Genomic DNA, 576716 nt, shown 5'->3' with positions numbered 1-576716 from the left:
AAAATTCACTGCAGATTCCTTGATGATCAGATATAGTGATCATATCCTCAAAATATTTTGAGAATTAAGAAAATACAATGCTATAAAATTACAATTGTCCTAGGGAAGAATGCTTAGGTGACCAGTAATCTGGAGGAACACAGATCATCCCATGGTTAAGTACATCATATATTTCATATCACCAAATGATAACCTCTGATTACACTCCCATAAAGATGCCATAATTGACAATTCACAGGTACATCAAATATTGTGACTCATGCTGTGTAGAAGTATGCTCTATACTCAGTAGCCCTGTGAGGTTTGTCTCATAGAATAGGAGCTTGTAAAATAATGCCTTACACTTGTTTACTTACTAGAGTCTATTCATTTCATAATTGAATCCAGACTATGAAAAATGTCAAAGGAAAGTGAAAGATTTTTATTTTTCTCAGTTTTAATAATCTCTGAAAACAAATGAAAATGCCAATCCCCCTAAAGATAATTCAGTTACATTCATTATGGTTTTCTGAAAAGTTCAATTATAACTCTTTATTATATTTTTGGAAAATTAGCTTTTTTTCCGTTCATACTTGAGAGGGAAAATAGAATAAACATATATGAAAAAAGAGAGCAGAATAAATATACACAAAAAAGAAGACGTAATTTTAAAAATTAAATAATGAAAGGGCCAAATGTAACCACATTCAGCTGCCAGACCAAAAAAAAAAAAAAAAAGCTCCAGAATGACTTGAAAGTCAGTAAATATGAGCTTTCTGTAACTTACAGAAGTATATCAACAGAACGTTACAAGCCACCACTACTATGAAAAATTTGGATGACTTAGGCATATTAGTGGGGGAGGGATATCAGAGAGCAAATGTAAGGGAAAAGATAACTGAGTTAGAGTACTGTTACAAGATACAACAGCACCTGTACAACACTTCCCAGAAGCCAGAGGACTGCTTTACTCTGCAAAGGAAGTGTGGCATCTAGTGGACATTTCATTTCTGCAATACCTCTCTGTATTTTACAGAGAAATAGATGCGATAGAGGGTAGATCTTTGTGGTTTAACTGTCTTGTTGTTTCTGCTGTTAGTTTTAAATAAGCCATTTTTCATCTTTCATGAAGTGTGATTTTTTGTGTGTGTGCTAACTTGGCAATAAAATCAAGCTGCCCATATGAAAAAACAAATTGTTTAGAATCTATAGTTCTATAAAGTGATTCTTATCTGAGTGTGTATACATTTTACTTTGAAAAAATATTGCAATATGAGATTATTGAATTATATTTACATGAAATAAAATAATTTTATTTTTCTTGGATATTCAGTTCAGTTCAGTTCAGTCGCTCAGTTGTGTCGCTTCCCAAATGTGAAATGCTTTAAGAAAGCTGGAACAAATATATTAGTATATGAACATACTGCTTCATATCATGAACATCTTTTACAAGTCAGAGATTTCAAGCATAACAGAAATATTGCATTGAAATTCATAGAATTCCAAAGTACATGTTGAGTTTATTTTGGAAACCAATATTTTCAAAATAAGGTATTTTAAGTGATAAGTTAGAAACAAATTTCAAGCTCTGTTGATTTTAGTTATTCCCTGATAAAAGGTAGACATGGTTCCAGTAAAAATTTACTTCTAAATATTCCTCATGACCCAAAATACATTAACATACTACATTATTTCAAAATTCACTTTTGCCTTCTTATTAAATCAAATGTTTTAAAAAAACTTACTTGCTAAAAGTTAAACAACTTCAAAATAGTTTAGTGTTGTTCTATAAATTGACTAAACTCTCAAGTTATCAAAAATCTTAGACACTATTTTACTCTACACTAAAATATTTTTTGTCTACTGTTGATACCATAGATTTGCTTATATGGAGTTGGCCTTTTAGTAACAGGAAACTTTGAAGAATAATTTGTGAATATCAGGTAGGGAGTCTGCAATGGCTTGGGATTTTCACCACTTGGGGGAATAGAGCATATACTTCTGTTCATGGTTTGGTTCCCCCCTAGTGGACATCAAGTAATACTGTAAATTCAAATTCTCACATAATATTCCAATGGTCAAAGTAATAGAAACTAGTGTAGGTGCAGCAGAAAGAACTAAAGTTTGAATCTTACAGTTCATATTTAACTCGGCATCTAACCATTCATTGTTCAAAATGTGGAAGAATGACCTTTAAAGAATCTGTAAATACATGAAGAACATTATATACTTGCAAAGTTAATATTCTGATGATTTGAAAAATATTGAAACATTTGGAAACTTTACTTATTTTCATGGTGAAAGTGAAAGTGTTAGTCGCTCAAACCTGTCCAACTCTTTGTGACCCCAAGGACTGTAGCCCACCAGGCTCCTGTGCCCACGGAATTCTCCAGGCAAGAATACTGGAGTGGGTTGCCATTCCCTTCTCCAGGGGATCTTTCCGATCCAGGGATCGAACCTAAGTCTCCCACATTGCAGGCAGATTCTTTACCGTCTGAGCCACCAGGGAAGCCCAAATAATAATCCATACTTTATTCCATAAGAATTTTGTAAATTTAGGAAAACCCCTTCTTCCATTTCTTATATCACTCTGCAATGACTTATAAAGTGTGCAACTTTATAACTTCTTAAAGGGAAAGCCCTTCTTTTCCACATATTGTACTCCTTAGCATATAATACTCCTTCCACACCATTCTAGAATACATAAAGGAAAGAGAAAATGAGTTGGAAAGAATCAATGAATTTTTAGTGTAATATTTGTGTTTAACAGAAATTTAATAAAACTGAAAAAAAAATAGAGACATAAGGAGAGGAGAAAGATGGAAAGGGGAGGAGAAAAGTGAGTGGAGTTGCTCTGCAACCTCAGTGAAAAAGGATTGCCCTGGTATTGGCATTTCAGCACTGTACTGTACAAATAGCCATGGCAAAATACAGTAACTTAACAAAACTGCATTCCACATAACTGCAAACAATATCAGTAGCAATTACAACAGCTTCCACAGATATTAAATATGGAAGTTTTTCACAATGTCTAAAGCACTACACAAATATAAGTACTGCTGTCTTTGGTAGCAGATATAACACCTAAGACTTATAGAATCTTACTTACAAACTGGTAAACATAGTATTAACTGGTATATGCACATCACTTCATTTGAGCCTTGCAACAACCCAAAAAGTAGATTTTATTTTATCCTTATTTTGCATAGGAGGAAAACAAGGCACAGAGAGGTTAATTCCCCAAAGCTACACAATTAGAAGACAGAAAAGGAAGGAGTCAGACAGCAATCCTAGATCCTAAATCTGTGTTTAACCTTTGAATCTCTGGAATATTACATTGGTAATGCTAACAACAGTAACATCAATAAGAATCTGGTAAGCAAATATATCAAATACACACATTAGAACTAAATTAGACCTCAATTTGGGGTAAATTCTACTTCAAAATTACAAGCAGAGATACCATACATTATAGGTATTGATACTGTCCTTCAGATTTATTTTCACATTTGAGAAAACAAGCAGCAAAAATGCCCTCTTGCAGCATCAGATTGTTGCTGAAGATTAATCTTTTAAATAAAAACAGAAAAATGACAAGCCGTTGTACCAACTTGTAACATGAAAAAATGTATTTAATCCAAGATATTCATAGAATTATTCTTTAAAAAACATTTTAAAGCAATGAACTACTTATAACCTTTCAAAGCCACTGGATTAAAAGGAGATTTACCTTTTTCTTTAAAAACTGCTTACATAAAGGTTTTGAAGTTCCCCACTTCCATGATAAAAGGTGCAGGTTTATACAAAAGTCTTATTCTTCGGGGGATATTTAGAAGTGGGTTAGTTTTATAAAATGTTAAATAAGTATTTCATGAAGCTATAAAAGGTCAAAATATCAAATCTGCCAAATAGTACCACTGATACATTTTAATACCAATCCTTGTAATATTTACCATCATTTCCCCACAACAAAAATAATATCTTATTTCATGATTAATTAAGCTCTCTAATAATGTTAGTTTCAGTGATATGATCTGATAAGAATTACAGAGCTCTAATTATATGAACCTCTTACCATGAAGGAAAGATAAAAATTGATCTTTTATAAATTTCCCCTTTTGCAATTGATATTTTCCTGATCGCTTTACAAGCGGGGTTTTTTATTTTTAATAGACCCCCCAAACATAAATATCAATATATTAGAGCCAAACCCAAAAAGTCCCAACAGAGTAGGTTACTCAAAGAGTAAATGACCTATGGGTAATAAAAGAAGTAAACAGAAGCCACAAAAATTAGGTACCCAGAACTGCTTTAGGTGTTTATTTTATTTGAAAGTGAAAGTTGTTTAGTCATGTCCAACTCTTTGTGACACCAAGGGCTATATAGTCCATGGAATTCTCTAGGCCAGAATCCTGGAGTGGGTAGCCTTTCCCGTCTCCAAGGGATCTTCCCAACCCAGGGATCAAACCCAGGTCTCCCACATTGCAGGCAAATTTTTTACCAGCTGAACCACAAGGGAAGCCCAAGAATATTGGAGTGGGTAGCCCATCCCTTCTCCAGTGGCTCTTCCCAACCTAGGAATCGAACCAGGGTCTCCTGCATTGCAGGCAGATTCATTACCAACTGAGCTATCAGGGAAGTCATTATTTTATTTGGGTGATTCTCAAACCTTGGCTACCAGCCCAGCAGCATAATCATCACCTGTATACCTGTTGCTAAGTCACTTCAGTCGTGTCCGACTCTGTGCGACCCCATAGACAGCAGCCCACCAGGCTCCCCTGTCCCTGGGATTCTCCAGGCAACAACACTGGAGTAGGTTGCCATTTCCTTCTCTAATGCATGAAAGTGAAAAGTGAAAGGGAAGTCGCTCAGTCATGTACAACTCTTCGCGACCCCACGGACTGCAGCCTACCAGGCTCCTCCGTCTGTGGGATTTTCCAGGCAAGAGTACTGGAGTGGGGTGCCATCACCTTCTCCATGTATACCTGTTAGAAATGCAAATTCTCAGGCCCACATCAGAACTACTCAGTCTGAAACACTGAAGGTGGGGGCCAGCAGTCAGTGTTTTTGTAAGCCTTCCAACCATCCAATTTAATCCTCACAATGACCCTATAAAATTAATAATTTCTATATTTTACAAACAAAGATTAAACAACTCTCCAGGCCAGAATACTGGAGTGGGTAGCCTTTCCCTTCTCCAGGGGATCTTCTCAACCCAGGGATCAAACCCAGGTCTCCCCCATTGCAGGCAGATTCTTTACCAGGTGAGCCACCAGGGAAGCCGAAGAATACTGGAGTGGGTAGCCTATCCCTTCTCCAGCAGATTTTCCCAACCCAGGAATTGAACTGGGGTCTCCTGCATGGCAGGCAGATTCTTTACCTAATAGCTGAGCTATTAGGGAAGCCCAAACAACATCCTAATGGTACCAAAAAAGAAAAGACAGAAAGATTCAATTGCATCTTGTCTAAAATGGAAACATTTTAGACCCAAAGACATAAACAAGTTTAAAGCAAAAAGATGAATATATATATATATATATATATATATATAACATGCAATTAATAACCATAAAAGAGCTGCAGAAGGTACACTAATATCAGACAGAATAGACTTTAAGACAAAAAGTATTTCCAGAGACAAAGAATATCATTTTAAGATAAAAGGGTCAACTCATTAAGATGATATAACAATTATAAACATCTACACATTCAACAATTTATAACTGATATAACAGTTATAAACATCAACACATTTTTCCAGTAGTCATGTATGGATGTGAGAGTTGGACTATAAAGAAAGCTGAGTGCTGAAGAATTGATGCTTTTGAACTGTGGTGTTGGAGAAGACTCTAGAGGGTCCCTCGGACTGCAAGGAGATCCAACCAGTCCATCCTAAAGGAAATCAGTTCTGACTGTTCATTGGAAGGACTGATGTTGAAGCTGAAACTCCAATACTTTGACCACCTGATGTGAAGAGCTGACTCATTGGAAAAGACTCTGATGCTGCGAAAGATTGAAGGTGAGAGGAGAAGGGGACAATAGAGGATGAGATGGTTGGATGTCATCACCCACTCAATGGGGATGGGTTTGAGTAAACTCCGGGAGTTGGTGATGGACAGGGAGGCCTGGCGTGCTGCAGTCCATGGGGTCACAAAGAGTCAGACATGACTGAGTGACTGAACTGAACTGAACTGACACATTCAACAACTGACCCTTGAAATATATGAGACAAAAATAACAGAATTGAAGGGAGAAATACATAATTCAAGAATAATAATGGTGATTTCAATACTCCACTCATAATAAAAGGTAGAGGAATTAGACAGAAATCACATGAATACAGAAGTTCTGGAGAGTACTATAAACCAACTTGACTGAACTGACATCTGTAACACACTCCAGACAACAACAGCAGAATAATTCTTTAGTGCATATGGATCATCATCCAGGATACACCATAAGTTAGACCATAAAGCAAGTCTCAACAAATTTAAAAAGATTAACATCATGCAAAGTATGTTCTCTGACTATAAGGGGATTACATTAGATATCAAAACAGAAGAAAATATAAGAAAGCTACAAATATTTAGAAAATTTAAACTGTACCTCTAAATAACCCATGCATCAAAGAAGAAAAGAAACAAGAAAATATTTGTGAAATGTTGCTAAATAAGTATTTAGAGAGAAATGTATAATTGTAAATATGTGTATTAGAAAGGAAACAGAAAAACTAAATAGATCTGGTAAGTAAAGAAATGTACCTAGTACTTAAAATCTTCATTAAAATAAAAATCCCATATCCAGATGGCTTCAGTGATAAGTTCTTCCAAACATATAAAGAATAATACCAACCCTTCACAAATTCTTCCAGAAAACAGAAAAGGAAGTAACATGTTGCTAAGTTGCTAAGTCGATTCAGTCGTGTCCGACTCTGTGTGACCCCATAGACGGCAGCCCACCAGGCTCCCCTGTCCCTGGGATTCTCCAGGCAAGAACACTGGAGTGGGTTGCCATTTCCTTCTCCAATGCATGAAAGTGAAAAGTGAAACTGAAGTCGCTCAGTCGTGTCCGACTCTTAGTGACCTCATGGACTACAACTTACCAGGCTCCTCCGTCCATGGGATTTTCCAGGCAAGAGTACTGGAGTGGGTTGCCATTGCCTTCTCCGAGGAAGTAATATAGCTCATGCTAAAAAGTGAGTATTATCTTTATATTAGAAAAAAGAAAAGCTGATCGAGAAAGGGAGAAAATACAAATTACCAAAATCAGAAATGAAAGAGGAGACATCACTAATCATTTTATAGAAATTTAAATTATCATAAGGGAAGACTGTGAACAACTCTATGTCAACAAATTGGACAATGAATATGAAATGGACAAATTAAAAAAACAAAAATGTTGTTACTGAAACTGACTTAAGAAAAAGAGAAAAACTTAATATAACCACAACAAATGAACCTGAAGTAGTAATCTGCAATCTTCCTATAAAAATGAAGCTCAAGCCTAAATGGCTTTACTGATCAATTCTATGAAACATTTAAAGAAGAAAGAACACTAATCTTTCCCAAACTCTTCCCAAAGACAGAGGAGAAGGACATACTTTCCAACTCATTCTATGAAACCAAGATTATCCTGATACCAAAGCCAGACAAAGATATCACTACAAACTAATATTCCTCATGAATATACACTCGAAAGCCCTCAACAAAATGTTAGCAAATCAAACCCAGGAAGATATCAGAGGGACAATGTACTATGACCAGTGCAGTTCAGATGCTCAGTTGTGTCCGACTCTTTGCGACCCCATGAATCGCAGCACACCAGGCCTCCCTATCCATCACCAACTCCTGGAGTTCACTCAAACTCACGTCCTTCGAGTCAGTGACGCCATCCAGCCATCTCATCCTCTGTCGTCCCCTCCTCCTCCTGCCCCCAATCCCTCCCAGCAGCAGAGTCTTTTCCAATGAGTCAAGTCTTCATATGAGGTGGCCAAAGTTCTGGAGTTTCAGCTTTAGCATCATTCCTTCCAAAGAACACCCAGGACCAATCTCCTTTAGAATGGACTGGTTGGATCTCCTTGCAGTCCAAGGGACTCTCAAGAGTCTTCTCCAACACCACAGTTCAAAAGCATCAATTCTTCAGCGCTCAGCTTTCTTCACAGTCCAACTCTCACATCCATACATGACCACTGGAAAAACCATAGCCTTGACTAGATGGACCTTTGTTGGCAAAGTAATGTCTCTGCTTTTCTTTCTTTTTTTTTTTTTTTACATTGAAAGTTTATTTGAGAAAGTCAGGTCCTCATAAATGTGCATAAATCAGTGAATCAATGAATAAGTGAACAAGTAAATGATTATATTTTCAAAATTATAAAAGGATGAAGGTAAAATTCTCTTTAAATTCAATTTTCTCTTTTTTCTTTTTTAAATTTTATTTTATTTTTAAACTTTACATAATTGTCTTAGTTTTGCCAAATATCAAAATGAATCCACCACAGGTATACATGTGTTCCCCATCCTGAACCCTCCTCCCTCTTCCCTCCCCATACCATCCCTCTGGGTCGTCCCAGTGCACTAGCCCCAAGCATCCAGTATCGTGCATCGAACCTGGACTGGCATCTCATTTCATACATGATATTTTACATGTTTCAACGCCATTCTCCCAAATCTCCCCACCCTCTCCCTCTCCCATAGAGTCCATAAGACTGTTCTATACATCAGTGTCTCTTTTGCTGTCTCGTACACCGGGTTATTGTTACCATCTTTCTAAATCCCGTATATATGCGTTAGTATACTGTATTGGTGTTTTTCCTTCTGGCTTACTTCATTCTGTATAATAGGCTCCAGTTTCATCCACCTCATTTTGGTCATAACTTTCCTTCCAAGGAGTAAGTGTCTTTTAATTTCATGGCTGCAATCACCATCTGCAGTGATTTTGGAGCCCCCAAAAATAAGGTCTGACACTGTTTCCACTGTTTCCCCATCTATTTCCCATGAAGTGATGGGACCAGATGCCATAATCTATGACCCAGCAGGATTTAAACACAGAATGCAAAGTTGGTTTAATATTCAAGTAGAAATTAATATCTTATTAAAAGAATAAAGAACAAAATACACATGACTCTCTTAAAAGATGTAAGGTACCTGAAAAAATTCACTCTTAATGGAAACAAAAAAACAAAGAAATTCTCCACAAGCTAGGAATAGAAGGGAACTTTCTTAATCTGATAACAGGAATTAATGAAAAACTTATAGCTAGCAGTATACTCAATAGCTAAAAGATTGAACGTTTTCCCCCTAAGTACAAGGCAAGGATATCTGCTCTCATCACTTCTTTTCAACATCGTATTTGAGATTCTAACCAGAGTAATCAGGTGCTATAGACTGTTTGTGTTGCCCCAAAATTCATATGTTAAAACCTAATCCCAAATATGATAGCAATTGGAGATGGGTTTTTCTGGGGAAGTGGTTTTTTGGGGGGATTACTGTCCTAATAAAAGAGATCCCAGAAAGTTGCCCTTCGACCCTGTGAAGTCACAGAGAGAAGAGGGCTATCTGTGAACCAGGAAGCTCATCCTCACCAGACAGTGCCTTAATCTTGGCTTCAACCTCTAGAACTATGAGAAATAAATTGCTGTGTAAGTCACCCAGTTTGTGGTATTTTTATTATAGCAAACAGATTAAAACATCAGGCAAGGAAAAAAAATAAAGGAAAGAGAGAGAGGAAAAAAAGGGGGGGGAGGGAGGGAGGAAGGAAGAAAAGAAGAGTATTTATGTAAGAAATGCAGGAATAAATTATTAACAGGCAACATGATCTAATATGTAGAAAATTCCAAAGAATCCACACCAAAACTACAAGAACTCAATGATAAGAAAAGAAATAAATCACTTTAAAAATAGGCAAAAGACTTGAACAGTCATTTCAACAAAGAAAATATATGAATGATCAATAAATATAAAAAGAGTCAACCAGTTACTAGGAAATGTGAATTAAAAATCACTTCATTCCCACAAGGATGGCTATTAAAAAGACAAAATAACAAGTGCTGGAGAGGATATAGAGAAACAAGAACCTTCAAACTAAGCCACTTCAAAAAACATTTTGGCACTTTCTTTAAAAATTAAACATAAATGTACCCTACGACTAGTATTTCTAGTTTCAAATATCTATCCCTGAGAAATGGAAACATACATCAACACAAAGACAATCATGAATGTTTATAGAACCATTATGCATAACTGCCAAAGGTGGAAAACTTTTAGATGATCACCTGGTGAATGGATAAACAAACTGGTGTGTGTGTATATACTGAGATTCCATTTTGCAGCAAAAAGAAACAAAACTACTGAAAAAGATGAAACTCAAATACTTTGCTAAGTGAAAGGTGGCCACAAAAGATCACATACCATAGGATTTTATTTATATTAAATGGCCTGAAAAGGCATACCTACAGAAATTTTAAAAATCAATTACTGCTTGCCTAGGGCTGTGGAATGGGAATTGACTGCAGAGGGACAGAAAGGAATTTTTGGAGGTAAAGGGAATATCATAAAACTGGGTTGTGGGTAATAGCTTCAAAACTCTAAATTTACTCAAAAAATCATTTAATCATACACTTAAAGTAGATTTCTATGGCATGCAAATTACACCAAAATCAAGCTGTTAAAAAAAATTATCCTATTTCCATAATAAGTGAAGGGACTGGGATTTAAACCCAGGACTAACTTTCCATCAAATATTTTATGTTTCTTTTTGTGATGAATAAATCCCATTTTTTAAAAAATAGACATTTCAGATTTGGAGCTAGCTGAAAAGTGAAATATTTTAGCAAGATATCTTCTGACAAGAATTGGCATGTAAGGTTTATTTGTTTGTTTGTTTCCCACATTTCCTTGCCAAAATACTTGCCTTTAAAATTGTGGCCAATTATTTTTTGCAGGTTATTATCCTTAATTTGCTAATAGTTTTACTAACAAAAAGGCATAGAAAAAATTGGGGGTGTTCAAAACATAATACACTTTAAAAGTGATTTGTTTTCCTTTATTCAATAAAGTAACAGATAATATCAGCAGCCTACACATCCTGATTTCTATTCTCTGCTTTCTTATTTCTCAGAGGCAGAACATCACAGGTTGGGAGTGAGTCACTATCATCTATGCACCTTAACACCTGCATATTAACAGGAGCACCCCAATACTAATTCCACTAAGATTTTTATCTAGCTCATTTTTCTGCACCTCTAATGATCCTGGCTTAATAACTAAATATGGCAATATATCAGAAAAACACATTTCTTTTACAAAAAAAAAAAAAAACAAGAAAAATTATTCTATTTTTCACAAGACAGAGTAAAGCAAATTTCCAATCCAATGTTCACGACATTTATTCCAGATGGCCTTCCCCTCCTTGAAAGTCTCTAAAAGCCCTTTAATGAAAACTCTCTCCCAAGCTCATTGTGGTTAGAACACAATAAGCAAAATGGAGAAAGGCATCCAGATGAAAGTGAAAACGTAGATCAGGCCTTATCAACCTCCTTGAGGATGTTAGTTTTTATCCTAAGGACAATGAGAAGCCTCCAACTGGTTTCAAACAGATAAATAAAATCTAATTTACCTCTCAGAAAGATCTACTTATTTCCCAGATGGCTCAGTGGAAAAGAAACTGACTGCAATTCATGAGACATTGGACACAGGGGTTTGATCCCTGGGTCAGGAAGGTTGCCTGGAGAAGGAAATGACAACCCACTCCAGTATTCTTGCCTGAAAAATCCCATGGACAGAGGAGTCTGGCGGGCTAGAGTCTATGGGGCTGCAAAGAGTCAGACACGACTAAGCAACTAAACAAATATTGTATGAAGACTAGATTATTGCTTTTGCTGTTCAGTTGCTAAGTCTTGTACGATTCTTTTCGACCCCATGGACTGCAGCACACCAGTTAACTTTCACCATCTCCCGAGTTTGCCCAAGTTCATGTCCACTGAGTCCATGATGCTATCTAACCATCTCATCTGTGCCCTCTTCTCTTGCCTTCTATCTTTCCTGACATCAGGGTCTTTTCCAATAAGCTGACTCTTCACAGCAGGTGGCCGAAGTATTGGAGCTTCAGCTTCAGCATCAGTCCTTCCAATGAATATTCAAGGTTGATTTTCTTTAGGATTGCCTGGTTTGATATCCTTACTGTCCAAGGGACTCTCAAGAGTCTTCTCCAACACCACAGTTCAAAAGCATCAATTCTCTGGTGCTCAATCTTCTTTATGGTTCAACCCTCACATCTGTACATGACTACTGGAAAGATCATAGCTTTGACTATATGGCCTAGATTGGATTAGGCTAATTAAATAAAGAATACTTAAACCCTCAAGGCTTCTCAGGTGGCTCAGTGGTAAAGAATCTGCCTGCCAATGCAGGAGACTCAGGTTTGATCCCTGGGTTGGGAAGATCCCCTGGAAAAGGAAATGGCAAACCACTCCAGTATTCTTGCCTTCATAATTCCATGGAGAGAGGAGCCTGGTAGGCTACAGTTCATGCAGTTGCAGAGTCAGATGTGACTGAGCAATTGAGCACTCACTCAACCCTCAGATTATTAAAATAGGCACTTGACTGGGATTTATGAATGAAGAAAGAATTATTCCTTATAAACTCTGCTGCTGAGTCCCTTCAGTCGTGTCTGACTCTGTGCGACCCCATAGACGGCAGCCCACCAGGATGCCCCGTCCCTGGGATTCTCCAGGCAAGAACACTGGAGTGGGTTGCCAATTCCTCCTCCAATGCATGGAAGTGAAAAGTGAAAGTGAAGTTGCTCAGTCGTGTCCGACCCTCAGCGACCCCATGGACTGCAGCCTTCCAGGCTCCTCCATCCATGGGATTTTCCTGGCAAGAGTACTGGAGTGGGGTGAACTCTGGGGTCCTCTAATCTCTCCTCCTTAGTATAAAGAGGAAGGTAATCTTTGTACTCTTTCTCTCAGATAGGTATGATCTGTGATGATTGCGATGCTAACAATGTTCTATTTTTTAAAATCACAGATCATGATTTGACTGCTACTGAACCCCTCCCTGGTTATATTCTTAAGAGCGCTGGAAAGCACTGATAAGTAAGCAGGCTGCACACCACAACAGTATCACCAGAACACTGTCCTCCAGCAGGGGCTCATCTGACATCTAATACCAAAACCAGGGGTTGGCTCTTCATTGATGTATCTCATCCTCAAGGGAAAGTTTATTTCTCATTCATTAAAGTATCTCTGTTTCCAAGAACAGCAACATCAAAGAGCCATTCAAAAACTGGCATATTTGGACTTCTTCCCTGGAAGTCCAGTGGTTAAGACTCCTCACTTTCACTTCAAGAGTTGAGAGTTTTAATCCCTAGTATAGGAACTAAGATCCCACATACTGAAACTTACATAATATTGTAAATCAACTATAACTCAAAATTGGTGGGGGTGGGGGGGAGAAACCAGCATGTTATTATCGTTTAGTCGCTAAGTTGTGTCCTTGTGTCTGACTCTTCTGCGACCCTGTGGACTGTAGCCAGCCAGGCTCCTCTGTCCATGGGATTCTCCAGGCAAGAATACTGGAGTGGATTGCCAATTATTTCTGCTTTCCATTTTGTTCCTGACCCAGGGATCAGATCTGTGTCTCCTGCATTGGCAAGCAGATTCTTTACCACTGAGCCACCAGGGAAGCCCCACATGTTATGAGGACCTATAATTAATAATCAATGAAAAAATAGCATGGAAGTCAAAAAAAATAAATCATGTTTAATCTTTCACTTGCATCCTGAAGTCTTACAGGTCCTTCTATTTTTTTATCTCACTTCAAGAGATCAGACTAAAGGAAGAGTAATTAGCATTATGCTTATACATTGTTATCATAAAGCAGAATTAGAGATAATTGAAGATTTTAAATATATTTTACATGAGAGAATGTCAGGCTTGGAATTGCTTCAGAATAGTTTAACAGGAGGAGACAAAGATGAAGTTGATAATTGCTGAAACTGGATATTGTTTTTCCTGGGACTCATTATACTATTTTCTATTGTGCATTTATTTGAAGTTTTTCATAAGAAAAAGCTTTAAAAAATCCATGTGGATTGAGAAAGTGGACATTCTCTCACACAAAATTAATAAGAGCATAAATTTTCACAACCTTTTAAAAATTAATGTATAAATAACTTTCAAAAATAAAAATTTTATGCAAAGCAAAGGAAGCCACTAACAAAATGAAAAAGGTACCTCCCAAATGGTTTAAAACATTTACAAAAAAATATAGAAAAAAATATAAAGAACTCAAAAACCAATAGCAAAATCAATCCAGTTTAAAAATGGGCAAGATATCTGGATAGACATTTTCCCAAAGATAAACAGATGACAAACAGACACATGAGAAGATGCTCAACGTCACTAATCATTGGGGAAATGCAAATCAAAACCATGATGAGGTATCACCTCACACCTGTTAGAATGGTTATTATCAAAAAAGATAAGAAATAACAAGTGTTGGAGAGGATGTGGAGAAATGGGAACCTTCATGTACTGTTGGAATGTAAATTTGTGTAGTCACTATGGAAAACAGAATGGTGGTTCCTCAAAAACTTTAAAACAGAACTACCATATAATCCACTTGTTCTTTGGAAGGAAAGTTATGATCAACCTAGATAGCATATTAATAAGATAGACAGCATACTAAAAAGCAGAGACATTACTTTGCCAAAAAAGGTCCATCTAGTCAAGGCTATGGTTTTTCCAGTAGTCATGTATGGATGTGAGGGTTGGATTATAAAGAAAGCCAAGTGCCAAAGAACTGATGGTTCTGAGCTGTGGTGTTGAAGATTCTTGAGAGTCCCTTGGACTGCAAGGAGATCCAACCAGTCCATCCTAAAGTAAGTCAGTCCTGAATATTCACTGGAAGGACTAATGCTGAAGCTGAAACTCCAATACTTTGGCCACCTGATGGGAAGAACTGACTCATTGGAAAAGACCCTGATGCTGGGAAAGATTGAAGGTGGGAGGAGAAGGGGATGACGGAGGATGAGACTCAATGGACAAGAGTTTGGGTAAACTCCGGGAGTTGGTGATGGACAGGGAGGCCTGGCGTGTTGCAGTCCTTGGGGTAGCAAAGAGTCAGACACATCTGAGCAACTGAATTGAACCATATAATCCAGAAATTCCACTTTGGGGTATTTATCTAAACAAAATAAAAACACTAATTTGAAAAGATGCCCCTGTGTTTGCTGCAGTATTATTTATGATAATCAAAATATGGAAACAATCTAAGTGTCTATTGATGGATTAATGGAATACTACTCAGCCACAGTAAAGGGAAATCTTGCCATCTGTAACAACATGGATGGATTGTGAAGGCATTATGCTAAGTTAAGTCAGACAGAGAAAGACAAATACCATATAATTTCATTTATATGTGGAATCTAAAAAATAAAACAAAAGTCATAGATAAAGACAACAGACCAGTGGTTGCCAGAAAGGAGGGGGTGAGGGGGAGTGGGTAAAATATGTAAAGTGAGTCAGTAGATACACACTTTGAGTTATAAGTTCTGGGAATGTAATATACAGCACGGTGACTGTGGTCAATAATATTGTAGGACATATTTGAAAACTAAAAGTTAAGTTTGTATGGTGACAGATAGTCACTAGATTTATTATAATGTCTGCAGTGTATACAAATATCAAATCATTATGTTGTACACCTAAAACCAATATAATGTTATATGTCATTATACTTCAATAAAATATTTTTAATAGATCAACAGCTAATAAGATGAAATCTTACATACGAGATAAACTCGTATGTACTAACCTAAAAATGGTCAGTGCTAGAGCATTAAATAATTTTTTAAATTGAAAACCAATATTATTGGTATCATGCATGTGTCTATTATATCTCATGTATATAACTTTGGGGAAAAAAGTTGAAATGAATATAAATGTAGAGGTGCACCTGATGTGAAGAACTGACTCACTGGAAAAGACCCTGATGCTGGGAAAGATTGAAGGCAGGAGGAGAAGGGCACAACAGAGAATGAGACAGTTGGACGGCATCACTGACTCTACGGACATGAGTTGGAGCAAAGCCGGGTGTGTTGTAGGCCATGGGGTCACAAAGAATTGGACAGGACTAAGCAACTGAACTGAAAAGAACTGTAGAGGTTAATGCAGCCAAGGTCTGCTTTCATTCTTTACTGTAAATACTTGGTATTTTCTTAAGTAGTGGGATTATAGGTGATTTTTATTTGTTCTACTTAAGATCACGCTTCATGGCAAAGTTGAGCAATATATCCCAGTAGTCTGGCCCCAGAGGTCTCACTTTAAACTGCTCACTAAACTGTCTTTATGTGGAGCAGTATATAAAATACAAACTAATAAGCTCAGAAATATTTTATTTAGTTCTTCCCTATCATATCCACAGTGACTCTACATTCTTGATTCCAAATATCTCCTACCATCCTTGAATCAAGAGTGGCTTTTGTTTCACATAGTCTTGACCCATAACATTTCAGGCCCTAGTTATCTCCTCAGAGGTCTGCTTTACAGAAAAGAAAGAACAAAGAACTACTTACGGTGTTTTAAAATAAATCATTGTTAATTGTGGTGCCCTCAAAATTACAACAACTTAGTTTGGGTGTGTAATTAAGCCAATTATCTTGAAAATGCTACTGAAGTGTTCAGTAGCAGCCACTCCTCTGGCCTCCTTTGCCCGGATTCCCTGCCATTGTTTGATGCTTCTGTTGGGGGCCAAGAGGGGGGAGGTGGGAAGAGGGCGAAAGAATAAGCATAATAGTCTCTTTGTTACAGAGTCACAGGTTAAAAAAAAAAAAAAAAACAACCCTCATGCTCAAAGGTGACAGGATCCCTTCATCATTAATCCCAGGATGACCCCACCCCACCCTCCAGAAGTGCTTAGACTAAAAGGTTCTCGTGTATATGCCTGTTATAAACAAGTCCTTTTGCCCAGCTCTTGTCTCTCTCATTCTACCTCCTCTGGAATTTCTTCTTCCTAAGGCACTTTATTTAAGTGAAGACACTCAGTTACATAAAGGAGACAAAGAACATTTTTTTGCCTGCCCAACTAAAAGAGTCCTCCTGAAATGAGTTGAGATAGGATTAGTGAAAAAGAGAATATCTTCTGCCAAAGAAAGCAAAAAATTGTTGTTAATAGAGTCCAGAATTAATTAGATGGGCAGTTACATTGCTAATTTTTTCCCTATTTCCAGAATCTTTGAAAAGACTATGATTCACCCAGCATGTTTTCTGGCCAAGATTTTTTTTTAATGGAAAATTTTGCTTTACCTAGATAAAGTACATGAAAGGAATTTAAAGTATATGTAAGATTAAAGAGGTCCCATTTTTTTTTCCAAAGCATATTTTTAAATTATCCTGACCATTTCCATTTCTTTTTAACAACCCATTAGTCCAGAAAGTAGTGCACCAAGTGTGTTTACCAACTTGAATTTGAAAATATTTTTGCTCTTGGAGCTCTGAATAAAACTCCACAACATATATAATGAATTACTTAAGATTTGTTAGTTAGTTAGAATAGGAAAACAGGGTCCAAGATGGTGGTCAGAGGAAGCAGTGACTAGAAGAACCACACAGAGGGCAAACAAAGAAAAGAGAAAACCTGTAAAATAGGGAAACCACAAGTTGGAGTGAAGACTTCCTATGGGAAAATGCACCCAACATGCACCCTTCCTGATTAGTCTCAGTGTAAGCCCTATTTTGCATGAAGCAGAACCAATCAGGCTCGAGGGATGGCTTAGGGGAGGGAACAAAGGACATAAAAAGGGAAACATGGATGACGGAGACCACTCCTGCAGGGGTTGGTCCAAGAGTGTATTGTTTGCTGCTTATTTAGTAAATCTTGCCTGCTTGAGCTGTCCTGATATGTCATTTCAATTATTTGCTATGACAAGAACCGAGGGAGAAGAAATGACCCAACAGATCGATACTGGCCTTACTTGTGATCTGAAGAATTAACTCAGCAGTAATATACAAATCCCACGTACACCTATATGCAGATGAAATGTAACTATCTTTAATAAAAAAAATCCCTCCAAAAGTATGCCCCAAGTTAGCACATACAGTGATACTCTGATGCCCAATAATGCTTACTGGATTATTTCATCCACTAAAACTTTTGGGGGGCTTTTCTCTCATAGGGAAATAAATAATTTCTGATCTTCATATTAAAAAATGAAACTGCCTGCCATGGCAGCTGTTCTCCATAACAGTAGTAGTAGTACAATATTCAAGCTAAAATAAATGACTATATGCTAATTTATAATAAGTTCCCATTAACAGATACTCTGAAAGGTAGATATTTGTTATCCTAGCTAAGAAATTTGAGATTCAAGAAATGAATCACTTTAGTCCATTTGGGCTGCTACAATAAAATACCACGGACTGGGTAGCTTATAAACAACAGAAACTTATTTCTCACAGTCTGGAGGCTGCAAGAATGAGATCAGGGTGCCAGAATGGGCAGGTGAGGGTTCTCTTCTGGATTCAAGGTTCTTGTTGTATCCTTATGGGGTAGAAGCAGCTAGCGAACTCCATGGGATCTCTTTTATAAAAGCACTAATCCCATTCATGAGGGCTCCACTCCATGACCTAATCATTTCCAACAGACACACCTACTAACAACCATCATATTTGGTGGTAAGGATTTCAACCTTTGAATTTGGGAGGAGGGACACAAACATTCAGACCATAGCACTAACTGAATTTACCCAAGATCACTTAGCTAGTTAAATAACAGAACCAGAATCTGCACCTAGCTTTGTCAGATTCCAAAGTTCATACTTTGCACTAAATGCCCTACATTATAGCCAAATTAAACTACGGCTAGTTTTTCAATATGCCATGCTGGTTCATACTTCCTTGCCTGTGCACATGCTTGTACTGCTCACATCTTACCAGGAAATTTTCCCTCATTTTCCCTCTCTCCAGAGATGATCATTCACTCTTTCCATCACTGCTTTAGCTGAAGCTTGCCTCTTTCGTTGCCCTTATTAATAATATTATTAGTATTCCATTAGTATTTCACTGGACTTTAAGGATTTATATCAGTAATTCACTAGAAAATAAGCTCTTTGAGGACACATAATTCCATTTCATTTCCTAGTAAAAAATTGTTATTATGACCTACCAATAATAGGAATTTGCAGAGAAGAGAAAACACTTTATTTTTTTATAGTCTATTGGTGCTCCATAGTGAAGGAAAAAAATGAAAATAGTAACTAGTAATTACCTGTCAGGATATTCTGAAAACAAAATCTATTCTAAAATCTGGCTGTATAATACAACTCCTTAGGGGAATCAGAAGATATATATAATCAGATTTGATGTCGCATATTCTGACTCATAATCTGTGAATGGGTAGCTCATGAACCTGTATGTATCCATATCCCCAGTGCAACTAGATTTTGAAACAACAGATTAAATGTTCTAAACTATATAAACTCTGATGATAATGCCTAGCCTATGGTAAATGCTCAATAAATGTTAGAATTTAAATGATAGTACTTTACAAATGCCATCAATTCAGTTCAGTCACTCAGTCATATCCAACTCTTTGTGACCCCATGGACTGCAGCCAGGCCTCCCTGTCCATCACCAACTCCTGGAGTTTACTTCAACTCATGTCCATCGAGTTGGTGATGCCATCAAACCATCTCATCCTCTGTTGTCCCCTTCTCCTCCCTCCTTCAATGATTCCCAGGATCAGGGTCTTTTCAAATGAGTCAGTTCTTTGCATCAGGTGACCAAAGTACTGGAGTTTCAGCTTCAGCACCAATCCTTCCAATGAATATTCAGGACTGATTTCCTTTGGGATTGACTGGTTGGATCTCCTTTTTGTCCAAGGGACTCTCAGGAGTCTTTTCCAACACCACAGTTCAAAACCATCAGTTCTTCAGTGCTCAGCTTTCTTTATAGTCCAACTCTCACATACATACAAGACTACTGGAAAAACCATAGCTTTGACTGGATGAACCTTTGTTGGCAAAATCATGTCTCTGCCTTTTAATATGCTGTCTAGGTTGGTCATTGGAGAAGGAAATGGCACCCCACTCCAGTACTCTTGCCTGGAAAATCCCATGGACGGAGGAGCCTGGTAGGCTTCAGCCCATGGGGTCGCTAAGAGTCAGACATGACTGAGCGACTTCACTTTCACTTTTCACTTTCACACCTTGGAGAAGGAAATGGCAACCCACTCCAGTATTCTTGCCTGGAGAATCCCAGGGACAGGGTAGCCTGGTGGGCTGCAGTCCATGGGGTCACAGAGAGTCAGACACGACTAAAACAACTTAGCAGCAGCAGCAGCAGGTTGGTCATAACTTTCCTTCCAAGGAGTAAGTGTCTTTTAATTTCATGGCTGCAGTCACCATCTGCAGTGATTTTGGAGCCCCCAAAAATAAAGTCTGTCATTGTTTCCAGTATTTGCCATGAAGTGATGGGACCTGATGCCATCTTAGTTTTCTGAATGTTGAGCTTTAAGCCAGACTTTTCACTCTCCTCTTTCACTTTCATCAAGAGGCTCTTTGGTTCTTGGCTTTCTGCCATAAGTGTGGTGTCATCTGCATATCTGAGGTTATTGACATTTCTCCCGACAATCTTGATTCCAGTTTGTGTTTCATCCAGCCCAGCATTTTGCATGATGTACTCTGCATATAAGTTAAATAGGCAGGGTGATAATATACAGTTTGATGTACTCCTTTCCCTATTTGGAAACAGTCTGTTGTTTCATGTCCAGTTCTAACTGTTGCTTCTTGACCTGCATACAAATTTCTCAGGAGGCAGGTCAGGTGGTGGGGTATTCCCATCTCTTGAAGAATTTTCCACAGTTTGTTGTGATCCACACAGTCAAAGGCTTTGGCCTAGCCAATAAACCAGAAGTAGATGCTTTTCTGGAACTCTCTTGCTTTGTCATACCACCTTAAAATTTACAAAGCACTCGCACAAGAATTATTCCATTTGATCTTGAGAACAATATAAGTATCAACATAATTCTCTATTGCCCCACATTATTCAGTGGATTGTAATCACTTAAATGCTGTCTTCTTCAAATGGAATGAATTAGAGAGGTGGAAACCTCTTAAAAATAAGGTCTTCCGTAGTCTGAAAAATATACATCTGTTCTTCCAATAACAAGTGGTCTACCATGACTCTTCACATTCAGTATTCAGACCTCTAGCCTCTTTCTATAGTTTTTAGGAATCTGGCATTAGGAACATCTTTTTTTTTTTTTTTTAAGAGTGCTCATTAGGCAAACGACAATTCTGTTACAAGGAATATTTTTATGGAAAATAAAAACCAACATTTAACAAGAATGCTAAACCTGTACCTTGCAAGAAGGAAGAGTCTCAAAATGTTGAGAAAAGATGCTGCTAGAAATCTAACACCAAATCATGCAATACTACTCATTTCCTGGTGCAACTCCAGAAAGCACTGAACAAATTCTTCCAGATCTTTCCTTCTAGGTGGTCCAGCAGGACAGTCTATAGAGGTGGTACTGAGAAATTAAAAAGCATCTGAAGTAGTGAGTGATCTCTGTCAGTAAATGACTACAGAAAGTAGTTAATAAGACATTAAAAAATAATATACATGGTATGTTTGGTGTCAAATCAGGTGGTAAAGAGTTTGCTGTAATAGGGATGCAGAATCTCAGCAACACAGACATGCCAATTAAAATATGAGATGGAGACTACTAATACAATGCACCAGTCGGCAAAAAAATGGCATGGATGTGCAAGTCACATTACAGTAAAAAAATGACCTTAACCCAGAGTTTGAGAGGAAATCATCCTTATTGTTCAGGTCTCCTGGAAATCTGTAACTATGTAAAGTTCCCAATCCTAACCGAGACATCGACAATGGTGGGCATGCAATATCACATCCCTGATAATCTAGCAAATTAAACATGTGATTTAATATGAAATGTTTAAGTGTTGTTAAATTTATGAATTTATTTTACATATGTAAATAAATTTGACTGATATTAGACTTGTGATTTTGGTTTGAAAATTATAAAATACTTTAGCTTATTTCTAAATATTATTTCAAATAAGAAGAAAATGAAATAACAAACCTCTAAGTTTAAACTTATCAGGTTTTAAAGGAGCATTTAAATGTTCACAAAGATTTGTTGGGTTTGAAAAGCCTTCCTTGATTAGTTGTTTGAAGTACTTGGGGAAATAAAAGTGTGAAATTCATGATTATACTTGAAATTTATGACTTCAGTAAATTGGATGTTCTTTTAAATATAACCATGTGTGACTATTAAAAAACTCAGACATTAAAAAGCTCAACTAACTAGAGAGTGGGAATATGTCAGTGGTAGGGGTAAGACAAAAATAGAGAAAATAACTAAGCATTAGTCGTAGAAGTGTGTCTACCAATTTGTTCTGGATTCTTTACCAATGAGCCACCTGGGAAATCCAACAAGTTAAAATAGAATAGACTAACAAGGTACAAAAGACAAATAGATATTTTTTCTAACTAATTTTAAATAACTCTAAAGTATGTTTATATGACCATTATATCTACTACTGCGGGCAGGAATCCCACAGAAGAAATGGAGTAGCCATCATGGTCAACAAGAGAGTCCGAAATGCAGTACTTCGATGCAATCTCAAAAATGACAGAATGATCTCTGTTCGTTTCCAAGGCAAACCATTCAATATCACAGTAATCCAAGTCTATGCCCCAACCAGTAACACTAAAGAAGCTGAAGTTGAAGGGTTCTATGAAGACCTACATGACCTTTTAGAACTAACAACTGAAAAAGATGTCCTTTCATTATAGAGAACTGGAATGCAAAAGTAGGAAGAAACACCTGGAGTAACAGGCAAATTTGGCCTTGGAATATGGAATGAAGCAGGGCAAAGACTAATAGAGTTTTGCCAAAAGAACGCACTGGTCATAGCAAACACCCTCTTCCAACAACACAAGAGAAGACGCTACACATGGACATCACCAGACGTTCAACACCGAAATCAGATTGACTATATTCTTTGCAGCCAAAGATGGAGAAACTCTATACAGTCAGCAAAAACAAGACCAGGAGTTGACTGTGGCTCAGACCATGAACTCCTTATTGCCAAATTCAGACTTAAGTTGAAGAAAGTAGGGGAAACCACTACACCATTCAGGTATGACCTAAATCAAATACCTTATGATTATACAGTGGAAGTGAGAAATCGATTTAAGGGCCTAGATCTGATAGATAGAGTGCCTGATGAACTATGGAATGAGGTTCGTGACATTGTACAGGAGACAGGGATCAAGACCATCCCCATGGAAAAGAAATGCAAAAAAGCAAAATGGCTGTCTGGGGAGGCCTTACAAATAGCTGTGAAAAGAAGAGAAGTGAAAAGCAAAGGAGAAAAGGAAAGATATAAGCATCTAAATGCAGAGTTCCAAAGAATAGCAAGAAGAGATAAGAAAGCCTTCTTCAGCAATCAATACAAACAAATAGAGGAAAACAACAGAATGGGAAAGATTAGAGATCTCTTCAAGAAAATTAGAGATACCAAGGGAACATTTCATGCAAAGATGGGCTCGATAAGAGACAGAAATGGTATGACCTAACAGAAGCACAAGATATTAAGAGGTGGCAAGAATACACCGAAGAACTATATAAAAAAGATCTCCACGACCCAGATAATCACGATGGTGTGATCACTCACCTAGAGCCAGACATCCTGGAATGTGAAGTCAAGTGGGCCTTAGAAAGCTTCACTAGGAACAAAGCTAGTGGATGTGATGGAATTCCAGTTGAGCTATTTCAAATCCTGAAAGATGATGCTGTGAAAGTGCTTCACTCAATATGCCAGCCAATTTGGAAAACTCAGCAGTGGCCACAGGACTGGAAAAGGTCAGTTTTCATTCCAATCCCAAAGAAAGGCAATGCCCAAGAATGCTCAAACTACCGCACAATTGCACTCATCTCACATGCTAGTAAAGTAATGCTCAAAATTCTCCAAGCCAGGCTTCAGCAATACGTGAACCATGAACTTCCAGATGTTCAAACTGGTTTTAGAAAAGGCAGAGGAACCAGAGATCAAATTGCCAACATCCGCTGGATCGTGGAAAAGGGAAGAGAGTTCCAGAAAAACATCTATTTCTGCTTTATTGACTATGCCAAAGCTTTTGACTGTGTGGATCACAATAAACTGTGGAAAATTCTGAAAGAGATGGGAATATTAGACCACCTGATCTGCCTCTTGAGAAATCTGTATGCAGGTCAGGAAACAACAGTTAGAACTGGACATGGAACAACAGACTGGTTCCAAGAAGAAAGGAGTACGTCAAGGCTGTATATTGTCACCTTGCTTATTTAACTTATATGCAGAATACCTCATGAGAAACGCTGGGCTGGAAGAAGCACAAGCTGGAATCAAGATTGCCGGGAGAAATATCAATCACCTCAGATATGCAGATGACACCACCCTTATTGCAGAAAGTGAAGAGGAACTAAAAAGCCTCTTGATGAAAGTGAAAGTGGAGAGTGAAAAAGTGGCTAAAAGCTCAACATTCAGAAAACGAAGATCATGGCATCTGGTCCCATTACTTCATGGGAAATAGATGGGGAAACAGTGGAAACAGTGTCAGACTTTATTTTTGGGGGCTCCAGAATCACTGCAGATGGTGGTTGCAGCCATGAAATTAAAAGACGCTTACTCCTTGGAAGGAAAGTTATGACCAACCTACATAGCATATTCAAAAGCAGAGACATTACTTTGCCAACAAAGGTCCATCTAGTCAAGGCTATGGTTTTTCCTGTGGTCATGTACGGATGTGACAATTGGACTGTGAAGAAGGCTGAGTGCTGAAGAGTCGATGCTTTTGAACTGTGGTGTTGAAGAAGACTCTTGAGAGTCCCTTGAACTGCAAGGAGATCCAACCAGTCCATTCTGAAGGAGATCAGCCCTGGGATTTCTTTGGAAGGAATGATGCTAAAGCTGAAACTCCAGTACTTTGGCCACCTCATGTGAAGAGTTGACTCATTGGAGAAGACTCTGATGCTGGGAGGGATTGGGGGCAGGAGGAGAAGGGGATGACAGAGGATGAGATGGCTGTATGGCATCACTGACTTGATGGACGTGAGTCTCATTGAACTCCGGGAGTTGGTGATGGACAGGGAGGCTTGGCGTGCTGTGATTCATGGGGTCTCAAAGAGTCGGACACGATTGAGTGACTGAACTGAGTTAAAAGTATGTTTTGGGGCTTCCCCAGCAGCTGAGTGGTAAAGAATCTGCCTGCAACACAGGAGATGCGGGTTTGATCCTAGGGTTGGGAAGATCCCCAGGAGAAAGAAATGGCAACCCACTCCAGTATTTTTGCCTGGGAAATTCCATGAACAGAGGAACCTGGAGGGGCTACAGTGAATGGAATCTCGAAAGAGTCAGGCACTGAGAGTCTAAACAGCAATGTTTCAATTATGTACTTTATCAAATTTAACTCTATCCTAATACATCTACTGAATTAAAACTTAAATGTGAAAAAAAACCTACAATGTTCCATTACAGTAAATGACTTTTAACTGGATTTAAAATAAATATTTACACGTTTCAATCTCACAGACTAGTGCAAACTAGTTACTATTATTGAACACAGGGATAAATATAACAGACTATGCTGTTTGGGGAAGTGGTTTTTAAACGGTCACAATTATTTTAGTTTAAGAACTGCTTTATAAAGTTCAGTTCAATTCAGTCGCTCAGTCGTGTCCGACTCTTTGCAACCCCATAAATCACAGCACGCCATGCCTCCCTGTCCCAGAAGCATCAAAACTCCCGGAGTTTACCCAAACTCACATCCGTCGAGTCGGTGATGCCATCCAGCCATCTCATCCTCTGTCATCCCCTTCTCCTCCTGCCCCCAATCCCTCCCAGCATCAGAGTCTTTTCCAATGAGTCAACTCTTCGCATGAGGTGGCCAAAGTACTGGAGTTTCAGCTTCAGCTTCAGTCCTTCCAATGAACATCCAGGACTGATCTCCTTTAGGATGGACTGGTTGGATCTCCTTGTAGTCCAAGGAACTCTCAAGAGTTCTCCAACACCACAGCTCAAAAGCATCAATTCTTCGGGGCTCACCTTTCTTCACAGTCCAACTCTCACATCCATACATGACCACAGGAAAAACCACAGTCTTGACTAGATGGACCTTTGTTGGCAAAGTAATGTCTCTGCTTTTGAATATGCTATGTAGGTTGGTCATAACTTTCCTTCCAAGGAGTAAGCGTCTTTTAATTTCATGGCTGCAACCACCATCTGCAGTGATTCTGGAGCCCCCCAAAATAAAGTCTGACACTGTTTCCACTGTTTCCCCATCTATTTCCCATGAAGTAATGGGACCAGATGCCATGATCTTCATTTTCTGAATGTTGCGCTTTAAGCCAACATTTTCACTTTCCACTTTCACTTTCATCAAGAGGCTTTTTAGTTCCTCTTCACTTTCTGCCATAAGGGTGGTGTCATCTGCATATCTGAGGTGATTGATATTTCTCCCTGCAATCTTGATTCCAGCTTGTGCTTCTTCCAGCCTGGCATTTCTCATGATGTACTCTGCATATAAGTTAAATAAACAGGGTGACAATATACAGCCTTGACGTACTCCTTTAACAATTTGGAACCAGTCTGTTGTTCTATGTCCAGTTCTAACTGTTGCTTCCTGACCTGCATATAGGTTTCTCAAGAGGTAGGTCAGGTGGTCTGGTATTCCCATCTCTTTCAGAATTTTCCACAGTTTATTGTGATCCACACAGTCGAAGGCTTTGGCATAGTCAATAAAGCAGAAATAGATGTTTTTCTGGAACTCTCTTCCTTTTTTCACGATCCAACGGATGTTGGCAATTTGACCTCTGGTTCCTCTGCCTTTTCTAAAACCAGTTTGAACATCTGGAAGTTCATGGTTCACGTATTGCTGAAGCCTGGCTTGGAGAATTTTGAGCATTACTTTACTAGCATGTGAGATGAGTGCAATTGTGTGGTAGTTTGAGCATTCTTGGGCATTGCCTTTCTTTGGGATTAGAATGAAAACTGACCTTTTCCAGTCCTGTGGCCACTGCTGAGTTTTCCAAATTGGCTGGCATATTGAGTGAAGCACTTTCACAGCATCATCTTTCAGGATTTGAAATAGCTCAACTGGAATTCCATCACATCCACTAGCTTTGTTCCTAGTGAAGCTTTCTAAGGCCCACTTGACTTCACAATCCAGATTGTCTGGCTCTAGGTGAGTGATCACACCATCGTGATTATCTGGGTCATGAAGATATTTTTTGTACAGTTCTTCTGTGTATTCTTGCTACCTCTTCTTAGGCAAATTCAAAAACAAAAATTCTACTAAATCATGGATATTAAGTCATAAATTATTATAATAGCCTATTAAATGCAATTTTGAGATGCCTTCTATAAAGATTATCACATATAACAGATACAGACAGAAATATCTAAAATCCAAATTACTTAAAATCTCCTATATAATATAAAAAACTTATCCTACAGTTTATAAGATTCTAAGGGAAACCATTAAATGCATACAAAAAAAATCTCAATGTGAATTCTCCTGACTATTGAGAACAGAGAATACATTTCAATTTTAAAATGATTTTTTATACTTGTTCTTTTCTAAGAACTTCACCCATTTTCACAAACTGAAGCGTATAATTGAGTGAAAAGTATAACTGAGTTTTAAGTCCTCCCTGCAAAAGTTGGTCAGAAGCATTCCAAATACACAAAATTTAAAGGGTGAACATAAAAGGCTAATTCTACTATCTTACGTGTAAAAGATATTACTAGACCAGACTGCAGTCCCTGAGAGTTTTAGACCCACTCTTATTTTTTCATTTCTGTCTCATTCCTTCTTCTGCTTCAATCCTTCAACAACACTGGACCTAGCTATTCTTTAAATACCACCTACCACACTGAACTTGCATTGATTCATTTACACCTTTTGACATCATGGTTTGTTTTTTTTCCTCATGCTGTACCATCCCTTTCCTTTCACCCTGTTAATGCTATAGAAGTGATTTTCCCATAAACTCTAACCCCAATCTTTGTTCAAGAACAGGTACACTAAAATTTTTAGCTTACCTTTAGATGTCTCTCAAATAATCCTGTTTTCACTCAAATTCACAGATTTAGTTTGTTTACTGTCAAGCGGAAATACTGGCTGCCTCCTCACTGGCTCTAAAACCTCCAGGGTGCCTCACACTTTTCAAATCATTCCTCAATCTCATTTGAGAAGACAATGGCAGCAGTGACTATCAGCAAACATATGTTGCCTTCCAGATCTCAGTATTTCACGTCCCACCCCTGGGACACATGCATGAGCAATACTAGGCTCACACTATTCTGGGTTTCCTACTGCTATCTTTGCTCTTCTTACTTTGTCCTTGGGGAAAGTCTAAAAGAGCTTAAATAGGATTGTCAATCTTGCAGGAAACAGTGCCAGTCTACAGAACCTCCCCCTTAACCCCTGTCTCTGGCTCTGATTCACATCTGTTGGCTCCTATCCAGTCCAAAAACACACAGGTTTTTTCTCTATTCAAGGTTACATGATCTGGAGTCCAAATAAAAGCAGACAGTATGAATTATTTTATTGATAACAAAGATGAAGCAAGAAGAGCCTATGTGGCAATTTTCAGGGATGATCAAGTATTTCAAGAGGTTCTAGTTATATGTGTTTTCCATCTATTGGTAGTTTTTCATAATGTTCCATTTCAGATAGGATTTTAAATGGCATTTAATTTAAATGTCTCAAAATCAATTAATCAGCTTCAATTACAATTTCTCACACAAAACCGTACAGCAGGCATTACCAAGATGGTACAGAGTTAGTTAGGACATACTGACACCCAGTTTATAAATATTCCTTAATCAGTTTTGTGCTTGACTTTTTTTCTTAAAATCTCAGGGCAGATATGGAACATTTTGGATATTCAAGGTCTACTCTATTTTAGGAATTATAATATATTTTTACTGCTAACCCTCTTTGTTTAACAGATCTCATAATCCAAAAAGTGTTTAATAATAGTAATTTAATAAAGGTGAATTTGCATTCTTTAAGCTAGTGGGCTGTCTTTCTGGTTAGGCAGTTAAAATTGTCCTGCTCTTTAAAGCCACATTTCAGCTTTATCACAATTTTTATCTCTAACTCATATAAATCAACTCTAGTGTGAAAGCTAAAATAGTGTGAAAGCTAAAATAAAATACTTGACAATCAAGGAGATGACTTTATTCAGGCTACTGTAATAAGGAGATCATTTGTTAATAAGGAACATCTCAAGGAAAAGTAAATGGGACTAGAGTTTTACAGAGATAAAACAGACTTTAAAAAAGAGAATTCACTGAGGGAGGAAGGGGGATGGGTCTTATCTCGGAGCATGTGACAGCAGGGAAGTCTTATTCTAGCCATTGCTTGGAACACAAAAAAGTGGAAAGGAAAGTTCCAGTAACTCAACACTCAGATGAAGTTCAACACTGTTAAGACAATGACAATTGTTCAAGACAGATGAATGTCATTCATCCTGAACAACTCAGAGCTGATTATAAACTTCTGGAGTGGCAGGAAGCAATGTATGAGAAACAATCTCTCAAGGATAGTTGCTGGCATTCATTATTCCTATAAAATTAGTTGAACCATTTGTTGAGAGGTGGTATCAAACGTCAATTGTTATAGGGTCCTAAAGGCCCTAAAGACTTAGACATTTTAAAAGAGGGATGTCTGAAAGGAAAAAGAGAAATACTAGCATAAAACTTTATATTAATAAAGAGTCAACAGTTGAAACTTGAGGGTGACAGGGCCCAGGACAGGCTACCCCAAAACGTGCCTCAATGACATTAATTTGAGTTACAGTTACTTAAGAACAACCTGATGCCAGAGGGACACTTTGACCCTCCTCTCTGGCTCCTTGAAAGCAGGAAATAAAACTCTGCTACGAAGGTGCACTCTCTGCACTTAGAGGTAGAAGGACACTCTTATCACCAGGGTTAGGGAATTCTGTAGAGATGACTGTGTAAACAAGCCTTGTTACTTCTTTTATTTACTATCCCTAAGCCCAAGCTCTGTTTAGATTCTTAATCAAGCACCCAAAGCCCAAGTTTCTGTGTCCTATCAGTTTCTCACAAATTTATTGTTTCTTTGTCTACAAAATACAAAAGCTGCCTACTTTGACCACTTCTTAGGTGCCATTCTCTGAGACCTACATACACAGGAATTAGAATTTGTTTCTCTTTCTCCTGTTAGTCTGTCTTGTGTCAATTTTATTATTAGTCCAGCCATAAGAACTCAGAGGGGTAGAGGGGGAAATTTCCCCCTCCCTAACAACAGTAACCAGTCCAGGGAATTCCAAGAGGCTATTAAGGAGTATTTTTTGGTTATTCAGCACTACTTGTTCAGTTTCATGCTCTCAAGCTAGGACACCAATGTTCTTGGTGATGTTGTTCACAGTCCTGGTTACACCTTACATAATAAGGTCATGCTTAGCCCAAGCATCTCTCTGGACTTTCTTAGTGATCCAGACAACAACTTGTTCAGGGAGAAATCTGACCTACACATGGGCTGTTAGCGTGAGTCCTTCAAGGTTTATATCAGGTCATCAGGATTCAGCTTGCAGGGCGTCTTCTAGTGCTCTGGAAAGGGTGGGTTGCAAGGAAGCCTAGCGTCCTGGGGATTTGAGCAGTCAATTTTCGGTTCTTCATGATGTAGAGTCAGGCAGAAGGGAGAGAAACTGGAAAAGGTTTGGATGACTACAGTCAGATATTAAAGGATACTTTTAGAATTTAAAATTTGGTAAGAACTGACAATTTCAGCAATGTAATAGAACTGAATCCAACTTACAGGTAGGTACCCAAATTCGTTTATTCCACAGGGAAGGGGTGGAAGTGATTGAAATCTCTGCCAGACAGGACATAATTTGCATATGTATAGCCTATCTGTAATTTACAAAGAGTATGCAAAGAACTCAAAGCCAGGAATGAGGCTTTCATCTGATAGCTGTGAAACATGTGCTATAACTGAGGCAATTTTCCACTGAAACAAAAAATTTCTTTCTACCCTTAACTACCTTTTGATCAAAACTAATCATAAAAGAATTATTCTTGCTCAAAAAATAAAACTGCTATAAACTATATTTAGCTTGATTATTTGCATAGGTATAGTGATATCAGCAATTTCCTATCTCAGTTCAGTCCAGTCACTGAGTCCTGTGCGACTCTTTGCAATCCCATGGACTGCAGAACTCAAGGCTTCCCTGTCCATCACCAACTCCCAGAGTTTGCTCAAACTCATGTCCATCGAGTCAATGATGCCATCCAACCATCTCATCCTCTGTTGTCCCCTTCTCCTCCTGCCTTAAATCTTTCCCAGCATCAGGGTCTTATCCAGTGAGTTAGCTCTTTGCATCAGGTGGACAAAGGATTGGAGCTCCAGCTTCAGCATCAGTCCTTCCAATGAATATTCAGGACTGATTTCCTTTAGGATGGACTGGTTGGATCTCCTTGCAGTCCAAGGGACTCTCAAGAGTCTTCTCCAACATCACAGTTCAAAAGCATCAATTCTTTGCTGTTCAGCCTTCTTTATGGTCCAACGCTCACATCCATACATGACTACTGGAAAAACCATAGCTTTGACTAGACACACCATTGTCAGCAAAGTAATGTCTCTACTTTTTAATATGCTGTCTAGGTTGGTCATAGCTTTTTTCCCAAGGAGCAAGCATTTTTTAATTTATTGGCTGCAGTCACCATCTTCAGTGATTTTGGAGCCCAAGAAAATAAAGTCTGTCACTGTTTCCCTTGTTTCTCCATCTCCATCTATTTGCCATGAAGTGGTGGGACCAGATGCCATGATCTTAGCTTTCTGAATTTTGAGTTTTAAGCCAGCTTTCTTTTTTTTTTTTTTTTTAAGCCAAATTTTTTATTCTCCTCTTTCAGTTTCATCAGGAGGCTCTTCAGTTCCTCTTAGCTTTTTGCCAGAAGGGTGATGTCATCTGCATATCTGAGGTGATTGATATTTCTCCCAGCAATCTTGATTCCAGCTTGTGTTTCATCAAGCCCGGCATTTCTCATGATGTATTCTGCATATGAGTTAAATAAGCAGGGTGACAATATACAGCCTTGACATACTCCTTTCCCAATTTGGAATCAGTCCACTGTTCCATGCCCAGTTCTAACTGTTGCTTCTTGACCTGCATACAGCTTTCTCAGGAGGCAGGTAAGGTGGCCTGGTATTCCCATATCTTTTAAGAATCTTTCAAAGTCTGTTGTGATCCACACAGTCAAGGCTTTGGCATAGTCAATAAAGAAGAAATAGATGTTTTTCTGGAACTCTCATTTTTTCTATGATACAACGGATGTTGGCAATTTGATCTCTGGTTCCTCTCCGTTTCTAAATCCAGCTTGAACATATAGAAGTTCTCAGTTCACATATTGTTGAAGCCTATTTCGAGAATTTTGAGCATTACCTTGCTAGCATGTGAGATGAGTGCAATTGTGGGGTAGTTTGAACATTTCTTGGCATTGCCTTTCTTTGGGATTGGAATGAAAACTGACCTTTTCCAGTCCTGTAGCCACTGCTGAGTTTTCCAAATTTGCTGGCATATTGAGTGCAGCACTTTCACAGCATCATCTTTCAGGATTTGGAATAGCTCAACTGGAATTCCATCACCTCCACTAGCTTTGTTCATAGTGAAGCTTCCTAAGGCCCACTTGACTTCACATTCCAGGTTGTCTGGCTCTAGGTGAGTGGTCACATCATCTTGGTTATCTAGGTCATGAAGATCTTTTTTGTATAGTTTTGTGTATTATTGCTACCTCATCTTAACATCTTCTGTTTTTTGTTAGGTCCATACCATTTTTGTCTTTTATTGTACCCATCTTTGCATGAAATGTTCCCTTGGTAGCTCTAATTTTCTTGAAGAGATCTCTAGTCTTTCCCATTCAATTGTTTTCCTCTATTTCTTTGCCCTGATCACTGAGGAAGACTTTCTTATCTCTCCTTGCTATTCTTTGGAACTCTGGATTCAAATGGATATATCTTTCCTTTCCCCCTTTGCCTTTAGCTTCTCTTCTTTTCTCAACAATTTGTAAGACCTCTTCAGACAACAATTTTGACTTTTTGCATTTCTTTTTCTTGGGGATGGTCTCAATCACTGCCTCCTATACAATGTCATGAACCTCCATCCATAGTTCTTCAGGCATTCTATCAGATCTAATCCCTTGAATCTGTTTGTCACTTCCACTGTATAATTGTAAGATATTTGATTTAGGTCATACCTGAATGGTCTAGTGGTTTCCTCTACTTTCTTCAATTCAAGTCGGAATTTGGCAATAAGGAGTTCATGATCTGAGCCACAGTCAACTCCCAGTCTTGTTTTTGCTGACTGTATAGAGCTTCCCCATCTTTGGCTGCAAAGAATATAATCAATCTGATTTTGGTGTTGACCATCTGGTGATGTCCATGTGTAGAGTCTTCTCTTGTGTTGCTGGAAAAGGGTATTTGCTATGACCAGTGCGTTCTTTTGGTAAAATTCTGTTAGCCTTTGCCCTGTGTCATTTTGTACCCCAAGGCCAAACTTGCCTGTTACTCCAGGTGTTTCTTGACTTCCTACTTTTGCATTCCGGTCCCCTATAATGAAAAGGACATCTTTCTTGGGTGTTAGTTCTAAAAAGTCTTGTAGGTCTTCATAGAACAGTTCAACTTCAGCTTCTTCAGCGTTACTGGTTGGGGCATAGACTTGGATTGCTGTGATATTGAATGGTTTGCCTTGGAAACAAACAGAGATCATTCTGTAATTGTTGAGATTGCACCCAAATACTGCATTTCAGATTCTGTTGTTGACTATGAGGGCTACTCCATTTCTTCTAAGGGATTCTTTCCCACAGTAGTAGATGTAATGGTCATCTGAATGAAATTTGCCCATTGAAGTCCATTTTAGTTCACTGATTTCTAAACTGTTGATGTTCATTCTTGCTATCTTTTGTTACCAGGAATGCTACTGGGATTTGGTGGAGTAGAAGGACGTGCACTCATCTTCTCAAGCAAGAACTCCAAAATTGCAACTCACTGCTGAACAACCATCAGCAGGAGAATGTTGGATCCCACCAAAAAAGATACCCCAAGTTCAAGGACAAAGAAGAAGCCCCAACAAGATGGTAGGAAGGGCATTTAGAATCAAATCCCAGACCTGCCAGAGACACTCAGAGGGCTCAAACGAAACCTTGTGCACACCAGGACCCAGAGGCTCCACAGAGACTGAGCCAGACCTGCCTTTGAGTGTTTGAATGGGTCAGCAGTGGCCTGCCACGGGGCAGGGGCTCTGGCTGCAGCAAACCTGGGTCACGCAGCATTACCCACCATAGAGATACCGAGCAGACAACCCACAAACTGCAGAATAATTATACCAAAGAAATTCTCACACTATTAAGAAAGTTCTAGAACCCACAACTGATTTCCCAACCTGGGGATCCAGCAAAGGGACTGAGAACTCCCAGTGAATTTGACTTTGGAGGCCAGTGGGATTTGATTATAGAACTTCCACAGGACTGAGGAAACAGGCCCATGGAGGGCACAGATAAAACCTTGTGCACACCAGGAGCCAGGAGAAAGGAGCAGTGTCCTCACAAGAGACTGAGTCAGACTTGTCTGTGAGTGTCCAGGAATCTCTAGTGGAGGCATGGGTTTGGCCTCAGGCCAATAAACAGGGAGGGAACACAGACCCATCCATCAACAGAAAATTGGATTAAAGGTTTACTAAGCATGACCCCACCCATCAGAACAAGACCCAGTTTCCCCCAGTCAGTCTCTGGCACCCTGAAGCTTCCATATAAGCCTCTTATCCTTATTCTCAGAGGGCAGACAAAATGAAAACCACACAGAAAACTAAACAAACTAATCACATGGACCACAGCCTTGTCTAACTCAATGAAATTATGAGCCATGCCATGGAGGGCCACCCAAGATGGACGGGTCATGGTGGAGAGTTCTGACAAAACGTGGTCCACTGGAGAAGGGAATGGAAAACCCCTTCAGTGTTCTTGCCTTGAGAACCCCATGAACAGTATGAAAAGGCAAAAAGATAGGACACTGAAAGATGAACTCTCCAGGTTGGTCATGCTCAATATGCAACTGGAGAAGAGTGGAGAAATAACTCCAGAGAGAATGCAGAGATGGAACCAAATCAGAAAGAATGCCCAGCTGTGGATGTGACTGGTGATGGAAGTAAAGTCCGATGCTGTAAACAGCAATATTGCATAGGAACCTGGAATGTTAGGTCCATGAATCAAGGTAAATTGGAAAAGGTCAAACAGGAGATGGCAAGAGTGAACATTGACATTTTAGGAATCAGTGAACTAAAATGGAATTTACCATCTAGGCCTTGTTAAATTTGCTTTGCTGGAAAATGTCATATGAAATCTCAGATTAAAGATTTAAAAGTCTCTTGAGGCTAGGAAGCCAAGCCAAGAACTTGCTATGAGGTTTCATCAGCAGAATCTATGAATCTGAGGTAAATCCTCTCTTCTCAATATCCCAGAAATAACCTAATATATATAGCACAGGGAACTCTACTCAATATTCTGTAATAACCTATATGGGAAAAGAATTTGAAAAAGAATGAATATATACAGAAATATAAATATATATTTATATACAAACTGATTCACTGTGCTGTACACCCGACACTAATATAACACTGTAAATTAATTATACTCCAATAAAAAAAATTTTTTAACTTAGCAATTTGTAAAAAAATCTTTGAAATATCTTAAGTCTCCTAAGCTTGCCAGGAAGTAACTTCCTTAGTCACTTGTTAGGCAGGCAGAGAACACTATAGCCAGGTAACAGGCTATTTTTCTCAAGAAGGCTTTGTAAGCATTGCTCTATAAAGTCAATCTTAGTTCCTTACAAGTACCTGGTCATACCGACTAAATGACAATCATTCTCAGGCAAGGTCTCAGTTGTATAACCAATGCTTTCAATTATGTTCTTGTAATAAGACAGATTATTTCTGAACCTATGAAAATAACTATATTGCTATTAAAATAAGAATACTCAATAATAGTTTTCAAGTTCTAGAGAGTCAAACAGGAAGAAAGAGATCATTTACAAATGCTTTGTTTCAAAAATCAGAGTCTACTAAATCGTTATGAGCTATAGATAACTTAGGAGAAAAGAGAAGGTATTCCTTATATATCATAAAATATGACATTAAAACATTAACAATACTCCAAATAAACATTACAGTCACCTCTCATTTTAGTTCATTTAATCCTATGTAATTAACACTTACACTACTTGATCTAGGGTTACCAGTCTCATATGCTCTCAGCTTCTTGACTGGAGTTCTGGAAATCCCGACTCAGTCTACTGGTATGGTGTCAAAGTTGTTTAAGCAATGTTACCAGAAGCCTGTACCCAATAATACCTGGCTCCATCTTTTTCCACAAAGCACTGAAGACAGTCCTTTGATGCAGTATTCAGGCCTGTAGCTGATATTAAGAGTTTTCAGGGAAGCATGAGAGAAAAACAAAAAAATATTTGTATATGACACATTTAAAATGGTTATACTTAAATTATTACTAATAACTTTCCAAAATAAAAGATCAGATGAGAGTTCTTAAGAATAGGGCAACTGACAAAGAAATTTGGTTGTTTCTGTGGTATGAAAAATAAGATATTAAAATCAATCCAGAAAAAATATTTTGGATAAAATATCTATAAACATAATGATTAACCTATCTTCTAAGAAGAGTGAATACTACATTTAATTTGTGAAAATGGCCAAACATAATCTTTGTAAGAAAAAAACTTAAGAATATATGACAGTTCTGAGACATAAGATACCATAAACACACCAAGCATATAGTTAGCAAATAAAAGGTCAGATGGTAAAGAATCTGCCTGCAATGTGGAAGACCTGGGTTCCATCCTTGAGTCAGGAAGATCCCATGGAGGAGGGCATGGCAACCCACTCCAGTATTCTTGCATGGAGAATCCGCATGGACAGAGGAGCCTAGCAGGCTATAGTCCATGGGGTTGCACAGAGTCAGACACGACTGAAGTGACTAAGCAGCAGCAGCATAGCAAGTAAAAGGATTTCAAAAGTCCAGAGTAGGTCCTAATCATCGTATGAATGATTACATCATCTTTTACCTCACAAAACTCATCAGTAAGTGATGTGAACTCCCAATTGAAAACCGCTTACCTAGAAGATGTCAGATTCAAATAAAAGTTGTGGCCAATATTTTTTAATAACTTAAATTAGGACTAATAATACTATATTGCTGTTGTATAACTAATATCAAGGAAAACCTGTAATATCAGAACTCTGCTAAACAGAAACATCACAGACAGGGAGGGCATTGCCAATTCTCTTTTAACTTCTCACACAGCATACAACTTCTAAAACATCTGTATTAATAACATTTTACCATACAAATCTAATTTAAGGAAAGCTAAGCATCTCTTCTGATTTGGTAAGTTTCATTCAGCAACTCTACGTCAAAAACAAATGAAGTCTCTGGGGATTCAAAATAAACAAGACACAATCTCTGTCTCCAGATATCCTGGCATTACAGTTTAGTGTGGAAAATACACAGAGTCATGAAAGCACAGAGTAGCTTTTCTGTGCCCAAGCTGGGGAAGAAAGAGGAGAGTGAGAAAAGGGAGGCAGATGAAGGGTTACATATGGCTCTTGGAGAAATAATCCCCAAACTCAGTGGTTTGAAGAATGAACAGAAGATGAAGAATCTGTGAGACTTTTAAAAGAGCTAGTAGAGTAAATAGACAGGAAGGTAATGAAGCTATTGACAAGAGAAGCAGCAAGATCCTTGAAGAGATAGAAATCAAGAGAACAGGTCAAGAACACTGAAACACAAGAGGGGATTTAAACTAGACAAAACAGAATTTTCTCAATAGTGAGACCTTTTGCTGAGTATGAATCATTGTGATTCATACAGGAATTAGAGTATTTGAAGATGCCTGTATTTGAAATAGTTGCCAAAGAAAACAGGAAAGAAAAAGAAAACTGTCCAAATAATATAAAAAGATCTTTCCATTGGCACTCATTCCCTGAGTAATATTGAAGATAAAATATTTCTGGAGGCACCAATCAGTACAATTATGAACCCTTTTCTAGCAGGGTCAAAGAGCCATGGTGCTGGGGTGGAGAAGGCAGACTGTGATTGAGTACAGAAAGACCTAAGATCTGGAGTGGACTCAAGGATCACCAAACTAAGGAGGAGTCAAAGGAGGGGAGGATTTGGCACAGTTAACAGTAGAGTGGTGGAATACCCTGAGATAACTAAAGGAGAGGACCACATCAGCTCTTAATCTGAACCTAAAATATTACAAATAAGTCACTGTGTTACACAACCTCATCCTCACATCAACACTGTGAGGTAAAGTGGCATACTTCAGAAACTGCAGAATCCTAGATTTTGTAGAGAAAAATATTCTTCCTAAAATTTTTTATTGCACAAACTCTTGAACCAACATAGATTAGAGGATATTTTGGTAATTGACTGATTTTATTGTAATTCCATAGTACAGATGGATCTGCTCTCACAGTAAACTTTTTTGTAGCTCATGATTAGGATAATTTACTCAAATATGCTTTTTAAAGTTGATTCAGTCCAACAACTGATGAATGGATAAATAAACAATGTGGTATAACCAAGCAATGCAGTGCTATTTGATAATTAAAAAGAATGAAGTACTGATATACTACAATAAAACCACTGCAGATGGTGATTGCAGCCAGGAAATTAAAAGACACTTACTCCTTGGAAGGAAAGTTATCACCAACCTAGACAGCATACTCAAAAGCAGAGACATTACTTTGCCAACAAAGGTCCATCTAGTCAAGGCTATGGTTTTTCCAGTGGTCATGTATGGATGTGAGAGTTGGACTGTGAAGAAAGCTGAGCACTGAAGAATTGATGCTATTGAACTGTGGTGTTGGAGAAGACTCTTGAGAATCCCTTGGACTGCAAGGAGATCCAACCAGTCCATCCTAAAGGAGATCAGTCCTGGGTGTTCACAGGAAGGACTGATATTGAAGCTGAAACTCCAATACTTTGGCTACCTGATGCAAAAAGCTGACTCACTGGAAAAGACCCTGATGCTGGGAAAGATTGAGGGCAGGAGGAGAAGGGGATGACAGAGGATGAGATGGTTGAAGGGCATCACTGACTCAATGAACATGGGTTTGGGTGGACTCGGGGAGTTGGTGATGGACAGGGAGGCCTGGCGTACTGTGATTCATGGGGTCGCAAAGAGTCGGACACGACTGAGTGACTGAACTGAACAATATGGATAAATTTTTTTTAAAATTGCCTGCTAAGTTAAGAAGCCAGACACAAAAAGCAACATATTGTACAATTCCATTTACACAAAGTGTCCTGAATAGGCAAATTTGTTGAGACCAGTAGATTAGCTGTCTTTAGGACTGGAGGAAAGAGGGAAGGGGATGGGAAGTGACAAGTGATGGATTCAGAGCTTTTTTTAGGGCAGAAGAAAAGGCTCTGAAAGTAGATTGTGGTGATGATTGCACAACCCAGTGAATATACTAAAAAAATACTGAATTGTATACTTTCAATGTTTTAATCATATGAAATGTGAATTATATATCAATAAAGCTGTTTTTAAAATTTTATTCAATCAACGTTCAAGAGAATGAAAATGTACTAACAACTAGGAAACATAGTTACTAACAATTTAATAACATGCAATGAAATATTACAGAACCTGTATCTTCTATTAAAAATAATTATCACTAATCATGCCACGAAAAGATGGTAAATCAATTATATACCTAAACTGATTTAGGATTATTTTTTATTGATTTATTTTTGCTGTGCTGAGTCTTTGTTGCTGTGCAGACTTTTCCCTCGTTGTGGTGAGCGGAAGTCACTCTTCGTTGAGGTACACAAGCTTCTTATTGCGGTGGCTTCTCTTGTTGAAGAGCATAGGCTGTAGGCACATGGGTTTCAGTAGTTCAGCACATGGGCTCAGGAGTTGCAGCACACAGGTTTAGTTGCTCTGAGTTGCTCCGTGGCATGTGGAATCTTCCCAGACCAAGGATTGAACCCATGTCCCCTGCATTGCCAGGCGTATTCCTATCCACTGTACCATCAGGGAAATCCAGGAAGATTATTTTTAAAATACTATGATATTTTTACATAATACAGTCTGGCCTCTTCTCTTGGAAACATGTTATCATGGAGATTGCCATCAATGTATTTCATGATGCTTGTACTTCTATAATTGAAGTGATTTAAAACTAATTGTATTGAATTTTGCTCTAATCCTAAATATAATATTTAGTGCTCTGAAATACTAATACTTTAATGTGACATTAATACTCTAGCCTCTGTTAGAAACAAACTCATAAAATTTTATAGTTATTGCTTATTTTAATTACAAAATACTGCTGAATCATTCATCAAAGACTTAGAATTTTATTCAGCATGGACTCTAACCATTAACTTCAAAATGTCATTTGGAGAGATTATCTCTTTATTTCCTCAGGGCTTTTTACCACTACATCCTAGGGCCAAAACAGGTTTCCAATCAACCTTATATTCTTTGTAACAGTCTCACTTTTTAATGCATTTATTCATTCATCAAATTTTTAGTGAGCAGCTCTTACATGACAGGTGGTGAAAATATGCAACAGACACTACCTCTAGAAGGTCCAGGGAAAATGTATAACTTAATGAATAATTAAAATAGTGAAGGCACTGTGGGAGCACATAGCAGGGAGACCTCAACATATAGAGGAGTCAGGCTAAGGCATTTTAAAAAAAGAGATCTCAAAGTTGAGGCTTGAATAATGAACAGAAATAGCGAAGCACTAAGTAGGGTAGTTCAAAGGAAAAAAGTATATGAAAATGTTCAGAAATGAGGGATACCATCAAGCTGCTCAAAACCGAAAACTTCCCAAATCCTTATAATCATGATTCCTGCAAGCTTTAGCTATTATTTCCAAATTCTTGACATTTTTCTCTCTTGAAAAATATCTATCTCAAAGCAATAATCAGATCTGTTATCTAGCAATCAGTATGCATGGGACTTCTCTTGGTCAAGAGCTTCTAGGTACAACTGGGTCAAGGTCAGAGGAGTAAGAGCAACACTTTTAAAAATTCATTTTGTGGGGAGTAGAGGCAAGCTGGTGGAGTATGGGAATGTACAGCTGGTGTCTCCTTGCAGGTACATCAGGAGTACACAGGTGCAATTCTCTTAGAGCGTCCGTTGGACACTGGGGGAGGACCTCCAACACTCCAACACCTAGGGTGTATAGGAGGGATCCCCACACAACTAGGCAGGATGTTGTGGAGAAAGGAAAGGGGGAAGGAGAATGAAAGCGGGATAAAGCCAGCACCCCTGAGGGACAGGTGGGGGAGGAGAAGTTCCCACACTTGGGGAGGGCAGGCCCACTCACAGTGAAGGTACCAACACGGGCAGAGAGGGGGACCCTCAGAGGACCAGGGGCTCAGAGGGGAGCACAGCAGCGGGTGTGTGAAGGGCAGAGTGCAGTGAGAGCTACATGCATGGTATGTGCCACAGCTTTGAGTGCTCCAGCCAGATTTGTGTGTTTCCTGGTGAGGAGGGAGGCTGGGTGCTGGAGAGTGGGGTTTGGACCCAGGGAGGGGACAACTGTTATTGGTGGGGAAAGAACCTGGGGCAGTGAGAAGGAGAGGCTCCAAGCTGAGAGGATTGGAGGGGGAGCCTGGGCCACCTTAGAGGCAAGGTCCATTGTCAAGTGGCAAGGAAAGGGCAGGGCCACCATTCCGCACTGGCCCAGCCTCCATGGGCAAAGGCAGGGGCACACTCCTAAGCAGGATCAGCCACCACTCAAACCAGGGTCTACCTTACCTGCTCAGGCCCTAGGGAGCCTACTAGCACCCTGGGCCTGGGCTCCACTCCTGCCAAAGCCCCTTCTGACCACATGAGTCTCGGGCCTGAGCCCTGCCCCTGCCAGGGACTCCCAGGGCCGCACAGATCATGGTGGCCCACCTGCTGCCCCTGAGAGAGCCATGCCTCAGCCAAGATCTCCTCTGCCCAGTGAAGAACTGACCCCTTCAAAGCCTCTTCCAATAGAGTCAGCTGCTGCAGACTTGCACTTGGGAGCCTCTGCCCCAACTGGCCTGAGCAGTGACATGTGCTCTGGGTCAGCTTCAGAAACAGATGCTGGTGAAAGAAACACACCACAGAAGCAGGGCTGACATAGGGTCCAGAACCAACCTCCAGGTCTTGGAAGGCCTCTTGAAGAGCTTGGGGTTGGGTGTAGCTCCCTGTGGGGTCAAGGACATGGATAGTAAAGGCACCAAGGAATTTTGTTTTTATCTTTTATTTTTTACTTATTCCTTTTTTTTTTTTTTTTACTGTTATGTTATTGCTGTTTCATTTTTATTTTTTCCATTATATTTTTAATTCTTTTTCATTATTCTGCTCTTTCTTGTTTGTTGTCTGTTATTTTTGTTGTTGGTGGTGGTGATGGTGATGGTGGTGACAGTTTATTCTTTTGATATTTTTGTGTTAGTTTTTTTTTTTTGCTTTTAATCTTCTTTTTATATTTTTTCAGTTTTGTTTTTATCATTTTTGTGTGCTTATATTTTGTTCTCAGAGCTTTTCATTTAGTTTGTTTTTTAGATTATGTTTTATTTTTTGTTTTCTGTTTTGGTTACATTTGTTTTTATTATTGGTTTTTGCTTGCGGGCTTTCTTCTTTGGGCAGTGTCTTCTTGGTTTGTTTGTTTGTTTGTTTGTTGCTTTCCTTGTTTGTTGCTTGTCTTTGCTTAGTGGTTTATTTTTAGTGACTTTGATTTGTTTTTGCTATCTGTCCAGTTATATTTGTCTGGTTACATTTGTCTGTTGGTTTTCTTTTATTATGTGTTTGTTTTTGTCTGTGTAGCTTTATTTTTATTTGCCTTGGGCTTTGTTTGTCTCTTTTTAATTTTGCTTTTATTTTGTTTAAGAATTTCGTGGAAAATTCTTAAAGAGATGGTAATACCAGATCACCTGACCTGCTTCCTGAGAAATCTGTATGCAGGTCAAGAAGCAACAGCTAGAACTGGCCATGGAGCAACAGACTGGTTCCAAATAGGAAAAGGAGTACATCAAGGTTGTATATTTTCACCCTGCTTATTTAACTTATACGCAGAGTACATCATGAGAAACGCTGGGCTGGAGGAAGCACAAGCTGGAATCAAGATTGCTGGGAGAAATATCAATAACCTCAGATACACAGATGATAGCGCCCTTATGGTAGAAAGTGAAGAGGAACTAAAGAGCCTCTTGATGAAAGTGAAACAGGAGAATGAAAAAGCTGCTTAAAACTCAACATTCAGAAAACGAAGATCATGGCATCTGGTCCCATCACTTTATGGCAAATAGAAGGGGAAACAATGGAAACAGTGGCAGACTTTATTTTTGGGGGCTCCAAAATCACTGCAGATGGTGACTGCAGCCATGAAAAAGATACTTCCTCCTTGGAAGAAAAGCTATGACTAACCTAGACAGCATATTAAAAAGCAGAGATGTTAGTTTGCCAACAAAGGTCTAGTCAAAGCTATGATTTTTCCAGTGGTCATGTATGGATGTGAGAGTTGGACTACAAAGAAAGCTGAGTGCTGAAGGATTGATGCTTTTGAACTGTGGTGTTGGAGAAGACTCTTGAGAGTCCCTTGGACTGCAAAGCAATCAAACCTGTCGATCCTAAAGGAAATCAGTCCTGAATATTCATTGGAAGGACTGATGTTGAACCTAAAACTGCAATACTTTGGCCATCTGATGTGAAGAACTGACTCATTTGTAAAGACCCTGATGCTGGGGAAGACTGAAGGCAGGAGAAGGGGATGACAGAAGATGATACGGTTGGATGGCATCACCAACTCGATGGACATGAGTTTCAGCAAGCTTCAGGAGTTGGTGATGGACAGGGAAGCCTGGTGTGCTGCAGTCCATGGGGTCACAAAGAGTTGGACATGACTGAGTGACTGAACTGAACTGACTTTTGTTTTTGTCACGCCAGGCAGCTTGCCAGGTCTTGGTTCCCAGGCCAGTGGCCTGGTCTGAGCCTATGGTGGGAGTGCCAAGTCCAAGACCACCAGAGAACGTAAGGCCCCAAGGAATATCAATCAGTGTGAGTTCTGCCTGAGGTCCTCATCTTAGTACCAAAACCCAGCTCCACTCAACTGCCTGCAAGCTCCAATGCTGGACACCTCTGGCCAAACAACCAATAAGCCAGGAACAACAAAAATGAGATGACAGAAATACATTACAGGAGCAAGGTAAATATGTTAAAGGAGCAAGGTAAAAACCTATAAGATCAAATAAATGGAGAGGAAGTAGGCAATCTACCTAAAAAAGAATTCAGAGAAATTATAGTAAAGATGATCCAAAATCTTGAAACTGGAATGGATCGAGAAAATGCAAGAAATGTTTAAAAAGGATGTAGGAGAACCAAAGAACAAACAGTGATAACACCACAATAACTGAAATGAAAAATTTACAAGGAGGAGTCAATAGCAGAAAATCAAGGCAGAAGAATGAATAAGTGAGTTGGAAGATAGAATGGTGGAAATAACTGCCAAGGAGCAGAATAAAGAAAAAAGAATTAAAAGAAATGAGGACAGCCTCAGAGACAGCTGAAAGTGAAAGTGGAAACACTCAGTCGTGTCTGACTCTTTGTGACCCCATGGTCGCAATATAGTCCACGGAATTCTCTAGACCAGAATACTGGAGTTGGTAGCCTTTCCCTTCTCCAGGGGATCTTCCCAACCCAGGAATCAAACTCAGGTCTCTCGCATTGCAGGCAGTTTCTTCACCAGCTGAGCCATAAGGGAAGCCCCAAGGACAACATTAAATGCACCAACATTTGAATTATAGGGGTCCTAGAAGAATAGAAAGAGAAAGCGTCTTGAGAAAACATTTGAAGAGATTATAGTCACAAAATTCCCTAACATGGGAAACGAAATAGCCACCCAAGCCCAGGAAGTACAGAGATTCCCATTCAGGATAAATCTAAGGAAAAACACACTGAGATACATATTAATCAAACTAACAATAACTAAATTCAAGGAAAAAATGTTAAAAGCAGCAAGGGAAAAGCACTAAAAAGCTCGGGAATCCCCATAAGGTTATTAAGTGATTTTTCAGCAGAAAGTACAGAGGCCAGAAGGGAGTAGTAGGATATATTTAAAGTGTTGAAAGAGAAAAACCTAAAACAAAGATTAATCTATGCAGCAAGGGTATCATTCAGATTCAATAGACAAATCAAAAGATTTACACATAAACAAATGCTAAGACAATTCAACAGCACCAAACCAGCTTTTCAACAAACACTAAAGGGACTTTTTGGGACGAAAGAGAAGGAAAAAACCTACGAAAACAAATCTAAATCAATTAAGAAAATGGCAATAGGAACATATATGTCAATAATTACCTTGAATGTAAGTTAAATGCTCTAACCAAAAGACATAGACTAGTTAAACAGACACAAAAATAAGATCCATATGCATGCTGTTATTTAAGAGACCCACTTCAGACATAGGAACACATAAAGATTAAAAATGATGGGGTGGAAAAAGATATTCCATGTAAATAGAAATGAAAAGAAAGCTGGAGTAGCAATACTCATATCAGACAAAATAAACTTAAAAATACAGATTGTTACAAGAGACAAGGAAGTACACTACCTAATGATCAAGAAATCAATCCAAGAAGATATGACAATTATAAATACTATGCATCCAACATAGGAGCACCTCCTATACATAAGTATAGGAGTACATAAGACATAATGTGCATAAGACAAATGCTAACAGCCATAAAAGGGGAAATCAACAGTAACACAATAATAGTGGGAGACTTTAACATCCCACTTACACCAATGGTCAGATCATTCAGACAGAAAATTAATAAGGAAACAAGAATTAAATGACACATTTGACTGGATAGACTTAATTGATGTTTATAGGACATTCCATCCAAAAGCAGCATAATACATTTTCTTCTCAAGTGCACACAGAACATTCTCCAGGATAGATCACATCTTAGGTCATCAACCAAGCCTCAATAAATTTAAGAAGACTCAAGTCTTATCAAGCTTCTTTTCTAACCACAGCACTATGAGCTTAGAAATCAATCACATACCAAAAAAAAAAAAAATCTGTAAAAAACACAAACACATGGAAACTAAACAATATGTTACTAAATAACCAAAAGATGACTGAAGAAATCAAAGAATACATAGAAACAAATGACAGTGAAAACATGATGACCCAAAACCTATGTGATGCAGCAAAAGCATTTCTAAAGGGAAAGTTATAGCAACACAATCCTACCTCAAGAGACAAGAAAAATCTCAAAAAGCAACCTAAAGCAACCTTACACCTAAAGCAACTGGAGAAAGAAGAACAAACAAAACCTAAAGTTGGCAGAAGGAAATAAATCAGAAAAATCAGAGCAGAAATAAATCAAATAGAAATGAAGACACAATAGCTAAGGTCAATGAAACTAAAAGCTGATTCTTTCAGAAGACAAGCAAAGTTGGTAAAACCTTAGAGCAATATTCATGAAGAAAAAAGGGAGAAGATTCAAACTAATAAAATTATAAATGAAAAAAGAATTTACAACTGACACTTCAGAAATATAGAGAATCATAAGAGACTACCACAAGCAAGTACATGCCAATTAACTGGACAATCTGGAAGAAATGGACACATTCTTAGAAAGGTACAAACTTCCATGACTGAACCAAGAAGAAATAGAAAATATGAGCAGATCAGTGACAAGTAATAAAATTGAAATTGTGATTAAAAATTTTCCAACAAACAAATTCAGAACCAGATGACTTCACAGGTAAATTCTATCAAACATTTAGAGAAGAGCTAATACTAAATCTTCTCAAACTCTTCCAAAAATTTGCAGAGGAAGGAACATACCCAAGCCCATTCTACAAAGCCACCATCACCCTGACATCAAAACCAGATAAAGATATCACACACAAAAAAGAAAATTACAGACCAATATCACTGATGAACATACACACAAAAATTCTCAACAAGATACTAGCAAACAAAATCCAACAACACATTAAAGGATCATACACCAAGATCAAGTGAAATATATCCCAGGGATGCAAGGACTTTCAATATATACAAATCAATCAATGCAATACACCATATTAACAAATTGAAGGTGAAAAAAATGTGATCATGTCAACAGATGCAGAAAAAGCTTTTGATAAAATTCAACACCTGTTTATGATTTAAAAAATCTTTAGAAAGTAGACATTGAGGGAACCTACTTTTTTCACAGACTTATAACAAAAAATTTTACAATTTGTATGGAAACACAAAAGACCGCAAAGTGCCCCAACAATCTTGGGAATGAAAAATGGAGCTGGAAGGGTCAAGCTCTCTGACTTCAGACTACATTATAAAGCTACAGTAATCAAGACAATATGGTCCTGACACAAAAACAGAAATACAGATCAATGGAACAGGACAGAAAATCCAGAGATAAACCTATGCATCCCTGGACACCTAATCTATGACAAAGGAGGCAAGAATACATAGAGGAGAAAAGACAATCTCTTCAATAAGTAGTACTGGGAAAACTGGACTGCTGCGGCTGCTAAGTCACTTCAGTCCTGTCCGACTGTGCAACCCCACAGACGGCAGCCCACGAGGCTCCCCCATCCCTGGGATTCTCCAGGCAAGAACACTGGAGTGGGTTGCCATTTCCTTCTCTAATGCATGAAAGTGAAAAGTGAAAGTGAAGTCGCTCAGTCGTGTCTGACTCTTAGCAACCCCATGGTCTGCAGCCTACTGGGCTCCTCCATCCATGGGATTTTCCAGGCAAGAGTACTGGAGTGGGGTGTCATTGCCTTCTCTGGGAAAATTGGACAGCTACATGCAAAAGAATGAAATTAGAACTCTCCTTGACACCATACACAAAAATAAACTCAAAATGGATTAAACACCTAAATTAAGTCCAGAAACTATACAACTCTTAGAGAAAAACGTAGGCAGAACACTCTGTGACATAAATCACAGCAAGATCTTTTTTGACCCAGCTCCCAATGAAATTAAAAACAAAAATATATAAATGGACCTACTTAAACTTCAAAGCTTTTGCATAGCAAAAAGAACCATAAACAAGATGAAAAGACAAAAGAGAAAACAAGAATAGGAGAAAATATCTGCAAATAAAACAACTGACAATGGATTCAACTCCAAAATGTACAAACAGCTCATGCAACTCAACCCTTGTCCAATCTAACATCTCTTTCCTAAATTACTGCCATGTCAGTAATGCACTGTAAGCCTCCTAAATGGTCTTCATGATTCTACCCTTCTGTACATTCTCAATATGGTACAGTGACACACATAAACACATAAGTCAGATCATATAACTTTTCATAACCAATTTCTCCTATACTTGTCCCTACAATTTCTCCCTATCAGACTGTTCCAAAGCCAAAACTTTACAGTGGCCTACAAGGACATACATGACTTGATCTGGTTAGCTCTTTTAACTTTTCGAACTTTTCTTCTTGCCAACCATTCTGCTCCCATTACACTGGCCTCCTTACTCTTCCTTAAAAATATCAGTCATGTTTCTAATTTAAGGCTTTTCATTAGTTGTTCCCTCTACCTTTCCCTGATACTCTCATGATTTACCACTTTACCTTCATTTCTTTGATAAATCTCATTTTAACAATCAGACCTTTATCCTAGCACTCCTTGTCCCCCTTAACTCCTCTATCTTATTTTTCCATAAACTTATTGTCTTCTAATATGAAACAATTTCTTTTTGTGTTTATTTTTTTTTTATATATTCCCACTAGAAGTAAGCCCCATGAGGACAGAGAACACTGTTTTGTTTATTGAAGCATCTCAAGTGCCTGGAACAGTGCCTTCCACATGAGAGGCACTAAATAAATATGGGTTGAATAAAAACATAAATTACCTGCCAACCTATCCATCCATCCATATATATGTCCAGCTTAAAAATAGTTTAAAAAGCAAATAACTACTAACCACTCAGGTCAAGAAACAGAACCTTATTTGCACTCCTGAAAATCCTTATGTAGTCACCCAAACATGTCCTTCTCTGACATCATTCTTTTTTTCCACAATATAATTTTAATGCTTGCTGCTGCTGCTGCTGCTGCTGCTGCTAAGTCGCTTCAGCCATGTCCGACTTTGTGTGACCCCATAGACGGCAGCCCACCAGGCTCCCCCATCCCTGGGATTCTCCAGGCAAGAACACTGGAGTGGGTTGCCATTTCCTTCTCCAGTGCAAAGAGAGAAGTGAAAGTGAAATTGCTCAGTCATGTCTGACTCTTAGCGACCCCATGGTGTGCAGCCTACCAGACTCCTCCGTCCATGGGATTTTCCAGGCAAGACTACTAGAGTGGGGTGCCATTGTCTTCTCCGAATTTTAATGCTTAGGATCTCTTAACAAAATATTGATGTATCTATAATCTTTAAAGCTTAGATAAATCATAGCTGAGAATTCACTTGGTTCAGGTGCCTTTTTTAATGTTAGAGTTTAAATCACCTTTCCAATCACCTTTATTGTTAAGTGATTCCTGTATTTCAGCATGCTGTTAAAACACAGATTATGAGGCTTCCCTAGTGCTCCAGGGGTTAAGAATCTGCCTGCCAATGCAGGGGACACAGGTTCAATCCCTGGTCCAGAAAGATCCCACATGCTGTGGCAACTAAGCGCATGCACCACAAGTACTGAAGCCCATGGTCTTGAACCCTTGCTCTGGAATGAAGGCTAGCACCCACCCACTGTCTGCAACTAGAGAAAGCCTGCACACAGCAATGAAGACCCAGTGCAGCCAAAAATAAATAAATCCTAAACACACACACACACACACACACAGATTATAAAGTCCTATTCTCCATTCAGTTCAGTCGCTCAGTCGTGTCTGACTCTTTGCAACTGCATAGACTGCAGCACGCCAGGCCTCCCTGTCCATCACCAATTCCCAGAGTTTACTCAAACTCATGTCTGTTGAATAGGTGATGCCATCCAACCATCTCATCCTCTGTCGTCCCCTTCTCCTCCCGCCTTCAATCTTTCCCAGCATCAGGGTCTTTTCAAATGAGTCAGTTCTTTGCAAAAAGAAACTGTGGCCAAAGTATTGGAGTTTCAGCTTCAACATCAGTCCTTCCAATGAATATTCAGGGCTGGCTTCCTTTAGGATGGACTGGTTGGATCTCTTTGCAGTCCAAGGGACTCTCAAGAGTCTTCTCCAATACCATGGTTCAAAAGCATCAGTTCTTCAGTGCTCAGCTTTCTTTGTAGTCCAACTCTCACATCCATACATGCCTACTGGAAAAACCATAGCTTTGACTAGACGGACTTTTGTTGGCAAAGTAATGTCTCTGCTTTTTAATATGCTACTCCCCGGGTTTCTGATTTAGGGCGTCTATGAATTTTACTTCTAACAAGTTTCTTAGTGATACTAATGCTGCTTAATGAAGAGTTACATTTTAGAACCACTGATCTCCATAAATAGTCCATTTTTTTAAACTTCTCAAATTTATAGTGATAAAGTTTCATGTAATGGTCTAATTTTTCCTTTTCTACCTCCTGATCTATAGCAATATCTCCTTTTCATGTCTAATTGTATATCTTTGCTTTTTTCTTTTGCCATGGCCAAGATTTGTTTTCATGGCTCATCAAATAAAAGTTTATGGGGATTGTCTTATCAAATATGTTTTATTACTATTTAATATTAGCTTTTTATTTAATTTCTTTATAAAGTTTTTTTATAATAATTTAATGATGAGTGTGTCAAAGTTGTATTACAAACTTTCTGCAAGGGAAAAGCCAATCTAACCTGGTCCCTTGGTAAAAAATGGCTAGAAGTAATTGCCTAAATAGTCCACAAAAAAATTTTTGGTATAAAGTCACTAGACTCAAATGTGGCAGTCAGCTGAGTAGATTAAACTATTAACTAAATATATATATGTGTATATATAGGGAGAGAGAGAAAGAGAGAGCGCGCGTGCGCGTGCGCGCATGCGTGTGAGAGAGAGCTGACTCATTATGCCAAATGACTTGACTTTGACTGTGTAGACCACAACCACAATTTTAAGAAGAGAAAATTCTTAAAGAGAAGGGAATACCAGACCACCTTACCTGCCAAAGTGAAAGATGTCTGCAGGTCAAGATGTAACAATTCAAACCAGACATGGAACAATGGACTGGTTCAAAATCGGGGAAGAAGTACATCAAGGCTGTATATTGTCACCTTGCTTATTTAACTTATATGCAGAGTAAATCATGCAAAATGTCAGACTGGATAAAGCACAGCTGGAATCAAGATTTCCCAGAGAAACATCAATAACCTCAAACATGCACATGATACCACTCTAATGGCAGAAAGTGGTGAGGAACTAAAGAGCCTTTTGATGAATGTGAAAGAGGAGAGTGAAAAAGCTGGCTTAAAACTCAACATTCAATAAATGAAGATCATGGCATGCAGTGCCATCACTTCACAGCAAATAGATGGGGAAACAATGGAAACAGTGACAGACTTTATTTTTTCGGCTCCAAAATTACTGTGGATGGTGACTGCAGCCATGAAATTAAAACACTTGCTTCCTGGAAGAAAAGTTATAACAAACCTAGCAGCGTATTAAAAACCTGAGACATTAACATTACTTTGCCTGCAAAGGTCCGTCTAGTCAAAGCTATGGTTTTTCCAGTAGTCATGTACAGGTGTGAGAGCTGGGCAAAAAAATGGCTGAGCACTGAAGAATGTGGTACTGGAGAAGACTCTTGAGAGTCCCTTGAACTGCAAGGAGATCAAACAAGTCAATCCTAAAGGAAATCAGTCCTGAATATTCATTGGAAGGACTGATGCTGAAGCTGAAACTCCAATTCTTTGGCCATTTGATGCAAAGAGTCAACTCATTGGAGAAGACCTTGCTGCTGGGAAAGATTGAAGGCAGGAGAAGAAGGGGACGACAGAGGACAATATGGTTAGATGGCATCACTGACTCAATGGACATAAGTTCGAGCAACCTTCGGGAGAGGATGAAGGACAGGGAAGCCAAGCATGTTGTGGTACATGAGGCCACAAAGAGTTGGACACAACTGAGTGACTGAACAACAACAACAATCTATGTAGCTGATGATTCAAGAAGACCCCCAATGAAATTAACAGTAACACAGTAATAGTGGGAGACTTGAATACCCCACTCACTCCTATGGATAGATCAACTAAACAGAAAATTACCAAAGAAACACAAACTTTAAATGATACAATGGAACAGTTAGACATAATTGATATCTATAGGACATTTCACCCCAAATTAATGAATTTCACCTTTTTCTCAAATGCACATGGAACCTTCTCCAGGATAGATCACATCCTGGGCCATAAATCTAGCCTTGATTGAAATCATTTCAAGCATTTTTTCTGATCACAATGTAGTAAGATTAGACATCAACTACAAGAAAAAAAAAACTATTAAAAATACAAACATATGGAGGCTAAACCACACCCTTTTGAATAACCAACAAATCACAGAAGAACTAAAAATAAAAATAAAAATATGCATAGAAACAAATGACAAAGAAAATACGATAACCCAAAACCTATGGGATTCAGTAAAAGCAGTGCTAAGGGGAAGAGTCATAGCAATACAAGCTTACCTCAAGAAACAAGAGAAATATCAAATAAATAACCTAACTCTACACCTACGACAGCTAGAAAAAGAAGAAATGAAGAACCCCAGGGTTAGTAGAAGGAAATACATCACAAAAATTAGAGCAGAAATAAATGCAAAATAAACAAAGCTAAAAGCTGGTTCTTTGAGAAGATATATAAAATAGACAAACTACTAGCCAGACTTATCAAGAAAAAAAGGGAAAAGAATCAAATCAATAAAATTAGAAATGAAAATGGAGAAATCACAACAGACAGCACAGAAATACAAAGGATCATAAGAGACTACTATCAGCAACCATATGCCAATAAAATGGACAACTTGGAAGAAATGGACAAATTCTTAGAAAAGTATAACTTACCAAAAATGAACCAGGAAGAAATAGAAAATCTTAACAGACCCATCACAAGCACAGAAATTGAAACTGTAATCAGAAATCTTCCAACAAACAAAAGCCCAGCTAACACAGCTGAATTCTACCAAAAATTTAGAGAAGAGCTAACACCTATCTTTCACAAACTCTTCCAGAAAATTGCAGAGGAAGGTAAACTTCCAAACTCATTCTATGAGGCCACCATCACCCTAATACCAAAACCTGACAAAGATGCCACAAAAAAAGAAAACTACAGGCCAATATCACTGATGAACATAGATGCAAAAATCCTTAACAAAATTCTAGCAAACAGAATCCAACAACATATTAAAAAAGACCATACATCATGACCAAGTGGGCTTTATCCCAGGGATGCAAGGATTTTTCAATATTCACAAAGCAATCAATGTGATACACCACATTAACAAATTGAAAGATAAAAACCATATGATTATCTCAATAGATGCAGAGAAAGCCTTTGACAAAATTCAACATCCATTTTTTATAAAAACCCTCCAGAAAGCAGGCACAGAAGGAACATATCTCAACATAATAAAAGCCATATATGATAAACCCACAGCAAACATTCTCAATGGTGAAAAATTGAAAGCATTTTCCCTAAAGTCAGGAACAAGACAAAGGTGCCCACTCTCACCACTACTATTCAACATAGTTTTGGAAGTTTTGGCCACAGCAATCAGAGAAGAAAAAGAAGTAAAAGGAATTCAAATTGGAAAAGAAGAAGTAAAACTCTCACTGTTTGCAGATGACATTATCCTCTACATAGAAAACCCTAAAGACTCCACCAGAAAATTAAGAGAGGTAATCAATGAATATAGTAAAGTTGCAGGATATAAAATTAATACACAGAAATCCCTTGCATTCCTATACACTAACAATGAGAAAATAGAGAAATTAAGGAAACAGTTCCATTCACCATTGCAATGAAAAGAATAAGATACTTAGGAATAAATCTACCTAAAGAAATAAAAGACCTACATATAGAAAATTGTAAAACACTGATGAAAGAAATCAAAGATGACACAAATAGATGGCAAAATACACCATGTTCATGGATAGGAAGAATCAATATAGTGAAAATGAGTATACTACCCAAAGCAATCTATAGATTCAATGCAATCCCTATCAAGCTACCAATGGTATTTTTCAGAGAACTAGAACAAATAATTTCAAAATTTGTATGGAAATACAAAAAACCTCGAATAGTCAAGGCAATCTTGAGAAAGAAGAATGGAACTGGAAGAATCAGCCTGCGTGACTTCAGCCTATACTACAAAGCTACAGTCAGCAAGACAGTATGGTACTGGCACAAAGACAGAAATATAGATCAATGGAAGAAAACAGAAAGCCCAGAGATAAATCCACTCACCTATGGACAACAAAGGAGGCAAGAATATACAATGGAGAAAAGACAATCTCTTTAACAAGTGGTGCTGGGAAAACTAGTCAACCACTTGTAAAGAATGAAACTAGAACACTTTCTAGCCCCATACACAAAAAAGAAACTAAAAGTGGATTAAAGATCTAAATGTAAAACCAGAAACTATAAAACTCCTAGAGGAAAACATAGGCAAAACACTCTCTGACAAATCACAGCAGGATCCTCTATGACCTACCTCCCAGAGTAATGGAAATAAAAGCAAAAATAAACAAATGGGACCTAATTAAACTTAAAAGCTTTTGCACAACAAAGGAAACTATAAGCAAGGTGAAAAGACAGCCTTCAGAATGGGAGAAAATAATAGCAAACAAAGCAACTGTTAAAGAATTAGTCTCAAAAATATACAAGCAGCTCCTGAAGCTCAATTCCAGAAAAATAAACGACCCAATCAAAAAATGGGCCAAAGAACTAAACAAACATTTCTCCAAAGAAGCCATATAGATGGCTAACAAACACATGAAAAGATGCTCAACATCACTCATTATCAGAGAAATGCAAATCAAAACCACAATGAGGTACTTTCTCATGCCAGTCAGAATGGCTGCTATCAAGAAGTCTACAAATAATAAATGCTGGAGAGGGTGTGGAGAAAAGGGAACCCTCTTACACTGTTGGTGGGAATGCAAACTAGTATGGCCACTATGGAGAACAGTGTGGAGATTCCTTAAAAAACTGGAAATAAAACTGCCATACAAATCAGTGTGTATACTGGGCATACACACCGAGGAAAACAGAATTGAAAGAGACACCCTAATGTTCATCACAGCTCTGTTTACAAGAGCCAGGACATGGAAGTAACCTAGATGTCCATTGGCAGACGAATGGATAAGAAAGCTGTGATATATATACACAATGGAATATTACTCAGTTATTAAAAAGAATTCTTTTGAATCAGTTCTAATGAGGTGGATGAAACTGGAGCCTATTATACAGAGTGAAGTAAGTCAGAAATAAAAACACTTAATACAGTATATTAACACATATATATGGAATTTAGAAAGATGGTAACGAAGACCCTATATGCGAGACAGCAAAAGAGACACAGATGTAAAGAACAGACTTTTGGACTTGGTGGGAGAAGGCAAGGGTGGGATGATTTGAGAGAATGGCATTGAAACATGTATGTTATCATATGTGAAACAGATCACCAGCCCAGGTTCAATGCATTAGACAGGGCACTCAGGGCTGGTGTACTGGGATGACCCTGAGGGATGGGATGGGGAGGGAGGTGGGAAGGGGGTTCAGGATGGGGAACACATGTACACCCATGGCTGATTCATGTCAATGTATGGCAAAAATCACTACAATATTGTAAAGTAATAGCCTCTAATGAAAATAAATAAGTTAATTTTTTAAAAAAGAAGACACCCCCCCCCCCCCAATCACCCCTGCCTCCTGGTTTTCATACCCTCAGTGTACTAGGTTAGTCTGTGGGAGAAACAGAATACACTAGAAGTGATGGCATGTCAGGAATGATATAAGGTTATAAAAGACGCTTCCATCATCCTCTTTTTAGATTACTTGCTCTGGCGGATGTTAGCTCCCATGGTCAGGGTCATTAGTAAGTTCTTGAAGTCCCCAAATAACCACATCAGTGAGTTTGGAAGTGGATCCTCCAGTCTTACTTGAGTCTTGCAATGACCACAGCCCCAGATAGAAACCTCACTGCTATCTCAGGACAAACACTGAGCCAGAATCATCTGGCTAAAGTCACTTCCAGATTCCTGATCCTGAGAAACAACGTGAAAGGATAGATATTTGTTGTTTTAACCTACTATGTTTGGAGGATAATAGGTGCTATGTGGATAATAGTACAGATATTTAAATTATTGAAGTTTTCTACCAAGGCTTTTGGAATGCATAAAAGTATAAATTGTACCAGATAGAATAAATAGAAGAGGATGAAAAAGATGAACAGTGGAAGATTATTAGAACATTAGAATACTTAGAACTATTGTACATTTTCCTTTGCTGGAATCTAGATACTTGTGCAAGCAAAGGAACAGTAAGATTGCTATAGAAACAACATATATTATATCACCCTCTCTCAAGCCCTCTACTATAGATGGTTAAGCGGGTTTAAACATCTGAGGACTTCTTTTTTTTTCCTTCTTTCATTTTTTTTTTTTAAATTATTATTCGTGTAGAAACTCATCTGGGACTGACTTGGGTCTGGCTTACAATTTACAGCAATGCAGAACACTTACTTTTAATGATGTTCAACAATCTTTGGGGACAGGTCCTAACATATGTGCTACAAACGTTTCCAGGACAATAAAGATAGCTATGTCAATTTCAAACAGGAATGTGTTAGAAGGAGGCTCTGTGCCAGTATTTGTTGAAAACCTTAAAACAATCATGAATCAATGACCAAAAAGATAAGATTTAAGGGAAACTGGCCTGACAAAAACTAGTATTTCATACATATTTTTTTTTCTTAATAAAGGCACTAAATTTTTTATTTTGAGTTTGTTTAAACAAACCAGTGTATTTTAAAAATGAATTTGATAATTCCTACATTATTAAGGTCATATTGTTTTATAGAAATCACAAGGAAGACAAACACAAAAAACTCTTAAGCAACAGATAAATAATAACTTTACAAAACCTCAGAAGTTTGCAACAGAGTCCATTGGCCACAAAATCCTGAAATGGAACACAAATATTTTTCAAGCACTAGCAATCATTAGACCTAATGCTTTCATTTTCAGATAAGAACCAGAGTCATATTAATAGCTGATGGGATTTTACTGAAGGCTCATACATGCCACGGCTTCCCTTGTGGCTCAGCTGGTAAAGAATCCACCTGCAACGCGGGAGACCTGGGTTCAATCCCTGGGTTTGAAAGATCCCCCAGAGAAGGGAAAGGCTACCCACTCCAGTATTCTGGCCTTTCACTTTCACTTTCATATATGCCAAGCACATTGTTAGTGAAAGTGAAAGCGTTAGTTGCTCAGTCGTGTCCAACTCCTTGCAACCCCATGGACTGTAGCCTTGGAATTCAATAAAGTAGAAATAGATGTTTTTTCTGGAACCCTCTTGCTTTTTGGATGGTCCAGTGGATGTTGGCAATTTGATCTCCGGTTCCTCTGCCTTTTCTAAAACCAGCTTGAACATCTGGAAGTTCACGGTTCACGTATTGCTGAAGCCTGGCTTGGAGAATTTTGAGCCATTACTTTACTAGCATGTGAGATGAGTGCAATTGTGCAGTAGTTTGAGCATTCTTTGGCATTGCCTTTCTTTGGGATTGGAATGAAAACTGACCTTTTCCAGTCCTGTGGCCACTGCTGAGCTTTCCAAATTGGCTGGCATATTGAGTGCAGCACTTTCACAGAATCATCTTTTAGGATTTGAAATAGCTCAACTGGAATTCCAACACCTCCACTAGCTTTGTTCATAGTGATGCTTCCTAAGGCCCACTTGACTTCACATCCCAGGATGTCTGGCTCTAGGCGAGTGATCACACCATCGTAATTATCTGGGTCGTGAAGATCTTTTTTGTACAGCTCTTCTGTGTATTCTTGCCACCTCTTCTTAATATCTTGTGCTTCTGTTAGGTCCATACCATTTCTGTCCTTTATTGAGCCCATCTTTGCATGAAATGTGCCCTTGGTATCTCTAATTTTCTTGAAGAGATCTCTAGTCTTTCCCATTCTATTGTTTTCCTCTATTTCTTTGCATTGATCTCTGAGGAAGGCTTTCTTATCTCTCCTTGCTATTCTTTGGAACTCTGCATTCAGATGCTTATATCTTTTCCTTTTCTCCTTTGCTTTTTGATTCTCTTTTCACAGCTATTCGTAAGGCCTCCTCAGACAGCCTTTTTGCTTTTTTGCATTTCTTTTTCTTGGGGATGGTCTTGATTCCTGTCTCCTGTACAATGCATGAACCTCCGTCCATAGTTCATCAGGCACTCTATCAGATCTAGTCCCTTAAATCTATTTCTGACTTCCACTGTATAGTCATAAGGGATTTGATTTAGGTCATACCTGAATGGTCTAGTGGTTTTTCCCCACTTTCTTCATTGTTCCTTATTTTACAGGAAATATAAAATGTTTTAAGGAATATAATGCTTTAAAAATGATTCTAAATTTTTCTATATTACTTAGAGCTTCGTTAGCTATGAATACATATTGTGAATTAATTTGTTATTTTAACATATCTTTTATAAGCTGTGACTTTCCTAATTTACAGAAATGAATGAAATAAAATGTCCCTTGCAGAATCAGTTCTTTTATCTCAAAATGTTGTCACGTTCACAGTGAACTTCATGATTAGGAACTGGAATTCAGATACAGTAAAGACCTGTTTAATTTGTGACTCATGCTATATAGATCTGGGGTGGCTTGGTGCCTCTGGCAGTTCAGACCTGTCATGACAAATCATTGCTGGAATAATGATTTTTCCCTTCACTTTTGAAATCCTTCATCAAATAAATAAGTACACTTAAATAGTTTCACTTAGGTAGGTTGAATATGGCAAAAACAGATTTGGGATTATGCTGTTTAATACACCTTTCCCAGAATTTTTACTAAGAATTCACATTTAACCAATTACATTTTGATACCTATTTTCCCCCTACAATTTAATTGCCAAACTCAACCATTAAATAATAAAGACATTTGTATATCAAATTGTTAAGAGTACATTTACATATTTTTAAAATTATTTCTCATTTAACCCAGTTAAACTTGGTGAGTTTCAGCCTGAGCTCAAGTCCTTCATTCCTTTGTTCCCAAAATGTTTATAGAGTATCCATTTTGAAGAATGCTTCAATAGGCTCTGAGATGCAGCTTAGAATCTATGAACAGGGACAGAAAGTTATATAAGCAATTATACTACAGTGTGATAATGACACCTGATAGGGAAACACTGTATAATTTAAGATTACTGACAATGATTGCGGGAGGGCATCAAAGTCAGTTAGCTAAATAAAGTAGGTCTAGACATCACCAGAATGCAAGGAGCAGTTTTTTAGGGCAAGAGAACAATTTGTGTAAAGACTGGAGGGAGAATGGTACACAGGAGGAACTGAAAGTTCAGGTTGACTACAGTGAGGATAGGAGGGTCATGGCTAAAGATAACTAGAGAGGAACTCAAAGGTCAAGGGGCAGAACACAGAACCTTGGTGTCATTGTTAAAGATGCGTACCTTTTCCTGGAGCAATGGAGAGCCACATAAGTGTGTAAAACATTCCTATCTGCCCTTCCCCCTTTTCTTTGTCAATTTCTACTACAAAGCTAGGACATCCAAGTTCTCATTTTCCAGGCTTCCCTTTTATCTAAAGGTAGACATGTGACCCAGTTCTGTTCAATAAACTGATAGGGGAAGTCTTCTGACTGGCTTTCTAATAAGGAGATAAATGAAAAAAAAGAGCTTATTGCACTTCTCTTCTTGTGTTTAGAATTGTGCAGCCCTGGGAGCCTGGTAGGCTGCAGTCCATGGGGTCGCGAAGAGCCGGACACAACTGAGCGACTTCCGTTTCACTTTCATGCATTGGAGAAGGCAGTGGCAACCCACTCCAGTGTTCTTGCCTGGAGAATCCCAGGGACAGGGCATCCTGGTGGGCTGCCGTCTATGGGATCACACAGAGTCGGACACGACTGAAGCGACTTAGCAGCTTAGCAGCTGACAAACAACCATAAGATGATATGTGGATGAAATGCTAGGAATGTTGGAGAAAAAGGAAATCTGGGTCCTTGTTGGCAGGCTACAGTCCATGGGGTTTGAGTGACTAAACCAGCACCACCAAAGTAGTGGATTAACAGTTTTATCATTCCTTTATATTTATTAGCTGTCATTATTTTTACAGAACTAAGCCTTCATTTTTGCTGCACTCCAATTCAATGTTTATAAACACCAGAGTCAATTTTCCTACCTATAACTGTTTAAAACTTCTGATCTTTTCCTCGGCCCTGAGGATTAAGTACAACGACCTCTAAAGGACTTTAGCCTTTTCCCTCCTTGTCACCACTTTATCTCCTTCACTGGTATATATGTACTCACTTATTTGTAGCCATCCTTCAGGACTCTGCCATCACTTCTCCCCTAGTTATCTCCAACAAATCATAAGAGCCCCTCTAGTACCATATACTTTACTTTCACTATCATAGCATATTTAGTACTATTTTGCAATTTATGGTTAATTCTCTCACTGACAGAATTTAAGCTATCTGAAGAAATACAAGAATCACATCAGTCTTGTTCATTCTTATATTTCCCAGCACCTCTTATAGTTCTTTGGTACAGGGTAGTGGTTAATAATGATTAATTAAATAAAGTAATGGAAGTTATTTAACATACACAAATCTATATACATTATAATTTATGACTGACTTATAGAATTTATATGGAGAAGGAAATGGCAACCTACTCCAGTGCTCTTGCCTGGAAAATTCCATGGACTGAGGAGCCTGGTAGGCTACAGTCTGTGGGGTCACAAAGAGTTGGGTACGACTGAGCGACTTTTTACTTTTACTTACTAGTATATCAGTATGGAGAAGGAACTGGCAACCTACTCCAGTATGCTTGCCTAGAGAATCCTGTGGACGGCGGAGCCTGGTGGGCTGCTGTCCATAGGGTCGCACAGAGTTGGACACGATTGAAGCGACTTAGCGTGCATATAGAATTTTTAAGGATAATTTTAATTTAAAATGGTCCATCACATAATTTGACTACTGAAAGCCTAAGCCATTGGGTAAGATGAATTCCACTCTAAAAATAATATTTACTTGACATTAACTATTGGCCAAGTCTTACCCTAAGCATGAATTATTTCTAATTTAATCCATAGAAACTCTCTAGTATGAGTACTATTTTCTAGTATGGGTACTTATATAACATATATTTGAACCCAGGTGTCTTTAGTTTCATAATGACTTTGTTAATTTTTATTACTTTCTTATTAAGAGTTCATCTTTCTCAATATAGCTGATTATAAGTTTATTATAACTTTATATAATCAGTTTATAGCTGATTATAATCCATGACAATTTTTTGAAGTCATGTTTTTGGTTCAATAACACTTCTACTTTCAAGAATACAGACATATGTAACAAAAGGCATTTATACTATTATCAAATACCTAAGTAGGAACAGTCCACAGACAACATACAATGCATAAAAATGTGAAATATTAACATGTAATCTATCCCTAGAACTATGTTTTGACTAACATCTGGTGGTAAGAAGTCTCCTGAATTATGTTTAATGTTTATTTAATTTGAAATGGCTAAAGGAAAGAAATAATTTCTTTTGGATCCTCTTCATAAAGGCCAATTTAAGAAGAAAAAAAATATATGTACAGGATTGATTACAATGATCCAGGCTGACTTAAATCTATTCTGAAGCACAACATCTGCAGAGTGTCAGATAAAAAGGACAACTTCAAGGTAAGAATCACTACAACAAAATGAGATACTGCAAGTACAAATATAATAACATGTGGACTTGGATGTATGATTTGAATGATTCAAAGTATCAAGCACCATTCTGGCAGTGTAGACAACAACAAACAGTGCTAACAAGTGTTGTGAAGAAACTGAACTACACAGGGACAGTGGCAGAAATAGCAACTGTGGATATATCAGTCAGCAACGTGTACATATGAGTGAACTCAAGTTTCTGGCTGAAAGTATACTGACAATTATAAGACATGAATAAATGGGAAAAAAAAAAAAACAGGGGAAAAAATTAGGTTGAAAAAAAAAAATAAGGAAAAGATACAACCTAAGATTTGCTCTTTAACAATAGGTTACTAAAAATGTGCATTATTTAGAGTTTAAATCCTACCTTTTTCCAGAAAAGTAATTACAACAGTTAATAAAATGGCAAGTAATTAACAAAAAGGTGAAAAATATTCATTATTTTTAATCTCTTAAATTGTTAACAGTAGTTAGTAGAGGTTTCAAGTTCTAGAAGTCACATTCAAGGATAGTTTCCCCTGGATTTATCCAAAATTATTTGGATTGAGGATCTCTTTGTCAGAATTTCCTAATGTGATATCCACAGAATACTTGGAGTATGTACAATTATGTACAATCCATTATGTACAATCCATTATGTACATATACAGTTTTCTGGAAGGCATTCCACAGCTTTTTAAAAATCAGGTTCTCAAAAGAGGTTCATTACCATCCCCTGGACCTCCCTAAATTAAGAATGATTAATCTGGGAAAAGAAGTATTTGCTTACAAATAGATAATATTTGTCTGTTTCCTGTTACCAAGGAAGAAAAATCCATTTAGTTTTATGATTTGGCATCTTGTGTTTTCCATTTCATATGTGTGTGGGAGGTAAGATTACACAAGTTTAAATTTCCATTACTAACCAGGTGTGGTTTACATTTTTAAGATATCAAGTTAAGGGATCCAAGTTTGCAAATCCCATTTTAAATCTGTTGCTCTTTCTTATTTTGCTTGGTTTCATACTCAACTCAAATTTGGAAGGGTTTCTCCTTCCCCAAATTGCTTCATGGTTTTATTTTGGTGAATATAAGGCAAAAACAAAAATTAACTTCTCACAAAGCCTTTCCTCCTATTTGATGAAGAAATTTGAAGATTCCAGCAAACATTTTCACTGAGACCATTTCAAAACTAACAGGTAATTAACAGGATTTTGGCAGCTATGGGTTCTATGGTGAAATAGAAACAATAGGATGTATATGTATACAGGAAGAGATTCACTATGAGGAATTGAGTCACTCAATTTTTTAGGCTGAGTAGTCCCTCTGCAAGCTGAAGTCCAGGAGAGTCAGTGGTGTTTTTCCAGTCCAAGACTCAAATCTGAAGGCCTGAGAACAGATTTGAAGGAAAGAAACGATGGATGTACTAGTTCAAGCAGATTCAGCGAGTGGGTCTTTCTTGCACCATTTTGTTCTATGCAGACCCTCCATGGACTGGGTGATACCCACCCATATTGGTCCAGGCAATCTTCATTAGTCAGTCTACCAATTCAAATGGCAAGTTCTTCCAGAAAGACCTTCACAGACACACCCAGAAATAATGTTTTACCAGCTATCTTAGCATCCTTAGCCCAGTGAAACTGATGCATAAAATTAACCATCACAACAGCACCTCTACATAAATATTTATTTTAATGTAAAAAGTGACTTCTATCTCCATAGGTACCTTTGATAGTAATTTATTTCTGACATCTTAGTCACTACATTTGAGTAATCCTACTGACAAAATTTTATTTTATGGTCTACATTTTAGACACTTTATCTTAACTACCATGTTGAATCATAAATAACACTTTAATACAAATTAGAAATGATAATGCCTTTCTGTGACTAACTATATTTCTAAAGAAGAGGTGCCTTAAACCTCCTTTACATGACTTAGAAAGAATTATATACACTATTGTGGGAAATAATTCTGGCAAAGAAGGCAGAGAGAAAATGTGACAACACATTAAAAAAACCTATCAAATGTTGACTTTTGGACTCAGTTACTCCAAACTTCTGGTAAACAGGAAATGAGCCTAAGATTTCTAGAGTTTCTGAATCTCAGTATTTTGCATGTTAAGTTGCTTCAGTCGTGTCCAATTCTTTGCAACCCTATGGACTGTAGCCTGCCAGGCTCCTGTCCATGGGGTTCTCCAGGCAAGAATACTGGAGTGGGTTGCCATGCCCTCCTCCAGGGGCTCTTACCGACCCAGGGATGGAAACCATGTCTCTTAGGTCTCCTGCATTGGCAGGTGGGTTCTTTACCACTAATACCACCTGGGAAGCCCTCTCAGTATTTTAAGAAGGGAAAATAAGGAACATTTTAGTTGTAACTGAGAGAATCAGTACATTTGAGACAAAAATGTTGGGAAAAGTTGGATATGTTCCAATTATCTATTCCAACATAACAAACCCATCCCCAAATTAGTGGTTAGCCATTTTATTACAGATTACAATTTTGTAGGTCAGAAATTTGGGCCAGGTGTACTCAGTAATTCAAATTTTATAACTTCTTTGTCATTTACTAGTTGAAACACTTTTATAAGTAGCCACTTCCCTTCATCCATTATTTGATTACTCAGTACAGCCCTTTATAGACAAAGAGCAAGATAAAAGCGTGATTTTTCCCCATACCTTTCATAATTGTTTCCTTTCATTCTCTAAAGATAAACAGTTGTTTTAAATATCAGGAAAAAACTCATATATTTAAACATATTTAATGGCTTTCAAATAACTGCAATTTTTAACCATACTGAAGTTCAAATTGTACCATCTTTGACCCTTGGTAAGAGCCTCTTCAAGTTGACTCCTGAAACTTTTTGACATGATGTTAGTGGTCTTTCATAATTTCTTTGCTTTTCGCTTTATAAAATCATTCCAGGTTCATTCTGTACATTTCCTATCCTGACTGGAAAAAAGTCCTGGTTTTCTATAGTGGTAAATGATATTTCAAGACCAAAATCTTGGAGGTAGGGAATAATATAAGCTTTCTTATACCTTTCCAGTGGACACAGGTATTATACAGTATGTGTATCGAACCTCATATATTCTTGCAAATATTTTCAATTCAAATAAAGGTCCATCTGCACTCCAGAAATTGCACTCTAACCTCCTCCTAACATGTGTTCTCCTTTCTTTAAAGTCTAAATTTTACTAGAATATGTCTTGGTGTTGGCCATCTGGGTTGATATTCTCAAGTAAATGATATATTCTTTCAATACATAGTTTGAAATCCTTATGATTTTTAGGAAATGCTTTTTGAATTACAGCTATAGTTACTTCTTCCACACCTTTGCTTTGGTTTCCTTCTGTTCAGTTCAGCTCAGTTCAGTTGTGTCCGACTCTTTGTGACCCCATGAATCACAGCACACCAGGCCACCCTGTCCATCACAAACTCCCGGAGTTCACTCAAACTCACGTCCATCAAGTCGGTGATGCCATCTAGCCATCTCATCCTCTGTCGTCCCCTTCCTGCCCCCAATCCCTCCCAGCATCAGAGTCTTTTCCAATGAGTCAACTCTTCACATGAGGTGGCCAAAGTACTGGAGTTTCAGCTTTAGCATCATTCCTTCCAAAGAAATCCCAGGATTGATCTCCTTCAGAATGGACTGGTTGGATCTCCTTGCAGTCCAAGGGACTCTCAAGAGTCTTCTCCAACACCCCAGTTCAAAAGCATCAATTCTTCGGCACTCAGCCTTCTTCACAGTCCAACTCTCACATCCATACATGACCACTGGAAAAACCATAGCCTTGACTAGATGGACTTTTGTTGGCAAAGTAATGTCTCTGCTTTTGAATATGCTATCTAGGTTGGTCATAACTTTCCTTCCAAGGAGTAAGTGTCTTTTAATTTCATGGCTGCAGTCACCATCTGCAGTGATTTTCAAGCCCCCAAAAATAAAGTCTGACACTGTTTCCACTGTTTCCCCATCTATTTCCCATGAAGTAATGGGACCAGATGCCATGATCTTCATTTTCTGAATGTTGAGCTTTAAGTCAACTTTTTCACTCTCCTCTTTCACTTTCATCAAGAGGCTTTTTAGTTCCTCTTCACTTTCTGCCATAAGGCTGGTGTCATCTGCATATCTGAGGTGATTGATATTTCTCCTGGCAATCTTGATTCCAACTTGTGCTTCTTCCAGCCCAGGGTTTCTCATGATGTACTCTGCATTTAAGTTAAATAAGTGGGTGACAATATACAGCCTGACGTACTCCTTTTCCTATTTAGAACCAGTCTATTGTTCCATGTCCAGTGCTAACGGTTGCTTCCTGACCTGCATATAGGTTTCTCAAGAGGCAGGTCAGGTGGTCTGGTATTCCCATCTCTTTCAGAATTTTCCACAGTTTATTTTGATCCACACAGTCAAAGGCTTTGGCATAATCAATAAAGCAGAAATAGATGTTTTTCTGGAACTCTCTTGCTTTTTCGATGATCCAGCAGATGTTGGCAATTTGATCTCTGGTTCCTCTGCCTTTTCTAAAACCAGCTTAAACATCTGAAGTTCACGGTTCATGTATTGCTGAAGCCTGGCTTGGAGAATTTTGAGCATTACTTTACTAGTGTGTGAGATGAGTGCAATTAAGTGACTTCAATTATAATTATGTTGGACCTTCTTTGCTTATCTTTAATATTTATTATTTTGTCTTGAAATATATTTAGCTTTATATTTTTAGTTTTCAAATTTTAACATTCTTTTCCTCCTCTATTTCTCTTAAGGCATTATCTGTTATGTTTATCTATATTTTACATCTAGTTTAATCTAAGTTTTTTTTTTTTCTTTTACTTCTCTTTCTTGAGATGTGTCAACTCTTTTCTGAGATTTGTAAGCTCTGGTTTATGTTGTTCTTCCATAGCATGCATCATTTTGAAGATTCTCAGCTTATTCTAAAACTTATTTCTGTTTATCTATCTGCTCTGAAATTTTGTCTGGTTATTTTCACTTAACAAATATTTACGAATATGTACTTTGTGCAGACAGTCGTTGTAATCTGAAGTTGACCTACACTAGACAATCAAGCTTATTGTTTTATTCAACTAAAATTTTATATTGGTAAGGCAACAGAAAGTTGACTAGTATGCCTTATTTATAATTATTAAGATCTAACTGTGTTTAGTCTCAACAGAATACTTTTACACCATGAACTGGTCATTCTTGAAACCTTCATTTCTTTACCCTGTAAGCTGGATTTATGTCTTTGGGAACATTTTAAGGAAGACGTATTTCCAAGATATAAAATTAAATTTTTTTTCTTGCACAAATGAATAATATTGGGCTGGCCAAAATACTCATTTGGGTTTTTCTGTAATAAATTAATATCTTAACTTTTTGGCCAATCACATACACACACACACACACCCACATACGATCTAGAAAATTGCTGAGTCCTAATCCTTTCCTCCACATCTCTGTAGATACTGCAGAATTACCTTCAGGCATTTAGTTTAATGAACAAGTTTTTTTACTTTTTTTTTTTTGTCCCTTTATAGGCTCTATAAAGGGGGTTTTTTGGTGGGGGAAGAAAAAAGGCTTGCAAGACTTTTTTTTTGTAAATTCTTGAAATTAAAAAAAATTCTTTGGGATACTTTTAGTGGATAGCCTCGACATTATGAATCAACTATACTTCAATTATTTCTTTAAAAAAACTTAAAAGTAGAAAACAATAAAAAAAAATTAGTTGTTACCATAGTCAGTGAGAATGAGCCAAAAGTTTTAGCAAAATTTACAAATCTAATGAATGTTTTATTCCTTAAAATAACCAAGTAGGTTTGTTCAAATCATCAAGTGAGTTCTTGGAATAAGGTGGACTGCTTTTGAGTACTTGGTTCTCAAAATGCTCTGCTCACATGGCTCCAAAATGGCTAACAGTGACTTTTCCCCAGGTCTTTTCTGTTGAGGGCCAATTGTGTTTCTAGTATCTATATCCTTAGACCAATGTGTAGCCAAAAAGTCCCTAGGTCAAAGGGGTGATAAAGTGGTAGGGTGAAAGTAAGTTTGCCAAATACAATACAGGACACGTCGTTAAATTTAAATTTCAGACGAACAACATGTAACTGTTTAGTATGGACAAGTTCCAAATATTGCATAGGACATAATTATGCTAAAAAATACTCATTGTTTATCTAAAACTCAAACTTAACAGAGCATACTTTTTTAAAAACTATGCCAACTCCTAGGTAGTGTCAGACTTGGACATTTGAGGTGGGGGTCCATATGCATGAACACAAGCCCCTAATGGTAGCAAAGATGTCAATAGTATCATCAACCACAATTAAAGATGAGGAAACTGAGACTCAGAGATGTTATTTACAATATGACCAAAGTCATCAAGCTAATCGAATCCATTTTCAATGCTAGATCTTTCTGCATGTAAAGCAAAGATTCATTTTTTTCTATTACACATACAGCACAGTGACTACAGTTAATAATCCTGTATTGCATATTTGAAAGTTGCTAAGAGGAGATCTTAAAGCAAATATTTTTCATTAACAAAAAGAATTTACTATTTATAAGTTAATGCATAAATCTAGGGCATTTCATGGGATATCAAGGATAAGTACAATGGAAATCCCAATTGTTCAGTCACTGATCCTGAATCTTATGGACCCAGATAATTAATTACAAAATTAATTTTTGTAATTATGGGTTTACATTACACAATTCAAATTGTGGGTTTACATTACATAATTCAAAACACTGATTTAAAAACAGTGCTAATTTGTTTACAACGACCAATGTATTTGGCAGAAGAATGACTTATAGAAATTCTTCAAGGTAAATGCCAACCAGGGGATCAAATTACGATTCAAAAACTGTCTGTTTATTTTAATGTTGGAGCAAAGAGAGGAAATATTCTTAATACTTCTATCAAGATATGTGAATTGTCATATTCCACTCTAGGAATAATCCCACCAACAGTGCAGAGGCAGTTAATACGCTTTTAAATTCAACATACCTCGATTTTCCCTCTTCGCTACTTAACATCTGCAGGCCTCAGTTTCCTTGTTTTATAAAAACAGGCTTCTTGAAAGGGTTGCGATTATACGTAATGCCTTTAGAACAACGGTGTTATACTGTTTACAGATTATATAAATGTATAGATTATAATATGTCAGATATTATATTAAATATCCTTATTAGGCTATTTATTGTCATTGTGTTATTTATTATTGTTCTACTTAACAACTTTCTGGCTAACCTGGAGAGACAGGCCACAAGCGCGCTTCCAAGGGAAAGAGGCGGATACGGGTTACCATGACAACGGCGCGCGCCTAGACATTTTTCCCCTCGCACGTCGCTGGGGAAGAGAAAAGCCTAGGTTGCGTGTTGCGTCATCACTGCGCGCTCATTGGGCTTCTCCGTGCTGTTTTAGAAGGTCCCGGCCCGGCTACCGTCGCTGCACGCCAAGAATTATTTTTGCTTTTCATTCTTTGTTAAGCGCACCGAAGTTGCAAGACTGTAAGTACTAGGGGGAGAGTGATAGAGAGCAAGCGATCGTTGAAAGAGATGCCTCAGCAGTCTGCACTTCTGAATCTTCCCTGTGTTTTCTTGATCCTATCAGCTTCCTCTCAGCTGGGCTCGCGCCGCGTCAACTTCCGGGCGGGTGCCCGCCACCACGGCCTCCGCCGCTCCCCTGCTTTGGCCCCTTTGTGTCCCTGCAGTGTCGAGGCACGGGCCCTGGCACGTCCTTTCTCGAGGCAGGGAGCATCTTAGTACAGGGAGTCTCTCTCACTGTGGGCGGGCGCGCGGCCCGCAGGGGAGTTAGCGTGGGGAACGTGCCCGCGCGTGCTGGGGTAAGAGGAGGTTGCGCGAGGGTCAGCGTGTGGTTCTAGGAAGGAAGGGCGGGGGTGGGGGAGAGAGGGAGTGAAAAAAAGCAATGGAAAATTTTAAAAGGATACCCCTGTCCACCTGATTGTTATGGCCTAACAATGAAGCGCAGCCATAATAGTCATGCTGAGCCACTGGCATGTTTGCGGGCACTTAATTGCCTTGGGAATGAACTGCTGTGGCTTTGTATTTTATGTTGTTTTCATGGCCTCTTTTTCTCTTTTTATTTTCTCCCTGCAGATAGTTCACCTATAGCGCCAAACCCCACGAAGTGGTAGTTTATATCAATATGAATCTTTTCAACCTGGACCGTTTTCGCTTTGAGAAAAGAAATAAGATTGAGGAAGCGCCCGAAGCAACCCCTCAACCCTCCCAGCCTGGCCCTTCTTCACCAATTTCTCTTAGTGCTGAAGAGGAGAATGCTGAAGGGGAAGTTAGCAGGGCAGGCACCCCTGATTCAGATGTAACTGAAAAAACAGGTGAGTTACATTGTTAGAAATTGATACAGCATCAAGAGAGTTTCGTGTTTTTGTTTTTGTTTTTTAAGAAGAAAAGCAGAAGAGATTCTGATTTCTGTTCTTGATGTCATATATACTGATGCATTGTCCTTCACCATGCCCTTTTACATGCAGCTTTGGGGCTGCCATAGGCGCCATGTACCTCCAACTGATTATCCGTCCATAGTTGTTTCACTTCTGCATAAGTTCTTAAATATGGCCCAGTGATGGCAGCTAAAATCAGAATTTAGGTCAGAATGGCAGCTATGGGAAAAAGAACTAGGTGATTCAGTCCTATGATAGATTTTGAGGCTGTTACTGCCACACATTTAAATTCATTCCAGTATTTCTCCAAAAAAAATTGATAACCTGCTGTGAGCTAAGACTTTATTCAAGGTGCCTGAAGAAAACGTCTATGAACAAATGAAGAGCAGGTCACATTCAGATTTTGCCAACCACTGACTTCCAAAGTGCATATGAATAATTTTTTTTCCTTTGAGTTTTTTTTTTTTTTTAATATGGACTGTTTTTTTTTTTTATCTATATTGAATTTGTTACAATATTGCTTCTATGTTTCCATTTTTTTGACCTCAAGAGATCTGGGATCTTAGCTCCCTGACCAAGGATCTGAACCCACACCTCTGCATTGGCATTTGAAATCTAAACCATTGGACAACAGGGGAAGTCCCAATAATTGGTGTTCTTCATGGTGGTTCTTCATTTTTTTAACCTCTTCAGCAAATTGTTACGAACAGTAGGGTTTGAGAAAGCCAAAAATTAGCATCCCCATCTTAATCTGTGTTCTTCTGACAGTTAACTATTAGTATATATTTGAACTGCTGCTATGTTTTAGTCATAATGGTGAGTGGTTCATATTCTCTTATTAAAACAGGCCTACAAGATATTACCCACATTTTGAAGAAATGAGACCTGGTGGGTAAAGTTGGGAAGTTGGTGGAACCGGAGCTCAAATCCAAGCTATCTAATTCTTGAACTTAAACTTTTAATCATTTATGTCACTCAGTTTCTAATGAAGGATGAAAGGAATATTAGAAGTTATATTTTAATGTTTATTTCAGTAATACCCTTTTTAGTGTAAAGCTCAGTATTTCATAAGCACCTTTTAAATTACAGAATTAGTAATATTTGTCTTTACCCTTGATATCCCCATTTTGTTTGCTGTTCTACTTAAATATAACATTGAAAACAGTCCCTACAAGTTATCATTAGAATAACAATTTAAATACTTAGGTGTAATTGGAACTTGATGGAACAATTTGGTAGGTGTGACTAACTGGTAATTAGGAATCAAATTTTGAAAGGCTTTGTTTATTCGAAGAATTTTGAACTTAACCTAAATTCAGAGCACTGAAAGATTTAAGCACGAGTGACATCCCTGTGTGCATTCTTTCAGCAGATAATTTGGTTTGCATAACATGCTGTCATTAATGTCTAAACATCCAGGTACTTTAATATTTTAACAGTAAATATTTTAATCTGTTTATTCTGTGGTTAGGGAAGGAAAGGCCAGGGTGTAGGCATGGGATGTTGAGTCCTTGGGAGCCTCTGCTTCTTAATTTTAGTTAAATGGGACATCGGAGAAGTAACTCAGATTTTCTGAGATCCACAGTTTTTTCATCTCTAAAATAAAAACACTTTGTAAAGTGGAATTTAATGAAATGTTTCAGTTATTTATCAGTAATGTAAAATTTTTAGTTTCTTTTTCTAATCAGAAGGTGTTTTTTCTGCTTTCCTTTTTTTCTCTAAGGAGACTTCGCTTCTTTTCTCTTTATTTGGACTTTCCATATGTAAATTCTTTTTAAAACTGAGATTGCTTTAGAAATTGTGGGGTAAGTCTTAATGACACTTGGGAATTACAAAAATCAAGTTTGTTCCAGGAGTGGTAAGGATTCATCCTCCTTGGAAGAGAGAGCTTTGCTTACTGAAAAGATTATTTTAATTGATCCTGTAGATTTTTGAGAATCTTGAAAAGTAAGGCAAAGTTTAGACTTAATATTATAGGTACTCCAGAGGTACTTATTTAGTCGCTAAGTCATGTCTGAATATTTGCAGCCCCAGGGACTGTAGCCCACGAGGCTCCTCTGTCTGTGAGATTTCCCAGGCAAGAGTGCTGGAGTGGGTTGTCATTTCCTTCTCTAAGGGATCTTCCTGACCCAAGGATCGAACCCGAGTCTCCTGCATTGGTTTGCAGATTCTCTACCACTGAGCCACCAGGGAAGCCCTTGGGTAAAATAATGAAAGAAACTTGTTTTGTAAAAAAAAAAAAAATCAACCTGGCAGTCATGAAACCTATGTATTGCTAGAGTGTAGTGTTTAAAGGGAGAGAAATCATTTGGGAAGCTCTTTTAATCCAAACAGCAGTGGCAGTACAAACAGAAGAACAAGGCTTAAGAGTTTCAGAGTAAGAAAGTACAAGATTTTACATCTGGGTCCTTGTGTAGGAATGAGATAAAATGGATGTTAAGGATCTTAGTTTAAGTAATTGAGGGGAATAAAGGTAGTTCTATACATTAGAATAGGTATGAAGTACCCACTGTAAGACCTTGGGTATGCCTTTAAAAATTCAAATGAGAATCAAAGGTCCTGCCCTGAGTTTGAAAGTGAGAATCGCTCATGTCCAACTCTCTGACCCCTTGGACTATAGAGTCCCTAGAATTCTCCAGGCCAAAATACTGGAGTAGTTAGCCTTTCCCTTCTCCAGGGGATCTTCCCAACCCAGGGATTGAACCCAGGTCTCCCACGTTGCAGGCAGATTCTTTACCAGCTGAGCCACAAGGGGAGCCTGCCAGTTAAGCAGTAGACCAAAAGCAGGTTAACTTAGCATGGCGGGAGAGGGGTGCTGAAATAAACATCAGGCCTTGGGCCCCTGGCTTCCCAGGTGGTGGTAGTAGTAAAGAACCCTGCCTGCCAGTGCAGGAGACATAAGAGACCCTGGTTCGATCCCTGAGTTGGGAAGATCTCCTGGAGAAGGGAATGGCAACCCACTCCAGTATTCTTGCCTGGAGAATCCCATGGACAGAGGAGTCTGGTGGGCTACAGTCCATGGGGTTCTAAAGAACCAGACACAATCGAGCGTGCGTACACACGGTTCCGAGGAGAGGTCAACACACTAAAATTGGATTTAAGATCAGACTGAATATGGACATTGGGAAATCAGTGGACGTATCATCAGTGGGATATGAATATTGACCTTTCTTTATCATCAACCGGTAATTTACTCTTATTATGTAGAATTAGGCTACATTTGTTTATTTACATCAGTTTTAGGGTCTGAGTCCACTTACAGGATGGAAATTGTATGTGGTTAAAATTACCTGTTATCACTCTTTCTCAGATAATCCAATTATTTTACCTAAGAGTTAAGATTTTATTTTATACCACTCTCCTTCAGTTACAGTGCCACAGGGACACTGTTCCTTGAATATGCCAAACCCCATTCAATCTTTTCTTCTTCCTAAATGCTTTTCCATCTGCCTCCAAGACGCTTTCTCTTGTTATCTGCATGTGACTCTGCTGTTGTATTAGGACTTAGTGAAATGTTACCTTTTTTTAAGAAGGTCTTTTCTTGATTACTCTCTAAAGTAGCAACCCTCACCCCCTTTACTGTATTTTTCTGTATAGTATCCATCACTAACTTTGCATTATGTATTTATGTTCCACTTATTAGAATGTAAGATCTGTGAGAGCAAAGACCTGGTTTACCTATCTGTCCATCCCCATTGCTTAGAACAATGATTGGTGTATAGTAGGCATTCAAAGTATGTGTTGAAAAAAGGAGTATTGAATGATGAATAGGTGATAATAGTACTTCGTACATATTTTTAAATGTCCCTCTTCCTCTTTATGATCGTGAAACAGTGCCATAGCCATCAGTCATCTTTAGCCTGGGATACTTGAAACTACCTTTGATAGAGGGCAGGCTCCCTTAATCCAGCCTTTGGCTATGAGGGCATACACTTAACCTGTGGGTCGCCTCCCCCCACCTCGGTTTATTTTACTCTCATTAGTGCCTGGAGTTATCAGTCATTACTACTTACATTTTCTTTTTTATTTTACTTTTCTGGGAGCATAGCAGGTTTGGAGAGAATAAAGCAGTGACAAATGAGTGTGAGAGGAGAGAATCTACTGTTTTATGCATAAAGAATAAAACATTGAGCTAAGCATGATCCTCAAGGAGCACCAAGAGTAAAGAACACATAAATATATATGGTTAAAATAGCACAATGTGGTAACTTCTAATAAGGGAAGATATTAAGCAGTGTAGGACCGCAGTCTAATTCACAGTGATTAGATTATTCCTTCTTTCTGCAGAGAATCAGGAAAAATCATAGAGAAATGACTGAGTGAACACTAAACAATGACTCATTGCTTATTCAGTGAACAAGGGATAAAAGCATGTTGCCTTGGAATGTGGTATGTGAATGGAATAGGTGAAGTTATCTATGGAAGAGGAGGTATAGGGCAGTATGCATGAAGCAGAAAAGATTTAGAAACAGAGACTGGTGGGTTTTGAGAGGCCTATTTATATGCTCTCCCAGGGAGAATGGACTTTATTTGGTATACATTATATAGAACATTTCAGTATGGGAGAAATAGCAATGAAACTGTTGGAATAATTGAAGCCTAAATACAGGGAAATGACAGAGGAGGCAGTTTAGAGATGTTTTATATGATATGTTTATGATGATATTTGATGATCAGTTAAATGTGGAGGATTTAAAGGTAATGCAGATGTTCCTTGCTTGGACAGCTGAGTGAGTAGCACTATCAACTGAATTAGGCAGCAGGATTAAGAGATAGATACCAAAACATGTTGAATTTGCATTTATGTTTTAGTAGCAAGGTCTAGTAGAGGATTGAACATTGGAGTTTAGGGCTCAGAGAATGGTTGGAATATGAGAAATCAACTTTGAAGTCATCCTTGAGGTAGTTACCCACCCCACCCCCCCCAGCCAAAAAAATGTCCTAAACAAAATAGATAGTAAGAAGCATCAGTATTTAAAAATGGATAAAGGAAGGGAAACCAATGAAAGATATAAAGGATGACAGAATAGTAAGCAAATGGTAATACCCTGAAAGCAAAAGAAAGGAGAGTTTCCACATTGGTGTTGTATAGTGAACAGTATCAAATGTTGCAGAGAAATCAGTTTGAATGAGATCTGATCAGAGACCTCTTTTCTTTGAAATTAAAGTTCCTGTTGGCCCATAGCAGTTTCAATAGAAAACTAAGCAGATGAAGGCTCCTATTCCAACAAGGGAAAGAGAACAGCTTGATGAGGAAATAATGTCAAGAAAAGATGTCTGAGGAACATTGAAAATTGAGCATATTTTTTAGCTGAGGGAAAGAAGCTAGTGGAGGGGGAAAGGATGAAAGACGGGGGGTGGTATCTGATGAGAGGCGTCAGGGAGGTAGGAGTGCAACTGTAGCTGGACTGTTTAACTTTGAGAAAAACATGAAGACACATTTTACCCAGGGGAATGGGAGTAAAAGAGAAAAATAGATGATTCATAGGTGGTTCTGAGGTTGGAATGGAGGAAAGCTTTAGTGTATGCTTGATGAATTTCTTAATGAAATGGTCAGTCTTCTATAGTGGCTGCCATTTTGGTGTGGTCATCATGTTGAAAGTAACTGTTGTTAATAAGTAGGAGGAAAAAATTTTTTAATTGTGAAAAGATTTCCAAGGAACAGTGCTCTGCCACTTACGGATTCTACAATCTTATCACTTTTGGACTTCACTTCCTTTGTCTATTTGTTCTCTGAAATCAAAATGAATAAGATCATTTGAATGATGAAGCTGCACGTATCATTTTAACCTCACGATTCTTTAACTGTTGAGTGATACTTTAACTACTGAGTCCTCTTGTGTGGCCAAAATGTGAATCCTCATTTTATCTTTGGATAGAAATTCTGGTTTCCTAATGTCTGCTAGTATTAGTTGAAGAGTCGTATTTGTTAAAAAGATTAGTGCTCAATTGTTCTAATAGAAAGTACTGTGAGTCTAAATGTCTTAAATTCATTTTAAATGTACATTTTTTGTCTATGTTTTCCTTTTCTACCTTTTTAGTTTTTGTGCTGCTTTCTTCAAAATAAAGTGTTATATAAAAAATGATTATAACAATTGTGTAATGGAGAGACTCTAATGTAATCTTTTCATTTAGTGTTGGTATTTTCATTTTTTCATTTTTTTCCCTACCTATATGTATTCTAGGTTGTTGGTTTTTTGTGTTTTTTTTTTAGATAAAATAGTATTATGTATATTGTAATGCAGCTCACTATTGACTAAAAAGTAGATTTGGTGGGGGTTCCCCCAAATGCCATGCTGCATGTGCTTAGTTGCCCAGTTGGGTATTAAACACATGCCTACTGCGGTGGAAGTGCAGTCTCTTAACCACTGGACTGCCAGGGAAGTCCCCTAAAAGTAGATTTTTTTTATGTTTTCCATGTTCATATAAAATATGTTATACTTGAATTGTTTTTAGTGACTACAGTATGTCTTATACATTGATGTATTATAATTCATATAGTTCCGTGTTAATAGACATTGGTTGTTTTGGTTAATTTCCTCTTTTTGTTTTAAAGAATGCTGTAGTGACCATTCTTTTATATTGATGTTTTTGCCTGTGTACAATCTGTGGAAAAATTCTGGGAAATGAAATTGTCATGTTAGAAGGAATATGAATTAATATTTTAGTAATTGCCAAATAACCCATCATAATAGTTTTACCAGTTTGCACTAGACTACAGGCTGGTTTCAGATGTCTGCTTTTTCATACCAGGCCAGAATATTGCAAACCTTTCTAATCTTTAAAAGGCTAATGAACGATTAAATTGCCTTTTTTTTTTTTATTCCAGTCTTTTAATTCTGTTTGTTGTTTACAACAGAGAAGTTTTCCATTTTTAAATGGTCAGTTTGTTAATCTTTTTCTTTAAGGCTTATGGTTTTAGGTCCCGATCAGAACTGATAAAAGAAAGCCATTCCCTACCACCACATTATAAATATATCCATCCGTATTTTCTTCTTTCACATCTGTTGGATCTTAGTTCCCTATTCAGGGATTGAATCAGGCCCTCACCAGTGAAAACCCAGAGTTCTAACCACTGGACCACTGGGGAATTCCCTGAGCAGTCATATTTTGAAAGCAGTCGTTTTTTTGAGCAGTAGGTGTAGCAACAGTGGGTTTAAAATACTTAGTATTTTAAACAACTGTTTTAAACAACTTTTCTGTCATCCAGGCTTTGTTCCATTTATTTATAGAGCATAGGCAGAGTAGATTTAGCATAATTCTTAAGAGCCTTAAGATTTTCGGGCATGATAAATTAGCAGTGGTTTCAACTAAAGTCACCAGCTACATTAGCCCCTAACAGGAGACTCAGCCTATCCTTTTAAGCCAGACATTGACTTCTCCTCTCTAGCTCTGGAGGTCCTAGATGGAACCTTCTTCCATTAGAAGGTTGTTTGGTTGACACTGAAACTTTTCTTGTTTAATGTAGCCACTTTCCTTAATTATCTTAGCTAAATCTTCTGGATATCTTGCTGCAGTTTCGACATCAGCACTTCTTGCTTCATCATGCACTTGTATGTTATGGAGACAACTACTTTCCTTCAGCCTTATGAACTAACTTCTTCAAGCTTCAAACTTTTTTCCTTGCAACTTTCTCACCTCTCTCAGCCTTCATAGAAAGAAAGAGATAGGGTCTTGCTCTGAATTAGGCTTTGGCTTAAGGGAGTGCTGAGGCTGGTTTAACCTTTTATCCAGACCACTGAAAGTTTCTCCATATCAGCAGTAAAGCTGTTTGGCTTCTTGTTTGTAGATTGACTAGAGTAGAATTTCTAATTTTCTTCCAGAACTTTGCCTTTGCATTCATGTCTTGGCTAACTGCTGCAAGAGGCCTAACTTTCAGCCTGTCTTTGCTTTTGACCTGCCTTCTCACTAACTTTAAACATTTCCATCTTTTTATTTAGAGAGAGGAATGTGCAACTCTTCCTTTCTCTTGAATACTTGGAGGCCATTGGAGGGTTAGTATCTGACCTAATTTATTGTTGTGTCTTAAGGAATAGGGAAGCTGGAAGAGGGGGAAAGTGATGAAGGAAGTGGCAGGTGGGTGGAGCAGTCAAAACACATAAAACGTTTTATCAGTTAAGTTTGCCATTTTATATGTGTGCTTTTGGGGCACCTAAAACAATTAGAACAGTAATATCAAGGATCACTGATGACCGATCGCCGTAACAAACATCACCATAAAATATTTGAAATGTTACAAGAATTATTACCAAAATACGGCAGAGAGACATGAAGTGAGCAAATGCTGTTGGAAAAAACGTCAGTAACCTTGCTCAACATATGGTGCCATCAACCTTCAATTTGTAAAAAAAAAAAAAAAAAAAAAGCACTGTATCTGTGAAATGCAAGAAAAGAGGTATTCCTGTACTGTAGATTTTAATATGTTTTTGCTTTTTCTTCTTCTTGGACCTGAGAGTTTAAAGGAGTGGTTTCTTTTGTTTTTCTTGTTTATTTGTTGTTTTAATATCCAAGTAACTGAAATTTTGCTTCAACATTATTATTAACATTTACTTCCAATTTTACTTTTTGTGACCAGAGAATGTAGTCTGTAATATTTCATCTTTGATGAATTTACTGAGATATTCTTTTTGGCCTACTAAAGAATTTCTGTAAAAGCTCTGAGTACTTGAAAATGCATAATCTAATTACACATTTACTTATATGTCAAAAATAATGAGTTATTATTTATATCATTTTTTTCAAACTGGATTACAAACATGTCATAAAGTCAGTTTCTTGGATCCTGGCTGAATGCATATAACTTATTTTTCATAGATACAACAAATAGAAAATTATCAAAGTATAACAGTAAAGCCTATGAGACCTTTGTTATATAACTAGTGATCTGTGTGTTTAGGGTCATAATCTATAATGTGTCTCTTACAGTAGGTACCAATCAAAATAGTTTAAAAAATATCTTTTTATATCTTATTATTTTGGTCCTGCCTTTTCTATTAAGAGTTTAGACTAGACAGTTAAAGCCTCATTTTTGTCTCTGTTGACTTTTTGTTCTATGTATCCTGCCATGTTTATGCATTTCATTATTAAAATTCATTTGTACATGTCAGTTATGTTTTTAATGTAGATATAAATTCTTATTAAAAAGTACTTTTCAGGTTTAACACTTTGACCTTGTCCATTATAAATCACATGACTCTTTCCTTTACATTTTTTCTGTTTATCTTTACCTTTTCTTTTGGCTTAAGCCTGAAATGTTTCTTCTTTCTCATTTTAAGCTAGTGTATGAGAAACTAATCTTCAATCTTTTAGTGTATTCCTTGTCTTTTTTGAGAGCTTTCATCAGAGATAGTTTGATTTATCTAAGATGCTGAAGATCCCTGTCTACTATGTCGTTCAAATTAGGACTGTCCAGATTATATTTTCTTAATTTTTTTAATTTTTATTTTTGGCTGCACTGGCCGTGCAGGCTTTTTTGTGGTGAGCAGGGCCTTCTTTCTAGTTGTGGTGCACAGGCTTTTCATTGTGGTGGCTGCTCTTGTTGCAGAGCACAGGCTCTAGAGCATACAGGCTTGCAGGCTCCAGAGCACAGGCTCAGTAGTTGGGGCACACAGGCTTAGTTGCTCCTTGGCATGTGGGATCGAACCCAGGTCTCCTCCACTGGCAGGCAGATTCTATACCACTGAGCCACCAGGGAAGCCCAAGACTGTCCAGAATTTATGATCTGTTTTTTTGGTAATAAACCTTTTAAAGGGGCAATTGTATGATGTGCTTCACTAGGAATGGCCTTGAAAGGAACGGCCTTGAAAGTCAGTTGCCATATTAGAGAATTGAATCATGTAGAACAGCACACAATTAGAATGTCAAAATGGCAAAAAGGCACACTTACATAAGTCTACGGGACAGAATCAAAGGTTTAAGTATTTTCATTCTACTTTGGCATCACCTTTATTTGTGGATTAACAAATTGATGTAGACTTTTCTGTGTGAATTCATAATCTCCTAGCAGTGATTTTTTTCTTTTGAATAGTTTTTGATCTGGGATCCCTTGGAAAGGTAGAATCAGTGGCAGGTGTTTAAATCCTTCTTTTGTGTGATGGTAGACTTAGGTATGAAAATGAATAAATGTATACTAGAATAATTTAGGATATAAGTTTGTCTTCTGTTTGCACACCACTAATGGAGAATTGAATGGTTCGCCTTGGAAACGAACAGAGATCATTCTGTCATTTTTGAGATTGCATCCAAGTACTGCCTTTCGGACTCTTTTGTTGATCATGATGGGTACTCCATTTCTTCTAAGGGATTCCTGCACGCAGTAGTAGATATAATCGTCAACTGAGTTAAATTCACCCATTCCAGTCCATTTTAGTTTGCTGATTCCTAGAATGTTGACATTCACTCTTGCCATCTCTTGTTTGACCACTTCCAATTTGCCTTGATTCATGGACCTGACATTCCAGGTTCCTATGCAATATTGCTCTTTATAGCATCGGACCTTGCTTCTATCACCAGTCACATCCACAATTGGGTATTGTTTTTGCTTTGGCTCCATCCCTTCATTCTTTCTGGAGTTATTTCTCCACTGATCTCTAGTAGCACGTTGGGCACCTAGTGACCTGGGGAGTTCCTCTTTCAGTATCCTATCATTTTGCCTTTTCATACTGTTCATGGGGTTCTCAAGGCAAGAATACTGAAGTGGTATGCCATTCCCTTCTCCAGTGGACCACATTCTGTCAGACCTTTCCACCATGACCCACCTGTCTTGGGTGGCCTCACAAGCATGGCTTAGTTTCATTGAGTTAGACAAGGCTGTGGTCCTGGTGTGATTAGATTGACTAGCTTCTTTGAGTATGGTTTCAGTGTGTCTGCCCTCTGATGCCGTCTTGCAACACCTATCGTCTTACTTGGGTTTCTCTTACCTTGGACGTGGGGTATCTCTTCACAGCTGCTCCTGCAAAGCACAGCCGCTGTTCCTTACCTTGGACGAGGGTTATCTCCTCATTGCCACCCCTCCTGACCTTGAACGTGGAATAGCTCCTCTAGGCCCTCCTGCGCCCCTGCAGCCACCGCTCCTTGGACATGGGGTTGCTCCTCCCGGCTGCCACCCCTGGCCTCGGGCGTGGGGTTGCTGCATTCAGTATCACAGTAATCCAAGTCTGTGTCCCAACCAGTAACGCTGAAGAAGCTGAAGTTGAACGGTTCTATGAAGACCTACAAGACCTTTTAAAACTAACACCCGAAAAAGATGTCCTTTTCATTAAAGGAGACTGGAATGCAAAAGTAGGAAGTCAAGAAACACCTGAAGTGACAGGCAAATTTGGCCTTGGAATACGGAATGAAGCAGGGCAAAGACTAATAGAGTTTTTGCCAAGAAAATGCACTGGTCATAGCAAACACCCTCTTCCAACAACACAAGAGAAGACTCTACACATGGACATCACCAGATGGTCAACACCAAAATCAGACTGATTATATTCTTTGCAGCCAAAGATGGAGAAGCTCTATACAGTCAGCAAAAACAAGACCAGAAGCTGACTGTGGCTAAGATCATGAGCTCCTTATTGCCAAATTCAGACTTAAATTGAAGAAAGTAGGGAAAACCACTAGACCACTTAGGTATGACCTAAATCAAATCTCTTATGATTATACAGTGGAAGTGAGAAATAGATGTAAGGGCCTAGATCTGATAGATAGAGTGCCTGATGGACTATGGAATGAGGTTTGTGACATTGTACAGGAGACAGGGATCAAGACCATCGCCATGGAAAAGAAATGCAAAAAAGCAAAATGGCTGTCTGGGGAGGCCTTACAAATAGCTGTGAAAAGAAGAGAAGTGAAAAGCAAAGGAGAAAAGGAAAGATACACGCATTTGAATGCAGAGTTCCAAAGAATAGCAAGGAGAGATAAGGAAGCCGCCTTCAGCGATCAATGCAAAGAAATAGAGGAAAACAATAGAATGGGAAGGACTAGAGATCTCTTCAAGAAAATTAGAGATACCAAGGGAACATTTCATTCAAAGATGGGCTCGATAAAGGACAGAAATGGTATGGACCTGACAGAAGCAGAATATATTAAGAAGAGGTGGCAAGAATACATAGAAGAACTATACAAAAAAGATCTTCACGACCAAAATAATAATGATGGTGTGATCACTCACCTAGAGCCAGACATCCTGGAATGTGAAGTCAAGTGGGTTTAGAAAGCATTACTACGAACAAGCTAGTGGAGGTGATGGAATTCCAGTTGAGCTCTTTCAAATCCTGAAAGATGATGCTGTGAAAGTGCTGCACTCAATATGCCAGCAAATGTGGAAAACTCAGCAGTGGCCACAGGACTGGAAAAGGTCAGTTTTCATTCCAATCCCAAAGAAAGGCAATGCCAAAGAATGCTCAAACTACCACACAATTGCACTCATCTCACACGCTGGTAAAGTAATGGCTCAAAATTCTCCAAGCCAGGCTTCAGCAATATGTGAACCGTGAACTTCCTGATGTTCAAGCTGGTTTTAGAAAAGGCAGAGGAACCAGAGATCAAATTGCCAACATCCGCTGGATCATGGAAAAAGCAAGAGAGTTCCAGAAAAACATCTATTTCTGCTTTATTGACTATGCCAAAACCTTTGACTGTGTGGATCACAGTAAACTGTGGAAAATTCTGAAAGAGATGGGGATACTAGAGCACCTGACCTGCCTCTTGAGAAACCTACATGCAGGTCAGTAAGCAACAGTTAGAACTGGACATGGAACAACAGACTGGTTCCAAATAGGAAAAGGAGTACGTCAAGGCTGTATATTGTCACCCTGCTTATTTAACTTATATGCAAAGTACATCATGGGAGAAGGCAATGGCACCCCACTCCAGTACTTTTGCCTAGAAAATCCCGTGGATGGAGGAGCCAGGTGGGCTGCAGTCCATGGGGTCGCTAGAGTCGGACAAGACTGAGCAACTTCACTTTCATGCATTGGAGAAGGAAATGGCAACCCACTCATGTTCTTGCCTGGAGAGTCCCAGGGACAGGGAAGCCTTGTGGGCTGCCATCTCTGGGATTGCGCAGAGTCGGATACCACTGAAGCAACTTAGCAGCAGCAGCAGAGTACATCATGAGAAACACTGGGCTAGAAGAAGCAAAAGCTGGCATCAAGATTACCAGGAGAAATATCAATAACCTCAGATATGCAGATGACACCACCCTTATGGCAGAAAGTGAAGAGGAAGTCAAAAGCCTCTTGATGAAAGTGGAGAGTGAAAAAGTTGGCTTAAAGGTCAACATTCAGAAAACGAAGATCATGGAATCCGGTCCCATCACTTCATGGGAAATAGATGGGGAAACAGTGGAAACAGTGTCAGACTTTACGTTTTGGGGCTCCAAAATCACTGCAGATGGTGACTGCAGCCATGAAATTAAAAGATGCTTACTCCTTGGAAGGAAAGTTATGACCAACCTAGATAGCATATTCAAAAGCAGAGACATTACTTTACCAACTCTAGTCAAGGCTATGGTTTTTCCAGTGGTCATGTATGGATGTGAGAGTTGGACTGTGAAGAAGGCTGAGCGCCGAAGAATTGATGCTTTTGAACTGTGGTGTTGGAGAAGACTCTTGAGAGTCCCTTGGACTGCAAGGAGATCCAACCAGTCCATTCTGAAGGAGATCAGCCCTGGGATTTCTTTGGCAGGAATGATGCTGAAGCTGAAACTCCAGTACTTTGGCCACCTCATGCGAAGAGTTGACTCATTAGAAAAGACTCTGATGCTGGGAGGGATTGGGGGCAGGAGGAGAAGGGGACGACCGAGGATGAGATGGCTGGATGGCATCATCAACTCGATGGACGTGAGTCTGAGTGAACTCCGGGAGTTGGTGATGGACAGGGAAGCCTGGCGTGCTGCGATTCATGGGGTTATGAAGAGTCTGGCAGGACTGAGCGACTGAACTGAACTGAATGGAGAATTTCATTTGGGCTTATTCCCTTGAACCTTGGAATCTTCTTTCATATGCTAATGATGTAGGTTCCCATTGCCTTTGATAATGGGAAAATACCATCTTCTGTTCCTAAAACAGGATTTTTAAGTTATTTTTACATGAAAGGACAGGCTGTTTTCCCTTGCGTTCCTTTAGCATTTTGTTGATTCCTCTCAGGTGGCACAGATTATGATTCATAACATAGCTATTTATGTACATGGCTATTTAGCTCCTATAATTAGTTTCTTTAGGGCAAGTGGAACTGTAACTTGCCTTTTTTTTTTTCTTTAATATCCATAACCTCCTGGTACAGTGCCTTAAATACAGCAGGCCTGCAACAAAGTCAGAATAGAGTAGTAGCCAGTGTCTTTTATAATTGTTTCTAGTTGTCACGTTGTTTCCCGCATTTCTATCGTTTTCTTTTTTGCTTCCTTCCTGTCTCCTTTGTGCTGTTGCTTAAAAGTGCTTCTTTGCTTTGGTCAAAAAATGTCATTATATCAGGAATATCTCTTTGGCCATTGGCTATTAGCTATTTTTCCGGTTGTTCTGAAAATGGTCAAATCTAAGCACTTCAGCACTATTATAATTCCAGATTATTGATACTAGAAAGTTGATATTTTATGTAAAGCTCTTACTGTATCCCTTTATTCTTCAAAGTATGACCTGTGAATTTTTGAGTTCCCTTGGACCCAAAAGGGTTAAAACTATTTCATAATAATATTAAGACATTGCCTGCCTTTTTCACTATACTGGTATTTGCACCAATGATGCAAAAGCAGTGATAGGTAAAACTGCTGGTACCCTCGCGTGAATTGAGGCCAAGATTCCAGGCTGTTCTAAACTGTCATTGTATCCTTAAAATTTTTAAATGTCAGTTTCACTTAAGAATGTTCTTGATGAAGCAGTAAAAATAGTTTTTAATAAATCAACCTTTATTAGTAGGCACCATTTTAATATTTTTTGAAACAAAATGTGAACTCCCCTTCGCTGCATGCTGGAGTGCAGTGGTTGTCTGAGGAGAAAGCCTTTGAGCAGTTGCTTTGAGTTTGAGCTGAGCTTGTCATTATTTCACAGAGCATCATTTTTATTTAAAAGAATGACTGACAAACCACACTATGTAGACAGGTATTTAACAGACATTTTTTTCAAAAAAATGATCTGATATCAAGGAAAACAACTGACAGTATTTATGCAAATGATAAAATTCTAGTTTCAAAGAAAACTTTTGAATTTTGGAAAACCTATCTACAAATGTGATTTTGACAGTCTCCAGATATTTAGAAACCAGTGGTGAGATTAATGAATGTCATTTTTGTAAAAAAATATGACATGTCAACATTTGGAAGATATGCATTAATCAGTGAGTGAACCAATATTTTCCAAAAGATAGTGCACACAATGCTTTAAAAAGATAATGCGTGGGTTAAGGGGCTATTAAAGTGCAAGATTGACTGGAACGTTTTAATGTAACAGAATGAAAAGTTCGTTCACATCATTTCAGACTCCACATTGCAACAACCTTTAGAAAAACTACCATCTGTCAAATTTGGGTTCATTGTCAAAAAATACCCACAGTAAAGTAAAACTATTTTTTATTTTTAAAAAATATTCCTTCCTTAACTATGTAACTGTGGTGAGGCATGATTTCCTTTGTAAACCAAACAAAAACAATACACTTCAACAGATAATTGCACAAACAGATATGAGAATCTAGCTGTCTTTCTATTAAACCAGGAATCTTCACAGATTTAAAACAGTGCTACTTGTCTCACTGAATTTGAGGGATGGGGGAGGAAGGAGTATAGTTTTCTTATTAATTTTTTTCTTTTTAAGCATTCCTTCCTTCCTCTTGTTTGCTTTGTGGTTGTGCTGGGCCTTCGTTGCTGCGCTCAGGCTGTCTCTAGTTGCAGCGCGCCGCCGCTCGTTGCAGTGGCTTCTCTTGTTGTGGCACACAGGCTTAGTGGCCCTGCAGCGTGTGCAGTCCACCTGGACCAGGGATTGAACTGATGTCCCCAGCATTGTCAGGAGGATTTTTAAGCACTGGACCTCCAGGGAAGTCCTAAATAAATTCTTAAACATTTTCTTAGTTACTATTTTCTGATGAGGTAAATATTATAGGTATAACCAGCATAAGCAAAGACTCTTGTGGAGCCCTCATTTTTTTTAAAAGTGAGAAGTTTAAAAGAGGTCCTTAGTTTGAGAAGTGCTTTTGTTTTATAATCTTCCCTCATTCCTCCATATTATCAAACCATTTCCTCTGCTGTTAGTCACTTGCCAATCAGGCTTTGGGGGTGCCACTTGGTTCAGGGTAGTATACATGTTTAATGTGTATATGTATATATATATATATTTTTTTTTTTTCCACAACAGTAAAAGATGTTTATCACTTTTCACAACCAATAGTCAGACAAAAAATAAAAGAATTACAGTTGCTAGCCATAATGGAAACATGATTAACCTAACAGTATGAAATAATTATGTACAATTTGAGGGGTTAAGTAGAGTGATGCGATAGGTGGAAGTGCATACATGCACATCTTTTCATTCATTCAGCCAGTCTGTCTTTTGGTTGGTGCATTTAATGCATTTACGTTTAAGGTAATTATCCATATGTATGGCAAATTAAGTCCCTGGGTTAGGAAGATCCCTGGAGGAGGGCATGGCAACCCACTCCAGTATTCTTGCCTGGAGAATCCCATGGAGAGAGGAGCCTGGTAAGCTTCAGTCAAAAAGGTCAGAAAGAGTTGGACAAGACTGAAGCAACTGAGCGCATGCACACGCACACATACACACGCATACAATCCTATTACCATTTTCTTAATTGTTTTGGGTTTATTTTGTGTAGATTTTTTTCCTTCTCGTGCATACTGCTTAGAGAAATTCCTATAGCATTTGTTGTAAAGCTAGTTTGGTGGTGCTGAATTCTCTTAACTTTTGCTTGTTTGGAAAGCTTTTGATTTTTCCACTGAATCTGAACAAGTGTCCTGCTGGGTAAAGTATTCTTGGTTGTAGTTTCTTCCCTTTCATCGCTTTAAATATGTCGTGCCATTCCCTTCTGGCTTGTAGAGTTGCTGTTGAAATCAGCTAATATAGCCTGATGAGAGTTCCCTTGTATGTTGTCATTTTTCCTCTTGTTGCTTTTAATATTTTATCTTGCTCTTTAATTTTTGTCATTTTGATTACTGTGTGTCTCGGTCTGTTCCTCCTTGGGTTTATCCTGCTTGGGATTCTCTGTGCTTCCTAGACTTGGTTGACTATTTCCTTTACCATCTTAGGGAATTTTTCAGCTATTATCTTTTCAAATATTTCCTTAGGTCCTTTCTCCCTCTCTTCTCTTTCTGGAAACCCTGGAGAAGGCAATGGCACCCCACTCGAGTACTCTTGCCTGGAAAATCCTATGGATGGAGGAGCCTGAAAGGCTTGCAGTCCATGGGGTCGCTGAGGGTCAGACACAACTGAGCGGCTTCACCTTCACTTTTCACTTTCATGCATTGAAGAAGGAAATGGCAACCCACTCCAGCGTTCTTGCCTGGAGAATCCCAGGGACGGGGGAGCCTGGTGGGCTGCTGTCTATGGGGTCGTACAGAGTCGGATACGACTGAAGTGACTTAGAAGCAGCAGCAGCAGAGGTCTCTTAGGCTGTCTTCATTCTTTTTCATTCTTTTTTTCTATATTCTGTTCTGCAACAGTGACTTCCACCATTCTGTCTTCCAGGTCACTTACCCATTCTTCTGCCTCAGTTATTTTGCTATTGCTTCCTTCTAGTGTATTGTTCATCTTTATTCTTTAGTTCTTCTGGGTCTTTGGTAAATATTTCTTGCATCTTCTCCATTCTTTTTCTGAGATCCTGGATCATCTTCACTATCATTATTCTGAATTCTTTTTCTGGAAAGTTGGCCTGTCCCCATTTCATTTAGTTGTTTTTCAGGGGGTTTTATCTAGTCCTTTCATCTGGGATATAACCCTCTGCTTTTTCATTCTGGTTAACTTTCTATGATGTGGTTTTTGTTCTAGTGCTGCAGGATTGTGGTTCTTCTTGCTTCTGTTTGCCTTCTGGTGCATGAGGCTGAGGCTTGTGTAAGATTCCTGATGGGAGGGACTGGGCATGGGAAAAACTGGGACTTACTGTGGTGGGCAGTAAAACTTTAATCCCATTATCTGCTGATGTGTGGGGTTGTGCTTCCTCCCTGTTAGTTATTTAGCCTGAGACGACTCAGCCCTGGGGTCTGTGGGCTTTATGGTAGGGTTAATGGCAACCTTCAAGAGGGCTTATCCTAAGGGGCACCTTCCAGGACTGCTACTGCCAGTGCCTTTGTCCCTGCGGCCATCCGTTGCCAACCCATGCTTCCACAGGAGACCTTCCAACAGTAGCAGGTAGGTCTAGTTCAGTCTCCTGTGGAATCACTGCTCCTTGTGCCTGAATCTTGATACTCTCAAGATTTTGTTTGTGCCCTCCAAGAGCGAAGTCTGTTACCCCCAGTCCTGTGGAAGTCCTATAATCAAATCCTGCTGGCCTTCAAAGTCAGAATTCCTGGGGATTCCCAGTCCCTTTACCAGATCCCCAGGTTGGGAAGCCTGACATGGGACTCAGAACCTTCACAATAGTGGGAGAACTTCTTTGGTGGTATTGTCCTCCAGATTGTGGGTTACTCACCTGGTGAATATGGGATTTGATTTTATTGTGCTTGCGCCCCCTCCTTCTATCTCCTTGCAGCTTCTTTGTCTTTGGTCTGGGGTATCTTTTTTTGGTGGGCTCCAGCGTCCTCCTTTTAATAGTTGTTCAACAACCAGTTGCAATCTTGGTGCTCTTGCAGGAGGAGATGAACATGTGTCATTCTACTCTACTCTCTTGAACCAATCTAATGTATATTTTTTGATGGTGAACGTTGCATATCCAGTAAAAGCTCTTAGTAATTCAGTACCTATAAGAGAGTAAAGTGAAAGTCACTTAGTCATGTCTGACTCTTTGCAACCCCTGGAGTATATAGTTAATGGAATTCTCCAGGCCAGAATACTGGAGTGGGTAGCCTTTGCCTTCTCCAAGGGATCTTCCCAACCCAGGTATCAAACCCAGGTCTCCCACATCGCAGGTGGATTCTTTACCAGCTGAGCCACAAGGGAAACCCATAAGAAAGCCCAGCTTTTTTTCCTACCTTATTAATGAAGCATATTGAATGTGAATTTTAAAATTATGTCCTCACCATCTATTTTGTATTATAATCTGTATATAATAAGTAGGGTTTCCCTGGTAGCTCAGCTGGTAAAGAATCTGCATGCAATCCAGGAGGCCCTGGTTTGATTTCTGGGTTGGGAAGTTCCCCTGGAAAAGGGATAGGCTACCCACTCCAGTATTCTTGGGCTTCCCTGGTGGCTCAGATGGGAAAGAATCTGCCTGCAGTGTGAGAGGCCTGGATTCGATTCCTGGATTGGGAAGATCAGAGGAGAAGATTAAAGAAAAGATGAATATATAATCAGTTCAAGAAACTCTTGTGCTCCTACTACTCACTAATAGAATTTTTACCACCTGCCACCCCCGCTGCCCCCAAACAAACAGTAAGACTAGTTTGAAAAGCTTGTTCTTCACTTTGAATAAGGAAGCTTTTTAAAGAAAAGAGGACAATCCAAATCATTTTGTCATAGCCCTTTTCAAAAAGCTAGACAGTGTTGAACTGTTAAAATTATATGCATTCAGTTCAGTCGCTCATTGTATCCGACTTTTTGTGACCCCATGAGCCGCAGCACACCAGGCCTCCTTGTCCATCACCAAGAGTTTGCTCAAACTCATGTCCATTGAGTCGGTGATGCCATCTAACCACCTAATCCTCTTTCATCCCCTTCTCCTCCCACCGTCAATCTTTCCCAGCATCAGGATCTTTTCAAATGAGTCAGCTCTTCGTATCAGGTGGCCAAAATACTGAAGTTTCAGCTTCAACATCAGTCCTTCCAATGAACACTCAGGACTGATCTCCTTTAGTATGGACTGGTTGATCTCCTTGCAGCCCAAGGGACTCTCAAGAGTCTTCTCCAACACCACAGTTCAAAAGCATCAATTCTTCGGCCCTCAGCTTTCTTTATAGTACAACTCTCATATCTGTACATGACTACTGGAAAAACCATAGCCTTGACTAGATGGACCTTTGTTGACAAAGTAATGTCTCTGCTTCTTAATATGCTGTCTAGGTTGATCATAACTTTCCTTCCAGTGAGTAAGTCTTTTAATTTCATGGCTGCAATCACCATCTGCTGTGATTTTGGAGCCCTAAAAAATAAAAGCCACTGTTTTCTACTGATTCCCATCTATTTGCCATGAAGTGATGGGACCGGATGCCATTATCTTAGTTTTCTGAATGTTGAGCTTTAAGCATTAAGTTTAGGTTAAATTTATGATGCAATAAAGATCTACATTTTTAGTTTTATTTGTGGTTTGTGATATAGCAGGACCACTGTGTAAAAGCAGAGTCCATAGTACCTTTAATACTTAGTTGATAAGAATTAGACTATCATTTTATTATTTTACATAATTATCAGAATTTGTGTCTTCATACAAATGGCAGTAAACATAGCTGAAAAAAAATTTTTTTTTCAAAGTGATTTTTCACCCCATACATTCAACATTTATAAAATTGTTCTGTTTGAACAGTGCTTTTCAGTAATGTTGCTAGGGATTTGATTTAGGTCATACCTGAATGGTCTAGTGGTTTTCCCTACTTTCTTCAATTTAAGTCTGAATTTGGCAATAAGGAGTTCATGATCTGAGCCAGTCAGCTCTTGGTCTTGTTTTTGTTGACTGTATAGAGCTTCTCCATCTTTGGCTGCAAAGAATATAATCAGTCTGATTTTGGTGTTGACCATCTGGTGATGTCCATGTGTAGAGTCTTCTCTTGTGTTGTTGGAAGAGGGTGTTTGCTATGACCAGTGCATTTTCTTGGCAAAACTCTATTAGTCTTTGCCCTGCTTCATTCCGTATTCCAAGGCCAAATTTGCCTGTCACTTCAGGTGTTTCTTGACTTCCTACTTTTGCATTCCAGTCCCCTATAATGAAAAGGACATCTTTTGGGGGTGTTAGTATTAAAAGGTCTTGTAGGTCTTCATAGAACCGTTCAACTTCAGCTTTTTCAGCGTTACTGGTTGGGACATAGACTTGGATTACTGTGATATTGAATGGTTTGCTTTGGAAACGAACAGAGATCATTCTGTCGTTTTTGAGATTGCGTCCAAGTACTGCATTTTGGACTCTTTTGTCAACCATGATTGCTACTCCATTTCTTCTGAGGGATTCCTGCCCACGGAAGTAGATATAATGGTCATCTGAGTTAAATACACCCATTCTAGTCCATTTTAGTTTGCTAATTCCTAGAATGTTGATGATCATTCTTGCCATCTCTTGTTTGACCACTTCCAATTTGCCTTGATTCATGGACCTGACATTCCAGGTTCCTATGCAACATTGCTCTTTACAGCATTGGACCTTGCTTCTATCACCAGTCACATCCACAACTGGGTATTGTTTTTGCTTTGGCTCCATCCCTTCATTCTTTCTGGAGTTATTTCTCCACTGATCTCCAGTAGCATATTGGGCACCTAGTGACCTGGGGAGTTCCTCTTTCAGTATCCTATCATTTTGCCTTTTCATACTGTTCATGGGGTTCTCAAGGCAAGAATACTGAAGTGATTTGCCACTCCCTTTTCCAGTGGACCACATTGTGTCAGACCTCTCCACAGTCACATTAAACTGTGGAAAATTCTGAAAGAGATGGGAATACCAGACCACCTGACCTGACTCTTGAGAAACCTATATGCAGGTCAGGAAGCAACAGTTAGAACTGGACATGGAACAACAGACTGGTTCCAAATCATTAAAGGAGTACATCAAGGCTGTATATTATCACCCTGTTTATTTAACTTATATGCAGAGTACATCATGAGAAACGCTGGGTTGGAAGAAACACAAGCTGGAATCAAGATTGCCAGGAGAAATATCAATAACCTCAGATATGCAGATGACACCACCCTTATGGCCGAAAGTGAAGAGGAACTAAAAAGCCTCTTGATGAAAGTGAAAGAGGAGAGTGAAAAAGTTGGCTTAAAGCTCAACATTCAGAAAACGAAGATCATGGCATCTGGTCTCATCACTTCATGGGAACTAGATGGGGAAACAGTGGAAACCATGTCAGACTTTATTTTTTTGGGCTCGAAAATCACTGCACATGGTGACTACAGCCATGAAATTAAAAGACCCTTACTCCTTGGAAGAAAAGTTATGATCAACCTAGATAGCATATTGAAAAGCAGAGACATTACTTTGCCAACAAAGGTCCGTCTAGTAAAGGCTCTGGGTTTTCCACTGGTCATGTATAGATGTGAGTTGGACTGTGAAGAAAGCTGAGTGCCTTGAAGAATTGATGCTTTTGAACTGTGGTGTTGGAGAAGACTCTTCAGAGTCCCTTGGACTGCAGGGAGATCCAACCAGTCCATTCTGAAGGAGATCAGCCCTGGGATTTCTTTGGAAGAAATGATGCTAAAGCTGAAACTCCAGTACTTTGGCCACCTCATGTGAAGAGTTGACTCATTGGAAAAGACTCTGATGCTGGGAGGGGTTGGGGGCAGGAGGAGAAGGGGACGACAGAGGATGAGATGGCTGGATGGCATCACTGACTTGATGGACGTAAGTCTGAGTGAACTCCGGGAGTTGGTGATGGACAGGGAGGCCTGGTGTGCTGCAATTCATGGGGTCGCAAAGAGTCGGACACGACTGACCAACTGAACTGAATGTTGCTGGGACTTCATTGCAGGAAGAAAAATGTTTTTTGTGTCCTCTAAGAGATTGGTTATGTAAGCCTTGGTTAATGTTATTTACAAATATGACTCAGGAGCCTTATGATAGGATTGGTATCATTTTATGACAGTTAATTGCAGGAAGGTCAAGAATTTTAGCTTACCAGGATTTAGACTCTGGGTTTTGGATTTTAAGTCTGATACTTTCCCTTGTATGACTTTGGACAAGTTGCTTCCTCTGCATCTAGTTTATCTATAAAATGATGATATAATGTCCCCTTGGGGTTATTGTAAGTATTGAAAATGTGTTTCACTTCTGGAATTGATACTGAATAGTGGCTAATGGTAGCTATTGTTTTTTAAATTGGTACTTTTGAATTAAAATTCATGTGATCATTCCTTTTTAAAATGTATCACTAATTGGCCCTCATATCTATGGATTCTCATCTACAGATCAGGTACAATGGAAATATTCAGAAAGAAGAGTTCCAGGAAGTTCTAAATAGCAAAACAAATCTGCCACATACACACTGCAACTATTTTTGTAACTTTCACATGTGTATCTACAACTCTTTACATAGAATTTACACGAATCAGGTATTAAAAGTAATACAGCTGTGTGCATATGTTATATGAAATTACAGGACCATTTTATTTAAGGGACTTGAACGTTCCCCCGTTTTGGGAGTGGGCAGTAAAGTCCTGGAACCAGTCTCCCTAAACCTCCCAGATACTGCAGGACAACTGTATTCACTAAACCAAGACACTTTAATATGAATTCCTTAAATCAGGAATTCCTCCTCCTGTATATAAGGGAGAATAATTTTGAACCTCAGCCCTTGGAGAGAGGAGACCACAATAGAATATTTTACTCACCTGCTTTGGATAAACAAATGATGCTGACTTTATTAGTGCTGCTGCTGCTGCTGCTAAGTCGCTTCAGCAGGCCGCCAGACTCCCCCGTCCCTGGGATTCTGCAGGCACGAACATTGGAGCGGGTTGCCATTGCCTTCTCCAGCCTTTATTAGTGAGGGCTGCCATAACAAAATAACGCAGACTGAGTGCCATAAAGAGCAGACTGATTTTCTCCCATATCTAGAGGCTAGAAGTCTAAGATCCAGGTGTCGGTGGGGTTGGTGTCTTGTGAAGGCCTTTCTCTTCAGCCTCCTCCCTGTGTGCCCACGCTGCCTTTCCCCCATGCACATGTATCCTTGGTTCCTCTCTCTCATAGGTTACTAACCTAACTGACTCATTTGAAGTTGGTCACTTCTATGAAGGACCTGTCTCCAAATATGTTACATCTTGAGGTCATGGAGGTTGGAACTTTAGCATAGGAATTTTGGAGGGGACATAATTTGGCCTGTAACACCAATATTTGCATAAGAGCTAATGTATGTTGGATATTGACAGTGTGCCAATTTTCCAAATTAAATTTTATGTGCACATTAACCCTGTGATTATTAGCATCTCTTTTTTATAGAGGACACTGAGACTTAGATTAAGTAACTTGGCTGAGAGATGGGATTGAAATTCAAGTCTTTTGGGCTCTAGTGTCCATGTTGTCTTAGGTAAGAACTGAGTACTAGGAAACAAAAACACAGAGATAAGAGGGTTGAAATATATAAACCGCTGTTTTGCAGTGTCCACTAAGGTCTTGCTAGTAAGTAACCTCTGAAGTGGAAAATCATTTAATGCCAGCCCTGGTTGACTATTAATTTTTTCTTTAAAAATTAGGAGGAGTTTTGGTTTAAGATGGAAACGTGAATGAAGCTAAAGAATTTTGGCACATGATTGTGCTAAGACAGATTTGCACAAACAAAATTTGTCTTATTTTCAGGTTGCTCAAAATGCCTTTCTGCTTTTTGTCTTTTGCAGAAGATTCTAGTGTTCCAGAAACTCCAGAAAATGACAGAAAAGCAAGTATATCGTATTTCAAGAATCAAAGAGGGATTCAATACATTGATTTGTCTTCTGATAGTGAAGATGTTGTTTCCCCAAATTGCTCCAGTACAGTTCAAGAGAAAAAATTCAACAAAGACACGGTGATTATAGTGTAAGCAACTTAATAGGTTCATTATATTTGCATGTATTAAACCCCCCCCCTTTTTTTTTTTAGAAAAAGTTAACTTATGTTGAAAATTTTTGATGATTTCCACCCCACTTTTTTCCTTTTCCTGACTGCATCATGGTCATTTTTTCCTAACATAGAGCTGTAAACACATAAGTGTGTGTGTATGTACATGTTTATGTGTATGTGTGTGAGATTGATTGATTCTGGACTGATTTTCTCTATTATTATTTTTTTGACCTCACAAGTTGGCTTGCGGGTTCTTAGTTTCTGAACCAGGGATTGAGCCCAGGACACGGCAGTAAAAGCACTGAATCCTAACTAATGGACCACCAGGAAATCCCTCGGTTCTGATTTTCAGAAAAAAAGTTCAGTTAGAGTAAATATTTAATCTTTTCATTCTCCATAGATAGGGAATTTATTTTAACAAGTACCTTTGATCATTTGTAACTACTTCCTGATTTGTTCTTGAGTCCGATTGACATTTTTGGACATTTTGGGGACACATTCAGTGAGCTAGTACAGAGCTTGTATGATAGATAGAAATGTAGTAAGTACATAAAAAATGCAATATGCCAAATAATAAATCTGATGGGCAAAGGGAGGGGGGAGAGGGGATACAGGATTTGGGGCCAGGGTTAAGGGCCAAGGGTAAAGTACATGGTTGGAAAAGACTTTATTAAGAAGATGTTGCTTGAGCAGAGATGTGAATGTGCTGGGAGGGGCATTAGGAATATCCTGCTTAGTGACCTTTAGTGGTGTTATGCCTGTTTAGGGAAAAGGAGTGGGTCCCATCATCATGGTCCCATCATCAACAGTGACAGACTTTATTTTGGGTGGCTCCAAAATCACTGCATATGGTGACTGCAGCCATGAAATTAAAAGACACTTGCTTCTTGGAAGAAAAGCTATGACCAACCTAGACAGCATATTAAAAAACAGAGACATTGCTTCCCCAACAAAGGTCCATCTAGTCAAAGCTATGGTTTTTCCAGTAGTCATGTATGGATGTGAGAATTGGACTATAAAGAAGCTGAGGGCCAAAGAATTGATGCTTCTCAACTGTGGTGTTGGAGAAGACTCTTGAGAGTCCCTTGGGCTGCAAGGAGATCCAACCAGTCCATCCTAAAGGAGATCAGTCTTGGATGTTCATTGGAAGGACTGATGTGGAAGCTGAAACTCCAGTACTTTGGCTACCTGATGTGAAGAACTGACTCATTTGAAAAGACCCTGATGCTGGGAAAGATTGAGGGTGGGAGGAGAAGGGGATGACAGAAGATGGGATGGTTGGATGACTTCACTGACTCAATGATCATGAGTTTGAGTAGACTCCAGGAGTTGGTGTTGGACAGGGAGGCCGGCATGCTGCAGACCATAGGGTTGCAAAGAGTTGGACACAACTGAGCGACTGAACTAAACTGACTGACTAGGGCTAATGCTAGAAAGTGAAGGACCTAAGGTCACAAGGTGAGGAGTAGAATAGGGAAAGGACTTTATCTAGTTAATAAGCCCATAGGCTATTTGGCTTTTATTCTGAATGAGAATAAAAGGAGCTAAAGGAGCATACTGAGTAGAGGAGTAAAATGACCTGATTAATATGTTTAAAAGTCTTTAAGGGTATAGGGAAGTGGTAGTAGAATCATGAATACTTTTGTAATAACTAAGGCAAAAAAAAAGGATGGAAGCTTAGACCATTTTCGTACCTATGGATGTGAATGAGAAGTAGTTAGATTCTGGATATACTCTTAAGGTAGAGCAGAGAGGCTTTATTGATGGATTGCAAATGGAATGGCAGAGAAGGGAGTATGGATGACCCTAAGATAATTTGACCTGGGCAACTGGAAGGATGGAGTTAACAGTAACTGGGATAAGGAGTACTCTCTTGAGTGTGATAGAGAACAGCGTTAGAAGGAAAGATTGGCAATTAAGTCTTGGACATGCTGTGTTTGAGAAGACTCTTGGACATCTAAGTGGACGTGTCAGGTAGGCAATTTAGATTTGTAACATTAGGTTCTGGAGAAAGGTCTAGGTTCCACATGTATATTTAGGTGTTGTCAGGATGAAAACTGCAGTGTTAGTTGCTCAGTTATGTCTGACTCTTTGCAACCCAATGAACTATAGCCCGCCAGGCTCCTGTGTCCTTGAAATTCTCCAGGCAAGAATACCAGAGTGAGTTACCATTCCTTTCTCCAGGGGATCTTCCCGACCCAGGGATGGAACCTGGGTCTCCTGCATTGCAGGCCCTTGATATTAAAAGATACACGATTAGATAAAATCACTAAGAGACACTGTAGTATAGCTGGAATACAGACAATGCCTTGATTGAAGGACTTAGGCCAGGGGAACTCTTGATTTTAGGAACGGAGCGACATGAGAAGAAACTGGTAGAAGATTCTAAGAAGGAGCAGTCATTGAGGTAAAACTCAAAAAGTTGTGTGATGAGAGGCTAAGTGAGGAAAGTGATGCAAGAGATCAAGACTGTCCTCTGCTAAGATGAGGACTTTCTCTTAAAATGAATTTCCTCTTGTACATAAGCTTAGGTGAACATGCCTTTGTCTTGAATTTTACTCTGAAATAAAAAATAGTGATGATCCTATGTGGTAGATCCTGAGGAAAATTGATACATTAGCACTCCAAATTTTACTTTTTATTTTGAAAAGAATTTAAATTTACAGAAAAGTTACAAGAAAAACCAGTTTCCACAAGCTTTTTAAAAAGATTCATCCTTTGTTAACATTTTTCCACGTTGCTTGTCACCTTCATATAATAATAGAATTATTGTATTTTTATTTATTTTTTTATGCCTGCACTGGACTTTCTCTAGTTACAGTGAGTGGGGACTACTCCAGTTGTAGTGCTCAGGCTGCCCATTGCATTGATTTCTCTTGTTGCAAAACATGGGCTCTGGGTACTCAGGCTTCAGTGGTTGCAGCTCACAGGCTATAGAGCACAGGCTCAGTAGTTGTGGTGCATGAGCTTAGCTGTCCTACATTACATGGGATCTTCCTGGACCAAGGATCAAACTTGTTTCCCCTTAAAATATAAATTGATGTACTCATTCCTCCACTAAGAATGTCTTGTAATGAAAAAAAATAATTAGCTGAACGAAGCTTTGTGCTTAGTAATGTAGTTGTTTTTCCCTCTGATTTAAGTTCCTTATCTTTTGATGGACAGATTACAAACAGTTTGATTTCAAGGACAGGTGGTTAGTCCATGAATCATATTTTGAGTAGTACTCTATAATAAAATTTTCTCTAGCATCATGCATTGGGTTTAGTTCATCATGTGTCTTTGGTTTAATCTGAAATTATCTCAGCCTTTTTTTTTGGTTCCCATGATTTTCGTTACTTGTGAAGGTAATAAACCAGGTTTTTTAGGATGTCTCTCACTTTCTACATGGCTTCCCTGTGGCTCAGACAGGAAAGAATCTGCCTGCAATGCGAGAGACCCAGTTTCGATTCCTGGGTCAGGAAGATACCCTGAAGAAGGGAATGGCACCCCACTCCAATATTCTTGTCATGGACAGAGGAGCCTGGCAGACTACTGTCCATGGGGTTGCAAAGAGTCAAACATGACTGAGTGACTGACACTTTGATTTTTTCAATTTCTACACCCCTAATGCACCCAAGAATTGATGCTTTTGAAGTGGGGTGTTGGAGAAGACTCTTGAGAGTCCCTTGGACTGCAAGAAGATCAAACCAGTCAATCCTAAAGGAAATGAGTCCTGAATATGCATTGGAAAGACTTATGCTGAAGCTGAAACTCCAGTACTTAGGCCACCTGATGTGAAGAACTGATTCATTGGAAGAGACCTTGATGCTGGGAAAGATCGAAGGCAGGAGGAGAAAGGGATGACACAGGATGAGATGGTTGGATGGCATCACTGACTTGATGAACATCACTTTGAGTAAGCTCCAGGAGTTGTTGATGGACAGGGAAGCCTGGTGTGCTGCAGTCCATGGGGTTACAAAGAGTCAGAAATGACTGAGCAACTAAACTGACTGATACCATAGATTAGTTTATCAATTTTTCAACAATGCATAAGAGAGTTTACCCTTCTCTCCGTAGAGTTTTGTTTGTTCTCTTTTGTTCTCTCCTAATTGATGGGCTTAAGTTGAATTCTCAAGCCTGAAATTAGAATTTGCCATTTCTTCAAGTAGCACCTTTTTAAAGGAATGGCATTTGGCAATCTGGGAGTGAAGTGTGTTCTTTCTTTGCTGTTAGGTGAAACGGGATTGTCATTGCCCTTTCAGCAAGAATGGGCTAGGATATGAGAGAGAATGTTGTGGGGTTTTTGTTATTGTTGCTTTTAAAATCGTAAGTTTGTGATAATATATTTTATTCTGACCTAATACTGTAAGACTCTTCCTTGCCTTTCCTCTGTATTTCCTTCTCTGATAGTGAGAACTCTGCTTCCACCAGTATCGTTATATTTGCTAATTTGTTCAGTCACCCAGTATACGTATAATAGTTTCAGAATTGCTGTTGTCATACTGCTTGACTGTAAAGCCCACTAAGAGTTTAAGATTTGTTCATAAGTTTTATGTTGTCTTTAGGTGAAGGTGTATGGTTACAGTACTTAGATTATTTATTGAAAATTTTCTTTGTTATTCACTTCAAGTGTAGTTCAGTATGTTAATTTTTGTTTGTATTCCTTTTAGGGTTTTTTTTCCATTGTCTCTCTTAAAAAATTTTTTACCTTCAAATATTTAAAATATTGACATGGTTCCAAAAATCAAAACTCTACATAGAATGTGCTTAGAGAATAATTAAAGTAGGAAATGGCAACCCACTCCAATATCCTTGCCTGGAAAATCCCATGGACAGAGGAGCCTGGCAGGCTGCAGTCCGTGGGGTTGCAAAGAGTTGGACATGACTGAGCATCTAAGCACAGAGAAGTAGTAACTTCCTGTCCCTTCTCTACCAGCCTCTTCCTCCTCCCACCTCAGAACTAACCAGTTAGTTTTTTGTCATACTTTGTTTCTCTTTCATGTGTCTTTTTTCTTCTTTGCTACACAGAAGTTAGCACTCTATCTTGTGCTGTCTATGAATAAATAATGTGTATGTATAGATGTATGTGTACATTTATTCTTTGTTTTATTAACTTCAGTTCAGTCTCTCAGTCATGTCCGACTGTGATCCCATGGACTGCAGCACGCCGGGCTTCTCTGTCCACCAACTCCTGGACCTTGCTCAAACTCATGTCCATTGAGTCGGTGATGCCATCCAACCATCTCATCCTCTGTCATACATGATATATATCCTGGAAATCATGTCAGCTCATAAAAATCTTTATTGTTTTTCACAACACTGTTTTCCATAGTTACAATCAGTTACAATCAATGCATGGGCCTTTTTAATTATCAGGGTTTCTTAACCTTGACACTGCTGACACTTTGCGCCAGGTAGTTCTTTGTTCTGAGGGGCTGCTATGTATGTTGTAGAATGTTTAACAGAATCCCTGACCTCTACCAGTTAAATGCCAGTAGCACCTCGCTAGGCAAGACAATCAAAAATGTCTCCAGCCACTGTCACATGTCCTCTAAGGGAAATTGCCTCCCTTTTGAGAACCACAGATAGAGATAATTTTATTTCTTAGGTATGGTCTTGCTCCCTGTCTCCTGTACAGTGTTGCTAACCTCCGTCCATAGTTCATCAGTCATTCTGTCTATCTAGTCCCTTAAATCTATTTCTCACTTCCACTGTATAATCATAAGAGATGTGATTTAGGTTATACCTGAATGATCTAGTGGTTGTCCCTAGTTTATTCAATTTAAGTCTAATTTGGCAATAAGGAATTCATGATCTGAGCCACAGTCAGCTCCCAGTCTTGCTTTTGCTGACTGTATAAAACTTCTCCATCTTTGGCTGCAAAGGGTATAATCTACCTGATTTCAGTGTTGACCATCTGGTGATGTCCATGTGTAGAGTCTTCTCTTGTGTTGTTGGAAGAAGGTGTTTGCTATGACTAGTACATTCTCGGCAAAACTCTGTTAGCCTTTGACCTGCTTCATCCTGTACTCCAAGGCCAGATTTACCTGGTGTTACTCCAGATATTTCTTGACTTCCTACTTTTGCATAATGAAAAGGACATGTTTTTGGGGTGTTAGTTCTAAAAGGTCTCGAAGGTCTTCATAGAACCATTTAACTTTAGCTTCTTCACCATTACTGGTCAGGGCACAGACTTGGATTGCTATGATATTGAATGGTTTGCCTTGGAAATGAACAGAGATCATTCTGTTGTTTTTGAGATTGCATCCAAGTACTGCATTGCAGACTCGTTGACTATGATGGCTACTCCATTTCTTCTAAGGGATTCTTGCCCACAGTAGTAGATATAATGGTCATCTGAGTTATTCACCCAACAGTCCATTTTAGTTCGCTGATTCCTAAAATGTCAGTATTCACTTTTGTCATCTCCTGTTTGACCACTTCCAATTTGCTGTGATTCATGAAGCTAACATTCCAGGTTCCTATGCAGTATTGCTCTTTACAGCATCGGACCTTGCTTCCATCACCAGTTACATCCACAACTGGGTGTTCTTTTTGCTTTGGCTCCGTCTCTTCATTCTTTCTGGAGTTATTTCTCCACTGATATCTAGCAGCATGTTGGGCACCTACCAACCTGGGGAGTTCATCTTTTAGTGTCCTATCTTTTTGCCTTTTCGTACTGTTCATGGGGTTCTCAAGGCAAGAATACTGAAGTGGTTTGCCATTCCCTTCTCCTGTGGACCACATTTTATCAGAACTTTCTGCCATGACCCGTCCGTCTTGGGTGGCCCTGCGTGGTATGGCTCATGGTTTCATTGAGTTAGACAAGGCTGTGGTCCATGTGATTAGATTGGTTAGTTTTCTGTGATTATGGTTTTCAGTCTGTCTGCCTTCTTCTGGAGAAGGATAAGAGGCTTATGGAAGCTTCCTGAAAATGGGTCTTTTTCTGATGGGTGGGGCCATGTTCAGTAAATCTTTAATGCAATTTTCTGTTCATGGGTGGACCTATGGGATTTAAGGGACTAGATCTGATAGACATAGTGCCTGATGAACTACAGACGGAGGTTCCTGACTTTGTACAGGAGACTGGGTTCAAGACCATCCCCAAGAAAAACAAATGCAAAAAAGTAAAATGGCTGTCTGAGGAGGCCTGTAAAAGAAGAGAAGTGAAAAACAAAGAGGAAAGGAAAGATATACCCATTTGAATGCAGAATTCCAGAGAACAGTAAGGAGGGATAAGAAAGGCTTCCTTGGTGATCAGTGCAAAGAAATATAGGAACAATAGAATGGGAAAGACTAGAGATCTCTTCAAGAAAATTAGAGATACCAAGGGAACATTTCATGCAAAGATGTGCTCAATGAAGGACAGAAACGGTATGGACCTAACAGAACCAGAAGATATTAAGAAGAGGTGGCAACAATACACAAAAGACATGTACAAAAAAGATCTTCACAGCCCAGATAATGACGATGGTGTGATCACTCATCTAGAGCCAGACGTTCTGGAATGTAAAGTCAAGTGGGCCTTAGGAAGCATCACTATGAACAAAGCTAGTGGCGGTGGTGGAATTCCAGTTGAGCTATTTCATATCCTAAAAGGTGATGCTGTGAAAGTGCTGCACTCAATATGTCAGCAAATTTGGAAAACTCAGCAGTGGCTCACTGCTACAGGACTGGAAAAGGTCAGTTTTCATTCCAATCCCAAAGAAAGGCAATGCCAAAGAATGTGCAAACTACCACACAGTTGTACTCATCTCACACGCGAGTAAAGAAATGCTCAAAATTCTCCAAGCCAGGCTTCAGAAATACATGAACTATGAAATTCCAGACGTTCAGGCTGGTTTTAGAAAATACAGAGGAACCAGAGGTCAAATTGCCAACATCTGCTGGATCATCGAAAATGCAAGCGAGTTCCAAAAAAAATCTATTTCTGGTTTATTGACTATGTCAAATCTTTTGACTGTGTGAATCATAATAAACTAGAAAATTCTGAAAGAGATGGGAATACCAGACCACCTGACCTGCCTCTTGAGAAATCTGTATGCAGGTCAAGAAGCAACAGTTAAAACTGGATATGAAACAATGGACTGGTTCCAAATTGGGAAAGGAGTACATCAAGGCTGTATATTGTCACCCTGCTTATTTAAATTATATGCAGAGTACATAATGAGAAACGCTAGGCTGGATGAAGCACAAACTGGAATCAAGATTGCCAGGAGAAATATCAATAACCTCAGATATGCAGATAACACCACCCTTATGGCAGAAAGCAAAAAACTAAAGAGCCTCTTGATAAAAGTGAAAGAGGAGAGTGGAAAAGTTGGCTTAAAGCTCAACATTCAGAAAACTAAGATCATGGCATCCAGTCCCATCACTTAATGGCAAATAGATGCAGAAACAGTGGCAGACTTTATTTTGGGGGGCTCCAAAATCACTGCAGATGGTGACTGCAGCCATGAAATTAAAAGATGCTTACTCCTTGGGGAAAAAGTTATGACCAACCTAGACAGCATACTAAAAGGCAGACATTACTTTGCCAACAAAGGTCCATCTAGTCAAGGCTGTGGTTTTTCCAGGAGTCATATGTGGATGTAAGAGTTGGGGTATAAAGAATGATGAGTGCCAAAGAATTGATGCTTTTGAATTGTGATAATGAAGAAGACTCTTTGAGATTCTTTTGCAATTAAAGGAGATCCAACCAGTCTGTCCTAAAGGAAATCAGTCGTAAATATTCTTTGGAAGGACTGATGTTCAAGCTGAAACTTCAATACTTTGGCCACCTGATGCAAAGAGCTGACCTATTTGAAAAGAGCCTGATGCTGGGAAAGATTTAAGGTGGGAGGAGAAGGGGAAGACAAAGCATGAGGTGGCTGGATGGCATCACCGATCAATGGACATGTGTTTATGTAAACTCCGGGAGTTGGTGATGGACAGGGATGCCTGGTGTGCTGCGGTTCTTGGGGTCGCAAAAAGTTGGATACAATTGAGAGACTGAACTGAACTGATAGAGATAGTAGAAACTCTGACAATTGGTGGAAGTATCTCAGGAAACATAATAGATAACAAGGAGCTGAAGGTAGAATCCTAGGTAATCAGTCAGTTCAGTCGCTTAGTCGGATCTTTGCGACCCCATGAACTGCAGCATGCCAGGCCTCCCTGTCCATCAGCAACTGCTGGAGTCTACCCAAACCCAAGTCCATTGAGTCGGTGGTGCCATCCCACCATCTCATCCTCTGTCGTCCCCTTCTTCTCATGCCCTCAATCTTTCCCAGCATCAGAGTCTTTGCTAATGAGTCAGCTCTTCCCATCAGGTGGTCAAAGTGTTGGAGTTTCAGCTTCAACCATTAGTCCTTCCAATGAACACCCAGGACTGATCTCCTTTAGGATGGACTGGTTGGATCTCCTTGTAGTCCAAGGGACTTTCAAGAGTCTTCTCCAACACCACAGTTCAAAAGAAACTATTTTTCGGCCCTCAACTTTCTTTATAGTCCAATTCTCACATCTGTACATGACTACTGGAAAAACCATAGCTTTGACTGGACACACCTTTGTTAGCAAAGTGATGTCTCTGCTTTTTAATATGCTGTCTAGGTTGGTCATAACTTTTTTCCCCAAGGAGTAAGCGTCTTAATTTCATGGCTGCAGTCACCAACTGCAGTGATTTTAGAGCCTGAAAAAATAAAGTCAGATGCTATTTCTGCTGTTTCCCCATCTATTTGCCATGAAGTGATGGGACTGGATGTCATGATCTTAGTTTTCTGAATGTTGAGCTTTAGGCCAACTTTCTCATTCTCCTCATTCACTTCATCAAGAGGCTCTTTAGTTCTTCTTCACTTTCTGCCATAAGGGTGGTGTCATCTGCATATCTGAGGTTACTGACATTTCTTCCTAGGCTCTTGAGTCCACCTTGGAATCCTAGATAATACTGGAGTTCAAAAAGGTAAAAAAAAGGAAGAAAGCCTTCTATACAGATTAAAGACAGGTGACACCACCCTTATGGCAGAAAGTGAAGAGGAACTCAAAAGCCTCTTGATGAAAGTTAAAGTGGAGAGTGAAAAAGTTGGCTGAAAGCTCAACATTCAGAAAACGAAGATCATGGCATCCGGTCCCATCACTTCATGGGAAATAGATGAGGAAACAGTGTCAGACTTTATTTTTTTGGGCTCCAAAAAATAGCAGTCATCACTGCAGATGGTGACTGTAGCCATGAAATTAAAAGACGCGTACTCCTTAGAAGGAAAGTTATGACCAACCTAGATAGCATATTCAAAAGCAGAGACATTACTTTGCCAACAAAGGTCCGTCTAGTCAAAGCTATGGTTTTTCCTGTGGTCATGTATGGATGTGAGAGTTGGACTGTGAAGAAGGCTGAGCACCGAAGAATTGATGCTTTTGAACTGTGGTGTTGGAGAAGACTCTTGAAAGTCCCTTGGACTGCAAGGAGATCCAACCAGTCCATTCTAAAGGAGATCAACCCTCGGATTTCTTTGGAAGGAATGATGCTGAAGCTGAAACTCCAGTACTTTGGCCACCTCATGTGAAGAGTTGACTCATTAGAAAAGACTCTGATGCTGGGAGGGATTGGGAGCAGGAGGAGAAGGGGACGACAGGATGAGATGGCCAGATGGCATCATCACTGACTTGATGAACGTGAGTCTGAGTGAACTCCCAGAGTTGGTGATGGACAGGGAGGGCTGGCATGCTGCGATTCATGGGGTCACAAAGAGTCAGACACGACTGAGCGACTGAACTGAAGAGGTAAAGGAAAAATCAGAAGTAATGATACTGCAGAACCCATGGGTGAGGGTTGGGGGTGGGGCTGCATTTTCAAAGAACAGTGTTTGAGACCACAGAAGGACAGATAACTAATGAACGATTTGGGGGTTTTGTTGTTGTTTTAAATCACATTTGACTTTATAGAGGATATTATTGCCCTTAGAACAATTACCCTGAGGCGATGGGGCAGAAGATTATATAACAGTAGAAGATATATACGGAGAAGGCAATGGCACCCCACTCCAGTACTTTTGCCTGGAAAATCCCATTGACGGAGGAGCCTGGTAGGCTGCAGTCCATGGGGTCGCTAGAGTCGGACACGACTGAGTAACTTCACTTTGACTTTTCACTTTCATGCATTGGAGAAGGAAATGGCAACCCACTCCAGTGTTCTTGCCTAGAGAATCCCAGGGAAGAGGAAGCCTGGTGGGCTGCCATCTATGGGGTCACACAGAGTTGGACACGACTGAAGCAACTTAGCAGCAGCAGCAGAAGATATATAACAGTAAGTTGAGAACCATAAAAGATACGAAGAAATAAAAATGCAATCTTGAATACATAGGCTTGGAGGCAAGCAGTTAAAGAGATAGATTCAGGGGAGAACATAGTAGACAGTTAATTCCTGTAGGCATTAGGCCTGGAATCCCTTAGCCCTGAGTGTGTGTGTAAAGGGAAAGGAATAAATAACTTGATCTGAGACCAGATAAAAGAACACAGAGTGGTTATTCTTGTTCTTGTAGATTTTTTCTTTTATTTTTAAAGCTTTATTCGTATTGGAAAATGATAGATAATGAACATATATATGCCACCTACATTTAACAATTGTTACTATTTTCCTGTTGCATTATTTTGTTTATTATTATTAGCTGAAGTATTTTAAAATGAATAATAGATACCCGAACACTCATCCCCTTAGTACTTGCTCTATATCCCACTTACATAAATACTACTATCAGTTCTCTACATCGTGTAATTCCCAGTTTATATTTAGGTTTCATGTGTTTTGTAGCTAGTTTTTCAAACCAGAATCCAAATAAGAAACATTTGAGTGTCATGACTCTTAATTACCTATACTTGGATCTTAAAATAGTACACTCCTCTCCTCTCTTTTTAAAGTACTTCAACTTACTGAAGAAATAGAGTGTTCTAGACAAAATAGACTTTTTCTGGTTGCTTCTTCATGATTGACTTGAATTTATTGCTCTATCTTTTCTATCTCCTATAAATTGGACATTAAGTCAAAGGCTTGATAAGATTCACTGTCAGCCTGAAAACTTCCTACATCAAGAGACACATGAGTTTGTCCCACAGAATGGTGATGAATCTGATCACTAGTTTAAGGGTGTGATGGTCAGAAGAGTAAGGACATTTAAAGTGGTTATGCAGTGTGAAAATTGTAAAAGGATTCCAACGTGAAAGCTTCATTTTCTCAGTGAACTCAGAGGCAGAAACCAGTTAGGAAGTGTGAATGTAGTAAGTCAGGGTGAAAATTTAGAGTTGAATATGTAAGGAATGAGAAATCTGGGTGTAATGGAAAGGGAGATATGTGTAATTGTCTTCATTAAAGGAAGAGATTTATTTAACCTTGTTACTTTAGAGCAGTTTTTCAGAGCAAGATTCAAGAAGTCAACCCAGAAGTTTGTTAAAATGGATACTTCTGTTCCTTCACAGTCCAGTTTATATGTTTTCAGGAGATTCTTAGTCATAACTGGTACCCTAACAGGTGCAGCTGAACTAAGTAAAGAGAAGTTACTAAAATACAGGTCCTGGATATGTGTCTAAAAGAACTGTCCAAAAACAGAATTAGCTGCATAGCGAAGTCTGCATTCTCTGGCACTAGGAATATACTTGACTATATTTCTTTCTCTGATCTCTGTGACTTCTACCCATTTGTTATACTTCTGATTTCTGATCTTCAGAATGCTTACTGTGTTAGAAAATCAAAATTTCAAAATGAATTCTGTTGTTTGGGAGAAACATGAATGAAATTTGGCTCACAGTGTCTTTTATGTAAGATAAACATATGAACTGAAATGTAATGAGATTAAAGTTAGTTGCTGTTGGATGAAGCCTTGTGTAAAACAAATGCTCCCTGTCTGCTAAAGAAACATTTTGTTCTTGGTAGACAGTCTAATATTGAATGGACCATTTTGATTTTAACACTTCGATCACCTAGGTAGACTGTGAAAATCCTTTTATATTTTTATTAGTGTATGCATGATAATTTCTCAGGAACAACATGACAACACCCATCTTTTATTCAGGGTACAGGTGAAAAAAGTAGGAAAGAGAAGTTGGGTATGCAATGGATGAGTATATTAACAAAATGGTTCACGTTTTTGCTGTTCTTTTCTATCCTGGCCCAGAGAATTTGAAATATGTTCAAAGTATGCTGACTTTCTCAGTGTAGATGTACAACTGTACTGAAATGGAAAAAATAACAACTTGTTTTAATCTTTAACAGATACAGATTACATTTATTATTGAAAAGAACTGCAAATGTATTGTATTATATATGTACAGTTATATTCATCTATAATGAGATAACATTAGTAATACATTAAAATACTGTTTTTTTCCCCTCCGAAAATACTTTTAGTTCTGAGCCATCTGAAGATGAAGAGTCCCAAGGCCTTCCTACCATGGCCACTAGAAACAATAATGATATTTCAGAATTGGAGGACCTTTCGGAATTGGAAGACCTTAAAGATGCTAAACTTCAGACCTTGAAGGAGCTTTTTCCACAAAGAAGTGACAGTGATTTACTTAAGGTTATACCCCTTTCTAGTAATTGGTTATTACAGCTGTAATGATGCTTAAAATGTCTCCTGTATCCAGTGCTATATTCAGTAGATAGTCATTTTTCTAAAAATATCTTATGTTTGAAGATAATTAATTTGATAATAAAAGCAGATGCCAGAGATTTACTTGTTGAATCTTACAGTAGGTGAGGTTTATTCACCTATAAGTAATGAAATAACTTGAGCGTCTCTGTATCTCATGTAGGTTGTGAAGTTTTTTGAGTTTGGATGGTTCTGAAATGGGGATAACCCTCTTCTCACTAGAAACATAGAAATGTCCAGAGACTTTTCTTCTTATTTTCCCCGTAATGATTAGGAGTTGCTTTTCACATTTAGTGCCCTGTGACCAGGGATGCTAAACACGCTACAGTACCGAGAACACAGCCGTGTAACAGAAAAGGAGTCCTGCCAGTGGCACCCTTGCTGAGAAATATTGATTGAACTATAGAAACAAAACAAGTGGCTGTAGTTTTACTGTTACAGTTATCTAGCTCTCTTTTTATAAGAGGAAATAAAAATTTTCCGTTCAGTTAAGTTGTAGGTAGAGAATAAACCTCTGAAGATTAGTAAATAGTTTATCCCTAGCTCTGCCACTTAGTATTTGATTGAGCTCCGGGGAATCATTTAATTACAGGTTCATAGGTTTTTCACCTTTGTTTTGATCATCACCATCCCTAGCATCACTCCCCCAAGCTAAGGTGTGGAAGGCACCATATCTCTATGGTCTAGGCAGGTAACTTTGAAGGTGGATATTGGCACATACTCTTTTTAAGAGAGGTAGCTGCTGCTTCGCTTTGATAGGATATGACCATGTGAAATCAGTGACAGCCTGTTTTTATCAGATAATTCAGATTTTCAAATAAAAGACTGAATTTTTATTTGGTGTTGATCATCAACTTAAGAGCTTTATTGAGATATAGTTTAAGTCTGTAAAGATCACCTGATTTTTTGGATTTTAGCATATTTACAGAGTTGTACAACCATCACCATAATCTAATTTTAAAACATTTTAATCGTTGCAAAAAGAAACCTTGTACCTATTAGCAGTCACTCCCCATCTCCGTTCCCTGGCCAACCACTAATCTCTGTCTCTATAGACTTGCCTGTTCTGGACATTTCATATCAGTGGGAACATTACCATACATGTTTTTTCTCTTTTTTGATCGTATAGCATTTAGGACCTTTGTTTCCCCAAGGAGGGATTGGACCAGTGCCTCCTGCAGTGGAAGCACAGTCTTAACCCCTGGACCACCAGGAAAATCCCAGTGTGATCTTTTATAACTGACTTTCTGTGCTCAGTATACAGCTTTGAAGTTCATTCATGTTGTATCATATTTCATTCCTTTTTATAGTAACTAATTTAAAGAAAGACAAAACCAGAAATACCATTCAAGTCAAACAAAACATGCCTGAAATAGAAGTGATCTAGGCCTGCTAGTTTGAACTCTTTTAAGTTTATATTATTTCCTTTGTTCTCTGATATATTTAATATGAATCTTTCTTTTTTCCCAAATTATTCTGATAACCTTTCTACTGTTAGCTCAGTGAAACTTGAATGGTATCTTGAGTCTACTTTTCCCCTGCAAGTAGTGTTACTTGCTTCCTGATGGGTTTTTTTCCCATAGGAAAAGAAGGAAAGAACGTAGCCGCTAGTAGCAACACTGAAAGTATTGGAAAGAACTTTCAACAGAATAAACATGGTGGAGTATTAAAATAGTCAACATAAATCGCAGTTTAAAAATACTTTAGCTTGAGTGCCAGTTTTTCGTGTAGTTCAAGGGGATTTATTCCCTATAGAAGCATTTATCTCTAATTTTATAATTACAGTGGTAAAGTTGAATTGCTACATGAACTTTGTGTGTCTATTTCACTAGTATTTGAAATTTGGGGAATTTAGCATAACACTTGCTCCAAAGCAAAGCACTCCCTGGAAGTAATCTGGATTTCAAGTGATCCCATCATTTTAAAAGATTTAAAGATAACATTTATAAATTACTCTTCAGAGGCTTTTAGACCCATATAAAATAATTCAAGGAGCTCTGAAATATAAACTTAGTCCTACACTTGATAAGAATATGCTTTGTCTATTTTGAAAATGAGGAAAGGCTTACAAGATATTGGAGGATCCAAGAGGAAGAAAACTAGTATAGAAGAGAGCATTATTTTTTTGTTTTGAGGCTTTTAATTTAATGCAAAAATAGCTCATTTTAAAAATTAAGATCTTTTTAAAACAAATAACTCATTGGAAGTACAGGAAACTACGGCAAGAGAAAGTATGGGAGTTCTGAAATCTGAAAGTGTGAATTATGTAAGCCATCTATTAATATGTTCTTGAGTAAATTCAAGCAATTTAGTTTTTAGCAATTTAGAAATAGAGCATATTTCAAGAATCCTTTATCCCTCTTGAGAAGTACTAGATTTAAAAAATAATTCCAGAGTTTATTTTAAATGCCTATCAGTGCCTGTCCTTCCCTCCCTCCCTCCCTTCCTTCCCCTCTCCCTCTCTTCCTTTCCCTCCCTTTCTCTCTCTCTCACACACACACACACCCCCACCCACCCAGTACCTGAACTCACTCATAGGTAGGAAGTTTTTGAGACTTCAAGGCCCAGTCTTACAATTAAAATAACAAAAACCTTGAGTGTACTGTACATATTTGACTATGTTTTATTTTTTCTTTTATAACGGTGATAAGTAAATCCATTAAATACATTTTAAGATAGATAAATTTAGACTTTTTAGACAAACCAGATATTCTGAAAATTTATCATCTGACTTACTGAAATTAAGCTATTATGTAGCTATTTCTCTACTTGTATATTTAATATATTGGTTTATATATTTAATATATTTAAATATTTGGTAAGTTTGTAAAATAATTCTTAAAGTATTGTTTTTAAAACAATCTTTTCTCATTTTGTTAGTTGATTGACTCAACAAGCACTATGGATGGAGCAATTGCTGCTGCCTTGCTGATGTTCGGTGATGCAGGTATGCCTGACTTCGTTTCAAGCCATGTTGAAGATAATACATATCTTCTCATTTTTATTGCTCATCAGTTTACCAAGCTTCTCCATGAATTCTTACAGGAACCTTAGGAAGTATGAATAGCTTCAGGGGTTTTAGATGAAAACAGTGAAGATTAAGAAGGTTTAAAAAAATAAGAAGGTTAACTGACTAACTTACCTGAGGTCTTACTTACCTGGAAACTGAATTTTCTAGGTTCCATTTTCTTGACCCTCCCAAAAAAGGGGAGGGGACAGTTTCATTGGTAATTTTGCTTGTCCTCTGCAGATCAGATATCTTAACAGTGAAGTTTTGGGAGATATATGTTCTTTAATAAGTGTCCTTTCTAATTCATTGTAGTTTTACTTCTCTAAATGAGAGTCAGGAACTTAAGGAAATCCTAGCTTGTAATTAGCATTCCTTTGTGTACTAAACATTTATACTATAGTCCGCTTTTAGAATACCAAATAAATATTTTTATATAAGCACCTCCAATTTTTTTCAGTAAATGCTGCCTAGATTTTTTTGTGTGTGTACGTACCGAGCAAGTAAAACTAACCTATAATCCCACTACTAAATAAGAAATGAAAGCAAGCCTAAATACTATATATAATCATTAGAATACAAAATATAGTATTGGTTTGCATTTTTAAGAAAAGTCATTTGATCATTTATCTTGGATAACTTGTCGTTACAATCAAAATTTATCTAATTACAAAATACCTCCATAACATTCCTCTCTGACACCAGTAGGATTAATTTATTGTTTCTCTACACATAAACATCACCAGATGATCAATACCAAAGTCAGACTGATTATATTCTTTTCAGCCAAAGATGGAGAAACTCTACACAGTCAGCAAAAACAAGACCAGGAGCTGACTGTGGCTCAGATCATGAACTTCCTAATGCCAAATTCAGACTTAAATTGAATAAACTAGGGAAAACCACTAGCCCATTCAGGTATGATCTAAATCAAATCCCTTAGGATTATACAGTGGAAGTGACAAATAGGTTCAAGGGATTAGATGTGATAGAGTGCCTGAAGAACTATGGATGGAGGTTCGTGACATTGTACAGGAGGCAGTGATCAAAACCATCCCCAAGAAAAAGAAATGCAAAAGGCAAAATAGTTGTCTGAGGAGGACTTAACAAATAACTGAGAAAAGAACAGAAGCAAAGGAGAAAAGGAAAGCTAAACCCATCTGAATGTGGAGTTCCAAAGAATAGCAGGGAGAGATAAGAAAGCTTTCCTAACTGATCAGTGCAAAGAAATAGAGGAAAAGAATAGAATGGAAAAAACTAGAGATCTCTTCAAGAAAATAGAGAATACCAAGGGAACATGTTATGCAAAGATGGTCACAATAAAGGACAGAAACGATATGGACCTAACAGAAGCAGAAGATACTAAGAAAAGGTGGCAAGAATACACAGAAGAACTGTACAAAAAAGATCTTCACTACTCAGATAATCACGATGGTGTGATCACTCACCTAGAGCCAGACATCCTGGAGTCCAAAGTCAAGTGGGCTTTAGGTAGCATCACTATGAACAAAGCTAGTGAAGGTGATGGAATTCCAGCTGAGCTATTTCAAATCCTAAAAGATGATGCTGTGAAAGTGCCACACTCAATATGGCAGCAAAATTGGAGAACTTATCAGTGGCCACAGGACTGGAAAAGGTCAGTTTTCATTCCAGTACCAAAGAACGGCAATGCCAAAGATTGTTCAAACTGCTTCACAATTGCATTCACCTCACATGCTAGCAAGGTAATGCTCAAAACTCTCCAAGCGAGGCTTCAACGGTACGAGCCAAGAACTTGCAGATGTTCAAGCTGGATTTAGAAAAGGCAGAGAATTCAGAGACCAAATTGCCAACATCTGTTGGATCATAGAGAAAACAAAAGAATTCCAGTAAATATATACTTCTGTTTTATTGACTATGCTAAAGCCTTTGACTGTGTAGATCACAACAAACTGTGGAAAATTCTGAAAGAGATAGGAATCCCAGACTCCCTTAACTGCCTCCTGAGAAATCTGTATGCAGGTCAAGAAGCAACAGTTAAAACCGGATATGGAACAACAGACTGGTTCCAAATTGGAAAAGGAGTATGTCAAGGCTGTATATTGTCATCCTGCTTATTTAACTTATATGCGGAGTATGTCATGCAAAATGCCAGGTTGGATGAAGCACAAGCTGAAATCAAGATTGTGGGAAATATCAATAACCTCAGATATGCAGATGACACCACCCTTATGACAGAAGGCGAAGAGGAACTAAGGAGCCTCTTGATGAAAGTGAAGAGTAGAGCAAAAATGCTGGCTTAAAACTCAGCATTCAGAAAACTAAAATCATGGCATTCGGTCCCATCACTTCATGGCAAATAGATGGGGAAACAATGGAAACAGTAAGACTTTTATTTTCCTGGGCTCCAAAATCACTGCAGATGGTGATTGCAGCCATGAAATTAAAAGACGCTTGCTCCTTGGAAGAAAAGCTATGACCAACCTAGACAGCATATTAAAAAGCAGAGAGATTACTTTGTCAACAAAGATCTCTAGTCAAAGCTATGGTTTTTCCATTAGTCATGTAAAGATGTGAGAGTTGGATCATAAAGCTGAGCGCCAAAGAATTGATGCTTTTGAACTGTGGTCTTGAGAGTCCCTTGGACTGCAAGGAGATCCAACCAGTCCATCCTAAAGGAAATCTGTCCTGAATATTCATTGCTAAGGATGATGCTGAAGCTCCAATACTTTGGCTACCTGATGCAAAGAACTGACTCATTAGAAAAGACCCTGATGCTGGGAAAGATTGAAGGTGGAAGGAGAAGGGAACGACAGAGGATGAGATAGTTGAGTGGCGTCACCGACTTGATGAACATGAGTTTGAGCAAGCTCTGTGAGTTGGTGATGGACAGGGAAGCCTGGCGTGTTGCAATTCATGTGGTTGCAAAGAGTCGGACATGACTGAGTGACTGATCTGACTATTACTTAGCATTGATGTTTACATTATTTCATTACTACAATACAAAAGAAAGTAGCATTACAAGTAAACCTTTTTGGTTTTATTTCTGTAGCCTAAACGTCAAACCAGGATGCTGAGTCAAAGGGTATGCACATTTTGAAATATAATATGTACTTCAATGTTAATTGTAAAGGTTATGCCAATTTATGATTTCATTAGCAGTGTGAATATGTACCCATATTCCTAAGTGGATTTTTTTTTTTTAATTATATACAAAAATAGAAAATACCATAATGTGTTTTCATGGGTCTATTATCTTTCTTCTGCAATTATCTACCTCATCTTAACCCCCTGCTTGGATTCCATAGATGATATTACTTTATTGACATGAAATTTTTTTAATTTTTTTTTTTGAAGGATAATTGCTTTACAGAATTTTGTTTTCTGCCAAACCACAACATGAATCTGCCATAGGTATACGTATATCCCCTCCGTTTTGAAACTCCCTCCCATCTCCCTCTCCATCGCACCCCTCTAGGTTGGCACAGAGCCCCTGCTTGAGTTTCTTAGCCATACAGCAAATTCCCATTGGCTATCTATTTTACATACGGTAATGTAAGTTTCCATGTTACTGTTTCCATACATCTCACCCTCTCCTTCCCTTTCCCCACGTCCATAAGTCTGTTGTCTGTCTGTTTCTCCATTGCTGCCCTGTAAGTAAATTCTTCAGTACCATTTTTCTAGATTGCATATATATATATATATATGTTTTAGAATACGATACTTACCTTTCTCTTTCTGCCTTACTTCATTCTGTATAATCGGTTCTAGGTTCATCCACCTCATTAGAAGTAACTCAAAGGTGTTCCTTTTATGGCAGAGTAATATTCCGTTTTCCACATGAAATATTTTAAGTCTCTTTCTCACCAGTTTGAGCAACAGAATGGTATTGTATGGTGTGTGGCTGCTACCCACAGTGAATATTAAGATTCTTCCTTTTGTTTTGCTTACTAGCTGTGTAACCTTGGGCAGCATTGCCTAAGTTTTCTCTTTCTGTAGTAAAATAGTATATTAATAGTAGGATATTCTTAGGTTGTTATGAAACAATGATCCTTGTTACAAATTTCTTGTTATAGTGTGTGGCGAATAGTAAGTGCATAGTCCATATTAACATTTCTGTGCTTAAGGGCCGTCTGATACTAGAAATGGTACAAGAGAAAGCTGTGTCTTCATTACTGTATCCTACTGTAAAAACTCTGAAAAATTGTAGGCCCTGTTAATATTTGTTGAGTTGTTAAATGGGTTGGGGAGATTTTACATATTCTTTCTTGTCCTCATAATATCTCATATTTCAGAATCTTTCCAATGAAAACTTTGTTAAGTAACTATTCTACAGCAATGCGTGGTCTTTTTTTGTCTTGAGCAGTTTGTATTATTCAGCTTTATTTATTAAACAAATACTTAGTATGTATCTACTACTGGATGCCAGATTCTGTTTTAGGCATGGAGGGTACATGCTGGAACGAAATGGACACAACCTCTACCCACATGTAGTTTACAGTACTTATTAAAGTTGAACTTCAGCGGAGTTTTTTACTTGTCATTGTTGTACTAGACTTTGATTTTATTTCTTTGTTTGGAAGATATTGTCAAATGGCAAATTATAAGGAAAGAAGAAATTAAGGTTTTCTTGTTTAAGTAAACTTCCGTGCTGCTTCTTAGAATGGACAGGATAGTCATATCAATCATCTTCAGTATGGTACACTCCTGAGATAATGTATAGAATGACAGCTTTGTCTCACTAACAGAGGGTCTTTTTAAATGCCTTGGACAGTTCACAAAGAGTCTCCAAATTCTGATGTTGGACATTGGTTTTACCACAAATTATAGTCTTTTATATGCAGTATCATCCTGCATATTAAACAATAAAGGTATGTTTTTTACATTGCCTTCTGAATGTTTTCATTTATGAATACTAAGTTAATAAAGACAAAAATAGGTATCCAAAATTTTTACCCTACTTTAAGTGGTAAAAATATGAATTTACTGATGTCATCCGGAATCTAGCTGATTCTTCCACCTCTGTATGTTTGTGCTTAGTCACTCGTCGTGTCCAACTCTTTGCAACCCCGTGGACTGGGGCTCCCCGGGCTCCTCTGTCCATGGGATTTCTCCAAAAATACTGGAATAGGTTGCCATTCCCTTGTCCAGGGTATCTTCCCAACCCCAGATCAAACCTGGGTCCCCTGCATTGCAGGCAGATTCTTTACCATCTGAGCTACTAGGGAAGCCCTAGTTCTCTATATATGTGTCAGTGTAAGAGTAGGTAAAAACGTTTTTATGTGACTGTGATTCTGGTTTTTTTTTTTTTTTTTTGGTTGTTTTGTAACCATATTTATTTCTAAAAGTCTACTCATTTCTTTATAACAGTGTATTCCGACTTGTCTAATAGCTTATTGACAGGCACTTAAATGCTTAGGTAAAAATTTTTATGTATGCCTAAGTAATCATTCTCCCTCAGTTTTTTATAAGTAAATTCCTGGAAAAAGAATTATTGAACTGAAAGACACACACATCTAAAATTCTGAGGTGTGTTATTTAGATTGCCTTCCAGATAGGGTATAACAATTTATAGTGTTGTAACATGACTGCCCACAGTATGCTGTGACTTCCTTTTACTACTCCTTTTAATCTTAGGATGGAAAAAAAGGTACTGTGTTTTCCCTGTCTTTAGTTATTAATGATGTTGATCATCTTTTCTCTTTCTTTTTCCCCTATTGAATTGCCTGTTAGTGTTCTTTGTTCATATTTTCTTTTTTGCAGTTTCATGTTTTACTTTTTATGTTTTAAATATGCTTTTCTTTATTTTAAGAAAGGATTAAACATATCTAGGTGACATGGTGTAATCACCTAGTTTGAAACTTTTCAGACTTTGAATATTAGAATATTATTATTAATGGTAGTTATTAGTAATATGCCTAATTACTGGATATGACTGAGCAACTGAACTGAATTGAATGGTAGTCACTTAACCCCAGCAAATATGTGGGTAATGATAGAGTGGATGCCAGCAGTTAGTTGGTGTATGCAGAATGCACATTTACTTTATGAAATAAAGTGGGGGAAATTTAAGCATGCATACTTAAAGCATGTAATTATTATACATTGAAATGTTGATTGCATTCAATTTGGTTATAGCCGTATTATGACATTTTCATGCTTACAGCTTAAAAGCTGTTGTGTCTGTACTTATTTTGAATATTCCTACAACTTTTATTTCTAACTGCATAGTTAGGGTACTGATACAGTTAATACTGAACTCTTAAACCTTTGTAAGCTTTCAGCAAATACTTTCTTACAAGCACTGCAGTATGTCTCTGGAATTTGCTCTCTGAGAGTGAAGGTACTGAAGAAGTATATGAATGTATACAAAGTAAAACATAAGTAACATAGCTTTTCCAAATCATGTAGATGGAGTTTTTCTATCAGTCGTGACAGAATGTACACATTTCCTATTACTGTTGTACAGCACTCTCTTGTTCTGTACTCTCTTGTTTTTAGGTTAAAAGCATTCATCTCTTGATTTCTCTGTTTCTCAGTTCCTCCTAATTGGTAAAATGAGTATGTATTTACTTGGTAGATTTGTTGTGGAAAGTAAATGAAACAGCTGTTTATAAAAGCCCACTGCAAAGCCTGGTACATAGTAGATACTTAATTATTGACAATTATTTGATGCTATTCAGATAAGCTGATGGGCTCAATTTTTTTCACTACTGAACATTCAGTCATTGAGGAGAACCTCTTCTTTCTACTATAGAATTACTTGTCAGTTCAAAGATATATATCATTAGCAGTAAATAATGTGATAGTTTAGAAATATGTAGTCTTACAGTGATTTCTACTTTTGAAAGTCTGAAAAGGATCTCTTTATTTTTCCTTCAATGCAGTTAACATTTATTGCATGTATGTCATATGTAGAAGAAATAATACTGTCCTGATATCAAGAGAACTATTAAGTGTAGTTTGCCCTTTTTTTTACATTAATGATTCTTATATTATATCAGTGTGAACTTTGCATGTCCTTGTCTGTTTTAGAAGGTGGTGGACCCAGGAAAAGAAAATTATCTTCTTCTTCAGAGCCATTTGAGGAAGATGAATTTAATGATGATCAATCTATGAAAAAGAAGAGATTGGATCATGTGAGTTACATTTGAATTGCAGCATCAAAATTAGCTACTTAAGCACAGACTATGTTGAATCTGAATTTACAAAAATACATCTCAGTGAATCAGTCTTCTCTCACACAGAAGTATTAATTGCTTATCTCTGAATTATAAAACTGATTTTTAAAATATTCTAGTGGTGTAGTAAAGTAACTTTTGGGAAAAACATACTTTAAATTTTATCTTGTAAAATGTGTGTGTATATACATATAATTGTACAATGCTTACATAAAACAGTTGTTACTAGCACCAGCACTATTTCAAACTCCTCGGTGACAACTACTTATAATTCCTATAGATGACTCCTTTGATATTTAACTGCTTATCTGAAAATAATATTAGTTATGCTTTTACTGGGTTATTGTGGTTTTCTATTAACTTTTACTTTATGAAATAAATCTACTAAGAGGCCTCCCAGTGAATCTAGACATAGTCTTCCATGTCTGCATTCATGACAGCACAATTTCTTTTTGGCGATCAAAGTCAGTCACCCCAATTAGCACAGTAACCCCTTTCTTTGCCTGATTTAGTCTCCACCTTAATTTAATGGGATAGCTGTTGTATCCCTCCATAGAAGTATTCTTCCCATGGTAGGAAGTAAAAATTCTGAGTTTTAGGTTTGAATAACCACTAGTATAAGAGAGTAGGCCCACATTTTAGTTTATAAACCTGTGTATAACGGCCATGGAAGAAATAGCATTGTATTTATTGATGGCTGATTCAAAGCATTCACTTTGCTTTTACGTCTGTTGAATAGCATGTTAGCCTTGTGGGGTGTTATCAACAAATTCACATTCTAAATTTTCATTAAGTGATACCACTGCTCTGTAAGCCAGCTGCATCTAGGAATTGAGACACATGGTAAGATCAGTGAAACAAGATCTGTTGATGAACACATGCATCAAAGGACTCAAATCTGAAAGACAGAAAATGTACTCTAGAATTTAAAGCTTTTAAAAGTACCAGTGTTGTCATGTTCAGCATCAACTCCAGATAGAGATTTGAAGCTGAAGCCAGTGGTAGTTTGGTTATTGGTGTTTAGTTGCCAGTTGTGTCAACTCTTTTGCAACCCTTTGGACTGGAGCCCACCATGCTCCTCTGTCCATGGGATTTCCCAGGCAAGAATAGTGGACTGGGTTGCCATTTCCTTCTCCAGGGAATCGTCCCAACAGAGGGATCTAACCCACCTCTCTTGCACTGGCAGGCAGATTCTTTAACACTGAGCCACCAGGGAAGCCCAGTGGTAGTTTATCACTTAACAAATGGAACCTCTTAAGAGAATTGTTCAAGTCAGTCTTGGAGTTCACTATGCTGCTACTAAGTCATTTCAGTTATGTCCGACTCTGTGTGACCCCATAGACAGAAGCCCACCAGGCTCCCCTGTCCCTGGGATTCTCCAGGCAAGAACAATGGAGTAGGTTGCCATTTCCTTCTCCAATGCATGAAAGTGAAAACTGAAAGTGAAGTCGCTCAGTCATATCCAACTCTTAGAGACCCCATGCACTAGCTATAGCAAAAATGGATGGACCGGCCAAATCTGCATTGATATATTTACTTAATTCTTCTCTGTTATAGCGAATTATTGCAAAAACAGGACCCAAATGAAAACATTTAGCTTTATCAAGCCTATCCCTCTACAGAAGCTGAACTCAACCCCAGTTTTTTTTTCTTTTGCCTCCAAAAACCATTCTCTGATACAGTCTTTTAGTAAAAATGTGTTAGCAGCATTTATGACTTACTATTTAAAGTGAGCATTTAAAATACTAATTACTGTAATTGAAGGTGAGGATGCAAATATGGTTTTAGAATTTTGAGAAACTTAACTTTGGAGTAGTCATTGCCACCATTTTTAGAAGCCTAGACTGATGACAAAAGAGTGCATTATGTATTGTGGAAAATTTTTCTTCACAGTGACTTGTGATTTTGAAGAACTTGAACCCTCAGAGAAATGTTTTAAATTCACAAGTGTTGGTTTCGGAAAACAGATTGGATTTGAGGAGATAGAAAATGAGAATATTGAAGAGCTAGGGTCCCAACCTGTTTATCTCACCACAAAAGACTTCCTGCTGATACCATGTTAATGTAGATGATGTTAAGGACAGTGACAGTGAAATTCAAAAACCTATACCATGACAGATTAGCAATGTTAACTGGTGTTTTAAACGTTATTGAAAACAATTATACTGATGTGAAGATACAAATTTGGTTTTAATGCTGAACATAGTAGGCGAGTTGTGCATGGCATGCAGTTGAATCTTCAACCTTCCAGGCACTTTTAATATGAGAACAGGAGGCTAGCAAAGTAGCTGAAATTTATTGATTTTATTTATTTGCTTATTTTTAACTTAATGTTTACATTTTCAGCCATATAGTAGAGATGACACAAAGACAGTGAGGCATGTCTTTCCATTGCTGCTAATTTTCAAATAACTCTTCATCTACTATTTCATAGTAACTCATAAACTATAGCCCTTCCAGTGCTCACATTCCAAGCAGACTTGAGTTCATACTTATTGGAGTATTTATGCATTTCTTAATCATTTAATGTGTAAAATTGCACTATCCTTCTTTTAAGATTTTCTTCTATTTTTTTAATGGGTCACTAATGAAGTAGGAAGTCAAGAAGCACCTGGAGTAACAGACAGATTTGGCCTTGGAATACGGAATGAAGCAGGGCAAAGACTAATAGAGTTTTGCCAAGAAAATGCACTGGTCATAGCAAACACTCTCTTCCAACAACACAAGAGAAGACTCTACACATGGACATCACCAGATGGTCAACACCAAAATCAGATTGATTATATTCTTTGTAGCCAAAGATGGAGAAGCTCTATACAGTCAACAAAAACAAGACCAGGAGCTGACTGTGGCTCAGACCATGAACTCCTTATTGCCAAATTCAGACTTAAATTGAAGAAGGTAGGAAAAACCACTAGACCAGTCAGGTATGACCTAAATCAAATCCCTTATGATTATACAGTGAAAGTGAGAAATCGATTTAAGGGCCTAGATCTGATAGATAGAGTGCCTCATGAACTATGGAATGAGGTTCGTGACATTGTACAGGAGACAGGGATCAAGACCATCCCCATGGAAAAGAAATGCAAAAAAGCAAAATGGCTGTCTGGGGAGGCCTTACAAATAGCTGTGAAAAGAAGAGAGGCGAAAAGCAAAGGAGAAAAGGAAAGATACAAGCATCTGAATGCAGAATTCCAAAGAATAGCAAGAAGAGGTATGAGAGCCTTCCTCAGCAATCAATGCAGAGAAATAGAGGAAAACAACAGAATGGGAAAGACTAGAGATCTCTTCAAGAAAATTAGAGATACCAAGGGAACATTTCATGCAAAGATGGGCTCGATAAAGGACAGAAATGGTATGGACCTAACAGAAGCACAAGATATTAAGAAGAGGTGGCAAGAATACACAGAACTGTACAAAAAAGATCTCCACGACCCAGATAATCACGATGGTGTGATCACTGACCTAGAGCCAGACATCCTGGAATGTGAAGTCAAGGGGGCCTTAGAAAGCATCACTACGAACAAAGCTAGTGGAGGTGATGGAATTCCAGTTGAGCTATTTCAAATCCTAAAAAATGAAGCTGTGAAAGTGCTTCACTCAATATGCCAGCCAATTTGGAAAACTCATCAGTGGCCACAGGACTGGAAAAGGTCAGTTTTCATTCCAATCCCAAAGAAAGGCAATGCCAAAGAATGCTCAAACTACCACACAATTGCACTCATCTCACACGCTAGTAAAGTAATGCTCAAAAATCTCCAATCCAGGCTTCAGCAATATGTGAACCGTGAACTTCCTAATGTTCAAGCTGGTTTTAGAAAAGGCAGAAGAACCAGAGATCAAATTGCCAACGTCTGCTGGATCATGGAAAAAGCAAGAGAGTTCCAGAAATACATCTATTTCTGCTTTATTGACTATGCCAGAGCCTTTGACTGTGTGGATCACAATAAACTGTGGAAAATCCTGAAAGAGATGGGAATACCAGACCACCTGACCTGCCTCTTGAGAAATCTATATGCAGGTCAGGAAACAACAGTTAGAACTGGACATGGAACAACAGACTGGTTCCAAATAGGAAAAGGAGTACGTCAAGGTTGTATATTGTCACCCTGCTTATTTAACTTATATGCAGAGTACATCATGAGAAATGCCAGAAGAAACACAAGCTGGAATCAAGATTGCCGGGAGAAATATCAATAACCTCAGATATGCAGATGACACCACCCTTATGGCAGAAAGTGAAGAGGAACTAAAAAGCCTCTTGATGAAAGTGAAAGAGGAGAGTAAAAAAGTTGGCTTAAAACTCAACATTCAGAAAACTAAGATCATGGCATCCAGTCCCATCACTTCATGGGAAATAGATAGGGAAACAGTGGAAACAGTGTCAGACTTTATTTTTTGGGGCTCGAAAATCACTGCAGATGGTGACTACAGCCATGAAATTAAAAGACGCTTACTCCTTGGAAGGAAAGTTGTGACCAACCTAGATAGCATATTGAAAAGCAGAGACATTACTTCGCCAACAAAGGTCCATCTAGTCAAGGCTATGGTTTTTCCAGTGGTCATGTATGGATATGAGAGTTGGACTGTGAAAAAGGGTGAGCGCTGAAGAATTGATGCTTTTGAACTGGAGTGTTGGAGAAGACTCTTGCGAGTCCCTTGGACTGCAAGGAGATCCAACCAGTCCATTCTGAAGGAGATCAGCCCTGGGATTTCTTTGGAAGGAATGATGCTAAAGCTGAAACTCCAGTACTTTGGCCACCTCATGCGACGAGTTGACTCATTGGAAAAGACTCTGATGCTGGGAGGGATTCGGGGCAGGAGGAGAAGGGGACGACAGAGGCTGAGATGGCTGGATGGCATCACTGACTCGGTGGACGTGAGTCTCATTGAACTCCGAGAGTTGATGATGGACAGGGAGGCCTGGCGTGCTGCGATTCATGGAGTCTCAAAGAGTCGGACACGACTGAGCAACTGAACTGAACTGAATGAAGTTCTTGAATGTGATACCTCTAACACAATTTTCCTCAGCCCAGTGGCTTTTTATTTTCATGATTTTGCGTAGTGCAATAATTTCTGCAAATGGATGTGTCATGTTATAGCGGAACAGCCTGTAGTTGTCAGCAGAAGAGGACATGACCTTTCTTTGAAGCCATATGGGTCTCTGCTGTAATTTTCCTGTTGGGAATTGCCAGAGACTTTATGCAACATCCTCATGAGCCACAGATTCTTTGATAAGCATTGCATCTACTGGCTGGTTGCAAAACCCAAGTGGCAATTGCATCCTGGACCTACGCCAGAGCCTTCTCTTAATCTAGGCCCCATTCCTAACAGAGCAGCATACACTGAACTGAAGTGTACCTTGCCTCCAGCATCCCAAGAGGCCGACTAAAGTGTTGTACCTTTTTCTCAGAGGCAGCAAGTCCAGCCATTCATTTGTCTTTTGTTTTTTCTTTTCAGAGTGAAATTTGCAGCATGCTTCACGTTGAACCCCCATATAATTAATGAAAGTGGTGGACCTCAGAATTTGAGGGTGGTAGGCTTCCCAGGTGGCGCAATGGTAACAAATCCACCTACCAGTTCTGGGAGATGCAAGAGACATGGTTCAGTACCTGGGTTGGGAAGATCCCCTGGAGTAGGACTTGACAACCTGCTCAGTGTTCTTGCCTGAAAAATTCGGAGGAGCCTGGACAGGCTGTAGTCTGTGGAGTTGCAAAGAGTCAGACATAACTGAGAGACTGAGCATTCAGCGTATTTTCCACTCTAGCATGCATATATCTTACTGCTGCTGCTAAGTCACTTCAGTCGTGTCCGACTCTGTGCGACCCCATGGACGGCAGCCCACTAGGCTCCCCTGTCCCTGGGATTCTCCAGGCAAGAACACTGGAGTGGGTTGCCATTTCCTTCTCCAGTGCATGAAAGTGAAAAGTGAAAGTGAATTGCTCAGTCGTGTCCGACCCTTAGCAACCCCATGGACTGTAGCCTACCAGGCTCCTCTGTCCTTGTGATTTCCCAGGCAAGAGTACTGGAGTGGGGTGCCATTGCCTTCTCCATATATCTTACTAAGGCCATCTAAAAACAACCACTACTTCCTGCTTGTTAAGTCCAACTTACGTGATGTCTTCAGTGTAAAGGACCAAAGTGATACACTGTGGACTCTGCAAAACTATCAAAGTCCTTGGGTAGTATTTTTTGAAAAAGAGTTGAGAGTTATAGCCCTGAAAGCACGAAGGTGTATTCATCACTTACCCTGCACCTTCATCACTTACCCTGCCCAGGTGAAAATAGCTTCTTCTTGTCTTCCTTAATTACTACTAGACTAATGTGTAGTTACATTGATTTTCTCCAGTAAAAATACATCTTGTATAGCAGCTGCATGTGGGGTCATCACCTGTTGTTTGCGTATGATAGTCTAAAATAATTCTCTAAGACTCATTTCGCTTTCATATAGGCCAAGGAGGCACATTACATTGGGATCTGGGATGGTGGTGCCAATCTCTGCAATTCCTTCAGTAATATGGTTGTTGCTACTTTGTCAGAGGGACAGTTCTAGGGCCTTAGATTTAGTATTTTATACCGCTATGGACCTTACTCCATCGGTCAAGGAGCTGATGTGGAATTTCTGCCAGTGCCAAATATGTCAGTTCCGACTCTACATTCTGGAACTAGAAGTGTAACTGCAGGATTGATTCATAACTCTTGGGCCCACTGATATGATTTGAGCCCAGAGTTCATGTATCACCTGGCTTCTGTGAAGCTCCAGAATAACCACTGAACTACATAGGTATTTTCAGTCATCAGGGATTAGCAGAGCTGACAGAAGTGTGGGGTCCAAGATCAAAGAGCAAATGATAGGCACACAACCTCCTGAATGTTTAATATGTGCTTCAATATATTTAATTCGCAAAAGATAGTTTAGTTCAGTCACTCAGTCATGTCCAGCTCTTTGCCACCTCATGGACTGCTCTATGCCAGGCTTCCCTGTCCATCACCAAGTCCCGGAGCTTATTTGAAACTCGTGTCCATTGAGTTGGTGATGCCATCCAACCATCTCATCCTCTGTCGTCCCCTTCTCCTCCCGCCTTCCCCTTCTCCTCCCGCCTTCAATCATTCCAGTCTTTTCAGATGAGTCAGTTCTTTGCATCAGGTGGCCAAAGTATTGGGAGTTTCAGCTTCAGCATCAGTCCTTCCAATGAATATTTAGGACTGATTTCCTCTAGGATGGACTGGTTACTATTTTCCAAATAACTTTTTTCTTTAGATGAGATTCACATAGCATAAAATTAACCATTAAAAATTCAGTGGCATTTAGTACATTACCCATGTTTTGCAAATATAAGTTCTATCTAGTTCCAAAATATTTTATCACCCAGTAATATCATGCTGCATATCTTAAGCAGTTTCTCCCCATTCTCTTCTCCCCCTAGCCTCTGGCACCACCAGTTGGCTTTTTGTCGTAGGATTTCATATAAATGTAATCATATGTGACCTTTTGTGTCTAGCTTCTTTTACTTAGGTTAATATTTTTGAGGTTCATCCATGTTGTAGCAGGTATAAGTACTTCATTTCCCCCCTCCCTTTTTTTAGGACAGAGTTATATTCTGTTTTATATGCATATTACGATTTGTTTATCCTTCATCCTTTGATAACATTTGACTTATTTAAAATCATGAATGTGCTGTGGGAATAACTAAAGTTTAGGAAACACTTGCTGCTGCTGCTGCTGCTGCTAAGTCATTTCAGTCGTGTCCGACTCTGTGCGGCCCCATAGACGGCAGCCCACCAGGCTCCCCTGTCCCTGGGATTCTCCAGGCGATAACACTGGAGTGGGTTGCCATTTCCTTCTCTAATGCATGAAAGTGAAAGTCAAAGTAAAGTCGCTCAGTAGTGTCCAACTCTTTGCGATCTCATGGACTGCAGCCTACCAGGCTCCTCCGTCCATGAGATTTTCCAGGCAAGAGTACTTGGTAATGGAAGAACACTGATCTAAACACCTAAGTTTCTGTTTGTACCTCAGCTGGTCATTGTCCATCTGTGATCTTTAAAAGGATTGTTCTTGGAGGTTCAGTGTCTTCATCTGTAAAGCAAGGATGGCAGTATGAATTTTTGATAGCTTTTCAGTGCTTTCTCCAAATATTAGTGTTTCATTATTCCCCTTCTCAAAAATCTCATTGCTTTCTGAATGAAGACTGACCTCAGTTTGGCATTCTAGGCCTTAAGCAGTATTAGCTCTGGTTTAATTTTTCAACCTTATAGCCTTTTTCTTAGTCTCTGTGCTCCAGCCCAAACAGGCCAATTACTATTACAAAAAACATGTCCAGTTTTCTTCTTCCTACTCCTAACTTCTCTAGCATTTTATATCTCTATCTAGTGGAACTTCCTCTTATTCCTGTTTGTGAAGGGGGTATTGCTCACAATTTAGATATTTCTCTGTTAGATAAGGAAAGAAAAAAGCACTGTTGTTGGACAAGAAAGGAGGTAGAAGAGAAAGCATGAAACTAATTTTTTCTCTTTTGTGTGTAGAGCATGTGGTACAGTTCTTAGCAACGTAAATAGATGCTTTTAGATTGACTAAAATACAAGATTTCTCCTATATGTGAACCCAAGAGATCTTGTTTTTTTTTCTTTTAAATGTGGAACCAGTTTCTTCAAATGAAGTTAAGTGACAGAGGAAAGAGATAGTGTGTGAGTAGCCAGTTACTCCCAAATTAAGGTTTAATTTATATATTATTTAGTTTCATATAAGTTTCTTTGTTACTATGTTGCTTTTATGTTGTGACTCAGCAGTTAATATTTATACCTGAATTATTTCAAGTTAGTTTTAGTATCATTCTAGTTACTAGATATGTAGTCAGGGTCTTTGAGTGATCTTAAACCAGTAATATTTTTATTCTTAAGATGTAAATTTGTCAACTTTCACATGAACAAAAAAAAAAGCATTTTTGAATTCTTCTTGATGGAATGTGAGAGCTTTCAAATCAAGTCAAAATACAAACGTGGCTGTCTTAAGACTGTTTTTCCTGATGATCTCTTAAATTGGTTCTCTTTTCTTTTATCCCCTTTAGGGGGAAGAGTCAAATGAATCTGCAGAATCTAGCACTAACTGGGAAAAGCAGGAAAGTATTGTGTTGAAATTGCAAAAGGAATTTCCCAATTTTGATAAAGAGGTGAGTCCTCATATATAGGTATTTAATCAGTGTGTGCTGTTTGTACTGCAAAATAGTCTTTGAGGTCAACTGCATGAAAAGCTTAGAGTGATTTTGCATTTTTCTAATTATATTTAATTTAACTCTTGTTTATCAGTATTATAAAACATATTTGTATAACTTGTTTACCTTGGTTATTTGCCTTATTTGATACTGTAATATCAACATTATAATGATAACATCATGTAAGCATAACAAATATAACTGTAGTAATAGTTGTCAACTCATGTATAAAATGCAAAGTCATCTATAATCCCAAGTAACTTCTTTTAGTTTTCTTCGTATTCTCAACCTTTGATTTTTCGTAAAGAATTTTAAAGTGTAATAATCCACTTTAGTGCCTTGATATTCCATAATCTTTGGTTTATTTGCTAGGTAGTAAAAATACTTTCAGAGTCAGTAAAGACCCATGCCAAGCATGCCATTACTAAGAGAGCCTCTGTTTTATCATATTGTACTTGGAAACACATTATTTGTTTCACATTGGGAATACATTTATACCTGTATTGATTTATTCAGGTATACGCACATCTGCTAAATTCTGATGAACTAAAGACAAAGTTTTGTTGCTATACTGGTTCTTTACATATGTTCAAATTACATTTTGAAGTTATCAGTTTATGAAAAAGCTTAACTGCATGTTGAAGTTAAACTGAGCAAACATTTTTTGATATTCTGGTGTTCAGAGTACTCCATAGCAAGAGTAGAAATGCAAAAACTGTCAAGCTTCCTTCCCTTTGAAGAAAGACTGTTATATATTTACAGAAGTATAACTGTATATACAGAAAGCATTTGTAAAGAGCAACATAAAAGCAAGTGTGAAATCATCAGCTATGAATTCTTTTAAGTTTTTAAGTGATTTATTTTTTAAAGTATAAAACTTTTCTTTTCAAGAAGTCATTAATTCTAGATTTTTAATAAAAAGATCAATGACTTATTTCTAGGAATTAAGGGAAGTACTCAAGGAACATGAATGGATGTACACAGAGGCTTTAGAATCTTTAAAAGTATTTGCAGAAGACCAAGGTAATTATCTGTTCTATATTATTATAGAAAATTCATACTTCCCAATATATTATATTGTAGTATGTAAGAAAATAGTAAACCTATTAGTTAATAACCAGAGAATGGGCTTGCAAGAGATATTAGAAACCAGTTCCCTGTATTCCTTGTAAACATTGTAAGATAGATGTCCTCACCTACACTACATGAATATCTAAAGCATCAATATCAGAAACTTACAAGGTAAGTGTCGCTGGCATGGAAGAAAGTCACTGATCCCATAGTGGAATGTTTTTAACTTTAGGAACTTAAGGGTAGAGAAATAGTGGGGAGAAGTTGAACCACACATGTTTAGTAACATTCTTAAGTAGCAATCAAGTAGACTAGCTCTTCTTAATTACAAAGCCAGTTTTTTAAAATTCCAACACAATGGCTGTAGGTTTTATTAATGAATTATTTTAGGTAATGCTGTACAACAGGTGCTCTTGATGGCACAGAGAATGGTATTGTGTGGAGAAAAGAAAGCCACCAATATCATCAGTTCTGAGTCTGAAATAAGATTAAGAAGAGAAGGATTACGAATGTGAAGAAATTCAATTTATTTTTCATTTTTTAATACATGTACAAAAATGAATGTATGAAAATTTGCAAGTCTCAAAGCTGTTTTGAATAAGTAAAGCATTCTAGATAATAAAACAATGATTATAGATTAATTGTTCATATTTCTTACTAGTATGTAAAATAAATGTACCTTCAATCACAGACATCTTAGAAATCCATGGAATATAATACATTAATCAGTGATAAAGTAGTGGTGCTTTTTAATAATATATGTAAATGACTTTTAGTAAAGATGAACCTAGAATAATGGAGATGGGTGATGGGAAAATTAATTATAAAATGGATAGTTTTAATTTAGGATGAGCATTGTTTTTCTAATACCCATCAGTTTTGGCCTGGGGATGGGGCTGCTAAATACCATCATGGGTGTCTTATGTATATGCAGCTGCCATTTACATTCTCAGGATCTTTGATAGAAAATGAGGATTTATATTTAATTCATTTTAAGAAAGAAGTTATCACCTGTTTTTGAAACTAATATTTAAATTCATTGTATAATTTCATATTCTATTTCATTATTTCTCTTTAAGGCAAATCAAGATGTAACAATAAATTGTAATTGAATTCTGTATTGAAAAACACGAATACTGTTTTAAATATTTTTCTTATATGAAGTCTTAAAGTCCTATGTCTTTATATTTAATTTATATCTTTCTAATATAGTTATTTTTGTCTTTCTTTGTACTTAGATATGCAATATGCTTCACCGAGTGAGTTTCCAAATGGAAAAGAGGTTTCTTCAAGAAGTCAAAATTATCCTAAAAATGCAGCTAAAACAAAACTGAAACAGAAATGTTCCATGAAACCACAAAATGGTTTTAACAAGAAACGTAAAAAAAATGTATTTAATCCTAAAAGAGTTATTGAAGACTCTGAATATGATTCAGGTTCTGATGTCGGTAGTTCGCTAGACGAGGACTATAGTAGTGGTGAAGAAGTGATGGAGGATGGCTATAAAGGTAAAATCCTTCACTTCCTTCAAGATGCTTCAATCGGTGAACTTACTTTGATTCCTCAGTGTTCTCAGAAAAAGGCTCAGAAGATAACAGAACTCCGGCCCTTTAATAGTTGGGAAGCTCTGGTAAGGCTACATTTTTTTTCCCCCTGTGTGTGAGTGTGTGTGTTTTCACTGTACCGTTCATAGTCAAGGTGTCTTCAGCCTAGGGAAGCATAGATGGGTGGCCTTATCCTGTGTAGAGTCAAACATTACTTATCATTCTAAGCCAATAGTATTTCAAATAGTGTCATATGACCTAATTTTGAATGAATTAGGGGGTGATTTTCCTGGAAAACCCCAAGCTGATTGGCTGGGCATACTGTCACTCATTTTTTTGCATAGAAACTTGGTTCATTTCACTGCAGAAGAAGAAATTAGAGCTTACCATTAAGGAAGGAGTTGTTTGCTAGCCTGTTCTGATCTGTTACTGCTGAGACACCATGCAGAAAGCAAGAATGTGGCAGAAATTTTACAACAACTACTTGAAGAGCAATAGCAACATCCAGGGGAGCTCCATGATTCAAAATGCCAGCCTAAGTGTTTTATGCTTCACCACAAAAGAAGCAGTTGTTTATTTTCTTTTTCTTCTAAAAGTGACAGCTCAATCTCTAACATGCTTTTCTTGGTTAAACAACGCGGCCATTTTATGGAGTGTAGCAGGCTGCAGCGTTTTTAAGTGGAAAGATAGAAAAGTGTGTGGAAGCCTAGAATTCAAGCGTTAGGTGAAGGGAAGGCATAAGCATTGGTAAGTACACTTTGCATGATCATTCTCTGGAATTTCATTTACTGTAAACAAGTTATATCTAAAATACCTGTATTTTGAGTTTTATAAATGTCAACAGTCAGCAAATCTTATTCATACAGAAAAAAGAACTCTTGTCTTTTAAATTTTCCTTTATCTTTTATGAAAATATCAGCTTTTCGAGCATGAATTCTAAATAAGCCCTGCTGTGAAAGCAATATAGATGATTTTTTTATAGCTTTAGAATATGAAGTAACTCTTGGTGCTTTATAAAGTTTTCAGTTTTATTCTCTAACTTAGGGAGTAAAGTTGCTTTGTGATTAATTTTGTACTTGGTCAAATCTGTGTGAACCTAAGTTCCCTTGACGAGTATCTTGAAGTGGCAGTGAGGGAAGGTCCCTGAACAGTGGCTGTAAATAGTATTTTTTTAAAAATTAAAATATTTGAAAAATAAAGAAACAACATTACTAATATTCTGTGGCTTTGAAAATAAATAAATAAAGACATTCATTTTGCCTAAAGCTTTTGCTTTTACGGAGAACATCTGTCAAAGCAGGCCCTTTCAAAACTTGTTTGGCTTTGCCTAAGTGATTTATTTGGTAAAGTATTTGCTGAAGGGCTTTCTTGTTCTTCTTTTCTTCCTTTTCTTCTTTCTTTTAATCTTGAATGGTCTCCTGTGTTGTTGCAGAGTTGGGTTGCTCAGGCTTGTTGGGGTTCTGATTTATTTAATAAGGAATGCAGTTATCTGCGCCAGTGTGTTTAGTCACTGTAACCACTTGCCCACATATCTTACAGTAAAAGTAAATTATACCAAAGTGATATGTCCCAGATGCTTTGAAAAATATTCTGCAACTTAGCATGCAGAAAGCGTATTTCCCCTACTAATTAATTGGCATAGTTTAAATTAGTCTTGACATGAATTTAGAGATTATCTACTTAAACCTCCTAAAGCATCTTGCCCCCTTTCTTAAAGTTGAACACAGAGACTGTTTTCACTAGCCATTCATATTATGTTGATTATTTTATATAGCAGTCAAAAAGCAAAGTTGGCCACTTGAGTGTAGCATATACAGTGCTTTAGTAAAAAAAAAAAAAAAGTAAATGTAACTTTTGGAAAAGTTAGCAAATGTAAAAGTTAGTAAATGTAACTTTTGGGAAATGAACAGTTAAAATTAGCAAGTCATTGTGTATGAGCTTTATGTTTTAATTTGTTTAGGACTTTAAACTTCTCCTTTCAGTTACTTTAGAATTTTGAATGAGACTAGTTTAAAGAGCAATTTAATGTCTTAAAAGTAATTAAAGGAAAGTCAATATTATGTACATTTTGGTAAAAAGAAAATGCATATGTTGTAATTTACTCCTTCCCTGTTAATCAGAGAGGCTTGCTAACACACCTGTTAGCTACTTCAAAAAGAAACAAAAGAAATAGCATTTACCTTTGTTTTCATAACTACTATTTTTAGAAATTCCTGTGAGAATTAGTTGAAATTTTAATCATGTCCCTCAGTCATACTTAAGTGAAAATTACAAGGCATTATGTATATTAAGAGCAGTATACAAATGTCTAGTAAACTAGACATTATTGTTGAAGCTTATTTTAGTCTTAAGGATTGGAGAATTTGGCAGAACTTTAATAACTCATTAGATATTTCATTACAGTGCAAACAGCCAATAAATCAAGTATACACATACATTTTAATTATGATTTTTACCCAGCTGACAGTCTCCATAATGTTGATGGGTTAAATGTAATCAGTTTTTTTAACAAAATAAGTGCATTATGTGAGGGTGTTTATGTTTGCAGCTGTATATCCTTTTTAAAAATAAAAATCTAAAGATTGTCAAATTTTCATCATAATTTTTCCATTTCTCTTATTTTTCTGCTTAATAGCAGTAAAGTATGTGCTTATGGTGAGAAGCCACATTGTTAAATCATGTAGACTTTGAAAATATAGCCAGCCAAAATGTTATTAGTTTAAAAACATGTACTGTTAATGTGGTAAAATTGGGGTTTTTATTGCCAGATTTCACACATTTGATGGCCCCAGTTGATCCACCACTTACTGAATTTTTATTTAGCTTTGTGCAAAGTAAGGTGGAGATACTATTATGTCTATGATAATCTTATATGTTGCACCTTTATACTTTAATCAGAACAGTAGTGTATACTGATCAATTGAAGATTCATGAGTAGCTAACTCTATGTAAATAACTCAACCTAAAACACATTTACTTCCATAACATTTAGATCAGTATAAATGCAGTTTTCTTTGACTGTTAACCAAGCAAACAAGGTTTAGTCATGTGGAAACACTAAGCTCCTGTTGTACTGCTCCCATCCTCTAGTAACTTATACTACAAGTTTTCTTTTGCTTTGTTTTCCTGGTGGTTATTGTAAAATGTCTGTGAATTTGTCACTTGATGCATTGTAATGTGTACTACTTCCTGATAGGGTGGCTTCAATAAAATGAAGAAGATTGCTGTATTCAGGCTTTGTTTTCACTTTTGTAAGTTTGATAAATATTTATTTTGAAATTACATGTGCATTTGAGTACTTTCTAAGCTGCTGTCCCACTTTTTATTTAGGTGGGGAATTAAGTCTGCTTTTAAACAATTTTCCCCTTCCCATAGAAATTCAGTTACTTGTGCTGTAAGAGCGACACATGGTGGCAGGAGATAGGTACTTCAGTTTGTGACTATTTTAAAAACATTAAAGGCCTTAAAGTAATACTTTTTAATCAAAGAGATGGTAATCAGGGCCATGTTGATGTTCTTTTTTCATGAAATTATCCAGTTACTATCAATTACCTTTTCTTTCCCCCTGAAAGAAATAGCTTTATCATTTTTTAAAAAGAATTTGTTTTGTCTAAAGTTGAAACAGTACATGCAAGAAGAAAAAAGAAAGTCAAGTTTAGCCAAAATTCTACCAAAGATAGTCACCACTTAAGATTTATTGAGTATCCATCTGTTTATGTGTATGTTTGTATATTTCACATTATGTAATTAGGGTCATATTTTTATGCTTATCAATAACTTTAGATTTCTTAGTAGATCCTGCTTTTACAGAGTACTTTGTACTTCTTAAATCTTGTTTTAGTGAAGCTAAGTAACTTACAGGATTGTTAAATGCTTTTTGTCTTCAGAGCAGTGACATAGCAGTAGTTTTCTTACACCTTTTCTTAAGGGGAGATGCCCATTTCCCCTGCCTCCACACACACTTGATGAAAACATTTTGAAATTAAATGTTTGATTTTTTTAATGTTTATTATTTATGCATATATTTAGATAAACAGGTTAAATAATTCTATAGCCTTGTTTTCCCTGAAAATCCATATCCATCCGCTTCCTAGCCCATTTCTTGTACTGCAAATAATTGCTTCCACATCTTGTCTGATTCTTATTGCTTTTATATCTCTAGGTAATATAAACATAATGCTTTTCCAAATTTTTCAGTTGCAGGGCTTATTTGTTGACGTGATACAAGACATTATAGCACTGTGGTAGGATTAGCTCTCTTCTCACCGTCTGTCTCACATGCCCATTTCCCAGGCCCAGCAATATGTTAATAATGTGATAATTTTGAAAATCTTTTTTTTAGTATCTACTTTGTTAACTATGCAAATACCTTTCATAACTGAACCTTGTGATATATAACACCGATTGCTTTTTTCACCTTGCTCAGCGTTTTGTTTTCCCTAATTATTAGCTATCTTGATTCTTCTCTTTTCTTAGTTTTGTATATATACTTGTTACTTCAATTCTAGACTCTTCCCTAGTTGTCTAAATTTGCCCTCAGTTATTAAACACTTCAGATATTTTATCAGTTTCGTCTTCTTGAAAAAGTCTTCTGGAGTCTTAAGACCTGCTGTGGTTTGGACTGATTGTTTGTAGGTCAAATAATCAGTTTTGACATTGGAGTCTGATTTCCCTGACATCCTGAGGAAACTTGTTATTCTCTCTTTGTGTTTCATGCCTCTTTATTTAGTCCCTTGGTTTTATAAATACCTACTAGGAAGTGATTGAATAATAGAGTAGAGATAAATGACCTCATTTTAAATCCCAGTTCTGACATTTTCCAGCAACTTACATGACCTTAAGCAAGTTCTGTCTCTGTTCCTCTATTTCTTCATCTGTAAATGGGCTGTAATTATGGTACTGACCAGTGGAGCAGTCTAAGGACTGTAAAGTAAGTGCCTGTTCAGTTGTCTGAACGTTTGCTGCAGATAACCATAGTATATTATTAGTGAAATGTTAAGAAACCATTGTAGTTTTCTACTCCTCCGTCAGTGTCATTTCTAGACATAATGAGTCAAACTTTTTTGGATCAAATCATTTTTCTGTCTTTTTAACCCACTCTGTGCTTTAAAACAGGTTTATGACTGGTGACATTACCCACAGTATATTTAAGACTACTTTTTTTAGCCTCCCTTTGGTAATTTGACAAATTCCTGTCCAGTGAGATATAATAGAAGTATACTGTGATTTTTGAAAGAGTCTTTTAAGGATCTCTTCTCCCTGTTGGTGTGATGTTGGGAACCACATGCTGAGGATATTGAAGCGACAAAGTAGAAGTTTTGGTTTTTGGAACCACTCTACCAGATCTGAACTGCTCCCTAGAGTCATCATTTACATGAGAGAGATGTTTTGTGTTTACTATTATTACTTATTACTAAAGCTAATATTAGCAAATTTATCAAACAGTGAAACTTTTTTCTCTTTCTGATGAGAAATGAAACTGATGTCTTACATTCATTGACAATGTATCACTACTTAGATCTAAATTCTAAACTAACAGCAATAATTTAGATCATCTCTAATGTTGGTTGTCTTGTATGGAAAGAGGGGTAAAGAATGTGAGAAGCTCAGCGAGTTAAGTTTTGAAACTTTGACTTCAAAAATATCCAAAATGTCAAGTTCACTAAGTCTCAATCAGACTGTTACAGCATTGTGAAATGAGCTGCTTTGCATACCCCTCATTGCCCCTACAAGAATATCAGACATAAAAATTAGAATAGTGTAGCAAACCTTTGTGTACTCATCGCCAGCTTAATTACCCTCTTGAATCTTGTTTCATCTGTCCTCCCCGCTGCTCCTCCATTCCTCATCTCCCCCCACCTTCCTGTGCCTCTCTCTCTCCCTCCTGCCCCAACCCTTCCTGTAATCTTTGGTGAAGAAACTGGATCATTTGTTCTATAGCTTCCCAGTCTGGGCTTTTCTGGTTATATTTTCTGTGGAATTAGAAGTAACAAAATTAGAATTAGATGTTCCCACCAGTACTATTAAATGGTTGGTGATGTGTTCTTTCATCAGGAAGTGGTAATGTTTGGTTAGTTGTTTGTTTATGTTTATATCTTACTTCTCTAGGTTGTGACATTTTAAATTGATCTTTTTTGAGTCAAAACTGTTCTTTGCGATTTCTGGCCTTATTACTCTGAAAGGACTTCCTCAATTATATTATACTCGTGAGCTTTTGGTTTTTTTTTCCTTGTGAGAGTCAGACACGACTTAGCGACTGAACAACAACTTGGAATACCAGTTGTTAACACTTAAAATTGTATGTTGTGTGTCTTTCCCAATGACTGTAAACCACATGAGAACAGGGAATATGTCTGTATACCGGGTATGTTTACCAGCCAGGGTAGTGATAAATAAAATTGTTATTTTATTTAAAAATAAAACGCACAATAAATGGCAGTTATTTGCAGAAAAAAAGGGTTTTTGCTTTTTAACTTTCACAGTTTTATTTTATTTGGGGAGTTACTAGTTTTTAGTGAAAAGAGCATAGACTGGAGTCTTTTTATCCTGCTTTGTAACCTTGGGAATTGAGCCTTGATTTATTCATCCGGAACTGGTGGACTGATCTTGAATTTGTTGTGGGGACTTAATGAGTCTTACCTAGCAGTCTCTGCCACATACAAAGCACACACTGTATGTTCCTTTTTTTTTTTCCTGGCTATTCTTATTGGTTCTCTCTCACACATACATATCACAAACACATACCCCATAATAGACATGAGGTTGTTTTGGGGCGTTCCATTAAATAAAAATACTGTAATTAAAAGTTCTAGTAGAACCTCCTTAAAATCTTCAAGGCACTGATTCCTACACATCTGGTTCTTTATGTGTAAATCTTTTCCCTGAAAGTACCAAATGGAAGGTTACATTGTGATTATGAATGTATGTTGTCCTTGTGAAAATATAAAGTAGTGTGCAAATGACTTCGTATTTCACAGTGCTGTTTTTTGGCATGCTGCATCTTTGTTTTGTTATGTTTTTTATTCCTGCAGTACAGTAATAATATGGCTTTGGGACAGATTAAAAATTTCATTTCTTACCAACTAAGTTAGATATAAAAAATGTATTAATATAAACTATTATTTATGAAATTTTCTCAGCATATCCTCTACTAAATTTCTATTGCTTGAGCTTTTCTGTGAACTTAGAAATATTGTGATAACAGGGATTATTTAGAGTTGTTAATGAGATTCTTGTTACACTTGAAAAAATATTCCAAGTAAGATGTCATGAGTCAAAATCGTGTGGTTTTATCTTGATAAGATGGTTTTAGTTTAGTTAGCTTTATTCTGTTCTGAATTTTGTTTGTTTGTTTGTTTTTTTGTCCAACAAACAGTTTTCAAATAGCTACTGGGATTTTTTTCTAATCGTTTACACTAAAAATATTTTTTTACAGTTTTTCAGGGTATATTTTTCAGCTCTGTGGAAAAATTCTAATTCTGTTAAAACTTCTACATTGTGCAGTAGTCAGTATCTCCTTTAGAAAAATAAATACGAATATATTTTGAAAGAAATTCTGAGTTTTCACACAAAACCATTTATCCAAGTCTTGTGTTGAAATTGATATTATTTTTAAGTTTAATCAAACTATCGAATTGGTCACAGCTAACTTTTAATTCAGGCAGTATCTTCCAAGTATTAGTCTCAGTTTAGGGTAAAATATCAAGGGACAATATCAATAATTGGAGTTTTTGAAAGCTTGAGGGGTTGTACTTAGATAGGGAAAAGTATGTTTCAGAAAAATTAATCATATAGTCATATGACTGTATGTCATATTCATAGGAAGTGACAAAAATAAGAGATCTGGTCTGAGGTTATTACATTTGGTATTGTTACCTTTGGTAATAGAAATGAATTGAGTTTTAAAGGCAAAAAAATGACTGATAGGAGACATTAACAATTACGTTAGAGTTTCTCCCATAAGAGAACAGCTACTAGAATCAAAGTAACAAGCTTGGGATTCTGTATTTTGAAGAGAAAGGTGTATTTTATTTCAACATGATGAGTTTAAGATGGCAGTGAGATTTATCAAAGAGAAATATGATAATGAAAATGCCTATTGTCTTTGCACTTGATTAAGGAAGGTCATTAATAAGAGTTTAAGAAACTTTTTTCCATCACAGAGAAAAATTGAGATTGACTCTCCGTTTGACTCTAGATCTGAACTGTTAAATTATTTTTCTTTTCATGCCATAGTTCACAAAGATGTCCAAAACGAATGGCTTATCAGAAGATTTGATATGGCACTGTAAAACACTGATTCAAGAAAGGGATGTAGTTATAAAGCTTATGAACAAATGTGAAGACATTTCAAATAAACTGACAAAACAAGTTACCATGCTCACTGGAAATGGAGGTGGATGGAACACAGAGCAACCCTCCATTCTAAACCAAAGGTAACACTTGTATGCACCTATTTATTGTCTTATCTCAGTTGTGTAAGTTTTTTTTTTTTTTTTCTATATTGTGCCTAGGAAACTTAACTGTGGAAATGATAGGAAAACTAATGTCAAAAGGGAAAACCAGGGTTTCCTAAAATGGTACATGAGTGGTGTGTGAATTCTTTTCCATTGATCTCCTCTCCCCTTCTCAGTCAGGATATCTTCCTCCATTATCACATTGTAAGTTAGAGGGAAAAAATATGGTCTTACATAACCTATGTTTTCCTTGTGATAACAGATAATTTCTTATACAGTCACATAACCTGAAAAGGTGGTTTTAGCTACCTCTTTACTTAATTTAGGGCTTTGAAGAGTCAGCTACTGAATTCTATCAATGTAAGAATTTGTCTTAGTTCAATTTCTTTTTAATCCTGAATGAAATGATTAAAATATGCTATATATGTCATTAAATGTTTTAAATGCTTTCAGAAGCCCAAATTTTTAAATCTTTTTGAGGTAAAAACACATAAAAAATGAAAAGGATACTTCTATTAAATAGATTATGTAAGGAAAAGTGATTTTAAAAAAAATACAAGAAGTATATTCCCCCACCTGCTGCTGTCAGTAAAATACCTTGTCAGAATTCTTGCAAAAAATAAGCACTAAAGTATTTTCACTAAAAAAAATTGTCCAACAACCAGAACATAACTAACACAATATTTTGTAACTGTGAACATCCCTACTTTGCATGATGTTGGGATATGGTGGGCACACGGTTGTTTTGAACTTCCTTTAAAAGTTTATTTTTAAGTTGTCTGGAAACCTAGAACTGTTCAGAATGCTTCCATTTTAAAAAAAGTATACAGTCGTTTACTGTGATAATACATACAGAGGCAGAAACACAGAAACAGTTGAGGTTTCTAAGATCAGAGCCTAGTTAGAATTACTTTTGGTATATCCATACTCTGCAGTGTTATGTAATTTTTTAAATGAATTATTTCTGTTTGGAATATTTCTGGTAGATATATAATAAGATTAACACCAGGGCCTCATAAAAATTAATTACCTTCATTGGTGATTTTATATACTTCTGATATTTTACTAAGTTAATGATCAAAGCATATTTGCTGATCATTGGTTAATTAAAAATCAAGATAAGAAAAAAAAAATCAGGATATGGTTACTGGCCTTTAACAGTAAGCTACAATCTTTTCTGTGCCCTTCTAGGGTGCTATGGGATGGTGTAGGGAAACGTGATGCACTTCCCACAAAGAAGCTCTTTTCTCTGTTGCATAGAAAGAACTAAGACCATGTCAGCAAATTCATCTCCTAAAAGTGTAGTTGGAGCTGCTCCTTCTTGTTCTACAGCATTGGATATGGGGAGTTCTTCACTCTACAAGGCTTACCCAGTTGAGTCAACTTTATCGTAATTTGGATTTTAAAAAATCAAGTGCTTTATTGCATCACTTAAAAAATTTCTCTATTAAACCCACATCCACAAAGTCCTATCACTTGTAAATAGTATGATCAGGTAATAAAGCTATCCTTTCCATTAGACTGAAGACTTTTTTATGAAATATTGAACAGATGAGAAAAATAGTTTATTTTTTTTTTAGGTGCTTATTGGATCTAGTCCAAAGTACAGCTTCTGAAAACCTGTACAGATAGTCTAGAGTTTATTTAGATACACTTCTAGGGGGTGAAATTTATTTTCTTGGCTTTTGTTTTAGCCATTGTAAGTTACACAAGCAACTTGCAGACTTTTACTTGGTATACTGGCCAAGCATAATGGCTGCTTAGTATAGAAACATTTAAAGTACTTTCCTTGCTTTGGGAAAGGATTTATTAGCACCGAAGAAAATATTACGCAATCCTGATGAATAACCCGTTATGCTTTTGCTTAACAGAATGAATTCTTTGTAGTTAAGTTTATTTTGAAGCAAAATTTTGTTAACTATTTTCCTATTATGAATTTATAAGAATTATAACAGAAAAAGAACCTTTTAGAGATAAAAGAAAATATAGACATAGTGTAACTATGACATATTTTTAACTGTGTAACCTGTTAAAGTCCTGGCAAGAGAAAAAATTCTCATATGTATCTAAAAACCATTAACATTCATAATCATTATTTTGAAACATCAAAATTAAAATTGCCTTAAGTTAAAATATAATAATACAGTGAGGGAAAAGTTAAAAAAACAAACCTCAGCATTACTCCTATTTTATTCCTATCATAAATGTAGCCATCTCTCAAGCTTTAGCTGTAATCAGCATTTTATCAGCTTTATACTGTTCTAACTGAAAAGATATCTCACATGTTCAGTGTAAAATAATATTTAATTATGTGTCTTTTTCTGGGCTAAATCTACTAAGGTTCTTCTGATCTTGTTCATCCTCAACTTGACAGGATGATTCCATATCCTTGTTCCTAAACAGTTGCTGTGAAACCATTTGACAGTGACATCAAATGCAAATCTATACTGCAGACGTAATCCAACTAACTCAGAGTCCTATGATATAAATATTTTAGAAGCTTGGATACTGCTCTTAGTACAAACTATTATTGTGGTAGTATTTTCAGCATTCATGTTATACTTAAGGGATATAAAATTTCAACTAGCATCCCTAATCTGTTTCATATGAACTACTGCAAAAAGTTTAGCCCTCTACTTCTGCATTTTACACTTAAATTTAGCACACTGTATATACTCCAGTTTTCTATTTCAGGCCTTTCTCACCTTTCAAAATAATTTTGAAGTTAGTGTTCTCTGACAGGAAATTTAAACCCAATTTAATTTCCCTTTGAAAAGAAATCAGAGTAACTTATATCTGAAAGGATTTCCCCCCCTAACAAAACAAGTAACTTTAAACATGCTGCCTTATTTTCTTTCATGACCTCAGAAAATCTTAAAATCACTTTTTTCCTCATTGGGAGGAAGATACAATGTAGGATAGTTATGGTCCCTTACTGAGAAGAGTTCACTTACCCACTTCACAAGGTCCAGGCTATACTTCATACCATTCAGATAACCCTGAGCAATTTATATTCTTACCTGTAAACTTGTGGTTGGGGTTCATATGCAGTCGAAAGTTTTTAGAAAATGTTGAAATGTCAAAATTAATGGGAGGTGTAATTGTATAGCAACTAAATACTAGTGACTGACAAAGACTATAGCTGCCCTGTTTTAAAACTTGTCTTAACAAGTGAATTGAAAAATGTTTACCAAAACTGCATTTTCAGTGATCCTTCTGCTTTCTGAAAAGATTTGTGTTGTGGGCAGCAGTGCTGCAACAGACAGTTGCTTGTAATTTAGATAATTTAGTTACTTGTAATTTAGATAAATTGAGCAGAAGAGCAAATACACACATACATGTACTCAATAAAGGTATTTAATGTCCTGATCAGAACAACTACTATAGCTGCTTTATGAATGTGAATGAAACAATTGTATTTGAATGGGAAATTCAATGTAGTAGGTGATTCTCAATCTCATCACTTTTTAAAAATTTTATGTATAGTCAAGAATATTTTAATAGACTCATTTCTCAACATGTGTTAGTGATGCATAGATTCAGTCACTTTTGTTTGTTAAAAATATTTTTTGGCTATTTGTGATCAGTTTACATTGAGATAGCATATTGGCTCTTGGCATGTGTTTAGAAGTGATGTAATGTGCCTACCTTTGGAGAAGGCGATGGCACCCCACTCCAGTACTCTTGCCTGGAAAATCCCATGGACGGAGGAGCCTGGTGGGCTGCAGTCCATGGGGTCGCTGAGGGTCGGACACAACTAAGCGACTTCACTTTCATGCATTGGAGAAGGAAATGGCAACCCACTCCAGTGTTCTTGCCTGGAGAATCCCAGGGATGGGGGAGCCTGGTGGGCTGCCGTCTGTGGGGTCGCACAGAGTCGTACACAACTGAAGCCACTTAGCAGCAGCAGCAGCAGCAATGTGCCTACCTTATCGAGTTTTTCATCATTTTCATGGAATGTGAACCTTGATATGTAGGGGATGACTAAGACGTTAGGAATGACTCAGAAAAATAATAGAAAGTTCAATTTAAAAATAGAAAGTCCTGACTGTAGAGTAGGTGGGTCAGAAAGAGAAAACTTTCATATTTGCTGTTTAGTGATTGAAGGCAGAGCTCTGGATGAGACCTGGATTGAATACCAGCTCTACTCTACCAACTGTAGACACAGATTTGGATAACTGTGACATTAGGAAGTTACTTAACTTCTTTGAATCCCAGGGAGGATTTCTTATCTGTAAATGGAGATGATTATAGTAATAGTACCTACTTCATAATGTAGGTTAAATAAAGTAATAATGCATGTAAAGCCCATAGTAGAGTGTCTTGAGTCCAGTATTAGCATTTATTCTGACTACCAGTATAGTAGAATTTATTTGGATCTGAAAAATTGAAATACCTTCGATAGTATATTCTACTTATTATTACTTTTCTAATGGCATAGAAATAGTATTGGCCAAGAAGACCAAAGACATTTTACGAAATGAGCTGTAAAGGCTTCAGCAACACTGCTGACTTTTTTCTACCTCTACTTTTAATTTTTTCAGATGAGAAATGTTTTGTAGATTGCACACCCCACAGTTGAAGAATAGGTTCTGATTTAAGATGGATACCTTTCTGCCTTACCTCTTTGACCCCTGTTCTAGTTAAAGTGTCTGGATTTCAGAATCTGACCCATTAACCATTTATCATACCCATGGCTGTGTCTAGACACATTCCCTATGTGCAGATAGGATATGTGCAACAGAAATTAAAGGGACAGAATAAAAACTGTAGAATGAGGAGCATGGCCTTGTCTTAAGTTTTTATGTTAATGTGGGGTTTAAGCTGCCCTTGAGAGTATAAGAATATGCTTTTGAGTGAGAGAGACTTTCTGGGTTAAAATTTTATCCATGAGATTTTGCTTTGTAGTTATGCAGCCTCAGGCAAATTGCTGAGCCTCAGGTTTTTTCATCTGTTAAAATGATGATAGCCTACCTCTATGAATGAGGTGATACCTGAAAATGATATTTTTGTGTGTCTGTGTATATAATAGATGTTCAGTAAATACTAGTTTTTAACAACTTGAACTTTGAGAAAAAACTGTTGTTTTCGTCTGCTGTAACCCTTCCATGTTATCTTTCAAGAAAGTTAATCCCAGGGATTAATCTGTTATGTGTTCACAAATTAAATAACATTTTGACACTTGCCTGCTGTTTTCTATTCATTGGTATTTATTGACGCCTAGCAAGTTTACATTTATACATAGTTCAAACATAAATACACAATGCATACATGCTCTATAATTATATATATCAGCGACATTAAAGGTGATTGGCATTCATTCAGAAAGTGTTTATTAAATCAGCCTGGCAAAGTAGCAAATTATGCTTATGTTTTTGTTCTGATACTTTTAAGTTCCTTAGTGTGCTAATACTCATTCATATGAATGCATTTTTCTAATATAAATGTTAGCTTTGTAATATGTTACCATAGTTAATAGTCTGATTGTTTATGTAATTAATTTCGTAGCATTACGTTTTAACTGAATACGACAATACCTTTTGTAATTCTTATTGCCAGAAGAAGTAAGTCAACAAATACAGAATAAAATTTGAGAGACTTTTTAAAACATATTATGTTTTGGGTTCATTTTCTTAAGTGTAAATAACTTTTATTAATAACTGTAAGTTAAAAGGTAAGACCACACCTAGATACTTTCCTTTTTGTGTACATTGTAGACCTAAATTGCATCTCAGAAAACTAGTAGAGAAAGTTAATAGAATTATAAAGCTATAACATTCGGTAACTCTCTCTTTACCAGTTTGTCACTCAAGCCCTATCAGAAGGTTGGTTTGAATTGGCTGGCCCTGGTACATAAACATGGACTTAATGGCATTTTGGCAGACGAAATGGTAAGTAGTACTCTATTTCTAAGATATACTATTAGTAGGCATCCTTGCTGTCATTTAAAAAATGAAAATTTCCCTTGGACCCTGTTAGTTTACTGCTCTTAAAAGTATAAGGCCACTTGTCCTTCTCAGTTTTCGATTGCTTATGTGAGTTTTAGCCTCCTTACTTCCTCTCAGAAATGAAAATAGGTTTTTTGTCTTTCTCATCAAATTAATAAATATATATTTTAAAAATTAGATGTTACATAAAAATACATAGGAAAAAAACCAGTATCACACATAATCCTATCACCTTAAATATTTATTTTGCTGTATCTTTCCAGATTATTCTGCAGATGTGTTTGAATGCATCATACATATATATACATGTACATATATATATTATACTAAAAGAGATTTTAATGCATGTGCTTTTCTATAGCTGCCTTTAAAATTGATCATAGATACTTGTCCTTGTCAGTAAGTAAATCTACACATTTATCATCACCATCATCTCAGCCATTTTACTTTTATTAGAGATCTCTGAGTTTCTGTTCTTTTCCCAATCACATTTTACTTGAAGGTAAGCTTAGGAAGTTCATTACAGCCGATAGTCCAAGTATTGTCATGTAGAAACTTGACCTTTAATCTAACTTTTACCTTCCTTCTGCCAACTATACTTTTTAAAAAGTGTTTATTAAAAAATGAATCATGTTCAGTGGAGAAAATGTTTATTGAATATATATGTATTAAGTTGTGGTGGGGGTGGTGTTCACTCTCTTCAATCACGTCCGACTGTTTGTGACACCATGGACTGCAGCACGCAGGCTTCCCTGTCCTTCACTGTTTCTTGGAATTTGCTCAAACTCATGTCTGTTGAGTCAAGGATGCCATCCAACCATCTGATCCTCTGTCTTCAATCTTGCCTAGCATCAGGGTCTTTTCCAGTGAGTCAGCTCTTTTACACTGTGTAGAGTTTCAAAATAAAAACAAAGATAATCTTTGTCCTCTATTTCGCTTCTAGTAAAATAATCGTCAGTATTTTAAGACAATTCCTACATGTACCTCATACTTTTGTTAAAACATAGAAGTGATTTAGAATAGTGAATAATATATGCGGGATTTAAAAATAATTAGAAGTTATATATAGTATATAGAATAGTACAATTGTGGAAACTGGACTTGGAAATCAAGTCTGGGTTCTGGGTCTACATTTGTCTTTCATGGGCCGCCTAACCTTTACCAAATGACCTAATCTCTCAAGACTGAAGTTAATAAAGCATAAGTAATTCCTATATCATTTATATTTGGTATCGATGAGATATATTATGTGGAACTGTTTTTGTATCCTGTAAAGTACAATATTTATGATAAGGTAGTGTCTGCTAGGGCTTCCCTAACAAAATATTAAAGACAGGGAGACTTAAACAACATTTCTCTTAGTTCTGGAGACTGGAAGTCTAAAATCGAAGTATTGGCAGGTTTGGTTTCACCAGAGGCTACATCTGGTTTGTAGATAGACACATTGCTGTGTCCTCACATGGCTTTTCCTGTGGGCACATTCAGTCTCTTCTTAAAGATTAGGGTTGGGCCCTTACCCTTATGACTCTATATTTAACTTATCTCTTTAAAGGCTTTATCTCCAAAAATCTTAACATTGGGAGTTAGGACTCAACATGTAAATTTGGGGTTGGGAGCAATTCAGTTCCTAACAGTTGGCAATGTTTAGCTCTCCTGAGGAGCTGTTCTTCCTCTAGCTTTTTTTTTGGAGAAGGAAATAGCAAACCACTCCAGTACTGTTGCCTGGAAAATCCCATAGCCGGAGGAGCCTGGTAGGCTACAGTCCATGGGGTCAGTCGGACACGACTGAGCGACTTCACTTTCACTTTTCACTTTCATGCATTGGAGAAGGAAATGGCAACCCACTCCAGTGTTCTTGCCTGGAGAATCCCAGGGACGGGGGAGCCTGGTGGGCTGCCGTCTATGGGGTCGCACAGAGTCCGACACGACTGAAGCGACTTAGCAGCAGCAGCCTTTTTTTAATATAATACTTCATTGATGTGCATACAAATGTTCAACTTAGTGACTTTTTACATGTATGTACACCCACGTGACTGCCTCTCGATCAACATTTCCATCATCCCAGAAAGTTGCATTATGCTCCTTTTCAGTCATAAACACCACCGTTATTCTGACACCTATCACAGTACAATAATTTTTTTTCTGATTTCTGAACTTTGTATGAATAGATCCATACAACATATACTGTTTAAATAGTTTCTGGTTCATTTGGTACATAATAACATTACTAAGATTAATCCATGCTCTTCCATGTATTAGTGGTTTGGTGGTGGTTGCTTTTTACCCACTCTCCTGGCAGTTTAGATTATTTCCAGGGTGTGGTTATTATAATAAGAGTGCATCAGTATTCTTACCCAAGATTTTTCATAGACATATGCTCTCATATCTCTTGAATATATTCTTAGGAGTAAAATTGCTAAGTAATAGGATGGGTATATATTCAACTCCAGTTACTCAATGGAACGCTGTTTCTATCAATCCAGTATGTATTAAATGGTTGCTTTATATTAAGTTACCAAAATTATATTCTTTATATGCAAGCAGAGGTCTTTCATATTAGTGTGTATCACATATTAACAAGCAGTTAAAATACATCCCACTCTTTAAGTTGTAGTATCACTTGGAGATTATGATCTGTTTTTTGGTTATTGAGAACTAAGAATATAGTAGAGTTACATTGTGGGGAATCATAAATAAATAAAACCAGAAATATTCTTTTTTCTTTCATTTTCCCAGTATTTATTTGAGTCTTTGGTTTGATTTTACATTTAATACGTTTTCTTTTAAACTTTTATTTTAGGGCCTGGGAAAAACTATTCAAGCTATTGCATTTCTGGCTTACCTCTATCAGGAGGGTAATAAAGGTCCTCATTTGATTGTTGTTCCAGCATCAACTATAGGTTTGTAATACTGTGGACAATTTTACTTGACTAAATAGTGTTTTATATGAAGGGAAGAAAAACTGTGTGTGTGTGTGTGATTTCTTAGTTTGTGGAGGTGGATGTTCATTTTTGTGGTTTCCTTATAACTTTTCTCCCTTTGCATATGTGTGTTATTATACTGGAAGTCTTTTTAAAGAAAATAACTCAGTATAAGTAAGTTATTCAGCTTATAAATTATTACAGATCAAATATCATTTGAAAAGATTGTTTTCGTAATACTTTTAAATTGTTTCATGAGTAATTAATTTAAGGGAAGCTAAGTGAGCTCAACATTCAGAAAACAAAGATCATGGCTTCCGGTCCCATCACTTCATGGGAAATAGATGGGGAAACAGTGGATACAGTTGTCAGACTTTATTTTTCTGGGCTCCAAAATCACTGCAGATGGTGACTGCAGCCATGAAATTAAAAGACGCTTACTCCTTGGAAGGAAAGTTATGACCAACCTAGATAGCATATGACCAACCTAGTAAAGCAGAGACATTACTTTGCCAACAAAGGTTCATATAGTCAAGGCTGTGGTTTTTCCTGTGGTCATGTATGGATGTGAGAGTTGGACTGTGAAGAAGGCTGAGCGCCGAAGAATTGATGCTTTTGAACCGGGGTGTTGGAGAAGACTCTTGAGAGTCCCTTGGACTGCAAGGAGATCCAACCAGTCCATTCTGAAGGAGATCAGCCCTGGGATTTCTTTGGAAGGACTGATGCTAAAGCTGAAACTCCAGTACTTTGGCCACCTCATGCAAAGAGTTGACTCATTTGAAAAGACTCTGATGCTGGGAGGGATTGGGGGCAAGAGGAGAAGGGGAAGACAGAGGATGAGATGGCTGGATGGCATCACTGACTCAATGGATGTGAGTTTGAGTGAACTCCGGGAGTTGGTGATGGACAGGGAGGCCTGGCGTGCTGCGATTCATGGGGTTGCAAAGAGTCGGACATGACTGAGCGACTGATATGATCTGATCTGATCTGATCTGAAGTGATTTAAACTTATAATTAAACATTTATTAAGTGAGAAATATGCAATTCATCCCAATTCAAATTACTGTTTCATTCTTTTTCAATTCATTGTAGACTGGAGTCAGAGAATGTATGTATGAACGTACCCCACCCCCCCAAAAAAAGAAACGTCAAAATTAGAAATTAATAATCATCTGTAAATATAATGATTGGGCTTCTGCTCTTTATTTTGATGCCACCTGAAAATCACAGTGATAAAATTGTGAAGAGTCTGTGATTTTTCAAAATCATCTTCTGTTACTTTTTAAAAGAAGAATTTCCTGGTGGAACTTGTTAGACTTTAGTGTTCATTTCATTGCACACATATATCCTGTTGTAGCAGATGCAAGTAATATCTCTTTTGTCTCATAGATAACTGGTTAAGAGAAGTTAATTTATGGTGCCCCACTTTAAAGGTGCTCTGTTACTATGGTAAGAGTATGTCATTATTCTCTTAACTTTGGAAATTTCTTTAAAATCTTAACATACAGTTAAGTACAATAAATCAATTTGTATGTTTCATCTTTAAATTCTAGGTTCTCAAGAAGAACGTAAACAGATTAGATACAACATTCATAGTAGATATGAAGAATACAATGTAATCGTGACCACGTAAGTATTGAGAAAAAAAAATTGGAAGAAAAAAAATGTATAGCCACCAAATCTTTTTTTAAAAATGTTTTTAAAATAGTAGTAAAATGAAATAAAATTTATGCTAAGGACTATGAAACAAAAGTAATATAATGAGTTATGTTGAAGATTTACGCATTTTTCAGTTTGGTGTGTAGTACCATAATAACACTTTTTAATTAATTCTGTAGGAGACCATGATTAAAAGAATTCATCCAGAATTCATCTTTTCTTAATAAAAGAGACTCCATTTTCATATATAGTCTTGTACTGCTAGCTGCTATTAATTGTTATTTCTTGGATTCACTCTACTAGTTTAATATAATGAACAACTAAGCACAGAACATTATGTTCTTAACAGAAATGTCTTAGCTTCATGTTTGTTTGTTTTTTTTTCCCTACTGCTTCTTAAGATGTAACAGTTCATAAAGCAAAGTGTGTGATAATTGCAGATCACATATAAATTGTACCCAAATTGGCCTCTTCTAGATGTGTAGAGGTTGTCTAATTACAACACACAAATTGTCTTTTAACTGCATATTGCAGCTTTTGTAACTTGGTTACATGTGCATCATCATCCTCCCTGGTAGCTCAGATAGTAAAGTATCTGCCTGCAGTGCAGGGAACCTGGGTTCGATCCCTAAATCAGGAAGGTCCACTGGAGAAAGGAATAGTTACCCACCCTAGTATTCTTGCTTGGAGAATTCCATGGACAGAGGAGTCTGGCAGGCTATAGTCCATCGGGTCGCAAAGAGTCAGACACAACTGAGTGACTAACATATACACACTTACATGTACATCAGTAATTATTGGATATAAGTGCATCAGTACTTATTTGAGTACCAGCTATGTTAGGTACTAGCTATTAAAAATCTATAAATAAAAATAATTTTTTGAAACATTAATCTCACATGAGTTCATGCTTTTAAAGGTTTATTCTTAGAGACTGATTTTTTCTTTTGGTGACAGGTATAACTGTGCCATCAGCAGTTCTGATGATCGTAGTCTGTTTCGTCGGCTGAAACTGAATTATGCGATTTTTGATGAGGGCCATATGCTGAAGAATATGGGCTCCATCCGCTACCAGCACCTTATGACAATTAATGTAAGAGAATGTTCTCTGAATTTTTCCAAGTATGATAAAATTTTAGATTTTGTGTGTGTGTGTGTGTGTATGGTATCTTAAATTAGGGATCAGTAAACTTTTTCTGTATAGGACCAGATAAGTAACTTTTCATGCTCCATGAGCCATTCTACTATGGCTCCATGAGCCATAGCTACTATCACTTGTTTTTTGCTTTTTATTTTTTTTAAACCCTTTAAAAATGTAAAAACCATTCTTAGCTCATGAGCTTCAGTTTGCCAACCTTTGTACTATAGGATAAACTTTATGGATATCAGATGTAATCTATCTTCTTTCATTGCTTCATAGAAAAGTAATGTGGGAACATGAGTTAGCCACTTATAAACTATTTTATATATTCTACCTTTAAGTACAATAGATGATAATTTTTTAGAATTACTTATCTTTCATCACAGAATATTTTATTACTAATAATGATTTTAATTTTTTTCTCCTCCACTGAGGGAGATAACCAAAAAGTATATAAATATTTTTTTCTTTTAAGGCAACACTAATCTAAACTGTATCTTTGTTCATAGGCAAATAACCGTCTGCTGCTCACAGGCACACCTGTGCAAAATAACCTGTTAGAACTCATGTCGCTGTTGAATTTTGTTATGCCACATATGTTCAGTAGTAGCACCAGTGAAATACGAAGAATGTTTTCTTCTAAGACAGTAAGCATAAATTCATATTTTTTTCTCAAATGTCTTACTTTGTGTTTTATCTGGACCATTTTTTAATTTTGTTTTTTTTTTTGTTTTCATCATCGATGTGTGCTTATGAAATAAGTTTAAGTGGTTGATATCCCTGTATTTGGATGAGTTGGGAAGTCAGCCAAAATACAATGGGAAATAAACTGGAGGCTTCTATAATCATTGTCTGAAAGTTTTGGTTTTTAATATCCTGATTTTCTGAATCATCATTTCAAATTAGTGGATAGCTCAGATATTTAATATGTGGAGAAAGTTTGATCATGTCATCTTCTTTTTTAAAATTAGATAAATTAGCATTTTTTTTAATAGGTAAACTATAAAGCCAGGCAAGATAGAATATCCCAAAAATTCATATACTGGGAGATATGTTTTGCATTAACACTCCATAAAAGTCACAATAAAGAAATCTTATTTAGAAGAAAATATGGTTAATTTTTTCCCTGTTACTTAGAAAAATGAGAGTGTAGTTTTCAGGAACTCTGATTTTCCAGCACAACAATGTTTATATAGGTTCTTGACACTCTCCCAAATCACATGTATTTTATGAGAATTTTCTGATAATCTTCTACTGCCAGCTGCCTTTCTAATTTCACTAATGTAGTCCCTCCCATTTGGTGGTCTTAGCAGATCATAGGATATGGAGGATTCCTTTAAAATCTTAGAATAAAAATCCTCTTCTCCAAAATTAACAGGTTTTGGCTAGGAACTACCCTATTTCTGTAGACTAATTATTTGCATCACCTGCACTAGCTTTCTTTGGGGGCCATTTTCCACAAATAGATAACAAACAAGTTTCTACTTCTCTCTCTCTTTACCTCTACCCAAACTCCCTTAAATACATACACATCTTTTTAAGAGAGTTGTCTGTGTGATCAGTAATGACTCCTCAGTTAATAACTTCTGAACAGTGTCCTAGTGCAGTTCAGTTTCATTACCTCCGGAGAGTACCTGATTTGTCACAACACCTGCAAGTACATGTGGAGTCTTAAGAGCCATACGTCAGCCCAGAATTCACGTTCCGTCTAGAATGAATTGAATTTCTATGGGAAACAACTCAATGTAGTGAGGGAGAGTTTCATGTTGTGTAATAACTTTAAAATGTCATGTTCTTACTTTACTTAGAAACCAGCAGATGAGCAAAGTATATATGAAAAGGAGAGAATAGCACATGCAAAACAAATTATAAAACCATTTATTCTCAGAAGAGTAAAAGAAGAGGTAACTCTTATCTGTGTATTTTTATTATGATTGGTTTTAAAATCTTTTCTACTCTTTATTTGAATGATCTGCTTAAACTGTTTTCCTTTCACAGGTTCTCAAGCAGCTGCCCCCCAAAAAAGATCGAATTGAGTTATGTGCAATGTCAGAGAAGCAGGAACAACTCTATATGAATCTCTTCAACAGATTGAAAAAGTCTATCAATAACATGGGTATAACCTTATTTTCACAATTTTATGTAAAGAATAATCCTGTACTGGGACTGTTTTTTTGTTTAATCGTATGATAGTGGGATTTGCTTTTTTTTTTTAAGTTGCAATTTGAAGAAATAGTTTTAAAACCTTTTGTTTGCATTGAGATGTATTTCAGCAAACAGCCATCAACTTGTTTTTTTTTTTTTAATGTGTACTTTTGGATCACAGAAAAAAATACAGAAATGTGCAATGTCATGATGCAATTGAGAAAAATGGCCAATCATCCTTTATTACATCGCCAATATTACACAGCTGAAAAACTCAAGGAAATGTCTCAGCTTATGCTAAAGGTAAGGATTTTGTATGCTAACAGTAAGCTTTATTAGCACTATTAAGCTTTAGATTCATTGTTAGTCTAAAAGTCAGACCATTGAACCTGATAAGGGTATTAACCCTTTAACCAAATATTTAAGAAAAACATTTTTAAGACAAAGTTGAAAACAATTAGGAGACATAAGAGCCAAGAAGGACTGACAGTCTACATCAAGAGTCAGCCAACTATGACCACAAGGCCAAATATGACAGTAGCTATGTTTACAAATAACGCTTTGTTCGAACACAGCCATATGCTTTTGTATCTGTGTTTTATATTAAACTTGTGGAAAATTTTAGACATGTAAAAGTAGAGAGAATTGTGTAATGAAAGCTTCTACCTGTGTAACCTTCACCCATATTCTACGGTTATCATCTGGAAGGAGATTGCTCTCTCTTGTTTCACCTAGAATCCTCCCCAGGATTATTTTGAACCAAATTCTAGACATTATTTCAACTGTAAATATATCAGTATATTATCTCTAAAACAGTAAGAACTTCTTATCTGTATTATAGCTAAAAAATAATTATTAATTTCCTTTGCCAAATCTGTTGCACTGAAATACCTAATGATTTAGATATTCTATCTGATCTGAACAATTTTTTTAGATTGTTCTAATCATATTATAAATTATCTTCATTTTGAGGTGTATATTGTTTTGTTTTATTTTGAGGAACCTACACATTGTGAGGCTAACCCTGACCTGATCTTTGAAGATATGGAAGTTATGACAGACTTTGAATTACATGTACTTTGTAAACAGTATCGACATATTAATAACTTCCAGTTAGACATGGACTTGATTTTAGATTCTGGAAAATTCCGAGTTTTAGGATGCATCTTGTCTGAATTGAAGCAGAAGGTACTAAAGAAGAATATTTCTCCCTTATATGTTTTCCCAGTTAGTTCAGCTACTTTAAAGTAGTTCTGGCATGATTTGACTTTCTTGAGGTTTTAGCCTATGTTCTGCATTCTTCTAGAAATTAATGTTTTTGGATGTATTTGGGCATGTTTTCCTGATTACTTTTCCTCCATCTAATAGAAGTTAGTAGAATGTATTTATATTGATTTTTTAAATAATCTTGTCATTATTTCATAGGTGACATTGTATATAATTGCTTCAAAATTAGTATTTTGAAGGTACATGGTAACATAAATTAATCCTTATATGTGAGCATTAACATAAATTAATGCATAATGTTTACATGTGAAATAGCTTAGATTTGTAAGATCACAATCTAATTAGTATTTTTGGTAGCTATTCCCATTAATTAGTCTTAAAAATCAATTTTAGGTCCAAAGTTTAGAAGACAATTTATATATAATCTAAAATAAGAAATTTATCTTAGCTATGATTACTTGATTATTATTGTTATTATTAAAGAGGCAGTTTTTCATTAGATAATTATTTTATTTTTATGTACCTAACTAATATATGTATTTCCACAGGGTGATAGAGTTGTATTATTTAGCCAATTTACCATGATGCTGGATATTTTAGAGGTTCTCTTAAAACATCATCAGCATAGGTACCTCAGATTAGATGGGAAGACTCAGATTTCTGAAAGGTTGGTATACTTTGGTTTCAGAAAATCTCTACCTTACTCTCAAATAAGAGTAAATGTTAGAATTTTAAATGTCTAGAGCTTTTCATAGAATTGTATATTGCTTTGAGTCTTATGTTTGGTTACTTTAGATCATTCATTACCTTAAGATGAGGAAAATTTAATTTTTGTTCTGAACCATAGTCAAATACATTTTGAAACAACTAGTAGAGTTAGATGTATGTCAGTGCTTTTCTCTTTGAAAATCATTCCAAGTCTAAAGCACATTGTCTTTAAACCAAGATTACCTTAAAATCTTTTGTTTTGAGGGTAGTTGAGTAAGTTTGGGGTTTTGGTTGTCTTAAAAGCAGTGCTTTTTCTAGTGTGTTTAAACTGCATTATATCTTTGGTTTATTTTTTTATCAGCTAGAGTAAATTTTTTTTTCCTGCATTGAGTAGGAAGAGAAGTAATGCTAAAGAGAACAAACCATTATAGTTTTAATGGTTATAGTTTTAACCATTTTAATCTTGAAATGCATAGTTCATCAGGGATATTGTCTGTGAGTCATAACTGACTGACTCTAAGAAGGTTAAAGATCACAAAGCCGTATCAGAATTTAGAAAAGCCAAGAGTCTTTTAACAAAAGACAAAATTAATTAGGAATTAATCAAATCTGCATAGTTAAAAGTAAGAATTATTAATAGTAGGGAGATAAATGGTGTAGAAAAGAAAAATAACTAGAGTGCCAAGAGCATATATTTACATCTTGAAGTTTATTTTCCATGTGATGTGATTGCTTTCAGTTTTCATTATAAACCTTTTTGTGATATTTAACCTAATATATTTATCTTATAGGATTCATCTAATTGATGAGTTTAATACCGATATGGATATCTTTGTCTTTCTGCTGTCAACAAAAGCTGGCGGCTTAGGAATAAACCTGACTTCAGCAAATGTTGTTATACTTCATGATATTGACTGTAATCCTTACAATGACAAACAAGCAGAAGATAGATGCCATAGAGTAGGCCAGACGAAGTGAGTGTTTGCAGTTGAAATTTATTTTTAATTAAATGCCAATTTAATTTCTATAGAGTATTAGAATATGATCTGTCAGATGTCCTTTCTTAGTTTTTTGTTTTTATATTTTCAGCAAAGCAAGACCCCTGTGGTATTTTATATCAACAGTGTTGGATATGAACTGCACTATATAACCTATTCTTATTCTAGTAATTAAAGCAGGGAATTCCCTGGAGGTCCAGGGGTTAGGACTAGGCACGTTCACTGCCAGGAGAGCGGGTTCAGTCCCTGGTTGGGGAACTAGGATCCCACAAGCTACATGGTGCAGCCTAAAAAATAAAACAGAATAACCTCCCACCCCCAGTCCATATCGTTCTGCAACTAATGAAAACGAAGTCCTACCAATGGCCCAGCCCCTTTGAAAAAGATTAGTAATTGAAATAACTTCTTGTTAAGCCATGTAAGAGCCAGACGCATTTGGTAATGTGATACAGTTGCTACCTTCTTACCTCATAGGAAATAGATTATGTGAGCTGTAGGTATTTTAGGTGAAGGTTAAATTAGACATTGCTCACAGGACATAAAGAGGTGAAAATACCTATAATTCAGCTCTGTTCTCAATGTAAACAGCAAACAATCAGTCTTTGTGGGGTGTTTTACTGTATTTCCAAAAGACATTGATAAGTTCATTTGTGAACCAAATATTTATTAGTACTTATTGTAGAACTAAAACCTCCTATGTAATCCTTGTTCTTTACAACACTTCCATACTTTTTGTACTAAATTATATCTCTGGGAACCTGATAAGAAAAGCATGTTCTTTGTTAAATGAAATACCTACCTGAACCCAGAATTGTTTGTTGTAATACAGTTATACCAGCAATTTTTATAGATACCTTTTTTCTTATCCTTTGGATCAGTAAGGATGTTTGAAAGTGACATGCTCAGAAAATGTCAATCTCAAGTAGTGTGAATAAAAGAATTTAAATTTATGGATGTATTCATTAAAACAATTTTCTAATTATTCTTACTGCATTCTTAAGCGATTTATGTATTTCATAGTTTATATATATCAAATAATTTTATATTAAGTAACCAGTGGACATATCTTGTGTTTTCTTTAGAGAAGTACTAGTTATAAAATTAATAGGCCAAGGGACAATTGAAGAATCCATGCTAAAAATTAATCAACAGAAATTGAAACTAGAACAAGATATGACCACAGTAGATGAAGGTAAGTTTTTTATCAGCATAAAATATGGAAAGGCGTCAATTTAGCAGTAGCAGGGAGTAACAAAGATGATTTGAGTCCTTGATTGGTATGCAGATTAATGGATGGCACAGGAGAACATAAGCATACTTGTGTTAAAAGTACTGCAGTAACTAAGATCATTTTGCCAGAACTGATAAAACCACTTTGATTTTGAAAAATTCTGTCTCTTCCATTCTCAGTCTCTGACACAAAAATATCCCAGAAATAAAATTGGGTCCATAATTTTATCTGCAGTTTTATAATTCACTTACTATATTAGAAATATTTATGAATCCAAAGCACATGGCACAATATTAAGTTCTTAAGAACTCTAACATTTATATTAATTTCATTTTGACTAGCAAAATACTCATTATTCTAGAGTACAATAAAATGCACTTATTAAAAAATTGAATAATTTCAAATTAAAGAGCAATTGGATATTAGAAACAATCATCAAATAGAACCCTCTCCATTTCCTCCATCTTTTTAAAGAGAATGATTTTTAAAGTTTTAATTTTTTATTAAAAAGGTAAATAAATCCACGTAGTTCAAGATTCCTAAGATATAAAAGGGCAAATAAAAGCCTCCTTCCCACCCTATCACCCAGCTTCCTTGTAAAGTTTATTTTTTATTGTATGACCAGTTATTTCTGCATCTTACTTTTTTATGTGATGTTAAATTTGGATTTCATGGACTGTTTTCAAGTCTTTGGACAAGTTCAGAGGCAAGCATGTCAGTGAATGTCCTGAGAGTTTATACAGTGGTTTGTCATCTTATGCATATTTTTTACTGAAAGGAGAAGAGTAGATAAAAGTATTGTCTTACATTTAGACTCTAGCTGGGGTCTGTATGAGTGACAGAGAAAGAGAGACGCCTGGATAAGTGTGTCTAGATACTGGGGTCTTGTTTAATTGAAATTTTCTTTAAGTCAATGATTATCTTTGGACTGAAAATAAGTTTAGATGAAATTATTTCTGTTTGGTTGGATTTGTGAGTTTTGTCTTTATTTTCACATTCAGATTGTTACATAGATGCTTTTATTTAGTGAACCTGAGGAGTAAATACTATGTAGTCTATGAATAGGATATGATCCAGGCTATCTATATCTGTCTCTGTATATCTTTATCAAATCAGAAAGAGAAGCTGTAGACTGCTCTGCTGGCAATGTGAACATGAGCACAGGGGAAGTAGCCCTAATATTATTTGTAGGAATTTGAGAAGGTTTTTAACAGGGAGTAACACTGAATCAAACTGGGCTTTGAAAGATGATTAAGAATTCACCAAAAGTAGAGAAAATTGGAAAGAAGTATGCTTCATAAAATATTTTTATCAAACTTGTAACACCAGTTTCTGACCTGCAGGTGACGAAGGAAGTATGCCAGCAGATATAGCCACATTACTGAAAACATCAATGGGCCTGTGAAGTAAGAATTGTTAATTCCTAACTGATGAGGAAATATCAACTTGGTGCACTCAAGGACATTTACATTATGATGACCATGGGGTTTATGAACATTTATAACTTTTTATAATTTCCATATTACATTTCTCATAGTATGGACAACTTTTTTGCCACTAACTGAATTCTCCAGATGCTCACATGTGAAATTTCGAAAAAAGCCACGAATATGTAGTCTTGAAGATGTTAAATAATCATTTTACAAAACAGTTTTCTGAATGGGGATTAGTTGGTGATTGTTTGTAACAAATACGCTAATGCTTTAGAAATGTCAGTATTTTTGTAATTATTTCTACCTCCAAATATATATATATATATATTGTCTTTCACTGGATAATGTGTGTAGATTTTTACATGTGCCTTATTTGACAATGCTTATGTCTTGTTTTTGCTCGTCTCATTTGAACTTTTTTTTTAATTATGTTAAAGAATGCAGCTGTATAGATTATATAGTTTTCATTTTATTGCTATTTGAAACAGATGTTCACCACTGTCAATAAGAACTCAACCTGAATTTAAAGGTGGCATTCCATATACTAACCCCCTGCCCAGGTCCTCCCAAGTACTTCTGTTAACACAAATTTGTTTGGCTAGGCACTAAGTTGTTTTCCAGTGAATAGTAACTGAAGAAGCCTTTATCTTACTCCATGAAGTAAATCCTTCTGTTCATTTCCCAACTGCACTAACTGTGCTTACTAGTCTACCTATTCTTGTGCATGTTTTCATTATTTTCCCTCTCCTGGCTTTTGCTTCTCTTGAAACTATTGCCCAGTTATTTCTGCTCCAGTTCTCTTTACATAGTAGTTTATTCCTGCCACATCAGCAAAATGTTGGTGACATTTTTCTAGTCTGGCAGAACAGATTAGCAGGCTGATTCACTTCAAAGCAGACTGAATATGACTTCATTTTAAGGCAGCATTAGGTACTGCATGGAAATAGGTCATTAACTTTGAATTCTTATCAAAATATAATTTACACTTGGCAGAATTTCCAGTACAGGACCTCCTGAAGAGAGAGCCATTCTTCAATTCCAATTCAGTGTGGGTGACAAAGTGAAATTTAGAAGTAAAGTTGTCTACTTGATATTTAAGTCTTTATTAAATCTTTCTTTAAATTTTTGCCTGTTGGTCTATATTGCTGTTTTTATTATGCATCAGTTTCTTTGTATAACTTGTGAGTTTCATGTGTTCTGTTTTATTATGTAAATATCATTATAAATAAACTTATTTATAAATCAAAGATTTGTTCATTTTTGAAGATTATACTTTCACAACATCCTGACTTTCTAAGTTTCTAGAGTAATAGAACTCTTCAGTTGAAGGCTAATGAAGCTCTTATAGTGATTCTTCAGATACTATAGACCCTGAAAACTCATAACTCAGTAGACTTACCCAGTCTTGAAAGATTGAAAAGACTCTGCAAATAGTATTACTACCTCCTTCTACATCATGGTACCCAAATCACTTATATTGTTGAGAATGTTACCTTCTAAAAATCTTAAATGGGTTCCTTGTAACTTTCTTGTATTAATGTGTCTTCAGTGATAGGCTGTTTCTTTTGTTGTTGTTTAATCCATATTTTTATGTTTAATTAAATGTAGTTGGGTTCTCCCTGTAAAGCTCTGTTATGTTTTTGGCTTAATAAAAACAATTATGATCATAAGTTGTATTACATTTTGTAGTAGTTTCTGTATTGAGCACAAATGGTATTATGTGCTTAATATTGTCTCTTTCTCAGTAAACTGGAATGATTACTTTGGATGTATTCTCATTAGTCCTTTTATTGAACTGATAGCAGTAAAATTCGAAATCCATATTCAGTAAAGACTATATGAAGCCACAGTTGTTGGAGTAATGTTTGGCCAACTGAAGCACCGTATGTTTTTTTAATACAGGTCACACAGGGATAAAAGACATAATGTGTTTTCATAACTCTTAGTTCTGACCCCAGTCTTGTAACTTTATACCAATAGATATGTATGTTGAAACATTAATATTGTTCCTCATTGGTGTTATTGTATAATGATGATTAGATAAGAGTATCAGGAGATTTGGTTTCCATTTGTGTGACCTTAAGATATTTAAATGGTCTATAAATTAAGGAATTGATTGTTTTAACTTCCCAAAAGGTATGATTTCTTACTAATTATAAATATAATATGCAACTCATTTCTGCTGTGATTAATTCATGTACTCTCGCCCTTGCTTACTTGCTCAGTGAGGAGATGTTTAAATACAGGATGGGATAATGGAATATGTTGTTCTTTTCAGTGAAAAAAAGATGACCTAAAGGTTATGATGATGCTGTGATTGAAATATTTCCTTATAAAATCTGCTATGGTTGCATTTTCTGTTGAATCATGATATGTGTAAACAGTGGGACTCTATATTATAGAGTTTTCATAATTTATATAAATTATTTATCACTAAGTTCTATTTTCAATACAGCTTGTTAGAATGTAATTACGTGGAGGAAAATCAATATATATAAGAGGGAAGAAAAGTTTCTACCTTTATTATCTAGAGTATTATTTGAATTTCTTCTGTGAAACACAATTTTTTTTTCCCTCTAGACTGCCCTGATGACATATATGAGGACTATGCAATGAGAAGTTGCTTACAACCTATTATCATTTCTTAACAGCTACTAACAGTAAGAAAAGTAATCTGAAGAAGCAAGGTACTTGAGAAATACACTTTGTTTTTCAGTGTAATTCTTTTTTTGTTTGTTTTTAATTTTTTATCGAAGGATAATAGCTTTACAGAATTTTGTTGTTTTCTGTCAAACCTCAACAAGAATCAGCCATAAGTATACATACATCCCCTCCCTTTTGAAACTCCCTCCTATCTCCCTCCCATCCACCCCTCTAGGTTGATACAGAGCCCTGTTTTGAGTTTCCTGAGCCATACAGCAAATTCCTGTTGGCCATCTATTTTACATATGGTAATGTAAGTTTCCATGTTACTCTTTCCGTTCATCTCACCCTCTCGTCCCCTCTCCCCATGTCCGTAAGTCTGTTCTCTATGTCTGCTTCTCCATTGTTGCCCTGCAAATAAATACTTCAGTACCATTTTTCTAGATTCCGTATATATGTGTTAGAATACGGTATTTATCTTTCTCTTTCTGACTCTGTGTAATTCTTAATAATGTGTACAGTAATTTTTTTCCTCAGATTTCATAGAACATTGTTATGAAGAAAGAAGCACCTTAAACAAGATCACAGTTACATGGACTTGCCTTTTCTTTCTTCTTTTCCCATACCCTGTCCCCACTTTTTGCTTCTCAACTATATTCTCTTTCCTCTGCCATTCATTTCATGGATAAGGCTATCTGTTTTGTTAATCTATTTCCTGATATGACATACTAAGATTAGACAACTCAATAATATTAACATGTATATTGAACTAAAATGTTATTTTTTAATATAATTATGGTTTAAAATAGATTGGGATAATCCAAATATACAATTTATTGAAAGATTTCTATGTAAATGGCTTGTTTATATGGGTAGTTCTTGTACAGTCATGTATAACTATAAAAATGATTGAAGTTGAAAGTGTAAAATAATCCTCAGGAAAAATGATTGTTCCATGGCCTTTAAAAATTTTGTCAGCATAAAGTAAATTTATAAGTAAATGAATGAAATAGGAAAACTAATATTTAGTGCACTGTAAAATATTAGAAACATTGAGAAAATTTTTGTAAAAAATTTATCAAAGTAGTTGGAATGGTACCTTCCTATAAAACTTGCAGGCAAGAATTTTTTTTTTTTTTTAAACTTTTGCAAATAGTCATAATCCTAGATTTCAATCAGCTTCCAACATTTCATTGCTTTTTCAGTGTTATGAAATAATGCCCCCCTTCCCCGCTGTTTTTTCTTTTTAAGTGGACTTTAGTAAAGGAGATTAGGTTCATAACAAATTAAGCAGGATGTACAGAGGGTTCCCATGTACTCTTGTCCCCACACAACACAACTTCCCTCGCTATCAACATCTTACACCAAAATGATACTTTTGTTACAGTCAGTGAACCTACATTGAGACGACATAATCACCAAAAGTCCATCTATTACACTAAGGTTCACTCTTGATGTTGTATGGTGTATGGGTTTGACAAATGAACCCATTACAGTATCTTGCAGAATAGTCTTACTGCTTTAAAAATCCATTGAAGTTTCCTCCGTGTCTTTTCATGGCTTGATAGCTCATTTCTTTTTAGCAATGAAAAATGTTCTCTTGTTGGGTAAACCACAGTTTTCTTATCCATTAACCTACTAATGGATATTTTGGTTGCTTAAAAGTTTTGGCAATTATTGATGAGGCTACCAACAATATCAATGTGCTGATTTTCTTGTGGACCTGTTTTCAGCTCCCTTGGGCAAATACCAAAGAGTGTGATTGCTGAATCATATGGTAAGAGTATGTTTAATTTTGTAAGAAATTGCCAAACTCTCTTTCAAGGTATATGTACTATTTTGCATTTATATCAGAAATGAATAAAAGTCCCTGTGGCCCCACATCCTTGCCAGCATTTGGTATTATATTTTGAATTTTTACCTTTATAATAGGTATGTAATAGTATCTCATTGTTTGCAGTTCCCTGGTAACATATAATGTTGAGCATCTTTTCATATGCTTATTTGCCATCTGTGTGTCTTTGATGAGGTGTGTATCCAGATGTTTTCGTCTATTTTGTAATCAGGTTGTTTATTTTGTTGTTGATGTTTAAGAGTTCTTTATATATTTTGGATAAAGTCCTTTTGCAGATATTTTCTTCTTATCTGTGCCTTGGCTTCTCATTCTTTTCATCTTCTGTTCTTTTAATGTGAAGGATTTTTCACCAGTCTCACTTCCTCCAGGATATCTTCATCTTTGTCACAACCACTTTCCTCATCTATGTCAGTAAGTTTGCCTTACCAAGTTCTTCAGACTGCGTGTGAAGACCGTCTTTCCATTTATGTTCAGTTTGAGTTTCACTCCAGCATTACCACTTTTCTTTACTGTACTTTCATCTTTGTTGGTGAGTTCTCTTTGTCTTTTTTTTTTTTAAATACTTTAATTTTATTGGAGTAGAATGGATTTACAATGTTGTTTCACCTGTACATCTAAGTGATTCAGTTATACATTCATATATTTTTTAGATTCTTTGGTCATATAAGTAATTACAGTGCTGAGTAGAGTTCCGTGTGCTATACAGTAGGGGGTCCTTGTTGGTTATCGGTCGTATACAGTAGTATATGTATGTTCATCCCAGACTCCTAGTTTATTCCCCACTACACACACTTTCATTTTTGGTAACCATAAATTTGTTTTCAATATCTAAGTCTGTTTCTGTTTTGTAAATAAATTCATTTGTATCCTTTTCAGATCCCACATATAAGTGATAATCATGATTTTTTCTGGCTCACTTAACGTGGCGTGGTAATGTCTAGGTCCATCCATGTTGCTGCAAATGGCATTATTTCATTCTGTTGATGGCTGAATAGTATTCTATTATATATATGTTCCACCTCCTAGCCCTCCTCTGTTGATGGACATTTAGGTTGCTTTGATGCCCTGGCTATTGTAAATAGTGCTGTGATGAACATCAGGATGCGTGTGTCTTTTCAGGTTATTGTTTTCTCTGGAAATATGCCCAGGTATATAATTGCTGGATCATATGATAATTCTGGTTTTAGTTTTTAAGGAACTTGCATACTGTTCTCCATAGTGATTATAACAGTTTACATCCCCACCAACAGTGTAAGAGGGTTCTCCTTTCTCCATACCCTTTCCAGTATTTATTATTTATAGACTTGATTTTTGATGATGGCCATTTTGACTACTGTGAGGTGATACCCCATTGAAGCAACAGCTTTGATTCGCATTTCTCTGATAATTAGTGATGGTGAGCATCTTTTCATGTGTTTTTTGGCCATTTTGTGTTTTCTTTGGAGAAATGTCTCTTTAGATCTTTTGCCCATTTTTTGATTGTCAGTTTTTTGACAGAGTTGCATGACCTTTTTGTATATTTTGAAGGTTTAATCCCTTATCTGTCACTTCATTTGCAAGTATTTTCTCCTGAGGGTTGTCTTTTCATTTTGTTAATGGTTTCCTTTGCTGTGGGTGAGTTCCTCTTTTCAATTATCCATTTTTGTAAAATGTCAAGTGGGTTTATCACTGAGAAGCAAGCAGGCAGCACAGCTACACGCGTTGCTGTCTGTGCGTGAATGACAGATGTGCAGTGACCAGTCTCCAGCAGACTCAAAGAAGTGGCGTGATTGGTCATACATCCGTCTGTTATTTATGTAGTGACTTGTGGGCTGAAGCGCTAGCAGCAAACTTTATACTTTATGCAATTACTCATTAATACACCATGGAAACTGAAATCCAAACCATTTCTTTTTTTGGAAAGTATGTAACTAAACCATAGACTGAAATTCATGCATGTCAGAACTAGTGCAAAGCATGGCCTGCCTGTATTGTAAACTATTTTCCCTGCTTATAGATAATGTGAAGCTCTTCTGGAGAAAAAAAGATACTGGAAACAAAAGTCTTTTTTTTTTAATCCCCTTTCCTCCTCTTTTTTCTTTTAATGAGCAGAATATGACAGAAGTGAAAGTGTTGATGGAGTTGAGGGGATGGTGTATGCACATTATGCAGCATGTTGATATAGCTTCTTATCTGATGAGAGTGATGCTGTGAAGAAGAATAAAGGTTGGAGGCGGCCGGCATTACCTAGAGTTTGGTCTGGGGCCTTCGCAGTATCCAGTCAGCGATGGCAGGAATGCTTTGGACTTTCTTCCGTAATGTCACCAGCCTGGGGTGGATGTCCAGCAAATCAGATTTAAAGACCAAAAGTGTGGTACTGCAAATTTCCCAGTAGAAGTCTGCCCAAGTTACCTAGTTTAAAGGAAACAAATTTTCATTGGAATATAAAAGGCCTAATTTCTTAATGTAAAAAAAAAAGTTGTTTTTTAATTCAGAATAGTCTGTAATTACAAAAGCAGAATGTGTATATGATAGAAAATTATAGATAACACCATACTCCCAAGCCCAGAGGTTACTCATATTAACACTTTAGCATAAGGTGGTTTTTCTGTGCATGTGTGTGTGTTTTTACTAAAATGAGATATTACAGTACATACTGTTTTGTAACTTGATTCAATCTCCACCTTTCTGTAACAATACATTTTTATGTTATCTAATACCCTGTCAGTGCTTTTCCATCTGTTTCTCAAATGTCTTTCATAGGACAAACCAGTATCCATTCTGGGACCATGCGTTTCACTTGGTTATATCCTTTAACTCTCAATTCAGAACAGTACCCCCCTTTTTTATTCCATATCATTGAATTATTGAAGATTCTACACTAGTTCTGCACAATGTCCTGCCTTCGGGATTTTTATAATTATTTCATGTTTACCTTGTTCCTTTATATGGCAGAGTAAAAAGAAGTACAGTACAAGTTATCTTTAGACAGTACATGGCTTTAAATTAAATACTTTGGCTAATATTATATTGGATCACATCAGAAGACATAATATATGTCTGTCCATTACTATAACTGGCCACTGTACAGTAGGATGATGACAGCCTAGCCCTACTCTTGTATACCTTTTTTGATTATTTGTTTGTTTTGATTTATACACTTGTTTTGTTCCTTTATGACTAGAAACTAATCTGGATCATATTACTTTGGCTCCATATAAATGTCATCAAAGAGTGAAGTTTAAATATGGACTGTTCTTAGTTTTGCTTTTGTGTGGGATTTAACAATTCAGGTTGCTAGTGTTTTATGAACTTGCTCACTAAAAATCTGTCAACATTCATAGGACAGTTTATTGGTTAGAGGATTCAGAATTCAGTCAACAAATATTTATGAAGTACCTACTATGTGCCCTGTACAGGTTAAGTGCTGGGATTGACTAGAGAGCAAGATGTGATGCAAGACCCTTCTCTGATGAAGTTCCCACTTTAGAAGCAGGAAGACAATCAGACATGGAAAGTGTGGTGCAGGGGATCAGTCAAGGTGGTGGAGTAGAAAGCTCACCTCCCTGATCTCACCTTCTCTTACAAGTGCACCAGAAATCACAAGTGTCTACAGAACAACCATTGATGAAAAAGACCAGAATCTACCAGAAAAAATCTACAACTAAACACATAAAGAAAGAACTACAGTGAGACAAGTAGGAGGGGCAGATTCATAATATAATTAATCCAGTCCTTTATCCTGCTGGGGACAATTGACAAATTAGAGAATAAACATGCTGCAGAGGTTCTCCCACAGGAGTGACTTCTGAGCCCCAAGTCAGGGCCCCTAGCCCAGGGGTCCAGCACCAGGAAGACAAGACCCCAGAGTATTTGGCTTTGAAGACCAGCAGGGTTTGATTTTGGAAGTTTTCAAACAACTGGGGAAAATAGAAACTTTACTCTTAAGGGGGCATACAAGATCTCACACCAGGATCCAGGGCAAAATCAGCACTTTGATAGGCCAGGTCTATCTACTGGTCTTGAAAAGTGTTCCAGAGAGGCAAGAGGGAAGCTGTGGCTCATGCTTGTCCTCTGTGTTCATACTAGGAACAGAGAAACTGGCAGTAGCCATATATGTGAGCTTTCTACCACATGGACACTGGTAGAAAGTGTTCCCTACTCCTACTCTTACATCTCGGAGAGGGCATTAAGATGTACAGACCATTATGTGTAAAATAAGCTATAAAGAAATATTGTACAACACGGAATATAACCAATATTATATACTATTTATAAATAGAGTGTAAGTTTTAAATTGTGAACCACTATGTTGTATACCAGTAACATAATGTTGCACATCAACTGTACTTCAATTAAACAAAAACCAAAATCCACGTGAAGTGATAAGGGTGATGAAGACAGAGTGATGAGAGGTTCTCAGGTGGTTAGAGAAGTCCTTTAAGAGGTGCCATTTAAGCTAAGGCTTGAATCATAAAAAGATCCAGACGTGCAGTGATTTGGGAATTAAACATTTCAGGCAGAAGGAAGAGTGAGTGTAAAGGCTTGAGTATGACTTGTATTTAAGGGAAAAACAAAACACCAGAGTGTTTGGAACATTTGGAGGAAGGGAGAAAGTGCTGAGAAATGGATAGGAGATAGATTACAAAGAAATTTTAATAAAAAGCAGAAGAAAAAATATTTTTAATCATTAGAAATTGTTCAGTCAATAGGGCAGAGAAAGGAACAAAAGACGTGGCAAGTTTGCTTCTCTGTCTCTTCAGGACTCAGCAGATAGTGACTAGAGTAAGTCCCGAAGCGTGGCCAAAAGCAGTATCTTCTCTCCTAGAATGGTGTCTCGTTGAAGGCAGGCGCCCCAACTTAACACAGCTTCTCAATCAGATTTAGATTTGAACTTTTTATTGGCAAGACTACTTCATAGGTGACGGTGTGCTCCTCTGTTAGCAGGCTCATAATATCTGGTTCTCTCCCTTTTGTGATATTAACAATTGTTGATAGTCAGTGCTTAGATCCATTGATTCTTCATGGGTTGGAAGATAGTGATGGTTTATTTTAATCTCTCCATACTTACTAACTAAAAAACTTAAGACAAACTTCATCCCATCTTTTTTTTTTTTATCTTGAGGTTTAATTGGCATAAGAATGGCAAGATAAATGCTTTCTTCAACCCCCCCCCCCCCACACACACACACACACTTTTTGTTTTTCAGTTTTCTAAATACAGACAGTCTGTCTCTGGCTTACAGTGGTTCAGCTTTACAATTTTTTGACTATCAGATCAGATCAGATGAGTCGCTCAGTCGTGTCCGACTCTTTGCGACCCCATGAATCGCAGCACGCCAGGCCTCCCTATCCATCACCAACTCCCGGAGTTCACTCAGACTCACGTCCATCGAGTCAGTGATGCCATCCAGCCATCTCATCCTCTGTCGTCCCCTTCTCTTCCTGCCCCCAATCCCTCCCAGCATCAGAGTCTTTTCCAATGAGTCAACTCTTCGCATGAGGTGGCCAAAGTACTGGAGTTTCAGCTTTAGCATCATTTCCTTCCAAAGAAATCCCAGGGCTGATCTCCTTCAGTGCAAAAATGATACATATTCTGTAGAAACCACACTTTGAATTTTGATCTTTTCCCAGGCTAGTGATACGCTGCATAGAACTCTCCTGTGATGCTGGGCCGTGGCAGTGAACTATGATCAGGAGGGTAAACAACCGATACACTTAACAACCATTCTGTACCCATACAACCATTCTGTTTTTCACTTTTACTACAGTGTTCAATACTTATATGAGACATTCAGCACTTTATTATAAAGGTTTTGTGTTAGACAGTTTTGCTCGTCTTTGGCCAGTGAGAGTGTCTACAAGTTGACTTCTAGGTCCTTTTGACACAACTCCAATTTTCGGTTTTTGTTTTTTTTTTAATAATGAATTTGGTTCTGGTATAACAAAGTATTCCCAGCTCATGTTTTACATTTCCTGTCCCAAACTGAGAATGAGCTGTTTCTCCAAGAAACAGTTACTTTTAGAATTTGGAGACAAGGATCTGCGTCCTAGGGTTGCCCAGGACAAGTAAGTTGGCCATTTTTTCAAGAAAAAGATACACAATGCTTTTTTCTTTACCCTAAAATAAAGTACATTGTGAACTGAAACTGGTGTATGATTAATATTGTTTGCCCTGAGAAAATATTCATAATAAGATGTGTATAGTCAAATCACTCTGTTTTACCAATGATCATGTTTCTTAAAATAGTTTTTTACTGATAGAGTACAGAGCTATTTCTCCACATACCCTATTCACCAATTTGACACAAGTTCATTTGTTTCACTTTGCTCTAGTTTGTCAGTGATAGCTTTTTAAAATGTTTTTGTTATTGTTATATACTTTAGTACGTTTTTCCAAAGTTAACATCACCAAGAAAGGTTTATTCAAAGAAGTTTAGCTTTTGTCCCTCTAACCTACGTCTACTTCTCTAACCTACTTCTTCCCTATTCAATACATTTTTATAGTTTTTGATTTATCCATATATATGTGCATACATTTTTTAAGATGTAAAACATACTCACAGAGTCACCAATAAGCCACTCGTTTTCCCCTAAGTACGTGTCCAAATTTTGCAGAAGAGGAGGTGCATCACATGTAAGTAGCTCCTTAAATATCTGATTCTAGGGGAGAAAGGAAAGATCACTCTAAGGATAATAGGAAGAAAAAGAGTTGAGGAGGAAATAGATTACATTTTTGTCATCAGTTCTTAGGGTTTTTTTCATTTATCATGACTAAATCATTCATCAGTAAAATCTTTCCATAGTTTTTAATCCTGATTTTTGTTAGTGAAAATTATTCCATTATGTTTTTACATTTCTAAAATCCCCCCACCTTTTTGGGCTCACTCCCTTTAAAGTTAAATAGTGTAACTAAAGGAAAAGAAACTAACTTTATTTTCTTGGGCTAGATTCCTCCAGTTTGGCAGTCTTACACTTAACAGAAGTATTATGCTTTTGGGCCTTTATGAATTTCCTCTCTTTGACTTAACATTGTACCTTAGAGATTCTCTGCCTTGAATATCATCTATAAAATCCATCACCGAGGTGTCCCCTTTTGATAGAATATGTAAGATATTATTACAAAGCAAATAATATCCTTGGGAAAAAAATGAACAAATATACCCACTTAAATAATTACCTTTGTTTTTACTTAAATCTGTGAACAACAAGTAATTTGTTCATGGTGTCTGTCTTGGTAAGAATTGTTTGTTTGTTTATATATGAAAACTGGACTGGTTTGTATTGTGGATATGAAATGTAAACTAAACTCAAAAATACTATAAAATATGCATATATCATCAATATTCATAAATGATCCACAATAAAATTGAGCCCTTATTAATGTCAGATAGTGGATAACTCCTTCATCGATTCGCTGAGTTACTATTATGACTTAGCTAGGTAGTACAGATTATTATAATGCCTTATATTGAGGAGCAGAGTTTATAAAAGCTTCATTACACCTGTACATATGTTTGTCACATATCACAAACTGAAGGTTAGGAAGCTTGTCATTATTTTGATTTTATATGCTTTCCGCGGCTCTGTACCACCTTTGTATATATGGTTCTCTCTCTATGGTAAATATATTCATGGTTCTAAAAATAATGGGAGTCTTTTAGCCCCTTATACAAAATTTGTGAGCTGAGAGGCAATAGGCCCAGAAACGTGACATTTCCCACAACTTAGCATAGCTCAGCATCAGTTGGGGAGGCAGTAGCCAGCTTGGCTGTCCTGATAGCTGAAAACAGGAGGGAGTTCAGTGGAACAGGATGTAGATGCTGTACAGCTTTCCAGAAACTCCTGTGTGCTCACTTGGCTAATTCTGCTACTTCTCCTGCTGTGCATTTCCACAGTGTAAGAGACACCAGTGCTTTGCATAGGCAGTGCCAGATGAAGTCTTACCTCTACACTCTTGACTTCTCCTTTAGCCTAGGTTCTCTTATTGTCTGTGGTGAGAAATCATCTCAGTCTAATGAAATGTAGACTGCTAAACAGCATAACCATTTGTGTTTTGAGTCATTTTAAACAATATTCACCAGAATAACCTAAAGAAGATAAAATGTTTTTGTGTGCTGTGCTTCGTCATGCAGTCATATCCAACTCTTTGTGACCCCATGGACTGTAGCCCACCAGGCACCTCTGTCCATGGGGATCCTCCAGGCAAGAATACCTGGAGTGGGTTGCCGTGCCCTCCTTCAGGGGATCTTTGCCACCCAGGGATCAAACCCAGGTCTCCCACATTGCAGACAGCTTCTTTACCATCTGAGCTACCAGGGAAGTCCCCAAAATGTTATTATACATCTTTTTAAAGTATATTTTCTGATAAAGCCTCGATAGCCATTCTTATACTTGATGGACTCAGATTTTTCCTACCTCCTCCTCGGAAGTTATAAGGCAGTAGATTTGTGCACACTGAAAAGTTATTGCTATAGTTTTCTATCAAACAACCTTTACAGGGTTTAAGGAGGTTTGTATATTTCTCCAAAGTACCATTTTAAAATCCACACTTATCAAAATCATTTAGTATTGGAAATGGGCCACTGATGTTCCTTCAGTCCTGCTTACCCTTCGTCCCCCACCCACAAACCCCTGCCTTGTTCTTCAGATGAGAAAACTGAAACAAATGCATTGTATAACCACAGAAATTCTAGTGAGAGCTTCAAGGATTTTCAGTGTGACCAATGCACAGAGACAAATTTTGCCTGTAAGTTTAACTTTCTTAAATTTTAAATTAGAAATGGAATTTTTATCACTGATACATTTATAATTAAATAAATTTGATAGATTTTGTTTTAAGCACATATAATAAGAGGACTATCTTGACTGTTTTTCATCTTTACTGTTTTCAGGAGTCTGCTTTTGAAAGTTTTACCTGACCACAAGGTGGCAGCTATGCAACCACTACAGAGAGACTAAGTGACAAGATACAAAAGAACTGTGTTATTTTTCATTGTATTCTGGTCAGATCCTGCTTTACTAATCAGATAATCCAATAGTCTGGCTATTTGCAGTAATTCTGCAACACATTGTCCATTCATATGATTTATTCATAAACTTGAATTATGTCCTGTGAATGTTGGGTTTTGTTTTGTGGTAGGTAGTATGTAAAAGCATTGTTGTTCTAACACAAAGGTAAAGTTACTCTCATCATAAATGTTCAAAGACATTTTCCTTTGGGAGATTGCTTCTGTTACGGAGCCTCAATCACAGAAAGGTACAAAGTAGAGAAATAGAGAAAGGCAAGCCAACACGGGACAAAAACCTTTAGATACTTTTTTTCTAAATTGAAGATTGTATATATCTGCTTGTTTCTGCATTTATAAGGATAGGTGAAATGTAGATGTCATGTCTGACAAAAGAAAAAATAAGCACTGAAGTATATAATACTACTATTAATAACTAATATTTAGTAAACACTTTCCACCTAGCCATGGATACTCTACTATTTAATCCTCCCAACATACTTCAAGTGGGCTTCCCTGCTGTCTCAGAGGGTAAAGCGTCTGCCTGCAATGTGCAAGACCCGCGTTCAATCTCTGAATTTGAAAGATCCCCTGGAGAAGGAAATGGCAACCCACTCCAGTATTCTTGCCTAGAGAATCCCATGGATGGAGAAGCCTGGTAGGCTACAGTTCACAGGGTTGCAAAGAGTCGGACATGACTGAGTGACTAATACTTCAAAGTAGATTGTATGCTATCCCTACTTTACAGACATTGAATATGAAAATTTGATAGGGAGTTAAGTGACAACTGGTAAAAAGAGAATCAGGGTTCAAGCCTGGCAGTCTAACTCTAGAGCCCAAATGTGTTTCTATCATCAAGGCTGAGCCTTTATTTAACACTTTGCTCTGGTTAGTCAAGTATGTGTGTGTATATATGCATGTGTGGGTGTCTCCCCACACACCTTATATTTATATCAAGGAACCAGTAAATGTGAATACTTTTATGTTCCAAATATCTCTGTTTAAATCAGAGGGTCCTAATCAAACGGTATTTAGAATAAATGGTGGTGGTGGTGGTGGTTTAGTTACCAAGTCATGTCCGACTCTTGTGACCCCATGGATTGTAGCCCACCAGGCTCCTCTGTCCATGGGATTGTCCAGGCAAAAATACTGGAGTGGGTTGCCATTTCCTTCTCCAAGTAAATATGCTTAAGTAAACTAATAAGACTGCCATTTGTTCTGTGCTGTAGCTTTTCTTTGGTGGCTCAGATGGTAAAGAATCTGTGTGCAATGCAGGAGACTTGGGTTTCATCCCTGGGTGGAGAAGATGCCCTGGAGAAGGGAATGGCTACCCACTCCAGTATCCTGCCTGGAGAATTCCATGGATAAAGGAGACTGGCGGGCTACAGTCCATGGGGTCACAAGTGGTCACAGCTGAGCAACTAACCCTTTCACTTTATTTAAGCTATAACATGTACATAATAAATATTCCTGCACAGCTGTTTTGAATGGCTGCTGGCCCTGTGACATTACACTCAGTGGTTAAGAACGTGGAGCCTGAGCCACAGTGTCTGGGATTTGAATTCTACATGTACCACTTACCAGCTAAATAACCTTAGGCAAGTTATTTACACTTCTACTTGAACCTCCATTTCTTCATCTGGAAAATGAGGATAACAGTTTCCAATATTTAAAATGATGCAGCCTTGATGATAAAAGATATGAATACTGGGGATGTGCCTCAAGTAAACAAAGGAGTAAATAAAAACAGAGGAAAGCATCCAGGAAACAGGACTCTAGCTCAAGAGAAAGATGTTCCTGGGATGGCAGTGAAGGGAAGTCCAATGGTGAAAGCTGTGCAAAAACCTAGACAGCTCTACAAAGGAGAATGACAATCTCTGGCTGGATATCTCCAAGGAAATAATGGAAACAACAGATTATCTGATATCATTGACTTTGCGGAATACAGTATTGGTAGGCTATTGGGTAGTGTGGGAAGGTTCACCAATAAAAGTGAAAAAGAAGCAAATGAAAAAAGGCAATTACTCCTTAGAGGAAAGGGAGAAAGGAAATACAGGCACAGTTCTGCACACTATTTTCATAGGCATTGTAATGTAATGACTGTCGATTTCACCACAAAATTTTAATATTAGGAGTTTGGAAGAAGGGAATCAGAATGACTATGTAGGAGATAGATTCTCATTAGTCTCATAAGTCTATCAAAACTAAAATTTGTGAATCAGAGAAAGCCATATTTACACATCCTATATGGAGATGTCTAAATCCTAAAGAAACAGATAAAAGTGTTAAAGCGAGGGCTGCCCCTGAGGAAGGGTTAATACAAAGAGGTGGGGCAGGAATCACAGTAGTACTTTGTTTTAAACTTTTTACTATAACTTGATATTTTAAAACTAGAGGTATGTTTTACTTTGATAAAAAGGAACGTTTAAAAGCACCTAACATAACATCTGGCAAATGGATATGATTAATAGCAAACTGATCACATTACTTTTATATCTTGTCTTTTCTCTGCCCAAGGAAAACGAGACATGAAATCATCCAGTGTGTCCACAATTGCATCCACTTGACATTGTTCAAGTTCTGTTTTTCCAGCCAAATCTACGGAATAGAGAGAGGACATTTTATGCCCAAGAATATGCTCAATTTAATTTACCATTGTAAAGCTTTTTTGTAAAAGGCAGCATATTCATATGGTTCAAAAATTCTGAACAGTATACAGTAAAAGTATCCAGTGAAAAGTAACTTCCACCTCTGCTCCCATTCACTTCATTTTGTTCCTTACCTACCTATCATATTGGTAACCATTTTCATTCATTTATCTTATATTATTCTATTGTTTCTTAGTGAAAATAAGAATACGTATCCCACTCAGCATGCACCTCTCCCCATGTATCCTAGTTTTTCCTACAAGTTCTTTAAGGGCATCCTTGCCCTTTTTTCAGGCACATAGGATTCCTTTAAGTGGAAGTGCCACTATTTACTTAACTAGCCTCAACTGATTAGGTTTGTTTCCAGTCTTTTGCTAGTACAAGCAATACTACAGTAAACAACCTATACATATATTATCATTTATCTCGTAGAAAGAATTACTCCTACTTGTACAGATAGTTTTTTGTCAAGAGCATGTGTTTGCTTTCTAGAAACTATAAGTTTAAAATAATACAGATAGCTTGGTTTTGTTTTGTTTTTTTCTGCCATTTGATCAACATTTTGCTAAGGAATCATTGGTCTTCCTAAATATATTTTCATTGGTGTCAATTTAAAATGCTTCTGTGTAGAAGCATGCTGAATTGGTTGCATTTCTGCAAAGGAAACATTAGCAAAATGAAAAGAACCCGCTGAATGGGAGAAAATATTTTCAAATGATATGATCTATAAGGGATTAATACCCAACATATATAAACAGTTCATACAATTCAGCATCAAAAAGAATCCAATTAAAGAATGGGCAGAACTGAATGGACATTTTTCCAAAGACGAAATGCAGATGACCAACAGGCATATGAGAAGATGCTCAGCGTCACTAAGCATCAGGGAAATGCAAATGAAAACCATGATGAGGTATCGCATCACTCCTGTCAGGATGGCTGTCATCAAAAAGAACATAAATAACAAATGTTGGCAAGGATATGGAGGAAAAGGAACCCTCCTACACTGTTGGTGGAATAGGTGTGGTCACTGTGGAGAGCAGCAGGGAGGTTTCTCAAAAAACTGAAAATAGAACTACCACATGATTCACCAGTTCCAATCCTGGACGTGTATCTGGAAAAGATAAAAACTCTTAACTTGAAAAGATACATGCACCCCAGTGTTAAAGCAGTGTTATGTACAATTGCCAAGATAAGGAAGCAACCTAAGAGTCCATCAAGAGAGAAATGGATAATGAAGGTATGGAGGTTTTGAGAATCAGGATGTCTCTGGCCAGGTGGTGCATGCTCAGGGATCTGTTAACACACCGTGCCCTTGAGAAACAACCTGGGTTTGTATATTAATGACATGGTATATTATATGAAATTAAAAGACGCTTGCTCCTTGGAAGAAAAGCTATGACCAACCTAGACAACATATTAAAAAGCAGAGACATTACTTTGCCAAAAAGGTCCATCTACTCAAAGCTGTGGTTTTTCCAGTAGTCATGTACGAATGTGAGAGTTGGACCATAAAGAAAGCTGAGTGCTGAAGAATCGATGCTTTTGAACTGTGATGTTGGAGAAAACTATTGAGAGTCCCTTAGACTGCAAGGAGATCACACCAGTCAATCCTAAAGGAAATGAGTCCTGAATATTCATTGGAAGGACTGATGCTGAAGCTGAAACTCCAATACTTTGGCCACAGGCTGCAAAGAACTGACTCATTGGGAAAGACCCTGATGCTGGGAAAGATTAAAGGTGGGAGGATAAGGGGATGATATGGTTGGATGGCATCACTGACTTGATGGGTAAGTTTGAGTAAGCTCCAAGTTAATGATGGACAGGGATGTCTGGCATGCTACAGTCCATGGGCTTGCAAAGAGTCAGACACAACTGAACGACTGAACAAGACTGAACTGATGCCTCATGTATTTCCTGTTAATTTCTGATAACTTAAGATATGCACTCTAGCAAAAGTTTGGGTTCAGATACATCTGTCTAATTTTTCAGCTATATTCCAAGAAGGGATTGAGAACAAGGAGGTGTGGGGCAGGAGAGACTGGGCAATATAAGATAAAATTAATTGTCTAGGGAACTCAGGGAAAATGAAACTGATAGAGCTGGTATATTTATACTAACTTGGCATTTAATCCCGTTATCCCTTGCACTGTATAGTTTAATCTCATTCAGTAATAGAGCTGCTAAATGAATAGTAAATATATGCCATGCATTTTTCAGTTATCAAGAACCTTAAACATAAAGAATATATTACCTGTGTTTCTGGTCAAGTATCTTGCAATTGCTAGACTCTGGTGAAGGTTAAGTCCATCAACTTCCAAAATGGGGATTTTGCCAAATGGAAGAGCTTAAAATAAAATAACCAAATAATCAACTTCCAGAACAAAATCAAGTCATAATACTTTTGTTTTACCGATAATTGTGGAAACAAAGCATGAGAATAACATCGCAGAATTCTTGAATATTTATTCTGTAAGGGATATTGTTAGTTACTCAGTCATGTCCTACTCTCTGTGACCCCATGGACTGAGCCCGGTGCCAGGCTCCTCTCTCCATGAAATTCTGTAGGCAAGAATACTAGAGTGGGTTGCATTTCCTTCTCCACGGGACCATCCGTACCCAGGGATCAAACCCAGGTCTCCTAAATTGCAGGCAAATTCTTTACCCTCTAAGCTACCAGGGAGCCTATCTAGTGCAGGGGTCCCCAACCTCTGGGATCTAATCCTGGTGACCTGAGTTGATGTAATAATAATAGAAATAAAGTGCACAATAAATGTAATGCACTCGAAGCACCCCAAAACCATCACCACCCCCACCCTGGTCTACAGAAAAACCGTCTTCCTGAATCTAGTCCCTGGTTGGGGGTTAGTGGAATCTTTACATTTCACAAGTTAAAAAAAAAAACTTGTTAGAAAAAGAAGCTGGCTCACAGATACAGAGGACAAACAGTGGTTACCGGTGGAGAGAGGAAAGAGGGGACAGGCAATATAGGGGTGGAGAAGTAAGAAGGACAGAGTATTATGTATAAGATGAGCTTCAAGGATATATTGTACAAAGTGGGGAATATAGCCAATATTTTATAGTAACCATAAATGGACTATAACATTTAAAAATTGTGAATCACTATATTGTACATCTGCAACTTACATTGTATGGCAACTATACTTCAAATTTTTTTAAAAAGGGGGGGTGGAATGAGTTGTTAGAAGAACTGCTATAGAGTTAGTGACAGAACTGGGTCTAAAATCCAGGTTTACATCAATGCTTAGATACATTATCTCACATACTTACTGTATAATTTTTTTTAAAAACTTCTCTTTTAAAGTCTCATTAATTTTTCAGTCTTCTGAGATTATATAAATTATTCTTTAAAACCATAGTCTGAGGAATATGGAGTGTTTTGATAATTGAGTTATGGTAAGGAATTTAGCCAAACGCTGATTCTGATGAGGGGCTTTGAAGTATATAGTAAGGCAACAAACATATTTGTACAAATATACAACAGACTCAGAGAACGTGTATTAATATTTCTCTGTAAGTCCTACTTTGTTTTCTTATCGAAACCTATTATATTTTTGTCAGCAAGTAATTTTTATTCTTTATTACAGAAACATTCTAAGTTGAAGATAAATACAAATTCTACCACAAAATTATAACCATTTTAACATTTTAATTGCTTTCCCATATACATGTAAATTGGAGTAGCAAATGGCAACCCACTCCAGTATTCTTGCCTGGAAAATTCCATGGGCAGAGGAGACTGGCAGGCTACAGTTAGTGGGGTTGCAGAGTCGGAAACGACTGAGCAACTGAGCACACATGCATACATATAAATATAGAATCATAATGTACAGAATGTGTGTAAACCACTTGTTTTTTCATTAGATGATACCTTTCCTTTTTTCTTTTTTTTACTTCTGTTTTTCCCTGCTTGTCTGCACCGTGCAGCCTGGGGGAATCTTAGTTCACCAGCCAGGGATCAAACCTGTATGCCCTGCCATGGAAGCGCCGAGTCTTAACCACTGGACTGCCAGGAAGGTCCCTGATAATACCTTTTTAAATCTTTCTAAATCAATAAAACACCATCTTTTGAACAGCGTGCACTTTGCCATATGAATTAATCACGATTTTCCCTACCTGTGTCTTGCTTGCTCAGTTGCTTCAGTCGTGTCTGATTCTACAACCCTAAGGACTGTAGCCTGCCAGGTTCCTCTGTCCATGGCAAGAATACCGGCAGTGGGATGCCATTTCCTCCTGCAGGGGATCTTCCTGACCCAGGGATTGAACTATCATCTCCTGTATTGCAGCTGGATTGTTTACCACTGAGCCACCTTAGGTTTGGGCATAAAATTATTTTGGAATGAGGGAAAAGAATAAAGTGCCACTTATAATCCCACAACCCTAATTCAACCGCTAGCATCAGCCTTCAAGTGTCTTTCATATGCACTGAATAGTGCCTGAACTACAGTTCACACCGAGAATAAAAACCTTGCATGCCTCTTACTGTTCTAGGTGTTTAAGAGACTCGGTAAGCAAAACAAAGTCCCAAATAAAGCTGGCACAAATTGTGATGCCTTATTTGAAGCATATGATGAAGAATAAATAACATGCCTAGCATTTTGGGGGTTTTTCCCTTGTGCTAGTCATTGTACTAAATATCGAACATGCCCATTAGGTCTTCAGGTACTTACAACAGCTCTATGAAGTAGGTATTAACTACCATCTTGTTTTATAAATGAGGAAAAGTTATACAAAAAGCCCAGGTCACACACCTGGTAAAGGTGAGATCCAAACTGAGGTCAGTTGGAACTCTTGCTCAGCTGTTTTTAGTTCTAAGAGCCATGTTTTGAGACAGATATTAAAACTCAGAGCAACCCCAGAGGATAGTATCCAAGTTAGAAAGGGTCTGAAAATCACATTATATGAGGATTGGCTTAAGAACTTCACACTATTCACTGAAGGAGACAGAACAAACTAAATGGAACATAAAAGCCATCTCCAATATGGCACAACTGTCAAATGGAAAGAAAAATCTTACTTATTCTAACTATCTCTAAAATGCAGAACCAGAACCAAAAAAAAAATTCTTTTTCCAAAAAGAAAATTTTAAAGGGCATATTTTAACTCAAGATCAAGAATATTTTACCGTTGGAACTGTTAACAGTGGAATGTGTTTTCTTATGAGATGGTAAGCATTCAGCTACTGGAAGCCTTTGAGCCAAGCTTGGGATGATTGCCAACAGTTGGAATACAGGGCTGCATCTAACAAGAAGAAATTTAAGAAGACAAATACGAAGTCCTTTATTTGGTTCCAGAAAGAAATAATTTCAGGGTGTTGGAGTTGTAACTTAACAGGAACACCTGTCAAAAAGCTTTAAGAGATTTAGTGATGCTGAACATAAAGCCTCAGTAGCTGCCAAAATAGCTACTGTGATCTTGGTAAAATGTCTTAGAAAAATGTCTCAACTTGTGCCAGGAGTGATCGTCCCAGTCTACTGTGTGCTGTTCTCATGTCTGGAACATTGTGTTTCCCCATAGGTGCCACACGTAAAATAGCAGAGTCTAGCAGGAGCCTGTTCTACTTGGGTGGTGAGGAAACCCAAACCAGGGGAAACAAATAAATAAATCTCCTCTTCAGGAAGAGCAGACAGTTGTCCCTTGAACCTACATGTGATTGCATATCTCAGTCTATAGGAATCAGTGTCTAAATAAAGAAGGCAGGGAAGGTTGGACTTAATTTCACAATAATCAGAGAAACAATCAAGGAAGTTCCAAAAGTTGATATCTAAACAGAGATACACGTGCATGAGTTACCTGGGGACTTGGTTCTGGATTCAGCCAAAGACTGTCTTTATCTTCAGATCATTTTCATTGAACTGTCTACACAGCAATGGCTTTCTCTCTGATGTTTTAAAGATTCTAAATTTCTTCAAATAATTGGATGTGAGAGAAAAAAAATTTGTTCTCCCTTATTTAAATGGTAATTCCAAGACCAATATGTGAAAGCCATATGGAGATAATTTCAGTTTTGTATAAGGAAGTTTCTTTTAAAAGTTTTCCTCCCCTCTACTTTCTGTTCTCCCTTTCCAGAATTTCATGGAAATGTTGCACCTTTTAAACTGACTGATTCTCAATTGTCCTTATTTTTCTCTTATTTTTCATTTTTTCCCTGTTGTGTTTTCTGGAGGATTTACTTTTCATCATTTTATTTGTCTGTTTGTATAAGACATTAACTGAAGAAAATTTTGTCTCTGAACATTCCTTTTAGGTTGTATAGAATATCTTCTCTTTTCTCTGAGGATGGTATATTTTTTTAAGTTGTTTTCTTTCTACACTATCTTGACATCTTCAGAGATGAAAACAATTTCCATCTCCTACTTCAGAGATGGACTCAATAGTTCTAAGGTTCTTCCTACCCCTCTTTGCCAGTGATTGGTTCAGAAATGGGCACATGGACCAGCCTGAGCCAGTGAGACATGAGAGGTTTGCTGAGGTCTCCTGGGAAAATTTTTTTTCCTTCTGGGAACACCTAAGGGAGCAGTGTTAAGTTTTCTCCTATAACCTCTCAAGATTGCTGCTCAACACTGCCAGGCTGGAATTTCAGCAAATATATTGCTAGAGCTTCATGATTCAGCCAACACAGTGAGGGGGAAAACTGAATAAAGCCATCCTTGGACCCTGGCCTTCTGGATTTTCAGTTATGTGATATAATTTATGTCCTTGTTATTTAAGCCATTTGGTTTCCTGTTAAAGCAGCTTATCTGACCCATTGTCCAAATGCTATTGATAGCTGAGCAAGCCCAGTCAATTCCAATGGTCAAAAGTTTAACTTCTGTGTTCCTCCATTTCAGCTCTTCTGATGGAGCTTTATGTTCAGTTATTTTGATCTGCTCCCTCTGTCAAGTGTGTGTTTTCACCGCAAGTAGGAAATTTTCTGGGTCACATAGCATTTATTTAACTTGCCTGAACTGCTGTTTAAAAGTAAAGCTACATAAGATCTAAAAACCTTTATATTTTCTTTCCCCCTGAGGAGAGACAAAAGGTTCTAGAAACATTTCCTCTTCACACATTTCCATCAACAATGTTTATGCTACTTACTTGACTTGATTTCAGGCCAGTCAGCTTGTTCTATTCTGTGGTCTTCATATTTTATGTCCAAATATGCAAATATATAACGAATAATTTCTGCTCTCCCCCTCATATTAAAATAAATGAGTTTGTAGTTTGGCATGGTGTGATTCTGGAAAGAGTGAAATAGAGCAATTATTTTAACAGCTCTCTAGAGATGTTTCAACTTTTCTTGAAGGACTTTTTGAAAAATTTATGACATCGTCTGAGATAACCGGAGACATTAGAGGATATTTCAAAACCAGAATTATAAATCATTAACTTAATAATATATGGGGAAGATTTGATAGAAATAAGATCCTGACTCTCTTTAAGAACTAGCTGGAACATTTCAGTGAAATAACCAAATCCAGGTTTTATTTATAAAAAGATATCAGAGAGTACCTATACATCAAACTTTGGAGAATGGAGTCAAAAACTTTGCATTTTAGGATTTTTTTTCTTCTTCTGCCTTTAGACACTTGTAATGAATGGTGTTTGACATCTGCTTTGTTGTTTGCTTTGGTGACACAGCTGAGTTTGTGGGGACAGCTGGGTAAGGATTGCAAGGGCAGGGTACACACGAGGCATGTAAACCAGCATGTCGATTTGTCATGCTGTGATTTCCCCCACCCCGTTGCTTTTTCCTGAAGGAAGGGAAGACTAGGGGAAATAACTGCTCTCTTCTCTTACTGCATCCATACTGCTGAGTTCTATTGTGTTGCTTCCATACAAACAGACCCCATATTGGGGACCTCTGTTGGGATGGGATGATGGTGAGCTTATTTCTTTATTCCCTCTGCAGAGGAGCTAAGAAGAAAGACACAAATATTTCTTACATTTCAGGAAGTTTGCTAAAACAGGCTATATTGGTTAGATGGAGGTCGTCATAATTTTGTGAGTTTTTTGTAATTTGTACAATTTCATTTCTATTGTCTATAAACATTTTGTAATTATAAGCACTAATAGTAGAATGTATTGCAATCTTATAATGATTAGGCAACTGAAACACATTTTCATTTTTCCACTTAGTTTCTGTGTGCCTTTGGCTGAGTCAACATAGCAGTATCTCCAAATTTCACAGTCCACTTTTTATAATAGAGATACTAATATAGATTTGGAGATTTAATGAGGTAACACATGTACAGAATTTAGCACAAAGCTAGACACTGAATTTTTAGCTGTTAATAATTTTGAATTCATTCTACTCAAGAATAAACACCATGATTACAACACACAAAATTTTAATTAAATAAAAATAATAAATAGCATTTATTTATTTAAAGTGCTGAGCTTAAATAGTGTATTCTCTACTAAGGAAGTCTTTCAGAGATATGAATGGAATATTAGATAAAAAGTTGGCTGAATTTGGAATGCAAAGTTCCATCTGAAATCACTTCACATAAAAGATAAAACACAAATCAGTCTATCTGTGGGAATCCTGATGGGGAATAACTGTCTGATTGTTTATCTAGACCCCCTCCGGATCCAGGAAACAGTGATGTCAATTTCTAGCAAATCTATTTCTCTAGGCCCAGGTTTTTTCATATCTAGATGCTGTGGAGGTGGCGCTCCTTGTAAGAGACAGAGTCACCCTACAGTCCGCGTCCTGTCCACTTCCATTAGCTAGTCGAGTCCCCACCCAAGTGAAATGTGGCACATACCACACATCAGTATGTGAGGGAATGTTCGCTAAAGAATTCACTAAACTAATGAAAATTCCAAGGTTTCCAGCCCCAAATTCCTTTGGGATGAAATATGCATATAGGAAATCCACATTGGGGCACTAAATTAAGTGCCCCTCAGAACAATGAGGTTGTTTTCCAAGTTTCTTGGAAATATTGAGCTTAGAAATAGTGGGAAATATATGAGAACAAAAAAAATAGTGGATAAAAATGAAAAGTAATACATATCTTTCTGAAAAAAATTTTACATAAGCAAAATAAAGGATCCACATTTATGCAGGATACAAAATGTAATTGTTAGGATGCCTTGGTCTATTTGTTTAAAATCTGAAAAGAACAAAAATAGCTCTTAGAGTGGAAGTGTTGTTCTTAATTGGAGTTTTTATTTGAAAAGCATTTCATGTTGGGGTCCTTTAACTGGACTGGAACCTGGTGATCCAGAGTCAACGATAAGTAAGTGAAAGAAAGAAAGAGGCTAATATTCCCTGGGTTACGCAGCTAGCTTCTGCGCTCCAGGGAATCAGCCAAAAATAGAGAGAAAGAGAGAGAAGGACACAGGGACCCAAGTCTCTGGTGGAACAAGGATGCTTTATGTACTCATCTCACACGCTAGTAAAGTAATGCTCAAAATTCTCCAAGCCAGGCTTCAGCAATAGGTGAACCATGAACTTCCTGATGTTCAAGCTAGTTTTAGAAAAGGCAGAGGAACCAGAGATCAAATTGCCAACATCCGCTGGATCATAGAAAAAGAGAGTTCCAGAAAAACATCTATTTCTGCTTTATTGACTATGCCAAAGCCTTTAACTGTATGGATCACAATAAACTGTGGAAAATTCTGAAAGAGATGGGAATACCAAAACTCCTGATCTGCCTCTTGAGAAATTTGTATGCAGGTCAGGAAGCAACAGTTAGAACTGGACATGGAACAACAGACTGGTTCCAAATAGGAAAAGGAGTTCGTCAAGGCTGTATATTGTCACCCTGCTTATTTAACTTCTATGCAGAGTACATCATGAGAAACGCTGGACTGGAAGAAACACAAGCTGGAATCAAGATTGCCGGGAGAAATATCAATAACCTCAGATATGCAGATGACACCACCCTTATGGCAGAAAGTAAAGAGGAACTAAAAAGCCTCTTGATGAAAGTGAAAGAGGAGAGTGAAAAAGTTGGCTTAAAGCTCAAGATTCAGAAAACGAAGATCATGGCATCCGGTCCCATCACTTCATGGGAAATAGATGGGGAAACAGTGGAAACAGTGTCAGACTTTATTTTTCTGGGCTCCAAAATCACTACAGATGGTGACTGCAGCCATGAAATTAAAAGACGCTTACTCCTTGGAAGGAAAGTTATATCCAACCTAGATAGCACATTCAAAAGCAGAGACATTACTTTGCCAACAAAGGTCTGTCTAGTCAAGGCTATGGTTTTTCCGGTGGTCATGTATGGATATGAGAGTTGGACTGTGAAGAAGGCTGAGCGCCGAAGAATTGATGCTTTTGAACTGTGATGTTGGAGAAGACTCTTGAGAGTCCCTTGGACTGCAAGGAGATCCAACCAGTCCATTCTGAAGGAGATCAGCCCTGGGATTTCTTTGGAAGGAATGATGCTAAAGCTGAAACTCCAGTACTTTGGCCACCTCATGTGAAGAGTTGACTCATTGGAAAAGACTCTGATGCTGGAAGGGATTGGGGACAGGAGGAGAAGGGGACGACAGAGGATGAGATGGCTGGATGGCATCACTGATTCAATGGACGTGAGTTTGAGTGAACTCCGGGAGTTGGTGATGGACAGGGAGGCCTGGCATGCTGTGATTCATGGGGTCGCAGAGTCGGACTCGACTGAATGCTGATCTGATCTGATATATACTGTGCGGTAGTTTGAGCATTCTTTGACATTGCCTTTCTTTGGGATCGGAATGAAAACTGACCTTTTCCAGTCCTGTGGCCACTGCTGAGTTTTCCAAATTTGCTGGCATATTGAGTGCAGCACTTTCGCAGCATCATCTTTCAAGATTTGAAAGAGCTCAACTGGAATACCATCACCTCCACTGGCTTTGTTCGTAGTGATGCTTTCTAAGGCCCACTTGACTTCACATTCCAGGATGTCTGGCTCTAGGTCAGTGATCACACCATCGTGATTATCTGGGTCGTGAAGATCTTTCTTGTACAGTTCTTCTGTGTATTCTTGCCACCTCTTCTTGATATCTCCTGCTTCTGTTAGGTCCATACAATTTCTGTCCTTTATTGAGTCCATCTTTGCATGAAATGTTCCCTTGGTATCTCTAATTTTCTTGAAGAGGTCTCTAGTCTTTCCCATTCTGTTGTTTTCCTCTATTTCTTTGCTGCAGCCATGAAATTAAAAGACGCTTACTCCTTGGAAGGAAAGTTGTGACCAACCTAGATAGAATATTCAAAAGCAGAGACGTTACTTTGCCAACAAAGTTCCGTCTAGTCAAGGCTATGGTTTTTCCTGTGGTCATGTATGGATGTGAGAGTTGGACTGTGAAGAAGGCTGAGCACTGAAGAATTGATGCTTTTAGATTGTGATGTTGGAGAAGACTCTTGAGAGTCCCTTGGACTGCAAGGAGATCCAACCAGTCCATTCTGAAGGAGACCAGCCCTGGGATTTCTTTGGAAGGAATGATGCTAAAGCTGAAACTCCAGTACTTTGGCCACCTCATGTGAAGAGTTGACTCATTGGAAAAGACTCTGATGCTGGGAGGGATTAGGGGCAGGAGGAGAAGTGGATGACAGAGGATGAGATGGCTGGATGGCATCACTGATTCGATGGACGTGAGTTTGAGTGAACTCCGGGAGTTGATGATGGACAGGGAGGGCTGGCGTGCTGCGAATCATGCTGCGATTCATAGGGTCACAAGGAGTCAGACACGACTAAGCAACTGAACTGAACTGAACTGATATATACTGTATTACAAGGTAGCTTCTTCAGATAAAGATCAAAAGACCAGGTTTTACAAGTTACCAAGGAAACAAGGAGCAATAGAGGCCATAAGGCCAAAAGGCAATCCATATCAAAAGAGGGTCATAGATAATCCCTTTCACCATTTGGAAAGGCTAATGTAGGAAATTAGCCCCACGTCCAAGGAGCGGTGGCTGCGTGGGCGCAGGAGGGCCTAGAGGAGCTATCCCACGTTGAAGGTCAGGAAGGGCGGCAGTGAGGAGATACCCCTCGTCCAAGGTAAGGAGCAATGGCTGCACTTTTCTGGAGCAACTGTGAAGAGATACCCCATGCCCAAGGTAAGAGAAACCCAAGAAAGATGGTAGGTGTTGCAAAAGGGCATCAGAGGGCAAACACACTGAAGCCATACTCACAGAAAACTAGTCAATCTAATCACACTAGGACCACAGCCTTGTCTAACTCAATGAAACTAAGCCATGCCCGTAGGACAACCCAAGATGGGTGGGACATGGTGGAGAGATCTGACAGAATGTGGTTCACTGGAAAAGGGAATGCAAACCACTTCAATATTCTTGCCTTGAGAACCCCATGAACAGTATGAAAAGGCAAAATGATAGGATACTGAAAGAGAAACTCTCCAGGTCAGTAGGTGCCCAATATGCTACTGGAGATCAGTGGAGAAATAACTCCAGAAAGAATGAAGGAATGGAGCCAAAACAAAAAGAATACCCAGCTGTGGATGTGACTGGTGATAGAAGCAAGGTCTGATGCTGTAAAGAGCAATATTGCCTAAGAACCTGGAATGTCAGGTCCATGAATCAAGGCAAATTGGAAGTGGTCAAACAAGAGATGGCAAGAGTGAATGTCAACATTCTAGGAATCAGTGAATTGAAATGGACTACAATGGGTGAATTTAACTCAGATGACCATTATATCTACTACTGTGGGCAGGAACCCCTCAGAAGAAATGGAGTAGCCATCATGGTCAACAAAAGAGTCTGAAATGCAGTACTTGGATGCAATCTGAAAAACGACAGAATGATCTCTGTTCGTTTCCAAGGCAAACCATTCAATATCACAGTAATCCAAGTCTGTGCCCCAACCAGTATAGCTGAAAGGTTAAGTTGAATGGTTCTATGAAGACCTACAAGACCTTTTAGAACTAACACCCAAAAAAGATGTCCTTTTCATTATAGAGGACTGGAATGCAAAAGTAGGAAGTCAAGAAACACCTGGAGTAACAGGCAAATTTGGCCTTGGAATACGAAATGAAGCAGGGCAAAGACTAATAGAGTTTTGCCAAGAAAATGCACTGGTCATAACAAACACCCTCTTCCAACAACACAAGAGAAGACTATACATGGACATCACCAGATGGTCAACACCGAAACCAGATTGATTATATTCTTTGCAGCCAAAGATGGAGAAGCTCTATACAGTCAGCAAAAACAAGACCAGGAGCTGACTGTGGCTCAGACCATGAACTCCTTATTACCAAATTCAGACTTAAGTTGAAGAAAGTAGGGAAAACCACTAGACCATTCAGGTATGACCTAAATCAAATCCCTTATGACTATACAGTGGAAGTGAGAAATCGATTTAAGGGCCTAGATCTGATAGACAGAGTGCCTGATGAACTATGGAATGAGGTTCGTGACATTGTACAGGAGACAGGGATCAAGACCATCCCCAAAGAAATGCAAAAAAGCAAAATGGCTGTCTGGGGAGGCCTTACAAATAGCTGTGAAAAGAAGAGAAGCAAAAAGCAAAAGAGAAAAGGAAAGATATAAGCATCTAAATGCAGAGTTCCAAAGAATAGCAAGAACAGATAAGAAAGCCTTCTTCAGCGATCAATGCAAAGAAATAGAGGAAAACAACAGAATGGGAAAGACTAGAGATCTCGTCAAGAAAATCAGAGATACCAAAGGAGCATTTCATGCAAAGATGGGCTCGATAAAGGACAGAAATGGTATGGACCTAACAGAAGCAGAAGATATTAAGAAGAGATGTCAAGAATACACAGAAGAACTGTACAAAAAAGATCTTCATGACCCAGATGATCACGATGGTATGATCATGACCTAGAGCCAGACATCCTGGAATGTGAAGTCAAGAGGGCCTTAGAAAGCATCACTACGAACAAAGCTAGTGGAGGTGATGGAATTCCAGTTGAGCTATTCCAAATCCTGAAAGATGATGCTGTGAAAGTGCTGCACTCAATATGCCAGCCAATTTGGAAAACTCAGCAGTGGCCACAGGACTGGAAAAGGTCCGTTTTCGTTCTGATCCCAAAGAAAGGCAATGCCAAAGAATGCTCAAACTACCACACAATTGCACTCATCTCACACGCTAGTAAAGTAATGCTCAGAATTCTCCAAGGCAGGCTTCAGCAATAGGTGAACCATGAACTTCCAGATGTTCAAGCTGGTTTTAGAAAAGGCAGAGGAACCATAGATCAAATTGCCAACATCCGCTGGATCATGGAAAAAGCAAGAGAGTTCCAGAAAAACATCCATTTCTGCTTTATTGACTATGCCAAAGCCTTTGACTGTGTGGATCACAATAAACTGTGGAAAATTCTGAAAGAGATGGGAATACCAAAACACCTGATCTGCCTCTTGAGAAATTTGTATGCAGGTCAGGAAGCAACAGTTAGAAGTGGACATGGAACAACAGACTGGTTCCAAATAGGAAAAGCAGTACGTCAAGGCTGTATATTGTCACCCTGTTTTTTTAACTTCTATGGAGAGTACATCATGAGAAATGCTGGACTGGAAGAAACACAAGCCTGAATCAAGGTTGCCAGGAGAGATATCAATAACCTCAGATATGCAGATGACACCACCCTTATGGCAGAAAGTGAAGAGGAACTCAAAAGCCTCATGATGAAAGTGAAAGTGGAGAGTGAAAAAGTTGGCTTAAAGCTCAATATTCAGAAAACAAAGATCATGGCATCTGGTCCCATCACTTCATGGGAAATAGATGGGGAAACAGTGGAAACAGTGTCAGACTTTATTTTTCTGGGCTCCAAAATCACTGCAGATGGTGACTGCAGCCATGAAATTAAAAGACGCTTACTCCTTGGAAGGAAAGTTATGTCCAATCTAGATAGCACATTCAAAAGCAGAGACATTACTTTGCCAACAAAGGTTCTTCTAGTCTAGGCTATGGTTTTTCCAGTGGTCATGTATGGATGTGAGAGTTGGACTGTGAAGAAGGCTGAGTGCCAAAGAATTCATGCTATTCAACTGTGGTGTTGGAGAAGACTCTTGAGAGTCCCTTGGACTGCAAGGAGATCCAACCAGTCCATTCTGAAGGAGATCAGCCCTGGGATTTCTTTGGAAGGAATGATGCTAAAGCTGAAACTCCAGTACTTTGGGCACCCCATGTGAAGAGTTGACTCACTGGAAAAGACTCTGATGCTGGGAGGAATTGGGGGCAAGAGAAGGGGACGACAGAGGATGAGATGGCCGGATGGCATCACTGACTCAATGGATGTGAGTTTGAGTGAACTCCGGGAGTTGGTGATGGACAGGGAGGCCTGGCGTGCTGCGATTCATGGGGTCGCAAAGAGTCGGACACGACTGAGCGACTGATTTGATCTGATCTGATCTGAATGTAGGAAATCCTATGCAAGCATCCAATTTCTATTATCTTAGTCATGGGAGTGGCTTGCCACTCCTCTCGCTCCTGACAGGTACTGATAAGGAACAGAGGGGTCAAGAGATATAGGAAACAGCACACAGGAATCCTACAGTTAAACATTCCCGGACAATTTCATGGTATTTGAATTGATTTTTATGCTATTAGTCAATGCTCCTGAGGACATTATGAATTTCTTATGAACATTATATGTATATATAGATTCATATTTGTCCATAGGATCAACATTTTAAATTAAATATAATCTTTTCTCATTTGGTCAAATATCACATAATTCTACATGAAAATGAGAGGGTTGTTGTTAATTCTGCAAAATCAAACTTTTACATTGTATTTAATTCAAGTAAAGAAGACATTTAAAAATTCCTAGCATGAATTGGTAGCTGTCTATATTTCTCTGCAAATATATCTTTACATCTAAAACTTGGCAAGGCCCATGGACATCTGACAAATGCTTATCTTGCTTTCAAGAACATGCTTTCAACAGTCATAACTCATCAGTGAAGCTGTACTTTAACATCACATTTCTATAGTCACTTGCATAGTTATATTTTCTACCAAGCAAAAGTCTGGTTTCTTAATTTTTTCTTGTTATAAAACTCCAAACTTGAAGACTTTTATTTTTTAAGATATATGTGCACATTTTATAACACAAAACCAGTAAGTACTAAAGATAAAAACTGTTGGAAGCATATACTGACTCTAAAAATCCTTTCTATATGTTATAAGCTTTTGCAGAAAGACTAACAAGAGGAATTCCAAGTAAATGTTTTCATGGCCAATGAAACATAAGGAAACTTACAATAAAATCTAAAGTAGAAGAACATATTTTTTCCCTGATAGCATTTATCAGTATATCTGTAACAATATACTGCTGATATGAGAGAGGAGCTACCCCGCATCCGAGGCCAGGGGCGGTGGCTGGGAGGAGCTACCCCACACCCGAGGCCAGGGGTGGCGGCTGGGAGGAGCTACCCCACGCCCGAGGTTAGGGGAAGCGGCCGAGAGGAGCAACCCCACATCCAAAGAGTGGTGGGTGCGCAGGTGCAGAAGGGCCTAGAGGAGCTACTCCATGTTCAAGGTCAAGGGGAGGGGCAGTGAGGAGATACCCCTCATCCAAGGTAAGGAGCAGCAGCTACGATTTGCTGGAGCAGCTGTGAAGAGATACCCCATGTCCAAGGTAAGAGAAACCCAAGTAAGACGGTAGGTGTTGCAAGAGGGCATCAGAGGGCAAACACACTGAAGCCATACTCACAGAAAACTAGTCAATCTAATCACACTAGGACCACAGCCTTGTCTAACTCAATGAAACTAAGCCATGCCCGTAGCACAACCCAAGACGGGCGGGTCATGGTGAAGACGTCTGACAGAATGTGGTCCACTGGAAAAGGGAATGGCAAACCACTTCAGTATTCTTGCCTTGAGAACCCCATGAACAGTATGAAAAGCCAAAATGATAGGATACTGAAAGAGGAACTTCCCAGGTCAGTAGGGGCCCAATATGCTACTGGAGGTCAGTGGAGAAATAACTCCAGAAAGAAGGAAGGGATGAAGCCAAAGCAAAAAGAATACCCAGCTGTGGATGTGACTGGTGATAGAAGCAAGGTCCAATGTTGTAAAGAGCAATATTGCCTAGGAACCTGGAATGTCAAGTCCATGAATCAAGGCAAATTGGAAGTGGTCAAACAGGAGATGGCAAGAGTGAACATCGACATTTTAGGAATCAGCAAACTAAAATGGACTGGAATGGGTGAATTTAACTCAGATGACCATTATATCTACTACTGTGGGCAGGAATCCCTTGGAAGAAATGGAGTAGCCATCATGGTCAACAAAAGAGTCCAAAATGCAGTACTTGGATGCAATCTCAAAAATGACAGAATGATCTCTGTTTGTTTCCAAGGCAACCATTCAATATCACAGTAATCCAAGTCTATGCCCCAACCAGTAAAGCTGAAGAAGATGAAGTTGAACAGTTCTATGAAGACCTACAAGACCTTTTAGAACTAACACCCAAAAAAGATGTCCTTTTCATTATAGAGGACTGGAATGCAAAAGTAGGAAGTCAAGAAACACCTGGAGTAACAGGCAAATTTGGCCTTGGAATACGAAATGAAGCAGGGCAAAGACTAATAGAGTTTTGCCAAGAAAATGCACTGGTCATAACAAACACCCTCTTCCAACAACACAAGAGAAGACTATACATGGACATCACCAGATGGTCAACACCGAAACCAGATTGATTATATTCTTTGCAGCCAAAGATGGAGAAGCTCTATACAGTCAGCAAAAACAAGACCAGGAGCTGACTGTGGCTCAGACCATGAACTCCTTATTACCAAATTCAGACTTAAGTTGAAGAAAGTAGGGAAAACCACTAGACCATTCAGGTATGACCTAAATCAAATCCCTTATGACTATACAGTGGAAGTGAGAAATCGATTTAAGGGCCTAGATCTGATAGACAGAGTGCCTGATGAACTATGGAATGAGGTTCGTGACATTGTACAGGAGACAGGGATCAAGACCATCCCCAAAGAAATGCAAAAAAGCAAAATGGCTGTCTGGGGAGGCCTTACAAATAGCTGTGAAAAGAAGAGAAGCAAAAAGCAAAGGAGAAAAGGACAGATATAAGCATCTAAATGCAGAGTTCCAAAGAATAGCAAGAACAGATAAGAAAGCCTTCCTCAGTGATCAATGCAAAGAAATAGAGGAAAACAACAGAATGGGAAAGACTAGAGATCTCGTCAAGAAAATTAGAGATACCAAGCGAACATTTCATGCAAAGATGGGCTCGATAAAGGACAGAAATGGTATGGACCTAACAGAAGCAGAAAATATTAAGAAGAGATGTCAAGAATACACAGAAGAACTGTACAAAAAAGATCTTCACGACCAATATAATCACAATGGTGTGATTACTCACCTAGAGCCAGACATCCTGGAATGTGAAGTCAAGTGGGCCTTAAAGCATCACTGCGAACAAAGCTAGTGGAGGTGATAGAATTCCAGTTGAGCTATTCCAAATCCTGAAAGATGATGCTGTGAAAGTGCTGCACTCAATATGCCAGCCAATTTGGAAAACTCAGCAGTGGCCACAGGACTGGAAAAGGTCCGTTTTCATTCCGATCCCAAAGAAAGGCAATGCCAAAGAATGCTCAAACTACCACACAATTGCACTCATCTCACACGCTAGTAAAGTAATGCTCAGAATTCTCAAGCCAGGCTTTAGCAATATGTGAACCGTGAACTTCCAGATGTTCAAGCTGGTTTTAGAAAAGGCAGAGGAACCAGAGATCAAATTGCCAACATCTGCTGGATCATGGAAAAAGCAAGAGAGTTCCAGAAAAACATCTATTTCTGCTTTATTAACTATGCCAAAGCCTTTGACTGTGTGGATCACAATAAACTGTGGAAAATTCTGAAAGAGATGGGAATACCAGACCACCTGACCTGTCTCTTGAGAATCCTATATGCAGGTCAGGAAGCAAGAGTTAGAAGTGGACATGGAACAACAGACTGGTCCAAATAGGAAAAGCAGTATGTCAAGGCTGTATATTGTTACTCTGCTTATTAACTTATATGCAGAGTACATAATGAGAAATGCTGGGCTGGAAGAAGCACAAGCTGGAATCAAGATTGCCGGGAGAAATATCAATAACCTCAGATATGCAGATGACACCACCCTTATGGCAGAAAGTGAAGAGGAACTCAAAAGCCTCCTGATGAAAGTGAAAGAGGAGAGTGAAAAAGTTGGCTTAAAGCTCAATATACAGAAAACAAAGATTATGGCATCTGGTCCCATCAGTTCATGGCAAATAGATTGGGAAACAGTGGAAACATTGTCAGAATTTATTTTTTAGGGCTCCTAAATCACTGCAGATGGTGACTGCAGCCATGAAATTAAAAGACGCTTACTCCTTGGAAGGAAAGTTATGACCAACCTAGACAGCATGTTGAAAAGCAGAGATATTACTTTGCCAACAAAGGTTCGTCTAGTCAAGGCTATGGTATTTCCAGTGGTCATGTATGGATGTGAGAGTTGGACTGTGAAGAAAGCTGAGCACCAAAGAATTGATGCTATTGAACTGTGGTGTTGGAGAAGACTTTTGAGAGTCCCTTGGACTGCAAGAAGATCCAACCAGTCCATTCTAAAGGAGATCAGTCCTAGGTGTTCTTTGGAAGGAATGATGCTAAAGCTGAAACTCCAGTACTTTGGGTACCTCATGTGAGGAGTTGACTCATTGGAAAAGACTCTGATGCTGGGAGGGATTGGGGGCAGGAAGAAAAGCGGATGACAGAGGATGATATGGCTGGATGGCATCACCAACTCAATGGACGTGAGTTTGAGTGAACTCTGGGAGATGGTGATGGACAGGAAGGCCTGGCGTGCTGTGATTCATGGGGTTGCAAAGAGTCGGACACGACTGAGTGACTGAACTCAACTGTAACAATTATCTCACTTTGCTAAAGCCTTTATTTCATAAGGATAATGAAGTAAAAGGTTGAACTTAAAACACATCCCCCCCGCCCCCACCAAGGGATGCAGTGAGGATCAAGTTCAGGGTAGAGAAGGTAATGGAAGAGAGTGAGTAGTTCTGGAGTGAGCCAACCACTTACTATCTGAATGGCCTTGGGCAAGTCAGTGTTCCTCACTTTACTTTCCTTACCTGTAAGATGGCAATGAAAATACTGTGTGTAAAGTACCAAGGAGATCAAACCAGTTAATCTTAAATCACCCCTGAATACCCATTGGAATTAGTGATGCTGAAGCTGAACTCCAATACTTTGGCCACCTGATGTGAACAGCTGACTTATTGGGAAAGACCCTGATGCTGGGAAAGGTTGAGGGCAGGAGAAGAAGACGTGAAAGTGAAGTCGCTCAGTTGTGTCCAACTCTAGGGACTCCATGGACTGCAGCCTACCAGGCTTCTCCATCCATGGGATCTTCCAGGCAAAAGTACTGGAGTGGGGTGCCATTGCTTTCTCCAATTGGGCAGCCTAGACCTTAGCTTTTTTCAGAAAGAAAAAGTGAATGATTACTCACTCAGTCGTGTCTGACTCTTTGTGACCCCATGGACTGTAGCCAGCCAGACTCCTCTGTCCATGGAATTCTCCAGGCAAGAATACTGGAGTGAGTTGCCATGCCCTCCAGGGGATCTTCCCCACAAGGGATTGAACCCAGGTCTCCTGCATTGCAGGCAGATTCTTTACCATTTGAGCCACTGGGAAAGCCCCCAGGATATTTTTCAGAATAAAAGGGAATAAAATCCTCTACACAGGATGGGAGGTTGGAGGAACCTGCTTGAAACATACGTAAGGAGTAGAAAGGAAGAGACAAAATTGTCCTTCTTTACAATCAAATGCTTGCCCATATTCAAAATCCAAGAGACTCTAGAGGTAAACCTGATCCTAAACTTCAAATGGAAATGCAAAGGACTAAAATAGTCCCCTAAAATTTAAGAGAATAGAGGCGAGAACTTGACCTACCAGATAGCAAGACATATAAAAAGCCATGTAATTATGGTAATGTGATGTTTGTTCAGGCCTAGATAAAGGGAGATGCACAGAGTCTGGAGACAGAACCTCAGATATATGAGAGACAAGATATTACAGTGGGCTTCATAACAGGAGTAGGCTAAAATGTTTGGGAGACAAAAGAGGAAAGATAACACATAATTAGACCCTGACTTCACATGATACATGGAAATAACACCCAGGTGTATTGTAGACTTGAATATGATTTAATGGGCCTATGCAAATTCCAGTGTCATGCTGGTCACTTATTTCCTGTTAGCTTCATCTCTGAGCCCTGTCATAGTCATTCTGTGTTAGGGGAAGCTGCATTTATTTCCTGAAATGATTTAGAAACAAGAAGGAAAACGTTTGATCATCCTTAAGCTTCTCCTGTACACCTAGAAACTAACTGCTGCTTTTCTCCCACTCCACACCAAGTCATGAGAAGTTCCTGATTCGGCAGATAAACAAAAAGCTTACTTCAGCTTCTTTTTAAAAAATAAGATATAAAGATTCTTAAAGAACATAGGGGTGGATGACTAACTAATACCCTGGATGGGTATTAGTTACCCACATAAACACTCATATGAATGTAGCCATTAAGTGCAAAAGAAAATACAGCTTTTGATATTTGCTAAACTTGTTTAGAAATTAAATACATAGAAAATAGTAGTGCTTTTGAAAAATTCTACACTGGTATTTCCTTTCTTTCTCCTAGGTTTGTAGCTCTTTTTTACTTTATGTAATACTGATACATTTTAGCCGATTAACAACAAAATACAGAAATATTTAATCCCAGAAGCAATTTTCATGCAGTCATTGAAAATACAAACTATCTTTATAAATCCATTTAATTTTAACTAAGTCTTTATTCTAATATGTATATTGCTGTAAGAGTACAGTAAAACAGAGTCTCAAAAATTCTAATGTCTCTGCTAGAAAAATAACAACATCCAAATTCAGCTCTCTGGCAAAGGAGGCTAAGATTCAAATACTTGGTTAAGCACTTTAAAGATTTAAACAGATTATTTGAAAATGGGATAGAATTTGGAGAGTAATTTTGATGGATAGATGCTTACAAATAAAGAATTAACAATTTTACAGTTCAATCTAAAAACAGGGCATAAGACAGACACATACAGAATATGACAGTAATAAAAATAAACCTAAAATGAAGAGAGAAGATTATATCATTTCTAATCTCTGTACAGTTCAGTCATATCACTTACTTGGGCTGTGTCTCTGTGGAGTTTCTAGTATCGTCTATGCTCTTATGTATGACTGCATTTGGGTTTATATGAAGAGTAAGATCAAGCCACAGTGATCAAGATCATTGGTCACAAGCCAGTGAGAGAAGTGACTTACTTCCATCTAAGTCTCTTCCTTCATTTCTTAGATGAAATGTGCCCGCCTAAAAGTATAAAGACTTCCAGTTATTCTTGGCATTTTATAGGATCTCTTATATAAATAACTTGAGTTATTTGCATACAGTTAGTAAAGTCAAAGTTACAGCTGTCTATTGCTACATGTTCGTTTATTTTTAAAGTCTTTTTTTTTTTTAAAGAAAAAGAACCATAGGTCCCAAGAGAAAAAGAAAATTTGAGAGTGAGTAAACCCTCTTTACAGATGTATACACAGCTTGCTCCTCACCTCACTAGCTCTCCTTGGTGAGTCCTCCGCTAGTCCTTGGCTGACCACCTCCTCCCCAGAACCCTCCTCAAACAACCTCTTCCTTTACCTGCTCTGTGTTTATTCATCACAGTGTCTGGCAACACAACGTATTTAATCTGTTTGTGTTCATCCTCCCCCAGTGCTACGTAAGCTCCATGAACAGCATGTCATTGGATGAATGTCCCAGTGTATATTTCCCCACAAGTCATTTTTTAATTTTTTTTTCAAGTCATATTTTAAAAGAGGCTCTCTAAATTCTCATTGCAGGTAGTATATTTCACTTGCACTGTTATAAGGGCTGAAACTAAATCCCCCTAACCAAGGTCCTTGACTGAGTTTGTAGTTAATCTCTTGGTTTAAAACTGTATTCCCCTTCTTGTCCCCTCTGACCTCAATATTGTCCTAACAGAATACTCACCAACCAGAGTCAGATGACTAAGATCGCTGTTGTTGATAATATTTTTAGTATACCAAGATGGCTATTATCACGATCATAGTTCAGTTCAGCTCAGTTGCGTCTGACTTTTTGCATCCCCATGGACTGCAGCATGCCAGGCCTCCCTGTCCATCACCAACTCCCAGAGCTTATTCAAACTCATGTCCATTGATTCGGTGATGCCATCCAGCCATCTCATCCTCTGTCGTCCTCTTCTCCCACCTTCAATCTTTCCTAGCATCAGGGTGTTTTCAAATGAGTCAGTTCTTTGCATCAGGTGGCCAAAGTATTGGAGTTTCAACTTCAGCATCAGTCCTTCCAATGAATATCCAGGACTGATTTCCTGAATATTAGGATGGACTGACTGGTTCTCCTTGCTGTTCAAGGGACTCTCAAGAGTCTTCTCCACACCACAGTTCAAAAGCATCAATTCTTCGGTGCTCAACTTTCTTTACAGTCCAACTCTCACATCCATACATGACTACTGGAAAACCATAGCTTTGACTAGACAAAACTTTGTTGGCAAAGTAATGTCTCAGCTTTTTAATATGCTGTCTAGGTTGGTCATAACTTCTTCCAAGGAGCAAACATCTTTTAATCTCATGGCTGCAGTCACCATCTGCAGCAATTTTGGAGCCCCCAAAAGTAAAGTCTGTCACTGTTTCCACTGTTTCCCCATCTATTTGCCATGAAGTGATGAGACTGGATGCCATGATTTTGGTTTTCTGAATGTTGAGTTTTAAGCCAACTTTTTCACTCTCCTCTTTCACTTTCATCAAGAGACTCTTTAGTTCTTCTTCACGTTCTGCCGTAAGGGTGGTGTCATCTGCATATCTGAGGTTATTGATATTTCTCCCAGCAATCTTGATTCCAGCTTGTGCTTCATCCAGTCCAGCATTTCTCATGATGTACTCTGAATATAAGTTAAATAAGCTATCATAATTAATCCACAAACCCAGGTTGTTTCTCAAGGGCAAGGTGAGCTAACAGACCCCAAAGCATGGACCACCTGGCCAGAGACATCCTGTGACTCCCAAAACTTCAATTAAGAAATGTCACAGAAGTGTCACAAAGCAATAATTAATCCCAGCCTTTTGGTTCTTTCCCTTAAAAAATAAAAGCCTAACGAAAGACCAAGCTGGAGTAGATCTGAGGCCTGCCTCCCACTCCCTTGCTTGATGTCCTGCAATAAAGCCTTCCTTTCCTGCAAACTCCCACTGTCAGTTTGGCTTTCCGTGCTGTGTGTACATGAGCCCTTAGCTTGGTTTCAGGGTCACTTTGTTTAAAGTAAAACTGGAGGGAAAGATTTCCCTATGGCGACTACAAATTGGCAATTGCCATCTACAGCTATAGGGATTAAGTCATGTGCTGCTGCTGCAGGTGACTTTCAACCCTCCCCTGAAAGGAACTCAAGCTGGAGAGCAGAAATGAGGCACTTTCTTCTCTGGGAATACTGGCAGAACAGGTCTTCAGATAGATTCTTTTTATTTCCTCATATCCGGAAAAGCACTAACATCCTTCTTGGTGGTGACTACTCCTTGTGAATAGCAGTAACCTTCACAAGACTAGCAGAAAGTTTCTGCAAAAAATATGTGCTTGATTACATGTACTCTCCCTTCATCAAAATCACATATATGCTGACCTTCCCCCTCTACCTCTTTGGAGTAATTTCCTAGAGCTATCTGTGTCTCCCAGGTTATAGTCCTCATTTTGCCCCAAATAAACTTCACTCACAACTCCCACATATACATTTTTTTTAAATCTCCACCTATGTCTTGTTGATGAATCTTAAACAGATTAGTAACAAATGCCTAAATGTTTTAGAAATTTATTTTTTCAGTCTTTAGTGCATAAATTAATTCCAGCTTCAATATTAGAACAGCTCAGTGAAAAGGTACAGCGAAATAAATACCTGTCAGGATATTACTGAACCTGCAGATTATCCATGAAACATTTTAATGACAGTCTAGTTTTTAACTTCCAGAAGGCAGCAATAGCAACCTATCAATTATTTAATATTTCCTATTTCTAACTGCTTTAAAGTTTGAAAAGTATTTGCATATCCATTTATTATAAACATAGAAATGAAAATAAATATATATATATGTGTGTGTGTGTGTGTGTGCGTGCATGCTCAGTCATGTCCAACTGTTTGTGAACTCATGAATTGTGACCTGCCAATATATATTAACCTATAAAAATTCTAATTAAGAAGATACAAGTACAGGACTTCTCTGGTGGTCCAGTGGTTAAGAATCCTCCTTCTAATGCAAAAGTTGCCAGTTTGATCCCTCGTTGGGTAACTAAGATCTTACATGCCTCAAGGCAGCTAAGCCTGTGCACCATACCTAGAGAAGAAGCCTACGTGCCACAAATGAAGAGCCTGTGCATAGCAGCCCCCCACCAAAAAAAAACAACACACACACACAAGTATAGCCCGTTACTGCCAAAATGATATATGTCACTCAAAATCAAGTGCAAATGGAATGGAAGCAGTCCAAAATTAACACATTGCATTAATTATCTTTCACTGAGTTTTAGCTTACATTTTTAAAAAATCTTTTTGTCCTCACCTTGGTTATTTTTAATCCCCATTTCAGAGATGAAGAAACAGAGATGCAGGTAGATTAGATAAATTGGCCAGGAATTTGGAATGGGACAAGCTAGAATGAAAGCCTAGGCCTTCTGATGATACATTTAATATTCTTTCCCTACATAATGCTTCAGTAGAAAAAAAAATTAAATATGAAAAAATAATAGCACTTTGCTCATTTTCTGGAACAATTTTTTGCTTTACAACCCATTCTGCTTGGCTGGCTTAGCTGGCAGAGAACAAATCATCAGTCAGGGGAGGGGTAGCCATTTGCTCCTTGGTCACTGATCAGCACAGGCTGTCCTAGAGGCTGCCCGCTGCCTTTGTGTGTGTAGTGTTCACACTAGTGGTTCCCTGCTGCTTCTCTGCCTCCTTATCCTCGTTCTGCCCAAATGTGGCAGTTTAGTCACTCACAATGCCCCCTGAGGTTCCAGCTGCCCACCGACCAACACAACTATCCCTTCAATGTGGTCTTGCCGCCTCCTGGGCAGCACAGCAGCAGCCTAGTGTCCTTCTGCTCAGGAACCACAGATTTCCCCCCTCTCTTCTCCTGTCCCCAACCCAAGTGGGAATACTGCAAAATCCTCTACTACCAACTGTAGGACTTGGGCAAGTTATTAACCTGTCCGTGCCTTAACCCCTTCATCTTTAGATGGAAATTTACTCCAACAAATATTTATTGAGTACTTAATCTCTGCCAGGTGCTCTTCTGGGTAATAAGAGGTAAAGAGGTAAACAAAAGAAGACAAAAATCATCACCCTTGCAGAGCATTCTTATGATAGTAGTAACTCCCTCATAGGGTTTTGAAAGCATTTAATGAGTACATAGTGCTTCCAAAAGTGCCTGATGTATAGTTAGAGATCTGTGAGTATTAGCAGTTGTTAATATCATTAGCAAGTGTATGAAGAGGGGATCAGTTTCCTTCAAGAGTCTACGCTGATGAATTCTTGCATTCTCTGTAGTTAGGTTTTGGAACTAAGAGCCGGGAAGAAAAGCACTTACAGGGCAACTTTTATTTTTCTTGTTGCTTCATCCTCTCCTGAGGAGAATGAACACAAAGTCAACTCTTTGTCTGAATAGAGGGAAGGGAAATGTGAGAAACGCAAGATGAAACCCCTTGTGGATCACTATTTCACAGCTCCCTGCCCCCAGTGGGGTAATTATTTCTTCATGCCAGGTGCCCTTTATGGATACCCTGTGCATCTAGATTGGACTGCATGAGACGTAACTGTGAATAAATGTGGCAATTTGTTACACTTTGTCCACACAATCATTAGAAGGACTATTTTAATTTGACTGTATCTTCCTTTCCGCCATTACTCCCAAGCTGGAAGCCAACTGATAAAATTATCAAGTTGGTAATTGCTGTTTAAAACCCAGTATTAACTCAGAGTCCAGTTTTTTCTTGTTTTCCTTATCCTCCAACCTGCACAGTAGTGTGGTCTCTCAAGGTACTGATGAGACTTCTGGTCTGGAGTACTGCCGGCTGGAGCCCCGGTATTGGAATTCCAGCTCTGCTGCTTTCCAGCTCTGGAATCTTAGGCAGTTCCTCACCCTCTCTCAGCATGTTTCCTCTTCTATAAAACAAATGGTGATGATAAAAAATCATTCTTATCAGAGTAGAAAGGATTAAACAGGTTAATATATTCAAGTAACTCTGCATTGCTTGGCAAGTGGTTACTGCTTGTTAAGTTTGAGTGATTATTACACATTTCTTCAATAATGGAAATATAATATTATAAAAATAGCTCACATGTTAGTTCCTTATTTTTTTTTTTTTATTTTGGTAAAGGGGAAGTGGTCAATCAAACCCATTTCTACTTTTCTAACTGCACTGTTGATGGAAAAAGAAGGAAGTCTCCAGGAGAACCCCACAGAGCTTCCTTCTCAACTTCTAAAGTTTTCTGGTATATTTTACTTAATCAAACAATTTCCTTTTCATAGTCAGTTATTTGAGAATCTGAAAACATCTAAAACTGAAGTATTTAAACCTGGGATTAATAAAGCAGGAAATGAGAATATGTTTCTTTTTCTGCTCCTAGCCTATTTGGGTAATTGAAATGTACTTGCAAACTTTTAGTATCTGTTTTCCCAGATTTCAACAGGGACAGCACAATTTTTCTTACCTGATGCTTCAGGTACTGTGAAGAATAATACAATAATTAACACCAAGAATGGGAATAAATGTTTTTCTGCCTAGACTTTTGGCTGAAAAAGGATTCCCAGATATAAGAAAATAATATAAATAGATAATATTTGTTGATTGCTTCCTGTGGGCCAGGCATTGAACAGAGGGCTTCCCATGTATTGTCTCATTTAATGCCCACAAAGTGATATCATAAATAGTTACATAACTTGAGTGTGGTTACATTACTGACAAAGGCTTGTCATGAAAGCATTTCTAGATGTAAAATTCCTTAAATATTTGAATCTTATTCATGAGGTTGCATGTTTACTCTTCTATCACGAATGAGGAAAATAGGCATCAAAATAGAGTAAGTTAACTTGTTTTTCAAGAATTTTCCAGATTCAATTACTGTCCCCTCTGTATCATCACTACACATACTATAGGAGGAAGGACCATGATTAAACCCCACCTCTGCCTTCACCCTGTCCTGTTACCCCAAAGTGGCTCATCTCCTCTAAGAATGTCAGTCCTAGGAAAAGAAGAGTTAGCCATGTGACCTCCAAATTCACTTTCTGCTCTATTATTCAATGACATAATTTTCCCTGAAGACATTTCCCCTGTCTTACATAAACAGCAAGTCCAAAGGGACACAAAGTTCATGGACTGTAGATTACAAGGGCATAAGCTATTTTGTCCTCAAATTTAGCAACACAGACAAGATACTCAGATCAAAGGAAGGTCACCCTCTCTAATAATCCCAGGTCACAGGATGGGAAGGATTGCCTCTTTAGAGGCACTGAAGTAATACACACAGGAGTGTAATTTAGAAAGAATGTTTTGGTGAGAGTAAACCCTTTTCTAGAACTTAGTATGCCTCAAGCAACCCAAGCTGTATCTATTAAAATGATTTGTATATTTGAGTTTTTAAAATACATTTTGAAGACATATTAATGCAAAGAATTGTGTTTTTCCCATGAAATTCAGCAAAATGAAATTTTGGAAAAGAATGTATCCAAAAATTTCCAGGACTCTGTAACAAGCTGACTAATAATAGCAAACACTGCTATTTGTGCTAATCAGTTACTTAGTACTAATGTTTTAATTTGTCAAATTCTCAAAGCAACAGAGCCAGTATTTTAGCCAGTTAATGTGCCTTCAGAGTCTTTGTTATTAATCACTGCAATAGATGGTCTCATAAATATATCACTAGGCTGAATTAAATAATAAAACTATATTTATGATAAATATATTTCTGTATTATTATTTAATATAAATATAAGTCTATGTTTCTAATATATTTATATTCATTTGTATTAATTAAATAAATTTTATAAATATTTATGTGCATCTTACTTATGCATTTGTTTGTTATTTATGGTTTGTTTGTTATTTATATTTCTTACTCTACCAGGCTTCCATCATTTGCTGACACTGTTTCTTAGGATTATTTAACTATATATTAGCCTGGCCATACATATCAAACAAATTTCTGATCTAAATTCTTTCTCCTAAGCATTTTTTTTTTTACCATTTCATTCTAGAAACTGATTTTGATGCCTTTGTATCAAGTGTGTAGGATTTCTAGCAGAATCTTTCAGATTGGCTTATATTGCAAATAGGAAATTGCTTAGAACAAAGGAAATCTTGGTTTTGCTGACACAACTAACATCTGTTGTCCTGTGTCTACAAAGGAAAGAGAGAATTCTCCAGTGAAACGAGAATTCTAAGTGATGACTACAGAAATTAGATGAAGCTTCAATTCTTGGAATACAGACTTATACAAGACTATGAAAATAAACACCATTGTTATAAGCAAAGGAGAAGCAGTTTTCATCTACAGCAAATTAACAGATCCAGGAAACAATGAACAAAGTTATGCTAAAAATTATTTTTCTGGCCTCCAGAATAGTTTTGCTACATGAGTACTTCAGTCCTTCATGAGCGTGAGCCATATGGAGAGAAAGCATCATTGTTTTCATCAAGTTGCTGAATGCTGGGACCTAGCCCATGAAGGCTGGAAATGGTATGTTTCCTGGCAGTATGTACGTCTTTTATTAATATAAACAGTTTCAATAGCTCATAGCAAGCTACAGGCTTCAATTAGGATGAACCACTGTAGTCTGGAGGAAAAGATCCCAAATTGTCTCTAAGGCCTGGGGTTTGTAAGAATTTTTATAAAGGGCTTCCCAGGTGGCTCAGTGGTAAAGAATCTGCCTGCCAAGCAAAAGATGTGGGTTCGATCCCGGGTCAGGAAGATTCCCCTGGAGAAGGACATGGTAGTCCACTCCAATATTCTTGCCTGGGAAATCACAGGACAGAGGAGCCTGTTGGGCTGCTGTCCATGGAGTCACAAAGAGTCAGACACAACTTAGCAACTAAACAACAATAATATAAATGGTAAAAAAAAAAAAAATTGGACATCTGTAGATTTGTGTCACAACCAAAAGAAGATAGATAAGTGTAATTCTGAGAAGAATTGAATTCTTCCTAAATATTAAACGGTCCCTATGGCCCACATAAGAATGTCAGATGTCACTATGCTGTGATCACAATGGTTTTGTTTAATTGCTTGCAGGAGTGGTTTTGACCATTTGGCTAGTCACTTCCTTCCTCAAAATCCATCTGTTTTCCTCTCAAAATTCTATTCCTTTCAAAGAGGGCAAGCCTCAATCAAATACTTCTGTTTAATCAAGAAATAAAAAGCACAAAGAAATGAGTAATTAACATGAGATTATCATCCAGTTAACATTTATACAACCAAAGCATTGGAGAAGGCAATGGCACCCCACTCCAGTACCCTTGCCTGGAAAATCCCATGGACAGAGGAGGCTGGTAGGCTACAGTCCATGGGGTCGCAAAGAGTCGGACACAACTGAGCGCCTTCACTTCACTCACTTCACTTCATACTTTATCACTGGAGAAGGAAATGGCAACTCACTCAGTATTCTTGCCTGGAGAATCGCATGGACAGAGGAGCCTACTGGGCCATGGTCCATGGGGGTCACAGAGAGTCGGACACAACTGAAGTGACTGAGCCCGCACGCGCACAACCAACATGTATTGAACACTAGTACCAGCACCATGAGATTTCTCTTAGAAAGATACTTTTTTATAACATGTGCTTTTGGATGTCTCATAAAAACATTTTAAAAGAAAAAACTTTGTAAGAAAATTTTCAGTTTTCCATCACTATCTTAGATAAAAGATGCTTTGATAGACAGGTATAAATATTCTCTTTGCCATGCAAATTTATCCCCCTACTGCTTACGCTGTTTGTTAAAAGGACCCAGTTTTCTGTAACTGATGCAACACTTGGAAAGAAGATTTGCTAAACAATTGACAATAATTTTATGATTTGTTTGGCAAGTGTATTTTCAGTATGCTCTAATAAATTTATATTTTGGTTTTTTAGTGGTTCATGAAATATTGAGTGACCTAATTCCATTTCCCATAAGACAAGACTAAAGAGCAGATTTTAGGTTAATGGAGACTTGCTAATTGCAGACATTTGGTAAGGCTCAATTTGAATAGAGAAGCTTTCTTTTCTATAAATAAACAGAAATTCATATGAAACTGTTTGTTATATTGACTTAAACTTCAAGTTAATAGGTTGCTATGTTTTTGTAAGTGTTCAGAATCAAATCTTTGTCTTTTATTTCTTCAAATGTAGTGGTGCTTCTACCTCAATTTTAACGTTCTCCTCGTTTTCCAATTTAAAAGAGCAGATAAGAGATAAGTGCTCCGGATGACAGCAAAGTCTCTTCAGTTACACAGCTCAAGCAAAATGGGGCCCAGATGAATATCAGCTACCAAGATTAAGTCACTGTTCATGGTTCATTTTTCAGTTTTAGAAAACACCAAGTATTATAGTCTTTTTTTAAAAAGAAAAACCAAAGTCATCTTTTATCTTTTACTGAAGTCAAAGGCAACTTTTAACACCCTATGAATTTCAAAAAGTGAAGTTTGAACTTAAAGCCAGTTGAGTGTTAAGTTTTAGTTCTCACTCTTTGTATCCTATGCATTAAGCCCTATTTATAAATTCAAAGAATAAGGATAGCAAAACTCCTAAAAATGTGCTTAAAAAAAAAAAAGTGTTCCACCACCACCAAAAAAGAAAGAAAACACTTTTTTAAAAGTGTTGAAGCTTTTTGTGCATTATCTTGAAAGTTATATGATGGATAGGCTCAAATTAAATGTATGGATTGATCTCCTTTTCAGGAACTGAAAAATCACAATTCTTATACATCCTTTACTTGGAGTTTTAAAAATCGTTTTCTCTTTTTCATTGTTCACATCTTTAGTTTGAATCCTATGTTTCAATTTCCAAACTTGTTCTTTCAAGCAGCTGGTTAAGCATGACCTAATAGCAACATATGTGTGTATCCCCATACCACACTAAATGAAGGTGTAAGTATACAAAAGGTGTATTCAGAAAGGACAAAGAGATGAAGGGAGTCAAGCATACACAAAACATTTCAAAAAATATTTTGGCAGACAAGCAGTAAGTTGGAGGAGTGGCACTTGATTAAATCCATTCCCTCATAGCTCAGTCAGCAAAGAATCCACCTGCGATGCAGGAGACATGGGTTCAATTCCTGGGTAGGGAAGATCCCCTGGAGAAGGAAATGGCAACCCACTCCAGTATTCTTGCCTGGAAAATCCCATGGACAGAGGAACCTGGTGGGCTACATTTTATGGGGTCGCAAGAGTCAGATACAACTTAGTAACAAAACCACCACCACCAGTCATAGATACGACCCAAGTTTCCTAAGGGTGGAGAGGACATATGCTGAGAAGACATCATCCCAACAAAATGGAAGAACCCATAAGGCACTAGGAACACAGAACCCACAAAAGTGTACTTGAGATTCAGGGCAGAAAAAAAGGAGATTGGTCAAAAGTCAGCAGGGAAAGCCTTAGATTGCTAGTTGCCTTATTCTTTCTCAACCACCAGTGCCCATCAACCAACCCTTCTATCTTTAAAAAAAAAAAAAAGGAGGGGGAAAAATGTGGGGAAACAGAGACTATGCAAGGTATGAGATATAAAATCAAATATTCTAAGTTTTGAATTATTTTCTTATATATAACTTTGTAAAATAATTTCCAAAAAATTAAAATGAGAATATTGCAATCAACTGGAGTACTTAGTATGTTTCTTTCATGATAGCAATAGTTGTAGGGCTGTTTAAGGCACATGGCAGATCTGTAATGGAGATCTTATTAGACTTATTATGCAGATAAGAAAATTAAGCCTTACAGGAATTAAGTAAGCAATTTATCCAAGGTCAAACAGCTGTTAGGTAGTGGTCCTAGTACTCAGACTCAGTGCTGTTGATTATAAGCCTTATGCTTATACTGCTATCCCTAAATTCTTTGAAAAATTTTGGTTTGCAATCACTCTGAACAAAGGGAAGACTCTGAGATAAAGAAATAAGCATAGTGGAATGTCCCCTGTAAATTTTGTTGTTGTTGCTGTTTAATCACTAAGTACTTAGAAGTTCCAAATTTGCCACCAGGGAAGCCCTCCTGCAAATTTAGAACTTCTAATTGCTTCGTTGTTTAATTAGATTGATGAACTTGAAATGTTAAGACTGTTATAAATACTTATAACTATTATGTTTTCTCTAAAGCAGCAAATAAACAAAATTAAATTTAGAAATGAAAATTAAACTGAACAACGTGGGTCAATCCTACCCAGAGTTTCTTATCTTTTTTTCTGTTAGTCATTTCCTCTGACGCTTGTTTTTCTCTGTGCCTAGTGAGTTCTAAACTCATCCTCTGATGTAAATTTTCCTGTGGTGAACAGTTGAGACCAAAGTACCTAATGTGATTTATACCCCTTTAAATATTTGCATTCTTTACCAACCTCTGTCATGTTGTTCAAATATCAATTTGCATATTCATATATTGATTCTGCACAGGAAGAGTTGGGCAGAGTCATCCTTCAGGAGAGCTCAGCTGAGGTGGGGAATGGAGAATTGAGTAGAGTCGGTGAAAATGTGGATTTGTGGGCTGATCTGGAAGGAAAATCTTTACAGCATATCTTTTGTCCATCTGCCTCATCTAGCATTTTTAGGCAGGCTGAATAAAATGAAAAGTCTATCCAGAACAATAGTAAACATGGGGGAAATCTGCGTGGTAAAATGCTTTGTGAAGATCATATGCAAATGGTGGACAGGCAGTGCAGTGCTGCTCACCTGACATAAGTCAGGTGAGGCTAAGGATGGGCTGAGGCCCTTGACCTTGTTCCAGCCTCCTTAGCTTGTTCACAGCAACAGGGAAGCTGTTCCTCCCCACTGCATGCTTGCCCAACTGGGAAGACCTCAAAATTATGAACCTGGTTGGATTACCTCAGGTCATTTTGTACTGGAAACTTCAGGACAATGCTCGACCATAAATTACACTGAACATCTTTTCCTTCCACTCCAGTTTCATAATGTCTGCTAAACAGACTTCTGATAAAAATATGTCTTTAAGTACTAAGGTTTGCAAGCTCTGGGTAAAAGGCTGTAAAAGTCAACCTTTTCAAAGACCTACAAATGAAACACCAAAAGCTTGTTAAAATGAATTGCCTGATAACCTTTCTCTTTACATTTTTTTCTGCTTTAACTGTATTTTTTATCTCACTTTTTCCTTCCTGTAGAGTTTTTTTTTTAATGTTTCACAGTAAAAGCACATTTTGGTGCATAAAACACATTCATGTTGGTGGTGGAAATTTGTTACTTTATTGGTAAATTTAATATACTCTGTCACTGTGAAAAATTTGTGGTTTTATGCCATGGATGAAATGATCAATTTAGCTACTCTGCCATGTATATAGTGATAATATTCAGGCAAAAGGAAGAGACCAAAATTTTTTCTTCAATTTGTTTGGCTATTTTTCTTTACTCCAGTAGTAAATATTTTGTACATAATTTTTTTGCATGATCTCTTTGTTAATTTTTAGCACAGGAATTGTTGAGTAATTGGTTATGTGCATTTTAAATGATAATACCAATTGTAGACTGATATCTAGAAAGGTTGCACAAACTAATTCTCCAGTTAATAGGACTTAATGCTAATTATTTTATTCTTTTTCACTCTTATGAGTAAAAACATCTCATAGCTATTATTGTTTTGGTTTTTACTTTTAAATCTTTTTCTTTTTGTAAAATGAAACATGTACAGAAAACCACACAGAAAAAAATGTGCATCTGAGTGCATTATTATAAGGTAATGCGTGCACATTCAGTTGCTCAGTCATGTTCAATTCTTTGCAACCCCATGGACCATAGCACACCAGGCTCTTCTGTCCATGGGATTTTCCAGGCAAGAATACTGGACTGTGTTGCCATTTCCTCCTCTAGGAGATCTTCCTGACCCAGGGATCAAGCCATGACTCCTGCATCTCCAGGACTGGCAGGTGAATTCTTTACCACTGAGCCATCTAAGAGGCCTTTTATAAGGTAAACGTGATCCTAAATTTTTCATACTGTTCATGGGGTTCTTAAGGCAACAATACTTCTCCAGTGGACCACGTTTTGTCATAACTCTCCACTATGACCCGTCCATCTTGGGTGGCCCTACACAGAATGGCTCACAGTTTCATTGAGTTAGACAAGGCTGCAGTCCATGTGATCAGATTGGTTAGTTTTCTGAGACTGTCGTTTTCATTCTGTCTGCCCTCTGATGGAGAAGGGTAAGAGGCTTATGGAAGCTCCCTGATGGGAGAGACTGACTGAGGGAGAAACTGGGTCTTGTGCTGATGGGCAGGGCCATGTTCAGTAAATCTTTAATCAAAATTTCTGTTGATGGGCGGGGCTGTGTTCCCTTCCTGTTGTTTGACTTGAGGCCAAACTATGGTGGAGATAATGAAGATAATGTGACCTCTTTCAAAAGGTCCCATGCAGGCACTTCAAAAAGTCCCACGCAACAGCAAAGGAAACTATAAGCAAGGTGAAAAGACAACCCTCAGAATGGGAGAAAATAATAACAAATGAAACAACTGACAAAGGATTAATTCCCCAAATATACAAGCAGCTCATACAACTCAATACCAGAAAAACAAACAACCCAATCAAAAAGTGGCAAAAAATACCTAAACAGACATTTCTTCAAAGAAGTCATAATAGATGGCTAACAAACATGAAAAGATGCTCAACATCACTCATTATTAGAGAAACGCAAATCAAAACTACAATGATAGCAGCAGACTATGGAAGCAATCTAGATGTCCATCGACAGATGAATGGATAAAGAAGTTGTGGTACATATACACAATGGAATACTGCTGCTGCTGCTAAGTCACTTCAGTCGTGTCCGACTCTGTGTGACCCCACAGACAGCAGCCCACCAGGCTCCCCTGTCCCTGGGATTCTCCAGGCAAGAACACTGGAGTGGATTGCCATTTCCTTCTCCAGTGCATGAAAGTGAAAAGTGAAAGTGAAGTCGCTCAGTCACGTCCGACTCTTCGAGACCCCATGGACTGCAGCCCACCAGGCTCCTCCTTCCATGGGATTTTCCAGGCAAGAGTACTGGAGTGGGGTGCCATTGCCTTCTCTGCAATGGAATACTACTCAACCATAAAAAGGAACACATTTGAGTCCGTTCTAATGAGGTGGATGAACCTAGAACCTATTATACAGAGTGAAGTGAGTCAGAAAGAGAAAGATGAATTCTGTATTCTAACACATATATATGGAGTCTAGAAAAATGGTACTGAAGAATTTACTTACAGGGCAGCAAGGGAGAAACAGATATAGAGAATAGACTTACGAACATGGGAAAAGGGGAGAAGAGGGTGACATGTATGGAAAGAGTAACATGGAAACTTACATTCAGATCAGATCAGATCAGTCGCTCAGTCGTGTCCGACTCTTTGCGACCCCATGAATCGCAGCACGCCAGGCCTCCCTGTCCATCACCAACTCCCGGAGTTCACTCAGACTCACGTCCATCGAGTCAGTGATGCCATCCAGCCATCTCATCCTCTGTCATAAAATTGATAGCCAATGGGAATTTTCTGTATAAACTCAAACAGGGGCTCTGTATCAAACTAGAGGGGTGGGATGGGGAGGGAGATGGGAGGAAGTTTCAAAAGGGAGGGGATGTATAGATATCTATGGCTGATTCATGTTGAGGTTTCACAGAAAACAGCAAAATTCTGTAAAGCAATTATCATTCAATAAAAAATAAATTAATTTAAAAAAAAAAAGAAAGGTCCCATGCAGGCACTGCTGCACTCAGTGCCCCCAACCCTGAAGCAGGCTACTGCCAACCCACACCTCTGCCAGAGACTACTGGACGCTCACGGGCAAGTCAGGGTCAGTCTCTTGTGGGGTCCCTGCTCCTTTCTCCTGGGTCCTGGTGCACACAAGGTTTTATTTGTGCCCTCCAAGAGTCTGTTTCCCCAGTACTGTGTAAGTTCTGTGGTGGGGTTAAGGCGACCTCCTCCAAGAGGGCTTATGCCATACCCAGGTCTACTGCACCTAGAGCCCCTGCCCTTGCAGCAGTCCACTGCTGACCCATACCTCTGCAGGAGATACTCAAACACAGTTCTGTCTCAGTCTCTGTGGGGTCTCTGGGTCCTGGGCTGGGGTGGGGGGCACAAGGTTTTTTTGAGCCCTCTGAGCATCTCTGGTGAGGATGGGGTTTGATTCTAAACAGAATTTCTCCCTTCCTACCATCTTGCTGGGGCTTCTCCTTTGCCCCTGGACATGGGTATCTTTTATTGGTGGGATCCAAAATTCTCCTGTTGACAGTTGTTCAGCAGTGAATTGTAATTTTGGAGTTCTTGCAGGAGAAGATGAGTACACGTCTTTGTACTTCGCCATCTCCTATGTCCAGACACATGATCCAAGGATGTTTTTGTTAGATCTGGTGCCCCCATGCCAACTCCCCTGACTCATTTGAAAAGACCATGATGCTGGGAATGATTGAAGGTGGGAGGAGAAGGGGATGACAGAGGATGAGATGGTTGGGTGGCATCACCAACTCTATTGACATGAGTTTAATAAGCTCTGGGAGTTGGTGATAGTCAAGGGAAGCCTGGCGTGCTGCAGTCCATGGGATTGCAAACAGTTGGACACCACTGAGTGACTGAACTGAACTGAACTGATCCTAAGACTAAGTACACATCAAGTAATAGAACTTTATCAGTCATCTCCTGAAATTCCCCCTCAGTGAACTCATTCCCTTCAAAAGTAACCACCATCCTTACTTTTTAAACTAATCCGTCTTTGCTTATATTTTTGGCTTTATTATCCAATGAGGCATGTCTAAGAACTATCGTGTAGTCTTGCCCATTTAAAAAAAATTGACTTTTTTTGGTTTCAATTTTATTTTACTTATGTTTTATTGAAATAGTTGGTTTATAACATTATATAGGTTTCATGCGGGCAACATTATATTTCTACCTGTATACACCACAGCATGCTCACCATCAAAAATTTAGTTTCCACCCATTACCATACAGTTGATCCCATTTACCTATTTTTCCCTCCTCTCAACCCCTCTTCCACTGGTAAATATTACTCTATTCTCTGGACCCAGATGTTTGTGTTTGGTTTGCCTTATTCATTTATACTACACATATAAGTGACATCATATGGTATTTGTCTTTCTTCATCTGACTTTTCACTTAACATAATAATCAAGATCCATTCATATTGCTAAAAATGGGAAAATTTCATCTTTTTTATGACTGAGTAGAATTCCACTGTATATATATACCACATTTTCTTCACTCTTTCATCCATTGATTGACATTTAGATCCACATTTTCTTCACTCTTTCATCCCTTGATTGACACTTAGATTGTTTCCATATCTTGACTATTGTAAATAATTCTGTAATGAACATAGGGGTGCTTATATCTTTTCAAACTGATGTTTTTATTTTCTTCAGATAAATACTCAGAAGTAGAATAGATGGTTCATATGGTAGTTTGTATTTTTAATTTTTTTAAGAATCTCCGTAATGTTTTCCACTGTGGCTATACCAGTTTATACTCCCACCAACAGTGTTTCGGGGTCTCACTTTTTCTCCATCCTCTCCAACTTTGTTATTCCTTGCTTTTTTATAATAGCCAATAGGCATGAGGTGATATCTCACTGTGGTTTTGGTTTGCATTTCCCTAATGATTAGCAATATTGAACATCTTTCTTGTGCCTGTTGGCCACCTATATGTCTTCTTTAGAAAATTGTCTATTCAGGTCTTCTGCCCAATTAATGTTTTTTCTGTTGTTGTTGAGTTGTATGAGTTCTTTATATATTTTGGATATTAATCCCTTATTGGAAATGTAACTTGCAAGTATCTTCTCTTTTTTGGTGATTTGTCTTTTGGTTTTGTTGATGGTTTCCTTTGATGTGCAGAAGATTTTTGTGTTCCTGTGCTCCTGTGCTCTTCCACATATGAACACATATGAATGTAGCCATTAAGTACAAAAGAAAATAAAGCTGTTGATATTTGCTAAACTTGTGCTCCTGTGCTCTGCCATAAGATCATGCCCTGCGTAACCAGTGGTCCCAGAGTGAAAACACAGAAAGCCTAAAGCAGAGCTACTCCAGCTGCCCTGTAGACTTGTGAATGAGGATACTAAAATGCTGTTTTAAGCCTCTGAGAATTTGTTATGCAGCATTATGGCAGCACTAGCTGATTAATACAGTACTGTGAGGTTTTTCTCTAAATATCAATGTGATTCTGTCTGCAAATTACAAGAGGGGAAGAAATTTTAAAATAAAATAACATGTAGAAAATATACTGCTCTTTTTCAAGAAAAGTATTCCAGGAGCACTTTGCCCATAAATAGTTGCCAAGGTTGACAAAAATAACAGCCTCCAATAAACCAGCCAGTGAAGCAGAGTGCACAAGAGGTAAAGTCAGAATAATTAATATTTCTTCAAGAAATATCTAATAGTTACTATATTAGGGTCTATCGAGAAATAGAACCAATAGGATTCATTTATATATATATATATATATATATATATATATATATATATATATATATATATAAAGAGATTTATTAGAAGCAATTGGCTCATGCAATTATACATGTCTGCAAAGTTCAAAATCTTCAGGGTGGGCTGGCAGGCTAGAGATCCAGGAGAGCTGATGCTGCAGTTCCAGTTCAGAGGCCATCTGCTGGAGAACCAGGAAGAGCCAGTGCTGCACATGAAGTCCAAAGGCCATCTGCTGGAGAATTCTCTTTTGCTGAAGAAAACTGGTCTTTTTTTAAAAATTTATTAGGCTTTCCACTGATTGAATGAACCCAACATACTAGGTAAGGCAAACTACTTAAAGTTTACCAACATAAATGTTCAGTTCAGTTCAGTTCAGTTGCTCAGTCGTGTCCAACTCTTTGGGACGCCAGGCCCCCCTGTCCATCACCAACTCCTGGAGTTCACCCAGACTCACGTCCATCAAATCAGTGATGCCATCCAGCCATCTCATCCTCCGTCATCTGCTTTTCCTCCTGCCTCCAGTCCCTCCCAGCATCAGAGTCTTTTCCAATGAGTCAACTCTTCACATGAGGTGCCCAAAGTACTGGAGTTTCAGCTTTAGCATCATTCCTTCCAAAGAAATCCCAGGGCTGATCTCCTTCAGAATGGACTGGTTGGATCTCCTTGCAGTCCAAGGGACTCTCAAGAGTCTTCTCCAACACCACAGTTCAATAGCATGAATTCTTCAGCACTCAGCCTTCTTCACAGTCCAACTCTCACATCCATACATGACCAATGGAAAAACCTCATCCAAAACCTCTCAGCTTCACAGAAACCCAGAATAATGTTTATCCAAATATCTAGGCATTCTGTGGCCCAGTTAAACTGACACATAAAATTAACCATTGCAGTCATTTTGAGATTAATATTGACCATACAGCTAAACTTGGTATTTTGAGATCAACATGAATCCAGTGTAACCAGGGTAAATAGCAAGACTAGTCAGATACAAGCACACTGAAGTCATCCAGAAAAGAGAGACAGAGCCAGTCAGAGTCCAATAAAGAGACCTCACACCAGTTATTTTAACAGAGAGAACTTAATAAAAATATTTGCTAGTGATTGAGGGACTGAAAAGGCAAAAATATTACCTTAAAATACCATGGAGTTAGCATATGTAGGAAGTAGTTACCACTTCTGGCCTGGAGGAATAAAGGGAAAGACGCTATTTAAACATATAAGCTTGAAGCAAATGCCCATGTTGCTGAAACTCAGACCTTTAAGCCTACAGAGCTGGAACATACCAGATCTCTAAGTGAGGGGATGGGGGAGGGGGACACCAGGAGTTAGCACTAGGGTTAGTGTTCTTCAGCGGGCACAGTGAGGCTGGGCCTGTGAGTGTTAAAAAAAAAAGCTGGGGCCTGGAATCAAGGGCTACTACTGGAATGGACTGCCACTTTGAGGGTGAAGTGTTGCTACAGGACACTCAGAGATACAGCCAACAAGAAGAAACAGGAAAGAGTAAGTTTCTCCTTCCTTTTCCAGCTGAGGTCTCCCTCTAACACCCTCTATTCAGTTCAGTTCAGTTCAGTTCAGTTCAGTCGCTCAGTCGTGTCCAACTCTTTGCGACCCCATGAATCGCAGCATGCCGGGCCTCCCTGTCCATCACCAACTCCCGCTAGCTAGCCAAGGAGAAAGGTGATTCAACCAACCCCAGCCCACTTCCAGCCTAGTAAAGAAGGGTAGATTTGTGGCTGGAAGACATTAGCTTAATAACAGGGCACAGAGTTCCTAATGGCTGTAACCTCCAAAGTGGGGTAGATGCACCCAGGAAGATGCATAAGACAATCCATTAGGGAATGGAAAGAAATCTATTTGTATTTTTTATTCTAAAAAAATAAGAAAGAAAAAAAAAGCTTTATTAATTGTAAAGCACAGATTGATAGTGAAAGTTATGTTTGAGAACATTAATATGGAGGAAGATAAAACAAAAAATTTAGCTAAGAGGGAAAAACCTAAATAAAACATCAGGAAGGAAACTGGTCTGGCTGAAATGCAGTGTACTTATACTTACTTGTGCAGTGGCAAGGAAGAGGACCTAATAGCAGTAATTAAGAATCCTTTTGTACAAGTAAGACATGTTTGTACTAGTGAACTCTAAAAGAAAATCAAATAGGCTTTGTGGATTCCTAGTACCAATAGTAACATTAAGTTGGTATGAAAGAAGGACCCTCCCTATTTGTTTGTGGGATGTCACATGGCTCCAGTGCTCAGAAAACTGAAATATACACTATGCCATTGGCCACCCCCAAGATTTTTCAAACACAGAAGCATGAGGACAAGCTCTCTTGTCAAGGGCAGCACCATACTTGCATCCTCCCATTGGTTAGCCACAGCAATGAGAATAAAGAGACTCTCTCAAGTTGCTCACGCCACAGACAGCAGCAACAAGGAAGTCAGATCAGAGGACCTGGAGTAGATTTTTTCTTATACACAAATGAGACACATTTTAAGTGAAAGTGAAGTTGCTCAGTCACGTCCGACCCTCACCAACCCCATGGACTGCAGCCCACCAGGCTCTGCCATCCATGGGATTTTCCAGGCAAGAGTACTGGAGTGAGGTGCATTTGCCTTCTCCGACACATTTTGAGGACATGTACAAAAAACTGCAGGAGATACATGGAGAGGGAGACTAACAAAATGGTCAGAAAGATGATGCACTGAACCTCTTAAATTTTCATAATTAATTCTCATGTGACTCATTTGTACCCTTATGCTGGTGGAATCAAGAGATGTGTGTTGGGGGGAGGAGGATATATTCTTCCATTCTAGAAATATTTCTTGAGTGCCTTCTGTGTAATCGGCACTATTCCAGAAATCAGTGCTATAGGAATGAACAAGATCAATAAGACCCCATGCCTCAAGAATTACAGACCTAAGAGACCCTCTGATGTAGCAGTGGCCTGGAACTTCAATTTCCTGATACACGTGAGCTCTGTAGATGTTAGAGTTCATGTTATCTAAGAATTTTCAATCTCTGTGAACTTGCCCCCAAATTAGATTCAGAGTCAAGATACTCTCACCAAATCTACAGCCAATTCAGTGATATTATAATGCTTGTCCTATGGTTTTTCCAGTGGTCATGTATGGATGTGAGAGTTGGACTGTAAAGAAGGCTGAGCACTGAAGAATTGATGCTTTTGAACTGGGGTGTTGGAGAAGACTCTTGAGAGTCCCTTGGACTGCAAGGAGATCCAACCAGTCCATTCTGAAGGAGATCAGCCCTGGGATTTCTTTGGAAGGAATGATGCTAAAGCTGAAACTCCAGTACTTTGGGCACCTCATGTGAAGAGTTGACTCATTGGAAAAGACTCTGATGCTGGGAGGGACTGGGGGCAGGAGGAGAAGGGGATGACAGAGGATGAGACGGCTGGATGGCATCACTGACTCGATGAACGTGAGTCTGGGTGAACTCCGGGAGTTGATGATGGACAGGGAGGCCTGGCGTGCTGCGATTCATGGGGTCGCAAAGTCGGACACGACTGAGTGACTGAACTGAACTGAACTGATAATGCTTGTCCCAAGCTAAGCTCAAAGCACAAAGCTCTTCTCCAACTCAAGGAGTCTTATATTAACTTTATTAATTCTACTGTATGCAGGTCAGGAAGCAACAGTTAGAACTGGACATGGAACAACAGACTGGTTCCAAATAGGGAAAGGAGTACATCAAGGCTGTATATTGTCACCCTGCTTATTTAACTTATATGCAGAGTACATCGTGGGAAGTGCTGGGCTGGAGGAAGCACAGGCTGGAATCAAGATTGCTGGGAGAAATATCAATAACCTCAGATATGCAGATGATACCACCTTTATGACAGAAAGTGAAGAGGAATTAAAGAGCCTCTTGATGAAAGTGAAAAAGGAGAGGGAAAAAGTTGGCTTAAAGCTCAACATTCAGAAAACTAAGATCATGGCATCTGGTCCCATCACTTCATAACAAATAGGTGGGGAAACAGTGGAAACAGTGGCTGACTTTATTTTTCTGGGCTCCAAAATCACTGCAGATGGTGATTGCAGCCATGAAATTAAAAGACGCTTACTCCTTAGAAGGAAAGTTATGACCAACCTAGACAGCATATTAAAAAGCAGAGACATCACTCTGTCAACCAAGGACGGTCTAGTCAAGGCTATGGTTTTTCCAGTAGTCATGTATGGATGTGAGAGTTGGGCTATAAAGAAAGCTGAGCACTGAAGAATTGATGCTTTTGAACTGTGATGTTGGAGAAGACTCTTGAGAGTCCCTGGACTGCAAGGAAATCCAACCAGTCCATCCTAAAGGAGATCAGTCCTGGGTGTTCATTGGAAGGACTGATGCTGAAGTTGAAACTCCAATACTTTTGGCCACCTGATGCAAAGAGCTGACTCATTTGAAAAGACCTTGATGCTGGGAAAGATTGAGGGCAGGAGGAGAAGGGGATGAGATGGTTGGATGATTGGATGGTATCACCAACTCAATGGACATGAGTTTGGGTGAACTCCGGGAGTTGGTGATGGACAGGGAGGCCTGGAGTGCTGCAGTTCATGGGGTTGCAAAGAGTTGGACATGACTGAGCAACTGAACTGAACTGAACTGAACTGAACTCTATACATGATACGTAGCGACCAGCTATCATCTTGAAATGAAAGATGTGATTATCTAGCTTGGTAAGAGAGATGGAGACTGAATTCTTCACATCAAGCCATTGGTTTCTCTTTTTCTCAGTTTCTTCAGATGTAGCTTTAAAAAATAGGGCCACTATGATAGCAGGTCTAAAAATTATTCAATTAAGTGGAATAGTGATCCCTCATGTGCATAATTGATATTAATATTTTTCCACCATGGAATTCTTACACTGCTTGATGTTGGATGAAAATATAATCCAAGGTAACATTCTGCTCATCAGGACAGCTTTACGTTTATCCCCAGTAGGGCTGTTTCAAGGATTAGAAAACTAAAGACCAGAATGAGCAAATGAACAAGCTGAACTTGTATGTAAACTCATATGCACATTCTTTTAAGGAACTATGAAGTAATCAAAAGTTTCTTTTAAAAGACATTTTAGGGAATCCATTTGTAAAAGCCAAACCTGTATATATTCTAAAGCTACTCATCCTTTAAAATGATGAAAACTTTCTGAAGATGGATGGTATTGAGATTGTTCAACAATATGAATGTACTTATGCCACAGAACTGTACACTTAAACACTGCTAAAATGGTAAACTTTATGTATATATATATTTAATGTAATAAGAAATACTTTAAAAATTCCTCCTGAATAAACCAAAGTTGAAAATATTCTCCAAATTGAGTCTGAACTTTCATCACACGTTATTTGGTTTGACTCTTGAGTGACTACTATACCCGCAGTTCTTAGGTTCCTGCCAAAGTCTTTCTGTGTGTCTTTGGCTTGGTTTTGAAGGATAACATTTATTGGCTACATAAAATATAACTCATGTCCTAACTGATTAATTAAAATCAATGAATAAATTCATTGTCCAAATTGAGCTCAGTTTTGAGTTTAAAGTTATAGCCTTAGCTCCAAGAAAATGCCTATTGCCTTTCTAGCATATGTATTCAATACTTACGTTTATATTTGCCAAACAATTCCTCCAGAGATACCATGTGACTACTTTTAATTGAAACATGTTGGAGCTCTTTATCTGATGTCCAAATCTTACATAAATATATTTGTATGGAAGACTGTTTAACGATTCAATATCCATATTCAGGCCAAGGTACGTACACAGCTCAAATGATTTTCAGTTCTAGTCCATTGGGATCAATGTTCAACACAGAGTTGATGGTCTTATGAACCAGGAGATTATTGTCAAACACGTAGTGCATAATTCTTAAACCAACTAGCTATATGTTTTTAATATAAAACTGACTGACTCCAATCTTTATCTGTCTCCAGAATGTTGTTTTATAAGATTTTTTCATGGTAGGCCATAAGGTATTCTGCAGAGAGTCTAGGTTAATATATAGTCCATGGGGTTGCAAAGAGTCAGACATGACTGAGTGACTTTCACTTTCAGGTCTGTGAAAGTGGAGGACTTGTTCAGAGATGTCTGGGTGAGCTAAAGTGTGGGAAAGAGGAGGCTAGATAAAGAAAGGAGAAAAGGTAGGTGTCCACTATGCCATACTAAAGAATTAACATCCTAGCCAAACTTTTGGGGATGGCATTGAAGGATTTTATACAAAAAAGTGTTATGATTAGATTTGCATTTTAGAAAGAATACCCTGGCAGGAAAATGTAATGGACTTGGGAATGGGGAGAGAAGACTGTAAAGACTATTGGCAGGATGCAAAGAGACAAGAGGAACCTTGTGATGCAATAGAGAGAAAAAAGCAAATTCCAGAGACAATGGTGAGGAAATAGTGATACTTTCAAAAACACATGCCATATGTGTCTGCCATATGACACCAAGTCAAAAATGCAGAATGAGGAACACCCTAGGAGGGTTGCCTTGGAGAGGTGAGTTGGCTGGGACATCCAAGTAGAGACATGTAGTTGATATATGCCCCTGTGTCCCTGGGGCTCAGAACAGTCAAAAGAGAGCTAAATTGTGATGATGTCCAATCATCCATTCATTAAATGTCTAGTGAGCCTTTACAAGTGCCAGATACTGTGATAGGCTCTGGAATTCAGAGGGGTTTTAAATCAAGCCCATCTTCATCTCCCAGGTATTTTGTTTATGGAGAAGACGAGGGACCTGAGAGGAGTTCAGGGAAGGAAAGAATGATGTCATTGTGTCCAAAGTATAGTAGTCAGTTCTCTCTAGGAAAAGTTAATTTGGTGTAGTATTGTGAAGCTATCTTTCCTTTTCTCCTTTGCCTCTCACTTCTCTTCTATTCACAGCTATTTGTAAGGCCTCCTCAGACAACCATTTTGCCTTTTTGCATTTCTTTTCCTTGGGGACGGTCTTGATCCCTGCCTTCTGTACAATGTCACGAACCTCCATCCAAGTTCTTCAGGTACTCTGTCTATCAGATCTATTCCCTTGAATCTATTTGTCACTTCCATTGTATAATCAAAAGGGATTTGGTGTAGGTCATACCTGAATGGTCTAGTGCTTTTCCCTACTTTCTTCAATTTAAGTCTGAATTTGGCAATAAGGAGTTCATGATCTGAGCCACAGTCAGCTCCTGGTCTTGTTTTTGCTCACTGTGTAGAACTTCTCCATCTTTGGCTGCAAAGAATATAATCAATCTGATTTTGGTATTGACCATCTGGTGATGTCCATGTGTAGAGTATTCTCTTGTGTTATTGGAAGAGGGTGTTTGCTATGACCAGTGCCTTCTCTTGACAAAACTCTATTAGCATTTTCCCTTCTTCATTCTGTACTACAAGGCCAAATTTGCCTGTTACTCCAGGTGTTTCTTGACTTCCTACTTTTGCATTCCAGTCCTCTATAATGAAAAGGACATCTTTTTTGGGTGTTAGTTCTAGAAGGTCTTTCAGGTCTTCACAGAACCATTTAACTTCAGCTTCTTAAGCATTGCTAGTCAGGGCATAAGCTTGGATTTCTGTGATATTGAATGGTTTGCCTTGGAAACAGAGATCATCCTGCCATTTTTGAGATTGCATCCAACTACTGGATTTTGGAATCTTTAGTTGACTATGATGGCTACTCCATTTCTTCTAAGGGATTCTTGCCCACAGTAGTAGATATAATGGTCATCTGAGTTAAATTCACCCATTCCAGTCCATTTTAGTTTGCTGATTCCTAAAATGTCAGTGTTCACTCTTGCCATCTCCTGTTTGACCACTTCCAATTTGCCTTGATTCTTGGACCTAACATTCCAGGTTCCTATGCAGTATTGCACTTTACAGCATTGGACTTTACTTCCATCACCAGTTACATCCACAACTGGGTGTTGTTTTTGCTTTGGTTCTGTCTCTCCATTCTTTCTGGAGTTATTTCTCCACTGATCTCCAGTAGCATATTGGGCACCTACTGACCTGGGGAGTTTATCTTTCAGTGTCCTATCTTTTTGTCTTTGCATACTGTTCATGGGATTCTCAAGGCAAGAATACTGAAGTTGTTTGCCATCCCCTTCTCCAGGGGACCACGTTTTGTCAGAACTCTCCACCATGACCCCTCTGTCTTGGGTGGCCCTGCACAGCATGGCTCATAGTTTCATTGAGTTAGACAAGGCTGTGGTCCATGTGATCAGATCGGTTAGTTTCCTGTGTTTGTGGTTTTCAGTCTGTCTTCCCTCTGATGGAGAAGGATAAGAGGCTTATGGAAGCTTCCTGATGGGAGAGACTGACTGAGGGGGAAATTGTGTCTTGTTCTGATGGATGGGGCCATGTTCAGTGAATCTCTGATCCAATTTTCTGTTGATGGGTGGGCTGTATTTTCTCCCTGATATTTACCTGGGGCCAACTATGGTGGAGGTAATGAAGATAATGGTGACTTCCTTCAAAATGTCCCATACATGCACTGCTACAGTCAGTGCCCCCAGCCCTGCAGCCAGAGACACCTGGACACTAATGGGCAAGTCTAGGGCAGTCTCTTGTGGGATCACTGCTCCCTTCTCCTGGGTCCTGGAGTGTACGAGATTCTGTTTGTGCCTGCCAGTAGTCTGTTTCCCAGTCCTGTGTAGGTTCTGGCGGCTCTATGGTGGACTAAATGGTGATCTCCTCCAAGAGGGCTTATGCCATACCCAGGTCTGCTGCACCCAGAGCCCCTGCCCCTAAGGCAGTCCATTGCTGACCAGTACCTCCACAGGAGACACTCAAACACAGTTCTGTCTCAGTCTCTGTGGGGTCTCTGGGTCCTGGGCCGGGGTGGGGGTCACAAGGTTTGTTTGAGCCCTCTGAGCCTTTCTGGCGAGTACGGGGTTTGATTCTAAATGCGATTTCACCCCTCCTACCATCTTGCTGTGGTTTCTCCTTTGGTCTTGGACGTGGGGTATTTCCTCACAGTCGCTGCCACTCCTGCTCTGGCTCCCACGCAGTGCAGCTGAAAGGCAAAGGAGAAAAGGAAAGACATACGCATTTAAATGCAGAGTTCCAAAGAATAGCAAGGAGAGATAAGAAAGCCTTCTCAGCGATCAATGTAAAGAAATAGACAGAAACAATAGGGTGGGAAAGACTAGAGATCTCTTCAAGAAAATTAGAGACACCAAGGGAACATTTCATGCAAAGACTGGCACAATAAAGGACAGAAATTATATGGACCTAACAGAAGCAGAAGATACTAAGAAGAGGTGGCAAGAATACACAGAAGAACTGTACAAAAAAGATCTTCATGACCCAGATAATCACGATGGTATGATCACTCATCTAGGGCCAGACATCCTGGAATGTGAAGTCAAGTGTGCCTTAGAAAGCATCACTATGAACAAAGCTAGTGGAGGTGAAGAAATTCCAGTCGAGCTATTTCAAATCCTAAAAGATGATGCTGCACTCAATATGCCAGCAAATTTGGAAAACTCAGCAGTGGCCACAGGACTGGAAAAGGTCCATTTTCATCCCAATCCCAAAGAACGGCAATGCCAAAGAATGCTCAAACTACAACACAGTTGCACTCATCTCACATGCTAGTCAAGTAATGCTCAAAATTCTCCAAGCCAGGCTTCAGCAATATGTGAACCATGAACTTCCAGATGTTCAAGCTGGTTTTAGAAAATGCAGAGGAACCAGAGATCAAACTGCCAACATCCACTGGATCATTGAAAAAGCTAGAGTTCCAGAAAAAAAAAAAAAAAAAAAAAGCCAAAGCCTTTGATTGTGTGGATCACAACAAGCTCTGGAAAATTCTGAAACAGATGGGAATACCAGACCACCTGATCTGCCTCCTGAGAAATCTGTATGTAGGTCAGGAAGCAACAGTTAGAACTGGACATGGAACAACAGACTGGTTCCAAATAGGGAAAGGAGTACATCAAGGCTGTATATTGTCACTCTGCTTACTGGGCTGGAAGAAGCACTAGCTGGAATCAAGATTGCCGGGAGAAATATCAGTAACCTCAGATATGCAGATGATACTACCCTTATGGCAGAAAGCAAAGAAGAACTAAAGAGCCTCTTGATAAAAGTGAATGAGAAGAGTGAAAAGGTTGGCCTAAACATTCAGAAAACTAAGATCATGGCATCTGGTCCCATTACTTCATGACCAATAGATGGGGTAACAGTGGAAACTGTGACAGACTTTATTTTGGGGGGCTCCAAAATCACTGCAGATGGTGACTGCTGCCATGAAATTAAAAGGCGCTTACTCCTGGGAAGAAAAGTTATAAACAACCTAGACAGCATATTAAAAAGCTGAGACATTACTTTGCCAACAAAGGTCCATCTAGTCAAAGCTATAGTTTTTCCAGTAGTCATGTATAGATGTGAGAGTTGGACTGTAAAGGAAGCTGAGCACTGAAGAATTGATGCTTTTGAACTGTGGTGTTGGAGAAGACTCTGAGAGTCCCTTGGACAGCAAGGAGATCCAACCAGTCCATCCTAAAGGAAATCAATCCTGAGTATTCATTGGAAAGACTGATACTGAAGCTGAAACTCCAATACTTTGGCCACCTGATGTGAAGAACTGACTCATTTGAAAAGACCCTGATGCTGGGAAAGATTGAAGGCAGGAGGAGAAGGGTACGACAGAGGATGGGGTGTTTGGATGGCATCACTGACTCAATGGACATAACTTTGAGTAAACTTTGGGAGTTGGCGATGGACAGGGAGGCCTGGCGTGCTGCAGTCCATGGGGTCACAGAGAGTCGGACCTGACTAAGCAAATGAACTGAACTGTGAAGCCATATTCTCAGTCCTTAGAAAAAGAATGTGCATAGATGGTAAAGCACTAACTTGCTTAGAAGCTTTCTTTGGCAATGAGTAATGCTCATTGTGGGTTTGGATAAATTCATGGTGAGTTTATCCAAACTACTGGAGAAGGAAATGGCAACCCACTACAGTATTCTTGCCTGGAAAATCCCATGGACGGAGGTCCTCCACCCATGGGGTCACAGAGAGTCGCACACAACTGAGTGACTTCACTTATCCAAACTACTGTTTCAGGAATAATAACAGTATCGACTATGTACTGAAAAAGTGAGACAATCCAATTGTCTCGGTATTTCAAATCTATTTTCTCCTTTAATCCTCCCAATGACCCCAGAAAGTTAGTTTACACATGACAGAATCAAAGCACAGAAAAAGTCACTTGCCCAAGGTTACCGATTAGAAAATGACTGATCCAGAATTCAGGCATGCAGATCCTGTGGCTGCTTATAGGAAAAGTAAGTTGCTTTAGCAGCATGGATGGACCCAGAGAATGTAGTACTGAGTGAAGTCAGTCAGACAAAGAAGGAGAAATATTACATGACATCCCTTATATGTGGAATCTAAAAAGAAATGATGCAAATGAATTTATTTGCAAAACAGACTCACTGACTTCGAGAACAGGCTTATGGTTTCTGGCAAGGAAGGGAGAGAGAACGAGGGAAGGGATAGTTAGAGAGTTTGGGGTGAGCATGTACACACGGCTATATTAAAAATAGATAACCAACAAGGACCTCCTGAACAGCACATGAAACTGCTCAATGTTATGTGGCAGCCTGGATAGGAGGAGGGTTTGGGGGAGAATGGATACAAGAATATGTATGACTGAGTCCCTTCACTATTTGCCCGAAACTATGACAACGTTGTTTGTTAATTGGCTATACCCGAATACAAAATAAAAAGGGTTTTAAAAAATAAAAAATAAGTGGCTTTAGAATAGATAACAAAATGCTTTTCTATCATTAATTATGTCTTAATGTTCACTTTTGTTACTTTCCTCTTTTAAAAAATTATTATGGGATTAATTTTTTTCAGATGGTTATTATGGTTTTGGCTGATAAGCACACCATGCCTCCTCCTTTCATTCATGTGGACTGCCAAAATTTGGTAAAGTCCTTAAGTCCTCATATCTGCATGGAGAACTTATAGGATCTCTCAAACAAGAAAGAGCCTTTACAAAGATAATCAACTTTTTATGAAGAATTGGTTAAAAGATATCAATCCTCTGGATTCAGAAGACCAGTGAATCCAATGAAGAATATATAAAAAGAAATACACTTCCTTAGGACACTCTGGCTGAGAAAAATATCATAATGAAAAAGTTATCATTCATTAAAGAAATATCATTGAGCACTTCCCCTGGGGTAAGTACTGTGCTAGGCTCGAGAGATAAAAACACAAATAAGATATGATCTGTCCACATGTTAGAAGGAAATAATGATTAAAGCATTCACCTCTGGTTCCCAGTAAAGAAAACCCACTCACAGAACACACAGAGAGCATAATCCTTAAAGGGTGAAATAGGGGAGAAAATCATACTTACATTACTTAGCTAATACATACAATAATCACTTCATTTTATTTCCAAAATAAGGGCCATTATTAGATCCTTAAAAGCTTTAAAAATTTTTTATCATTAATTTTCTGGGTAGTTCAGAAATCTTTACTTTATAGCTTCAGTCTTCTGTATAACACACCCTTAGCTTTTAGACCCTGTATCTACATGTTTGAGTGTACTTAATTGATTGAGAATCATTGACATTGTGTGTGTGTGCATTCTGGAAAGTAAATTATCTTCTTAGTTTCCTTGGTTGTGCTTGTTTTTGTTCATTCTTAGCCCTTCAAAATCCTTAATGACTAACCAAGAATGTGACCACCCTCGTTGTTACCCTATTAAACATGTTTACTCAAGCCAAGACCTCGTTCACTGGCCCCTTTTTCTTTTATCTTTTCTAAAGAAATCAATTTTAGAGGCATTTCCTTTTAGTATCTTTATTTTCTCTTATCTTTCCACCTCAAACCTTCTATCAATTTTGGCTTTTTACCCAGAGAAAAGACAGAGATCCTTAGCAACACACATGGTCTCTGAGCACCATGGCAATAAAAGCAAAGCAACCTTCCATCTCTCATGGGGAAAGGAGCATCATAATGTGGAAGAAGGACCAGCACTGTGATGTTGAACATGTATTTATTTACCTTACTGTGATGCTGTGAGGACAAATATGGTAAACTTGTCCTTAATCTCCGGACTTGTGGTGGTCTAATCACTAAGTCATGACCGACTCTTGCAATCCCATGGACTGTAGCCTGCCAGCTCCTCTGTCCATGGAATTCTCCAGGCAAGAATACTGGAGTCAGTTGCCATTTCCTTCGCCAGAGGATCTTCCTGACCCAGGAATCAAACCCAGGTCTCCTGCTTTGCAGGAAGATTCTTTACCAACTGAGCTATGAGGGAAGCCTAGCTTCACCCTCTCGTAGGTTAAACAAAGTACATCATTTTGTTCTTGCCGTAATCTTTTTATATGTCTTAGGTTCATAATTGACCATGTGACTCAATGAGCACTTAGTTTGGCAATTTTATTGTATTTTGATATCTTTCTTCTGAGAACTATAAACTGAATAATATTTACATAACTTTACTCCCCAAAGACAGAAAATAATTTATAAAAATGATAAAATCCTAACTGGTTCACAAAACATTCCACCTTCACCTTTCTTGAAGTTAACATCTTTAAAATGTCTATGTGTTGATATTTTCAGAGGTGGAGGTAACTGTGAGTTAAAAAGAGGAGGGCATGGAAGAACAAATGCATTTACACCTTTGTTTTCTCTTCCCAGCACCACCTGTGAGATGGCACAACCATAAGAGCCCCTGGTCCTGGCAATGCAGCTCTACTGCAGGAGAGCTATGCCCTGCTCATAAATAACTGGTACCAACAAACCAGAACTGTGGATGATCCTATGAAAGGCGTGTCTAGACTTCTGAGAACTAGTAAGACAGAAGTCAAAGTCCCACTGTAAAAGTGTGACTCAAGAGACAGCCTCAGACTTAAGTCAGCTCTTGATGCTAAACCTCTTGACCTCAGTTTCCGTACCTGTGAGATGAGAAAGGCACTAGACCCTGCTTCCTAGAGTTGTGAGGATTAGATGATGCAAGTAAAAGCACATAAGTCAGTGCCTGGCATAAGGTAAGCACTCTTTAAATTAGCACTGGCCACTATTAGCTGCAATGGCCTTACTTTCTGGCCTGCAAGAACTATATGAATGACGGGTTACTGCTTCTGTCTGACTAAATAGTGCCAGGCAGTTTAAGATCTCTGAATTTCCTCAGAGGAGAAAAAAATTGAGAATCTCCTGACTTATATCACCTCAAAAGGAACAGTAATAGGAAATCTTGTGAATGAATATGAAACATAGCACATAGAAACAAAAAAAAAATTACTAAATTTTCTGTAAGGAGTTTCATTCTCTTAGTCTTGACCACAATACACTGGCAAAAGCAATTATAATCTGAAAGTGAAATTAATATCCAATTGATTGTACTGTGTTCCAGACTTGCTGACAATCAATTTTTTTAAGTTCTGTTTGAACAGTTGGTCAACGGTTTTTGGCCATGACTATGAAGCACAATTAATTTTTCAACATAAATTATATGGGGTCATGATTTTTCAAACACAGTTAAAGAAGTTACTTCATTGACATAACATAACTGATGAAAAAGACATAACTGATGCCAGGAAAGATTGAAGGAAGGAAGAGAAGGGGACAACAGAGGAAGAGATGTTTGGATGGCATCATCAACTTGATGGACATGATTTTGAGTAAGCTCTGGAGTTAGAGATGGACCAGAAAGCCTGGTGTGCTGCAGTCTATGGGGTTGCAAAGAGTCAGACACGACTGAGCAACTGAACTGAGCTGAACTGGCTGAACTGGTGATAATTCCACTTTAACTGCCAATCATACTTTTTTTGGAGAAGGCAATGGCATCCCACTCCAGTACTCTTGCCTGGAAAATCCCATGGATGGAGGAGCCTGGTAGGCTGCAGACCATGGGGTCGCGAAGAGTCGGACACGACTGAGCGACTTCACTTTCATTTTTCCCTTTCATGCATTGGAGAAGGAAATGGCAACCCACTGCAGTGTTCTTGCCTGGAGAATCCTAGGGATGGGGGAGCCTGGTGGGCCGACGTCTATGGGGTCGCACAGAGTCGGACACGACTGAAGCGCCTTAGCAGCAGCAGCAGCAGCAGCAGCAGAATTAGCATCAAGCTATATTTGAAGACACAGAGGAAGCTGTGCTGAACATTAAGTTAGCTTATTAGAAACCAGTCTTCCTGCCTCCAGGATTGCTCCTTCAGATTCATTGTAAATTTTACAATTAATCTTTATAAGTAGCAATATAACCACATTATTCTTTGGCTCAAAACCTTTAGGAGTTCTTTATCATCTACAAAAAGGTAAAACAATTTATTATAGCAGTGATTGCCAAGATTTTTTCACAATTAACTATGCCTAAAGAGGGGTTTCACAGGTGGTGCTACTGGTAAAGAACTTGCCTCTCTATGCAAGAGATAGATGTAAGGAATAAGGGTTCAGTCCCTGAGTTGGGGAGATTCCCCTAGTGGAGGGCATGGCAACCCACTTCAGGATTCTTGCCTGGAGAATCCCAGGGACAGAGGAGCCTGGTGGGCTACAGTCCATAGGATGGCAAAGAATTGGACATGACTGAAGCAACTTAGCACCCACGCATGCATGCCTAAAGAGAATTAAGCATGTAAATATGTATTTCCTCCATATAAAACTACCTAAATATAAGTATCTAATATCTTAAAATATAATTATCTCTTACCCCACGTCCAAGGTTGAGGGGGTGGCCGAAAGGAGTTACCCCGTGTCCGAGGTCAGGGGCAGCGACAAGAGGAGTTACCCCACGTCCAAGGTCAGGGGCGGCGGCCGGGAGGAGATACCCCATGCCCCTAAGCCCAAGGCCAGGGGCGGTGGCTGGGAGGACCAACCCCACGTCCAAGGAGCTGTAGCTGCGTGGGCCCAGGAGGGCCTAGAGGAGCTATCCCACGTTGAAGGTCAGGAAGGGCGGTGGTGAGGAGATACCCCTCGTCCAAGGTAAGGAGCAATGGCTGCGCTTTGGTGGATCAGCCGTGAAGAGATACCCCACACCCAAGGTAAGAGAAACCCAAGTAAGACGGTAGGTGTTGCAAGAGGGCATCAGAGGGCAAACACACTGAAACCATACTCACAGAAAACTAGTCAATCTAATCACACTAGGACCACAGCCTTCTCTAACTCAATGAAACTAAACCATGCCCCTGGGGCAACCCAAGATGGGCGGGTCATGGTGGAGAGATCTGACAGAATGTGGTCCAGTGGAGAAGGGAATGGCAAAGCACTTCAGTATTCTTGCCTTGAGAACCCCATGAACAGTATGAAAAGCCAAAATGATAGGATACTGAAAGAGGAACTCCCCAGGTCAGTAGGTGCCCAATATGCTATTGGAGATCAGTGGAGAAATAACTCCAGAAAGAATGGAGAGACAGAATCAAAGTAAAAACAACACCCAGTTGTGGATGTAACTGGTGATAGAAGCAAGGTCTGATGCTATAAAGAGCAATATTGCATAGGAACCTGGAATGTCAGGTCCATGAATCAAGGCAAATTGGAAGTGGTCAAACAAGAGATGGCAAGAGTGAATGTCAACATTCTAGGAATCAGCGAACTAAAATGGACTGGAAGGGGTGAATTTAACTCAGATGACCATTATATCTACTACTGCGGGCAGGAATCCCTCAGAAGAAATGGAGTGGCCATCGTGGTCAACAAGAGTCCAAAATGCAGTTCTTGGATGCAATCTCAAAAATGACAGAATGATCTCTGTTCGTTTCCAAGGCAAACCATTCAATATCACAGTGATCCAAGTCTATGCCCCAATCAGGAATGCTGAAGAAGCTGAAGTTAAATGGTTCTATGAAGACCTACAAGACCTTTTAGAACTAACACCCAAAAAAGATGTCCTTTTCATTATAGGGGACTGGAATGCAGAAGTAGGAAGTCAAGAAACACCTGGAGTAACAGGCAAATCTGGCCTTGGAATACGGAATGAAGCAGGGCAGACTAATAGAGTTTTGCCAAGAAAATGCACTGGTCATAGCAAACACCCTCTTCCAACAACACAAGAGAAGACTCTACACATGGACATCACCAGATGGTCAACACCAAAATCAGACTGATTATATTCTTTGCAGCCAAAGATGGAGAAGCTCTATACAGTCAACAAAAACAAGACCAGGAGCTGACTGTGGCTCAGATCATGAACTCCTTATTGCCAAATTTAGACTTAAATGGAAGAAAGTAGGGAAAACCACTAGACCATTCAGGTATGACCTAAATCAAATCCCTTATGATTATACAGTGAAAGTGAGAAATTGATTTAAGGGCCTAGATCTGATAGATAGAGTGCCTGATGAACTATGGAATGAGGTTTGTGACATTGTACAGGAGACAGGGATCAAGACCATCCCCATGGAAAAGAAATGCAAAAAAGCAAAATGGCTGTCTGGGGAGGCCTTACAAATAGCTGTGAAAAGAAGAGAAGTGAAAAGCAAAGGAGAAAAGGAAAGATATAAACATCTGAATGCAGAGTTCCAAAGAATAGCAAGAACAGATAAGAAAGCCTTCTTCAGCAATCAGTGCAAAGAAATAGAGGAAAACAACAGAATGGGAAAGACTAGAGATCTCATCAAGAAAATCAGAGATACCAAAGGAACATTTCATGCAAAGATGGACTCGATAAAGGACAGAAATAGTATGGACCTAACAGACAGAAGATATTAAGAAGAGATGGCAAGAATACACAGAAGAACTGTACAAAAAAAGATCTTCACGACCCAGATAATCACGATGGTGTGATCACTGACCTAGAGCCAGACATCCTGGAATGTGAAGTCAAGTGTGCCTTAGAAAGCATCACTATGAATAAAGCTAGTGGAGGTGATAGAATTCCAGTTGAGCTATTCCAAATCCTGAAAGATGATGCTGTGAAAGTGCCGCACTCAATATGCCAGCAAATTTGGAAAACTCAGCAGTGGCCACAGGACTGGAAAAGGTCCGTTTTCATTCTGATCCCAAAGAAAGGCAATGCCAAAGAATGCTCAAACTACCGCACAATTGCACTCATCTCACACGCTAGTAAAGTAATGCTCAAAAATCTCCAATCCAGGCTTCAGCAATACGTGAAACGTGAACTTCCTAATGTTCAAGCTGGTTTTGGAAAAGGCAGAAGAACCAGAGATCAAATTGCCAACATCCGCTGGATCATGGAAAAAGCAAGAGAGTTCCAGAAACGCATCTATTTCTGCTTTATTGACTATGCCAAAGCCTTTGACTGTGTGAATCACAATAAACTGTGGAAAATTCTGAAAGAGATGGGAATACCAGACCACCTGATCTGCCTCTTGAGAAATTTGTATGCAGGTCAGGAAGCAACAGTTAGAACTGGACATGGAACAACAGACTGGTTCCAAATAGGAAAAGGAGTACATCAAGGCTGTATATTGTCACCCTGTTTATTTAACTTCTATGCAGAGTACATCATGAGAAATGCTGGACTGGAAGAAACACAAGCTGGAATCAAGATTGCCGGGAGAAATATCAATAACCTCAGATATGCAGATGACACCACCCTTATGGCAGAAAGTGAAGAGGAACTCAAAAGCCTCTTGATGAAAGTGAAAGTGGAGAGTGAAAAAGTTGACTTAAAGCTCAACATTCAGAAAACGAAGGTCATGGCATCCAGTCCCATCACTTCAGGGGAAATAGATGGGGAAACAGTGGAAACAGTGTCAGACTTTATTTTTCTGGGCTCCAAAATCACTGCAGATGGTGACTGCAGCCATGAAATTAAAAGACGCTTACTCCTTGGAAGGAAAGTTATGACCAACCTAGATAGCATATTCAAAAGCAGAGACATTACTTTGCCAACAAAGGTTCGTCTAGTCAAGGCTATGGTTTTTCCAGTGGTCATGTATGGATGTGAGAGTTGGACTGTGAAGAAGGCTGAGCACCAAAGAATTGATGCTTTTGAACTGTGGTGTTGGAGAAGACTCTTGAGAGTCCTTTGGACTGCAAGGAGATCCAACCAGTCCATTCTGAAGGAGATCAGCCCTGGGATTTTTTTGGAAGGAATGATGCTAAAGCTGAAAGTCCAGTACTTTGGCCACCTCGTGCGAAGAGCTGACTCATTGGAAAAGACTCTGATGCTGGGAGGGATTGGGGGCAAGAGGAGAAGGGGATGACAGTGGATGAGATGGCTGGTTGGCATCACTGACTTGATGGACGTGAGTCTGAGTGAACTCCGGGAGTTGGTGATGGACAGGGAGGCCTGGCGTGCTGGGATTCATGGGGTCGCAAAGAGTCAGACACGACTGAGTGACTGATCTGATCTGATCTGATGGACTTTATTGCTAATCATAACAGCTTAAATTCATGTCTCAAATATGCTTACTGATTGTTTGACCAATTTTATTAGACTATCTCTTCCTCTCATATCCAATTAGTTTATCGTTTGCTTTTTACTCCCTAACATAGTTAGTTGTCAATGAAGGGCAGGAGAAGAGCTAACTTTGTAATTTTCTTTTTGTCTGCCCACACTTGCATTTTAATATTTTTTAATTTATAGTTCCTTTTAGGGGAATCTTTTCATTTAGAATAGTCTAAAATATATAATCCATCAGTTTACATAAACAGGCATACAATGTACAACATGCAGAAACTTTAAGATCTGGTCTCTGAGGTAAAATATCCAACCTTGACTTTTATTTCTGGAAATATGGCAGTGTGAGGCTCAGAAAAACCCTTCCTGGTAGGACAAACCTCACAATATTGTACAAAATATTTTTCAAAAAGGATTACTGATTAATGCTGTCAGAGGAATTAAGTACTCTTCAGAGGCCAAAAACAACAAGAAGGTGGGAAGTGAGCACTGGGTTTTAATGGACTACTCATGAGGTAGAGAGACAAAACTGGGGTCCTGACTAAGGTAGATATTTAGATCTGAGAACTTGGCATGAAATATGGACACTTAAAAGACAATATTCTAATTAGGTGACATAGGAAAAATTAGCCATACTCACAGAGATGTACCTGGCACATTCAGTTCTAACAATCCCTAATCTTTAGCCTACACTCATCTTTGTATCCCCCCAACACATTCTCAAAACAGGTTTGCTTTAGAGCAATTCCAGATAGTTGTGCTCTCTGAAGGAAAGGAAATTAAACTTAGTTGTCGAAGAAATCTCACATGTAAAACTCCAAGGAAAATTGGCTCACAATAAAAAAAAAAATAGTAAATACACATGAAATCAAGGTACTATGAATGAGAGTCAAAGAAACAACAAACCACTGTATTCACTTCTTAAAAGGTACAGATATTAGAATTGATAATAAAGGAGAATTAAAATAAGTATGTTTCAAGATATAAAATAATTCAAAGTTTGATGAAAAAACACATGATCACGAAAGTTGATTAAGCAAATTTGTGAAAAGTATCAAAATAAATTTCAAAAAAGGAAAAATATATTATTGACATTAGAAATTCAATATTTTGGGTACATGGCAGACTGGAAATGGCTGAAATAAAATGAGCAAACTGGGAGATGATAGTGCTAAAGAAATTTCAAAAATGTAAACTAGAGACACATCGATATGAAGGAGAAAGATCAGGAAATGTGGAAGATAGGGAAAACCTTAAACACATTTAATGAAGGTTCCACACACAGAAAATATATAGAGAATGGAAGGATCTTAGAGATGATGGCTGAAAAATTTTCCGGAAATGATGTAAGATATCAGTCCTCAGGATTCAGAAGATCAATGAATCCAATGAAGAATACATATTAATAAAAAGAAATACACTCCCTGAAAGCATGGCAGTGAAATTTCAGAATACCAAAGGCAAGATCTTAAAAGTAACCAGAATATCTTAACATACAGATCCTCTGAGTTCTCAGCTACAATAATGGAAGCCAGATGACAGTGAAGTTATATTTGGCTCTTTTCAACTAAGTTAATATTCTGTCCTTATGCAGCATTTGAAAATGTGGGGAAGCATTTTCATTGTCATAATCACTGAAGTGTGACTGGCAAGTTACTTGTCTTGTGCCTCAATTTCCTTGTTATTATGGGAATGAGACTATTTATCTCATAAGATTATTGTGAAGACTGCATGTGTTAAATGTATAGAAACCACTTCATAATAGTGCTTGGCACATAGTAAGTGCAATGGAAGTGTAACTATTGTAGCACCCTGGAGTGAATATCCTGTATTGCAAAGGGGAATTAAGACAATGAAGAATTGTCTGACCCAGATTTCTAAGAAAATCCTCCATTGAAAAACACTGAAAACCAATCCAACTTCTTCTTAACACTAGCCCCATTATTTTCTTCATCTCACCTTCCCAAATCCTATGTTCTGGCTCCTCTTTGAATTCACTTATTCACCTAACAAATAGTTACAGAAAGCAATACTTAGGAGACTAGAACTAATCTTTGTATTGTCTTATGATTATATACTGGGCTTCCCAGGTGGCACTAGTCGTAAAGAACCCACCTGCCAATGGAGGTAGATGCTGTGACAAGAGTTTGATCCCTGGATGGGAACGATCCCCTGGAGGAGGGCATGGTAACCTATTCCATTCTTGCCTGGAGAATCTCATGGACAGAGGAGCCTGGCAGGCCACAGTCCATGGAGTCGCAAAGAGTTGATTGTGGATTGAAGCGACTTAGCACCCATGCATGCATGATTACATACCACTGCAAATTCCCTGTGTGGCAAGGACTGACTGCTAAGTTGCTTCAGTCGTGTCCGACTCTTTGCAACCCCCTGGACTGTAGTCCACCAGTCTCCTCTGTCCATGGGATTCTCCAGGCAAGAAAACAGGATTAGGTTGCCATTTCCTTCTCCAGGGGAGCTTCCCACCCGGGGATCAAACCGGAGTCTCCTGTGTCTCTTGCATTGGCAGGTGGTTTCTGCCAACAGGCTGAACAGGGTTCCAACAGCCACCCTGTGGCTCAGTGGTAAAGAGTCTGCCTGCCCATGTAGGAGACCCATATTAGATCCGGGGTCCGGGGAGATCCCCTGGAGAAGAACATGGCAACCGACTCCAGTATTCTTGCCTGGAAAATTCCAAGGACAGAGGAGCCTGGAGGGCTAGAGCCTATGGGTTCGCACACAAACCCATAATTTGAGTCAGACACAAGTTAGTGACTGCTGCTGCTGCTGCTGCTGCTACGCTTCAGTCGCGACCCCAGAGACGGCAGCCCACCAGGCTCCCCGTCCCTGAGATTCTCCAGGCAAGAGTACTGGAGTGGGGTGCCATTTCCTTCTCCAATGCATGAAAGTGAAAAGTGAAAGTGAAGTTGCTCAGTCGTGTCCTACTCTTAGCGACCCCACAGACTGCAGCCTACCAGGCTCCTCCGTCCATGGGATTTTCCAGGCAAGAGTACTGGAGTGGGGTGCCACTGCCTTCTCCAAATTAGTGACTAAACAACAACAAATATGTTAAATGTAGAGGTAGTAAAATATCACTTTGTAAATATCTTTTTGCCCAAATTCATACAAAGTACTGTCTTGGGGAATGTTAAGTGTTAAAATGTAACAGGGTGCAGCCAAGCACAGCCCTTAGCACCAGACTGTGGCTGTGCTCCGTTATCCCCCTCCCCCTTAACAGGCAGCAGTTACCGAAAGGCAATTAGTGGCCCTGCTCAGCCATTGGTCCATGCCACCGTGGCCCCTCCCCCAAGCGACCAACTGTCGATGAGTGACCGTTAGTGGTTGATTCTCAGTCAAGTGTCGGTGGAGTGCGGAATGGTGGTCCTCAAGTGGAGAGTCAGGTAAGAGATGAATTTTGGCCTTCTCCCCCGAGGCCCTCCAGCTCACCTGGTCAGCAGGTGAGATGGGGGACCCAGGGAACAGGCTGGAGGCTGTGTTCCCGCAGGGCTCCAGAGCCCTCGCGGAAGCTACCCACTGGCTGGGCCCCTGCCTTGAGGCAGGAGTGAACCTCTCCCCCATCCCTGCCTCTGTGACCTAATAGCAGCTGGCAGTCGCCTGGGTAGCAGTATGCAGGACCTAGCCGCCCACCCCTCCATTGTTTGGGTGGCTTGAGGAGCCTGAGGGCCAGTTGGGTTGGGCTTCTCGGTCCCTCAGTGATGACAGCTGGGCAGGTCTGGGGACCTGGCTCTGAGGGAGCCACCAGCTGAGATCTGCCTCTTCTTAGCACGGACTGGAACCTCTGAGGGGGAAGGTTGTGCCTTGGGACCCTTCCATTTCTTTTCAGAACAGAGAGTAACCTTCATTTGGTAGAGAGTTACAGGAGCATTGTTTTCTGACCATGCTGCTGCTGCTGCTGCTAAGTCGCTTCAGTCGTGTCCGACTCTGTGCGACCCCATACCCGACCTCAAAAACAAAGGTTCTGACGCCAGAAAGTTTGCAGCAACTCACCACATCCCTCCCTCACCTTTCCTAGAAAAGGGCTTTGCTGAAAGCTTTCGGGGAATTTGGGGTTTTTAAGGCATCTCCTTGCAGGGCCCTGTAATAAACCTTCCTCGGTTCCAAACTGATACTTTTGGTACTCTTTGGCCTCACTGTGCATTGGGCACATGGACTTGAGTTTCAGTAACAAAACCACGTCTGTGAGCAGTATACTATTGTCAAGTACTTGTTCAGTGGTTTGGAGCAGGTGGGAGGGAAAGAATTGCAAAAGGTAATATGCTAATATGCTAACATGCTCATACCTGGACATTTTCAGACAAAACCATTTTTTGTATGTTATGTGCATTATATTTTGCTGTGTATATAGTGTACATATGGAGAAGGCACTGGCACCCCACTCCAGTACTCCTGCCTGGAAAATGCCATGGACGGAGGAGCCTGGTAAGCTGCAGTCCATTGGATTGCTAAGAGTTGGACACGACTGAGCGACTTCACTTTCACTTTTCACTTTCAAGCATTGAAGAAGGAAATGGCAACCCACTCCAGTATTCTTGCCTGGAGAATCCCAGGGATGGGGGAGCCTGGTGGGCTGCCATCTATGGGGTCACACAGAGTCGGATATGACTGAAGCGACTTAGCAGCAGCAGCATAGTGTACATAATGGACAAATGAGTCCAAACTTTGCAACATCTAGTCTCAAGATGTTAAAGAGACTGCTAGGGTATGAAACAGTGGTAAAATTAGTGCATTTTGTACATGTTGTATTGAAATTCATAGGAAAGCTTGTCTTCTGTAAATGACTTTTGGATGTGAATTTGTTCAACCACCTCTAAGCATTACACATGCCTATTCTGTCTGTTGTAGACAGAAACAAGTGAGGGAGGTAGTGGTTCAGGCCAAAATGGTCATATTTAGTAGATACCTCAGATTTCAACCGTTGTTGTTGTTATTTCCTTACTAAGTCATGTTTGACTCTTTGCAAGTCTAGGGACTGTAGCCCACCAGGCTCCTCTGTCCATAGGATTCTCCAGGAAAGAATACTGGAGTGAGTTACTATTTCCTTCTCCAGGGAATCTTCCCAACCCAGAGATCAAACCTGTGTCTCCTGCATCGCAAGCAGATTCTTTGATGCTGAGCCACCAGGGACACCCATAACCATTGTTACATGTGTGCAATTTTATTTAACAGTGTTTTGTACATATTGAACAAGTAAGTTCTTGTGAAATATCTAAGCCTTTCTAGATATTTAAAAGTGCTTAATGTATTTAAAAGTAGAAGTAGTAGAATAATGCTTCTTGTAAATAGCTTTTAAAAATGGATGAGAGGGACATCCCTTGTGGTCCAGTGGTTAAGACTCTGTGCTTCCAATGCAGGAATTGCAGGTTCAATTTCTGGTTGGGGGACTAAGATCCCATATGCTGTGTGGCCAGAAAGAGAAAAAAAAAGTCGAGAAATACTGTCTTTGGAAATGGAATAATTAAACCTCCTCTCTGAACAATATATTCTGCACTTGTTCATTGGGCTGAGGGAGGTGGGAGGGAAGATTGCAAAAGAGATTTTACTAGTGTGAACTAGAACATTTCAGCTAATCCATTACTCTCTATGTTGCATATATTTCCTTTAACTTTACTGTATATGTTATGTATATATTGGACAAATGGATCCTGATTTCATTATATTTAGTCTCTAGATATTAAAGATGTTGCCAGTGTATGACAAAAGTAATCAGCAAACTAATACATTTTGTATACTTTGTGTTAAAGTTCAGTGAAAGGCCTCCTGAAAAGGACATTTGGAAGTGAAATTGTAAATCATATCTAAGTGACACGTGTACCTGTACTTGCCCACTGTTGGATGGATAACAAAGAGGAGGAATTGGGAAAAATGAAGGGTTCTAGACTAGAATATTCCTTTGTAGAAGACACTTTCAGATATAACCATTGTTACATGTATGTAGTTTATTCAACACTACTGTGTATATAGTGGACAAACTTAAGTCCTTACTTGAAACTTCTAGTCTTTCTAGATGTTTACAAGTACACAAAATATGTTAAAACTAGAAGTAGTGAAATAATATGTTTTGTAGATAAATCCTTTTATTTTTAAAAAAATTAATTATTTTTAATTGGAGGCTAATTACTTTACAATATTGTGGTAGTTTTTGCCATACATTCACATAAATCAGCCATGGGTATACATGTTTTCCCCATCCTGAACCCCCCTCTCACCTCCCTCCCCATCTCATCCCTCAGGGTCATCCCAGTGCACCAGCCCTGAGCACCCTGTCTCATGCATTGAACCTGGACTGGTGGTCTATTTCACATATGATAATATACATGTTTCAATGCTATTCTCTCAAATCATCCCACCCTTGCCTTCTCCCACTGAGTCCAAAATTCTGTTCTTTACATCTGTGTCTCTTTTGCTGTCTCACACATAGGGTCATCATTACCATCTTTCTAAATTCCATATATATGTGTTAATATACTGTATTGGTGTTTTTCTTTCTGGCTTACTTCACTCTGTATAATAGACTCCAGTTTCATCTACCTCATTAGAATGAATTCAAGTGCATTCTTTTTAATAGCTGAGTAATATTCCATTGTGTATATGTACCACAGCTTTCTTATCCACTTGTCTGCTGATGGATATCTAGGTTGCTTCCATGTCCTAGCTATTGTAAACAGTGCTGAGATGAACACTGGGGTACATGTGTCTCTTTCAGTTCTGGTTTCCTCGGTGTGTATGCCCAGCAGTGGGATTACTGGGTCATATGGCAGTTCTATTTCCAGTTTTTTAAGGAATCTCCACACTGTTATCCATAGTGGCTGTACTAGTTTGCATTCCCACCAACAGTGTAAGAGGGTTCCCTTTTCTCTGCACCCTCTCCAGCATTTATTGTTTGTAGCCTTTTCCTAGCAGCCATTCTGACCGGCGTGAGTTGGTACCTCATTGTGGTTTTGATTTGCATTTCTCTAATAATCTTTTCATGTGTTTGTTAGCCATCTATATGTCTTCTTTGGAGAAATGTCTGTTTAGTTCTTTGGCCCATTTTTTGATTGGGTCATTGATTTTTCTGGAATTGAGCTTCAGGAGCTGATTGTATATTTTAGAGATTAATTCTTTGTCAGTTGCTTCATTTGCTATTATTTTCTCCCATTCTGGAGAAGGCAATGGCACCCCACTCCAGTACTCTTGCCTGGAAAATCCCATGGGTGGAGGAGCCTGGTAGGCTGCAGTCCATGGGGTCGCTAAGAGTCGGACACGACTGAGCGACTTAACTTTCCCTTTTCACTTCCATGCATTGGAGAAGGAAATGGCGACCCGAAGGCTGTCTTTTCACCTTGCTTATAGTTTTCTTCGTTGTGCAAAAGCTTTTAAGTTTAATTAGGTCCCTTTTGTTTATTTTTGCTTTATTTCCTTTACTCTGGGAGGTGGGTCATAGAGGATCCTGCTGTGATTTATGTCAGAGAGTGTTTTGCCTATGTTTTCCTCTAGGAGTTTTATAGTTTCTGGTATTACATTTAGGTCTTTAATCCATTTTGAGTTTATTTTTGTGTATGGTGTTAGAAAGTGTTCTAGTTTCATTCTTTTACAAGTGGTTGACCAGTTTTCCCAGCACCACTTGTTAAAGAGATTTTCTTTTCTCTGTTATATATTCTTGCCTCCTTTGTCAAAGATAAGTTGTCCGTAGGTGCATGGATTTATCTCTGGGCTTTCTATTTTGTTCCATGGATCTATATTTCTGTCTTTGTGCCAGTACCATACTGTCTTGATGACTGTAGCTTTATAGAATAGTCTGAAGTCAGGCAGGTTGATTCCTCCAGTTCCATTCTTCTTTCTCAAGACTGCTTTAGTTATTCGGGGTTTTTTTGTATTTCCATACAAATTGTGAAATTATTTGTTCTAATTCTCTGAAAAATACCATTGGTAGCTTGATAGGGATTGCATTGAATCTACGAATTGCTTTGGGTAGTATACTCATTTTCACTATATTGACTCTTCTGATCCATGAACATGGTATATTTCTCCATCTTTTTGTGTCATCTTTGATTTCTTTCATCAGTGTTTTATAGTTTTCTATATCTAGGTCTTTTGTTTCTTTAGGTAGATTTATTCCTAAGTATTTTATTCTTTTAATTGCAATGGTGAATGGAATTGTTTCCTTAATTTCTCTTTCTGTTTTCTCATTGTTAGTGTATAGGAATGCAAGGGATTTCTGTGTGTTAATTTTATATCCCGCAACTTTACTATATTCATTGATTAGCTCTATTAATTTTCTGGTGGAGTCTTTAGGGTTTTCTATTTAGAGGATCATATCATCTGCAAACAGTGAGAGTTTTACTTCCTCTTTTCCAATCTGGATTCCTTTTATTTCTTTTTCTTCTCTGATTGCTGTGGCTAAAACTTCTAAAACTATGTTGAATAGTAGTGGTGAGAGTGGGCGCTCTTGTCTTTGCTTTCAATTTTTCACCATTGAGGATAATGTTTTCTGTGGTTTTATCATATATGGCTTTTATTATGTGGTTCCTTCTATGCCTGCTTTCTGGAGGGTTTTTATCATAAATGGGGCTTCTCTTGTAGCTCAGCTGGTAAAGAAGCCGCCTGCAAGGTGGGAGACCAGGGTTCGATCCCTGGGTTGGGAAGATCCCCTGGAGAAGGGAAAGGCTACCCACTCCAGTATTCTGGCCTGGAGAATTCCATGGACTGTATAGTCCATGGGGTCACAAAGAGCTGGACACAGCTGAGTGACTTTCACTTCACTTTATCATAAATGGATGTTGAATTTTGCCAAAGGGTTTCTCTGCATCTATTGAGATAATCATATGGTTTTTAATCTTTCAGTTTGTTAATGTGGCATATCACATTGATTGATTTGTGAATATTGAAGAATCCTTGCATCCCTGGGATAAAGCCCACTTGGTCATGGTGTATGATCTCTTTAATATGTTGTTGGGTTCTGTTTGCTAGAATTTTGTTAAGGATTTTTGCATCTATGTTCATCAGTGTGATATTGGCCTGCAGTTTTCTTTTTTCTTTTTTTTTGTGGCATCTTTGTCTGGTTTGGGTTTTAGGGTGATGGTGGCCTCATAGAATGAGTTTGGAAGTTTACCTTCCTCTGCAATTTTCTGGAAGAGTTTGAGTAGGATAGGTGTTAGCTCTTCTCTAAATTTTTGGTAGAATTCAGCTATGTATTCTGTCCTGGGCTTTTGTTTGTTGGAAGATTTCTGATTACAGTTTCGATTTCTGTCCTTGTAAGCTTTCCGTGCTTCCGTCTGTTAAGATTTTCTATTTCTTCCTGGTTCAGTTTTGGAAGGTTATACTTTTCTAAGAATTTGTCCATTTCTTCTAAGTTGTCCATTTTATTGGCATATCATTGCTGATAGTAGTCTCATGATCCTTTGTATTTCTGTGCTGTCTGTTGTGATTTCTCCATTTTCATTTCTAATTTTGTTGATAAATCTGGCTAATTATTTCTCTATTTTATTTATCTTCTCAAAGAACCAGCTTTTAGCTTTGTTGATTTTGGCTATGGTCTCCTTTGTTTCTTTTGCATTTATTTCTGCCCTAATTTTTGTGATTTCTTTCCTTCTGCTAACCCTGGGCTTCTTCATTTCTTCTTTTTCTAGTTGCTTTAGGTGTAGAGTTAGGTTATCTATTTGATTTTTTTCTTGTTTCTTGAGGTAAGCTTGTATTGCTATGAACCTTCCCCTTAACACTGCTTTTACTGAATCCCATAGGTTTTGGGTTGTTGTGTTTTCATTTTCATTCATTTCTATGCATATTTTGATTTCTTTTTTGATTTCTTCTGTGATTTGTTGGTTATTCAGAAGCATGTTGTTTAGCCTCCATATGTTTTTCTTTTTAATAGTTTTTTTTTTTCCTGTAGTTGATATCTGATCTTACCGCATTGTGATCAGAAAAGATGCTTGAGATGATTTCAGTTTTTTGAATTTACCAAGGCTAGATTATGGCCCAGGATGTGATCTATCCTGGAGAAGGTTCAGTGTGCACCTGAGAAAAAAGGTGAAATTCATTGTTTTGGGATGAAATGTCTTATAGATATCAATTAGGTCTAACTGGTCCATTGTATCATTTAGAACTTGTGCTTCCTTGCTAATTTTCTGTTTAGTTGATCTATCCATAGGTGTGAGTGGGGTATTAAAGTCTCCCACTATTCTTGTGTTACTGTTAATTTCCACTTTCTTACTTGTTAGCATTTGCCTTACATATTGCAGTGCTCCTACGATGGGTCCATATATATCTATAATTGTTATATCTTCTTCTTGGATTGATCCTTTGATCATTATGTAGTGTCCTTCTTTATCTCTTTCCTTGGCCTTTATTTCAAAGTCTATTTTATCTGATATGAGTATTGCTACTCCTGCTTTCTTTTGGTCTCCATTTCTGTGAAATATCTTTTTCCAGCCCTTCACTTTCAGTCTGTATGTGTCCCTTGTTTTGAGGTGGGTCTCTTGTAGACAGCATAATAGGGGTCTTGTTTTTTTATCCATTCAGCCAGTCTTTGTCTTTTGGTTGGGGCATTCAACCAATTTACATTTAAGGTAATTATTGATAAGTATGATCCCATTGCCATTTACTTTGTTGCTTTGGTTCGAGTTTGTAAACCTTTTCTGTGTTTCATGTCTAGAGAAGATCCTTTAGCATTTGTTGAAGAGCTGGTTTGGTGGTGCTGAATTCTCTCAGCTTTTGCTTGTCTGTAAAGCTTTTGATTTCTCCTTCATATTTGAATAAGATCCTTGCTGGGTACAGTAATCTGGGTTGTAGGTTTTTCTCTTTCATCACTTTAAGTATGTCCTGCCATTCCCTTCTGGCCTGAAGAGTTTCTATTGAAAGATCGGCTGTTATCCTTATGGGAATCCCCCTATGTCTTATTTGATGTTTTTCCCTTGCTGCTTTTAATATTTGTTTTTTTGTGTTTGATCTTTGTTCATTTGATTAATATGTGTCTTGGGGTGTTTCACCTTGGATTTATCCTGTTTAGGACTTTCAGGGTTTCTTGGACTTGGGTGGCTATTTCCTTCCCTGTTTTAGGGAAGTTTTCACAATTATCTCCTCAACTATTTTCTTATGGCCTTTCTTTTTGTCTTCTTCTTCTGGGACTCCTATGATTCGAATGTTGGGGTGTTTGACATTGTCCCAGAGGTCTCTGAGGTTGTCCTCATTTCTTTTAATTCTTTTTTATTTTTTCCTCTCTGCTTCATTTATTTCCACCATTCTACATTCCACCTCACTTAACCTACTTCTGCCTCAGTTATTCTACTATTGGGTCCCTCCATAGTGCTTTTGATCTCGGTTATTGCATTATTCATTATTGATTAACCCTTTTTAATTTCTTCTAGGTCCTTGTTCAACTTTTCTTGCATCTTCTCAATCCTTGTCTCCAGACTATTTATCTGTAACTCCATTTTGTTTTCGAGATTTTGGATCATTTTTACTATCATTATTCTGAATTCTTTTTCAGATAGACCCCTATCTCCTCCTCTTTTGCTTGGTTTGGTGGGCATTTATCCTGTTCCTTTACCTGCTGAGTATTTCTCTGCCTTTTTATCTTGTTTAGTATTGTGGAGGTTCCTCACTGTGGGTGGGGTTGTCTAGTGGTTTGTCAAGGTTTCCTGGTTAGGGAAGCTTGTGTCAGTGTTCTGGTGGGTAGGCCTGTATTTCTTCTCTCTGGAGTGCAGTGAAGTGTCTGGTAGTGAGTTTTGAGATGTCCATGGGTTTGGCGTGACTTTTGGCCACCTGTGTTTTAATGCTCAGGGTTATGTTCCTGCATTGTTGGAGAATTAGCTTGGTATGTCTTGCTCTGAAACTTGTTGGCTCTTGGGTTGAGCTTGGTTTCAGTGTAGGTATGCAGGCTTTTGGATGAACTCTTGTCAATTAATGTTCCTTGGAGTCAGGAGTTTTCTGGTGTCCTCAAGTTTTGGATTTAAGCCTCCTGCCTCTGGCTTTCAGTCATATTCTTACTGTAGCCTCAAGACTTCTCCATTCATACAGCACTGATGATAAAACATTTAGGTTAATGGTGAAAAGATTCTTCACAGTGAGGGACACTCAGAGAGGTTCACAGAGTTACATGGAGAAGAGAAGAAGGAGGAGGGAGATAGAGGTGACCAGAAGAAGAAGAGGGGGAATCAAAAGGGGAGAGAGCAATCTAGCCAGTAATCAATTCCCTATGTGCTCTCCACAGTCTGGAACACTCAGAGAGGTTCATGGAGTTACATAGAGAAGAGGTGACCAGGAGGAGAGGAGAGGGAGTCAAAAGGAAAGAGACCAATCTAGCCAGTAATCAGTTCCTTTAAGTGTTCTCCACAGCCCAAAACACCCAAAGAGATTCACAAAGTAGAGAAGAGAAGGGAGAGGGAGGAGATAGAGGTGACCCGGGGGAGAAAAAGGAGAGTCAAAAGGGGAGAGAACAATCAAGCCAGTAATCACACTCCTAAGTAAAAATGGGTACTGAAGATTGGATTCTTAAAGGTACAAAATTGATAACAAATGCCAAAAAGCAAAGATGAAAAATCTAGAATAGAAGTTAGACTCTCAAAAATACAATATTAAAATAACAAAACAAAATTGTAAAAATTATAAAAAATATATATATAAAATTTGCTTTAAAAATAGGGTCTTTTTTTTTGCAAGGTAATAGTAGGTCTTAAAAATGAAAATTAAAGGTGTAATAAAGAACTTAAATATTTTAAAATTTTAAAAATTATAATAGTAAAATATAAGAATTTCTCTGGAGCTGTTGAAGGCAGTGTAGGGTCATTTCAGTTTCAGATAGTTCCTTGTTTCAGTTTATACTTCTTCTCAAGGTCTATAGCCCCCTTCCAATGTAGTCAATGCTAACTACAGGGTTTTAATCTGTTGCACCTGTCACTTCCAAAGTGGTTCCTTCTTCTTTCTTTATTTTGGCTTCCTCTGTTTGCAAGTCTCTTCAGTGTCTAATTTCTGCCCTGACACAAGGAGGCAAAGGTGGTCATTTATTTAGGCTCACTTGTTCAATTGTGCTGTGGGGAGGGAGGAACACTGCAAACAAATATCACTGGCATGTGTGGGGAGTGCTCGCAACGTCTGGGCCACATTGGGTTTGCTCCCACTCACCGCGTGTGTGCTTTCCCAGTCTACACTGCTCAGGCTCCAGGTTGCTCGGCAGGGGAACTGTCTAAAGCAGGCCCTGGGTTGTGTGCACCTCCCAGGTCTGATCCACTCAGGTTCAGGTTCTGGGGTACTCCACAAAGGCATAGACTTGGTTTGTCCTTGTTTTGTGCCCTTCCCAGGTCCGAGCAGTTCAGGTGACCAGTGCTTGGTGAGCACACTCTCCCCAGGTGGGCAGTGCATCTTATCACCTCCCCTGTGCCAGCTGCTCGGTTTCCTGGGTACGCTGAGAGCACCATCTCAGGTGTGCCACGTGTCTCCTCTGGGGAGCTGATCTCTAACTGCAACCCTCCTGGCAGATGTCAACAGTCCAGGATCCCAGAAAGACTTGGTTAGCAACTGGGAGCCTGCTCGCAGTTTGGTGGAGTCTCTGGTGCCAAGATTGCCCCTTGCCTTCTGGCTCCGGCTGTCGCCTGCCTGCCTCTCTGCCTCCGGTGGGGGGAGGGGCCAGTCCACAGCCAGCTATATCTCCTCTGGTATCCTCTCAGTCCTTTGTTCTGTGAGCGGGTCAGGTTGTGCCTTAGAGGTTTTCATGGGAAATTTCTCTCTCTCTCTCTCTTTTTTTCTCTCTCTGGCTATCCCAGTTTAGGTTGCTATCTCACATTGTCCTCAGATTGTCCTCAAAGCTCCCTCAGATTGTCCTCAGGGCATTCAGGCCTGGTCCTTACCCTAAGCATGCAGCCTCCCTGTTCAGCCCCCCCCCCCCCTCCCCCGCCGCTGCTGGTAGATGAAAGCGTCTGGGCTACTTCCCCACTGGGAGTTGCAATTAGGTGCGTAATCTGTGGGTTTTTTTTTTTTTTCCTCCCGGTTATGTTGTCCTCTGAGATTCCAAAACTCCCCACAAACCTGCCAGTGAGAGGGTTTCCTGGTGTTTGGAAACTTCTCCTCCTTCACGACTCCCTCCCCAGGACAGATCTCTGTCCCTAACTCTTTTGTCTCTCTTTTTATCTTTTATATTTTGTCCTACCTCCTTTCAAAGAGAATGGGCTGCCTTTCTGAGTGCCTGGTGTCCTCTGCCAGCATTCAGAAATTTTTTTGTGGAATTTGCTCAGTGTTCAAGTGATCTTTCAATGAATTTGTGGGGGAGAAAGTGGTCTCCCCATCCTATTCCTTCACCATCTTCAATAAATCCTTTTAAAATTCTAAAAGATAGGAAATATTCTTTTAGAAATAGAATGATCAAAATGATCAAACCACATCTCTGAGCAATACTCATTATTTATTTGTGGTGGTTCAGGGAGAAAGGAGAAAGTACAAAGGACTTTATACCAGTATGTTTCTAGTTAGGCAAAATTAACCATTGTCCCATATGTCTCTGCATTTTGTTTTACTTAGCTGTGTATGCTGCTGCTGCTGCTGCTAAGTCGCTTCAGTCGTGTCCGACTCTGTGTGACCCTGTAGACGGCAGCCCACCAGGCTCCCCCATCTCTGGGATTCTCCAGGCAAGAATACTGGAGTGGGTTCCCATTTCCTTCGCCAATGCATGAAAGTGAAAAGTGAAAGTGAAGTCTCTCAGTTGTGTCCGATTCTTCACGACCCCATGGACTTGCAGCCTACCAGGCTCCTCCGTCCATGGGATTTTCCAGGCAAGAGTACTGGAGTGGATTGCCATTGCCTTCTCTGTTAGCTGTGTATATAATGTGCAAAAAAGACAACTATTCAAATTTACAGCATCTAGTCTTCCTAGATGTGAAAGAGATTGCCAGTATGTGACAAAAATAGCAAACAAATACATTGTGTACACTCTATATTAAAATTCATAGGAAAGACTTATGAAAACTGGGGACATGAAATTGTTAAAAATCCCCCTCCAAGTGCTATAGATGCATATTATGTTTGTCCACTGGGTTGATGATAGAGAAGGGGAAGTGTTTTCACCAGAGTGTTCCTGTTTAGAAAACACTCTGAGATGATAGCTCTTGTGTGCTGTTTATTCAGTGTTAATAGGTGCATATATAGTGTACAAACTTAAATCCTTATTTGAAACATCTAGCCTTTCTAGATATGTAAAAGTACACAAACTATGTTGAAAGTAGAGAGTGAAACTAACACCTTCTAAGTGTTTTTTCTAATAATTCATAGGAATGGTTTTATTTGAGAAATTGAATTGTTAAATTTGAGTCTTGGAGAGTAAGTTGGCTGGTTACCAGGTGGTGGGGGAGGAGAAGGGAACAGGAAAGAAAGTGAAAAGAGAAGGGTTCTGTGTCCATCAGTATTTAGACAAGTTCAAATTTTCTAACCATTTTTCTACTGGTGTGTTTTAGTTAAAATTGTTGTGTAGTAAAGAACGAGCAAGTCCTAATAATGCCCAAAGTATATTAAAAGTAGAGATAGTAAAATAATCCCTTAATGTCCTTTTGTTGGTTTTTAGGAAGGGCTGTATCTTGAAGTATCTATACGTCTTGGAGCTAGAAATTTGCTTAGTTGCTGAAATGCTGGAGGAGAGGTAAGAAGGGTGAAGGGAAGGGCTGTTAGCTAATATCTCCATATCTAGAAGACAGTTTTAGGCTATAACCATAGTTCTGTATGTGGACAAAGTTCATTCTTTATTTTGCAAGATCTAGGCTTTCTAAATGTCCTGAGGTGACACTGTGTGAGAAAAAGTAGAGCTAGTGAATTAACCAATTTGTAAATATCTTTGTTATAATTGCTAAAAAAGAAAAAGCAGCATCTTGGACATGGAATTTTTAAATTGCGTCTGACAAATGTACGTCAGAACTTATTCACTAGGTTGACACCCGAGAGGGAGAAGGAAGTATGAAAGTAGGGATATATATGGATATGTTCATATTTATATTTTGATAACCATTGATGTGTGTGCATCTTCGGCTATACTGTAGGAATACATTTTTAAGTAATTCAGTGAAACCATACCTCCTTGCTAATACTTCAGTAGTTTAGATCAGATAATGAATCCCCTGAGAAGCATTATACTTTATGTACTCTATTGCTTCATGTCTCATTTTTAATTGAACATTAAGGGAACATAACATTTTAATCATAACTCTGCCAATATCTTTATCTAGAGACCTGTTGCTATTTATGTCTTTTCCGAAAATTTTGTTGCCAAGAAAGGCAGGATTACATTTTTTTCCTTCCAGATAGAGTTGGTATAGTATATTCTAGCTTTTCAAAATTCTTGCTTCTCATAGCTTTGGGACTTTGAAATGGTAAATATTCATGATGTTGAAAAAGCATGATACATAGCTATATGATCTTAATGACATAAAAATGGATGTATAGCTGTATAAATACACATGAGACCTAGAAGGATGCAACAAATGGTATCCTGCTTGTGATTATGGTGACTTTGTTTCTTACTTCTTGTGTTTTTTGGTTTCCTATTGTGCACATATTAAGAAATAAATGATATTTTGTTGTTCGGTCGCTAAGTCCTGTCCAACTCCTTGCAATCCCATGAACTGCCACATGCCAGGCTTCCCTGTCCTTCACTGTCTCTCTGAGCTTGCTCAGACTCATGCCCATTGAATCAATGATACCATCAACCATCTTATACTCTGTCACCCCCTTCTCTTGCCCTCAATCTTTCCCAGCATCAGAGTCTTTTCCAATGTGTTGGCTCTTCACATCAGGTGGCCAAAGTATTGAAACTTCAGCATCAGTCCTTCCAATGAATATTTAGGGTTGATTTCCTTTAGGATTGACTGGTTTGATCTCCTTGCTGTCCAAGGGACTCTCAAGAGTCTTTCTAGCACCACAGTTTGAAAGCATCAATTCTTTGGTGCTCAGCCTTCTTTATGGCCCAACACTCACATCCGTACATGACTACTGGAAAAACCAAAGTGCTGCCTATACGGTCCTTTGTCAGCAAAGTGATGTTTCTGCTTTTTAAAAGTCAAACCTGCTGACTAGGTTTGCCATTTATTTTTCTTCCAAGGAGCAAGCGTCTTTTAATTTCATGGCTCTAGGAGAAGGCAATGGCAACCCACTCCAGTACTCTTGCCTGGAAAATCCCATGGACGGAGGAACCTGGTGGGCTACAGTCCATGAGGTCGCTAGGAGTCGGACACGACTGAGCGACTTCAATTTCACTTTTCATTTTTATGCATTGGAGAAGGAAATGGCAACCCACTCCAGTGTTCTTGCCTGGAGAATCCCAGGGACGGCGGAGCCTGGTGGGCTGTCGTCTATGGGGTCGCACAGAGTCTGACACGACTGAAGCGACTTAGCAGCAGCAGTCACTGTCTGCAGTGATTTTTGGAGCCCCCAAAATAAAATCTATCACTGTTTCCACTTTTCCCCCATCTATTTGCCATGAAGAAGTGTTATTTTAAAAACTTTTTTAAAAGTATCTATTGTATAGCACAGAGAATTCTACTCAGTGCTCTGTGGTAACCTAAATGGGAAGGAAATTCAAAAGAAAGGTGATATATGTTTACCTATAGGTGATTCACTTTGCTGTACGGTAGAAACTAACACAACACTGTAAAGCAACTATACTCCAATTAAATTTTTTAAAGAGAGAGAGAGAGAGAAATAAGCTTAGAATAGAGAACAGTGCCTGGTATATATAGATCTATATAAATATTTGTTAAGACAATGGGAAGTAAGGAAAGAAATAATGTACAAGATAACCATTTCTTATTTTACCTGAAGTGATTATTCTAATCCATCTACAACCCTTAATTTTACTAGCTATGCTCCTTTTGGGGCTTAAAGAGACTTTTTTCTGCCTCTTATTTATTTTACTTATATTCTAAGGAAATACAAGACCACTTGGTGATAGTATGTTCGCCATTCTGTTCAAAATGGATTGAAGTAAGACGGCGTATATTTCAGTGGAACATTTGAAACTGTTGCTCAGACATCTCCTTTTGGTGTTTCACCCTTGGAGTTAGAATAAAAGCTATTTGGGAGAATAGGATGGAGGCCCTATATGATGCCAGAGATCTTAGACTTAGCAATGGACATCCTGCAGCCAGATGAGCCTGATAGTGGGACAGGGAGAAGGACAAGTCAATCTATTGGAGAGTGGCTTCCTTTCTTGCTTAGCCCTCACCCATCTCTTGCCATAGACACTGTAGGGAAGTGGTGCTGGGAGAATAGGCAGGAAGACCTGGCCTCAAGGAAATGCAGGTGGGAGGGTGGAGAGAGAGCAGAAAAAGGTCTCAAGATCAATAGCTGGAAGGAAACGAGAATATCTCTCAGCATTTTAAGGCAGGTTGTCCTATACAAGCCACTATTTGTAAGTTAAGCTTAAATACTTTGAGGACCTGCCATACATGTTTTAATGCTAATACATATGATTAGATTTTTTAATTTAATTTTTGCAGTTAAATTTTTTTGAAGGTTTTAAGAAAGGGAAAATAAACGAAGCCCTTCAATTTATATTAAATCTATTTACATTTGAAAATCATGTATTCATTTATTGTTATTTTTCTTATTTTCTCCAAGATTCCTTTGAAAATAAGCACTGTTGTAAGCACATGGGTTTATCCAGGGAGACAGTTATAAACCTAGTTTTAAACATATGGAAAAACAAATACATAAGAGTATTTGAAAATGCATTTTTCCAATCACAAATATTCTTGCCAATGCTTGGGAAAACACAAAAGAAGTTTTTATAGTTCTCTGGTGGTGCTTTAAGACGAGAAAATGCTGAAAATTATTTTTCTCCTCAGCACTTTATTTATAACCTTCACTCTTTTCTATAAAGGAAAACATTTTTATGAGACTGTAGCTTTTTACTGGAGAAATCTTTTCTTATATATCACACTATTCAAATCAACCTATGTTCTGATTTTTAAGTGCTCTTGGTATCAAAGTAATCTTTATAATTTTCCTGGGAACTCTTGACAAAACACTTTTTTTTTTTTAATTTGGTAGAGATGCTGGGGATTGAAAACAAAACACTTTACAATACAAAGATCTTTATACATTTCACAGAATTGTGTTTTCACAAATTTCATATTGTCTTTTTCTGAACTGAAGACTTCAGATCAAGTTTGTAAGGAGCCCATGTGCTCACCACCACATTTTAGGATATAAAGAGATTTCTTTATAAATCTTTCAGAAAACTTGGTTTTAGAATTATGAATATAGATGATGTACTTCAAGGCTGACAACTGGAGAATGAGGCTTCCTTGAAGCAAGGTAATACAAGGTGGACAAGAATTATATTAGAACAATGACATTCAATTTCTAACCCACATGACAGACCATAGGAGGTTTTGAAATTAAGTAAGGAGTCTATCAAAGATAAACTTTATTGAGAATAAAATGTCTTGCAAACATATATATTAACAATTCTCAGATTTGTGTAGATGCTCTTAAAAGTAGTAAAATGTCCTAGTGTTGCTGAACTCATGGTGATTCTTGCCATTATCTGCCCCCGTCAGTTACTTTGAAGTGAAATGTGCATTAGACCCTCACCAGACCCTCCTAGAGGAGGAGTTGGTTTGGCTGAGGGTAGAGATGTCCTGGCATGTCCAGAAGTCTCTGTTTTAATTGAAGCAAATAGTCTCTACTAGTTATTCTCCATTTATCAGTGAGAGTTGTCATCCTTTCCTTCTACAGAGCAACATTACCTTGGTAATAGCTGCAGAAGTGGAGTTCTCAGTCAAGTTATAGATTTTTGGTTCAGCTCTACCCATGGATAAGCTTCCCTGATGGTGATTATCTATATCACTTAAATTCTAAATGGCCTTGCTTTAGTCAGTGTCATAAGCTCTAACAACCTGTTGGGATACCCAAGCACTTCAGTTTGTACTAATGCCCATGTTGATGTTTGCTTGGACTGTATTTGAGAACTGTTGAAACCCCTGGATACAGGCTTTCCTGGAAGAGTAAATCTGTGTTGTCAGCCATTACTGCTGGGGCAAGTTTCTTTGAATCTGTCCTGCTCTGGAGGATGGGTTTATTGCCATCCTTGATTTACTGTCCAGCCAAGCAAATGCCATACAGTGTCATAAAAGTTCAAGAATAAACACCCAATGAAAATGTTATCTAAAGGGTAGTAGAGTTATTCATTTAGAAGATGAAAGTCCTTTCCTTTCTGGAGAGCTCCAATTTGTCTTTTGTTTCATTTGTCTTCTGCTTTAATTGAACTAAGCATTCATCTTGAATATATTACACTGTGACAGGTGTTTTTTTTTTTTTTCCAGATGGAATATTAATGAATCAAATTGTTTAAATTTTCAGTAATCTATATTGATAATCTGAAAACTAGGGCAAAGGAAGACTTCTTATGTGGGAGTGAACACAGAAAGTTTTAAGGGCATCAATTTCCTTATTCTCAACTTTCATATGTATTTTTCCTTAAAAGTGATCTGCCTCAAGGAATCATGCCAATTTTCCTCTCCCACTTTCCCTTTCACAGTGTAAAAGTGAGGTGAACAGTTCAGCCATACTGAATTTTGCTATGTGCATTGTGCCAGGGTGTGAAAATCTCTGACAGTGCCAAATACAGGAAAGGCCCAAAATATTGCTGTCAATGAAGCCTCATTTGAGCAAAGTGCCATAAATCCGTAGTAGAAATTTATATATCCTGGCTTTATACATATGCATGGTGTTAGAAACAGTGGTTTGGCCCATGTTAGAATGTTCTGAATTTATATATATTGTAGAGTAGGAGTAGATGACTTTTTTGTTTAATGATAATTCCTTTTCTCTCCCCTAGTTATAGGCAACAAAAGTATATTTCCTCTGAGGAGCAGTACAATGAGAATATACAAAGAGAGTATCAGTAATGCATACCAAAGGTAACAGCACCTTATTTCATCCAGTCAGTGAGTTCATTTTTTTTCTTTAAAAAAAAAAAAAAAACTCTTCTCCTCCAATGATCTTGTGCTTCACCCTACTTTAGCCATTAACTTTCAGGATCATAGACTAGACCTTGTCATTTCCAGTAACTGCAATGTCTCCACAGTCTCCTACCACCATAGAAATTCACCCACCAGTAAATGTAACCGTATACTCTGCTTTCTCATCTGATAGTATTGATGGCTATCATGCTGTTGTGGAAAACCAATTCTTTCACTTGGACATAGCTCCTATCCTCTGTCTCCCTACTCAAGACCTGAAACTATTAATAGCAATTCCACCCCTTCCCACATCATCAATTTTTCACACTCCACAAAAATTCTTATCATTATCCAAACAGATTAAGGCTTTTTTTCTTTCTTTAAAATACACTCTTTTAACTTCACTTACTCTGAAAACCACTATCCTTTTTATGCTCTTGTTTCTAATAAAACTCCTCAAAAATTGTTTATACTTGCTTCCCCTGATTCCTCTTCTCCAATTCTCTCCTTAACCTATGAAGTGCCACAAAGTTAGGTGACACCCAACATTATACCAAAAGCTTATCATAAAGTTCATTAATAACTTTCACAGTTACTGAATCCAATGATCAGTTCTGCTTCATTTTCCTTGATCTATCAGCAGGATTTAATATAGTAGTTGATTAATTTTTCTTCCTTAATATAAATTTTCCTCTCGGCTAAACACAGTCTTTTTGTTCTCTCTCTCTCACTGGTGTCTCTTTTCCAGTCTCCTTTGTTTTCTCTTCTTCCTTCACTCCAACCTCAAAATGTTGGTCTGTCATGTGGTCCAGTCTCTGATCTTCAAATGTTCTCAACACACACCCTTTGTGATCTCATTCAACTTCATGGCCTTAACATATTCTATCATATTACCAATGACTATCATACATTGCCATTTTCTCCTGAACTCCAGACCTACCTACAAATTTTATGTTGTATATATTTATTTATGTCAAACTCTAAGCCATCCTTTACTCCTTCCTTTCTCTCATGTTGCACATTCAATGCATCTAGCGATCTCGTGACTGCCTTCTAACAAGTCCATAATCAGATCACTTCTCAGTAGCCTTTTCTGAGACACCATCATTTGTCACTTCAGTTTTTCAATAGCCTTCTTAGAAGTTTCCCCACTTCTACCTTCACTGTTAGATAGTCTATTCTCAACAAAGTAACCAGAATGATCCTTAAAAAATTTTTTTTAATTTATTTTGATTGGAGGACAATCACTTCACAACACTGTGGTGGCCCCTGCCACACATCAACATGTGATCCTTTAAAAAATTGTGTATCTATATGAGATGATGGGTGTTCTCTAAATTTACTGTGATAACTACTTCATGATGTATGTAAGTCAAATTATTATGTAGTACACCTTAAATATATACAGAGCTGTATGTCAATTGTATCTCAGTAAAACTGGAAGAAACACTGTAGTTTAGGTCATGTTATTCCCGTCTTAAAACCCTCTACTGCCCTCTCCCTTCATCTTAACCCAGAGCTAAAACCAAAGTCCTTATAAAGGCTGCAAAGTCCCTTCAGGATCTGGCCTCCAATTGCTTGAATTCCTCTTCTACTATCCTTGCTCTCACTCCTTACCATATTCCAGAAACACTGGCACCCTTGAACCTGCCCAGCAAGCTCCTATATTAGGGTCTATGCATAAGCTGTTTCCTTTGTGTAGAATGAGTTTCCCCTGCTTAGCCAACTTCTCCCCTCTTTTAGTGCATTGCTCAAATCTTATTAATATTACCAGCTCCCTAATGCTTTCCTTTACTTTTGTGTTCCTGGCCTCTATTTTTCTCTTTTTTGCATAACACACATCACCTTCATATGTACTATTTAATTTCTTTGTTACGTTTACTGTCTGTTTCTAAACTGTCAGTTCCTTTGAAGGCAGGATCTTGGGGTTTTGTTTACTGATGGATTGTAAAAACATAGAACAACACCTGTCTCTACAGAACCTGCTCAAAAAATATTTGTTGAATAAATAAATAGAAATCCTTTAGGGGATGTTCAAGCAAACTACTTTTAAAACCATTGCTATGAATGATTTTCTATTTCATAATAGAAATAAGTTCAAATGAGACATGTCTAAATGAGAATCTTGTAACCTCAAATTATGATTTCATTTTTTGATAAGTCAACAGTGTTAACTTTGAAAACTGTTTTAAGTCATTTTGTGAAATGTAGGTCTGAATGAACTAAGAGACACAGACTACTTTTCAACTCAGAGCAATGAGAAACTGTTACCTAATTCACAATCACCTTAAAGCAGAACATTCTCTGTACGTCTGCCTTTGGAATAGAACAGAGAACTTCCATGGAAAGTCTCATATTCTGTGGTAACATGTTTTTTAAAGACAAAATCAAGAATTGATTTATTGCCTTGATTTTAAAATATCTGTCTGTAGTATTTTTTGATTAATTGTAAATTCTGTCAGTAAGAGCCAATGCAGTGCCCATCTTTCTAAAAAAGAAAGAGGCTCTTTAGAAATTATAAAGTTAAGGGATTTTTGCCTCTTGTTTCCAAATGCTCCTTAGAAACTGTAAGTTTAAAAAGTTCAACAATCATTCCCTCCAAGGGGCTAAATCTAATCATTAAAAAATCAATTGGCAAACACCTTAGGAACAAAAGAATAATAAGCAGCACGATTTTGTGAAAAAAATAGCCTGCGGGACCAATCTAGCTCTTTTGCAGACGAGGATGACAGAACTAGTTAGAATAGGTATAATTTATCTTGACTTGAATAGGATCACTGAGGGAATGGAAATTATGACCCCAGAAAAATACAATCTGGCATGAATGTCAACTCCTTTCAGTGATTTTTCTAGTCAGATTATAAATGTGTTTTCTGCACGTACTGCTTTTTGTGGTTATGGTAAGAATTTTGTTGACAACAGCCTGCAGCCACGGTTTGGTGGCACACAGCAGGAGTGAGATGCTCCAACAAAACCCTGCACGACAGGCCAGCATCACCAAAGCCAAATGGCTAAAGCTCACAGTGGGCCGTTTCTTGTCTGTCCACAGAAGCAAAGAAAATCATGCTTGAGGAGCAAACTCAGTGCAGCAGTGATGCAGATAACCCCCTAAACGGAATGTGTGTATGTGTTGCTCCCAAAGATTGCCTAGCTATTATTTTTGTCCGATGGAAATATTTTCCTAGGGAAAATAAGAATAGTTCTCAAAGGTACTACTAACCTGCTAACTGGTAAGTCACCTCAGTCGTGTCCGACTCTGTGCGACCCCATAGATGGCAGCCCATCAGGCTCTCCCATCCCTGGGATTCTCCAGGCAAGAACACTGGAGTGGGTTGCCATTTCCTTCTCCAATGCGTGAAAGTGAAAAGTGAAAGTAAAGTCGCTCAGTCGCATCTGACTCTTAGTGACCCCATGGACTGCAGCCTACCAGGCTCTTCCGTCCATGGGATTTTCCAGGCAAGAGTACTGGAGTGGGGTGCCATTGCCTTCTCCGACCACTAACCTAGAAGCCAGATATTTTGTAGTGTTTATGTCAGATCTAGTTGTTGTTTTTTCATATTTTATTTGATGATCACCTTTTTAATGGAATATAGAGCATATATTTAAAATCATCAATAATTTCAATTAGAATAATAAGATATTTCTCATGAAAATAAGATATTTTGTCCTAACCAGAAAAAATGGAATTCCGTTTAAAGATTCATAAAGTGACCCAGATACAGAAGAAGAAAAAATACACTAAATTTAAGAATGTATGGCATAGCTAAAAAGAAGATAGTAATCATAGAGAACACAGTGACTAATGATGTATTAGAATTGCATATTATTTTTAAGTGGATATGATACAGGATCTTAAGGGCTTAGTTGTAACAGAGAAAAGACATTGTTCCCAACTCTGGCACATATATTCAAGTGTCTTGTACACATGAAAAACTTTGAGTTCACAGACATGAATTAAAATGATTAAAGATCTGCAAATAGGTGATATGAGGACAGATTAAATGAATGGGATCATTATGCAGTAGAAGGGAAGACTGTGGAATGACCTCAGCCTTCTAATTTATAAAGGAATATTATGCAGATGGTGAGCAGCTGTTATCCATCTCACTGAGGGCTGAATCAGAGGAAATGGGTCTAAACTTTGGCTTGTGGGATTTAGGTTAAACATGAAGAATAGTTTCCTGACAGCAAAGCCTGTAAAGTACTGAACAAATTCCTGAGAGGCATTATAGAGTCTCCTTCCTTGGATATCTCTTAAGAATGTAAAGTGTTTTGCCATCTGCCTGCAATGAGTGCAGTGAGAACCTGCAGAGAATGTTAAAGAACTCAAAATCCTTAATGAGTCAATACAATCAGATGTATGTTTCCACCCAAGCAGATATCCATGTGTTTTTGTTGCAGGGGGAAGTTTTTGTTTTTGTTTTGTTTTGCTTTTTGAGAAGTAATGTCTTAGTAGTTGAGAGTTTTACTCACACCAGTACACTTTTCTTGTTGTTTCCCTTTACTTCATTTAAAATATATGTGGCTCCTTTTCACTGGTGTCAAAAAACAATTCAGCCTTTTAAGACCTTCTAGACAATTAAATACTGCCTTATTCATCACTGAAAAGGAGATATTATAAGATCTGACAGTTTTTATCCCAATATTCTTATCACCCTATAGCCAGAGCACTATTTCAAGGAGACCCTAGGTCAGTGTATTTTCAGATAGTGAATCTATTGGTTTGGCAAAAAAAAAATGTTGAAAATCCCAAATGAACTTTTTGGCTAATCCAATATTTCAACTGCCAACCAAACAGGATTGAAAGTGACCACCGTATTCTAAGAACAATGGTGTTTTATCTTCATTTTGCATGTATTTAAGCCTTTATTTTTCATTCAAAAGAAAAAATAAAAACTGTTTTATGTCCCTGGCATAAGAACAGCTCTGACCATCTGCTCTTACATGAGTAAATCAAATAAGGTAAGCATGAGCCTTATTGTTCATGTATGTGTACACAGGGAAAATTAAACATGTAATGTCCAATTCCAAATTTCCTAATGAGACAATATACATTGGCTATAGTTGTCACTGTTTTTACAAATTAGTTTTTATATAATTTATGCCTGGTAGGCTGCAGTCCATGGGGTCGCGAAGAGTCGGACACAAATGAGCGACTCCACTTTCACTTTTCACTTTCATGCACTGGAGAAGGAAATAGCAACCCACTCCAGTGTTCTTGCCTGGAGAATCCTAGGGATGGGGGAGCCTGGTGGGCTGCCATCTATGGGGTCCCACAGAATCGGACATGACTGAAGCGACTTAGCAGCAGCAGCAGCAGCAGGAGCATGCCATTAATGACGGACATTTTTTTGCCTCTGTAAAAATCTCATGTTTAATATTGGCTATTAGAACTTTCCATACCTATTACCTTATTAATGTCTTTGAGAACCTTGTAAGTTCCTATTTTATTAAGTGTATTCCAAGTAAGTCAAATAAATCACCCAAGGTCACATGGTTGGTAATTAGAGAAGTCAGAACTACATCTCAGAAACTCTGAGTTTATCTGAAACTCCTTGTCTCAGAGAATATATTCTCTACCCATTAAATTTTACAAAACTTATACTACTTTTTTCTTCCTCTTTCCTCCTTTTCCTTGTCTCTCTTTCCAGTCAGAAGACCATAGTATCAATTCTGTCATAATCCCGCCAAAGATACCTGAGTTTAATTACTAGGAAAGACTTTTTATATGCAGGATATTTTACAACATAACTAGCCTTAATATTCAAAAGTGTCAATGCCATGAAAGTCAAGGAAAAATTGAGAGTAGCTCCAGATTAAATTTTATTATTTATTTGGCTGTCCTGGGTCTTCATTGTTGTGCACAGGTTTTCACTAGTTGCGGCTCGTGGGCTCTAGAATACAGGCTTACTATCTGTACCTAACAGGCTTAGTTGCCCTGAGGTGAGTGGAATCTTCCCAGACCCAGTGATTGAACCCATGTCTCTTGCATTGGCAGGTGGATTCTTAACCACTAGACCAGCAGGGAAGTCCCCAGATTGAAAGAAACTAGAGAGATACAATAACCAATATAATGTATGATTCTGGGCCACATGTTTTGCTATTAATGACATTATTCAGTTAAAGCGTTTAGATATCTGAAGGGGGAAAGAGGTTCTTAGTGGATATAGATATACCACTAGCACTCAATTATATTTCCTCAAGGATATCTAAATGCCTCTGTTGTATGTCACAAGTGGGAGTCAGAATGTAATACAATGTGTATAATATCTATTCTTTTCATGAAAGTTTATATAGTTAATGGCCTTGGGAGATAAAAGTAGGGTTTCTTCTGGAGCAAAGAAGAAGGCATGTTTTCTGCTCATTATAAAAGATTCAGGTTGTTTTCCTGAAACACAACCCATTGCATATGCAGGTGTTATCTGACCCTCTTTGACTAGTCCTGTAAAAATTGAGGCTCGGGGACCAGCACAAAGTGTGAACGATAAGCTGCCCTTCATCTCTGATCCCGTGTCTTGTGTCTTCTACCAGCATGGAACTGTCAGGTTAACTTGCAAAGTAGGGAAAATCTCACACCCTTTGCAGCTTTTTTACCTCCCCTGTACCTGTATAAGCCAATTTGTTAAGTCAACCACTATCAACCATGCCACACAAAACAACAGAGGGAAGGAAGAAAGGGGAAAATGTAATTGGTTATGTATACACACAATATACGGAGAAGGCAATGGCACCCCACTCCAGTACTCTTGCCTAGAAAATCCCATGGATGGAGGAGCCTGGTAGGCTGCAGTCCCTGGGGTCGCTAGAGTCGGACACGACTGAGCGACTTCACTTTCCCTTTTCACTTTCATGCTTTGGAGAAGGAAATGGCAACCCACTCCAGTGTTCTTGCCTGGAGAATCCCAGGGACGGGAAGCATGGTGGGCTGCCATCTATGGGGTCGCACAGAGTCGGACACGACTAAAGCGACTTAGCAGCAGCAGCAGCAGCAAGCAGCACACACAATATAAACATGATAAGATAAAATATGGATGACTACTACAACTTCCCATTTCTGCAACTGACCAATGGACAAAACTTATAAGTTTTTTCCCAATATTAATTTTACATTCTTCTTTCCCTTGGTTGCACTCAGTTGGTTAAGTTCTTTATTGATCAAATGTGATGACTCAATAATATATTGTGGTCTATTTATACAATGGAATACATACCTCAAAATTCATGAACCTCACAGATATAAATGTTAATATTAAAGGAAGTCACAGAAGAATGAACATAGTATGGTATCATTTATACCAAACTAAGCATTATATTTTTACTATTGTACAGCATGTAGAACTCTGCTCAGCGTTACGTGGTAGCCTGGATGGCAAGGTAGTTTGGGGGAGAATACATACATGTACACCGTATGGCTGAGTCCCCTTGCTGTTCACCTGAAACTGTCACAACATTGTTAACTGACTATACCCCAATACAAAATAAAAAGTTAAAAAAAATATTCTAGGAGTAGTATATATGTAGCAAAACTCTAGTGACAAGAAAGGAAATGACAAAAATTATAAACATGCAAATCAGAACATCATTACCTTTGTCAAAAAGGAACCTTCACATAACCTTCACGAGCCAGATAATGTTCTATTTGCTGGGATAGGTGGCATGCATAGATATTTATTTTATAGTATATGTATTTGTTGGACATGTGAGTAATATTCAAAGCCTTTCTTTCTGCCCCTAGCTACAGAAAATCAAGATAAACCAATAGCTCCTTTTAATGTTCTTGCCATTTTCTTCCCCTCTTCTCTCTTTGACTACATTAATAAATACATAAAATTAAATTAAAAAATAATACAATGGCTTCCCTGGTGGTCCAATGGTTAAGAATCTGCCTTTCAATACAAGGGACATTGGTTTGATCCCTGGTACAGGAAGATCCTACATGCCACAGAGCAGCTGAGCCCATGTGCTGCAACTACTGAGACGGAGCCCTGGAGCCCACAAGCTGCAACTGTTGAGCCCACCAGGCCGTAACTACTGACGTCCACACACCTAGAGCCTGTGCTCCTTAACAAGAGAAACCGCCGCAATAAGCCTGCACACCCGTTGTGGAGAGAGTAGCCCGCACTCTCCACAACTAGAAAAAGCCCACTAGCAGCAGCAAAGACCCAATGCAGCCAATAAATACATAAAATTTTTTTTTTTAAAAAGCAACAAGTCCAAGCCAACTTCTCATTATAGATCTGGAGCACATTTGTTATCTCCTTGAAAGAACTGTTGGTCTATTTCAGTGTTTTACTTGTTTGTCCCTTCATGGGTAACCTCTTCTTCACCGGATAGTAAACAGCTTTCAGATGATAACTATTAATGTGTAAACAAAATAAGTAGAAATGACAGAAAGCTATCTTTTGGTAACCATCAAAATATAAATAGAATAAGTAGTAATGACAGGAACTTGGGTCCAATTCCTAGGTTGTACTCTCAGTTTGTATTTTTGTTTCTTTTCCTTTTTTTGACACAGAGCCACCTGCTGGCGGTAGGGTGCTGCTGCTGCTACTGCTGCTAAGTCGCTTCAGTCGTGTCCAACTCTGTGCAACACCATAGATGGCAGCCCACCAGGCTCCCCCGTCCCTGGGATTCTCCAGGCAAGAACACTGGAGTGGGTTGCCATTTCCTTCTCCAATGCATGAAAGTGAAAAGTGAAAGTGAAGTCGCTCAGTCGTGTCTGACTCTTAGCGACCCCATGGACTGCGGCCCACCAGGCTCCTCCGTCCATGGGATTTTCCAGGGTACTAGTTAACCCTAAAATCTATATTGACGATGCACTTCGATTCCATCACGCAGGAAAAGGAAAGTTGATGAGGCTTTACCTCAAAAAGTTCTATAAATTGTACCAGTAGTAAGACTGTTAATGATACTGAAATTGGTAATATTAAAATGTGCCATGTATTTGAGGAAAGGCTATTTTTTTTAAGCTGAGAAAGATTAGATCAAATTGAAATGTTGATGAGAAAACCTCATTAAGAGTAGTGGTTGAAGACACAGGTGAAGAGGGAGAATCTGTTCTGTAAGGTTCTTTTATAAAAAAAAATATTTTTTATTTTGGCTGCACTGGGTCTTTGCTGCTGCAGCCTTGCTCTGGTTGCAGACAGCAGGGGCTGCTCTCTAGTTGTGGTGCTCCGGCTTCCCATTGCAGTGGCTTCCCTCGCTATGGAGCGCAGGCTCTGAGTGCGTAGGATTCAGCAGCTGTGGCCTGTGGCTTCGGTAGTTGTGGCACAGGGGTTTAGTTGCACCACAGTGAAAGGTCGTTGCTGAACCACAGAAAGACGCCGGGATTCTTGGCCTCTGGACAAGAAGAATTCAATCTGGGGCCAGAGACGAGGCTTGATCACTCAGAGCTTTTGTGTAATCAAGTTTTATTAAAGTATAAAGGCATCAGAAGGGGGCAGAAAGAGTACCCCTTTGCTAGTGTTAGCCATGGAGTTATATACTCTCTAATTAGTTATTACAGTGAATCAAAAGAATGTCTGGAGGTTTACTCCCATAATTTACATTTTAAGATAACAGGATTAGCCAGGTTTTTTCCAGAGACTGTCCTCAAGCAGGATACATTGTCATTATATAATCCTAAGGAATGTAGAGGGAAAAAAGTTTGTCTTTTCTTCCTCCTTGAGAATTCCAGACCCCTCTCTCCTTGGGGACCCCCTGGACTTCTTATCAATTTGCCTAGGAATTGACTCTCTCAACAGCATGTGGAATCTTCCCAAACCAGGAATCAAACCCATGTCACCTGAATTCCTATCCACTGTACCACCAGGAGAGTCCCTGTAAGGTTCTTGAAAGGCAAGAAAAGACAGCTTCTTGGACACAGATGGAAAACTGGCCAAGAGGAGAGAAAAAAAGCTCTCCTCAGTTGCACCAGGAAAAATGCAGACAGAGAGGGGCAAGAGTTGGGCAGTAACAGGGAGTTGACTGTTTTCATACTAGGAAGTGAAAGGGAACATGGGATAACAGGCATTTAGGAGACTGAGAAATGTGAAATAGTTAAGCAAACATGAAAGCAAGTTGCTTAGTGAAACACGCTAGGATTTCTGGGCCATTCTGAGAGCCCAGTTGAAGTTGGTGATCATAAATATCTGCTGGTACTAATATGTCCTGTGATTTTTTTCCCCCTACAATTGTTCTGTTTTACAGATAAATATATGGAAAAAGTAAAGAGTTGGATCACACTGGAAGGATTTTTTTCCAGGCAGAAGAGATAAGACAGATAAGACAGTTTATGGCATTGACAAAATTGATAATTCTTACAATTATCAACCATGGAAAGTAAACTGAATAGGAAGAAAATGAAGCCAAGAGGGAAAGATACAGATAGAGGGACTGGTCTCTTATCGGAGAGTCCAAAGAGATCAAGGAATTGCCAAAGTGGAAGTAATTGAAGAAGCAAGTCAGAAATATGAGAGATGGGGTTGTGATTGTTAAATATCTACATCATTGGTTTGGAATATCAATGATTTTGTTGATTAAAAGATTCAGAGTATGATCATGGGAAGAGGTAGTTGAGGTGGAGTAGAAAAGGACATAGAGATAGGAGGGTAAGGAAGTGAAAGGCCAGAGTATTGAAAGAACACTGAATATTAAAGCCACCTACAATGATGGCAGGAACTGGAACTGAGAAAAGAATGTGTGTCTGATGCCAAAGTGTTTGATGAACAATGGAGAATGGTCAAGAGACAGATAACAGTGACAAAATGATCAGGTCATAAAGGCTAAGTGCGTATGCCTCAAAGGAGTAGGGTTACTGTGAGACAGGGGGTGGTTAATGATCTTGAAGATGTAATGAGGAGAAGAAAGGATTCAAATCTTGCCTCAGTAAAGTTTATAAGGACTGGAAGAATCACACCCACTGCTCCACTGGGCTGCTAGGGAACACTGGAGTTGCAATAAGTCAGGTGGAGACAATGCTTGGAGAAAAAGGGTCTGTGCTAATGACTGAGCAGCAGTTTCAGGACCGCATAATTGCAGAGGCAGGAGGTGACGATGGAATGAAGGGCAAATAACTTACTGTCAATAGTCTGCTTAGTATTCTCATCTTTCCTGAAGGAGTTTCTCAGATTGTAGAACTAAATTGAGACTGTTTCTATTAAGCATTTACTGTTACTGAAATAAGAATGTATTGCTCTCTAGACACTAGTTAGTTCATATGAAACATAGAAGTCCAGCAAGTCTGGACTACAGTTTCCTTATTTATAAAATGGACATATTATCCCACAGATGAGTCATCATGTAATGGAATATAATGGATTCCTTGGTGGCTCAGTCTGTAAAGAGACCACTTGCAATGAAGGAGATGCAGGTTTGATCCCTGGGTTGGGAAGATCCCCTGGAGAAGGAAATGGCAACCTGCTCCAGTATTCTTACCTAGGAAATCCCATGGACAGAAGAGCCTAGGCTACAGTCAATGGAGTCACAAGAATCAGACATGACTTAGTAACTGAATCACCACCACCATATATATACACACAAATATAGTATCATTAAAAATAATTGTTCAGTTGCTAAGTTGTTTCCAATTATTTGTGACCCCATGGACAGCAGCATGCCAGGCTTTCCGGTCCTACAGTATCTTCTGGAGTTTGCTCAAATTCACGTCCACTGATTTGGTGATGCTAGCCAACCATCTCATCCTTTGCCCCCTTCTTCTCCTTTTGCCTTCAATCTTTCCCAGCATCAGGGTCTTTTCCAGTGAGTTGGCTCTTCACATCAGGTGGCCAAAGTATTGGATTCAGCCTCAGCCTCAGTCCTTCCAATGAATATTCAGGATTGATTTCCTTTAGGATGGACTGGTTGGATCTCCTTGCAGTCCAAGGGACTCTCAAGAGTCTTCTCCAGCACCACAGGTCAAAAGCCTCAATTCTTTGGCCCTCAGCCTTCTTTATGGTCCAATTCTCCCATCCACACAGGACCACTGGAAAACTACATCTTTGACTGTACAGACCTCTGTTGGCAAAGTGATATCCTTGCTTTTCAGTATGCTATCTAGGTTTGTCATAGCTTTCCTTCCAAGAAGTGTCTTCTAATTTCATGCAGTCACCATCTGCACTAATTTTGGAGCCCAAGAAAAGAAACTCTTGTCACTGCTTCTACCTTTTCCCCTTCTATTTGCCATGAAATGAGGGGATTGGATGCCATGATCTTAGTTTTTTTAATTTTGAAAGCCAGCTTTTTCACTCTCCTCTTTCACTTTACAAAATCAATTAACATTTTGCAAAAATCATGCATAAAAAGAATATAAAATGAAAAAAACTCAAGGCAAGAAAAAGTAGGATAATGAGATGAAGGCAATGATGAAGCTAATTACTGGAAATCTTAAGTTCTTACTCAAATGCTGGAGTTCATCTACAAAATTCCTTGATTTTCTAAAAGTAAATATGATGAATTCAAAATTCAGTGTCCATGAAATTTGAATATTCTGGTTGATTAGGTCAAGTATAACTTTTCCTAGCACTGGGGATTAAAATGTCTCTCACAAGATCTTCTTAAACAGAGTATTCACGTAGTTAGAACTTTAAACAATATCCTACCAATCAATGTCATGACAGGAAAACTTTGTATATGATGTTACCATCACATAAGAATTGATTACTAGAAATTAAGTTGCTCCCATAGTATAAAGCGAAATACCTTTTTCATGGAACTCAAGCCTTTAGATTAGCTTTCTTCAGTTGCGAGGAAATGATTTTTAGCTTTTTTATAAAAATAGATTTTTAACTTTGAGAAGGAAAGAAATATATATAAAAGAATTGAGGGGGTAGATTGAAGGAGTAAGAAGGCCACAACACAGTTAAACAATCTCTCGTATAGGATTTAAACTTTTCAAAAAACTCATTTAGAACTAGGAAGTATCCTTCTGAAATTGCATTACATATATACTCTTGTTTAGTCCCCACTAGTGAATGCCTATAGGGACCACATGAATATTACCTATTGTTGATTCTCTATCTCTGCTTTCCTGCACATCTTGCAGACTGTTAGACTGAACAGAAATTTTAACACCCCAGAACAGGCTTGCTTACAATATTAGATCTCTTCCCAATACCATTTTCTTAATCAGTTTCTTTTGATGTTCAGTTCAGCACACACTAATCTGCCTCTTCCTGATGTAGTAAAAGACCAGCTTCTGAAGTAAGAGAGCAGGGAAATTGTATGGTACGTTCCTGTGTGTGTGATGTATTGTGTGTGCATGTGTCTACATTGTAGCATGCTGTCTAGCTCATAGGAAGGAGGAGTTCAATACATTAAATAATTGAATTTTAATTTTTAAAGAAATGGAAGTGGTTGAAGACATTTTATTCCTGGTTTAGGAAAACACCTGCATAAATATCTTTGCTGTTTTCTAATTACAAAGAAAATTATTGTGTATGAAAATCTACTAATTTTCACCTGAATTGTGCTCACTTATGGCTAACCAGAAAATCTTAGAGGCATATATAGAAATATTACAATTGATTTATAGAAATACTGCCTTAGATTATTACTAGAAAAAAAAAACTTATTTGAGAATCAGAAGATTTTGGTTCTAATGAAAGTTTATCTTAATATTTCTGAATCTGTCTCCTTATCTATAAAATAGAACTTATACTGATTACTTTTGTCAATAGAATTGTTGTAAAAATCAAAACACAAAAATAATTTGCAAGTTCTGGTATGAAGCCTAAATAAAAGGCATAAGGAAAAGCAGTGCTAATAATGCATTTTCTAAAGCACTTGTCTTTAGGACATTAAAATTTACTTCACTAGTAGAAAAAAGATGAAACAAATTCATTGTAATTAGTTACAAAATAGAATGAAGAAAACAAGAAAATATAAACATCTAAAAATACTAGAAGTTGTTTCAGTTCTCTATCCATTTATAATATCTGTCTAGCTACTTAGGACTTACATTCATTCAACAAATATTTATGGAATAATTACTATTTGAAACTGCAGGGATTCCTAGTTTGAAGTTTGCCCATCATACCTACAAACAAAAGTTTTATAGAGACATAGTTAAAGAAACTTATTACAACCATGTGGCTGCATGGGATCCAAAGCTTAATCTTCATAAAACCAACAAATGCCTTTCTTCAATGCATTATATTAGCTTTTCACTCCTGTAGTTTGTGGTTAGTAACAAGATAAGTATAAATCAATATCAGACTCCTGAACTTACAGCTTTTGGATCATGTTGTGGTCCTTATAGTTAGCATCACTTGGCATTTCTTCAGTGTTATGAGTTCCAGTTATATTTCATTATAAAGGTTTAGATATGAAAATCTTCCATTCTTAAACTTAAGTTTAAAAATTCCTTTCTGATGTCTGAATATCCAAGTATTATCTGTATGTCAGCTAAGATTTAGTCTGGAAAACAGTGATTTTATTTTGAATAACAATGGATAATACTCTTTTCCAAGATGTTATTTAAGTTCATGCTTTGAAGAAAGATTTTTGGTATTAAAAACAGTAAGGAGTTTGGCATTACCATTTAAAACCTACAGTTTCCCTTTTGGGTTTAAGCTACATTTGGAGAGAAGAAACTATAAAACAGAAAGCCATTGAGGTTTTGCTATTGTTATTCAGTTGCTAAGTCATGTCTGACTCTGTGACCCTATGAACTGCAGCACACCAGGCTTCCTTGTCCTTCACTATCTCCTGGAGTTTGCTCAAACTTACGTTCATTGAGTCAGTGATTCCATCCAACCATCTTATCCTTTGTCACCCCCTTTTCCTGCCCTCAGTCTTTCCCAGAATCAGGGTCTTTTCCAATGAGTAAGCTCTTCGTATCGGGTGGCCAAAGTATTGGAGCTTTAGCTTCGGCATCAGTCCATCCAATGAATATTCAGGACTGAGGTTTAGTTATATCATATTACTGGAAAAACATGAAACATGTAAGTCTAACTTTGGGCATATTATACTCTATTTTCATAAACCTAGTATTATTTTTGTTTAAATAATCTCAGTGATCCATCATATTCATACATAAACACACACATATATATAAGTTCAGTTCAGTTCAGTTCGGTCGCTCAGTCGTGTCCGATGCTTTGTGACCCCATGAATCGCAGCATGCCAATCCTCCCTGTCCATCACCAACTCCCGGAGTTCACTCAGACTCACATCCATCGAATAGGTGATGCCATCCAGCCATCTCATCCTCTGTCGTCCCCTTCTCCTCCTGCCCCCAATCCCTCCCAGCATCAGAGTCTTTTCCAATGAGTCAACTCTTCGCAGGAGGTGGCCAAAGTACTGGAGTTTCAGCTTTAGCATCATTCCTTCCAAAGAACACCCAGGACTGATCTCCTTTAGAATGGACTGGTTGGATCTCCTTGCAGTCCATGGGACTCTCAGGACTCTTCTCCAACACCACAGTTCAAAAGCATCAATTCTTCGGTGCTCAGCTTTCTTCACAGTCCAATTCTCACATCCATACCTGACTATTGGAAAAACCGTAGCCTTGACTAGACGGACCTTTGTTGGCAAATGTCTCTGCTTTTGAATATGCTATCTAGGTTGGTCATAACTTTCCTTCCAAGGAGTAAGCGTCTTTTAATTGCATGGCTGCAGTCACCGTCTGCAGTGATTTTGGAGCCCCAAAAAATAAAGTCTGACATCTATTTCCTGTGAAATGATGGGACCAGATGCCATGATCTTAGTTTTCTTAATGTTGATCTTTAAGCCAACTTTTTCACTCTCCTCTTTCACCTTCATCAAGAGGCTTTTTAGTTCCTCTTCATTTTCTGCCAAGTAATAGAGTTCTAATCAACAGCATTCACATTTTCATATTCCACAGAAACAAAATAGCAAAATAGAATGGTTTTGACTAAATATACTTCTACTAAATATAAAAATAGATATAAAGTTTAATTTGTATTTGTCTGTCATTTGAAACAAAATCTGTTATAAAAATATTCAAGCAGCTATGTTTTCTATGACCATAAAGATGGAGCTAGCATTTACTGATCCTTACCTGGTATGCCCAATATTACATGTAACATTTTGGATAGAAGACACAGAAATAACATTTTCACATATTCCAGGCACTAACTTTTCCCTTTAATGAACACCCACTCCAATACTCTTGCCTGGAAAATTCCATGGATGGAAGAGCCTGGTGGGCTACAGTCCATGGGGTCGCAAAGAGTAGACATGACTGAGCAACTTCGCTTTTTCTTGTTCCTAAAAGACACGCTTGATCAGGAGATGTGCTGACTTAGCTGTCTCTGGTCTACATCTTGTTATTTGTCCTACAGCTTTGGTGACCCTTTCCAGTCTTCTAGTTAGGTGTTAGCAATGGACACAATTATTCTTTTGATTACATCAGGGCCTTTATAAGGAATGTTGCTGCTGCTGCTTAGACACTTCAGTCATATCCAACTCTGTGCAACCCTATGGACTGCAGCCAGCCAGGCTCCTCTGTCCATGGGATTCTCTAGGCAAGAATACTGGAGGGGGTTGCTGTGCCCTCCTCCAGAGGATCTTCCTGACCCAGGGATCGAACCCAGGTCTGCATTGCAGCCACCAGGGAAGCTCTCATAAGGATATTCTGCATCTAATCTGTCATTCTCTTGGAACCAAAGAAGATACAGTTGTTTTATATATGCCTTTAAGAAGATTTATTTTTTCAAGACACTGATTATATTTCTCTTTTTGGGAGTTTTCTCACTAAATAAAATCATGAGTACGTCTTTACTTTCAAAACAAGTGTTGCATTTTTATAAAATAGAATTAAATAAAACTTTACATGTAAATTGAACTAACATGTTTTTCTAATTATCCCTATTAATGGCTTGGCTTGTCCCTCAAAATTTAAAGCTTTTGTAGAAAATCTAATCAAAAAGAAGTGGCAATAAAAAAATTTTGAAAAGATTTATTAAAATAGCAATAAGATGGTACAGACTCTACTTAGTGAGTACTTTGTATTGAATTAGATGAACATGAATAAGAAACTAGAAAGGCTGTACATTTGCTTCATTATATTATGCTAAAGTTATTAGAAATTTTATTTCTTGCTTCTCTATAGGGAAAGTAATTTATTATTTTTCACATATTTATATTTCAAAAAGTGGAAATTATGTATCACTAGAATATAATTGGTTTTATCCTGCATAAGATATCAAACCAATAGGAGTGAGCAATATGTATTCTTTACTTGCCAGTACATGCCTGTCTATGACATATTCAAGAAATATTTGTTATATGAATGAATGAAAAACATAATCCAGAGACCAACTTAACCTTTTAAAGATTTATAATTGAGATGAATAGAACACATATTCTGTAATTTATAGGATGGTATTCTAAGCCCTGAAGAATGTAAACAGATTTAAACAGGATAATAGATATCCTCTTTCTTCTTAAGTAAGATAAAATATTAAAACTGAACAATTAATGATTCAGGCTGCAAGGAGGAAAAAAATTCCCTGAATAACAGATACAAGGATGTGCTAATTTTCATTTTTGTTATTGTTTAGTCGCTAAGTCATGTCTGACTCTTTTGCAACCTCAAGGACTGTAACCTGCCAGTCTCCTCTGTCCATGGGATTTCCCAGGAAGAGTACTGGAATGGGTTGCTGCTTCCCACTCCAGGGGGTCTTCCTGACTTAGGGATCAATCCATGTCTCCTGCATTGGCAAGCGGATTCTTTACCACTGAGCCACCAGGGAAGCCCCAATTTTCATTTATTTAGAGGTTTGCAATTATTTAAAAGTTTCTATTTAGTAAGTAAGAGAAGATAATTTGCCTTTGCCAGTTTCTAAGTATATATATGATTGGTTAGTTGAAAGTGATAAGCAAGGAGAAGAGAAGTTTGTGAAGAGCCCACTCCTCATTCATTAAGTTTATATACAAGCCTAGAACTTAAGACTTTCACTTAACCCCTAACTAACATAAGCCCCATCTGTCATTTCTGGTCATTGCCTCTGTTCTATAAATAGGAAGAAACTAGGACATACCTCATCACTTCCAACCAGTGACAGGATGAAGTACTAAGCAATGGAGCTAAACCAGGGGTAGTTAAGTATGTGGTATCTGGGCTCAGTCAGAAAAGGTAAAATGTATTTTAAAATAATGAGCATTATGACCCAGTTATCTCATTTATACAAGGAGAACAAATCACAAAACCATATAAGAAGCTGGATTTTTGAGCATTTCAAGATAAATTGTTTTTCTCCTCTGCTGCAATTCAAGTTATAGGATAAATATTTTTAAAATAAAAATGGGAAACTATTTTTTTTCTTAAGAGAGCTTTACTCTTTGTATACTAACTCTGATTTATTCTTATTAGAGTTACATGCATTGGATTTGTCTGTGTTAAAGAAAGTCTCATGTCAGTAGGTCTTGATCATGATTTTGTTAACAGATACTAAGTAATGATTCCAGTATTTTTAGGGCCATTTGCCTTTGCACTCAAGCATACTGTGTAGATGGAGAAGGAACAGGGAGATTTTATCTTGGCTGTGGACTTATTTCCCATCAGTAATGAAAAGTTTGAGCATACTTTAAAAAAAAATTCTATTTCAACCAGAGTTTTCCCTCTTTGATCCTTACTTAGCCAATACTTTGGTTAACGGCCTATGTGTTTATCTCTTATTCCCAAAATTGTCAATTGCAGCAAAGCTCAACATTCCTATGCTTTAATTCAATGCTTCTATTTAAGAATATCTAGGAAAAAGGCCACTATTTTTAACTAAGTCCAATCTAGAAGAAGCATAAAATGAGTTTGACTTTTAAGCTATACTTCTTACTAAAATCAATAATTTGAAAAAAAAAAGTTTAAAAATGCCTAAAATGCCTAAAGTAAATATTCACCCTCTTACAGCATTTGGAACTAAGCATTTGGAGTTTAGTTTCAGATTGTTTTGCTTGTTTTCATTTGTATTTCAATAAAACAGTATCTTTAACAATTTGTAATTAAAGATTAAAGTCCTTCTTTTAAAAATTTCCCGTAAATAATAAATATATCAAATTAGTCTGCAGCATTCCAGAAGTTTTCCAGAAAATGAAGGTTTTTCTTATTTGTACATATACACAAGAGTAAAGAAGTCAAAGAATTTCAGATAAATTTTAACTGGGATCATTGTGTTAAATTCCTAGGGATTCCATAGTTTAGTCTGCAGAGAAAAAGACTGAACATTTAGGAAATCAGTAAATGGTTTGAGTTTCAGTCCTGGATCACCTACCCAAAGGAAAAAAAAAAATTAATGTAATCGCTCCTCTTTTATCATTTATTAATTGCAAACAGCTCTTCACTGCAGTGAGACATACTTTTAGAGGGGAATGGTAGGAATAGCTCTACATTACTTCTAGGAATACTATTGGAAAGCATTTGTTTTTAGAATCTACTGGTAAATTTTGCATTTGTTACAAGATCTGGTAAGCCTTAAAATCCCCAAGTTTATTTCTGGCCACTCAATCTACAGTAGTCATTGAACATGGCCTGCTGTTCCTTCTCCAATCCTTCATCACATACTAAAGAACAAATTCCTTAGGATAATGAATGATGACAGCAGAGCTGATAGAGTAACTGTCAGCTTATTCTTAGTGTCCAACCGACTTTCCATTTTAAACAATAGTGACTTACATCTTTTATAAGTAAAAATGTTTACTTGGTGAGCAGTAGCTCCTACCTCTTTTTTTCTTACTTTTTATTTTGAATAAAAATTCCAAATATATAAAAAGGTATAAGAGTAGTATAATGAATCCCATTTTACCCTTTCCCTAAGACTCACCAGATTCTTGGCAATTTGCCATACTCTGTTTTCTCTGTCTCTCTATCTCATCCCCTTCTTGCCCCTCTCTGCATATATACTTGTTTAGTACTGGTAAATTTAGTACCAGTATTTTTACTGAATCATTTTCTTATATAACCATAATGTAATTATAAATTTGAGGACATTTTGCACTGATAAATTGCTATTATCAAATATGTAATCCATATTCAGATTTTGCCAATTGTCTCAGTAACATTCTTTATTGAAATTTTTTAAAAATCTAAGTTCCAACCAAAGACTATACTTATCATGAATTTTGTATTTTAAAACAATTTTATCCTACCTAAAATTAGAAAATGCAAGTGATGTTATTTGTAAGGATTGGTAATTTCATCCTTATGGTACCAGCAAAACAATATTTAAATTATTAAGGAAAAATTTTAATCAAATTGTCTATGCAATATCAATTAGTGAAAATACTGAAGATTTCAGAAAAGACTTCATGGTTCTTGCTCTCAAATAATTCACAGTATAGATGCTGAAAGTAAAGTCTCTCAGTCGTGTCCAACTCCTTGCGACCCCATGGACTGTAATCTACCAGGCTTCTCCATCCATGGGATTTTCCAGGCAAGAGTACTGGAGTGGGTTGCCATTTTCTTCTCCAGGAGATCTTCCCAACCCAGGAATTGAACCTGGATCTCCTGCATTGTAGGCAGACGCTTTACCGACTAACCCCACCAGGGAAGTCCTATAGATGCTGAAGCAGATCTAATACTCAATTAAAAATTGACTGATAAAGAACTATTGTATCCAGCAGCTTTTGCTTCAACACAAGCTACCCTTAAAAGTAATGATTTAGGACAACAATCATTTTTTTTTTTTAACTAGCAGTTCTGTGAGTTGGCAGTGCCTATTGGCCAGTTCTTCTGTTGGTCTTGCTTGGGTTCAATCACGCAGCTGCAACAGGTTGGTTGGGTTGGTTAGGGGCTGGTGGCTATAGGGCAGTCACACTCATATGTCTGGCAGTTGATACTGGCTTTCGGTTGGTATTAACCCTGAAACAGGGAGCAAGGATGACTGGGGCCACATGTCTCCACCAGGATAGCTTAAGCTCTCTCACATGGTTGGTCTTGGGATTCCAAAGAGCAACAAGAGAAGGCAAGCCCCAGTGTACAACATTTTTCAAATCTTTTCTTTCATTGCACTTGCTTACTGCCTCTTTGGCCAAATTATGTCAAATAACTAAGTCCAGGGTTATTATATGACAGTCTCTCCAAGGCCACAGATACAAAGAGGCATGGATAAATCAGGGTCATCCCTGCAAAATCTATCCCAAAAGTATAAAATTTTATTAGAGTGAAATTGATGAACAGTATTGTGGAATAAGTGTTATTTTGTAATTGCCTTATTATTTTAAATGTACTAAATGTCAGTCAAAATACACCATAGGAACTATGGTACAAAATTATTATGGTTAGAATAGTTTAAGAAGATGTCAAAGATAGAATGACATGTAATGTCTCTCAAAGAATGGATAAGAATTGGATGCATAGAGAGAAATTTATGGACAAAGGGTTTGGAGTGGGTAAATGAGAAATATAACAAAGTTGTGGAACTTACAAAGAACATGACATATTTGTCAGATAGTGAAGGAACAAACTTGAGTACAGAAATAATAGAAAATAAGACCTAGGTGAATTCAGCATATACTATGAATGGGGGCATTGAAAGCCATAATTTAGAATTGCTGTAGTTCCATTGCATCAATAATATTTTAAGAAGAAACACTTAGTAACAACATTAAGATGGGTGAGGTCAGGGTGTGCTATAAAAATGAGATACACTTTTATTATAATAATCCAAATTAAGGGCTTCCCTGGTGGCTCAGTGGTAAAGACTCCACCTGCCAATGCAGAAGACACAGATCGGATTCCTGATCCAGGAAGATCCCACATACTGCAGAGCAAATAAGCCCCTAAACCCCAACTATTGAGCCTATGCCATAGAGCCCGCAAGCTGCAACTGCTGAGCCCCTGTGCCGCAGCTACTGAAGCCCACATGCCCTAGAGCCTGGGCACCACAATAAGAGAAGCCCCCACAATGAGAGGCCTATGCACCGCAACTTCAGAAAAGCCCACCCAGCAACAAGGACGTAGCAAAGCCCAAAAGAAAATAAATTATAAAATTTAATCCAAATTGAAGTAATAACATTGAGAATAAAGAGACTGGGACAAATCTAGGAGACTTGTTAAATGAGAAGAAAGAAAAGTATGAATTTGAGACATATTTTATATAGAAAACAGTGGGATTTTTAAGCTATAGGTTTAGACTCTATATCTCTTTCCTTTCCCATTCCCCTTTCTTCTATACTGTAGTCTTACACATATTTAAAATGAGCTAAAATATCATCTTTAATATTTTGCCCCACTTTGTCCAGCTGTTCTCAGTACAACTTCCAAAGTTTCCTGCTTCTGACAACTCTGTGATTAAGTTGACATCATTAAACTTTGATATCCAGAAAAGAGCACAATATCTCATATATACCTGCCCAGGACAGAGAACAATATTGATATGAATATCAAACTTTATATTAATGCAATTAATGTCTTCATTGGTTATTTTTCCTGTGATATCATATGATCTGTTCATACTTATCCTATAAAATCAACCAAGTTCTTCAGAAATTTTATATGAGAGCATTCAAGTCATGTTATCTTCTAAATCAATATTTTTACAGGTATGCTAAAAAATAGTATTAATTTAAAAAAAAAATTTATGCCTATTAAAATTTAAAAGAGACTCATTCTACACATTGGCAAACTTTAAAAAATCCTTAGGAATAATTTTAAACTATAAGAGTACCTTTCATCAGTATTATCTGACTGCCTTTACATAGTACTGTAACATGTGGGTCCACAATCAAATGCAATGCTGAGTATAAATTATATCCTTTTACTTATGTGATAGGAATTTACTGAACATGGTTATAGAAACATTTATTAAGTGAAGAGGAACTAAAGAGCCTCTTGATGATGGTGAAAGAGGAGAGTAAAAAACTGGCTTAAAACTCAACATTCAAAAAACTAAGATCATGGCATTCAGTCCCATCACTTCATGGCAAATAGAAAGGGAAAAAGTGGAAGCAGTGACAGATTTTATTTTCCTAGGCTCCAAAAATCACTGCATTCATGAAGTTAAAAGATGCTTGCTCCTTGGAAGAAAAGTTATGACAAACCTAGGCAACGTATTAAAAAGCAGTCACATCACTTGCTGACAAAGGTCTGTATAGTCAAAGCTATGGTTTTCCAGTAGTCATGTGTGGAATGTGAGAGTTGGATCTTAAAGAAGGCCGAAGAATTGATGCTTTAGAATTGTGGTGCTGGAGAGGACTCTTGAGAACCCCTTGGACAGCAAAGAGATCAAACCAGTCAATCCTAAAGGAAATCAGTCCTGAATATTCACTGGAAGGACTGATGCTGAACTGGAAGCTCCAATACTTTGGCCACCTGACATGAAGTACTGACTCACTGGAAAAGACCCTGATTTTGGGAAAAATTGAAGGCGGGAGGAAAAGGGACGGCAGAGGATGAGATGGTTAGACAGTATCACCGACTCAGTGGACATGAATTTGAGCTTGCCCCAAGAGATAGAGGAAGACAGAAGATCCTGGCCTGCTGTAGTCCACGGGGTCGCAAACAGTCGGACATGACGTAGTGACTGAACAGCAACAACAATAAGACCTCCATTTCTGTTCTTAATAAACAACTTTATCCCTGGAGAGCAAGGAATCTGAAATCATGAAGTATAAATGTACTAGGAGGTTGTGTGTTTTCTGGATACTCATGCACAAGACAAGGTGCTCACTATTAAATATGGCATTAGGGTGACAATTAGTCCTATAATGTCCTTTTATTGACCTGGAAAAGGAGTGAAAACTATTGACAATGGCTTACCAGCCTTTTGTCTTCTTACAAGCAAAGCAACAATTTAATATAACAGTTTAAGAACATGTTTAAATAGAGACACAGCTAGGACTGTGTCCTCATTCTCCCCTATCACACATAAACCTGTGTCAATTTTTGTAACACTGGCATCCTCTCCATTACAACTTTCTTTTAAAAAATTTTGCTCAATGCTGAAAATCATCTCAGTGACCAGTGAGTCAAGTATGTAAGATCAAAGAGTTGCTTTTCTAGTAAATAAAACACTATTACTCTTCGGCTTTATTGTAAAAAAAAATTCATGTTTGTATATCAGTATCAGTTCAGTCACTCAGTGTCTGACTCTTTGCAACCCCACGGACTGCAGCAAGCCAGGCTTCCCTGTCCATCACCAACTCCTGGAGCTTGCTCAAACTCACATCCATCGAGTCAGTGATGCTATCCAACCATTTCATCCTCTGTCGCCCCCTTCTCCTCCTGCCTTCAATCTTTCCCAGCATCAGGGTCATTTCTAATGTGTCAGTTCTGTGCATCAGGTGGCCAAAGTATTGGAGCTTCAACTTCAGCATCAGTCCTTCCAATGAATATTCAGGACTGATTTCCTTTAGGATTGACTGGTTGGATCTCCTTGCAGTCCAAGGGACTCTCAAGAGTTTTCTCCAACACCACAGTTCAAAGGCATCTATTCTTTAGCACTCAGCTTTCTTTATGGCACTCAGCTTTCTTTCTATATGTTTGTCATATCCTCTCCTATATTAAAAGTTTCTTCAGGGTAAGGATTATGTCATACTTTTTAATGAATAATTTTTTTGTGTGTAATTGGTTTTGTAGTAGATGTTCAAGAAATGTTTTTTGTTAAATGCAAAAATTTATGAAAGCAACAGCAAAACCCAACTATATGAATATGTATGTGTGCCTTTAACCTGGGAAGATCTCTTAGGATTTGAAGATGAGAATGGCAATAGATTTCAAACTTCTTTTTTCTATCTTTCCGTGTTTTTTTTTGTTGTTGTTTTTTGGTTTTTTTTGAGGTGCCTTGATTGAATAAGAGGAAACTGGAAACTTCTTAGACAAGTGTTTAGGGTACTGGAGGTGAGAGGGAGCGAGAACCACTAACCACTAGAGGGCGGTAGCCACCTCGCTTGCCATAACTAGCTTCTCTTGAGCCTCGTAAAGCTGTGTGTGGTGTGTGCTCAGTCGCTCAGTCATGTTTGACTCTCTGCAACCCTATGGACTATAGCCTATAGCCCATACAGACTATAATCCATATAGCCTCTATGGACCATAGGAGCCTCTGTCTATGGAATTTTTTAGGCAAGAATACTGGAGTGGATTGCCATTTCCTTCTCCAGGGGATCTTCCTGACCCAGAGATTGAACCTGCATCTCCTGCGTCTCCTGCATTGGCAGGCAGATGCTTTACCATTGTGCCGCCTGGAAAACCCAACTCTTATACCCATAGCAGTTTAATATTCCTCTAGCTAGTACTTTATCATTCTTTACCTCTTACAGCAAATAGGTGTTATCTAGTTTCACCAACTTTAAAGTACCAGTGATTTAGAGGCATATAATACCTGGAATCTGTTGTTTTTGTTATTATTTTGGTCCAATAACTTAGAAATAAGGTGGCATCTTGGATTTGGGAGAGAAATCACTTCTTACACTAAGCTTTATTCTTACAAGTAAAATTTAGTCTGTGGCATGTAGAATGCTGGTTAAGGTTGCTTTTTCTCAGGATATGCTTTGCTCTTTTTTTATCATATTGGCAGCTGCAGCAAGAAAACTCCTTTGCCAAAAATCTCTCTCCACCAGCCTGTCCACCTGAAATCCATTAAGACTGTATCCTAACCTTTTCACAGTGAAGGTCCTTTACAAGCAAAATTTCATTGACCCCTGTGTGATACTTCTTAAACTCTTAAGATCAGTAGATTAAACAAATATATATGTATGTTGTTGTTGTCATTGTTGTTTAGTTGCTAAGTCATGTCCAGTGCTTTTGTGACCTCATGGATGGTAGCCCACCAGGCTCCTCTGTCGAAGGTATTTCCCAGGCAAGAATACTGGAGTGGGTTGCCATTTCCTTCTCCAGGGGATCTTCCTGACCCAGGGATCGAACCATGTCTCCTGCATTGGCAGGTGGTTTCTTTACCTGTTAGCCACTAATGTTGTTAGTACCTTTTGACAAATTAAGATTATATTAGCCACAATAGTGGCTAATAGTACATTTAACAGATAGCAGTACAAATACATAAAACATATTATTTAATCAGCCAACGGCTAAGACTCTTTGCCTAAACAAGTTCATGAACCTCTCGAAGGAAACTCACAGTGTATCCCTCACCTACAGCATAAAGTCTGTGATCTGAAAGAAAAGAATCATTGAATTTATGTGTTATCCTGCTAAACCTCCACTTTTAAGCTGGAATATCATACTTTCTGGTTAGAATTTTGTTAACCTTACCAACTCCTGGAAATGGACAATGTGTATCTTCCTAGATACAATTAAGAAATTCCTCAATTCCTGGCATTCATCAGTTAAGACACCTGACATACGTGTGTCTGTAGCTCCATGTGTTCTCCCTGTGAAGATTTGTTAAGATAAAGTTTTTAAAATATCAATGGCATTTTGATCTCTCAAAGACGTCAGTTCCAAATACAGTTTGTTTGTATGACCCAAGCAACTTTTTTTGGTGTCCTCCTGGATACATAGCTTGCATTCTGAGCTCAACTGTCTTGTGAGTTTTGACATCATAGGTGAGGTATCTTCTGGCAGTGTGAAAAGAGTATCTGGCATGTAGCTAGCCCTGCAGACTGCCAAGGTTCTGCAGCTCATGTTAGCTGACAGTGAAACTCCACCAGTCATTTCTGGCAAAAGTCAAATTACATCTTTTATAAAGGTAGCTCACTGAACACTGCTCTTGTTTCTCATTGAAATCTCTTACTCAAAGGACATTTTAATCAAATCAATTATGTACTCACACATTTATGCTTGTTTAATTATCAGGGAAAGGAACCAAATATAGTAAAGATCATATATTGCACTTAATTAAAGAAAACAAACGTACTCAAACAATAGCAGTCAATTCCTACTACAATGATGAAGCCATCATATAATACCAGATCAGATCAGTCACTCAGTCGTGTCCGACTCTTTGCGACCCCATGAATCGCAGCATGCCAGGCCTCCCTGTCCATCACCAACTCCCAGAGTTCACTCAGACTCACGTCCATCAAGTCAGTGATGCCATCCAGCCATCTCATCCTCTGTCGTCCCCTTCTCCTCTTGCCCCCAATCCCTCCCAGCATAAGAGTCTTTTCCAATGAGTCAACTCTTCACATGAGGTGGCCAAAGTACTGGAGTTTCAGCTTTAGCATCATTCCTTCCAAAGAAATCCCAGGGCTGATCTCCTTCAGAATGGACTGGTTGGATCTTCTTGCAGTCCAAGGGACTCTCAAGAGTCTTCTCCAACACCACAGTTCAAAAGCATCAATTCTTCGGCGCTCAGCCTTCTTCACAGTCCAACTCTCACATCCATACATGACCACAGGAAAAACCATAGCCTTGACAAGACGAACCTTTGTTGGCAAAGTAATGTCTCTGCTTTTGAATATGCTATCTAGGTTGGTCATAACTTTCCTTCCAAGGAGTAAGCGTCTTTTAATTGCATGGCTGCAGTCACCATCTGCAGTGATTTTGGAGCCCAGAAAAATAAAGTCTGACATTGTTTCCACTGTTTCCCCATCTATTTCCCATGAAGTGATGGGACTGGATGCCATGATCTTCGTTTTCTGAATGTTGAGCTTTAAGCCAACTTTGTCACTCTCCTCTTCCACTTTCATCAAGAGGCTTTTTAGTTCCTCTTCACTTTCTGCCATAAGGGTGGTGTCATCTGCATATCTGAGGTTATTGATATGTCTCCCGGCAATCTTGATTCCAGCTTGTGTTTCTTTCAGTCCAGCGTTTCTCATGATGTACTATGTATATAGGTTAAATAAGCAGGGTGACAATATACAGCCTTGACGTACTCCTTTTCCTATTTGGAACCACTCTGTTGTTCCATGTCCAGTTCTAACTGTTGCTTCCTGACCTGCATACAAATTTCTCAAGAGGCAGATCAGGTGGTCTGGTATTCCCATCTCTTTCAGAATTTTCCACAGTTTGTTGTGATCCACACAGTCAAAGGCTTTGGCATAGTCAATAAAGCAGAAATAGATGTTTTTCTGGAACTCTCTTGCTTTTTCCATGATCCAGCAGATGTTGGCAATTTGATCTCTGGTTCCTCTGCCTTTTCTAAAACCAGCTTGAACATCAGGAAGTTCACGGTTCACATATTGCTGAAGCCTGGCTTGGAGAATTTTGAGAGCTTAATTATACTTTTCTATGCCTCAAGGTTATTTTACTGTAAAACAGAAGTGATTATTCTTAGCTCTTGTCAAATATTCTTCCTCTTGTCAAATATAGAGGAAGGAGTCTATGTGTTAAAAGCTAAGAGAGAAAGAAGCTTGTTCAAAACTATGACAATGTTTTCCTCCATTTTCAAAAGTCCTCTTTGGAGACAGTAACCACAATCTTTCACATGTGGTAGTGTACTTAGTCAGACAATTCTGGGGTGCACATGCATTTGTGGGCCCTTGGCAGTAGATAGGACATTCTGGAATTTGAGGCCGATAGGTTGGGAAATACTGATCTTGGATTACCTTCATTTCTGAGGTCCAAAAAGATTAACCAATTTGTACAAAATGACACAATTAACTAAAGCTAGAACTCTAGAGCTAAAATACAAATCTTTCTATCTTTGTCTCATACAATTTCCACCATCCTGGAGCTACAGAGGAAAGTAAAGTTATGAAAGAAGATTCCTATGATAATTCAGAGATCTGTATTTTCAGGCAAATCTACCAGCCAAGTGCCAAGAGCACTACTATAGTTTATATCTGGAAACTCAGAAGGGTGCTCAGGAAACTTATAAATAGAATGGTTACAAATGGTTTGATGTCAGCCTTAAGACATAAATAATGTTTAGCAGGTGTCAAACCAAAGCCTTGTTCCATTTGATATTTTCATCAGTGACCTAGATAAGACACTGGCAATCCAGACAGCCAAAATCTCTCAAAAGAATTTTACATTTTAGGAAGCCTTCTAGTGTCTCCTGCCCACAAATTATTACTTCTTCTCTTCTCCCATAATCAATTCCCATTTCACTCCCATGGCTCAATTGATCTCACCTAGGGGTTAGATTATTTCATTAACTACTACCAAACTATAAACAACTACAATAACAGCTCTTCTAAATGTCTCAGAGATCTTTAATTTTTTAGAAAACGAGTTTATTCATTCAGCAGAATACTAGTAGTATTCTAATAGTAGTGGTGGGTAGAGATAAACATCTCTGTGCTGTGTACTGGCTAGAACATTTCTCCTTGCCAAATATAACCATAATTCCTCTAAACTTAACATTTTTGAGAAAATTCTTGAAGATTTCCAAATCAGAACACTTTCTCTTGTTGAGCCTGAACTAAACCTCTAAACCCTTCTTAATGTGATTCTCCATAGCAAGTGATCAATGACCATGATAAACACATGCAAGGAAACTTAGTTGCCATTTCTGATCTATATAATGTGAGTATATTCCTGGTAGAGAATGGTATTTTATACTTGTCTAAAACCCCCACCCCTATAGCTCATTTTAAAAATAAATTCTTTTTTGTTGTTGTTTTGTTTATGCTCTCCGGTTCTTGTTACTTACAGTGCTGAAGATTAAAGAAAAATAACATGGCAGCAGCTTTGGTTTGTATTAAAGAGGAAGCAGATCCTTCTTCAGGGCCACTGAGACCTAAAAATTATTCCTGGAAGCAACCAAAGTGCTTGCAGTGGTGTGAAATCCTGTAAAGTGAAGTTTTAGCCATATATAGTGCATCCTCAATGAATACACTACTACTACTATTTTTTTAGATGACACCAATTTGAGGGGAAATAATCCACAAACAAGTGTTTACAAGTGAGGCTACTTAGGAGCAACCACAGGTATCTGACAGGTCACGAAAGTAAACTGTCTCATACAAGGTTTGCTGTTAAAAATATTTCAGTGATGTATTTTTACAGGCAGGCGAGGGAAAATGTCCATTAATAGCACTAGGAAGTTCAGCCAAGAACTTAAGTTGCCAACAAAAGTATTAAATTGCCCATCATTAGAAATACTTCAAATTTAGTTAATACTTAAAAGGCAAATATAGTAAGACACTGAATTATTGCAGTTTTTAAGTTTGCAGTATTACCTGGTCTGTTATATTGTATTTTTCTAATTTTTCCATTTTCCCCCCATTTTCACATTCTATGATTTTCTTCATCCCCAATTCTATTTTCATTCAGCTCTGAATTAGTTGCTTTATTTCTTTTCTGTTCCAAAGTATAGATTTTTTTTTAAACCTTATGCCACTAACTTTCCCTTCTGCATTTCAAATCTTCACTGCCAGTCAATTTCTTTTTAAGGAAAAACTCTTAAATGGGTATGGTGGTTTAGGAGGCAGAACTTCACCTTTCTGACACTGTCAATCCATATTAATAAGATGCCCTTCATCCTGACTCCCCTGAGTGTCAAACTGTTGGCACTTGACCATGAACTATGACTTGGCTGCTATGATCTCTAATTCTAACTCAGGTTTGTGAAGTTTCACAATTTTTTCCCTTGAGAACAGCCAATGCTGAGCTGGCACAATACAAGCAAGCACAGATCTTTGAAGAGCACACTGCTTAAGTCCATATAAGGAATACGGTCCTTGGTTACGGCAGCTCCTCCTAATTCAGTAGCAACCATGGGAGCAAGGGAGAGGCTTTGGGACCTCTCTCTGAGAGCCTTCTCTCACCTCAGTTTGAGAAAAAGCTAGAAGGGAAACATCTCAGACATTTCTGACAACATTTCTGAAAGATAGTCTGATTCTTGGTGACTTCTCACTTACTAAAAATGAGAAACATTTATACACACAAAGAACCAATTAATTGAACAGTTACCTGCCTGGCTATAAATTTACGAATTAGAAAGTTTCTTCAATCAAAATCTTAGGTGTTCCAGCTCCCTCCTGTGATGAATTTAGACGAATTTAAATTCAAACGTAAATTAAATTTAAACTTCAACCCTTCATTAATGCCTGGGCTTACGAATAAAACAAGGAACAGGTAAAAGAACGGAGTTGAAGCTCAGAATCAGGATCAGGGCTTCACTTGAACCAGCTTCCTAGGCTTTTAGATTTTTAAAAGCTACTTCATGTAGATTTTCTTTAGACACAGACAATATTTCCGCATGTCTAAAACTGTACGTTCTTGTCCTAACGTAATCTTTAACATATTAAACTTGCAGTTTCTCGCTTACATTTCTCCAGGAGGAGATGTGCCTCCTGTGTGCCTCCACCCTCACATTTCCTTACTAGTCACTTAGCTAATAATTTTAGGGAATACGTTAAATTTTAGTGTAAAAACACCCTTCTCCAAATTCTTCCTACAAATAACTGGTGTCGTTTCTTCTGATGCTCTACCACTGAAAGCTACAATAGAGGTTAAGTGTTGATCAAAGGCCCCTTTTCCTGTTTTCCTCACAGTTATTGAAGTTTCTAATTCTTCCTGGGAATTTCAGTGTAAACAACAAAGAGTTTGCAGGGATTTTCATAACATGTTCCTTGAAACCTTGCAGTCACATAAACATCTCTAGGGTTATGTAGAAGGATGCAGAATGATCACAGCTGGATTTAATTTATTCTCCTTTTTTTTTCCCTGTAGCCTAACTTAACAGGATTGAGGTTTAGGGACATGGAAAATGAGCCTTATGATTTGGCCACACTGCTCAAATGACTGAAATTTGGTTGAAGACCATTTCACGACTCACTGCCAGTTATTTTGGGACAGAGTTGCTATCTTAGAGTGAGTTACATGAATCTTTTAAACACAGTAAGGACAAGTAACTGGTTTGCTTTTGGCAAAGCTTAATCATTTATTACAGATGACAGAAGTGAAACTAGTGAGGCTCCTCAGTGTTGCTTCTGTTCTTTAGGTTTGCCTTTGGCAAGTATATCAAAGGTTAATTTTAATTAATCCTTTGGAATTTTAATTTCCCTTAAAGGTACTACCAGTTGATTAGAAAATGGTACTATCAGGTGTTAACGCTGCTTGTTTCACACACAAAACATGTCTGGCAAACAATACTGGGAACGGAGCCAAGAAATGTCACTTCTCTCACTTTATGCTTCCATAATAAGTCTCCATCCCCACATGCTTTCCCTGGTTCCATCCTCTGACTAATCCGCCCACTCCAAATCTTTCCTGTTTACACTGTGGAAGAATGGTATTTTTAAAAAACATGCCTTAGCAAAACAACCCAACAGAGCTTTGCACATAGGGACACATAATAAATGTCATTTTGAAAATCTTTTGGAATGGATATTCTTTTATGAATGTCGTAGATCATGGAAAGAAATAACTCAAAGCTAAACCCAGCAACTGACTTTCCATTATGAAATTGCTACTCTCAGAGATCTGGAACTCGGGTGTAAGATTTAAACGCTTGAAGATTTTACCTTAACTAACATACAGGTTATTGAATCCTAGGTTACACTGAAGCATTACCAACACTTCAGAAAAGCTGGTCCTGATTCGTCAGAACCTTTGACTTAGTTTGTGGAATTGATCCTCCCCCAATCTAGATTACTGAACTCCATAGGAGACATTATTAGTCATGAGCAGGAGTTTATAAAAAGTAAATATTCACTCACAGAGTAGTTGGCAACCATTTCCTTTATTAAAAAAAAAAAAAAAAGAACTGTCTTGCAATGGCACCCCACTCCAGTACTCTTGCTTGGAAAATCCCATGGACAGAGGAACCTGGTGGGCTGCGGTCCATGGGGTCACTAAGAGTTCGACACGACTGAGCTACTTCACTTTCACTTTTCACTTTCATGCATTGGAGAAGGAAATGGCAGCCCACTCCAGTGTTCTTGCCTGGAGAATCCCAGGGACGGGGGAGCCTGGTGGGCTGCCGTCTATGGGGTCACACAGATTAGGACACGACTGAAGCGACTTAGCAGCAGCAGCAGCAGCAGCCTTCAACTAAGAAGTCCAGAAATATCTTTATGTGATAGTACCTGAAAAAGAGTCAATTTAGAGTTAATTTTACTTTCTTCCCTTTATGGAAATTTTAGAAACCATTATACCTTTTTAAAACCATCATGTAGGTCTTCATAAATCAGGACTTGTTTGGATGTTTCTTTAGAGGCATTGATGTGATTGTTTTCATTTTCTCCCTACTGAGGAAGCAGTTTTCATCCTGTGGTTTCAGCAAACATTTAGAGAGACTCAAATAACTTGTCTTGTTCTCCGTCTCCAGCATAACTCCAGTACAGCAAGATTTACCATCTCTGAAACAAGCTGACCTTGGCAAACACAAACTTGGTTATATTAGTGTCAGATCAGAACAGATCAGATCGGTCGCTCAGTTCTGTCCGACTGTTTGGGACCCCATGAATTGCAGCACGCCAGGCCTCCCTGTCCATCACCAACTCCCGGAGTTTACTCAGACTCACGTCCATCAAGTCAGTGATGCCATCCAGCCATTTCATCCTCTATCGTCCCCTTCTCCTCTTGCCCCCAATCCCTCCCAGCATAAGAGTCTTTTCCAATGAGTCAACTCTTCACATGAGTGGCCAAAGTACTGGAGTTTCAGCTTTAGCATCATTTCTTCCAAAGAAATCCCAGGGCTGATCTCCTTCAGAATGGACTGGTTGGATCTCCTTGAAGTCCAAGGGACTCTCAAGAGTCTTCTCCAACACCACAGTTCAAAAGCATTAATTCTTCAGCACTCAGCCTTCTTCACAGTCCAACTCTCACATCCATACATGACCACAGGAAAAACCAGAGCCTTGACTAGACAAGCCTTTGTTGGCAAAGTAATGTCTCTGCTTTTGAATATGCTATCTAGGTTGGTCATAACTTTCCTTCCAAGGAGTAAGCGTCTTTTAATTTCATGGCTGCAGTCACCATCTGCAGTGATTTTGGAGCCCAGAAAAATAAAGTCTGACACTGTTTCCACTGTTTCCCCATCTATTTCCCATGAAGTGATGGGACCGGATGCCATGATCTTCGTTTTCTGAATGTTGAGCTTTAAGCCAACTTTTTCACTCTCCACTTTAGTGTCAGTACCCACCAAATCTAATACTCCATCATCGTATTTGATAGTTCCATGACTGTCTTGATGTTATCCCATAACGAGACCTCAAAGTCACTGTAACTGTCCCAATTATATTTTGCCTCTCTTACCTCTGTGGTTGCCACAGTCTGTTGGTTCTCTTTATAGGCATCTTTTTGACTGGGAGCAGTTACTTTTACAAGCTTTTGTAATTCACCACTTAACTATTATAATCTCTTGCCCCTCGGCTTCTCTCCCCTTTAATTACCCTGAATGCTACTTGTCTCATAGTAATATGTAAGAAAACAATTTCATGTATTAAGTAATTAGCATCAGCTAACCTTTGTTCTTACTCTCTGACACTCAAACACCAGGGGCCAGGGGTTGGCTGGTAAGGTCTGAGCACTTCTGTTTCATCCCAGGCTGTTCACCCCAGAGAAGGAGCCATAGGAGGAAAATGGTTTCTGGGGTCACGCCAGAGGTGGCTCACTCAGTAGCACGGATCAGTGACAGTGCTAGGCCAGAAGGGAGTATGACCATGAGCCTGCTCAAAGAAATAAGGGGACAAATGCAATTAGAGTAAGGTCTCAAAACTTGAGCTCAGGCTCCAGCAAAATCAAACAGTAGGATGAAACAAGGGGTGAACCAAAAGCAGAAAAAGATGGGATGAAGTTTAAAAGAACAGCCAGCTACCCATATTAATATCCTGCACTTTATAGCAACTCTAGACTTTGGGTCACTACCATCCACTAACCCAGGATACTTAGCCCAAGGAATTTTGTTTCTCTCCCCACCTCTTTCTTTCCCCCTCTTCCTCCTCTTTATTATGCTGATCTACCCACTTGTCTGCCTTTTTTTTTTTTTTTTAAACTTTCTGTTTGCTTTACTCATTCTCCTTACTGTACATAAACAAACCCAAAATTCAGTTTTGCCAACAGGTTAGCTCTTCTGAGATGGAAAGGAGAAGGCTGGAAATCCTTGTTCCCCTCTAATACCATGAGGAATTCTTGTCCCCATTGTACTATTATAATGTCTAGGATTAGTTTCTCTTTATTAATTTATTAAGTCACATTTATTAACTTATTTCAATTGGGATAAGATTATTTGAGAAAAATGAACATATTTTACTCTTCTTACTTTTCTTTGTGTTCTCTTGATGGCAGTTAATAACCACTCCATGCTGGTTAATCAATATAAGATACATTCATATTATGATTGTGTTAAAACCTTTTAACATAAGTTTTATTATATGTGCTACTGAACACTTAGAAAAATGGGTGAAGCAAGTGAAAACTATTGGTTTGTGTATGAAACTGAAAAAAATCAAGTAGAAAAGAAAAAATATGCAAAACAATGATTTTTAAGAATTTTGTTTCAGTGAATTTTGTGTAATACAGTGTATTATTGGTGAGTTCCTACTATGTGCTAGTTATTCTTCTAGGTATTTTACATGTGAAATCTCATTTCATTTAATCTTTACAACAATAAAAACAGTAGAAATAAGGACTTAAGTTATTATCCCTAATTTGCTAGTCAAAAGTCAGAAGCACTTAGCATTGTTTTATCCAGGGTCACCCAGGGAGTAAGTCGAGACAGGATCCTGACACAGGCACTTTGACACTTAGGCCATGTTATAACGTTCCATGGGGCCATAATCACGTGAACCATTCCTTTTTGATAAACACACCCACACACACACCCTAATAGTTCTGTTTGTCTGAGGAACCTTGATTAACACAATACTGCATCTATGTGTTTCTGTGAAGAACTGAGGTTCTTTTTTGAGATCCTTGGATTTTCTCATGAGGAAACTATTTCATAATTATTCCTTTAAAATGTAAAGACATTGTTTACATTACCTTTATGATATAACTTAATGCTTGAGATGAAAGGTCTTAGATGTTCACAGAAACAATGTCTTTGAACTTCAGTTTTCAAGTTGTCAACCTCAATACTTAGCAGTTAAGCAATGGATATTCATGTTTGAATTTAGTCACATAATGTATACTCTGGAAATCCAATTTTAGTACTTATCTGTTGTGACCTAAATCTACTAAAATAAAGAAATAATTTAGGGTCTTTAGCTGCCAATATACACAGTCCATTTTAAAAGGAAAAGTTCTCTTTTCATTTACTATGTTCTTCCTCTAAAATGGTTCATCTATTTGTCTGTATTTTGAGTTTGCTCCTTGTCCCAAATGGAAATATTGCACTCAGTTTTTTCCTTCTTGTGCAAGTTTCAACTATTTCCACCCACTTTGCAGTTTTTATTTCCAGGCTTGATTGCCACATGAATTTTGTAGTTAATTTTTCAAATTAGATATCTTTTACTTGGGAGTTGTGCATTCATGCAGATAATTAATCAAAAATACAATCCCAGAAATACAATTGTGCTGATAATTGATCAATACAGTACAACTGGAAATAGCATCTCCAATTTCAACAACCCATGATTTATTACTTTTTGTAGTTATTTCAAGGTAATGAGCTCCTTCTACTGATAAGAAAGCTTTGACATGGAATTTGTTCTTCCATGGAGAGCATTCTGAAGTCCAAATTAAATAAAAGATATGTTATTTCCTTTACATTATGGCTTATTAAAGATTGCTGTTTGGAACATAATGACTAGATAAACCCCAACCAAAAAATTAAAAAATGGAACTCTTCAAGAATTTAAGATAATATATTTATGGTTTCCTAAAGTTTTTATTTCTCTAAAATAATAGTTGATTTGGTCGATCTCTAAAACAACAATTGAATGGATCTTTTGAACTGTGGTGCTGGACTCTTGAGAGTCCCTTGGACTGCAAGGAGATCAAACCAGTCAATCCTAAAGGAAATCAGTCCTGAATAGTCACTGGAAAGACTGATGCTGAAGCTGAAACTCCAATACTTTGGCCACCTGATGTGAAGAACTGACTCACTGGAAAAGACCCTGATGCTGGGAAAGATTGAAGGCAGGAAGAAAAGGGGGCGACAGAGGATGAGATGGTTGGATGGCATCACTGACTCAATGGATGTGAGTTTGAGCAAGCTCCGAGAGTTGTTGATGGACAGGGAACCCTGGTGTGCTGCAATCCATGGGGTCGCAAAGACTTGAACATGACTGAATGACTGAACTGAACTGAAAACAATAATACTCATAAATATGGAAACTCATTAGCTCTGTTTACTCTCATTTTTGTGTTTTTTAAATGAAATAAAATAGATTTTGAAACATTTAGATCTCCTCTAATAACAGAATGTATTCACAGTGAAAGAATTGCTTGACAGTATAAAGTAGAGGTTAAAGCAGTTAGACTCAGTCAATAGAATTATTTTAATTTCTTTAATGCCTGAAAATGTAGAAAGAAATAAAATCTTGTTTATATGCTGCTAAATAGCAACATCCAGGGTGGTTGGTCCCATCTTGGACTGGTGAGTTTTTTTACTCTTATACTCACCTGTCTGAACTACCTTATAAGATTATAAACATATACAACTGTTTAATTGATATTTGAAAATAGATGAGCTCTATTTCAATAAAAATATAATTATTAAAATTTAAAAATCTACTTAACTGCTGATTTATATGAATGAGTCCACAGTTATTTGGGGAAGGAGTATCTTATTCAGCCTTGCTAATTATCATGTACTACAAAGAATCCAAATTATATAATTTTATATTGTTACCAGTTGATTAATTTAGCATTTCAGTCTCTCCATATGGGAGTTGTAGAAAATTTGAGTTCAATATCTAGGATAGAATTTTCAGTGTGCTCTTTCTTTCTGTAATATACTTTTATAATATATATATTACAAAATGTGTATATATATACATACATATTATATATATGTAATATATAACAAATATATTTCTGTAATATATATCCATGTGATTCCTTTATAATTTATTCATATTCTCTCATTTTCTCCCTCCAACCTCTTTCCTCCCAACCCCTGAAAAGAAAAAGGTCACATCCTGAACTTAACCTTATCTACAAAGCATATCTTTTCAAAGCTGTGTTTTCCTTTTGGTGTGATATGTTTACTTTATAACCTATGTACCTAAGTTGGTTTTCACTTGTAAGTCCCAAGGAATAGTTAGATAAAAAACTTATAACAACATTTAAAAGCACTTATGTGCATGTATGTGTGTGCCAACTATAAGGCTGTAATTTTTCTTCTAAGTTGTCTTTTGTGATGTTCAGTATGAGTAAGAAAGTGGCTTACATAATTACTGTAGTTCATTAGCTTAGAATTTGATGTCTCTTCTAGTTACTGAGGAATGGATCCAATATTGAAAATGAAATGAGCCTTTTACTATATAATTAAGAGAAACACACAGATGCTTGATATTGCAAAAACATTTTTAAAATGTGGGACCAGAGGCCTAGACACAAAGCTCAATTGGTGAGAGAGTTTAGAAAAATATTAGGACCGCTTAAACTCTAATTTGGAGTTTTCAAACATGCAATAGGATTTTAATCTTAAACACGAGGTGCTTTGGCATACCATTTGTAAGATAAGACACATTAGTAGCAATGTAACTTAAATGGGGAAGCAAATAGAAAAACACTCTTCTCTCTGTTTATCTCTTCTCTGCCAAGATTAGGAGGGCCTTTGGGGGCTTAAAATTATCCTCTGCCTTGAACCACAAGTCAGATTGCAAACCACAGGATTATGAATATATCTGAATTTTCCTGTTTATTTTAAAATTGATAATACCTAGGGGTTTCTATGAAAAGGAGGATTTTATTTCTTTACGTTATTAATGATTCATCTAAAATTAACCCTGTTATAATTTGTGTAGAAAATATTCTTGTTTATCTTCAGTAAGTAATGATTGATTAATAAAAACATTTTAAACTACAATTTCTCTTTGTATGTGCTAAGTCGTTATAGTTGTGTCTGACTCTTTGGGACCCCATGGACTGTAGCTCGCCAGGCACCTCTGTCCATGGGATTCTCCAGGCAGGAATACTGGAGTGGTCTTCCCCACCCAGGGATCGAATTTGCGTCTCTTACATCTCCTGCATTGGTAAGTGGGTTCTTTACCATGAGCACCACCTTGGAAGCCCACGATTACTCTTAAGTGATGGCATGTCTGAGGTATAATAGATCGCTTTTTAAGCAAGATAAATTCTCCCCAAAATCAGTATCTAACATGAGGGATTTTGTTTTTATTTTCTTGCTCACATAAAGTCAAAACAGGAATTTCTGAGGTGAATAACTTTACTGCAAGTGCTAATTCAGTTCCTTCCTTCCTGTGGCTTTGCCATCTTTCATATGTGACTTTCAGAGACACCCCAATAGATGGAAAAGCACAGTGGGTTGTGTATGGGAGGTTTGCATGACCTAGGCTTAGTAGTGGTACTTACCTCTTCCTCTCATTTTCTACTGGCAAACAGTCACATGTAACTTGAAGGAGGCTTAGAAATAGTCTAATCATGTGATCAGAAAAAAGAAAAAAGACCAGGTTTGGTGCTATGGCTTGGTATTCTGGAGATGAGCACTATAGAAATGTAAACAGCTATTCAGTAATGAAAAACTATTAACCATTTGCACAGTTAAGTCACCATTATCCCTTTCTTTATTTTTATTTTATTTTATTTTTAAACTTTACAATATTGTATTGGTTCTGCCATATATCGAAATGAATCCACCACAGGCATACACGTGTTCCCCATCCTGAACCCTCCTCCCTCCTCCCTCCTCCCTCCCCATACCATCCCTCTGGGTCATCCCAGTGCACCAGCCCCAAGCATCCAGTATCGTGCATCGAACCTGGACTGACGACTCGTTTCATATATGATATTATACATATTTCAATGCCATTCTCCCAAATCATCTCACCCTCTCCCTCTCCCACAGAGTCCAAAAGACTGTTCTATACATCAATGTCTCTTTTGCTGTCTCGTATACAGGGTTATTGTTACCATTTTTCTAAATTCCATATATATGCGTTAGTATACTGTATTGGTGTTTTTCTTTCTGGCTTACTTCATTATCCCTTTCTTAAAAATTTTTATTGGAGTATAGTTGATTTAAAGTCTTCTGTTAGTTTCTACCGTATAGAAAAGTGAATCAGATTATTTTCCCATGTAGACCATTACAGAGTATTGAGAAGAGTTCCCTGTGCTGTACAGTAGGTCCTTATCAGTTATCTATTTTATGTTATATAGCAGCATGTATATATCAGTCCCAGTCTCCCAGCTTATCCCTTTCTCCCCTTTCCCTCCTGGTAACCATAAGTCACCATTATCTTGGATTCTCTTTACTTATTCTTATTAATGCTCTCATCTTTTACAGCACTTAATTTTTGCTTTTTAAACACTAAGAGGGAACCACATACTAATTTCAAAATAATGAAATGCACAAGGGCCATGCATATGTGTGCAGGCTTGTATATTTGAGTTTTTCAGAGTTTTGCAAAGAGTATAAAGACCTGTTTTGTATTTTATCTTTGTAGGTTTTATTTTATAGCCATAAAAGGATGCATGGGATTTAGGCTTCTTAATATGATGGAGTAACAGAGACCAAATTTACTTTCCATTGTAACTAAGAAATGAACACTCTATATGAAACAATGCCTTTCAACATTGGACAACTGGCAGAGTAACATTGTCATCTTTGATAGAGGAAAACAAATAAAGAGAGCTCTATAACTGCCCCAGACTAAGGTCTGAAAGAATTTTCCAAACCGTAGCACAGGGAATGAAACCCAAGGAGAGCCCAGAGTTCTCAATTCATTGAAGAGACAGGGATCAGAATTCTGGGAGGTCAAGGCAGTTAAATTTACAAGACAGGAGTCAGCTGCACAGAGGAAGAGAGAGCTCCAGAGATATGCAGAAAGCTCTCCTGAACTTTTTGGCTGGGTACTGATCTGCACATGTGTGAGAGATACTAATTACTCATAGCTTGGGACAGAACCATCAGGAGGCAGCAAACTAAATAATTCCTGTGATTTAGAAAGAGTTGGGTATAATTTGTGTTCCCACCAGCCAGAGCAGAAAAGCCTTTTAATATATAGACACTGGAGAGAGTGATTGGAAAGATATCACCTTAGGCATGAGATAACTCAGAACACAGACTAAAGGCTTCTCTGGACACATCCTTACAAGGTTTTAAAGCAAGCTTGTAAGGATTAAATTAATTCCCAGAAATTTAACTGAGTCTCAGAGCAAATTACTATTTAAAAGAATTCAACTACATTTAACTCCCATCAGTGTAAAATTCTCAGTGTTCAGAATTCAATAAAAAATTACTAGGCATGCAAAGAGGCATGAAAAAGAGACCTATAACCAGACCTATCACCAGGAGAAAATTCAGTCAATAGAAACAGGCCAGAAATAACAGAGGTGATGGAATTAGGAGATAAGAAAATTGTTCAAGGAGATAAAAGAAAACATGAACATGATGCAGAGAGAAGTGGAAGATATTTTTAAAGATCCATATGAAATTTCTAGAGGTGAAATATATAATATATGAGTAGAAATTATACTAGATGTGATTAAAAGGAAATTAGACCCTGCAGGAAAAAATTAGCAAACTTGAAGACACAGCAATAGAAATTACCCAAAATGACAAACACAGAGGGAAAAAAGATCAGAAAATAATGAACAGAGCAACATGACAGGAAGGACAGTATCAAGTGTTCTGACGTACATGTATGTGGAGTGCCAGAGTGGGTAGAGAAGCACAAAAAACTGGAGAAGCAAGGGCTGAGAAATTTCCAAAGTTCATTAAAAATATAAACACACGGATTGAAGAATATAAACAAAACCCAAGTAAAATAAACACGAAGAAAACCACTCCAAAACACATCATAAATGCCTAGATGACAAGACTGATGAAGATAAAAATCTTAAAAGCAGCCTGAGAGAGAGGGGGGAAAAAAAGTAAATTCAGGGCGACAAAAAAAAGGACTGCAGGAACTTATTGTCAGAAACTATGCAAGCCAGAAGACATGGAACAACATCTTTAAAATACTGAAAAAAGGAAAAAACAAAACCCTGCCAACATGGAATTGGTACTCAGTGAAAGCCTCTTTCAAAAAATAAAGGTGAAGTGCAGACAAATAAAAACTTAAAATTCATTATCAGTAGACCTGCTCTACAAAAGAAATGTTATGGGAAGAACAAAGGGAAAATAATACCAGATGGAAATATGGACCCACACAAAAAATAAAGATGCCTAAACACGGGCAAAAAATGTGAAATTATGAAAGGTATTTTTCTTATATTTTAAAATCCCTTCTGAAGACTATTGACTGTTTAAAGCAAAAATAATAATAGTGCATTGTAGAGTGTATAACATATATAAAAGTAAGGTATATGACAAAAATAGCACAAAAGAGGAGGGGAAATGGAAGAATACTATTAATTACTGAGGTGTGAAAGGATATATTCTTATTGGAATGAGCACTGTGATAAGATTTAAAATATGCATATTGTAGATACTTTGAGAAACCATGAGAAAATAAAGCAGAAAGCTTAGGTTAATAAACCAATAGATCAGTTGTTATTCGCTCAATCATGTCTGACTCTTTGCGACCCCATGGACTGCAGCACGCCAGGCCTCCCTGTCCATCACCAACTCCCCAACTCTCATACTCATGCCTATTGAGTAGGTGATGACATCCAACCATCTCATCCTCTGTCATCCCCTTCTCCTCCCGCCTTCAATCTCTTCCAGCATCCGGGTCCTTTCAAATAAGTCTGTCTTCACAAGAGGTGGCCAAAGTATTGGAGTTTTAGCTTCAACATCAGTCCTTCCAATGAACACCCAGGACTGATCTCCTTTAGGATGGACTGGTTGGATCTCCTTGTAGTCCAAGGGACTCTCAAGAGTCTTCTCCAACACCACAGTTCAAAAGTATCAATTCTTCGGCACTCAGCTTTTTCCTCATCCAACTCTCACATCCATACATGACCACTGGAAAAACCATAGCCTTGACTAGATGGACCTTTGTCGGCAAAGTAATGTCTCTGCTTTTTAATATGCTGTCTAGGTTGGACATAGCTTTTCTTCCAAGGAGGAAGCATCTTTTAATTTCATGGCTGCAGTCACCATCTGCAGTTATTTTGGAGCCCCCAAAAATAAAGTCTGCATCTGTTTCCACTGTTTCTCCATCTATTTGCCACAAAGTGATGGGACTGGATGCCATGATCTTTGTTTTCTGAATGCTGAGCTTTAAGCCAGGTTTTTAATTCTCTTCTTTCACTTTCTTTTACTTTCATCAAGAGGCTCTTTAGTTCTTCTTCACTTTCTGCCATAAGGGTGGTGTCATCTGGATATCTGAAGTTATTGATATTTCTCCTGGCAATCTTGATTCCAGCTTGTGCTTCTTCCAGCTCAGTGTTTCTCATTATGTATTCTGCATATAAGTTAAATAAGCAGGGTGACAATATACAGCCTTGACGCACTCCTTTTCCTATATGGAACCAGTCTGTTGTTCCATGTCCAGTTCTAACTGTTGCTTCCTGACCTGCATATAGCTTCTCAAGAGTCAGGTCAGGTGGTCTGGTATTCCCATTTCTTTCAGAATTTTCCACAGTTGTTGTGATCCACACAGTCAAAGGCTTTGGCATAGTAAATAAAGCAGAAGTAGATGTTTTTCTGGAACTCTCTTGCTTTTTCAATGATCCAGTGGATGTTGGCAATTTGATCTCTGGTTCCTCTGCCTTTTCTAAAACCAGCTTAAAACATCTGGAAGTTCTTGGTTCATGTATTGTTGAAGCCTGGCTTGGTGAATTTTGAGCATTACTTTGCTTTCGTGTGACATGAGTGCAATTGTGTGGTAGTTTGAGCATTCTTTGGCATTCTTTGGGTTTGGAATGAAAACTGACCTTTTTCAGTCCTGTGGCCACTGCTGAGTTTTCCAATTTGCTGGCTTATTGAGTGCAGCACTTTCACAGCATCATCTTTTAGGATTTGAAATAACTCAACTGGAATTCCATCACCTCCACTAGCTTTGCTCGTAGTGATGCTTCCTAAGGCCCACTTGAGGCATCACATTCCAGGATGTCTGGCTCTAGGTCAGTGATCACACCATCGTGATTATCTGGGTCTTGAAGATCTTTTTTGTATAGTTCTTCTGTGTATTTTTGCCACCTCCTCTTAATATCTTTTGCTTCTGTTAGGTCCATATTATTTCTGTCTTGTATTGTGCCCATCTTTGCATGAAATGTTCCCTTGGTATCTCTAATTTTCTTGAAGAGATCTCTAGTCTTTTCCACCCTATTGTTTCCCTTTATTTATTGCATTGATTGCTGAGGAAGGCTTTCTTATCTTTCCTTGCTATTCTTTGGAACTCTGCATTCAAATGGGTATATCTTTCCTTTTCTTCTTTGCTTTTTGCTTCTCTTCTTTTCACAGCTATTTGTAAGGCCTCCCCAGACAGCCAGTTTGCTTTTTTGCATTTTTTTTCCTTGGGGATGGTCTTGACCCCTGTCTCCTGTACAATGTCATAAACCTCCATTGATAGTTCATCAGGCACTCTCTTTATCAGATATAGTCCCCTAAATCTATTTCTCACTTCTGCTGTATAATCGTTAGGGATTTGATTTAGGTCATACCTGAACAGTCTAGTGGTTTTCCCTACTTTCTTTAATTCAAGGCCGAATTTGGCAATAAGGAGTTCATGATCTGAGCCACAGTCAGCTCCTGGTCTTGTTTTTGCTAACTGTATAGAGCTTCTCCATCTTTGGCTGCAAAGAATGTAATCAATCTGATTTTGATGTTGACTATTTGGTGATGTCCACGTGTGAGTTTTCTCTTGTGTTGTTGGAAGAGGGTGTTTACTATGACCAGTGCATTCTCTTGGCAAAACTCTATTAGCCTTTGCTTTGCTTCATTCTGTACTTCAGGAACAAATTTGCCTCTTACTCCAGTTGTTTCTTGAATTCCTACTTTTGCATTCTAGTCCCCTATAACAAAAAGGACATCTTTTTTGGGGTGTTAGTTCTAGAAGGTCTTGTAGGTCTTCATAGAACTGTTCAGCTTCTTCAGCATTATTGGTCAGGGCATAGACTTGGATTACCGTGATACTGAATGCTTTGCCTTGGAAATGAACAGAGATCATTCTGTCATTTTTGAGATTGCATCCAAGTACTCCATTTCAGACTCTCTTGTCGACTATGATGGCTACTCCATTTCTTCTAAGGGATTCTTGCCCACAGTAGTAGATATAATGGTCATCTGAGTTAAATTCACCCATTCCAGTCCATCAGTTTGCTGATTCCTAAAATGTCAGTGTTCACTCTTGCCTTCTCCTGTTTGACCGCTTCCAGTTTGCCTTGATTCATGGACGTAATATTCCAGGTTCCTATGCAGTATTGCACTTTACAGCATTGGACTTTACTTCCATCACCAGTTACATCCACAACTGGGTATTGTTTTTGCTTTGGTCTGTCTCTCCATTCTTTCTGGAGTTATTTCTCCACTGATCTCCAGTAGCATGTTGGGCACTGACTGACTTCAGTGTCCTATCTTTTTGCCTTTTCATACTGTTCATGGAGTTCTCAAACCAGTAGTTGAGACAAAATGGAATGCTAAAAATAATTACTACAAAAGATTCAGAATAAGGGCAGAGGATGGGGTGAAAGAGCTGGAAACACATGGACACAATAAAAAACAAATAGTAAGGTGTAGATTAGTAATAGCAGATAGTAATAGTAGACTTAAATCCAACTCTCAGCAACCCTACTTCTTGGTATCTACCCAAATGAAATAAAAGATATATGCACACAAAAATTTGTAAGCACCTTTTTATAAGTTTATATAAGCCAAACAACTCAAATACCCATCAACTTGTGAATGAATGAATAGAATATAGCATATCCATATAATGAGATACAGCAATAAAAAGGAGCAAACGACTTAAATCATGCAAAGACATGGATGAATCTTAACATATTATGCTAAGAGAAAGAAGTCATCCACAAAAACACTATACACTGTATGATTCCACTTGTATGAAGTTCTAGAAAAGGCAAAAATATAGTAACAGAAAGCAGACTAGTGGTTGCCAGAAGCTGGAAGGTCAGGAAGAGGAATGACTGCAAAAGGGCAGTGGTGACCTGTTGGAGAGTGCTGGAGTTGATTACAGCTTGACTGTGATGAAGATTTCACAACCGTGTACATTTGTCAAGACTTGTTGAATTGTACTTTCAAAATCGGCCCTCAATAAAGCTGACATTAAAGTGAATTAATGATTTGATGATCTCATTTTAAAAATAGCAAGTTGACATTATAAGTGAGCTAGTGAACGCCCTTGAAATAAGACCCCACTGTGGAGAGAAGAATAATTCATTGGAAGAATGTGAGGGGAGAAGATCAGTAGAATAGCCCATATTCTAGGAATCCTGGGACTGAGTGTATTAATAGAGACTCTAATCCTTTCTCTATAGGAGTCTGTTAAAATCAACCTGAGAGCTTTGGCTACTTTCTTATCTAAACAGAAAGAATGACTTCATGACAGCTACTATGCTAACTGATTTCATGTCAGAAGCATCAGGTAATATGGCAAGTTGGAAAACTCTTGTATTTGCTACCTAGCTTCAAAGAGCAAACAAACAGGCTTCATTTGACTAATCGAGGCCAACTGGTTTTGGTCTTTAGCAGGCACTGGATTAGGACAGATGACAAATGCTTTTGAGATAGATGCATATAAGCCATTTTAGAGCCTGAGGCAGGGCATATCATGCTACAAGTGGAGCAGCAGAAGGCATAGCTGGGGAAAGAAAGCAAACTTTAAACTAAGAGCAAGTTGATGTTGATGCCAAATGTCACGTTAGAGGAGAGGGCCAAAGATGCACCTGTCTGCTTCTAAGGCTCATTAAAGATTTTAGAGGTTGGATAGTTTTAAAATCTCTCTAAGCAGCTAAATGCTATTGATTTTTCATTCTGTTTACTATGTAATCTCTCTTTTAACTACTTAATTCTTACTGATATATTAAAACTTTTAAAATAAAAGTAATACATGAACAAGATTTTTTTTAAAGCCTTGAACAAGCATAGAAATGCATTTTTTTTAAAAATGGATACATCTCTTCCCAATACCCAAGTCTATTCCCTTCTAGAAACATAAGTAACATTAGAATCTCCTAATTTTTGTGTAAATCTGATCTTTATGCTGTGGCACTTAGGAGTTTGAGATTTCTTTCTTTCTAATACTTACACATATTTATATCATAAATCTAACTCTGATTTTCCCTTAAAAACCTTTGATCTTCCATTTACCTTGATCTGAGTCTGCACCTCAGTTAACAGTCTTCTCATTCAAGGCAAAAATATAAGATCCCTCTTTATTCCTTTTTATCTTAAACATTACACTCCAGGTACTTCCCTGGCAGTTCAGTGGTTAAGACTTCATGCTCACAATGCAGGGGCCATAGGTTTGATGCAAGAGTACTGGAGTGGGTTGATCCCTGTCAGGGAACTAAAATTTGGCATACTGAAAAATATGGCCTAAATAAAAAATCACATCCCATATTTAAGCCACTAGCAAATATCTTCATATCCACTTCTAAGTTATTGCAGTATTTCACAACTTCTTACTTTATCTACCATTACCACATCTAAATTCAAGCCACCATCCTCTCCTAACTAGTTTCCCTGAGTCTACTTTTACCTTTTAAAGTCTGGGCAATTTATGGAATTATGTCCTACCCCTATTAGAAAACCTCCAATGACATTGTGGACACTGGAATGAAATCTAGACTTCGTGGGCTACAAAGCCTGCCAACTTGCCTTTGGCTATTTCCCTGATCTCACCTGTCTCTCTCTAGTACACTTCACTCCCATAAAACCTGCTTCCTTGCTGATTTGAAAACAAATTCAATGCATTTTGTTCTCAAGATCTTTTTGTTTGTTTTCTGCCTTTAATTTCACCTGAAATGCTCTTCCTCATGTACTTGTGTGGCTCATTCAACATTCTGCTTAAATATCACCTCCTCCAAAAGCTCTTATCCTGAAACACCATCCCATTCCATCATGTCATTACTCACTTATCCTTACCTGCTTTATCAGTCTTTATGGCATTTATCACCACTTGAAATATTGTACCTATTTTATTGCCTATCAGACACACTAAAATATTAACTCTAGAAGGAAACAGACTTAGTTTATTTTTAACAATAGTTACATCCCTCCAGAAAATGGTGTCTATCATAGAACAAACAATAAATGTTTTTTGAATGATTGAATGAACCCTCAGCATTTTAGCTATCTAGATAGTTTTATGAAGTGCTTCCTGCTTCATTAATCTATAGTCATTACTGTGATCACCAAGCACAGATCAATTCAAAGTATGTCTCTTTTTCTATCTGAAAGGCAAAATAAAAGCTAACTAAAAAAAATGAACCAAGTCCCTTGCTAGTTTTTTTAAAAAATATATAATCAATAGTCAAACACATTAGACTGAAGATTAGTTACGTCTTCAGAATCTTTGCTTCCAGGTAAAGAAAAAAAATTTAAAAATAGCGCTAACATTTGTGTATTTCAGAGACTAGTTATTTGATTTTTTCTTTTTGGAACTACATCTCATTCCTCAAGAAATCTCGACAGATGTCACCCAGTGAAGGTTGGATCCATCAGCATTAATCATACGTTCATTTGCTGTAGACACTATTTTGGCTTTCACAAGTCTTCAGGGTTGCAGTGTTCTATATTAAGCTGTATCACTCTGATCCAGCTGATTCTGGAATACTGCCAACGTGAGGGACATCTTCAAAGGCCTTTTAAATTAATTATTTATTTGGCTGCCCCAGGTATTAGTTGCGGCATGCAGGATCTCTTAGTAGTGGCATGCAAACTCTTAGTTTCGGCATGTAGGATCTAGTTCCCTGACCAGGGATCAAACCTAGGTCCCCTGCCCTGGGAGCACAGAGTCCCAGCCAAATGGACCACCAGGGAAGTCCCTTCAAAGGCCTTTTTAAAGTTTCAGAATAGAACTGCGTTCTCTAAGAGTACATGTTCTTTATGATGGTGGTGATGATCTTTCCCAGCTTTGAACAATCTTGTTAACATATGGTTTTCATGTATTTATATCTACAAGAATGCAAAACACAGCTAAGAAAGAAAAATTTGAACCACTATTCTCTCAGTTTAAACAATAAGATATGAGAGTCAAAGCACCCCCAATTTGCTCCCCCAGAATATGTATTAATAACAATTTAATCCATTTCTCTGGTCCCATCATACATTAGGGACTTCTCTGATGGCTCAGATGATAAAGCGTCTGCCTACAATGCAGGAGACCTGGGTTCAATCCCTGGGTTGGGAAGACCTCCTGGAGAAGGAAATGGCAACCCACTCCAGAATTCTTGCATGGAAAATCCCATGGATGGAGGAACCTGGTAGGCTACAGTCCATGGGGTTGCAGAGAGTCAGACACGACTGAGCGACTTCACTTTCACTTTCATCATACATTTGACAAGAGACTATCTAGTAATCAAGTAAAAAAAGCCAGTTAAGGGGAAAATTTTACTCTGTTCATGGTTTCCAGTGAAGCATGCTGCTGCTGCTGCTAAGTTGCTTCAGTTGTGTCCGACTCTGTGCGACCCCACAGATGGCAGCCCACTAGGCTCCCCCATCCCTGGGATTCTAGATTATATTAAAATAAATTTAGAGTATCAGTCTAAAATATCACTGTCTGCCTTAATGAAAATGTCTTGATTTGAATGTTGTTTGTAGGTTTCACACACTCCAGTGATCCTCAACAAGGAAAACAATGTAAGTCTCAAATATGCTAGTAATTTAATCTAGTAATCAGTTATTGACATAAATCTATAATAGTTGAAACCCTTAGGAAGCGACTAGAACAGAAAGAATGGACTTACCAAAAACTGGATTGTAAAACTTGAGTTTAAAATGTGATGAAATCTGTCTAAAGTGGTAAAGGTGATGATACTAATGGGAAAAAGGGGGGACATAGTTGAAAAATCCATGGGGATTCCTCATAATAGACTTAAAAATTAATTTAAAAATACCAGAATATTTCCCAAGTATAATTGTTATGGTCTTGCCAGGTGGCGCTACTGGTAAAGAACCAGCCTGCCAATTGCAGGAGACATAAGTGATGCAGGTTTGATCCCTGAGTTGGGAAGATCATCTGGAAAAGGAAATGGCAGCCTACTCCAGTATTCTTGCCTGGAGAATCCCATGGACAGATAAGCCTGGTGGGCTACAGTCCATAGGTCAGCAAAGAGTCAGACACAACTGAAGAAACTTAGCACACATGCATGCATATATAGTTGTTATATTTGTGGAATTGTCAATTGATCCAAGTAATATTTCTTTACTTTTATGATCTGCACTTCTTGATAAAGTGAGGTTGCCCAGTTGTGTCTGACTCTTTACGACCCCATGGACTATAGCCTACCAGGCTCCTCAGTCCATGGAATTTTCCAGGCAAGAATACTGGAGTGGGTTGCCATTTCCTTCTCCAGGGGATCTTCCCAACCCAGGGATCAAACCCAGGTCTCCCGCATTTCAGGCAGACGCTTTATCATCTGAGCCACCAGGGAAGCCCTTGATCCAAGTAATAATAGGTTTTATTAGAGCTAAGTTCTTTTTACTTCTTTAGTCCTCACATTTGTAATGAGGTCAGCTTGGATGTCTTCTTTAATCCATCTTTCTCTTAGTAGCGACATATGCAGACTGTTCTTTAACTTGGAAAAGATTCTAGGGTTTTGATGAAACTGTCATAAAACTAAGGGCATCTCCCTGAGCTAAGCATGCAATAGGCACTCAGTGAATCAGACTTTGTTTCATTTTTATATGCCATCTTGTCTAATTTCTAAAATGATGCTTGCTTTCAGGTTTGGATTGTGTATTGTATTGACATATTATTTAATAGTTGCTAAACCCCATGGATGGTGGAGCCCTGTGGGCTGCAGTCTATGGGATCGCTAAGAGTTGGACAGGACTGAGTGACTTCACTTTGACTTTTCACTTTCATGCATTGGAGAAGGAAATGGCAACCCACTCCAGTGTTCTTGCCTGGAGAATCCCAGGGACAGGGGAGCCTTGTGGGCTGCCGTCTATGGGGTCGCACAGAGTTGGACACGACTGAAGCGACTTAGCAGCAGCAGTAGCAGCAGACAGGACTATGAAATAAATAGAATATATAGAAAAGCTTTTACCTTTGAGTATCTGTTAGTGCACATACAGCCTTCATTAAGAACTTGTTTATAATTTTCAAGGGAAATAAAAGGAAAAATGTGAGTTGTGGAGTGGTAGAGTTATAATTAAAGGATTGTTGGCAGTGTTATTTTGGAGAACAAAAATAATTCCAAACCAAAAATAAGGAATAATTTCATACAGAAAAACCCTCTTGCTACTTTGCACTATCGAGCACATTACCTCTCTTTCAACAAGATTATACTTGTTGATATCCCTTGATATCAAGATTATATCTCAAGGGATCTCACAGTTTACAAAGATCAAGTAGTGGGTACCACTTGGAATTCTTGGGCAGATCCCCCAAAAAGGAATCAGTCTGAAGGATAAAGAAAACTTTGATTGTATTTACTATTGTTTATTTAGGAACCTATGGGCAAACGTGAAATCTGCTTCTTCTGTGTAAATGTAATTGCACTATAAACTAATTTTTATAAACCAATCACCATTGATGTATTTTGATATATAACTGTTAAAAAATACACTACACGGGACTTCCCTGGCTGTCCAGTGGTTGCGACTCTGCACTACCAACGCAATGGGCAATCCCTGGTTGAGGAACTAAGATCCCACATGCCTTGCTTCATGATCAAGAAAATATAAAACAAAACACAACACTTTCCTTAGTTTCTAATTGCCTTCTTGGTTCTCCTTATAACCTCATACCCTGTTACTTTCTTTCCCATCTTTGCACTCTCAGGAAAAAACAAAAAGGAAAAATATTTATATTTTTGAAGAAATTCAGATACCAATTTATTTGTTTATTGTGAGGAGTTTTTACTTTACCTTTTAACCAAAGAAATGGATTGAGGGTGGACAGGAACAGTAGTGCTATAAGTCTGAAGGAGTTAGGACATCAATTATGGAATCACATATACCTGGATTGGAATCCCATCTCTACTATTTACAAACATTTACCATAGATAATAGATGGGGAAACAGTGGAAACAGTGTCAGACTTTATCTTTTTGGGCTCCAAAATCACTGCAGATGGTTACTGCAGCCATGAAATTAAAAGACGCTTACTCCTTGGAAGGAAAGTTATGACCAACCTAGACAGCATATTGAAAAGCAGAGACATTACTTTGCCAACAAAGGTCCGTTTAGTCAAGGCTATGGTTTTTCCAGTGGTCATGTATGGATGTGAGAGTTGGACTGTGAAGAAGGCTGAGTGCTGAAGAATTGATGCTTTTGAACTGTGGTGTTGAAGAAGACTCTTGAGAGTCCCTTGGACTGCAAGGAGATCAGCCGTGAGTGTTCTTTGGAAAGAATGATGCTAAAGCTGAAACTCCAGTACTTTGGCCACCTCATGCGAAGAGTTGACTCATTGGAAAAGACTCTGATGCTGGGAGGGATTGGGGGCAGGAGGAGAAGGGGACGACAGAGGATGAGATGGCTGGATGGCATCACTGACTCAATGGACATGAGTCTGAATGAACTCCGGGAGTTGGTGATGGACAGGGAGGCCTGGCGTGCTGCAATTCATGGGGTCGCAAAGAGTCGGACACGACTGAGCGACTGAACTGAACTGAAATGAAGCATAGATAAATGACTTAACCTCTCTGAGCCTTGGATTTTTCATCTATAGAGTGGAGAAATAATAGCATCAGAAAGTAGGGCTGAGAAAATTAAATGATGTAATAAATATAAAAACTCTTGGCACAAGGCCCTACACGTTGTAATACATGATAAATGCTAGTTAGCAGTTTTTCTGTTATCCACAACAGTTCCTATTCTTTTCTTCCTTACCAACATTTTATGGCAAAAAATTTCAAATATATAGAAAAACAAAAAATTTTACATCGAACACCCATACATGTCCACCTTTATGCTGCAATTAATATTTTACCATACTTGCTTTATCACATATCTATTTATTTCTCCAGTGAAAGTGACTTCAGTTGTGTCCGACTCTTTGTGATCCCGTGGATTGTGGCCTACCAGGCTCCTTCATCCATGGGATTCTCCAGGCAAGAATACTGGAGTGGGTTGCCATTTCCTTCTCCAGGGGATCTTCCCAACCCACGGATCGAACTTGGGTGGCCCTCATTAGAGGCAGACGCTTTAACCTCTGAGCCACCAGGGAAGCCTTATTTCTCCAGGCTTCTAACCATTTAGCAATCCATCTGTTCTGATTACTGTTGCATAATAAACTCTCTCAAGCTAAAGTTTAGTGACTTACAATAACAGTCATCTTGTTACACTCATGGATTTTGTGAGTTAGGAATTCAGACAGGGCATTGTGGAGTTGGCCTGTCATTGCTCTGCCATGTCTGAGGCCTCAGCTGGGAGGGCTTGATGGCTGGGGGCTGAATCATCTGGAGGTACCTTCACTTACAAGTCTGGGGGTTGCCAACATCAGATATTATTTTTTAATTTATTTTTTATTGAAGTATATTTGATTTACAATATTGTTTTAGTTTCTGGTTACAGCAAAGTGATTCAGATACATATATATATATATATAAAACTGAATCTTTTTTCATATCCTTTTCCATTGTGGCTTATTATAGGATATTAATGTAGTTCCCTATGCTATACAGTAGGATATTGTTGCTTATCCATTCTACACATAATAGTTTGCCTCTGCTAACCCCAAATCCCACGCCGTCCCATGCCCACTGGCAACCCCAAGTCTGCTCTCTGTGTCTGTGAGCCTGTTTCATAAATAAGTTCATTTGTGTCGTATTTTAGATTCCATGTGTAATTAATATCATATGGTATTTGTCTTTCTCTTTTTGACTTTCGTCACTTAGTATGATAATCTCTAGTCCCATTCATGTGGCTGCAAACAGCATTATTTCATTTTTTTATTATGGCTGAGTAGTATTCCATTATATATGTATACCACATCTTTCAGATACCATTTAAAATAGTTATGTATGTAATACATGGACATGTGAATGAAATATTTGGAATCTTTTAGACTTACAGACATAAAAGCCAACGTTCTACAATCAGGATTTGTTAAATGAGAATCAAAGTGGAAAAGTCTGACAATAATTATTAGGGGAAGTGGGCATTTCCCTTTCTCATCTCCCCCTGGTGCTGGTATAATGTTAATGAAAAAACAGGAGATAAAGAAACTATATTTTAATAAAAAAATAAAACAAACAAAAGACAGAAGGAGAAATTAGTCTTTGGAAAAAAAGCATAATATTTTCTTTGCGTTTTTATTTCCTAAATTCATGTATCAGCCAAACTTCAACCACTAGCTGGGTAACTTTGGACAAGATACTTAATCTTTGTAAACTTCAGCGTCCTCAGGAGAAGTGGTTTAAAATTGTTGCTACCTCATACGGTTGTTGTGAGAATATGTACACAAAACACTTAACCTAGCGAATTGTGAACAGTAGCACAGAAGAAAGAGGACATTATTATCTTCTTAAGTTAGATAAGCATAACGTCATGCAATTATTCAGAGAAACACACTTTTCTCCTTTCTATTGCTCCATCCTGTGAGAGAAATTCACTTACTATATAAATATTTATTGAACACCTACTCTGTGCCCATCCCTGTGATAGGTGCTAGGGATATATTAGTGCTTAAGACAAATTCTACCCTGATGGTGCTTATGGTCTGGAAGGCAACAGTGGCATTAAATAGTGATTACTCAAATTACTGTGTAACTACTGTCATAACAAAGGCTTTGAAGGTAAGTGCTGATGCTTTACCCCCCCTTTTTTTTTTAACTTTACTGTAAAAGTATTTATTCACTGTATAAATGCAATATGCAGAGGTGGATAACTTACTCTGAAGAGTCAGAAGGCTGACCCAGGAAAGTGACTTCTATGGTGAGATCTAGTCACCAAGACAGATTTGTAGGGTTGGCACTCACAGGAAACAGTGAAGTCATTCAAATGCATAAGTAAAGTCACAAAAAGATCTCCATTCAGCTAAAGATTTTTTATTTAAGTGATAGGAGAAATTTCCTGAGGGTTCTTACAGTTAGAAACTATTATTATGGGATACTACTAGATTATTAGACTCAATATAAATATTAAGAACATTTTATTTAGTAAAATACATTTAAGTGGATTAATGTGTTACAAAGTCAGGTGTTGTGTATTAAAAAGCTAGATTTTTAGCCTTTTATTTAAAAGGTAGATTTTAAAAATCAACCTTGCTAAACTTCAAGTTTAGCAAGATGCAGTATAGCAGTGGATAAGGTTTTATTTGCCTTGGGGAGTTATTTGTTTGTATTTTTAGGCATCGTGAAGTGGAAAGAACTTTGACGTCAGGAGGCCTGGGTTTTATTTCTGACACTTGCTCACTGGGGAGCCATAGGCAAGACATTTAAACTACAGTTTCCTCTTTTGTAAAAGGATATGTTAGTTACAAAAGCATGACGGAAGCTTAGCAGAGGAGCACTGCTAGCCTAGGAGATGACGTGTTGGTATGGATTGGGGTCAAAAGGTTCCTGAAACCCTGTTCTTCTTTCCCCTAAACATATGTTTGCTCCTTTTTTTCTGGCTTTGTGACGGGAAAGGGTCAGGTGTCTCATTACCTTAAGATTGAAAGGAAAGAGAGAGATAAGATTAGCAGCTTTTGATAACAGTATTGGAACGAATAACTAATAAGAGCAAAAGTTAAAAGTAAAGAGAACACGATGGGAATTGAAAATTGATCACTGCAGCTACATGGGAGTCTTATAACTTCTCAGTGGTGCTTGGAGTAGAATAATCACACTACCATGCGAACCAACCAAACTATTCTCATTCTCTCAGGAAGCTTTCTTCTCCATCTTGCTCTTCTTCCTAAGCAACTTTCTGCCTTTCCCCATCCTGCATTTTCTTCTTCAGTTTCCTTATCACTTCTCCTTTGTTTTCTTTGCTTTCTCTCTTATACTCTTTTCCCTACTCCTTCTACTTTCCTCTTTCTATTGTTTCATCCCACAAAAACATAATCATCAATGAAAACTCAGTGAAGCAAAAATGCATTTCAATAAAAACTTTAAAAATTATACTCAGTTGTTATAACTACATGAAAGTGAGAGTGTTGGTCGTGCAGTCGTGTTAGACTCCGCGACTCCATAGACTGAAGCCCACTAGGCTCCTCTGTCCATGGAATTCTCCAGGCTGGAAGACTGGAGTAGGTTGCCATGCACTCCTCCAGGGGATCTTCCTGACCCAGGGATCAAACCTGGGTCTCCTACATGGCAGGCATATTCTTTACCATCTGAGTCACCAGGGAAGCCATTACAACTGCATATTGTCAAACAAATAACATTGAAAGGTCATTCCTCAAGTAGCCCAGTACCCCCGCAAGTCTCCATTTGAAACATAGTATCCTTGCACTCAGAGCTTCCCAGGTGACTCAGTGGTAGAGAATCCACCTGCAATGCAGGAGACACAGGAGATGAAGTTCAGTCCCTAGGGTGGAAAGAGCCCCTGGAGGAGAACATGGCAACTAGTTCCAGGAAATCTTATAGACAGAGGAGCCTGGCAGGGGTTGGGGGAGGCTACAGTCCATGGGGTCACAAAGAGTCAGACACAACTTAGTGACTGAGCACGCAGGCATCCTCCCAGTCACATGGTGGCACTTACACGTTCTTTAAGGGGAAAAATGTGACGAGTAAGCACTGCATTTATGCCCAGTGTGTAGGCCTCTCTGAGTTGAATATATTATGCTCTGATATTGTCAGATAATGTTATTGTCATTTTGCAGGTGGGCCCTCCAAAGAAATTATTTGTCAATCCAATCCAAAGAGTGATTATAGTTATATAGATAAAACAAACACAGGCAAATCTGACGGGAAAAAAAAAAGAGTAGATTGCCTTAAATTTTATAGAACTCACCAGGGTATTTTTTATCTTCAAAACCCAAGAGGCAAATTATTTTTGGTGAAATAATTTATATACAATATTACATTTATTGATACATAAAAGTAACCAAATGTCATTATTCTGGAAATGGCACTGCTACAGCCCAGAAAATTCCTCAGCATCTCCGCCATTTATTACTACAGGGTCTACTAGCCAACCGTTTTGGAACAGATTGGCAGAGAAGGAAACTGCTCTTTTTAAATACGAGAGTCCTTGCAGGTACAATGGCGTGCTCTCCAATATTATTCTTTGGGCTGGAATTGATTTTGAAAAATTCTTGTCAGTAGATAGGCTGTTTGATCGAGTCAAATTCTTACAGATTGCCTAGGGTTGGGTTAGAAAGGAAGCCACTTAGAACAAATGAAAGAAGTCCAAAACTTCTGGCTCTGTTAACTAGAGTGTCTCATTTGTTAGTTAATATGAGAGAGCGAGAGAGAGCTGAAGAAACAAAAATTCTAAACTGGGAGCTTTTCAAATCATTTCGATTCTCAACCCTTTGATAAGGAGAAGTTAAGGTAGTAATAATAAACTTGTAACAAGTGCATGCATAAAGGAGAAACAAAGAATATGCCTTATTACTCTTAGAAATAAATATTAACAGAATCAGCATGCTTGCAAAAAGATGAGAAAAATTTTTTTGTGTGTTTGAGTTGAAAATGTAAGCAGAACTTATTAAGGGAGCCATCCTCTAGAGACTGGATTATAGGATAGTTTTTCTTTAACAATCCCAGAAAAAGCCAGAATCCTTTCTTTGGAAGCTGGAAAAACAGGAAAAATCTGTATTTGTGTTTTGCCAGTAGTGAAGTCTAAATGACCTGAGGGATGGCAGATAGCTCGCCCAGGAGTCAGTAGTTTCCAAGTAGACTGCTTCCTAAACATCAGGAAGACCTTAATTTAAAATGTTCCTCAAGTAGGTAAAATAGAAGCTTAGAAATTCGGTATCTTCAGAGTGAAGTGTTTTAGTAATGGGGAAAAAGTGGAAATTAGGCACTTAAATGAGGAAAAGTTTGAAGGCAAACCCTTGTTAGTACTCTCCCACCCTGTGCGGAGGAAGATGTGTTACGAGCATCCTAACTGACCCACTGAAGTAGTTCCCAGCAAGAGCCCATCTGGTTACTCCAATAGGGTGAGTTTCTCTTTAACTTCATCCACCTCATCTTGCTCTGATCCTATTCTTGTTCGCAAATGTCTAACCTAAATTTTATTTTTTCAATTAGACTTTTCTGGAAGTGAAATGCCCTGAACCTTTCAGATTGCTTCACAAGTATCTTTTAAATTGATAAATTGAACATCTGTGTTTTTCATTAGCTTCTGGTGAGCTTTAGTATTGAATGTATCCTGAAAGTCTGTTCATTCTTTTGCTGCGCTCAGTTTCTCAGCCGTATCTGAACCTTTGTGGCCCTATGGACTGTAGCCTGCCAGGCTACTCTGTCTGTGGGATTTTCCAGGGAAGAATACTGGAGTGGGTTGACATTTCCTACTCCAGAGGGTCTTTTTGATCCAGGGATCCAACTCACATCTCTTATGTCTCCTGCATTAGCAGGTGGTTTCTTTACCACTAGTGCCACCTGGAAGCCCTATATTCATTCTGCAGGTGGTCTAATAAAAATGAATTTCTGAACACGCTTGGTTTTCATTAATGGCGATCTCATAAAGATTTATTTACCCTGAGAATTTAAATCTGAAAAAACCTGCCAATTGTTTTCTAACTCTTTAAGAGCAACATAGATGAACTAAAACCCACATTCTTTCACTGAACCTGGAAAATAGTTTGTGAAATTTTGCCACTGGCTTCCCCCGTGGCTCAGTGATAAAAAAAATCTGCCTGCAATGCAGGATACCGGAATTCAGTCCCTGGATCAGGAAAATCCCCAGAGGAGGAAATGGCTACCACTGTAGTATTCTTGCCTGGAGAATCCCATGGACAGAGAAGCCTGGTGGGCTACAGTCTATAGGGGCGCAAAGAGTCAGACATGACTGAAGCAACTGAGCATGCACGCATGTCATGTATAAAACTTATTTTTTGTTTAACATTATGGGTTACACTTTAAAATTACATTATTGATGATGATGATTGAGGCTGGGTAATGGATCCATTGGGGATTCATTAACTTATTCTTTCTATTTTGTATATATTTAAAAATTCTACAATAAATATTAAAACAGAAACAAGCAAAAAGACATATCAGGAGGTTTAAAATTCATCTTCAAAGAACTTTCTGGAATTGAGGTAATGTGATTTGTTCACTGCCTGGATTTCCAGTGTATTTGTCTCCACAACAAGCAAAACTTGAGCTCAGGTTGCTGGGGCAATGCTATCAGGTGTCTACCAGCTCTGCCTCTGCGGTTTCTTTGCCAGAAGGTACTATATTTGGATCTATGTTTAACACTTGACACTTTGGTTCAAGTTGTAATGAACCAACTCATTTCTTTCCTAAGAGCGTTTGGATACTTGTTTGCTCCTGCTGAACATATTGAAATATCTGTGAAACAGTCAAGATTTTGATTTTCCTAGGTGTGTTTCTGCTTTCTTTTAAAATAATAGATGTCCTCCTTGTACTCTAAAGCTTTGTGTTCCCTTGAATACCAACAGGATCCCTTGTTCAAAATTGATACATGCTTTTGTCTTTACCAGAAACACATAAGTGTTTCAGAGACTAAGTTCTGAAATAATGACACTAATTATTATGGTGAATAAATGAATTATATGTAATTCATATATCATGTAATATAATATCAATTTAGTATAAATAAAATATAAAATATTATAAATTTAATAAATAGTATAAATATAATTTATAAGTATTATAAAATTATATAAAATATAACAATAAGGCTATAAGAAGTTTTCAAGTAATCTGACCAGATAGAAAACTAGAAATGCCTTGTTTATTTCCCTTAAAGATTAAATCCTACATAGAAAGGCTTATCAGCCTAATATATTTCATTAAAGGAGATATTCAATTGATGTTAATTTGGAAAATTTGCCTCATTTATCTCACTAATGTATTCATTTTGCCTATGTTTTTGTAGTACTTTTTGTCATATTACTTTAATAATACAATATGTTGAATGTCTTTGTTTAAAAAAATTAGCAATATTTTCCTTTAATGTTTTATGTAGCTTTGATTAAGACTGTCCTTTTAAAATTGATTAAGGAGTATTTATATCAAATTTGGAAAACTCAGCAGTGGCCACAGGACTGGAAAAGGTCAGTTTTCATTCCAGGCCCAAAGAAAGGCAATGCCAGAGAATGTTCAGAATACCGCACAATCGCACTCATCTTGAATGCTAGTAAAGTAATGCTCAAAATTCTCCAAGCCAGGCTTCAGCAATACGTGAACCATGAAATTCCAGATGTTCAAGCTGGTTTTAGAAAAGGCAGAGGAACCAGAGATCAAACTGTCAACATCTGCTGGATCATCGAAAAAGCAAGAGAGTTCCAGAAAAACATCTATTTCTGCTTTATTGACTATTCCAAAGCCTTTGACTGTGTGGATCACAATAAACTATAGAAAATTCTGAAAGAGATGGAAACATCAGACCACCTGACCTGCTTCTTGAGAAACCTGTATGCAGGTCAAGAAGCAACAGTTAGAACTGGACATGGAACAACAGACTGGTTCTAAATATAAAAAGGAGTACATCAAGGCTGTATATTGTCACCCTGCTTATTTAACTTCTATGCAGAGTACATCATGAGAAACGCTGGGCTGGAAGAAGCACAAGCTGGAATCAAGATTGCCGGGAGAAATATCAATAACCTCAGGTATGCAGATGATATCACCCTTATGGCAGAAAGGGAAGAAGAACTAAAAATCCTCTTGATGAAAGTGAAAGTGGAGAGTGAAAATGTTGGCTTAAAGCTCAACATTCAGAAAACTAAGATCATTGCATCTGGTCCCATCACTTTGTGGGAAATAGATGGGGAAACAGTGGAAACAGTGGCTGACTTTATTTTTGGGGGTCTCCAAAATCACTGCAGACAGTGACTGCAGCCATGAAATTAAAAGACGCTTACTCCTTGGAAGGAAAGTTATGACCAACCTAGACAGCATATTTAAAAAGCAGAGACATTACTTTGCCAACACAGGTCCATCTAGTCAAGGCTATGGTTTTCCCAGTGGTCATGTATGGATGTGAGAGTTGGACTGTGAAGAAAGCTGAGCACCGAAGAATTGATGCTTTTGAACTGTGGTGTTGAAGAAGACTCTTGAGAGTCCCTTGGACTGCAAGGAGATCCAACTAGTCCATCCTAAAGGAGATCAGTCCTGAGTGTTCATTGGAAGGACTGATACTGAAGCTGAAACTCCAATACTTTTGGCCACCTGATGTGAAGAGCTGACTCGTTTGAAAAGACTCTGATGCAGGGAAAGATTGAAGGCAGGAGGAGAAGGGGATGACAGAGGATGAGATGGTTGGATGGCATCACGGACTCAATGGACATGAGTTTGGGTGGAATCTGGGAGTTGGTGATGGACAGGGAGCCCTGGTGTTCCTCAATTCATCGGGTCACAGAGTCAGACATGACTGAGTGACTGAAATGAACTGAACTGATATCAAGTAACTTGGTTAAATAAAAAATTAAACATTAAAAATATCTAACAGTTTTGCTTTATCTAAACCTAATCTGTGAATATTTTGTTTTTCAGATTTAACTTGCATGTTTGAATTTGTATTGATGGAATAACCATATACATGTTCTCAAATTTTCCTTCCAAGTAGATTTTCATAGAGAAGACCAAATATTCTAATGAAATTTTAATTTGATTTTTTTTCTCTTTTTCACATACTAAAAGATATATTATTATTATGAGGCCCTTTTCTGTAGGGAAAGCTATGACTCAATAGAAATAATGGTTTCAGACTAAAATATTTGAAGAACATTTTTCCTATGATCAAATTTAAAGGTTTATCTCTTAATCCTGAAGTGTTTTTTATTTCAATCTTTTAATTTTATTTTAGCTTATTCACCTAATTCTTAGTTATACAAAAACATAAAAATCATCAAGTTTACAATTGAATTAGACCCATATTGAGCTGAATCGGACTTGTTGAAAAGAATTTTCAGAGATACAAATTATCACAATATACTCTGTAAAAGTACCCACTTATTTTAGTTAAGTGCATATGCTCTATAGCCAAAGTTTTGGTCTCAAAATTTAGCTCTGCTCTGAGGATGAAATATGTAAAAAGGATTCAGAAGAGTGTCTAGCCACAGAAAGTGAAAGTTGCTCAGTCGTGTCTGACTCTTTGTGGCCCCAAGGATTTGCCAGGCCAGAATACTGGAGTAGGTAGCCTTTCCCTTCTCCAGGGGATCTTCCCAACTCAGGGATTGAACCCAGGCTTCCCACATTTCAGGCGGATTCTTTACCAGCTGAGCCACCAGGGAAGCCCAAGAATACTGGAGTGGGTAGCCTATCCCTTCTCCAGCAGATCTTCCCAACCCAGGAATTGAACCTGGGTCTCCTGCATTGCAGGCAGATTCTTTACCAACTGAGCTATGACAGAAGCCCATATAGCTACTAGTAAGTATTTTATAAGTAAGAATTATTACTCATAATTTAAATATTTTTCAAAGACATTTGTTCCTGGAGAAGGAAATGACAACCCACTCCAGTATTCTTGCCTGGGAAATCCCATGGACAGAGGAGCCTTGAGGGCTACAGACCATGGGGTCACAAAGAGTCTCAGTGACTAAACAACAACCTGTACAAGAAAAAAAAAAAAGAAAGACATTTGTTATGTATATATAACAAATGTATGTGACAATGTTATGTGTATTAACACAATGTTTCTATACTTATAACAATGTGTATGAACAATGTATACTAATGTATATGTCAGTGTTATGTATAATAATGTATATAAAAATCATTACTCTTAATTTCAGTTTATTATAGAAGTGTTAGTTGCTCAGTCATGTCCAAATTTTTGCCATGCCATGGACTGTTGCCCGCCAGGCTCCTCTGTCCATGGGATTCTCCAGGCAAGAATACTGGCGTGGGTAGCCATTCCCTTCTCCAGGATTGAACCTGGGTCTCCGGCACTGCAGGCAGATTCTTTACCATCTGAGCCACTAGGAAAGCCTTTAATATAAATGTAAACTGTTTTCAGAAAAGAATTTAAAAGTAAAAAAGTGAATATGAGTAAAATAAAATTATAAAGAGTTTCACTACTCAGAGGTAACCATTGATAGCATTCATATCTAGACTTTTTCTATAAATTTTAAAATGTAAGATTTAATGTCTAAGGTAATAATATTCAAGTAAAAATGGATGGATTTTGTTATTATCAAAAAACTACAGTTATTTGGTTAAAGTTTTTAAATTGTGAGAAGGAGCAAGCATCAAACTTTGGCTAAAGAATAATTTAAAAATATGCTGTCATATGAAATAATGAGATTATGGCAATATTTAAAGATTCCATTTTCACATCTCATAGATTAAAAAAATACATCCTGTTCACTTTCTTCATTAGTTAACCTTTTCATAGCTGGCAGAAAATGGCTTTGAGGAATTTCCCAGAATTAGTTTAATGAAATTAAATGCCAATAAATGTATGCACATTACATGCTGGCTGAATTTGATGTGATATGTATCACACCTTCGGTAGAGTTAAGTATAGTTTTGGTTTATGTTATTGATCCATATTTGTTTCTTCATATCTTTCTATATCTTAAAAATAATTCTAAGCTATAATCAGATTTTTGATGAATTGATTCATCATTCTTTTCAGCATCTCTTACACTTTGGCTGGGAATGACATGCCTTAATACATTCCACTATGACTACACATGTGGATATCTTCCAATGAAAATATTAGTTTTTTTGCTATTCCCAGAGTATGTAAATGAATTTTAAAAACATTTAGTAGAGGTACTGTCTTTTGGGTGGAGAGATTTTACTGTAAATAAAGCTTGTTAGAATTAGATTTTCCCCAAGGATCTTTCCAATCCAAATACCATTTGCTTAAATGACCTTATTTGTATACTAGTCTTATTAATAATTATGTCTTCATAGCTCTACCATTGACGGAGAGACACATGGAAAAGCCTGAGAAATTCTAAACCCAGATAATGTGAAAAACTACTTAAAGGCTAAGTAAAGATTACATTGATGGATTGGGACAAAACCACACTTAAAGAAATTGAGATTTATAAACCAATTAAATTTAAATTAATTTGGGGCTAACATAAGCTTATATTTTATGGTGAACTTGGTCAATGCATGTAGTTTTATAAAAACATATATGAGTTGCCTTATTCTCACTGCTGCTGCTGCTGCTAAGTCACTTCAGTCGTGTCCGACTCTGTGTGACCCCATAGACGGCAGCCCACCACACTTCCCCGTCCCTGGGATTCTCCAGGCAAGAACGCTGGAGTGGGCTGCCATTTCCTTCTCCAATGCATGAAAGTGAAAAGTGAAAGTGAAGTCGCTCAGTCATGTCCGACTCTTTGCGACCCCATGAATTGCAGCACGCCAGGCCTCCCTGTCCATCACCAACTCCCAGAGTTCACCCAGACTCACATCCAACGAGTCAGTGATGCCATCCAGCCATCTCATCCTCTGTCATCCCCTTCTCCTCTTGCCCCCAATCCCTCCCAGCATCAGAGTCTTTTCCAAAGAGTCAACTCTTCACATGAGGTGGCCAAAGTACTGGAGTTTCAGCTTTAGCATCGTTCCTTCCAAAGAAATCCCAGGGCTGATCTCCTTCAGAATGGACTAGTTGGATCTCCTTGCAGTCCAAGGGACTCTCAAGAGTCTTCTCCAACACCACAGTTCAAAAGCATCAATTCTTGGGCACTCAGCCTTCTTCACAGTCCAACTCTCCTTGACTAGACGGACCTTTGTTGGCAAAGTAATGTCTCTCCTTTTGAATATGCTATCTAGGTTGGTCATAATTTTCCTTCCAAGGAGTAAGCATCTTTTAATTATTTATTTTATAAATAAAATCTAAATTTTCTTTCTTCACATTTTCCTTAACTTTTTTAGTATAAAACTGTGAGATGTTTTTACATGGATAGCTGACCATTTTTAATTTCTCTCTTTTTGGTTTCCTAACACACTGCGTTTTAATCATTTTACATGAATGTAAATTTGGAAACAGGAAAATGAATAAGGTCTTGCCTCCCAGGCTGGGGAGATTGTTTTCTTGGCACTACCAACTAATTGGGAAGCTATGCTCCAGGCCCATTTCTTACTTTCTTGACTTTCTTCAAATAATGTTTTCTTCAGACACCAAGTTTGTTTTGTTGTTGTTGTTGTTTTTAATTTTGGCTGCATTGGATCTCTGTTGCGCTATGTGGGATCTTTTAGTTGCAGCACGCAGGATTAGTTGCTCTCTGGCATGTGGGATCTTACCTTCCCTGCTGCTGCTGCTGCTGGGCTAAGTCGCTTCAGTCATGTCCGACTCTGTGCGACCCCATAGATGGCAGCCCACCAGGCTCCCGAGTCCCTGAGATTCTCCAGGCAAGAACACTGGAGTGGGTTGCCATTTCCTTCTCCAACGCATGAAAGTGGAAAGTGAAAGTGAAGTTGCTCAGTCCTGTCCGACTTTTCGTGACTCCATGCCAGGGATCAAACCTGCACCGCCTGCCTTGGATGGCAGATTCTTAACCACTGGACCACCAGGGACATCCCCAGATATTAAGTTTTTTCAGTGATTGACCTACATGTTTTTTTCTCATTTATCTCCAAATCACATATTGGTTTATCTTTCTGACTACTCCAGACTCCTCAAAGAATTGATTTTCTCTGGGCAAAACCTCAGACTAGCTAAACCTGGATCTGATCATGAGGACTATTCCTCCCCTTTTGAAATCTCAAACTTGAAGCTCCTGAGTACTTTTTTCAGTATGCTTACTATCTACTCTTCTTATTGATACCCTTCATTGAGCAATTGGATCTTTTTGCTTACGGCAAATTGTCAGTGAAATGCATAGTCACTTCACAAACTTGGCCACTCTTCCTTCATTAATCAGTAAGTTATTAATACTACCCCCCGAACCCAGACTTGAAACTTGGGAGCTATTTTTAAAAAGTTTAAACTTGTTTATAACATCTTCCTCAAGCACATGTTTACTCAGTTACCTAAGCTTCATGGATATTAGAGTTCTTAGAGTCCTTCTCATCCATTAACTTCTTTCCACTCTCTGTGGCTGTTTTAGTTCTGGCCCTTCTCCCAGGGCTCTGTAGTAAGCTTTAGAAGACAGTATGCCTCTCTCCCTAGATTACCCAATGTTTCTTTAGGTATTAGAATAGTTAATACTTCCTCTCCATCCCAGATTTTAAACATTAAATACTCATACCTATGAGTGGTTTATTTACCTTTCAGAATTAGGACTTAGAAGATAAATTGACTTAGAGTAATATAGGAATTTTTTAAATACTGGCACTTTATGGGGTGCAACTATAAAAACTCATCACGGCCATGCCATCTTGTAATTTAAAGTTTCTGTTATTTTTGAAGTACTGCAAGAGGAATTCTGAGTCATATATTGGATAATTAAAATGTTAGAGCAAACATTTATACATGGAGGTAAATACTGTGTTCAGATGGAATATTCTTAAAAACTCTTCCTGCTAAATTCATCTTTGGATCTAATTTCCTTTTCTAATTTTAGCTTTTTGTGTACTGGTTTTGAAAGAGTGAGGCTGTTAATATTTTTGTGTGTGTGTGTGGTGAGTGCTTCATTGCTTAGCCCACAGTGTTAATGCGGTTAAGGACATTGGTCTGATTTCCCAATGGTTCAGTAATCTTCCTGTAGTCTGTAGTCATGGACTGTCCTCCAAACCATGACCAACCATTTCATAGATGTTAGTCATGAGGGAGACAGAAAAGGGGAGTCGGGATGGCTCAGTGTCAATTCATTCTAAAACAAATTAAGGCACATGCCCTACCAGATGCCGTTCAGGAGTTTTGCCTTCTTTTATTTAAAAGTAATTCACCCTTTATTCAGGGCTTCCCAGGTGGCGCTACCATAATTTGCTACAGATTATGCCTCTATGGCCCTCAACAGTGTTAGTTGCTATAGTTTTCCATCTTCTTTCTCTGGTCTTTAAGTTGGATGGTTTACTGAATTTACTGAGATGCAGTGTGTTGAGATGAAAAGGACGTAGTTTTTCAAGTCAGACCCCTCTGCTCTACTTCTTTCACTAATTAGTTGTGTGCCCTTGGTTATTCTGAATCTCCAACTTTCTTTCTTTGAAAAAAATAACTATATGGTTTTAAGTATTAAATAATATACATAAGGCAAGAAATAGTATATGCATAATAAATGCTAAAGTTCTCTATCTTTTGTGATACATAAAATCTAGTCAGTCAGGAAAGTTTTATATAGTTACCAGTTATTTAACACTTTCTTGATGCCAAGCATGCTGTATATATATGCAGTTTATATATGTGTGTATATAGTTTATATATATAATATGTATATGTAGTATATATATATAATCTCTACTTCTCATGATAACTTCAAAATGTAATTTATAATTATTTCTTTTAAAATGAAGAAACTGTGATGAGTTGCTATCTGGGGTGCATTGTTATCACCAAAGCACAGTTTACAGTAAATTGGGTGTACAGGGATATTTCTAGGGAAGTGATTTTTAAGTATTATAGTTGAATGACTACCTGGATATGAAAAAAAAAATCCAGGTAATCATTTTACGAAAAATTTTTTGTTTGTGAAAAAAACAGACTCTTGGGGCCCACTGGCAAGGATCCTGGGTCTGGAGGCCAGTTTTAACAAGTTGCCTGTGCCATTTTGATGCAGTTGGCACTTTGGAGAACACTTGGATAAATATCAGCCTATGTATTCTACTTGAATTTGGTTCATTTCCACAACACCCCAGACTTTAAACTGTGGTAGGAGGAGAAAGAGGATTCAGAGGTAGGCTATCTATAGGCTAACACTGATTTGCATAGGTAGGTAACACTCCCAGCTCTTCACTGCCTCAAGATGCTTATCTTATAGTGATACCTCTACACATTGTCTGCATTTCTTGATGTCTTTAGTCAACCTGGTTTCATTCAGGATCAAATTAATTGTATTAGCAGCAAACAGATGAGGAGGAGCAGAGAGAGGACCCTTACAGGGTAATTCTAGCCATTGCCCTGTGGAAGTGTTACCAGCTGCAATCTCTTGAAACCTCAGTTTTCTTGACTATATATATGACATTTGTCTTATAAAGTTAGAAGAATTATTAAGTGTAGTAAGAATTTTTACAGTTTTAACAAGTTGCCTGTGCCATTGGCAACACTGCCTAGCGTATGGCAACCCACTCCAGTGTTCTTGCCTGGAGAATCCCAGGGACCGGGGAGCCTGGCGGGCTGCCGTCTATGGGGTCGCACAGAGTCGGACACGACTGAAGCGACTTAGCAGTAGCAGTAGCAGCAGCGTATGGTAGGTGTTTGTAAGTGGCAGCTATTGTTATTGTTTATTTAATATATTTTGGGAGGGAGATGTCAAACATGACAACAAATATTAAAGCACTCTGTAAACCAGTTCACACTAGAAAACCCTTCCCTCCAATATAATCTTCCAGAGAATGTGATGAAAACTATGGACTAGTGCTGTCCAATGAATATATAATAATGTCAGTCAACATTGGTAATTCAAAATATCTTAGTATCCACATTAAAAAACAGCAAAATTAAGTTTAATTGCATGTTTAACAAATATAAAAATTTTACCACTTCAACATGTAATCAACATAAAATTATTAATGACATTTTATATTATATTTGTCATAATAAGTCTTCAAAATCCATTTCCATTGTAGCACAATTTGGACACGACGTTTTCAGTGATAAAGAGAAATGTACTCCTATCCAAACACCAAAGTTGTTTTTAACGGAGGCATGTTACCCTACTTCAGTTTTTAAATTTAAATTAAACATACATAAAACAAAAAATTCAGTGCTTCAGTCGCAGTAAATAAATTTCAAATATCAGTAGCTACATGTGATAAGTGTTTACCAGTTTGGACAGAGCAGTTTTGGGTGTTCTCTAGAATTTTGTTTGCACTTCTTGGGGACCCACGGACTCCATCAGCCTTGCTTTACAAGTTCCATGGTTAAGAACTGTCCTTTTCACATGTTATAAGCCAATTTACAGTTCAAAACAAGCCTAAAAGTTACTTTCTCTTATGTTCACTGAACGTTATTCAAATTTGCTCATGAATAAATCCCTTGGGCTAAATCAAACACCTTTATAGAAACTGGAAAGTGGACTATTGATCTGGACTTAGAAAAATAAGCTGAGGTTATAATGGTTGAACCACCTTTGGCCGCTGCTCTTAAACACGGTCTTCTGGTTTGACTAGAGGATTTAACTTCTAGATATTAAAGTTGCTGATTTTCCCTTTCCTAACAGGTCAACTTTAAAGTCTTCACTTCTCCGGGCACATAAAGCTTGCTCAAAAAACCAGGCAGTGGCCGCTGAACTTGCATAGATACGGATTTATCCAAAGCCCTCTCCTATTTTTAGCCAAAGCAACTGCTTGCCAATTCAGTTTCTGGAGAGAAAAATGCATCCACGACAGAACAAACAGGCAGAGCGGACCATTGTCAGGTACTGCTCAAAACCCCCTAAGACTGGTCCCACCGAAACTCCGTACTGCAATTGTCTTTCCGCAGCAGCTCCGACTCGCTGCAGTTAGCCCTCAGCTAGGTTCACCCGCAGCCTTCTCTCAGCTCCCCGCAGCTCTGCGGGTCCGGGGCGTGGCCAGGAGCGGAGGGGGTGTGTCCTGGTTCGGGGGCGGGGCCGGTGTGTGTGTGTTGGGGCTGGAGGGGGGGGCGGGGCGGGAGCCAGGAGGCGGAAGTTCCCGCGGGCCGTGGAGAAGGCGCAAGCACCGCGAGTCACTTGTCAGCGCTCGTCTGATTCGGAGGCATCGCGGCGCCGCACCCGAGGTGAGTGGCCGCTGCCTGCAGGGGATGCGCGTCTCGGAACCTGGGTAGGGAGGAGGGAAAGAAGATATCGCCGTGCACTGAGAGCTTGGCCAGAAGTCCTGCTTAGGGAGAGACGGTGGTGCGCCTAGCGCTGGGAAGCTTCTCAGGTGTTTGCTGGACGCGGATCTGCGGAGGTGGAGAGTGGCGTGGGAAGAGGACTACCAGGGAAACGGCGGTGCGGAAGCGGCCTCCAGGCCGGAGAAGGGGCACTAGAGCGGGGACGGGCTGGGACTAGCACGGCTAAGGCAGGGGCGCAGGAGTCGGGCGAGGGCGGGCCACCATCCGGGTGCCGAGCGCGTCTGGGTACCCACCTTGGAGTCTGGGGATACTCGCGTCCTGCGCAATCTCCTGGAGGTGTGGAGAGGAAGCGGGGCTAATTTTTATTTGCGCTCACTCTACTGAGAAGCATTTATTTCACGCTCCACACCCCCCCCCCCCAACATTTAGGATTGTGTAACCTGTTAGGGGAATAAAGTTTGTTTAAAAAACAGATCTGCGTCCAGGAATAAAGCTTGTTTAAAAAACAGATCTGTCGTAAACGCCAGATTTATTAATGCTTGCGTACTTGTTGGGGCTTTTTTAGGCAGTGCCTCTAATTCGTTTGACAATAAGTGGAAAAAGGAAGGGCGTATGGATAGGGCAGAGCTTGGAAAGAAAATTGGTGGCTGCGCTGGGCAGGGCAGGTCTAGGGTGTGATCGCCAGATCCTATCCCAAGTCCGCCTTCCTGACCACGAGGACGTTGGAACCCGCCTGCCTCGGAAACAGCCGGCTCGGGAACCTTATTTGGCAAACAGGGCTAGGCGTGAACCTCTCTGCTGGGAAACTGTCTCGTCGGCTACTTTCATCCGCTGCTTGTGGCTTTATTTCTTTCACTCTACCTCCACAGTCTCTCAATCTGGGGAGAAAAAGAATCTCAAGATACATCTTTAATTTCAGACCCATCTCTGAGCAATTCATCACGAATTCTTCTTTCCAGTCTTCCCATTCACTGAAGAAGTTAGGATAGAAGTGTGGGAAATACCAAGCTTCCTAGAGCGAAAACATTGTTTGGACTTTCCCTAAAAGAAACTCCAACACTATACAGAAGTTCCAACATTTCCTACTTATTTGAAAGAAGAAAGGCTGCTCAATATTTCCTGCCTCCTTGGTAATTTAGGAAGAGTTTGGGCACTAATAACCAGACCTGGAAAAGGCCAATAATATAACTGTTGCTTTGACTTCTATTTCAAGTCACATGAAACTAGCAAAGGGAGGGAAACGGCACCGACTGGAAATGAACTGACACTGGTTCTGTAGTGTGGGTGTGAACTTGCCAGTTCTAGAGATTTTAATAACAAATGGGGGAAAGCAGGAAAGGAACTCCCAAGTAAAGAGAGTTGCAGGTACATGGATTAATATATGAATTAAATACATTTTCTTGTAGGGAACAATGGGATTAGGAAAGTTGAGCCTAACTTTCACGTTCTTCTTTTGAGGAAAAGTTAAAGATTAAAAAAAAAAGGATGGGCATATTGCCTGTGAAATATCTGTTGGCTCTATACACTTTTGATAAATATTGTGTGCCATCATCCAAATAGTCCTTCTCTACAAGTTCTCAGAAACGCTTTTATTATAGGGAGAAAGCAATTATGTATATTGAGTGGTTTAGTCGCTAAGTCCCGTCGTGTCCCGCTCTTGAGACCCCATGGATTGTGGCTCCTTATTACCTCCTTAATGTCCATTTTTCACCTGTATCTAATAGTTTGATGTCTGGTTTGGCCTTTTCATCTTTTTGGTGCCTGTTACATTAGTACTAGTTTTGTTGCCTAGTAGTTCAGTGAACTACTATGCTTGGGGAGAAGCTTTCTCTTTTTCTCTGGTAGATGTAGTGCAGATTTTCACTGAATTTTCTTTAAGAACTTAGACTTACTTGAAAATTTTGCCTCGTTTTCCCCATAGGAGAAGATGGAATCTGCCTGCTTTTAATACTCTCAGTTGTTCAAATATCTATATCTGCCACTATTAATTGATGTGTGGAGTAGAAATTTTGAATATGTTAAAAAAAATGAAATATTTTAGGACAGGTAATGATTTGGTTAAACAACACAGATTTTTCCAAGGAAGTGGGTCTTAAGCAGCTTTTTTTTTTTAATGTGGTTTTAAATTATTTATTGTTATATTATTAATATTTTAAAGAAGAAAATAGTACATTTCTTAGTATTACATTTTAGAAAATCCCTATTCCTCCTAATTTCTCCCACATAATCACCATAACAATCAATACCAAGCTCTGAATCATGCTTCTTTTCCTTCAGTTTTTCTTTGTTATATAAAAGTACATGGTACCATGAGAGTCATTTTGAGCTCCCTTCGAGCAAAACATAGAAAAAAGAAAGCATCAAAGCACTGGTTCTTTTCTAAAGCTCTAATTCCCTTTCATGCAAAAAGATTAACCCTATATTCCTACCATGTTTAGTCAGTCTTATACACTGTGTGGTAAATGCTCGCTCCACTTTGCCTGATGAGGTGTGTATGTAAAACAAAAAGCAGGTTCTGACTCAAATCTCACTGTGCTAGAATATTGCCACCCAGTCCAGTATTCTTGCCTGGAAAATGCTGTGGATAGAGGAGTCTGGCAGGCTACACACAGTCCATGGGATTGCAAAAGAGTTGGACATGACTTGGCAACTAAACCACCACCACCAGAGTATTGCCAATCATCGCCTGTCTGAAGGAAAAGTGAATAATTTTTTTTTAAAGTTTTTTGTTAGAAAAGTGAATAATTTAAGTGTGGAAAATACCATGTCCCTATATGAGAAAATACAAGTTGTAGTTTATGATTAGAGAAAATAGTTTTTATGCATCAAGAAACAACTTCTCATTTTAAAGAATTTATTGTTTGGAAAGCATGAATGAGAGTCTACCATTTGTAGTTCTCTTCATATGTTAAAATAACTCAGAATTTAGGTAAGTGAAATGGACCCTTGCCAATTGCAGACAGAAGAGGTTGGGGAAAATCATTTTGAATTAAACCTGAAATACAGTTTTGTTCTTTTTTTCATATAAAACAAAGTATTGTAAGGTACCTTGAATTAAAGTTTGTATGCAAGAAGCCACAAATTGTATTATAGCAAGTTGTAAGATTGATCAAATGTCTAGAAATATACTCTGATATGGGATTTTTAGACTATGGAAATTGGCATAAGTTTAGAGATTGCATATTAGCTCATAGATTCCTTTTCCTAGACTGAAATGAGAACTTAATATAAACTTACTCTGCATATCCCCTCTTTCCCCCCAAACAAAATACTGAAGATAATTTAGTTGGGTTTATATTCAATACATTTAAATATGTAATAGCTTTTCAGATAAACGTCTTTGTTAACCATCTGATTTTCTTTCAGTTTCTTTCATTTTGAGGGATTGGATTTTGCGTCATTAGAACCATGAGCAACTACAGTGTGTCCTTGGTTGGCCCAGCTCCCTGGGGTTTCCGGCTGCAAGGTGGCAAGGATTTCAACATGCCTTTGACAATCTCAAGTGTAAGCAAACTTTACAGATTTTGTTGTAGATGTTCACTCAATGCATAATCCTAGAAACATCATGGCTGAGTTGTTGAAATCTCTGAATGTCCTGTGCTCTACTTAATAGAATTGCTTTTGGAATATGATCTGAGCAGATTTAGTTAATTGTCGTAAAGGATCTGTTGGGGAAGGAAATTGGATAATTGATTTCAATTAAGCATATTTCCCTCCCTCTTAATACAAAAATGGAAAGCGTTTAACTGGGGGACAGACTCCAGATCTTTGAACTGTCACTGATCTGGACCTTAGATTCTTCATATATAATAGAAGGTTGTAACTGTGGGGTGTTCACTGTCACCTTCAGCTCCAAAAGCTGTTTCTTAGAAACTGTTGATCAGTATTGGGTAAAATAACTGTTTTGGTGTTATTTCCTCAACTTGCTCTCTGATGAAGGTGATAGCCTACAGTAAAATGGCCAAAAGCTACTTACCTTTGAAGAGGAAATGAAGGGCTATTGGGTTGGCCAAAATTTTCGTTGGGGGTTTTCCATAAGATGATACAGAATAGATAGTCAATTTTTGAATAATTGTGATTTGACTGTTTACATCATTATGGATTTAGTTTGAATATATTCTGTATATATATTGTAAAGATACGTTTCATGATGCTAATGATACTTATGAGGGGAGTAATAATAGCTTTCATTTATTGAGGCTGGACTGGGTATCAGGCACTATTTCACTTTCATCTCCAACTAGGTAATTTTTGCTATTAATTAGTTGTATGACAGGAGAAGGCAATGGCACCCCACTCCAGTACTCTTGCCTGCAAAATCCCACGGACGGAGGAGCCTGATAGGCTGCAGTCCATGGGGTCGCTAGAGTCGGACACGACTGAGCGACTTCACTTTCACTTTTCACTTTCATGCATTGGAGGAGGAAATGGCAACCCACTCCAGTGTTCTTGCCTGGAGAATCCCAGGGACGGCGGGGCCTGGTGGGCTGCCGTCTGTGGGGTTGAACAGAGTCGGACACGACTGAAGTGACTTAGCAGCAGCAGCAGCAGCAGCAGGAGTTGTATGACATTTAAAGGATTTTTTGAATATTCAAATAAATATGAATATCTGTTCCCTTTTTATTTGCATGGTAGCATAATATACACACTGTTCCACACATTCCATTTTTCCTTAACAGCTTACCGTGGAGAATTTTCCTGATTAATATGTAGAGTTTTTCTTTTTCTTTTTAACAGATGTATAGAATTCTTTTGTAGGGAAGTAACATTTTTTTAGGCAATCCCCTATTGAAGTGCGTTTGTACTGTTTCCAGTATTACTTTTACAAGTAATGCTGCAGTGGATATCATATATACATGATTATATATGTAATTTTTGATAGGTTGTGCCAATTTGCACTTTTGTGCAATACGTGAAAAAACCTATCCCCCAAAAAACATTACCAGCAAACTTTTGGACTTTTGCCAAGTTCTTTACCTTCCTCATCTTAGGTAATTCTCACACCAGGCTGTGACATAGTGGTATTATTCTCATTATATAGAACTGTGCTGTGAGCTCCTGTGGCTAACGTGGAAGAGCTGGCTTTCAAGCAGGTATACTCTGCTGCCTGCTCAATAAGCTTTATCATAAATTTAGGTAGATTCTTTCTCTAGTTAGATATTTAGAGGATTACTTTTTGGTTTAATTATATATGTTCACTTCAGTTCAGTTCAGTCGCTTAGTTGCGTCCGACTCTTTGCGACCCCATGAATCGCAGCACGCCTACTTGGGTATAAATACACACTGTATATATATATACACACTGCTTCTTACAGTATTATATACTACTTGATTTTAAAAGATTGAAAATACGTTTGTAACAGTTGTGTATCTCAATTAAAATGCTTAATCCAGTTTACTAATGAAGTTTTCCTTGTTTTTTGGCTTTGAATTTTTAAATAGCTATCTTTATCTCCAAATTCTGTCTTGATTTTAGCTACTCAGGTTTTACAAGGAAACACATGTATGTAATGCAGTCTGCAAGTTTTAAGGCTTTGCATGATTGGATGAAATTTTAACTGTAAAACATCCTTGTGAAAATGTGTCTTGTGATTTATTCCTGTTTGAGGGGAACAGTGTCTTTTTGCCTCCTACCAAAGAGCTATTATGCAGAAAGGAACAATATTTGAATATTGTCTTCTTTCACATTCTGTTAACATCATTCTATATTACTTTTGAATATCCTCGTTTGTGATAATGTACTAAAGAAAATTGTTGTTTAAATACTCCCATTTTTCGCTAAAAAAAATCCAGAGACAAATGAACACCTAGTGGAACATACTTTGTTGTTTGATTATGGAAATGCAAATGGAGTATGTAGATATTGTGGTGCCATTCCTTTAAAACAGTTGTCTGTGCTTGTTTTCTGGCAGACAGTCTGAGCTCCATGTTGTGATGCTGATATAACAGAACGCTGTGTACATACATATGTGCCCTCTCTTGGCACAGAAGAAATGCTTTCCTTGTGTAGACAGAGTGCTAATTAAAGGGTTTTGAACATACTGATTAAAAGAGACTATGGTAACAAAGCTGCTGAGTTATTTCTGTTCTCTTACAAAAGTCTCTGCCATCTCCTGTGACCTTTTTGGGTCTTGTGCAGTGGGGCATGCAATTCATTCTGGACTGGAGAGGATGGAGGGGGAGGGGGAGGAGAGGGAATGTTGGCACAACTTTGCTGTTAGGCTGTTGGCCTTTCATTGTAGTTATTTTTAACCCCTTGTGTGGTTAAGTTTAAACATGTGCAGTAACATTGCCTAATAAACATGGGTGCCTAATAACTAATTTATATTGTGGTAGTAAGATGATTAATATTATACCTCATCTTAATTAGTTCTCTGGTTATATTTATTCTGCCTTCATTATGTAAAATTATCGGGATGTATTTCAGTAGTCACCAGATTATTTAATTAATACTATCAAGAAGCAATTAAAACCTGAAAGCATGCCTTAAAACATATAATTTAGTGATTCTCTTATTTGGATAATGTGTATGGAATTCTTAACAAGGTCTGGTGTGATAATTGCTCAGTTATCTTTTACAATAATATGAAATTAAAAAGAAAAATTATTTGGAGACTTGAAACATCAAATCCACCATGATTGTAGGGAACAGTTGCATGTTTGTAAATTTACTGTCTGTTGAAATTGAAAAAGGAAAAAATGTACAAGTTTGTGCTTAGCTAGGAACCTACATCTATATAGAGTTCAAAAGTCTACAGTTTTTCCTCTGGTCATGGATTATTGTCTTGTACTTCAAAGTGCTATTTATGGTTTCCTTATACTATTGGAACTCAGATATCAAATGTATTTGAGATAAAGAAGTCATTGGCTGGGACTTGAACATTCTGTTTCCTTAAGATTTTGTTGTTAATCAGTGTAGGAATATATTGACTATGACTTGTTTCTTAAAGCATAAAAACTATAAAATTTTAGCATTATGCTCAGATTTTGTTTTCCATCTCTTTTGTATGAGTTTTGCATACTTCTTTAGTTGGTAGGTTTCTAAGGTAGGATTGGTAATTCTTGCAAACTTTTTGAAAAGATCCTCAAATTGCTGTAACTGCCTGATTACATATCATTGTCTTCAATTTCCTATCCTTAAAGTGGTGTGTCGGCTACTGAAGTTTGTAGGCTGTCTTTTTATGACCCTGTATTTATGAAATTGCCTTGAAGCCATGGAATGTAGGGATGGTTTCATTGTAGCAGTGTGGGTTTGTTGGTCTTTGCCAATATATTTTATAAGAAGAAATAGGAGACTTGTTGCACAATTCAAGGCTGTATTTTGGCAAGTTGATGACCCTCACCATGGAATTAAAAGAAAGATAGTGTATTTGTGAATAACATTTTAACTGCAGCATCCTAAAATTCAAACACTCTGCTTATGTTATTTTCTGATACATGATATTAGAATTTTCCCTTAACTCTCAATATTTGGATTTCCTGAAGGTTATCTCCCAATTCTTTATAAACACATCTATGGTGTTTCTTTAGCAGATAAAATGAGGTCAGACATTTCAATACCCAAATAATAGAGATTTTGATTCCAAGAGTTAGAGGAGGATCAGTTGTCACCAGGTCAGATAGGATTTTAGTTGGTTTTGAAAAGCAGAAGAAATGTATCATTTCTTGGAGTATGGAGCCCTGTTTAGAAGTATTATTGATACATAGAACAGAGAAAGAACAGTGAAAATGCTTTGCTGTGAATTCATTCATTCAGTAGTTAAAGGGACATTTCGTGGAAGCCATAGAGGAAGAGACAAAGTATTGGGGAATACAAAGCTGGGGAGAAAAATAGAGTACTAGACAGTGTCATAAGACCTGTCACAAGACAGTGTTTGATGAAATGACAGAGATACAGATAAGTGTTTCTTGGTTTCAGTGGACACAGACCTTTTGTGTTTGTTTAGGGTAGAGAAATTACCTACAGGAGAAATTAATTGAATTGGTCCTTGAAGGATGAACTTTGAACACCTCAGAGTAAGTGTTTCTCTGTGATGGTTTTCAGTGCCAGTGAAAATGAAGACTTATTTTGCTATTGCTTGATTCTGGGTGAAACTGTGAATAAAGCTGAGTGATTCTCCAGACAGGCCAGCTGCAGAGTTCCCTCCAAGAGGCGGGTAGAAAGAGACTTACAGTCCTCAAGCTGAAACGAGAGAACCATCCTACCTTGAATAAATGGGTCCATTGTTAATTTTAAGCTGTTGAGTATTTTCTTTTACATTCCCTTCCAACTACCCTGTCATTATGCCAAGTTAGAAAGTTAATAATTTAGCTTGCTTAACTGTATAATGTATATTTCACATGTGTGTTCACCCTTTGCTTTAAAATATTAATTACCTTATGTGGAAGACTCAGAGACTTGCCTTTACTACATGGCAGTTTTCTGCCATTGGTGATTGCGAGGGTCAAGAATCTCAAGATAATTCTGAAGATTTTTTCTGGTCTGTTATTTGTAAAAAAATGAAAATCTTAAATCAGTTTTATTGTTAAGTTAGTAGTTAGAGCAAAAAGGCCTTTTTTTTTTTTTTTTTAGTTTTTAATGAATATTGGGCATTTTAGAAAGTTATTTGTTAACATAGGAATTTTACTGCTATGCAGGATTTTTGTATCTGATGGAAGAAACAATATTGTAGAGATTGAATCAAGTAAGAATAGCACTTTAGACCCAAGTAAAGGAGATTTTCATACAAGATACTCATTTACTCTTGAGTTAGGGCTAATATTTACTTACTTAAACTGAGAATAACCAAAGCCTATAGACTCATTTTCAGTCATTTTTGAGAATTTTCAATGCAGAGAGCTTGTCTTTATGATGGTTGCTGATTAGGCTGCAGTGTGAATATACAGTTAACCAGATACCTTTGTCTGAAACATCCTGTTTGTAGTAGTTCTTACCCAGATTCCCGTGTACTGCAAGGCCCTTCATGACCTTTCCCCGCAGCTACAACTTCACAGAAGAGAAATCTGATACGACTTTATTAATCTAGAAACACCCATAGCTCTCGCTGACAAGGGATTGCTTCTTTGGCATCTTAGAAGAGATAGTTGCATTTCAGCTTTAGGAGGTGAGACTCTAGGCCTTTGAATTTTTAAGATGAAGAAATACTTCATTGAAGTTTTAATACTTCAATTGTGAAGTATTAAAATTTTTAATACTTGTGAAGTTTTATATCATATAAAACTTCACAAAACAAGATCCTCACATGTGAAATACTAATATATGTGTGGATTTGCAAATAAATGACACAATAATGGGACTGAAAAGAAAACACCAGTTTAAGAAAGTAATGAGCAGTGACCACGGTGGTCCCTCATTTGGGTATTCTGGGTACAGAGTCACTGTATAGCCCTGCTGGGAATTCAGATTTGTGTTTTAATTACAGAGTAGGAAAATCACTTTTGTAGCACAGACTTTTTTTTAAAGGTAATAAAATATTTAGCTATGGACAGAACAGACAATATTGAATGAGTGTTTAAAGTCAGATTTGGAAGAATTTTTTATAGTATTAAAATGGAATCTCTCAAATTATCAGTTCCCTATTTTTTGTCACATTTTTATCATTTCTTTCTTGTGGCTTAATTGGAGTTATCTTTCATTTGTCAATACTCAGTTTTCTTTTACAGCTTATTGTTACCCGTTTTGTGTGATAATTACTGGAACAAGTTCCTCAACCCCACTGGCACTTAGTCCGCCCAGTAGAGTCTAAGCAGTTGCAGCAGGTGTCCCTGTCCAGCTTAAATGCAGGGGGATGAAATGAGCTGGGAAACTTGACGGGACGAAATGAAAAAGAACAAGTCAGAAGGGAAGTGCAAAGAAACAGGCAGTTTTAGAAAGGTCACAGTGGGAACAGTTATTTACTGGATCAAATATGGTACTCAAGAAATCTTAACCCTTCACTCTTTCCTCCCTTTTAAAGTTTAGTTTATGCTTTTCTTTAGGTAAGACATTCATGTGAGTTGAAAGTCCAAGGACTCGTTATAGAGTTTAGAGGAAAGAGCGCCTGGTGCCCTGTCATTCGTTCCCTTTGCCTGCAAGCCCCCGGTGTTTGCAGTTTCGTGTGTGTAGTGTCAGGGGTAGTCTACACAGATGTGTGAAAGTACATAGACATCCTCTCTACCCTCCTTGTCAACACAAATAGTGTCCTTTTTTTTGGCATTTTGCCTTTTTTAACTTAACCCCAAATCAGTAACTATGGCTTCATTCTTTTTGTATAGCTGCATTGTATTTGGATTTATCATAATTTATTTAGCCAATTCCTATGGATGGACAATTTGGTTGTTTCTAATCTTTTTCTTTTAGTGATACTGTGGTGTAATTTTTGTATCTGTATCTATATCTATTTATTTTAGGCACATATATGAGTACATCTGTGAGATAGATTCCTAGAAATGGGATTACTGAGTCAAAGGTTGTCTACATTTTCATTGATACTGCCAAATATCTCTGTGGAGACACTCCTCCCCACAAAATGAGAATGCCAGTTTCCTCATACCTGTGCTAGCACATGTTTTGACAGACTTTGATCTTTTCCAATCAGATGGGCCTATTTCCATCGTTCTCCTTTTTTACAGAGCTTAATCACTAGTATTCTACAGAGGATTCTGTATGTTTTTAAAGTGGCTCATTTTTTCCCCCATTTGTGTGAGAATATACAGAATGAAAATGTCCTGGTTTTCTTTAAATTATTTCATTAACTTTGGAGGGACGCTGTTTGTTTGAATTTTTTCATTTAGAGCTCGGATGGATAATTATCCTCTTATCATTTGCTTCCTATTTCCAAATGAATTTCCCCTCTCTGTTAACATATTACTTCCAAATATATGGTGAAATAATTTTTTGTCTTTTGTGAAATAGTTTTTGGCATAGTGCCCTGTGATAGACTTTCTAAAAAATTAAGCAAATTACATTTAATAGATTTCAGGTTGTTACTTTGGAGTTTTTCCAGTAGCTTGATATATTGTGTAATATCAAATCCTACTCTTCTCGATCTCCCTTCAAAGGATGTGACAGAGAGACTGACCATAATGAGGTATTTGGCCTGGTCCTTGGACATAGTAAAATTCAGCCTTAGGACCCTCACTGTTTGCATATCAGCCTTTATTAGCCAGTGGAGTATAACAGGTCCCAACAGCTTCTAATGTCTCATGGCCTAGTGAGTCAGGCATTGTGAAGGCATTCTAGCATGTGGCACAGTGCGTTTCTTTGTTTTACCTGAGTGAAGCAGCAGAGAATGTAAGTGCTGGTAACCTTGATGACAAGAAGGGTCAGGATGCCAGGGCTGTTTGTATTTTATGTGCTTAAAGTTGAGGGAAGTAGGAATTTCCTTTTAGTCTGTTGCTGCAAAATTTTAAATATGATGAGAAGGGTTTGGAACTACAGAAGAATGTGCACCATTTGTTATTTGAATTCTGCGACTTGTTAACCGTTTCCCTAGGATTCAGAAATTGATTTAACAGTGATCACTGCTCTTCGTGATAATTATCTTGGGTGAAATTTGATTTACCAAAAGAAAGTTTGTGTTTTTTTTTTTTAAATGGTAGTAATAACTGAATTCCATTTACTGTTGATTCTGTCAGGGGCTTAAGCGTTGTGATTGGTTCCATTAAGTATCCAGTTGTTAAACCAGTATTTCTTTAATGATTTCTGAGATATTAACTTTTAGAGATGGTGAAATTTAAAAGTTTAGTCAGGTTGTAAAATGCTAGCTAGAGGAGGTTGTGCATATATTCTGAAAATATTTTCTTCTTAAGATACTGGAGGACAGATATCCTTTAGAAAGCAAATGCATTATTCCTTAACTAGCAAACCTTAGAAATAGATGTTCTGGAGAGAGAAGTTAAATACAAGCATTGTTACACATGTAATTTTCATGACTGTGGACATTCTCCTGAAGTATCTCCATGGTGCTGACTTCCAAAATATTCTAGGAATGGTTCTTTTGATCTTTTTAAGTTAGACATTTCTGTTTATATGTACCTTTATTCATTCTGGAAGACTCTAGTTAGTTGATATCCAGTTCTCGGAGTGGCATTTTGATAGTTTCGCAGACAAAGGTGTTTCTAAACTTCATCACTGGCTTGTTCCCCCCTAGGCTCTTCCTCATCTTCAGGCTGGCATCTTGCCCAGGCAGGAATTCTGAAATCCTGCATTTAATGTATCACTGCCCTATTTAAGAACTGCAGGGCTTCCTGTTACTTATTCCTCAACTCCTCTGCCTACCATTTAGGCTGCATGTCAGTGGGCCCATTTAACAGAACTGAGTTTATAGTCCAGAATGTTTTGAACCCTGAAGTCCTTAGTCTCTTTGTTCTTCATGCACAATACCTTTGTTTCTGAGCTCTGAAGCCCTGCCCATCCATTAAGGCACATTTTATACCAGGTGCTGTTTGGAATGTTTGACTGCTGCAACTCACTGGGTCTCCTTTCTTTCCTCTGTTAAATAATAATGAATATGCATTAACATTTATTGAGCCTGTGTTATTGTCTAGGCCTTGCTCTAGATATTTTGCACATGTTTGATTATTTAATCCTCGTAACAACCCTCTGAGGAAGTATAATTTAAAATCTCTGATCTTCAGAAGAGGAAACAAAAGTTAAATAACATGCCCAAAGTAACACAGCTAGTAATTGGTTAGGCTTAGGATTTGGAACCAGATACACTGAGTAGAAGTATACTGTGATGGTTTTAACCAGCGTTCTCTGTTTTCTGGGAATAGCTAACAGCTTTCAGCACTGACAGCCAACTTTGTGTGTATGTCTCCTAAAGAGAGAATACATGCTATAAAATCAAAGACTTGTATAAATGGGAGTAACAGATTATATTTTAAAAATATGATTATTTTCTAAACTGATTATTAACAGCATCAGTGGGATTTTTCAAATGTAGCTTCAAGACCCAGACTTTGAATTCAGGATGTTTAGGGATTCTCAAATGCTTTATGGATGTTTCTCATGTACCATTGAATCACATTTTGTATACTCATGTTTGGGAACCAAATGTAGCTTTTATTTATTTTATTTTTTTTAATATTTTTAGTATGGATCTTTTGTTATTTAGATCACTTCAACAAAAAGATTAAGGCTAAATTGCAGTGAAATTGCCACCAACTAAATACTGTGACAGATCTGCTTGTCTCCAAATCATAGTCTTCACTTTTTTTCAGAGTTCAGTCACCATAGGTCAAATTGTTTTTTGGAAATAAATGCCAGTTTTAATAATACATGATATCAGGTTTTAGTTCTGTTTATGATGCTAAAAGTATCTTTGTGACAAAAAGGTTTGGAGCACCTTGAAGTTGGTACATTACTTATAATATTTTAATACTATACAATTTAATAATGAATGTTAAATTTACCAGAGACTTCTGGAGGAATCTTTGGTAAATTTCACCAAGTATGTAACAAGTATAGTTGGTTTTTTTCATGCCTCTTTGTTAAGCTAAAGTGGTAACATTGAAGTTAAAGGAATTGAGGATAGTCTTTTTAAGGCCAATAGCCAGAGATCAGTTGTCATGTTATGCTTCATAGCAATACAGTTCAAGTATACATAAATAGGTCATATACTTTGTTAAATTGTGAACCCCTCTCACCCAGAAAAAAAAAATTCCTACAACTCTGGGTCTTATTTACTCAAAATCATGTTAAAATTCCCAGTATGTGTTCAGTGATTGTTGACTGATGATTATAATGATGATGGGGACAAATGGAAAGCCTAGTTGCCATTACAATCATTTCTTCTAGAATTGTTTTGTTAATGAATATGATTGATAGTTATTATTAACTGGTGAGACATTTTGGTTTTCTTTGTTTTTAATCCTAGTCAGGTTTTGTTCCTACAAAATGCCCCAGAGGTTCCTTACTGTAATAGCCCTCTGCCTCCCTGTAGAGTCTGCCTGTGTGTCAGCCTGTATTTGTTTTCTTTGTATTTGACCCAGTGGTTCTATTTCTGTCCCTTGGTGTCATGCACAACAAAGGAAAACCCTTGCTCACATAGCCTTCTAGGTGACTGAGTTATATTTCCCTTTAAGTCTTGTGGATACTCCGTTGGAAACCATTTCTTCAAATGTTTCTTTCTTGACAGTTGCCTCTCTTCACAACCCTGAGCATTTGCCTTTAAAAGTAGTTCAGGTTTTAGATGTCTCTTATGTGTGAATCCCAGAACTGAACCCCACCCCTAAGATATAGTAAGACAAATGCAAAAGTATAGTTATTAAGCAAGGAAACTGATTTTTTTATGACTGGATAGTGCAGAGTTTAGAACTGCTTTGGGCAGTGGGCTTGATAGAATTTTCACTATTTTCTCCGTATACTTTTGTACTGTTTGAAATGTATTCGTGTCTTTTGTCTAAAAAGTGAAAGAAAGGTAAATTGGCCTATAGTTTGTTCACGTGCAAACTCAGACTTGCCTGGACATATATGGAGCTTAGGAGAGCCTAAAAAGGAGCAGGTGTGTGTGTGCACGTGCTGTTTACATGAAAAACCAAGGGGCTTCATGGCAAGGAATCCAAGAAACATGTAATTGAGGCATATTCAAAGCTGAGTCCTTGGAGATTTTATTATTATTATTTATTATTTTTTAGGAGAGATGGGTAAATTTTTGATAGACCAGAGTACAGTCCTCTTGGTATTGTCTTCTGGTGCTGCCTTTTTCCTGAATGACTCATGCCAGAACCCTAAGAGGAGAAGGTGTTAATTAACACATATTTGTTGATCTCCTACTGTGTACCAGGCTGGGGTAGAGAGGGTGGTTCTCTATTTCCTGACAGAAAGGTGCATAGAACAAGATACGGAATATATGAAGAAGCTTGGAAGTAGAAGAGGACATATATGGAATGAAACTTGGGAAAGGACCATGATAATATGTGCATTGACCATACAGCCTAGTCAGGATAGCAGGGAACTTCTGGATTAGGATCTGTAGAATCCCTAGAGGAGACAGAAGTAGCAGCAGTAGTCAGAATTTGCTATCCTACCTCGAGGCATGGAGCCATTTATTTAGTATCATTATTGAACACCTAATGTGTGCTCAGTACTGGTCTAGGAGCTGAAAGTACACAAACAGAGTCATTATTGTTAGGAACCTTATAGGCTAGTAAAAGAGACTGTTAAGTCTCAAGTGTATAGATAAATGAGCAATGTAACTTAATAAGGTGGTGTGCTAGGGAATAAGTGTCACTCGGTTGTGTCCAACTCTTTGCACCCCATGGACTCTACAGTCCATGGAATTTCCCAGGTCAGAATAGGAGTGGGTAGCCTTTCCCTTCTCCAGGGAATCTTCCCAACCCAGGGATTGAACCCAGGTCTCCCACATTGCAGGTGGATTGTTTACCAGCTGAGCCATGAGGGAAGCCCAAGGAATAATTGGGGGAATGGTATAAGGGGAAAGGGTCTTACTTTAAGTTCAACAGTCAAGACAGGCTCTCCTGCCTGAGGAAGCAGCATTGACTTAAGAGTAAGAAGCCAGTATGGGAAAGACGAAGGAGAACAGCTTTGCAGGCATAGAGAACAGTAAGTGCAAAGGCCTGGAGACAGGAAGGATGTTGGTGTGTTCAAGAAGAAAAGGAGGCCAGTGTGGCAGGAGTGCAGTGAGCAAGGAGGCAAGGGGAGTGAGATGGGGGTGGGGAGGGGAGCCTAGTGTCAGAATGAGAGATAGGAAGGTTTAAGATAGTGCAGAGAGATGACACTGGGGGTGATGGGACAGCGGGGATTTGAGAGGGATTCTGACTCCTCTGGATTGGTGCTGAGCTAGGGAGAGTGGGCTCCTGTTACTGTGATTTTACCATATCTGCAAGCTAGTGTGTTTTTAAACTGGTTTTGATAGAAATTTCAGGGGAAAAATTCCAAAGATTTTTTAAGCAAAGAAATAACCATACAACCTTCCAAGGTGGTTACTTGGAAATATCTTATGTTTTATTATGTTGATTTGGAAAAGTTATTTATGTTATAACAAATACATTATTGTTTTCTCATTGTTATTTGCACACTGATGACAGTTTTCCTATTTTGTGCTCTTTTATTATTATCACTGTAAGAAGCAGCTTGTTTCCCAGATGGCTTCTGTTTTCATTTCCTTGTGATGTTATGACCTCTTCTATTTTAATAAGGAAATGTTGCATATGGATTCAGGAGTTGTTTACAAATTATGCTGGTAACACTTTTGTTAGAGTCTGCCTCAAAGATAAAGTGAGTGTTAGGGTATTTATTCTAAGACAGATATGTTGAGCTGAGAAAGATTTTAATAGTGTCTATTTTTAAAAAGAATATTTTAGTCTGTTGGTTAATATGCCCAATGCCAAAAATTATGTTTTGTAGCCCTTTTATTATTTCAAGTGGAGGGAGTTTATGAAAGTTAATGTTTTTCATTTCTGAACCTTTCGGAGAGGTCGCATGACAGGAATAAAATCTCCCAAGAGAAGGCTGACAGTTGATACCTAACTAAATTCAGAATTTCATGTCTTAAATGCATTGTTAATGGATAAAAGTGCTGTCACTATCATGTAGCTATAGGTCTGCATTGATCATAACGTCTTAGCAAATGATGAAACTTCGTACTTTATGTTCAAGGTCAACTTTTTGTAAATTCAGGAGAAAATGAGCCTTGTTATGAGTTTTGGGGTATATTTGAAAAATATACTTTACAACCAACTTAAATACTGTGTTACATTAGGTATAACAAAATAACATACTAATGTAAATATCATTTTAGATATAGTTTTCTTAATGATTTTATCTTTAAGATTGAAAGTAATCTAATAGTAATTAGAGGCAGAAGAACCAGAGATCAAATTGCCAGCATTTTTTGGATCATAGAGAAAGCAAAGGAACTCCAGAAAAACTTCTGCTCCTTTGACTGTGAGACAGCCTTTAATTGTATGAGTCACAACAAACTATGAAAAGTTCTTAAAGAAATGGGAATACCAGACCACCTACCTGTCTCCTGAGAAACTTGTAGGTGGGTCAAGACTCAACAGTTAGAACCTTACGTGGAACAACGGACTGGGTCAGATTGTGAAAGGAGTACGACAGGACTATGTATTGTCACCCTGTTTATTTAACTTATGTACAGAGTACATCATATGAAATGCCAGGCTGGATGAGTCACAAGCTGGAATCAAGATTGCAGGGGAGAAATACCAATAACTTCAGATGTGCAGACGATACCACTCTGATGACAGAAGGCGAAGAGGAACTAAAGAGCCTCTTGATGAGGGTGAAAGAGGAGAGTGAAAAAGCTGACTTAAAATTCAACATTCAGAAACTAAGATTATGGCATCTGGTCCCATTCTTGGAAAATAGAAGGGGAAAAAGCAAAAGCAGTGACACATTTTCTTTTCTTGAACTCCAGTGTCACTGCAGATGGTGACTGTAGCCATGGGATTAGAAGATGCTTGCTTCTTGAAGGCTGTGAGAAACCTTGACAGCATATTAAAAAGAAGACACATCATTTTGCCTATAAAGGTCCATATAGTCAAAGCTATGGTTTTTCCAGTAGTCATGTATGTATGTGAAAGTTGGACCATAAAGAAGGCTGAGCACTGAAGAATTGATGCCTTCAAACTGTGGTGCTGGAGAAGACTGCTGTGAGTCCCCTGAACTTCAAGGAAATCAAACCAGTCAATCCTAAAGGAAATCAGTCCTGAATATTCATTGGAAGGACTGATGCTGAAGCTCCAATACTTTGGCCACCTGATGTGAAGAGGTGACTTATTGGAAAAGACTTTGATGCTGGGAAGGACTGAAGGCAAAAGGAGAAGAGGGCAGCAGAGGATGAGATGGTTAGATAGTATCACTGACTCAAAGGACATGAACTTGAGCAAAATCTGGGAGACATTAGAGGACAGGGAAGTCTGATGTGCTGCAGTCCATGGAGTCTCAGGGAGTCAGACATGACTTAGCCACTGAACAACATTGACAACAATAGTAATTAATTTCCAGCCTTAAAAGAACACTAGAGGCAGTTGTGATTATACCAAAGCTAATGGAATAATTTTTTTTTTTTTAACTGCAATCCTTTGGGGTTTGGGCTTCCCTGGTGGCTTAGACTTTAAAGAATCTGCCTACAATACTGGAGACCTGGGTTCAATCCCTGGGTTGGGAAGATCCCCTGGAGAAGGGCATGGCTACCTACTCTAGTATTCCTGCCTGGAGAATTCCATGGACAGAGGAGCCAGGTGAACTGCAGTCCACGGGATTGCAAAGAGTCGGACACAACTGAGCGACTAATGCACACTTTGGTGTTTATATGTTCTCCCAAAATATACTTTTTTAATTTTAGTGGACAATGTTGTACATACTGTTTTGTGTAGTTAATACCAGTGCAGGTTCTGGAGCACAATGCCTGGCTTTGAATTCTGGCTCTGTAATTTACCAGCTGTACACATCTGGACAAATTACTTGACTGTGTCCCAGGTCCTAACTGTCAAATGGGGGAAAAGTAATATTTACATCATAGGGTTGTTGAATTGAATAAATTAATACCTGTAAAGTGCCTGGCACATAGTAAGAACTCAGTGAAGTTTACCTAATAATAACAAAGATTATCTTATGTTAGTAAGATTAGTATATTACTATTTACTAGTAGTATCTGGTTGAAGCAGTTTTGACACTATTGAAATAATGTTTCTAGATCCATCACTTCTTAAATAACATCATCTTCCAAATCAATTCTGGTTTTCTTTTTCATAGATTTTTATAGAAGATTCCTTAGAAGCATTCTTCTCAGTACCTACACACACACACACAGACATACATGCTTTGAATTATTTCATGAAACATTTTTTATAGAAGGTTCTTAATAAATGTTAGTTGAATGAATAGCCCATTTCCTTCTTCTGTCTGTTATGGTCTGCCATACGCTGTCAGAGATCTGAAGGGATGGTTCAGTTCAGTTCAATCGCTCAGTCGTGTCCGACTCTTCGCCACCCCATGGATTGCAGCACGCCAGGCCTCCCTGTTCATCACCAACTCCTGGAGTTCACTCAGACTCACGTCCATCGAGTCAGTGTGCCATCCAGCCATCTCATCCTCTGTCGTCCCCTTCTTCTCCTGCCCCCAATCCCTCCCAGCATCAGAGTCTTTTCCAATGAGTCAACTCTTCGCATGAGGTGGCCAAAGTGCTAGAGTTTCAGCTTCAGAATCATTCCCTCCAAAGAAATCCCAGGGCTGATCTCCTTCAGAAAGGGATGGTTAGCACCAGTAATAACCTCCAATTAGACATTCTTCCCTTAATGATTGCCTTTCACTCTGGCTTTTTTTCTTTTAAAGAGGCATGATAAGCTATATTGCTGATGAGATACAGTTATTCTAGAGAGTAATGTTCTCTCCAGTGAAGGATGTTGTTGTTTACTTGCTAAGTTGTGTCCAACGCATTGACTTTAACCCTCCAAGCTCCTCTGTCAGTGGGATTTCCCAGGGAAGAATACTGGAGTGGTTTGCCATTTCCTTCTTGAGGGGATCTTCCCTTTCAAGGAACTAAACCCATGACTTCTGCACTGGCAGGCAGATTCTTTACCCCTGAGCCACTAGGGAAGCCCTCCAGTGAAGGATAGATTTGATTATAAGAGAGAATATGTAGTGGAATGTAGACAAGGTAAGCTTAGCAATGTTTCTGCCATTTGTAGCATCTGTTTCTAAGAGTGTGCTGGCGTATCATCAGCCTTTGTGTATTGGTCTCTGTGCTCCTTACCTGGCCCTCCTGCTTTTCTGACCATAGCTAGCTGGACCTGGGTTGGGTGCCTGACCATCTATATATAGGTGATACAGCCATCTAATAGACAAAGTTGAATGATTTATATGTGGTCATACTATTTACAAGCCTTATGAGTTTTATGAAATATAAAATTTAACTATTCTGAAATTCAGCCATACAGATAAATGTAAATCATTGCTATTCATTCATTAACTTATTTACCTACTCCATAAATATTTATTGAACATTGTTATATGCCAGGCACTGTCCTAGACCTATATGCCTTCTAGGCACCTGTGTCCCTTCCTACATGCTAGGCACTGGGGATACAGTGCTGTGAATAAAGCAAAGTCTGCCCTCCCAGACTGATGTTTTAGGGAAGTGAAGAAGAGACATAAATACATAAAAATAGTTGGTGATAAATAGTATGGGGCCAAGCAAAGGAGTATAGGGAAAAGGAATGATGGTTGAATGCAGGTTACTGATTTATAGAAGTTGAGTAAATAAGGCCTCATAGATAAGGTGACACTGAACAGAGACTTGGATGAAGTAGGAAGAGCATTTTGGACAAAGGGTAAAGGCCACAACATGAACATTTGCTTTGCATGTTTCAGAAACAGCAGTATTTGAGTGGCTGGAGCAGACTGAGGGGGAGAGTGGTAGAAGATGATTTTAGAGAGTTGAAGGTAGTTATTTCCTAAGATCAGTTGGTATTAAAATCTGCAGCAGGTTAGTTGATAGGACAGTGGCATTTTGCTGCTAGTTTAAAATAAGACCTTGTCAACAAAATGAAAGTTGTTTTTTTTCGTTTTTGGTTTGGTTTTGGAACATAGTACTGTGGTACACAGTAAATATTTTCTCTGAATTCTGATTGCAGTGTTATTTCATTCAGGATTGATACTAATTTTAATGCTATTTAAGGTTTAAAAGGTTATAAATATTGATATTTGTATCCTTAGTGCTACTGTGTATGTGTCTGCTTAGTCGCTAAGTCCTGTTTGACTCTCTGCGACCCCATGGACTGTAGCCTGTCAGTCTCCTCTGTCCATGGGATTTTTCAGACAAGAATACTGGAGTGGTTTGCCATTTCCTTCTCCAGGGGATCCTTCCAAACCCAGGGATTGAACCCGCGTCTCCTGTTTCTCCTGCACTGTCAGGCAGATTCTTTACCAATGAGGCACGTAGTTATAAACAAGAAATAGGGTCATATTTCATGTATAGTTCAGTGATAGTAACTTTTGTCAGATGGTGATTGCTCATTAATTTCATTGCCTTCACTCTTACAGGAATACTTAGTTGGAAACATAAGGTGAAACAAAAAATTATTTTTGTCTTTTTTCTCCAAGATTTTGGTTTTACTCTTATTTTTCAGCTTTATAATAGACATTGAGAAATGTTGTTATCTGTTGGGTAATCACTAACAGGCTGGTTATTAAAGGCATATTAGTACGTAAAATGATTCAGTCTACTTAGGGATTTGTCAAATAATATGTGAAATCTCCTTTTAAGTTTTACTTTCAGAAACATTTCCTGGGAAGATTTGGTCTCATTACAATGGATGATCATTAAAACATTTCATTTACACATGGCAGGAATGACCTTTTGAAGTTAGCTAGCTGCCCAGGTGTATGGGTAATCATTGGCTAGTTGTTTTTACTTCTGTTACAGTCACTAGACTGTGTTTCTGTTGAAATTTAAAATAAAAATAGCTAAATATTTTCTTGGGGATGGTCTGTTTTCACACAGGTGCTTTATTATCATCACTGTTAGCCTTCATTTTTTTAAGACTTAAGTTTTATTATTGTAGACAGTTTACTTGTTATCCCAGTTAAAAACCAAGTTAAAAATTTTGTAATCAGTTGTTTTACCTTTTGTATCAGTGAACCCCACCCTTTTTCAGTTTGTCTAAAGGAGGTGCAAGAAATGTTATAAACAGAAAATTTCCAAGAAGATTGCTGTATTAAAGGACAGGTTTATTCTAATGGACAGCTGCATTCTAAACTAATGGTAAAGCCCCAGATTAATCCAGGTAATTTGTTTTTCAAACATATTGGTTGGTACAATTTAAGTTGGTACAATTTAAGGCTGATTTCTCCTCAGTAACTTGTGAAACAAGTGTTTTCTTCAGCAACATTTGGAAGTTGATTTAGCAGGTTGTTTAGATAATTGGGTCTTGTGCTTGTCTGGTTTTGATGATTCACATTTTTGCAAATGCAATAGATTTGAGTTTTATGGTCAGATATGGCCTTCACCAGAAATTGTTATTTGTATTGATGTTAACTTTATATAACCTCAATAAAATCATAGTCTTTCTTTGAAGGGGAAGACAAAAATTAAAAATGATAGCAGAAAAGTAGAATGGTGGTTAAAGGGGTTGGAGGGAGAGGGAGATGGGGAGTTGTTCACTGGGTGTAGAGTTTCATTTTTGCAACTTGAAAAAGTCCTGGAGATCTTGAGAGTTTGTTTGGATGTTCTAGTAGGGTAGTTAGCACAGCTATCCTTGACCGAAGACCAGTCCTCCTCTATCAGGGATGGTTGTCTCTTCGACCGAGCACACAGCTTCAGGAGGAATGCACATAGAGGGGTGAGGGAGGAGGGATATTGCCTAGCCAGGCAGATCAGCTGAATCAGCACTGGTGATCAGTGGGGTGATAGGTCTTGCAACCAGATCACCCTCACATTCAGTTTTGGAGATCTACTGTACAACAATATGAATATTATGACCTTTATTTGATACATAAAAAATACTATTATATAAGCCCTTGCTAGTTCTTATAAGTACAATATTACAGATACATGTTTTAAAAGAAAAAGATTTTTGTCCTTGAAGTGCCAAAGAAATAGTAATTAGCATTTAGATAGGAATGAGTAGATAGCAGATTATCACTAACTTTTACTTGAAGTTGTGGGAACTAAAATTTAACTTCAGGGATTAGTGTGGTTATGGTAACATGATTTCTTAACAAAATTGAACAGATTTACCAGGGAATAACCTCTATATTTAAGGAAAGTGAAAAGTTTATCCACATTTGCAAATCACTCCCAGTTTAGTAACTCTAAGGCAATTCCTTTCTGCCTTCCCTTTAAACATCACAAATATTATATGTATCTAGTTCCCAGGTCTTTTAAACTATTAGATAGTAACTCTTAAAGTTGCATCATAACTAAAACAAAATATGTTGTAAATATGCCTGTGTATCTCCTGAGTATGAATGTGTTTGATATTTTAGTATTAACTGATTAACATTTTGGTGCAAATACACCAAATAATGCAAAGCTTACATATGCATAAGGAAGCGAGTGTCCTGTTTTAGCTCTGGTGGTCTGGAATCATTCCCCTGGTTTCCTTTATAGTTTTGTAGCACATGTTATTTTTGATTGGATATTATTTGTAATTCTGATATTTTGAACATTTTAGTGTAGTGGATAAGAGTGTCACTTTGTACTTTAGGTAACTCAAACCACTTCCCACTTCTTACTGCCTAAAAATATAGTCTGGGGAATTGTTGTGATGAACTTATATTTTAATTAAAGATTGTTCTCTGTCATTGTCTCTTTTATTTGTAGAGAATAATTTATCATAGTCTGATTTTTCAAGAGGAAAAATTTTTGTTTACTTTTGATTATAAAAATTATATATATACATTCTAGTTAAAAATGCATAGTTAATGAAGAAAAAGCAAAACCAAAACACCTCACCAAACTTGAAATCCAGCTACCTAGAAAACTGTGGACATTTTCCTAAGTATTCTTAAAAACAGACACTTTTACCAACATTCTTCATGAACAGTCCGTCTCTGATCTTCTTCCACCATCAATATATAAAGACTTTTATCATTGCGTTTGGTTGTATCTTGTTTGAGTGCCATACTTAAACAGTTTGGGTTTTTATGTTGCTAATTTAAAAGATGCAGTGAGGGTAAGGAGAAACAGGACAGCATGGTGTGTACAACAGTATGGACTCTTAAGTGTTTGAATCCTAGTACTTAACATTTTCTGCTGTGTGACCTTGAGCAAATCACAAAGCTTCTGAGTCTCTCCTTTCTCATTTGTAAACTGAGATTATTAAGAGTGTACTTATGTTATTAGATTAGTGTGAAGGTTGGGTTCATGGCTTTTAAGTAGTTGAAAGTGAAAATGAAGGTCACTCAGTCGTGTCTGACTCTTTGTGACCCCACGTCCATGGAATTCTCTAGGCCAGAATACTGGAGTGGGTAGCCTTTCCCTTCTCCAGGGGATCTTCCCAACCCAGGGATTGAACCCAGGTCTTCCACATTGCCAGCGGATTCTTTACCAGCAGAAACTTGAAATACCTGACAAAGAGTACATGCAATATAAATATAAACTATTTTTGCTATTGGTAGGGATATTATGGTTGTTAAATTTTAGGGAGAGATGGATTTCAAATGGTTTTAGATCTTTAGGCATCAGCACATATCCTCTTGCCAGTTCCCTATCTCTTCAAAAGTCTGTGCATGGTATATTATTAGGTATCTGTTGGATGGAGGAGGATGAGGGGAGGGTGATTAGAAAGGAGGTTTTGAGTTTCAGAGACCTGGATAGAATTATTGTTGGCAGTTATCCATGCTTTTCTAGCCATACTGCCTTTATCTTGGATGGCCTTTGACTAGAGCTCCTCTAGGTAAAGCCAGCTGTACTTGCTGTATCTTGGAATCTAGGGAATAGTTTTAGAGATTCTCAACCCAGAGCCAGTAAAAAGCAAATTAAGTTAATATGAGTTAGTGAATTTTGGCATGTAGTCTAGCCTGGAGGTGCACTTACTGACCATTTTCTTTATTTTTTGTGTTTAAGTCTTCTTAAAGCAGCTTCCCTGGTGGCTCAAACAGTAAATAATCTACCTGTAATGCGGGAGACGTGGGTTGGGAAGATCCCCTGGAGGAGGGCATGGCAACCCATTCCAGTATTCTTGCCTGGAGAATCCCCATGGACAGAGGAGCTTGGTGGGCTACAGTCCACGGGGTCGCAAAGAGTCACACGACTAAACTAAGCACAACACACAGCACATTCTTTTTTTAAAATTTTTTTTACCTTACAGTATTATATTGGTTTTGCCATACATCAACATGAATCTGCCACGGGTGTACGTGTGTTCCCCATTCTGACCCCCCCTTCCACCTCCCTCCCCGTACCATCCCTCGGGGTCATCCCAGTGCACCAGCCCCGAGCATCCTGTATCCTGCATCGAACCTGGACTGGCGATTCATTTCACGTATGATGTTATGCATGTTTCAGTGCCATTCTCCCAAATCATCCCACCCTCTCCCTCTTCCACAGAGTCCAAAAGACTGTTCTATACATCTGTGTCTCTTTTGGTGTTTCTGATACAGGGTTATTGTTCCCATCTTTCTAAATTCCATATATATGCGTTAGTATACTGTATTGGTGTTTTTCTTTCTGGCTTACTTCACTCTGTATAATAGGCTCCAGTTTCATCCACCTCATTAGAACTGATTCAAATGTATTCTTTTTAATGGCTGAGTAATACTCCACTGTGTATATGTACCACAGCTTTCTTATCCATTCGTCTGCTGATGGACATCTAGGTTGTTTCCATGTCCTGGCTATTATAAACAGTGCTCTGATTAACATTGGGGTACATGTGTCTCTTTCAATTCTGGTTTCCTCAGTGTGTATGCCCAGCAGTGGGATTGCTGGGTCATATGGCAGTTCTATTTCCAGTTTTTTAAGGCATCTCCACACTGTTCTCCGTAGTGGCTGTACTAGTTTGCATTCCCACCAACAGTGTAAGAGGGTTCCCTTTTCTCCACACCCTCTCCAGCATTTATTGCTTGCAGACTTCTGGATAGCAGCCATTCTGACTGGCGTGAAATGGTACCTCATAGTGGTTTTGATTTGCATTTCTCTGATAATGAGTGATGTTGAGCATCTTTTCATGTGTTAGTCATCTGTATATCTTCTTTGGAGAAAAGTCTGTTTAGTTCTTTGGCCCATTTTTTTGATTGGGTCTTTTATTTTTCTGGAATTGAGCTACAGGAGTTGTTTGTATATTTTTGAGATTAATTCTTTGTCCATTGCTTCATTTGCTATTATTTTCTCCCATTCTGAAGGCTGTCTTTTCACCTTGCTTATAGTTTCCTTTGTTGTGCAGAAGCTTTTAATTTTAATTAGGTCCCACGTTTATTTTTGCTTTTATTTCCAATATTCTGGGAGGTGGGTCATAGAGGATCCCGCTGTGATGTATGTCGGAGAGTGTTTTGCCTATGTTCTCCTCTAGGAGTTTTATAGTTTCTGGTCTTACATTTAGATCTTTAATCCATTTTGAGTTTATTTTTGTGTATGGTGTTAGAAAGTGTTCTAGTTTCATTCTTTTACAAGTGGTTGACCAGTTTTCCCAGCACCACTTGTTAAAGAGATTGTCTTTTCTCCATTGTACATTCTTGCCCCCTTTGTCAAAGATAAGGTGTCCATAGGTGCATGGGTTTATCTCTGAGCTTTCTATTTGTTCCATTGATCTATATTTCTGTCTTTGCACACAGTGCATTCTTAAAGCATTAAAATGCCAGGTGTTATTTGAAAGACTCTTCTTTTGGAATTTGCCTTTTTGACTTCCCCATTATGTAATTTTTTTAAGGTTGAAATTGGAGAAAAAGAGTGAAACTGGGATTTCTGTTCAGTAGTTTTCCATATTAAAAAGGTTTTTATAAATGACCTGGAATAGATGAAATGTAATGAAACAAAAAATTTAAGAAAATTTGGCCTGTGGGTTCATGGATTTATAAACTTATTTTAGTGTAGCCTTCTATGAACCTCCTTAAAATCAATGAAAAGTTATTAATCAAATGATCATTTTTTTGTGGTAAGTATACATTTAAAATAATATTTGATTTATGACTACTAATTTTTACGTATATTTCACTTTGATAGCAAGTTAGGCACATAAGAAGTTAAAGAAACTTACTGGGACGTGTAGAATATGGGTTAGTGTAGTATTACAATTAGTGTAGTCAGCCCTCATTTCTGGGGATTCCATATTTGCAAGTTCTGTGGGTTCTACCAACTGTGAATTGAAAATATTTGTAAAAAATTCCAGTAAGTTCCAAAAAGCAAAACTTGAATTTGCCATATTGGCAGCTATTTATATGGCATTTACATTGTATTTACATAGCATTTACTTTATATTAGGTGTTATAAGCAGGTGATTATTATAAGTAGAGATTTAAATTATATGGAACATGTATGGTAAGTTATATGCAAATACTATACTATATATATTATATGCAAATACTACTATAAGGAACTCAAGCATCCTTGAATTTTATATTTGCAGGCACTCCTGGAGCCAATCTCAACTCCCTTCTTACTAATGGATAATGATTATACCTGGTGACAGCGAAGCTCAGGCTGACTAGACGTGTTTGGCTATGAGCAGGAATATTAGGGCACTGGTTGAGATTTATAATATCAGTGATTTCTAGAGACAGTGAGATATTTTATTCTGTAAAACACACCCAAACCGCTCTTTCAGTAAATTTTTTTTTTGTTACACTTTTCTTACTCAATTTCCTTCCCATTATTGGTTAGTCAGAATGGCCCTTTAAGAGAGTTTGATGAGGATGTCTTTGTATATTGGATTTTTTTCAAGGCAAACCATGGTGAGAAGTGAAACTGTTCTTAGATTATCTTATCTTAAGATATCAGTTCAGTTCAGTTCAGTCGCTCAGTTGTGTCCGACTCTTTGCGACCCCATGAATTCCAGCATGCCAGGCCTCCCTGTCCATCACCAACTCCCGGAGTTCACTGAGACTCACGTCCATCGAGTTGGTGATGCCATCCAGCCATCTCATCCTCTGTCGTCCCCTTCTCCTCCTGCCCCCAATCCCTCCCAGCATCAGAGTCTTTTCCAATGAGTCAACTCTTCGCATGAGGTGGCCAAAGTACTGGAGTTTCAGCTTTAGCATCATTCCTTCCAAAGAAATCCCAGGGCTGATCTTCAGAATGGACTGGTTGGATCTCCTTGCAGTCCAAGGGACTCTCAAGAGTCTTCTCCAACATCACAGTTCAAAAGCATCAATTCTTCAGCACTCAGCTTTCTTCACAGTCCAACTCTCACATCCATACATGACCACTGGAAAAACCATAGCCTTGACTAGATGGACCTTTGTTGGCAAAGTAATATCTCTGCTTTTGAATATGCTATCTAGGTTGGTCATAACTTTCCTTCCAAGGAATAAGCGTCTTTTAATTTCATGGCTGCAATCACCATCTGCAGTGATTTTGGAGCCCCCCAAAATAAAGTCTGACACTGTTTCCACTGTTTCCCCATCTATTTCCCATGAAGTGATGGGACCGGATGCCATGATCTTCGTTTTCTGAATGTTGAGCTTTAAGCCAACTTTTTCACTCTCCACTTTTACTTTCATCAAGAGGCTTTTTAGTTCCTCTTCGCTTTCTGCCATAAGGGTGGTGTCCTCTGCATATCTGAGGTTATTGATATTTCTTCTGGCAATCTTGTTTCCAGCTTGTGGTTCTTCCAGCCCAGCGTTTCTCATGGAAAAGGTATAAATAAAATATTATATCATATCTTGTGATGTTTTTCACATACAAGCTATTTATCTACTCTTACCTATATCATCATCAATTTATGGTATTTGTGTTTGCTTTTATTCTGATTTTTTAGTTTTGGCAGAAATATGGTGACAGAGTTGTTATCAGTCTAATTTTCAAGCTTCTGAATAAAACTTCCCACTGCCTTTCACCAGCTTTTGCATTTTTCTTCTTCCTGGAGAAAATGTCATTAGGAGGAAGGGGAAAAAGGAAAAAGTTGAGAGTTTGAGAGGAGGCTAGAGCTAAAGATTACTTCATAGTGCATTACTAAATCAGAAACGATCTTTTTATTTAATTCATTCTTTAAAACACTACTTCTTTTATTTAATGTGATGACTTTTTAGGTAAATGTGGGCCACAGAGGATATGCCTTAGTGTTAGAATCATTAGTGTTGAGAAATTCTGGATCGTGGGTAATTTATAATCTCAGTTTTCTGGTTTAATACGTTTTCTTTTTCTTCCTAAAAAGTAAGCATTACTTGTTATATTTAAAGGTCTTGATTTTAGGAACCAAAAGAGTCAGAGTGCATTTAGGAAAATAAAAACACTCTAGGTGTTCTTTTATTATTTTGGCAGCTTGGCATGTGGAATCTTAGTTCCTGACCAGAGATTGAAGCTGTGCCCACTGCAGTGGAAGTGTGGCGTTCTAACCACTGGACTGCCAGGGAATTCCCACTATAGGAATTTTGAACAGGAAATTTTATTTCATGGAATTGGTAAATCAGTTTTGGTAAAGTAGAGAAGCCAAACACTATGGCGGGGAATTCTAGAGATGAGCAACAGCAGGAAACCATTGGCGTCTTTCGGACAGAGAGAGACAGTGGGAAGATGCAGTGTCACCAAGCTAGCCTGGATGTTGGGACTGTGTGGCATGGGTTAAAAACCCCGAAGAGGGCTCAAACCCAGAGCTGGGACCACAGAACCTGGGGCCAAAGAACTGGAGTTGGAACCAAGCTAGCCTGGATGTTGGGACTGTGTGGCATGGGTTAAAAACCCCGAAGAGGGCTCAAACCCAGAGCTGGGACCACAGAACCTGGGGCCAAAGAACTGGAGTTGGAACCATAGTGTGATGTAGAAAGAGGAGAAATACCAAGGCTTCTCTTCTGCCCTCCAGGCCTCTGCCTTTGCCTCTCTTATTGGTGGACTCTATCTAGAAGCCAGACCAAGGCAGCCTGGGACTGCAGTTCCCTGTCATACAGAGGCGGACAAAGAAGGACAGGACATTGATTTGAGAACAAATAGACAAATGATCAGTGGAGATTATACCAAAAAATGTATTCTCCCTCCCGCCCCCAAATGCTGTGAGTGCTTTGCATATTCTGAGACACTGCGCCTCCTCTGTGGCCCAGGATCCTTGTACTGTAAGATGGATATAATTACAATGTATGTAGTGTCAGTTTTCAGGAACCATTTATATTTAGTTGTATTAAACTGTTAATTACATTTGCTGCATATATTTCTGCCAGTCTCTTTTCATTTTTGTTGTACATGTATATGAGAGATAGAAATTTATCATTTTCATTTGTTTGCATCTTTTCCTTTTTTCTTTTTCAAAGAATAGACAGTTCCCTTGAGATATTTAATAAGTATTCTATCCTGTCATCTGCTTTTTCTAGGTTTTCAACATTTTAAAACTCTGTAATCCATCTGGAATTAACTTTTGTATGGGGTTGATATTTATTTTAATGTCATTTAAGATAGTTGTTTCATTTTTAAAGATTACCTGTACTTGGAGAGCCTTGATATTTTCTCTTTAAATTGTCTTGTTTATGTTGGCTTTCTTTAAATTTGGTAGATACTGATCTACAGTTATATTCTAGATTTTATTTGAAGTGTCATCCTTGCTGATTTTTAAATTTATTGACTGTAAAATGTACGTCTATGTTTAATCGCCTTTTAAGTGGCTGGCCAAAGACTTTTTACCTCCTTTGTAAATTAAGAAAAAATCTTAAGATGTCATGTTGAGATTGGTCTTTTAATTACGCTTAGTCACTCAGTTGTATCTTGATTCTTTGTGACCCCATGGACTGTAGTCCACCAGGCTCCTCTATCCATGGGATTTTTCAGGGAGGAAATACTGGAGTGGGTTGCCATTTCCTTCCCTAGGGGGTCTTCCCGACACAGGGATCGAACCCAAGTTCTTTTAATGTTAACTGACAAATAGGTACAAGTTCAGTATTGATTCATGCATCTTTGTTAATTGCTTTTTATGTGCGGGTCCATAGAAGACTGTCATAATTTTCACTTTTTATTTAGTTTAATCATGGGAGAGTAAAGCGACTGTCTCAAGTAATAATTGTCTAAAGTGTCTTGAACTTGGCTTTTTACAATTAATTGCTGTAATCATATCAATGTGGTATTTGTGGTATGGAACATTGTCTAAATTTAGTAGACAGGGAAGTAAAAGTATGAAGTGAGAGGAAGGGTAGGTTACTTAATTATTAACTCCTTACCTTTTTTCTAGATAAATTACTGACTTATGATGAGGATATTGGAACTCTGAAAATCTCTAAGTAGAGAGATCATTAGTTATTTTATTTGTTTCTGAAATGTAGTATATTAAGTATTTGTGTAGTGACAGAATGGTTAACTTAGCATTTAAAAAAATTTGAGTTATAATGAGGAGAGAGAATATGTTTAAAATGTATTATTTCTTCAGAATAGATTCTGAAAAACAAACCCCTCATGTTTAATTTTGAAGTAAGAGGTTTTTGCTTTCAATTACTTTATGATCACAGTTTTACATTTTGGTATAATTAGTATTAATCAAAAACTTATATAAATGTGAATTTTTAATGTGGAGATTTTCAACTTTATACATAAACAATATCATGAGCCTACTCTATCTGTCACTGAGGTTCAGCTAAGCCTGCAGTCAATTTCATTTTATCTGTATTCTCATTGACTTCAACTAAGCATGTAATCAATTTCATTTTATCTATATTCTCATTGACTTCTCCCCTTACTTCCAGATTCTTTTGAATAAAATCCTAGTTATATCATTTCATCTAGATATTTCAGTATGTATCTCAAAAAGTAAGAACTTTTGAAAAAACATAACCAACAATGTCTTTATGATACCTGAAAAATTGATAGTGATTTCCCTTTATCAGCAAAGCTTTTATTTCCCTGATTGTCATCCACAAGTATATATGTGTGTCTGTATAGTAATTATTATTTTTTCTGTTTGAATCAAGATCCAGATAAGGTCCATTCTTTGGGACTGGTTTTATACGTTTCTTATATCCACTTTAATCTGTACACTCCTCTTCCATACTCTTTTTTTTTTTGCTTTCAATTTTATGCTAAAAAAACTGAATCATTTTTATATCAAACATTTTTTTGAGAGAAACTTTCCTGTAGAAAAGTAGAGCTGGTTCAACATGTTTCCCGGATTTGTCTTTAGTGTACCTACCATGTTGATGACTTTTTGCTATATTCCAAGTTTTCTTGTCTTCTCTGGTGGCTCAGATGGTAAAGAATCTGCCTGCAATGCAGGAGACCGGGTTTGATCCCTGGGTCAGGAAGATCCCCTGGAGAAGGGAATGGCAAACCACTCCAGTATTCTTGCCTGGAGAATCCCGTGGACAGAGGAGCCTAACTGGTAGGCTACAGTCCATGGGCTTGCAAAGAGCTGGACACGACTGAAGTGACTTGGCATGCACAGGTTTACTTACTATTTTCATGATTGTTGCCCTGCTTTTAAAGCCAGAATTCATAATTTATTCTTATTCTAATTATTCACATTTATGGAATCATGGTTTTAATGTCTTTGTTATATTTTAAAATACTTGTTAAGGTCAGTGTAACTATTATGGATAAAACTCTTCATTCATATATCATCAAAAATCATGTTAAAAAAAAAAAATGTTGAATACCACAATTTAGGAAACATCGCTTTAATACTGTTTTTCTCCTATTCCCTCCACTCACTTTCTGGGTTGACATCTAGGTTACCCCAGGAGGGACCAGTTTGAAACCTTAGATGTGTTTCCTGCCTGTGTCCAGAGACAAGGTACATTCTGTGCAAAGTGTGATTTTACTAGCGTGCTGCTAGTGAGTTGTGTTACCAGTCTGAGATCATGGTCTAGACAGCTCAGCATTTTCTGGTTCAAATTCCCTTATGTGTGAGCTATAATTTTACAGAGGAAGGCAAAAAAATAAAAGGCAGGAACCTGCTTCTGGATTTTCATTGAAATCTTCAGTTTATTACTGATAAATGGAATTAGGTGATGGCTGAAAACATTTTTATTTCTCTTGAATAGGATTTAACTTTTAGGGAAAGTTAAATTTGAGTATCATAAATTAAGAAGAAAGCACAGTGATAATTTTTTTTAAAGTTTCTAAAAAATTTGTGGAGAAGGCATTGTAGTAAAATAATTTGTTTGGATATATTAGCCTTGGGAAAAATAGAATTTATTAATTTAATTTGTGTAGATTGCTACATTTAACTCTTCTGTATTTAAAGATTATCCTTATTTATGTGTCAAAATAATGAGGTGCAAATGACTTGCAAAGGTTTTTCATTCACATCCTTAGTTGTATGTCATGTTACCTTACAACGAGTTATTTAATGGGCTAGGAAGTTGAGGGACACCCAGAGAAATCATGTGATTTGCCCCTAGACACACAGCTGGTCGGAGTACACACTGAGAACCCTGTGAAGATCTGTCTTATACCATAATGAAAGGCTACAGGATTTGAAATCATGTTCTGGATCTTGTACTATTTATAAGCTAAATTATATAGACTTGGATAATTTCAAGTCACTAAGTAACATTCTAATTATCAGTTGGGATAATTTGCTGTAGAACTTTCTTGAGAACAAAGTTGAAAAATATATAAGTTTTTACATATTACATTGCATTACATTACATATTACATTAAAAAGCAATATAAAATTTTTTATTTTTATTTATTTATTTTTTTTTTGGAGTAGAAAAAAGTAGCTTTATTACTTAATTTACAAAATGTTTTGAGTTCATTATAATGACATTTTCCATCTTAGTAATATAATCTTTAATAAGTACTTAGAAATACATATTTGTTGCCTTTTTTAAAAAGTTTTCATAGAAGTCTAAGTAATAAAACAATAACTGGAAGGCATTCATATATGTTTTTTAATACAATTTATTTCCTCTAGATTTCCTTTTTCTATAATTGGGAAATTCAGTATACATTTCATTCATTTCTTGAATTTTGAAAGGCTCTGGGGATACAAAAATGTATAAGATATTTCATTTTGCAGTGATGTGAGGGATACATACTTAAGAAAACAAGAGAATTTCAGCAGAACATGAAAATGCTTTATTAGAAGATGAAAGAGTGCCATGAAAGTTTTGGGGAGGGATTAGTTATAATTGTATGATATTATGTACAGGACAAGACTTATATTTCTGTTATTTATCTAGGCACAAGGAGTTTATGCCCATAGGAAGCTGTTGGACAATAAATTATAATGAGTAGCTTTGGTGAAACCTCATGTGATTAGTCAGATGAGGACTTTCCCCTGTCCCAACCAGGAGTACCTCTGTTATTAAGAGGAGGGGTGTCATGAAGGAAGGAAGTGGAAAGGGAAAAAGAAGCTGATGTTTTGAGAACAGAACCACAAGGCGAGTGTACATGCCTTAATGGGTATCTCCTACTCAATAGATGGACAGAAGAAGGTACAAATCTCTACTCTGTCTGTTTGAACGTGGCCAAATTCTGTTTCTCTCTTGTTCATCTGTCTTTGCTAGTTTCCAGGTTTATTTCTCTTAATCTTAACCATTTAGTCATGATAGCACTGTAGGATTACAACCATAATATGTCTCCTTTTGGTTATATATTATTATTGTGCTAGGACTGTGTCATCAAGTGATATAATAAAATATTCTGCAAACAAGCATTTGTTTCACACACTGCATGACCAATATAATATATATGCAATTGGGAAATTATGTGATTAAAGTGAGGTGAGCTAGTGCATACCCCTTATGCTTAAGGAATGATATAACCTCTTCTGTCTCTTAAAAGGGCTTCCCTAGATGGTAAAGAATCTGCCTGCAATGCAGAAGACCCAGGTTTGATCTCTGGGTCGGGAAGATCCCCTGGAGAAGGGTATGGCTATCCACTCCAGTATTCTTGCCTGGAGAATCCCATGGACAGAAGAGCCTGGAGGGCTCCAGTCCATGGGGTAGCAAAGAATCATAAACCATGTGATAGCTGTGTGGTAAAAAGTGAATACATTATAAATCTGGGCTAAGGATGGTAGGAGGTCTCAAAGGTCTCCCTCACAGTCAGGAAGGCAGAACTGGGGAGTCATTGTACTTCTCTAGATTGCTTAGATTCACCTCTCAGGTGAATCCTATACATTTAAGTTCTGCCACTTTGGTGTTAGTTCTTATGCTCCAACCATTCAGGGCAGATCTGTAGGTTACTACCTAAGTATCTAGCTTAGCACTAGCATTTCTTTCCTTAAAAATAATTTTAATTAAAAATTTTTTTTGCATTTGGAAATATAACCAAATAGTAAAGGGTACTATTCAATAAGGATCCTTTTGCTTTTGATAAATTAGGTAAAGCTTGCATGGCATTTCCAGATAAAAACACTATACTTGTAGCATTAAGGTTGTAGGAGATAAAGATCTTTTGTGAGTAGGATAGGCTGGTATGTTAGACCTCATGGTAAGCTGTGAGATGACTTTTCTCATAAGAAACTTTTGGGTGATACACACTGCCATTTGCCTGTTTACTACTTTTCATCAACACTTTTCCATACCATAAGTGCTTTTTGGGGTGGCAGTGTACCCAGCTGAGAGATTGCTCTCTGTAGACTCATTGCAGCTGAGTCTCAGTGGATGTTTCTTAGGGTACGTTTCCATTTGCCTGAGTGGGATGCCCTCCATTCCCCACTGATTTTCTTCTCCTCACCCGGAAAGTGGACATGGTGCTTGCTTGCTGTTATTTGTAGCAGTTAAAAAGTAGATGAGGTCTGTGTACGTGGGTGGCTGAGGAGAAAGCAAGCCTTTATTTTCTTGGGCTCCAGAATCACTGCAGATGGTGACTGCAGCCATGAAATTAAAAGACACTTCCTCCTTGGAAGAAAAGCTATGACCAACCTAGACAGCATATTAAAAAGCAGAGATATTACTCTGCCGACAAAGGCCCATCTAGTCAGAGGTTTGGTTTGTCCAGCAGTCATGTATGGATGTGAGAGTTGGACTATAAAGAAAGCCGAGCACCAAAGAATTGAAGCTTTTGAACTGTGGTGTTGGAGAAGACTCTTGAGAGTCCCTTGGACTGCAAGGAGATCCAATCAGTGCATCCTATAGGAAATCAGTCCTGAATATTCATTGGAAGGACTGATGCTGAAGCTGAAACTCCAATACTTTGGTCTCCTGATCTGAAGAACTGACTCACTGGAAAACACCCTGATGCTGGGAAAGATTGAAGGCGGGAGGAGAAGGGGACAACAGAGGATGAGATTGTTGGATGGCATCACCGACTCGATGGGATATGAGTTTGAGCAAGCTCCAAGAGTTGGTGATGGACAGGGAGGCCTGGCATGCTGCAGTCCATGGGGCAAAGAGTTGAACATAATTGAGCAACTGAACTGAACTGAGGAGAAAGAATGGGAGCCTAGGGCAGTGGTGGTTTTGGATTCCCACCTTTATACTTCTCTTTTGTTGTTTAATTCCTAAGTCGAGTCTGACTCTTTGCGACCTGTGGACTGTAGCCCGCCAGGCTCCTCTGTTCATAGAATTCTCCAGGCAAGAATACTGGAATGAGTTGCCATTTCCTTCTCCAATACTTCTCTTTACATGAAGAAAATAACTTTCCTTTTTATTGAAACCATTATAGAAGTATTTTGTGATCTGTGCTGCGGAATATAATCCTAACTTTGCAGCATAAGTAACATTTTGTTTTACTTTTACACCAGGACCTTTGTTGCTAAAAGCTGTTAGTACCTGCCGGATACAGATTTTGTCAGTGAACGTCAACTAGAGTAGAATTTGACTAGCTAGGATGGCAATGGCACCCCACTCCAGTACTCTTGCCTGAAAAATCCCATGGACGGAGGAGCCTGGTAGGCTGAAGTCCACGGGGTCACTAAGAGTCGGGCATGACTGAGTGACTTCATTTTGACTTTTCACTTTCATGCATTGGAGAAGGAAATGGCAACCCACTCCAGTGTTCTTGCCTGGAGAATCCCAGAGATGGGGGAGCCTCATGGGCTGCCATCTGTGGGGTCGCACAGAGTTGGACACGACTGAAGCGACTTAGCAGCAGTAGCAGCAGCAGCAGCTAGGATGGAGAGGTTATGAGAAAAAAAGCATGTATTTCAATGTAGTTTGAAATTACTATTTCATCAAGAGTCATGTGATTCAAGACCATTCTCCTTCTGAATAGGATGTTGAAAATTTTGAATCTGGGCGAGTTCTTGCAGTTTGTTTTTTGTAAGTTGTTTGCAGTTTTCTTACCTCTTGCAGCCTGGCCGCTCCTTAAAAGATAGAGCCTCTAAGATGATGGCACATGAACATACCCCAAAAGTGGCTGTTTCTTCTTGCTGATTTTAGGCTTCAGTACTCTTTTAAAACTTCTTTAGGAATGGAGACTTTATCGTGCTTCAGATGGTCAGGAATCTCATCATGCACTGTGAATAACACGAGTTATTCCCGTAGTGTGGTGGGAGTATTTAGATTTTCCTTTGGGTACTTGAGGATGGCTGTATGTTTCTTAAACCACATACAGAGAGTGTAGGGGAGTCTCTGGAACAGTGTTTCTTGGCCCACCTGTATCAGAATTACCTGAAGCTGTTGATAAAAGTACACATTTCTGTGCCTCACTCTAGACTTACTGAATTAAAATCTGTGGGAGTAGAGAGTAGAAATTTGTGTTTTTAATGAGCAGTATGATTTCAGGACACAGATATTTGAGAAATACTGTTTTCAAGCCTTCCTAGATTCCCCCAACCCACTCCAGTGTTCTTGCCTGGAGAATCCCAGGGACGGGGGAGCCTGGTGGGCTGCCATCTATGGGGTCGCACAGAGTCGGACACGACTGAAGTGACTTAGCAGCGGCAGCAGCAGCAGATTCCCCCAACCTTCTGTTACAAGTCCCTTGATTTGTGTGTTTGTCTTACGAAGCTGAATTAACCTGTTCAATCGGTGAGTGCATCCTTCACTCTGGGCATCTGTTGTCGATGCCTTCCAGCTTGTGGGATGGTGGCTCTCCCATCTGTGTGAAATCAACTTTTCCATTGGTTTTTCCAGAGTGTTTAATGTTTGACGAAACATATCTTTGTCTTGGAGTAATTGATACTATTCTTGAATTGAAATCAACTTTTGTCTACAAATAGCCAGGGAACTGTTTTTCATTTAATGGTGCTTATCTGACTTGCAAGACTTCCCTGGTGGCTCAGACAGTAAAGAATCTGCCTGCTATGCAGGAGACTTGGGTTCAATCCCTGGGTTGGGAAGAGCCCCCGGAAGAGGGCATGGCAACACACTCCAGTATTCTTGCCTGAAGAATCCCCATGGATAGAGGAGCCTGGCAGGCTACAGTCCATGGAGTCGCAGAGTCGGACACAACTGAGCGACTAAGTACAGCCCGCACATCTGACTTGCAAGATTCCAGTTCAATCAGAATGAATTTTTCCAGAAATTCCTATTACCTTCATTTTATTGAGGCAATGTCTGTTTTCTTTTCTTTCTCAGGTGTTAGTTTTTTAGTCACTCTTGCCCAAAGTCCTTTAAAATGGAAATTTTTAACAATTGGTGCCGTCCTTAAAAAATTTACTTATACCCTTGAATTGTTTTGAAAAATGGCAGTGCCTGTTCTTAATCATATTTTGGCCATTAAATGCATACTATAAGTGGCCATGAAAAAAAGTCTTATTTTTTTGTACAAAAATTTCACTTCCAGGTAAACTTTATAAGCAAACAAAACTTTTCTCTAAACTTGAATCTGTACATCTGTAAAATAAAACACTTAACACCTTTTAAAGTGTTTGTACTTTTTGAGTTGGTTCCTTAGCCAGGGCAAGTTCAGTTTAGCTATAGGTGTTTTTGAGACCTCCTGTCTGAGCGTGTGTTTTGCATTCCCCCTTACCAACTCCTTCCTTATTGAGCTGTTTCAGTTGTCATAAAAGGCTTTACCCTTTGCTGAAGCAAATGCCATAAAGGATTTGCCTCAGGGGCAATTATTTCTCCGTGAGTTCAGGTGGAGTAAGAGTACTAAGGAAGTGAAGTAAACAGAGTACAGCTTGTCTCCTTTTATGGAAAGCAGTTTTGCAGGAAGAATTGCTTTGTACACCACCCACGGAGGGTGAGGCAGTTCAGAAGATGCCTCTTTTGGAATGGTCATGAACTGTGTGTTTTCTTCTGTTCATGAAATGCAAGTAGCCTAGAAGATTTGGCAGTTCTTCAGTCTCAGATAGTATGTGGGCTCTTTTTAGTCCTGGGGGAATAGAATGGTCGATGGAAAGTAGTTATCCTAGCAGCTGTGAGGCAGGCACACGTCAGTCTGGGACACTCTGTTCCTGGTTCTAAAATTTTACAGGCCGATTGGGAATGTTTGATCATCTTAGGTTACATGACATGCAGTTCCTATGAATGCATGTAAGTTAAACATACTTTAGGTAGACACTTGTATATGAATGGTAAACATCACATACGTGGTGAAGTCAGTCTACAGTTTGATTATCAGGTAGTTAAACTTTACTGCTTTTGTGGTTTTCATCATGATATGAACCTTACTAATTAGGTGTAGAGTGTCAAGAATGTTGACTAGTATTTGGTAACATCTTTTAAAACATGTATTGTTATCTCAAAGTTAAAGTTTAATGCCGTTTGTAAAATATTCAAATAATATAAAGGTATACAGAGTGTAAAGTAAAATTTCCTGTGTCTTATATCCTCCGTTCTTCCCAGGTGTAATCTTTTTGGCTTTTTACTCTTTTTTTCTGTGTTCTAATGTTCATCACCTTCCTCCACCAATACACATTGCTATTCAACTTTCTTTTTTTCTTTAATACATATCATGACTATGTTTCCAGGCCAGTACATATAGATATTTATTATTGATGTACATGATTTATACATCATTGTTTTTGAATTGTTTTTTATATACAGATTTTTAAAATAAATGTTTGCTTATTTATTTTCACCTGATACATATCTTTATGTGGCTGTTAATGACAGAAAAAAATTAAATATAAAGAGTATATAGTCTTACTGATGAGTGTTATGATGAGTTTTATGAAGATTTCCCATTAAAATTAATTAAACAAATTGGAAAATGACCTAAACATTTTTGTCAACAAGGAAACTATAAAATATTGTAAACTCTTTATGAATATTTTTCTGTATATTTGATACTGTGTAAAATGATTTTTAGATTAAAAAAAAATCTTTGAAACTTTGATATCTTCTAATATGCATTCCATTCAGTTTTTCTCAAAAATATGTAACTAATGCATTGTATCTCTGAAAATGTTTATTTCAAGATTTATAAATAAAGTAGCTAGAATTACAGTCCATATGCTATGTATTATTTATCCATAGTGCTTAAAATTCCTGACCATATCCTTCCATATAACAGTCGATAAAAAGTTAGTGAGATGACCCAGAGGAGTAAATGGTCAAAATTATTTTGTATATTGCATGTATTGTCTTTGTAGAATTTCTCTTTAGTTTGATATTTATAATTTTACTTTATGGAGGCTGCTATTAAAATAAGTCAGTGTTTCTGATAATTGTGCAAATGGTAAGTGGCAGCAGAAGCCAGTTTAGGATGGAAAAAAAATATGGTCCAAATGTGAGAATCTGAGAGATGATTCGTGATGATGCAGGTAGGTAAATGATTCTTTTAGACTAGCATTTTACTGAATAGCCAACGTCGAAGTGTTAAGTAATTCAGTAAGTTAATTTGGTTCTATCTGGAAGAAGGTAGTAGTGGATTCTAAATATACCTTTCAGTTCCGTGTTTGGTTCTTTTTGTATTATATGTGACAATAAATTTTGTACTAGAATATTAAATGACCATATACTATTGTTTTTTATACAACTTTATCTTTCAGGAGCTCTTTATTCTCCATCTCTGTCACAAAGCAGCACTATCTATTCCCAGTGGGAATTTTTATACACTAGTGTGAACTTTGCTTGTGTTACCTAACAGAGATTCTTGATATTTTGATCTAAGGGTGTGGCCACGTGCTTATTGTGGAAAATGCAGTGATCATCACCTTATTTGGAATAAAAGCCAGAAACGGATTCTGACTTTGGTTTAATTGGCATCTAATATTTGCATTTGAGATGAGAAACAACCCTCTTTCAAGCTCTTTAGCTCATTGGATATTTGATTAGATCTTCTTTCTGACAGGTCAGTTTGTTTCTCTTCCTTGGTTCTTGTCTCATTGCAGCAAAAATTTGCAACGTTGGACTAAAGAGTTTAAAACGACAAACCAGTTACAGCTCAATTCAGCTCAAGCACACAGATCTTTTATTGGACACTCCCAAGACATGGGAGCAGGCTAATCCCAAAGGACTCATTGTCTTCCTACTCCCTCTTGGCTTCCTCCTTTTTATACAACCTTTTGGTTGTACCCTGTGCAAAATAGGGCTTATACCCACCCCCAGTCAAGAAAGGGAAATGCAAATGGGCATACGCCCAAGGTCTATTGACAATTACAAGTTACAGAACAACAGGCTCTGTTGTATATGTCTTCCCGTAATTTAGTCTGTTATAATCAGATGTACATATGTGTAGATTGTATATGAACCCTTAATGGGCTCCTAGCTGCCTAAGGCTGCTTGGAGAAGCCCCTGTATTTGGTTTGTGTCCACTGTGTGCCTATGGCGCATGTGCAGGGGTTGAAAATGTCTCTGTGGTTATTTTTGTAGTGAATCTGTGAGCGTTCTTGCTCATGGCCTAACTTCCTCCCTAACAATTCCATATCTTCTTAATTCTGACACTGATTTTGATATTTTAGGGTTAGTATGATCATATTATGGAGAAGGCAATGCCTAGAAAATCCCATGGATGGAGGAGCCTGGTAGGCTGCAGTTCATGGGGTCGATACGAGTCGGACGCGACTGAGTGACTTCACTTTCACTTTTCACTTTCACACAATGGAGAAGGCAATGGCAGCCCACTCCAGTGTTCTTGCCTGGAGAATCCCAGGGACGGCAGAGCCTGGTGGGCTGCCATCTATGGGGTCGCACAGAGTCGGACACGACTGAAGCGACTTAGCAGCAGCAGCAGCATGATCATATTAAAGTCCTGGGACTGGTTCATACTGAAGTCCTGGGACAATTTCCTTTTGTTTTGGACTGAGAACAAACTGGATATTGAATAATCTCTTCAGAATGTATTTTCAGTGTTTGGCTGACCTGCAGAATACATCACTTGCACATTATATTGCTATTCCTTTATGCCTTTGGAAGCTTTCAGTGACAACCAGGGGTCATAATCTTTACAACTGAGATGTATAAACTGTGCTTTACTCTTTCATAGCATCAATAAGATGAATATCCATTTCGTCATCTCTACTTCATTTAAGTTAGAGGTTTCTCATGCCAAAATCAGATAAGAGAAAGAACATAATTTTTATAGTATGATACAGAACTTTAACCTATTTTTAAAATGTGCTCTAAAAATAATTACAAAATTGTCAATATTGATGTACTTTTTTCAGCTTTAAGATCCTGAACTAATTCCAGAGGAGCTGTTTAGTTTTAAGAGTTGCTTCCCCTCTCCCCCATTTCCCATGGGCAGAGTACATCATGAGAAATGCTGGGTTGGAAGAATCACAAGCTGGAATCAAGATTGTTGGGAAAAATACCAACAACCTCAGATAATGCAGATAACACCACCCTTATGGCAGAAAGTGAAGAAGAACTAAAGAGTCTCTTGATGAAAGTGAAAGAGGACAGTGAAAAAGTTGGCTTAAAGCTCAACATTCAGAAAATGAAGATCATGGCATCTGGTCCCATCACTTCATGGGAAATAGATGGGGGAACAGTGGAAACAGTGTCAGACTTTATGTTTTTGGGCTCCAAAATCACTGCAGATGGTGACTGCAGCCATGAAATTAAAAGACACTTCCTCCTTGGAAGGAGGGTTATGACCAACCAGCATATTCAAAAGCAGAGACATTGCTTTGCCAACAAAGGTCCGTCTAGTTTGCTGCTGCTGCTAAGTCGCTTCAGTCGTGTCCGACTCTGTGCGACCCCATAGATGGCAGCCCATCAGGCTCCCCTGTCCCTGGGATTCTCCAGGCAAGAACACTGGAGTGGGTTGCCATTTCCTTCTCCAATGCATGAAAGTGAAAAGTCAAAGTGAAGTCGCTCAGTCGTGCCCGACTCTTAGTGACCCCATGGACTGCAGCCTACCAGGCTCCTCCATCCATGGGATTTTAGTCATGTATGGATGTGAGAGTTGGACTGTGAAGAAAGCTGAGTGCCAAAGAATTGATGCTTTTGAACTGTGGTGTTGGAGAAGACTCTTGAGAGTCCCTTGGACTGCAAGGAGATCCAACCAGTCCATTCTAAAGGAGATCAGTCCTGGGTGTTCATTGGAAGGAATGATGCTAAAGCTGAAACTCCAGTACTTTGGCCACCTCATATGAAGAGTTGACTCATTGAAAAAGACTCTGATGCTGGGAGGGATTGGGGGCAGGAGGAGAAGGGGATGACAGAGGATGAGATGGCTGGATGGCATCACTGACTCGATGGATATGAGTTTGAGTGAACTCCAGGAGTTTGTGATGGACAAGGAGGCCTGGCGTGCTGCGATTCATGGGGTCACAAAGAGTCGGACATGACTGAGTGACTGAACTGAACTGAAGAGATAATATGACCAATTAAATTTACGAAGCAGACTGTCCTATATGTGCTTTGTAGATTAAAAGACACTGTAGATTTTTATTACAGCACAGTATGTTGGAATCACTGATTTTTATGATAAACTGTGCTGCACTCAATATATACCAGCAAATTTGGAAAACTCAGCAGTGGCCACACAAGACTGGAAAAGGTCAGTTTTCATTCCAATCCCAAAGAAAGGCAATGCCAAAGAATGCTCACACTACCACACAATTGCACTCATCTCACATGCTAGTAAAGTAATGCTCTAAATTCTCCAAGCCGGGCTTCAGCAATATGTGAACTATGAACTTCCAGATGTTCAAGCTGGTTTTAGAAAAGACAAAGGAACCAGAAATCGAATTGCCAACATTTGCTGTATCATCAAAAAAGCAAGAGAGTTCCAGAAAAACATCTATTTCTGCTTTATTGACTATGCCAAAGCCTTTGACTGTGTGGATCACAATAAATTGTGGAAAATTCTTCAAGAGATGGGAATACCAGACCACCTGACCTGCCTCTTGAGAACCTATATGCAGGTCAGGAAGCAACAGTTAGAACTGGACATGGAACAACAGACTGGTTCCAAATAGGAAAAGGAGTATGTCAAGGCTGTATATTGTCACCCTGCTTTTTTAACTTATATGCAGAGTACCTCATGAGAAATGCTGAGCTGGAAGAAGCACAAGCTGGAATCAAGATTGCTGGGAGAAATATCAATAACCTCAGATATGCAGATGATACCACCCTTATGGCAGAAAGTGAAGAAGAACTAAAGAGTCTCTTGATGAAAGTGAAAGAGGAGAGTGAAAAAATTGGCTTAAAGCTCAGCATTCAGAAAACAAAGATCATGGCATCTGGTCCCATCACTTCATGGGGAATAGATGGGGAAACAGTGGAAACAGTGTCAGACTTTATTTTGGGGTTCTCCAAAATCACTGCAGATGGTGACTGCAGCCATGAAATTAAAAGACACTTCCTCCTTGGAAGGAGGGTTATGACCAACCTAGATAGCATATTCAAAAGCAGAGACATTACTTTGCCAACAAAGGTCTGTCTAGTCAAGGCTATGGTTTTTCGAGTAGTCATGTATGGACGTGAGAGTTGGACTGTGAAGAAAGCTGAGTGCCGAAGAATTGATGCTTTTGAACTGTGGTGTTGGAGAAGACTCTTGAGAGTCCCTTGGACTGCAAGGAGATCCAACCAGTCCATTCTAAAGGAGATCAGTCCTGAATATTCATTGGAAGGACTGATGCTAAAGCTGAAACTCCAGTACTTAGGCCACCTCCTGTGAAGAGTTGACTCATTGGAAAAGACTCTGATGCTGGGAGGGATTGGGGGCAGGAGGAGAAGGGGATGACAGAGAATGAGATGGCTGGGTGGCATCATTGACTCGATGGATGTGAGTTTGAGTAAGCTCCGGGAGTTGGTGATGGACAGGGAAGCCTGGCGTGCTGCGATTCATGGGGTCACAAAGAGTCGGACACGACTGAGCGACTGAATTGAGGTAAACTGTGTTTTCTTACCTAGTAGAAGTTTAGCTCATTTTTGGTGCATTACAGACAGTATTCAAATACATCTTCATGTTTCCATTATGGAAATGAAGAAGAAAAATAGCCTTATAATCCCAGTAGGAAGTATATACTACCAAAATATTATTTTCTGTGCATATAAATGTTTATTTTAAAATTCAGAAATGGAATCACTGTTGTAGCCTAAATTTTTAGATTTATTGATATTTAATTGGCATGCAATATACTGCTCCTATTTAAAGTGTAAAATTTAATAACTTTGGACATATTTATACACCGCTAAAACTACTGTCACCACAATCAAGAGAATGATCACAATATATTGATCACTCCTATATATTTCTTGGAAGCTCTTGTGGTCCCTTCCCTCCACTTCCCCCACCCTCATCTCCTCATCCCAGGCATCCACAGGTATGCTTTCCATCACTATAGATTAGATTGTGTTTTCTAGAATTTTATATAAATAGAACTATATAGTATACATTTTTTTGGTGTGAATTTTTTCACTCAGCATGATAATTTTGCGGATTCTTGCATGCTATAGCTAAGAGTAGTTCATTACCTTATAGTACTGAGTAGTATATCTTTGTGTAGATACAGCATTGTTTGTTTATTTGCCTGTTGTTGGATGTTTGGATTATTTCCCAATTTCTGTTAATTTACAAAGAAAGCTGCAGTGAACATTCATCTACAAGTCGTGGTAAAGATGTGTGCTCTCATTTTTCTTGGTTAAGATACCTAGCAGTGAAATGGTAGATTATCTGGAAGGTATATGTTTAACTTTTTAAGAAGTTTCCGAACAGTTTTCATAAGCGGTTGTACCATTTTACGTTTCCATCAGCAGTGTATGAGCCTTTAGTTTTTGTGCATCCTACCAACACTTTGGTAGGATCGGTATTTTTAATTTTAGCCGTTCTAATAGGTATGTAGTATCTTTTTGTTAAATCAAGGATGAATTGTTAGAGTCTTCAACATATGGTGTACTCTTTAAGTCTTTTTTTTTTTTTAACTGAAATGAAATCACTTAACAAAAGTAACCATGTTAAGGTGAAAAATTCAGTTGCAGTTCAGTACATTCACAGTATTGTATAACTACCACCTTTATTTAGTTTCAAAACTTTCCATTATCCCAAGAGGAAATCCCATCCCCATTAATTAGTTACTCCCCACTTCCCTTTCCCCTCAGCCTTTGGCAACTATCAACATGCTTTCTGTCTCTTACATTTACCTAGTCTGAGTATTTCATATGAATGGAATGATACGATATGTGATCTTTGGTGTTCAACTTCTTGAACTTACTGTAGTGTTTTTGAGGTTCATCCATATTAGCAGATATTAGTACTTCATTCCTTTTTATTTTGGAATAGTCTGTTGTATGGCTGTATCACATATTTTTTGTCCATTCATTAGTTGATGGATATTTAGGTTGTTTTTAATATTTGGCTATTGTGAATGTAGATGCTGTAAACATTCATGTACACGTTTTTTGTGTGGACATATGTTTTCATTGCTTTGGGTATATACCTGTGAGTGGAATGTCTGGGTTATATGGTAAATCTATGTTTAACCATTAGGAAGTGTGAGACTGTTTTCCAAAGAGGCTGCACAGTTTTATTTCCTAACAGCTGAGTTATAAGGATTCCACTTCTCCACAGTCTGTTCAACACTTGTTACTGTCTGTAGTCATCTAAAGTGGGTATGAACTGGTGTCACTGTTGTGTTGATCCGCATTTCCTTGATGGATAGTGCTTTATGGACATTTGAAGCACAAGTGTTTTTAATCTTGATGAAGTCCAGTTTATATATTTTTTCTTTTGTTGCACCTTCAGTGTGACATCTAAGAAAGCTTTGCCAAATTCAGAGTCTCAAAGATTTACTCCAGTATTTTGTTCCAAGAGTTTCATAGTTTTAGCTATTGCATTTAAGCTGATGATCTGTTTTATTTTTGTGTGTGGTGTGAGGGAGAAGTCCAGTTTCATGCTTTTGCATGTGGATATGCAGTTGTGGAAAACTGTCTTTTGGTTTTAATTTATTTCCTTAAAGACTGATGTTGTTGAGTATCTTTTTTTAATTAAAATTCTTTCCAGCTTTACTGAAATATAATTTGCATATAACATGTAGGTTTAAAGTGTGCAATCTATATTAAAGTATATAATGTATATATTTTGAAATGATCACCACGATAAATTTAATTAACACATCCATCACTTCATCTAATTGTAATTTTTTTTTTTTTTGTAGTGAGAACGTTTAAATTCTACTGCCCTAGCAACTTTCAAGTATATAATACACTATTGTTAACTGTAATCACCATGTTGTATGTATTAGATCCCCAGAGCCATTTCATCTTATAACTGTATTGAGTATCTTTTGTTTGCTTTTTTGCCATCTGTGTATTTTCTTTAGTGATATATCTTCTACTTTTTCATTTAATATGTCATGGACTGAAATCTTAAGTATGTAGATCATTCAGTTATTGACATAGAAAGAGATCTCATTTCATAATCCTTTTAATGATGGAATAGTATTTAATTTCATGAATATATTATGATTTTTAAATGTTATACCTTGAAGGTGGTTATTTACTATTAAAAAAGCTATTACCCTGTACTCTTATTTGACAGAAGTAAGTACTTAGGTTTCCCTGGTAGCTTGGACGGTAAAGCATCTGCCTACAATGCAGGAGACCCGGGTTCGATCCCTCGGTTGGGAAGATCCCCTGGAGAAGGAAATGGCTACCCACTCCAGTATTCATGCCTGGAAAATCCCATGAACTGAGGAGCCCCGTGGGCTACAGTCCATGGGGTCGCAAAGAGTCGGACACGACTGAGCGACTTCTATATATCTATAAAGTACTTAGAAATCTAAGTATTGGGGCCAAAAGTATGTGTTCTTAAGGTTTTTGATAATTATTGCTAAATTGCCTTCAAGAAAGATCATACTCCAATAGTGGGAGCGTTTGAAAGGGTTAGAAAAACCTGTGGAAGCATAGATCTTGACTAGATCACACTTATTTCTTGACTAACTTTCATGTCTCTAAGAACATGGTAGCTTTTTTTTTCCTTCTGATTCATATTTCTTAATATTGCTGAGATTTAGAGCTGCATTACTTAGTGCATTTCTGCTCTGTGTGTCTGTAAATCCCACATCTTTTAAGGCTGAAGCTAATGTGGCCCTCCTCAATGAAATCTTCCAGCACCAGAGTGTAAATTTATTCTAAGCATGCACTACATTTTATATATCCGTCTTTGAATTACAGAACCTCCCACTGTGCCTGGCATCAGTACTGACTAGTTAAATTATCCGTGGATCAAATCAGATTTCTTGTCTATGTTATATTCTATAGTGTATTTTTCATATTAATGCTAATTTCAATTTAAATAGTTTATTGGTCTGATTATATCCCTAACTTCTAGCATTAAATGAGAGATCCAAGTTGTGTCTGAAATTTAGATGTCATCAACACATATGTTAAAATAACTTTTTGTGTCTTTCACAATTTTGTGATCTCAAATGCACAACTATATAAGCCTGATTGTTTTTAATGTCTAGAATTACAGAATGAAATATTTTATTAAACTTTAGCTCAAGATTTTTAAAAAAAGATTTTTCCATTAAGTTGCAGTAACTGTAAGTATGGTTCAATTAAGATTGTGTTATAAGTTGACTTTAACAACATCTATTAGGTAGCCGGCCAAAATTAAAATGGAACTTAGTTATTTCTTTCAAAAATAGTTTATCTGTTGCCTTTAGACTTACAGATTTGTCCATCAAACAGTGAAGACATGTTTCATGTAACCAGATATCTAGGAAATTTTTAAAAATTAGAATCTTCTTAAAGAGTCGGACACAACTGAATGACTGAATTGAACTAATGTTAAATTCAAATTAGTAAGTAAATGTATTACTTACTTTTATGTAAAAGCAGAAATGACTATTCTACTGCCAGTATTAGAATTCTTGAAGTAGTCCTTCAGAATTGATGAATATGTAAGAGGACATTTTTATGAAGATCAGTGCAGGCTGTTTTTCAAAGAAAGTCTGGGGAAGTATTTTTGCAACTTGAACAGCACTAATGCAGCAATTTGAGCTATTTGGGGGCTTGGCCAGCACACTGATGCCCAGAAAATGTCTGGGCTGACTCCTTGCCAGATGCACATTTGACCTAATAAAGGAGAAACTAAAGTGACCAACCATTCACTGCCAATTTCAGTTTCCCTTGGACTTAATTCTAAAAACTAGAGCATAAATAGATAACAGTCTACAAATTCAATTATTTAGAGAAAATGCAGATTTATCTAAAATTATATTTCTTATTGTAGTATAGTTCTGTACATTTTTACTGATGGTAGTAAATAAAAAGGCATTAAAGTTTGAGTCTTTCTGATTTCCGAAGGTTTATGCCCAGCAGGTGTGACACTTTCAAGCTCACACCAAATGTGTGAGCTGTGATTTAAGAATTGCCTAATACTGTCCTCCTGCGTAGGTTTCTGTCTTGGAAGACTGCTTTATAGACCCACTATGAAGGGACAGTGTGGTCAGTGGCTCAGTCGTGTCCTACTCTTTGTGGTCCGATGGATTGTAGCCCGCCAGGCTCCTCTGCCTATGAAATTTTCCAGGAAAGAATACTGGAGTGGGGTGCCATTCCCTACTACACGGGATCTTCCCAACCCAGGGATCGAACCTGCATCTCTTACATCTCATCTCCTGCAGTTGCAGGCAGATTCTTTACCACTAGTGCCATCTGTCAAGCCTATGCTTTGTGTTTGAGTCTTTGTCATATGTGTTGTTTCCCTCAAAGAGAGGTATTGTCAGTGGATTTAGTTGAACTAAATTTAAATTAAAATTTTAAATTATCTAAATTAAATTTGATGATGATTTTGCATTCCTGGTGATAGTGCTGAACATTATGAGAGCATGTCTTAACAAAAATGTATTTAGTGTCAGTAAAATGTTTCTGTTTAGTATTTTAAAGTGGAAAAGATATTTTTTTTTACCTTACTGGTAATGACTACCTTTTATTTAAAAGAGTGAAAATAGTAATTCACACACTTAATACCAGTATCCTGCTGCTGCTAAGTCGCTTCAGTCGTGTCCGACTCTGTGCGACCCCATAGACGGCAGCCCACCAGGCTCCCCTTCCCTGGGATTCTCCAGGCAAGAACACTGGAGTGGGTTGCCATTTCCTTCTCCAATGCATGAAAGTGAAAAGTCAAAGTGAAGTCGCTCAGTCGTGCCCGACTCTTAGTGACCCCATGGACTGCAGCCTACCAGGCTCCTCCGTCCATGGGATTTTCCAGGCAGGAGTACTGGAGTGGGGTGCCATTGCCTTCTCCGACCAGTATCCTAATGAAAGTTAAAAAGTAAAGGAACAGTTTATTCCCAATGAACTGTATAAAAGATGGTATAATGATGATAGAAGTATGGTTACCAGTTACACAGAATTCATTTTGAAAAAACAAATTGCGCTGATTTGTTAACATACCTTTTTGAGGACTTTAACATTTCTAATTAGAGAGATAAAGTGGGAAAAGCATCTTAGGACATTACTCTGGAGTTCAGGCTTATGTGACTTGTCTGTAGAGCGTCACAGAGACTTACGTAGAGATGGTGAAACAACTTCGTTTAATAGAGTGGGCACTCTTGTGCTAACTGTGTATGTTATTGCAGCATAGGAGAGTGTGTATCCAGTGTGCCGTCGTCCAGTGTCAGATCACGGGTTCTGAATCACTGTTTGCCATCAGCACTTTTCTCTCCAAAGCTGCCAGACTGAGGGTAGAGCTACTGTGACAGAGTTTTAACTTGCTAGATAGCCTGAGAGGAGAAACTATGTTCATTGTTCTGTTATTGGAGAATCCTTGGAGAACTATTTGCCACTGCTTAGTGAAACCTAAATGTTCAGCCAGTAATCCAAATGAGGAGTGACCCGGCCTTTGAGATCAGGGCTAAGCACTGAGAAATCAAATGCGTGTGTGCTTTAAAAAGCAGGCTCATTTGGATTGCAAATGATATTATAGTTACCTTTATTCCTCACTCAAATTCAGTCACAAAATTTAAAATCAAGTACTCCAATTAGTGATTTCAGAGGTCTTTTTGCTCATGACTAAAAATGAAAATAAAATATATTTATCAGAGATGCTTTTGTGTTTTCATATTTTCATTGACTTTTTATTTTTATTTTTTTTGCATGATATGGTTTTATTTATTTATTTTTTAATTTTTAAATTTTATTTTTAAACTTTACAAATTGTATTAGTTTTGCCAAATATCAAAATGAATCCGCCACAGATATACATGTGTTCCCCATCCTGAACCCTCCTCCCTCCTCCCTCCCCATACCATCCCTCTGGGTCGTCCCAGTGCACTAGCCCCAAGCATCCAGTATCATGCATCGAACCTAGACTGGCAACTCGTTTCATACTTGATATTATACATGTTTCAATGCCATTCTCCCAAATCTTCCCACCCTGTCCCTCTCCAAGAGTCCATAAGACTGTTCTATACATCAGTGTCTCTTTTGCTGTCTCATACACAGGGTTATTGTTACCATCTTTCTAAATTCCATATATATGCGTTAGTATACCGTCTTGGTGTTTTTCTTTCTGGCTTACTCCACTCTGTATAATAGGCTCCAGTTTCATCCACCTCATTAGAACTGATTCAAATGTTTTCTTTTTAATGGCTGAGTAATACTCCATTGTGTATATGTACCATAGCTTTCTTATCCATTCATCTGCTGATGGACATCTAGGTTGCTTCCATGTCCTGGCTATTATAAACAGTGCTGCGATGAACATTGGGGTACACGTGTCTCTTTCCCTTCTGGTTTCCTCAGTGTGTATGCCCAGCAGTGGGATTGCTGGATCATAAGGCAGTTCTATTTCCAGTTTTTTAAGGCATCTCCACACTGTTCTCCATAGTGGCTGTACTAGTTTGCATTCCCACCAACAGTGTAAGAGGGTTCCCTTTTCTCCACACCCTCTCCAGCATTTATTGCTTGTAGACTTTTGGATCGCAGCCATTCTGACTGGCGTGAAATGGTACCTCATAGTGGTTTTGATTTGCATTTCTCTGATAATGAGTGATGTTGAGCATCTTTTCATGTGTTTGTTAGCCATCTGTATGTCATCTTTGGAGAAATGTCTATTTAGTTCTTTGGCCCATTTTTTGATTGGGTCATTTATTTTTCTGGAGTTGAGCTGGAGGAGTTGCTTGTATATTTTTGAGATTAGTTGTTTGTCAGTTGCTTCATTTGCTATTATTTTCTCCCATTCTGAAGGCTGTCTTTTCACCTTGCTAATAGTTTCCTTTGATGTGCAGAAGCTTTTAAGTTTAATTAGGTCCCATTTGTTTATTTTTGCTTTTATTTCCAATATTCTGGGAGGTGGGTCATAGAGGATCCTTCTGTGATGTATGTCAGAGAGTGTTTTGCCTATGTTCTCCTCTAGGAGTTTTATAGTTTCCTCTAAAGTCAGGAATAAGACAAGGGTGCCCACTTTCACTATTACTATTCAACATAGTTTTGGAAGTTTTGGCCACAGCAATCAGAGCAGAAAAAGAAATAAAAGGAATCTAAATTGGAAAAGAACAAGTAAAACTCTCACTATTTGCAGATGACATGATCCTCTACATAGAAAACCCTAAAGACTCCACCAGAAAATTAATAGAGCTAATCAATGACTATAGTAAAGTTGCAGGATATAAAATCAACACACAGAAATCCCTTGCATTCCTATACACTAATAATGAGAAAACAGAAAGAGAAATTAAGGAAACAATTCCATTCACCATTGCAACAGAAAGAATAAAATACTTAGGAATATATCTACCTAAAGAAACTAAAGACCTATATATAGAAAACTATAAAACACTGGTGAAAGAAATCAAAGAGGACACTAATAGATGGAGAAATATACCATGTTCATGGATTGGAAGAATCAATATAGTGAAAATGAGTATACTACCCAAAGCAATTTATAGATTCAATGCAATCCCTATCAAACTACCAACGGTATTCTTCACAGAGCTAGAACAAATAATCTCACAATTTGTATGGAAATACAAAAAACCTCGAAGAGCCAAAGCGACCTTGAGAAAGAAGAACGGAACTGGAGGAATCAACCTGCCTGACTTCAGGCTCTACTACAAAGCCACAGTTATCAAGACAGTAAGGTACTGGCACAAAGACAGAAATATAGATCAATGGAACAAAATAGAAAGCCCAGAGATAAATCCACGCACATATGGACACCTTATCTTTGACAAAGGAGGCAAGAATATACAATGGATTAAAGACAATCTTTTTGACTTTTTATTGTTGTAGTAAAATATTGTGTATGTAGTAAACTATTGTGTATGTATTCCCAGCTCAGGATCTTCACTCATACTGATGACTTTTTGGCATTCTTTCTGCCTAGTTAACCCCTGGGCTTTCTGAGTCACCTAGTTGACCCCTAGACTGGTGGAGATACCTGTATTATTCTCTCTCATAATGCCTTGCTTTAAAAAAAGGTAGGACACTTCTGAGAATTATATTTAAGTACTGTAGTTACAATAATTATTAAATTAGTGTCTACTTTCTATGCTAACTTCACCAAGGCAGATACTGTGTTTTTCCTGTTCACTGCCATATTGCCTATTTCCCACTGCTTTCTTGGTGTATAAATGGATATGTACAGAATAAATATGGCTTGCATCTATTGCAAGATGAGGAAGGGGAAACTGAAGCAGGAGGGAAGATCTCTGAATAATACATGAAGTTTTGAGTGTTTTTTTCCCCCTCTTCAGCTATTTTGGAAATAGATTCTTCACACTTAGTGTGTGACTCGTCACAAAATGGTTATATTTTTGATCAAAGCTCTTTTCACTTAATTATGTGATCTTATTAACTGTCTAATATTTTACTCTCATTTAGCATTTAGCTAAAACAACAACTGTAAAAGCTGTTAATGGTATAAATACTGAGAGAAGAAACTTTACTCATAGGTTTTTAATTGCAGATTATTTCATGGAATTGTTTAGGATTGAGCATTGTGGTCTACTTGAGTAGGTAAAGGAATTTTATTCATATAAATGAGAGCTTGAACACTGTAAAAATGATTTGAGATAAGATTGATTAGAGCAAATGTTAACCAAAATGTATATAATAGATGTTTCTGGAAAAAGAAGCTATATCTATAGAAGATAAAAAGGTAGAAATGATGTTTTGGATACTCAGGCTTTTATATGCCATAAAATAAGTTATGAAATTACATTTATTTTTTAATTTTTTTATTTGCTTCTACTAATTTTGAAAATATAAAATATAAAGAAAAAAAATCATGAAGTTGCTCATAGTCACATCTAATCCCTCCTGGTAATTCCTGTTGACACTTAGAAAAACATATTTTCTAAATTTGTTAAAAAAATTTTAATTCTTTCAGATATCATAATACTTAAGACACAAAAATTGGTCTTTGATGTTCTAATACAGTATTATTCAAAGTGTTGTTCTAGAGAGTTGTCAGTTTGTGGTAATGTAAGTTCAGACATTGAGAGTATTTAGAAATTTTTATAGCATTTTGAGTTAGTAATTTTATGTCTGTTGGATCTAACAATAAAAATTTGGTGCTTATATTTTAAAAATTATTTTTCTGATAATTTGTTGTATTTTTATGAAAGTATTGATCTGAAACAGATTGGAAGTTTTAAAAAACTAGCTCTCTGCAAATCTTTTGAGGAGCCATGTTCTATGTTAGTTTATTGATCATTTATATTTCATTGATCAGTCATATTCCTGTCTTACTAGCCTCCTTAGAGAGAAAGTCCAGTCATCATTTATCAAGGGCTCCCGAGACAATCATACCAAAATTAAAATGTTGGGAGGAAGCAGGGTATTCCCCTATCTAGGAAGGCAGGAACTGGGCAGTCTACTCTGCTCCCAGATGAGCCTTTGAGTTAGACTCTGGAGTGAGCTTAGTTCGGTAGGAGAATTGTAGGGATTTTAAAATGAAAGGAAATTAGGGGCCAGGGAGGTGGTGGTGATCCGGTGTTTTCTGCCACTTTCCCTCTCTTCCTTTACTTCCTCTTTCCTACTTCTCTTCTTTTTTCTTCCTGCCTCCTCATCTTCTACTTCCTTTGTCTTCCTTCCTTTTTGGTCTGGATGGCTAGAAATTTTGATGGAGGAGTGTGTGTGTGTGTGTGTGTGTGTGTGTGATGTATGGATGCCTGTTGAATGTGTGTGTGTTTGTGTGCGATGTATTGTTGTTGGTTACCAGGGTAGCAATTTAGAGCTAAGCTTTAAGGGAGAGAGATTTCCCTCCTGCTTTATCTGGTCTAGTTTATCTGAATAGTAGGGACAGATAGATGGGACTTAGGAAGTACTCTGAGAGTGCAACATGTGCATTTGGCTGGAGTGTGCCATGTGTTATCTCAGGAGGGAGAGTGGCAGACGATGTGCCAGGTGGGAGGGCAGCCCAGCAGGGTCACAGGATGGACTTTGGAATCATACTGTCTGGGTTTAGGCCTCAGCACTGTGACCTTAGACTAGTAACTTAAGCTCTCTGTGTCTTAGTTTCCTCACTTATAGATTAAGAATGGTAGTACTTTATCGCATCTTTGTGAGGCTAAATAAATAAATGCCATCTAACTCTGCAATGTTGCTTCCCCTTTCCTCCTCCTCCTCTTCTGTATTATTAGCATCAAGCCTATACCAGGCAACATGTTGCAATAGATTTCTGTGGGTGTTGCCACTGGTGCGGGATGGGCACATAGTCAGATTTCTTCCTTCCTAGTTTACCATTTTGAAAGTTTTGTTGATTTTTAAATCAACAGACAGAAGTTTGTGATAGTGACTATCTTTGTGTTTTCAAGATTAGAGGTATTAGATGTTAGATATTTCCGAAATTATTTTCTGTATCTCCATGGAACCAATAGTCACAAAACAGGCATAGGAAAATATATTGTTAGAGTGGCAAGACACCTTGCCTTATACAATTCAAACTCTCTCCTCTCCCCCACCACTTATTTTCTTAAATAGCTCAACAGACTCGAGACAGATGTGCTCAGTGTGCGTGTACTTGTTTTGAAAATAACTTTCTTGAGTGTTAATTCAGTATTTAAATTATTACTACAAGAGGATTCCTTAACCTTTCTTTAGCCAGTAGAATTTTTAATTAAGATGGTTATTTTCCACTGATCTCTCCCCAAATAATATTGTTTTATAATAGCTTTTCATCATGTATCAATAGAAGGAAGATGTTTTTGATGATACAACTTCACATTGCAACAAAAATAGCAGTAATATTATCCAGGTTATGTGTGAATATATTTTAGAGATCTGCCAAGTTTCTCCTCTAGGTATTTGTATCTGTCACTTGGCCACCAGAAGGAATTTTTTTCTTAACCAGTTAAACCACTCAAACTCTGATGATAATCCTGTTTTAAGAGGCCCAAACATCTGCTTATGTGTACCCGTTTCAGTATCTGAGACTTGCTTCTCATCTGTCAAACCCTCCAGGAAAGTTATTAAAACAGCTAACTCCAGACTGCTTGGTGTCCTCCCCCTTTTTTCTTTTACTCTTTTGTTTCTGTGAGCTCCTAAGCTGCAGGTTGTGACTTTGGCTGTCTAACATCTAGTTACTTAATGTGAGAGTTTATATTTATCGTATATGGAATGATAGGAAGTTAGCTGCATTTAGCTCACATAACATCTCTTTATTCCTATTTGAAGTGATTACTGTTACATCATTAGGGGACAATTTAAATATCCATGTAGGGATGATATACAGTCCCCTGTATATCAGTCAGTTCTTTCTGGCCTGAGAGACCTCCTCCACTCTTGGTTCTTCCATTTACCAGTATCATCACAGTTTAACAGAAAGTTATTTTACTTCTTTTTGAAATTATTTTGAAGCTCTGATTACTATTTATTTTGATAATATATCAATAAATTCAGTTTCTCTGAGCTCTAGCTAGATTGAAACTCATATATCATTTAGCATCTGCTGTGGTAACACAAAAAACGTTTGCAATCTGATTGAGATGACTGATGTGTAATGAGAACCAGAACTTGATGATTAGATTACTCCCATGGAGAAAGACCATTTACAATGTGTGACTAAAATTGTATAATGGTTTCTTGCATCTGGCTATTTCCTCACCAGTAATTTATTGTGTACTTTGCTTCTCCTTTTCAGATTCATATATCTCTTGGGTAGTACCTATGGCATGTGGCTATCTACCTTATGCTTAGACATACCCGGGAATAGAAATTTTATTACTTTGCAAGGAAATCATCTTATTCTGGAATGTTCTGAATGTTTTCAGGTCCTTATCTGTGCTGAGAACTGAAATTTCTCTTTTTGGAACATGCACCTGTAGACTCTTGTTCCTGCCTAGAGGATTTTTAGATTCTTGGGTCATCACTCAGACCTTATAAATCAGAATCTCTTGTAATGAGTCTCTATAACCTACACTTTACAAAAGTGCCCTGAGAGATTTTGATCAGCCAAAGGTAGGAGTCACTGCTTTGTAAAACACAGTAATTCTAGTATACTATTATATACACCCAATCTTTTCAATACCATCCATTTTTTTCATAAGTAATTCCTGGTATGCTGTAACTTCTGGATCTTGTACTTTTCTGACTGTGGTTATTTCTCTATTCTTGAATTATACATAATATTCCTTATACCATTTAAACATACAAAGTATAATAGGTCTAACACTTTCCCTATAGTGGATAGTAATTTTTTTGTTATGCAGTCCAAGATTATGTCCACCCTAATGGCAGAAAGCGAAGAGGAACTAAGGAGCATCTTGATGAAGGTGAAAGAGGAGGGTGAAAAAGCTGGCTTAAAAGTCAGCTTCAAAAAACTAAGATCATGACATCAGGTCCCTTCACTTCATGGCAAATAGATGGGGAAAAAATGGAAACAGTGACAGACTTTATTTTCTTGGGTTCCAAAATTACAGTGGATGATGACTGCAGCCATGAAATTAAAAGACGCTTGCTCCTTGGAAGAAAAGCTGTGACAAACCTAGGCAGCGTATTAAAAAGCAGAGACATTACTGTGCCGACAAAGGTCTGTCTAGTCAAAGCTATGGTTTTTCCAGTAATCGTGTACGGATGTGAGAGTTGGACTGTGAAGAAAGCTGAGCACCAGAGAATTGATGCTTTTGAACTGTGGTGTTGGAGAACACTCTTGAGAGTCCCTTGGACTGCAAGGAGATCAAACCAGTCCATTCTAAAGGAGATCAGTCCTGAATATTCATTGGAAGGACTGATGCTGAAGCTGAGTCTTCAATAATTTGGCCACTTGATGCATCAATAATTCGGCTTGATGCAAAGAGCCGACTCATTGGAAAAGACCCTGATGCTGGCAAAGATTGAGGGCAGGAGGAGAAGGGGGCGACACAGGATGAGATGGTTGGATGGCATCATCAACTCAATGGACAACTCAATCCATGAACATGCTGCTGCTGCTGCTAAGTCGCTTCAGTCGTGTCCGACTCTGTGGGACCCCGTAGATGGCAGCCCACCAGGCTCCTCTGTTCCTAGGATTCTCCAGGCAAGAATACCGTAGTTGGTTGCCATTTCCTTCTCCCTCAATAGACATGAGTTTGAGTAAACTCTGAGAGATGGTAAAGGGCAAGGAAACCTGGAGTGCCACAGTCTGTGGGGTTGCAGAGAGTCAGAGATGACTGAGCAACTGAACAGCAACCAAGAATACGTTACTACTTAAAAATAATAAAACCCCTAACAAACTGTGACTTTGTTGACTCAAAGTTGTGACATGGCCTTCTAAAATCTTTTTTCTGAACTCCTTGTTAAGCCTTCCAAATTCTATTGAATTTCTCTTAGAATTTTTTTTGCTTTTGAATACTGGGTTATAGATTTATTCTTTTACATTTCTGTATCTTCACGTTAAGAAAGAGCTTTTAAGTCTTCTTTCCACAATCCAGCATACTACTCTTCTTTCTACCTGTTTTTTTAAAACATTTATGAATTGGTATACACACATATTAAGTCTATAAAAAGTTGTTGGAAACAGATATTCAGTCGGCTCTAAGAAATGGAGCTAGTGTTATTCTTTTAAATTTTTATTGAAGTTTAGTTAATTTGCTATTTGTTAGTTTCAAGTGTACAGCAAAGTGAATCAGTTGTGCATATTCATATATCTACTTGTTTTTAGATTTTTTTCCCCCATATAGGCTGTTACAGAATATTGAGCAGAGTTCCCTATGCTCTACAATAGGTCCTTATTAGTTATCTATTTTATATATAGCAATGTGTATATGTTAATTCCAGTCTCCCAGTTTATCCCTGCCCCTTCCTTATCCCCTGGTAACCATAAGCTTGTTTTCTACGTATTGATTCTTTTTTTATTTGAAGTATAGTTGACTTACAATGTTCCATTACTTTCAGTTGTACAGCATAGTGACTTGATATTTTTGTAAGTATTACATTAATACTTAAGAAGTTTGAGCAAGCTCTAGGAGATGGAGAAAGACAGGGAAGCCTGGCATGCTGCAGCCCATGGGTCACAAAGAGTTGGGCACAACTGAGTGACTGAACAACAGCAACAGCTTCACATACCGTGCAGAGTTATGAGTGTTATCATAAACTGTGTCCCCTATCCTATACGTTACATCCCCACGACTTACTTCTTTTATAACTGGTATTTTGTACCTTGTAGTCGCCATCAGCCATTTTGCCCATCTTCCTACACCCATCCCCTCTTGCAGTGACTAGTTAATTCTCTATATTTATGAGTCTGTTTCAGTCTTATTATATTTGTTCACTAGTTTTGTTTTTTAGATTCCACATAGAAGTGAAAACACATATACAGTATTTGGCTTTCTCTGTTTAACTTATTCACTTAGCACAGTACCCTCTTGGTTCATCCATGTTGTTGCAAATGGAGAGTAATAATCTATTTTATGTACGTACACACACACACACACCCCCCCCACTTCTCCTTTATCCATTAATCTATTGATGGACATATTTTGGTTACTGTAAACAGTGCTGCAGTGAACATGGGGACGCATATATGTTTTCAAATCAGTGTTTTCATTTTCCTTGGATAAATAGTCAAAGTGGAATTACTGGATTGTGTAGCAGTTATGCTCTTAATGCTTTGAGAAGCCTCCATACTGTTCTCCATTGCACGTTTACCACTTTATTTACGTTCCCACCAGCAGTGCATGAGGATTACCTTTTCTCCACATCCCCACTAATAATACCTGTCCTTTTCAAACTACTCCAACAAATTGTTGCTGACATTTTTTATGATTGTGGAGTAATTATCAAGTGAAAATCAGAAAGAGTTCATTCATTTCATCAAATACCTAAATATAGTTGTAGATTTTGAGTGAAGAAAATAATTTTTTCAACTAGGTCTGGGTCATGTCTTCCAGTTTTTAGTGTTTTTGTGTGTTTTATATGCTTTAAGGAGGAACGTTTTTGGTTTGAGAATTTCTTTGGTAGGGCAGAATGCCTAGTGTCTCTCCATCACTTGTTGCTTCCATACAAAATAAAATATAACAAAAAAACCCCCCATTTATTCAAAATATCTTTACTCTTGAAATTTGCTATAACTCTTCAGAGAATTCTCAGTAAAAAATTGTTTCCATCCCATTGTTTTTTGCCAGAACCATTTTTAGTCCATGTAGTGTGCCTTTGATTGAAGAATCTGTTGCAAAGAATCTGTTGCAAAGAATATGTTTCTTACCTGAGTGTTTCCGAGTTATTAGACATCACATGTGAGCACATTGGTTTCTAGTTTAAGTCTATAATGTTGAATAGTGTTTCTGGGGAACTTAGTGGACTAGTTTACAGGTTTTTGCTCCTGGAGAAATAATTTTCTAACTCAAATAATATTGTAACGTAGTGTGCTATTTTCCATCTTGCTTGGAAGTTGGGGACATGGCTTACAGTAATTGCCAGTGAAGAAGAATAACTAACCAGAGGGTTGCCAGATAGATTTTCTTGGAAATGTATTCTTAATATTTAACTTTTTTTTTTTCCCCTGGGCAAATATTTAACTTTTTGAGTGGATATTTGCATATATGGAGGTAGTGAAAGTGAAGTTGCTCAGTTGTGTCTGACTCTTTGCAACGCCATGGACTATAGCCTACCAGGCTCCTCTGTCCATGGGGTTTTCCAGGCAATAGTACTGGAGTGGATTGCCATTTCCTTCTCCAGGGTATATGGAGGTAATGTTAAGGCAAATGTGTTTTGGAAGAGATGGAAGAGCAAATGTTGCTTTTTTCATTTGCTATCTTTGTTGTTTTGCATGTGGAATGGAAACTTTGTAAAACTTGTAAAAAAAAGTGCCTAGCATAGTGCCTGGCATGTGGTGAATAGTCAATAAATGGTAGTCTTATAAGTATTGTGTTAATTACATATACTTTTAACAATTAATGATATAACTCTGTTACCTCCCCTTACCTGTCCCCTCTCCTCCACATAGTTTCTCTGTGTCACACGCATCTCACACACACACACACACACACAGAGGCATGCATGCAAGATATCTTATGTCCTGATATATATCATGTACTCACTATTTGCTGAAAGAATGGACTTTTTGTGAATTCTTGTTTATAATCTAACTCAAAGTCTTTTAAGTAATACATTGATCTTCTATCATTCAATAGTGGTAGTATTGATATTTTTGATTTATACAAAAAAAACTCTATACAGATTTTTAACCTCTACCTCCACCTTTCTAGATTCACCAGAAAATTCTTCCTTTCTTTAACAATAATGGCTCAGTCTTAATCCTTATGTTTAAGTGACCCTGGGCTCTTACTCTGAAGTCCTGATGTAGTATTCAGGAAACAGGTGAAGATGGCACGGCAGACAGTGTGCTTGAGGCGTATTCTACAGGCAGACCAGACCTTAGTCCCCTCTGCTCGCTCTCGCCCACCTCTGTGCAGACTGCACCACTGGGAACGGTGACACTGCTTAATAGACTTTCCCTGACTGCTGTCAGCACTGTGCCCTCTGCCAAGTCGCAACCAGAGCTAAGACACAGTATTTCAGTTGCACTGGAACAAGAATCCTTCAGTGTTGCTCTAATTTCTTTTACTCTTAGTTTAAAAAAGGAAAAAAAAGGTAGTGGTGCTGACATGAGAACATTTCCTTTCCATGTCTAGCTGCTGTTTGTGATCGTGTGTTTGCTTTCTGTGGAGGGAATAAAACATCTAGGGTAAATCAATGTTTTGTGGCTACAGACCTGCTGGAAGTGATATACCATCATATGGTGCTATCTCCATAGAAGCCAACTGTGCAGGCTGGATAGCTGGGCTAGAAAAATAAACCTGGGATGGTATGAAAAGGCACAGGAGACCCATAAAGGGGTGTTGATGGTAGTTCTGACCTAAACAAAGTGAGATGGAAGGAAAGGATTCCCAGGATTTTTTGTTTCCCTCAACAAATCCCAAGAAGGGTAAATAAAATAATTCCATGTACAGAAATGTTAAATCCCTGGGTCTAAGCGTTGATGAGTCTTAGTTCTGAAAGGCTACAACTGTACCAAGGAAGCTGAGATTGCACTTTCAGAGATGGAAATGGGGTGAAGACTTACCCGTCTTCTTTGAGGGATGAGATAAAGTGCATGGTAGAAAAAGCCCAGAAAGGAACCAGGAGTTGACAGGCATGGATTTCTTGGAAACAGCATGGTATCCAGGAGTGATAGTTGTAAATGTAAGCAGTCTTCCAAGAAGACCCACATGAGTTGATGTGGAAGCAACTTGTAGGCTTCAATTCTTCTGAAGTTATTTATCGTCACATACTGTTCCGTCTATTGTATGCTTGACATGTGATTAGTTTATCTGCATGTTTATATGTTGATTCTCTCTTTCCTGTTGACTGAAGTGAAGTTCCATGAGGGCAAGGACTCGTTTTGTTTGTTGTATCACCATGTCTAGAATAGCCTGGACACGGTAGATGCCTGACAAGTATTTGTTAAATGATGGAATAAATGAGTATTTGCTTTCCCCATTAATCTAATAGTTTATTCTTGTTGTCGTTAGCATCTGCTCCATACGTCCTCACTCAGTAGATGTATGATGAATGAATGAAGGCATAATTCAGCATTAAATGCCAGAGGGCTCAACTGCTACCAGTGGGAAGAAGATTCTTGTTGAGACTAATTCATTCTGAAAGAAAAACTCATTTGGGATCTGAAAAAGTAGATAAAACTAGATTCTCTTCTCTCCTAATTAGCTCCAAAATCGAGCCTTTTGAGTTTTTGTTGTTGACACAGTTTCAACATGTCAACAACATGGGTGTTTTTGAAAAGCACCCATGTTTGCCGTTTTAGTGTTTTATAATAGAGAAATAAGAGTAAAGAATAATATGTGTGAAGTAATTGGAGAAAAGCACAAAATTTATTTTAGTGCCTGAGTAATGGATACTAATTGTAATGACTTTAGACTAATGAGAGGTTGTTAAGTCTTTGTAAATATTTATTATGATTTATAGTTGAAAGGGACCCTAGAACATTTGATCCAACTCTCTTTACAACTGAGCAGAATGAGGCCGGAGGGGTAAGTGATTTGGCAAAGGTCACAGGGTTTGTTAGTAGTAGAATTAGAATTACCCTCAGGTTTCTTTTACAAAACTAAGGATTGCAAGGGTGTGGATAATGGACACTATCATACGAAGTTTGCAGAATTGTAAATGTCTGCAAATATTCTTGCTGCCAGTCTAGAGTCATGGATCAAACATCTTAATGTGCATACCTTTTTAGAAATAATTCCTAAAGAAAAAGTCAGAAGTGTGCCAAAATAAAGGTGCAGTATTATTCATCACTTTAACATGAGCCCGCAAAGTAGAAGTAGGTTGAATTATTAAATAATAGCCTATTTACAAAATACCTTTAATTTCCTGTGTGGTGACTCATCAGATGTATGTTATATGTTACATTTAAGTCTTGCTACAAGGAATAAAAAGAAATAAAAGATATAGTCCTTGCCTAGAAGGAGCATCCTTGCTGATCTGCTCACCTGCCAACTGTCAGTTATAGACTGAAATGAAATAAGGTTAGAAATGAAGAGTAAGTATCTAGGAACTGTCATAGTTGGACAGAGCAATTTTATGTCTGTTGAGTCTGATGATAAAAAATTTTCTTTTATTTTGAGTGATTTCTTTGAGTTTGTTTTTTCAGTACTTTATTGTAGATTACAGAAGAATTGGTAAAGGCAAATGTGGGTGGGAGGGGACTTCCCCATAAGTGGTGTCCTCCACCACGGATGGTTCGAGGAGCACTGCTCTCTGGAGAGCTGCATACCGGTGGGAAAAGTGAAATAATAGAAACCAGTAGATGAGGGGAAGGGCCATGCCTATTCTCAGAATTCAGTATTGAAGGTAGTGCCTCATTGAAATAGACCCTTATTAAATGCTAGTGATTTATGCTATGAAGATTTTAAAAGTTTAAAAGTGAGTCCCCATTTTTTTAAGCTATACTTACCTGCCACTTAGACTTCCCTGGTGGCTTGAGGCAGTAAAGAATCCGCCTGCAAAGCAGGAGACCTGGGTTTGATCCTTGGGTCAGGAAGATGCCCTGTAAAAGGAAATGGCTACCCACTCTAGTATGTATGTCTGGGAAATCCCCATGGACAAAGGAGACTGGCGGGCTACAGTCCATGGGATCTCAAGAGTCGGACACGACGGAGTGACTAACTCTTTAACTTACTTGATATTAGCACATGAAATCATGATTTTGCACCACTTTGCTTAAATATTAATAATTCTGTTCTGAGTTATTAAATTTTCTTGATGCTGACAGATTTTTTTGTTTTGTTTTGAAACATGTTTAGCTTGTGGGTTTTGAAAGCTTGTGATTTGTTTCCCCTGTCATGGAAATACGCTAACACTGGTGGTTTAGGAACCACACTTTGAGAAACACTGTTCTGAGGTTTCATTAAATCATTAGTTCTTAACATTTGGTCATAGATGCCTTTGAGAATTTGGGGAAAACCATGGACCATTCTCAGTGGAAAATACATGTATACTTAAACACAGTTTGCATACAATTTTGAGGGGGATTCATCTCATCATTGAGAAGAACCTTATGAGAAGGGAGGGTTGAAATGTGTGAATTTCAGTTAATCTGTCCTCAGGTAAACTTTCAGTTGACTAAAATGGTTTTGAACCTTTTTAGCTCTCTGTGACATTGCTTATCGTGTTCCTTATTATTGTAGAGTGGACTACATAGAAACATTGATTTCTCTGTAAGTAACATTTGTTTGATATTGAGATATTTGTGGACGTACTCTTTTTTTAACAAACCACCCTGCGTTTCACATTTTTGGTAGAATTATATTTACATGTTAACTACAAGGCACAGGACTTTTTAAAATACATATGGATTAACTGTAAAATGAAAATGCTTTGTGGCATATTAATAGTGAATTACAGTTTAAGAAGGCATGTTTCTGTTTTGTTAGGTCACTCTGTAGAGAATAATAAAGACATTATTTCAATTAAGAAGGAATCACTGTGGACGTACATCTAGACTGCTAAAACAAACATGTTCGAACTAGGTGGCTCAGTGGCTACATAAGGAAAGAGGCGTAATCACTTCCTTTCTTCCGTTTGGTTTTGTAAGACATAATGACACATACTTTGAGGTATTCTCTTCATTGCTACCATATAAGGTGGATTCTCAGACTTTTGGGTAAAATTGATTACAGTTTGACTCATAAGCCAAAATAAAGTCCATGGTTAAAATAACCAGTGCTCACAGAGTCAGGATTTTATAGACTTAAGAGAGACATCAGTGATTGCTTGCTTTATTTCACCATTCTAACCTGCAGAAAGCAAAATCATTTTATTGCAAACGAAAGATGTTAAAGTGAATTCAAAGTAATCTCCAGTTTTAAAGGGGTATGTTCATATTACACGTTCAGGCTGGAGATTGACATTTTGTGTGTTGTCGAGTTGCATTTGTAGTCTGGTCGAGGCGCCAGCACTGTAACAATAAACAGTGCAAGACAGAACATCTTTGAGTGCTGAGTAATGTAGAGCAGATTAGCAAGACTGGAGTGGTAGTGAATAAACTGGGATTTGAAAAAAAAAGTACTTCTCAAATGTTCTGCTCACTTGAGTGGCTGAAAACTGACCATTTTTGTTTATTTGTGATATTTCTTGGTGATTGAGTAGCATTCATGATTTGGCAGGAAAGCAGGTTCTGCGAATTCTCATTTGGAGTTGTGTTCATTCAGTCTTAGGTTTTTATGGGGTACGGTAGTGTAAAGAATCACATTCTCAGTATTCTGGGAAGCGTGTGGGAGATAAATACCTAGGTGCTTTCAACCATAGGTTTCTATCTGGATTCAGATTATTTATTCTACAGTTGGTACTACCAGAAAAAAAATTTTAAAACAAAATTAAGTATTGTCCACTAATTAGGTATTTTTTAAAATGAGATTTTTCTCTATGCTTTCTTCTGTCTCATGAAGATCCTTTGGTCAGATTGATATAATTTTTTCTTAGTATATGTATTTCTCTGAATTTTGGTAATGGCACTTAGAAAAACAATAGCTTTTATTTTCCCAGGACTTAGTTCCCATGGCTTTTGGACATGGGAAATTTCTGTTAGTGTTTCTTTCTCTAGCTGTCATATTTATGTTCCTTTTTTACATTTACTAGCCTGATGGCATTCCTGTCATACCCATGGTTTTAAGGTCACATATTTCCAAACATTCTGTATTTGTTGAAAATATGCAGAAGGTTGAAATTGGCACATTGGCAATAACTCATTACATAGGTACCTATTTCCTACTTGTTACCTGTAGCATGTAATAGGATCAATACCAAAGTAAATTTCTTTTGGACCAGCATGAATTGTTGTCAGTAAACAACTGACTTATGTTATCTGTATTGTAAAATGATCTTTGTAATATTCTTGGGCACATATATTTTCAAAGAGTCATTTTTATTGCTGGCACCTGTTTTCTGAGGTTTGTAACTGACTTATTTTCAAGGGAAGACAAGAGATTTTTTTGTATATATTGAGAATTCCCTATGATTTGGAAGGATACTTTTCATTAGAGAATTCTAAGGTAGTACTGGAGTCACTGCTTTGCTTATATATTTTGCCTTTTTATGAAAAATCTTTGTGCAATATAGCAGCTATATTAAATGTACATTTTATAGAGAAATCTTAGGTAGATTTATTTAAAATGTTATCTGTCATGTTGGCTTCTAATTTTTAAAAATGAAAGCCCTATAATGCTTTCTTTGATTTTGTTTGTTTTTTTTTTACTATGAATTCAATGATTGGTTTGTTTCTATGATATACTCTTAAGAGGTGATAGCTATGGGGAAGGATTAGTTTAAAAGGTATGTCTATAACGCCTAAGAATCCCAAGTAGTTTACTGCTCTGTGGATAAAACAGATTTTCTCTTCAGTGTATGTTGGAGGTTCTCATCTAAGTGATATGTTCTCTTGAGATAATATTTAATTTTGATGTGGTTTTCTAAGGATGTGGTGCTACTTTCTTCTTCTGTTAAAAAGTTTAAAGAAGAAATACTTTTGGAACTACAAATTTGTATAGAGGCTAAGCATTTGGGAGAAGTTTAGTTGTAAATTTTACTTGAGTCCGATAAAGTTAATGACACGTTTAATAGCGTACATAAATATTACTCTGAGTTAATTGGCTCTGCATCATAATTATTAATTATAGTTGTGTAGGTTATTTTATCATAATTGTTCAAATCAAAGTATAAGATCTTCTTGCTTCTTTAATTAATTACTATTTTGCTATTGTATTCAGTTTGCATATTATTTTGTACAAATGCAGTGATGTACAGCACACTCAGAGAGAAGGCCTGGACCCCAAACCTGGGACATCTGATAACTGTCTCCATTCATGCCCTTGGTTCTTTGTTCCGCCTTCTTCCCAGTGCCCTCCCTTGTTACGCGTTCTTTTGTTTGCTTTCCTTCCTCTCCTTCCCTGACCCCTAACTCAAGATTTCTTCACCAATATCACCTTATTGATTCTTGTTCTTTTGCCTTTTGGTACAGTGCCAGACTGTCCTGGGTGCTGATCATGAGGCCACCATCCTGTGGGAATAGAGTTTGAAAAATTCAGACTTGAATAGTAGTAAGCAGGGAGGGAGGGCCTGTGAGCTGGGGTTCTGATTCGGCATTGTATCAAGCTCTTTGGCTAAGTGAAGAGAAAATTTAGGCTTAGAGGAGCAGAGGGAAGAGAAGAGGGGTGTTTGGTCTTCCTTTAAGTAGGAAAGGGAAAAATAAGCCTGACTGATCAGCTTGAAAAGCTGTCTTTTCTGCCCTGTAGGTCCTTGAAGTAGGTGTCCGGCATATGCGAATTGATGGCATATTATGATAATGACAGTGAGCATTTACTGTGCGCGCTGTGTACTCTGTGTGTGTGTGTGTGTGTGTGTGTGTGTGTGTGTGTTGCTCGGTTGTGTCTGACTCTTTTCCACCCCATGGACTGTAGCCCACCGGGCTCCTCTGTCCATGGAATTCTCCAGGCAAGAATACTGGAGTGGGTAGCCATTCTCTTCTCCAGGGGATCCTCTTGACCCGGGAATCGAACCTTCGTCTCCTGCATCACAGGCAGATTCTTTACCATCTTAGCCACCAGGGAAACCCATGTACTGTGCTGGTGCTTCATTTAATCTGCTCAGTAGCTCTGTGAGGCAAGTGAAATCCTAGTCCCCATTTTCAGGAAGAAATACCTGAAGCCTAGAGAAGCCTGGTAAACTCATGGTGCACACTTTAATAGAAGACCAAGCATAGTATGAACTTATGTTTGCTTAACTTCAGAATCTTTTCTTGAAACTGTGTTCTTGCTGTGGAGTTCTCTTTTCCCATCTGCCGAGCAGAGTAAAACCACCTGATAGTGGTGAGGGACGATGATGGGTCTCCCAGGATCCTTCGCTTACTGTTGGTGCCCAGTAAATAGTTTTATTTACTTTTTCTGGGTCATCTCTTTCTCAGGACAGAAAGAGACTATGTGAGAGGAACTATCCATCTAAAACGGCTGAAGAAAATTTACTTTTGGGTATTTCCCAGTCACAGCAAGATGAGGGAAGCCCAAGTCTGTGATGCCATTTTCTCTTATATCTTCCTCCCCACATCACACACACGTGGGTGCACACGACACACAGACACACAGTCACACATACACACACGGTCTATCCATCTGCTTACTGAAGACTGGGCTGTTTTTCAAGAGAGGCCTTCTTATAATCCATACTTAAAAGGGTTAAAGTGTAGCGCTAGGGCTGAGGTTTAGATCCAAGTGCAGGTGATTAATTGGAGAAGGCAGTGGCACCCCACTCCAGTACTTTTGCCTAGAAAATCCCATGGACAGAGGAGGCTGGTAGGCTGCAGACCATGGGGTCGCTAGAGTCGGACACGACTGAGTGACTTCACTTTCACTTTTCACTTTCACGCATTGGAGAAGGATATGGCAACCCACTCCAGTGTTCTTGCCTGGAGAATCCCAGGGACGGGGGAGCCTGGTGGGCTGCCGTCAGTGGGGTCTCACAGACTTGGACACGACTGAAGTGACTTAGCAGCAGCAGCAGGTGATTAATATTAGATTCTTTCTTATCTGAGTTAACAGGGAAGCTCAGTAAAGATTCCATTCTCTCTTGAAGAGCAGGTAGTTATCCTGCTTTCTGCATCAGTAAACCGAAGCTCAGAGGTTGTTCCAACATCTGCAACCATGTCTACTTGCAACTTAAGTGAGACCACAAAGCAGTGTTTTTAAAGAAGCATACAGCTACAATTAAGTTTATGGAAAATTGGACAACAGTACTGAAAAATGTATTTAAAGATCAAAAGAGAAGCATTTGTTTGTGATTAATTTGATTTATTCTGGACTGGACCCAGGAGCCTCCCTTGACTGCTTCCTTCCTACACATTGTGCATTTATGAGATACACACATACTTATAGCTGTCATACAATATGGACAAGATTTATTGGTGACGGAAAGTTGTTACTGACTGCCTCGAACAAATGCAGGCTATTTAGACTTTCCACAACAAAGAAGAAATGAACTATGCAAATAACAAGTGACCTTGTAGTCTTTTCTTAGCTGCTCACAATTTATAATAGTGATACATCCTACCCAATTAAGGGGGAAATTTCATCTTTCTGTTGAGTGGCTGCCTTGAGGAAGTAGTTCTGGGGATAAATAAAAGGTCATGGGAGTTTTCAATGAGATGCCATCTTTTTAACAAGTTTTACATTTGTTTCTATGCATTGGGCCTTTTCCACTGGCATTAGTCTAGGCTCTTTCTGCTCTTTAAATTAGTGAGTAGAAAGCTTAAATATTGAATAATAAAGATGGTTAGAGATTTAGAAAATACATTCATGTCAGAAACTCAAAATAATTAATATTACTAAGCTAAAAAAAAAACTGTAGGCAAAAAGGAGTTTGACAGTTTAAATAACATGAAAAGTACAGATGGCGATGGACATTTGTTTGCATTTCTGATAATTGAGAAAGGTTTGAGATTAAATACAATTAAATTCTTTCTAAGCTGAAACTCCATTACTTTGGCCACCTGATGTGAAGTGCCGACTCATTGGAAAATTTCCTGATGCTGGGAAAGATTGATGACAAGAGAAGGGAGTGGCAGAGGATGAAATGAATGGATGGCATCACTGACTCAATAGACATGAGTTTGAACAAACTCCGGAAAATAGTGAACAGGGAAGCCTAGTGTACTGCAGTTCATGGAATCACAAAGAGTCGGACACAGCTTAGCGATTGTACAACAACACTTAAAGTTACTAAGGGGAGTTGTGACATCTCTTTGGGAATTCTAGGGAAAATATATTAGCTATGTATCCGAAATGTGTTTACTTGTTTCTGTTGGAAACGTAGTTTGATTTTTGACCTTTCTTAGGTTAGCTCAGCCTAATGTTCAACTGAAGATTCTCATTTTCAGATTTTTTTCTCTTTGATGAATTAAGTATATTTTGTCAGAATTTGGCATATTAATCTGATGGATGGATTTATTGATTCCTTATTTACTATGATTTAATCAGATATTTTTCTAATACCTACAATATTCAAGGCTCTTGAGAAGACATAGTGTAAAATATGATCCCTGAGGAGCTTGTTTTGAAGTTGTAAACAGGTTGACTACAGAATATAAATTGCTTGTATATCAGGCTTCAACTTCATTCTCCATTGTAGGAAGCAGAAAATATTTGAAGCCTTTTCACCCTCATTTTATAAATAGTTGACATGATGAAACTCTTCAGTGTGAGATGGTAGTTGGGCCACCATTATGGAAATAAGATGAAGGAAATGGCACGGAATTTGGAGAATTTGGCAGTAGGAATGTCTTTAGAAAACTCTTGCTTTAGGCAGCAGGCAAGATCAAGGTGACAGATGACCAGGGTATATGGACTGGCATGAGAGGGGAAAGGAAGAATCAACAAAATTTAGCAATTTCCCTGGATGTGGTACCCAAGGCAAAGGCAGAATTCACAAGGGCTATATGATTTCTATGCTGCATGTTTTAAAAAGAAGGGTGGCAGAGTAAAAGCGGTCCAAAAAAGATAGGTAGTTCTCAGACATTGGATCTAAACGTCTTGAGATCATAGCATCTCAGAAGGCTACTGGATCAAAGGAGTGAGAAAAATGTTATACAGTGTGTGACATTTGATTAAATTAAATTATTTACTTAATTGTTCATTACCTTTATGTTACTATTGGACTGGGGATATTTAAATTGCTTTTGTTGGGTACACTTTGAGCAAATGCCCATAGATTTGTCTTTCTTTTTTAAGTCTACATCTTATGTTAGGAATTGTGAAGTAGGTAATTTAGCTACGTTCTATTTGTGGTTAAAAAAATTTTTTTTTTATGCTTACTCTTCTTGGTTAGAATATCTAGGCTAAATAATGTAAACATAATTGTTTCCATAATTTTTCCTCTTTATCAGGATTCAAATTTCAGTTCATTTATTTTAGTAGGGAATAGATGTTCCTTTGTCCTACCAACAAAATTGTTCAAATATGACTTTTGTTTTAGAATTAGAGTTATACCTTTGTACAGATAGTTCATAGATAGATAACCGTTTAAGACTGGAAGGAACCATAAAAGGCCTTTAACATCATCTAGTACAGCCTCTGGAGAAGGCAATGGCACCCCACTCCAGCACTCTTGCTTGGAAAATCCCATGGACGGAGGAGCCTGGTAGGCTGCAGTCCATGGGGTCGCTAAGAGTCGGACACGATTGAAGACTTCACTTTCACTTTTCACTTTCATGCATTGGAGAAGGAAATGGTAACCCACTCCAGTATTCTTGCCTGGAGAACCCCAGGGACGGAGGAGCCTGGTAGGCTGCTGTCTATGGGGTCGCACAGAGTTAGACACGACTAAAGCGACTTAGCAGCAGCAGCAGCAGCACAGCCTCCACATTTCTTGGGTTAGTCATCTGGGATCAAGAGAAAATAATAACAGATAACATTTATTAAGCTATTATCTCACATAATCTTTATAAAACCCTACAAGTAAGTCCCATGGAAAGCAGTGGCATCACTATTATAGCTTTAGGAATTGTTTTCTTGGTAAATGTCCTTCATAGTTTAAACAGTTTAGTTCTGTGCAGGAGAGAGTAACAGTATTTGTTATTTAATTAAATAATTAATATTTATATTAATAAAATACTGATTATTAAAAGACATTTCACATCTACTATTCAATACAGTAAAACTGTAGTATTTAATGTAGGTATTATTATTTTTAAAGACGTTTTCTTACTCTTGACACATACACATTTTAATAAATGTTTCTGTCTATACAGTATTTTAAAACATACTTAATAAAATTCTATCTTATTTTTTTCTTCTTGATTCTGTGATCCTGGAATTCAAATTAGATTCATTTAATTTTTATTGAATTTTGGTATTACTTTGTCAGTCATATAGTATATAATAAAATGTGTGTCTATATGTATGTGTCTATATATATATATATATACACGTGTATATGTAGTATAGCTATGTTGATAAATTAGATATGTGTTAAATTTTAATGTTTTACTACTCTGGAAATGTTATTTCTTTATTGTCTGCATTTCATTAATTTTTGTTACCTTTAAATATCTGGGCAGCTGAGAGGAGTTGTTTGTTTACATTAGTACAATGATGAAAACAATCACTACAGTTGACCCTTGAACTCTTAGAGAGTAAAGGCACTGACCCTCTGTGAAATTGAAAATCTGCCTGTAATTTATAGTCTGTCCTCTGTATATACAGTTTGGTTCCTCCATATCTATGGTTCTGCATACCTGGATTCAACCAATCATGGATTGTGTAGTACTGTTGTATTCACTATTGAAAAAAATCCACATAGAAGTAGACCCATGCAGTTCAAACTCACGTTGATCAAGTGTCAACTCTATGTACTACATTTATATTATAATAGAGAATATTTCATTGAAAGGCTTGAAATCTTTTTTTATACTTTGTTGGATTTTATCTGTGTTCTGTATGTAGTAAGTTGCTGCAGTCATGTCCCATCTTTGAGACTCCATGGACTATAGCCTGCCAGGCTCCTCTGTCCATGGAATTCTGCAGGCAAGAATACTAGAGTGGGTTGCCATTTCCTACTCTCGGGGATTTTCCTGACCCAGGGATCGGACCTGAGTCTCTTACATCAACTCCTGCATTGGCAGGCAGGTTCTTTGCCACTAGTGCCATCTGGGCAGCCTAGACTTTACATATCCTGGCTCAAATAGATATTTTTTCTTACTAATTGCAAAAACTTTGTCCATCATTTGCTATTTATATGTTAAATGAAATAGATTTCAAATCAAAAATTTTAGTTTTTCCTGACTTCACAATTTATAACAAACAATAGATTTTGCCCGTGTTAGATGACCAATGGCATCCATTGATTCAGCATATATTTTATGAAGGTCTCTGGTGTCAGGCACACTTCTAGCTTTAGGGCAGTGGGAGAGAAACACAGGCATGGGCCTGCCCGGATGGATCTAATAGTCAATGCTGTTTCCTTGATTTTAGATCCAAATAGTTGTTCTTGTACACTAGGATTTATCTGCCTTGATCATTATTTTTAAGGAAAGAATTAGAGAATTGATGCTAATCAAAACCTACGGAACATACAACATTCATTTGTATTATTGCTTTGGTTCCAAGTTATGAATTCCAGCACTCAGCCATTGGTTCAGTTTGCTGAGGGATGTTTTTCTTTGAATTGAATAGTAATTTTAGTAAAATGTGCTCTAAAACATTTAGTTTTTAAAAAGTTGTGGTAAAATGTACTTATCATAAAAGACATTTTAGCCATTTTTAAAGTGCACAATTCATTAATTGCTTTTACAGTGTTGTGTTCGTAAAGAACTCCCCTGCTAATGCAGGAAATGTAAAACATGCGGGTTCAATCCCTGGGTTGGGAAAATTCTCTGGAGAAGGGCATGTCAACCCACTCTAGTATTCTTGTCTGGAGAATCCCATGGACGGAGGAGCCTGGTGGGCTATAGTCCACTGGGTCGCAAAGAGTCGGACGCGACTGAGCGACTTCACTCACTCACTCCAGTATTCTTGCCTGGTAACTCCCATGGACAGAGGAGCCTGGTGGGCTATAGTCTGTGAGGTCACAAAGAGTCAGACATGATTTAGCAACTAAACAACAACAACATTAGAGAAATGACAACAACATTAGAGAAATACTGCTTATTTTCTTCCTTTTTCAGGTCTAGTCTCAAGAATATGAATTCTTCCAGCAACCCATATTTAGTGTGATCTACTTGTATTTAACTGAATTCTGAGCTTGTCATTTTAATTAGAATGGTTCCTTTTGATTTGTACGTGTTCCTTATTTCTGAATATCTATTAAAAATGCATCATCTTCCATTTGACTGTCATTTTATATTTGTTTGCTCCTTTTGGAGCAATGAAATAGATCCACATGAAGTTTAAAGGAGATCAAACTAAATGTAAACATGTATCATGTTTCATAAGGAAGGGAAGAAAGATTCGGAATTAAAGACTGTGGTACACGATAAAGTCTGACAGTCTCAGACACAACTGGTTTTCTTCCCCTCCTGCTAAATGCCTGGAACAAGAAGCCCGTCCAACATAAAAGATATTTGGGCCTGTGATCTAAAAGAGTTCAGTCCCTTAAACACTGGTCATGAGTTGGACTCAATAGGAAGGATTGTTCAGTACATCCTCCATCTGTATTAATCTTTGTGCTGAAACAAAAATACAGCTGTTTAAAAGAGTTTTAAAAATTATTTCTGAAAGAGTATTAAATACCCTATTCAGATTACCTTTTTTCCCCTAAAATGTGGTTTCCTTGGCTACTTCTCTTCCTCATTTGTAACAATCACACACTCCTGTTACACAATAAAGAAATGGGGAAATTACCAAAGACTCTTTCTCAGACAATTATTTTAGAGTTTTAGACAGCAAATAAAAATTTAAGAAAATAAGTATGAAAGTCATTTGAATTTTTACTTTACCTGTTAATTAAGAAAATTTGTATTATTTTGTCTGGTAGTATATGAGTATATTTTTCTTTTGATATGACAACAGTATAATTTTCATCTTTGTTTATTTTTAAAGAATGACAGTCCTAATGAAATATATTTTTTACAGCTAAAAGATGGTGGGAAAGCATCCCAGGCAAACGTAAGAATAGGCGACGTGGTTCTCAGCATTGATGGAATAAGTGCCCATGGCATGACTCATCTGGAAGCCCAAAACAAGATTAAGGGTTGTACAGGCTCTTTGAATATGACTCTTCAAAGGTAAAATTTTTTCATTTGGTTCTGATAGAGAAAACAACATTGACGAATGTGTTTCTTGTGTCTGATTCATGTGTTAAGTAAGAAGCATTTTCTACTGCCATTGTTTCAGGTAGATAAGTAAGAAACAGAATGACTTTTAAATTGGCTATTGAGCAGTATGAGAACTGGTGAAAGCTTTGGTTATAAGGCATGTATTCACATACTTGTAACTATTGTGTGTACAGTTTCAGAGAGTTTAAGAATTTCTGCAATTTCTCAGTAGAATGCAGCCTAAGGATTCTTGTTATAGGGTAAAACTCTTGACCTTAATATTTTAGGCAGGGTATTAGAAGGTATTCTTTTAAAATATTTGGCTTTTCTTTTACCATAAGTATGTTTTTTGCCTTTATACCCCTGGATAGAAAAATATAATTCTAATATATTTATTTGAGGTCCAAATTTTCTGAACTTAGTTTGGCTTCAGTTTTAAAATAGCTAAACATCTTGTTGATTATATGATATCAGGTCTTTTCAGCATCCCAACATTTGAACTGTATTGAGATCACTTGGATTGCTGCTTAAAAATACTGCTAGGAAACTTGTACTATGGAGAACAGTGTGGAGATTTCTTAAAAAACTGGAAATAGAACTGCCATACGACCCAGCAATCCCACTGCTGGGCATACACACCGAGGAAACCAGAATTGAAAGACACGTGTACCCCAGTGTTCATCGCAGCACTGTTTATAATAGCCAGGACATGGAAGCAACCTAGATGTCCATCAGCAGATGAGTGGATAAGAAAGCTGTGGTACATATACACAATGGAATATTACTCAGCTATTAAAAAGAATGCATTTGAATCAGTTCTAATGAGGTGGATGAAACTGGAGCCTATTATACAGAGTGAAGTAAGCCAGAAAGAAAAGCACCAATACAGTATACTAATGCATACATATGGAATTTAGAAAGATGGTAATGATGACCCTATATGTGAGACAGAAGAAGAGACACAGATGTAAAGAATAGATTTTTGGACTCTGTGGGAGAAGACGAGAGTGGGATGATTTGAGAGAATAGCAGTGAAACATGTATGTTATCATATGTGAAATAGATCACCAGTCCAGGTTCGATGCATGAGACAGGGTGCTCAGGGCTGGTGCACTGGGATGACCCTGAGGGATGGGATGGGGAGGGAGGTTCAGGATGGGGAACTCATGTACACCCATGGCTGTATCATGTCAATGTATGGCAAAAACCACTACAATATTGTGAAGTAATTAGCCTCCAATTAAAATAAATAAATAAAAAAGAAAAAAAATACTGCTAGGAATTAGACTACCTGGAAGTAAGGACCAAGAATTATATATTAATCAGTTTTGTTTGATTGTTATTAAATACAAAGTTAGAACCACTTCAGTGTCTTAGGTTGAGGGGGGAAGGTAGAGGAAAGAGAGAATAGAAGGAGTGTTCTTGAATAATGGCTGTGAACCTGTAGATTTATAAGGAAGGTAGTCATGAAATTAAAAGACACTCCTTGGAAGGAAAGTTATGACCAGCCTAGATAGCATATTCAAAAGCAGAGACATTTCTTTGCTAACAAAGGTCCGTCTAGTCAAGGCTATGGTTTTCCCAGTGGTCATGTATGGATGTGAGAGTTGGACTGTGAAGAAAGCTGAGTGCAAAAAATTGATGCTTTTGAACTGTGGTGTTGGAGAAGACTCTTGAGAGTCCCTTGGACTGCAAGGAGAGCCAACCAGTCCATTCTGAAGGAGATCAGCCCTGGGATTTCTTTGGAAGGAATGATGCTAAAGCTGAAACTCCAGTACTTTGGCCACCTCATGCGAAGAGTTGACTCATTAGAAAAGACTCTGATGCTGGGAGGGATTGGGGGCAGGAGGAGAAGGGGACGGCAGAGGATGAGATGTCTGGATGGCATCACCGACTCGATGGACGCGAGTTTAAGTGAACACCGGGAGATGGTGATGGATAGGGAGGCCTGGCGTGCTGCGATTCATGGGGTCTCAAAGAGTCGGACACGACTGAACGACTGCACTGAACTGAACTGAGCTACTGTTTACCAGGTGGTCATGAAGGGTTTTAAGCAAGTCTTGCTTTTGATAATTATATTAATGGAAAGGTTCTGTGTTCTATAAAATTTGGAAAATGCCGTTTCCCCCTAAAACATTTCATGTCGTTGTCATTGTTTAGTTGGTAAGTCGTGTCCAACCCTCTTGTGACCCCATGGACTGTGCCAACCAGGCTACCCTGTCCATGGGATTTCCCAGGCAAAAATACTGGAGTGGGTTGCCATTTCTTTCTCCAAAACATCTCATAGTCTTCCATAAATTGTTGTTTTTATTATGAGTCTTTATGAGGGAAATAACGTATGCTATATCTTCCTATTATTTTTAACTATGAAACCTTTTTATTCTTGGAGTCTCTCCTGGGAGGATTTAAAGGATATATACAGGGTAAATTATATGTAATTTTCTGGATGAGTATCAATTTTGTCTTAAAAGTGAATAGGAGAAATCTAGAAAAACTCAGAGATTTACTCTACTATATCATGACTTTCTGACCAGTTCCCGTTTGGGAGCATGTGTATGTCTATCTGTATGTCTTTGTGTGTTTCTTTGTGTGGAATTCCTTTCAGTGGGACTGTTGAATCAAAGTTAATGTGTATTTAAATTTTGAAAGCTAGGAGCTGTACATTTCATTGGATACAAAAGTAATCAATGAGAAAAAATAACCTTGCTAAAAAGTTCTATTTTGATAGTCTCTGTTCTATATATTGAGACATGTAACACAAAAATTGTTACTAATTAAGAGAAAATAGGCATTTTAATGACAGGCATTTTTACTAAGTATGAATTTTGTAAGGGAACCAAGAAGTTAAGAAGCTTAATGTGTCATGAGATATCAACACAACAAAGCAAGTATATTGTTAGGTTGTTTCTCCTATTCACAAGTTAAAGTTTATGTGTGGTATAAACTTTTTTTCTGGGCTGTATATGGTTTCTTTCATAGTAGCCTACTTGTTCTCATATTGTGTTCACTATTTTAAGACCTAGTACAGTATCTTATTTTCTGTTGAAAAGACTTCTAGGTTCCATGAGAGTAGATGAAAACCAGATGTTACCCTGTTTGGATGGGTTTCTAGTTTGAGTAATCTGCTACTGATTTTAATATAGATTGTTTTAAGCTACTTGTTAATGTCACAAGCCAACTTGTTAATGTCACAAGCCAACTTGTTACAAATACTTGGAGATACTACTTAATCTTATCTTCATATATCTGAGTATGGATATTCAGAGACCTACAATATGAGAGAGAATTTTAGAGTCCTGTTTTTCATTGTTATTATTTTCAATTTTTTGAACGCCTCTTGTGTTAGGTTATGTCAACCTGAAAGAGATTTGCATTTAAGAGAATTCATGGTATAACCCTCACAATGCTACTGAAGAAACAAACACTTTTTGCTTTTTTATGAAAAAAATAAAACTTTGAAGAGTTATCTTTAATCTTTCCCTATACTAAGGCCATTTTCTTCCTAAGTTCTCTTTTTTATATCAAAGCAAAATTTTTTTCCCCACTCATTTATGAATTTGAACAACAACATCCTTACTTGGCTTCCAGTCAGCTTACCCTCTTTATTCCATCTCTCACCAACTAGTCTGCTCAGGATTCTTCCAAATTGAATAACCTACAATAGCGCTTTCTCTGTTTTCTTCCTGACTAGTACTCACCTTTACAGACTTGTCTTTAGTCTGGTTTCCCTAGAAGCAGAACCTGAGATGGGATTCATGTACAAGTGATTTATCAAGAGAGTTGTTTCATATGTTACTTACAAGGGAGTGGATGAAGCAGGACTGGGAAGAAGAAACTGAGATGAGCAAGGATATGGTTTCAGGGGATGTCTATCTTCAGCTTGCCCCAGGAGAGAACTTGGGAACAACACTGTACCATGGAGTGAGTCTTGTCTTGAGGGAACTGGGTTTTTGTCCCCTCTCCCCTGCATTTGTTAGTCATTGGCCACCATTGTCCTGGAAGTGTGTGTGTGTGTGTGTATGTAGGGGAGGGCTAGGAGCTTCTGTGGCTTCCACAGAAAGTTGCTGTGTGAATCATTAGTAGCAATATAGGGAGCAGCTTGGAGCTATGTGTACCAAACCAGTAGACTGGTTCCAGAGGACCCACGCTGGGTGCTAGCATCATGTGCTGTGAGACTGCATCCAGACTGAAGACCTTTGCTCAGAGGATTAGGCTTTCTGTGACCCAGGCCCAATCTGGGTGTCCTCCTCAGATCATCACTACTCATCAGCAGATACCATCTTTCCATTTAAGACAGGTTTCTTACTGTCCCTCACATGCCTTTTTGTCCTCTTACAAACTTGGCTTCATATGGAATGCCTTCCCATATCTTCACTGCCAGTGAGTGCCTCTACATCCTCAGACCCCATATTGAAGCTCATCATCCCGACATAGTCTTTTCTAACTTGTAGTTTGTTCCTTTCCCCCCTCTAAACTCCTGTGACAAGTTTATACTGTTTGACTTAGCATTTAATTGTATACTAGATATAACCAGGACTGTCAAGACAGATTCCATGAATCATATACAAGGAAGCCTAATTGGTTAATAGTCATACTTTATACTGCCTATGTAATTAATTCACGTACATTAGTTCTATTTTCTTGAAAGCAACTAGACTCCTTGAAAGCAAAGACCATATTTATTTAGACTGTCAGTGTTTGACAACATCTTGTATAGTTTGGTGTTTTCAGTGTCATTTGATTGGTACCAGCATTATTTCTCAAACTTGGCATTATTTATTTATTCCATAAGTATATTTGAGCCATTACTATATGCCAGGCACTGTTATAGATGCTAAGAACATTGAGCAGTGAGCAAAACAAGCAAAAATCCCTGTTCTCATTGTGCTGATCTTTTAGTGAGCAGAGACAGACAATAAACAAGTAAAAGTGTGTAATATATTACATGATGATATACTATGTCATGGAGAAAAGCAAAGCATGTAAGAGGCATAGGGGACACAGGAGTGGAAAATTGCAATTTAAAATAGAGGTGGTCAGGAGAGCCCCAGGGAGAAAATTATTGGATACCTGGATCATGAGTGCCCCAGGCAGAGGGCAAGTTGGTACAGTGGCCCTGTCGGGAGGCCAGAGGGCTTGGAGAGAGTGAATGAAGGCAGAAGAGTCAGAAGTGAGGTCAGAGAGGTAGTAGGAAGTTCATGGAGATGAGACAGGACTTGTATGACCCGTGGGTCACTCTAATGTTTGTAATCAAGTTTAAGTTTTCCAGAGGTCTGAAACAAACCTTGTGCGTACCAGGACCCAGACCCCACAGACAATGAGACAGAACTGTGTTTGAGTGTCTCCTGCAGAAGTACAGGTCAGCAGTGGACTGCTGCAGGGGTAGGGGCTCTGGGTGCAGTAGACCTGGGTATGACATAAGCCCTCTTGGAGGAGGTGGCCATTAACCCCACCACAGAACTTACACAGGACTGGGGAAGCAGACTCTTGGAGGGTACAAACAAACCTTGTGCACACCAGGACCCAGGAGAAAGGAGCAGTGACCTCACAAGAGACTGACCCAAACTTGCCCGTGAGTGTCCAGGAGTCTCCGGTGGAGGTGTGGGTCAGCAGTGGCCTGCTGCAGGGCTGGGGGCACTGAGTGTAGCAGTGTGTGCATGGGACCTTTTGAGAGAGACCGCCATTATCTTCATTGTCTCCACCATAGTTTGGCCTTGGGTCAAATAACAGGGAGGAAACACAGGCCCGCCCATCAACAGAAAGTTGGATTAAAGTTGGATTTACTGAGCATGGCCCTGCCTATCAGAACAAGACCCACTTTCCCCCTCAGTCAGTCTCTCCCATCAGGAAGCTTCCATAAGCCTCTTATCCTTCTCCATCAGAGGGCAGACAGACTGAAAACCACAATCACAGGAAACTAACCAATCTGATCACATGGACCACAGCCTTGTCTAACTCAATGAAACTATGAGCCATGCCGTGTAGGGCCACCCAGGACAGATGGGTCATGGTGGAGAGTTCCCTTGCTGTCCAAAGGACTCTCAAGAGTCTTCTCCAACACCACAGTTCAAAAGCATTAATTCTTCAGCACGGTAATAAAGTTCATATACTATTTCCATTGATATCCTAAAATAATATGATAACTCAGTATATTCTAGTATCTAATGAATATAAAGGTGTGAAAGATTTCATTTCGATTTGTTTTTTACCTTTGCATAGGATTAGAAAATATTTTTTTTCCCCTGAAACTGGCACTGATTCTAAGAGCACTAGAAACTAGACAATGAAAAATTATATTTCAAATTATTTTTCCTCTTGTGAGAATCAGGCAAATTGTATTGTGCTGTTTTTAACCATCAAGTGCTTTTTGCCTATGTGTTTGATTCACATCAAAGTGGATCATTTAAAAAATTATGTTATTTTAGCTAATAAAAGAAAAAAACTATTTTCTGAAGCTTTGATGTCAAATAACTCTATGAGCTATATTAGAGTTGGAGCCTATGAATAAAATTTTTAACTATTTCATTTCAGTAATTCTTTGCATAACATAGATAAACTTGCTACTGACTTACTGTGTGAATTGGGATAAATTGCTAAATTTCTGGGCCTTAATTTTCTTGACTATAAAATGAGGTCATGAGTATTTCTGTGTTCCCTAAATTCTGTTTCTTGTTCTGGTTTTTCAACTGTAAATGGATAAGTTCCCTAGAGCTTGCTATTAGATCAAACTAACTTAAGTTTGCTTGTTTTGGCTGAGAGAATCCGGAAATTGGACTTTCTTCTTTGGAGTTATCTTAAACTGTGCCAGGTTAGCAAAGTCACTTGTACTACCCTGCCGACTTTAAGGTGAAAGGTAGGTCAGACGGAGATTCAAACAGCACTTAATCATTAAAAAAAAATACTTATATACATTTTCCCCTATTTTATATTTTAAAATTAATCCTCAGAATCACAGAAAATATATGTAACTTTTCTAATCTTCCTTGTTTTTTTGTTTTTACATTATTAGTAGTGGCATGTCTGTGGGTTTGTTTACTAATTTACTTTGGTTCCTTAGACTTCATTTAGTATATAGCTTGTTATGATTGGAAGTGAGAGATCTAGAAGGATTGAGTATTGAAAAATATTGATATACTCTCTTACTGTCTCCTCCTTTTTCCTCATCCTTCAAACAACAAAAAAATTGTCAGACATCCAGTAACTACTACTAATGAATGACACATTGGAATAATTTAATAGGCACATTGAATTACAAGAAAAAAGAAGTCACTTTGGTACCACACTGAAGCTGTTGGCCATCTTTTGTTCATTTTAATGGATTGCTTAACATCCTGTTACTGTTAAATTTAATGAGTTCAGCTCTGTTCTTTCACTATGAGCATAGAGACAAGATTTTAAACAGTTTTTTTTTTTTTTTAATCCAAGTTTTCAGTTCTCTCGGATATTTCAGTTCATGTGAATTAAAAGGCATTTAGTTTGATCATCTTTTCTTTTAGTTGGAGTTGCACATTATCCCACCCACCTCGGGTTCCTTTTTGACCTTTGGTGTTGCACATGCTTTTTGTTTATTTCTTTTTTTTGGCTGTGCTGGGTCTTATTGCTGCAGGGGCTTTCTCTAGTTGCAGAGCACAGGGGCTGCTCTTCGTCGCAGTACCCGGGTTTCTCTTTGCTGTGGCTTCTCTTGTTGTGGAGCTCGTAGTTGCGACTCCTGGACTCTACAGAGCACAGGCTCTGTAGTTGTGGTGAATGGGCTTAGTTGCTTGTCAGTATGTGGGATTTTCCTGGACCAGGGATGGAACCCCTGTCCTCTACATTGGCAGGTGAATTCTTTACCACTGAGCCACCAGGGAAGCCCTTCATACGCTTTTTGAATGTGTTTTCTGCAGTTTAGATTTTACTGTTTGTATGGTCATTTATATTGGTTTTAGGTTCTCTTTTTAATTTTGTTTGGAGTATAACATTTGCAGGACTGTGATTAAACTTTCCTCCACCTCATCGTTAAAATTAGAAGTGCTGCTTAGGAAAGGGGGTGAAGGCTTTTGCGCAAATTTGCTTCTTTTGTGCAAATCTTTTCACATATATCATTAAATCCTCCCATCTGTCCACTGAAGAATGAGTTAGTATACCCATTTTCCAGATGATTTGTTTTATGGTATCAAGAGTTTATGTGACTTGCCTAACAAACTTAGGTTATGTCAAAGACTGTGCCCTCTCTACTTTTTTTATACTAGGACTTAGTGACTATGGTCACCTTATAAAATGTGATAAGATAGGATTCAGTTAGGGTAACTCTTTGACTCTTTTAATTGAAAACAACAGTGTCTCTTTTCACTCTAACCTTTTTGTGTTCTGTAGTAAATATTATGCATAAATTATTTCCTATATGCTTCATAGATCCTATATGGTAGAACAAAACTAAAAGAGATAAAGGAGGCTAAATAGGTTGGTGGGTCACTAGACAGGAACATTCATTTGGGTACTGATTTGTATACGTAAGTTGCCTGTCCTAAATCAGAATATCATCTTTCTTTTTCTCTCTCAAGTTTATCAGCCTGTTGACTATATTTGCTAAATTATTTATGTATTAATACCTCTTCAACAGGCTTCTGTATGTATCCCATGAATAACTCAGGGTTCAGGAATTTAAAAAAAAAATATGTTTTAAAGACTTTTTGCTCAATCTGACACTGACAGGAAAAGATACCGTAACTGTCAATTAACAAATCAATCAGCAGACATGAAAGAGAGGTATTTCTCTTTTCTTCATTTCAGTAGGGATAAAGACTGTTGAAAATGAACTTGAAGTCTCAAGTTAGTGCATCTCTTTTGATAGTAGCAATTTGACAGTAGCAGATTTGCTAAATATGAGTTCATCAGGTTGTATTTTGCATTTTGAAATTCTTACCTGAACTTTGCCTCTTGAAAGCACGCAGTTATTTTTAAGGATAAAAGTCTTATTTACTTTTCTGAAGGAAAAAAATTACTTCAGTAATAATTCTAAAAAATAATATATTAAAAGACCTGTTTAAAGCTTTATTGTAAGTTTTTAATTTATAGAATATTTCATATGCACAGTTTTAAAACAAGGCCATGAAGTATATAAAGAAGGGGACTGGTAATAAAACTGGCTTTGGTTTGGTTTGGTATAAATCTTGATCCCACCACTTCCTAGCTGTGTGACCTTAGGCATATTACTGAGTTCAGTTAACCATTTGTAAATGGGCATAGCATTGTAATAACTGCCTTCAAGGCAATGGCACCCCACTCCAGGACTCTTGCCTGGAAAATCCCATGGATGGAGGAGCCTGGTAGGCTGCAGTCCATGGGGTTGCTAAGAGTCGGACACGACTGAGCGACACTTTCACTTTTCACTTTTATGCATTGGAGAAGGAAACAGCAACCCACTCCAGTGTTCTTGCCTGGAGAATCCCAGGGACCGGGGAGCCTGGTGGGCTGCCATCTCTGGGGTCACACAGAGTCGGACACGACTGACGCAACTTAGCAGCAGCAGCAGCAGAGCTCTTATAACAGAGAAGGAAATGGCAACCCACTCCAGTGTTCTTGCCTGGAGAATCCCAGGGACGGGGGAGCCTAGTGGGCTGCCGTCTCTGGGGTCGCACAGAGTCGGACACGACTGACGCGACTTAGCAGCAGCAGCAGAGCTCTTATAAAGATTAGATGAAAAACACATGTAAAGAACCTAGAACATGACAGAGATAAGTTTTGTCTCCTTTCTTCCTGTTTCTCGCTTCAGTGTAAGTAACTATTAATATAGTACCCATTGTAAGGTTACTTCCAGGAGGTCATATTTATTTTGTTTCTTAGCAACAAAATGGGTGTGACTAGAGGGAAATAGGGAGAAAATGAGAGGGCAGTCGGGTAAGTAGTTATCTTCGAAAGTCAGAAAGATGATGATGCCAAGTGTTAGAAGAAAGGATTCTTTAGTTAAGTGAGTGGTTTTTGATCATACAGCTGTAATTAAAGCTTTTTAAAAGCATGAGGATATATAAACATTATGCTGAGTGCCAGCTAACTACTGCTTTGGCTAAAAAGTTGTCTCAACCAATAATTTATGGCAGCGAAGAGAAATCAGTATACACCTAGACTTGTTTATTTGGCTAATTCCTCTTGTTATCCTTATAGGAACAATGCAGATGTAATTCCTTTTTATTGTGAGTTAACCCAGAAAGACAAGCAAAATAATTTTTTTTTCTGACACTCAACCAAATTCATGTGTATTCCCTTTAATTTCCTGAGTAACATTAAAATCAAGTTAAATTGCAAACTTTTGGACTGTGTTTCATGATACTTGAAATAATTTTCCAAGTTTTCATCAACACTATCATTACTTAAGTTTAGTTGGAAAATTTCATAGTGTTCTAAATTTTTGACAATTGTACTTTTCTATATTTACCTTATGACCGGAAGCCATAAAGGGTAGATATAAAGAGAATGATTTATGATTTCTGCCTTTAAAGAATTTGTATCTATTCATTAAGACATTCATTGAGACAAGAAGAGACAGAGGTGCTACATAGATTCAAAGAGGGCAAGACCCAATTGAAATGAAAAGGCTTCCTGGAGGTGCTGAATCCTGGGCAAGACCTTGATGAGAAGGCCATCTCGTGGAGGGGGACAGTCCCCAGACATCTCTTGGGAGGAGCGCGTGGGCTACTTTGCAGTGGAGATAAGAATAGAAGTTAGATTTGAATAGTGCTTTGCAGATTTTTAGACATTGAGATATTAGCAGTTTTGTTTAAAAAAGTGACAGTTTCAGGATAATGTTTAGTGAGACTGCTTGGAAAAAGGTGGAGAGAGAAACAGGGAGACTGATGAGGCAGTGTTGCAGTAATATGGCTGCTTGAGGGCTTGGAATGGAAAACAGAGGAGAAATGTAAGAAATGAGAACTTGTGAAGAGTAATTCTGAAAGCCACAATAACAGTGTGGATGTGAAGAAAGAGGGGCGAACCAAAGACTGCTCAGGTGTCCAGCCTGCTTTACCCAGGCTCCATTCTCCTTTCACCTTCTCCTTTTTCCTCTCCTCTCTGGCGTCTGCTTCTGCTGCTGTCAGGTCTCTGAAACTATGTTCTCACAGGTTCCTCAGACTCAAAACTGAGCTCTATACTCTATACTTCTCAGCAATTAGCATCTCCTGCCACTTAAATTGATGAAGGGCCTGCCATTCTCCCCATTACCCAGCTCAGAAAGACTCTTTCCTTGTCTGAACCTCCCACATTCTACTCTGTTCAGTGCAGTTTATATAGGTCTCAAAACAGGGAAGATAACAGGGAAGTTATCTTCCCTGATAACTCAGTTGGTAAAGAATCTGCCTGCAGTTCAGGAAACCCTGGTTCAATTCCTTGGTCGGGAAGATCTGCTGGAGAAGGAGTGGGCTACCCACTCCAGTATTCTTGAACTTCCCTTGTGGCTCAGCTGGTAAAGAATCTGCCTGCAATGTGGGAGACCTGGGTTCTATCCCTGGATCGGGAAGATGCCCTGGAGAAGGGAATGGCAACCCACTCCAGTATTTGTGCCTGGAGAATCCTGTGGCCAGAGGAGCCCGGTGGGCTACAGTTCATGGGGTCACAAAGAGTCTGACAGGACTGAGTAACTAACAACCAACCAAAACAGACTATGATATAGAATAAATTTGCATAGCCACAGGGTGTGGTGGTGAAGAGAGGTTCAGCTCCTAGTCACAATGCCTGTATCTTAAACAGAAAGTTTAATATCCATCTGTTTGGTATATACTAATTGAACATTTGCAGTGCTGATCACTGTGAATAGAAAGGAAGTCTTCACACCTGCCCTCAAGGAGTTAATAGAGTGGAGCACTGATTTCTAACCTTAAATAAAGACCTATTTTTTCATTGTCAAATATTTCTTGGGTAATCCTTCCCTTACCACGTTAAGGTAATAATTGTAAACTGCACGTTTTTAAATATTGTATTGCGGTTTTAAATGAACAGGAAGGTTTTTTAATTTTATGTTCAAGTATCTACATTTCTTTAAAAATCCGAATATATACATGATTTAAACAGATTAAGCAGACTTTAAACAGTGTTTAGTACCAGAAAAATTCATGAATCATTTGTGAAAACTTAGAATTGCATGCCCTTTACCTCCAGCTGCTTCGCGTGTGATTCACAGATTGTGAACCACTGGTCAAGAAACATTTAAGCCATCTGGAAGTAGAGAAAGAGGAGCAGAGACGTCTACAGGGAAGGCGAGACTTAGACAGCATGAGGCTGGGGAGGGAAACAAAGACAAACACAGACAGCAGAACCACTGAAGGAGTGGAGTAACAGGAGACGATTCTCCTGGTCACATCGACTTCTGGGAGATTGAAAAAAGACCATGGTTCCACAGCATTGGATTCTACCACATTTACCTTCATTTTCATTTTAAGAAAAAAGCTAATTTCAGAGTTTAAAAGGAGGAAGCATATAATACTTCCTTGTGTAAAAAGAAAATAGCTAAGAAAGATGTAACATGCACCCTAAGTGGCAAGAATATCACACCCAACTTTTGAAGGGAAGAAATAGTGTTCTCTTTTTACACCCTCCAGTGCCTATCACCATGACTTGGACATAGGAGATACTCAGTAAATAGTTACTGGCGTGAATTGTAGAGATAGCTGCTTTTAAAATTATAATGGTTTTTTTGCTACTTTTGCCTGGTAAATTTAGAAATAATTCTTAAAGTTTTATTAGTGAGACAGAGAGACTAACTGCTCATTCTTGTGTTTTGATGGCAGTAGTCTCTTTGGAATTCCAAATAAACATTGCCTTCCACAGCATTGAGAGCTTTTGAAAGGACTGAAATTCAAGTCATTCCCAACTGTCTCCAGTGGCTGTTGTTGCTATTTAAGGGCTCAAAGGCTGAAATAGCTTTAGGCTTTATATGAGTTGGTAAGTAAATGGGAGTGATGGACTGTGCAGAACACAAGCATACAGTATTTATTCAGTTCAGCTTTGCAGCTTACTTTTTCTTTCATGTATTTCAAAGGCTGTATTGTTCTAGTAAACTAGCTTTATAAATAGATTTCTAAATGTTGCTAGACCCAATAATTTGTTTTATCAGCTATGCTCCCTAGTAGCAGTCTTTGTCTGAAATTTAAAGCACATAAAAATAATCTTTCATTCACCTATTTTTTTGTATGTATGAGTTTTAATATATTGTGTAATATAGTAAGAATTCCTTTCTGTACTACAGTAAAAATCCATAGATGATAATCTTGAATTCAGTGATCTCTCTTACAATTGACTCTGCCTTTATCTTGACTCCTTTGGCTGAAGTTTATAGCATTCTTTTCCTGTGTAATTCATCCTGTTACAATGAGTACAAGGGGCTTTCCAGGTTCTTTTGTTTTACTGGAATTTTGTTCTATAGACTGTGTTTTGAAATAATGGATTATTTATTTGTCCAGAATGTTTTTGTTATCCTGAAGATGTATCTGATTACTAAGTGATTCTTAAAACTAAGAGAAATATTTTTGTATGAAAGATAAGCTATTTAACTGCCTCTTTCAAACTGGATTTTAATCTCTTTGACACATTGAAATATAGAACAATAGAAATATCTCTTTTCCAGATTCCATAGATTCTATAAGATTTATGTAGATTTCATTTTCTAATGAGAAACTTGTTCGCTTAGTAAGGCAAAGAATTATCTCTGAGGGATCAAAGTAAATTGTTTCTTTATTGAAACTTTCAAACTTTACTGCGATATTTTTGATTTGTACATGTAATTTTTGTTGCTATATAGTTTTTACAGTTGTATTATACAGAAAAGTATTTATTTTTAATAATCGATTATATTGGTTATAGCAATATTTATGTTTCCAAGGACTTTAGATAATAGTTTTTCTTCTGAATTAGTTGATGGAAAAAGTGTTAAAGTTGCTATGGATGCCATTGTTAATAGCAGCATTATTTACAGTTGCCAGGGTGTGGAACCAACCTAAGAGTCCATCTACAGGTAAATGGATAAAGAAGATGTAGCGTATGTACACAGTGGAATACTACTCAGTCACAAAAAAAGAATGCAATTTTTGCCATTTGCAGCAACATGGATGGACTTGGAGAACATGATGTTAAAGCTAAATAAGCCCAAGAAATAGACACTGTATGATATCACTTATATGTGGAATAAAAAAAAATGAACTAGTGAAAAAAACAAAAAAGAAGTAGGCACACAAATACAGAGAGAAACTGGTGCTTACCAGTGGGAGAAGAAAAGGCAGAGCGACAGTATACAGTAGGGGATGACAAAAGGATTGTTATGGATTATGTGAAATCACGTATGTGAAACTTTTGAAAACTGTAAAGCATTATAGTATGAGAAAGTAAAATAAAATACCAAACACTTAAAAAAAAGTTCCTAGGTATGCAATTACCGTCTTATTTCTTCGTACATAGTAAGAATTTAGTAAGTAAAGCATATTAAAAAAAAAAAGAAACTGAGATTTTAAATTCTTACTCCAGCAAGTTACTGAGCTAGGAACTGTATGTACTTTAGTCGTTTAATTGTCACAGCTGTTATTGTGGCAGATATTGATATTAACCCTCCACTTTACAGGAAAATAAAAACTTCAAAGTCACACAAGTTGTAAGTAAGCCAGAAGTCAAGCTCAAATCTGTTTTCCTCCTAATATAATGATTTTTCTACAGTCACAGACTCTTTAAACAAAGGAATTAAAAAATATTTTTAATTGTATAGTTATTGTAGTACCCGTTGTCTAAAAGTTCATTTTACTTTTTCAGATACACCACATGCTATTAAATTTGTTCCATAGGAGGTGCAGAAACAGGCAGTGATGGAGACGTTTGTTTAATATTCCAGTAAATTTCAAATCCCATTGAAAATACTAGCAAGTAGTCAATGCTTTCTGAAAAATTTGCTTTTTAGAAGCTCACAAAATAGTCTAGCAGTAATACTACCTCATCCATTCCTTTAGCAGCTCCAATGTATACATTCTCTGGATAAATTAAAGTAGCATTAATAATAAAGCTATAGAACAGTTTTTCAGTTGAATTAAAATGCATGGCTAAGTTCAAGTATAGAGACAGGCTTCATAGATTCATAGCATTTTAAGAGTTTGAAGCAGCTACAGCTCTTCTTAGTCTACCTACACCATTTGTCTCTATTTGTACTTCAAAATTTCTTTGTGATCTGTAAAAAAATACCGATAGTGACCACTCTTTGACACTGGATTGGATTAGTACAGCAGAGGAGAGTCACAGAGGCCAGCCTGTGACCTGAACCTTCTCACTCCAACACTTTTCACCTGGTTCTACTCTTTCCTCCTCCTGTTTTGTGTTCTAACTATTCAATACAATGTTCTTCTGGTATCTCATCAATATCCTAACTCAGGTGTGGGAAATATGCTGGATTTTATCTCATCAGTATCTTAACCCAGGTATGGGAAGTATGTTGGATTTAGTAGTAAAGTGTTTATAGGAAATACCATAATTGTTAAAGAAGCCAACATCTTTTGTCTATTCTCCTACTTTCTTTAAGTTGCTCATCTTCCTGCATTTCTTTCTTTAGAGCCTTAAAATCCCTCCTCTTGACTCTGAGGGGTCCAGATGTTCTCCCTGAATTATACGTGTCTGAAGCATGAATAATCCATATGCAGTTGAATTACAGAAATAAGAAAACTGTTTATGTTAGTTTTGCTGGACATAGAGACCTTAAAAATACTAGAGCACAGCTGCCGCCCCCACCCTATCACTCACTCCCCTGCGATACACACACACACACACACACACAATCACAGGTGGGATGACTGGACATGGCAGGAAGGAGCAGAGTAGGATTGTTCCATCACCCGAAGTTCTGAATTCTGAAAAGGAAGAATTGTTTAGACTGAGGGCAGTGAGAGAGTTGCAGGGATATCCCAGAGAAGAGAGATCCTAGTTCAGAGTGATTCCATGATTAGAATATGGGGCAAGTTATAGGTTGGTGCAGAAAGAACTTCGTTTTCCCAAGAATCAAATGAGATGGGCTGTCCTTAAAAGCCCTGTAAACACTTTAGCAAGATGTGAATGAGTGACAAGATGAACCGAGTTTTTCTGTAACTTGTACATACGCATGTGTATCTAGATATAATATAGAATTCATAGCCCCAGTTCCTCTGTAGTGTGGAAAACTGCCTGTGTGCTTTAGGCTGCTGACTGAATGTTTTGGCTAAAGAAGACTTTAATGGAGTATGGAGAAATGTCAGGGAAGATTGGGGCCCCTGAGGCCATGATGTAGGGGAGAGAAGGCACCCTCTTTTTCTCCCTCCCTTTCTCCCTTTCTTCTGAAAGCATGTTTAACTATAGTTAAATGTATGAGCAATGACTATGCTAGAATCAGGGACTGGGTAGAGAAAAAAAAATGCACCTCTTTGTTCAAGAAGCCCCTAATGGAAAGGAACAGAATAGAGTTAGAGGGTTCAGATTATTCTAAAAGGTTCCCAGTTGTCATAAATCACATTTTGAATTTTGGTTCTTAGTTAATGGGAAACTGTGGAAGAGTTCCTTGGGAATAACAGGTTTTAAAACAATACTTACTGAGCAGATACTGTGTGTCAGGGCATTCTTTTAAATGCTTTATGTGTAATTCGTTTACTCCTGTCAAGATTTCTGTGAGACATGGATGCAGTTCTTCTTCTTCTGTCAGATATAAGGAAACGGAGGGGAACTATGCCTGCAATCAACTGTGAGGTCAGGGCCTAGGTACTGGGGCCGTGTGTAGTGTGTGTGAGGCCTGGGGAGGAGGAGACAAGGTCGCAGACTGCTTCACAGGTGTACGTGTAGGTGGCAGCTAGTGAAGGCCCAGTGGTGAGAATTCTTTTGATGGTGAGGCCAGAAAGTTCCAGAACTGGTTGGGTAAGTTTCTGGTGAGCAGCCTTGCTGATTCCGGTCTTCCTGCTTCCTTGCTCTTGCTTCTATCTCCCATTTAGGATTCATTCTGTTACTTTTGTTTCGGTTTTCTTCTCTCCCATTAATAATGCTTATTTACTCATAATTTTAACAAATATTTGTCGGTTTTTTAGTTGGTGTGAGGCTACATTAATTACTGTGCAGTTACAAAAAAGAAAAAAAAAAATAGAGAAACATAGTCCCTGTCTTAACCGGCTGTATACAGGTCAGATAAGTGCAGAACTTGTAATTCAAGTCAGTGTGAGAGAGGCCATGAGAATGACACAAACTTCTGGTCAGACATGTTCATGTGTATACTTCATCTTCCATTTGTATTTCTCAAGTGATTTGAGAGAGCTTCATCTGGTCTGGCGAGATCCGCAGCTCCCTGGCACCTCAAAAGTCAGAGCCGGGCCCCTCACAGGGCCATTATGTAGTCTGTTTTTAGAGGTATAGACTACTTACTGTCCCTGACAAAGTCAAGCTCTTCCCAACTTTCCCAGTATTTTAGCCTTAGAGAAAAAAAATCCTCATTCATGTAAAACCTCATTCTTATCTGCTGCTGGACTGTAAGTTCCTAAGGGCAGAGCCAGGCCTCTCTTGTTTGTAATACTTACATTCTGACCTTCCTTGTATAGAATTGGCCCATGATGTGTGCTGAAATATTTGTTGAATACTGCATCCGAGGGTGAAGCTTTTACCAAGAATTAGGAAAATTCTGCCCCTTTACCTCTGTCCTCAGGTGTGACAGGTTTCCTGGGCAGAGGAGAGGATTGCTGTTCTCCATTCCCTTGCTAAGTGAATGGAGTCAAGGAGGTAGTGTTTGGGGTCTTAATGGGGTCTTGCATTTTTAAAGGGTTTACATTTACTTCTCATTTTGTTCACCAAGTCTTTGTAGGCCATGGCCCTGCAGAGAAGGGAGGTTTCAGTGATACATGTACCTTGAAGGTGAAGGAAGGTTTGGGGGCCCACTGCATTTCATGGGCTGTTTAAGTGACTGTGTGTCTTTTCCGGTTGGAAGTCATTGTATTTAATGTCGATACACTGACTGAAGCCGTATGTCACTTGTTGGTCAATGAGTAGTTCTCCTTTTTTTTGTTAAACCATTCACTCTGTTTTTATAATTCCGTCTATTCCCAATGAATTCAGATTCCTTTTATTTCATCTATTTAATAGATTGGGAGTGAATAGCATGTTATCAAGCCTACTGGTAAATTTAGCTTTAGCCTAAGTTAGTGATATAAGTGAGAAAATTATTTAAAAGTTACTTGTCTTTCCTTGAAACAGAGCTTAACGATTACAGTTGCTAATTTTAAAACATATATTTACTGGGGTACCAAGTATACAGTGGCAATTCATTTCACAGTGAGAAAAGAAATTTGTGATGTTTTTCTGGAAAACATCAAACATCCCTGGAAAAATTCGAAACAGATATTTGCATGTAGAATAGCTATCTTTCATATATATTCATTCATTAATAGTAATCACCAATATTTACTGTATACTTACAGATTAGGGTGCTTTGAATACACTCACTCATTAGATCTTTTCAGCAGTCTTTTTTGGTCCTGTATTTAATGGTTTCTGGTAGCTGATATAACAGATTACCAAAAACTGAGTGGCTTAAAACAATAGAAATGTATTCTCTCACTGTTTTGGAGGCTGGGAGTCTGAAATCAAAGTGGCAGAAGGACTGCAGTCCCTTTGGAAGCTCCAGGGGAGAATCGTTCCTTGCTTCTTCCACCTTCAAGTGGCTGTTTGCATTCCTTATGGCTGCATCACTCCAGTCTCTGCCTCCATGGTCATTTTCTCTCCTCCTCTGCATGTCTGTGTCTTCTACTTTTCTGTCTCTTACAGGAGATTTGCCGTTGGATAGAGAGTCTACTCGGAGAAGGCAGTGGCACCCCACTCCAGTACTCTTGCCTGGAAAATCCCATGGATGGAGGAGCCTGGTGGGCTGCAGTCCATGGGGTCCTAAGAGTCAGACATGACTGAGTGACTTCACTTTCACTTCTCACTTTCATGCATTGGAGAAGGAAATGGCAACCCACTCCAGTGTTCTTGCCTGGAGAATCCCAGGGACGGGGGAGCCTGGTGGGCTGCCGTCTCTGGGGTCGTACAGAGTCGGACATGACTGAAGCGATTTAGCAGCAGCAGCAGCAGCAGAGGGTCTACTTGGGTAGTACAGGATGATCTCATAGCAAGATCTTTAGCTTAATTACATCTGAAAAGACCCCTTTTCTAAATACGTAGCATTCACAGGGTCTGGGTGTTAGTGTATGGACTTATCTTTTTGAGGACCACCATTCAATCCATTACAGTTACATACTCTTATTCCCCAAATTTTCCAGGGAGGCACTGATTGAGCCGGGGTTAATCTGTTGTGACCAGAAGCTGTGCCTTTCCACCACCACACTGAGCTGTCAATGCTAATTTATTCTGCTTAGTCTGTAGATAGTCTGTTTTGAGGCACCTGTATGATAGCACCTGTATGATAGTCCTTTATTTAATTAGGAATTAATTTTTAAATTTTTAATTATTTTTTAATTTTTAATTAATTAGGAACAATTTTTTCTACTTGTTGCATAGGGTCTATTTTGGGATGTATATGCATAAGATTCATTGATGAATTCTCTTGAAAAAAAATGGGAGTTACTGTGCCATGATTAACTCCAGCAGAACAAAAGCAGCATAGACTACCTTTCCTGATTCAGTGAGACCAATCAGAAACATCAGATTCTAATCCTGACTTCATTGCTTCCTAACTTCAGGACTATGAGCAAGTTACTTCAGTTCTTAAAGCCTCAGTTTATTTACTCATAAATAAGGAACTTCAATTTTGTAGTGTAGTTAGATTAGTTGAAAAATTAAACCTCAGTATTTAATAAGTAGTTTGCCAAATCAGGGCTTCCCCATGGCTCAAACGGTAAAGAATCTGCCTGCAATGCAAGAGACCTGGGTTCAATCCCTGGGTTGGGAAGATCTCCTGGAGAAAGAAATGGGAACCCACTCCAGTATTCTTGCCTGGGAAATTCCATGGACAGAAGAGCCCGAGGGCTACAGTCCACAGGGTTGGACACAGCTGAGTGACTGTATTTCATTTCATTTCATTGCCAAATCAACTGTACTTCAATTAAAATTAGTTTACCTACATTAAGCATATAAGTTTTTAAAAACTATAGTTTCAGTGTATATGAATGTTTTATTTAATCTTCTTTTAATAAAAGTCATGATTTTTTAAATTTATTTTTATAGATTTTAAAAAATTAATTCTTATCGGAGTAGAGCTGTGTTTCAAGAGTGTGTTGGTTTCTGCTGTACAGCAAAGTGAATCAGTTATACATATATCCACTCTTTTTTTAGATTTCCTTCCCATTGAGGTCACCACAGAGTGTTGAGTAGAGTTCCCTGTGGTATACAGTAGATTCTCATTAGCTATCTACTTTATAGTAGTATATATATATCAATCCTAATTTCCCAATTCATCCCACTCACCCTTCCTCCCATTGTTTTTTTTTTTCCCTTCCTCCCATTGTTAACCATAAGTTTGTTTTCTACATTTGTGTCTCTCTTCCTGCTTTGCAGATAAGTTCATCCATACCATTTTTCTAGATTCCACACGTATGTGTTAAGTGATTTTTTTTCTCTTTATGACTTACTTCACTCTGTAGGACTATCTCTGGGTCCATCCATGTTGCTGTAAATGGCATTATTCCATTCTTTTTTATGATTGGATAATATTCCATTGTATATATGGACCACATCTTCTTTATCCATCCTGTTGATGGACGTTTAGGTTGCTTCCATGTCCTGGCTGTTGTAAATAGTGCTGCAGTGAACATTGGGGTGCATGTGTCTTTTGGAATTATCATTTTCTCTGGATAAAAGAAGAAGACTGAGCACTGAAGAATTGATGCTTCCAAACTGTGGTGTTGGAGAAGACTCTTGAGAGTCCCTTGGACAGCAAGGAGATCAAACCAGTCAATCCTAAAATCAATCCTGAATATTCATTGCAAGGACTGATGCTGAAGCTGAAACTCCAATACTTTGGCTACCTGATGTGAAAAGCCAACTCATTGCAAAAGACCCTGATGCTGAGGGAGCTAGAAGGCAGGAGGAGAAGGGGATGACAGAGGTTAAGATGGTTGGATGGCATCACTGACTCAATGGACATGAGTTTGAGCAAGCTCTGGGAGATGGTGAAGGTCAGGGAAGCCTGGTGTGCTGCAGTCCATGGGGTCGCAAAGAGTCTGACACGACTGAGCCACTGAACAACGACAACACCTGGATATATGCCCAGGAATGGGATTGCTGGGTCATGTTAATTCTACTTTTAGTTTCTTAAGGAATGTGCATACTCTTCTGGATAGTAGCTATACCAATTTACATTCCCACCAATAGTGTGGGAAGGTTCCATTTTCTTCACATCCTATTCAGCATTTATTGTTTGTTGACTTTTTGATGGTGGTCATTCTGACTGGAGTGAGATGATACCTCATTGTAGTTTTGGTTTGCATTTCTCTAATAATTAGTGATGTTGAGCATCTTTTCATGTGTGTTTTGGCCATCTGTATGTCTTCTTTGCAGAAATGTCTGTTTAGGTCTTCCCCCCATTTTTTGATTGAGTTGTTTGTTGATGTTGAGCTGCTTGAGTTGTTATTATATTTTGGAGATTAACCCGTTGTCAGTTGCTTCGTTTGCAAATACTTTCTCCCATTCTGTGGGTTGTCTTTTTACTCTGTTTATGGTTTCCTTTGCTGTGCAAAACCTTTTAAGTTTCATTAGGTCCCATTGTTTGTTTTCACTTTTATTTTCATTAGTCTAGGCAGTGGATCGAAGATGAGCTTCCTGTGATTTATGTTAAAAAGTTGTTCTGCCTACGTTTGTCATCAAGAGTTTTATAATACCTGGCCTTACCTTTAGGTCGTTAAACCATTTTGAGTTTATTTTTGTGTATAGTTTTAAGGAGTGTCCTAATTTCATTTTTTTACATGTAGTTGTCCAGTTTTCCCAGCACCACTTATTGAAGAGACGGTCTTTTCTCCATTGTATATTCTTGCCTCCTTTGTCATAGATTAGGCGGCCAAAAGCTATACTTTTAAAATAGTTCTCTATATTACAAATTTTGCTTTAAAAAAATTTTTTTTTTTTAGCTATACCCTGTGTCTTTTGAGATTTTAGTTTCCCAACCAGGGATTGAACCCCAGCTCTCAGCAGTAAAAGCAACGCATCAGCATCTTTGATTATCCATGTACATATGTGGTATATTTTTAAAAGCCTAGATAATATTTGCTTTGCCTATTTGTGGCATCTCCCTCAGTACACTTTGGTTTTATTGTTTATGCTTTTTTTATAAGATCGTTCCTCTTACTCTGTTCCTGACACACATACCAAAAAGGGAAAAATTCTAAGAAAGAATGTTCCTGAGATCACAATATTGGATTATTGTACTCTCAGCATTTTGTGAGTGCTAGCTTCTTCCTAAGGAAACATTCTTGTTAAGGTTGGAGGTCAGTGTTTCTTTTTAAGAGTCTTTAATGTTCCAATTCTAAACAATTCCTAGATGGGAAACATGACCATCTTTTACATAAAAATTGCCCTTTTTAAGTAGATGTTTATTGAGAATACTGGATGCTGAATAAAACAAACAGCCCTAGTCTAGTTGTTCTTATTCTTGTTTTTCACAGTTGCATAAGCCTGCTTGATAATAAGGTCCAGTTGTGCAGATATATTTTTAATCTATTTTTCTGATGAAAAGACTGACTTTTTTCAGTCTTTTCAATATTGTCTTGTCTTACCCTACTAAATTCCTGACAACTGAGGCATTTTCAAAAATATATGTTTTGGAAAACAGCATTTTTTGAAATATGTCTTGTTTTTTGGTGTTTTATAAAAACTTGTTAGACTGTAGTCTTAACATAATCTGTCTTGAATAGAACTGTTATTTAGAGAATGCAAAACCCTGTGAAGTTGTAGGCCCAGTTGAGTCGTATTTGTAAATATTTATTTTCCACTTTTGTGCAGATAATAATATGTGTAAACAATAACAGATGCAAAGTTTTTGACCATTGGTATTTATGATGCTTGCTTCCAGAAGAGTATATTATCACAGAATTGAATGGAGTGATGGGTTTTTAAAAATTCTGACCCAAATGGTGCTGCATTACTCATGCAGCTCTTGCTGTTAATCTTTTCCTGGAGTAGAACGTGGTTTGTTCCTAGCACAGCCCGTTTAAAGATGCTCACCAGCTCCTTCTCACATAGGTGTACACACATCCATGTGCACACGCCCGTGTTTCTTTGCAAAGCAGAATGGTTTCAAGGTGGAAGTAGCAATGTAGAAAAAGAAGTTCCACTTAGAGAAGTATTATGTAAGTAGCAGTTCCCCTTTGCACTTACTTCTTTTTTAAGTTGATATCAAACAAAAGCTACAGGCATGCCTTGGAAATACTGTCGGTTTGGCCCTAGAGCACCACAATAAAGTGAGTATCACAATAAAGTGAGGAACATGAAGTTTTCGATTTCTCAGTGAATATAAAATTTATATTCACACTATTTTGTGGTCTGTTAAGTGTGCAATAGCATTATGTCCAGAAAGCAATGTACATACCTTAATTAAAAAGTACTTTATTGCCAAAATATGGAAACTGTCATTTGAGCTTTCAGGGAATCATAGTAGTAACATTAAAGTTCACAGATCACCATGACAAATATAATAATAATGAAGAAGTTTGAAAATTGTGAGAATTGCCAAAATGTGATGCAGAGACTTGAAAGGGGCAAACGCTGTTGGAAAAATGTACCAATGGGCTTAATGGATGCAGAGTTGTGACAAATCTTCAATTTGTAAAAAAAAAAAAAAAATCACAATAAAGTGAAGTGTGGTAAATGCGAGACAGGATCTGCCTGTATTTGGAAATCTTTTGGAGTTTACTCTGAAAAGGTTCCAGGTGTATTGTTTTTCTGTACTTTTACTCTTAGGAAATACATTAATGTGTTTACTATTTATCTGATATTAAGTATAAATGAAAACTTCTGTTATCAATAGAAAATGTCTGAAACATAGGTGTTCTTGATTTTTTTTTTAGCATCTCATCTATAATTTGAAGTAACTTTTGAAGTATAAAGCTAAATTTAATCTATGGAAATAAGTATGAAAGCATAAGGCATGTAAAATTTTTTAAACTATAATGTTTTAGGATCTATTATACATACATAATATATATATGTAACATAATATTTACTTAATTATATTCAACCCTAGCATTCCTTTTGGCAATAGGTCATTCCTTTTTCAAATCTAAATATGTAATAGATTTAACATATTTGAAATTGCATTTGGGTTATATTGTGGTTATCTCAATTAGCATCATAACAAAGTTTTATAGTAACTGTTAGTGATTTTAAGCTTAAGGAAGCATTTTTCTATAGTTAGTGGTAAACTGAAGTTATCCCTAAAACCTCAAGGCATAGCTAATTCTGAATAACTGGATCTAGATACATTGACATTAAATAGCTCAATTCTTTAAAATGTTTACTGTAAAATTTTCATAAAAGTCTTTCAGAATGATTTCTTTGTGTATTAGTTTCTTATTGCAGCTATAACAAACTACCACAAGCGTCGTGGCTTAAAAAAGTCACAGATGTATTGTCTTACAATTCTGGAGGTCAGAAGTCCCAGTGGGTCTCCCTGAGCTGAAATCAGAGTGTTGGCAGGGTTGCCGGGATTCTGGAGGCTCTAGGGGCGAATCTGTTCTCTGGTTTTCAGTCTTCCGGGGGTTGCCTCCTTTCTTTGGCTCCCATTATTTCCATCTTCAAGGCAGCAGACACTACAGAGCCTCTCACCTCACATCTAGCACTGACTCTTCAGCCTTCCTCTTCCATATTTAAGGACCCTTGTCATTACATCCGGCCCCCTGGATAATCCTGGGTAATCTCCCTATTTTGACGTCAGCTGATGAACAGTTTAAACTTCACCTTACAAGTACCTTAATTCCCATTGCCATGTAATTTAACATTGTTAACAGGGGACACCCTTGGATTGTCCATTTGGGCCATTTTTCTGCCTACCACATTTTGCTTTCTTCAGTTCAGCTGCTCAGTCGTGTCCGACATTTTGCAACCCTATGGACTGCATCATGCCAGACTTTCCTGTCTACCCCCCAACTCCCGAAGCTTGCTCACACTCACATCCGTTGAGTTGGTGATGCCATCCAACCATCTCCTCCTGTGTCATCCCCTTCTCCTCCCACCTTCAATCTTTCCCAGTATCAGGGTCTTTTCCAATGAGTCAGTTCTTTGCATCAGATGGCCAAAGTGTTGGAGTTTCAGCTTCAACATCAGTCCTTGCAATGAATATTCAGGACTGATTTTCTTTAGGATGGATTGGCTGGATCTCCTTGCAGTCCAAGGGACTGTCAAGAGTCTTCTCCAACACCACAGTTCAAAACCATCAATTCTTCGGCGCTCAGCTTTCTTTGGAGTCCAACTCTCACATCCATACATGACTACTGGAAAAACCATAGTTTTGACTAGATGGAACTTTGTTGGGAAAGTAATATCTCTGCTTTTTAATATGCTGTCTAGGTTGGTCATAGTTTTTCTTCCAAGGAGCAAGTGTCTTTTAATTTAGTCTTTAGTGTCTTTTAAAATAGTCTGCCACTGTTTCTGTTGTTTCCTACCTATTTGCCATGAAGTGATGGGACCAGATGCCATGACCTTAGTTTTCTGAATGTTGAGTTTTAAGCCAACTTTCTCATTCTTCTCTTTCACTTTCATCAAGAGGCTCTTTAGTTCTTCTTTGCTTTCTGCCGTAAGTGTGGTGTCATATGCATATCTGAGGTTATTGATATTTCTCCCAGCAATCTTGATTCCAAATTGTGCTTCATCCAGCCTGGCATTTCACATGGTATATGATATAATAAGGCATTTTTGCCTTCTTAAAGTATTGAATAATGTGTGGGGAGTTGACTGATTATGTAGATTGCATGAGGTAGGAGGTCTGACTGATTTATCTTATCACCATCTTCTACCTTAGAGTGATTAAAAGTTGCTTCCAGGCTTTCTCAGCTTGGTTATAGGGCCTTCTCTGTGGTTCACTGGTACGTTTTGTAGGTTGACTGTACTTCTGCAAACATGGTAGGGATGGTAGGGATTTTTTCTACCAGAGTCACTAAGGGGTACCGTTGGGATACAGATCAGTGTTTGTTGGGATACTGATCAGTGTTTGGACACCCCTTCTTGCTCCTGGGAGTAACAATGGTATTAAATAATCTTTCAGTTGTTCACTCTTTATTTTACTGAAAAGCCCATTCCCATCCTTATTGTCACATCTCTCAACATTACCCCACTTGATGTATTTGACATCTGGTGTCTTAGCATGCCAGTTTTTTAAGACGTCTGGTCTTTATTAGATTCTAGTCTTACCCTGGTCTTTTTGCTGTCTGCTGCACCCTTTGTTCTTCATATTTTTTCCCTTTGTGTACAGGAGTACATTTTTTTTTTAAGTTGAAATGGAAGTTTGAGTAACTTGCACACAGTTACGCATCAGTGGCTGATTAAGGGTTTGACCCTAAGGTTCCTTAGTCCAGGAGAGCCCAGGCTTATGGCTTCACTGAATTGCTATCCCACATTCATTCCAGACCCTGAGCTTTTTCTTCTGAAATCCATTTATCATGACTTTTTAATAAAGAAGGTGTTGCAACTAGAAAAGAGAACGTTAATAATTTCATTTATCACCAGGAAGATAGAAATAAGATGGACTGATACTTTCACTCTGCCTTACCCCTTTTGAAGGCTGAAATATGAAATCTAAGGTATGATGCCTATATTTTAGTAGATTCAGTAGAAACAGTTCATATACCCCAGTTCTCAACTTGGGAAGAGATAAGGAATTGGGCTGTTTTTGTGACAGCCTTATAAGGGAAGATAAGACAGGAAATAAAGGGGTGAACCAAAAGACATCAGATATGAAGTGCCTGTTTACTCCCTGTGAGTCACTCACATTATTCTAGTTAAAAACATGTTAGGAATTCATCTAATCTTCTTCAGGGCACACCCACTTCCCTCTAAGCCCAGTATAGTTCACAGATAAATTGGTCTTTCTCAGCTCACCGCTTTTTGCTATGCAGTTACCTTGCCAGCGGAGATTTGACGTCCTGCAGCTGGCCAAACTTCCTATTCTCAGTTTCTTCCTTATATAAATGAGTACCTGACTAACAAATACTTTATCTAATCCTAAATGTTCCATTGCCTTGGCAGGATTTCTGTAAGTTGAAAAAGCCAACTAAGTACATAGTGATGGTCACTTTGTCCTCTAAGTCATGTTTTGCTTTATTTGACTACTCTTATTATTTCCTACCTCCTTTGTTTCCACAAGTGATTATTTGCAGAAAGCATCTATTTTATGCATATCCGCTCTCTGTCCTAAAGTTTAGGATACTATATGCAGTGTTAATTTTCCTTCATTTGCATGCCTATCCTCTGGGCCAATATAATGCCTGAAGTTTCATATTATGAAATTCTATACAGAGTATATTAAAGAAGTGAAAGAAAAGTGAAAGTGTTAGTCAGTCAGTTGTGTCCGACTCTTTGCAACCACATGGACTGTAGCCCACCAGGCTCCTCTGTTCATGGAATTCTCCAGGTAAGAATACTGGAATGCTTAGCCATTCACTTCTCCAAAGGATCTTCCTGACCTAGAAATCAAACCCAGGTTCCCTGCATTGCAGGTGGATTCTTTACCATCGGAGCCACTAGGGAAGCCCAAAGAGTATATAGTTAGTTGCTACATGACTTCTGTACTCCTTAATTTCTTTTCTTCCTTCTTTCCTTCCCCCCTCTCTCTCCTTAATTTCTATCTTATTTTATGCATTCTTTTCTCTTGTTAGATTACCTGTTTGTATGCATTCCCAGAAAAGGCCCTTGATGGACATGACCTCTGACAGTTGGAATTTATATTTTAACATATTTATGTTTCTTTAGTTTTGAATTTTTCTTTTAGAGGGAGAGAATGCATAATAATTATTCTCTATATTGAAAAATGTACTAGAAATCAGGATCCATAATTGGAGACTGTACTAGAAATAAGGATTCACCCTGTTTGCTTCTATTGTCAACTTGGCAGATCTAGAAATCTTTTATGCCTTATTGATTAAACCATAAGAATGTTTGGAGTTCCTTAAAGAGATTTGGCATCTCAATAGTTCAAAATATTTAAGTCATTATTCTTGAAAGTAACTACTGCCTCTAGAAAAAATGTTTAAAGCTATATATATGATAATTTGGAGCTGGGAATGTTCAGTTAAAATGTCTTGGCTATAACAAATTACTTCTATCTGAATCTCCTGGATATATGAGTTATTCTCTCTAGCTGAGTGTCAGAGCTGAAGTTTATCTGGATAGCATTTACTTGATTTCTGTATTAGAAAATGCAGGTTTGGCTTTTCTAGGAGATCAGAATAAACAGCATTTATTGTAAGGGGCCAAAGATGCCATTGTAAGTAGTGACATGCTGTAATAAAAAAAGTTATAATTAAAAAAAAAAAAAAAAGACTAGCAGAGGAGAAAGGGTTTCCCTGATAGATCAGTTGGTACAGAATCTGCCTGCAGTGCAGGAGACCCCAGTTCCATTCCTGGGTTGGAAAGATCTGCTGGAGAAGGGATAGGCTACCCACTTCAGTATTCTTGGGCTTCCCTTGTGGCTCAGCTGGTAAAGAATCTGCCTGCAATGTGGGAGACCTGGGTTTGATCCCTGGGTTGGGAAGATCCCCTGGAGAAGAGAAAGGTTACCCACTCACTCCAGTATTCTGTCCTGGAGAATTCCATGGACTGTAGTCCATGGGGTCACAAAGAATCGGACATGCCTGAGTGACTTTCACTCACTCACTCACTCTCACTCAGCAGAGTAGAAAGCAGGCACTCTCTTGTCCTCCTGCTCTTCTGTGTCATGGAGTGTGAGAGACCATCCCTGACAAGAAGAAGAATTCTAGCTGACCTTTATTTATTCCAGTGCTTCCAAGTTTTCCTCAGGCTTCATGAAGACGTTGCATCATCTTCTGTCTTTGACATATGACCATACCACAAAGATCTTGAGCGTTTTTACTCTTTCTTCTTTATAAACAGAAGTTTATATGAAGTTCTAACTGAATTCTCTAGTTTGAACTGAATTCTGAGTATTAGGCTCATTAACCTTTTGTAATACTCTGAGAGTTTTGTATTTTATCTGTATGACAGATCAGTTCTTGAATGAACTTTTCTAATAGCATTCACCTTGCTACTGGGTACATAGGAAGTGGTGACAATCAGAACAAGGGCCAGGTATGAGAACACCTGTCACATAATTAATAGTATCTAAATCATTGTTCTACTGATGTATGTATATTAACTCATATAACACAGCAGCTTTCCTGTGAAGTACATGGTAGTCTTATTCAGTACTTTATATAGCCAAGTAAAGCACAGAAGGATTAGGTAACTTCCCTGAAACCATCCTTTTAGTAAATGGCAGCGCCATGGTGGGTTTCCTTCTGTCATATCCTACCCTTAGTTTAACAGATACATCTTTAGTGTGGCATTTTGGTGCTCTTAGGGACTGCTGAAATCTAAATGACTGTCAGCTTAGCTTCCTCCTGTCACCTATCTCTACTTACCCCTTCCTCCACACATACACATCCCTCACACCCTGCAAAAATAACCTATGGCCAAAGTGTTAACTGCGCTACTAAATTTAGATTGTACTTTGACTCACCGTTCTATTTTCTGATTCTTTTCTCTGAAGTCAGCATTGTATAAAAGCTGTAAACCAAAAAGCACACCCTCTCTTTTGGCACAACGAATGAAGCAGTCACTTTCCCCAGCCACATTTACTTGCTCTGTTAGTCAGAAGTGGCTTCTTTATTACTGAAGAAGGGGTGTTTTGCCAGCTTCTTTCTTCATTTATTCTTAACCGCTTATTAGGCATCCCTGGGCCAAGTTCTTTACAACTGTTAGGAGAACGGAGATTGGTGAATTATAGCATGATCAGAGGCTTGGAGTCTAGAATACCATGATTCTAAAATTCTTCAGTAAATCTTCAGGAAAATGACAATGATACTGGTGCTAGTGGTAAAGAACCCAGATGCCAACGCAGAAGACATAAGAGACACGGGTTCAATCCCTGGGGTAGGAAGATCCCCCGGAGGAGGGCATAGCAAGGCATTCCAGTATTCTTGTCTGGAGAACCCCCATGGACAGAGGCGCCTGGTGGGCTACAGTTCATAGGGTCACAAAGAGCTGGACACAACTAAAGTGACTTAGCATGTACACACCTGTACCTCATGTCTTTAAAATGGTTTGCAGAATATAAAGCTTCTATTTATATGCTTCCTTGCTGAAGTCAGTGATACAGTATCTGGCATATACACAAATATGCTCATATTAATTTTATAATAATAGAGTATTATAAAATTATATAATGATTGAATAGAATTATCATCTGAACACATTTTATTAATTTGCTTATTTACAAAATTTGATTTAAGACATCTCTAATCTTAAATATCATTTTTGTCCTAATCTGTGATTACATATGAATTATATTTCTATATGAAGTATATTTTATTCTCACCTTCTGGATTCAAAACTACAACATTTCAGAAAGATTTATGTATTCTCTATTTAGTAGAAACCTTTCAGTTACTTTCTAGTATATAAAGACTAAATCACAGAAGATAAGGAATTTGAAAGACTTGTTAGCAATCATTGAACATGTGCTGTTGTCCTTGTAAACTCATTTTAAGCTCTGTTTGTTGTCACACACTGAAGGATGAAGGGAACAATGTGGCTTTGGCTGGAGCTTATCACTGCTCAGAATAACTTTGGTGTATTATCTTTAGTGGCATTTTAGCTTCGTTGGTCCACTTCAAAATGTCCATCAGAGACACCAAAGATTGACTTAAACTTTGAAGACTTGTGGCTCCATACAAATCTAATTTTGGAACCCTCAAAGTTTGGAATTTGGAAACTCTAATTTTGAAATTCTGCCATATCTGACAACAGTTCTTTCTATTTGAAGGGCAAAGGGGAATAGTTCTGATATTTGTAATTAATGACTTTAAAAATTACCTCTCTTATTAAAAATTACCCACCAAAAATATCTTGGCACTTTATTTGTACAAGAATTACTAGAAAGAAGTCCATGAAAATAATGTGTAACCTTTCTTGAAAATACATTCTACCTGAACTATGAAATCAAGATCCTTATCAGAATAAAATTAAATATAGAAAGGACTAAGAGAAGAAATGCCAACAAAAGCAGAAAGAATAGAAACTCGAACTTTAAACATGCCTATTTAAAAATTCAAATGAAAGAGCAAATAGCTGAGATACTTGAGTTTAGAAAATTTTAAAGAACGAAGGGAGAGGTTGCCTTACAGTAAGTCACAATGTAAAGACAAGTGTGGTGAGGCTGCAAAGTGATTTTAATTTTTTAAAAAATTGTTCTCAGCTTCTGCTGGAAAAGGTCATTCTCGTCTCAGACTTTTCTGGCTAGTCTGTCTCTGGCTCAGTTAAATCCACAAGTCCCCCCTGCCGTGAAACTATTTCATTTATTAATTAGCATTTATTTAGTAAATTTATTGTGTACCTGTTTCATATCAACCATTCTGCCAAAATTTAAGGAGAGAAAAAATGATAATCTGAGTGAAGGCTAGTGGATTTACTGTTTGCACAGAGCCCTGTGAGCTGCTTGTACTCAAGGTGGCCTAGTGAATTTATGAGTGTGCAGTATATCAAAGGGTAACCCTTAGCTCTTCCAAAATTGAGGTCCTGAAACTTTATTAAACTTACTGAACTTAAAAAGCTCGAGGCAGATTACTGGGTTCTATCCCCAGAGATTTTGATGCTAGAATGAAGTTTCTCTCCCTCCAGAGCCCATGTAGTTAACCTCTGGCCCTTATGCTGTGTTTATTTATCTCCCCCAGTAAATGTTAAGATCCTTGAAAAAAGAATTCATTTCTTATTCAGCTCCATAATATCTCCTACAGACCTGTTGTTGTTGCTTAGTCACTAAGTCATGTCCAACTCTTGGGACCCCGTGGACTGTAGCCCAGTGGGCTCTTCTTTCCATGGGATTATCCAGGCAAGAACACTGGAGTGGGTTACCACACCCTTCTCCAGGGGATCTTCTACCAACCCAGGTATCAAACTCATGTCTTCTGCATTGGCTAGTGGATTACCACTGAGCCACTAGGGAAGCCCCTACAAACCTGTAACAGAGTCTTAATACACAAGAGGTGCTAAAATATGCATAAGCATGAGGAATCCAGGTAGTGGTTTACCTAACCAGTCTCTATGTCCAGTATATGACCCATAAAGGAAAAACTAAAAACAACTGAGGTCAACTCAGAAAGGAAAGTCTTCCAGTGCAGCTGCAGTATAAATTGTTCTCTAGGAGGATATGGAGGAGTGGAAGAAGCTTCCTTTCTTTTTGCTTTAGGAAATGACATTAATTCTCTGAAGAAGGACTGATTGACTTTTTTTTTTTTTTTTACCAATATATGGACCAATTATTTCTTGTATATTAAATAGGCAAAGGTATTGTAAAGTTCACTTAAATAAGGTAGGTTTTTTGGCTCTACCAAATGATTTTAAAGCTTGCTAAAGCAATCCTTAGGAGCTGCCTGTTAGCTCATAAGAGTATGCTTCTCTAGCTGAAATGACATGGGCATGGATGTGTGTTTGTTTTACTGCTGTGAAAAACACATACTATGGACATTCTTTTTTATGTATTATCGCAGTTCACTATTTTCAGAATCTGAGGAGCTCAGTATCCTTTATAAGTCATATATTCCATTTAGTGGCAACTGTTCCATGACAGTGTAAGATATACTCTAGTATAATTTAAAGATACCACAAGTTGTCAGGTTGAGTGGCTGAGAGATTTGTTTAAAGAAATGTGGACAACATTCTTGTGGTTGGGAAAAAATAGGGAGAAAGTGAAATTATTGTTTAAAAGCTGTTTTTAAAGCTCTATTATGAAATGGATTATATCTGAGACTTAGAGTCTGTTTTTAAAATAAAAATTAGAACAGACTGCATTCTTTTTTTGAGGTTTATGATGTTTTATTTTATTTTTTAAGCCTTTTATTTTATATTGGAGTGTAGCCAGTTAATGGAAAATTCTGAAAGAGATGGGAATACCAGACCACCTGATCTGCCTCTTGAGAAATTTGTATGTGGGTCAGGAAGCAACAGTTAGAACTGGACATGGAACAACAGACTGGTTCCAAATAGTAAAAGGAGTTCGTCAAGGCTGTATATTGTCACCCTGTTTATTTAACTTATATGCAAAGTACATCATGAGAAACGCTGGACTGGAAGAAACACAAGCTGGAATCAAGATTGCCGGGAGAAATATCAATAACCTCAGATATGCAGATGACACCACTCTTATGGCAGAAAGTGAAGAGGAACTCAAAAGCCTCTTGATGAAAGTGAAAGTGAAGAGTGAAAAAGTTGGCTTAAAGCTCAACATTCAGAAAACAAAGATCATGGCATCTGGTCCCACCACTTCATGGGAAATAGATGGGGAAACAGTGGAAACAGTGTCAGACTTTATTTTTCTGGGCTCCAAAATCACTACAGATGGTGACTGCAGCCATGAAATTAGAAGACGCTTACTCCTTGGAAGGAAAATTATGACCAACCTAGATAGCATTTTCAAAAGCAGGGACATTATTTGCCAACAAAGGTCCATCTAGTCAAGGCTATGGTTTTTCCTGTGGTCATGTATGGATGTGAGAGTTGGACTGTGAAGAAGGCTGAGCGCCGAAGAATTGATGCTTTTGAACTGTGGTGTTGGAGAAGACTCTTGAGAGTCCCTTGGACTGCAAGGAGATCCAACCAGTCCATTCTAAATGACATCAGCCCTGGGATTTCTTTGAAAGGAATGATGCTAAAGCTGAAACTCCAGTACTTTGGCCACCTCATGCGAAGAGTTGACTCATTGGAAAAGACTCTTATGCTGGGAGGGATTGGGGGCAAGAGGAAAAGGGGATGACAGGGGATGAGATGGCTGGATGGCATCACCAACTCGATGGACGTGAGTCTGAGTGAACTCCGGGAGTTGGTGATGGACAGGGAGGCCTGGCGTGCTGCGATTCATGGGGTCACAAAGAGTCGGACACGACTGAGCGACTGATCTGATCTGATCTGATAGCCAGTTAATTGACAATGTTGTGATGGTTTCAGGTGGACAGCAAAACCACTCAACCATACACACATATGTGTATCCATTCTCTTCCAAACCCCCCTTCCATCCAGGCTGCCACATAAAATTGAGCGACCCTGTGCTTTACAGTAGGTCCATGTTAGTTGTCTATTTTAAATATAGTAGTGTGTTCATGTTGATTTCAAACTCCTTAACTATCCCTTTCTTCCACCCTTCCCCCCTGGTAACCATAGTTCATTCTCTAAGTCTCGAACAGACTAAATTCTAACTCTGCAAGTCTCTTCTAAGTAGGAGTCACATAGAGACAGTATTAACTTCTCATAATGCATTTTGTGACCTCAGTAGAATGTTTGTTGACTAAGTGAATGAAAATAGATATAAAGGTCTTAAATATGACAAAGTTTTCTCTAAAGGTGAAATCTCATTTTAATGTATAAAGTTTTCCCTAAGCAAAATAAATAAGTAAAATAAAATAGAGAACATAGAGAAGGAAAAGATTTTTTTCCCTCCAGTTTTGCTTGATAAAACAGTGGATATTTGCTATGGGCTAAACAATGATTGCTCGAATTTCATATGGTGTAAATAGGAAAAAAGGCCCATTAGGGAAACTTTAGGCCCATTGGTGATATACACGGTCATAGAATCTGGAAAGCCCAGGGCAGCACTGGGTAACTTTGGGTCATCTGGTTTACCTAGTGCTTTTGGAGCAGAAGGAGAGTAGCTGAAAATGTAGTGAAGGTATGTATGTTGGTAGATATGGGTTTCTTTTGTTTTTTAGTAAACAATTTTCTTATGTGATATTTGAAAGTCTTAGGCATAAATCCACTCTTTATAAATATTCCTAATGTTTCTACCTTATTTTACATTTTGAATCACCAAATGTATTTTTAAAACTTTATTTTTAATAAAAATAGCCAGGACATGGAAGCAACCTAGATGTCCATCAGCAGATGAATGGATAAGAAAGCTATGGTACATATACACAATGGAGTATTACTCAGCCATTAAAAAGAAAACATTTGAATCAGTTCTAATGAGGTGGATGAAACTGGAGCCTATTATACAGAGTGAAGTAAGCCAGAAGGAAAAACACCAATACAGTATAATAACGCATATATATGGAATTTAGAAAGATGGTAACAATAACCCTGTGTACGAGAGAGCAAAAGAGACACTGATGTATAGAACAGTCTTATGGACTCTATGGGAGAGGGAGAGGGTGGGGAGATTTGGGAGAATGGCATTGAAACGTGTAAAATATCATGTATGAAATGAGATGCCAGTCCAGGTTCGATGCATGATACTGGATGCTTGGGGCTAGCGCACTGGGACGACCCAGAGGGATGGTATGGGGAGGGAGGAGGGAGGAGGGTTCAGGATGGGGAACACATGTATACCTGTGGTGGATTCATTTTGATATTTGGCAAAACTAATACAATTATGTAGTTTAAAAATAAAATAAAATTTAAAAAATAATTAAAAAAATGTTTTATGCAAATAGTATAAGAATTTAAAAGGCTTGTTTACAGAAAAACTCTCCAGCAGTCCCTTTTTTGCACCTCCACCTCTCTGTTCTCTTGTATCACAGGCAATCAATTATTTCTTTTGGTATTTACCTTTGTATTTCTAAATAATCTTTAAATGCTGGCTCTTGAATCATCAGTTTTAATTATTATTCACTAACTTCTTTCAGTAGGTAAGAATTTTACCTTACTTCTAGCTCTATTTTTCTAGCTGATTAGTCATTATCATTATTTTGGGAAGATTATTTAGAAATATATTTTTAAAAATCTGTATCTAGTCTTTTCATTCATAGAATATAAATGCTCAGTTTTGGAGAATTCAGTGTATCAATTACAGTGTATCAAGAACACCAACAGTGTCCCACAGAGACCATTTTCAGGTATTGTGGGTGCTAAAGAGGCATGTGAACTATGGCCCTCCCGCTCTGTGAATTAGCTTGGTGTGCTAGGCCAGTGACTTCAGGCTCTTCATTTCCATATATATACACATATATACATTTAGCATTTCAGAGAGTATATATAGATGTGGCATTGGAGGATAAATGGATTAAGTAAGTTTGTGGGAAATGGGAAAATATTTTCAGAAAACAATTTTCTAAAAAAAAAAAAACCTTCTTTCACATTATATATTTATTTATATTGTTCCACAAGGTTATCTCCACAGATAATGTCTTCACAATCACATTCTCTTTGCTATAGATGAGACATTCATCTTCCCTTTTATTATTGGACTTAGCATCTTTCTATCGTCTTTATACAGTTTTCACCGTTTGATTACTTAAAGTTAGTTAATTGCTTCTCTGTGTCCCTTTATGTGGGTGCTGCTGCTGCTGAGTCGCTTCAGTCGTGTCCGACTCTGTGCGACACCATAGACGGCAGCCCACCAGGCTCCCCTGTCCCTGGGATTCTCCAGGCAAGAACACTGGAGTGGGTTGCCATTTCCTTCTTTATGTGGGTACATGATGTGTAATCCCTTTAGAATCCATCTTCTATTAAGAGATTACAAAATCATTTGAGTTTCAGTGGCTTTCAAATTAGGTCTGTTGTGTTCCTTGTTCTCTGTTATCTTTTATTTCAAGCACTTTTCTCTTTAAGAAAGTATTTAGTGGCTTCTTCCTATTTCTAAAATAGTTACACCTTTCTTGAAAATCGTTTGGAAGATGAAGAAAATGAGAAACTTATGTGCCATCCAAAGAAGACAAACATATTTGGTATGTGCTCCTCTAGTCAGACTGTATGCACACACAGATAATGCCTTCTCCCAACACATACTTCAGGAATATAGAGGTGAACAAGATAGATACGGTACCCGCCATCATGGACCTGCTACACTGGCTAATAAAATAATCAACATATACTAACATAATTCTTTAATTGTTATTTTGACAAATGCACATGGTATAGGAACACAGTTTTTTTAAATTGAAGTACAGTTGACTTATATTAATGTTGGGTATATAGCATAGTGATTCAGAGAACACAGTTTTAAGAAAGGGCATAGCATTATCAAATTTGTGAGCAGGTTTTATCATTAAAAAAATTGTCACAATATGTAATTAAATGCCTCTGTAACATGCCACATTATATATATTTAGTCTCCAGGGTTTATAAATTTTTTAAATGTTACTTCTTTTTAGGATATAGAATTGTGGCCTAGTAGAATTGAATATTGGAGAAGGAAATGGCAACCCATTCCAAGCTTTAGTTGACTGAAGTCACGAGGGTCAGAAAAGGTCCACATCACCCTCCCTTAGGTTCTCACCGGTCTGGGGTTTTGCATCCGTACCTGGGTTAGGGCCCTGGTTCCTGTAGAACTCAAAGATATGTTATCAGATGATTATGCACTTTGGAGAAGGAAATGGCAGCCCACTCCAGTATTCTTGCCTGGAGAATCCTGTGGACAGAGAAGCCTGGTGGGCTGCTGTCCATGGGGTCACTGAAGCGACTCAGCAGCAGCAGCAGAATTGAATATTAGTGTGAAGAATCCTTCTGCTTTTTACTTTTCCTTTCATATAATAAACTTTTTCATTTGAATCTTTTATTTCAGTCACCGCTGAAGTGCCAGGGTAGTGAGATACACTGCTTACACTGAATCTGCCTATGGAAGTATCAGATAATTATGGTGAAGTAGATTTATTTTATAAATACAAGGAAATGCCATACAAATTCTAGACTGTTTTATTTGCTGGCTACGAGTTACAGGTATCGTGCCAGATGGTTTACATATATGACATCACTTAATCCTCCTCCTTGTAACGCTCTCAACTGGACCTTCTTTTTAGTGCAAGTCTGCTCTACCTCGATGAATGTGCCTTCTAAAAAACTGGTTTCTTATAACCATATGCATCAGTGTTCCAGCACATTTAACTGCTAGTCTCCTTTCTTCAGAACTAACATTAAGACACATAATTCGACTAGAAGGTGCAGTGAGTCGTGCTGTATCTTGTTTTCATAGGAGTACCAAAGCATAAGCATACGCCCTATCTGCTTTGGCGTAGGTTACCTAGAAAATGGGAGATTGGTGAGGTGCTAAATTGCAATTTTATGTGACAGACAGCTGAAAACAAGGCCATGTGTGAGAGTAGGCGAACCCTTAGATTTTGTGCATGTCAAAACGGGAACAAAGATTAAAATGCAAGTTTTAATTTCCTTAAATATGGATCCCAACATTAATTGAGGTATGCAGCTCACACACAGCCTTGGGTGTGGCCCGTGAACACAGCTGCAAACTCTGATCTGTAATTTTTATTTATTTTTCCCCCTGTATGATGGGGCCTTTGGGTTTGTAACCCTTGATGCAAATGAAAGGGAAGAACACATACAGCAACATACATATTTTTTGGCTTTGGTGTTTGTGTCATCAGAATTTTTTTGTTCATAGAACCTTAGTACTTGGAAGCACTTGTGGAAAAAGTTTAATATGCTGGATTTTTTTCTTGGGGATTGGGAGCAGAGCATGCTCTCTGGCCGGTTTGTGGTAGTTTCTTATCTGTGCCGATCCATTGCAGATCACGGTGATGATTTCAGAGGTATCCAAGGCCTGCACTGTCCCTTACATGACCTCTGCAGGCAGGTGCACATAATCACCTGCCGTGGTGAGCCTCAGGATTGTACCTTGTGTTCAGGGAAATGCACAAGGGGATTGCAGAAAAGGAGAGTCACTGACCTCACCTTTCTCCTCCATCTAACTTTATAAGAACCAATGTATCATCACCAAGCCCTGCATTGTTGTCAGGTGAAAGAATTGTTTAGAAAATCAGTAGACCTTAGTTTCATTCTGGGATTTAGGGATGACTGTATATTATGGATGATTTGGACGTGAGTTCTCTTTCCCATTGCTGCCAGAACTCCCCCAATACTTTCTCATTCTTACGGCAGCCAAGAATGGACATTTTCCCAAATGGGACCTGTGAACTGGCTTTCACAAAACTGTATTGTGTTTAATGTTAGACTCTTACAAAATCCTAGAGCCTGGAAGGTTACAAAGTTTATGTTCAGCTTTCATATCATGGAGAATGAGAAATATCATGGCTGACACTATAAGAGTGTGGATTTGTGGGGCAAGCACTATTCTGAATATCTTACAGACATTTTTCCTTTAGTTTTCACAAAGCCCTATAAGATGGATTAGTATTGTTATTATTCTTAACTTACATGTGAAGAAACTAAAAGAGAGTGCCTAAGTAACTTGTTGTAGTTCAAGTAACTAGTGGATGGAGGAATTAGTGTTACTTGAAAACCAGGTTTGCCTCTTGGTCAAGCCAAAAGACACAACCAAGCCAAAAATCTGGAGAAGGAAAGATTTATGACTTGCAGCAAATAAGGAGAACACTGGGGATCTTTATCAAAGCAGTGTCTCCCTGAACAGCAAAATCGGGGACCTTTTAAGCTAAGCATGTATGCAGATTCATGAAGGGGGTCTGAACAGAGGAGAATTCAGCATAGAATTGGGGCAGCAGTTGCCAAGCTTTAGTTGACTGAAGTCACGAGGGTCAGAAAAGGTCCACATCACCCTCCCTTAGGTTCTAACCGGTCTGGGGTTTTGCATCTGTACCTGGGTTAGGGCCCTGGTTCCTGCAGAACTCAAAGATATGTTATCAGATGATTATGCACTTTGGAGAAGGAAATGGCAGCCCACTCCAGTATTCTTGCCTGGAGAATCCTGTGGACAGAGGAGCCTGGTAGGCTGCTGTCTATGGGGTCACATGGAGTCGGACATGACTGAAGCAACTTTGCATGCACGCGTGCATTGGAGAGGGAAATGGCAACCCTCCAATATTCTTGCCTGGAGAATCCCAGGGATGGAGGAGCCTGGTGGGCTGCCGTCTATGGGATCGCACAGAGTCGGACACAACTGAAGCGATGCAGGAGCAGCATTCACATCCCTTGAGAAGGAACTAGGACATTGTTTTATCATTGAACTAGTGTTTCTTGACAGCTTTTCATTTGTTCCTGAATTCCCTTAATTCCTTTACAATCATTAATTACTGAGATCTTTCAAGAGCAAGCATTGTGGCCAGGCTGAGATCACAAAACAGCTTGGGCCAAAAATGGCTTCTCTTATGTCAAGAAAACCATGCCTTATTCTCTTTCTGGGGACTCCCTACCATATCTACTAATGCTAAGGTTTGATTCTGGGACATCTGCTTTCAACTCTGTGAGATACTGGACATTCTAGGGACTACATTGCTTATTAAAGTGACCAGGCTAAGAATTTTTAAAATTTACATATAGTTTGCTTGTCTTTGAGGCCGGTATTAATGTTGGGCTTATTTGCCAATCTGTCCTGAGTCTCACATCTTGTTATAAGTAATAAGTGCTTAGAGAAATGAAAGAATTAGCTAATGTAGACAGTTTTTCTGAAAGAAAAAGAACACTGTATGATGCAAGCTGTGTCACAGAGGTGTTGATGTTCCCCTGAGCTTGAAGGCACCTTGTAGGCAATTGGCCTCATCTTCTCCTACGAAAGGACCCCTATAACAGTGTCACAGGTCCTGTGTGAACATCACCACTGGACAGCCCTTTCCAGTTAGACAGCTCAAATTAAGAGAAAGTCCTTTTCACTAAAAGCTCACGATCAGTATTTAACAAGAGCACTTTAGAAAAGCAGCCAAAAGAATTAAATATCAGAATAGTTACGGAAGAAAAAAAGCATTGTTGTCTTGAAAGGAATTGGGAGCTTTGGTATGAGTTACAAAAATTCATTTTGCTTTATTGTAAATGATTTTCTAAGGATCACAGGATAGAGCGCATTGTGCGTTTGTTTCTGAATTGGTTCTAATCTTTTGTGAGGTCTCAGGTCCTTCTGTCAATCTTTGAAAAGAGGAAGTAAATACGACAGGAATCTCCTATTTCTATTCTCTAGAGATTTTTTAGGTGGTGCTTAACATCGTGTGTGCATGCTCAGTCACTTCAGTCATGTCTGATTCTGTGACCCTATGGACTGTAGCCTGCCAGGCTCCTCTGTCCGTGGTATTCTCCAGGCAAGAATACTGGAGTGGGTTGCCATTTCCTACTCCAGGGGATGTTCCTGACCCAGGAGTCGAACCCATGTCTCTTATCTCTCTTTAATTGGCAGACGGGTTCTTAACCACTGACACCGCCTGGGAAGCCCTGTGCTTACCGCCAGTGTATGGGAAACAGTGAGGATGCATTTTTCTCTCACTAAAAACCCCTATACATTTCAAGTTGCTTGTCTTGAGAGTTAAGGATTGGTGTTTGGCTTCTCTAAATTTTCACACATTTTCAAATAGGGAAAACGTTCATCATCCAGTTAAGCTTTTAAGTTGTTGGAACAATATAATACATATGGTAGCCTATGGTCAGCAGTTCTGTTCTTTTCAGTGATTGTAATTGTGTCAAAAGCAAATTTGGTGAGATGGAGCTTTAAGACATGTCCGAGCCAGACTCATGTTAATTGTTGTTGCTACATCTGTTCATTTTGTGCCTTTAAGGATATTATTGAATGCAATACTTGCTGCAAGTTAAAACTAGCCTAATATTGTTTTGTGAATTGGCTGTTTCAGTTCAATGAGTATTTTTGTGTGGCCTCTGTTAGGCAACCATCATGTTTATTATCGAGCTTCCAAACCCTTCTGAGTTCTCTGCCCTCCTTCCCCTTCCCCTCCCCGACCTGAGCCTAGTCAAGATTCAAAGTACTGTTCATCAGACTGAGGCTCATATGCATTCAGTTTGAGTCAGGGCCAGCATTTTCCCTCCCCCTTTTTTGTTTTGTAAATAAAATGGACTACAACAGAATATATTATAATGGATTGCATGTGAAACTACGTGTTTTTATTGGTTCAGATCTGTACCAGTTAGGTCATGAAATAAAGTATACTTTTCACTGTGTATTGTGATGCAGAGTTTGAAAACAGTGGTCTACTTTGGTGCTACTCAATTTGCAGCCCCTGGACACTGGTGCCAGGTCGTTTGTTCCTGGTCTGCAATGGGATACGTACTGAAATTGAGAAGAAGCATTTACAAGTTTTTGTAGCAATTTGACATTGCCAGTTTTCAAGGTTTTGATCAGTGGATTTGTCCCATTAAAAGGTGTAGACCAGTTTGGGTGTTGAACTTGCATGATGAGAGACATCTGTTTTGAGTTGTTTACTGTTAAGAAGCACTATTTGAGGATTTTTTTATATGTGAGAGTCACAGCATGGTGGAGAGAATGAATTGTCTCAGGATAATAAGCTTATTACACCTTTTGGTAACATAGGCTGAATGTGCTTCTAATTTGCTAGAGTTTCAAATTTTCTTTCTGTAATGACAGAGGCATTAAAGAATATACAATGTTTTATAATCTCTTTGCTTAAAAAAAAACTTTGTTAACACTGGACAACTTTGAAATTCTAATATAGGTATATTTTACAACAATATCCATTAAATCATCAATCAGAAATATATGCAATACATCCTTATTTTATAAACAAAGTTTAGTTTCTATAAACAGAAATAAAGTTTCTGGAATAAAAGAAACAGCTGACTGTGTTCCAGTCCTTTCTTTGTGATAGAATAATTGTGACGTTAATCACAAATAAGAATTTTAAAAGATGAACAAATATTTGAACACTTAATCAGCTTTAAATTTTCCTTTTTTCAGATTTAGATATTATTATCATATAGACTACTTTGAATTACTTTAATAAGATTCAGTGATGAGGATGATTGTACTTCTGAACTGATAAGTGTGAAATTTAGGGCTCATCTTAAAGTTATTAAGGATAGATCTGGCTTATCTACGACTAAAATAGCCGCATTTGATCATTAATTTTTAAATTCCTAGACTCTGAGTACTCCAGATTTTTAAGAAACCTAAATCCACCCCAAGTTATTTTTTAAGTGTTAAATAAATGGAAAAACCTAAGTTTAGACTATAAAGAATGAAAGGTTTTCATTTCTGTGCTTTCCACGAGACAGCAGCCTGACTTTGTTTTCCTAATAAGGCTGTGCTAAATGTTGGAATGCTTATCCCCTTGAATTTTACTGAAATACCTAAAAATACTCACTTTACCGAAAAATTTCACAATTTAATTTGTTTAGCCTAGACAAGAATAGAAAAAGTGATGTATCTGGAAAAAGTTAGTGGCAAAATTATGCCTCCAGTATTAACATAGGGCAAGAGAGCATATAGAAGTGAGCCTCAAAGAGCATTATCTTACACTTTGGATTTTTGAAGAACAAATTAGTTATTTTGTTCTTTTCCATCTGTATTCTGTTTGTCTTTATATATTTAAGATCTGGGGCAAGTTTTAGTTCCTCTCTCTTCTCCTTCCTTAAGTAGCAGCTCATATAGTTCAAGCATACTCATGGGCTACTTTATTGCTTGGCACTGTGTTGAGATTTACTCTTCTTTGATGTGAGATTTGGATTTAGCTTTCTTACAAAATGAAGTACTATATTTAGGAATACGTTTTCATCTGACTTAGAGGGGTAAAAAGACACGGTCCTTATAGTGGTATGAAGTAGGTTATGTGTTCTGCCTCCTAGTTGGCTTTCTGGCTTTCTCTCACTGCTCTTTCTGTTTTTACTCTCATTCCAGCCCATTGGCACATTGCTGACTCCAAGATTTAACACTTGCTATATTCTGGTCTGCCTGGAATTCTCTGCTTCAGGTCTCTGCTCAGATTTCATCTTCTGGAGACCTACTCTGGCTCCTTCATATAAAATAATGTATCCCTGCCCCTGTTTTTGGAGAAGGGAATGGCAACCCACTCCAGTATTCTTGCCTGGAGAAACCCATGGACAGAGAGCCTGGTGGGATACAGTCCATAGGGTCGCAAAGAGTTGAACACAACCGAGGTGACTTAGCATGCCCCTGTTTTGCTTTACTCTACCGTATTACATCATTGCCATGTGACATACCTTGCTTGTTTATGTTTAGCCTGCTTCTTCCAAGTAGAACATAAGCAACTTCAGAGTAGGGATCTTGTCTGTATTATTCATAGCTGTTGTGCCATCTCCTACAACAGAACCTACTCTTTAGGGGCTCAATAAATATTTGGGGAATTAATCAATGAAATAATCAAGGAAAAGATATAACACGGGTATTGCCCTGCACTTGAAGTGACATTAGGTGTAATACATATAGGTCAGGAATGAGAAGATGCTAGGTTAAAGTAATTTATGGTAATAGAGAAGCCCATAATAATTACAACAGATCGGTAGTGTAAACAGAAGTTAGGTTCTGACCATAATATAAGGGTATGTGTTTGTTTATAAAAGTATAGGCTGATTCAAAAAGAATTGAACACTGTTAAAAATGTATTACTAAGTGACTAGGAATATATGAATATATGTTCAGTCGCTCAGTAGTGTCCGACTCTTTGTGACCCCATAGACTGCAGCATGCCAGGCTTCCTTGTCCATCACCAACTCTCAGAGCTTGCTCAAACTCATGTCTGTCAAGTCGGTGATGCCATCCAACTATCTATCTCATCCTCTGTTGTCCCTTTCTCCTCCTGCCTTCAATCTTTACTTTCATCAGGGTCTTTTCCAGTGAGTCAGTTCTTTGCATCAGGTGGCCAAAGTATTGAAGTTTCCGCTTCAACATCAGTCCTTGCAATGAATATTCAGGACTGATTTCCTTTACAATTGACTGGTTGGATCTCTTTGCAGTCCAAGAGACTCTTAAGAGTCTTCTCCGACACCACATTTCAAAAGCATTAATTATTAGGTACTCAGCCGCTTTATAGTCCAACTCTCACATCCATACATGACTACTGGAAAAACCATAGCTTTGACTAGATAGACATTTGTTGGCAAAGTAATATCTCTGCTTTTTAATATGCTGTCTAGGTTTGTCGCAGCTTTTCTTCCAAGGAGCAAGCGTCTTTTAATTTCATGGGGCTGCGGTCACCATCTGCAGTGATTTTGGAGCCCCCCAAAATAAAGTCTGTCACTGTTTCCATTGTTTCCCCATCTATTTGCCATGAATATATGTAGCTAAACCAAATTGAAAAGGAGGCCTCATAGTTATTTCTGTAATCTTGCACGTGCAGCACAGGGCACTCGTCAGACTGGCAGTCTTACTCATTCAGGGATACTGGTAGCACATCATCGTCAGTAGGTGTGATGGGGACTATGATGCCAGTGCTTTATGTTCTCAAGTTCACCAGGAAGAAGAGATAGAAATGTAAGGTTCTTGACACAGACCCACAAGAAGATATGTATCTTGGGATCTGCATGACCCCTGCCCCAGAAGCCAGCTGCTATTTTAATCAGAAACCCAGTTTAGTTTAGCACCCAGGTTAGTGATGTTTATTAAGGAACCTCCAGCTCCATCCTGCTGGGAAATGAAGTTTAGAGAATTCCTGTGCGAAAAATAGCCCTCTTTCTCTGGAAAAATACGGAAGAGTGGACTGAAGGTGCTTGTTTCTTTGTTTTTGCATGTTTATAAATCCTTAACTGGGAATCTTCTGAAGAACTTAAACTTTTTTTTAATGTGTGTATTGTTCAAGCTGTAAAATGCGTACTTTCTATAGGTCAAGAATCAGATAGGTAGATAGATATCTGTATATATATATATCATCTATCTCTGTGTATCTGTACGTTAACTAATGTCCATACATATATGTGTGGTTTACTATGAGTAACTTCTGTTTTTATATGAATTAAAACAAAGATGGCATTCTGTAAATAACATGATTGAAAATAGAATAGTTTTTAGTTAGTAGAAAATTAATAGTTATTCATTGTTTGAAAGCATTTCTCTCTGTAGTTCTTCACCAAAGTTACTTTTGTGGCTTTCACTTTGGTATTATTCCTAGAAGGCAGACTGTTGGAGTTGCATTTAAAGCATCTGGAAGCATCTTGGGTTCAAATCTTGGCTCTACCATTTTAAAATTCTAAGTTATGGTCAAATTATTGAACCTAGTTGAGTTGCTTCTTCCTGTAATTAAAATGAGAACAATATTATTTTCTTAGAAAAAATAAATGAGGTAATTTATGTAATGGGCAAAATGAAATTATTGGCATTTGGTATGTATTCACTTAAATGATATTTTCTTATTAATTTCTAGTTTGTTGTTGTTTTCTCTTGAAACATACCCTTGTAGATAATTTGGCTTGGCTCTAACAGTATATAATCCAAAGGGAATAATTTCCAGAAATCCAGGCTCGTATTTTCTGCTTGAGGGGTAGGAAATGAATGCCTGTCACTGCTTACTTCATGCCAGTCACTGCTAGGTGTGCTACATGCATGACCTCATTCCACCCTCAGAACAGTTTTATAGGGGAAGGATACTGTCCTTATGCTAACAAAGAAACTATAGCTTTTAATTTTGTTGGTGGCACAGACTTGCAACCCTTATTTAGTGTTTCAGTTGTTTTTCAAAGTATTCCTCTATCAATGAAGAGCTTGATGAGAGAAAAGGCTGAGTATGAAAGATAAGAGGATCTCTCTGTCTCTTTAAGGCCCTAAGCTTTTCCTAAAAGGAAGAAAAAACATAGGTAGACAAACATCAGGGTATGAACTGTGCCTGCTTATGCCGCTGAACTCCAATACTTTGGCCACCTGATGTGAAGAACTGACTCATTGGAAAAGACCCTGATGCTAGGAAAGATTGAAGGTGAGAGGAGAAGGGGACGACAGAGGATGAGATGGTTGGATGGCATCACTGATTTGATGGACATGAGTTTGAGCAAGCTCTGAGAGTTGGTGATGGACAGGGAAGCCTGGCATGCTGCAGTCCATGGGGTTGCAAAGAGTCGGACACGACTGAGCTCTTGAACTGAACTGAACTGATGCTGCTTTTATCCTGTTCTTCAGCATCTGACCCTTATGTATTGCTAGATGTCTGTGAAAATCCATGTGTGCATATGATTTGTTATTGATTCCTTCTCTCTTACTGAATTTTAAGAGATTTTTAGAATTCCTTCTCTAAATGGGCTTACTGAATTTTAAGCACATTTGTTAAGGGTATTAATAATGTCATGAAAAAGCCAAGAATAAATGGAATAAATGTATAAATGGAATTCCTAATGTTTCACAGGTGGGTTATTTGCTTTGCAAATCCTATTAGTTTCTTATTAATAATGAAGTACTTACTATTTTGATAAAAATTTGTTTTCTCTACTTGATTGGAGCTGGAAGAGAAGGTATATTGAATAAAAGTAATTACCATTGTGCCATAAGGAAGATAGAGACCTAATAGGTTTTGAGTGAATGAAACTCTGCTACAGATTGCTTGTTTATATCAGTCCTAAAAGTATTATAATCATGTCTGATATGAAATAAAATATGGAATTTTGGTGAAAAATCGGAAAAGAAGGAAATTATACTCTTCAGCTTCTCTCACAGAAAGCATGGGGCACCTTTTTTTTTTTTTTTTTTAAGAATGAAAAAATGAACACCATTACATCACTTGCACAGTTGCATTTGTAATACATAGAAGCAGAAGGTGAGAGAGGTCTTTAGTAGACTTTATCTTGTATTAGCAAAGGAACCGAGGTGTAAAGTTAAAAATAATACTTAAAATGTCACCCTTAATCCAAGAATATTAAACCTGTCCCTTCTCCAAGCTTCAATATCAGTCCCCTGTGGTATGAATTTTATTTGAACAGGTGGTTTGGTAGTTTAGATGGATCATTCAGTGGCAAGTAGTATGAAGGTTTGAAGTAGAGGAATTAAGAGAGAGTGAAAGGTGGTGTCTTGCAGAAAGAATAATGAGAAGCTCAACTCTCATATCTTATGCCAGTCAGTGTCTGAACAAATTGTAATTCGAGGTTTCCCTTTATACAAAATGATTATGAGGTTTAGACTCCAAAAGAGCCACAGTCATGTAGGATTATTTCCTAGAATGTTTGTTATAGTCAAAACCATGAAATAATCTAAACTAGGGGTTAGTGAACTATGGCCTACAGTCCATCCCCCTACTGTTTTTATAAATGAAGTTTTGTTGGAACACAGTCATGCTCACTTACATTTTGTCTGAATCATCTTTCTTGCTATAACGGCAGAACAGAGCAGTTGAATCTATATCCTGTGGCCCACAAAGTTTAAAATATTGACTGTCTCACCCTTTCCAGAAAAGTTTGCTGTTTTTTAACAATGGGGCATACAAAATAGCCTCCTTGTATTATATAAACCCTTTATTGAAATAGTATTTTTACTTGATAAAAATTTTATTTTTAATAAGAATGAATTATCCTGAACACTGATAATTATCCTGAACACTGAGTCTTTTATTGAAACTTGAACATACCTGTGATGTTATATAATTTCTTCAACTTTATTGTTTATAGAAATTATTTTATAAACACTAGTTAGAAAAGTGCATTTTTCCCCTTAAATGATGCTGAGATTATTTGGAGTGTGGACATGAGGCACAATAAACAGATAAAACTTTCTTCCCTGATAAAAATGCTTTTGTGGAAATAAATATAGTGTTAAAAAATAAATTTTTTCCATATAGAATCAAGTAGAATAATGGGAAATTTTGCATTTATCACTATGTGAAACTCTTATTTATTGGCTTATTATATGCCTCTTCCAGCTCAAAATTATTGAAGGCTGGGCAGATGAAAGGGTGATTTCAAGTGAAGGATATCAAGTAATATATAAAACTCTCATCCAAACTAGTTATTTAAACTGATCAGTATTCAGTTTGCAATTCTAAAGATCTTAATAGCATTAAATTGGTGAACTTCAACCATAGAAAATAAAGCAGCACATCAAGAGATGAAGAAATATTTGTCAATTTGCTGATTCCTGCTATGTGAGATGGATATATCAGAGGAAGGATAATGTAGATATTGGCATTAAACTTTTTAGTGATCCAAGTTCTTTAACATTTGTATACTTTATTTCTGAAACTTAAGCAATACATTGTGTATAAGGCCTTTAATTTAGTGTGGAGCTCCTAATAAGACCCCAATAAATGTAATGTTGACCGTGATCCTCTCGTTGTTTGTATAATAGGGAATTATGTTGTCATTTTAAGTTCAGCCTAATGCTCCTTTCTCTCACAAGCCCCTTATATTCCTTCTTGAAAACGCTGTAACCGATTTGGTCGGGGAAGGTCAGTAGAAGTCCTTTCCTTCCCTGCCTTACTCCCTCAGTCCCTCCCTGTCTCCTTTGTGGCTTGATTTAGAACTTGGTTGCTGAAGATTTCTTCTCAAGCCCCATCAACTCTTGTAACGACCTGAAAAGAATTTTTACAACAAAAGCCATTTCCTTACACAGAGAGGTAATTATTAATATCAAGTGGTTAATTGCCTGTTGTGAATTTCTCAGTGCCCCTTGAGCCAAGCCTCAGCAGAGGAGGCCCCAGGTACTCAGAGGGCTTCTAGCAATTCCACTGCTTCTCTCTTTTCCTTCTTTCTCTACTAAGTCTGTTGGACTTTGGGTTATTATTTCTGTCTGTCTATATTTAGTACTCGTAGTAATAGAGAGGGGCTTCCTGGTGGTTCAGATGGTAATAGAGAAAATGCAAAGAGAGAGAAAGAAACTATGTGTATGAAAATGAATACATGTGTATGTGGTGAGTATAATCTTTTATAAGCTGAAAGGTATTGTGTTAATAATATGCTGCATGTGTGCATGCTTAGTTGTATCTGATTCTTTGCAACCCCATGGACTGTAGCTGGCCAGGCTCTTCTGTCCATAAAATTTTCCAGACAAGAATACCAGAGGGGGTTGCCATTTCCTCCTCCTGGGGATCTTTGTAACCCAGGGATTGAACCTGTGTCTCCTCTATAGGCAGGTGGACTCTTTACCACCGAGCTGCCTGGGAAGCCCTGATATATAACTACTACTGTATATACAGCACACTGATACATAGCTATTTTGTACTCTTGTTTGTAGAAAAAATAATCCTTATATGTTCTCAAATCATTTGGAAAAAAACCACTGATGCATTGCCATAAGTGATTTAAATGTTTAAGGTTTGAGTTTTAGGAAAGCCGACTAACTAGAAGTTCAATTAAATATGGGGAAATGGTTTAAAGAGACATCCCTCTACACACTTGAGTGCTCACTTTTTTCCCCTCTGGAGTTGCTTTGTTATTGCAAATTGACAACTTTGCAATTAAAGTGATTAATGATGTGCCCTAGTGTTTATGGGTCCTGAGGTCAGTGAGCCCAAAGATGGCCATGCTGTGGGAAACTTAGATAGAGCTCATCTCACGGAAGATGAACTGAAATTCCTTCTCTTTTCTGTATGATTGTTTATGAATTAAGTGTATTAGATATGGTTGAAGGCATCACCAAGACATAATAAATAATGTGAGTAATCTTTATCAGTCCAGTTCTGTTGCATAATTCCTTATTTTTAAACACTAATGTGAACATTCATTGGTGATTTTTATTAGCTAAAAAAGTTTTACTTTATACAGCAGTATGAGAAAATTCATTGAGTGTTCAGTGAAGTTTTTCATGATCCCTTTGATTTAATCTTTATTAGATCTATCGATTATTTGGGGTATTATTTTTCCTATACATTATTTTAACCAGGGCATCAAAATTGTGATTTCAAATACAATGTTGTAACTTGGAACTCCTTTCAACCATTCAGCCAGAAGTTCTGAAACTGGTTGTAATGCTTCAGGGATTTTTATTTTGGATACTGCGCTTATAAAAATCAATCAGCTTTCAACATAGATTGTTCTAACCACACTGTGGGCTTTGTTCTTTGGATTCCACAAGCTGAGCATAGTACAGGGCCAAGGCACTAGCCTCTCTCCCCGTCGTGGCTTACTGCCCTACAGAAGTGTCGCACCAAGGGAAGAGAGAACAATAAGTGGATTGTTCTGTCTGTGGCACCGAGCCATTGCCAGGATCTCTGCTGGTTTCAGACACACACACTGCACAAAAGTGACTTGTGACGATCACTGTGGTTGAATGGGAGATCTATATATTACACATTGCTTATTTCCCAGGATTTGAACATAAAAATGTAGGAATAATTATTAGCAATTATACATCAGTTTTTAAAACTTTGTCTTTGCAAAATTGTTTGCTTATATGTAATCTATAACATTTCTAAAGTAAAGGAGCAGATTCTCAGTATAATACTGTTCTTGAAAGAAAGACAACTATAAAAATTTTAATTTGGGGAAGTAATCTCCTTATTCGTTTTTTAGGATTTTCTCCTCAGGGAATATGAGAAATGTGTATTTCAGTTTGGTGGAGGAAATGAGATTTTCTCCTTAAACATTGATTAAATTATGCTCGGAGTATTTGGGTATCTTACTTAACAACGTTCAAGAAAGCACCAGCTTGTCAAGAAAGATACGCTGTATAACAAAAGGTTTTGAGGGGTTTGTGGATTGTAATGTTTATTTCTCTTAATTTTAGCCACCTGAAGCAGACTTAAGAAAACTTTTCAGACTGACAGAGATTTACTCTCTTTATTTAAAATAACATTGCTCAGAGGGTTTTTCCCTTTCATAATTCCAACCTTGAGAAAGGTTTCCTAAGTAAATGAATATACTAAACATGAGTTCCAGAAATGAGTATTTCAAGCTCATGGGTATGGACCATGATCCACAGTGTTTTCTTCTTTAGGCATTTAAAGGCTTTGAATAGTCCCATGGTTACAATGCTTATGTAACTTTAAATTTTCTACATTTCTCTGATAACAGAACCTTTTTTGGGGGGAGGGTGTTTTGAAAAGTAGTTTTCTGTGAAGCCTACTTTGAGAAATAGCCTTACTTATCATAAGAAGTAGAACATGTACAGTGCATAAAATGTGGAAAATACAAGAAAGGAGAAAGCATATCATTCATAGAGAACTTCTACTAAAATGTTGGTGTGTTTCCAGTTTTTTCCATGTGTTAATCATGCTCCATATATGCTATTTTATATTTTTCTTTTTTCACTTAATATCATAAAGTAAGCATGTTAGCATGTAATTCAGAATTCTTTCTAAAAATTATTCTAATTGTTGTATAGTGTTTCATCATTTGGTTATACAACAGCCACTTCCTCATTGTATATTTAATTAGTTGTTTCCTAGTTTTCACTGTTGTAAGTTACACTGTTCAGTTCAGTACAGTTGCTCGGTCATGTCTGACTCTTTGCGACCCCATGAAGTGCAGCACGCCAGGCTTCCCTGTACATCACCAAATCCCAGAGCTTGCTCAAACTCATGTCCATCGAATCGGTGATGCCATCCATCCATCTCATCCTCTGTCGTCACCTTCTCCTCCTGCCCTAAATCTTTCCCAGCATCAGGGTCTTTTCCAATGAGTCAGTTCTTTGCACCAGGTGGCCAAAGTATTGGAGTTTCAGCTTCAGCATCAGTCCTTCCAATGAATATTCAGGACTGATCTCCTTTAGGATGGACTGGGTGGATCTCCTTGCAGTCCAAGGGACTCTCAAGAGTCTTCTCCAACACCACAGTTCAAAAGCATCAATTCTTCGGCACTCAGCTTTCTTTATTAAAGTGCAACTCTCACATCCATACGTGACTACTGGAAAAACTATAGCTTTGACTAGATGGATCTTTGTCAGCAAAGTAATGTCTCTGCTTTTTAATATGCTGTCTAGGTTGGTCATAACTTTTCTTCCAAGGAGCAAGCGTCTTTTCATTTCCTGGCTGCAGTCACCATCTGCAGTGATTCTCGAGCCCCCAAAATAAAGTCTCTCACTGTTTCCATTGTTTTCCCATCCATTTGCCGTGAAGTGATGGGACTGGATGTCATTATCTTAGTTTTCTGGATGTTGAGTTTTAAGCCAACTTTTCCACTCTCCTCTTTCACTTTCATCAAGAGGCTCTTTAGTTTTTCTTTGCTTTATGTCATAAGGGAGGTGTTGTCTGCATATCTGAGGTTATTGATATTTCTCCTGGCAATCTTGATTCCACCTTGTGTTCATCCAGTCCGACGTTTCCATGATGTACCCTCATAGCTCAGTTGGTAAAAAATCTGCCTGCAATGCAGGAGACCCCAGTTCTATTCCTAGGTCAGGAAGATCCACTGCAGAAGGGATAGGCTACCCACTCCAGTATTCTGGGCTTCCCTTGTGGCTCAGCTGGTAAAGAATCCGCCTGCAATGCAGGAGACCGGGGTTTGATTCCTAGGTTGGGAAGATCCTCTGGAGAAGGAAAAGGCTACCCACTCCAGTATTCTGGCCTGGAGAATTCCATAGACTGTACAGTCTATGGGGTTGCAAAGAGTCGGATACGACTGAGCAACTTTCACTTTCACTCTGCATATAAGTTAAATAAGCAGGGTGACAATATACAGCCTTGACATATTCCTTTCCCAATTTGGAACCAGTCTGTTGTTCCATGTCCAGTTCTAACTGTTGCTTCCTGACCTGCATACATATTTCTCAGGAGGCAGGTCAGGTGGTCTGGTAGTCCCATCTCTTTCAGAATTTTCCACAGTTTATTGTGATCCACACAGTCAAAGACTTTGGCATAGTCAATAAAGCAGAAGTAGATGTTTTTCTGGAACTCTTGCTTTCTCAGTCATCCAACGGATGTTGGCAATTTGATGTTTGGTTCCTCTGCCTTTTCTAAATCCAGCTTAACATCTGGAAATTTTTGGTTCAGGTTCTGTTGAAGCCTAGCTTGGAGAATTTTGCACTTTTCTTTGCTAGCGTCTGAGATGAGTTCAATTGTACAGTAGTTTGAGTATTCTTTGGCATTGCCTTTCTTTGGGATTGGAATGAAAACTGACCTTTTCCGTCTTGTGTCCACTACTGAGTTTTCCAAACTTGCTGGCATATTGAGTGCAGCGCTTTCACAGCATCATCTTTTAGGATTTGAAATAGCTTAACTGGAATTCCATCACCTCCACTAACTTTGTTCGTATTGATACTTTTTTTTTTTTTTAATTTTGATTTTATTTTTAAACTTTACAATATTGTATTAGTTTTGCCAAATACCGAAATGAATCCATCACAGGTATACATGTGTTCTCCATCCTGAACCCTCCTCCCTCCTCCCTCCCCATACCATCCCTCTGGGTCGTCCCAGTGCACCAGCCCCAAGCATCTAGTATCGTGCGTCGAACCTGGACTGGCAACTCGTTTCATACATGATATTATACATGTTTCAATGCCGTTCTCCCAAATCTTCCCACCCTCTCCCTCTCCCACAGATACTTTCTAAGGCCTTCTTGACTTTGTTTGCCAGGATGTCTCATTCTAGGTGAGTGATCACACCATTGTGGTTATCCGGGTCATGAAGTTCTTTTTTGTACAGTTCTTCTGTGTATTCTTACAACCTCTTCTCAATATCTTCTGCTTCTATTAGGTCTATACCATTTCTGTCCTTTATTGTGCCCATGTTTGCATGAAATGTTTCCTTGGTGAAATGTTTCCTTGGTATGTCTGATTTTCTTGAAGAGATCTCTAGTCTTTCCCATTCTGTTGTTTTCCTCTATTTCTTTGCATTGATCACTGAGGAAGGCTTTCTTATCTCTCCTTGCTATTCTTTGGAACTCTGCATTCAAGTGGGTGTTCTGTTTCTCATTTGCCTTTTGCTTCTCTTCTTTTCTCAGCTATTTGTAAGGCCTCCTCAGATGGCCATTTTTTCATTTTGCATTTCATTTTCTTGGGGAAGGTCTTGATCACTGCCTCCTATACAATATAGGGAATGAATATATTTATCCATAAAGTCATTTTCTTATTTTAGATTAGTTCCTTATGATAGACTCAAAGAAATTGATTTAATAAGTCAAGAGGCCTGAGATTTCTTCAAGTCTTTTTATAAATAAATGCCAAATTATTTTCCATAAGAGCTGTAATAATATGTCATCCTTCCAACAAAATACAGCGTATCCTCAGAATCATTATGTATTAATATGTTTAAAAATCTTGACACTATTGAAAATAAAAGACATTGTAACTTTTTTTTGGCTATTTTGTTATAGTGAAGTTTGATTTTTTTAAAACTGGTGTTACTGCTATTCGTTAATTTTTCAGATTTCTTTTGTCATGCTTTCAAAATTTCCCAAACCACAATAGTTTTAGTGTTGTAAGAGTGTGTAATCATGCTTAAATGTAAGATTTATGTACTCTATTGATCTTTAAAAATGTAACTCATATATGTTACAGATTTTATATATGTATTCTGTGCATTAAAAATGCTTTTCCTAATATTTTTAATGTGGGCAAGTTGACTTGTTCTGTTTATTAAAAAAATAATATACTAAAATGAAGGCCATTTTAACAGAAATATTCAAAAATTACATGGCTTAAACTGTGAGCTCTTGTAAATATTCAAACAGAGGTCAAACATATATCTGATTGGCATGTGATAGAGTAACTCTAAGGCTTCCTTGATAGATCAGTTGATAAAGAATCTGCCTGCAATGCAGGAGACCCCTGTTCGATTCTTGGGTCAGGAAGATCCTCTGGAGAAGGGATAATCTGCCCACTCCAGTATTCTTGGGCTTCCCTTGTGGATCAGCTGGTAAAGAATCCACCTGCAATCCAGGAGACCTGGGTTTGATATCTGGGTCGGGAAGATCCCCTGGAGAAGGGAAAGGCTACCCACTCCAGTATTCTAGCCTGGAGAATTCCATGGACTGTATAGTCCATGGGGTTGCAAAGAGTTGGACATGACTGAGCGACTTACATTTCACTTCAAGGAACCGTCTAAGTTTCAATGATTCTATGATTCATTTGGTAACTATTTAAGTATTTAAACCAGCATAACTAATTTTTATTGCATATAATGTCAGCTGTTGCGTTTGATATTTAATTATAAGCCAGTCTTTTTTTTTCCACCTACAACATAATGCTTGTAATTTTCATGTGTAATGGACTTGATCCTGGAATTTTGAGGACAGGTTTTCCTCTTTTCTTTGACTGCTTTTCTTATTTCATGTCATTGTACTTGTGGGTCTTTATCAGAAGGTGAGCAGGCTAGATAGTAAAGATTCAGTTTAAATTTTTTTGTGAATCCTATATTTTAAGAAATAGTTTTGTAGAACTTTCAATCCATAAAATATGGTAAGACTTGTTCTTTAAGTTCTGAACAGATTAAGAGGTTGGACTCTACAAAGTTAGTGAAAACTAACCATTCTGGGGTTTTTGTTGTTGTTTCTAATGCTATTCAAGTAAGAACTAACACCCAGAAAAAACTAAGGGGTTTGTTTTCATAGACATGGGATATATACATTTTATTCTTCTTGGAAACCATTTTATTCTGTTCAGGTTAAACATCATCTTTTGTTTATATTGTTTTTGTGTTACTAGAAGAGCTCCATATACCTTTAAGTGTCCAGATGAAAAAGGATTCTGTCCTCTCTGTTACGGCAAAATTTCAATCGTGTCTTGGGTGGTTTTAATAAGTAGATCGTTTGTGATTGCATCTTACTGTGAAATTTCAGTGAAAGAAAGATTCCAGTGTTCTGTTCTTGAACTTGTTTCCTTTGCTTGTTATAATAAGCCTATGAGCTAAAAGAGAAATTGATTGATAGCACACATGGAAAGTTGTGCAATTGCAGAGTGTAATTCTCCATAGCAGTAACTGAATGTTAGCATCCATTGTTGTCTCTCATTATGTTAGTCAATTATTCAGCCTGTGCTTGCCCTGGCTAACCAAATTAGTTGTTATTGGAAAATTCAGTTGCTCCTAAAAATGTTGATCAGAGTTCATTACTAGGTTATGACTGTAGAGACCAAATATCCTATGTTAGCTTCTCTGTAAGTAAAATGATCTCATGATTTGCAGCTTAAAATTTATCACTTATTATTTACCTACTGTGGTTACATTTCTTGAATTCTGTACTTGCTGTTGTATCCTCAGGCTTGTGTGATATAAGAGGAGTTAGACTGCTTCTGACATTATTAAACTTAATGTATACCTTCAGTTCAGTTCAGTTCAGTCACTCAGTCGTGTCCCTTAATGCTGGGAAAATAGCTTTAAGTCATTAGGAGCTCTCCAATCATTTACTGTCCTTGACTGCAGCCAGTGTATTGTAATACATAAGGATGGTTGGCTTTAGCTCCATTCTAGAAGTAATTTACTTTAACTCTGAAGTTCCTCCTGTGAAGAATGGGGGTAATGATTGGTGCTGCTTTGGTTATTTGTCATGATTATAAGAGATAATTGCTCCAAATCAATTATCGTTACTATTAGTCCATGCTAACCAAACTGACAGTAATAATACAAAAAAGTATAGATTGAAAATAATGAATTTGTATATGAGAATAGTTTTATGCATGGATTTTTGTCCTCTTTTCCTTTTTGTCTTCTTTCTATGCTCAGTACTGATAACCTGTTATTAATACATGCCAGGCCGTGGTGATACAGAGACTCAAGTAGGCCATGATCATTGCCTTCACTGAAGTTTTAGCCTAGTGGAAGAACTTACAGTTTGGTTTTAGCAGAACAGATCCATTAATCTGCACTTAAAATATAAATACAAAATTAATACTCAGTGAGCCAGTTCAAACAGAATTTATTTAGTATCTTCACACAAAGATCCACATGTTCTTTGGGCATATTCATGGATAGTAAGAGAGAAGGCAGATACTGTTGGACAAAGAGATCAGTTATTTGTTTCAGGAACTACTGAAAGTTTTGTTTATTTTACTTTACCCTTTTTGGTGAGGGATATAACCTTAATTTAAAGGTTAATCATGGGTTAATTAGCAAACAGGATTGATGTTTGTCTTTCTTCATTTAAATGTGTAGAGAACTGTTGAATACTTAGTGTATGAGTTATTAGATCTTACAGCATTTGAGTTTCATGAACTAATTAGTAGATTGTGAATAATTGAAAGCATGAATTATGAAACTATAAATTCTGATGATTTAGTATGTTAAGGTACATAATAATAAAAATTTCATTAATAAGTTTGCAAAAATTCATGTTTTCTTCCTTTTTCTGTTTTTTCCTCAGAGCATCTGCTACACCCAAGCTTGAGCCAGTTCCTGTTCAAAAGGTGTGTTTCTAATCCAGCATTACTGGGATAATATTTGATTGTCCCTCCTGAACCACTCTAACTTCCATTCCTGTCTCCAGCCATACTGACAATTTATAGATCTCATATAGTTTTTCCTCACAGTTCTTTAAAGATGATGAGCGATAGTGAAAATCAACACATAACAGAATTATCATGTAATTATTCCTTACTATTTAAACAATGTAATTATTCCTTATTATTTAAATAGTATTTCCAGTGTCATATATTATCGGTAACTCATTTCCAGATGTCTTACCTTCACTTTTAATTTGCCTCTTTATTCAAATAATCTAAACAGATTAAATAAGTGGTTACAAAAATGAATGTCACAGTAAATCTTTAATGACAGTTTACTGGTAATATTAAATTATATTTTAAATTATATTTTCAGAGTATTCTTGGATTAGGTTTTTGGCAAGTACCCTATTTTTATACATATATATATCTTCAAATTGTCCCAAACCATTGTTCATTTACATCTGGTTTTGTGCTTTGGGGGGTTTTCTCCTTAATTTTACTTGTGCCTTTTCAGTGAATTTGCTCATATTGATTCCCTGAGGCATTAAGTTACTTTATCCCCCTCAGCTTTATTATTTCTGTAAGATTAGATTACTTTTTCTTCCTTTAAATTAAACATAATAGAGCTACCATTATGTACTTTTTAAAGAATTCGATTGTTTTTCTTTTGAGATGATAAGGACTTATTCTTGAATATCATAGAAGATTAAGCTGGGTTTATTTTTAAATTCACACTTACTTTGCGATAGGGGTTTGCAAACACAAATTCTGTTAATTTTAGGTGGAATTGATCTTAGTTTTTTTTTTCTTTGATGTCTGTGAAGAAACATTTAAGATCTTTTTTTTTCCCTCATGTTACTTTTGAATATTTATTTTGGAGAAGGGAAGAATTTTATTCCATCTTTAGCGATATCTCAAAACATTCCAGAGAGAGAAATAGGTGGACTGTAGAAAAGGGAAAGGATTGATTTTGTTTCATTTGTTTTGTGTTTTATTTTTAAGGAGATCAAAGTAATTAGAATGTTCACATTTCTGAATTAGATGGAAATGAACATTCCTTCTTTTTTTTTTTTTGATTGAAGAATTAGAAATGTCCAGCTGCTTCTGCATGAATCAAATAATTGTGCTCTGGAGAGTAATTAAACGTGTTTAAAAGATGGAATTGTAGTTGAGACTCTGGATATTTTAAAATAAATGTTTTGATTAGTGATGTTTTGTTTACTGTGGAGTATTGAAAAAATTTTCTTTTGGAGTATGTCTAAATTGACACTTATGTTGGCCTTTAGGCTTTTTGATAACTTTCCTAATCTATTTCCTAAATATTTTGAACTCCTTTCATTTTTTAAAAAACATTTATTTACTCAGTATGTGCATCTGTGTTATGCATGTTGAGACCAGTTAGCATGCATGCTAATATTTTATCAGCTCATTATTTTTATCTGGAAACGTGTAAAGTTTGACCTGCTAACATAATTGTGTTTGTCTTTTTACAAACTAGCTGTGTGTTCTTTTCAGTGGATCTATTTTGCATGTCTTTGCCGTGTTTTGTGTATGTTTATTTTTATTTTACATAGGGAGAACCTAAAGAAGTAGTTAAACCTGTGCCCATTCCATCTCCTGCTGTGTCCAAAGTCACTTCCACCACCAACATGGCCTACAATAAGGCCCCGCGGCCCTTTGGTTCTGTGTCTTCACCAAAAGTCACATCCATCCCATCACCATCGTCTGCCTTCACCCCAGCCCACGCGACCACTTCATCACATGCTTCCCCTCCACCCGTGGCTGCTGTCACTTCTCCCCCATTCGCTGCATCTGGACCGCATGCTAATACCAGTGTTAGTGCTGACCAGCGGTCATCTGCGCTGAGCGCTGGTAAACCTGCAGTTAATGTCCCACGGCAGCCCACAGTCACCAGCGTGTGTGCCGAGACTGCCCAGGAGCTAGCGGAGGGACAGAGAAGAGGATCCCAGGGTGACAGTAAACAGCAAAATGGGTAGGTGGCCGAGGGTGCTTTCTGCTCTTATCAAACTCTTCTTTCAGGCAATTTCCAGGCAACACTTAATTTCCACCCACCCCCAAAATCAGTTGTTCTCTGAGAGAAGGGAAATGAAGTTTCATTTGCTTCATTAACATGTGATGTAGCTTTATGTTATATACAATACAGCACTCTGTGCAAGGCAATTATAGGTTAATCCAAACCTAATTATGCATCTTGACCTGTTATGAATCATGTAACGGACTCTGTAACCCTTTTTCTCCAAGTCTGGAACAGCGTGGAGCAGCTGGCCCTTATAATGCAAGGCAAATCTTGAATCTTTCTTTCTCAATTTTTCCATTCTTTTGTGAATCACCAAAAGTTGAAATAGAATGGTTGCAGTTGTGTCAGCTTATGTATCTCATGCTAAAGAGAGAGGAAATGAGAAGCTTGTAAGAAGCTGTTTTTCTAGGAAGTATTTTGAAGACAGAAAATAAATTTAGTTTTGACTCATGTCTATGTATGATGCATTAGCTTAGGTCAGCTGGCTAAGCCACATTCTTTTCAGATAAACTTACACTGAAATTTAGTCTTTAAAAGCAGACAGTAATGAGAGGACAGTAACATTAACGGATGCTTAAAAACATCAGAAGCAAATTAGAGAATATTTTCATTGTAAACATTTTTCTAAAATGAGTAGATTTAAAACAGTGGACACTAAATATATAATGTTATAATAATTTTCTGAGAATCCATTCCTTATAATTTTCCTCTTTTTTTGTGGCACAGATTTTTAAAAAATTGAATACCCATTTATAGATGGGTATTTTATTTTTGGAATCCAGTGACTATCATGTAAACCAAAGTCACTTCTGTAAAGTCATTTTGATCAGATTTATTGTGACAAAAGTGTCTTTTAAAAGGAAATAATCTGCATGCATGATTGTTTTTAACCAATGTCAGGTCCCAGGAAAATATAATTAAAATAATTGTGTAGTTAGGTCCTTTCTGAGATAATCCCTTCTGAATGTTAATTCATGTAATGTAGGGGCTGTGCTTTCATAGGACTGCTCCCATGGTAACTTGGGGGCTTTGAAAAAGAAGGTGGCAGGGTTCCAGGAGCAAGTCTGGAAGCACAGCTCCTGGGCCCTATGTGTGGTTTTGTGGTTGTGGGTGACTTTTGAAAGTTTTGATGTATATACTGAGGAAAACTAGTGCCTTTCAAAGAAAGTTATTTCTCTCTTATGAGGAAGATAAATAGTATGTAGTGTTGAGGTGCATTTGGTTGTCATTTTTCTGATTTGTCTATTTTAAGATGATAGATTTTAGAGTAATCAAAGTAGATATCTTGAAAAGACAGATGTGTGTGTGCTGAATTGTGTCTAACTCTTTGCAAACCTGTGGACTGTAGCCCGCCAGGCTCCTCTGTCCATGGGATTTCCCAGGCAAGAAACTGGAGAGGGTTGCCATTTCCTTCTCCAGGGGATCTTCCCAATGTAGGGATTGAGCCTGTGTCTCCTGCATTGCAGGAGGATTCTTTACTGCTGACCCATCTGGGAAGCCCCCTGAAAAGACAGATGCTGCCTATCAAATGCAGTCTCATGGAAGACTAAAAGCAGAAGTTTATTTTGTTTGTTAAATTCCAGGTTCAGTAGGAAAAAAATACTTCTTTTGAAGGAAGTGTTTAAGTTAAAATCTTTTCTCCTTCCTAACATTTCATAAAATTTTATAAGGAAGGCTTCTATATTTGGCAAAACTAATACAATATTGTAAAGTTTAAAAATAAAATAAAATTTAAAAAAAAAAGCTAAAAAAAAAAGAAAATTGTAGAGATAAAAGCAAAACTGAGGTTACAGAAAACTATTATATTGAAAACACTAAGCTGAAACTTTGTGTTTTATGGGTGTAGCTTTGGTGATTCCTGAAATGACTTATTATTTTCAACTTTGTAGGCAGTGATATAGTTACAGGGACTTTACAGTGGTTTCTTAGTCAGTTGACATGTAGTTATTGAGCACACATCTGGTGTCCTGCACTGTCCAAGATTCAGGACAAAAGGGACTGTTATATGTTTTGCATCATTAACAAGCAAGTTACTGCTTTGCATTTATAAATTGATTGCATTTAAAAGTAGCTTAATTTCAGGTGTTGACCCGATGTGTTAGCACAATGAAAACTTGATTACTATGAAAACAAAAGTGTGGTTTTTGTGAAATTCTATAGACAAATTTGCAGTGCTCTTTCTGCTGTTTCTCTTACTACATTTAGATCAGAGAAATCAAAAAATAAAACTCATATTTTACTCTTTACTAGTCAGTGATGTCATTTTGAAAAGCAGGTGTTTTGTGGTATTAATGAATATATTTCCTGCATCAGGTGTCAAACTCTTTTCCTGAAATCACTGTCAGCCTTTTTACTAAATGTGTGATTATTGAATTTTCCATATTTTTATAGTGTTACAAATGATTGCAACAAATGTCTTTCACAGTTGAGAGTTGTTACTTTTTATTACTCTTTATTTTAAAACCTAATTGCCAGTAACCAAAAATTTAGGAGTTTATAAGGATGTAAAGTTAAATGGATAGATTATGTTTTTATTCAAAGCAGGAGGACTATTAGTTTTTATAGGTGTCCCACTCAAATTTATGTAGTTTTATAATAAACATAAGACACAATGAGTACTTATGAATTATGCATCATTACTGAGAAATAGTTATCCTAATAGTATGAAATCTAACAACTATTGATATTTTTAGAATATTAATAATACTATGCTAGCATTCTTGTTCCTTCTTACAAATAATAATGGAACGAGGCACATTTTAGAAATTTTTAGTCCACCTTCTTCATATATGAATTTGTAGTCTTGGCTTACTATTTTCTTTACTACTCTCCTTACTCTACTTTGAGGGGAAGCCGCAGCTTCCCTGGTGGCTCAGAGGTTAAAGCGTCTGCCTGCAATGTGGGAGACCCAGGTTCAATCCCTGGGTTGAGAAGATCCCCTGGAGAAGGAAATAGCAACCCCCACCAGTACTCTTGCCTGGAGAATCCCATGGAGGGAGGAGCCTGGTTACGCTACAGTCCATGGGGTCTGTACATTTCATGTACACAGACATGACTGAGCTGCTTCACTTTTCACTTACTCTACTTAGAGCAAAATGGAGTTTTATATTCCAAACTGGAAGGGAATCCATTTTGAATCACGTAGTTTAAGTAATTTACCTTTTTCCTTTCCATATGCTCTTGCATTATAATGTGCCACTGCGTTCAAGAGGTAAGTCTTTCATGTATTCTTTATTAATTTTAATTTCATTGGACTGCAGTCTCTTCTAACAGTTCGTATGTGGTATTTTGATGAACCTGGCCTTGAAAGATACAAAATATGATATGGTAGTAATATTTTTAAATGCTTTTCTCTTTGCAGAAAACAAAAGTGACAAAGTTAGTATCCACATTACTGGAGAGGAAATATGGTGATTTATATATGAGTAAACAGCATGAATGCCCGATTTTTGCAAAATTAAGTTAAATTTTGCAAAAGAGCTGTAATTTAGAATAACCACATTTAGTCTTTTCAATAAGTTTTGTTTGCATTGCTATGTTGTGGTGAATTGCTTTATGGTAATAAATAGTAGTGTTTAACTTTCATCATGAAGTATATGTGGGGTTTGCTGTATAACAGTTTAAAAGAGGTTATGTTGCAGGTAATCTGTAGCAGTCAAGACTGTTAGACGAGAAAGACAGAAGAGAAAGCATAAATACATGTGCCACTAGTGAATAGTCTATATTATAAAACTGAGTTGACTTCCAAATTCATATCAAAACCCAGTATTTCCCAGGTAGAATCTCTAAGAACCTTTTTGATTTTTCAGCCAGTGTTGCTGAAAGATGTAGAACTCTATGTATGCAGTTGTGTGTCATTGGCTGATAGAAGGTCTCTACACCTTTGCAATTAGTTAAGTATCACATGTAGTTGGCATAGACATTGGAAATCACCACGTCAAAACTTTGTGTCTATTGGTATTGATGATAAACTAGTGATTACTAGCTTTAAAGTTGATAAAAATCACATTAGACAAGAATTTAATTTTGTGTTATGATTATTCTGAGCATATGCTGAAATTTCCTCATCATACTCTAGAGTAGAATTGAAAATATGGAATATCTTAGACACACTTGAGGGAATTAGCTATTGAATAATAATAATTATTATTATTGTTAAATTAGAGAACTTTATTCCAGTATGGTTATGATCTCACTAATTGAATAGGGCTTCCCTTGTGGCTCAGCTGGTAAAGAATCCGCCTGCAATGTGGGAGACCTGGGTTCGATCCCTGGGCTGGGAAGATCCCCTGGAGAAGGGAAAGGCTACCCACTCCAGTATTTTGGCCTGGAGAATTCCATGGACTGTATAGTCCATGGGGTTGGAAAAAGTTGGACATGACTGAGCGACTTTCACTTCACTTCAAGGAACATGTTACAGTCATATAAGAATATTATACACCAGTGCACTAGAGAAACATCCCCAAACCCTGATTTATTGATTGTCTACTTAAAGTTAAATTCTTATTACACAAAGGCTTTCACTAGTTATAAGATGCCAGTGTAATAATTTGACTTGTAAGGGGGGAAAATGGGACTTGAAAAAATAACCCACATTTAGGTTAAATGCATATTTTTTAACATTCAAGGATAATATTCATTAAATTACTAAATATTAGTATGCACTGTGCTATATGTTTTTAACTGCAGTATGTGATTGAATTCGCATTTAAACTTTGGACCTTGAGAAGTTACTTAAATTTCTAAGCATGCAGCTTGAAAGTGATAGAGCCAAGATTGGAGCCTAGGGACTTTTGAAGCCAAATTTTGGTGTGTCTTACTCTGTCACCTGTTTGTGACCTGAACTTATTTCTGTTACTTTGAATTGGTATTTGTTTTTAATGGTTATAGTCTTGATAAATTGAGTGAATTGAAACTACATGAATGGATAATGTGCATAAACTACAGTTGGGTTTAACGGTGCCTTTTTTATATAGAGCAGCTGGAGGATCTATTCTAACAACAAATTTGTATTTGTATAGTTATCAAAGTGCTTTCAAGAGCATGTAAACATATGCCCCTATAGGAAGTCTGAAAGATAGAGAAGTATCCATTGGATAGACATATCTCTATCCAAAGATAGAGAATGTAGTCTGGTTCACTGTTGAGGGAAAAGAAGCTCCTGGGGGTTGCAGCTTGTCCAGGCATAGAGGGAGTGGGCAGCATAGTCAGGGTGAAGAGCCATGTCAGTCTGACTGCCCCATTGGCACAGATGCCACTGTGTTGTATGATGGGCTATTCCACTTGGACACACTTTTAAAATTCATGAAAATACCTTTTCAGCATATTAAAATTGACATCTTTAGACTTTAACCAATCAACCCTCTTCTGCTTACCCCTCACCACATCATAGAATACCTCCACCCCCACAACTTCATTTTGACATAAACCTTCTTTCTCAAACTTTGCAATGTTCAAATATATTTCTAAGATTTTATTCTGGTCAGAGGAGGTTATTTTCCAGAACTGTTTCTCTGCTATTTGAAGTGTCAAGGCAGAGGAGAGAGTACTTTTCATTGAATAAGAGGGCTTAGAGAAGAGTAAATACCCATAAATTACTGAGATTAACTTAATCCTGTGTCTCACCCCCCACTCAGCAAAACTCAGCCCTCTATTGAGTTTATGACACTGACTTTGATGTGGAAATACAGCTTAGCTTCACTGTACAGTCTTAGCATTCAAAGTGATAGGCACTTTTTCTTACTATATTTATAATGAATTTTTACTTACTCTGACTAAACTTTATTGTAGTAGAATTGATTGAACAATGTGTTGAGAAACTATATAGAGTTAATACTTGTCTTCTTTATATATAATGGAATATGAATATATTTGTTTTTAATGATCCGATACTTAATAGGCTATGTGAATGAATTTTATTTTCCCTCTTTAGATGTTATTAACCTAGTTCTTTTACCATATATCAGACATGTCTTTCTGGGCAGTAATTATGCTGCTGCTAATATAGTACTCTGGAGTTCCTACAAATCACTTCTAAACTTCCTGGGATTTGCTTGTGCATGAGGGCTGTGGTAATAACAGGGGAGAGTATGAAAATTGAGTAATAGCCCATTATTAATGACCCACTGCTTCATATGTCTTTCATCACAATCACTACATTTTAAAAAATAAGAGGAAATTTTCAAAAGTGTATCATTCACTTGTAATGTATGGTTCAGAATAAATCATCTGAGAAGACTATACTTGTTAATATATACTTGTTATATTATGTGAGAATGACAGATTTTCTTAGTCTGCTCTAATTTTTAAAGTGATTTTAAAATGATCTGTTTCTACATCTGACATCTAATTTATATTTTAATCTCTGACTTTTGTTAGACACATTGTAGGATAAAATACATTTTATAGAAACCTAGAAAAAAATATTCGAGGCTTCCTGGTAGCTCAGTGGTAAAGCATCTGCCTGCAATGCAAGAGATGCAGGTTTGATCCCTGGGTCAGCAAAATCCCTTGGAGAAAGAAATGGCAATTGACTCCAGTATTCTTGCCTGGGAAATCCCATGGACAGAAGAGCCTGGCAGGCTACAGTCCATGGGATTGCCAAAGACTCAGACACGACTTAGCAACTAAACAACAACAGCAAAGAAAATATTTTAAATATTAGATCTTTCTCTCTTGGTGTTAGTAACTTGAGGCTTGCTGCTGCTGCTAAGTAGCTTCAGTCGTGTCCGACTCTGTGCGACCCCATAGACGGAAGCCCACCAGGCTCCCCCGTCCCTGGGATTCTCCAGAAAAGAACACTGGAGTGGGTTGCCATTTCCTTGTCCAATGCATGAAAGTGAAAAGTCAAAGTGAAGTTGCTCAGTCGTGTCCGACTCTTAGCGACCTCATGGACTGCAGCCCACCAGGCTCCTCCGTCCATGGGATTTTCCAGGCAAGAGTACTGGAGTGGGGTGCCATTGCTTGATCTAGCATTAATACACAAATTATTTTTCAGTGTTTTTGGAAACAAGCAGCATAGATAAAACTGTTATCCAAATAATAACAATGTGATAGAATTTCAACTAACACTTGTTCATTTTTGTTTGTCTGCCTTTTACATAATTATTTTGAAGCATGATGTTTGGTGTAGCATCTTAATTTTCATGTAAATTCAGTGTTTTGAATTTTGTTATTTCATTTTTTTCTTCTTTTTTGGCCTCATCTATGTTTTCCATCATCCTGGGAACTTCAATGTCTTTTCCCCTCTGTCACATCTTTTTTTGTGTGTATTATTCCTCCTTCAGTAACCCTGGCACCGTGTAAGTACCTAATCACTGGTTTCTTTATAATTTTCATCATTGTCTCTGTAACTTTTCATCTGGCTTTCAACTTAACACCATCAGCAAATTTTATCAGTTTCTTCTCATTGCTTAGCATTTTCCGATATGCTGAGGAAACTAGGAAACTTGTTTTTCATGTCAGAGAACTTCATATGAATTAGTGGGTGTGTTTAGAAAATCCACACTTCTGCAGTGGAAAAACTTGTCTTCAGAAAGATGGATAGGTATTATAGACAGCAGATACTGGAGTCAGAGATGTAGGTGGGGCCTCCCTTGTTTAATATTTTTTTAAAAATTTGAATAAACTTGCTACTTTTAATGTCTATTTTGAAATAAATTATTTGCTCTTGATAGTATGTTCTATCCCAAATGAATTTTAAAAATAAAACTCATATTATTCCCTTATTTAATCATAATCATAAGAGTCTAGAGTGTCAAAGCCAGTAAAAGTTTAGAAACTTTCTATCACTTGACATAGAACGTAAGCCATGGTGAATGTCACAGAGTCTGAGATGTGGTATACTTTTTCAAGTGTGTCGTAGCTAGAAAATATTCTTAAGTGGTGTCATTCTATTAATCTTAGTGTCTTAGTTAGACATTTTTTTCTTTTGTATGTTTATAACCCAAACCTTTTATAGAGGATTAAAATACCTACAGCTGGCACCATTTAAGAGTAAACAACACTTACTGATTATAGAGAAATTTAAAACTGTAAGTTTAGTAGCTTAAAAATAGTTTTTCAAATAATTGCATAAGATAAAGTATTGCCTGTTTAGGAATCTGTCAATGTATTTATGAAATAATGTTATTTTCTAATTTAAAAAATTATTTATAAAAGAACTAGGAGATTTTATTCACTATTAGTAAAAGGTGTTTCAGGTATTTCACTTCCAGGTTATTGAAATTTTATCATAAATAATTTGAATTACTATTAAACATAATCATTAAATATTAATAGTATTAAAATGCTATTATTAGTATTATATATAATACTATTTTGTTACGTATATATAGATGATTTATATACATCCATAAATATATATATTCCTATAGCCCACCAGGCTCTTCTGTCCACAGAATTCTCTAGGCAAGAATGTTGGAATGGGTAGCCATTCCCTTCCCAACCCAGGGATGGAACCAGGGTCTCCTGCATTGCAGGCAGATTCTTTACCATCTGAGCCATCAGGGAAGCCCTAGATGACTTATAGTCTTAGAATATGCATTGCAGATAATTTTTCTAGTAATCATAAAAGAACACCATTATGTGATTACTTTTTGTTCCCTACTCCGGGAAACATTTTACCTACTTTACCTATCTTATTATTTCTCGAAACAACCCTTTAAGGTAGATAAAATCCCCATTTCTTAGAAGGGAAATATTGAAACTTGTAGAAGTTAAATGACTTGCATAAAATGTACACTGAGTAGAAGATTATGCTTAGAACTATTGTCTGACCGCACAGCTAGTGTTAACGTTAATTCTGTCATGTCACTGGGGCAGAAATGTGTACTGTGACAGGTTTTGATCGTATCCCTGTTAAAATCACAGCAGTCGTGTGGCATTCTGATAGCAGTAGGATTTTCTAGCAGTGAGTTAATCTAACAGGTGTTTCCATGCATATCTGACACTCTGAGGGTACTTTTTCTGCTTGGATCTTGTGCTGGGTGTCTGCTAGTCCATACTCAGGTTCCTATTTCTCTTCTGAATTGAAACTCGAAACTCATTAGTATTTATCCTACGTTGCCTGGAGATGTTGAGAAGGGGGAGTATTTATAAAGTTACCTAGATCTTAAAGTGTTATAATAATGTACATTGTAAATTCCTTAATATTTATGCTTTCTTAATATAAAAATGAATATTCTTAGCAAACCTAAGGTTCTTGAACTCTGTAGTTTGCAAATCCCTTTCATATATATTATTTCATTTAACCCTGAAGACAGTGCTACTTTGTTCATATTTTTATTTTATAAATGAAAAAATTGAGACTCAGTGAGATTGACTTGTCCAAAATTATGTATTTGAAAAGTCACAGAGCCATGATTTGTATCTTGGTCTTTTGATAAATATTTCGTTTGTTTCCATTTCATTTGTGTAACACTACATCTCTTCACATTGATGATCCTGCACCTAACTTTGTTTAGGGTGAGGGATATCTGTACACATAAATGAGAATACTATAGAAAATAACAGTTCTGACCCTTTTCAAAATTGTGTTTTGAATTGCTGATTCGGCCTGTACTAAATTAAATTATTCCTGGCTCTTGGGCCTAGTGAGGAAATGATCATTTAATTTTGTGAAAGCCAACACATTTTAGCAGCATAGTACCCCTATTTAACCATGCTTGGGAATATAATTCACATCTGTTTTGTTAGCCAGAAGATGAATAATACAAGTAATTTTGAATTGTTTGATTTTAATTACTGTGGACTTTGCAATTTCTTATTATTTTCCTTCTTTTCTTATTCTTTTCTTTTCCTTTTCTTCATGTTGGAAATCTCTCTTCTGCTGCCTTCTTCTGTCAATTAAAAGGAAAATCCCACCCAAACGGTAACCTTTCTGTTGAATAGATATTTATACTATAATTTTATGTTATCATATAAGTACCTTTTTTTAAAACTTAAAAAGCCTAGTATACTTTTTAAAAGGATGCTTTTTTTTTTTTTTAAGAAAAAGATGTGAGTATGCCTGAAAGACATGACTGAGCATATACATGTATGTCGCACATACTTGAAAAAAGCAAAATATACAAAAGGAACATTGAGGCTTAAATGTATAACTTGTAAATAATATGGGAGAGGATATTTTAGCCTTAATGTAATTAAAAATATTTTAATTTTTGTTTTTTCCTTCTTAACCCTAGCCCACCAAGAAAACACATTATGGATCGTAATACCGAGTTTTATCACATACCTACTCACAGCGATGCCAGCAAGAAGAGACTGATTGAGGATACTGAAGACTGGCGTCCGAGGACTGGAACGACTCAGTCTCGTTCTTTCCGAATCCTTGCCCAGATCACTGGGACTGAACATCGTAAGTAAATAGCTAGGGATTCTATTGGATGAATATTTTTTTTTGCCACAGAGCGTAGCATTTAGACTGCTGGACAGTTACTGGGAAATAGTAATATTCCTGAAACAGTTTGCTTTTAAATTATGCCTAGTGGTACTGTAAATAAGTAACCAGCCTAGAAGAGTTATGTTAAAAAAGTATAGAAATATTAATAGTTGTAGTACTGACTACAGTACAGTCAATAACAGTAGAGTGATATAGGAATTTTTTAGTGGCTCTGGTAACTTAACCGTTTGATATTAATTGATAAAGGTAATTGCATAAAAGTTAAAAAAGCTAACTGATATTGGACATTGCTTATTTTATTTCAGTGAAAGAGTCTGAAGCTGATAATACAAAGAAAGCAAAGTAAGTGGTGCATTTTTTGGTAAATTGAATGCTTTCCTTTTATGAATGGTCTCTGTTTTTGTTTTCCACCTTTTCAAAGGAATAGTATGGCATTTTGTCTTTACAACTAGGGGCTTAACTTGGGTGCCTTTTGTGGTACTTAAATACACGATTTAGAGGTTTTTAATTTAGTTGATAATGTCTGAATTTTTTGTTTGTGGCCTGTTTTCTTCAGTATTGAAGTAAGTGGGCAGAAGGGTATATTTGGGGGTGCTTTGCTAACACTGCAGATCTCTGTGAATGAGTTCATGTGTCTTGCAGTTGCTTCATTTGGGGAACAAAGATTGAAGTTTCCAAGAGGGCTCTATAGATTAATTTCCATATTTCTAAAAATGCTCTACCCTTAAAATCTTTGCTATTAAATCAAACAGCTCTGTGAGACTAAGCTTTTAGAAGGCATGTTTTCTGCATGGTGATCTAAATGTAGAAACTTTTCTTTCTCTTTCTTACAACTCTTCTATCAATCTCTTTTTCTTTTTTCTTTTCTTTTTATTTCCACAGGGAAAAGATACCCCTTCACGTCTTTAGTCCCAAATACACAAAATTACGTGACTGGCACCATGAAGTTTCAGCACGTGCTCTTAACGTACAGTGATTTCTGAGGCTTGCCCCCACTCCCCCAGCAGGCAGCACATACCTTTTCATTCACTTGTTCTTTTTCTCCAACTTCTTAGCCAAATCTGTATTAAATTTGCCTTATGAAAGAAAAAATAGAACCTTTCTATACTTTTCTAACCATTTCCTGCTATTTCGAAAACGAGGAGGATGAACATGTTTTGTGCTATTTGGTAGCCCACAAATGTTAAACCAAGAGAGAACAGTAAGGAGCTAGACTGATTCAATGGATTTACATGTGTTTTTATTGTTTTTATGGGAGTAACCTTGGAAAAGGAATTCTTTTCGTAAGTGCAGTTGGGTTGGTTGGTTGAAGCTTAAGTGAAAATAATGTCCTTGTGTAACTGGGAAAATATTTTCTTTATCTTATTACATTTCCCAAGGTTACTTTAAAGTTCATTATTATGTAATGTTCAGAGTAGGTTGTAAACGCTTCTAAGTAAGCAAATACAGAGGCAAGATAAATAGAAATGGCTTTATTAGAATAAATAGAGTTTGTTATAATTTGGGTATGTTTTAAAGGAAGAGCTATTGAGGATGGCTGTCTGAAGAGCAGGAGGCCCAGATTTGGCTCCTAAAAAAAGGAAAGAAGAGATTTCTGCTTCTATTTGCAGTGGGGAAATAAAGTGCTCTTTTGGTTGGTTAGTTTAAAAATCCTATTTTCTACCAAAGGAAGTATCTCTAAGCTGGTGGATACATTTAGGGTATAAACAACTTCTAGGTATTAACTAGTAACATGTAGACAAGATAGCTTTGCTTTATTTCTAAAACAGGGTAAATGAACATAAAATAAATTGCAATATGAATGATTCTTTACATGACATCAGAGAAATAGTTTCCTTAGTGATATAAATAATTGTGCGTTGTTGCTCTTTCTAGGAGTCTCTGTTTTGGGAGATAACGTGCACGCTAAATATCTGACCAGAAATGCTTTCTATCTTGTAATATAATGTATTATATATTAGATTAAATTCAATAATGAATGCGTTTTGAAGTTTGGAAAAGTATTGTAATAAAGTTGCCTTTAACTTAGCTTTGTAGTTGTTTTCTGTTTCCTTGAAGTCAGTAACAAACTCTCTAGACTTTACAGTACCACTTGGGTAAAATAAATATTTCTCTTGATTTAATTTGGAACATGTTTTTTTAATTTTTTGAGATTGCTAAAATGTGAGCATAGAATATGACAAAGATATTTTTTCTGTGCAATGTTACATTATTTTATATAACATCTTTTGTGAGAAACACGTAAGAATAGGTTGGGGCACAACATAGAATTAGGCTTTGTGTGAAAATTATTGCTGAAGCATCTTTGTCTTCAATCAAGGTTCCATTTTTATTTTTCCAGGTATTCTTGATTTTAATGTCATTGTAGGGTAGAGAAACTGCCTCATAATTTGGAGAAACTAACATTAATTTCAGTTAGTGATTACCGTTTAAAATTTGGCATGCCAAATGTGTTTTTAAAAATAATTCTAGGATTTATCTGTGTTCATTTGTACTACAGTACTTTTCTTTCTTTTAATTGTATCAGTTCTTCAGATACTGCTTATGATTTTATGTCTCTGACATCAGTCCCAGTTGCTACTGTGTCTCTGGCTTCTATAAGAAAACATATTTTCTTAGGCCATGTTTTCATATACCCTATAATTCTTCACTAATCTCAGGAGATGATGCTTGAAAAAAAAATTCTTGTGAAAGTGAATGGTCTTGGCTAGAGTAAACATGGTATCTTAAAAGAATCAGATTTCTAGAATAAACTTCAGAGTTAAGAGAAAGAGCTACTAGAAAGAGAGTTTTAGGTAAATAAAATAATTTTCCCTTAATAAAAAAAAAGAGAACATGTGTATGTAAAACCATATAACTTGAAATAGGTACCATTGAAAATTAGAGTTTTAATACCATACCTAATTAAAAATAAAATAATGTCTCATTGAAACCATAGATTTAGATAAATGGAATGATCCATGAGTATGCGGGTAAATGTTCAGCCAGGATCGCAAAGGACATTCTGTTTGACCCTGTCAGAGGTTGAATTCCTGTGCTCAGTTAATCTCCTGGGACATCTTATATTCCAAGCTTAAAAGCTAGCCAAAAATTATAAAAACGTCTTGCAAAAATATTGTTGTAAGTCTAGTGACCTAATTTATAGCTTGTTTTTGTTTGCCTCTCTTCAACAGACTTTCTTTATCAACAGGCTTGTTTTTCATGTAAAATTGGAAATGTTACTTTTAAGAATTTTCACCATTTTTTTCTTTTAATATTTTAACAGTCAGAAGCTAGAATGACTCCCACATAGTCAATCTTTTTTTTGTTGTTAATACCTTGAAAAACAATTATTTGTGGAAACAGAAACCTACTCATTTTGTACATTCTTATGCCCTTTGGGAAAACTCAGATAAAAACAGTCCTAGAGAGCTTGTTTAGTAAAAGGTGTGATGTTAAGAGAGTTTTCTTTTATTCATGTTTTTGTTTTTCAGAAATGTGGGATGAATTGATTTCCCCAAATAATTTTGCAATTGTTATAGTTGCCAGTGTATATTTAAAATATTATAAATTTTAAATATTTATTTATTGCCTACTTTCATTCTTTCACATGAGTAGTTACTGAATACTTGAATCCCTAGCACATAGCACCCTGTGCTAGGGATTTAGGAGTCAATAGCAGATAAATATGTAAACAAGATCATCTGTGGTAATTAAGTTACCAAGATAGTAAGTTAATATAAAGGAAATCTGGTTTAGGCAGGGTGGGATCACTTAAATTGTTTGCATGGACAGGGGAGCCTGGCAAAGAGTTGGACGTGACTTGAGCGCCTTATCACACATGTACACATTGAGGAGATGACCTTAATGGCATTCCCTGAAGGGGAAAAAGGTGTCAGCCAGGTGATTTTTTGACTTGGGATGAGTGCTCAAGACAGAGGAAACAAGTGTGAGAACCCCAAAGTGGAAGGAAGCAGAGCAAGTATACAAAACAGAAAGAACAGTGTGGCCAGAATGTGGTATGTGAGGGGGGAAGCATGATACAAAACATAACTCTTAATCCATATAGACAAATAAAATGTATTCCCAATACTGTCCATAGCATTTTATTTTTTTGTTTGTTTGTTTTTTGGTTTTTTTTTTTTGCCCACAGCATTTTATATGGGAAGTTTAAAGGTGATTATCATACCTGAACACTTTCAAGTAAAATTAGGAAATGAAGAATCAGGGAGGTAATCAACTTTCTAAATAAAGTTTACTCCACATACTTAGTGCCAGCCCTGATCAATGTAATGCATTTCCCATTGAGATCTATTGAAGATGAAAAAAGGGAGACACTAATGTATCTTGTAACATATTTGTAGGGAACAGAATGCCCCAGAACACACATAAAGTCACTTAAAAACAGAACTTTTATGTATAGAAATGTGGCATATAATGCTCTGTTCATACTTTAGTGATGACTTTGACAGCTTAGTCCTCTGTGAAAAACTGTCTTGGTTTTCACACATCATTGCAGCTGCAGACATCGCTTGTTCCAAGCCTTCCTGGAGCTGCCCACCGGCAGTGAAGCGATTGGAGGGAGGGTGGGGAGGAAGCCTGGCCGTCGCAGCACAGGTAGGGCTGAACTGGAGGGTACATGCTAGCTCTGTTACATCTCAGGTTGAACCTCACTTGTATCTGTTCTCTTCAGTGTGGTTCTGGTCTTCACCTTCTCATCGTTCGTTCTGGGACACTTCTCATTGCTTCTCTTTACATCACAGACCAGATTACAACACCATTTAGGGAAATCATTAGTGAAAGATCAGTTTAGGGCAGCCTGAAACGTGTGGAATTCAAAACAAAGATATGTTTACTTTTCTCTGCCTTGAGGAAAGGATGTCTATTTGCCAATTGCATCAGAAATACCCTGGGAGTAATAAGTAGGTAAAGGTATTTCTATTATAAATAACTTTTATTTCCTACCTTAGTGTTTGTAGTGTTTTATTTTTTATCCTTGAAATAAAGCAGGTTTACTGGCAAAAAAAAAAAAAAAAGGAGAAAGTAATCAGATATAATCAGGGCTATAGGAATGAATTAGTGAAATAAGCTTCAAAACAAAAAAATATTAACTGAATAAATGTGATAAGATCTTGTAACTAATAAACAGTACTTAATAAATTTTTTATAATTTTCCATATGGAACATTTTAGAATCAAATGTATTAGCCACATAATACGTTTTATTTGAACACTTCTGCTGTTTCCTTTACGTCTTTAAAGTGTGAAAGTGAAAGTCACTTGGTTGTGTCCGACTCTTTGCGACCCGATGGATTATACGGTCTATGGAGTTCTCTAGGCCAGAATACTGGAGTGGGTAGCCTTCCCTTCTCCAGGGAATTTTCCCAACCCAAGGATCGAACCCAGGTCTCCTGCATTACAGGCAGATTCTTTCTTTCTTTTTTTTTTTTAGACTAGTCAAGTGCAGTAGTGAGAAGGGGGGAAGAGTAGAATGAGGAGTTCGATCTGTAACTGACTGTGAACAATCAATTGAGATAACTCACTACCTTCGGACCAGCCCAGGCAGATTCTTTACCAGCTGAGCCACAAGGAACATCTTTAAAAATTTACCTCTAATTCTTCTCTCCTGGGAGGGATACTGCAGCTGAATGGCCTTTGGAAATGTATGAGATAAACGGAGATCTCACAAGGACAGGAGGGTGCTACTGGGGGGCCAAGGGAAGAAGTGTCTTCTAGTGCTGTGAATAATTCCACAGAACCAAGCATCATCTTCCCAAAAGACCAGTGGAATGCCACTGAGAACAGTGGGGCGAGTGCAAATGTTTCTCTTCCAAGATCTTATTCTACCTGCTGCTGTAGCCACAGGTTCTAACCCACAGTGCCCCCCCACCCCACTTCCTTTTCTAATTTGTGTTACGGATATTTGTCTACATATCCTACATCTCCAACCAGAATTTGAGCTCCTTGAATACAAAAGTCATAGTGAAACATAAATTGAAGGGAATAGGCATTCTAATAGGCATGCTGTTTCTTCCTAGACATTTATACATAAATGTATATGTAAATATAAATATTTAAGTATATAAATATAGTTGTTCTCTGAACAGTGTAGGGAGTTAGGGGTGCCAACCTCCTGTACAGTAAAAAATACACAGATAACTTTACAGTCAGCCCTCCTTTTCTGTGGTTCTGCATTCTTGGATTCAGCCAAGATAGATTGGGTAGTACTACAGTATGTATTTAGTTAAAAAAAAAAAATCCACTTGTAAGTGGACCAGTGCAGTTCAGATTCATGTGTTCAAGGGCAACTGTATATAAATAAACAAATTCTATTTGCAAGTGGGTGTTTACAGTGTAAACGTCATCTCTAGTGAACTACTTAGTCCGCTGAGGCTGCCATAACAAAATATCCAGACCTGATGACTTAAACAACAGAAATTAATTTTCTCACAGTTTCAAAAGCTAGAAGTCCAAGACCAAGGTGCTCCAGGGTAGGTGTCTGCTGCGGCATGCCATGTCCGGCTGAAAGCTGGCCAGCTTGTCTCTTGTCCTTGCATGGCCTTTACTCTGTGGACTAGTGAAAAGCGCGAGCTCTGGGTGCCTGTCTCTTGTGTTTCTTTAAGGAGACCAGTCATCTTGGATTAGAACCTCAACTGTCGTGACCTCATTTAACCTTAATTACCTCCTTATAAACCCTGTCTCAAAAATACTGTTGCAGTAGGTGTTAGGGCTTCAACATGAATTTAGAGGAAGGACACAATTCAGTCCATAATACACACCAGCTGCCTTTCTATACGAATATTCATTTTGACAAATTAGCATTTAGAAAAAGCTATTCTAAAGTAAAGTCACTGACTTAGACCCAGTTGAAGTACTATTGTTACCTCTGTTGTGATCGTCCTTTTCTGACCGGTATACTAAGTGTTTGCCTCCATGTCCTATATCCGTAACTAGAGTGTAAGCTCCTTGAACACAAGCTTTTTGTGTTCCTCACCACCCCCGTATTTGGCTCTAATTAGCAATAACTAATGGTACCAATTATATATAATTGCATATTCCTCCAATTCTCTGTTCAGTTTTAGAGAAATTGTTTGCAACAGGTTTTACATAACTTTTACTTGCGTGAAAATTCAGAATAAGGTCAAAGCTTCATAAAAATATCAAGGAATTAATATCTATAGTAAGGATAAGGGAGAGCCATACCTAAGCTGCTCGGAAGGAGAATTGTTTTGCTATGGGCAATCTAACTGGCAAAAGTAGATGCTCTTCCCTTGTTATTATCTGTTGAATAGTTGTAGAAGATATTAAATGAACATTTGTTTGTTAATCCATGTTCCCTTCTGGTTTTGGTCTGTTTTAACATGAATAACTCCATGACTCCTGTGAAGTGACAATACATGACTAGTGTTAGAAATAGGCATGTGAAATACTTAGTGCTCTGATTGGAAAAGCCAACAGAAATTTTATCATTACGAAGGAAATGTTTCAAGTTAAAAGTATAATCTAAAACACTAATTAAAAAAAAAATTCAGCCTCCGTATTATCAGATGTACTGAAAGCTAATATTAATATGTGGCTGACCATAATAGAGAATTATTGAAGGCCATAGAAAATTTTATTTAAAGTTAATTCTTTTAGAATCATATACCTAAAATACATTGTGTCAAGCACCATACAAAGGATGATTTTTCTTGACTCACTATTTTCTCAGTTTCTACTATATGTAGTAAAATATTTTTCTAAAAATTTAAAATTTTTTATGCATGTATAGAAGATTCCCCGGAGAAGGGAATGGCTACCTACTCCATTATTCTTGCCTGGAGAACTCCATGGACAGAGGAGCCTGCCAGGCTAGTCCATAACGTGGTAAAGATTCCAACAAGAGTGAGGGACTAATACTTTCACTCTCATAGGTCTACATAAATAAGTACAAAGTAGTATTTTGAGGGCTTCCGTCCTAGCTCAGTCAGTGAAGTATCTGCCTGCAGTGCAGGAGACCCAAGTTCTATTCCTGGATCAGGAAGATCCCTTGGAGAAGGTAGTGGCAACCCACTCCAGTATTTTTGCCTGGAGAATCCCATGGACAAAGGAGCCGGGTAGGTTACAATCCATGGGGTCGCAAGAGTCAGACACGACTTAGCGACTAAACCACCAAACCACCACCCAAGTAGTATTTTTAGTTTAGCGAAAAAGATTTCTAAAATTATCATGACCAAAACATACTTTCGTTAGTCTTTGTTTTTTCTCTCTCTCTTGTTCAGGTAATGATGGGTTCTGATTTTTCACAGATTATGCTGAAGAATTAATGTGTGATGTAGTTTCCCAGTTTCTAAAGACTTAAATGTACTCGCCAAGGGAAGAGTGACTGCCTCTCCCTTTAGATAGAAAACAGTTCAAACTCCAGTCACCAGTTATATTACACAGAACTGAAGTGGTTATGGGGGGAAAAAATCTTCCAGACTGTCCCTTGGTACTAACTACTGTCGCTGTGATTTTCAGTTGAAGGCCATCAGAACAGATGTTACTTCTTGAACAGAAACTTGTCAGCTTTGTACATTCATTGAAAATTTAGACAGCAGAACCTACATAAATTTTTCCAAACAGGCTCAATTTACAGCAAGTTTTTAAAACATTCTAGGTTGTTCACAGATATTCACAGGATCCACATAAAACAGATTTTAAAAAATTTATTTATTTATTTAGCCTCTCAGCTTGTGGGATCTTAGTTCCTTGATCAGGGATTAAACCCCAGCCCTCAGCAGTGAAAGTGTAGAAATAGATTAATGAAGAAACACAGTTTGCTAACCTGGGCATGTCTTCATTATTGCTGTTTCACAAATATGCTGGACTCTGTTGTATATTCTTATTAGGACATGTGTCATTTGAGTAAATTACCTAAAATTATTATTTAAAAACTACACAAAGAAATTAGGAATCATTTCCTTGGCTCATAATCTCACACGTTTTTATGAGGTTAAAATCAGGTTTGTCCCAAAACGCAGAACACAAAGACTTTCACAGCACAGTCTAATTTTTAAAAGCAAAAATGGAACATTAATAACCAGATAGAATTGCTTAGCTGATAATATTATCATATGCATTCCTGCAAAGTATTGTGTTAACCTGGAAAAAAAGACCACAGGTTCAAAAATGGGTATATAACCAAATAGTAATTATTGTCTATTGCAAAATATGGGATGTTTGTAATTTATCTCCTTTCATTTTCTACTAGTTGGTTATATTGTCCTATGGGCTTCCCTGGTGGCTCAGACAGTAAAGAACCCACCTGCAATGCGGGAGACCTGGGTTTGATCCCTGGGTCAGGAAGATCCCCTGGAGGAGGGCATGGCAACCCACAGCAGTATTCTTGCCTGGAGAATCCGATGGATAGAGGAACCTGGCGGGCTACAGTCCATGGGGTTGGAAAGAGTCAGACACGACTGAATGACTAAGCACAGCACAGCACACATGCAGATACTGGTTTGATGACTATAATGTAAAAGTCGCCATCTATTGAACATAAGTAATTACTACACTTGAGCTCCTTGTGAGAAAAGTATATTATTGAAGCAAGAAACATAGTTCCATGTACTCTGTTTTCACACACAGATTGTTTAATTTTCTGTATAATTATGGAAATACTTGAATACTTTTTCCAAATTTAACTGTGAAGACTAATATTTATGAAGTTGTTTCATGAAAATCAGTGTTTGTAATAAGCAAGCATTGACTTTCAAAGTACAGAATGTGCACTAAGTTCTTTACAAGTTTTATCAGACTAGCAGTGCTTCTATTATGATGCTGTTTCAATAAATTCTTTTCTCTTAACCTTAAATAGTTCAAAATTATTTTATTGAATTAAACAAGAAAATATAAGGAACTTATTTTCTTAAAATTCAGTGTTAAAGACACTTCCTACAGCTTACTTTTTTTAATTCAAAAGAAATTATAATTTAAAAAGATTAGGGGTAATGATAATAGTCTTCCCAATGATGGAAGACTTAATATTCTATCTTTGACTGCCATTCAGTTTTACATGTTTCCATTGCATTGAAAGTTTCAAAACCCCAAGTTTTTCTACCTTTATGTGAAGGTGTGTTTATTATGATGGTGAAGTGAAAATAGCTTAGTCGTGTCTGACTCTTTGCGACCCCATGGACTATACATATTCAGTCCCTGGAATTCTCCAGACCAGAATATTGGAGTGGGTAGCCATTCCCTTTTCCAGGGGATCTTCCCAACCCAGGATCAAACCTAGGTCTCCCGCATTGCAAGCAGATTCTTTACTGTCTGAACCACCAGGGAAGCCCAAGAATACTGGAATGGGTATGTGTTAGTCTCTCAGTTGTGTCCAACTCTTTGTGACCCCATGGACTGTGGCCTGCCAGGCTTCTCTGCCATGGAATTCTCCAGGCAAGACTATTGGAATGGGTAACCTAGCCCTTCTCCAGTGGATCTTCGTGACCCAGAAATCTAACTGGTGTCTCCTGCATTGCAGGCAGATTCTTTACCAGCTGAGCTACCAGGGATTTTATAAAAGGAAATTGAAATAATTTGTTGCATAGTATAGCATAAAACATATGATAGGTATGAACATTCAGGTATGTCTTAATTTTCTTCTTCCTAGTCAAATTAAAGAACTCTGTTTTCAAGTTACATTATTCTTATGAGCAATCTTAATTGTCTATATTTTCTCTGTTGTATTTCTCTTTTTTATATCTATTAACAGGTATACATTGAGTGCTGCTTCTTTGTCCAATTTTGATATGTGTTCATCTCCCAATACATCTAATTTAATACTTCTGAAGAGTCTGTAATCATTTCTTTAAAGTTATGTTCAAGCTAGGACAACACCTCAACAATTTTTGAGTTAGTGTTACATATGTATTTTATCTTTTCACATATTTATTACTCTAATATCCTAATAATTCTAGGATAGGAAAAATGTTTGAGGATAAATTTCTGAAAGATTTTAATGGCTTCAGGTAGTTGTATATCACTGTTCAGATAATGGGTAAACTGGAAGTTTTGATACAAAGAAGCAAGACTTTTAAGCGAAGTTGGTGTACTCAAACTTACCCTTTGCTTACAACAATGGAATCAAATATCTCTTGTTAATATCATCAGATCTCTTAGCAGTGATACAAGTAGGGATATTGAAGCAGTGCCACAAACATGTTAAGAAAATGTACATACACATAATAGTCATTTAAATGTGAAAGATAAAACAACCAGACAGTGTTAATTTAAGAGATTAAAAAATGTTTAATGTGTATATATATATATATATATATATATATAAAACATTGTCAAGGATTATTATTAAAATAATAAATGCTGGTTGTTGAAAGATATTAACAGGCAAACAAAAATCACTCAAACCCAGAAATAAATACCGAAGAAGTTTATGTTTGTTTATGTTCTGGAGAAGATTGAAGCCCAGGTAGGAAGTTTTTCTTAAGGTACTCCCTAATCCCTAAAATGGGCTTAAAACTCAGTATTCAAAAAACTAAGGTCATGGCACCATCACTTCATGGCATATAGATGGGGAGACAATGGAAACAGGGACAGACTTTCATTTCTTGGGCTCCAAAATCACTGCAGATAGTGAATGCAGTCATGAAGGGTAAAAAGTCATTTGCTCCTTGGAAGAAAAGCTGTGACAAACCTAACAGCGTATCAAAAAGCAGAGACATTACTTTACTGACAAAGGTCTGTCTAGTCAAAGCTATGATTTTTCCAGTAGTCATGTATGCATGTGAGAGTTGGACCATAAGAAAGGCAGAGCGCCAAAGAATTGATGCTTTTGAACTGTGGTGTGGTGTTGGAGAAGACTCTTAAAAGTCCCTTGGACAGCAAGGAGATCCAACCAGTTCATCCTAAAGGAAATCAGTCCTGAATATTCATTGGAAGGACTGATGCTGAAGCTAAAGCTCCAATACTTCGGCTACCTCATGCGAAGAACTGATTGATTAGAAAAGACCCTGATGCTGGGAAAGATTGAAGGCAGGAGGAGAAGGGGATGACAGAGGATGAGATGGTTGGATGGTATCACTGACTCAATGGATATGAGTTTGAGCAAACTCCGGGAGATGGTGAAGGACAGGGAAGCCTGGCATGCTGTAGTCCTTGGGGTTACAAAGAGTTGGACACGACTGAGTGACTGAACAACAAATAGGCTATAAATCACTGAGAGAAAAAGACTAAGTATTTAGAGAACTTATGGATTTGCTAAGTAATATAATTTTTTTTTAAAGTCTGGAGGATGGAGAAGAAAGTAGAACACTGGTAACAGAAAATATGGTGCTAGGTTTTAAAAAGGAAAAAGGTCTGCTTCTAAACTATAAATTAGTTTGAGCTTGAGGTCACATGAAAAAAAAGGCCTCGAAAGCATTCTTAAAAACCATCTAGTGAGCACTGAGACGAGGAGGGCAGGATTGCTGTGACCCAGAATTAAGTTCTAAAGAAACAGATCACACCCAATTAACCCATTTTGGATAGATTGGGGGAGATCTTAATTTTAACAGTTATCAAAAGCTTTTATGATCGTCTTGAATTTAATGATAAAATGAGGCTAATGATTATCAAGTAGATTCATAACAGGTTGAAGGAGTTTAATGAAAGGACATTGTTTGGAGATGAGTCAGTGGCTTGGATGAAGACCCCTTCTACAGCTGACTGCCTTAATTTGTAGCTAATATGAAGCAGGAAGGTATAGCAAGTATGTTTCATACCAGATCCTCCTCAATAATATATTGACATGTAGGAAAATGGACCAAATCTAGTTTTTTGTTTTTTTTTTTAAAGGAAGGAAAGAAATTTGATATGGTTATGTGCAGTTTAGATCAAATCATTTGCTCCTCTTGAACATATTGGGAGGAGTGGGATAAAGTTATCAAAAACAAATATCTGAAAAACTAGGGATTTTGGAGGAAAATGAACCCAATATGAGTTTGTCACGTCACATGGCCTCTAAAATTATAAGCAAGTAATAGTTCTGTTCTGTGCTAGTAAACTCTCATGAGCATATTATGTTTAATGTTTATTATGTTTAGTCTTTGACAGTTATATAGCTAACCCCAACAAAATCAACTGAAAAATCATGGGACATTTGAGTGGTCTTTGGGTCAGAGGCAATTATATAAGTGCTTGTTTTTAGCGGATAATATGAGCTAGTTCCTTGACTAAAATCCATAGCTCCATCTTCTTCCACAAACACTCTCCCTTAGTCTCAGGCCTCATAGATGGCTGTGGAGATTGATAAGCAACTGAGTAAATAAATGCCAGAGCATTTATTGCCTTGTGTATAACATTAAGGGATTTAGATTCTTATCACAAATAAGAAACCAAATATAGGATTTTAATCATGGGAGTAACATCTGATGTCAGTTTTTTAAAAGATCATTCTGAATACTATGGAAACTTAATTATAAAGGAGAAATAATGAAAACAGAAGGCTAGTTCTGTGTATTTTCTTCATTCAGTCAAGAGATGATAGTCACTCAGGCCATGAAAGTTCTAATAGAGCTGTAGAGACTTGAACTGGTTTATATTTTAGAGGAAGAACTGGCAGGAGTTTAGAAATAAGGGGGGTTGTTGATAGATAATGGAAAATTGCTGAGTCAGTGAATTTGGTAAGCATTAATTCAGTTGGTAAGAGTCAGTGAAATTGACAAATCAACTCAGTACAGTGAAAAAGCTAAGGGAGTCAAAATGTAGAGGAATGAGTTGGGGAAAAGGGTATTTTAAATATAGATTTTGGGCATGTTAGACTTGCTGATGAAAAAGTAAAGGTTATGAATTCCGGAGTGCGTGGTTGTGGCATTCCAGGCCTGTGACCTAACTGTAGAGGGATTATCACTGAACTGAAGAAGTTAAAGAATGCAGCAGTCTGATTATTTAGTGATTCAGCATGATGACATTGAGGTCATCAGGAAGATTGTTGGAATGGGGTAAAGAGAAAGACAGTGAGCCCGGGGCTAAAGCCGACAGTGGGCAGGGTTAAGGCCAGACAGTGAGTGGGTGCGGAGTCAGCGGTGTAGTCTAATGACCCAGGCCCCGAAGCACTCAGCATATTGCAGGATCAAAGATGATTGATGGTGTAAAAAGTAAGGAGAAGGACACTTGCTCCATCTCTAGGTTTATAAACTTAGCAGTGTGAGAAAAAAGGGACCTCTGAGGGACAGCAAGGAAGATCTAGAATGGCAGAGGGTTTGTGAGGTCTGAGAGATATGGGAAATGGATCAGACCAAGAGACATAAAACAGTAAAGAAATAAGAGTTCAGAAGATGATGGATGGATGACTCAATGGGTAGTATTTGTGGCAGATAAATAGAGATGGGAAGTACAATGGACTTGATCCTTGGGGTCTGTTGCAGAAAAGTGGACTTTAGACCATAAATTCCATGAGAACCGGAAATTACAGTGGGCAGCATGCACGGTGTGAAATGGGACTTCAAATAAGATTCTGTTGTTGAATGAATGAATGGATGCAATGAATGGTTGAATGGGAGAGCTCAGGATGTATGATCCAGAATATTTAGCCAGAGAGCACGTGGCCAGTGGCTTCTGTTCTCTAATGCTGGAAGAACATTCTCGCTGGACATGGGGCGGTATAGTGACTTTCCCAGGATACCTGGCTTTTCCAAGGACTCACACTGGGTGGCTGTTCAACATGGCATTCAGAAAGATTTATTTATATTTTCAAATAGATAACAGATTGACTCAATACTATTGAATAATACATTATTTTAATCTGAATTTGGAAAAATACTTTCATCATAAATTCTTTTTATAATATTAGGATTACATTACCACTACAAAATGGCAGATTTTTGCCCCATACAAGAAACTGTTCCTAACTATATAGTAGAAATCATTGAAATCACTAATAGAAATGATTCAGTGATGACATTGATGATGTGCAGTGAGAGGAGCTAAGGTTAGTGCAAAGTACCCTGCTGTTAGTGAGGGAGATGGACTTTTATCAGGAATAATTACAAGTGATTTTCAAGTTGGTATTATACCTTAAAATCTTTATATTATATTGGTATTTTTATAGACATAGTATAAATATATACTCATTCTTTATCTATGTTATCTTTAGACCCCATGCTATATTTTCTCTAAAGAGATCAAGAAATATAGATAACTAAAGACTTCAAAATCCTAAAGAATAGTGCTGTCAACGTGTTGCATTCAATATGTCAGCAAATCCCGAAGACCCAGCAGTGGCCACAGGACTGGAAAAGGTTAATCCTCTTCCCAGTTCCCAAGAAAGGTAGTACTAAAGAATGTGCTAAGCATCGGACAGTCGCACTTATCACCCATGCTAGTAAGGTCATGCTTAAGATCTTGCATGCTAGGCTTCAGCGTTATGCAAACCAAGAACTTCCAGTTGTCCAAGTTGGGTTTAGAAAAGGAAGAGAAACCAGAGATCAAATTGCCGACATTCGCTGGATCATAGAGAAAGCAAGGAATTCCAGAAAAACAGCTATCTCTTGTTTCATCGATTACGCTAAAGCTTTTGACTGTGTGGATCATAACAAACTGGGGAAAGCTCATAAAGAGATGGAAATACCAGACCACCTTACTTGTCTCCTGAGAAACCTGTATACGGGTCAAGAAGCAACAGTTAGAACCCTTTATAGAACAAATGATTGGTTCAAGATGGAGAAAAGAGTACGACAGGGCTGTCTGCTGTCACCCTGTTTGTTTAACCTATACACTGAGCACATCATGAGAAATGCTGGGCTGGATGAGTTACATACTGGAATCAAGATACACGGGAGAAACAGCCACAACCTCAGACATGCGATGATGCTATTCAAATGGCAGAAAGTGAAGAAGAACTAAAGAGCCTCTTGATGAGGGTGAAGGAGGAGAGTGAAAGAGCCAGCTCAAAACTAAATATTAAAAAACCTAACATCACGGCATCTGGCCCCATTACTTCCTGGCAAATAGAAGGGGGAAAGGTGGAAGTAGTGACATTTCCTCTTCCTGGACTCTAAAATCACTGCGGATGGTGACTGCAGCCATGAAATCAGAAGATAATTGCTTCTTGGCAGGAAAGCTAAAACAAATATAACAGCGTGTTGGAAAGCAGAGACATTACTCTGCCAACTAAGGTCTGTAAAATCAAGGCTATGGTCTTCCCAGTGGTCAGGTATGGTTATGAGAGCTGTACCATCAAGAAGGCAGAATGTCAGAGAATTGATGCCTTGGAACTGTGGTGCAGGAGAAGACTTCTGAAAATTTCTTGGAAAGGAAGGAGATCAAACCAGTTAATCTTAAGGGAAATCAACCCTGAATACTTGTTGGAAGGACTGGTGCTGAAGCTGAAGCTCCAGTATTTTGGTCATCTGATGCTAACAGCCGACTCATTGGAAAAGTCCCTGATGCTGGGAAAGATTGAGGGCAGAAGAAAAAGAGGGTGTCAGAGGATGAGATGGCTCAATGGCATCACTGATGCAATGGACATGAACTTGGGCAGACTGCCAGAACATGGGCAGTCCATGGGGTCGCAAAGAGTCAGACGCGACTGGGTAACTGAACACAACAAAGAGTTCATATAATACTAAGACTGGACATTTAATAATGTAACATCCATTACAGAAAAGCAAGATCAGAGAAATGCGTGAAAGCTAAGGCAGAATTTGAAAGGTGCTGAAGAAAGCTTTGCTTCATACTCTGTGGTGACGTAAATGGGAAGGAAATCCAAAAAGGAGGGGTATGAATATACACATAGCTGATGCACTTGGCTGTACAGCAGAAACTACTACAACATTGTAAAGCAACTAAACCCCATTAAAAAGAGAGAGAGAATGAGATAAAACAACAAAGAACAAATTCTTTCCCCATGCAAATAAGTTCCAGTTCTTTTAAGGTCTCCATTTGTATTTCCTTCTTTTCCTTGTTTCGGTGAAGTACAAAGCTCCAAGTAAAATTTCTTTGACCCAGTTTCTTTTATTTGCTCTCACAAAAAATCAAACCTCATTTTGGATCATGTTATTCTTTATTTCATAATCTTCTTTTAGCTTCTGACAGTCCGTCCCCTCAGCCCCTCCATGTGCAAATCAAGGATGCCCTATTTGCTTATTTTTAAATTATCTTCAAGATGAAATTTATAATAAATGTAGAATTAACAGGCTCAAATAATGTTTTTAGGCTGATAAAAAAAAAACCAAAGGCAGTTGAAATTAATACATTTAGCTTGTGATTAAGGGCGTCAGAAATTTCCACCTGAGGTTTTGTTAATTTAACTTACCAGAGGGGAAATCATAATTACAAATGAATGCATATTTGTTGTTGGGAAGCCGGCAGAAGATTCCCATTTTTCCTGATGACAGACAATTTCATTGGCTAAAATAAATAACTTTGCTCCTCCAGTGAACCCCAAAAGTACAGAATGCAGCTACAATGTTGGCATAGCTCACTTTTTTTTTTCCATTTTCTGCTTTCACAGTATTCTGTGAATGCTTGCTTTGTAGAAGACTGAATATACTAGCAACAATTTATTGTCATTTTCCTCTTTTACCTGCTATAAAAGGTTTCTGATTTTTTTTTCTTAATGAAAACCTGCCATGTCGGGATTAATAAATCATTCTGTCTGATTATTTTGTGACATTCATGTGGAGAGTGAGGAGGATTGAAATCTGTGTTTGGAGACTGAAAGTTTTCATACTGCAAAGGAAAGTTTCTGTATTCTTTTTCAAGGTTAGTCTTTGTGAAGAATTTATTCTTATATAGTTTGGATGTCATTCCATTAAAATATGGATGAGCCAAATTAACATTTTGATACTTTGTAACTGAGGTGCATTTTAACATCCTTCCACCAGAAATCACTAGTGAAATAGTACTAAAAACAGGTAAGTGTATTAGATAAGGTTGGAGCACAGAAGACGGAAGAGAAGTGGTCAGTTGGATCCTATGATGAGACTAAATTAGGAATGCACCCCAAAAGACAAGAATGTATGATTCCACCTGTGTGAGGTATCTACAGTGGTCAAATTCACAGAAACAGAAATAGAATGGTGGTTACCAGGAGCTAGCGGGGATTGGGGAAAGGGAAGTTGTTATTTAATCGATATATAGTTTCAGATTTATAAGATAAAAAAGCCATGGAGCTCTGGAAATCTGTTTCACAACAGTAGCTGTACCTAACATTTCTAAAGTGAAGAAGTGAGGTTGCTCAGTCGTGTCTGACTCTCTGCGATCCCGTGGACTGTAGGCCACCAGGCTCCTCCGCCCATGGGATTCTCCAGGCAAGAATACTGGAGTGGGTTGCCATTTCCTTCTCCAGGGGATCTTCCCAACCCAGAGATCGAACCCGGGTCTCTTGCATTGCAGGCAAGACGCTTTAACCTCTGAGCCACCAGGGAAGCATTAGTAAACATTGCTAACATTACTAAATGTTAGTAATGTTAGTAATGAAACATTTTAACATTACTAAACTATACACTTACAAATGGTGAAGATGGTAATTTTTTTTTTTTTTTTTTACAATTGAAGTGTAGTTGACTTATAGTGTTGTGTTTCAGGTGTACAGCAAAGTGATTCAATTATTCTTTTTCAGATTATTTTCTATCATAGTTAGGACAGTAAATCTTATTTATTTTTTTTTTAACTACAATAAAAAGAAAGTGAGGAATGCAAATTGTCAATTGAATTTAGCCACAGAGAGGCCATTTGGGACCTCAGCAAGAATATGGTTTTCTGGAGGTTGGAGAGTGAGCCCACTTGAGGCAGTGGAACAGGGGCTGGCAGCTGAGGAAACGGAGATTATGTAAGTAAACTTACTTCATAGTGTTTGGATGTTAAAAGGTACATGGGGGAAATAGAAGGTGAAGGTGTTTTTGTTGTTATTGTTGTTTTAAGAGAAACTATAGCATTTTTGCGGAGAAGGCAATGGCACCCCACTCCAGTACTCTTGCCTGGAAAATCCCATGGACGGAGGAGCCTGGTAGGCTGCAGTCCATGGGGTCACTAAGAGTTGGACGCGACTGAGCGATTTCACTTTCACTTTTCACTTTCATGCATTGGAGAAGGAAATGGCAACCCACTCCAGTGTTCTTGCCTGGAGAATCCCAGGGGCGGGGGAGCCTGGTGGGCTGCCGTCTATGGGGTCGCACAGAGTCAGACATGACTGAAGCGACTTAGCAGCAGTAGCAGCAGCATAGCATTTTTGAATGGGGATGCAAAGCCTGTAGGGGGCAAGTAGAAAATGTGAGAGAAATTGACTGAGGCCAGAGATTGATTGAGGCTGCTGAGAAAAGGGGAGGAGCTAGAGTCTACAGCATAAGGAATTAGCAATTTGAGAGTTGCCAGGACTGGTGGATAGAGTTCCTCTGGCTGCTGGTATGGTTCCTCTGGTATGGTCAGGTTGATAAGTTAATGAGATGGGCATCCTCACTCCTGCTTTGCCTGAGCAGACGGTTTACATGGGTCCCCTTGAAAAGCGTAGAAAGGCCCTGTACAGAGATTATACAAAGAAAGGCACAATTGCAAAGAAAGATAATGCACAAATAGCTCTTTGTTCATTTTCCCTGAGAAAAGCAAGCCAAAAGTCTGCAAGCCCAACTCTCCAGCCATATCTGGGAAGTGCTCATACCTGTCTCCAGTGAGAAATGAAAAGTGACTTAAGTAACAGACCGAGCCGAAAGTCTTGCTGCTTCAGAGGTGCTATTAATTAAAGCTTCTTCCAACCCTAAAAAGAATATGTATTGGGGAATGACAGAATGAGAATAGATATTGATGTCTGTACCCCATACTAAATGAGATAGTTTAAAATTTTCTTAAGTCTATTATCTTCAGACATTGGCTAAGCAAAGGAATAGATAATCAGTGTGTATGACACATGGGAAACCTCCTGAGTACATTTGTTTGGAAGCTTAGAAATCTGGCTTTAAAGGGTATTTTATGAGTTATATGAACTTTATTTTCAAATGGTATTCATTTTTCCAGTCAACAGAGTTTGTGGAGGTGTTGGAAAACTCAACTCCTTCAATTCACTCTTTTTTTATTACCTGTCCTCATTATGTATTATATATTAATATATAGGTATTGATATATATTACATACTATGTAATATATACATTATGTATCAATATATAGGTATTAATAATATTTTATTTTTTCTAGGATATTGATAATTCTTTATGTTTTAAAGGACATTTTGAAATGTTTTTTTTTTGGAGTTCTAGTCATTTCTTTGAGGTTGTTCTTGTATCAAAGAACAGTTCTTAAACAGTAATACCTGTTTCACCTGAATTGGGAAACAGTCTCTAGAAGGTACAAGATATATTCTGTGGAAAAACAATGTACACATAGTGAGTTTGTACTTGAAAACAATAAATTTCTCCAATGCATTTATTCAACAAATACTTGTTTGTTGTTTTCTATGTTGTAAGCGCTTTGTTTTACTTATACCAGTGAATGTAACTGTCCCTGACCTCAGGGAGCTTCTAGTCTAGTGAGGGAGTCCAGATTCAAACAAATAACCACGTAAATTGTATAATTAATATAGTAACAAATTACGTGAAGAAAAAGTACAAGGTGGTATAAAACCATATGACACAGGCAGCATTTTGGCAATTTGGGAAATTAGGGAGACCTCCCTGAGGAGGTGACATTTAAATTGAGGCCAGAAGGATACTTAAGAATTAGTGTGATAAAGGTGTGGCAGACAGCTGGGTATAGAAAGTGACATGGAATAGCTGCACAGTGGCCTTGAGGTGGGAAGAAGTTTGGCCTGTTTAAGAAGAGGTGGAAGACCACTGGACGGGAGCAAGCCAGACAGAGAGAAAGCTCTGTGAGAAAGGCTGGTGAGTGGGGAGCCCAGGAGTGCAGCTATCCATGGAGCAGTGCTGGCAGCATCCAAGAACCAGACAGGATCAGATTTATGTTTTTAAAAGTTCACTCCGGTAGCTGTGTGGAGACATTATTCTCTGTGACAGGGGGTCAACAAACTTTTTCTGTAAGAAATGAGATAGTAAATATACTAGATTGTGTGAGTCACTTGGGTCTGTTGCAGCTACCCCGCTCTCCATGTTTTATGGAAGTAGCCATAGACGTTATGTAAGTGACCGAACCTAGCTGTGTTCTAGAAAACTTATTCATAGATGCTGACATTTGAATTTCATATAGATTTTACGCATTGTGAAATAGTCTTTTTTATTTTTTAAATCATTTAAAGATATGAAAGCCATTATTAGTTCCCAGGCCACGTGAAGATAGGAGGCAGGCTGACTTTGACCTGGGAGCTGGGGTTTGCTGACTCCTGTTACAGCGCTTATTTTCTTATTTGTCCAACTTTTTTTTCCCTCTGCCTCTTAAATGATGTTTACTTCTACCTTGACATTTTTCTTAAGTTATCTACACTTTTTTCCAACACTCTGGTAAAGATATGACCAGTACTAAATGAAAAATGGGAATATAACCTCTTCTATTTTTATCTTAGTGTTACATTTTCCATTTGAAAATCAATTGACATGACTGACCCATTCTACTTTTTTCCACAGGCTTTTAAAAAAATGAATAATTTTTTGTTTTTCCTGTTTATTTTTTTCCCCCAAAGTGTTACACTTGGTGCTTTCTTCTTTCAGACCTCACACCGAATTTTTTCATCTTCTCTTTACCTGGTAATAACTCTTAAATTTAATTCTGACATTCAAAAGAAAAAATGGTAGAGACATCAAGAAAACAAAATGCATCATATTCAAACAACACAATTGCTTGCAAATGTTTGTTTCTGATTAGATGAAATAGTTTCTTTACATCAAGGTAAACGACATCCATGTTATTTCAGATCAGCAAATAATTATTCTGACTTAAAGGGAAATTCCTAGTTGCTTTTGTGTATTGTGCTCTTCAGCCCCACAGGATGCTGGAAAGCATAAGGTTTTGGAAAGAGTACATACAGACTTGGTTCAACATCCATCTGAGCCTTACTAGGTATATGATATGATATGATATTGGGCAACTTAATTAATTTCTTGGAGCTTAAGTTTCTCTGAAGCATGCAAAATACATAGTCAGTGATGGAAATTCCCACCCACCTTTCTTCCCCCTGTAAGCATGATAGTTTATCACATAAAAGTTGCTATGTTAAAAAACAGCCTATATTTGGTGATTGTGAGGGTGTTTGGTGTTAGTTTTAACCTTCTGCAGATATAAAGTTTAAAAAAAAATCTAGCGGTATTCCAAAATGGAACCAATGTGCTTTTAAGGTGGTATACATGATTAAAGTCTGTTCTTTTCATTAATATTTCCTCTGCCTTGTTTATTTTACTTCTGAAAACTCAGGTTTGACAGTTCTCTGGAAGACCTACCTCAGACTGGACCTCACCCACCTACAACTGCTCAGGTTTTACATATTGGTGGCCAAGTAGCCACAGTTTCTAAAGTAACTACATATTCTAGGTAGAGTTTTTTCCTCTTGTCTGTCTAAATTTTAATGCTGGTGGTGATAGGTACTAAAACTGTTTGAGTATTAATAAAAAGGAAAAGCTGATCATAGATTACAGAACTGACATTAATATATAGACAGAGCTTGGCACTCAGCCTTGGTGGAACACTGCTTTACACTACTTTTAAATTTTTCATTTTTTGTTTTGATTCTGAGTTCTAATTTAGAGTCAGGAAATCTGTGCCTTTTCTCTATTCACTGTGATTTGGAAAGTCATCTTTCTTGAGTTTGTCATAAGTCTATTGAATTAGAGCATTCCCATCTAAAAAAGAACTGATAGAAATTTTATGTTCTAGGTGCCCAGATATATTCTAAATGTATTGAGGTTAATTTTCCTAAGATTTTGAAGGACTCTGCTCATACTCAATCTTTTATACTATTAATTGTGGTACAATATGATGAAAGAAATTCATTATAATTTCCTTTTCTTCTTATAGAAGAAGGATAATTTAGCTGATTGATTTTTTTAGATGACTTTTTTGTGGACTTAAGTGTCTTGTCGTTATTTGCCATTATTTCCCTGAAATAGAAGCCATTGTCCCAAAGATGCAGAGTAATTGAAAACCTCAAAGTTGAGTCAGTTGGTAACTTTATTCTTCCACTTATGACACTCATATTCCTCTGCTGCTTATCACATTTTTCTTTTCTTTTTCTCAGACCCCATTTTTTCTTTTCTAGCCATTCACAACAGTTAAAACATATCTACACAGTTCAATTAAATTATAGACTTATCAAAAATTATACTTAAGCAATTCTCTCTCTGTGTATGCATATATATATAATAGATAGATAAATGACTTACCACGGTTTTCTTAGTTTGTCTTCTAATATTTTGTAAAATTAGAGCCAGTGGAACTAGGAATAATGAATTGTCAAATTCTTCTAGAAGGGAGAAGAGGAGACAGGGAGAAGAGACTTATATCAACCCTCACAGTTTTGGGCATCTGAGCTCTTATTCGCTCGAGTTGAGTTTGGTACATAATTATGTTGTGTTAGAGGTGGCCATTGTCACCAATTTTGGAAAAGGCAATCATAGTATAATGAGGCTATTCATTAAGAACTTATATGCATAATTAAAGAAGAGAGACATAGATTTCATCCCATGCATTTTAAACTTTCTTTTTACCTAATAAAAAAAAGAAGTTCTCAATTCCAGCTTGATAAGCAGATTTGAGAGAAGGGCATGGCAACCCACTCCAGTATTCTTGCGTGGAGAATCACCATGGACAGAGGAGCCTGAAGGGCTACATACAGTCCATAGGGTCACAAAGAATCAGACACGACTGAGAAACTAAGGAACAGCAGCCACCAGATTTGAAAGTCATTACAGTCCTAATGATGGAATGTTAATTCCTATCTAGGTATATGACCTTTTCTAAAAGACCAAAGGAAACTATTAGTTTAAATAATTCGAATTTTGAAGGTAAAATTTCATAGCAGCATATTTGAATCTTTACAGAGCTAACTGAAAATAGAAATACAGAGCATCATTAGAGAAGGTGATCTTTTTGGTCATATTCACTGTAACTACTGTTTATTTCTGCAAAGGTGTTTGCCCTCCCCAAACAGTTTTACTCTCAATATTTAAAAGTTATTTATTTCTTGTCTGTATTAATATGTATTATAGCTTCTGAATAAGCAGGCGATTGTACCTGCTTCTCTTGAAAACTCGAGTCTCATTAAAATGTCAGGCTCTGGGTGTGTATCATCTCTAAGGTGTATATCATCTCTACATTCTCGTTATGTAGAAACTTTTTGGAAAAGTTGGTGTAACCTTCCTTCTTTTTCTGCTTACTAAAAGTCACACTTCATGTTTGGATTTATTTTCTACTTAGTTGTTGACAAAGAAAAAGAAAGGAAGTTGTTGAGAAATCAGTCTTCAAATGTGTATTGTCATATGATACTGATTTTACTTTAAGTAGGATTAGAGACTGTGAGCTTAAAAACATTCAAAAATGTTTGTATAGTATTTAAATCAGTTTTATGGAGGATTATGTATCAGATTTTAATTTCTGAGAGAATTCATAGTAACAGTAAATAAAGGATCTGAGCTCCTTTTATGCTTGTGACATGTCACACCTTTAAAAGTCTAAATATTAACATGGCATGGTTGCTATCTTTATTATGCTACCCTTCTCACTTTCCTTTTTGTTCCTCTTCTCTGTTTTTCTGCTGACCAATTTAAGCAGCTCCACAAGAAATGTGGCAACAAGTTCTTTGGAAGCTTCTCGAAACTTGTCTACCTTGTCTTCTCCTGCTAGATACAGTGCTGCCGTTCTGAGCAGCGCAGCCGCTACTGTGTCTGCTGTTCTTGCTGCGAGAACCAGGTAGAACTCCATGTACGGTGTGCATCTGATGTGAACCCAGCGCTTTTCACTGTCTTACAACTCACCTCTGAGACAGCATTCCCGTGTGAATCGGCCACAGCCCTGTTAGGAGATCTTAATTGTATTAGGGACATTTTTTCTAGGTTGTGGCTATATCCCACAGAGTGTATTACTGATTTTTCCTAAAATAATCCTTTTATCTCTTTCCATCACCACCATTTATCTGTGATACTTCTCAGTTGCGTGGATTGTTGCATGTTGTGTGCCTATTGACTTTTGAGTTTTTATCATTTTTGTGAAACAGAATCAAGCATAAATAGGTATTTTAGGTTTCTGTTGGTTTTACCTTCTCCCACAAGCTGGGTATGTTTGAAGTTGATCTAAAGCCTAACTATTCTAATGTCCATTCATCCTGTAGAAAGAGTAAACCTTTTTATTGTTGTAAGGTTTTGTTTTTACATAATTTCTAGTAGTTTTTATAGCTTTTGATGCTTTCCAAAAGATTGCCTTAATCAACTTTGATGAGAATTTACTCAATTCTGTATTAATGAGTAGAATAACATAGTAGACACTTCATCCTCTTTCTGCTGCTTTGTTCTGTTTCTGTCCCCCCCCCCCTCCTCTCTCTTTGGGAATGTTTCAAATCACAAACTATAAAAACTACATACTTCCTGCTATCGGTAGTGTGATTTTTCGACTTAAAACTCTTTCTGAATGCTCACCAGGCTCTCCAGTCCTGAAAAATATCACTCACTCCTGGATGCACTTTGCATCAGCCCTGTATCCAAGCCTTTAGCTTTTTCTTATCTCCAGCCCTTGAGGAAATCAACTGGCTCTGTTCATGTTAAGAAAACCAGGTACGGGGGGAGTGGATGTCACAAGGGGGGGCTTGCTGTGAAAGGTACTACTTTCTCTGACACTGAAACACTGCATTAACAGCCCAAATGAGAAAATCCTAGAGCTGATTTGTGTCCAGTTTTAAATTAACTGTAATTTCAATGCAGCAATAATGCATGAGCACATTATTTTGTATGATTATTAACTTGACTTTTAATCCTTTGTGACATCTCTTATTAGCACACTTGATATTTGGTATGAAATAGGACCCTGTTTTTTATTGCATGGATATTGCTATATGAGAAGAATTGTTTAATAAGACATACCTTTATACTTTTCAAAAAAATGAAAAAGAATAATAATTGCTTTTGATTGGCTGCTATCTTATTGTTCTTAGATATGAGAGTTTTACTTTGGCAGACAACTTAATTTTCACCATATTTGGGAAATGCTGAAATGCAAAAATGAATTTTTCTCCCAGACTTAACAATTATGCCAAAAATTATTAGGTATAATGTAAAAATAAAAAATCCCAAATGTTTCCTAAAGGTATAATCTTAATGAAATGACTATATTATTTCTGAAAGAACATAAAATTAATGGCAGAGAGTATGACTGTAATTCGTAAAAGCCTGATGTGACACAGGCTGCCTGTTGATCATATGTTTGTGTCCTACCCACAGTGTTATGGATGCACTCAATAAACTTAATTACAGACATCCCTTGGAGATATTACAGGTTTGGTTCCAAACCACTGCCATAAAGTAAATAGTGCAATAAAGCAAGTCACACATTTTTTTGTTTTCCAGTGCATATAAAAATTATATTTACCCTATATTGTATTCCGTTAAGTGTACAATAGCATTATGTCTAAAAAATTAATGTATATACCTTAATATAAAACTACGTTATTGCTTAAAGATGCTGACCATTATCGGAACCTTCAGAGAGTCATAATCTTTTTGCAGTAGTAATACCAAAGATCACTGATCACAGATCACTATAACAAATGTAAGAATAATGAAAAATTCTGAAATCTTGTGAGGGTTACCAAAATATGACACAAAGTGGGCAGCACATGCATTTGGAAAAATGGTCCTGATAGACTTGCTTGATGCAAGGTTGCCACAAACCTTCAGTTTGTGAAAAGAAACAATATGTATGAAGCACAGTAAAGTGCTTAAATAAGCTGTGTCTGTGTAACTCTGGATAACTTAAGGGAGATGTTTAAACAGGGGGAAGATATATCATTGTACGTTTTGCTCTAAGGAAAAAAAAATACCCAAAATTATTTGTGGAATTGTGATCATTAAATGAGCAGAAATATAACATTGTTAGGGCTAAGTTTATACAAAGACAGTTGCTGACTACCCTTGGAATAAAAATTCCTTTGAGAACACAATAGAATCTCTAAATCCTCTATTGCTTTCTTTCTGTCTTTATTTTTAACTAAATGGCTTATGGTATGTTTTGGCTGACATCAGATGGAGATGGAATGAGGAAAAGCACTGGTTATGAGAAAATACCCCATTTCTCCATTTGTGCCATGTTCATTCAGCTTTTGATTTTTTATTCCAGTAAGTTTTGTTCTCACTGTTTAACAGAAAAAGAACAACATAAAAATCCTTATATACCTTGTTTGAAGAATTAATGTTTTTCATTTATCATTGCAAAACTGAGAACAGTTTTATAATTTTTTGGTATGGAGTTGTTACATGGTAGGTCAGTCTGTTTTTAAGCAGGAAAAGTTACTCTAAAAAAATGCATCCCTGATTTCCTTTCAAATGAGTCTCCTTATTGTTTAAATGAACTTTTTTTTTTATTTAAATATGCCTGAAGTTATGAACTGACTGTTTATCCATGGACCTACTTCTAAAGGAAGTGTTAGTAGTAATTTTCATTACTTTTTATTAACAGTTGTAGACACAAGCTAAATATGTTTGATATCCAGAGAAGGAAAATGGTTCTTGAGAAGGTAAGCTAGCTGGCATTCTGCAAAGCAAGAGTGCAGGGTTTCCTGAAGAGACCTTGCCACCTCAATGAGACATGTACTAGAAAGAGCAGTTGGGATAATGTCAGAGGTATTTTATCTCTGATTTTTGCTTTTGTTTAACAGTAATCTTTAAAATTAAAACAGAGGTCTGTATAGTCAAAGCTATGGCTTTTCCAATAGTCATGTATGGATGTGAGAGTTGGACCATAAAGAAGGCTGAACGCCGAAGGATTGATGCTTTTGAACTGTGGTGTTGGAGAAGACTCTTGAGAGTCCCTTGGACTGGAAGGAAATCAAACCAGTCAGTCCTGAAGGAAATCAATCCTGAATATTCATTGGAAGGACTGATGCTAAAGCTGAAGCTCCAACACTTTGGGCACCTGATGCGAAGAGCTGACTCATTGGAAAAGACCCTGATGCTGGGAAAGATTGAAGACAGGAGGAGAAGGAGAGGACAGAGGATGAGATGGTTGGATGGCATCACCAACTCAGTGGACATGAGTTTGAGCAAGCTCCGGGAGATGGTGAAGGACAGGGAAGCCTGGCATGCTGCAGTCCCTGGGGTGGCAAAGGGTCAGACACAAGTGAGCAACTAAACAGCAACAAATCTTTAAAATTATAATAAAGTGTAGTACAATACAAGATGTGTCTTCATGATAGTATTTATATTTAACAAGTTGAATTTTAATACAAAAAGTTTAAGAATTTTGCTTAGGAAAATACAAAAAATTTTCTTGTAAACAGAATTCTGAAACAAAGGAGACTCATGATTGCTCTATATGTCTCAATTCTTTTATAAAGTTCTTAAAGAATTAAGAATTCTTAATAGCATTCTATAAGAATACTTATAATTATGATATTCCAGAAATACTCCTTTCTTACCACTTCAGAATGTGTGTATTCCTATATCAATTTTTGTAAGAGTTTAGCTAACAACTGCTTAGTTTAAACATTGATGTTTAAATCTGTGATGTACAATTGGCTTTTAAAAAATTTAAACATATAATTATGAAAATTAGAATAAAAGTTACCTCAAGATTATTCTTTGAGCAGAGATTCTCTTTTGAAAATAGACTTGAAATTTCCAATTCTTCCCCATCTGCAGCTGAAATTTATTTGTTACAATAGTTAAACGAATGTGGGGAAAGAATATAAATTTAAGATAAATCAGATTGCTGACACTGAAAATTAACTTTTCTTCCTTTTTCTTTTGTCCTCATTAGCTCAGTTTTGAAACCTTTGGTCTATCAGTATACATTTTTCTCCATTTTAAGGTTTTGAAATACAAAACAGCATCTTTGGTATTCTTGAGATGGAAGTCATATTAACTTGAACATTTCATTTCAGTGCTTGTTTATTTGGCACACTAGTGAAAATGCCCATGTTTGATGCTGAGCTTGGTATTAATCAACATTGCTAGTGGATTTGCTCTGGTTTTCTTACTAGGATCTTTTAGAAAGAAGTTTAATTTGTTTAGAATTTAGGTATACCTTAAACCATTTAAGTTTAGAAAAAAATGTATATGAGTTGTGATTTTAGAATATACCAATCTAAGTGTTCATGACTATTATATTAATGTTAGTCATTAGTTTGAAATATTTTGCTGTTAGTGATTATTGATAGCATTTTCCCCAAATATAGAATTATATACCCAATGGCTTTATTAATTTTTTAATCTTTACATAATGTTCATATATTTCTTTAAGTAATAAGTACTAGTTAAAAATTAGGGAAAAAAAGATGTTTGATTTTTAGGGGCTTGGACATCATATATTTCAACATGATTGTCTAGATAAAACTTAATTTTCTCCCATTAATACATTAAATATTTTAAGTTAATAGAGATCTATTCCCCTAGAGATTTTTCAGCTCTGCTGATCAATCCTGATATAAATAAAACTCCCTTGCTTATAACTTAGATTTTTAAAATTCTTTATAATCTGCACACCCTTTGTATCTAAAGAGTACTATTAAAGATTTAAACATCTCAGAGTCTTTGGAAGAAAATATATGCAGAACTGTGTACAAAGGTTACAAAAATTATGAAAACATTTTTTGCTTATGAGATACTGTGTATCATTTAAAACTGAGTTGAGGAGATGAGATTATACCTGACCTCAAAATCCTGGATCAGAACTATCTACAAACTACATTTAGAAGCAGAATTACTAGTGCAGATGAAGGATGTTTATTTGCTAAATGTGCTTATCTCTAGATGTCTGAGCTACATATTACAGGATGTAGCATTTCTGGAACATACACTCTGTGCTCAGCAGTGTGTTCGGTACTTGATGTGTGTTACATGTGTTATCTCATTGTATTTCATTTAATCCTAGCAATAACCTTGGAATAACAGTAGCATTTTTTTGAAGTAGGTTGAGTCATGCTAGTAAAGTAATGCTCAAAATTCTCCAAGCCAGGCTTCAGCAATACGTGAACTGTGAACTTCCAGATGTTCAAGCTGGTTTTAGAAAAGGCAGAGGAACCAGAGATCAAATTGCCAACATCCGCTGGGTCATCAAAAAAGCAAGAGAGTTCCAGAAAAACATCTATTTCTGCTTTATTGACTACACCAAAGCCTTTGACTGTGTGGATCACAATAAACTGTGGAAAATTCTGAAAGAGATAGGAATACCAGACCACCTGACCTGCCTCTTGAGAAACCTGTATGCAGGTCGGGAAGCAAGTGTTAGAACTGGACATGGAACAACAGACTGGTTCCGAATAGGAAAAAGAGTACGTCAAGGCTGTATATTGTCACCCTGCTTATTGAACTTATTTTTCTGGGCTCCAAAATCACTGCAGATGGTGATTGCAGCCATGAAATTAAAAGACGCTTACTCTTTGAAAGAAAAGTTATGACCAACCTAAACAGCATATTGAAAAGCAGAGACATTACTTTGTCAGCAAAGGTCCATCTAGTCAAGGCTATGGTTTTTCCAGTGGTCATGTATGGATGTGAGAATTGGACTATAAAGAAGGCTGAGCACCGAAGAATTGATGCTTTTGAACTGTGGTGTTGAAGAAGACTCTTGAGAGTCCTTTGGACTGCAAGGGGATCAAACCAGTCCATTCTAAAGGAGATCAGTCCTGGGTGTTCATTGGAAGGACCGATGTTGAAGCCGGTCCCTGAATACTTTGGCCACCTGATGCAAAGAGCTGACTCATTTGAAAAGACCCTGACACTGGGAAAGATTGAGGGCGGGAGGAGAAAGGGATGACAGAGGTTGAGGTGGTTGAATGGTACCACCGACTCAATGGACATGAATTTGGGTAGACTCTGGGAGTTGGTGATGGACAGGGAGGCCTGGCGTGCTGCAGTTCATTGGATCGCAAAGAGTCGGACACGACTGAGCGACTGAACTAAACCGAATCACAGTGTTTCAGGTATACAATATAAGTGAATTGCTTTACTGTATGCCTGAAACATTGTAAGTCAACAATATTTTTCATATTCTTCAATTTCCATTATAGGTTATTACAAGATATTGAGTATAGTTCCCTGCTATACAGTAGGCCCTTGTTTATCTATTTTATATACAGTAGTATGTATCTGTTAATCCCAAATTGCTGATTTATCCCCCCTTTCCCCTTTGGTAACCCACAAGTTTGTTTTCTATATCTGTGAGTCTACTTCTGTCTTGTAAATAAGTTCATTTGTATTTTTTTTTTTTTTAGATTCCACACGTGAGTGATGGCATATGATATTTGTCTTGTAAATAAGTTCATTTGTATTTTTTTTTTTTAGATTCCACATGTGAGTGATGGCATATGATATTTGTCTTTCTCTGTGTGACTCAGTATATAATTTCTAGGTTTATCCTTGTTGCTGTAAATGGCATTATTTCATTCTTTTTATGGCTGAGTAATATTCCATTGTATATATGTGCCACATCTTCTTTATCCATGGGAATCCATTCTGTTGATGGACACTTAGGTTGCTTCCATGTTTTGGCTATTATAAATAGTGCTGCTATAAACACTGGGGTGTGTGTATCTTTTTGAATTAGAGTTTTTGTAAAATAAAATAATTTGTCCATCACAAATCTTTTAAAAGGTACTTAATGCTTAAATTCGGTTTCCATTAATATTCTTTATTGTGTCTTTACTGATAATTGTGTTCAGCATGGCCATTAGGTAAACTGTCTTTCACTTTTTATTTATGATAAAATTATTAAACTGCTTAAGTTTTTCATATTTTTTTAACATCAAGCAGATTTGAGTTTTCATTAAACTCATTAGAAATGATAGAAGAAGATGATAGCTCTGCTACACTTGAATGTGAGGGAACAATAATAGGGAATAGTATTTCAAGGTAGTTAAAATAGCTCTAATGTGATTCTTCAAAACTACCTGTTGTCACAAGTGCCCTAAACCCACCATCAGGTTTGGATGACTCCTGGGAGGACTTAGCAGAACTTATAGTCTCTAGTAGTGCTCATGATTGAGAGTCATTCCAGTGAAAGATTACAAAGCAAAATCAGCACAGAGAAAGGTGCATGGGGCCAAGTCGAGAAGAAAGGAGGCTGTAGTTTCCAAACCTCCCCGTGAGGTCACCCGTGATATGTGGATGCCTATGGCAAGGAGTTACAAGACATGCAAAGTGTTCTCTACCAGAGAAGCTCTTTAGAAACTAAGTTCCTGAGACGGGTTTCGTTGGGGCTCATCACGTAGGCATGCTGTGCCTCATTCGTACCCAGTCTCCAGCTTGCAGAAGGACAGCAGGTGTTTATCATAAACCACACTGTTGATAAAGTTTAGGTGCAGTGAGCACTCTTTGTCTTTTAGAGAAACTTTTATATGACTGTAGGGAACTGTTTACCAGCCAAGTTCCCAAAAGCCAGTCACAGGGCAGCCTTGCAGCAGCCTTCCTAAGGATAGGTAGTGTCAGCCCACTCTGTTAGGCTGTGCAGGGTTCAAGAGGCATTGGGGAAATTAGGTAATACAGTCATTTACAGTAATATGGTGGGCATGATTGCAGTTGAAACTTCAGCCTAAGAGTATAACTAAGAGTATTTATTTTGTCTAGCTGTTGATTTCAGGTATTGAAGGAATTGAGTTTCTGTGCATAGATTTATTTAGGAAGTGGTAGCTCAGTTTCTGTTGACAAGCCACTAGGAAGTATTCTTATTGTCATTGTTACCATTTTTATTATACTTCATTTGAGAGAAACTGTTTATAGTATTACACCATTCCAGAAGTGCCTACTTTAGAATTTGGACTACCTAGAATTATTTTTTTAATCAGGATATGTAAGTATAAATAACAAATGACTGGGGTAATAAAACCATATCATCTTCTATATCAAACTGGAACCAGTGTAAATAAGACCTCCTGTTAAGCAAATAGCTCTGATTGAGAGAGGACAGTGGCAGACTTGTCTCTTGTTTTCTTGTATCATGAACACTGAACACTGGATGCTGTGTTAGGCTGCAGATTTTGTCTCCTGTTTTCCACTATGTAACACAGTGTCTGGCATGTATTATAGTAGGTGCTTAAGTATTTACTGAATGAATGAGTAACTGAGCGAGTGTGTGAGTGAAACGAGTGACTGGTGAGATGTCAGGGAAACTTAGTCCATAAGATACCACAAGAATGTGGTAAAGAAAAAGCCGCATCTGCCATTTCATACAGATAATCAAGGATTCTCCAATAATTAATTGTTGTATTCTACATGACCCTTCTGGAATGTTGAGATAGAGGAAATTAGCTGCTTATTTAAAAGAATTGGCTGTGTAACTTTTCCAGTGCCTAATTTCTCAGGTTTGGGCTTCCCTGGTGGCTCAGTGGTAGAGAATTTGCCTGCCAATGCAGAAGAGGTGGTTTGATTCCTGGGCCAGGAGGATCCCCTGGAGAAGGAAATGGCAACCCACTCCAGTTCTCTTGCTGGGATAATCCCGTGGACAGAGGAGTCTGGGTTATAGCAAACAGAGTTGCAAAAGAGTCAGACATGGCTTAGCAACTAAACGACAAAAACAATTTCTCAGAGTAGACCTTTTAAAGGGAATTTCCAAAGATTGAACAAATGCAACCCGATTGTTTTCCTTTCCTTTTCTTTTTTCTGTTTTAAAGAGAGTCAGTCCCCTGTCATGGTATTAGAGTTTTCTTTAAAATATCAATTAATCAATATTTTTGTTTTTCTTAGAGATTTAATAGGCTGAGAAAAGGACAAATCACTACTAAGTTAGATTACTATCACTTTACCAAAAACGTCTCCTCCTTTTCTCTCCAGCAATGCCCAGGAGTCTTCTCTGCAGTCTGCCCCATCAGCAGGTGCAGCTTGGAGCTCCCCCGAGAGGCCGGGAAGCCCAGGCTCGGCCAGACCAGGGGTAGCCGGACTCACCACTGCTGCTGCCTTCAAGCCTCTGGGGTCCAGTGGGATCAAGTCACCAAGCTGGCAACGGCCCAGCCAAGCAGGTACTTCGCCAGAGAAATCTCTTGCTTTTTTACATTTAAATATAACTATGAAAATGTGTTCTGGGATATATTTCAGCTAGAATTCACTGCTGAAACCCTTCTCAATCATCTGAGATTTACAAAAGACTGGGAAGAGTAGTTGCAGCTATTTTTTCCTCTGAAGTGTCTGATTAACATTCTGTATGTGTGTGACACAGCTGCCACTTGCTATTTATAATTATAGAATTGAGAGCATTTCCTGGTTTTCCAGATTACCCAAGAAGCATGGGTTGAATTGTAAATTTGGGGTCTTATTAACAAACTATGTTGTTTGAAGATTAGCCTTGGACATACAACATCCTGGTTTTGATCATATACACAGAATAACAGGACAGATACACTTGCTGCCATCAGTTATTGAAGAAAGAAAGAGTCTTTTACTTCCCGTCTTTGGGCTCCATCTGGAAACCTGACTTTACATTCACTTCTATAGATAAATCTTGCCTGGAGAATCCCAGGGATGGGGGAGCCTGGTGGGCTGCCGTCTATGGGGTTGCACAGAGTCCGACACAACTGAAGCGACTTAGCAGCAGCAGATATGTCATCAAGATTCCCTTTACTACCCAGCCACTGGTAATTTACTTCCTATCAGGCTTCCCTGATAGGGAAGAATCCGCCTGCAGTGTCAGAGACCCTGGTTCGATTCCTGGGTCAGGAAGATCCGCTGGAGAAGGGACAGGCTACCCACTCCAGTATTCTTGAGCTTCCCTTGTGGCTCAGTTGGTAAAGGGTCCACCTGCAATGCAGGAGACCTGGGATTGATCCCTGGGTTGGGAAGATCCCCTGGAGAAGGGAAAGGCTACCCACTCCAGCATTCTGGCCTAGAGAATCACATGGACTGTATAGTCCTTGGAGGTCACAAAGAGTCAGACTTGACAAAGTGACTTTCACTTCACTTCTCACCCTCAACCTTGTTGACCTCCAAGTGGTACCTCCAACGCTATGTGTCTGAGAATACCCTACCTGTCTCTGGGGATGATAACCAGGCACCAGAGCGAGAGTGAAAGCTTGAGACTCCATTCCCATGCTCTCACAGTAACTAACACGTAATGATTCCATCTCTTACTTAGTATTTCTCAAATTTCTTTTCTCCTCTTTGTGGTCTCAGCAACTGCCTTGGTTCAGGCCCTGGTCTTTGCAGACAACTCCTAACTAATTTCCCCATCTCCTTCTCAGCCTGGAAGTCTGTCCTCCTTACTGCAAGGGATATTTCTAAAACTCATTTGCCCATGTTACTCTCCTGCTGCACAGGCTGGATTGTTTCCCCCTTCCTTCATTAATCATTAAGACCTTTTCCCTCTGACCTCTGCTAACTTTTCAGTCTCATCTTCTGCTGCTCACACTTTGTAACTGCTCTGGTTTTACTAAAACTTCTTCAGTTACTGAGACTTGCCATGTTAATTTGCTTTTGAAAGTTCAGGTTCTTCTGCAAAGAAGATACTTTTTTAACTTATCCCTTGTATATTTCTAGTCTTCCTTCATCAGTTTTGGGATGGGTATTAATTGAATAAACAAGGGGCTGCTTTGGAAAATATGATAACTTTTTTAACTTTCTATAGAAAAATAGGTCATTTATTATTTTTTTTTAGTTGATAAGAGTGGAAAGAATGAATTTTTAGTTAATTAGGAATCCATCTTTGTGTTTCGTATTTTCCATAACATTTAAATATATTAATGCTAACTTCATTTATTGTAAGTAAATTATCTTTAATAAATTACTAATTATTTATATAGTTAAAATTTATTTCATAGTGTCATTTTCATGTTTTTGAATTACCATTACTCATTTTTAAAGCTAAAAGCATTGTGTGGAAGAAAGAGGAAAGGCCATTACACATGACGTGGGCTATTTTGTTTGCTTGTTTATTATCTTAATTAAAAAAAATTTTTTTTTAAATTTGACTGAGCTGCTCAGCAGGTAGGATCTTAGTTCCCCAACCAGGCATCAAACCTGTGCCCGCTACAGTGGAAGTGCAGGGTCCTAACCACTTGACTGCCAAGAGATCCCCTGATTGAGACTATTTGAAACAAAAGACTATTTTATTACTTTTGAAAACTTAAAAGATTTAGAATAATATCATTCGCAAGAGCTATTTTCTTGGAAAAAATGCTGACACCTCAGCCCTCAGTTCAGTTCAGTTCAGTCGCTCAGTCGTGTTCGACTCTTTGTGACCCCATGAATCACAGTACGCCAGACCTCCCTGTCCATCACCAACTCCCAGAATTCACTCAGACTCATGTCCATCAAGTCGGTGATGCCATCCAGCCATTTCATCCTCTGTCATCCCCTTCTCCTCCTGCCCCCAATCCCTCCCAGCATCAGGATCTTTTCCAGTGAGTCAATTCTTTGCATGAGGTGGCCAAAGTACTAGAGTTTCAGCTTTAGCATCAGTCCCTCCAGTGAACACCCAGGGCTGATCTTGTTTAGAATGGACTGGTTGGATCTCCTTGCAGTCCAAGGGCCCTACACATTTTTAATTATTTCCACTTATTTAGAACTTATCTATGACAATGAAGAATTGCTGTATTTATTTTATATATGATTAGAATACAAAAAGTAACTTTCACAAAAAATTTGGGGGGTATAGTCATTGGAAGCAAACAGGAGAATGTTTCCTAAAAGAGCAAGGAAAAGACTAAATTTCAGAGGTAGAACTGAAAGAAGGGTACAGAGTATACATGCTGTGAAGCTCAGGAAGCTATATGTACCGCTTTTGGAAAATCAGAAACTGTGGGCAAAATACTACTCAGCCTGTTAGAATAAAAAGAAAACTTTCAATTGATGTCAAACTCTTGGAGGATACACTACAGCAAAATTACCACAAGAGGGCGATAGAATCCTTTTTTTCTCTCATTCTAATATAATTTAATAATCAAAACAGGCAAATAAATATAATCATGATTCACATGGTTAGTATTTAAAATATTAACCCTTTTACAGAAGGTGTAACTGAATTTAATCTGAGCAAAACTATAACAGGATAGAAAACTGTATGTTGTATAGTATAAAGCATAATTATTATTAAAAGGAAGTATGTTTTGCCATTGTGAAGTGTTAGTTGAATTACATCTTGATGCTTAAATCAGAAAATATTTGCAGAACTCCTGCTGTTTATCTTGCTCTAGGTACTATACTGGCACTTAGTGAGTTTACGTTATGTTAAAATTACTTATTTTATGTTACTTTGTAAAAATTGTAAAATAAATACAAAATTCCTAGCCACTCAAGTTCTTTTATTCTACTCTAACAGTATACCGTATTTCAAACAAAGTAAAACAATACCTCAGAATCTACTCTTAGTCTCTCATAAATAGTTTCAAGGACTTCCTTATGCAAATGTTTCCCATTTGTTCTTTTGATTTAGAAGGTTTTAACTGTCACATTTGACTGTGTGGATCACGACAAACTGGAAAGCTCTTAGAGAGATGGGAATACCAGACCCTCTTACCGGTCTCCTGAGAAACCTGTATGCAGGTCAAGAAGCAACAGTTGGAACACTGTATGGAACAACTGATTGGTTCGAGATCAAGAAAGGAGTACGACAGGGCTGTCTGCTGTCACCCTGTTTGTTTAACCTATATGCTGAGCACATTGTGAGAAATGCTGGGCTGGATAAGTTACAAGACGAAATCAAGATAGGTAGGAGAAATATCAACAGCCTCAGATATGCAGATGATACCCCTCTACTCTTGTTGAGGGTGAAGGAGGAGAGTGAAAGAGCCGGCTTAAAACTAATATTAAAAAAACTAAGATCATGGCATCCTGCCCCATTGCTGCATGGCAAATAGAAGGGTAAAAGGAGGAAGTAGAGATTTCCTCTTCTTGGGCTCTAAAATCACTGCGGACAGTGACTGCAGCCATGAAATCAGAAGACAGTTGCTTCTTGGCAGGAAAGTGGTGGCAAGCCTAGACAGTGTGTTGAAAAGCAGAGACATTACTCTGCCAACTAAGGTCCGTATAGTCAAGGCTATGGTCTTCCCAGTGGTATCGTTATGGTTGTGAGAGCTGGACTATAAAAAAGGCAGAACACCAAAGAATTGATGCCTTTGAACTGTGGTGCTGGAGAAGACTCCTGAAAGTCCCTTGGACAGCAAGGAGATCAAGCCAGTCAATCTTAAGGGAGATCAACCCTAAATATTCACTGGAAGGACTGATGCTGAAGCTCCAGTATTTTGGTCATCTGATGCGAACAGTTGACTCATTGGAAAAGTCCCTGATGCTGGAAAAGATTGAGGGCAGAAGGAGAAGAGGGCATAAGAGGATGAGATGGCTGGGTGGCATTACCGATTCAGTGAACGTGAACTTGGACAAATTCTGGGAGATGGTGAGGGACAGGGAGGCCTGGCGTGCCGCAGTCCATGGGGTCGCAAAGAGTTGGACACGACTAGGTGATTGAACAACAAAAGTTGTCGCATGATGTATTCTTAATGTTCTTCACAACTGACCTGTGAAAAGGACAGTTTCCACCAAAGGTTGCAAAAGCTGCAGAGGCAAGTCACTGCACTCCTTTGGACTCAGATAGAGCATTGGCAGGTGGCATTGCTTCTCTCACACCGAGAACTTCAGGTGTCTTTTTCTTGATAGTTCACAGCTGTGCTCTAGTGTGGGTTAAGAAAAGAGGAAGAGAAGATTTTTTAATCCCCCTGCCCTCCCACCATCACCAAAGAGTTCCTATCACCAGTGATGTCATTTTAAAATAATTCCTACAGTGGGGTAGGAAGGATCAGATCAGAATCACTAAAATGCAGTCTGTGGCCCATTTAGTTGATAATGAAACAGTTTAATGGGTCATAGCCAGTATTTTCATTAAAAAATGAAATAGAATAGAAAAATTGAGAATATTTTACTATATGAAGTATTTTAACGTATTATGGGTAGGTATCATGTTATGAAAATGTGGTTTTAGTTTACATATATATGTATGTATGTGTATATGTATGTACATAATTATATACAAACATATATTTTGGATCAGCAGATAAAGTGTACAACAGGAAAAGTGTATTTCTTATTTTTTTATAGTTAAGAAAAAGTTTGAAAGTCATTTATTTAAAGAAGTATTTTAGTCATGAGGTTTGAAATGATAGCCAAAAAGAAGAAAAAAGATTGCATTGAAAGGGTAATTGAAATCTTAAGCCTTACTAGTATATTCTGAACCCGTCATGGGTTTCTATAATACTACCTCCATTAACATTCTGACTTTAAATCTTAGATCATTGCACTGGTGGTATAATATAGCCTGTGTTATCCAGAAGTCTTTCAGGAAGACAGTAAAGCATTAAGTGTTAGTTGCTCAGTCGTGTCTGACTCTTTACTACCCCATATACTGCAGCCTGCCAGGCTCCTCTGTCCATGGAATTCTCCAGGCAAGATTACTGGAATGGGTAGCCATTCCCTTCTCCAGGGATCACCCAGGAATCGAACCTGGATCTTCTGCATTGCAGGCAGATTCTTTTCCCTCTGAGCCACCAAGGAAGTCCATAGGTGTTGTTCGCTGAGTCACGTTTAACTCTTTTTGACCCCAAGGACTGTAACCCACCAGGCTCTTCTGTCCAGTGGATAAATAGGAACTAGGTGTGTATGGAACAGCATTATGGTTTAGGCTGGGTCTTCTTCATTTTCTCAGGCATATTCTTCAACATACATCACCATACATACACAAGCTTGCCAATGACTGACAAAGAAATAAATATTTTAGGATGCAAAATGTTAAAGAGTTCATAGTCTGCGTGAAAGTATCAAGATACAAAAGAAAGGTGAACCCATGGTTGAGTTTTTATGTAAGCTAGCAATACTGCTGCCTGCTTGCCCTGTACGTTGGTATACTTCCAGAATTCAGATGCAGTAGTCCCTTTAGAACTGTTTATTGATCTATAAAAATATATAAAAGATGAGATTCTTGATATTTTTCAGAATTGAAGATTTGTACTTTTTACACTAATATTTTAATACATGCATGTATTTGTATGTCTAATAGGTATTTTAATGCTCAAAACCTTCATATTGTATATTCATAAGTAGTTAGATAGATATTCTTAAAACCTTCATAAAGGTAATGGTGTAAGTTTAAAAATATGTTCTTGTGTTTATGTAAGTGCCCTAATTTGCTGTGTAATATTTTTTCTAGATTCTGTGTAGGTTATAAATACCAGATTGTGTCCTGAGTTGCTCAGTCGTGTCTGACTCCTTGCAACCCTGGGGACTGTAGCCCACTAGGCTCCTTTGTCCATGGGATTTTCTAGGCAAGAATACTGGAGTGGGTTGCCATTTACTCCTGCAGGGAATAGATACCAGATTAGGTAAATTAATTCATTTGATGCAAGTGTATATGTGTGTGTGTGTGTGTGTGTGTGTATATATATATATATAATCTTACTGTCTTACCAAATACAGTCAGATGTTTTTTCACAAATCCAGTCTTAGGACTAAATGTTTGATGCACATCAGTTTTCTAACTTCAATTATTTGCAAAATGAGAATGACCAGTTCCTTAGAATATAAACCGTAATTTCTTAGATTGGGCCATTGTTCATCACTGTTTATTGACGGGAGGGCCCTGAAGCATAGGAGTTCCTGCCCTCTGCTGTAGGAATTTCACAAGACCAGAGATATTCCCCAGGTAGAGAATTCTGGGGCTTTGGTTTCTTTATCTATTAAAAGAAGAGTCTAAAAAGGTCCCCTGTAGCATTGTTGGGAAGTTCCAATGATATATATGGAAGTGTTTGGTACATAGAGGGCACTCGAGAAAGGGTAAGTTTTTAGCCTTTTATTCCTTTTAATGATAGTATTTAAAACTTACGCTGTTACCATCTAGTAAAACACTTCTCCTCACGTGACTTCCTTGCTTAAAAATGTTTTGGGAGCTCTGCCACCCACTAAATGTTTGGCTTCTTACCAGGGCTTACAGTCCTCTCTCACCTCGTGCCAGCCTCGCCTCCAGCCCCAGTATGTAATATCGTTCCTCATGGCCCCTCCAGTCCAGTCACACTCAAGTTCATGAGTTCGTCCTGTTCCTTGGACACATACCTCAGTGCTTTGTACAAGAGGCTCTTTTTATTTGAAATGCTTCCCTACCCTTTTATCCCTGAAAAACTTTTCTTCACTCTTTAAGACCAGGTGTCCTTTCCTTTGTGAACCTTTGTTGAACCCTGGAAATAGTTGCCTATTCTTTCTCTGTGTTCTACAAAATTTTGATTATGGCTTTATTATAGCATTCATCATGTTTATTTTGATTATTTGCATATGTGTATTTTATCATCATTTTTAGATCCCCTAAAGGACAGGGATTCGGTCTTACTAATCTTTGTTTTACAGCACAAAACCAGTAGCTGGCACGCACCGTTTCTAGGCCCTCAGTAAATGTCAGTGAGTGATGAGTGGTGGACAGGTTCTTTTGTCTTATTTTAGACATCGTCTTATGATGTGAGGGATTCTCCAGACATTGTTCTTTCCTCCTAGTGGGTGTTAGTCGCTCAGTCGTGTCTACTCTTTGCAATCCCATGGACTGTAGCCTGCCAGGCTCCTCTGTCCAGGGGTTCTGTAGGCAGAAATACTGGAGTGGGTTGCCATTTCCTTCTCCATGGGATCTTCCTGACCCAGGGATCAACCCAGGCCTCCTGCATCGCAGGCAGATTCTTTACCACCTGAGCTACCAGGGAACCTATTCTTTCCTCCTAACAGACTTGAAATTCCCTCAATGGTCCTTGAACAAAGGTGGACGTGCTGTCTGCCATAGGCTGCCAGTAAACACTGCACATATCCACAAAGGAGAAGGCGCTCCATTGTCCTTGTAGCTTTAGACTTCCAGAAAGCTTCAAAGTTTTGAACACAAATGATACTGTAATTCAGTTCAGTTCAGTTCAGTCATTCAGTCGTGTCTGACTCTTTGCAACCCCAAGAATCGCAGCACGCCAAGCCTCCCTGTCCATCACCAACTCCCAGAGTTCACTCAGATTCATGTCCATCAAGTCAGTGATGCCATCCAGCCATCTCATCCTCTGTCGTCCTCTTCTCCTCCTGCCCCCAGTCCCTCCCAGCATCAGAGTCTTTTCCAAGGAGTCAACTCTTCGCATGAGGTGGCCAAAGTATTGGAGTTTCAGCTTCAGCATCATTCCTTCCAAAGAAATCCCAGGGCTGGTCTCCTTCAGAATGGACTGGTTGGATCTCCTTGCAGTCCAAGGGACTCTCAAGAGGCTTCTCCAACACCACAGTTCAAAAGCATCAATTCTTCAGCGCTCAGCCTTCTTCACAGTCCAACTCTCACATCCATACATGACCACTGGAAAAACCATAGCCTTGACTAGACAGACCTTTGTTGGCAAAGTAATGTTTGCTTTTCAATATGCTATCTAGGTTGGTCATAACTTTTCTTCCAAGGAGTAAGTGTCTTTTAATTTCATGGCTGCAATCACCATCTGCAGTGATTTTGGAGCCCCAAAAAATAAAGTCTGACACTGTTGCCACTGTTTCCCCATCTATTTCCCATGAAGTGATGGGACCGGATGCCATGATCTTCGTTTTCTGAATGTTGAGCTTTAAGCCAACTTTTTCACTCTTCTCTTTCACCTTCATCAAGAGGCTTTTGAGTTCCTCTTCACTTTCTGCCATAAGGGTGGTGTCATCTGCATATCTGAGGTTATTGATATTTCTCCTGGAAATCTTGATTCCAGCTTGTGTTTCTTCCAGTCCAGCATTTCTCATGATGTACTCTGCATATAAGTTAAATAAACAGGGTGACAATATACAGCCTTGACGTACTCCTTTTCCTATTTGGAACCAGTCTGTTGTTCCATGTCCAGTTCTAACTGTTGCTTCCTGACCTGCATACAGGTTTCTCAAGAGGCAGGTCAGGTGGTCTGGCATTCCCATCTCTTGAAGAATTTTCCACAGTTTCTTGTGATCCACACAGTCAAAGGCTTTGGCATAGTCGGTCAGTAAAGCAGAAACAGATGTTTTTCTGGAACTCTCTTGCTTTTTCGATGATCCAGCGGATGTTGGCAATTTGATCTCTGGTTCCTCTGCCTTTTCTAAAACCAGCTTGAACATCTGGAAGTTCACGGTTCACATATTGCTGAAGCCTGGCTTGGAGAATTTTGAGCATTACTTTACTAGCATGTGAGAGAAGTGCAATTGTGCAATAGTTTGAGCATTCTTTGGCATTGCCTTTGTTTGGGATTGGAATGAAAACTGACCTTTTCCTGTCCTGTAATTAGTACTCTGTTATTATTTTCCAGTGATTAAAAAAGTGTAATAGATCTATAGCTGTATATTAGGAATTTTTAGTCAAAAAATTTAGAAATTTATGGCATATAGGGTACCAAGCATTGGAGTGCAGAGGAAATATTAGAGGTATTCACCCACCATGTCACTGTGGATGAATTAACTTCAATGCAAAATACCAGTAACAGAAATCCATTAAAAAAAAAACAAAAAAAAAACACAAAAAACAAGATCCAAAGAGTGAAATCCGATTATAAGATCCAGGTCAGAAGATTTGGAGGTCTAGATTGATGTAAAGGGGAAAAAGAGACCAATAAAGTTCCAGAGACACGGTCCTAAGGGAATATATGTTTGTTTATACTGGAGTCATATTTTATGCAAGAACACAGTGTTCATGTTTGTGCCTAAAGTAAGATCATATGAGTCGATGCCCCTTGAATATTTTTAGGAAGAGGCCAAGTTAGAGAGGGAACAACATATGCCAAAGCTCTCAGAGGACTTGGCATCTTGGAAGAAGGACAAGTAGCTCAGTACTTCTAGGACAGTACAGTGGCCAGGGAGGAAAGTTGGATGGGTTAGTGGGGGGCCAATCAGAAAGGGCTTTGAAAGTAAAAGAGTGCAGACTAATGCCTCAAGAAAGCTGTTACTAGATTTGTAAGTTGGAAAATAACTAATCAGATTTGCATTATTAAGAGATCATGATAGTGTTAATGTGTTTAAAAGATTATTAGGACCTCAATGTAGAGATTAAGACTGGAATCTTAGAGACTATGAGAGGTTGTTGAGGTAATCCAGTGCAGGGGTGGTGATAATGCATATCACCCTGAGCATTGGCAGTATAAACCCAGAGAATTCCAACAGCAAGAGAATGTAGAGTACTTACATGTAAACCTGCCTGGGAGGTAAGTTCTAACCAGTGCTCCCATGAGAAGCTTTATTCTTTATAGAATATTCATATATCCTCAGTTAAAACCCTGGTAGGGAATTGTACTCAGCTTGAAGAGACTACTTTGTTCTAAGTCAGACTACAGCACAAAAATTTAGGTGAATATGTCTTAATGTTATGTGTATAGTTACAAAATATAAATCTGAATGGATTACATGTTGTATTGTACTTGAGAAATAAGTTAGAGTCAACTTTCATAATATAGCTAGTCTATTTTTGCAGCATTTCCTCAGGTGAGTGCATTGACTTCCCCTAAATCAGCATTTTCTAAACATTGGGTGTTTTTTGTTTATTTACAGTTGCAAATATGAGATTGATGACTTTGGCATGATCCTCACGGCATTGCTTACCTTTGTAGGAAGCTCTTGTACTACATGTTGTCAGGGAGATAAACGTTATAAACTGGAAAAGGGGTTTCTTCCAAGATAGCCCTTTTTCTTCTTTATAGAAGAAAAATTCTATAGAGTCCCACTGATCAAAAATTAAATACTCATGTTATTATTTGTATGTGGTTCAGAAAGCTTTAACTCCATAAATAGGCTTTTCAATTATTTTTCATACAGGTTTTTTCCTTCTTTCACACTTTAAAAATGTGTTGATCTTGAGAGCATTTGTAATAAAACTTCAATGTATTAACATTTTGATGTTTTTAATAAATAAATTGTAATTTATTAAAAAATCATTGAAATATACAGTCTTGGCTAATACTCTAATCACCATTTTCTATAGAAAGCAATGTGACCTTATTTCATACAGCCATTGAAAATTAAAAACTTTGCTATGCTTTCTTTCACAGTGGTTCGTGTTGTCTAGCTGTGCTGAAATTTTCCTTTTTCTGTTTTCATTAGTAGTTCGTATAGCATTTTAGAATAATGCCCCATTCGTGCTTTAATTAAACACAACTCCCTGTTTATTCTTCTGTTCCCTGATGTTGGCAAGGAATTATTGGATTTCATTCTTTTTTTTTTTTTAATCATTAAATGTGTCCAGTGGAGACAGACATTCTACAGAGGAAAGTAAAGGTGTTTAGTGACTGTTATGATGAAGTACTCAATACACTGGGCTTCCCTGGTGGCCCAGGGGTAAAGAATCCGTCTGCCAAGCAGGAGACGCTGGCTCAGTCCCTGGGTTGGGAAGATCCCCTGGAGAAGGAAATGGCAACCAGCTCCAGTATTCTTGCCTGGAAAATCCCATGGACAGAGGAGCCTGGCAGGCTGCAGTCCATAGAGTCAGACACAACTGAAGTGACTTAGCACATAGCACATCAGACATTGTGCTAATTGAACAGGTGCCTCCCTGTGTTCTGCTCATAGCATCATTCCCTTTACATGCACCAAGTTTAGTTTTCTCCTGTCCAAAAGCAGAGGTTCTTGTGAAACCTTTTGTCAAGTCAAAATCGTGTAAAGCAAAGAGTTTGCCTTTTTTTGAAAAAGTGAAAAGTTGGATTTCTGTTGGGTTAGTGAAAATGGGTACCAGTGCAGGTCTTCCATAAAAGTAAAGTGATGTTAAAACAAACTTTCTAAAAGCTGGAGATAGCTGTAATATGTATATAGACTTTTTACTAGTGAGTTGCTTTTTTCTTTATGAAGCAATTTTAATACATGTAGTAAAGGCAAGGCTTATAATTGACAATGAGATGTAAAAATTGGTGGTTCTTTTTAAAAATATGGATTATGTTTTGAAGAAATACAGTGAGAGTAAGCTATCAATTGAAAAAGATATTCATTAGAATATCTTTTAGTGACACAGTAAATTTAGTCAAATGAAAAGGGAAAGAGACACACACAAACTTGCTTTCAAAATGAATATTTAGTTACTTTTAGCTTCTGTCACATCCTGGGGAGTGATGGGGAGTATTCATCGTCCCCATCAGCCTTTTGGAACTCAAGAGTATAGTTGGTAGACTCAAAGGGGAGCAACGTCCTCTTTCAATAGTAAAATGGGTGGGTATCATTGATTAATATGAATAGTAATAATTATGTTTTTATAATACTTTTAGCTTTAAAAGTATCTTTTTATTCAAGATTATAGTAATAGAATGTCATTAAATTTTTAATGGGCCATTATTTTCCCAGTGAGGTGACAGAGTCTGAGAAATGTTGAAAGAATTGTTCAGAGTCCTGTAGTGATTTGAACCTAGTTATTTTGATTTAATTCAATTCTCTGTATCACAAGATAACATCAGTGACTATATTTAGGGAGAACTAGGTGTTCTTTGGAAGGACTGATGCTAAAGCTGAAACTCTAATACTTTGGCCACCTCATGCGAAGAGTTGACTCATTGGAAAAGACCCTGATGCTGGGAGGGATTGAGGGCAGGAGGAGAAGGGGACGACAGAGGATGAGATGGCTGGATGGCATCACTGACTCGATGGACATGAGTTTGGGTGAACTCCAGGAGTTGGTGATGGACAGGGAGGCCTGGCGTGCTGCAGTTCATGGGGTTGCAAAGAGTCGGACACGACTGAGGGACTGAGCTGAAGTGAACTGAACTCTCTTAGGGATAGTCTAGAAAGGATTCTTGCCCTGCATTGAGTGGATAAAGTAGGTAACTAGCAATTACTAAGATCTGATTCCAGTAACATTTTCATTGCCTCTCCACTTCATTTCAAAAAATTTAGCTAGGATTCTAGTTAACCTGACCCTTTATCATACCCTGCCTTTGCTTTATGCAACATTTTAGCAATTTAAAAGAAAAGTTTCTTTATTCACTATGGACAGAGCTTTGGGGAGATCTGATGTTTTGTTTTTTTTTTTTTCCAAGGAAGACTTGAATGTATTTGTGAGATCTGATTAGATCAAAAACTGAATGATGTGCATCTCAGTTATAAGTGGATATAAATTCTATATTTTACTTGAAGTCTAAAGGAGATAGGAGTGAGAAAGGAAATTACTGTTTTTTCAACCATCCCAAATTTCATTGTGGGCTTTACGCTGCAGTAATAAATCGAGATAACTAGATTTACTTAGCTAAGATGGATAGATTTATTGGTTCCATTTTTAAATTTTGATATGAATAAGTAAACTGCTACCAGTTGCGTATGTTTCATCTCTTCTAATAATGCTTTATTGCCATCTGCTCCCCTACATTTTGACGTCATTAAACAGTCCACTGCCGTAAAGGCCTACTGGAGCTGTCCTTTGTCAAAACCACAGTGTGAAGCATGTAAATATGCTCTATGTAACAGATACATTTTTGTTTAGAATTATGTTTTTTAAATTTATTTTTTATTGATGGATAATTGGTTTATAGAATTTTTTTGGTTTCTGCTAAACATCGACATGAATCAGTCATAGGTATACACATGCTTTCATATAGGAAAAAATAAAAGTAGCAGCCATACACTGCCCTCTTTCTTTTCTTTTAAGTGTTCTTTTATTGAAATTTATTTCCATGTTGGAGGCTTCCCAGTGCTGTTTCAAGTACACTGTGGTGAAGGTTCTTTTTTCCCATTTCCTCTCATCCTGAGATTAAAATATTACATCTTTAATAAGGGAAGATACCTGGATTTATTCACATATGCTTTTCACAAAGAATTACTGTTTCCTAAGTCAGAAAGGAAAAGACAAATACATATGACATCACTATATGTGGAGTCTAAAATATGACACTAATGAACTTACCTAGGAAACAACAGCCTCACAGATACAGAAATCAGACTTTGGTTACCAGTGGGGGCCGAGAGTGGGAGAAGGAACGATTGGAAGTTTGGGATTAGCAGATGCAAACTAGTATATGTAGAATGGATAAGCAACAAGGTCCCACTGTTGTATCCTGTGATAAATGTAATGGAGTGGAATGTATATATATATGTATAATTTTGCTGTACAGAAGAAATTAACAACATTGTAAATCAATTATACTTCAGTAATATTTTTAAAAAGAATTATTACTTCTTATTAATTAATGCATATGGTTTAAACCAGGAGATGGCAAGCTATGGCCACTGACCACATCCGGCCCACCACCTGTCTTTGTAAATAGTTTTATTGGAGCACAGACATGCTCATTCATTTACATGTCCATGGCTCCTATCATGTTCCAGTTATAGAATTGAGTAGTTGCAAAATAAACTATATGGCCCAAGACTATGCTGGATAATTCTGCATAGCAGATACAAACTTTGTTGGGGGTCATGAGCAGCTTTGAGAGGCCCTAATCCTAAGGCGCTCTGTTCACTTTGCTTGTGACCATCACCCGTAAGAAGCAGGTTACGTCTTTTGGGCACCAGTTTCTTTTTCTTGGGTGTATCTTTCGTACCAGAAGAGTTCCTAGGTCTAAACCATTGAATGTGCTCAGCAGGTAGCTGCTGAATGAGTGTATACTTTATTTTTTTAAGCATGTTAGGACCTTATGTCAGAGTATAAAAATCACATTAATGGAGCATTTCTTACACATTCAAAGGATCTATAAGTAAAACAGTTTACTTAGACTACTTTGTTTAACTCTCTCACACTTTGAGTTAGTTGTTATTTTTGCTGTTTTACAAATGAAGAAACTAAGACCCAAAGTGCTGGCATTTCTAAGTTCATACAACTAAAAGTTTAAAAAACAAGGATCCCAAGTGTACCTTAACATTAGACATTGTGCTCGAGATACTGTTTCCTCCAGGGTAAAATAGCCTATCGTGTTCTCTGCTTTTAAATGATATGAAATTCAAACATAAATTTGGATAATGAAATGAGGTTTTGTTTATTTTAGAGATCTAATGACTTTAAGAAGAGTTCCCCATGTCAAACAATACCAAACATGTCTCTAATGATGAATACAAGTTATCTGAAACTAAAAGCTGGGATACTCCTTACATTTCTATTACTACTACGAATTCTCTATGATGTCTTTTTCAATTAAATTTTCTTTCCCTTTCTGCTTCAGTTGTTGCCAACCTTAAAAGAATTCTATTTATATAATCACTCAAATCCTAGGTAGCTTTCTCCTTGATTTCTGAGACTAGGTTGCTTTCTCACATATGTAAATAGATGAAAGTTGGTGGGAAAATGGTGAAACCCATGCTCATTTGGATTTCACATTACTTTGGAAATAACATGTGAGAACTCCAGGTATAATGTGAGTACAAATAATTTTAAGATATGTCCTTATGGTTTTCTCATTCAAATATGAACGAAAATCTACAAATTTAATATTTTAGATAAACCTGTAGCTTACAGAGGTCTGAATGAGTTTAACGGTGATCCTCTTTAGTATCCTGAGGTCATGAATCAGGCTTCAGATTTGTGTTTGTTTTTTAAAATATTTTATCTGATTTTGTTCTTTTTCTTTATCCACCCCTCTACCCCCTTCAGGATGAAGCACATTAAGCATCCAAGATTATATATAGCATGAGCTTGTCTTCAAAACTTTGACATTAGAGCAGTGGTATTGAGATTATTTAGAACCTCTATAAGTGATAAATAATTTGTTGGAAAAACATATTTCATCTGCAGTATTTTATATTTTATCTTATCTTATTTTTATCTGCAAGTTACAGACTGAGTTTGTTTTACTTGCAGCTTTAAAGAAATAGAAGTTTTCAATGTAAGGTTAGTAGGGAGAAAAAGGCAAGTCTGTATATCTCGAATTTTGATGATGTGTGATTCAAAAACTAAAAAAGAAGAGAAAATCTAATTCAAGTCCCCACACTCACTTTAATTAAGACACTTGAGATCCAGTTTAATCTGGGTTCTTAAGAGTTGAAAGGCTGGTTGCTAATGGAAGAAACTAACCTCCTGAAGTTGCAGAAATATTTGATACTTAGCCTTGGGCGCACCTGTTCCAATTCTTTATGACATACATACCAACATTCTCCACTGCTTAGGGAAATGATAATAGTTTAATCTGTCCAATTTTGCTTTTAATCATTGAATTAAAAAAATGTTTGATTTCACTTAATAAAAGTTGTGCAAACCTCTCTAGAATGTACTTTCCTCTGATCCTAGATCTTGGCTCAACTTTAAACCTTTTCTATTTCTACTGGATATGATTTCATGCCTGGATTATGAAGAGTAGGCTGTTGTTTATGCTTTCAACATAAGGGGCTTGACAGACAAAACGCACAGATTCTACATTTCTCATGGCCACCATCTGTTTGAGGCGGTTGGGGAAGGGACAGAAAAGAACGCGTTTGCCTTCTATGATAATATGCAAGTGCGTTACTGTCGCTGCTACTCAATTTAGTATGTGTAAAATTTCTACCATACCTTTGTGGACACATTCTCTGAGATGTTGAATTACAATACTTCATCTCCTCAAGAGAGCCAGAGTGTCACTTTGATGTAGCCCAGTTATTTATATGAGGACAACATTAGCCTCAGTGTTTATAACAGGAATACCCCTTGTGGAAGAGCCAGTTGTTTTTCACACCATAAACCTCACATATGACTTCTCTCTGTCTTATCCAAGCTGTAAACATTTGTCTTTTTTCTTTTGAGGGATAATATTAATATTCTTGATATCAGCCTTATTTCTGACTCACTGAGAATGAAATATTATAGGATACTTAAACATATTTTATGGTTATTTGCAGATTGACCACCATGACTTTCTCTGTTGTTTTAATTCAGATGCAGTAGTTGAAATACTTACATCAGTAGAGTTTGCACAAAAATGGATTCAGCACTTAATGCTTCAAGCTTCTTTGTCCTTAGAGAAAGCGGTAGATTTATAATTATATTTCCCTTTCTGAAGCAGCTTATATAAATTCTCTGAAATATTTCTCAAAACATGAAGAATCTAGCTTTATATCCATATGTTATATTTCAAGAACTTTGAAGCCATTAATTATAATGGCTGGAAAGAATGTGCAGCCAGGTGGAAGGAAAGAAAGTTACATCTCTGTAGGAAATATATCTTTTACAGAATACATGAAGGGCTTAAAAGTGATAATCTAAGATGTGAAGTGTAGCAGGGCAAATAAAAAATAATGCTTTCATACATTATTCCAAAATTTACCCTAGCAGGCTTATTAAGGAAATTAAAATAGCAGAAATTAATCACCTCAGTTATCACTGGCCCCTTCTTCTCAACTGGTGTAGAAGTTAGTACTTCCAGGTTGAGATGCATTCGAGAAGATCTGCTTTCATATTTTCATGGGTTAAGGTAGTGCCTGGCAAAGAGCTTGGCACACAGGAAGCATGTAGTAAATATTTGATGAATGAATGCTTAGGGTCATAGGCTCTGGAGTTATATAGAAATGATTTTGGATCCCGTATATTCTCTACTCTGCTTCTTTGGCTTCCATGATGTACTCTCCTGGTTCTTCTCCTGCCTCTCTCTCTGAGAGTATTTCTGTTATTTGTCTTATACCTTAAGAGCGCTTCTATTTCATGCTACTCTTTCCCTGAACAATCTCATTAATTCCCACAGCCTCAGTTGCCATCAATATGCTGATAACTCTTGAATAATTCTAGATCAGATCTTTTTCCTGAGTTCATACATTCAGTAGACTGTCTATACTTAGATAAACCACAAGAACCTCCAACTCAAAAACAAACAAAAAAGGAAGTCCTTAGCTCTATGAAAGAAAGGACGAAATATGTTTTATCCTCCAACTGGGTACCTTCATGTAATGTAGTGCCTGCTACACTGTAGGCTGTCAGTGTGCACTTGTGACTGGCTGAATATCTATAGTTAAACTCATTATCTTTCCATCATTCTAGCACTGACCCCACTATAACATAACTGACTGATTTCTGGTCTGTTCAGTTCAGTTGCTCAGTTGTTTCTGACTCTCTGTGACCCCATGCACTGCAGCACACCAGGCCTCCCTGTCCATCACCAACTCCAAGAGTTTACTCGAACTCATGTCCATTGAGTCGGTGATGCCATCCAGCCATCTCATCCTCTGTTGTCCCCTTCTCCTCCCGCCTTCAATCTTTCCCAGCATCAGGGTCTTTTCAAATGAATCAGTTCTTCTGGTCTATAACCTTTAAACTCAGAGAGGGCAGAAATCATGTCTGTCTTGTTTGTAGCAGTGAAGCCTAGTGCATTATTTGATACATAATAGTTAAATTCAAAAAACATTTGCTTCATTTTATTGCTGTGCATGAAAGAAAAGTGTTAGTCAATCAGTTGCGCCTGACTCTTCAAGTGACCCCATTTACTAAGTTCCTCTGTCCGTGGAATTCTCCAAGCAAGAATACTGGAGTGGGTAGCCATTCCCTTCTCCAGGCTATCTTCCCGACCCAGGGATCAAACCTGGGTCTGCTGCATTGCAGGTGGATTCTTTACCGTCTGAATCACAGGGAATGTCTTCAGACAGATCGCTTACCCTTTCTGAGTTTTGTATTACTGATCCATCAAGTAGTAATAATAATACCTTATATTGTTTTTGTAAATAAACGATTCAGTTTAATAGGTATAAAACTTTTCTTTAGCCTTTTACTATAGAAAAAGTTCAAATACACACACGAACATATAACTGGAGACTTAGTTTCTTCTATAGGTATTTTGCAAGTAGTAGGGAGTTGGAAGAGATTATAAACTAAAAAATTTAAGAGACACCAAATGTAGTATGTGGATCTTTCTTATTTGGATCTTGATTAATACTGTGTTAGGGTGTATGTGGTAAGTAGAATAATGTCCCCACAAAGATGTCCATGTCCTAATATCCAAAACCTGTGAATATGTTATATTTCATGTCACAGGGGAATTTGGGATGCTGATGGAATTACAATTGTTCATTAGCTGAGCTCAAAATAAAATAATTATCCTGGTGGGCCCATCGTAATCACCAGGACCTTTAAAAGTGGAAGAGGGAAGCAAAGAGAGAATCTAGAGTGCTGTAGTGTGAGAAGGACTCAATCTGCTGGTTTTAAGATGGTATAAGAGGGCCCTGAACCATGGAATTTGGACAGCTCTAAAAGATGGTAAAAGCAAGGAAATGGATTTTCCCTAGAGCTTTTAGGAAGCAACAGCCCTGCCAACGCCTTGAGTCTGGCCTGGTAATATCCATGGAGGAGAACTGTAAAATAGTGCGCCTGTGCTGTGTTTAAGCCAGTACATGTTTAGTCATATGTTGCAGCAGTGAGAGGAAACTATAGAGGATAATCAGAAGTAAATTGAAAATTGATCATTTGGGGAGGTTAAGGAAATTTTTGTTTTATTTTAGATGTGATAATGGTATTATTGGGTAGATTTTTTAAAAGAGTACTCTAAAAGTGATATTGAAATATTATGAAATAAAGGATTGATCTTGAATTTGCTTCAAATAGTTCAGAGACAGCAGAGGAATGAATGAGATCTAGTTGAAACATGATTGGCTATCAGGTAATAAATTATAAAGCTTGATTTTTTTCCTCTTTACTAAATTTTACAGGTTTTTCAAATAAATGAATTGTTTCCTTAGCATCCTCTAAAGGTGATCAATGTGGTTTTTTAAATTACAAAACCATTGTGAGTGCATGTAAATTTATTTGAAGTATTTCAGTCTTTGTAGTTATTATTAATACTCAGAAGGTCTCATCTGCTTCAAGTCACTTGATACAACTCTAGTTCTTTGCTAGCGTTTTGGCTTTCTGACAAATATTCTAGACTTTCCATGTTGACTTTTTTGTCCCAATCCTAGAAACAGTAGTTTCTCTAAGGAATCTGTTTCCTTTCCATGGGAAGACAATAATTTTGGTGCTGGAGTCATTCTTGAAACAAAGATTTGTTAAGCAAAATGCCAGGAACTGTTCTAGGTGCTAGAGATACAGCAGTGAAGAAATTAGACAGCATCTCTGGCCTCAAGGTATGGAGAGAGAGTTAATAAAAAGCAATAAGAAGAATATAAATTCATTAGATGGGGATGATAAACCGGTTAGGGAGTATGGGAACGCTGGTTTGAAGGGAGAGGGTTGCTCCTTTATATAGGGTGATCAGAAAGAGCCACATTGGTAAAATGACCTCTGAGCAGAGGACAGGAAGGAAATGAGGGAGGAAGCCATGGAAACATCTGGGGAAAATATTTCTAGGCAGAGGGAATAGAAACTACAAAGGGCCTGAATCAGAAGCATACTGGCCATTTAGAGAAATACTAAGGAAGACAGGAGATAGTAAGGAGATCCAACCAGTCCATCCTAAAGGAGATCAGTCCTGGTGTTCATTGGAAGGACTCATGTTGAAGCTGAAACTCCAATACTTTGGCCACCTGATGCGAAGAGCTGACTCTTTTGAAAAGACCCTGATGCTGGGAAAGATTGAGGGCAGGAGAAGCGGGTAACAAAGGATAAGACAGTTGGATGGCATCATCAACTCGAATGGACATGAGTTTGAGTGGACTCCAGGAGTTGGTAATGGACGGGGAGGCCTGGTGTGCTGCAGTTCATGGGGTCGCAAAGAGTTGGACATGACAGAGCAACTGAACTGAACTGTAGGAAGACAGTGTGCCCTGTGGCTAGTGAGCAAAGGAAGCATGGCGGATTGGGCCAGAGATGTAGCTGGAGTCAGAGTCTGTAGGAGCTTTGGTTTCAGTTTTGAGCTAGAGGTGAGTTGTTGGAGCAGAGGAGTAGCTTGAGATGAGCCAATTTAGTTTTTCTTGGCTTCCATGTCTTGGGAAGGACAGAGCAAGAGCTTAGGCCATTGCTGCAATAAGCCAAAGAAGAGATAATGACCTCTTGAACCGGGACATACTCTGGATGTGGTAAGAAGTTAGGTTATGTATTTCTCATATTGTTGTGGGCAGTTCATCTTTCAACACCAGCTTGCTTTCCTATTGAATGATATGTTCAGCAGTTTGAAAGCACTATGTTTAGTAAGAGAAACCTACCTTGAAAGACAATAGCAACGTCTGTTTGTTTGGGGGGATATTGTCCCCCAGCCCCAGTTGACTTAGGTTAAGTTTCCAAATAAAGTCTGACATAATATAGTATTTTTTCACCTAATAGATGCCAGTAATAAGATTTTACTGGTAGTTGAATGATTTGACTTGAACCAGAGGAATTAACAGATGAATTTCATGTTTATTCAGGTACAGCCTGGCCAGGTATTTAATGTGTACATTATAATCTTCACTACTCTTTGTTTTTAAGAATATTGGTTTAGAGCTAACAGCTTTTTTTTTTTAACAGAGATAGAAAGCAAAAATGTCATATAACCTATCTTATTACAGTTGGAAAACATCTGTTTTCAGAGAATTCACACATTGAACTACCTGGAGTTCTGAAGGTCTTAATCTGTGTTTTCTCTCCAGAAACTCTTTTTATATAAACAACTGCCTTTTAGTGAGCTTAGGCATATTTGAACCACATAGTAAATAATTAGATAATTTCTAATTCCATATATATTGCATAGTCTTTTATAATATTATACAAATCCCCAGTTATATTCTTATGTGCCCCATTACTGAGGATTTACTTGGATCAACTTGAAAAATCACTTGGTTAGGACCTTGCAATGGTTAGAAAAGAAAATTAAAACTCAGGATAAGAGTGCTTAAAACTTAACTGATTTGCTAAATAATTCAAACTTGAATCATCTGCTTGGGGAAGAATGCAGTTAAGATCTTTCTAGAGTAAAGAGTTTTCACTTTATCTTTCCAAATGATATATCACAGAGATTTCCCCAATAACAGGAGGTGTTTTCTACTAAATTAATATTACGTGGTTCAATTTTTTAAAATTCTTTATCTCCAATTTATTATCTGTAGTCCAAAAGAGATGACTTCATTTCTTTGCAGTAAAGTAAGACTCATGATTAGTAAGTCAGTTTATTTGCTTTTTTAAAAAGTATTGCCCCTTAGAATACTCAGATATATGACTATGACAGATATTTTAAAAATGAAGAACTTAACATTTTGTGCGTTAGTTATACTTTACTTGATTAATTTGACAATTTACATATTAAATACTGAGAAAATATTCTAGTGTGCTGCTGGGTTTTCCAATTAATTTACATTAACTTATTTAATGTTAGTCTTTGTAATCTTAGGCTTGACTATCATAGTGCTGAAAATAAAAGCTTAGAATGTATTTCATTCCAAACCTTTAGAAAACTCATAAGTAAGCACTCTAAAATTAATAAAAGACATCTCATTAACACTGTTAGTTTGGAGAATAGCTACTGGCTTTAAATTTCTAGATGAGTTTTATGGTGCTGAAATGTTTTTGATACAAAAGAAAAAAATTAACTTTTAAACTTGGTTCCATTGGGTAGAGATCAGCCACAAAACAAGCCTAATTTAATGGAAGTCATTCAAGATTAAGGTTAAAAAGGAAAGCTTGAGTCAAAAACTAACCTCCTTTTAATGTTCTCATTGTGACTCACTCATTATTCAGTTTAAGTCACTTATATTTTTGTGACTTACATTTCTAGATTATGAAATGGAGCTAATTCAGAGCTCCCATTTAATACTTTTATTAGAACTTAAAAGAAAAATCTGGTTTTATTACAGATCAGTAGATTGAGATCTTTAAACTGCTATCCCTAAAGAGATGTATATTTTTTCCTACATAAAATTGATTTTTATGGCAGGGTCAATAAATTTGAGATATTTTGGTCTCTGCACTCCTCATGGAAGACTGTTTTTGTCTGTGTAGCAGTGCAGTTTTCTACAGAATTTTAAAGGAAGATGGACTCATTTGTGGTGCTTCTCCTTTTCCAAAACCTCACCTTCTCACACTTTCCTCTCCCCAGTAAGCCGGATGAGCAGAGGCCAGGGGCTTGGTACTTGATGCCTCAAAAGTTGCCTACTTCTTGCTGGAGTAGTGAGAAATTCAGTCTGAAGAAATGAAACATCACTTTATTCATATGGGAAATAACTGTTCCTTGGGAATGTTTGGGGCTTGGTAATTAATAAGCTTGTGTAGCTCTGTGTGCGGGCCAATGCACTAGCAACACAGCAACAAACAGAGGTGTGAGAATTTCTGTCTCATCCCAAGTGGCTAAAATGGAGCAGTAACAAAAAGCAAGGTTTTTCTTCCCAAGGAAGGTACAGCTGTGAGCTTAGAGCCTCTTTATATGTGTTTAAGACACAATCACATGTTTCGTATTCAGAAATGGCTTCTCATGTTAAATAACTTAGTTTCTCCGTGTATCTTCTCCCTGAGGCATGGCCCAGATGGATTATGTCCCATTTTACAATGACCGATGGAAAATTACTACACTCTTTTATTGCTAAAAATGCCTCAGTGACTCAGTACTTTAGGGCTTATGCATAGATAATGTGATAAAATAAAGGCATATGGTAGATGAAAGGGTTTGACTCACTTTGAGGTCTGATTTTGAGATTTTTCAATTGGTAACTTTCCCACTGTTTGAAATCCTGAACCTAATCCACATTTTAAAACTATCTCAATCCTGTTCTTTAAAAAGGCAAAATGAAAGTGATTTGGAACCCTCCCTTAAGTTTACTTGATTAAATATTAATTTTTTACCTTCTGTTTTTAAGGCAGTTTTCTGGTAATGTTAGAAAGAAGTTAGTAGAAAGTTCTCATTTCACCGAGTTTATCATTGACATAGGAAGGAGAAAATATTATAGGATATTGATAAATAGCAAATATATTACATAGATGGGCGTGTTAAATACGTTAAGAGGGACGAGAGAACACTTCTGGCTAGGATGGTCAGGGAATAATGGGGAAGAAAACAGAATTTCTATGAGCCTTGCAGAATGGGAAAACCATGAACAGCTGTGGAGAAAGGGCCATTTCACTGGGCACGGGTCATAGAAGCAGGGCCCAGCGCGGCACATTCAGGGAAGGGACAATGAGCAGACAATTGCACAGTGTTTAAGAGCACAGATTCTGGAACCAGACTGCCTGCTTTAGGGTTGCCCTTTATTTGCTGTGTGATGTTAGGCTGGTTTCTTAACCTCTCTTTGCCTCAGCTAGAGTGAAAACATGGTATTGATCATGCCTACATCATAGGGCTGTTATAAGGATTTGAGAGTAGTGCCCTCAGGTAAGGATGGCACAAGTTAAATGTTGAATAAAGATAATTGAGTTTGTTGATAATAGTGGGTATTTGGCTGAGCATAAAAGACAAGATTGTAAAGAAGACTGGCATGAACTCGTGGAGGGACTAGACTGTGAGTGGTGCATGTAGCTTGCAGGGAGGGGTTATGAAAGCTTTGTAAGCAAGAAAACATGAGCAGAGTAGTGTATTTGGAAAAATAATCTAGCAGATTAGGTTGAAAAGAGAGATGGCAGCAGACAGACTGGTTAGGAGATGTATAATTGTCCAGACTTGAGGGATTCAAGTGTTAGTCGCTGTCATGTCTAACTCTTTGTGACCCCATGGACTGTAGCCCACCAGGCTCCTCAATCCAAGGGATTCTCCAGGCAAGAATATTGGAGTGGGTTGCCATGCTCTTCTCCAGGGGATCTTCCCAACCCAGGAATCAAACCCAGGTATCCCACGTTGTAGGTAGATTCTTACCACCTGGCCAGGGAAGCCCAGGACTCAAATGTCAAAGCATGGGTTTGGATTAATGAACAGACCTTGAACATATTTCCAGTGGACCAGCTGGTAGGGTCTGGGAACTGACAGGGATAGAGGAGCCAGAGGACCATTCCTGAGTAAGTGGGAGAATTCAGACACCTCGATTTCTCAGGATGAGCTGGTAACGCATCATAGCAGATGAAACCTGTGTTGTGTATCTTGAAGCCAATGACAAGAACACGATTTGGCTTTGAAAATGCTTATCTGCATTTCTCCGAGAGCAGTCAGGCCTGCATATAGAAACTGAAGGAGAGTTGTGAGAGAACAGGAAGAAAGGATATTCTTTCCACAGTATGGATTACAGTATGGATATTGCAGTAACTTTCCCCCATTTCTGTAAGAGAAAGTGTAAGTTAGGAAACAAGGAAGAACATAGACAGTATGGGTATTACAGTAATTTTCTTTCCCATTCTGTAAGAGAAAGTGTGAGTCTAAAACATGTTCCTAGTTCAGTTGAATCCCTTGAAACATGGATACTAGTTGAGCTCCCAACCTATAAAATGCCATTTCACAGCTCAGGTGCCAGGCAGAGCACTGGAGGAGATGTGTTAGGTGTTTATAAACGCTGACTTTCTGGATCTGAAATTGCACATCATTGCAAATAGGCTTTATTTTCATGAGGAAGAATTAGTCTTTCAGTTATCCTAATTAAGTTTATCCAATTCTAACCACACCTTTAATGTGAATCCTGTTGATATACACACATGCATATATAACTGTATACACATACACACATCCTGTTAGTTTGTATTATTTATACGCTTTCTTAATAATTGTTCCTTTTAAACCATTAGAATTTATAAGCCTTTTCTCTTCCACCATGTTTTAATTGCCTGAGGGTGAAGAACAGGCCTTCTGTTGGTTTTAATCCTTTACAGTTGTTGCAGTTGTTCATTTATGTATTGATTCCAGTTTATGCATTCATTTATTCTAGACATTGTGTTAGTTGCTGGGGCGAGGAATAAAACCTAGTTCCTGCCCTCAGGGGGCATCCTCTGTAAAGTCATTCACAGAAAATTATGGGAACATGGAAAAGAGACATGAATCTGGATTGTGGGGAGAGGTAGTTGAGGAAGACTTTAGAGCAGTTGACTCCTGGGCTGCATTGTACTGAGTAGTGGTTGCTAGGTGACCAGGGGAAAGTAGAGATGAGAGTGATGACAGGCTGTGAGTGGACAGATGCCTCACAGGGACAGTGAGGCAGTCTGGTATTCACTGTAGTAAAGAGAAAGGCAGAGGATGGTGACAAGTGAGGCTGCGGGGAAGGTGGAGACCACTGGAGGGACCTATATGTGGCGCTTAGAAGCTTGGAAGAAGAGGAAGATCCTTGGAATGATTTATGCAGAGTTCTGATCAAGTAAGATTTCAGTCCCCAGTGGCAGCAGGGGAATAAGACATTTGGTGGTTAGTCCAGGTGGGAGGCCTTGAGTACATAAACCAGGACAGTATTGCAGGGATAGATATGAGGGGGCGAAATCAGGAACCAGGAATGAAGAATCAGCAGAGCCCATTATAACCACAGGTGAGGGAGAGGAAAGCCCTAGGATGATTCTTTTGTTATCTCCCTTATATGACCGGTGACCAATTTCACAGTATTCTTAGGCAATACAGGACAGGAGAGAATATAGGGAGTTCGTTGGCATCTGTAATGTACCTCTGATACATTTTGAGTTAAATATAATTAATGGTTAGCAGAGACATCTGGATGACTAGAAATACTTCACCATCCATATTCAGTATTAACCATATCTCCTCTGGAAAACATTCTCTCCCATCGTCTATCGTAACTCTTTCACTGGATTACAGTCTTTGAATTTTTCTATTTAACTCTGTAGTTTCAGTCCAGCATTTGATCCATAATCTCTCCATAAAGTGTGAGTGAATGAGTGAAGAAGTGAGTGGATAGATTATTTTTTAAAGTGAAGTTTTTTTTTGAGGAGGGGAGGAGCTTCCCAGGTAGCGCTAGTGGTAAAGAATCTGCCTGCCAGTGCAGGAGACTGAAGAGACTATGGATTTGATCCCTGGGTTGGGAAGATCCCCTGGAGGAGGAAATGGTAACTCACTCCAGTATTCTTGCTTGAAAAGTTCCATGGACAGAGGAGCCTGGCAGGCTACAGTCCATGGGGTCACTGAGTCCGAGATGACTGAGCACGCATGCATGCAATGTTATCATTTGCTTATTAGGAAAAGCTTATATTTGGTTTATTCTCATTCTGATTCCCTTGTTTTAACTCCTAGCACCTTCCACTGGAAGAGTCGTAAGCAGTGGGCCATCCACAGGAGCCGTGGCACCAGCCAACTCAGCCAGAGGGCAGCCTCAGCCCAGTGACGAGGACACTTTGGTGCAAAGGGCCGAGCATATTCCCGCAGGGAAAAGAACTCCGATGTGTGCCCACTGCAACCAGGTTATCAGGTTGGTCATTTGATTTAAAGTTCTTATTGAAAAGGCTTAGTCCCAATGTTTGTTTTTTTTTTTTTAATATTTTGAAATTTTAGAAATTTTATTAATGAGAATATTTATTTCTGTGTAATATTATGAGGTAGATAAATTAGATATATTTGTTAGAACCTATTTTAATGAAAAGTAATACTGGGCTCTGTGAAAATATAACTAAAAATACCAATTTAGTCAGTTATTAATTACTATCAGAGCTAAGAAAAATAATGATTAATGTGGCATTTCAGAGAATAATGAAATATGAAGACTCAAAGGGGCCCCAAAGAACTTCATTATTTCACAAATTAGAAAAGTGAGGACTCTTATTTAGATGAAAAGTAACTAATGATGTAAAACAAAGAACTTTGAGCCCTAGAGAAAAGATTGCATTTTCACACTAAGTCTTAAAAGATATAATTACCTTCGGATCTATTCATAAATGCTTTGCTTTTTGGATTAGGTCATAGCATGCTTCTTTAAAATATTTTTGATCCAAATGTATTTTATTGTTTCTTAAATTCCAAAAAGCAGAAAAGGCTAAGCTCTTAAGTGAGTGTACTACACTAGCACTTATTAAACCTCAGTGTTTCTGAACAAGTGACTTTTAAAATGTTATGAGGTTTAGGTGTGAATGTTAATACAGGGATCTGACCAAAGGACCTTGCTGCCTCTGTGAGTTGCTTGCTGGCCATAACAGATAATTACTTGAAATGACTGCTCAAGCTCTCTCCCCGTTTTTAATTTACCCTGTTTTGTAATAGTTGGAACAACAGTGTCTCTAAAGTTGAATAAGGTTTAGACTTACTTGCATTTTCCCCTCTTTTCTTACATAATTATTGCTTAGGGTAATGTTTCTACTTACTACTTAAAATGGAGCTCAGGGAGTCTCAATATCTTATTTAAGAACCAAATATAAATACCCTTCCCCTTAACCCACTATTAAATAATAAATGTGTCAAGAACACAACACAGAGTATGTGATTTTTTTTTTTAAGTAGCTTTTGCCTCTTAAAGGTAGTCCACATTCATTGTGACATTTCCAAACTATAGGAAAACAGAAAGCAAAAATAAAAATTAATATATAATTACACCTCCCAGGATACCCACTATTAGTATTTTAGTTCACAGTTTAAAACACACTTACACACAAACACACAAGGACAGATATTGTTTTCTAGAAATGGAATCATAACATGCTATTTTATAAGCTGTTATTTTTTAATTAGTTTGTATTTTCCACAGTGAGTACCTGTTGTATGAGAATTAACCAGCAGGCGTGGCAGGAGTAATAATGGTTGTGGTGAGAAGGAGGAAATCTGTAGCAGTTTTTGAAGTCTAGTGTAATATCTGACACACTAAAGGCATTTGGTGAATGTCTAACCTGAACAGATCATGCATGACTCTAGACCCACTCATCATTTGGTCTTAGTATCCTTGTGGTTACAGTCATTTTTTTTTTTTTAAAGTACTACTATCAATGGGTCTTACAGAAATATTTAAACTAGTATAGAATCTAGTGTGCTACTGCCTTTTCTCAATAAATGAAACTGTTTTAAATTACTAACTCTATGTAGGGTTATGTTTTTAGAGTTAATGTTAGTAAAAATAAGTTTCGACTTGTAACATTGTTTCTATAAGTTATGATACTTTGGTTTCCTAGACTGGTATATGAGGATAACATGATTTAGATAAAAACACCTTTTATGGAGATAGGAGTCAATGCTGTTAGTGTGCTGTTGTAAGCAAATAAGTACTGGATGGGTTAACAAAATGTGAAACCATATCAGTTTCTGATTCTTGTTGTCTGATCATCAAATTCTGTAATATCCTATGATCACCACTGCCAGCACATCTGAAAAACTTAGTATGGAGAAAATATGAAGATCAAAATAGAAATTACCTTCCCCACCCCTGACTGCCTTGGTTTCAGTTTTTAATGCTACACCAGAATGTGGTGTTATGCACTATCTTCTGCCAAGTAAAATAAATATTATATTAAAAACCTGAATGGCCATCACTTATTGCCCCCTCATCTGTTAACTTTTATATTGCTCTGGATTATCCCAGCACTTGTTATCAGTTAAGCATTAGAGCTTCATTTACTAGAGAAGTTAACAGGGACAGGGATTAGCTCATGTCAAGATCCTATTACAGTAATTAACATAGCATATTTGCTTGGTGTGCAAATGCTGAAGCAGCTTGAATAGAGCGTGGTCAGTTCAGAGACCTAGGCAAAGAAGATTTTCCACTTCTTGGCTGCAGTGTCAGTATCACTTACCAAACCTAGGAGGCATCAGATTAAGTGACATTCTCTTGGACACCTGTTTTAGAAACCGGCTGCAGTTGCAGGCTTGACACTTACAGTATAGAATATTGTAACCTGGTACCTGGTAGTTTAAGATTATTTGTAATTTAAATTTGTTTTATTTGTTTTCCTCAGTGTCATTTATATTATGTTTTTATAATTTATATTTTTTAATATTTATTTTCTAAATGTTTCAAATTTTCAAAAATATTTTTAAGTAAATGCAAACTAAGGCAAATTTTATGTTTTATTGTTTTCTTAGAAAAAAATTTGGACAGTTTCAGAAACCTGGATCTCTGATATTAGTACTGAACTGATTATCTCTTATTGAACATATTTTTAGCTTAAAACTCCATAGATCATTTTCATCTAATATTAGTATTTTTTGTTTTTTTGAATCTGGGAAAGATTATGAATGTTTTTCGTAAATTGTATTATTTCATGGCAAGTAGATGGGGAAACAGTGGGAATAGTGGCTGACTTTATTTTGGAGGGCTCCAGAATCACTGCAGATGGTGATTGCAGCCATGAAATTAAAAGACACGCTTACTCCTTGGAAGGAAAGTTATGACCAACCTGAGACAGCATATTAAAAAGCAGAGACATTACTTTGTCAACAAAGGTCCATCTAGTGAAGGCTATGGTTTTTTCAATGGTCATGTATGGATGTGAGAGTTGGACTGTGAAGAAAGCTGAGCACTGAAGAATTGATGCTTTTGAACTGTGGTGTTGGAGAAGACTCTTGAGAGTTCCTTGGACTGCAAAGAGATCCAACCAGTCCATCCTAAAGGAGATCAGTCCTGGGTGTTCATTGGAAGGACTGATGTTGAAGCTGAAACTCCAATACTTTGGCCACCTGATGCGAAGAGCTGACTCATTTGAAAAGTCATTTGAAAAGCTGACTCATTTGATGCTGGGAAAGATTGAGGGCATGAGAAGAAGGGGACGACAGAGGATGAGATGATTGGATGACATGACCGACTCAACGGACACGGGTTTGGTGATGGACAAGGAGGCCTGGCGTGCTGTGGTTCATGGGGTCGCAGAGTCGGACACGACTGAGAGACTGAACTGAACTGAACCAAAACTTTGACTAGCTAGTTGCTTTTTACAGATGGATAGATTGTTACATTTTGGGAAATTCTACTGAAGATCTGATTAAGTTTGCTCTAGAACATTTCCAGTCCATTTATGATAGAAGTACCGTTTTTTGATTCATACAGGTGAACAGATTAACTATTTGGAGTGTTGATACAATAGAACAGAAAATCAGAATACTAGTACAGCCAAAGCCATATTTAATTTCTCTGGTAAAATAGGCTTATGAAAATACTAGCTTATTTTTGGAGTGTTATATCTAGTGACATTAAAAATCCACTTGTATTATATGGAGTTAAATAGACCATTCACATTTAGCTGCTCAGCATTTTGATAAAAGAAATAAGGGTTTCATGGTGCTTGAATTTCTTCCTTGATATGGAATGCTTTAAAAAAACAAGGAGCCACGATGCTATTGTCCCATCTTTGCTTACAGTCCAGCACCAGAAAATCACATTGAAACAACTCATTGTTTCTTCCGGTGGCAGAGAACATTTTAACAGTATTGATTTGTTTCTTACTTGTTTTCAAACTTTTCTCATAAGGAGGGCCATCTCAGTTACCCTGGAGAGAAGCCAGAAAGGTTTTTGCCTTAGCATCCATTTCTATCTCTGAGAACTCCATTATTAATAGGTTTTATTTATTTTCCCTTCTGGTTAAGATTTTACTTGAAAATAAAAGACTTCTTGACTTAATGTGTTAGTTCCTCAATTTATGGAAACAGCAAAGACATAGATCTTATGATCAAGGCATAGACCAAGATTTCAGACCTATTATAGGGGGAAAATGGAAAGAACAAAATGTTCAGCATTTATGTGCTATTATGGTGCCGTTCTTATCCTGTTTTTGGATAATAATTGTTTTATGTATTCTTGCGTGCATGCTTAGTCATTCAGTTGTATGCAACCCTTTGGACTGTAGCCTGCCAGGCTCCGCTGTTCATGGAATTTTCCAGGCAAGAATACTGGAGCAGGTGCCATTTCCTACTCTAGGGAATCTTCTCAACCCAGGGATTAAACCCACATCTTCTGCATCTCCTGCATTGATAGGCGGATTCTTTACTACTGAGCCACCCAGGAAGCCCTTAGTATATTCTTAGCATCTGCCAAATACTGTATTATCATTTTACTTGAATTCTTATTAAATTCTCATAACCTTGTAAGGCAGTTATTATAATTGCCTCAGTTTCACAGATGAGAAAACCAAGGCTCAGAAAGCTTACATATTTCCTGACGTTACATAGATAGTAAATGATAAAACCTGCATTTGAGCCCAGATCTGTGTAACTTTATATTCATGCTTTTAACTTGCACTACTTAGGAAAATGTTATAGTATTATATTATGATAACTAAGAACTATAGAACTTAAATGAATGTCTTTAAAATACATACCAAGATATATTAATGCATTTCTGTTTCAGTTCAGTCACTCAGTTGTGTCTGACTCTCTGCGACCTCATGAACTGCAGCACACCAGGACTCCCTGTCCATCACCAACTCCCAGAGTTTACCCAGACTCATGTCCATTGAGTTGGTGATGCCATCCAACCATCTCATCCTCTGTTGTCCCCTTTCTCCTCCCACCCTCAATCTTTCCTAGCATCAGGGTCTTTTCAAAATATTAAGCTCTTCGCATCAAGTGGCCAAAGTATTGGAGTTTCAGCTTCAACATCAGTCCTTTCAATGAACATCCAGGACTGATCTCCTTTAGGATGGACTGGTTGGATCTCCTTGCAGTCCAAGAGACTCTCAAGAGTCTTCTCCGACACCACATTTCAAAAGCATTAATTATTAGGTACTCAGCCAACTCTCATATCCATACATAACTACTGGAAAAACTATAGCCTTGATTAGACAGACCTTTGTTGTCAAAGTAATGCTCTGCTTTTGAATATGCTATCTAGGTTGGTCATAACTTTCCTCCCAAGGGGTAAGCATCTTTTAATTTCATGGCTGCAGTCACCATCTGCAGTGATTTTGGAGCCCCAAAAAATTGTCGGCCACTATTTCCACTGTTTCCCCATCTATTTCCCATGAAGTGATGGGACCGGATGCCATGATCTTAGTTTTCTGAATGTTGAGCTTTAAGCCAACTTTTTCACTCTCCTCTTTCACTTTCATCAAGAGGCTCTTTAATTCCTCTTCACTTTCTGCCATAAGAATGGTGTCATCTGCATATCTGATATTATTGATATTTCTCCCAGCAATCTTGATTCCAGCTTGTGCTTCTTCCAGCCCAGCCTTTCTCATGATGTACTCTGCATATAAGTTAAATAAGGAGGGTGACAGTATACAGCCTTGATGTACTCCTTTTCCTATTTGGAACCAGTATGTTGTTCCATGTCCAGGGCTAACTGTTGCTTCCTGACCTGCATTTAGGTTTCTTAAGAGGCAGGTCAGGTGGTCTGGTATTCCCATCTCTTTCAGAATTTTCCACAGTTTATTGTGATCCACACAGTTAAAGGCTTTGGCATAGTCAATAAAGCAGAAATAGATGTTTTTCTGGAACTCTGTTGCTTTTTTGATGATCCAGTGGATGTTGGCAATTTGATCTCTGGTTCCTCTGCCTTTTCTAAAACCAGCTTGAACATCTGGAAATTCACGGTTCATGTATTATAATATATATAAATATTGTGACTACATATACATGTAACCATATATACTGCTGTATAAATCAGGAAAAAAGAAACAACTTAAGCAGACCTGCCATATCTTAAGAGTGTGGCAGTGTACTCTTCTTCATAATGTTAGAGTGGGTGAGTGAGAAAGAAGTGAGTAAATAACAGATTGAACAGTTACAAGTTCTTACTTCCCCTCCAAATGACTTTGTACCATGTACATACATTCTTAGACTCATAGAGATGACCCAGAGAGTGAGGGGTTTACTTTTCCAGTTTCTCATCTAATGTGGAAATATAGTCATTCTATATGCAGTGCTCACTGAGTATTTTATGTGCCACTTCCTGTAGATACCAGTGATACAGAAATCAAAGACATACTCCCTTTCTTTAAGGAGGTTGCTCTTATAAACTGAGTTGAGTCCCTTCCCAAATTGATATGTTGAAATCCTAACCCCCAGTATTTTAGACTTGTATTTGGAGATAGGGTCTTTAAGAGGTAAAATGGGGTCATTAGAATGGGTCCTAATCCAGTATCACTGATGTTCTTAATAAGAAGAGGTTAGGACACAGACACACACAGAAGGAAGACCAGGTGAAGACGGCCATCTAGAAGCCAAAGAGAGAAGCCTTAGAAGAAATGAACCCTGCCAGCATCTTAAGTTTAGACTTCTAACTTCCAAAATTGAGAAAATTATTCCTGTTGTTTAAGCCACCCCATCTGTGGTGCTTTTTTAAGGTAGTTCTAGCAAATGAATACAGTTATACTAGACAGGCAAAGCAACAGCTGTATGAGTGTAGTAAGTCTTAACAGAGATACATCCAGAACCTTTTGATGCAAAGAGGAGAGATGGGGATTATCTAGCTTCAACAGCCAGTTACTTTTAATTGAAAGAAATTGCCAGCAATAAAGTTCAGTAGTCTACTTATAAAGCAGTACTTTTATACAACAAATATACGTTGAAAGCTTACCAAGTGTTAGCTAATGGTAAGGTGGGCTTCCCTAGTGGCTCAGTAGTAATCATCTACCAGTGCAGATGTGGGTTCAATCCCTGGGTCAGGAAGATCTCCTGGAGAAGGAAATGGCAACCCACTCCAGTATTCTTGCCTGGAGAATTCCATGGACAGAGGAAACTGGTGGGCTACAGTCCATAGGGTCACAAAGTGTTGGACACAACTGAGCAATTTAGCACATGCGTTACATGTGAAAGTTGTTAAGAGAGTAAATCCTGAGTTCTCATCACAAGAAAGAATTTTTTTTCCTATTTCTTTAGTTTTGTATCTGTATGAGATGATACCGGTTGTGGTAAACAAAAAAAGAAGCATTTGTATTCAACCCGTATCCCTACTGGCTTGTACCTGTTGAAATTTACAGTTCCTTTCATCTTTCTGACTAAGCTGTTCTTTTTCTCTGAATTCTTACCTACCTTTGCTTCCTTTTTTTGGCATAAATATCACACCAAGAAGACGAACACACCACAGCTCTTCTCTCTCAGTCAGTGCTGCAGCTGAGTCCCCTCCCTTCCCTTGTCAGTCAGCAGGCATTCAGTGAGGCTCACGGTGGCAGAGGACTCTGAGAGGGAACCGAATCCTTCATTCCACTGCACAGTTAGCTAAGCCTTTCATTCCAGTTCCCAGATGGAAACCCAGTCCTACCTAGGACAAGAAGAATATATTCAGTGTTAATCCTGTGTTAATAAATTTGTTAAATTAGTCTCTGCTGACACAGAGAAGAGCGGACTTTGTTATATGTAAGAAATTTTCTTATTTATACATAACTTCAAGGGCACTGACAGGGAAGATGCTCTTTCAGCTTAGCCAAGGAAAATCTATAGGAGCCTGTCCATATTAGAATGGAGGTGTGGCAGGAGCAGGGTCACTGTCAACTCAATTTTTAAAGGTGCGGAGGGATTTTCTCTAGTGTCGTTAAGATCATTCACTATTCAGATTTGATAAAGAAACTTAAGTAAATACCTTAAGATGACCCTTTTGATGGACTGTTTATTTATAGTGGACTCTATCCCAGAAGGCTTTCGAAACGACTCTTTAAGAATAGCTGAAATGTAAGAAAACGTTCTGAAATATACAAAAGAAAGCAAAAGAAGAATGAAAATCATGGATGAGGCTATTAAAAATGAAGAGTGAAAAGAAGTTTGTCATTGAGTCTGGATAGTAATGACATACGTACATCTTTGCCTGTGGTTAGAATTTGGCTGTGAGCCTCCTGTGCTAAGTCGCTTCAGTCCTGTCTAACTCTTTATGACCCTGTGGACTGTAGCCCACCAGGCTGCTCTATCCATGGGATTCTCCAGGCATGAATACTGGAAAGAGTCGCTCGGCCCTTCTCCAGGGGATCTTCCCGACCCAGGGATTGAACCTGTGTCTTTTAACGTCTCCTGCCTTGGCAGGTGGGTTCTTTACCATTAGCGTGGCAGTTGACCAAAAAAAGTAAATTTTGCAAATTAATGTTTAGTGAGATAAAAAATAAATCTCTTGCTCAGAAGAAGCAAAATTGTTCTTGTTACAAAACCTTGAAAGGAATTTCTCCAAGGAGTCCATGTAAAAATGGCCCTGTATGATCTATAAGCAGCACTTTGCACAGCTGCTTCCAGTAAGAGTGGGAGTAGACTTTGTGGGGCTGTCTCCTCTCCCAGTGTCAGTGAAGACTGAAGGTGTCACACACAGCGCCCATCGTTACAGAACCATCCTGTGCAGGGGACCAGGCCCAGTTCAGTTCAGTTCACTACAGTCGCTCAGTCACGTCCGACTCTGTGACCCCATGAATCGGAGCATGCCAGGCCTCCCTGTCTATCACCAACTCCTGGAGTTCACTCTAACTTACGTCCATCGAGTTGGTGATACCATCCAGCCATCTCATCCTCTGTCGTCCCCTTTTCCTCCTGCCCTCAATCCCTCCCAGCATCAGAGTCTTTTCCAATGAGTCAACTCTTTGCATGAGGTGGCCAAAATATTGGAGTTTCAGCTTTAGCATCATTCCTTCCAAAGAACACCCAGGGCTGATCTCCTTTAGAATGGACTGGTTGGATCTCTTGCAGTCCAAGGGACTCTCAAGAGTCTTCTCCAATACCACAGTTCAAAAGCATCAATTCTTCGGCACTCAGTTTTCTGTGCAGTCCAACTCTCGCATCCATACATGACTACTGGAAGAACCATAGCCTTGACTAGATGGACCTTTGTTGGCAAAGTAATGTCTCTGCTTTTGAATATGTTATCTAGGTTGGTCATAACCTTCCTTCCAAGGAGTAAGCATCTTTTAATTTCATGGCTGCAGTCACCATCTGCAGTGATTTTGGAGCCCCCAAAAATAAAGTCTGACACTGTTTCCACTGTTTCCCCATCTATTTCCCATGAAGTGATGGGACCAGATGCCATGATCTTCGTTTTCTCAATGTTGAGCTTTAAGCCAACTTTTTCACTCTCCTCTTTCACTTTCATCAAGAGGCTCTTTAGTTCTTCTTCACTTTCTGCCATAAGGTTGTGTCATCTGCATGTCTGAGGTTATTGATATTTCTCCCTGAAATCTTGATTCCAGCTTGTGCTTCTTCCAGCCCAGCCTTTCTCATGATGTACTCTGCATATAAGTTAAATAAGCAAGGTGACAATATACAGCCTTGACATACTCCTTTTCCTATTTGGAACCAGTCTGTTGTTCCATGTCCAGTTCTAACTGTTGCTTCCTGACCTGCATACAGATTTCTCAAGAGGCAGGTCAGGTGGTCTTTAAGAATTTTCCACAGTTTATTATGATCCACACAGTCAAAGGCTTTGGCATAGTCCATAAAGCAGAAATAGATGTTTTTCTGGAACTCTGTTGCTTTTTCCATGATCCAGTGGATGTTGGCAATTTGGTCTCTGGTTCCTCTGCCTTTTCTAAAACCAGCTTGAACATCTGGAAGTTCATGGTTCACATATTGCTGAAGCCTGGCTGAGAGAATTTTGCGCATTACTTTACTAGCGTGTGAGATGAGTGCAATTGTGTGGTAGTTTGAGCATTCTTTGGCATTGCCTTTCTTTGGGATTGGAATGAAAACTGACCTTTTCCAGTACCATGACCACTGCTGAGTTTTCCAAATTTGCTGGCATATTGAGTGCAGCACTTTCACAGCATCATCTTTCAGAATTTGAAATAGCTCAACTGGAATTCCATCACCTCCACTAGCTTTGTTCGTAGTGATGGTTTCTAAGGCCCACTTGACTTCACATTCCAGGATGTCTGGCTCTAGATGAGTGCTCATACCATTGTGATTATCTTGGTCGTGAAGATCTTTTTTGTACAGTTCTTCTGTGTATTCTTGCCACCTCTTCTTAATATCTTCTGCTTCTGTTAGGTCCATACCATTTCTGTCCTTTATTGTGCCCATCTTTGCATGAAATGTTCCCTTGGTGTCTCTAATTTTCTTGAAGAGATCCCTAGTCTTTCCTATTCTGTTGTTTTCCTCTATTTCTTTGCATTGATCGCTGAGGAAGGCTTTCTTATCTCTTCTTGCTATTCTTTGGAACTCTGCATTCAGATGCTTATATCTTTCCTTTTCTCCTTTGCTTTTTGCTTCTCTTCTTTTCACAGCTATTTGTAAGGCCTTCCCAGACAGCCATTTTGCTTTTTTGCATTTCTTTTCCATGGGGATGGTCTTGATCCCTGTCTCCTGTACAGTGTCACGAACCTCAGTCCATAGTTCATCAAGCACTCTATCAGATCTAGTCCCTTAAATCTATTTCTCACTTTCACTGTATAATCATAAAGGATTTGATTTAGGTCATACCTGAATGGCCCAGTGGTTTTCCCTACTTTCTTCATTTTAAGTCTGAATTTGGCAATAAGGAGCTCATGATCTGAGCCACAGTCAGCTCCTGGTCTTGTTTTTGCTGACTGTGTAGAGTTTCTCCATCTTTGGCTGCAAAGAATATAATCAGTCTGATTTCAGTATTGACCGTCTGGTGATGTCCATGTGTAGAGTCTTCTCTTGTGTTGTTGGAAGAGGGTGTTTGCTATGACCAGTGCGTTTTCTTGGCAAAATTCTATTAGCCTTTGCCCTGCTTCATTCCATACTCCAAGGCCAAATTTGCCTGTTACTCCAGGTGTTTCTTGACTTCCTACTTTTGCATTCCAGTCCCCTATAATGAAAAGGACATGTTTTTTGGGTGTTAGTTCTAAAAGGTCTTGTAGGTCTTCATAGAACAGTTCAACTTCAGCTTCTTCAGCGTTACTTGGACATAGACTTGGATTACTGTGATATTGAATGGTTTGCCTTGGAAACGAACAGAGATCATTCTGTCATGTTTTAGATTGCCTCCAAGTACTGCATTTCAAACTCTTTTGTGGCCCAGTCTGCTCAAATTCACAGAATGGAGTTGTTTGCTGGTCTGAGGTGATCTCAGTACATATCTTAGAAAGTCTAGAAAAGAGATTGTATGTTCCTCAATCAGCTGTTCTCAAATGTCTTTTTTCTTACCCCCTCAGGTGAAGTTTGTTAAATAATTGGTAGCACTGATAGGCTTGTTTCAAGATGAAAACTTTCTTTCAAGTGCATACTAATACTTACGCTTCAACAGAAAGTGGAAATCGAAATTGAACTGACTTATTTTGCAAACTGAGGAATCGGATAAAGATACAATAAGGATACTGGCCTCAAGGGGCCATCCACCCTTCTGGATGAGCTGAAGACGTGCCTGATAGATACTACATAGTAAATAGGTTTGAATCTGCTTTAATGTCCAGACAAATGGTAGCATAAAACCTTGAAGTTCCACCATCCTCTCCTGCCGTGTTATGGTCATAGTCAATTTAGCGTGGCAGATTTTTCAGACTAACATAAGAAGATACCCACCTGGTGAAAAGTGCAGCGCACTCCTAAAACTCTGTCGCTTTGTGCTTGTCCTTTGAGCTTGTGACTCAAGCTTATCTTTGAAGGTAAACTACTTGCCAGATATATATTGAGAAAATGAATGAAGGGTTAAGTAGGACTGTTTATAAACCAGTTGAAAATAGAGGGAAAGCATACCAAAAGTGCCATATTGTTACATTGTAAGTGATCTATAGATCTTTTATTTTCTGGTGAGAATTAATTAACAAAAGGCATTCCTTACTAGTGGTAACAAAAATGATACCCTAAAGTTTAAAAATAATAACAATAATAAACTACTTTTCTCAAATGGTGAAAGCTGCTTATGCAAAATGGCATCATAATAGCAATACAAAACAAGGCTCAGATGGTAAAGCGTCTGCTTGCAACGCCGGAGACCTGGGTTCAGTCCCTGGGTCGGGAAGATCCCCTGGAAAAGGAAGTGGCAACCCACTCCAGTACTCTTGCCTGGAAAATTCCATGGACTGAGGAGCCTAGAAGGTTGCAGTCCATGGGGTCGCAAAGAGTTAGGGTCGCAAAGAGTCGGACACGACCGAGCAACTTCCCTTCACTAACAAAAAGTAGGGTAAAAAATGGGGCTTCCCTGGTGGCTTGGATGGTAAAGAATCCACCTGCTATGCAGGAGACCCACGTTCGATCTCTGGGTCAGGAAGATCCCCTGGAGAAGGGAATGTCAGTCCACTCCAGTATTCTTGCCTGAAGAATCCCATGACAGTGGTCTGGTTGGCTATAATCCGTGAGGTCACAAAGAGTCAGACACAACTGGGCGACTAAGCACACACACAGGGTAAAAGTTACTTTCTTACACCCCGCAGAACACATTTTAATCATTCATCAAAAGCCTTTCAACTTGCTTGATTCTCAGAATTAGGTGCTGGTTCGGAGAAAACAATATATTTGCAAAGAATTTCCCAGCAGGAGATGGTTACTGAATACAAAGGTTATTGCCAAAGGCTAAAAAATGATGCTCATTGCTGTGACTTTTCCCATTAATTGTCTGCCTAAAGGTGGAATATCCAATGCTTACTGAGAATTAGTTACCCTGTGGTCGCTCAGTGATGATAATTGATGGTAATATAATGAGAGGCAGAATATCAGTTGACTAGAGCAGTGTAATAGAAATCAGGAAGTTCAGCCTCTGGCCTTCATTCAGTCAATGATTTTATGATATATGTCATTATCTTTGAACATTCTATATCTCAGCTTCTCCATCTGTTAAACTGAGTTCATAATAACTGTCCTGGTCTGTCTCACAGGAATGTTGCATGGACAAATTAGATAAGTGTAAAAGTGCCTTGGAGGTAAAGCCACTCTATAAATAAAAATTAGTGTGATGTAGCTACTGAAAAGTGTGTTGCAGAACCTAGAATAGTTAATCTCCACAGGCTTCATGGCTAGATAAAGCTTCATAATGGATTCTTGTCAGGCAAACGAAACCCATCTTATCAGTTCATGGCTGTATAGTATTTAATGGAAAAGAAATCTCTTTACAAACATTTTCTTACCTTGATACAAATGTGCATTAAAAATCAGTCATGTTTGAATTAAATAAAACCTTTCTAAGTAGCTTTAAGTCACCTCTAATATCCAGTTTATAATTTCTGTAGTCATTTTGGAGGGTGAGGATTTGATATGTTTAATAAAGTTGTGAAATAAGTATATGAAACAATGTATGGGGAAGAGAAATTGACTAGAATGGTTTTTTTCCCCAGTAATGTTACTGTTTTTAAGACACTGACATTACAAATTGAGATTTTAAAATTTTTGTTTATTTTGTAGAAATCTCAAGCTCTCATTTCTGCCTAACGCGTATATGTTTTCCTGGTTACTTCTTTTTCTGTCACAGTTAATATTCTCATTATCAGTTGTTATCATGACACACTCAGTCATTGCAGCTCAAAAAACCTAATTACTAGACCCCTTGAAGACAGAAAACCAGGGCCTTTCTTGAAGGAGTTCCTTAAGTGCTTATTCCTCTCGCCTGTCCTTTTGACTTCAGTGCACAGAGAGTTCTGTGTAAATCGCCAGCACCCACGTGTTAAGTCCTTGAGAAGGAGAATTGAGCAAGTATTTAATTGTTTGGACATTGCAAATAAGAGTTCCTATTCAGGCTAACTAGAAACTTTTATTCCAGAGCCAACTTGATCTCTTTTCTTTTGGCAGGGGACCATTCCTAGTGGCATTGGGGAAATCTTGGCACCCAGAAGAATTTAACTGTGCTCACTGCAAAAATACGATGGCCTACATTGGATTTGTAGAGGAACAGGGAGCCCTGTATTGTGAGCTCTGCTATGAGAAATTCTTTGCTCCCGAATGTGGTCGATGCCAAAGGAAGATCCTTGGAGTGAGTATTGGAAACCTTTTCACTCTGAGTGAGTTTTAAAGCAGAACAATTTTTTGGTATGAAACCCTTCCATCATTTTTACTTTTTATTTTCTTCTTGCTTGATCCCCTCTCTGCTTTCATCACTATTTATTTTTGTAAAGCAAAACTAAATAGACCTCTGTAGAAGTATATTGGACTCATGGGGTTAAGTTGTCTTTGGTTTTGTCTTACTGAGTGCTGGGTTGTCTGGTGAAAGTCTAGCCACTGTGGGGAAAAAATAATTTACTGTGGGTGTGCTGCCTCAACGGGACCCTGTTTGCTCAGGAATGAAGAGGTCGCACAGGACCACACACATCTGAGTTCTCAGAACTGACACCTTCACTGTTTTAAATTAAATTCCATCGCTTTTATAAGAGCAGCATTTCCCCATTTGTCAGGGTTCAAGCACGGGACACAGATTTCGTGAAATGTATAAAACATGAGGCTTATAAGTGATACATTTTTCTTGAATTCATTTAATGTTTAAAAATATAACCTCAGGTTTATGAGGGTATACATGTGATAGAAAAATAAACAAACCACACCTTTTTTTTTTTTTTACAAAAAGGTAGTAATTTAGGATTCGGATACATAGTAAATAATGATGAATGAATGAATTTTCTATTCTGGAATACCCAATTTGCAGTTGTGAAGTAAGGGTAAGGCATTTCCTATGGGTGACCAGCAGTTGAAGTTTTACTGTAGAAGTAGCCAAGGTGACTGGACTCATACAAAACACCTACATACAACTCATACAAAATTTGGAAATTACATTGCTGAGTTCTAATATTCCCAATATGACAGTGTAATAATGAAGCTCTAATTCATTCCCATTGAGAGAAGAGAGTATGAAACAGCAATAGATTTTATTTTCTTGGGTTCGAAAATCACTGTGGATACTGACTGTAGTCATGAAATTGAAAGATGCTTGCTGCTTGGAAATAAAAGCTATGACAAACATAGGCAGCAAATTAAAAAGCAGAAAAACACTTTGCTGACCAAGGTCCCTATAGCCAAAGCTATGGCAAGTATGTACAGATGTGAGAGTTGGAGCACAAAGAAGTCTGAGTGCCAAAGAATTGATGCTTTTGAATTGTGGTGCTGGAAAGACTCTTGAGAATTCCTTGGCCAGCAAGGAGATCAAACCAGTTAATCCTAAAGGAAATCAACCCTGAGTATTCATTGGAAGGACTGATGCTGAAGCTGAAGCTCCAATACTTTGGCCACCTAACGTGAAGAATTGACTCATTGGAAAAGACCCTGATGCTGGGAAAGGTTGAGGGCAAGAGGAGAAGAGGACAGCAGAGGATGAGATGGTTGGATGGCATCACTGACTCAACAGACATGAGTTTGAGCAAACTCCGGGAGATAGTGAAGGATAGGGAAGCCTGGTGTGCTATAGTTCATGGTGTTGCAAAGAGTTGGACACAACTTATCGAATGGACAACAGCAACAAATTTTAGAATACATCTTTAAATGAGTCTAAAACTTTCAAGACACTTTAAAATTATAAATATACTATGTGAAATATTTCTGTATTATTAATTTGTACAATATGTAGAGAGGAAAACAGGAGGATAATTCAGGCTATTCCTTTTCAAATGACAATAAGTAGACTACATTAATACTGTTTTAGTATATAAAAGTGTTCTATGGATTCTAGAATAATTAATAAAACAAAATCAAGTAAGAGTTTTAGCACCAAATGAGGTTCTAAGAAATGAAATCTTCAGCTCGTTGCTTTAGACATGCACCAGAACTGTACTAAAGGGACACGTTTTCTGGATTGTGTTTTAGTTGTTTGATAATCTTACGTTATGGTCTGCCTCTTGAGACACCTTTATGCAGGTCAGAAAGCAACAGTTAGAACTGGACATGGAACAACAGACTGGTTCCAAATAGGAAAAGGAGTACATCAAGGCTGTATATTGTCACCCTGCTTATTGAACTTATATGCAGAGTACATCATGAGAAACGCTGGGCTAAAGGAAGCACAAGCTGGAATCAAGATTGCCGGGAGAAATAATCAATAACCTTATATATGCAGACGACACCACCCTTATGGCAGAAAGCAAAGAAGAACTAAAGAGCCTCTTGATGAAAGTGAAAAAGGAGAGTGAAAAAGTTGGGTTAAAGCTCAACATTCAGAAAACTAAGATCATGGCATCTCGTCCCATCACTTCATGGAAAATAGATGGGGAAACAGTAGCTGACTTTATTTTTCTGGGCTCCAAAATCACTGCAGATGGTGACTGCAGCCATGAAATTAAAAGACGCTTACTCCTTGGAAGGAAAGTTATGACCAACCTAGACAGCTTATTAAAAAGCAGAGACATTACTTTGTCAACAAAGGTCTGTCTAGTCAAGGCTGTAGTTTTTCCAGTGGTCATGTATGAATGTGAGAGTTGGACTATAAAGAAAGCTGAGCACCTAAGAATTGATGCTTTTGAACTGTGGTGTTGGAGAAGAATCTTGAGAGTCCCATGGACTGCAAGGAGATGAAATCAGTCAATGTGAAAGGAAATCAGTCCTGAATATTCATTGGAAGGACTGATGTTGAAGCTGAAACTCTAATACTTTGGCCACCCAATGCGAAAAACTGACTCCTTAGAGAAGACCCTGATGCTGGGAAAGACTGAAGGCAGGAGGAGAAGGGGATGACAGAGGATGAGATGGTTGGATGGCATCACTGACTTGATGGACATGAGTTTGAGCAAGTTCCAGGAGTTGGTGATGGACAGGGAAGCCTGGCATGCTGCAGTCCATGGGTTGCAAAGAGTCGCACACAACTGAGGGACTGAACTGAACTGGACCTGTTAAAGATGGGATAGTAATCTGTCTCAGAATATAAAGTTGAGTAGATGCTAGAAGCCTTGGTTATTATTTGGTTGAATGTTTCACTTGTTGTCCATGCTCATTGTGATCTCTTTGGGTCTAGATAACTGCTGTTTTTTCCCGTTGTTCTTCTGTAGTGAACTGGGGCATTTTCTATGGCTAATGACTTTGCGGTATCATTTTATTTTGAGTTTTTTATTAGAAAATGTTTCACACCACAGCAATTAAAAAATACAAAAATGTAAAGAATAAAATTAAAATGACCTATGTATTTATCAGTCCCAGATAGATCCTCTTAACCTGTAGGATGTGTTTTCTTCCAGTTTGCTCCTGATAAGTAATTCATTTACAGAACTGTAACCATACTTTACTTATAGCATCCCATTTTTGTGATAATTATTATGGAAAGAGTAAGTTCCTGTATTACTAACTACTCTTCAAAAATGATTTCTAATAGCTCCATCTCTTTCTCTCAATTCAAAGAAATGATTCTTTGCAAAGCAAAATTCTCAAACTTTCTTTTACTAATTAAAATCTGGTCCAAGTCTTTGATATTTGGTATATATAACCATAGGGCTGTTCACTAGAATCCATGCTCTATGGTTCAAATTTTAGACACTCATTTCAATATGTGCTTAGTATAGTCATAGCTGATTTTCAAAATCCTAAGCATGTTAAACATGATTGGATTAAGTTGATTAAGTTGTTGCTTCCAACATGGGACAATGTATAGGTGTGTTTTAGTTTTTAAATGTTTTGCCCTTCCTTCATGACATTTTCAAGATAATATTGTGAAACCATTACAAGTTAACGTTTCCTGACACCCTTTGAGGGAAAGCAGTAGTGTAGCACGGAGAAAGCAATGGCACCCCACTCCAGTACTCTTGCCTGGAAAATCCCATAGACAGAGGATCCTGGTAGGCTGCAGTCTGTGCGGTCGCTGAGGGTCGGACACGACTGAGCGACTTCACTTTCACTTTTCACTTTCCTGCATTGGAGAAGGAAATGGCAACCCACTCCAGTGTTCTTGCCTGGAGAATCCCAGGGACGGGGGAGTCTGGTGGGCTGCCGTCTATGGGGTCATACAGAGTTGGACGTGATTGAAGCGACTTAGCAGCAGCAGCAGCAAACGTAGTGTAGCAAACGCTTATGAAAGACTTGCTTTTATTCACCACATTTATATGTTTAAATAACACTAGTCATTCTTTAAGTTTATTGATGTGTAGTTGTGAAAAATGTATATTTTATATAGTGCATCAGTTTAGATGATCTTTGAGTCTGTCCTTAAATATCTCCAGTTCTACTTTGGGGTCAATTTAAAAGGACTGTTTTGGTACAGCTGGTAAAATACGTACCATCTTTCTTTACATCCGATTACCTCTCTGTAACAGGAAGTCATCAATGCTTTGAAACAAACTTGGCACGTTTCCTGTTTTGTGTGTGTGGCCTGTGGAAAGCCTATTCGTAATAATGTTTTTCACTTGGAGGACGGTGAGCCCTACTGTGAGACTGGTAAGATCTTTAAGCCCGTAGTTTCTTAAGTTGTAAGTGAAGGTAAAACCCCTATATTGCTATCAATTTGAAAGGAAATGCTAAGCAAAATAATATAGTTTTACTAAAGGTTTGAGGAGCACTTGATGTTACTGTAAATATATAGCAAAAAGTGTATAAAATTTTTATAGACCTTGTCAAAATCAGATATTACCAATTTCATTAAGAAAAGTGCATGTGTAGGCAGTTACTTAGACTATTTTTCTTGAACCTCCTATAAGTTATGGATATAAATCATATGAAATTGTATAGCTTAAAGCCTTCTTCTACACTCCACTAGTGAATTTTGAGTGATTATAAACATGAGAAGTGTCCAGCTTTTGAATAGGATATTGATACGCTCTTGAAGGCAACTGCCTTGAGAGCAAATTGGAATCCTTTGTTAATTTTACTGAATGGGAAGGTAATCATGGTTTGCTCCCTTGGTGAGATTATTTTTAAGAAAACAAGCTCTAAATATTAATGCCAATCTACTGCATTTGTGCTATTACCTAAACTCTAAACACTTCCTTTTCCTTCCCAAAGGCTGTAAGTGAGCTTTCATAGCACTTATTTATTAATGTTATTCTTACTTAGATATTACTATAACACGTACATCTTTCAAAAAAATAAAATATTTTCCCTTACTTAGTACCACTGCATTCCCCCATGGGGTTTTATTGTTGTTCTACCTTGCAGTTCAAAGGGTGGTACTGGATGAAGGGAATATTCCACAATACTCAAGTTAAAGAAGCAGTGAGCTTCTAATTTGAGGCTGTTGACCACGACTTGACCCTTCTTTGCCCAATCTAATTAATAAATTCTAACAGTTCTATCCCCAGTGGATATTGAATTGACTCATTTCTCTCACCTCAACTGTCCCCACTAAATCCAGTTCTCTCTTACCCTTTGCCTGGGCATTATAATTGCCAGCTAAAATGGTTTATCTTCTTTCCCCCAACCCTCAGATAGCTGTAGTAATATTTTTTTGAATGTGGATCGGATTGTGGTTGATACCTCATGGCTTCCACTAGAGGGAAAACTGTATTCCCGCCTGAGGCCGGCTTTGCCAACCCCGTCTCCTCCACCTGATTGTTTGGGTTCTAGAGAATGTCACTGGATTCTTAGCCATACCTGGCCCCTGTGTTGTTTCTGAACCTACTGAGATCCTTCCTGCCTCAAGGCTTTTGTACTTGTCTCTTTTGACTGGAATTTTCTTTCCCAGGTTTTCTGAAATGGTTCCTCCCCCTCTTTTATTTTCAAGTCTCAGCTCAAGTATTACCTCCTCGTGGAGGTCTTTCCTAACCCCTCTGTAATATAGTGTTAAACACCTCCCCCAGTTATTCTCTATTGCATCACTCCTATCACAATCTGAAGTTGTTTGCTATCATTTATTTTTAAAACATAATGAATGATGGCATCCTGATCCCAGTGAGAATATAATCCCCATGTGAAGAACAGCCGCATCTATCTTCGCCACCATTGTGCCTCTAACCAGTGCCTAGACCAGCACCCAGCACACAGTAGGACTCTGTGGGTGTGTGCAGAGCAGATGGCACCAAGGAGTATTGAGGATTGCTGAGAAGGGTGCAGATGGCAGCCTACTTTCTCCTCTAGCCCAGATGGGATTAGAAGTGTCAAAGAGTGAACCATGAGTGAAAACACATAGTAAGAGTAGCTGCATAAAAGAAAATTGCCAATAAGTTCTACTTTAGTCATGATAAACATCTTGTCAAAACGGCTTTCTTCAGAAGGAAGACATTAATACTTTATAACTCCCTGTCAAGTAAGAGGTGTTCTCTGGATAAGGATTTTTAGCATGAAGTCGTAAAATGGGAAGGAAAAGATAGCAGAAGAAAAAGTGGCTAATATTGTTGTGATACAGTTCAGCTAGAAACTCAGTCACAGCATTTATTCAAGAAGGTTTCCTGTGACTTTTTTCTCTTCCTTACCAAGTAGATGTGCTGTGAAATTTGCTAATAGCGGGGTTGCGGAAAACAAGGTTTTTTCATACGTTTTTCATGATTTATGTTCAGTAGTCTTATTGTTTCTAGTTATTGGACGTTCTCTTTTATTGAAACAATCATGTCTATTGATAACTTATCAGAGAACAGTGATGTTCATATACATTTGGGCCTTAAATAAGTTGAACAGAACTGAGAAGTAACATATGGAAAAACATAATAAAGAATGTTAAGTTGTATATATAACGTTTTCCAAGGGTAAACTGAAATAAACTACACCTAATGCTTAGGTCAGGTGTTATGCCATCTGAAAATTTTTCTGTTACTAGTAAGTGTATCTTTATCATCTCATTTAATTCTCATTTTGTTGCTGTTCTCTGAAAGCTCTCATTCTACATCTTTGTCATGTTTCAATTACCTCTGCCCCACCCCTGCCCCAATACAGATTATTATGCCCTCTTTGGTACTATATGCCGTGGATGTGAATTTCCCATAGAAGCTGGCGACATGTTCCTGGAAGCTCTGGGCTATACCTGGCACGACACTTGTTTTGTATGCTCAGTAAGTAAACTCCTGTTTCCCATTCAGAGGAGCACAGTATGGCCAGTTCTAGCCTGAGCACTAAATGGAAATAACGGTTTTTATATCTATCAGTCCCTCAAACCTAGAAATGTTTTACAGTGGTTTGGAAAGTCAAGTTCATTAAAATTTTTTGTACTTTTCAAAATTGTTTGGCACAGAATAAGATGCTTACGCCTTTAGAGAAACAGTCTTAATACATTTTTGTTTATAAGGAGAAGATATGAATTTCTTAAAAACAGTAAGATTCTGTTACGTTTTTTAAACTATGTTTTATTGGAGTGTCTTTAGTAATTTATGAAAACAGGTAGTTCTTAAAATAGAAGTAAACTTTTATAAATATCTGTTATTGACTCAATACTGGAAGTAAACTATATGTTGATCCATCTCCTTCCTTAGCAATAGTCTATGAATATTCTTTTCTTTTTGAGACTAAAATAAACTTGTAGTAATATATTTACCTGTCTCATTTCATATTATAGTATTTTTGGTTTTATTTTTATTGATGGGAAGATTGATTCAGAGTTAACTTTAACCTCAGATATGTATTTTTTAAATTTAGAAGTAAATATTTAATAAAGGTACTCTATTCAGATGGTTGATTTTTTAAAATTATATTTAATATTTTTAATAGTTTTTAATAACATTGTATGAAGGGGGAAATGACTAGTTAATTGAAGTCACATAATTTCCCTAAACGTTAATATTGAACCCTGTCTTGTTTACTTCATCCATCTCTTAGATGTCATAAAATCTGTAAAAAGCAGCAATTTTAGCAGATTTGCCTCCTCCTGTCCTCTGGCAGATCTGCTCAGGAGCATTGTTGTTGTTGTTTTTAGTTGCTCAGTCATGTCTGACTCTTTGCAACCCCATGGACTGTAACCTGCCAGGCTCCTTTGTCCATGGGATTTTCCAGGCAAAAATACTGGAGTGGGTTGCCATTTCCTTCTCCAGGGGATATTTCAGATTCAGGGACCAAACTCGCATCTCCTGCATTAGCAGGCGGATTCTTTACCACCAAGCCACCTGGAAACCCACTCTGCTACTGCTAAGTCACTTCAGTCGTGTCCGACTCTGTGCAACCCCATAGACGGCAGCCCACCAGACTCCCCCACCCCTGGGATTCTCCAGGCAAGAACACTGGAGTGGGTTGCCATTTCCTTCTCCAATGCATGAAAGTGAAAAGTCAAAGTGAAGTCGCTCAGTCGTGTCCAACTCTTAGCGACCCCATGGACTGCAGCCTACCAGGCTCCTCCGTCCATGGGATTTTCCAGGCAAGAGAACTGGAGTGGGGTGCCATTGCCTTCTCCGGGAAGCCCACTCAGGAGCATTAAAATTAGCAAAGACAGTGGGAAAGATAAGAAGACATAAATGTGAATAGCTAACTGACAGTATAACATCCAGGATGCAGCCAGATGTGGACTACAGTTTGCTTAATAAGAAACAAACAAGAAAAGAGACAGAGAAATGAATTAAAAAGAACTCTCAGGTATTCTCTGGTGGCTCAGACAGTAAAGAATCTGCCTGCAATGCAGGAGACCTGGGTTCGATCTCTGGGTTGGGAAAGTGCCCTGGAGAAGGAAATGGAAACCCACTCCAGTATTCTTGCCTGAAGAAACCCCATGGAAGAGGAGCCTGGCGGGCTACAATCCATGGGCCTGGCGGGCTACAGTCCATGGGGTTGCAAAGAATCAGACATGATTGAAGTGACAAAGCACAGCACACTCGGGTTTTCTGTGCCTGTATATTTAGGGACCTAGGAATGTGTGTCAAAGCACCTGTGTTGAATTTTTTGGGTTTGTTTTTCTTAATGCCTTAGGTCTCTACAACAGGAGGCAGGTTTAAAACATTGATAAGAATTTGAGAATAGAAATTACATTTAACGTGACCACTTTATGTGTTAATTGTTTCACTATGGCCAAATATTCATTCCCAATTAAGAAAAATAATGATCAATAAGTTTAAATAAACTAAAATGCATTCCAGAGAAAAGTCATTCTTCATTGCTTCTGAAAGATGACATGGAATGTTACAGTAATCGTGAAATGTTAGAAGGTCTGATACAACCAACTGAAGTGTTTTGTCATACTATCCGTTGGGAGAAAATCATTTCCCCTTTTTAGGCATACTTGATAAGATAATGACATTCTCTCAAATAATGCTTCTTTTTCAGGTGTGTTGTGAAAGTTTGGAAGGTCAGACCTTTTTCTCTAAGAAGGACAAGCCACTTTGCAAGAAACATGCTCATTCTGTGAATTTTTAAAAGTCAACTGTCCAGGGGAAGAGAAGAAATTTGAAGAGAAAGAGGAGAATTTAAATTACCAATTAAATTTTAGATTTAATATTTATATGAAGTTTTGAAAAATAATAGTGGCCCTCAGGGGATAAATTCCAAGCTTTGAAAACCAAGTCTATGAGGAAATATTTGGCTTCATAAAGTAAAGAAACAGTTTGGTGTTTATTATTACTTTTTTCCCTGTATTTTCTGCCCATAAAGTAACTTTTATAAAAATCAATTTCCTGGTTGACTATTAAATACATCTTAGAATAAATTAGTGAAGAATTAAATTTTAGAATAAAAACCTTCAACTTCTATGCTAAAATAACTAAACTTGCCTTGTTAGGCAGTTTTGAGTAAATCTATAAAAAGACAATGAAATGCCTTACACTTAAATGAAATATTGTGTTTTTCTTAAAAAAAAATAGCATTTATCTTTAAAACAGTAAATAGGAGTTTAAACAGAGAAGTTTATCATTAGTAGGTGTCAGGTTTTTTTAAACTGTATACCTTTTTTTGTCTTTACAGTTCATCATTCCAATAGGAAAGGCCAATGAGATTTTGATCAAAACATGTCTTGCCAATAGGAGGTGTTATATTTTTGTCTGGTTTCCCTCCACCCCAAAAAAGCCACCACATAGCTTATAAATTTCAGTTTTTTGCCTTTTATTAGAATATGACCGTTTTTTATTAATTGTGTATGTTTCACTACCTATGTCAGTCAAACTATTTTTTTTTCCCTTCCCTTATGCTGAGGTAAAGAGCTTGTTGAATAACTTTGAACTCTGAAAGTTGTCCCTTTCTTTAAAGAGAATAAATAGAAAAGAATGTGGTTGGGAGCGATGGTGAATCACAAGATTGGATCAGAAATTTTTTAAAATTCCCCCTTTTTAGACAGTGAGTCAATTTGATCAGTTCGCTTTATACTATTGACTGATAAAGGTTTGAAAGTTCTCTTTGCAGAATAATTTTTTTGTTGTTGTTCAGTTCTACATTAGAAAAATATTGGTTTGGGAATATGATAAAAATTTAGATATTTTTTTTTCTTTTGGTAGTTCTTTCTCAATAATAAATGAACCATTTCTAAAAGTAATCATGAAGTTTGGGAAGCTTTTGTTCACAGAGGTTTGATAGTATAGAAAGGAACATGATTAATTACTCAGACCAGCCTGTTCTTTGTTTTCTTCATTTTAGGGAAAAAAATTATGTAGATACCATGTGAAGACAGAAATAATTGTGGTAAGATCGTGAATCCTGTTGATATTTGCCCAGTGAGAAAAGAGGTTATGGCATTTGATAGTTTTTTTGTTTGTTTCCAGAATGGACAAAAGCCCATGATCACACTAAGTTATCACTTGGATTTGTTTGGGGAAGGGTGCTTTTATAGTTGAGACTGAGCCCCACCCCCTGCCCGACTCATCCATCACTTGAGACTTCACTTCCATTGTGTGCGTGTTTGTTAGAGAGCAGGGTGTTAGGCTACAATATTTGTTTAACTTCCCTAAGAACTGTTCAAGGTATCTGTCCTGAAAGCTGCCAATTCATGGTCTAGCAGACTTACATTATATGCAGATAGTAATTAACTGGGAATAAAAAGAATGAGAAGTGTGACACAGAGTAGCAAACTGAATGCTTCACCAACGGCAACCCAGAACTCTCCCCTTCCCCTGCATCTTGTAGGGACGCAGGGAGCTTTTTCTGTTGTGTTTTAAAAGCTGGAACTGAATCGTGCCATATTTCCAATTGCTGCTGAAATCACCCATAGAAGACACGCTGCATTGTCACGTATCTTAATGTCAGTCCTTGGCTTTACATGACATAAAATAAGGTGATGGTTTTGTTTTAGTGTGTAGAGATTTTTTTGTTGTTTTTTAGTTTTGCTTCTACATAGTAAAGAGTCTGCCTGCAGTGCAGGAGACTCGCATCCCTAGACTCAGATCCAGAAGATCCCCTGGAGAAGGAAATGGCAACCCACTCCTGTATTCTTCCCTGGAAAACCTCATGGACAAAGGGGCCTGGCAGGCTACAGCCCATGAGGTCGCTAAGAGTCGGACATGACTGAGCGACTTCACTTTACAGATTATATGCCCAGAGAGTATTTGATAAGTCAGCGGCATTGGAATGGCATTTGGGTATTTTGTTCAAAGAATTTTATTTGATCTGGATTCCTTATAAAGTTATATTAAGGATTTTGTTTTTAATTACACTTTGCTTTCTGCATATTATTCATGGAGCATAATGTTGCATTTCTCTAAATTTTATCCCTAAAAGAATAATGTCACTTCCTAACATCATTTTGTCTATGGCTTTGTCCTGTCTTTTGTCCTCTGCTTCTATGGCAAAGCCTTCTTCTGTCTATTTTTAAAACAGTTAATCCTGTGAAATAAGTACTGACTATAACCCAGAAGAATCTCTGTATTTTATAGTGGGGAATGCCATATTTAATACACCAGCATTAATCTTTTAATAACTGGCAGAGCACTTTATTCTTCTGGTGAGCTCCCAGAATATTTATTTTTCTGATTATAAATATTCCATGTCAGTAGCATTTTTGAATTGTTACCTCCTTATTGTAGAGCATTACTTTTAATCTCTCTCAATGTATATTTTGGAATGTTATGCTTAGAATAATACAGATTAAAATCACAGTATATGATTCTAAAACATCCCCTACTTGGTTCCCCAGTTTCTAAATGTACAGCATGTCTACAAGGACAAAATGTTGCTCACTGAAGTAGCTGTCTAAAAATAATGCCCTCTACATGTGCTTGTCGCATTCGTATTTCCTATTGATTCATGTTATAGTTAGCAACTAAAATTAAAACCTGATCATTCGTCACTGTGCAAAAGACAAGCAGAAATTAGAGTTTAAATCTTCAAAACAGCATTATGTTTAAAAATGATTATAACAAAAACAGTATCCGTGGTACCGTTTTCAAGGACTGCTACTATAGAAAATACTCTTCCCTGTTCAAGTGTGAATCTAGAGTTATGTTAACATTTTGGTGATATTTGGGGTTTAGTTATTGCTAATGAAAGGAGAGGCTTTTCAGACATAAGGGAAGGGAAAACACACTGATTTTACACAATTTGATGTGTCTTCAGTTTGTCCTCCTTCAACCCCCAGATGTTTTAAGGTTATGGGTTTGGATTCTCAATATATCATTTACCGTATGCATTAGTCTCTACCTTCTGTTTCTGTGCATTTTTCAGTTTGTATATGTCCATGCTATTTTGCTTTTGGATACATTTTCTAATTAAAAACCACATGAGAAATATAATCAGTATATAAACCTTAATGTGCACATAATAAATAAATGGCTGCAGTGATACAAACAAGTTCTCTTGGTTTTTCTTTTTGGGGGACAAGAGGTTTCTATTAAGTCATCAAGGGAAAAAATAATGTTCATGGGATAGGCTGATTCTCAGGAGAATCCCTCCTTTATGGTGTTTGCCTATCAGAATGTCCCAGAAACATAATATATTTGAAAATATTGTCACAATTATTTTATTTTAATCCATATTTATGCTTTGCATGTAGCATGTACACAATAAATGGTATGAATAGATAAGTAAGCTCTGTTGTCTTTCTTTTAAAAAATACTTACTGTTGGGACTTCCTTGGTGGTCCAGTGGTTAAGAACTCGCCTTGTAATGCAGGAGACACGGGTTTACTCCCTGGTTGGGGAACTAAAATCCCACAAGCCGAGCAACTAAGCCTGCAAACAACAACTGAGCCCGCACACTTTGGAGTCCATGTGCCACAACTGGAGAGCCCACATGCTGCAACCACCAGAGCCCGTGTGACACAAGTAGGTCCCCGTGCCACAACTGCTGAGGCCCACACACTCTGTAGTCCGCGTGCCACAACTAGAGAGTCCACGCCCCGCAACAAAGGATGGCACATAACGCAACAGAGATCCCACACGCCGCAACGAGGACCCGACACAGCCAAGTCATTTTTAAAAGTTTTAAATTTATTGTTGAGGTAATTTATTGGAATAACCTGTCATATCAAACATTATACTGTGTCATATATTCAAACAACATCAGTCATCTGCATTTTCATGTCTTTCATTGGCCAGGGTACATTACTTCATTCTTAACTCATCCTGATCTCATTAACTAACTTTTCTGTAACTAGGTCGGCTTACCTATTCCTTGTTTGTTTATTGCTTTAAGATTTTTTTCCAACTGTATAAAGTTGAGAGGAATGTTTCTATTGCAGGCTGTATATTGGAAATAAAAGACAAATTCAAGTCTATTTGCTCACAGTATATTAAACTGCAGAAGCCAAACTTATAAGGGCATCAAGTCTGCATGTGACATTTTAATAGCTGCTGTTTGGTTTCTATCAATCACGTCATTGCACATTAAAATACACCGACAAAATAAGAGATCTGTCATTCCTTCGTTAAGAAACAGTAATCCAGTACAAGATTTATAGGCTTAAGACTCAACAGTGTGTTCACAATAAATCCCCATTCAGTGCTCAAATCAGAACAAGCCTCCCTGTCGTTCCGTGTTTTCTGCTCAAAATGTCCCCCATATAAGATTATCAAAGGTTTTCTTACAGAACTACATATAAAATCCTTTTTTGCCAGAAAAGCTTAATTTAGGTTGGCGGTTTCCCTTTTTGAGTCCTCTCAGACAAGATCTTGGTTATATCAGAAACACATAGGACCTGATGTATTATTAGTGGGCCTGGTGTTAATTAGGGAGAATTACCAGAAATAGTTTGCTTCATGGGAATTTATTACAGAATCACACTTGACTGATGGCAGAATAGGAGTTGCTGAGAGAGAGCAGCTCCCACTCATAACCACTAATTAATAAGGTGCCAAAATTCTGCAGAGGAGGTTTCATCCCCGGTGTGGGAGCCTCAAAAGGAAAATGGTTCCTTTGCAGCATTTAAAATTTTAAAGAGGAAAGGGACCAGGACACAGGGCTACCCCACAGAAATCCCAAGACTGATACAGTTTGTGTTGTGTTTATGAATGAGAGCATTTAACTCAGGAAGCACCAAATCCAAAAGTTTGTGAAAGAGCACCTTTCCCTCCCAAAGTCAAAAGTAGTGTATGTTAATCATTCTAAGGAGATATGGACAGTGTTTTTAATGTGGCGAGTGTCTGATTGGCTTGGCTGCTCATTTTATGAAGAACAGAATTTAGAGTCAACTATTTGTCTGTAGTAGTGTATCACTGAACTTCTTAGTCCGTGATTTAGAAGCTGACTGAGTAGGTGGCAAGATTGTATCAATGATTAATAAGAAAGATTGGCTTCCACACCTTAAACGCAAAGTTGGGGGAAAGTAAGGTGTGTTTAGTGATTGGCACTAGTGGCAAAACACTGGGGCGGCCCTTATTAAATGAAGGTTTGCCAAGAAGGAATTTTTTTCCTGTGTCTGTAACTGTTAATCATGTATAATAAAGCTCGGAACGTTTGCTTAATGTAAAAGAAGAAAACATTTCCATGTGAGAAAAGCACAGATCACCGACCTCAGGGAGAAAAATAACACAGTTGAGAATTCCCAGAGTATAATTTGTCAATTTCTCTTCAGCTCCCAAGGAAAATGACTTCTGTGCCAGCTCCATGAATTGACTGACATGTTCTCTAATGCATCCATGTTTCAAAGGACAAAGTTTTCTGTTTAATAACTGGGTTCCAAATTAGGTTTTCATCTTTGTGTTCTAAATTGTCACATTTGTGCTCTAGTTCCAATATACTTAAGTTTGGTTTTATTTTTCTCTCTCTCTTTTTTTTTTGTTTCTTTTGCTTGTAAAGGATACAACTGGTGCTGTAGTTGCGTAGACACACTTGCTCAAAAATAGCATTGTTTGTTTAAGGTATTTTAGTAGACTGTAGTAATCTTTAGAGGTGTCTTGACTTTTTTCCCCCTAGTGTATCACTGATATATCGAATTGTTCCCTTGGTAAGTAGGAAAGTAATTCCAATGACTTTTTCTACCAATATTAATTTTTGTGTTTTGAAATGAAAAGCAGAAGAATCCATGGTGTTTTTTCAAGTATGAAATTTGAAATATAAGTTAAATTAATTCTGGCTTTATCAACTGAAACTTGCCATTTATTCTGCTCTGTTAAATTACTGTGCTACTGTTCGATAATTTTTCCAGTACTATTATAAATACTTCAAATAAAAATGAACTTAATGAAAAAGATGAGAGGCACTGAAGTGAACCCAATACTTATGCCTGAAAAGATACAAATCAACAATGTGAATCTATTATAGTTTTCTTATGCCCGAATCAGAGAGTCGTAGATGATCTTTAACAATGTATCAACATAATATAGATGTTCAGAGTATAAATTAGATTTGGAGGGAGGAATATATTTGATTACTTCTGGTGGATCAGACTGGGTCCCTTCAGGAGACAAATACTACACAGTAACTTTGGAGAAGTTTAATGCAAGGAATTATTAAGGTATGAAAGGAAAATAATTGAAAATATAAAGAGAACTCTAAAGGGTAACCTAGGACTGAGAGAGAGGCCCCAAGGAAGGAAAACGTTAAAAGAAGGCCCCCGTTCCATGGCTGGAAGTCACACCTTGTTGAAGAAAGTGCGGCTGCAGCCCACAATAGCAGAGAAGTTCTCTGGGCCAGAGCTGGTCATCAGTTGCCCAGAACTAGGAATCAACCCTCTGAATACAGAAGGCAAGACTGGTAGGGCAGTGTAAAAGGGTGTTTGAGTCCTGCTGTGGGTGCAAGGCCTGAAATACATGGAGGGGGCTGTGGCAAGGTGATCACTAGGGTCTGGCCAGGGAGATCACTGAGGGTGCTGTGGATGCACAGCTGGGCAGAGTCCAGCAGATGTCCCTCCACACACTAACCATGAGCGGACCCTGCAGCTGGAGTAAGACAAACCAAAATGCAGCTCCTGAAACCAGAAAAGAAGCCCCCTGACTTCTGCAGTATTCCTTCAGTTTCCTTAGCTGACAAAGCTTCATGCCATGCTCACTGGAAAGGAGAAATGTTTGAAGAGTCCATGCGCTATCATGGAGCAAGTACTGAAGGGTAAATTTGGAACTAAAAATCAATAAACTGATAATTGGCATATATGAAGTAAAGTGAAGTTGCTCAGTTGTGTCCGACTCTTTGCAATCCCGTGGACTGTAGCCTACCAGGCTCCTCCGTCCGTGGGATTCTCCAGGCAAGAATACTGGAGTGGGTTGCCATTTCCTTCTCCAGGGGATCTTCCTGACCCAGGATTCGAACCTGGGTCTCCTACATCGCAGGCAGACACTTTAACCTCTGAGCCACCAGGGAAGCAGGAGCAGGCTGTGGCCCACATCATCAACTCCTTATTGCCAAATTCAGACTTAAATTGAAGAAAGTAGGAAAAACCACTAGACCATTCAGGTATGATCTAATCAAATCCCTTATGATTATACAGTGGAAGTGACAAATAGATTCAAGGGATGAGATCTGATAGAGTGCCTGAAGAACTATGGACAGAGGTTCATGTCATTGTACAGGAGGCAGGGATCAAGACCATCCCCAAGAAAAAGAATTGCAAAAAGGAAAAATGGTTGAAACTTCCATTATCCTATTCATCGAATGCCTATTCTCGATGAATCAGAAAGTAGAACAAGATATTCTAACTTCTTTATTGTCAAAATCCTCTGATAATTACTATACCATCAGTTTGCAAAGTAAACATATTGGCACTGACTTTTTTTTTTCAAGAGCTGCCATCTAAGTATGCAGTGCAACTGAACAGCTCTGAATATTTCAGAGATTTAGTTGGCACACCAGAGTTGGACACTGAGCATCTGAGCATGCATATCCTAAGATATAACCAAAAGTTTTTTAATGAATTTATTTTATTATACTAATACTTGCCTGTGGTTTAAACAAGTAAAACATTCTTAATTTAAGGTTTGTGTTCATTAGAATTTCAGTTAATAGAAGTTTTCCTGTATAAACCTAAACCCCTATCAAATATTAACAGAAAAGGTTGATTGTTTTCATATTAGTAATAGAAAGCAAAGAAATTAATATTTTCCTCTTCACAATAAACCATGAAAGGTCAAGCCCAGTGGATCTATAATAATAACTTCTATTTATTTGTATAGTCATTGTAACTTGTATGGTATATTATCCCTTACATGAGGGTGCACATACTCTCGAAGTTTCTAATAATTGGGGAAACTGAGAATCAAGTATTTTTAACTTGCATATTAGAGATGAGAAAAAGAAAACTCAGAAATGATTCTCTAACAACATAGACTAAGACATTTTTAAAGATTAGGGAGAAAATTTATTATTTCATCCACATTCCTTTAGAGTTCCTCTTACTAACAAGGAGAATGCCGATATATTCCATTGGTAAGGACAGTTTTAGGAATTACTTAATTTTGATAGAATGTGTAAAACTTAAAAGCCATATCCGTCTGACTTATACAGTTGCCTGCCACACAGATGTCAATATTTGGGAGGTTTGCAATTGGACCATCTGTTCTTCAAGGGTATCTGTGATGCAGTAGCCCCCTCTGCAATGCACCATTTGCTGTTCTGTGTGCTGCTTCATTTCAGAGAAGCACAGGAATAATGAGAGTAAATTATGTTAGTATGAAGTGGAGGAAACACCCAATGTGATACCAAACAAATCAGAAGGCTATAGGAAATGCAATTTCCATTACTTTCACACTCAGAGGTCAATAATAACTTATTTTTAACATATTGGGAAACAGGTCAGAGTGGTTGACACCCAGTTCATTGTTACCTTTGCGGTGTGATGAAGTTAGTTCCAGGCCAAGAGTAAAGAATGGAATGTGATAAAGGTGAGAACTTGGTGAGAAACTGCATATACATCCAATTATGCCGACAAGGTTACCTAAGATTCTCATTTGAAATAAAATCTCTCTGCTATGTGGTAATGGCAGGCACCACTGCTAAGTCCACTGAAGCATAGCTGGAAAATCCAGCTGCCCTCACATCTGTTTTGCATGACCTTTCAATCATCAGCAAATACTTCTGCCTCTAGGAATGGAGGACTGGGTAGGATATGGCTATGTGACTCTCTAAGCTATCACTATGGAAAGCATATTGAAACAAAATTCACGCATGCCATGTACTGTGCCCAGAAATTAGAGGCTTGTCTGGATGGTGTTAAGGTTTTGACCTATCTAGAGTGTTCACACCTGCTTCTTACATTCATGCTGTTAATCCTTTGTTCACAAAATGAGACATATTATGAAATATGTGAATGGACTTCTCTGGCTGAAGTCTTAAATGTTTAGGCTCTTAAACTGGTTCAGACTAAAATAACATTCATGAAATAGTGTCTTTTAGATGTCTAATGATTATTATATGCAGAAGGCTGTGTGATTTGACTTAACTCTCTGCTTCCATGAGAGCCCTGACTTGATTACAGTACTTGAGTTCTTGGTAATAACAAAATGTTCTGAAAAGAAGGGGAAAAAAAATGACGAAAGAGTCCCTTGAAAGGATTGTCATGAAGTTTACTCTTAAACTAATAAATTTCATTCTCACACTAATTTGATGAGAAGCCAGTAGTGGAATAGGGGCAAGAACACAGTTTGGTTTATATCAAGACCAACTTTAGCTGTTGTCAAAGAGAAGCAGTTATACTGAACACAGTAGTTATCCATAAATATTTGAATTGAGCATTTAAAGAGAAGGAACTTTGTTTAGGAGGAGTATTGTAGGTGCTGGCATTTGATAAGTCTCTCTGAGCTGAATTTTGATTACCCCGGGCTGAGCTTAGGGCTTCCCTGGTGGCTTAGATGGTAAAGAATCCACCTGCAATGTGAGAGATCTGGGTTTGATTCCTGGGTCAGGATGATCCCCCGAAGGAGGGCATGGCAACCCACTCCAGTGTTCTTGCCTGGAGAATCCCATGGACAGAGGAGCCTGGTTAGCTGTAGTCCAAGGGTCACAAAGAGTCAGACAATACTGAACGACTAAATACAGAACAGATTGAACTTATTTGTAGGATTGCCAGAGGCAGACTAATAATTTGGATAAATCAACAGTATTGCTTTTTAAACTTTTATCCAATATTTATGTGGAGGGAAGGCTGAGTACTTTGTTCAGGGAGAAGAGTAGGTCCAGGATCCCTAGAGATCAACCTTCTAGGATGCTCTGATCCACTTAACTCTGCCCCACACTTGCCCACCCTGCTCAGCAAAGCAGCCTTCAGCCAGGACTAGCTGGTGTTGTTCCAGAGTCTCTCTAAAGAGTCAGTCCCTGACGCTGTGCTACTTATTAAAGTATCTCATTCAACCCCATGAAGTTCTCTCCCCTAAAATCACCTCCCAAAATCACAGTCTTCTCCCCCTCACAGTGTTTCCAGTGATGTTCATAGCTTCTCATGGATGGGCACTCTGGACAACTGGCCAGCAGACCAACTTCTTAAATTGGTGTTCCCTCCACTGAGGAATCACTGATCTTGGAAAAGCTACAGAATTGGGTTGAGTCTATAAGACAAGAGTGAAAAAGTTGGCTTAAAGCTCAACATTCAGAAAACGAAGATCATGGCATCTGGTCCCATCACTTCATGGCAAATAGATGGGGAAACAGTGGAAACAGTGTCAGACTTTGTTTTTTGGGGCTCCAAAATCACTGCAGATGGTGATTGCAGCCATGAAGTTAAAAGATGCTTACTCCTTGGAAGGAAAGTTATGACCAACCTAGATAGCATATTCAAAAGCGTTGCCAACAAAGGTCTGTCTAGTCAAGGCTATGGTTTTTCCAATGGTCATGTATGGATGTGAGAGTTGGACTGTGAAGAAAGCTGAGCGCCGAAGAATTGATGCTTTTGAACTGTGGTGTTGGAGAAGACTCCCCTTGGACTGCAAGGAGATCCAACCAGTCCATTCTAAAGGAGATCAGTCCTGGGTGTTCTTTGGAAGGAATGATACTAAAGCTGAAACTCCAGTACTTTGGCCACCTCATGCGAAGAGTTGACTCATTGGAAAAGTCTCTGATGCTGGGAGGGATTGGGGCAGGAGGAGAAGGGGATGACAGAGGATGAGATTGTTGGATGGCATTGCCGACTTGATGGATGTGAGTTTGAGTGAACTCCGGGAGTTGGTGATGGACACGGGGGCCTGGCGTGCTGCAGTTCATGGGGTCCCAAAGATCGGACACGACTGAGCGACTGAAATGAACTGAACTGAACTGATGCTTTATTTTTTCCCCACTAGTGTGTCCTACCTCTTGGAGAATGATTATTCTCCAATGTCTTGGAGAGTTGTTGAAACACATATGGGATAGTACATGTGAACATACTAGAGCTACAATCCAGTCTTTTTTTTGAGGAGACAATAAGAGATATTACTCAAAATACAAATTCACATTTCTAGTCCTTTGTCCAGAAAATGAGATGTATTTTGTAATATCTGGATGGACCACTATAGCTTAAATCTCAGCTGTTCTCAAATAGGTTTGAAACTTGCCATCAACTGTCTCAGAGACTCACAACGCACATTGAAAAATCTTGCTGTGAAAAAGAAAAATAATTAATAGTTTAAACTATGTTTTACTTAAATATATTTGACCATGAACCCTTTTACTTAAAAAAAACTTTTAGGTATCCTACATAATACAATTTGGGAAATACTGGCTCATCTTTTTTCTTTTTGGGGTGAATACCCTTAGTCAACACCAAAACCAGATTGATTGCATTCTTTGCAGCCGAAGATGGAGAAGCTCTATACAGTCAAAGACCAGGAGCTGACTGTGGCTCAGATCATGAATTCCTTCTTACCAAATTCAGACTTAAATTGAAGAAAGTTGGGAAAACCACTAGACCAGTCAGGTATGACCTAAATCAAATCCCTTATGATTATACAGTGGAAGTGAGAAATAGATTTAAGGGCCTAGATCTGATAGAGTGCCTGATGAACTATGGACTGAGGTTCTTGACATTGTACAGAAGACAGGGATCAAGACCATCCCCATGGAAAAGAAATGCAAAAAAGCAAAATGGCTGTCTGGGAAGGCCTTACAAATAGCTGTGAAAAGAAGAGAAGCAAAAAGCAAAGGAGAAAAGGAAAGATATAAGCATCTGAATGCAGAGTTCCAAAGAATAGCAAGAAGAGATAAGAAATCCTTCCTCAGCGATCAATGCAAAGAAATGGAGGAAAACAACAGAATGGGAAACACTAGAGATCTCTTCAAGAAAATTAGAGATACCAAGGGAACATTTCATGCAAAGATGGGCACAATAAAGAACAGAAATGGTATGGACCTAACAGAAGCAGAAGATATTAAGAAGAGGTGGCAAGAATATACAGAAGAACTGTACAAAAAAGATCTTCATGACCCAGATAATCATGATGGTGTGATCACTCACCTAGAGCCAGACATCCTGGAATGTGATGCCTCAAGTGGGCCTTAGGAAGCATCACTATGAACAAAGCTAGTGGAGGTGATGGAACTCCTGCTGTGAAAGTGCTGCACTCAATATGCCAGCAAATTTGGAAAACTCACCAGTGGCCACAGGACTGGAAAAGGTCAGTTTGCATTCCAATCCCAAAGAAAGGCAATGCCAAAGAATGCTCAAACTACTGCACAATTGCACTCATCTTACATGCTAGTAAAGTAATGCTCAAAATTCTCCAAGCCAGGCTTCAGCAATACATGAACCATGAACTTCCAGATGTTCAAGCTGGTTTTAGAAAAGGCAGAGGAACCAGAGATCAAATTGCTAACGTCTGCTGGATCATGGAAAAAGCAAGAGAGTTCCAGAAAAACATCTATTTCTGCTTTATGGACTATGCCAAAGCCTTTGTGTGGATCACAGTAAACTGTGGAAAATTCTGAAAGAGATGGAAATATCAGACCATCTGATCTGCCTCTTGAGAAACCTGTATGCAGGTCAGGAAGCAACAGTTAGAACTGGACATGGAACAACAGACTGGTTCCAAATAGGAAAAGGAGTACGTCAGGGCTGTATATTGTCACCCTGCTTATTGAACTTATATGCAGAGTACATCATGAGAAATGCTGGACTGGAAGAAACACAAACTGGAATCAAGATTGCCGGGAGAATATTGATAACCTCAGATATGCAGATGACACCACCCTTATGGCAGAAAGTGAAGAGGAACTCAAAAGCCTCTTGATGAAAGTGAAAGTGGAGAGTGAAAAACTTGGCTTAAAGCTCAACATTCAGAAAACGAAGATCATGGCATCTGGTCCCATCACTTCATGGCAAATAGATGGAGAAACAGTGGAAACAGTGTCAGACTTGATTTTCTTGGGCTCCAAAATCACTGCAGATGGTGACTTCAGCCATGAAATTAAAAGACGCTTACTCCTTGGAAGGAAAGTTATGAGCAACCTAGATAGCATATTCAAAAGCAGAGACATTACTTTGCCAACTAAGGTCCGTCTAGTCAAGGCTATGGTGTTTCCTGTGGTCATGCATGGATATGAGAGTTGGACTGTGAAGAAGGCTGAGCACTGAAGAATTGATGCTTTTGAACTGTGGTGTTGGAGAAGCCTCTTGAGAGTCCCTTGGACTGCAAGGAGACCCAACCAGTCCATTCTGAAGATCAGCCCTGGGATTTCTTTGAAAGGAATGATACTAAAGCTGAAACTCCAGTACTTTGGCCACCTCATGTGAAGAGTTGACTTATTGGAAAAGACTCTGATGCTGGGAGGGATTGTGGGCAGGAGGAGAAGGAGACAACAGAGGATGAGATGGCTGGATGGCATCACTGACTCGATGGACGTGAGTCTGAGTGAACTCCGGGAGTTGGTGATGGACAGGGAGGCCTGGCGTGCTGCGATTCATGGGGTCGCAAAGAGTTGGACACGACTAAGGGACTGAACTGAACCCTTAGTCATGAAATTAAAGTCTCTTCTTACTCCTTGGAAAAAAAGTTATGACCAACATAGACAGGACATTAAAAAGCAGAGACATTACTTTGCCAACAAAGGTCCGTTTAGTTAAGGCTATGGTTTTTCCAGTAGTCATGTGTGGATGTGAGAGTTGGAGTATAAAAAAAGCTGAGCACTGAAGAACTGATGCTTTTGAACTGTGGTGTTGGAGAAGACTCTTGAGAGTCCCTTGGACTGCAAGGAGAGCCAACCAGTCCATACTAAAGGAAATCAGTCCTGAATATTCATTGGAAGGGCTGATGTTAAAGCTGAAACTCCAATACTTTGGCCATCAGATACAAAGAACTGACTCATTTGAAAAGACTCTGATTTGGGGAAAGATTGAAGGCGGGAGGAGAAGGGGACAATAGATGATGAGATGGTTGGATGGCATCACTGACTCAATGGACATGAGTTTGAGTCAACTCTGGAAGTTGGTGATGAACAGGGAGGCCTGGCCTGCTGCAGTCCATGAGGTTGCAAAGAGTCGGACAGGACTGAGCAACTGAACTGAACTGAACCCTTAGTCATGCTTGCCTTCTCATTTTAAACCAGGAGTTCTCAAAATTCTGTGCATATTAGAATCTCTGGAGGGTCTGACTCCTGGAGTTTCTGACTCAGGTCTGGATCTGGTGAATATCTTTACTTCTACCAAGATCCAGATGAAGCTGATTCTCACCACTTGGAAGACCAGTCTATGAGTAGCACCTGTTTTAGATCTCGGACCCACGCTTCTCGCGTTAATATGCAAATAACCCGAGGACGTTGTGCCTGAGCCCGCCCTCAGAGATTCTGATTGGGTAAGACTGGGATGGAGTCAATAACCTCGCATTTCTGAGCGGCTCTGACGGTATTGCTGGCCCACAGACCAGGCTGGAAGGAGGTGTTCTCTCGCTTGGACCTCTCTGAAGGTGAGGGACCTTAAGAACATACAGGTAGAAACCAGCGTTGTTTTTCTTCCTCTTGTCTAAGACCAGAGACACCCACTTCAGTTTCTGAAAATTAGATATGTTAGGAAATTATGCCCTACTCTGGGAATCCTGCAAGTCTCTTTTACCCTTTTTTCTTTGCAGGATTTTACGGCACTTGTGGAAAGCAGGGCAGAGACAACAGCTCCTACGCAGACCTGGCTTTTTGCCGAAACAGAACACTTTAATGACCCAGTGAGTGCGCAGCCCGGCGAGTAAGTGAGGAGTTAAATTAAATCTCAAATGGTAGAGGTTTCTCCCATCATTCCATATCGGGAGTGTTAATTTTCCTAACCTTTAAAGATAAACTTCATGGGTGGTGAGGGAGTGGGGTAATAAAAGAGCACGCAGGGAGCCAGGTGTAATGCATTTGGGTGTTTGGTCTGGTTGATTACTCTTTCTCTGATGCTGGAAATTGGCCTGAGTCCAAATCCTGACTAGACCGTCCTTCTCTATAAGAATTAACCAGGTCAGTGGCTCCTACATTTTTATCGTGTTAGTAGCTCCTCTGAACCAACTTCAGAAGCTTACACGTAGAATAGCCCACAGGTAAGCATTTCTCACGTTAATTTTTTAGTTTTTCTCTTTCTTTTTTTTTTTTTTTAGTAAAAGATACTTTTAATTCACAAAACCACTAAAGAAACTCAGGGCTCCTCATGTTTTCAGGAACAGGGTTTGTAAGTCAGTTAACCAGAAGGTCGCCTAAATTTCTTCTGTTGCAACATTCAAGCACCTGTGAGGATTGCAGATTTGTTCTGGTTGATACACATCCATTGACATTATCTGCAATGACTTTGACTTGTAAAGAGTAGTTTGTTTTTAATCATGATTCGTGTCTTCAGTGCTTCCCTCTCCCCCAAACTAACAACCAGCGTTGTTTGTTGTTGTTACTGTTTTTTTTTTTATTTTCAAACTATTGAAAACTATTTGGTCTGGGGGTGGGGGGCGCGGAGGAAAGATTGTCTGCAGCCGCTCAGGGAGGTCTGGGAGTTGCTCTGTTTTCTTAGCTGTGCTGTGCAAATGAACTGAAGGTTTAACACTTAGGTGCTGTTTGAAGATATAATACAACAGAGCCCAGAGGAGGGAGTCTGGGCCCGCCATTGCCGGCCTGGCCCAAGGCCCCTCGGTACAGCTGCTCTGGGGGCTGCAAAGCTAGAATTTGTTGCCATGGCTTAGACCTAAACAAACCCCTGCCTGTTCTGGTATGTAGATTATGTTCTTCCAGGACAGCCCTGCTCACTCATTTTGCGTCCATCTGTGGGACACACGGGTTTCAATCATTCCTTCACCGTCTCCCATTCTAAAGCTGCAGTTTGTTATATGATATAGTGCCTTGTCACTTAGCAGCAGACGCCACGGTGCTGGAATCGGCCTGTTCCTCCAGCTTTTCCCCAGCTATACTGGAACCTCTGTCCTCAGGGACCTTGCTGTGGGACCACCTTGCAGGCGTTAATACTTTTCCCACTAAACCCACTTGGCCAGAGGCCAGCCTGAATGCTGTTCTCAGTGGAGTAATTGAGATTCCAGAATACCTTTAGGTTAGTTTGGAGGCAAGAGAGCAGAGTATTTCTTCCCTCTTCCATCAGGGTCATCCTCTTTTAATTCCCCATTTCTCCCTCCCCATCTCAGTGTGCCTCTCTCTCTCTGCCCACCCTCTGGGAAATGACTCTTCTCTTGGTTTATTCGAATACAGTGATATTTGGCATGATTTTTTATTTCCCTCCATTTCAGAGGACTCAAAAGCAATTTAAGAACCAGAAGGTCTCCTGGGAGACAGCAAAATAACATTTCTTCTAATTCCATGCAACATAGTACGGAGCAAGAAGATAGCATACATGTTTTCTTATCAATATAAAGTGTAAGAGCAAGTGAAGATTATAAAACTTAGAAAAAGCACAGATACTTTTAATTAGAATAACTGTGCACGTGGTTTCCCTGTATTAGTAACAACAGTGTTACTACATTGTTTCCCTGGCAATTAAGAGAAAAGTGGTATGTGATCTGTATAGTCAGACTGAAAAGATGCAGATACATGTCATGAGAAACGCTCTTGGCCCTGGGTTCTTGAAGGACCTTGTGTTGATCCTTGGGCCATTTTGTTCCCCAAGTCTCTTGCACATGTTTTCAGTCTTGAAATGAGTAGAACCATCATTTCTATAAAGTCATGATTTTATCAGCCTTTTCCTTAGAGCAAAATATGAACTTTCATCCCAGAAAACATTCTTGCAGGGGAGTTTAATATGGTCCGTATACATTGATGCCTCCTCCACCCTTTCACACATGTGTTTATGGAACAAACATATATTGGAGCACCTAGCACTTACTGGGAGAAGGCAATGGCACCCCACTCCAGTACTCTTGCCTGGAAAATCACATGGACAGAGGAGCCTGGTGGGCTGCAGTCCATGGGGTTGCGAAGAGTCGGACATGACTGAGCGACTTCCCTTTCACTTTTCACTTTCATGCGTTGGAAAAGGAAATGGCAAGCCACTCCAGTGTTCTTGCCTGGAGAATCCCAGGGACGGGGGAGCCTGGTGGGCTGCCGTCTATGGGGTCGCACAGAGTCAGACACGACTGAAGTGACTTAGCAGCAGCAGCAGCACTTACCGGGCACCATTTTAGTCACTGGGCATTTAGCACAAGTGTCTTCCCTCCAAAAGCTGACATTCAGTCAGAAGAGGCACAATGGACAAGGTAGCAATTGAATGGATAGAATAACAGATAGTGAAGCAAAATAAAGAAGAGGGAAAGACAGGTTAGGTGTGGGTAAACCAGACAGAAAAGGCGGAAGGGAGTCACATGGATCTTTGGAAGAAGATTGTTCCAGGCAAAGGAAAAATCTTTGCCATGTTCAGAGAACAGTGAAGAGCCATTGTAGCGGGAGCAAGTCGGGGAGAGAGGGGTCTGGGTAGGAGGATAGAAGGGGATTGGGAGGCCCCAGAAGGGGGACCTGGGCTTTTATTTGAGTGGTAGGTAGTTAACAAGTCCTTTAAGATGGCATCTATCTGCCCTCCCTCCCCCGGCTCCTCTATCCCGCCTTGTGAGGCAGGTCATTGGCAAGTGGAGGACCACATTCCAGTGTCTGAATGAGTGAAGTCCTGAGTGTCTGCAGCGTTACTAACCACCTTTGACTTTTACTGTGATTTGCTTACAGGGCAGGGCTTCCTGAATACTCTATTTTGGGCTCGTATGAGAAATTATATAGTTCTCATCTTGATGAAATTTCACAAGTCTGAACTCACTCTAATTTCCGTAATACAGAATTTAGGAGTCTCCAACTTTCCTTTTCTTTCTTGCTGTGTCTGGGCCTGGAGGAAGCTCTTTCTCACGGGGCTACCACACTATGAGATGAGCCTTCCATGACTGTCTGCTCAAATTGGCCCTTAAGCACAGGGAAGGGGCTTCTCCTCAGTTTCTTCAGGGCCAGGATGATAGGGAAGTAGGTGAAACTGATGAGTTGCTGAAGGCCCAGGAGGTAAGTAGATGTACCTGCATCCACAGGTGAAGGGAGTAACCTCTGGCTTCTCATGACCCTTCAAAAGAGGTGTTACGGAACTTCACTTGGAATCATGACTCTTGTAGTTTGTTTTTCACTGATTACCTCTTCAAGTGTTGCTAATCACTGTTCTAGAAATCTGCAAAACTTCGGGGAAATCAGTGTAATGTCTACCCCCAAACATTTTTGTCCAGGAGAAATAACTGTCAGGAGCAGTTTAAAGGTAAAAGGGAGTCCCCTAAACAAATCTGGAATGTATGCATGTTAAGAGCATGAGGACTTGAAGACTGCCTCAGTGTTGGACTTGGTCAGTGGCGGAGGCTCTGAACTGGTGGTGTGGCTTGGTTAGCAGTGTCGAGAAGGTGGCTTCCTTGGCTGCCTCTTCCACCCTGCCCTCTCCTCCATCATCTTGAGTTACTGTCAGCTGGACAACATTCACCTCATTCTTCAAACTGCTTTCTGCCCACGCAATAGAGTTTTAAAATGTTCACAGACAGTTCTCTCTACACACACATAACAATGTTCTATACTCCGGACATTTGTGTTTGTTCCTTCCGAAATCCAGGCACATTGGATGCGACTGCCAATTTGTGTGGCTTGTTTTTTGAGCTTCAGATTACAAACCGTTGACACGATCATTTGTCCCAAGTAGAAAGGCTCATTGGTATCGTGTCCTCCTTTACCACCCTCTTTGACCAATCAGTCATCAGGATGATTCCCCAGACACGCCTCTCTCATTCTGTTTCCATATCACCACCTCTGTGTGACATCATGGGAACTTAGTGCAAATAAATCTCCAGAGAAACCTGTGCTGGACAGATATTGAAATGGATTGCCGCAGAAGAGCATTGCTTATCTCCTTAGAGAGCAGGGTTTATCACTAAAACAAGGCTTTGACAAAAAACACTGCTAGGGCTTCCACCATACCTCAGTGTAGCCAAAGCATTTCACCATCAAGTCTGGACACAGCCCAGAGCAAGATGAGACAGAATCTTATTAGCAGCTCTGAACTAGGACTGTGTTTGGAGGACAAGAGGGAAGTAGCTGTGACAATACATTCTAATTATTATTGATACTATTGATGTTCAACCAGCAGGGTGGAAGAGGTTCCTAGCTGTGGCTATTGAAATTTGGTCCTTGAAAAAGTCAGCTGTTAAAAAGATACCTCTCTTCCCAATCTCTGAATTACCCTGAGTGGAAGTTTATATCACTGCAGTGGGAGTGTATGGTGTTTTATAGGATGATGCTTGAAAGTGAAGTCAAGTAGCTCAGTTGTGTCCGACTCTGCGACTCCATGGGCTGTAGCCCACCAGGCTCCTCTGTGCATGGGATTTTCCAGGCAGTAGTCCTGGAGTGGATTGCCATTTCCTTCTCCAGGGGATCTTCCCAACCCAGGGATCGAACCCGGGTCTCCTGCATTGTAGACAGACACTTTACTGTCTGAGCCACCAGGGATGATGCTTAGGACTGATCAAACTTTGAAACCTATAGGATTTCTGAGCACGTCCTCTTTTCAAATAATTTCAATCTTTCTGAGGTTTTAATTTGAGAATGGGTGTTATTTTCAACACCTCTTAAATCCAGAATGAGACAAAGGAACAACAGACAAAAAAATTTAGGGGAGAGAGTGGTGGCAAAACTGAATATCTGTGGAGGATAAGGCCGAGAAGTCACTCCACATTTAGCTGGTCTGCAAGGACTGCCTAAGAAAGTGTGATAGTCAGGCCTTAACATTTTTACAAAATCCAGGAGAATGGGTGCAGAGAATACAGGACTGAAAGTGAAAGTCACTCAGTCGTGTCTGACTCTTTGCGACCCCATGGACTGTATCCTGGTCAGAATACTGGAGTGGGTAGCCTTTCCCTTCTCCAGGGGATCTTCCCAACCCAGGGATTGAACCCAGGTCTCCCACACTGCAGGCAGATCTTTACCAGCTGAGTACAGGACTGAGATGTATCCAAAGATACTCCTAGTCTGGAAGGAATAGGGAAGTGTAAGAATTGGTGACTTTATTTTAAAACTAGAGGAAACTGAGGTTCAAAATAGGTTATTATTTTTCCCAAGGTAACAAATGACAGTGGTACCCCACTCCAGTACTCTTGCCTGAAAAATCCCATGGATGGAGGAGACTGGTGGGCTGTAGTCCACGGGGTCGCACAGAGTCGGATGCAACTGAACGACTTCACTTTCACTTTTCACTTTCACACATTGGAGAAGGAAATGGCAACCCACTCCAGTGTTCTTGCCTGGAGAATCCCAGGGACGGGGGAGCCTAGTGGGCTGCCATCTGTGGGGTCACACAGAGTCCGACACGACTGAAGCGACTTAGCAGCAGCAGCAGCAAATAACAGAATCAAAACTTTCATGGCAGTCTGTCTTCAAAGCCTCTGTGCCCTTCCTTGTCTGTCAGAAGTGTTGAACTCACTTGCTCGTTCCAGGAACACAATGAAGAGAATGTTTGGGGCCCAGTAGAAGTCAGGGTAGGAGAAGGCAATGGCACCCCACTCCAGTACTCTTCCCTGGAAAATCCAATGGATGGAGGACCTGGTGGGCTGCAATCCATGGGGTCGCTTAAAGTCGGACAAGACAGCGACTTCACTTTCACTTTTCACTTTCATGCATTGGAGAAGGAAATGGCAACCCACTTCACGTTCTTGCCTGGAGGATCTCAGGGACGGGGAGCCTTGTGGGCTGCCGTCTATGGGGTGGCACAGAGTTGGACACACTGAAGCGACTTAGCAGCAGAAGTCAGGGTTATATGACAGAGTCTTGATCAGAAATTTTACCCTTTGTGTCAGAAATTGGAAATAGATAAGCAGTCTGCTGGCGAGTTGGAACCCTTATGTGGCCATCAGGTTAAAAATTTTAAACCTAGTTGCTGCTGCTGCTTAGTTGCTCAGTCGTGTCCAACTCTTTGCAAGCCCATGGACTGCAGCCCGCCAGGCTCCCCTGTCCATAGGATTTCTCAGGCAAGAACACTGGAGTAGGTTGCCATTTCCTTCTCCAAGGGATCTTCTCCATCCAGGGAGTGAACCCACGTCTCCTGCTTGGCAGGTGAATTCTTTACCACTGAGCCACCTGGGAAGCAAATGTAGTTGCCCCCTGTAAACTCTAGACATTATATACCCAGAAGTCAGAGTTCTGTCTTGGCTCTAAAGACATAGCAGCTTTTGGCCTTCCAGGTGGGAAGGTGCTGGAATCAAGTGGCTGTTGTCCCTTCTTTCTCAGTTTGCTCCTGTGGCCCTGCAGGCTCTTCCCTCATCTTCAACATCTGCCTGACCAGGCAACCACTTGAGTGCCTGGCCCCTGATATAATAATGAAGAGCCATGGAGGGCTCTGAGTAGGAGAATAACATGATTAAAGAATTTTAAGAAGCAGGAGAAAAGAAAAATTGAAAATAGGTGAAAAT

At 38.0% G+C, this 576716-nt stretch overlaps 3 protein-coding genes, 2 long non-coding RNA genes and 1 other non-coding gene across 24 annotated transcripts; 3 read left to right on the top strand and 3 right to left on the bottom strand.

Moving 5' to 3' along the window:
• The first annotated feature begins 69330 nt into the window (after nucleotides 1–69330).
• Nucleotides 69331–160289, top strand: SMARCAD1 (SWI/SNF-related, matrix-associated actin-dependent regulator of chromatin, subfamily a, containing DEAD/H box 1). 6 transcript variants are annotated; one of them, XM_061419645.1, is made up of 24 exons: nucleotides 69331–69439; nucleotides 70049–70287; nucleotides 94959–95136; nucleotides 108518–108689; nucleotides 111642–111708; nucleotides 118783–118886; nucleotides 127994–128095; nucleotides 129079–129160; nucleotides 130447–130838; nucleotides 138988–139187; nucleotides 145009–145099; nucleotides 147957–148056; nucleotides 149467–149526; nucleotides 149631–149706; nucleotides 150694–150829; nucleotides 151387–151524; nucleotides 152686–152781; nucleotides 152876–152993; nucleotides 153204–153325; nucleotides 154022–154210; nucleotides 154798–154916; nucleotides 155749–155931; nucleotides 157038–157147; nucleotides 158530–160289. In XM_061419645.1, exons 2-24 carry the CDS (start codon nucleotides 70098–70100, stop codon nucleotides 158589–158591), a joined length of 3087 nt encoding a protein of 1028 aa, XP_061275629.1. In that variant the 5' UTR covers nucleotides 69331–69439; nucleotides 70049–70097; the 3' UTR covers nucleotides 158592–160289. The 6 variants fall into 6 exon arrangements, with proteins under 6 accessions (XP_061275629.1, XP_061275632.1, XP_061275630.1 ...); XM_061419648.1 differs by having other exon boundaries at nucleotides 69335–69439; nucleotides 118786–118886; XM_061419646.1 differs by lacking the exon at nucleotides 69331–69439 and adding an exon at nucleotides 69574–69774.
• A 742-nt stretch (nucleotides 160290–161031) lies between these two features.
• Nucleotides 161032–198968, bottom strand: HPGDS (hematopoietic prostaglandin D synthase). The gene is made up of 7 exons (XM_061419652.1): nucleotides 197736–198968; nucleotides 196876–197057; nucleotides 181851–181992; nucleotides 177007–177099; nucleotides 174593–174702; nucleotides 169661–169759; nucleotides 161032–165508 (listed from the first exon to the last, which is right to left on the bottom strand). The coding sequence occupies exons 3-7, from the start codon at nucleotides 181981–181983 to the stop codon at nucleotides 165344–165346; spliced, it is 600 nt and encodes a 199-aa protein (XP_061275636.1). The 5' UTR covers nucleotides 181984–181992; nucleotides 196876–197057; nucleotides 197736–198968; the 3' UTR covers nucleotides 161032–165343.
• Nucleotides 198969–236385: 37417 nt separating this feature from the next.
• On the top strand, nucleotides 236386–253724 carry LOC133249358 (uncharacterized). Its single transcript, XR_009736919.1, has 3 exons — nucleotides 236386–237125; nucleotides 249269–249343; nucleotides 253435–253724. It is a non-coding gene; the product is annotated as an uncharacterized LOC133249358 (long non-coding RNA).
• A 69420-nt stretch (nucleotides 253725–323144) lies between these two features.
• On the bottom strand, nucleotides 323145–324874 carry LOC133249359 (uncharacterized). Its single transcript, XR_009736920.1, has 2 exons — nucleotides 324769–324874; nucleotides 323145–324458 (listed from the first exon to the last, which is right to left on the bottom strand). It is a non-coding gene; the product is annotated as an uncharacterized LOC133249359 (long non-coding RNA).
• On the top strand, nucleotides 323891–558309 carry PDLIM5 (PDZ and LIM domain 5). 14 transcript variants are annotated; one of them, XM_061419654.1, is made up of 18 exons: nucleotides 323891–324080; nucleotides 327842–327979; nucleotides 399788–399939; nucleotides 457921–457963; nucleotides 459904–459995; nucleotides 467327–467341; nucleotides 469894–469911; nucleotides 470225–470397; nucleotides 470748–470784; nucleotides 492723–492839; nucleotides 495072–495212; nucleotides 495938–496069; nucleotides 504275–504459; nucleotides 531319–531493; nucleotides 545584–545764; nucleotides 550011–550131; nucleotides 552559–552674; nucleotides 554866–558309. In XM_061419654.1, exons 2-18 carry the CDS (start codon nucleotides 327884–327886, stop codon nucleotides 554953–554955), a joined length of 1884 nt encoding a protein of 627 aa, XP_061275638.1. In that variant the 5' UTR covers nucleotides 323891–324080; nucleotides 327842–327883; the 3' UTR covers nucleotides 554956–558309. The 14 variants fall into 14 exon arrangements, with proteins under 14 accessions (XP_061275638.1, XP_061275649.1, XP_061275643.1 ...); XM_061419659.1 differs by lacking the exons at nucleotides 323891–324080; nucleotides 459904–459995 and adding exons at nucleotides 324312–324418; nucleotides 463402–463418; XM_061419655.1 differs by lacking the exon at nucleotides 323891–324080 and adding an exon at nucleotides 324312–324418 and having other exon boundaries at nucleotides 495075–495212.
• A 3872-nt stretch (nucleotides 558310–562181) lies between these two features.
• TRNAR-GCG (transfer RNA arginine (anticodon GCG)) lies at nucleotides 562182–562254 on the bottom strand. Its single transcript has one exon. It is a non-coding gene; the product is annotated as a tRNA-Arg (tRNA).
• Nucleotides 562255–576716: the final 14462 nt, after the last annotated feature.

Source organism: Bos javanicus, chromosome 6, assembly GCF_032452875.1.
Source record: "Bos javanicus breed banteng chromosome 6, ARS-OSU_banteng_1.0, whole genome shotgun sequence".
NCBI lineage: Eukaryota > Metazoa > Chordata > Mammalia > Artiodactyla > Bovidae > Bos > Bos javanicus.
Note: the sequence above shows the minus strand (reverse complement) of the source record. Positions and strands in the feature narration are given on the sequence as shown.

Bases quoted from the DNA above. Each gene is read 5' to 3' on its own strand.
- PDLIM5 (XM_061419654.1), top strand. From the start codon at position 327,884: ATGAGCAACTACAGTGTGTCCTTGGTTGGCCCAGCTCCCTGGGGTTTC. The intron at 504,460-531,318 runs GTACTTCGCCAG...TTTAACTCCTAG, and splicing joins GCAACGGCCCAGCCAAGCAG to CACCTTCCACTGGAAGAGTC. The intron at 545,765-550,010 runs GTGAGTATTGGA...TCTCTGTAACAG, and splicing joins GCCAAAGGAAGATCCTTGGA to GAAGTCATCAATGCTTTGAA.
- HPGDS (XM_061419652.1), bottom strand. From the start codon at position 181,983: ATGCCAAACTACAAACTCATTTATTTTAATATGAGGGGGAGAGCAGAA. The intron at 177,100-181,850 runs GTAAGTAGCATA...TTTTATTTTAAG, and splicing joins CTGGCCTGAAATCAAGTCAA to CTCTTCCATTTGGCAAAATC. The intron at 169,760-174,592 runs GTAATGTGATCA...TTTCTCCCCTAG, and splicing joins AGAAAAGACAAGATATAAAA to AATCAGATATTTAAGGAGCT.
- SMARCAD1 (XM_061419645.1), top strand. From the start codon at position 70,098: ATGAATCTTTTCAACCTGGACCGTTTTCGCTTTGAGAAAAGAAATAAG. The intron at 111,709-118,782 runs GTATGCCTGACT...TGTCTGTTTTAG, and splicing joins GCTGATGTTCGGTGATGCAG to AAGGTGGTGGACCCAGGAAA. The intron at 154,917-155,748 runs GTTGGTATACTT...TTTATCTTATAG, and splicing joins AAGACTCAGATTTCTGAAAG to GATTCATCTAATTGATGAGT.